Below are 576,716 nucleotides of genomic sequence, written 5' to 3'. Positions count from 1 at the left end.
CGTTCATTGGGATAAAGAAACTTAACTCATTCTTTAGGGAAACAAAAGGGGAAGGGAAAGGGGGGGACTTATAGAAGGGAGGACAAAAGCAAGGGAGAAAAGGGTAAAGAAAAGAGAGGGGGGTGATAAAAAGGGAGGGCAGATCGGGGGAGGCAGGGGTAAGAAGTAAAACGTCGGTGAGGAGGAATAGGGTGAAAGAAGGGGGGAAAAGTACAAAGGGGATAAATAGAATGGAGGGGAATAGACAGTCAGTAATAATAACTGTGAATGTGAATGGGATGAACTCTGCTATAAAACAGAAGCGAATTGCACAGTGGATTAAAAACCAGAACCCTACAATATGCTGTTTACAAGAAACACATTTGAAGCAGAGAGATACACACAGAGTAAAGGTAAAAGGCTGGAGCAGAATATATTATGCCTCAGCTAAAGTAAAAAAAGCAGGTGTAGCAATCCTTATCTCAGACAAAGTGCAGGCAAAAATAGATCTCATTAAAAGAGATAAGGAAGGAAATTACATCTTGCTCAAAGGTACTATAGATAATGAAGTAATATCAATATTGAATATGTATGCACCAAGTGGTATAGCATCCAAGTTCTTAGAGGAGAAGTTAAATGAGTTACAAGAGGAATTAGATAGTAATACTATACTAGTGGGGGATCTGAATCTCCCCCTCTCAGAATTAGATAAATCTAGCCAAAAAATAAATAAGAAAGAAGTGAAAGAGGTGAATAGATTACTAGAAAAGTTAGACATGATAGATGTCTGGAGAAAATTGAATGGGGATAGAAAGGAATATACCTTTTTCTCAGCAGTACATGGCACATTTTCAAAAATTGACCATGTATTAGGGCACAAAAACATCATAGTTAAATGTAGAAAGGCAGAAATAGTAAGTGCATCCTTTTCAGATCATGATGCAATAAAAATTACATGTAAGACAGAGCCAGGGAAAAGTAGAATGAAAATCAATTGGAAACTAAATAATTTCATTCTAAAGAATGAATGGGCCAAACAAGAAATCATAGAAACAATCAATAACTTTATCCAAGAGAATGACAATAATGAGACAACATACCAAAATCTATGGGATGCAGCCAAAGCAGTGCTTAGGGGAAAATTTATAGCTCTAAATGCTTACATGAATAAAAAAGAGAAAGAGGAGATTAATGAATTGGGCATGCAACTTAAAAAGTTAGAAAAAGAACAAATTAGAAATCCCCAATTAGACACTAAATTAGAGATCCTGAAAATTAAAGGAGAAATTAATAAGATTGAAAGCAAAAAAACTATAGAATTAATCAATAAAACTAAGAGCTGGTTTTATGAAAAAACCAATAAAATAGATAAAATATTGGTTAATTTGATTAAAAAAAAGAAAGAAGAAAACCAAATTACCAGTATCAAAAATGAAAAGGGTGATGTTACCACCAATGAAGTGGAAATTAAAGCAATAATTAGGAAATATTTTGCCCAACTGTATGCCAATAAATTTGACAATCTAAATGAAATGGATGAATATTTACAAAGATACAAACTGCCCAGGTTAACTGAAGAGGAAATAAAATCCTTAAATAAACCCATATTAGAAAAAGAAATTGAACAAGCTATCAATGAACTCCCTAAGAAAAAATCCCCAGGGCCAGATGGGTTTACAGGTGAATTTTACCAAACATTTAAAGAACAATTAATTCCAATATTATACAAATTATTTGGAAAAATAGGTGAAGAAGGAGTTCTACCAAATTCGTTTTATGACACAAATATGGTGGTGATACCAAAACCAGGCAAAGCAAAAACAGAGAAAGAAAATTATAGACCAATCTCCCTAATGAATATTGATGCTAAAATCTTAAATAAGATATTAGCAAGGAGATTACAGCAAGTGATCACCAGGATAATACACTATGACCAGGTGGGATTTATACCAGGAATGCAGGGCTGGTTCAACATTAGGAAAACTATTAACATAATCAACCACATCAATAAGAAAACCAACCAAAATCATATGATTATCTCAATAGATGCAGAGAAAGCTTTTGACAAAGTACAGCACCCATTCCTAATAAAAACACTAGAGAGTTTAGGAATAGGGGGAGCTTTCCTTAGAATAATAAACAGTATCTACCTAAAGCCATCAGCAAGTATTATATGCAATGGAGATAAATTAGAGGCCTTCCCAATAAGATCAGGGGTGAAACAGGGATGTCCATTATCACCCCTATTATTTAATATTGTTCTAGAAATGTTAGCTTTAGCAATCAGAGAAGAGAAGGGAATTAAAGGAATTAGAATAGGCAAGGAGGAAACAAAACTATCACTCTTTGCAGATGATATGATGGTATACTTAAGGAATCCTCGAGAATCAAGTAAAAAATTACTTGAAACAATTAACAACTTTAGCAAAGTAGCAGGATATAAAATAAATCCACATAAATCATCAGCATTTCTATACATGACCAACAAAGTCCAGCAGCAAGAGATAGAAAGAGAAATTCCATTTAAAGTAACGGTAGATAATATAAAATACTTGGGAGTCTACTTGCCAAGACAAACCCAGGAACTCTATGAAAACAACTACCAAACACTCTTCACACAAATCAAATCAGATCTAAATAATTGGAAAGATATCAATTGCTCATGGATAGGCAGAGCTAATATAATAAAAATGACAATACTGCCTAAATTAATTTACTTATTCAGTGCCATACCAATCAGACTACCTAAAAATTATTTTATACAGCTAGAAAAAATAATAACAAAATTCATCTGGAAAAACAAAAAATCAAGAATATCCAGGGAAATAATGAAAAAAAAATTCACAGGAAGGTGGGTTAGCGGTACCAAACCTGGAGCTTTACTATAAAGCGGCAGTCATCAAAACTATCTGGTACTGGCTAAAAAATAGAGTGGTAGATCAATGGAATAGGCTAGGCTCAGGAAATGCAGTAGTAAATGACACTAGTAATGTAGTGTTTGATAAACCCAAAGACTCCAGCTTCTGGAATAGGAACTCAGTATTTGACAAAAACTGCTGGGAAAACTGGAAGATAGTATGGCAGAAATTAGGCATAGACCTACATCTTACACCTTATACTAAAATAAGGTCAAAATGGATACATGATTTAGACATAAGAGGTGATACCATAGATAAATTAGGAGAGAAAGGAATAGTGTACCTATCAGATCTTTGGAAAGGAAAACAGTTTATGACCAAACAAGAGATAGAGTATATTATAAAATGCAAAATGGATGATTTTGATTATATTAAATTAAAAAATTTTTGTACAAACAGAAGCAATGCATCCAAAATTGGAAGGGAGGCAGAAAGCTGGGAAACAATTTTTGAGGCCAGTGCTTCTGATAAAGGCCTCATCTCTAAAATATATAGGGAATTAAATCAAATTTATAAGAATCCAAGTCATTCCCCAATGGAGAAATGGTCAAAGGATATGAACAGGCAGTTTTCTGATGAAGAAACCAAAGCTATCTATTCCCATATGAAAAAATGCTCTAAATCTCTAATGATTAGAGAGATGCAAATTAAAACAACTCTGAGGTACCACCTGACACCTATCAGATTGGCTAAAATGACAAAAAAGGAAGATAATAAATGTTGGAGAGGCTGTGGGAAAATTGGAACACTAATGCATTGTTGGTGGAGCTGTGAGCTGATCCAACCATTCTGGAGAGCAATTTGGAATTATGCCCAAAGGGCGATAAAGCTGTGCATACCCTTTGACCCAGCAATCCCACTTTTAGGTCTTTTGCCCAAAGAAATCATGGAAGGGGGAAAGGGACCCACATGTACAAAAATATTTATAGCTGCTCTTTACGTGGTAGCAAGGAATTGGAAGTTGAGGGGGTGCCCATCAACTGGGGAATGGCTGGACGAGTTGTGGTATATGAATACAATGGAATACTATTGTGCTGTAAGAAATGATGAGCAGGAAGAGTTCAGAGAAACCTGGAGGGTCTTACATGAGCTGATGATGAGTGAGATGAGCAGAACCAGAAGAACATTGTACACAGTATCATCAACATTGAGTGTTGACCTACTGTGATGGACTATATTCTTCTCACCAATGCAATGGTACAGAAGAGTTCCAGGGAACTCATGATAGAAGAGGATCTCCAAATCCAAGAAAAAAAAAAGAAAGAAAGAACTGTGGAGTATAGATGCTGATTGAACCATATTATTTCTTTTGTTTTGGGTGCTGTTGGTTTTTTTTTTCTTTCTATTTTGAGGTTTTGCATCACTGCTCTGATTCTTTCTCTTGTAACAGGATTAATGCAGAAATAGGATTAATGTTATTATGTGTATATATATATATATGTGTGTGTGTGTGTATATATATCTATATCTATATGTATATGTATAGAGATATATAGATATAACCTATATCAGATTACCTGCTGTCTAGGGGAGGGGGGAGGGAGGGGTGGGAGGGAGAAAAATCTGAAATTGTAAAGCATGTATAAACAAAAGTTGAGAACTATCTTTACATGTAATGGAAAAAATAAAATACCTCATACATTTAAAAAAAAATAATAGTGCTCCAAACCTTATAGGTATGTTGTCAGGAAAGCACATGTTAGCTGCTACAGTGCTATCATAGCATCTTCCTTCCTTCCTTCCCCCAAGATGGGACCCCTAGACAAGTATACCCCACATTCAAGGTACTGTGTAGGTCTGCATCCACTCAAAGTTATAGGTCATGAGTCCCCATCAGTATATTTATTTTTAATACTCAGCCAAAGGACAGAATTAGTTTTTAGAAAAGTCATTTATTAGAATCATATAGTAAGATAAGTAGCAATAAAACATTTTCCCCATTAACCTGAGCATATTTTCCTAGAAATGCATACAATAATGGGGAATAGAATAGAGTTATATGCATAGGGAACATGTGTGATCAGATCACATATGTGGAAGAGTATACCAATTGGTAACATATGTGACCAGGTCTATGCTCCACATCTAAGCGCAAGTTGAAATTACATAAAATATATATTTTTAGTTACCATCATCCCATCTGCCTCAAATTTCAGTCTTTTTTCTTTCTTTCTTTCTTTCTTTCTTCCTTCCTTCCTTCCTTCCTTCCTTCCTTCCTTTCTTTCTTTCTTTCTTCCTTCCTTTCTTTCTTTCTTTCTTTTTTGGTGAGGCAATTGGGGTTAAGTGACTTGCCCAGGGTCACACAGCTAGTAAGTGTCAAGTATCTGAGGCCGAATTTGAACTCAGGTCCTCCTGAATCCAGGGCTGGTGCTTTACCCATTGCGCCACCTAGCTGCCCCCTCAAATTTCAGTCTTTATCCCTTCTCTGATGCTCCTCGTTTCCCACCTTACTCTCCACAACCCCCATCCTTTTTTATTGTCCTTAAAATTCTTAGAAATTGTCAGCTCATTCAAGTAGAAGTATATGAAGTGATTAGTCTCATGTGTCACATAATTGTGAAAGTTACTACTCCCAATGCAGTGATAGGTGTGGTTGTACTTTTTCTCAAACTCCTTGTTGATGTGTATGAAGTGATACGTTCTCCTTTATATTATAATTCTTCAGGGCCTGAGTAGAACATTTCATGAAGTCCTGCTGCATTTTCTCTGTTGTGTCTGCATGTTTTCATATCACCTTGCAGTCACATGTCCTTTTCTATGGGTTGGAAGGCTGCACTGAGTCCTGGCAGGAGTAGGCAGCCAGTGGCCTCTTATGCATCTTCAATACCTATTTTTTTTATAATGATATTTTATTTTTCCCTAATTACATGTATAAACAATTTTTAACATTTAAAAAAATTTGCATTTCAGGTTTTATCCCTCTCTCCCTATCCTCCCCTTTCCCTGAGACAGTAAGCAATCTGATATAGGTTATACATCAACACCTATTTATTTAGTACCTACTGTGAGCAAGGCACTTTGCTAGGCATGAGGAAGGCTGAAAGAGTTTAGCAGAGTGATTGATGTAGTCAGGAAGACTTGGGTTCAAAACCTATCTCAGATAGACTTCTCTAAGCCTTATTTTCCTTATCTGAAAATTAAGATAATAATACCAACTTCACAGGGCTTTTGTAAATGTCAAATGGGATAATTCATGTAAAGTAATTTTGGTGTATGTTTTTTGTTTTGTTTTTTGGTATTAGGAGTTCCTTGGGTAAGAAACTACCTATACCAATGCAGATCAGCATTTTCTCTGCAACAGTATTAAACATTTGCTGCAGATGTAACAGCCTTTATTAAACAGCTGTACTGAAATGTTAAGTGATTGGCCCAGGGTCACTGGGCCAACATGTATCAAGAGGAAGGACCAGAACAAGATCGTCCTGGCTTAGAAACTAGCTCTTCATCTACCATGCTGCCTTACCTCTTAAATATGTTCCGTAAACTTTTGTAAAGCACTACTTAAATATGAGTTATTGTGATAAATTTTAAAAGAAACATCACACAAATACTATTCTCAAGGAGCTCTCAGTAATATATACGGGGAAGACATAAACACATTTGTAAAGCGTATTGTTTGCATGATTATTAGGTGGTATCCATTGAGTCAAAAAAGAGTAAAGCAATATTTTTTAAAAGTAAGACACATATACAAATAACTATGAAATAAGGGAGAATGTGGTAAATGCTATGGAAATGTTCAGGCTTTGAGAAATTTGAAGAGAAAGATTTCTTTCTGTTTGAGATGTTGAGGAAAACTTTGTAAAAGAGATGGCACCTTATTGGATGTGGGAGGTAGGGATATCAATAGTAAGGATGGATGGTGGAGGTGCAGGGTAAATGGCAGGAGTCTATTCAGTGCAGGATTATGAGACAGGCTCAGGAAAGAATGAGGGACAGTGAGTGGTTCTCTTCAGTTGGAACAAAGAAAATCTGAATTTGTGAGGTTAGGCAGAAAATGCAGATGGGAAACATTATGGATTGATATTTTTTAGATTTGTGGATGTAGGTTTGTTGGCCAAAGAGAATTTTTTTTTAAACGGGGCAATGGGGGTTAAGTGACTTGCCCAAGGTCACACAGCTAGTAAGTGTCAAGTGTCTGAGGCCGGATTTGAACTCAGGTACTCCTGAATCCAGGGCCAGTGCTTTATCCACTGCGCCACCTAGCCGCCCCCCAAAGAGAATTTTTAGACCTAACTTTAATTTGAAAAAAATAATTAATTGAATGGCCATCAAAAAACCAATCAAATAAATAAAATAAGGGGTAAAAACTTGAATAAAGCAGAGTTTCTGGCAGAAATTAGGCTTAAAATAATAATTTTATCATATCCTATAATAAATACAAAATACATATGTAATTTGAATATGAAAGGTCATAATCATAAAAAAATAAGAAGAAAATCAGATCAGCTATCTTTTACACCTATGTTTAAGGGATAAATTCTTAACCAAATAAGGAAAAGAGGCAATCACAAAAGATAAAATAGATGATTTTGATTATATGAAGTTAAAATGTATTAACAAAAGTAACATAACTAGGATTAAGAAGGGAAGTAGACAATAGGAGAAAAAATCTTTGAATCAAATATCTTTGATAAGGGGCTGATATTCAATAGATATATGGCCAACTTACTGAAATATAAATGACCCAAAGCTATTCTCCAATAGCCAATCAAAGGATATGAGCAGTTTTCACAAGAATTACAATTAACCACTACATGAAAGAATGCTCAGATTCATTAATAAGAGAAATCAAAATTGAAGTAATTCTCAACTGGAACGATTGGAATGGAGACTTACTGTAGAAAAGCTCCGCCAAGAGGTGAAGGTCTCTGAGGGCAAGACCATTCATCTTTTCTTTGGCATCAGGAAGTGATGTTTGCTTGTGGGAGGAAGAAGGGGGAGCCTGGCGCTCTGACTCGTGCTCTTTCCTGAGGATTCCGGTGGAGAAGGAAGCTAGAAATGTGCTCTCCCTTTAATAGATAGATGAATGTAGGCCTTTCTCTTTACCAAATTCTTATTCTCTTTAATAAATGCTCAAAAAAATTTAAAGATAACAAGCAAGTTTTTGTTCTGTGTCCTCATTCTCTTTGCTTATGTTTTTCTTTACATAATGCTAGTCAGTGTTTATACAGTTCCAGTTTTGCTGATTTTATTCTGTATTACCTCATAAAAATCTTTCCATATTCCTTGTATGCTTCCCATTTATTTTATGGTACCATAATATTTCATTATATTAGCATATAATTTATTCAGCCTTTCTCTAATCATTGAAAATATAGATTACTTCTGGGTTTTGCCATTACAAATACAGCAGTTTTGAATATTTCTTACAAATAGCTTATTTTTTCCCTTTCTACAATTTTTTGGGATAGAGTCTTAGCAATGAGATTACTGAGTCAAAAAGTATTAGCATTTTTGCAACTCTTCTTGAAAATTGTACTATAAAATATTAAACCAGTCTTCAGATCCACCAACAATGCAGCCCCAAGACATTAGATTTTTATCATTTTTTGCTGTCCTTGCCATTCTAATGGTAGGATGGTGGTATCTTAAGTTTCTATTGAGATGCAGGCTGAGCCAAGATGGCGGAGGAGAGGCTGTGACTCCCACAAGCTCCAGATAAACCCGTCCATTCACGCCCAAATAATGCTGTAAAAATCAAAACCCAGAACAGCCTAATGCACATAAGAACAGAGTGAGACTATTTCTCCACAAAAGAGGGCAATTCTGATCACCTACTGATCAGGTTAAACAGCTCAGCACACGGTCCGGACCCAGCCAGGGACACTGCTTCCAGCGCATGTCAGAGTCTTCAGCACCAGCAGCTTCTGAGGCTCTAATTACGGACTGCTGAGGGGGTTCGGCAGTAGGCTGGGGTGAAGTAGAGGCAGTATCTACTGGAGTTGGAGCAAAGCGCCCTGGGTCTGAACCAGTGGGCTGAATCGAGTGGTGGTGGCCCAGTGGGGGAGGGGTAAAAGCACGCCAAGCTTCCGACCATAGAGAATCAGAGTTCAATCAGACTTCTGTTTCCAGGTCAAAGAGAAAGCGGCTGTGATTACTCACAAGCCAGGCAGGCTGAGAAGAAGCCCAATCACCCCCTGGGCCACGCTGTAGCACGAACAGTGTGTCCTGGAACCAGCGCTACACTTTAAGGAGTAAAAAGCCAAGAAATAGTAAGCCAGGATGAGTAGGCAGAGAAAGCAGAAGACCATTGAAAACTTCTTTGGGGTAAAGGTAGACCACAATACATCCTCAGAAGAAGAAGATAATAATAGGGTCAAAGCTCCAACATCCAAAGCTTCCAAGAAAAATATGAACTGGTCTCAGGCCATGGAAGCTCTCAAAAGGAACTTTGAAGAGAAAGTAGGAGAGATAGAATGAAGATGTAGAGAAAGAGAGGAAGGAATGGAAAGAGAAATGAGAGCGATGCAGGAGAGTCATGAGAAAAAAGTCAACAGTTTGAAAAACCAAATGGAAAAGGAGATTAAAAAACTGTCTGCTGAAAATAATTGCCTAAGAATTAGGATTGAACAAATGGAAGCTAGTGACCTTATGAGAAACCAAGACACAGTAAAGCAAATCCAATTGAATGAAAAAATAGAGGGCAATGTGAAATATCTCCTTGGAAAAACAGCTGACCTAGAAAATAAATCTAGGAGCGATAATTTGAAAATCATTGGACTACCTGAAAACCATGACCAAAACAAGAGCTTAGACACCATCCTCCAAGAGATTGTGAGAGAAAATTGCCCTGATATTCTAGAAGCAGAAGCTAAAATAGAAATTGAAAGAATCCACCAATCACCTCCTGAAAGAGATCCCAAAAGGAAAACCTCCAGGAATATTATAGCCAAATTCCAGAACTCCCAGGTCAAGGAGAAAATATTGCAAGCAGCTAGAAAAAAGGAATTCAAGTACTGTGGAGCTCCAATAAGGATAAAGCAAGATCTAGCAGTTTCTACATTAAAGGACCGGAGGGCATGGAATATGATATTCCAGAGGGCAAAAGAACTGGGACTAAAAATCATGTACCCAGCAAAACTAAGCATCATCTTTCAGAGGCAAACATGGAATTTCAAGGAGAAAGGAGACTTTCAGGCATTTGTTATGAAAAGACCTGAACTGAATAGAAAATTTGACTTTCAAATACAAGACCCTGAAGAAGCATAAAAAGATCAACAGGATAAAGACTTCATGAGGGATATTAAAAGATCAAACAATTTATATTCCTACATGGGAAGATAATACTTCAAACTCATAAGAACTATCTCAGTAAGGATTTAACAGAGGACACAGGTCTAAACCGAATACGAAGGGATGTTATGTTTTGTTCTGTGTGGGGTGTCTTATGTCTGGGGCCGGATTTGGGCTTGGGGCCTCCTGGGTCCAGGGCTGGTGCATTGTCCACTGTGCCACCTAACTAACCCATAATGACATCCTTAAAATAGGATTGAGGTGTAGGAGAAATAGACTGGGGGAGGGGGAAGGGGAGAGATGGTCTGGGGAGAGGTTGTTCACATGAAGGAAACAAGAGAAAAGCTTATGGAGGGGAGGTGAAGAGGGGGAAGGAATTGGGGAGTGAGTGAACCTTAATATCATCAGAATTGACCCAAAGAAGGACTAACATACATACTCAAGTGGGTATAATAATATATTTTTGCCCTGAGGGAGGGGAGAGAGATAAGGGGGGGGGGAGAGGGGAAGGAGGGAAGGGCAGATTCGGGGAGAGAGTAGTAAAAAGCAAAATACTTTCAAGGAAGGTAAAGATGTTTGGCATAACAGCACAAGTATGACATATTGAATTGCTTGATTTCATAGGGAGGGTTGAGGAGAGAGGGAGGAAGAAAATTTGGAACATAGAATTAGCTCAAAGACCTTAAACTCATCAGAGTTGGCTCACGGAGGGAATAACATTCACACCCAGTTGGGAGGAGTAATCTATTTAACCCTACAGGAAAGTATGAGGGGAAGAGGATAAGGAAGGAAGGGTGAAAAAAAGGGAGTGCAGAGTAGGGAAGTTTCTATTGATTTAAATTTCTCTGATTATTAGTTAATTTGAGTATCCTTTCATGTAATTATTATCAATATGTATTTCCTCCGATAAGCCAAGAGCCCAAGGAATAGAAATGCCTCTGAGAATGACAGCCCTGCTTCTAGGCAGGTACCTCTAAGTCATCATCTAGGGAAGATGTGATCTGTCAATTGTCTTTGCAGGGGTGACATCCCCTGTTGAAAGTTCTTGCCATAAAATCCTTGGCACTGTCAAATGATTCAGAAACAAATGTTGTTTTTATAAATCGAAATCACATTTTTAAAAGATGCATCATTACCATCTGTTTTGTTAAACCTAACGACTGTAGGTCCTTTCTAACTGACTCACAGCTTCAACTTCCTATGCCATCCTCTATGAAAATGTGAATTCCCTGAGTGAAGGGGCTTTCTTACTTTTCTGTTTGTATCCCCAGCACTTGGCACAGGGTTTTTTGTACAGAATAAGATCTTTTTGAAAAAATTCATTCAGAAACTGTTCACGTGCTTTGATCATTGCTCCATTGGGGAGTATGCATTATTACTCTTATATATATAAATTCCTTATAGATTGTGGGTACCAGACCTTTATTAGATATATTTACTGCATATTTCCCCCAAATGATTTCTATTCCTTTAATTTTAAGGATACTGCTTTTTGTTGTACAGAATCTTATGACCTTTATATAATCAAACCCAATGATTTTTTCGGACCTCACTTTTTGAAGCAATTCATGTTGTTGAGAAGTATAGAATGCATTGGTGCCAACAGAGTATGTTTATTGAAACAAACTGATTTAAATAATAGAAGCTATGAATGATTTATGTTTTTTCTTGCTTTCTCTATATGATACAAATAGTCTATTTTAAAAATAGCAAAGCAAAATCTCAATAGAGAAGAAATAAAATTATTATCAGAAGCTATTAAAGACAATTATGTCAGTAAAATTGAGAATTTAAAATAAAGGGAGGAATAGCTATAAAAATGTAAAATATACAAATTAACATAAAATGAAATAGAGACCTAAAACAATCTGATTTCAGAATAAGAAATCAAACAAGTTGTAAAGAAATTACAAAAGGAAGGGGAAAAAACCCCTCCTGCTCCAGATGGATTTATAGGTATATTCTATCAAACTTTAAAAGGACTATTAAAATTGGGTGTTAGAGGGGATGTGGGAAAGCTGGGACACTGGTCTACTGTTGGTGGAGCTGTAAAGAGATCCAGCTATTCTGGAGAGCAATTTGGAACTATGCCGAAGGGGCTATAGAACTGTGCATACCCTTTGATCCAGCAATACCACTGCTAGGTTTACATCCCAAAGACATCCCTCAAAAGAGAAAAACACCTATTTGTACAAGAATGTTTATAGCAGCTCTTTTTGTGGTGGCTAAGAATTGGAAATCAAAGGAATGCCCATCAATTGGGGAATGGCTGAGAAAGCTGTGGTATATGATGGTGATGGAGTATTATTGTGATATAAGAAATAACAAGCCTGGAAACACTTGTATGAACTGATGTGTAGTAAAGTGAGCAGAACCAGGAGAACATTGTGCACAGAGACAGAAATATTATTTGATGAAGAATTGTATTGTAGAAAGGAAAAAAGAAGCTATTCGTAAGAAATATTCTCAGCAATGCAATGATCCAAGACAACCCCAAAGGACTATTGATGAAACATGCTATCCACTTTCAAAGGAAGAACTGATATTGATGGAATACAGAATGAAGCATGCTTTTTCACTTTCTTTCATTCAAGTTTTCCTGTACAAAATGACTAATATGGTAATGTTTTACATAATTGCACATGTATAACCTATATCTGATTGCTTACTGCCTCAGGGAAGGGGAAGAGAGGAGAGAAGGGAGGGGAGGAGGAATAAAATTTGGAACTCAAAACTATAAATAAAAATGTTTATTATTTTTTTAAAAGGACTATTAATACCTATTCTGCACAAATTATTCTCAAAAGTTGAAAAAGAAAACACTACCAAATTCCTTTCGTGAGACAAATATACTCCTAATATATGTCAGGCAAGGCCAAAGAAAGAGAACTATAGACCAATATCATTAATGAATATTTATTTGAAAATTATAAATAAAATCCTAGTTAAAAAAAAGACTATCACAATACATCCAAAATAATTCACTATATTTTACTCTGACAGTTTTTAGTGATATGTGATGTCCTGAGTGGAGGTGTACCCTCAGTCAATGTAGATCACGGTCCTTGCATGATTTTTCCTTATCTTAAATTTCTCACAAATCCTCCTATCCTCTTTTTTCTATAAATTTCATAAAGGTCAGCCCAATGTAATCTTTCCTTTTATTTGTTTCTCAAGGGTATCAGTGCATCACTTGAAAGGTGTTTGGATGAATCTCATTCTTATTGCATGATATGTAATAATCTATTGATCATGTAGGCATACATGTAAGGATAGCCTTAATACCATAAATAAATAGAACATTTTCTGCAGAAAATTAATAAAGATCCAAGCATGAAGGAAGGTATTAGGGCACTCTTCTCTTGCTAGGCTTTTTAAAACAGTAAGTAACTGTCAGGAGAAAAAGATAGTCTCTTATCTAAAATTCAATATTTCTTGCTTCCAAATACTAGGATGGTAACAGCATATTGGGGGGGGGGGTAGGGGTGGAGGAGGGGTGGCTTTGAACACATTGGGCAAAGGAAAGCAAGCTCCTAAAGCATCTTGGGCAAAGGAACTGACTTTTACTATCTCCTAGATTCTTCCCTGGAGAGGGGCCTATGCTTTCAGTTAGGAAGAAATGCTCTTTCCACAGATTCCAGTTATGACACTTTTTTATGGACTAAGGAGAATAGCTGGAGGGGCTCCCATAGTTCCTAAGCACCCCATGAGAGGATGGTTAGAACTGTCTCAAGGATATAAGAATGGATACAAATCTGCTCCATCAATGTAACCCTTTGGAAGGTTTTCCTCTAAAGATTAATCACAATCTGGCCTCATCATGTAGAAGCAAAGTTGTACAGTTTTATATTTTCTTTTTTTTTTCAGGGCAATGAGGGTTAAGTGACTTGCCCAGGGTCACACAGCTAGTAAGTGTCAAGTGTCTGAGGTCGGATTTGAACTCAGGTCCTCCTGAATTCAGGGCCGGTGCTTTATCCACTGTGCCACCTAGCTGCCCCCTACAGTTTTATATTTTACGGGCATTATACTATATTCTAAACAATCCTACCCAAAAAATGGCATGCTGAATTTGGGGCAGTAGCCTGATAAAACTGGGATCTTTTGTTTGCTTTTCCATCTTTGTTTCCAGATGTTTTTCATAAAATAAAAATGTTTTTAGTCCATTGATCTCTCTCTCTTCCTTGAATAACTATTTTGAAGGAAGGTCAGGTTAAGAGAAGGGAGGATAGATGAAACCAGAGGACAAAATCCACATGAAAGCAGGGCAGGTAGGGACAAGAAAGGTCAGAGAATACCAGAATGGAAACAGCATCAGAAAGGACACGAAAGGGACAAGGCAGAGAAGGCTGGAAAGGAGCAAAAGGAGAAAAGAACAAATGGAGACAAGCGATAAGGCTAAATCTAGCAAAGGAAGGAAGGAAGCTGAGATAGAAAGATATTGAGGCTCTTAGGCACAGCCGTTCTGCCTAAGTCCCCTCTGCTTTAGAATAGAAGCAAGCATGCAGAGGAACTACATTTCTTTTTCCAATTCATATTTAATTTCGCTTGTTTTTGTTTGTTTGTTTTTGGTGAGGCAATTGGGGTTAAGTGACTTGCCCAGGGTCACACAGCTAGTAAGCGTCAAGGGTCTGAGGCCAGATTTGAAGTCAGGTCCTCCTGAATCCAGGGCCAGTGCTCTATCTACTGTGCCAACTAACTGTCCCTCATATTTAATTTCAACCCAACTCCTGCTTTATTAACTTGGTTGGTTGTTCTAGCACAGACATTCATCATCTCTAACTTGGACTACTGCAATTACTTTCTACCTAATTGACCTCCCTGGCTCTGTTGTCTTCTCTGGTCCATCCTTAACATCAAAGATAACTGATATTCCAAAGCACAGGTATGCCCATGTTCTTCTCTGCTTCATAAACTCCAGTGACTCCCCATTTTCTTTAGGATCAAACACAATGCCTCTGCGTGGCATTTAAAGCTCTTCACAAACACTTCTCTTCTTCATGAGCTCTATGAGCCAGCCTAAGTAGCTTTCTTGCTGTTCCTTACTCATGGTACTACTTCATCTCCCTGCCATACCTGTAATTCATTTCTTCCTCAGTTCTAGCTCTCAGATTCCAAGCTTCTCTGAAAATTCAGCTCAAGTGCTGCCTTCTACTAGAGGACCTTCCTGATCTCCCCTTGCTGCTGCTAGTGTTCCCTCTCACAAATTACCTTCTAAATTTTGATTTACATGCATATTGTTTCCTTGAATAGAATGCAAACTCCCTGAAAGCAGGGAAGATTTTATTTGTGTCTTCATATCCCCAACACTTAGCAAAGTATTTGGCATGCTTGTAGACTGATCTATTGTTCTGTGTTAACATGGAAAAAGGAATAACATTTGTGGAGGATGGGGATTGAAAGTGCTTGGCAAAAATGAGGGAAGATCTTGTCTGAGGATGACTTCAAGGTTTCACAACTGGGTGATTGCAAGGATGGCAGTGTCCTTGACAGGAATCTGGGAGTTCAGAAAAAGGATATGTTTTAATGAAAATATGGTCGGTTCTATTTTGGATAGATTTAGTTTGGAACATCTTGGTGATTTCCTTTTTTTTTGGTGAGGCAATTGGGGTTAAGTGACTTGCCCAGGGTCATACAGCTAGTAAGTGTTAAGTGTCTGAGGACGGATTTGAACTCAGGTACTCCTAAATCCAGGGCTGGTGCTCTCCACTGTGCCACCTAGCTGCCCCTAATCTTGGTGATTTCTGTAGGCAGTTTTTAATATGGGACTGGTGCTCAGAAGAGAAAGCTAGATTTATAAATATGGTGGTATAGTAGAATCAATATCTGCCCCAGGCTAGAAAAAAATTTTTTTTTAAATGCTGAAATTGTCTTTAAAACTTAATTGATTCAAGGAACTAAGTCTCAGGTCACTGACATAGCTTTTTAATGACAAGTACAAAAGCCACCCCACAATAAGGCAGGAGTTCATTTTCCTCAGGCTAGATGAATGCACCAGCATAGCCAACACAGAGACAGGGAAACTGAATCAAAGTTGTGTCCTTGCTGCATACCTTCTCCATGCTATGGCTAAATAAACTTGCTTTGTTAATTATTAAAATGGTCAATCAGTGTCTTATTTTGTTTCAATCCCTGACCTGAAGCATCAAATGGGCATGAACCAGATGTGGTCTATAACAACCAGCCATTATATAGAAATAACAATTGAGGTTAAAATAAAGTCACTGTGCTGTAAGAGAGTCCCTGAATGGACTGAGAGTCTGGGGTTGATTATTGTCCCAGCTTTGCTACAACCTAGCTGTGTGATCTTAGACAAGTCATTTTTCCTTCCACCCATCAGTTTCATCATCCATAAACTGAGGGGGTTGAATTAAATGATCTCTAAAGCAGTCTTCTCACATCTTGTGATTCTATAACAAAGATTAATATTCAATAAACTGAGTATTCATAAACATTGAAAATATTATTTCATTTAATTACAGAATGATAGCACAAAGTTGATGCCATTGACTCATCATCATCATCAGAGCATGTAATTTTAACTGTTTTTCTAATATTTATGATAGATTTACCCTATACATAGGAACATGCAGTGTATCTCAGGGTGAAAACATATACATGAAATATTGAAACGATAATACAGAATTGTATACAAAGTCTACCTTCCAATTCATCCCTGATCTTGGTTAATTACTATCCAACTTTCATGGCCAATCATGTGTTAACAAAGTGAATAGCTAAAGTTAGAAGTGTAACCTACTGCAATAGGCCATTACAGGAATATAAAATGAAACCTTGGTCAAATTAGCATGAAATAACAGGCTTATGGAATTCTGGAGAAATAGCTTAGGTTTCATCTTCTTGTTAGAGGCAATATTCCCAGTTTTAATTCTGGCTTAATCAAAAGCTACGTAACTTTGAAAAAGAAGTCTCAACTTTCAAATAAAATGAGGAACTGATTAGCAAAAGAAGAAGATAATTTTCAACTATGTCAATTATATAACTTCAAAGTAGTCTTTTAGCACTCTCCATAATAAATTCTGAAAGCACTTATTTATTTGTTATCTAGAGGCCAGTCATCCTTAGAAATGTAATAGGTGCAGGAAAAATCCCATTGTGACCCTGCAGATAACATTTTTATGCAGATAAAATCAGATCAAAATCACCAAAAGGACACATGCAACCTGAGGAATACAGAAGGAGGAAGACAGGGGGTGGTCAGCAGTGCCAAAAGGTACAAAGAGGATAAGCAGAACGAAGACTGAGCAAAAATCATTGGATTTAGCAATTGACAGATTGTTGGCGAAAAGTCCTATAGCAGAAATTAGGCTTAGGTCATCATACCATATTATCTTACACCATATTCTATAATACCATGTTATCTTATACCATATTCTGTAATAAATCCAAAATGTGTATATGACTTGACCATTAGAGATCATAATATAAAAAATAAGAGAAGCAGATCATATATTATTCATAGCTATGGGTAGAAGAGTTTTGTTTTGTTTTGTTTGTAGGGTACACAGCTAGTGTCGAGTGTCTGAAGCTGGATTTGAACTCAGGTCCTCCTGAATCCAGGGCTGGTGCTTTATCCACTGTGTCACCTAGCTGCTCCTGTAGAAGAGTTTTTTAAACCAAACCAAACCAAACCAAAAAAAGAAATAAGTGCATTTTCAAAAGATAAAACAGACAAACACAAACAAAATTAATGCATGTAGGATATGAAAGGAAGCAGTAGACTGGGAAAAAAATCTCTGTATCAGATCTTTCATATATGAGTTGGATATTTAAGATATATAGACAACTAACAGAAATACATAAAATCAAAAGACATTCTCAATAGGCAAATAGTCACAGGATCTGAACAAAATTCTCAAAAGAATTTCAAATTATTATCATATGAAAGAATGCTCTAAATCACTAATAATAAGAGAAATACAAGTCAAAACAACACTGAGATAATAAAAGATGGGAATAATCAATGTTGGAAGCATTGTAGAAAAACAGACATACTAATGCACAGTTGACAGAACCATGAATTGGTACAAGTATTCTAAAAAGCAACTTGAAATTATGCAAATAAAGTGGATAAAATGTCCATAATCTTTAATCAGAGATTCTCCTATTCAATATACTCCCCAAGGAAATCAGAGACAAAAAAAGGGGCTAATATAAACCAAAATATTAATATCTACATCTTTTTTGTGGTAACAAAAAACCTGACAAAGTAGAAACCAATTGGTTGGGGAATGGCTAAAGAAATTGTTGTACATAAATGTAATTGCAATCATACTGTGCTATAAGAAATGACAAATATGATAAATATAGAGAATCACGGAATTACTTACATGAACTGATGCAAAGTGTAAGTAGAGCCAAGAAAATAACATACTTGATGACTACAACAATACAAAATAACAGCAAACCAAATGTAGATGAAAGTTGCAAAATTCTAAAAAAGAAGGTTGGACCCAAAGAAGAGATATGAGAAGACACTTCTATCCACTCCTTTGTAGAGGTGGAGGTGTATGCATGTGTGTGTGTGGGGGGTGGGGTCAAGGGTGGAGGGTGATTCTATAAGTGTGGAACATTGTATATGTCACATTTGGGGGAGATATATTGATTGGTTTTGATGAAATGTTTTCTATTATTTTTCTTTTAAAATGTTTTTTTAATAAAGGATGCCTCTCTAGGAGGGAAGGGGAGATAGAGATGTGGGGAAAGGGAAGGGAAGGAAAGAAGCATTTATTAAATATTTACTTATATTCCATAATCATCTTTGAAAAAAAAAGCCATGCATCAACTCTCCCTCTACTTTGGTTTTGATTTGTAGTCTTTTCAAGTTAAATAGTTCACCATCGGTAAGATGGCTGATCTAATGCTGTTTTTGTCCTTGTTGAAAGTGTCTGACTATGCTAAAAAGCATGGGAGCAAGCACCCTGCTTCACTCCACTGGTGACTAAGAAAGCATGAGAACACTGTCCTTCATTCAGAGCCCATGTGAGTATAACATCATGAAACTGGTATACAATACTAAAGAACTCCAAGCAACCAAATTTTGCCATGATCTTCCACAAGCTCTCACAACTGACAGTAATAAAGGCCTTGGTCAGGCCAACAAACACTGCCTACAAACCTTTGTTCTATTCCTGGCATTTCTCCTGGAACTGTCAGGCAGCAAATACCATCTCAACTGTTTTTCAGCCCTTTCTGAAGCCACATTGGCTCTAAGGCAGATAACCATCTCCTAGGTGGCAAATCAGGCAATCAAGGAGGACTCTGGCAAGAATCTTGCCAGGAATGACTAAGAGAGAGATCCCTCTATGACTGTCATAGGACAACTTGTTTTCTTTTCCTTTATAGAGATGGACAATAGAGGCATCCTTGATTTTCTGGGGGGTAACTTCCTGTTATCATATAATCCTTAAGATTTCAGTCAACTTCTGTATAAGCAGTGAACCCCCTGCCTTATAGATCTCTGCTGGGATAGAATCAGCACTAGGTGGTTTGCCACTCAAGAGGAGCCTGATGGCATTCAACACCTCTTCTTCAGTTGGAAGTTTGGCTAGAGGGGAAGTGACTACAACCTGAGGCATAGGGTCAGTTACTTTGGTATTGGTTGTTAATGGTCTGTTGAGAACACCATGAAAATATTCAACTCATTTCTCCAAGATTATGTCCTTATCCTAATCAGTGTTGCTCCATCAGCACTGAGCAGTTGAGATGTACCAGAGGTCCTTGGCTCATAAATAGTCTTCAGGACATCACAGAAGCACTTTGGATTGTTGCTGTTGGCATAAAATTGAATCTCATTTGTTTTTTTACAGAGCCAAGAATCCTACATCTCTCTAAGCTTTGTTTGCACTTTACTTTTGATGGAGTTAAATGTTGCCTTCTTGGAGACAGATGAGTAATTCTGCTGGCAAACCTTGTGGGTTCTCAATCTTGTTTAACAGTTTCTGAATTTCCCCATAATTTCTGTCAAACCAATACTGATGTTTGCAAATATTCTGGCCCAGATAAGCAAATGGGGTGTGGCACACAAAATCTGAAAGCTGCCTACTCCTTTTCTGCTCCACTACTGCTAACTGTATGCTGACATCTTTCCCTCCAGGTCAGAAATGAACTGTTCTTACTCAGAGAAGTTCTCTAATCTGTTGATAGTTGAGTCTTCCAAAAGTTATCTTACCTCTGGACCACCACAAATGTGATGTATAGTTTGGAGAGGATAAGACTATGATTGGTCCAGCACTCTGTGCCATACATCACCTCCATCATGTACATATCCTGCCTGTCTCTTCTCCTTACAATGCCAGTGCTTGCCGAAAAGGTGCAGCCGCAGTGTTTTGTTGTGGTTAGGTCTCAATGTAGCCTCTGAGGCTAAAATGCAACACAGTATAGATAAATTTTTTGTCACATGCTAATTTTGACTTGACAATCAACACCAAGAGAACAAAGGTTCTCCATCATCCTATGTAGAACCATTGGTCAGAGTAAAATGGTGAAAATCTGAATGCTGTAGATAAGTTCAATTATCTTGGCAGTAAACTTTCTAGGGCTGTCCACATCAATGATGAGGTTAATGTATGCATTCAGCATTTGGAAGGCTTCTAAAGAAAGTGTGGGAGAGAGGAGGGATTAGGCTATGTACCAAATTGAAGGTCTACAGAGCCATTTTGTGGACTTCAAAGTTGTATGTCTATGAAACCTGGACAGTCTATCCACCAAGCCAGAAAACTGAATCACTTCCATTTGAATTGTCTTAGGAAGATTCTGAAGATTACCTGGCAAGATAAGGTACCAGACACTGAGGTCCTCTCTATGGCAGGAGTACAACTCAGATTGGCTGGCCACATAGCCTAAATGCCAAATGCACATTTATCTAAAAGACTATTTTAAAGAGAACTCGCACAAGGCAAGTACTAAGATAGTGGTCAGAAAAAACAGTACAAAGACACTTTCAAGGTCTCTCTGAAGAATTGTAGTATCAATTGTGAAGCATGGGAGACATTGGCACAGGACCACCCAGCATAAATGTCCAAATCAAAGGAGGCACTATACTCCATGAGCAAAGCATAATCCCAGAAGTACAAAGGAAATGTGAGCTGCAAAAATTCAGACATCTCCATCCCAAATGTTCTAATGGACTATTTGCGCTGAACCTATGGTAGAACTTTCCGAACTCATACTGGACTGATCAGCTACAGCCAAATATATTGTACCCCAATCCCAACATTGTGATGTCATTGGTGCTTTTGAAAAATGAAGGACAAATAGCAACAATTTATGTGCCAGGCACTATGCTACACACTTTACAAATAAAATCTCATTTGATCCCTCATAATAATCTAGTGAGTTAGGTGTTATTTTATAATTGAGGCATACAGTGGATAAGTGACTTGTCCAGAGTCACATAGCTAATGAGTATACAAGGCTGGATTTGACACTCATTAGCTCAAGTCTTCCTGACTACAGGTCTAGCCATTTATGCAATGAGCCAGTTGAATGACTCTAGGAGGAGTTGCAGATGATGTAAAAACAAAATAAATCAGTAAAAATATATTTTTTTAAAAGCCTATTGGTAACAGAGTTCCAGCTGTGTGGTGGAGTTAGGAGGCATATTGCAAGGGATTGAGAACTGAAAAAAAAAGGTAAGCAAATACAGTTGATGAATACCCACAACCCTTTTCTGGAATTTTTACTGTGAAATGGAGAAGCAACAAAGGATGACAGCTTGAGAAAACAGCAGGGTTGAGTGTTCTTTAAGGATAAAGGAGGCCTAGAAAAGTTTTTAAGAAGTCAGTAGATAAGGAGAATTTTAAGACAAGAGAAAGAGAAGGAATGAAGGAGGAAACAGATCCCTGGGAGAAACAGGAAAGTATGGTATCTGAAAGAACACAAGCGGAGGCTAGAAGGGTCACCACTCTATTAGAGACTGGAGCAAAGAAGGACAGAATAGGTGATAATTAAGAGAGGCATTGAGGTAAGGAGTACAAGAAAGGAAGAAGCTCATGGCCTTAATTTTTTTCTTTTGAAAGGAAAAGGTAAGGTTCTTTGCTGAGGAGTGGGACAAAAAATCTAATACAGAAGTTCTGAGGAGGAAAGAGGTTTACAATAGCTGCTACAGAGTAATCAGAGAAAAACAGATTGCTTTGCAGCAGTGAAGGCCCAGTAGAGATTAGATGAAAAATTTTTACTGAACTCAATCAGCATGACTTCATGACATGCTTCAGCACTATTCAGTAGAAAAAGTGAAGAAAGTTGATCAGAATAACCTTAGGCTAAGGTCTGGTAAGGTTTGATTGGCAATAGGACAAAGGATTCAAGGATAATTGAGAGTATATGAATTGGTGTATGGTTTTGGCAGCATCTCCATACATTTTGATAGATAGTACTTACAGTATTATATCTAAGGCAATCTGGTTTTTCTTTCATATAATTTTTTCTTTAAAACCTGCAGTGGGGGACAGCTAGGTGGTACAGTAGATAGAGCACCAGCCCTGGATTCAGGAGGACCTGAGTTCAGATCTGGCCTCTGATACTTTCACTGGCTGGCTGTGGGACCCTGGGCAAGTCACTTGACCCTCATTGCCCCAGAAAAAAACAAAACCAACCAACAACAACAACAAAAAACCCTGCAGTATTCAATTAGCCATTTTTAAAAAGTCCATGTAGACCAAACAGCTTTTGACCACATTATCAAGATTTACTTCTAAGTTTAACATACTATGCTAAAAAATTGAGGCAATTAAAATTTTTTACTTATTAAATTTACCTAGTTTCTCTGATTCTAAAATATGATATATTTTTCTGAACCTACTATGTATATATGAAAAAAATGCATATTCCTAATTTCCCCTATATATTCTCTGTGGATATGAAATCCAATTTATTCAATGCTCCAATCATATAATTTCCTAGTCATTAATCTTTTTTTATTTACCATATTTTAGACTGTTGAAATATCCTACTAGGATTAATTTTTTATTTCTCTTCTTGAAAGATGGAGAGTTTTCCTTATTAATTTAGCTGCTCTATTATTTGATTCCCATATATTCAAAATCTACATTCTCTCAGATTTGATAGCACCTTTCAGCAGGCTATCATTTCTTGCTTTCTCTCAATACTTTCGGGATTGAATTTTACTTAGCCATCATAACTCCAGATTTTTGTGAGCTAACCATTTGATTCACATTTTGTACATTTTGTTATAAGACAATGCAAATTTTATTACTTTATAATGCTTATCCCAGACTATTCCAACTATATTATTTTAATGGCAAAATAATGAAGAGTGAAATGAGCAGAACCAATCGACTGTTTTTAAAATTGCACCTCTCCACTATGTCAGTGGTAGAAGTTTCACCCTGTTATAGCTTCATTCTACCCAATGCCCCATCTGTCTATGTTTTATTTTTAACCTGTGGTTTAGAATATAGCTTCAGATTTAATTTTTTTTGCCTTTTTATTCACTTTTTAAATTACAAGACCAATTGCATCATTTTGTAATGTAATTGATATAATATTGTAGTATTTTCCCCCTAACTCCTACAGCAACATGTTTGTAAGGTAGTGAGGTTATAAACTTATCTGTAACAGAACACATGACAGTTAACAATGGGAGATAATATTAAATAGGTAAGATGTCTCAGAAGGACCTCACCATTCACAGAGAAAGTATCTTCAACTTGGACTCTGCACTAGATCTTAATTATAGTGGCAAGTACCTTTGGCAAGCACACACTAAGGTTTTATGCCTAACCTGATGATAATGATTAGAGGATCATTGAATAAGACTATTTCTGTTATTATATCTTTCAAGAAATCTTGAATGATTTTGATTTATGGATGGAAGACACATTGTTAGAAAAGAGCTCTTGACACAATACTATTGTACCAAATCAAATGCTTTTTTATAACTAAAAAAAGGGGGGAGAAGCACAATGGGATTTTATCTTCTCCACATCTTTCAGTCAACTGTAAAATGGTAAAGTTGTGGCCCATTGTTGAACAATGTTGAACACTACAAAAACCTGCTTGTTTCCTACTAATAACCTTATCAAGGATGCTCTCAAATTGCATATATATGACTCACATAAAGCTTTTACATAGATGGTAAAGTAAGAATATAAGTAGATAGCTGTTGATATTTTATTTTGGTTGTTTTTTAAAAAATATATTAGTAAAATTTGAGATTTTTTCTATGTCTTTCTTCAGATATCTTACATAAAGATCCTTCAGGACTCTCACAACTGTGTCTTCTCTAGTATAAATCTCTCTACATATTGATTAAGCACTTCCAGGACTATGATGTTAGGGTCCAAGTGTAATGATCCCATTGTCCCTGTGGTAAAAACCTTTTGCATTTTTCTTCTACTTATACTCCTTCCATTTTCATCCCTAATTGTCCTTGAGATGACCTAGTTGGATCTCTTGCTAATCTTTCTTTAAACTGGTTTTTCCTTCCCGTCACTCTGATTTATGAAATGGCAATTCTCATAACAGTCCTTCTTTGTAAGATTTTACAAATGAGTTTACATTATAAACACAGCCTTATCAATCATGCAATCAATCAACTTTTGTTAAGTACCTACTATGTGCCAAATCATTCTGACTTTCATTGAATGGCTAATAGCCCCCAGCCCAAGCATCTGTGGTTCATTGTTTAGGGTTTGATGGCTTAGAATAAGTGTAAATAGAAATTGTTTTCGGTTCTGACCATAAACTCTGAGGGTCTTCCCCTCCCAGATTGATATTTTTGTGATGGCAAATTAGGCCACCTTTTGTCTCAATTCTTACCTAGCCCATAGTCAATGAATGGGCACCACCTCAGATAAACTGAGACCTAGGAAAGACCTTAATTTAGAAAGGCCAAGGTCATGTACTGACTTCATTCCAGGCCATTGCCAGTTGTCTTGACTGTCTTAACACTGGATTTTGATGATGTGGTAGAGAGTAAGGCTGACAACTTTGCAAAACTCTGTCTCACTTAAATCCAGTTCACTTGAAAGTCAATCCATCACCCCTATAATGTCATTGGTCCCCTTCAAGAACAAAGGATGAACAATAACACTATGTGCCAGGCACTGTGCCAAGAGCTAGGCATACAAAAAATAGTCTCTACCCTCAAGAAGTTCACAATATAATCTATCTCATATTTCTCCACTTGACAACTAGTCAAATGTTTGCTAACTAAGGCAATTTTGAGGGTTCTTTTTGTCTACTCATTACGTCAGCAGGCTTACAGAAAATAAATATCTGTATAAAATTAATCAGTGTCAATATTATTTCTGATATCAATTCCCATTTCTCATCGCTGATTACTTATTTAAACACATTAGGATTAATTTCTTTTAGTTGTATATCATTCCCCCTCCTCTCTTCCTCTTTACTAATTCTGTTTATTACCCTGACCAGTCAGTCATATGTATAGGGGAAAGGTAACAAGCATTTATTAAGTGCCTAATATACACCAGGTACTTATGTTAAACATTTTACTGAGATATTATCTTATTTGATCCTCACAACAACTTTGTGAGATAGGTGCTGTTATTTTTTTTTCTGTTTAGAATTTTATTTTCCAAATTACATGTAAAAACAAATTTTGACATCAATTTTTTAAAACTTTGTCTTTCACCTTTTCTTCCTTCCTTCCCACTTCCCACCCCCCAAGAACTCAAGCAATTCAATATAAGTTATACATGAGTAGTCATGGAAAACATCTCCACGTTAGCCAGGTGAGAGAAAACAGACAAACACAAAACTTCACATTAAGGAACTATCAAAAAAAAATTATGCTTCAATCTGTTTTCAGATACCATCAGTTCTTTCTCTGTAGATGGACTGCAATTTTCATAAGTCCTTCAGAGTTATGCTAGATCATTGCATTGCTAAAAATAACCACATCCTTCCCCGCAGATCATTTTACACTATTGCTGTTATTTTGTATACAGTACATTTTACTCTGCTTCAGTTTGTGAAGGTCTTTCCAAGTTTTTCTGATAGCATCCTGTTCATCATAACCTTTATATAGTACCTTAAACTTGACAAAGAATTTTCTTCACAATAGCCCAGTAAAGTAGGTACCATACATTTTGCCATTATAATCAATCATCATAACTATTTTCCTCTATCCTATTCCCTTCCCATGGTGTTTACTCTACTTTCTATATTCTTTTACCCTATTCCTCCTCAAAAGTGTTTGGCTTCTGACTTCCCCCTCCCCCCTCTGCCCTCCCTTCTTTCACCCTTCCCTCCTTATCCTCTTCCCCTTCTATTTTCCTGCAGGGTTAGATAGGTTACTCCTTCCAATTGGGTGTGTATGTTATTCCCTCCTTGAGCCAACTCTGATGAGATTAAGGTCTTTGAGCTAATTCTGTGTTCTAAATTTTCTTCCTCCCTTTCTCCTCAATCCTCCCTATGAAATCAAGCAATGCAATATAAGTCACAAATGGGCAGTTATGCAGTACATTTTCACCTCCCTCTTTACTGTTCCCTCCCTCAATCTGCCCTTCCTTCCTTCCTTCCCCTCCCACCCCCTTATCTCCTTCCCCTCCCATTTTCCCTCAGGGTAAAATATATTACTATACGCACTTGTGTATGTATGTTATTCCCTCTTCGAGCCAAATCTGATGAGAGTAAGGTTTACTCACTCCCCCACTCCTTCCCCTCCCCATCATAAGTTTTTTCTTGTTTCTTTTATGTGAGTTACTTTTCCCCAGTCTACCTGTCCCTGCCTGCCCCACACAAAATAAGGATTAACAAAAAATGAATGCTTTACAGATATCATCCTTTCATATTCAGTTCAGACCTGTGTCTTCTGTCTAAGTGTATTCCTTTTAGCTGCTCTAATACTGAGAAAGTTCATATGAGTTAGAAGTATTATCTTCCCATATAGGAATATAAACAGTTTAATCTTTTAATATCCCTCATGATTTCTTTTTTCTGTTTACCTTTTTATGCTTCTCTAGGATCTTGTATTTGAAAGTTGAATTTTCTATTCAATTCAGGTCTTTTCATCACAAATACCTGAAAATCCTCTTTTTCATTGTAATGGGATTTGGCAGATACTCAAAGGCTCAATTAGAGATTAATCTAAACTGATTAAATTAAGTGAGAGTGATTGACTTTGTTGATTAGCCCACTTCAAGTTAATTAGATTGTAACCACACCTGGTTGGCTCTTAAGTAGATATTGTTCTCAGAAGCTAAGGAATTTGAACTCAACTGGAGACCACCTTCAAGTCCAGTGAACCAATGGATTTGGATGATGCTAACCAATCAACTTGAAGCAGTGTGTAAGGACTGCCTCTGCTCCAGACCTATAAAAAACTTCCACACTCAGTTTGCTAGGGAGTCCATGGTTGAAGCAGGCTCATGGAGGAAGACTTGAGGAAGAACCAGACCAGGCTGGAACTCTAGGCTAGATAGTCCTTTTCTTAACTTTCTGAACTCCATGTGAATACCTGGTATGCTTTAATAAATGCTTAATGCTAAAGCTTCTAATTTAAGGTGACCATACATTTAGATTTTAAACATCACATCATTGAAGTCCCATTTTTCCTCTGAAAGATTATACTCAGTTTTTCTGGGTAAGTGATTTTTGGCTGTAGTCCCAGTTCCTTTGCCCTCCAGAATATCATATTCCATGCCCTCAGGTCCTTTAATGTAGACGCTGCTAGATCTTGTTTTATCCTTATCAGGGCAATTTTCCCTGACAATTTCTTGGAAGATGATGTCTAAACTCTTATTTTGGTCATGGATTTCAGGTAGTCCAATGATTTTCAAATGATCTCTCCTGGATCTGTTTTCCAGGTCAGCTGTTTTTCCAAGGACATATTTCATATTGCCCTCTATTTTTTTTATACATTTGGATTTGCTTTACTGTGTCTTGGTTTCTCATAAAGTCACTAGCTTCCATTTATTTAATGCTAATTCTTAGGCAATTATTTTCTTCTGAGAGCTTTTATATCTCCTTTTCCATTTGGCTTTTCAAGCTGTTGACTTTTTTGTCATGACTTTCCTGCATTCCTCTCATTTCTCTTTCCATTTCCCTCCACCTCTCTAAATCTTCCTTCTATCTCTCCTACTTTATCTTCAATGTCCCTTTTGAGCACTTCAATGGCCTGAGACCAATTCATATATATATATATATATATTTTTTTGAGGGGCACTGGGGGTTAAGTGACTTGCCCTGGGTCACACAGCTAGTGTCAAGTGTCTGAGGCTGGATTTGAACTCAGGTACTCCTGAATCCAGGGCCAGTGCTTTATCCACTGTGCCACCTGGCTGCCCCCTCATATTTTTCTTGATAGCTTTAGATGTAGTGGCCCTGAAGTTGCTGTCCTCTTCTGAGGGTGCACTTCAATCTTCCTTGTCACTGAAGAAACTTTCTATAGTTCTCAACTTTCTTTGCTTGCTCATCTTGCCATCTTTTACTTGACTTTTAACTCCCTCTTACAGTGGGGCCCTACTTCCAAGCTACACTATCCCAAGCTTCAGAGGGTCCCAGGTGTTTGGGTTTGCAGAAGGGCAGGTTTTTCTCTAACCTGGCCTGTTCTCTGGTCTGAAGGTAACCTCAAGCCAACTTGCTAATTAACCAGCCACAAAAACTTTGTGTGCTGTGGTTCTTAGCTCCAATGAGTGCCCCTCCCCAACTGGGCCTCCTGCTGCTTGGGATTTCTTCCTGGTTCCCTGCTGGTGTGGGATAGCTGAATTCCTCCTTAGGTCCTGAAGACACCCCTGTATTTCCACACCTCCCCCCCTGCCCCTGGACAGCCATTCAGCCCTCTCACCTGACCATAGATGCTGGGGCTGCAGCTGATTTGGAGGCTTGGGGTGGGGGGGAGGGGGGTAAGTTTCTCTGATGCAGCCTGCCTGGGGACTGTGTCTGCGCGATTGTGGGGTTAGACTCTGCTAGCAGCCTAGAATGGCTCCCTCTAAGCTGTCTTTGGCTGGAAAATAATCTCAGCCTGTCTTTTTGTTGGTTTTCCTGCTTCAGGGGTTGTTTTATGGCTGTTTTGGGGATAATTGTGTCAGGAGCTCTGTGTGTTTAATGTCTTTCCTCTGCCATCTTGGCTCTGATATGCACTGTTATTAATCCTATTTTACAGTTGAGGAAACTGAGGAAGGCAGAGGTTAAGTGATTTCCCCAGGGTTATATGGCTAGTAAATATCAGATGCTGGATCTGAACTCAGGTCTTCCTAACACCAGGCCCAGCACTCTCTATCCACTGTACCAAGGATAACTAATTCTCACACTATGTGTTAAAATATAATTTATCTATCTATCTATCTATTTTTTTTTTGGTGAGGCAATTGGGGTTAAGTGACTTGCCCAGGGTCATACAGCTAGTAAGTATTAAGTGTCTGAGGCCGGATTTGAACTCAGGTCCTCCTGACTCCAGGGCCGGTGCTCTATCCACTGCACCACCTAGCTGCCCTGTATTTCATTTTTTTACAATGCTATTTGGTGCTTTCTATATCCAATTTTTTTTTCTCTCTTTGGAGGCAATTAGAATTAAACGACTTGCCCAAGGTCACATGGCTAGTTAATATCTGAGGTTGGATTTGAAATCAGATCCTTCTGACTCCAGGGCTGGTGCTCTATCCATTGTGTCACCTAACTGCCTAATCAACTTTTTCTTAAAGAGTCCTCATGATAGAAAGAACTGAAGCTTCTGTGTAGGATACAAGTTTTTGGCCTTTACTTTATTTTTCTTGCCATCTGTATCTTTTCCCACCCTTGCATTGAAGTCAAATGCATATCAGAATATATACTGATTTAATCTGAAGACTATTGTGTGTTGGGGGGCACACCTTGAGATCCTAGAATCAATAGTCTTCTACCTTTTTTGGTCATAGCTTTGAAGTCTGACTATAATATGCTTGGATGACTTGGATGTTTACATTTCTTCTCTTAGGGTTCTGTGAATGTGTTGTACAGTATTACTTATTTTGGGTAGTTCTGTAAAATCTGCTCGTGTGATACCTTGAAAGATAATCATCACACACATATATAACCTATATAAAATTTGCTTACCATTTTGGGGAAGAGGGAGAAAATTTGGAACTCAAAATCTTATAAAAAATGGATGTTAAAGACTGTCTTGTCTTTACATGTCATTGGAAAAAATAAAATGTTATTTAAAAGAAAAAAGATAACCATCAGATTCTTTTCTTTAATATTTTTAGGTCTTGCATAATTCTGATAATCTCTCTCCTTCACCTCTTTATCCTCCAAATCTGTTACTTCCAGCTCTAACATTCTATAATTCAATGGCCTGTTTTCAAACCCCACCTTGGCCACTTGCTACCTGTATAATTTTGGGCAAGTCACAACCTCCTTGGGGAAAGTCCTTTGGATTCTAACCAATTAAGTACATCCTTTATAAAGAATCCTTTCATATATGAAAAAAAGGCAAATCAAATAAACTTTAGAAAGGAAAAAATGGAACTTGAGTGATTGTTACTCTATGTCAGCCTTTGGCAGAGTTGTGTGATTTCTATTCTCACACTCCAGTGTCCTGATTTGAACCAACCGACTCTATAGTTCCTACACAATTCTGACTCCTTGTGCTACTGTTGGACCAGTTGCAACTTCTAATTTTAGTACAGAATTTTTTCCTGCAGGATTTAGTCTCAGTAAAATAACCAGCATGCTTCTAATTGCTTAAACGATGAATCTCTGTGTAACTGTTCCATATCAAAAGCCAGGCAAGGGTAGCAGTTACCTATGTGTCATTTCAAGATATGAGGAACAGGTTAAGTTCTATATTGTACTGAATTCCTAGTAGGCTGTTTTTCTTCTTTTCCAACAAAAAACTATTTGATAAGGACTCCTTAAATCATGAGGTCTTTATTAGTTTCTCTCCCCAGAAGATCTTTTGCTCCCTTTTATTACCAGCAAATAAATATAATTCCCAAAGATTATTTTTGTTAAGGAGGATGGGGAAAAAATTAAAATGTGGTTTTCAATCTCTTGGTGAGAAAGTCCACACATTTTTAGCATGTCAATTAAAAACGTAAGACCAGAACTCTGTGTGTGTGTGTGTGTGTCTGTATATGTGTGCACAAACACTCCAAGGATGCTCTGGTGGTTGATTTGAGTTGCTTTTCTCTAGGAAACATTTTGGCTAGTTAACTAGCTTTGTACTGATGACAAATAAGCTGCTCACATGATATTTATGGTTAAACTGTTCAAATATGTAGATTCAAAATTACTTGTACTCTATGAGCTCAAGAGATAAGATTTTAAATATTTAATGCAAGTTACAACATGAGTCCATAAAACAAGAAAGTTGTTAATGTGTAGCTCTGTACAAGACAAAAAACATTTTACAAATTTGGTCAAAGGTCATAAGAGAATTTTTAAAAAGAGGTAAAGGGGAATTGGGTGGCGCTGTGGATAGAGTGGCTGGGCCTGGAGTCAGGAAGACATCTTCCTGAGTTCAAATATGGCCTCAGACGTTTACTAGCTGTATGACCCTGGGAAAGTCACTCCACCCTGTTTGCTTCAGTGTCCTCATCTGTAAAATGAGCTGGAGAAGGAAATGGCAAACCACTCCAGGATCCCTACTGTAACGATTGGAATGATGCCCCCGCTGGAGACTCACAGTAGAAAAGCTCCACCATGAAGTGAAGGTCTCTGAGGGCAAGATCATAAGTCTTTTCTTTGGTGTCAGGAAGTGATGTTTGCTTGTGGGAGGAAGAAGGGGGAGGCTGGTGCTCTGACTCATACTCTTTCCTGTGGACTCTGGTGGAGAGCGGAGCTAGAAATGTGCTCTCCCTTTAATAGATAGATGAATGTAGGCCTTTCCCTTTCTCTTTACCAAATTCTTATTCTCCTTAATAAAATGCTTAAAAGCCTAACTCTTGCTAAAGCTTATAATTTATTGGCAACCACTCATTAGATATTTTAGACAGACTAGCTAGAATTTTAGCCTTTAACACTGCTAAGAAAACCCCAAATTGGGGTCACTAAGAGTCAGACATGACTGAACAACAAAGGGAAATTCTAAAGGTTTTTCCTCTATACTTTCCTTCCTGTTTTATTTTGTAAGTTTAGGGTTGGAAGGGAAGTTGGAGAAAAGAAAACTGGGCCATGAAAGATAATGTAGCCTTCTCAGGGTCACATAGATAAGAAGTGGCAGAGCTGGGATTTGAACTATACAAGGTCTGAATGGAAGAAAGATTCCCTATAGATGGTAAGGTCCTTCAGATAATCCCATTTACAAATGACAATGTGCTGATTGCATCAAGTTCCACATTATAGAAACTTTTCAACAAGATCCAAGTATCCTCAAGAAATGAATGTAATATATAAAGGAAAAACTAAATAGATACATGTACATATTTTTCAGATCATGAGATTCCATTGGAATATCAGTGTACTGACTCAGTACATCAGTGTACACACACACACATATTCATATTGTTATATATAAATACACACATATATGGCAGGCACTGAAGATAGGCAATGAATAGACCCAGAATTGAAAAAGAAGAGGCATAATGGAGTGCACTTATGAGATTGTCTAGTGCTTATAACAATCCCATACTGCTTCCTATTCCTGTCACCAAAATAACACCCCCTCTCCCCCTCCCCATCCATGGCAGCCTCCATCTTTTTAACTCAAATGTTCTCCTGACAAATCAAATTGTGGTTCTTGGAACACCATAATCTCTGAGGAATAAATATTGTGAATGATCCAGAGGGCAATGGAGCTATACATGGGTGGGCATTAGAAGGGTATAATGTATCTCAAATGGTGACCTACCCATAAGAAGTAGTTTAAGTAATTTCATTTTTAAATAGATGTTCAGAAAAGACGAGCTGCTCATGTGGCAAAAACAAGATAGACAGTCCAAGGGTTAAATCAGTACCAATGAAATGAAAAAATAACTAGAAGAAGCCCTATAGCACATTAGGTAGAAGTTTTATGAAGGACCTTTGGAAGAATATAAAAAAGGATTGCATATCATGGAGAGGTTGCAATTCACTCATGGAAGACCCATATCAATGAGGTCACAGATTCACTTGAAATAATCTTTGGCATGAAAAGAAAATAAGGTATTATTTCACAACTAGCACAATAAACTGTCTTGAGCTCTTCAGAGAAAGTCACATTTAAATTACTTGCCTAAGTCCCTGGGCAGACCATATTTAAAATAATAGGATTTCAAGAGTGTAGTCCTAAAGCATTGTCAATTTATAAGGTCTGGAAATTCAACTCTTGTGTCCAACAGTTAGGGGAATGGGTGACCTTCAATCAAAATGCACAGTTATCTTTACAGTGGACTTAAGGATGGTCTTAATCAGAAGCATATAATACTATAAAGAGAGGAGAAATACCTGTGACTAATTTGGCTCTGAAATAGTGTTTTTCTATAGATTGACCCATAAGGACAGATAAAGATGAAAGCTTAAAACTATAATTTCAGATGGTACCAATTAATTATCAGCAAAATAAAGTATTTTCAATGATCTAAGACAATTCCAAAGGACTCTTGATGGAAAAAGCTCTCTACATCCAGAAAAAAGAACTGTGGAATCTGAATTCAGATTGAACCATACGGTTTCTACTTTTTTGGGTTTTTTTTTATTTTTTGAGGTTTTTTCATTTTGTTCTTATTCTTCTTTTGCAACATGACTAATGCAGAAATATTTTTAATGTGATTGTACATGTATATTCTATATCAGATTGCTTTCTGGCTTGGAGAGTGGGGAGGAAAGGGAGGAGGGGGAAAAAACTTGGAACCCAAAATGTTATAAAAAACAAATGTTGAAAACTATCTTTACATGAAAATGGAAAATAATAAAATAATTTTATGATTTAAAAACAATTAAATAAAAAATAAAGTATTTTTCAATCATCTTCTCTTAACATTGTGAGGGATCCAAAAATTCAATTATGCATGGATATATCAAATAACTACCATGTGCAAAAGCTCTGTGGTAGGAGCTGGGAAAATAAAACCCAGAAATCGTATATGCCTCTAGGAGCATACCATTTCATATTACTGATTTGGGTTGGAAGAATACATGGATTGTTGTTGTTGTTGTTGTTGTTTGTTCTTCATTCTAGAAGAGAACCATGACACTGGGGTGATGTCATTACTTGCAGTAAAATGGATTTAAGTGAGGCAAGGCTGTGCAAAATCACCAACCTCACTCTCTCCTCTGGAGCCATCTGGGTCCAGTGAGTGGTAAGATAGAGATCAGGACAACAGGAGATGGCCCCAGATACAGGGGAGGACCTTGGCCTTTTAAGCTAAGGCTTTTCACGGGTCTTAGTTTGCCTGAGGCAATGACCTCTCAGTGATTTCAGTAAGAAATGAAGCAAAGAAAGGCTTCTTTTACCCAGTCAAAAATAAAATAGATAGATGGGGGCATGGGGGGAGGAGGGGCCTTAAGGGAGGGAGGATCCTTAGGGTTTCTGACCAAATAGAAAAAATAGAAACAATTGCTCTTTAGGCCCATACTGAGCCACCAAGAGGCCAAACTGTGGCTAAAAGGGGCCTGGGCTGGGACCTATTCTGGCTAATTAATGAGAGCCTTGGATAAATATAATTCAAGGAAAAGAATGATGGGGGACATAGGAGAGGTTGGGGCAAAGTGGTCTAAGAATATTTGAGTATGGAAAGAACACTTTCAGAGATTATCTTTCATGTCTTCATGGTGCATACTCTACTCTCCTGTTCTGTTCTGTTTTGTTTTAATTCTGCACTGAGGGCTTTGATTTCCTATATTTTATTTCTAATTTATTATTTTGAAGATTTTATTTCTCTTTTGAACCATCCTGGGTTTTTTTTAACAGCTGTCCCCTTATCACTAGGCAGAGTTCTCATTTTGATTGGGAAGTATTAACTCATTTTCCTTAAAATTGTGATATTTGTTCACAGTATTCAGACTTTAAGTTTTTATTCATTTTTCCTTGTATGTTCAAGAGCCTCTCACCTCTCTCTGGATTTACTTGCTTATGAAGTAGATTTTTTATTTAGGCTTTTCTACCTTAGCATTTTGGTCCTTCTGCTTATCGACAGTTATTTGGCTCCTTTCCCTTCCACTGTTGCACAGAGCCCAAAAGTTGAACATTCTTAGCCTCATGATGTTGCGGTAAAGTAAGATGGTCCAGGTCCCTGCCTACAGCAAACTCTGGGGAAAGAAAACTAGCTTCATTTAGTCTTTTTCAGAACTTTTTCCTCAAATATGGAAGCTCTTTTCCTTTTATCTGAATATGCTATGCTCTAGATACAGATGTATTCCATTCCTCATGGCTAGTTGCTCCTCTTTTCTCTCATGTGCAGAATTGGTATCTATTGCTTCTTGTGTGTGTGTGTGTGTGTGTGTGTAGTGAAGGGTGATTCAGACAAAATCTCTGCTGGGGGTAGAGGGAGCAGCCAGCAACTTCTGAAGCAGAAGCCTGGAATATTACTTGAGCTCACTGCATCTGTTAAGTGGATGGGGTTGAAGGGTTAGAGACATTGAATGTGAGCTCTAAGTATTTAAGTCCTCAGGTATTATTTCATAGGATTGGGGGTTTTTTCCCAGCTTATGCAGTATTGCTGTCTACTTATCTAAGGATTCAGCTTTATTCTATCTAGTACAGAACTTCATTTTTAAAGGTCTTTGGTTTCAAGAGGTTAGTTAGAGGAAAACAACTATTTTGCCATCTTGTATTACTCCTTTTGAAAACTGTCCTTATCTTTTACCGGTTGATTATTGGAGAATGGCTCAAACATATATTTGTGTCAATACCCTACAGAATTTGGGTGTCAAACTTTTATCATATATGTGTGTATAATACATATATAGATATATTTTCCCCAAAAGCAATATCTTTTCTGGTTTTAAAATAAATTTTACTGAATCTTTTTTTATATTTACCTATATTTCCAATATCTCTCTCCCCTATCCCTTCTAGAGAGCCATCCATTATAATAAAAAATAAAAAGGGAAAAAAGTTCATCAAAACTAACCAACAAAGCAATACTGTGAATGACTTGACTATTCTCAACAATACAATGACCTCCAAACAATACTATTGACCTCCAAAGGAAGAACTGATATTGATAGAACAGACTGAAGCATGCTATTTTTCACTTTCATTTTTTTCTTTTAATCAAGTTTTCTTGTACAAAATGACAAATATGGTAATGTTTTACATTACCATACATGTATAACCCATATCTGATTGTTTGCCACCTCAGGGAGAGGGTAGGGGAGGGAGAAAAAGAAGGATAAAAATTGGAACCCGAAACTATATTTTAAAAAAACCCAACATATTGAAAAAGGTAGGTTATACGGATTGTTACAACACCATGGTCCCCTACATGTTGGTAATGATGCTGAAAGAGATGCCTTCTCATATATATTCTTTGGGGTCAAACTTGGTCATATTAACTTCATAGCATTCAGCTTCTTTTTTTCAATTTAAAAAATTCTGAACTTAAACATAAAATAAAGTGGGCATTTCTGTATAGATACTGTGTGTAAAGAAAAAGAATACTGTACATTAATCTATGAATCTCTTTTATACATAGCTTTTCTTTTAAAATATATATTAAATTGAACAAGTAACTTTAAACGTTCTTATCTCTCTGGTCTTCCTTCTGTTCTCTTCTGTGCACTTTTTAAAAATACATTATCTCTATCCCTCCTTTTCTTCCTCTCCCTCCAAATAAATAACAACAACAACAAAAGAAAACCCTTTGAGAAATATGCATAGAGAAGAAAAAAAAATCCCACACTGGCCATGTCTAAAAATGTATAACTTACTCTGTATCTTCAATCCATCACCATTCTGTGAAGAGGTAGGCAGAATACTTCTGGCAGTCTAGAAGGGAGCCACCTCTGGAGAAAGAACCCAGCTCCTGAGAGGGGAGAGAGATTTCAATCTCCTTTTTCCCTTGAGCCTCTACCAGTAGGCAGTAGGCACAAGGGTAGGGAAGGATTCCTTTTTCTCTTCTTTCTCCATCAGCTAAACTATCTTATGATGGAGACACTGCAACATATCCAGAGTTGACTCAAAGGAGGCAATTCCTAGGACTGTGACCCCTGGCAGCAGAAAAGAGAGATAATTATAAATTTAAGAGAGGATTAGTTCTAGCTGTCAGGAGAGGAGCAGGACCATGGAACCCATTTGAGTGATCTGTCCAGTATAGAAGCTGCACCCAAGGAAAAGCAGCATGAGGACACTATAGAGTGAGAAAGGACATTGGGCCTTGCAGTGCTAGAGGCATGAATTACCCTGGCTACACATATTCCCTACATGTGTCCTCACTACCAGTGTACTTTATGCATGTATTCAGTATGGCTACTGTTTTAGTGGAAAAGTATGCCCATGTAGGAATGTTTTGTAGCCACTATTCTCATTATGCCATCTTAGTATATGCCTTTGCTATGAACTAATTGTGTTTACTGGCTGATTATTAAAAACATCAGTGGAAGCTTGTGAGCTATAGTTTTAGGTTTGTAGACACAAAAAGTACCCTTGGACTTGAATTAATAAACCACCTGAGGACTCAACCACCTAGTGTAATTTGGAGGAAGAGTTACCCCAGAGGGAATCCTACTTACTTTAGTCACTCTCTTGTCTCATCAGTATTACTTGTACTTTGCCTTATCTGAAATCTTAAATAACATTCTTGGTTTTGGGGATTTAGCTGAGACACAATACAATCTGTTCTAGTCTCTAATTTTAAAACTGTATGAATTTTTGTTTTTAAGTGTGTTTCTTGCGTATAGCAAATTGACATGCTTTTCTTTTTAATCTATTTTGTAACCCTGTTCAATTGTATGGACTGAGTTCATCATCTTCAGATTCAGTTATGATTAAGTTTGTTCCCACCATCAAATTCTGACATTTCTTTTTTTTTACTAAAAAGAAAAAACACCACTATCTGCAGCTTATATTTCTTTTTTAAAAATTGTATTTGTACTACAATCTTTTTTTTATCATCCTCTCTGCTCATACTCAGATCACTTTTCTTTTGTCCTCTATAACTCTAGCTTATTTTGTTTGAGGCAATCCCCTCTCTCACCCCATTTTCTGGCTCCATCACTTGTTCTCCCCCTCCCTATCACAGCTAAATTCCCAAATTTATTGTACTTTTACTACTCTTTTATACTTCCCTTACCTGGCCAGGTAAAGGTAAAGTTCATAATATCTTTATACCCCATCACTCAAGTCTGTTTGAATAACCTTTGATTACTGCACCTAAATTACATGAAATAGTGTGGTCTTGCCTTGTCCTTCCCTCTCCCACTTTAGAGTATCAAGCACAGAGCTAGTCTCTTTTTATTTCCTCAGTGACATTTAGACTAGGTGGTACAACAAAGGGACAAACACTTTTTAACAAAATCATTAAATCACTCAACCCTATTGAATTATTCAAACTTGTTTACTCTTGGTGACTCTTTTGTCCACTGAATTTACATTGCAAAGACTCTGACCAACTTTGGTTACCTCAAAAGGAATGCTTGAAATTCTTCAATTTTTATTTTAAAAAATCACTTTTTTCTCTGTAGAATTACACTAAAATTCTTAGGATATAAACTATTTTCTTTAACTTTCTGGTGCAACATACTCTAATTTTCCCTCTTAATTTTTCTGAATAATTTATTATATGATGTATCTCTTTCTAGACAATTGCAATATTTTGACCTGGGAATTCTGAAACTTGGAAATCACATTTTTGATGCATTAAAAATAGTTTTCCTATGTGTTGATGTTTTGTGAATCCAATTAATCAGCAATTTGCCAAGTGGGTCAATACTTCTAGGCAATTTACTTCTATGATTTCCTAAAATATAGAATTCTGGTTGTTTGTCTTCATCATCTCTCTGTGGGAGTCCAATGGATCTTAGATTAACTAATTAATAGGCCAATTGCTTTTGATTATAATTTTTCATGTGTTCTTTTACTTTCCTTTCTTTTAACTTCTCACAAATGTTTCTTCCTGTCATTAAATTTTTGGGTTTCATTTATTCTATTTCTTTCCCCACCCCCAGGGTGTCCACTTCTTTGCTAAGGTTTTACAGCTTCTGTTCTAAGAATTCTCCTCTCAAGTTTTTCTTTAAGAGCTCATTTTTTTCATAAGGCCTCCAAAACACTCTAAAAATTCCTGTGGTCATTTCATTCTCTTTTCTAGGCTTCTAACTTTAGTTAGTACAAAATTATCTCTTTTTTTGGAGTTTTATATAGGGGTTCTCTTTGTCCACACCATTTCTTTATTTTATTTCAGGCAGCTACATAGTGTTGTGAATAGAATGCCAGACTTGGAGTCAGAAGACCTGAGCTTGAATCCTGCTTTAGATACTTACTAGCAGTGTGGTGCTGGGCAAGTCATCTAACTTCTTTTTGTCTCAGTTTTCTCATCAGTAAAATGGGGATAATAACAATACCTATTGCCCAGAGTCCTTGTGAAGATCAAATCAGATAATGTATGTAAAGTGTTTTGTAAATCTTAAAAGATTATATAAATGCTATGATTATAATGACAATAATGATGAAGACAATGGGGGGGGTTGCTCATTTTTTTAGTCTTTTTGCTGTTTTTAAAAATTTCCCTTCAGGAGCTTCCTTGTAGGGTACCTTTCCCTTCCCCCTTTTTAGTGTTTTAGGGGAAGCTGAGCTTCTATATAACATCTTTCTCAGACATCACACCAGAAATCCCTTTTCTTCTGTTCTTCTTCTTTTGCATGATAGGAATATGAATTAGATTCCATACATTTTAAATTGAAATACACTTATTTGTTATTAGTGTATTGCCTGTCCACACCAAGAGTGCAGCTAAAGTAGAAAATTTCAAAGAACAAATTAATGTCAAATTGAGTAAAAATAACTATTTCAAGGCACTGAAATATTAGAAATGTTTTTGATTAATCACTGAAGCTTATCTAATAAATACCTGACATGGGAAGAGTTGTTAAGAAGATAGATAGGTTGCACTTTATTCAGTGCCTGCAGGTAATATACAATAAAATCATCTCAGAGAAAGATGCTAAATGTGTCATAAACGTACTGAAGACCAAAATTATAAATCTAAAGAATTTCTGGTGATATTACTAGAACACTAATTGTGCTTTTATGATTTTTCTACTAGGACTACTAATGAAAAACCAGTGAAGTAATTTTGGCATTTTATGGGACATGTAAAGGGGTACAGAGTTGATTATCTTATAGTTTTTTTTCTTCCTTTTCTCTTCTTGTCCTTTTAAAACTCATGGGCCTGAGAAAGTTTCACATAAAGATAAAGGAATTTATACTTTTTTTTCTTAGAAACTGAAATATATCTTCAATTATCAGGAAGGTAGGTGGTATGTTGGATAGAGTACTGGACGTGGAGTGAAGAAGACCTGAGTTTAAATATTGTACTAGACACTTATTAACTGTGTGACACTAGGCAAGTCACTTAAACTATGCCTCAGTTTCCTCATTTGTAAAATGAGACTAATTATAGCACCTACTCCCAGGGTTATTTTGATGATAAAATGAGATTTTGGAAAGCACTCTGCAATACTTAAAATTTTACATGAGTGCTATCTATACTTTCCTAAACATTTCATTAGTCAGTATTTAAGCACCTGCATGTATCAGGCACTGTGCTAAGTGCTAGGGATAAAAAGAAAGTGCCTTCTCTTAAGGAGCTCACAGTCTAATGAAAATAACTATGTATAAACAAGATATATACATGATATATTGGAAATGATCAACTGAGGGAAAGCTCTAGCATTACAGGGGCTTAGAAAAGGCTTCTTGCAGAAGGTGGGATTTTAATTGGAACTTTAAGGAAGCTGGGGAAGCCAGGAGGCAGAGATGAAGAGGGAGAGAATTCCAGGTATAGGGGACAACCAGTAAAAATGCCTGGATTTGGGAAATGGAGGTTGTAGTATGAGTAACAGCAAGGAAGATAGTGTCACTCAATTCAAGACTATGTGGGAAGAGTAAAGTGTAATAAAACTGGAAAGGTAGGAAGGGGACAGGTTGTAAAGGACTTTGAATGTCAATCAGAGGACTTTATATTTGACCCTGAAGATGCTAGAGCCACTGGGATTTATTAACGTTACATGACATCGTCAGATGTATAGGAATTTTAATTTGACAGCTGAGTTCAGCAAGACTTGAGGAGTGGGAAGAGACTTGAGGCAGGAAGAACAAATAGGCTATTGCAATAGTCCAAGCATTAGGTGATGAGGACCTCTACCAGGGTGGTGCAGTGTTAAGAGGAGAGAAGGGAGTATATATGAGAAATATCATAAAGGTAAAATGGACAGATTTTGGCAATGGATTGGATATGGGGGTTGAAAGGGAATAAAGAGTTGAGGATGATACCTAGGGTTATGAGCCTGGGTGACTCGGAAGATAGTACTTCCTTCAAAAGTAATATGGAGGGGGCAGCTAGGTGGCACAGTAGATAGAGCACCGGCCCTGGAGTCAGGAGTACCTGAGTTCAAATCCAGCCTCAGGCACTTATTAGCTGTGTGACCCTGGGCAAGTCACTTAACCCCAATTGCCTCACTAAAAAAAAAAAAAAGTAATATGGAAGGGGGCACCTAGGTGATACAGTAGATAAAGCACTGGCCCTGGATTCAGGAGGACCTGAGTTCAACTCTGGTATCAGACACTTGACACTTACTAGCTGTGTGACCCTGGGCAAGTCGCTTAACCCTCATTGTCCTGCAAAAAACAAAAACAAAAAGTAATAGGGAAGTTTAGAAGGAGTAATAGTGTAGGGGAAAAGATGAGTTCAGTTTTGGACATGCATGAAAATAGGCATGTGTAAAGCTGAATTTGCTTTTTGTTATTGTGGGGTAGGGTCAAAATAGGATAGGCTGAAGTAGTTTGAAATACTGTATGTAACCCTAGAGAAAAAAAAGTGACTGACAATAAATATACTCACATAACTGATATCAAGCAGAAATCTACTGTTAACTGATAGATATACTTCTCTGAGACAGATAAATAAAAATAAAGCCCTTTCCAGGTAAACATATTATTTGGGTTATTCAAAACTAATTAAAACATCAACATATTTTAGATCAAATTTTCTGTTCAGTTCTAGTCTTTTCATCAAGAAACCTTGAAAGTCCCCTATTTCATTGAATGTCCATCTTTTCCCATGAAAGATAATGATAAATTTTGCTGGGTAGTTGATTCTTGGTTGCAATTCAAGCTCCTTTGCCTTCTGGAATATCATATTCCAAGCCTTCTAATCCTTTAATGTTGAAGCTGCCAGGTCCTGGGCAATCCTGACTGTGGGTCCATGATATTTTTGTTTTGTTTTGTTTTTTTGCAGGACAATGAGGATTAAGTGACTTGCCCAGGGTCACACAGCTAGTAAGTATCAAGTGTCTGAGGTCAGATTTGAACTCAGGTCCTCCTAAATCCAAGGTTGGGTCTTTATCCACTGTGCCACCTAGCTGCCTAGGTCCATGATATTTAAATCATTTCTTTCTGGCTGCTTGCAGTATTTTCTTCTTCACCTGATAATTCTGGAATTTGGCTACAATACTCCTAGGACTTTTCCTTTTGGGGTCTCTTTCAGGAGGTGATCGGTGGATTCTTTCAATGACTATTTTATCCTCTGATTCTATAATATCAGGGCAGTTCTCCTTGATAATTTCCTGGAAATTATCTTTTTTTTGATCATGGCTTTCAGGTAGTCCAATAATTCTTACTTAAATGATCTCTCCTGGATCTATTTGCCAGGTCAGTTGTCTTTCTGATGAGGTATTTCACATTTTCTTCTATTTTTTTTCATTCTTTTGATTCTGTTTGACTGATTCTTGGTGTCTCAGAGTCATAAGCTTCCATCTGCCCAATTCTAATTTTTAAGGCATTATTTTCTTCAGCAAGCTTTTGCACCTCCTTTTCCATTTGGCCAACTGTATTTTTTAAGGAATTGTTTTCTTCAATCAACTTTTTTGCTTCCTTTTCCAAGCTGTTGACTTTTCCCCCTAATTTTCTTGCGTAGCTCTCATTTCTTTTCCCATTTTGTTCTTTTGCCTCTCTTATTTGATTTTTAAAATCCTTTTTGAACTTTTCTAAGAAGGCTTTTTGGTCTTGAGACCAATTAATCTTCCCCTTTGAGGCTGTACGTGTAGGCATTTTGACAGTATTATCCTCATCTGTGTTTGTGTTTTGTTCTTTCCTGTCACCATAGAAACTCTCAATGGTAAGGGACCTTTTCTGTTTCTTACTCATATTGTAGCCTATTTTTTTACTTTTCAAGTTGAGGTCAGGGCAGCTGGTTAGTGCAGTGGATAGAGCACCGGCCCTGGATTCAGGAGCACCTGAGTTCAAATCCGGCCTCAGACCCTTGACACTTACTAGCTGTGTGACCCTGGGCAAGTCACTTAACCCAATTGCCTCACCAAAAAAAAAAAAAGAAGAAAAAAAAAGTTGAGGTCTACTCCTGGAGCACAGGGGCCACTGTTGTAAGCTTCTTGTGTTGGTGGATAGGGGCCTGGTCACTGGTTTTCTGCTCTGAGGCCTTTGTAGCTTTTGGATTCCTCACTGCCATGGGCTTGTTCCCTGTGCCAGAATGGCTTGGCCTAGTCGGACCTGTCTTGTGGGTGGTTCTCTAGCTGGCAGTTTGCCCTCTCAGCCAGGGTTGTCAGGTCTCACAAATGGCCTGTGGCACCACCAGTCTGCTGAGCCAGGATCAAGGAGTCTCAGTTGCTGTGCTGTGTCCAAGAGCTTCCTGCTGAGTTGCCCAGACCTTGGTTTAATGTTTTTGAGGGAAACTCAGGAGAGCTCAGGAAACTTCCTGGCTTCTCTCTGCCATCTTGGCTCTGCCTCTAAAATATCAACATATTTTAAAAGAAAGTTTGTAGTAATAGCAATATCATTTTATTTTTATTTTTTTTTAGTGAGGCAATTAGGGTTAAGTGACTTGCTAAGGGTCACACAGCTAGTAAGTGTTAAGTGTCTGAGGCCAGATTTGAACTGAGGTACTCCTGACTCCAGGGCTGGTGCTCTATCCATTGTGCCACCTAGCTGCCCCAGCAATATCATTTTGTTTCATGTGAATGAAACAGAATGGCTCACTCCTTTGAAACGCTTAGGATTTGAGAATTTTGCTCTGACAATTACCTAAGCATTGTATAAAGAACACTAGACTGGAGATCAGATGGCCTCAAATCCAAATTCTGTTACTACTTTAATATGTAATCTTGGGTAGCAAGCTGCTGAAACTAGCTGGACCCCAAGTGTCCTAATCAGTAAATGATTAAATTAATTTAGATAACTACTATGGACCCTTCTAGTTCTAATAGTCTATGATTTTATGACTTCAAAAAGTAAAAGAAAACAGCTATTAACACTTAGGCAAGATTGTTCAGCTTAGTTTTAGTCATGATCCCAATAGTTTTGAATAACCTCAAATATCCTCTTAAATTTAAGCAGGGTCCACCTGACTATTCATATAGATGCAACTTTCTGCAGTTTTCCACATATGGATTGAAAAAATAACAATTGATAAGATTGGTAAGATCCATTGTTTATCTGTTCCAGTATTCTATGAATGTTTCATTCATTCAACAAATATTTATTAAGTACCTGGTTGTATGGAGAATGCCACACCAGGTATAGGAGGAGAGAAAAAATTTAGATAAAAATGGGATCATAGGTCAAGAGTTGGAAGGGACCTCTGAGGCCTATCTAGTCCAGTCCTTTCACTTTACTGATGAGGCCTGGGAGAATTAAATGACTTGCAGTAAGGGTGGGTTTGGAATGCATGCCTTCTGATTCCAAAGTCAGTGTGCTTTCCAATGAATCATGGATTCAACAATAAACAATAAATGAAGGAATGAATGATGGAATGAATGGATGAATGAATGCAATGAACATGTATTATTAAATAATTGTGGGCTGAGTTTTGGGGATACAAATACAAAAGCATAGATAACCCCTGTCTTAAAGAAACATATTCTGATGGGAGAGATAACATAGATAAAGGAATAGTAGCTTGGAAAGGATATTTTGATTCAGAAAGTTACTAGGGCAGTGAGTGGAACCATAGGAGAATAGATTTTGACACACTCAAGGAAAAATGACAGAGCTGATTTAATTATATACCAGTCCTGGAATTTGGACATGGGGCAGCATGTGACAGGCTTTAGTTTTTTGGCCTGGGAGGCATAGTCAATAGCAAGGAGAGTTCTGGGGAGTGAAGGAAGTACAGAAGAGCTTGGGAGCTCTATATATCAGGGAAGGTGAAGCAACCACCAATCCAAATAGCTGAGCCCCAGGTTGGAAGTTCCAAGCATGAAAAGGTTAATTCACCCAAGGCAGCATAACAGACTTTGACTGAAGATTGTCTTGTAATACTTCATTGTGGGAGGTGACATTGGATTCTCATACAGTTTGGTAGTGTGGTGCAAACTCCTGCAGTTTACCAATAGGACAGATTCTATAAACAGGAAATGAACTACATATCTGTTGTCTAAAGACCAACCTACTTAAATTCCGTGAGGTTCATTAAACAGGATTTGCCGCAGCACAAATATTTCAGCTGCAATTTTTAAAGACCCATCTACTAAGTAGGTGAGGTTGTGACCCTGAGCTGGGGGAGGGGGCGGTATTTAGAAAATCCACCAAATTAGCTGGCTTGTGGCCAAACTAGGGAGGGTGGGAGGGTCCTTAAGGTCCCTTCCGGTCGCCAAACTATGAGATTTAAAATTGGATACAAGAGCATTAAACTCCCCTTTAACCTTTCCCTTATTTATCTCCCAGACCAGTAAGTGAAAGAAGCCTCTGATCTTTAGTTAGGGCTTTTATTGTTTGAGAATTACAAGGTGATGTTGATTAGAGAGATAGGAAAGTAGAAATACAAATAAGTAGTCTTAGATCTAAGCTTAGTCTATATTCCGTATAGAACTCACCAAAAACCCATATAGAACTCACCAAAAACCTAAGGCCACCTCTGAGGTTGAGAACCGCGTCAAGCACGTGCTGTTATGGAGAACCGGCCAATCACCAAGGACCACACTAACGAACTTGAGTCAGTGTGTGTGTGTACTGAGCGAGCCAGCCAGCGAGCAAGAGCCAGAGTGAAAGACCGAAAGCGCCAAAAAAGACCTCAATTCCGTTCTCTCCTTGCCTTTTAAGCTAGCATCCCGGAAGTGGAGTGCTTAGCAGACGCATGGGCGGCTCGTCACGGTCTCCTCCCCGAAAGGGTGATCCTTCAAAAACTGGCATCCTAATCGACTTTTAAAAGCTTTCACTTTTTTACCACAAAACTGAAGTTCCTTTAGCATTCCAAATGACCGACAGCCATTTTTTATCTTTTTTTCCTCCCCACGGGATCACCATAGCCAAAGAAATCATCAGTAAGTGGTCAGTCTACTAGAGATGAACCCCTCTGTACTTAGTTAGCCTGTTCCCTAGAAAGCAGACTGTCTATTGCTGGGCCTATACTTGAAGCCATTCCAACATGGTAAAACCTGCCAGGGCTACAACTCTGTTGGCACAGCCTTCAAAAACACAGTGTGACCTTTATACCATGATAACATATTGGAGAATTTTAAAAATTAAAATTTTAGAAATGAAAAATTAGAGTGTGATTATTTGTTTTTACAAAAATATTATCCACTTATAAAGGACTGTTAACAAAAACAATCTTTCTTTACAAAAAATAATAATCACAAATATTCAGTGCAGGGGCAGCTAGGTGGCGCAGTGGCTAGAGCACCGGCCCTGGAGTCAGAGTACCTGGGTTCAAATCCGGCCTCAGACACTTAACACTTACTAGCTGTGTGACCCTGGGCAAGTCACTTAACCCCAATTGCCTCACTAAAAAACAAACAAATATTCAGTCCATTAGAATTCGTGATACTTGCATCTAACCAAGCCATTGCTGGAGTCCTTGATATACTTACTTTCTCTGAAAATCCCCATTGACCATGTTCCAAAAGCTACCAAAGGCCCATGACTCTTTGGTGCTTTAGCCACTGCTACCCTGTTGTAGGTTAAATATGTTTTTTATGGATTATCTTTAAATCTCACCCACTATTTTATAGCATTATTTACTTGGGAAAATGCATTCCAAGTTTCAAACAACTGACTGTAGATAGAATTTTGGATTAAAATCCATTTATAAGTTGGAAGCTGTCTGTAAATTTTTAAAAAATTAACATGTAATACTATGATTTATATATAATTTTCCTAACAAACATTACTCAATAAATATTTAATACCTATAATCATCAAGATATCACCCATGATTTAAAAATAGACTTCAAAAAATTCCCAATGATGAGAAATGTCAAGCTAGGAGAAAAACATGGAGCATAAATAAGAATATAATATAAAATGATATGATTTATTATAGACAGAAGAAATTAAATCTACAGGCAACTTATCCTCAACAAATTAAGAATATTAAAAAGGTGGAATTATTTTGAATATATTTCCACAACAAAATAGTTATTGATGTTCAAAGTGGTCAAGATAATGAAACTATTATCATATTCTTCCAAATTCTTAAATTTAGTAATTTTTCTTTATAATGAAGACCATGTCTTTCAAATACTGCAGTTTAACCAGAAAAAATTCTACTTTGTAAACCTAAACTGGATGCAAAAAACTCTTACTAGTAAATTTGACTCAAAAATCAAAATATATTTTTCTGAGTCATGGATAAGATTAATAATTTGACTTTAAATTGTTTTAGTTTAACTCAACTTTAATTATTTGCTTAAACTAGAGATTAGAATTTAGAAAATAAGTAGATTATATATATACATATATATATATCTCCTAATCAATTTAAAAATACAACCTTTCACCACTGATAAACAAGACTTTTAAAACTTTCACTTTTAATTTGATGACCAAAAAAAAAATATTCCTGAAAAGCCACCACAAATAACAGAAAGAGAAGAATTAAAAATATCCAACAAAATAACTACCCATCTCTCCTAAAAGCATTCTATTATCTCCTTACAGTGTAGCTTGGCAACAAAGCCCTATTCAGACCTTAAAAAACTGCATTTTTATGAACAAACTCAAAGTGGAAATATATTTTGCTTTAGTGTAATTCCTACAATAAGCAAATGACTGTTTTATTCAATATATTCAGATAATCTATTATAAACAAATGGAACATTTAAAAATCCATAGTGATATAAAAGAGTAATAATTATAAAACAAAATAGTAAATGAAATATGATATGTCTCCTGCTATGTACCTATGATTTACCCACAATCACTACAATGTAAGTCCTTAGGGAACAAAGGAAAGTAAAAAAGTACAAAGGTGGGGGAAGGGGTGGAAGATATTTTCTGTTATCATCTGTGTGGTCTTTCATTGTACTATTCTTTAAACAAAAAAAAGGTCTTTGTGAGGGCAATTCCTGCTTCAAATGTCCTCTTAAACTCCTAACTACAGAATAATGTGTTTGTATAGTATATGATTACAGCAGACAAGACTGAACACATGTTATTTGCTCAATGATCCAATTCTGCTTCCTTTTAAAGATAAAGAATGCATTTAAGTCAACACTGTGAGAGACTGGTCACTCAATAGAAGGCTCATTCAAACACAGAATAGACACTATTTTCACATATTAAGAGTATAGACTGTTTACCTGAGTCACCATTCTCTGTTCAGGCACCAAAATTAATTAATACTTTCTCATCACAAGTTTCACAAAATCACACTAAAAGTTTCTACAAAAAAAATTCCAACTAAGAAAAGCTAACATTCTACTTTAAGAGAATGAAAATATTTGGGGGCCCTACTATTAGCATATGTCAGATAAGGGTTTAGATCTCTTGAAAGCAAGATGCACACATTCCAGGAACCACAAATTCCCTAGATGAGTTTTTGTCCTCTCTGACCTACTGTATGGCAGGGCTCATAGGAATTACTCTAGTTAGAAATAATCCCTATGCAAGTTCTCCTAAGGGGATGAAAAGATAGCTATGTCTTAGACATTATAATTTTTCTTTTAAGAAACAGTAAAAAGAAAGAAAAACCAACCCCAAACCAACAACCTTAAATTGAAAAGTGGCATCCACCAGATACATCACTTATCAGAATAGAAAATAGAAAAACACACAATCTGTATTTGTCATTTTGTTTCTTTAGACTGTACAAATACTTAAATTGTAATATATATGTTTAAAAGAGATGTATTACATTTTATCAGAGATGAAACTGACCTCTAATCTTTGAATTTTAAAAAGGACCCTCATATGCTCAGAAATTTTTCTCTTTTTTTCCTTATCCCATAAATATTCACAATACTCAGGTCACAAGGCTTATTTAAAACTTCTCTCTTCAAATGCACAGAAAATATCTCAATAAGCTCTGAAAGGTAGCAACCTGAAATATTTCTCAGTGTTTTCCCCCTATATTTGTGATTATTATTAAATTTTGCTATCTGTAAAACATTCAGAGTTTACCGTATGGTTGTATTCTGGAAAGCACTGGTGCCTTGGCCATTGGCAATACACAGACAACACATCTTTAGAAGTACACTGAGGGGCAGCTAGGTGGTGCAGTGGATAAAGCACCTGCCCTGGATTCAGGAGGACCTGAGTTCAAATCTGGCCTCAGACACTTGACACTTACTAGCTGTGTGACCCTGGGCAAGTCACTTAACCCCAATTGCCTCACCAAAAAAAAAAAAAGTACACCAAGTTTGATGAGTTTGGGTCTGATTTCATGGAGCTTCCTTAGCAGACAGTCATTTAGAACAGATCAACCAAATAACCATAGCTAACAGCCTTGGTAGCAGGGGTTCAGGTAGGGCAGTTTCACCTAACAGTAAAGACTAGTATTGTGATGCTTACATTCATTTGGTGGCAAGCCCTTTTTTGAAGCAGAGGATGGGTACCACCTTTTCCTGGTTCAGTCTCCATATATTTGATGGCTTCAGTTTGGCTGAAGTGATCCAGTGTGATTGGCAAGCCTGTATCTTCTGAAGGGTACCATCTCTGCAGCTTTGATTGATTCTCTTACATGTATGCATTTCTTCTGTCCTAGCATGATCAGTGACTTGGGTTACTCTCTCAGGACATGACTGTCTATGCCAAGTGCCACCTCTTAGCAGAGACCTTTTTGATTCCCCTGGTGTTGATGCTCTTACTCTTCCAGTTGCCTCATTCATATTATGTTCTTCTCCTGTTGCACCCCAAAGTAAAATGGAAACTTCTTAAAAGCAGGGACTATTTCATTTTTTATATTTTTGTTCCTAAACTCCTATCATGGTGCCCAACACATAGCAGTCACTTAATACATGTTTGTTGGATTGTGTACTTTGTAAAGCAGGAGCCTATTGTAGTGCCTATTGATCTACAGGTGTTGTCAAAGGAAGTGGATCATCAGAGTTAACCCTTGTGTTTCAGAAGGCACTGGCAAACAGAAAGTCTGTAATGGAAGTTGGTACAAGGACTTTGATTTGAGTCAGAGTGACATAAGACCCCATCTCTGCTTGCTAATAGATAGAAACAGAAGAACCAACTAACCATGATAGAGATGAGTAAGTTAAATACTAATAAACATAGCTTTGGACTAAACACAAGTAAATAATCTTTTTTTTCTTCATGAAAACTTGTATATAGCAAAGGCCACTGTGTGGTTTTAAAAATAATTTTTACAGCTATATTTGAAACTGATGAACAAAGTAATTAGAAATGTTGGTGGGTCTACAGCAAAAGAGGTATATTACTGCACTGCTGCTTGAGCTGTGAATTGGTCCTGCCATTCAAAGAGGCAGTTTGAAATTATGCCCTTATATGTTACTAAACTATAACTACTAGGCCTAGGCCAAAAAATTTTTTTAAAAAGGAAAAGGACCTATATGTACAAACATATTTTATATCACTTATTTTTTGCAGTGACAAAGAATTGTAAACTCAGGGGGTGCATACCAATTAAGAAATGGATAGATAAATTAGGTTATATGAATGTAATAGAATACTATGGTACTGCAAGAAATAATGAAAGGGATGGTTCCAAGGAAGATTTGAATGAAATGATGCAGAGTGAAATGAGAAAAACCAAGATAATAATTTATACATTAACAAAAAAACATTGTAAGGACAAACTATGACTCAAAATTTCTAATCAACACAATGACCAATTATGATTTCAAAGACTGATAAAGAAGTCTACCCAAATCCTGATAGAGAAGTGATAGACTGGGGCGGCTAGGTGGCGCAGTGGATAAAGCACCAGCCCTGGAGTCAGGAGTACCTGAGTTCAAATCCGGCCTCAGACACTTAACACTTACTAGCTGTGTGACCCTGGGCAAGTCCCTTAACGCCAATTGCCTCACTAAAAAAAAAAAAAGTGATAGACTAAAGATGAAGAATAAGATATACGTTTTTGGACATGGCCAATGCAAGAATTTGTTTTACTTGACTATTTGTATTAGTTGAAAGGGCTTTTTCTTTTCTTTTCAATAAGTTGGGAAGAGGTGAGGGCAAGAAAAAAAGAAATGCTTGTTAATTGAAAAAAAAAACCCCACCACAGTAATACTTACCTTTTTCAGAAGTCATCAAATGATCTCCAGTTCTTAATCACTAAATCTATCCCTCCTTTCCCCTATTTATCTTCCCTGACCTTTCTATAGTAGCACCTTTTCATTTTAAAAAATCTTTCCCCCTTTGGCTTTTAAAACTACTTTATCCTTTTATTTCTCTATTCCTATTTCTTTCACTGGTTCTTCATTTCCTAAATGCAGATATTTCCAAAGATTCATTCTATGTTTCTGTCTCAGTCTCTCTCTCTCTCAACTTCAACTACCAAATCAATGCAGATACTTCCCAAATCTATAACATCCAGCTTCTGAGTCCATCTTTTTAACATCTTCCTAATCATTTCCAACTGGATGGCACTACCATTTTCTTGTTAATGATGATGGCTAACTTTTACATTGCACTCACTATGTGCCAGGTGTTGTGCTAAGTATCTTACAATTACATCTTCATTTGATCTTCACAATAACCCTGGGAGGTAGGTGCTATTATCATCCCCACTTTACAGATAAGGAAAGTGAGGCAAATAGAGGTTAGGTGATTTGCCAAGGGTCACACAGCCAGAAAGTATCTGAGGTTGGATTTGAACTCAGGTCTTCCTGACTCCAGGCCCAGTGCTCTATCCATTGTGCCACTTAACTCTTGTCACCTAGATTCAAAACCCAAGTTACTTTTTACTCTTACTTTTCTTACACTCCTGACATTCAACCAGTTGGCTTGTCATGTTAATTCTTTCTTCTCTGTCCCTTCTTTTTGATTCCCTGAGCTACCAAGTTGTTAAGGCCACAATAGCCTTTTTTTAAAAAAGTTTTTATTGATGTCTTTCCCCATGGGACCAATAGTATTGTTAAAGACAAAAAAAAAAGAGATAAAAAAATCAATATAACTGATCAACATACCACAAAGTCTGAAAATGTCAAATGTGCAGCACTTTTAGACCTTCCACTTCTGTAAAGAGGTGGACTGGGAATGTCCAACACTCAGTCTTGATTTTTTTATGTGTTTGTTCTTACTGTTCACATTTTTGTAGTCATTGTGTATATTGTCTTCTTGGCTCTGTTTATTCTATATCAGTTCGTGTAGATCTTTCCATGCTTCTTTGTATTCATCATATTTATCATTTCTTACAGTACAATAATATTCCTTTACACTTGTATACCACAATTTTAACTTTAGCCATTTCCCAACTGATGATTATCTACTTTGTTTTCATTTCTTTTCTACTATAAAATGTCCTGATATAAATATTTTGGGGTCCATAGGTACTTTGCTTTTTATCATTGTTGTCCTTAGGGTATATGCCTAGTAATGTAATCTCTAGCTGAAAGGGTATGAACATTTTAGTCACTTTATTTACATTAATCCAAATTGCTTTCCAAAATGGTAGTACTGATTCACAGATCTACCAACAATGTTTTAGTATGCCTGTCTTCCCATAACAACTCCAACATTGTTTATTTCCATCATTTGTCATCTTTGCACAAGATAAAACCTCAGGGTTGTTTTGAATTTATATTAATGATTTGGAGCATTCCTTCATATCTTTATTAATAGTTTGCAATTCTTGTGAGAACTATTTATTCACATCATTTGACCAGCACTTAGCACTGTGGAAATTGATTTTGATTTGGGGACCCTACCTTTAGGCTGAGATTAGAAAGCCTTAGGCCCTCGGGGTCTCTCCCCCTCCTCCTCAGCTTCAGCTGAGTGAAAAAGCCATGTGGGCTATATAAGACGCCAGGTCAGACAGCTGGGGGGGAAAAAAAATAAGCCCCAGCTCCCTCCGACCTGAGCGGAGCTATCTTAAGATCCTGGATAGCCTGTGCTGAAGCACATGAAAGCTAGGGAGTGCACCCCCCCAAAAAAAAACCAGCTGCAGCCCTGGCTGGCGAATTAGCTTGGTCTGTGGGGGCGAAGGAAGCCCCGAGATTTGAGTGGAGAGAAGAAAAGGTAGATATAGACCTGGGAGACGGACTAGGGGAAGGACGGCTGACTAGAGTGAGGAAGGAGACTAGAAGGAGAGGGACTAGATAAAGGAGACTTGAGAGACGGACTAGGGGACGGAAGGAGGAGACAGACTAGAGGAAGGAGACTCGAGGAAGGACTAGGAAGGCTGACTAGAGCAAGGGAAGCTGACTAGGAGAGACGGACTAGATAAAGGACAGACTAGAGGACGGGTGGAGGACGGACTAGATAGACAAGACTCAGGGGTTCGGACAGACAAGAAGATGTCAAGAGGCGCTGAGGAGACGACAAAGATTGGAGACTAGAGACGGGTCTGACAAGGTTACAGGCCTTAATACAAACCAGGGAAAGTGTAATGTGCCCTGAGGCCGCTAAGGCCCTTATTGTATTCAAGAAGTTCAAAGTGCAGCAGGTGGGAAAGAGACACAGTGGAAAGAGACCAGTCAGGTTGTACATTTTATTTCCCTGTATTCCTAATTTGAAATAGTATCTCATAAATAAACTCTGCTTTGATTATTTAGTTAAGAGCCTTCTTAATCTTTAGTCTATCAGTTTGGGAGCAGTGTGGTGGAACTTTATAAACAGCTCACATTAAATTAATGAAGTCAGACAAATAGTCAAAAGTCCCCAAATTAGTCATCCATAGATCAGTCCCCCCCAAATTAGGCTAGTCAATTTAAAATGTTTTCACATTTTAATGGCAACCACAAAGGGATTTATGGCCCAATTATAATTTTTCTAAACTTATCATTTTTCATATAATCATATTTTTTCATAAGTACAGTTAAATATAATTTTTCCAGGTTAGTTATAGTTATGAATAATTAATTTTTTGTACAGCACAGTGCTTGGCTCTAATAGGTGCTTAATAAATGTTTTTTGATTCATTGTCCAGTTGTCTATTGGAGAAGATCTTTTGGTCATATATGTGTGAATAACTGTTAATATTTTTCATACCAAACCCTTATCCAAGAAATTTGATAAAAAGATTATATTTAAAACTTCTGAATCAATATTCATTAATGGTATGGATCTATAGTTTTCCTCCTGTGCTTTATCCCTCCCTGGTTTAGGTATTAGGAATATATTTGTCTCATAAAAGGATTTGTGAGAAAATAATTATTAATAATGAATTTCTTGGGGGGACCCAGAGATCAGTTTCAATCTTCTTCCTCACTCTAGAATGTCCAGCTCTTGTCTGGGACAAGCCCAAGGGAGCAGGGGAAATGGAGAATGATTCTTTTGTTTAGCTAAGGTGAAGAACCATACCCAGACATTGGAATTTGTCCTTTTGCATACTCTCTAGACCATCCTCAAGTCATGTCAATCAATGGAACTGAATGATGCTATAACCAACTGGCTTAGATCAATGTGTAATGACTAGCCTTTATCTAAGGAGCATAAAACCCTTGGCCACACCAGGGTCATGCTCTCTTTTTGCCTTCTCTTGCCCCTCTCTCTGGCCTCTCTCTCTTGGTGCGCGCTCTTCTTTGGACAGAGTAGGTTTTGAAAATCTTCTGAACTCTCCTTGAAACCATGTGTGGTCTCTCTGAGAGACAGCATGGGTTTTCTGGGGCTTTTCTCCTGCTTGTGCTACCTGCCACATGGTCAATTCTTTACTGGCATATATGATATTAATTAATAATATATGCTTACTGCCAAGACAGATGCAATAGCCATTAATATATAAATAGCGATCAATTTATTTATTTAAAAAACACAGTTTAGCACAATAATTTTAAAAAATGCAGATTCTAGTAGGTTGTGTCAAGACCTGTCTATTTCCTTCATGGAACAGAGAGAGGAAAAGTCAAACAGACTATGTCCTTCACAAAAACAGAGTGAGGCACAGTCAGTCAGAAAAACTATTCTCATCAGCAAAATGACATGCATGCAGAACTTCTCACAAGAGAGGAGCTCACCTCTAACCTGGGGAAGGGGAGTATTTTAAGCAGTAGAATCACAGTTCTTGTTAGAGGGTCAACAGTTACTTGGACATTTAAGATTTATGACTATATTTTTCTCTGACAAATTAGATGTTTGTAAAACAGGAATCTGCCACTGGTGCTGATAAAGGTAAGGTGCCTGGTCAGGGCTTATCAGTCAGGTCCCCCTCCAGATTGATTCACTTTTTTCCTGGTAGCCACAAGATGTTCTTCATTCCATTTGCATGATACAAATCAGCTTGCCAGTTCAAGTCTTGAGCACAAACAATAAGATAAGGAGATGTAAAACAGGGAGTCTGTAGTAGATAAGGATGTCTCTGGAAGGTCTATAAACCACCAAATGGTTCTGGGTCTGCTTCAAAGTTGTTATGAGCATAATTGGCTTCAGAGTCGCTCATTTTCTGCACATCAACCTGGGTTTACTTTCAGTTACTGTAAAGGATTGTTGGTATGTCAAACCAACTCTTCATTCCTTTTTTTTTGGAAAATGAGGAAGCTCTAACAAATATAAATGATTTGTGTAATCATTAATAATTCCTTTTGTGCAATTGTTTTCTTAATTTTTGAGACTTGTGTAGTATGGATACTAAGTGTTTTTTAGATTTTTGATGGAATTCTTCTCTTTGGTAGTTCTTTACATGGAGATCTACTTCATTTTGAGAATGGGTCAAGAACTCTATTTGATCTTCCATCAGTTTGAGTATTTTACATTTCTAAAGGTATTTTATTTCATGTTTAGTTTTCTTTTTCTTTTCTTTTTTTTTTTTTTAGTGAGGCAATTGGGGTTAAGTGACTTGCCCAGGGTCACACAGCTAGTAAGTGTTAAGTGTCTGAGGCCGGATTTGAACTCAGGTCCTTCCTGACTCCAGGGCCAGTGCTCTATTCACTGTGCCACCTAGCTACCCCATTTAGTTTTATTAGTATATAACTGTGTATAGTAGATTCTGACTATTCTTTTTTATTTCTTCTGGGTTTTCTTGTGATTTATTTCATCTTGCTGATCTGTTATTTTGTTGAGTTTTCGTCCATCTAATTTTTAATCAGATTGGCAAAAGGTTTATCAATTTTACAAACCACTTTTTATCATTTCTATAGAGTTTTTTGTTTCTAGTTTATTTTTCTCATTTTTTAATACTTCTTCTTTGGTGCATATTTTAAGTTTGTTCATTTTGTAATTTAAAAATGCATATCCACTTCATTAATCTTTACTATCTTGAAAACACATGTTTGTAGGAATATGATTTTCCCCTTAAGAATTGTTTTAGCTGCATCCTAGAAATTTCGGCATGTTGTTTCATCAATGTGATTTTATTTCACATAATTATTGTTTCTATTATTTGTTCTTTGACCTGATCATCATTTAGGATTTCTTTTTTTTTTTTGGTGAGGCAATTGGGGTTAAGTGGCTTGCCCAGGGTCACCCAGCTAGTAAGTGTTAAGTATCTGAGGCCGGATTTTAACTCAAGTCCTTCTGAATCCAGGGCTGGTGCTCTATCCATTGCACCACCTAGCTGCCCCAGGATTTCATTATTAAGTCTCTATTTGGGTCATAAATGATTATAATTTTTATTGTTTTATGGTCTATAAAGGATATACATACTATTTTTGCCTTTTAAAGTTTGCTATATCTCTTGTGTCCTAATATGTAATTTAAAAAAAAGTTCTATATGGTTCTGAAACATATGTATATATTTTAATAATCCAATTTAGAAGTCTTTTAGCATTCAAGGAGCCTCCTCTCTCCTGTCATTTCTCCCCAGGACCTCTGTCTTTAGGAGACGACTATGCCACGCAGAAGCAGGAGCCGGACCTCCCGGGTGGCCCCCCCGGCCAGTCGGGCACCCCCAATGAGAGCTGCCCCAGCACCAGCAGTTCACCCTCCAGTAGCAGCACCACCCTCTGCAGTTGCCCCACCCTCTGCTGCACCCAGGCAGCCAGGGTTAATGGCCCAAATGGCTACCACCGCAGCAGGAGTGGCAGTGGGCTCAGCTGTTGGGCACACCATTGGTCATGCCATTACTGGAGGCTTTGGTGGTGGAAGCAATGCTAAGCCTGCAAGGCCTGACATCACCTACCAGGAGCCTCAGGGAGCCCAGCCAGGGTACCAGCAGCAGCAGCAGCAGTTTGGCCCCTGCCACTACGAGATGAAGCAGTTCTTAGAGTGTGCCCAGAACCAGGGTGACTTCAAGCTGTGCGAGGGCTTTAGCGAGGTGTTGAAGCAGTGCAGGTTTGCAAACGGATTAGCCTGAGACCTTCAAAAGAAAGAAATGGAAAAATCACCTCTGAAGACCAATCGAATTTATTAATCCATAATTGATAGGGAAATGATAAAGAAAGCTGAGACCACCCATACTTTGTTTCTTTGTCTATGTCACTAACAGAACAGGCTTCAAGGGGAGGGACGGATGGCATTCGCACTGTGGAAATAAGATGATATAAAATGTTGGGACAAGGCAAATGCTTGTGTGGTCTCCTCAAAATGAATGATTGTGATGTAAACTCTTAGCAGCAAAAAGCATCTTAAGTTATGGATAGTCATTCAAATAAAGCTATTTCCTCCTGGAAAAAAAAAAGAAGTCTTTTAGCTCTAATTTCTCCAGCAATTTTTTCCAGTTCTGTGTCTCCCTTTATTAGATTTGTCCAAAACTGAGGCGGACAATGAAATCTCCTTTCATTATTGGATTACTATCAATAATCTTGCAACTCAGTTTAAGTTTCATGAATTGAGATACTAAGGTATTTTGAGAACATAAGATTAATATTGATACTGGTTTATTGTTTATAGTTCCTTCCAGCCTATTTTAGCTTTATTTAATCCTTTTTAGGTTTTGAATGTTTTTGCATCACCTGATTGTAACTCCTGCTTTCTTGGATTCACTTGATGCATAGTACTTTTTTAATAAGAGAATCATTTAAAATTTGTAAAAGATAAACATTTTTATTTATAGTTTTGAGTTTCAATTTTTATCCCTCCTTCCCTCCCATCCCTCCTCCCTCTTTGAGTCGATAAGCAATCAGATAAAGGTTATAAATGTTATGTAAAACATTGCCATATTAGTCATTTTGTACAAGAAAACTTGAATAAAAGAAAGAAATGAAAGAAAGTAAAAAATAGCATGCTTCAGTCTGTGTTGCATCAATTATCAGTTATTTCTTTGGAGGTGGCTAGTATGTTTCATCAATAGTCCTTTGGGATTGCCTTAGATCATTGTATTGTTGAGAATACTTGTCATTCACACTTCTTCATCAAACAACAGTGCTGTCTCTATGTACAATGTTCTCTTGGTTCTGCTCACTTTACTATACATCAGTTTATACAAGTCTTTCCAGATCTTTCTGAAATCATCCTGTTTGTCATTTCTTATAGCACAATAATATTCCATCACCATCACCTACCACCCCTTGTTTAGCCATTCTCCAATTGATGGACTTTCCTTTGATTTCTAATTCTCAGCCATCACAAAAAGAGCTGCTATCAATATTTTTGTACAAATAGGCCCTTTTCTCTTTTGGGGTATATCTTTGGGATATAAACCTGGCAGTGAGATTGCTGGATCAAAGGGTATGCATAGTTTTATAGCCCTTTAGGCATAGTTCCAAATTGCTCTCCAGAATAGTTGGATCTTTTCATCACTCCACCAACAGTGGATTAGTGTCCCAGCTTTCCAACATCCAATATTTTCCATTTTTGTTATATTTGCCATACTGATAGGTGTGAGGTGATACCCTAGAGTTGTTTTAATTTGCATTTCTCTGATCAGTAGTGATTTAGAGCATTTTTTTTTTGCAGGGCAATGGGGGTTAAGTGACTTGCCCAGGGTCACACAGCTAGTAAGTATTAAGTGTCAGAGGCCAGATTTGAACTCAGGTCCTCCTGAATACAGGGCCAGTCCTTTCTTTATCCATAGAGCATTTTTTCCCATATGATTATAGATAGCTAAGCTAATAATTTTTTTTTGGATTTTATTTATTTTTTCTGTTACATGTAAAGACATTTCTCAACTTTTGTTTATATAAGCTTTCCAATTTCAGATTTTTCTCCCTCCCTCCCCTTCCTCCCATCTCCCCTAGACAGCATAAGCTAATCATTTTTAATCTGTATCTTTGTTTTTAAAATGTGTTTCTTTTAAGCAACAGATAAAAGGATTTTCTTTTTAAAATCTCACTTTTTTGTTGTATTAGATTATTTAATCCATTTAAAAGTTAAAATTTCTTTTATATTTTCCTCCACTTTCAATGCTCCACCTCTCCCCCTGAAAAAATAAACCAGATTTTTTTTGCCTTCTTTTGTATACTCAGTACTATTTTTCTTTAGTTATTTTAGCTTAATCTAATTTTATAGCAACATTATTCCCACCAGCTCTCTAACTCTTGCCTTCAAACCTCCCTTACCCTTTCCTGTTTCTTATCTCTTTCCCTAATTTTGGAGTTTTGCTTATTTTCTTTTTCTTGCTTTCATCTTTCCCTTTTTATCTTCACCTCTTTATCCCCCTCTCAATTAAATCATTAAATAGAAGCCCCCTTCAATTTTGTTGGTTTTTCAATTTCATGTTCTGCAACTTTTCCTAAAAAAGATTTCTTTCCCTCATTCTCTTTATTTTCTCTATTCTAGACATTTTTGATTCATAGTAGTTATATTTATTTTTTCTTTAGTATTTATAATCTTATGGAATTAAAACTTCTTAAGGTTTTGGGTTTTCTCTTTTAAACAATTTCTGTTAGTCCTTTATATCTTGCCCCAAGCCCTTTTTTCTGTTGTACTGCAATCTTAGAAATACCAAAACCTGGGGGGCAGCTAGGTGGCACAGTGTATAAAGCACCGGCCCTGGATTCAGGAGTACCTGAGTTCAAATCTGGCCTCAACATTTACTAGCTGTGTGACCCTGGGCAAGTCACTTAACCCCCACTGCCCTGCAAAAAAAAAAAAAAAAGAAAAGAAAGAAATATCAAAACCTACAGACGATATAGAAAAAAAGAATTGCTCCATGGTAGGAATTTTCCCTTGTTCTGACTTTGCAATTCATTACTGCCCTCTGCTCTCCTCATGATCATTTTTTCCCCATTTGCCATGAAAGCTCTTCCCTGGATCCATACCCTCCCTCTTCTCAGGGTATCATTTGCCCCTAGGATGTTTTTTAATTTTTAAATTTTTTTGCCCCTAGGATCTTTGATGACTCTCTTCTTGAGGTAGAATGAGTGGTCAAAGTACCAAAACTGCCAATCTTAACTCATTGAAAGTCCCTTTGTTCCTTAATAGCTTCTTTTTCTTCCCTCATGGGATCATTTTTTCACTGAGATTCCATCCCATCACTAAAATAAGATTTCCCTCATTCTTTCCCCATTTCAATCCTTCTCTTTGCCTCCTTGACCATTATACTAAAAGGTCTCTTCTTCCTGAGACTCCAGGAGTTACATTCCCTTGATTAACCTTTGACTTGATTAGGGTACACCACAATTTCTCCTCTTTCTTCCTCCCCTCTCTCCTTTTATGTGATACTATTCTGTAATTTAGTTCCACCAAAAACAATGATTCATCTATATACATGATGTTATGAGGTTTATAGTCTATAATGTCTCAGTCATCAGACTTTTGCTTTCACCCTTGTCTCCTTACATATTTTTAGAAATCACTTAATGGTCTCTGTTATTTTGTTATCCTTTGTTGTTGCATTGTTGTTTTTTGTTTTGTTTTTTTTTTACCCTTTTTGGATTCTGTTGTCTGAAGTATTTGAGAAGCAAACAATTTCTTCATATCTGATTTTCTTTCTAGGAGTGTTTCAAATGCCTTTTTTTATTGACCATCTTTTTTCACTTATGAAAAGCTCTGATTTACAGGGTATATTACACCTTGGGTTGCATTTTTAACTCTGCTTTTTAGGACCCAGTACTCCATTCCTTTTTGTGGTTTCTGGTAGGTGCACAATAGTCTTGTTATTTGAATTTCATTTCCTTTTCTTTATATTTGAAGGTCTTTCTCCTGGTCACTTATAGAATTTTTTGTTTTTCAGTGGAATTGCTAAAATTAACCAATGTCTTAGAGTTTATAGAATAGGATTTTGTTGTTGTTGTTGTTGTTGGAGTGCTATATATGGATTCTTTTGAGTGGCACTTTGTTTTTGCAATATGATATTTAGGCTTTTTGACTTATGTTCTTTGGGGAGGACTATAATTCTGATATCGATGTTTTGTTTGTATAGAGATCATGCTTTCTATTAATATAGACTGCCTTTTGCTTTTCTTCTTCCATACTATCTTCTACTTCTGTGTACTTGCATTTTCTTTTCTTTTCTTTTTTGCAGGGCAATGAGGGTTAAGTGACTTGCCCAGGGTCACACAGCCAGTAAGCGTCAAGTGTCTGAGGCTAGATTTGAACAGAGGTCCTCCTGAATCAAGGGCCAGTGCTTTATCCACTGCACCACCTAGCTGCCCCCTGTGTACTTGCATTTTCAATCAGATGTTTTCTCTTTTCTTCCTTTGTTGAGATTCAGTACTGAGATTTCAAGTTTTATAGTTCCTTTCTAATTGGTTTTCCTACTTCCTGTTCCCTTCTAATCTATTCTACACCAGACTAATCACCTCAAAATCTTTCAACAGCTCCTCAATAAAAGTCCAAGTTCTTTAGTTTGTCATCACTAATGATTTAGCCCTAAATTACCTTTTCTGACTTACTACTATTTTCCTGGGGAAATACTACTCATTCCTAAATACACACTGTGCCTTTGTGCATGCCCTACAGTCTATACCTACTGAAATACTATTGTTTCTAAAAGGCCTATCTCAAATTCTACCTCTTTCACAAAGCTTCACCATATCTTTTCCCCTTCCATTCCTTCAATCTCCCATACTCCATCCAAAAGTTGGAAGTGATTTTTTTCCTCCTTTGAACAAAGTAGCATTTGGGATCATACTTTTGGAATCTATCACATAACCATTAACTTAAGTGTGACGGTAAGAGCACTGGACTTAGAGAAAGAAACTTTGATTTTGACTGTGGGCTCTAACACTTACTACTATTCTCTTTCCTTCCAATGCCTAATTAGTACTTTGAATTTCTCAGAGGCTCAGTTAAGTATTTATACCTTATTCCTAAGAAAGTCAATAAGGTGACTATAGGCATATCTTTAAAACATTTTATTTCAAAAATGCGAGCAAAAAATGTCGCCAACTTCATACTGCCAAAACTGAGTATTACATATTCAAACACTGTAATAGTTATAGAGTGATACATACAGATAAAGAAAACAAAAAGTGACAATTCATTTTAGTTATCTTCTTATACTTGCTAGGAAACCATTTCTATCACAAAACAAGACATAAAAATCACAAAATTCATAACAGAAAGAATGAAAAGATTAGATAGGATCCATTTGGCAGACAGGTTTAATCTAATCCCAATACTGTTTCCCCATCCAAGCACATTTATTTATTTTCACGTTTTAGCTGATTTCCATTTGTCTTAATATGTTATCTTTTTATTATGACTTGTAAAAAAGAGAGATATTATAGCAACAATATAAATGAAAAGAACAACCATAAAAATTAATCTAAATGCTATGTAATTACCACTACCACGGTTGGACCTGGAGATGAGAAAATGCACCTCTCTCTTTTAATAAGATAAAATTTAATGAAGATGAATGTAAAAATAAAAGCTAAATGTAAATTTGGGTTCACAAATACATAATGGAGGGCATGGTTAGGCAGTTTTTCTGAAAAAGATTTTTGGGTTTTATTGGAGTGCAAATCTCAATGAACCAGTAGTTTGATGTGGTAGCCGAAAAAAGCTAATGTGATCTTTACCACATTAAGAAAAGCAGTTTTCAGTAATAATGAAGTGATGGTTCCTCTATATTTTACCCTTGTCTCATCTCATTTGTATAACTAGGTTCAGTTCTAGGTGGCACAGCTTAAGAAATACTTTGGAGAGTTCCAAGAAGAGGGTAACCAGAATAGCAAAGGGTGTTGAGTCCATGCTATATGAGGATCTGCTAAGGAACTAGGAATAGCCTGTGGAAGAGAAGACTCAGGAAGTATTTGATAGCTGTGTTTAAGTATTTGAAGGACTGTCACTTGTAGGAATTTGACTAATTCTGTCTGACCTCAGAGGGCATAATTAGGAACAATAGGTAGAAAATGAAGAGACAAATTTAGGCCTGTCAGCAGGAAAACATTTCTTGACAAGTAGAACAGGCTAGTCTTCAAGCAGATGATGCGATCATTTGTCTAGTATTTTACAGTTTGCATTTTTTTTCAAATATGGATTGGGCTAGATGGTCAAAGGCTCAACTCTCAAATTCTATGATTCATATTCTTGCTGAGGTGAAGCACTATGGGTGAAGAATACTACATATTCTCTTAGGTTCAGATTAGTTTTCCGTTTTCTCCCTCTTTCTTTTAAAATCATTGTTACAAAGGGTATATCACTGGGAAAGGAGGGGCAGAAAGTTATTTGGAGATAAACAAAAGATATCAATAACTTTTAAAAAGACAACCAAAATATATTGTTAAGAGGCAAATGAACTTAGCAAATTCATTTGCTAATTATCTTTTTAGACAGAATAGAAATACTACTATATATTTGTAACCTAGGACTTTGCATTAACTATTAGATGACTATAAAGTATCTTTTTTTAATCTTAAAAGTATTTTTTTCCAGTTACATGTAAAGGTAGTTTTCAACATTTGTTTTTATAAGATTTTGAGTTCCAAATTTTTCTCCTTCCCTCCCCCATCCCCAAGACAGAAAACAATCTGACATAGGCTATATATATATATAATCACATTAAATATATTTTTGAAACTTTTTTTTTTTGGGCAGGGCAATGGGGGTTAAGTGACTTGCCCAGGGTCACAACATTAAATATATTTTTGCATTAGTCATGTTGTGAAAAAAGAATTAGAAAAAAAGGGGAAAACTTCAAAAAAGGGAAAAAAAGTAGAAACAGTATGGTTCAATCTGCATTCAGATTCTACAGTTCTTTTTTCTGGATGTGGAAAGCATTTTTGGATCATTGTAGTGCTGAGAAGAGCTAAGTCTATCACAGTGATAATCATCTCACAACGTTGCTGTTACTGTGTACAATGTTCTGGTTCTGCTCACCTCACTCAGCATCAGTTCACTTAAGTCTTTCCAGGTTTTTCTGAAATCTGCCTGCTCATCATTTCTTATAGCACAATAGTAATCCATTACAGCCATTCCCCAATTGATGGGCAACCCCTTGATTTCCAATTCTTTGCTCCCACAAAGAGAGCTACTATAAATATTTTTGTACTTGTGGGTCCTTTCTCCTTTTTTATGTGATCTCTTTGGGATACAGACCTATTAGTGGTATTACTGGGTATGCATAGCCCCATAGCCCTTTGGGCATAATTTCAAATTGCTCTCCAGAATGGTTGGATCAGTTTACAACTCCACTGACAATGCATTAGTGTTCCAATTTTTCCACAGCTTCTCCAACATTTATTACTTTAGATGACTATAAAGTATCTTAAAGATACAAAGCACTAAGAACAATAAGGGCATATTAATGTTGTTGTTATTACTTCTAAATATTTAAAAGTTGAGGTGCTACAAGTGCTATATCCTGTACATACTAGTGTACCAGTCAATATATGAGACAGAACTTAATCAGCTCTTTACATTCATAGTGCCTCCTTCTAGTAATTAGCAGAAGATACCATATGTCAATTAAATGCATTTAGAAGCCAGCATAGTAAGGTAGAAAGATTACTAAATTGGGAGTTACAAAACTTCAGTTTTGGTGCTGGTTCTAACACTAAGTTCTGTAATTTGGGACAAACTATTTCAATATTGCTCATTTGTTTTTTTTTAAAAATGAGTTGTACCAAATTAAAAATGTCTTTTAATTTTGATATTTGTTTCATAACCAAATGCACAGGATTTTAAAAAGCAATTATCTCTCTTCATAATTATTCTTTTGATTAAGCATATCTCAACAGAATAGAATAAATGTTGTATTCAACTTACAAAGGTCACTATACTAGTATCCTCTTAACCTAATTAACTCCCCATAATTTGTTGTTTACTTTGTTAGACTACTTAAAATTCCACCATTTGGGATTTAAGTTAACAAGTCTCCACATTGCTTGTTAATTAAGAGCAGGAACCATTGTAGCTTTTTCTACATATCCCAAGACTTAGCACCTAGCAGAGAGCTTGGATCATAGGAAAAATTTAATAAAGGTTTGCTGATCAAATGATTTGTGTGGGTTGGCTCAAGCAGACTATTCTTAATGCCTCAATAAGTTGATGGAATGGAAGCTGTGAGCACAAGAGGACAAGTTAGGAAGAGGATAGGACTTTTGTCTCCCTATCCTCAGCCAGGAGGGAAAAGGACAGCTAATTTTCAAGCATAGAATATTTGGCAGGTAAGGCAGCACAGAGGAAATGATTTCTAAGGATTAGAGTGCTAAAAAATGGAAACGGAGTGCAACAAGGAAGATGAAAGGATACTACACTATTTTATATATTAATTCCCCTGGGGCCAGACATATAACCAAAAAATATAAAGGAAATTTTCTTCAAATTCCTTCTCCCTTTTACACTAGATGGTCCTTGCCTTCAGCACCTAAAACTTAGGTTAGTACTAACTAGTTCAACTAAACTAAAGATTAACTAGGTATTTGTTTGAACCCAAATACCTTTTATAACATTATTATTATGGGAAAATGTGTTCTAATTCTTCAAAATAGGCTTCTGAAATATAACCTGGAGATTGGGGGTTGTTTTTAACCAGTGAAGACTGTATTATAGGCAGGATATAGAATTTACTAATATAAAAACTAAGTTAGAAATTTAGTTATAAAACTGATCCCACAGTGAAACAGCCAATCTGTGGGCACAGAAAGCTGTTTAAAATTAGAACCTGAACTCTTACAAAGATTACAACACTAATAGCAAGATATATTTATATGTCATTTTCTGGAACACAAACTGCTTTGCAGATATTATCCCTTTTATTTTTATATCTGAAGTAAACAAGGAATTCTGAAATCAAGGAACATGCTGCTTGTGCAAGCCAACAAGGATCTCCAATTAATGGGAAATACTGGTTCTGAGATTTAAAAGAACAGTCAAATTCTTAAAAAAAAAAAAAAGCCCAAATCCTCCAAACTCTGAAAATATATACAGTCAACAACAAAAAAAAGACAGCCTTCACAATTTAATTCATTAAAACTTTCTATTTCAACTGTATTGAATTGTCCTAGTGAAGATACATAAAAGAACAGTTTGAACAGTTTTTCTTTAAAATTATCTTACCAAAAAGGGATCTTCAGGTCCTATAAAAATTTGCAGTTAAAGCCCCCCAAAATCATGAAAAAACATAACCAAAGGTGAACAAAAATGTTACATATACAACAAAAAGAATTCCAAGATAGATATTCAAAGGGAAATGTCCTAAAAAAAAAAAGGCATAGAATAGAAAGAATTTTATTACAAAAGCTAAACATCTCAACCTTCTCCCAACTTTGAACAACCAGAATGCCCTAAATCCATCTCATGAAATATAAGGTTCAACTCTTAGTAAACATATGCTGATTAATGAAATATATGAAAGCTATTTTGGTGTTCAAACCTCAAACACTACCAAGAAGATGAGTCAAGAGCTTCAATTCTCCTCTGAATTATTTAAATAACAATTATTTCATTTTTATACCTGAAAAAATAAAGTAGCACAATGAAATAACTTGAAGGATAAAATTAACCCAGTGTCCAATTGTAATAAATGTAATGTTTCATCAAGGAACACCTGTTCCTAGAAGAAACAAAGTGGGGAATGTGATGAAATAATGGCATTTCGCAAACACTCAAAGACCCACCTGGAGATTAATCTAGACTGATTGAATCAAGTGAGAGTGATTGACTGCTGATTAGCCTACTTCAAGTTAACTGGATTGTAATCACACTTGGCTAGCCCTTAAGAAGGTATTGTTCTCAGAAGCTAGACTGTGAACTCAATTTGAGAACACCTTCAAAACCAATGGATTTGGATGACACCAACCAATCAGCTTGAAGCACTGTGTAAGGACCGCCTCTGTTCCAGACCTATAAAAAGCTTTCACAATCAGCTTGCTAGAGAGTTCCTGATTAAAGCAGGCTCATGGAAGACTTGAGGAAGAACCCAACCAGGCTGGAACTCTAGGATAGACAGACCTTTTCTTAACTTTCTGAACTCCATGTTAATACTCGTATGCTTTAATAAATGTTTAATGCCCAAAGACTGGTGCTGAAGCTTCTAATTTAAGGCAATCACACAATATAGATTTTAAACATCACATAACTAGTAGAAGATATCAAACCCATACCACATTTAGTAGCCTTATCTACATATCATTCTATTTTATACTTGTTTTTGGTTCAAATACTTAAGAACATAAAATCCAGCTGGGTTTTCATGGCATTCATAATTTTTTTATACCATAACAAAATATATAATATATAGGAAACTGTTAGATATGTGAAATTTATCTGAAATTTATCATCTTAGAGAGTTGCTGAGATAACTATTTGGCTGCACAAAGCCAGGATGTGGTAGAGGTGGGACTGGAACCCAGGTCTTCTTAGTTATAAGGATAGCTCTCTCATTCTTTTTTTTTTTTTTTTTTTGCTGGGCAATGGGGGTTAAGTGACTTGCCTAGGGTCACACAGCTAGTAAGTCAAGTGTCTGAGGCCGAATTTGAACTCAGGTACTCCTGAATCCAAGCCCAGTGCTTTATCCACTGCGCCACCTAGCTGCCCCTCTCCTATCATTCTTTCAACCTGTTGCAGACATCAAACTACATGCTGCCTCTGGTACCACAACACCCCAACCAAAACCAAAACCAAAAAAACCCCTGCCACCACAAAAACTATGTGCTCCTTTTCCTTACAAAAATAAAATTCAGAAAAATACAATGTGATTATTTCAAATAAACAAATTAAAAGTATCAATCTACTTTTTTTTTTTTTTAGTGAGGCAATTGGGGTTAAGTGATTTGCCCAGGGTCACACAGCTAGTTAAGTGTTAAGTGTCTGAGGCCGGATTTGAACTCAGGTACTCCTGACTCCAGGGTCGGTGCTCTATCCACTGCGCCACCTAGCTGCCCCTCAATCTACTTTTATAACTCTGCTTCATTTTGTTATATCAAAGAGATTAATTGACATGTAAGAATAGATTGTGATTTGTGGGACCCCATCTTTGGCTAAAATTGGAAAGCCTCGGGAGCGCCCCGGCTCCCTCCACCAAGTGGGGGTATGCAAGGAAACCCCATGCCCTGGCTGGCCTTTGGCACCACCCCTAGAGGTGCCAGCGAATTGGCTTGGGGTGTGTGGGTGGTCAACCCAGGTTTCCTGTGAGAGAAGGGTTTTTTATTCTGGGGGGTAGAGAAGAGGAGGGAGGAGATGAAAAGGCAAGCGGGGGGGAGGGGAGGGGGAGAAGAGTTCATGGTGGTAGGCTAGAAAGTTAAACATGGATGTGTAGGGGAATAGAGAGAGTTAAATGTGAAGCGGCTAAGTCTGGTGGGCAAGTTTACAGGTCATATTTCCTGCTTGTCTTTGTCCTTATTCCTAAATTTATTCCCATCAATAAACCCTGTTTTAAAAAAAAATCTGCAAAGAGGCTTTTTAATCTTGTTTCTTAACAGTCTGGAAGAAACAATTGGGGAGGGGGCAGTGTGGAAGAGAGGAGGCTCAGGACCTAGAGGTCCCCCATTGTTTTCTGAGTCCCAGTATTGCAGCTAGCCTCCCAATTAACTCCTCCCATGTTAAATTTGGCCCTTACAGATTGGTTAAGCCCATTTAGGGCTTAACGAACCTGGGGGATCTTTAAAAAACACTCCTTACAGACAAAAAAATACTGGTTTTGCATTTGTTATATGTCAATAGCTCTCACTATTGTCAACATTTACACAGTAACATATATTACAGATTATTATCTCACAACAACCCTATAAAGTAAGGAAGATATGCTTTATTGTTTAAATTAAAAAGATTAGAAAACTGAAGCCTAGAGAAGTTAAAGTGACTTATACAAGGTAATTAATGAAAAATACCAAAATCAGAAATAAGCACATCGATATTATAGCTGAGTATTTTTTTCTGATAGACCATGATATTCTGAATTAATGTTAAGTGCCAAATTTCTATTCTGAAATTTTGGACTACTTACTCTCTTTTTTTTTAGAGTTTTGCAAGTACTTTTGTTTCCCTTTGCTGCTTAAAAATATAGGTCTTCCATTGTAGGCTAGAAGTTTTCAATTTATTTGTATCATCTTTATGTCTTGTTTTTCATTCCTCCAAATATCTAAACCACCAAGATATCTTCTTCCATAATCTTCGATGTGGTTATCTATATAGACCAATTACTGCACAAAGTTAAAACATTGGTCATTATTTGTTCAACTACTGACAAAAAAATGAAATACTCCAACAGAGGTGTACAACAAAGGAGCAGGAAATATTATCATGGACAAAGAGATATATTATTAATGTATAAAACCTCAATTATATGGTCAAACTAGGATGTAGAAAGTGGAAAAAAGCAATGGAACCTGAGGGACCCAATGCACTAGACTATATATAGCATTATGACCATATACAGCATGGTATAGTAGAAGAAGGATTAAATTTGGAGTGGATGGATTTGAGTTTATATCTGGCGTTCTGACAGTGTGACAATAGGCAAGTCATCTTCAGTGTTTTTATCTGTAAAATGGAGATAGTATACTTGCACTATACTACTAAATACAGTTGTCTTAGAAATATAAGATAATGGAAAAAGTTTTAAGAGACAGGATGATGAATACTTAGAGAAGAAGGAGGTGATCTCTAAGAATCAGAATGGGTTCATTATGAACACACCATGCCAGATTATTGTCATTTACATATTGTCAGTATATCCAGGGAAAGCAATGCACAAAAGATTATCAAATATCCTTATTGCTTATCACAGTGTCTATGACCTAAGATTTAAAAAACATAATAATTTATTTTTATATGCATTTGTAATTTGCCCCCCATTGCCTCTTATTGAAAAATAACAAAAATAATAAAACTCTCATAAGAAATATACACAGTCCAGGGCAGCTAGGTGGCGCAGTGGATAAAGCTCTGGCCCTGGATTCAGGAGGACCTGAGTTCAAATCTGGCCTCAGACCCTTGACACTTACTAGCTGTGTGACCCTGGGCAAGTCACTTAACCCCAACTGCCTCACCAAAAAAAAAAAGAAAGAAAGAAAGAAAGAAATATACAGTCCAACAAAACAAATTCTCACATTAGCCATGTCCCACGAAATCTATGTGTTTCTCCCTGCATTTTTAGTTCATGCTTCCTAAATCAGAAGGTGAGTGGCATGTTTTAGCTTCAATTTTCTGGACTTGTAGTTTATCACTGCATTCATAGTCTTTCAAAATTGTTTTACTCTATAATGCCTTTGTATAAACTGTTCTAGTTCTGCTCACTTTGTTCTGCCTCTATTCATAGACATCAGTTTTCTCTGAAGCTCCCTTTTGTCATTTCATATGGCACAATCATTTCATTGCCTTCATATACCATCATTTGTTTAGCTAAGGACAGCCCTTAAATTTTCTATTTTTGACTAATACCAAATGAATTATTATAAATATTTTTGTACACATAGGTCTTTTTCCTCTTTCTTTGATCCCTTTAGGGTATAGGTCTACAAGTAGGATTTCTAGCTAGGTCAAAGCATGCATGCATAGTTGAGTAACTTCTGAGCATAGTTCCAAATTACTCTTGAGAATGGCTAAACCAACCCACAGCTCCACCAATGGTATATCAGTGTGCCTGTGACTGCCAAAATTTATCATTTTCCTAATTTTTTAATTAAGTTCACAAGCCAGAGGTCAAAAAAGATAGGAGTGAACCACTAAAATCTGTAATAGTTTTAGCAGATATACTCTGTCTTATCTGATGGGCACATATGAAGAGAAATCATTATAAACTGCTACATGTCATAGGCCCAATTGGTACATTATATGTTAGTCAGAGATGAAATATCAGGTGAGCTCAATTCTTTTTTTGCTTGAAAAGGTAATTGTCCAGTACTATATATTGGTTATTTTGTAGGAAAGGTAGAGGTGGTTGTTTTTAGCCATTGCTAACTCTACTAGATCTACCCATATTATACTAGGTTGTCCCTAGGTTTCCTTTTCACCATATATAATGAAAACAGTTTGGTTTAGGAATTCTGATTAAATGATACTGGCAATATGACAGCTATCACTGACTGAAGCTTAGGTCATTTCTAACTAGCCAGGATGAAACTTTGTGTGTACTGCAAGGACTAAAATTTGCAAGTTCTGGTAACCCTTTGAGAAAATGAAAATAGTTCATCTATTTCGTATCTGGTACTATACAATCAACATAATTTAGGATATAAAATCAACAAATATTCAGTGAGTACCTGCTCTATACACTGTGCTTAGCACTGTTGTGAAAGATGTAAAGAAGTAAGAACAAATCAATCTCTGCTCACAAGAAGCTTACAAGAGTAGGAGAGATAAAATACAGATTCACAGATTTAAAATATAACTAATACAAGGTGTTAAAAAGAATTCAAAACTATACTAGGAAGCTTTAGATGTAGGAACCCTGACATTGCTATCCTCTTTTGAGGGTGCACTTTGGAAGGAAGACCTTGTCACTAAAAACTTTCTATAGTCCTCATCTTTCTCTGTCTGCTCATCTTGCCTGTCTTTTACTTGATTTTACTCCTTAAAGTGGGGCACTGCTTCCAGGCTGCACTGGCCCAAGCTTCAAGGGGTCCCAGGTGGTACAGTTTAAGGAAAGGCACCTTCTGCACTTGCCTGGCCTGTGCTCTGGTCTGAAAACAACCCAAGACTATTTGCTCTTCAACCAGAAAACAAAATTTTTGTTTTGCTGGGTTGAGAGCTCCAATGAGCCTGCACCTGTCACTCAAGGGCTGCCTGTCACTCAAGGTTGCTTCCTGGTTCCCAGCAGGGGTAAGCCAACTGAGTTTTGCCTCAGAGCCAGAAGAGACCCCTATAATCTCCCCCCAGACAACCACTCAGTCCTCTCACCAGACTGTAAACTTAGTTCTAGAAGGTGTTGACACTGCAGCTGATTCAGAGGCTCCAGAGGTCTCTTTCTCTGGCGCAGCCTGCCTGGGGCTGGATCTGTGCCAACTCGACCTCGGGGTTGGGTTCCACTTGTAAAGAATTAATTGTTATTTGAGGTTTTTATGACCCCATATTTTGGCTATAATTTTTAAAACCCCGGCGCACGCACTGGCCTGGGGCTCAGGCACAGTGCCTCCACAAACGGCATGGTGCTCCACCCACTGGTTGTAGCCATTGCCATGGCGCTGGCACCTCACGTCATCACCACTCACTGATGCCTACATGGATGGGCCTGGAAAAATTATAATGACTGGAAGCCCAGTGAGGGCAGTCACGTGACTGTCAGTCAGGGCTGCCAGCCAATTGGCTTGGGGCTGTGTGTGGTCAGCCTGGGGTCCTCTGGGAAGAAGGAGGGAGGAGTTTCACCATTCTAGCTTGAAGCTGGAAATCGACAGGACACAGCCATGTGTTCTCAGCTGATCCCTGGGCAGTTGTGTTATTCAGGTCATATAGTTTTCCTTCCCCCATTTTATTTCCTTTCCCTTAATTATATTGATCTTGCTTGTGTTTTTAAGTTTGTTCTTGTTAATAAACCCTGTTCTGTTTTTGAGGGAGACTGTTGGTCTCCTTCCTTGCCCCAATATTGTGGTGAGCCGCCTAGCTAACACTCTCCAATTAAAATTTGGTCCCTACACACTCCCACCCCAGCACAACAGACCCCTCCTGCCAACCTTCTAAGCCATCTTTGGCTGGAAAATAATTTCACCCCGTCCTTTCGTGGGCTCTGTTGCTCCAGGTGTTGTCTTATGGAATTATTTGAAGGGAGTAAGAGGGATTTGGGGGAGAGATGTGAGGAGTCACTGCTTGTCCTCTGCCATCTTCTCAAAACTACACTAGGGCCCAAAGCGGGACGATTAATTGCCACTAAACTCAAACAATATTTTGTATTTCTAATTTATTATATCCTGAACTATAATTATGTATTTATTGTGCATGATATATCATATCTTATATCCAATCCCTTCTACTAAACTATAAGCAACAATATAAGGTTGAAGAGCTTATTATTATTATTAGTATCATCCTAATACTTCACATAGTATTTAATACATAATTGTTGAACAGATAAATACATATATGAAGTAGTATCGTATCATGGAAAGAGTGCTGGGTTTGGGAGTTAGGAGACTAGTTTAGAGTTTCTGCTGTGATACACAAGAGTACAAATTTGATGGCCGAGGCTTAGAATTCTTATTGCTAAAATAGGAATAACCGAACTGAACATTCAAGTTAACAAACATTTATTAAACATCCATTATATATGTCAGGCACTATGCCAGGCTCTGGGGATATATAGACAAAAATGAAAAAGTCCTCGCTTCAAGGGTCTTTTGTCCTCTTGGTATAGAATATATTTTAAATCATATGTTTAGAGACTATGGTCACCAGGTGAAACTATCATTCTTCCAGAAGAAATGGTTGAAACTTGCCAACCCACTGGTCTTCTTTCTGGAATGAGGTAGAAAGGGAATCAAAAAGTCAGCTATAATACAGTGCAAGAGCTAGTTTTGTTGTTGCTGACAGATACACCTAACAAAAAGAGTGAAGTTGAACAGGATGCAAACTTCTTCATGGCAAAGACTCTCCAGTTTGAAGGCAGTTTGTTATAAGGGTTAAATGGAATGATACATGCAAAGGAGGGGCTAATTCAAAATGGCAGAGTACCAGGAAGTGATATAGCTGAAATCTTTTTCTCATTCCTCCAAACAGAGTTAGAAAATGTACCAGACTGAATCCTGATGGGGAAATACAGAAAAAGTCAAGAGTGAGTCTCCTGAATGGCCCAGGTCTACATAAGGAAACAGAAAGAGACCTGTAGACATTGGTTGAATCAAGGCAGGAGCACAGCTACCCAGGAGCACTCCAGCGCCCAGAGAAAAACTGTGCACTAGGGAAAGAGGAGGCCACAGAACCATTCCAGGTCACTCTAAGCCCTAAACTGGGGAATATGGAACCGAGACAGATATTGACCAGTATCTTTATTGTCTACTATGAAGCTCTAGATCACAGAGGCAGGGCAAACTGAGAAGAGAGGCCTGCACAGGGATCCCTTGGTAGGAAGTTCCTTGGTTATGTAGTGAGAAAGGAGAAAGCTCAGAAAGTAGGAGTACAGCCCAGGAGCAGGATCTCAGTTCCAGTATTCAGCCCAACCTGCATAGGAATAACCATGGCAGGAACCCATATAAAAGGAAACTGTGAAGTTCTATCACTGTGAACCAACAGATCTTTCTAGTTAGCAAATACTAGCTGAGTATAGCAGCGTCTACTGTTGCTTTGACTGAAACTCAGGTTCAAGAATGTGCAAAACTCATACCAGGGGAGCAACAGTTAGACTTTGTCCTGGATCAGACCTCAATGAAAGCTTGCAGTCCTCAGATAGCCCCTGAGATGAATATCTCAAGAAAACATCAACAGGACCAGCTTCAACCTTCACTTCAGATGTGTGGCAGATCCCAGTCCTAACATCAATATGAAGTGAGAAATTAGGCTAGAAAAACAGCCAAACAATAAAGGAATCCCATCACAATGAGTGATTATGGTGGCATGGATGCTCAAGATATAAACACATGAAAAGACTATGACTCCAAAGCATCTACAAGCAATACTTTGGAGAAAAACACATCTTAGACACAAACTCACCTAGAATTTCTGTAAGAGATGAAGAGTTAAAAAAGAGGTAAAAGAAATTTTTTGAGTAAATAAGATGAGAGCACTTGAGGAAAAAATGGAAAAGAAACAAGAGCTATAACAGAAATACATATATAAAGGAATTTACAGCATGGCAAAGAGGTACAAAATCTTGCCTAAGTAACACACTTCCTGAAAATTAGAATGGACCAAATAGAAACCAATGACTCCATCATAAGACAACACGTAATATTGAAACAAAGTCAAAAGACTGTAACGATTGGAATGATGCCACCTGCTGGATACTTACTGTAGAAGAGTTCTGCCCATGAAGCGAAGGTCTTTGAGGGCAAGACCAGGAGCCTTTTCTTTGGCGGGAGGAAGTGACGCGGACTAGTGGGAGGAGGAAGGAAGAGACTGGCGCTGACTCTGGGGCTTTTGCCTGAGGACGCTGGCGGAGAAGGGAGCTAGAAATGTGCTCTCCCTTTAATAGATAGGAATCTAGGCCTTTCTCTCTCTCTTTACCAAATTCTTATTCTCCTTAATAAATGCTTAAAAGTCTAACTCTTGCTAAAGCTTGTAATTGATTGGCGACCACTCATTAGATATTTTAGACAGTTTAGCTAGAATTTTAGCCCTTAACAGATGGCTGACCACGAAGAGGAAAGCTGAACCTCACTTCTGATCTTCCGGTTGGGTAAGAAATTTCCCCTACCCTTTAAACTGCTAAGTACTGACGCACTGGCTGTGTTTTCCCTTTAAATTTTTTCGAATGGACCTTTTAAACTCCCTAATTACCCTATTTTTGATTTTAGTCTGTTTAACCAGACAAATGGGAGATAAGATCATGTTAATGCTTTGTTTTTGTGGATTTTCTATTTTTCTTTTTATTTTTGTTAAAAGAGCCAGCAACTTACTCACACAAGGAAATATCTCTCCCTCTCCCAACCATGCTTTTTCAGAGAAACCTGAAGAGATTCCCGCAGCTTTTCCCAGTTCTAACACTAATTGTTGCTTTAATTTTGCATGCCTGGAGGCAATGACCCACCCTCTAGAAGCTTTTAATCCACTAGCACCTGGAGGCAAAGTGGGGGAAGAGGAATCCAGACCTGAGTTCAAAATCAAGTGTGATTCAAATTGTGCTGGTCCCTCCCCTCCTCTCCAGACCCCACCCTCTACTCCTCCTATGGCCAAGCCCATAGCTTCCCCTGCCTGGGAAGTCCAGAGATCTGGTGCGCATGCTCAACTTTTTCTACCTGCATTTGCAGCTTCAGGCTCAGCCCTTCCCCGGCCTGGCTGTGCTTTTGAGACAATCTTAGAAAACTCTTTAAATTCCAGATATGCTCGTTTTGTTCATAATTTTGCTAACCTGCTTTTGTCTTTAATTAGTAATCTTATAAAGCATTTGTATGGTGAAAAGCCCGACAGACAATATAGAGGGGTTAAAGAAGAAAAACTTAAGCTGAATAAGAATGACAATCAACATAGTTCAAGACTCTGCTTCTTTTGCCATGGAAGGGTATATATTTTACAGAAATGTAGAAGTAAGCAGCAAGGTATTGATATGAGTATTGGGGATTTTAGATATCGGAATCAAGAGTGTTCTGAGTTCACTCAGATTATTAATGTCAGTTCAGAGGTTACATAGGATTTCTGTGCTATTAAATATACATTTTGAAATTAATGGTATGGGTTTATTTTTATAGAGATTTTAATGCTTTTGAGATTGTGTCATACTTAGTTTTTAAAACAAGGAGAATATTTGTAAAAGCTTTTTATAGTCATGTGATCAAGTTTATATTTTATAGTACTCTTATTAATATTAAGTTCATGCTCATTTAGATTTCCTTAGTTTGGATTTCACTGTCTTTTATTGTTCCACGTGTATTTTCTTCTATTCATTCATCTATCTAATTTTGAAACATGGTTTTGATTTCATAATACAATGTTAATTCTAGGAGTATTGTGATCCCATATTCTGAGTTGTTTGTTTTTGTTATTTTTTCTCAACTGATTATTTGATCAAACTCTTTAAAGCATTTCCCTGGCAAATTGTTTGCCATGGCAAGTGTAAATTGATTCTAGAAGTATTATTTTTGATAAGCATATTCCAAAAAAAAAAAAAGAGAGGAACATTTGTAAAAGTTGTCTTTGAGATTGTGTTGTGCTTTAACTTGTATTTAAATATGTTCAGATTTTTCAAAAAAGTAATTGTATGCTAAGTAAAAAAAGGTATTATTTGAAATTGTTGCATAATATTATATTCTGAGTCAAGATGTATTCACATTTTTTGCAATCATTTATTATCCTCAATTTTTAAATCCATATGAGACTTGGATTATGGGAACTTATCATTTAAGACATTAATTGCCTTTATTCTGAGTTATCAGATGCCAGTTGGCCAAGATGCCATCCAATCACAAGAGGAATACATGCAAAGAGCAGACATTGAACTGTTACATGAGGGGAGACATGCACGAAGTTAAGGTATGGCCAAGGGAACGGCTTTTGACAAATGTTGAGGTTGGATTCTCTTGGTTTAATATTTTATTTTATTTTTCCCCATGATATTGTACAGATGGCTGGAAGTATTGATCCCACCCATCTCACTTCTACACCTGGCTTCTATGCTCCCTCCTATATGCCTGATGCCATGGACATCTCAATCCCATGCATCTGATTAAGTCTGACTCAGTTTCCTCCAATATGTTTGGTGGCATGGACGTATATTCCATCCACCTATTTTAAGCCTGGCATACTGTATGGGCAGTACATATTGCTCAAGTGTGGGAATGCTCATATCCCATCATTTCTCTGTTCTTTTATGGTAACCCCCATAATTATCTCAGGTGTCATGATAAATAACAGTGTTGAATTTGGCCTTGACACCTGTTACCAATTATATTAGATTTTTAAATTTCTCATAATGGCATGAGGATAATTAGGCAGATGATGCAAAAAGTGATGAAACAAAGATAAAAAATTATTTTTAATAATTAATATCGCAGCAATTGTCTTCTCAATTACCCTCCATAAGGGGGGGACTATAGTAATATTATAATTTTAAAGAATGTTTCAATTTTTGTTTTATTATATGTTTCATGTGTAACAACTAAGATTCTGAATTCCCTTAGACATGTTTTTGAGAACTTTCATTGTTGGATCTGATTATTGACAAAGCTATTTTAAAGTTGTGTTAAGCTCAATTTTGTAGGAAATTTTCCTGGCTGATTACCAGTATCCACACATCAACCCCTGAAAAGACTTCCATTCCACGACTACACCTAGAGGACATCTGAGAAAAGACTTTCAGAGACTTTAAATGAACAGTTTTGTTTTGTTTTTTTTTTTCTCTTTTCTTTTTCTGTTATAATATACACCATCTGTAATATGTATTTTCTGCAGAGGCCCTCCCTTTGCAAGACCAATGTCAAAGTGTCGGTTCATGAGGACAAAAAATCGCCCCTCTGGACAAAACTTTCCTCTCTTCCTTTTCTATATTGTTGTTCACATATTATTAGTTAGCAATAGTTATTATATTGTTTTTACTGTTCCGTCAAGGAAACATTTTGTTTCTTGAGGAACAACAGGGGGGACTGTAACGATTGGAATGATGCCACCTGCTGGATACTTACTGTAGAAGAGTTCTGCCCATGAAGCGAAGGTCTTTGAGGGCAAGACCAGGAGCCTTTTCTTTGGCGGGAGGAAGTGACGCGGACTAGTGGGAGGAGGAAGGAAGAGACTGGCGCTGACTCTGGGGCTTTTGCCTGAGGACGCTGGCGGAGAAGGGAGCTAGAAATGTGCTCTCCCTTTAATAGATAGGAATCTAGGCCTTTCTCTCTCTCTTTACCAAATTCTTATTCTCCTTAATAAATGCTTAAAAGTCTAACTCTTGCTAAAGCTTGTAATTGATTGGCGACCACTCATTAGATATTTTAGACAGTTTAGCTAGAATTTTAGCCCTTAACAAGACTGAAAATATAGAAGAAAAAAATGTGAAGTATCTTATAGCAAAAACAATTGACATAAAAAAGAAAACAAAGGGGCAGCTAGGTGGCACAGTGGATGGAGCCACCAGCCCTGGAGTCAGGAGGACCTGAGTTTAAATCCAGCCTCAGACACTTGACACTTACTAGCTGTGTGACCCTGGGCAAGTCACTTAACCCCAACTGCCTCACCAAAAAAAAAAAGAAAGAAAGAAAAAGAATCAAGAAGAAAAAAAAATAATTAGACTATTTGAATATCATTAACTCCCTCTGCCCCCCCCCAAAAAAAGAAAAAAGCCAAGGGGCAAAATGGAACTAGAAAGGATCCACTGGTCACTTCCTAAAAGCCAGAATCTAGAGATTCCAGTTAAAGAAAAAATATTGCAAATAAACAGAAAGAAATAATACAAGTATTGAGGAGTCAGAATTATACATGATTTAGCAACTACCACTATAAGGGAAAAAAAAACGTGGAATATGATATTACAGAAGGCAAAATATATGAAGCTTATAGACAAGAACAATGTACCCAGAAAAACTAAGTATAACCGTTCAGGGGAAAACATGAACCTTTAATGAAATAGAAGATTTCTAGTCATTCCTTATGAGGACACCAGAACCACAAAGAAACTTAGAAGTTCAAATATAGGATTTAAGAGAAACATAAAATGGTAAATATAAATGTACAATGGCAATTGACTAAACAAGGGGAAACTGCTTATATTCTAACATAGGGAAGGGTTGTAAAAGGGTGTTCAATTAGTATGGGAATCAGAGAGGGTACCCATAATTTGGGGGAATGGATGAACAAGTTATAATATATAAATGTGATAGAGGACTATTATTTTGTAAGAAACAAAGGGGATAATTTCAGACGTATCCAGGAAGTCATGATCTATTGTTGAGTGAAATAAACAAAACCAGAAGAAAAATTTATACAATGACAGCAATGGTAAAGGAAATAACTTTGAAAGAATTAGAAACTTTGACCACTGAAATGACCAACCATGATTCCAGATGACTCATAATTAAACATGCTTCCTACCTTCTGATAGAGGTAAAGGACAGAGGGCAGAATGAGACAAATATTTCTTTTGGATATTTGGACATGGCCAATGTAGACATTTGTTATGATTCACTACACGTTTGTTATGGGGTTTGTTTCCTTTAGTTCTCAAGTGTGTATAGGGGAGCTGGAGTGGAGGGTGAGGGCAAATTTTTGCTTATTGAAAAAAAGATTTTAAAATAAGTGGTTGTAAGCAGGAAGGGCTTTTTTTTTGGGGGGGGGGCAATGAGGGTTAAGTGACTTGCCCAGGGTCACATAGCTATTAAGTGTCTAGTGTCTGAAGCCAAATTTGAACTCAGGTCCTCCTGAATCCAGGGCCTGTGCTTTATTCACTGCGCCACCTAGCTGCCCCGAAAGGAAGGGCTTTTTATGGGAAGAAAAATACCATAACCTTTCTTATGATAGTTAAATATTTTCATGCTACTAATCTATATGGCTACAAAAAGAAGTGTTTGTTCTTGCTGCATAATGGAATCTGCCCTGATTTCTCCAACTTTCAATGATATCACCCTTTCCTGAATTTCTATTATTCATCTGGCATTTAATTCATATTCACCCTCAGCAGCAAACGCAAATCCATTGCCAGACAGACCCTAGAGCCCTGGAGCAGTAGCATGCACCTCTAACCTCCATTCTTGCACCAAGCCCAGCTCACTCAGCTGTCACATGGGGACATACCCCCTATGGAGAAGGAGCTGGCCATCCCCCTTACTGCCAACCAACTGTCACACATAAGTAGGCAGAAGAGCCAACCTAGCTAAAAGCAGCATGGCATCCTGGGGGAGAGAGGGTAGCAGTATGTCAAACCATTACCCCAAATGTGATCACCTTCTTCCTTCAGGTCATTATGAGAACAGCCCAGGATCCTGAAGCCAAGAGTCTTGGGAAAAGCAGTACCAATAGATCTGCTTTCAATCCCCACAGCCATTATTGAGGGGGGAAAAACATTACAGAGAGGGGGCCCATCTTCCTTATCATCATCTGTAACAACTGCTAAATGCTAGGCAGAAAAGTCCTGGAAGTAGGGGAACCCCAAAGACCACCTTTCCTGCTTCCAGTCTATAACTCCGGGGAAGTCGTTCCTGTGGAGAAAAGGCTAGCCAAAAGGTCAGTCATCCCCACAGGACAAGTAATCTGGCCTTACTGAATAGAAAGGTGCCCAGTCAGGCAAGTCAAACAATCACCACCTTAACCTCCATCTCCTCAAAGGCTTTCACAGGGACAGCCTAGGACCTTAAAACCAAGAGCCTTGGGAATAGCAATGCTTCTAGCAGCACAGTCTTCAAACATCATCCTAGGAAGCAATGTCAATGGAAATGAAGCTTGGCAACTGCTCCTGTAGGTGGTACAGATAAAGCTCCTGAAGACGTAGAAAAGAAAAGAAAGTCCTTGCCACTGAGAACTGTCAAGGTACTATCAAATGGTTTAACACTGGAAACTGATATAATTTTATGAATGAAAATGACTTTAAAGAAGAAGCATTAACATCTGTTTTACAGCTGTACCCTCAGGGCCATGGACTTTTCCATTTGATTTGTAACTTCCATATGTATTATGTCTCCCATAGAATGGGAGCTCCTTGAAAGCAGAGACTGTCTTATTTTTCTATTTTCATATCCAGCACTTAGCACAGTGCTTTCCACAGAGTAAGAACTTAACAGATGACATTCATTTATTCATTTTCTCATGTTAGGCACTAATTGTTTCTTCAGCAGGTCTCTCTAACCAGATTGCATATTAGCATTGTCTCTCCTACTAGACTGTGAGGGTATATAGCAGGTGTTCATTAAATTCTTGAAAGACTGATAAATGAACAATATCCTTCAAAACTGTACACTGAAATCTAAGAATTTTTAAAATATGTTTTTCTTAAGGCATAATTAGACAATGTGAAAAATAACAGTAGACTGAAACAGATATAAAGTGCTGTCACAGAGAAGGTACTGGAAGCATCTTCTAGGAATTACAGCTTTAATTCTTTGCCCATCAAGAATAAAAGGCAGATATTTTGTAAATTAGTAATAAAACATGCAGGCATTTTCTTCCCCCTACTCCCCCAAAACAGTCTACCAACCTTCTTTAGATGTTTTAATGGACTTTCAGAAAAACAACGATGTTATTATAAATCAATAGGCAAAAGTTACAAAAATGGTTAATTCTGGTACTCCATGAATATTTGTAGGGAACTTGGCCTTTATCTACTTAATTCCCTACTCAATGCGGTTTGAGGAAGGTGCTTTGTTAAAAACTTTTAAAATGCTAAATAAATTCAAGCTATTATTACATCTATTAAATCTTAATCACAAAGAAAGGTAGTCTACTCCTGCTGAGTTGGTTCTTTAGGTTAGTTCTTGATTTCTAGTTAATGGATTCAGTTTGGCAAAGCTATAAGTGTTGGGTTTTTTTTGGTGGGGCAATGAAGGTTAAGTGACTTGCCCAAGGTCATACAGCTAGTAAGTGTCAAGGGTCTGAGGCCTTATTTGAACTCAGGTCCTCCTGAATCCAGGGCCAGTGCTTTATCTACTTCACCACCTAGCTGCCTCAGCTATAAGTGTTTTATCCCTTCTGGCATATACTTTCAACCCTTAGATCAGGGTAGAGAAGGCTCTACTCTCAGCACAATCTTGCTGCCCTTGTGCCACTCCCTAACCTCAAATCCCTTTGTACTATGACTCTCCAGTTACAAAAGAGATCCCTTTTTATCTTCTCCTTCCTCCCTTAACAAAGAATACTCTTTTCTCTCTACAAAGAATTTGTAGATAGTTAACTTCCTTATTACTCTCTGCTACCTTTTTGAGAAATCAAGTCTCTAGCCTTAGAAAATACCATTGGCTTTTGAATTGTCTTCTTTGACCTAACTAGTTTGAAACAATTCTTTTGGCTGCTTGCAATGGCCAGCACTGCCCTTATCAGTGAGGCTGGCATTTGTGTCCCTTTTTCTCTAGCGGTAACATGGTCAAATAGCCAATGCTATCATGATGTTTTCCCCTGAGCTGGACTAATTTATATGGTCTCCAGCACTAATCTCCCTCTTAAACTGCCTTCTTACTGTGCAAATGCTAGGTCTAGTGGTGGCCTTCCCACCAAATTTTTGTTTTCAGTTCTGCCTGGTTGAATGGTAGTATCTCTAATATGCTGGGACAAACAAAAGGAATATCCTTTAGCTCTACTACCCTCCTCCCCACCCCTTCAAGTCACAGAGGAATGGCTCAGACTTACACACACACACACACACACAATCAGGGTAGGATCAGAGTACTACATTTTTTTCCCATTGTTCTTCTTCCTTCAATACCCATCTTTAAGGCATACCTTCATTAATGGCTCTAATGACAGACTATCACTAGAAGCAACTGAGAAGCTAAATAGACCACAAAGTTGCAAAAAAAAAAAAAAAACGAACAAGATATTTGTTTAGCAAATATCTTTCATTAAAATGTCCAATTCTAACTCTCCTATGTGAAGAAACTGCTAGCTCTCTAGAGAAGAAACAAAATCAAAGCATATTGCCTTTAGATTCTTCCATACTTACATGAAATTCAGAAATCTTTCTGCAAAGGGGGCTTGTTCCACTTCATCGTTCCTAAAGGTTACCAAAGAAGCCTTGTAGATTTCTAAAGTTTGGATAAAAACTGAAAAGTTGAATAAAGATTTCCTCTGACTAGCTATAGCAGATATTTTTTTTTTGCCGGAATCATCAATACTGAGAAGGAAGTTGAGTTCTATGTTCTTACTGATGAAGGGAATGAATGGGGCAAATACAATGAACTTCACTGAATTCACTACCAAACAATAACAACAAAAAAGGCAAAACAATATAAATCAGCAAAAATATGAATCATGTTAATTCAATAAGCACTCTTCATTGAATAGAAAAGGGTGAATAAAAAAGATTTGGTTTGTGGGTTGAGAAGGAAAACTACAACTATGAAGAAAAGATATCAAAGGGACAGGCTATTTTGGCATAGTAGAACTAATTTTTGTAACATGGTGGGAGTAGATAGAGACAGAAGATAAAGACAGCTAGCAATAATACATGCAATAGTACTACATGTAACAGTGTTGCTATTCTTCAAAGATGGACATTAAGATTTTTAATCTCAAAAAGATAAGTTCTCAAAACCTTTACAATACACAATTGAACCCACAGATTACTGTACCTTATTATGACATCAATTGAAAATGTCAGATTCAAAGGTATGGTCTCTTTGGCTGTTCCTATGGTTTTTCTTTAGGAGGCTCATTAGCCTGTTGGCAACTACCTATGGGAGATGAAGCCAGGAAGGTCCCTAATGCTTTTTCCTTAGTTCTCAGTTCTTTCATTACCCATCAGAAACTTGAGCAATATTAAAATGCCACCTACCTGGACTCATCTATATCCATATGGCATACAAACTTGCCCATTTATCACTGAACTACCTTCCTAAATGTCTTAGTACCACTTCAAATAGAGAGAAGACAAGGCTAATAATATATTCTCACTCCCATTACACCAGAAGGAATCACTACACATCACAGACATTTCAAGGAAACAAGAAACCTTGAAGTCATTATTGGCTTCATTGTGCTTGACCAGGCTCAATCAGAACAGTAGAAATTCGAATATACCTCTAATAGAGAGCCACTGTCTTCAGATTGTAAACTACTGAAGGGTAGGTACCAAATGCAAATGGTTTTATATAGTACTGAGCAAAGTTAGGAAGAGAAATATGTTGGATGATGCTGATAATATAAATTATTTCTTTAGGTCCAATATTATCTGTATGTTGATGTGTCCCAATCCTATTCCTTTCCCTCAGATTTATTGAGATGATAATATATTGGAAAAAGCAATGGGTTTGGAGTAAGGCAACTGGGCTCAAGTCCTGGCTCTGACATAAATGAGACATGATTTTTGGCAAAGCACTTAACCTTTCTAAGGTTCAGCTTCTTCAGCTGTAAAATAAGGACAGCATTAAGGTTGAAGTCAACACCTAGATGGTGAAGCCTTGTTTAGCTGCTACCCGTGCAATGATAAGAAGGTCACTACGCTTTCCTGGACCTCAGTTTTCTCATCTACAAAATGAAAGGGTTGGATTGCCAAGGACTCAACCTGAAATCTGTCAACTCTAAAAAACATTCTGATAGCATTTCAATGTAATTGGACACCTCCCCTCCCCATTATGCTGAGAAGAGATATATAGGTTTCAGTAGACTGCCAAAGGGGTTGTCCATGACACATAAATGTTAAGAACCTCTGGGCTAGATCATCTCTATGCTGTCTCTTCCAGAATTTTTACTTCTACTATATACCTCACAGAGTTGTTGTATCAAACGAGAAAAAAAATATATAAAATCCTTTTCAAACTTTAAAGTGATAAATACAAGTTCCTTGTGCTCAGTTAATTTAAGGTCATTAATGTCAATATAGGCACATAGGTGGTTCAGTGGATAGAGTGCTGGGGCTGGAGTTAGGAAGACTCATCTTCCCAAGTTCAAATCTGGCCTCAAATGCTTACTAGCTGTGTGACCCTGGGCAAGTCACTTAAAACCTCTTTACTTCAATTTCCTCATATGTAAAATGAGTTGGAGAAGGAAATGGCAAACCACTCCAGTATCTTTGCCAAGAAACTCCAAAAGGGGTCCTGAAGAGTCAAACCCAAATGAAAAACTACTAAAGAACAAACTACAACAAAATGTCAATAAACTTATTAAGGCTAAGTTCTTTTCAAAGACAACTGATACTTGTTAACTAGGAATGGTGTCAGGTTTTCAATCTCTTTTACAAGAATATTAAAATTCTGCTATCTTTTAAGCCAAATGAAACAAAAGAAAACCATGTCGAAAATAGCTAAGAAATCATCTTCAGGTGTGAATGAATGTTCATTGACTAAATGCAAAAAGAGCCTGAATTGTTGAATTCCCCTTTTATTAACATTCCAAATGCTACTGATTTAAGAGGCAAAATAAAATTTCTCCTCTTTCAGAAATACTTAAACCATTAATTTGATAGTTCTCATTTTCCCCTGACATAGGAACACTGTAAATTGAAAACTATAGATTTAATTTACTATAGCATGTTGCATTTGGACCTCAGTTTGTTCAGAAAATTGTTAGGAATTTTTGGATATTATATTTTAGCACAATGTTCTTACTTTAAAATCTGATTTCTTTCTTAAGACACCACTTTACCCACTCACTCCTCAATTCCATTGCTATTTGACTTTTGTCTCCACATTGCTATTGAAACTATGTTATTAAAGGTCACCCATTATCTCCTTTATTGCCAAATCCAATGGTCTTTTCTCAGTTGTCATCCTCCTAGATCTCTCTGAAGTACTTGACTCCATTTAACACCATTATTTCCCTTCTTCCCCCAACCCCCCAGTCTCCTCCTCTCAGCTCTTACAACAGCATTTCATTTTCCTAATTGTTATCTGATCTTTTTCTGTTTCCATGACTAGCTTTTAGTCCACTAATAGTATTGCTCCCAAAGATCCTGTTTTGGGGTTTTTTCCCCCCTTCACATTCTCCTCCTATATAATCTCATTCACTTTCATAGCTTCAACAATATCTCCCAAATCTATTTCTAGCCCTAGTTTCTCTTAGCTTTAGATCCATATTTCCAGTTGCTTACTGGACCTCTACAATTGAACATGATCATAATATATTAAAGTCCAGCTCCTTCTGACTTCCCAATTTCTATCGACAGTACCACTACTCACCTGCATGCAAAACTTCAGGGTTACCTTAGGAAGTGAGACAGGAGGAAAAGTCAATTAGTATCCAAATGCTGCTAAATTCCATCTCCACAAACTCTTTTTTTCGATTCAGTTCAACAAGCATTTATTAAGAACACTACGTTCTAGGTGCTGGGGATACAAAGACAAAAATTTTTAAAGTACTTGATTTCCAGGAGATTACACTCTACTCTTGGAAAACAGTAGATGTATGGATAAGTAGATAATGTATATGTGTATGTCTCCCCCAAATTATTATCACTCAGGGAGGCAGGGTTCTAATAACAGGGAGAAATCAAAGAAGGACTCTTGAAGAAGGTGGCACTTGAGCTGAGGCTTGAAGGGAGACAGAGTTTCCTAGGGTGGAAATAAAGCAAAAGAGCATTACAAGTGAGGGGGACAACCTGGTTGGCAAAGGTACAAAGATAGGAGCTGAAATATCATATGTGGAACATCAAATAAGCCAATTTTACTGGGATGCGGAATGCATGTGAAGGAATAATGCATAACTAGCCTGGAAAGATAAGCTATAGGGATTTAAAGTATTTTAAATGTCAAAAGAGGAGCGTGTATTTTATCTTAGAGGAAACGTGAAACCAGTGAAGTTTTCTAAGCAGGAGTGACATGGTTAGACCTACGTTTAGGAATATCAATTTGGCAGCTGGGTGGAGAATGGAATGGGGAAATAAGGCAATCTATTAGAAGGCTATTGCCAAATGGATGATGACCACCTTTACTGAGATGGTTGTGGTGTGAGGTGTGAAGAAACAAGACACAAGGAATGTTGTGGAGAAAAAAAACTTTTGACAATATTTGGCAAATGACTGTATATGTGAGGTGAGTGAGACTGAGGAGTTACTCCACTTTGCAGCTGCTGCTTTGCCTAATTTAAACTCCAGGGAAGTAGTTTAATCTTTCATCACCATGCTGCTAACTCAAGCCTTGATTGACACCATCTCCATCAGTCTCTTCACCCCACTGACAGGAGGACTAGAGGGTGAAGTACCTAATTCCTCCCAATTATTTCCTTTATAAAGGGCAGAAACTGGACTCTCAACTCACTCCATTTTACATCTGCTGCTCTGCCTGGTTTCCACTATAGGGAACAAGATACCCCGTTATCCCATCTCCCCCCACTTCCCTACCTCCTTTTGTGTACTGTCTCCTCCAGTTAGATGGCAAATTCCTTGAGGGCAGGAACTGTCTTTCTTTTTATTCACTGTATCTCCAGCAATTGGCACAGTGCCTGGCACATAGGAGCTTGATAAATGTTTCTTGTATTGGACTGAAAAAGTATGACAAGCAGAGTTGTAAACCTGGAAGACAGGAAGAATGTGATGCTCTAAACCCTAGCTTCTTAAATTGTGGGTGGTGACTCCATATGAGGTCACATAACAATTTGGGGATTGCAAAAAATGGGGCAACAGAATTTATATACCTATATAACCTGTGTCACAAAAATTTCTCCCAAGAAAAAGGAGTCTTGAGTGGGAAAAGTTTAAGAAACTGCTCTAAACAAAAATAAGGAGCTTAGAAGAAGGGGTAGATTTAGGAGGAAAGATAATGCATTTTGATTTGGATAAGCCTAAGGGACGACAAAATGGAGATGTCTGGCAGGCAGAGATACTGGCCTGGAATGAAGGAGAAAGATCAGGACTGGATATATAGATTTGGGAGTCGTCTGCACAGAGATGATAGTTGAATTCAAGAGAGCAGATGAGATCACCAATAGTGTGCAGAGGAGAAGAGGGCCCAGGATGGAGCCCTGGGGGTACATTCATACTTAAGGGTGGAACATCAGACTGGCAGAAGAACTGGGAGAGAGTATTATCAAAGTAAGGAAGAGAGAGTGCTTCCCAGTGTCAAATGCTGCAGGAGAGGTAAAGAAGAGTAAAAACTAAAAAAAAGGTATGTTGGATTTGGCAATAAATAGTAGGGCCTTGGAAGAGAGCAGTTCCAGTTCAAGATGGAATCTGAAAACAGATGGCAGGAGTTGAGTGGTGATGAGAAGTGACATGAGAAGGACATAAGAATTAGTAACTGTGAAAAAGCATATTTTAAGCTTTTAAGATATACCAGCATTGTACTATGCCGAGCCCTGGAGATACAAAGATAAAAGCAAAAATAGTTCCTGCCCTCAAAGAGTTGACATTCTGAGGGGATATTTGGTTCTGAAAGTTAATAGAGATGATAGAGGAGTCACATGTCTCCTTCAGAAACAATAGGAGAGTTGGTTTGAAATTGGTTCATGACTCCTGAATCCCTCAGGGCAGAAGTTAGTAAAGACAAGAAGTTAGGGTAAGAAAGGAGAGGCTTTCTATATCTATGGATGCCATGCATCACAAGTCTCCCAGACTATTGCAATGTTTTCCTAACATATCTTCCAGGTTTTTTCACAGTGACTATTCTTTACAGTTTTATGCACAAATCCAGTGGCTCTTCTCTGTTTGAAACTGTTTCCTGTGAACATCTTCTTTGTTCTCTCGGTCTCTGTCCTTCATCTTTTTCTTGAACAGCAAGTTCAAGGGTACAGCCCAAGTGTAGGGATCAATGACCTTAAATGTGATATTAAAAGGAGAAAGGGAATTTGAAGGTCCAGGTGAATTCATGTTCAAGTGCTAACCTCTTTAAGGAGACAGAAGGGATTCAGGAGGTCTTTATCATATCTAGGATATGGGTGTATATATACCTAGGATATCTGTCTACCTACATATTGTTATACCCAAGATAGTGATATGTATATGTGTAAACCTTTCATAAGATTAAAAACTTAAATAAAACAAGAATCCTTTTGTTGATCTATGTTATCTACCTAGTAAAAGGAACTGAATTATAACATTTTGCACTAAGTTTATTCTTTACTTATTTGCTCCCTAATGGAGGGAATTCCACCATATGTATGTACTAAGACCAACAAGTGTAAGCTAATTTGCCGTATCATTGTATCTCAAATCCTGTTACAGAGGTTCTTAGTGACTATACTTCTTATGGAATTGTTAAACTGTAGTGAAAGGAACATTATATTATAAGTAAAAAAACCTGGGGTCATCTTGGTTTTGTCATTTACAATTTCCATAACCCTCAATTATCAATTCACTCTCTAGGCCTCAACTTCCTCATTTGTAAAATAGTTTAAACATTATTTAAAATTTCAAGATATTTTCAGTGATCTTTCTCTGAAGTGTTTAGTCTATTTTAAAACTCACAACTCTATCAAATTGAGTCAAAACACTCCAAATAAATAGTAACTTAGGGGCAGCTAGGTGGCGCAGTGGATAGAGCACCGGCCCTGGAGTCAGGAGTACCTGAGTTCAAATCCAGCCTCAGACACTTGACACGTACTAGCTGTGTGACCCTGGGCAAGTCACTTAACCCCAACTGCCTCACTAAAAAAAAAATAGTAACTTATTGGTAATCAAAACAACGGTGTGTAATAAACAAGTAGGCAAGGGTGCTAACCAGCATTGCAAAAAAAAGCACTGGAACTGGAGTCACAGGACCTGCCCACATATTACTGAAGCAACCTAGCTACTTAGTATCTATGAGATACTGTGGAAGTCATTCACTTTCTCCAGTTTTCTCATCTGTAAGGATCAGAAGATCTCTGAGATTTCCTTCTAGCTCTAACTCCTCTGAGCTTTTCGTATCAAACCGAATTTTGGGCTAAACCGAATCGTACACGACCATAAAGGTGTACTTAGGACTAAAACATAGGAATCTTGTCTTCAACCACATAGAATCGTTAAATCTTAAACAAATGAAAAAAACCTGATTATCAATAAGTGCATCAATTTCATTTTACGGCCAGGAACACTGAGAACCAGGGATCCAAATTAACTCGTTCAAGGTCACATAGAAAAGAAAACCCTGATCGCCTGACTTCCAGCAGGGTAATTTTTCCCCCTAATGTAATCTCATTCCACTGGGTTTGGATTCATGTTTCCAAGGCTTTAAAAAGACTTCCTAAAATCCTTCCTTAGATAAAGGGCTGCGTTTCAAACTCTTGCTTTCATGCTTTACACAAAATGTTAAAGCTTCGGTGTCCCAATCTAGAGGGGGTACCCCGGCCTTTTTCCGTTGTTTTCCCAAGTCTTTCAATCCCGCATTCCAATGAGGGGAAAGGTCACGGGCAGACAGGCGTGTACACACGGAAACCCAGGCACGCGCAGACAGAGGCGGCGGCTCTGGAGCCACGAGGAAAAAACGAGAAGCTTTAAGTGGGGAGAGGGAGGAAGGGAGAAAACAGAGGAAAGGGGGTGGTGGTGGCGTGTAACACGAGACACACCGAACTGGGAAATCCTCATTCAATTTGCCAACCCCTGGCACGGCAGGGCAGAGTAGGGCAGGGCATAGCGGAGTAGAGCCAAGCGTGAATAAGACTCATTAACAGGCAGAGCGCACACACTGCAGCAAAGGGTGGGGGGAAGGGGAGGAGAGAGTAAATGGGAAGAGGTGGGGGGCGGTGGAGAAACGAGGGAGAACGAAACAGCTCCGGCGGCTGCCAGCACGTACAAGGAACGAAACGGCCAGGGCGGCCCTTTTATAGGCTGAGCCCGCAGCCTCGCCCTCCCCCGCCCCTCGCGCCGCCTCCGGGCCACGCGCAGGAACTCCGAACGTTACCTGAAGAGCTAGTGCTACATCCGTCCGTTCTCCTCCGCTCACCCCACCCCTCCCCTTTCGCGCGCCGCGGCTCGGTGACGTCCCCTTCCCCCCCCCCCCCCCCCCGACAGCGGCTTCCTCCCCTTCTCTGGATTCTCTTACCTTCAGAAAACGGGCGGAGGCGACGGGCGCCGTCTCCGCCTCCACTGCAGGATACGAAATGGCGGTCTGAGACACACACACAAAAATAAAAAAAACCGCGAAATGCCGCAGCCTTCGCCAATCCCGCGTAGCCGCTAAAACCGACCCAAACACGGTCGCCCTTCCCCCAGTTCCAACCGCTTCTGTCCCGCGAGTGACTGAAAGGCGACCCCCTCCTCCGCCATCCATGACATCGGCGCTCCACCTCCCCTTCCCTCTCTCCTACCCCGCACCCAGGTGACGGTACCCACAGACCGAGTCATCGATTCCCTCGGGCCCCAGCTGGGGCTGGACTCGGCGCGTGCCCTTCCTCCCCTCCCCCACTGCACGATCGAGAGAGCGGGGGAGGGGAGGGGAGGGGGGGGAAAGAAACTCGTTCTCTTTCTTTTCTTCCCCCCACCTCTCCCCCACACCCTACCCTTTCCTTCCCCTCCCAGTGACCCCCATTCCGCCTTCTCTTCTCCCTAACCACACCCCCCCCATCCGCCTCCCCCTCCCTCTTTTTACACACACCCCCTCCTCCCCCCAGTGGTTGCGTCCGTGACATCATCATCATGGCAACAAGAGCTGCAGCCTGGGACGGAGAAGCCTGTATGATCCCCGGCGGCGGCGGCAGCGGCAGCGGTAGCGGCAGTAGCAGCGGCAGCGAAGAAAGCGTAAGGGCTTCTCTGGCCGTGCCCCCCGCGCGGCGCTCCTGAGGAGGCGGCAGCAGCAGCGCGAACCCCAAGCCCCGAGCCCTGCCGCCGCCGCCGCCGCCGCCGCTCCTGCTCCTGCTCCTCCTCACTGTGTCTGGGAGGGGTGGGGAGACGAGAGAGGAGATAGGGGCCGGCAGGCAGGCAGGCGGGGAGGGGGCGCTGCTGCTGCTGCTGCTGCTGCGGGAACTGCTGCTGCTGCTGTTGCTGCTGCTGCTGCTCTGTGTGGCTACTGGAGGGAGAGGTGGCGGCGGCGGCGGCGGCGGCGGCGGCAGCGGCGAACATGTTTTCAGTGCGGATAGTGACTGCCGATTACTACATGGCCAGCCCGCTGCAGGGGCTGGATATCTGCCAATCCCCCTTCACCCAGGCCCCCGTCAAGAAGGTGCCGGTGGTGCGAGTCTTCGGAGCGACCCCCGCAGGTAAGCGCGACGGGGCGGACAGCGGCGACTGGGGGGAGGGGGCAACCCACCCAGAGGGATACACATGCACGCTCGCCGTGGTCGCCGCCGCCGGTGCCTTCCTTCCCTCGCCCTCCTTCCCTTCTCTCTCATGCATGACAGGGGGCGAGCTGTGGGGTCTGACTGTGCGTGTACAGCGCGGCGGGGGGGGGAACACCCCCACCCCCCCAGCTGGTGGGGAGAGGGAGGCGAGAGAAGCAGCCTCCCCGAGTGTTTACACTGCGCCTGGCTGCTGAGAGCTGGAGGAGAACCGCCGCACTCCCTGCCGCCCCCTCCTCCTTCTCCTCGACTCCTATCTCTGCTCTTTCTCAGCACCCCCTCCCCCTTTAAACGAGAGAACCGCCTTGCCCTGCTAGGATGGTCTTTGTAGGTCCTTCGTGAACCTGTTCGGGGGAAGTCCCCCCCAACCGTCCCCCACCCCCACCCCCCATCCCCGTCGATCACCTGGTGGGAAGCACCACCATGTCTTGCTTTTTCTCTACTGCCTCTGTCTGGAAATAGCTTTACAACAAGAGGAAGAAGCGGTCATTTCTGTTGTCAGAATGTTACCACCATCGCCACTGCCATGGTGCTCCTTATTCCTTTCCTTTACCCACCGAGATGCAATGGGCAATAAATTGAGAGAGGTGTCTGGGGCCACATAGCTTTCTCATTGAAGTGACCATGTGGCTTTCCTGTGGGAACTGTGTATGATTCTTGGAGGGTTTGTTGCGTTGACGCCTCAAGAGTCTGGGGACGAGACATCACCCCACAGGTGCAGTGCTTTGAGTAAGGCTTGCCCCTTTGGAAGCAGGAAATATTTGTATATGTGTTTCTAAAGGAAAAACACACCATTTCATAGGTTTAATTTGTTAGGAACTACAGTTAAACACAGATGTATAAACGTAGAAATTGCCATGTGCTGGGTGGCAGGATTGCCTTTTAGACAGTACATCTTTAGATAAAACGAGCTGTTTTGAGGATGTATTGCAGCAAATGAGGAGGGAAGGGGAAAATGGAGTGACCTTAGCTATGTTTTCAAGAGCTCCTGAGGTTCATGATAATATAATCAGCATGCTGACCAAACTTGCAAGGTGCTTTTAAATGACTTTGCTTATATTCTAACATATTTTGACTTGCCTGCTTGAAATAATAGTACTGCCCACTTCCCTCCCCTGAAAGAGATGCCCTTACCTCTAGCTATGCATTTTGTCCCATGGGAATTTGAATTGTATTTCCCACTTGATGCTCCTTGCCCTTTTCACCATTCATCTTATTACTAGATTCCAGTTACTAGACTACCAAGATAATACCATTTCCCTAAAGACGCAATTTTTTCCCAGGCATTTATCTTTTAATACAGATTCCCTTTGTTAAAATTGTATATGTTCATAGGAGTATTTCAGTACAGTAGTCAGTTGTTTTGTGTGTGTGGTTTTTTTGACAGAGATAAAGGGGGGATTGACACTTTTTGAGATAGAATATTTCAATACTGTAAGGTTTTCTTACAAGAGAACTACTTGAAACTTTGAACACGTTGGGGGTGGGCAGATAAAGTGCTGGAAAAGATGGGTTTTCTGCCCTTTTTAATCTAAAAGATGCTGTCTTTGTTCTTAATTGGAATTTATATTATCTCGTTTGTTCTCTCTTCAGGTGAAATGAAAAGGGGAGGTCCTGAAGTTGACATAGCTTTGTACAGTCAGAAGTCAAATGATAAAACAGATGCTAGGCCTCAGGTGTTATTTCTGCTTATTATAACTTTTACATTTTGTTACATTTTCCCCTGTAACACATTTTAATTATCCCCTCCCCATGTTATTGAAGATTTCTGAGTGAATTTTCATGCTGTGATATGATGATTTTTATAAAGTAATTATAATTTTGTATTTGTCCAAAAATGTGTAGTCCTGAGTTTGTCCAAAAGTTGAATTAATAGAAAGTTTCAGTGGATAAAAGAGTAAGTTATTTTAATAATAAAACTTTTATGTATAAAAAATTGCAATTTAACCTACTTTTAAAGCATAGTGAGATAAATTTTTGCTTCAATAACTAACAATCTTCTGTTGTGTAGTTTTTTCACAACTCCAGACACTCCCCCCCAACTTTTTTTTAAACAGGAAATTAATTTGTAATTTATTCATTGTTTATAAACATGAACCTTTTAGTGGGATGAGTATTGGATTTGGAGTCAGGTGACCTGTGTTCAATGCTACCATTGCTACTTACTACTTGTATTACCTTCAGCAAGTCACATCTCCTCTGGGACTCAGTTTCCTTAGCTGTAAAATGAGAGGTATGGACAAGATGACCACTCATTTCCCTTCCAGCTCTAGACCTATAAACATGCCAGCAACAAATTTTTTTTTAACAAAATTATTTTTTTTAAATGAATCTGGGGGCAGCTAGGTGGCCCAGTGGATAGAGCACCGGCCCTGGAGTCAGGAGGACCTTAGTTCAAATCCAGTCTCAGACACTTAACACTTACTAGCTGTGTGACCCTGGGCAAGTCACTTAACCCCAATTGCCTCACTAAAAAAAAAATAAATAAAATGAATCTGGGATTACTGTCTTTTTACCACACAATAGAACAGTTATAGTAAAACCTCAGGGTTCTGAATACTGATGCCAGACTTAGTGAAATAGTTAGGTTATATAATTTTTATTAATGTGAATGACTAAAATTATAATGAATGACCAGCTTATGTTACATAATATGCCACAAACAAGTGTAACATCTAAGAATTAACTGCTAATGTACTCTTAAAGCCTTGAGTTGAGGGGATGGGAGCTACATTAACTTTTAGGCTGCATTCATTCACAGGATCCCAGATTTAGAGCTGGAAGGGACCTCAGCAGAAACTGAGGCTCAGGGAGGTTAAATGACTTATTTGCTCAAGGTCAAACAGGTAATGAATATTAGAGACAAATCAGTTATTAAACATTTTCAGAGGAATAAATCTTCTGGATCTTAATAAGGAGTATTATTTTTGAATGAGTAGATTCTGAATAAATAAATTATGCCAGATTGTACTGTTGCATGGAAATGATTTCTTTCTTTTTTTTTTTTTTAAATCTAGTTTAGTTTACTTTAAATTCATTTGGCTCTATTTACATGTGTAGTGTGGATTTTTAAAAATTGGGGGTCCTATATTAAAAAATAGACTCATTAAATTTCCTGAACGAATAAAATTTGAATAGTGTATAAAAGTAGCTGTTCAGTGAAGCTATTAACTACTAAAGAAATCATTTTTACTTTGTTAGTTTGAATGAAAGTATTATTAAAGAATGTCTTCTTTATGCTAAAAACCATTTTCCCTAAGAGCTTTATTTTGTTATCTCACTTGTTTGACATTTATAAAGTACTGCCAACTGCTTTTTTCTTCCATTGGTAAGAGTAGTTATGGATAATGTTTACAAATGGAACTAGTGTTTTTATATTTTTTTTGTTTGTTTTTTTAATTTAATTTAATTTAACTTTACATATAAGGTATTTTATTTTTTCCATTACATGTAAAGATAGTTCTCAACTTTTGTTTATACAAGTGTATTTTTTTTTAATATAGAAGTGTTTACTCTGGGAATTTGAATAATAAAAGGGATGGTGATGGGAAGAGACTTAAATTTGGAGTCTGAGGACTTAGGTTCTAGCCCCAACTACCCCACAAACTAGATAGATATGAGCTTTAGTTTCCTTAGCATGTAAAATGAGTAAGTTGGACTAAGTAATTTCTCAGGCCCCTTCTACCTCCAAAGCTCTTGGTATAAAATTTTGAAGCCACATGGGCTTGGACCCTTTTCAGTTATTTGGCTTAATTCAGGCCATGTGAAAACTGACTTCTTAACACCAGGTTAAAAAAAAACTATGTCTTTTGAATAGGCTTTGAACTTGAGATGCAAATAAGAGCCAATAGAGGGTGTGCAGTCCACAAAGTATGAATCTTAAGTACAGTAGACCAGACTGTAACTAGAGGAAGAAGTCCTTTCTTACGGGAAGTATCTTCATTCTCTGAAAGAAAGTTTGTTGGTTGAAGTGAAAAGATTATTGGATATGGAGTCCAAAGACATGGGTTCCAGTCCTAGCTCTGCTGCTATTTAGAATTCATATGACCTTCACCTCCCTGAGTTTCAATTTCCCCATCTGTAAACTGAAGGTGTTAGACTAGAAAGGAAATCTTTATAGATCCCTTTCCAGCTCTACGGTCTTCAATCATTATCATTTAATAAAGTATAGTATTATTGATTCTTCAAACCATGTAAACCAGATTTGCTGAAGCTGATTCATTTCAATTCAACAAACATTTTTAGAGTGCTTATTTTGTTCAAGACCAGGTTCTGGGGATATAAAGACAAAAACAAAACACTTCTCCTTAGGGAGTTTATATTATTGCTTTCTGCTGGGGCATACAACATGTATACCATTAAATAAAAGCAAAACATTATAATTAATTTCAAGAGGGAGAGTATGCTAATTACAGGGGTAGAGGGTGGGGAGACAGTGTCAAATAAAGGTCTCCTCTATAAGATGCCTGACATTTAAGTCATGCTTTGAAGGAACTAGTAGTTCTGTAAAATGGAGATGAGGAAGGCATTCCAGACTTGAGGAACCAAGTATGTAAAGGCAGGGAGGTGAAAGATGACATAGCATGTTTGGAAACAGAAGGCTAGTTTGACTATATTTGACAATGCATGAAAGGGTCTATATGAAATAAAATGTATGGGTAGATGGGGGCAAGATTGTGGTGGGTTTAGATGCCAGGCTGACATTTTTGTATTGTATTTGAGAAAAAAAATAGGGAGCCATTGAAGATTTTCATCTTGAGGGGATGGGGGAGGTATGATTATGTAGTCAGGTTTTCTGAATATCAATTTGGCAGGAAGTGTGAAAGATGAATTGGAGAGAGGAGAAAATGAAAGTAGATTATTGTAGTGGTCTGGGCCAGAGCTGAAGAAAGCCTACATTAGAGTAGAAAGAAGTCACAGTCCCATGTCTAGTGGGTCCACTGCTAATTTATATTTATTTTTTTGCACAGGGCAGTGAGGGTTAAGTGACTTGCCCAGGGTCACACAGCTAGTAAGTGTCAAGTATCTGAAGCCAGATTTGAATTCAGCCAGTGCTTTATCAACTGAGCCACCTAGCTGCCCCCAATCTGTAATTAATAATTTATGTTATTGGAGAGAAAGGGACAAATGTGAGAGATGTGGTGGAGATAGAACTTACAAGACTTGGCAACACATTTGATATGGATGTTGAGAGAGAAGGAGAAGAATAAAGGATGAATCCAAGGTTGCAATCCCAGAGTTGTACCCAGTTGTTGATAATCAAGAGAATATATCTATATATCAATCTACCTATATAGATATATTCTTTTATTGATGTAGGCTAATAGATTTTTTTAGGCTAAGAGATATTTTAATCGAACCTGCTTATTTGACAGATGACAAAATAGGCCTAGAGGTTAAGTGACTTGCTTAAGGTCACACAGCTATTGTCAGAATCAGGACTTACGTCAATTAACAGATGGTTATTAAGTGCCTACTATGTGTATAAATTCAAAAGTGAATTAATGCCTGCCCTCAAAGTGCTTACATTCTATCTAGTGAGGCAACACATACATATATAAGAATATACGAAACAGATATAAGGTGATGGGGGAGAAGTGCCAGCAGTCCAGGTGACCAGAAAAGGTATTGTGTAGAAGATGGTACTTGGGCTGAGTCTTCAAAGAAACTAAAAGTTTTAAGAGAGAAGTAAATTAGGGGGAGGAGGGAAGATAGTACATTATAGACATGGAATACAGCCAACTCAAAGATAGGAAGAAAAGAAATGGAATGCCTTGTATTAAGAAGGATAAGAAGGCCAGATTGACAGGATAGTTGGATTATGAAGGGGATTAATATGCCATAAAGTTACAAATGTATGTTGGGGCCAGGTTGTAAAGGGCTTTGAATGACAAATAGAGGCATCTGTATTTGATCTTAAAGGTAATAGGGAGCCACTAGAGTTTATTGAGTAGGCATTGACATGGTCAGATTTGTGCTTTTGCTAAATCATTTTGGAGCTAAATTGAAGGATGGATTGACATGAAGAGAGGCAAGGAGATGAATTGGAAGGCTATTGCAATTGGTCAAGCAAGAGGTGATGAAGTCCTAGGCTAAGGTGGTAGCTACATGAGTGGAATCAGATTTGAAAGGTCTTGTGAAGGTAGAAATGACAAGGCTGCAATTTGAATATGTGGGAGAATAAGGACCTAATGTGAACACTGGAAAAATGGCGGTGCTTTCGATATTAATTGGGAAGTTTGGAAGAGGGGAGTGTTTTTATTGACAAAGATAGTTTTATTTTGGACATAATTTGTGGTACATATGAAATATCCAACACCAGTTGTCCTTTCGTTCCTTCCCATCCACATCATCACTAGCACGTTAGTATCTTACTCCAGATCGGCATACGCCTTCTACTGTGTCCTCTGGAGTGTTGGCTTCATAATGAACAACTTCCTTTCATTTTAAACCTCTTTTATTCCTCTCATCTTCTAGCACTCACCAATACCCGTCTCCCTTCAGACAACATTGCATCTTTGGCCACCTTTTCTAATATTGGCTACACATTTTCTTTCCTGTCTTCTGACTTGTTGGTCCAGGTAGAGGAGTAGGAATAATCAATTTGTGCTCTCCATTGCCCCTTCCAGACTCTTCCTCTGCCCCCTTCACTCAGCAGACTTCTACTTTGAGGTTCATGGTGTCTAAATTGATCTTGCAACCCAAGATCTGAGAGCTGGTTATATACCCTTTGTCTCCCCCACCCCACCCCAGGCCGTTCTCCTTCCTTCTCCTGTGAATTTAGTCTTTGGCTGGACGTCTCCCTGTTCCAACTCCTGCCATCATAATAGGGGTCATCAGAACATAGATGGGTGCACTTCCTCATTCTTTAGTCTGTTCACCTCCCGTGCCCACTGCTCCCCTTCACCTCGGCTTTACACCAGGACAGTCAGACCTTTGATCTTGCCATCACCTAAAGTTGTTGTTATGTTGAGGAGCTCTCATACTCCTTTATCCAACATAATCTTTTATTGTTACCTCTCTCCCTATGCTTTATGACCCCCAAGCCCTATTCTTTGTCCTTACTGTGACTTCCAGTTTCTCTAACTCTTGGTGCTTCATTTAATCATCCATTGCCCCTACTTTACATTCTCTTCCCTTCCCAGTCTTGACCCTTTGGTGTGCCTGTTCAACTCTATACTATTATCCTCTTTGCTCTCAAAATCGATTGCCCTGCGCCCCCCTCCCGCCCCCCCCCCCACCATTCTCTGGTCCCATCTTGCCAAACCTCAGCCCTGGATTATTCCCCTATTTCTTTTTTCTTTCTTTCTCTCTTCCTTCCTTCCTTCCTTTCTTTTTCTTTCTTTCTTTCTTTTTTTTTTGGTGAGGCAATTGGGGTTAAGTGACTTGCCTAAGGTCACACAGCTAGTAAGTGTCAAGTGTCTGAGACTGGATTTGAACTCAGGTCCTCCTGACTCCAGGGCCAGTACTCTATCCACTGCACCACCTAGCTGCCCCAAGATTTTTTTTTTTTAATTCCCCTATTTCTACTTTGCTGCTGCTGAAGGAAGTCACCAAATCTTGCTAAGTGTGCCCATTACAAATTTATGCTAGCACATCTAAACTGGACCTTCATGACAGCAAGGCCATACTTCTATTTCTCCTTAAGCAATTATATATCCCAGTCACCATAGAGGTTGTTTGTTCCATACTTTTCTTCTCAAATGGCTCTTTGCCCTCTCAGGTGAGCACCTAGCCTTATTCTTCATTGAAAACATTGAGGCCTTTTGCTGAGATTTACCTCTTTTCCCCTTTTCTCACATCCCTCCAACATTATATTCACTATCTCCTCTCACATTCCTGTCTGTGATGAAGTAGTGGACTTTGTCCTACCCAAAGTCAACTCTTCTACCTGCACCCTTGATCCCATTTCTTTCCAGCTCCAGCAGATGTTTTTCACCATCATCCTCACTCTCTAATCTTCAGACTTAATTTCTCTTGGCTCCTACTCTGATTCTTACAAATGCTCCCTCATCCTTATCTCTCACTAGATTCTGTCATTCCTTTTAGTTGTCATTCTATCTTTCCCTTCCCCTTCTGAGTCAGACTCCTTGAAAAAGCTGTCTGTACCGGGTGCCTGCCCTTCCTCTCCTCTTTCTTCTAGACCCTCCAGAATCTAGCTTTTGATCTCATCATTCAATTGAAGCTTCTCTCTTCACAGCTACTGGAAATCTGAATTGCCAGATCTGATGGCCTTTTCTTGGTCCTCAACCTCCTTGAACTCCTACATCATTTTACACTACTGACCACTCTTTCATCCTGAATACTATCCCTTTGGTTTTTGTGATTCAGACTGTCTGAAAATTCTTTCTCAGTCTCCTCTGTTGGATCTGCCATGTCACAACCACTAACTGTGGATATTCCTCAAGGCTTTGTCCTGGGTCCTTTATCTTTTCTCTCTACTCCTTCACTTGGTGAGTTGATCAGCTTCCATGGGTTCAGTGATCATCTCCATGCTAAGGCTAAACTTACTGAGTTCGGTTGTCTATTGAACATTTCAAACTGTGTGTCTCAGAGGCATCTCAAGCTCGACATTTCCAAAGCATATTTATTCTCTTTCTCCTAAAACTACAACCTTTTTGAACTACCTTATTACTGTCAAGGGTACCACCATTCTCCTGGTCATATAGGTTCAGCACTTCAGTACACTCCTAGACTTTTCATTCTTGCTTACCTCATAAATGCAGACAGTTGCCAAATCTTGTCTTTTCTGTCTCTGCGACATCTACCATACATCATCTTTCCACCATCCTAGTTCAAGTCCTTATCACATTTCAACTGGACTACTGCAGTGGCCTGCTAATTGGTATTGCTGCTACATGTCTCACCCCACTCCAATCCGTTTTCCACACAGTCGTCAAAAGGATTTTACCAAAGGACAGATATGATGTCTATACCTCCCCTCCTCCTCAATTGTTGTTGTTGTTCCCCCTTCATTTTCAAAGAGGAACAATGACATCATGGGTTTATGTCTTGACTCACACTTGAATTGAATTTAAGTAAGCAGAGTTGCACAAAGCCATCAGCCTCACTTTCTCTTCCAGAATATGGAAACCCAACGGCAAGACAAAATTCAGGATGACTAGTGATGCCCAGGAATGCAGTAGGTGACCTTGGCATCTTAGATGTTTGACCAAGCTCTAAGTACTTCACAGCACCTGCTTCAGCCAACTTCTCATGGCCATTGGAATAAAATATTCTCATCCACTCATTCTACTGGGGAATGTGCCTGGGATAGACATTCCCCTAACTAAGATTGAGGCCCATGGGTTACCCTCAACCTGGTTTAACCTGTCTGCTGAGGCGGTTTTACTACTGTACATACTACAGGTTCTTGGATTGGCAGGTAAGAATTGAGTGAAGGTGGACACCAAAGGTGGATGAGCAGCCCTGAAAAGGGCTCAGCAAGTCCTTACACTAGAGGTGTTAGTCCTCCCTGAACACCCCATACACCCCTCCTCAGTAAACTGTAGTGGTCATCTATTAGGATTAAATATAAACTTCTCTTTTAGCATTTAAAGCTCTTTACAATCTGACTGCTTCTAATCTTTCTCATCTTGGTGCACAAATTTGCCCCTCCATGAATTCTATAATTTAGCCATACTGGTCTGTTTGTTATGCCTTACACAGGACATTCGTCTCCCATCCTCATACCTCTACATTGACTCTCCTTTGTGTCTGGAATGCTCTCCCTCCTCAGCTTTTGCTTTTTTTTTTTTTTTTGCTGGGCACTGAGGGTTAAGTGACTTGCCCAAAGTCACACAGCTAGTAAGTGTCAAGTGTCCAATACTGGATTTGAACTCAGGTACTCCTGAATCCAGGGCCAATGCTTTATCCACTGTGCCACCTAGCTGCCCCCCTCCTCACCTTTTGGTTGTGGAATCCTGCCTTCCTTCAAGACAGCTCAAATGCCACATTCTTCAGGAGGTTTTTCTTGGGTCTTCTAATTGCTAGTCCTTTCTTCACTTAAAATCACCTTCCTTTTACTCTGAACTGAGCTTGTGTGTACCTATTTATGTGTGTGTTGTTTCCCCCATTGCAATGTAAATTCCTTGAGGATGGGGACTGTTTTTGAATTTTCTTTGTATTTCCAGAGCTTAGTATAGTCCTGACACATAGTAAGTGTTTAATAAATGCTTGTTGATTGATTAAAACACATATCTAATAGGCAGTTGGTGATTCATTACTGGATCTCAGAGTCATCTCCATAGAGATGATCACTAAACCTATAGGAGCTGATGAGATCACCAATTGAGTTGGGTATATGTAGAAGAGAGTCTTTGATCCTGTAACTTCAAATCTACCCCTCTTTCCAGTGTATTCCCTCTCACAAAAATGATGTCTTTTTTAATAAAGTAATTTAATAGGGGAAACTACTAGAATGGTTCATTTCAAATAAAAGTTGCTAGTTGTGTACTCACCTTAAATGCGGGGGTGGGGGGGGTGGGGGTGGGGGGCCCCGTGCGGGAATTCCAGAATAGGAAGTGTTTCAATTAGTAGTCTGAGTAAATTAAAGAATTAAAAAAAAAAACGATTATATAGAACATTTGATGTAATTGGAGAAAGGAGCTTTCAAGAGCACTACAAAGATTTAGTGGTTATCACACAAATAAAATAGTTTGTTTAGATATTTGAAGCTTTGATTACCAGGTATTAGGTTTTGGCATTACATGTTAACATTTTAGTAAAACCAGAGTCAGTAAAAGAGAATCAAGCATTAATGACATACTTTGTATTCAGTGAGGCTCACTTAAATGATACTGTGGGATTCATAGTTATAATAGACTTAAGTTTTAGATTCATGAAGACATTCTTAATTTCTTTTTGAAGGCCAAGTACAAGATATTCAGGTTCAAAAATCACTTATAGTATAAGTATAAAATTGAGGAAGAATAGGTTTTGTATGCATAGTTCAGAGACTGAACAAAAAGGGATGTGGGACTTGTAATATGGGATGAATATCTTTCCAAAAGGTTGAAATAGGATTTGGATAGATCTCAATTAAAAATTAACAGGTATTGAGTGCAATAAGAATGAATCCCATGCTTGGTATGAGGCTTTGTGCTAGGCACTGGGGATATTCACAGCACAAAGAATTAAATGATTCCTACTTGCAACTTAAGTACAAATTATATCTATACGTATGTGTGTATGAAACACACGTATATGGCATAAATACGAAGTTTGTACCCGCAAAATATGCTTAAATACAAGGTACTGTGGAAGGGAGGGTACTAGCAGTTGGGGAAGTCAGGAAAGGTTTCATGTAGAGGAAAGTGTCTGGGCTGCATCTTAAAGAGAAGGACTCTAGAGATAGGGATGAAGTGTATTTTGGGTATAGGACATGACCAGTGCAAGGAGGTAAAGTTTCCTATTTGGCAGGATCAAAGCATGCAGGAGAGAGTAATATCCAGTTAAGCTGGAAAGATAGATTGGGACTAGATTCTTTGGGACTTTAAAAGCTAAACAGAAGAGTTTCTATTTTATCCTAGAGGCAACGAGAAGCCACTGCAGTTGGTTGAATTTGAAAGTCACGCGGTTAGATCTGCACTTAAGGAAAATTCTTTTGGCAGCATTGTGTAGAATAGACTAGAGTGGTGAGAGACTTAAGGAAGGAGACCAATTTGAAAATTATTGTAATAGTTTGAGGTGATAAGGTTTTGAACAAAGAGTGTAACCTATGTGAGTGGAGGCATGTGAAAGATACTATGAAGGTAAAAATGGCAAGATTTGGCAACTGATTTGTATCTTTGAGGTAAGGGGAAAGTAAGGGGTTGAGGCTAATGTTGAGATTTTTGAACCTGACACTGGACGGATAACGGTATATTCAGCAGATATAGAGAAGTGACAGTGACTCAGTTATAACAAATTACAGTGTTGTAATTACAACACAACAGCATTTCCAGGGCCTGACATATCACTATTGTTAAGGCTAAAATTCTAGCTAAACTGTCTAAAATATCTAATGAGTGGTCGCCAATAAATTATAAGCTTTAGCAAGAGTTAGACTTTTAAGCATTTATTAAGGAGAATAAGAATTTGGTAAAGAGAGAGAAAAAGGCCTAGATTCCTATCTATTAAAGGGAGAGCACATTTCTAGCTCCCTTCTCCGCCAGAGTCCAGAGGAAAGAGAGCGAGACTGAGCGCCAGTCTCTTCCTTCCTCCTCCCACTAGTCCGCGTCACTTCCTGACTCCTGGTCTTGCCCTCAAAGACCTTCCCTTCATGGGCAGAACTCTTCTACAGTAAGTATACAGCAGGTGGCGTTATTCCAATCGTTACAGTCCCCCCTGTTGTTCCTCAAGAAACAAAATGTTTCCTTGACGGAACAGTAAAAAGAATATAATAACTATTGCTAACTAATAATATGTGAACAACAATATAGAAAAGGAAGAGAGGAAAGTTTTGTCCAGAGGGGCGATTTTTTTTTTGTCCTCATGAACCGACGCTTTGACATTAGTCTTGCAAAGGGAGGGCCTCTGCAGAGAATACATGTTACAGATGGTGTATATTATAACAGAAAGAGAAAAAAAACAAAAAAAACAACAAATTAAAACTGTTCATTTAAAGTCTCTGAAAGTCTTTTCTCAGATGTCCTCTAGGTGTAGTCGTGGAATGGAAGTCTTTTCAGGGGTTGATGTGTGGATGCTGGTAATCAGCCAGGAAAATTTCCTACAAAATTGAGCTTAACACAACTTTAAAATAGCTTTGTCAATAATCAAATCAAACAATGAAAGTTCTCAAAAACATGTCTAAGGGAATTCAGAATCTTGGTTGTTACACATGAAACATATAATAAAACAAAAATTGAAACATTCTTTAAAATTATAATATTACTATAGTCCCCCTTATGGAGGGTAATTGAGAAGACAATTGCTGCGATATTAATTTTTTAAAATAATTTTTTATCTTTGTTTCATCACTTTTTGCATCATCTGCCTAATTATCCTCATGCCATTATGAGAAATTAAAAAATCTAATATAATTGGTAACAGGTGTCAAGGCCAAATTCAACACTATATTTATCATGACACCTGAGATAATTATGGGGGTTACCATAAAAGAACAGAGAAATGATGGGATATGAGCATTCCCACACTTGAGCAATATGTACTGCCCATACAGTATGCCAGGCTTAAAATAGGTGGATGGAATATATGTCCATGCCACCGAACATATTGGAAGAAACTGAGTCAGACTTAATCAGATGCATGGGATTGAGATGTCCATGGCATCAGGCATATAGGAGGGAGCACAGAAGCCAGGTGTAGAAGTGAGATGGGTGGGATGAATACTTCCAGCCATCTGTACAATATTGTGGGGAAAAAGAGAATAAAATATTAAACCAAGAGAATCCAACCTCAACATTTGTCAAAAGCTGTTCCCTCGGCCATACCTTGACTTCATGCATGTCTCCCCTCATGTGACAGTTCAGTGTCTGCTCTTGCATGTATTCCTCTTGTGATTGGATGGCATCTTGGCCAACTGGCATCTGATAACTCAGAATAAAGGCAATTAATGTCTTAAATGATAAGTTCCCATAATCCAAGTCTCATATGGATTTAAAAATTGAGGATAATAAATGATTGCAAAAAATGTGAATACATCTTGACTCAGAACACAATATATAATTATGCAACAATTTCAAATGATACCCCTTTTTTTAACTTAGTATACAATTACTTTTTTGAAAAATCTGAACATATTTAAATACAAGTTAAAGCACAACACAATCTCAAAGACAACTTTTACAAATGTTCCCCTCTTTTTTTTTTTTGAATATGCTTATCAAAAATAATACTTCTAGAATCAATTTACACTTGCCATGGCAAACAATTTGCTAGGGAAATGCTTTAAAGAGTTTGATCAAATAATCAGTTGAGAAAAATAACAAAAACAAATAACTCAGAATATGGGAGCACAATACTCCTAGAATTAACATTGTATTATGAAATCAAAACCATGTTTCAAAATTAGATAGATGAATGAATAGAAGAAAATACACATGGAATAATAAAAGACAATGAAATTCAAACTAGGGAAATCTAAATGAATATGAACTTAATATCAATAAGAGTATTATAAAATATAAACTTGATCACATGACTATAAAAAGCTTTTACAAATATTCTCCTTGTTTTAGAAACTAAGTATAAAACACAATCTCAAATGCATGAAAATCTCTATGAAAATAAACCCATACCATTAATTTCAAAATGTATATATAATAGCATAGAAGTCCTATGTAACTTCTGAACTGATACTATTACTCTGAGTGAATTCAGAACACTTTTGATTCCGATATCTAAAATCCCCAATACTCATATCAATACCTTGCTGCTTACTTCTACATTTCTGTAAAATATATATCCTTCCATGGCAAAAGAAGCAGAGTCTTGAACTATGTTGATGATTGTCATTCTTATTCAGCTTAAGTTTTTCTTCTTTAACCCCTCTATATTGTCTGTCAGTCTTTTCACCATACAAATGCTTTATAAGATTACTAATTAAAGACAAAAGCAGGTTAGCAAAATTATGAACAAAACGAGCATATCTGGAATTTAAAGGGTTTTCTAAGATTGTCTCAAAAGCACAGCCAGGCCGGGGAAGGGCTGAGCCTGAAGCTGCAAATGCAGGTAGAAAAAGTTGAGCATGCGCATCAGATCTCTGGACTTCCCAGGCAGGGGAAGCAATGGGCTTGGCCATAGGAGGAGTAGAGGGTGGGGTCTGGAGAGGAGGGGAGGGACCAGAGCAATTTGAATCAGACTTGATTTTGAACTCAGGCCTGGATTCCTCTTCCCCCACTTTGCCTCCAGGTGCTAGGGGATTAAAAGCTTCTAGAGGGTGGGTCATTGCCTCCAGGCATGCAAAATTAGAGCAACAATTAGTGTTAGAACTGGGAAAAGCTGCAGGAATCTCTTCAGGTTTCTCTGAAAAAGCATGGTTGGGAGAGTGGGAGATATTTCCTTGTGTGAGTATGTTGCTGGCTCTTCTAACAAAAATAAAAAGAAAAATAGAAAATCCACAAAAACAAAGCATTAACATGATCTTATCTCCCATTTGTCTGGTTAAACAGACCAAAATCAAAAATAGGATAATTAGGGAGTTTAAAAGGTCCATTCGAAAAAATTCAAAGGAAAAACACAGCCAGTACACCAGTACTTAGCAGTTAAAGGGAGAGGGAGGGGAAATTTCTTACCCAACCAGCAGATCAGAAGAAGACTGAGGGTTAGCTTTCCTCTTCGTGGTCAGCCATCTGTTAAGGCTAAAATTCTAGCTAAACTGTCTAAAATATCTAATGAGTGGTCGCCAATAAATTATAAGCTTTAGCAAGAGTTAGACTTTTAAGCATTTATTAAGGAGAATAAGAATTTGGTAAAGAGAGAGAAAAAGGCCTAGATTCCTATCTATTAAAGGGAGAGCACATTTCTAGCTCCCTTCTCCGCCAGAGTCCAGAGGAAAGAGAGCGAGACTGAGCGCCAGTCTCTTCCTTCCTCCTCCCACTAGTCCGCGTCACTTCCTGACTCCTGGTCTTGCCCTCAAAGACCTTCCCTTCATGGGCAGAACTCTTCTACAGTAAGTATACAGCAGGTGGCGTTATTCCAATCGTTACACTATGCTGTGATATTGTTATTATTTTTATTACCAGTGCATACCCATCTTGAAACAAAAGAAGAGGGAAATTTTTTTATTACAATTTTTAGCTTAGGACCAAGATTGGAATTTTTGTGAACAAGAAGAAATACCTTCAACCACTATTATCAAACACTGAATAGCTTTGGAAATAAATGTTTGCTGCAGATTTGATAATGTTTTTTAATGAATCCACCTAAAATTATAAGACAAAACAGTACTTCTATGTGAAACTTAAACTGGTAAGTAAATTCAACCACAAATATTGTTACTTTAGTCATTAAGTAATGTCAAGCTGTTTTATACACTTCACATACTATCAAAGTTAAAACGAGAAGTAAGCTCAACATTACCACACAAATTTGCAGTGCATATATTTTCTGAGCTCAAACTACAGTTCCAGCAGCATTTTTGGGAACTTATTGCAAGTGTAAAATAAATTTCTATATTTTGACATCCATTTAACTCTGCAGGTGAGGAGCTTTTACCTAACTTTTGACTGGAAGTGATTGCTCTACAATGTAATGACATGTTTAGAGACAAACATCAAGAGAAGAATCCAAAAGAATTCTATAAATGCTTCTAAGTAATGCATATATTCAATTAAAATCATATATTCTTGGATTGTTGTCAGTATTTTGTAGTATCTGTCCCTATGAAAAGACATTTTCAGAGATGAAATTTGTAAAATCCAGTTGCAGATCAAATTAACAGATAAATATTTCCAGTCAGTTTTGATGATAGGTAACACTAGCTTTGAACCTTTTTTTTAAGCAAATGTAACTCCCTCCAGAAGAATTCCATTCTTCTCATTACATATGACCTGTGTTGCAAAAAAATACTTTATTACAACTACTATGACTACTACTACTATTATTACTATAAAACTGTATTTTCATTTTTATCAATTAAAATTTTATAGAAATTTATTGCCTCTCATTACATACATGATGTCCTTAATGTTTTTCCCCTCTCTTGGTTCACAAAGCCTAAAATATTTACTGTCTGACCCTTTACAGAAAGTTTGCCCACCCCTGGTTAAACCCATGGCAACTGAGGAGGTTACTGAGACAGTATAGAAGAGGGCACAGGATAGAACTTTGGGTAACAGTCAGAGTTGTGGGTGCATGAGCTGTAATTTAAATGATGAACTAGCATATATGATAGTACGAAGGAGCAGATAGGTAGGAGAAGAATCAGGACAGTGTAATGTGAAAACCCAGAGAAGACAAATCATTCAGGAGGAGAATGTGGTCAGTAAAATGCAAGAGATAAGTCAATACAGGTGAGATGGGAAAGGCCTTCAGATTGGCAATTAAGAGATCATTAGTAACAGCAGTTTCAGTTGAGTGACTAGGTCAGTATCCAAATTGCATAGGATTGAGGAGTGCAAGAAGAGAGGAAAGTAGAGAAGTAGCAAGTATAAACAACTTTTTGAGGAATGTGAATGAAAAGGGGGAGAGATATGGATTGGTGGTATCTGGTGAAGGCTTTTGAAGGATGGAGGAGGCAAGCATGTTTAAATGGGGTGTATGATATGAATTACAAAATTCAATTTGAACTACAAATTCAAAATCTTGTCAAGTCAGTGATTGCCTTGGTAATTTATTAATTCATTAAAATATACCAGATTTCATTTTCATGTGAAGGGTAAAGTCTTTGATATATTAAAAACTTTAGCTATTTATTCCCAAAAGGTTGAAGACCATCATACACTTAATACATGAATACAGTTTTGCCTTTTGGATTATTGAATTCTAAAGCTTAAAAGAGACCTCAGAGATAATCTAGTCCAACCCCCTCATTATACAGATGAAGAAACTGTGGCCCAGAGAGGTATTTCTTGCTCATAGTCAACATGTATAGGCTATCCTCTCTCCCTTCCTTCTGTTTGAGTTTTCTTACACAAAATGACTAAATGGAAATGTTTCACGATTGCACATATATAATCTATATGAGATTGCTTACTGTCTCAGGGAGGGAGGGATAGAATTTAGAACTCAAAACTTAAAAAAAAAATACCCAGAAAACAGAATTTAAAGAAAAAAAAAGTCTTCAAAATTTGATCAAGTACAGTTCTTTTTCTGTGTTGTCATTTGAGTACTTCACTCCCTTCTTAGCTGAGAATTATATAGAAATAAAGGCTGTATAATCTTGAACAAGAAATAAATATGTTGGATATATATCATCTTTTGTGGGGGCAGCTAGGTGGCCCAGTGGATAGAGTACTGGCCCTGGAGTCAGGAGGATTTGAGTTCAAATGTGGCTTAAGATACTTGACTTACTAGCTGTTGTGACCCTGGGCAAGTCATTTAACTCTGATTTCCTCAAACATCTGGGGTCATCTCCAGTCTTCCTGATCTTGTCACTACACTAGATGCAAATGGCTGTAGAGGAGAGAGTGAGGTTGGTGACCTTGCACAGCCATCCTTCACTTAAATCCTATTCACTGCAAGCCATGACATCACCTCCTAATGTCATGGTTCTCTTCAAGAATGAAGGACAGACATTTTTTTGGTACTAGAGATAATTAGTGATTTCCAGTTAAGGTGTCCATTGTAGGAATGTATGTGCCTTTTGTTAACATGTGTATTTGAACAAAATGTTAATATATATTTGAAAGGAACAAACTGTAGTATGCATAAAAGCAACCCCATTTAATCAATTAGCCAATTTATATCAACCCTATTTCACCCTTTTTCAGTCATTCTAAGTTTTCCAGTGTCTTCTGATTCTTTTTAGTTATCCTTGTTGTTTAGATTGTACAAGAAAAAGTCTTGTCTTTCTTTAAATGTTGTAGCTTATCACCTATTTAGTGAAATTTTAATGGTTTTCTTTGAGGATATTCATGTAATTTTGTTTGAGCCCAACTAGCATTTATTGTATGGCTTACAAATGATTTAAATCTTAAAGGTAGTTGCTGCAAAAATGTCATTGTAGTGTATAATTCCTTATAAGATATGTTATACTTTTCTATTGCATTCCTCTTATTCCATTCACCAAAAGAAACACAAAGGCTTGGCTTATAGAAATGTTTCACATACATTCATATTTTAAATAACAAATATTTATGTTTTGTTTGAAGAAATGAACTTGAATAGCTATCAGGAGGTATAGGCCAAATAGGTCTGCATGTTTTCAAAAGCAACCTAAAAGTTTAATTTTTATCAAATTATTTTTTTCAAACTATGAAGTGATATATCTGAAAATATCTTCTCTCAACATCGTTCATTTCAATTTACAAACTGTAAACTTCATTTTTGACACCATAAAATTTTTTTTAATAATAAACATTTTATTTATAGTTTTGAGTTCCAAATGTTATCCCTTCTTCTCTTCCTCCGCTTCTCCCTCCCTGAAGCAGTAAGCAATCAGATGTGGGTTATACATGTTCAATTATGTAAAAAATTACCATATTAGTAATTTTGTATAAGAAAACTTGAATAAAAGAAAAAATTTAAGATAGTGAAAAATAGCATGCTTCAGTCTGTGTTCAATCAATATCAGTTCTTTCTTTGTAGGTGGATAGTATGCTTCATCATTAGTCCTTTGGGATTGTCCTGGATTGTTGTATTGCTGAGAAGAGTTAAGTCATTCACAGTTCTTCACCAAACAATATTGCTGTCTCTGTGCACAATGTTCTCTTGGTTCCGCTCACTTCACTCTACATCAGTTCATACAAGTTTTTCCAGGCCTTTCTGAAATCGTCCTGCTTGTCATTTCTTATGGCACAATAATATTCCATCACCATCATATACCACAGCTTGTTTAGCCATTCCCCAATTGATTGGCATTCCTTTGATTTCCAATTCTTAGCCACCACAAAAAGAGCTATCAATGTTTTTGTACTATAAACCTAGCAGTAGTATTGCTGGATCAAAGGGTTAGACACCATAAAATTTGAATACATTCTTTTGCATTAAAATTGGCAAGCCACACAGTAGATGAAACTTTTGCAACTTCCAGATATGCCTCCTGTCTGCACAGTGACCATCTATATGCAGTTTTAGTTGTAAGGTTTTGTACCTTTAGGTCATTACTCACATTTCTACCTGGTTTGGGTAATGACATTTAGTAAGTGCTATCTGTTAAAGTTTGAGTTACGTGAACTGCATTTTTCAAGATTACTCTTCCCTATGAGTACATATCCATATCAGTTAACCATAATGTTATAGTTGTCACTATGGTTTGTATACCTACTATAAGGATTAAATATCATTGAGAACTATATTACATATCCCATCCAAGTTTGAGCTGACTTTTTTTTTGAGCTAAGAAAAAAGCTAAAATTCAATACTAGGAAAATATTTATAATTTTTCATGTTGTATCTGTCTTGTGCCCCAAAATTGATTTTCTAGATTTAAAAATGTGGACCTTAATTGAAAAAAAAAACAAACAAAGCAAAAATGCACTTTAAAAAATAGGATGTAATGTATCAATAGTCTGCTAGAAACCATGATTGAGGTTACATGTGAGTAGTATATTTGTTCCTTTCCTGGTTTTTTGGGGGGTTGTTATATAGGTTTTTGGATAGGTTCAGTATTGTGTTCCTGGATTATACATATAATCTGTGAGGCCTTTTATCATGAAGTATCATTGGCATTATCAGAAGTAAACCAAAGTGGGGCAGCTAGGTGGCTCAGTGGTTAAAGCATCAGCCCTGGGTTCAGGAGGACCTGAGTTCAAATCTGGCTTGAGACACTTGACACTTACTAGCTGTGTGACCCTGGACAAGTCACTTAACCCTCATTGCCCTGCAAAAAAAAAAAAAAAAGTAGATAAGTAAATTAAAACAAAACAAAACAAAAAAGTGAACCAAAGTGACAAAGTTCATCCTGGAATCTTAGTCGTTTCTCTTAGCCATCTCATCATTCATCCTTTCTTAAATATTCTTGAATTGATAACTTAATTTTGCTGAAAGGATTCAAATTCTCTGTTATATATAGAGGTTTGGTTGTTGGAGTTTTACTTTAGAGGAAATAGTAGATTTTGTTTAGGGAAGAAAAACTCGTATTTATGATTATGTTCTTGTGTTTTATTTTTTGTGTGGTCATATGTTTTGAAAATGGAAGAATATTTGCAGAACAGCACCAATACTCGCCCCCCCCCATCAAAATGTTTTGGATGTAATTTTACATAGTAGTATTGCTATAACTATCCTTTAACATACAGCATTAAAAATTTATAGAATTCTTTTTTTTTGGTCTAGTTTTCAGCTTCTCTCATTTAATTTAAATATTGTCTTTGTACAGTTGTGTTTACATGTCTTTTTTGTGTTTGTGTCAAATTATATGCTTATATAAAAGTAAGACACATTTAGACTGTTGTGCTTGGCTTATTGAGGTTTTAGTGTTGATGATGAATTAGTATATGATTTTTAATGAGGTCCAGAGAGGTCAAGTGTTTGTAACATCCATAGTTAGACAGGTAGTATGTGGCAGAGTCAGAGTTTGAACTTAAGTTCTCTGAGTACAAATCCAGTGCTTTTTCAGGAGTGTTACAAGGTGTCTCTGAAAGTGCTTTAATCTGTGGGAAATACTATATAAGATATATATTTTATACATACATATATATATATATATTCCCATCTAACCCAAACATTCTAAGAGTCTATGTTTTACATTAGCACTTTGCTTAAATTCACAGTATTATCATGCCAATTTAGAATTATCCATAATCTTGGTTACTTACTTTATTCTTTGAATGATATATATATAGGGAAGTAAATTTTTTTTATAATTAAATTTCTTTTTTCCAATTATGAGCATTTATTTTCTTTCCCACCACTCCTCATAGTTCCCATTTAAAAAGAAAAAAAGAAAACAAACATGCATACTCAATAAAAACAGATTCCTAAGTTTGCCATGTTCTTCCCAAATATGTGTCTTTTACAGCATAATGAATTTATTACCTCTATGTCAAATGGTTCTGTGGAATTCTATTTGAGCAATGTATTGATCAGAATTCTTAAGTCTTTGAAAGGTATTCTTTTTTTTTTTTACAACATTGTCATTATTGTATAAATTATTCTCTTGATTTTTTGTCACTTCGCTATATCAGTTCATATAAGTATGCCCAGGTTTCTTTGAAACTGTCCTTGGAGTCATTTTTTATGACATGATTATATTTCTTGTGTGTGTGTGTGTGTGTATGTATGTGTATGTGTATATATATATATATATATATATTTCTCTCTCATATATATGCATATAAAAACATTTTGTTTAGTCATTCTCCAATTAATGGGCCTCCTCTTAGTTACCAGTTCTTTGCCACTAAAAAAAGAACTGCTATAATTTTTTTTAATAGGAGTTCTTTCCCTCTTTTTTTGTTCTCTTTGAGATATGTCTAGTAATTATTTAGCTGGGTCAAAGAGTATGCACAATTTAATGACTTTTGGACATAGTTACAAACTGCTTTCTAGAATAACAGTGAAAATTTACAGTTCCATCGACAGTGTATTAATATTCTTGTTTTCCCTTTGCCCCTCCAACATTTGTCTTTTTTTGTCAACTACATCAATCTGGTAGGTGTGGGGTAGAACCTCAGAATTACTTTAATTTGCATTGATCTAATTATTAATGATTTGGATCATTTTTTTCAAAAGGTTTTTGAAAGCTTGAATTTCTGCCCTTGAAAATTGCCTATCCATTTCCTTTGACCATTTATCATTTGGGGAATGGCTCCTATTTTTTTTTAATTGAATTGGTTCCTTGTATATGTTGGAAATGAAACTTGTATAAGAAAAAACTTTCTTTAAAGGTTTTTTCCCCCTACTTAACTGTTTCCCTTCTAATTTTAGTAGCATTGGTTTTGTTTGTGCTAAATCTTTTTGCTTTTATGTAATCAAAATTGTTTATTTTATCATCTGTGATTTTCTTTTCCCCTTATTTGGTTGTGAACAGAGGGAAATAATTAATCTGTTATTAGCTATGACCTAGCATTTTCAGATCTTACCAACACCCATTATTTGTTGGTAGCAATGGCAACAAGTTTATTTTGACCCAAAGGATTATTTTTAAAGGATTTTTCAGAGATGTTTGGTCAAAATTACATATTAATTCTGATTCATTAGTCAAAGTGTCACTATTTTACAGTTATTTATACTTATTTTCTACTTTAGCCATCATTGCTGATACCATAAGGTAAGCAGTACTTAGAACAAGACTGCAGTTCTATTAGTTTTGTCCAGGACCACTTCATCCTACATACTCATCAGTTCTGGAATGAATAAATGAATGAATGAATGAATGAATGAATGAATGAATGAATGAAAGAAAAAACATTTACTAAGTGTATACTATGTGTCGGGCATTGTGCTAAGTACCAAGGATACAAAAACAAGCAAGCAAAACAATCTCTGTCCTCAAGTAAGTTATATTCTAATAGAAAAAAATGTAACCTAAAAGGGAGCTTAGGTTGGAAAAATGGAGGGAGGGAAGATGGGCAGTGGGAGGGTTGAAAATATCTAGAAAGTGGCATGGTGGCTTGGTTCCAGCCAAGATACAGTAAAACCCATCAAAACCCATCAGAGACCAAGATCCCAGGGGTAGAGTGAAATTTCCAGTGGGAGGAAGAAAAGAACTAGAGTGAAGGTATCATGGTTTGGAAATGGCTAGGAAGTTGTTTGGTACACAGCATCCCTCTCTGGTTTGACCCCCTCTGGAGTAATATATTCAGTTCTGGGATCTGCATTTTATCAATAGACATTATTAAATTGGAGAATGTTCAAAGAAAGACAACTGGGAGAGTAAATGCCCTTGAGTGCATGCCAAGTGAGGATGATTTAGGGGAAGAATCATAGATGTGAAGCTGAAGGAGATCGTATAGATCTAGTTCAAACTCTTTATTTTGCAGATGAATTGAAACCCTGAGAGTATCACACAAGTAGTAAATAGTAGAGCTAGAATTCAAACCCAGGTCTGCTGACTTCAAATCCCAAGTTCTTTCTGCTGTATGGGGAGGACATGATTGTTGTCTTCAGATATTTTTAGAAGAAGAATGATACTTGCTATAAAATGCAAACCTTGTGGTAGTGAGTTTAAATTGCAGAGGGGCAAATTTAGACTTTGGGTAAGGAATACCTTCCTAATAGTCATAGCTATTAAAAAGTGGAAAATATTGCCTCTGAAAGTATAGGTGGTTTCCTCTCAGTGTTCTAAGCAAAGGCAAGATGACAACTTGTCAGTTACATAGTAGAGATTCTTTTTCAGTTGTAGATTATATTAGGTTTCTGCAGAAGACCCTTCCAACTCTAAAATTCTGTACTCTAGTACTTATTATTTGAACTATTTCAAAGTTACCTTATATAAATGCAGTTGTAAATGTATGGCCATATTATGGTTTTTTTCCCTCTTATTGTTTTGTTAGTATAGATTTAAATAGTGCCAACTATATTGATATTTTTGTTTATAAAGACATACTTTATTCTCAAATATTTTGTTACTAGAGTTAGAAACCATAGGGAAATATTCTACTATATCAGAAAAGATCAAAGTATAAAAATACCATGAAATACTTGAAATATCAAATTGCTGAAAAACTTCAAAACATATGTTTTAGTCTTATAAGAGAAGGAAAGAAAGTTGAGGAAAGTAGGTAGGATTAAGGTAGGATATTGGGGTATTAGCTCCCATGGGTTCAATTGTCATCTCTATGTGGATGATTCTCAGATCTATGTATCTATCTCTAATCTTTCTCCTAAGCTACAGTCATGCCTTTTTACCTTACTCTTGATCATATTTTTTGTTTTCTTGTTTTTTGGTGGGGCAATGAGGGTTAAGTGACTTGCCCAGAGTCACACAGCCAGTAAGTGTCAAGTGTCTGAGGACAGATTTGAATTCAGGTCCTCCTGACTCTAGGGCTGGTGCTTTATCCACTGCACCACCTAGCTGCCTCTACTCTTGATCATCTTGAACTGGATTTCTCACAGGCTTCTTTTTCTTTTTCTTTTTTTTGTGAGGCAATTGGGGTTAAGTGATTTGCCCAGGGTCACACAGCTAGTAAGTGTCAAGTGTCTGAGACGGGATTTGAATGCAGGTCCTCCTGACTCCAGGGCCAGTGCTCTATCCACTTCACCACCTAGCTAGCTGCACCTCTCACAGGCTTCTTAAAGTTAACATGTCCAAACCAGAACTCTTTTTTTCTCTATACTCTTCCCCCTGCTAAACTTCTGTTACTATCAAAGACACCATCATTTGGTAACCCAGACCCTTAACCTTGGTATCATCCTTGATTTCAGCCTCGAACTCACTCCATGTCTTATTGTTTATACCTTCACAACATCTTCTCTATACATCCTTTTATTCCCACTCACACAGCTGCTACCTTGGTGCTTTTTCAGGCTCTTATTACATTTTACCCTGTTCTATTACCTTTTAACTAATCTCTTGGATTTCAGGTCTTTCTCCATACTAATCTATCCTCCAGTCAGCTGCTAAGATGATTTTTCTAAAGTGTAGCTCCAGCCATGTCATTCCTCTGCTCAGTGAACTCCAGCAACTCTCTATGAATCTCCAGGAGCCTCCTGTTCCACAAAAAGAAAAAGAAAAAAAGCCAGCTCATCATAACCTGCTTCCTTTCTATCTTCCAGTTTTCTTATATTGTTCTTTCCTCTATACACTTTACTATCCAGCTACACATATTCCATCTTCACAGGCCAACATATTTCATCTCCCATCTATCTCCAATCTCCATGCCTTTTTGTGCCTGGAAAATTCTGCCCACACACCTCCATCTCTTAGTTTCCCTGGGTTCTTTCAGTGCTTAGCTCAAAGCCCATCTTTTACAAGACACCATTCTCCATGCTCCTAGCTGCTAAGGCATTAATTCTCCTTTCGGATTAACTTTATCTGCTCTCTATACAGCTTGTATGTGCCTAATTGTTTGCATGTTATCTTTCTATTAGAATGTAAGCTCCTTAAGGACAAGAACTGTTTTTGCCTTCCTTTGTATCTTCTGTGCTTAGCACAATGCCTGACACATAGTAAGCATTGATAAATACTTGTTGACTGACTAGTGTTCCTTTCCTTTAGGGAAGCTTGGGGGAAAGTCTGGAGGAGAGGCAGAATGTGCATAGACACTGTATGCTTTAGGTTTTAGAATGTAAGAATTGATTGTGATTTGGGGGGCCCCATCTTTGACTAAAATGGGAAAGCCTCGGGTGTGCCCCCATCTCCCTCCGGAAAACTGAGCCCTGGCTCCCTCTGCCACATGGGGTACGCAAGGAAACCCCGTGTCCCGACCGGCCTTGGGCACTGCCCCTGGGGTGCCAGCGAATTGGCTTGGGGTGTGTGGGTGGGTGGTCAGCCCAGCTTTCCTGTGAGAGAAGGGTTTTTTATTCTGGGGGGTAGAAAAGAGGGGGGAGGAGACAAGATGAGAAGAGAGGGAGAGAGAAGAGTTCAAGGTGGCAGGCAAGAGAGTTAAACGTGGATGCGCAGGGGGATAGAGAGAGTTAAATGCAAAGCAGCTGAGTCCAGTGGGCAAGTTTACAGGTCATATGTCCTGCTTGTCTTTGTCCTTATTTCTAAATTTGTTCTCATCAATAAACCCTGTGTTGGTTTTGGGGTTTGTTTTGTTTTGTTTTGAGTGAGGCAATTGGGGTTACATGACTTGCCCAGGGTCACACAGCTAGTAAGTGTTAAGTGTCTGAGGCCGGATTTGAACTCAGGTAGTCCTGACTCCAGGGCTGGTGCTCAATCCACTGCGCCACCTAGCTGCTCCAAGTTTTGTTTTGTTTTTTTGAAAGGAGGCTTTTTAATCTCAGTTCTTATCAGTCTGGGAGAAACAGTTGGGGAGGGGGCAGTGTGGAAGAGAGGAGGCTTGGGACTAAGAGGTCCCCTGTTGTTTTCTGAGTCCCAATATTGCAGCTAGCCTCCCAATTAACTCTTTCCATATTAAAATTGTCCCTTACAGATTGGTGGCCTGTACAGGGCTTAACAAACCTGGGGAATCTTTTAAAACCTCCTTTACAAGAAGAAGCTGGGCCTAATGGGTAATATAGTTCTCTGCCCTGAGGAATTTTTGTATGGACCATGGATTCATATGTTGATGTATTAATGTATTTTTATTAGTAACTATATTAATACTTCTTTTATCCTAAACATTGTAGTAGGGAAATAAGGTTTTTGGAAAGAGTAACATTCTCAGATAACTTAATCCTTTAAAATCCACCTTTTAAAAATTGTTGTGGGGGCAGCTAGGTGGTGCAGTGGATAAAGCCACCAGCCCTGGATTCAGGAGGACCTGAGTTCAAATTCAGCCTGAGACACTTGACACTAGTCATGTGACTCTGGGCAAGTTTCTTAACCCTCACTGCCCCCCCCCCCCAATTTGTTGCCATTTTGGGGTAGAAGTCCTTCTAAAATATTGCCCTTATTGTCCTCTTAGAATATACTTCAACACTTGAAATATTTCCATGGTTTCTTTTCTGTGAACCCTTCATCTACCAACATAGATTGAAAATACTCATACCTTAATAGACAATCTGAGTTGCTGTGACCAGGGGAAAAAAACCCATCACCTGTTGGCCTTTTGACCAGCCTTTCTAAATTTAGCTAGATGACAGACAGAGAGGGCCTGTGCTTAGTCTTTTCTGCTTGGGAAGGACCTTGCTGAGCTCAAATAACCTTGCAATACCAGGTCACCCTATACTGATAAGACCTAGGAGTAGGGACTTTAATCAGGGAACACAATGCGTGGAATATAGTTGAGCTTTCCAATGTCTCAAGGTCATAATTTTATTCATTAATTTTTAAAATACAGTGATACATTTTAAAGTATTAGAGGTATGTAGAACTCAGTGCCTCTAAACTGAATTTCCCCAAATTGTTGTTCTTTTCATGACTGCCTGTTATCTGCTTCTATTTCAGTCGCTTTCAGTTTCTGTGACCTACTGTTCTCTTCATCTCTTTTCTCATTTTTTATTTCCTTTCCTTTTCCTATTGTTTCCTTCCTATTTAGATTTGGTACCACTAGGATTTGATCAGCCAGTGAAAGGGCTCTATTATTGTAGTTGACAAACTTGATCAAACATCACATTTATGTAATTCTGATTCCTGATTTTTTTTTTGTTTTTTTTTTCTTCTGATGTATCTAAGTTTGCAGCAATTCTAGGTAGTCAAGGTTTGGGGATATTTGAGAGTAAGGGAAGTAGCATGTTGTATATTTGCCATACTAATACTGGGAATATTTTTGTGGTATATAGAACTTTATACTTCATATTCAAAGAAGTCTAGACTTAGAAACATTTGTTGTGAATAAAACAATTTTGTTTTATTCAATTCATTTCTTGTATTATTTGAAATAATTTTTTGGTGTGTGTTATCTAGACAAACTTTAAAAAAGGTACTCAAAGGCATCCATAGTTTCTATTCAGTAACTTATAATTAATCTGCCCAAAGATTTGAAGTACAGTGTTTTGTTTTTTAAGTAATAAGTTCTTGTATTAAAAGCTACTGTAGATTGTCAGTTCTAACAAACTCAGACATAAACTTCTGCTTCTTAGGAAGAAATTAAATTTGTAATTAATTGATGAAAAAAGAAAAATATGAAGTCAGAAAGTAAGGGGAAACACTTTCAAATATTTCTGCCAGTAAGAGATCATTGTGTCGAGACAGTAACCTGAAATAGAATTTGTGTGAAGTCAGTAACAGTCATACATTGCTCTTCCTCCCTTCCCCCAAAGTGATTATTTTGTCTTTTAGAAGACAAGGAAATTGGAAGTCTATGCAATAAGACCTTGCATTGATTCTAAGGGAAATTTATTCATTACCAGGTCTGCTTGTTGTATAATATTTTTACCATTAGAATTTAAGAACTCACTTATAAGGAAATACAATGAAATACTTTGAATAATAATATACTTCAGTGAAAGTATTCTAGAGTATATGTAGTACTTATTGATTAGCATTTTGTTTTGAAATTATATAAAGTGGTGTGAAGTTAAGATTTTTTATGGCATTATTGGAGACATTAGGGTGGTTCTGCATAATTTCTGAATAACTAAGGGTTTAAGAACCTTTTAAGTTACAAAACTCAACTGTTATGTACTTTACTACCTTCTTAAATAGAATGGGCTAAAGACTATGTAACATTTTCTTGATACCATGGGATCTTCTTTCAGAACATCAACACTACTATGATATAGGTAGTGTATGGACCATAGGGATAAACAGATGGTGATATCAGCCGTCAACATAGAACTTGGCGGTGCTGTTTTTAATCACCCCTGCCAGTTTGTTTTTTAGCTATTTGACTCCTAAAAAAAAAAAAAGAATTTTATTTACGTATTTTCTTTTGATGAATTTCTCAAACATCCTCTTGAAAGTACATTCCCCCCTAACTGTCTTTACACTTTTGTAGTTTAACAGTTGTTAACAGAAGGGAAATGTATACCTGGTCCCTGAAATATCTGAGAATTTTGGTACTAGAGCCTAAAGTTCAACAGTTAGTTTTGGATAATCTCAAAAAATGCAACTTTATGCATTACTAGACCATGGAAGTCACCAATCTAATAACAGGCTCATTTAATAGACATAAAACAATGTAAATATCTAGAGGTAATCAAATAGTAGAGTCATTTTCTTTCCTCATACATGTACAAATGTGTCTAATCCTTGATAGGCCAGAGGGACATTATAATCTAAACCAGCCTGCCTCATGGCTTCAATTCCCCCAGTATATCAAGAGGAGTATACAACTGCTTTGGAACTCAAAGTTGAGTGTAAAAGGTAAAAATGCATTGCCCTCTGTAGACATCACATGGGACAGATTAAAGAATTGTTGAAGCCTTGAGGCAGTCTGGAGAGCTGTGAAGCTTTTCACTTTAACTTTAGGATCATCAGGATTCTTCTGGGACTCCTGGGTTTGAGGATCCCATGCAGCACTTTGCTCCTTTGTCCCTTTGTTGTGGCCACAGCCTGATTTTTGTCTTTCAATCTCTTCTGGCTTGCACAGGTTCCCTGCAGCAGCCCTACGTTTTACTTTGTTTTATTTTTAACTTCCATCCTTATTCTATGTGGTTCTCTCTTTTCTTCCTTTTCCAAGTTCATTCCTCTTCATGCAATCCCTCATCCTATTATAAGTTCTGAGATTCTGACATCCCGGAATTTAGCCTGATGAATAGCAGTTCCCTTACATTGGCATTGTGGATACTTGTAGCCACATGAGAGCACTCCCATTAAAGGCAGTCCACCCCTGTTACAGAATAATGTATACTTTAGATTTAGTAATTTTGTATCAACATAGACTGTAACGATTGGAATGACGCCACCTGCTGGATACTTACTGTAGAAGAGTTCTGCCCATGAAGGGAAGGTCTTTGAGGGCAAGACCAGGAGTCAGGAAGTGACTCGGGCTAGTGGGAGGAGGAAGGAAGAGACTGGCGCTCAGTCTCGCTCTCTTTCCTGAGGACGCTGGCGGAGAAGGGAGCTAGAAATGCGCTCTCCCTTTAATAGATAGGAATCTAGGCCTTTCTCTCTCTCTTTACCAAATTCTTATTCTCCTTAATAAATGCTTAAAAGTCTAACTCTTGCTAAAGCTTGTAATTGATTGGCGACCACTCATTAGATATTTTAGACAGTCTAGCTAGAATTTTAACCCTTAACATCCATTGTCTTTAAGAAGAGTTTTGTTGCTTTTTAATGTTGCCTATATTTACATTGTAATTATAGAGCATATTGTTGTTTAACTCTTCTTTATTCGTCCTGCTTAGTAACATGCAAGTCTTCCATGTTTCTGTTCTTCATGTTTGTAATTCCGTATAAAACAATAATATATTATCATATCTATGTACTATAGTTTGTTCAGATATTCCCCAATCATAGGATGCTTATTTTTTTAAAGTTTTTTATCACAAATATGACTATGAATCTTCTGTGTGTGTATATATGTATGCATGTATACTTTCTTACAATCATTAAATTGCTTGTGGTTATAAAACCAGTGATAGAGTTGTTGAGTTGAAGGACGTGAACAATTTAATCATTTTTCTCATATAATTTCAAGGTGTTTTCCAGAACAGTTAGACCACTTCAATTTCACCAAAAGTAAATTATTGTGTCTGCCTTTCCACAGCCTCTCCCACAAGGAATTTTTCCATTTTTCCCCATCTTCACCAATTTCATGGGTGTGAGGTAATAAACTAAAATTATTTACAAGTGCATTCTCTTGAGTATTAAAACAGGCAGTTATTAAGCACCTATTGTGTGTAGAACAGTGATAGACTTCTAGGGTTAGACGTAAAGTAGGTTAGGACAGGATTGCTTTCAGCTGTATTACCACATGGTGGTGTAATATGGATGCTTTTCTACATATGGCCAAATACCCCTTCTCTCAAGTGATAATTTTTATCCTCTACCTTTACTGTTGTTTTCAGTGCTATTTGAATGTAAGCAGCATGCAGAACATTACCTAGGATTCCTGCTTCACTAATGCAATGGATCACGCGTATTGCTTTGTTCATGGGTTATGAAAAAGGAATAGCCCTTATTTCAGTGGTGCTTTTTGGGTGGGGATGTGGGTAAAGCTGGAGGGAGAGAGCTATATCCACATTAGGTAGTTTGTTGCTGGTAGGCCTATATTGTTGATCGGAGAGGAAGACACAAAGGGATTATCAGGGAACAAGTTCCTTAGCCTTCCTGGCAGAATATTTCTAGCACTTGAAGGAGTAATTTGTAAATAAACCAGATACTTCTCTTTCTTCTATTAGAGAAATGCAGATTTGGAACTATAAAAGATTTGTAAGAAATGCATAGGTATTTTGAAGAGTGCTTTACCAGTATCTAAACAAAAATGACTGAAGTGTGCCACTTTAAAAGGAAAAAAAAATTGCTCTGTCAATAAGCATTTATTAAGCACAGTTTTGTAATCCAGATATTGTGCTAATAAGCATGGGAGATACAATGAAAAGCAAAAACATTATCTTTGCTCTAAGGGGGGGGGCTCACATGGAAAAGACAACATGAAAACAATTGTATATATGAGATGTATGCAATGTGAATGGAAGGTAATCTCAGAGGGAAGGCAGTAGCAGAGAGGACTAGTAGAGCCTAAGAAAAGCTTCTCCTTTAGTAAATGGGACTTGATAGTCGTGAAAGTTGGCAAATGAATAGGAAGCCAGGGTCTATCCAAATATTAAAATTATTTACTAAAAGTTTGATTGGACCTGATAGAAGCTATAATGCAAATTCCTTTCATTAACAAAATATTAAAGCAAATGAGGCAATAGTAAATATAATTCTAGCTACAAATTTTGATAAATATATATATATCTAAAAGAAAAGTGGAGAGTTATTTGAGTCACAATAGTTTTCCTATCTTTAATTCAGAAGATTAACATCAGTAGTGAGTGGTAAGGGTGAAAGAAAATGAAACAAGGAGAGAGAGGACCATTCAATTCAGATCCTTCTTTGACTTTAGTTCTACTTCCTAAGGTAAATGCGTCTGGTTTTCAAGTGTCAGGAAAGTGTGCTAAGTCTAGCACGGTATGAAACAACTTCCAGTGTGATATGACAGAAAGGATAGGAAGGTCCTGGTTGGGCATAGCTGAATACTTACTTTTATTTGATGCCGCTAAGAGAAAACCTTATTTAGGAAGTAATAATCATCTAGTTTGTAGAGGTTTCATTGTATACTTTTTTCTTTTTTTTTTTAACCTAATGATCTGTTTATTTAACAAACAAGTATTGGGATCTGTTTCTTGAGAGGCTAATGAATTCTCCTGTATTTTCTCATTTGTTACCTATTTTGGTTTTTAAATCACTTTTTTTAAATTAATAAAGTATTTTATTTTTTTCCCATTACATGTAAAGATAGTTCTCAACTTTTCTTTATACAAGCTTTCCAATTTCAGATTTTTCTCCTTCCCTCCCCCCTCCCCTAGACAGCAGGTAATCTGATATAGGTGATATGTGTGTGTGTGTACACACACACATACACACACAATAACATTAAACATATTTCTGCATTAGTCATGTTATAAGAGAAAAATCAGAGCAATGACGAAAAAACCTGAAAATAGAAAAACATCAGCACCAAAAACAAAAGAAATAGTATGGTTCATTCAGCATCTATACTCCACAGTTTTGTTGTTGTTGTTGTTGTTTTTTTTTCCTGGATTTGGAGATCCTCTTCTATCATGAGTTCCCTGGAACTCTTCTGTACCATTGCATTGGTGAGAAGAATATAGTCCATCACAGTAGATCAACACTCAATGTTGATGATACTGTGTACAATGTTCTTCTGGTTCTGCTCATCTCACTCATCATCAGCCCGTGCAAGACCGTCCAGGTTTCTCTGAACTCCTCCTGCTCATCATTTCTTACAGCACAATAGTATTCCATTGTATTCATATACCACAACTTGTCCAGCCATTCCCCAATTGATGGGCATCCCCATAACTTCCAATTCCTTGCCACCACATAAAGAGCAGCTATAAATATTTTTGTACATGTGGGTCCCTTTCCCCTTTCCATGATTTCTTTGGGGAAAAGACCCCAAAGTGGTATTGCTGGGTCAGAGGGTATGCACAGCTTTATCGCCCTTTGGGCATAATTCCAAATTGCTCTCCAAAATGGTTGGATCAATTCACAGCTCCACCAACAATGCATTAGTGTTCCAATTTTTTCACAGCTTCTCCAACATTTATTATTTTCCTTTTTTGTAATTTCAGCCAATCTGAAAGGTGTCAGGTGGTACCTCAGAGTTGTTTTAATTTGCATCTCTCGAATCATTAGAGATTTAGAGCATTTTTTCATATGGAAATAGATAGCTTTGGTTTCTTCATCAGAAAATTGACTGTTCATATCCTTTGACCATTTCTCAATTGGGGAATGACTTGGATTCTTATAAATTTGATTTAGTTCCCTATATATTTTAGAGATGAGGCCTTTATCAGAAGTACTGGCCATAAAAATTGTTTCCCAGCTTTCTGCCTCCCTTCTAATTTTGGATGCATTGCTTCTGTTTGTACAAAAATTTTTTAATTTAATGTAATCAAAATCATCCATTTTGCATTTTATAATATACTCTATCTCTTGTTTGGTCATAAACTGTTTTCCTTTCCAAAGATCTGATAGGTAGACTATTCCTTTCTCTCCTAATTTACCTATGGTATCACCTTTTATGTCTAAATCGCGTATCCATTTTGACGTTATTTTAGTATAAGGTGTAAGATGTTGGTTCATGCCTAATTTCTGCCATACTGTCTTCCAGTTTTCCCAGCAGTTTTTGTCAAATACTGAGTTCCTATCCCAGAAGCTGGAGTCTTTGGGTTTATCAAACACTATCTTACTTGTGTCATTTACTACTGTGTTTCCTGTGCCTAGCCAATTCCATTGATTCTCCACTCTATTTCTTAGCCAGTACCAGATAGTTTTGATGACTGCCGCTTTATAGTAAAGCTCCAGGTTTGGTACCGCTAACCCACCTTCCTGTGAATTTTTTTTCATTATTTCCCTGGATATTCTTGATTTTTTGTTTTTCCAGATGAATTTTGTTATTATTTTTTCTAACTCTATAAAATAATTTTTAGGAAGTCTGATTGGTATGGCACTGAATAAGTAAATTAATTTAGGCAGTATTGTCACTTTTACTGTATTAGCTCTTCCTATCCATGAGCAATATCTTTCCAATTATTTAGATCTGATTTGATTTGTGTGAAGAGTGTTTGGTAGTTGTGTTCATAGAGTTCCTGGGTTTGTCTTGGCAAGTAGACTCCCAAGTATTTTATATTATCTACCGTTACTTTAAATGGAATTTCTCTTTCTATCTCTTGCTGCTGGACTTTGTTGGTCATGTATAGAAATGCTGATGATTTATGTGGATTTATTTTATATCCTGCTACTTTGCTAAAGTTGTTAATTGTTTCAAGTAATTTTTGACTTGATTCTCGAGGATTCCTTAAGTATACCATCATATCATCTGCAAGAAGTGATAGTTTTGTTTCCTCCTTGCCTATTCTAATTCCTTTAATTCCTTTTTCTTCTCTGATTGCTAAAGCTAACATTTCTAGTACAATATTAAATAATAGGGGTGATAATGGACATCCCTGTTTCACCCCTGATCTTATTGGGAAGGCCTCTAATTTATCTCCATTGCATATAATACTTGCTGATGGTTTTAGGTAGATACTGTTTATTATTTTAAGGAAAGCTCCACCTATTCCTAAACTCTCTAGTGTTTTTATTAGGAATGGATGCTATATTTGTCAAAAGCTTTCTCTGCATCTATTGAGATAATCATATGATTTTGGTTGGTTTTCTTATTGATGTGGTTGATTATGTTAATAGTTTTCCTAATGTTGAACCAGCCCTGCATTCCTGGTATAAATCCCACCTGGTCATAGTGTATTCTGGTGATCACTTGCTGTAATCTCCTTGCTAATATCTTATTTAAGATTTTAGCATCAATATTCATTAGGGCAATTGGTCTATAATTTTCTTTTTCTGTTTTTGCTTTTCCTGGTTTTGGTATCACCACCATATTTGTGTCATAAAACGAATTTGGTAGAACTCCTTCTTCACCTATTTTTCCAAATAATTTGTATAATATTGGAATTAATTGTTCTTTAAATGTTTGGTAAAATTCACCTGTAAACCCATCTGGCCCTGGGGATTTTTTTCTTAGGGAGTTCATTAATGGCTTGTTCAATTTCTTTTTCTAATATGGGTTTATTTAAGGATTTTATTTCCTCTTCAGTTAACCTGGGCAGTTTGTATTTTTGTAAATATTCATCCATTTCATTTAGATTGTCAAATTTATTGGCATACAATTGGGCTCATTGTATTCTTAATAAAGGTTAGATGGTGTCACTGATATATTGAATACAGAACTTCCAGTTCAATACAAAAGACTTTTAAAAGTAAAATGTGCTAGGAAATTTAAAACAAATTCATTTTAAAATTCCACATTCTAACACGTTGTTGTTCTCGTTTGGTCCATTCAGTTGTGTCCAACTCTTTGTGACCTTATACAGGGTTTTCTTGGCAAAGATACTGGAATGGTTTTCCATTTCCTTCTCCAGTAGATTAAGGCAAACAGAGGTTGTGACTTGCCCAGGGTCACACACAGCTAATGAATGTCTAAGACCAGATTTGAACTCAGTTCTTCTGACTTCAGGTCCAGTGCTCTATCCACCAAACCACCTAGTTGCCTCCCTGCCACAACATAAATCAATGTAAAAATTAGTTCATGTACCAAAATTTAATTAATCAACAAATATTTGTGAAATGCTTACTATGTGCAAAGTACTGTTAAGCTCTGAAGTAAAATGACAAGTGAATCAGCCCCTGACCTCAAGGAACTTATATTTTAATGAGAGAGACTACAGAAGTACACAGGAGATAATAATATATAACCTCAGAGGGGAAGGCATTAGCAACTGGAGGAGAAAGAAAGTCTTCTTGCAAATTGACCCTTGAACTGAATATTGAAGGAAACCAGGGATTCCAAGAGACTGGGGGAGAATCTAACCAGTATGATGACCAGAGATAAAGATAGGAATGCCAAAGAGGTGAGTATGGCTGGACCAGAATGTTCATGGTGGGGCATAATGTGAAATACTGGAAAGATAGGAAGGGGTCAGGTTGTAAAGAGCTTTAAATGCCAGACAGGAGTTTATATTTGATCCTAGGAGTAAAAGGGAGACAGTGAAATTTATTGAGGAAGGGATGACTTGGATAAACCTGTGCTTTAGGAAAATCATTTTGCCGATTTTGTGGAGGATGAATTGGAATGAGGAGTCTTGACAAGACTTGAAAGACTTGAAGCAGAGAGACCAAATAGGAAGATACTGGCAGTAATCCAGATAAGAGGTGACTCTGTGAATGGAAACTGGACAAATATGGAAGATATTATGGAGACAGAAATGCAAGATTTGGCAACAGATTGGACATTTAGGGAGAGTGTGATACCTGTGTGATTCAGGGGATATAGTGCTGAGTTTGGAGTCAGGAAGATCTGAATTCAGATCCTCCCTCAGGCACTTGCTAGCCTTGTGATCCTGGGAAAGCCACTTAGCCTCCCTCAGCCTCACTTTCTTCATCCTGTAAAATAGTAGTGATGATAACACCTGTCTTACATCAAATGAGATAATGTGTAAACTGCTTTGCAAACTTTAAGATACTGTCTAAATGCTAGCTAGCTAGTAGTAGTAGTAGTAGTAGTAGTAGTAGTAGTAGTAGTAGTAGTAGTAGTAGTAGTCGTCGTCGTCTTAGTAGTAGTGGTTGTCGTATTAGTGAGAGAAGAGTTTAGAATGATGCCAGAGTTGTAAGCCTCGGTGAGTGGAAAGTTAGCGGTATCCTTAAAAAGGATTAGGAAGTTCAGAATAAAGATGTGTTTAAGTTTGAGATGTCTTCAGAGCATCCAATTTGAAAGGCAGTTGGTGATGCAGGACTTGAATGTAAATAAAACTTGAACAAAATAAGTTATAACTTGGAAGATTCATAACATAATAATCATATGCAAACTTAATTTCAATGTTGGACTTTTTCATATGAACAAAGGTTTGCAGTATTTAGCTTAACACTAGACAAACACAGTCTTAAATCTGGTTCTGCATCAAATTTATTTCTATATTTTGATTTGAAACAAGAATAAAGTGACAATGTTTGCTCATGCAAACATGTGGTAGAATATGATAGAATTTTTACAAGCTGTCTTGCTGAGAAATGGAAATTCATTTTTTAATTTGTAGCTACCTAACCAGTCTATGAAAATGAATAGCTAGGTTTGATATAAAATATTTGTTTTTTTTCTGCTGGCTAATGACAAGTGTTTCATTAAATGATAAATATACTTAAAACACAGTTGCATATATTGTTTAATTTTAAACAATATATATAATCCAATCTTTGTACGGAAAGAATCTTTTCAGAAAAATGATTGTCTTCTACCATTGGCTATACTCTCACGAAAAAATCTCCTGAAAGACTGGCCAGTGTTGCCAACCAGTCATTTATTTGAAAATCCTCTTGTCAAGAGAATGGTAACAGAAGCATAAGACAGATTTAAGCTTTAAACAGCCTTAATACTTCAATGAGATCCCATATAAGATTGACTTCTGCAGAGATGTTGTGACGGTCAAGATGACTTGGTATGCATATGGCCCATTGTGGTTTTCAAATAGCCTGACATTGTGATGCAAAAACACAAATATTCATATTGGTCACATGATTGATTATACAACTCATGAGGTACAAAAGAGGGAACTACTCTGGTGTAGTATATAGAACAAAAATTTGGGTATGGGCATGCATCTGAATATCCACTGAGAATTAGTTTGCACTAGAATGTTAAACCATTTTGGTAGGTTGGAAACAATTTGATGACAGGTTGAGAAAATACAAGAACTTAGAAATAGAAATAGAGTTTGATGTAATTGCTACACAAACACCAGAATCATTGTGCACAGTCATGATAGTTTATTTTCTTACACCTTTGTAATATTTCATTACAGTTATATGCTACAATTTATTCAGCCATTCCCCAATTAATGTTTACTCATTTTATTCCCCACTCTCTTTTGGGGAGGTAATTTTTCTGATTCTTTTTATCTTGCAGGTCCCCAAACTGCTGCAGTGACCTAAAATGGATTGTCTAAAAAAATTTTTTTTGAAGTAACACATTGTCTAGTGGCTTTTATCTATTTGAAAAATATTAGAGTATAGTTTCAGTATTGTAATTCCTAAGTAAATTAATGTACTGTCATAAACTTCATTTCAAATGATGAAGATTTAATCATTGCAAATCTTACATTTGGATACAGAATTTTAAATTTGAGAAGTGTGGAAGATATGGGGAAAATAGTCTAGCATGGGAATTTTACAACGTTTTCTGTATTAACAGAATCTCTTGTATCACTTCATACTTTTTCATAGAAAAGAAAGCATTTTATTTACCCACCCACTGCCAGTTTTTAGACTCGAGAAAATTCTTAAGTTGTTATTCGAGAATAGCCAGATAAAATGATAAGGATTCCATTGCAGGAAGCAGTTGCTTTTTGGGAATAAAGCCCCAATGTATACATTTTAAAAATTGAACTCAAATCTGAACTGAGCAGTTTTGTTTAGTGTGTTGAATCTCCATTGCAGCCTAAGTGCCCTGGGGAGAGCATCAAATCTGGGGTGACAGTATCTATTTCTAGCTTGTTTTTTGCAGTTGAAAATGGGGGAGGGTTTTTTTTTTCTGCTGTGGTAGAAGAGGAAAAACTTTTAAAATGGCATAAGTATTGGAAGTATTGGAGGTAGCAGTGTAGTAATGTAGAAAGAGAACTGGGTTTGGCTTCAGAGGACCTAGTTCAAATTCTGTCTCTCCCATTGATTACTGTGTGACCCTGGGCAAATCACTTAACTTCTCTGGGCCTCCATTTCCTCATCTGAAAAATGAGGGGGTTAGATTCTGTATTTCAAGATGGTCTCTTAGGTCCCCTCTGTCTCTAAATCTAGGACCTAAGAAATGAATGCCAGAAGAATACAATCTCCTTTAGAACAGGGATTTTTCATTGTCTTTTTATTTGCATGGTATCAAATAAGTATTTAATAAATATGTGCTGAATTCTCCTTTAACTTCTATTTCTTGATGTTTAAAGAAAATGCAGTAAAAAATGAAATGGGACATTTTTCTTTCATGTTAGTACAATGCTTTCAATAATTTGTAGTTTTGTGCTTTTCTTATAATTTTTTATAATACCGTCTTCATTCATAGGTGAAGATTGCGTTTGTTCATAAAGTTTGTAAGTCATTTAAAATATAAGCTTACTTAAAATGACTAAATTTGTCAAAGAACCTGATAATGTAAGTTGATTAAGAATGATAGCATGTTAAAATAATATTGTCTCGGGGCAGCTAGGTGGTGCATTGGATAGAGCAGGAGCCCTGGATTCAGGAGGACCTGAGTTTAAAAACTGTTCTCCCACACTTGACACTTACTAGCTGTGTGACCCTGGGCAAGTCACTTAACCCCAATTGCCTCACCAAAAAAAAATATTGTCTCTAGATTTAATGTATAGAAACCATAGTGAGTATAATTAAAAATTTAATTCTGTTCATAAAAATCACAGAATCTTTTTAGTTGGAATGGATCTAAAGGTATTAGAGTATATTGTCCAAAGTAATACCACCATCAAAATAGCAAAAAATCAGTATTTAGATAACTAACTTTACATATAAAGAGTACAAGTTTTTTTTAAAGTTTGATAAAATAAAATTTTATCATACATGCTTGCTTGAATATATATATATATATATATATATGGAGAGAGAGAGAGAGTTACAGTTATACATTCTTTATTTTCTAGGTAACTCCTGATTTTGAGAAAAGAATATGTACTTGTAAGCAAGGATTTATACTATCTAACCACCATTTATAACTGTTTCTATAAGCAAACATATACTGAGTCTCAGTTTTAAATTATAGGAATTAATTTCTCCATATTCTTTCCAATCTGTTCATGTTGGAACCTCCATAGTATGGTCTGGGGAAAGGGGAACTTTCCCCAGCTACCAGTAGCATGCAGAGCTCGAGCTTGCACACTCTTGCTCGTGCACTTGCACTCGCTCTCGCTCTTCTCTAATACACATGAGAGAGAGAGAGGGAGGGAACGCGCGCGTGTGCGCGAGAGAGCTCATTTAAAACACCTGTAAAGTAAAAAAAGGCTACTCAAGTACAACTGTTTTGGACTGGCAGTCTTCTATCACTCTTTAGTGCATTTGAATTATTTGTAAGTCAAGTATATTCATAAGATGGAGGTTTCTTGTAGATCTCATGTTTTATTATGCCTAGTTAAGTTTTGGGGCACTAAGGAAATTTTTCAAAGGGGGTTCTTTTGACTGGTGATAAGAATTTCTTTTTTTTTTTTTAATTTTTTTTTTGTAAGGCAATTGGGGTTAAGTGACTTGCCCAGGGTCACACAGCTAGTAAGTGTTAATAGTCTGAGGCTGGATTTGAACTCAGGTACTCCTGACTCCAGGGTTGGTGCTCTATCTACTGCGCCACCTAGCTGCCCCAGAATTTCTTTTTTATAAAGCACGTGCCAGTCTTCTATAATTTTTTTAAGTGGGGCAATGGGGGTTAAGTGACTTGACCAGGGTCACACAGCTAGTAAGTGTTAGGTGTCTGAGGCCAGATTTGAACTCAGGTACTCCTGACTCCAGGGCCGGTGTTCTATCCACTGCACCATCTAGCTGCCCCGCCAGTCTTCTATATTAAATTGAGTTGAATATCAACTTATCCAGCATGGTTAGAGAATAAAGTGTTCTAGCTAAGCATTATCATGAAAGTATATTGTATGCAGATTACTAGTTTCAAAGAATACAAAAAAGTACATTTAAGAAGTTATACTGAACAACTCTTAAGTTTTTTTCATAGGGCATTTTAGGACCTTAGATTGGATCTGACTTTGGATTATGCATGCTAATATCATTAGACCATTATATGTTCAAATAGCTAGTCCGTAAAATGACCCTCTAACAATTTTTACTATGGCTGTTTATTTGAACATAGTAAAACTAATACCACATGTTTGATCATAGGATTATAGATTTAGAGATGGAAAGGAACTTATGGATCATCAAGTCCAACTCCCTCATTTTATAGTTAAGGAAACTGAGGCCCATTGAGGTTAAATGACTTGCCCAAGGTCACACAATTAGTGGATGTCTGAGGCCAAATGTGAAATGTGGTCATCTCATTTCAAGTCCAGTACCCTGTGCATTACACTACACTGCCTCGAAGTCTGTATTTATTATTTTTCTCATCAATTAGAACTTGGCTCTATCCCCAGATACCACAGTTTTTAGGAAATTTATTCAACTCTAGGGTATATTGTTTGGTGATAGAAAATTCTCAGTTGTTTGGGTGTTAAAATTGATAAGTAGTGGAGCTATGTCCTGGGCAAGAGTCTCCAACAAATCAAACGTAGTGATCATGAGCCAAAAGCCACTGTCCTCATCCCTAACCCTAATTTGCCCCTGCTCCATCATCACCCCCTAATCTTCTGGTTGATTACATGACCTAAAATGATAATAGTTCTTCCTTATCAAAGTATGGAAGATCCTACTGTGCCACCATATCAACCGTGGTCAGAAACAAATTATGAAAGTTTAAAAGTAATGAGTTCCAGCAATACAATGATCCAAGACAATCCCAAAGGACTAATGATGGAGCATACCATCCACCTCCAGAGAAAGAACTGATATTGTTTGAATACAGACTGAAGCGTGCTATTCTTCATTTTCTTTCTTTTTTTTCCTTTTGTTTGAGTCTTCTTGTACAAAATGACTAAATGGAAATGTTATACATAATTGCACATGTATAACCTGTATCTGATTGCTTTCCATCTGGGGAGGGAGGGATAGAATTTGGAGCTCAAAACTTTAAATAAAAATATTTACAAAAAATAAAATGCATCTCTGACAGAGATGCTTTAAAAAAAAGTAATGAGTACTCTGCTTCAAATAAGCATAGTGTTGTAAAGTGAATTATACATTTGTTGAAGACAAGGTTCCTCTGTTCCTAGAAATTCATAATTCGAAGGGCTTGATTTTTGTGTTTGAAAACTGTTTCAGGATTCTAGGAAGGGGAATAATATAAGTGATCTAGAAGAATGACTTTAGTGGCATTTGCAGAATTATTTATAGGAATGGAGTGGAAGTTTGTGTGGAAGTTTGGCTCTTTTACCTTGTCACGTGGCTACCAGAATGTCATGGCTGGAGGGTGGGGCAGGGTGTAGTCAAATTCCCATTCATGGTCTTTTGCCAGGAATCAGACCATGGAAGGGCTGTGGGACACAGCCAAGAAGGCAATAGAAGCACTCCCCATTTTTTAGTTCATGGTGTAGTGCCAGGGAGGTTAAGTCTGTATGGGAGGGCTCTAGGGCCCTTGGCACTCTCGGGTAGGGATTAGGTTTCCCAGGAGCTGGCAAGTAACTAGATGACTTTTGATCCCAGAGAATGAGTTTATCATAGGACAATAGATTTAGATTTGTAAAGTGCCTTTAGATCACAAAATTGTTAGGTGCTGTTTCAAGCTCACAGAGACAGTTATAAGCACCTAAGATAACCCTAACCCTAACCCTAACCCTAAGATTCTCTTAGGTAGGGAGTTTTTATAATGTGCTATGTGGTAGATATTTTTTAAAAAATACAAAAACCAGACCTTTTCCAGAAGAAATTTAACTAGTTTAGAAATTTGGATTGAAATAATTTTGTCTATATAAAAACTTAGCTCAGCTTAAATATGGCTTAAAATTTACATTCTGGTAAGCAAATATGAAATGGATGATAGAGTAGCTTAAATAAAAGTTCTGTATTCAGAGAAACAAGTTTGTATCTGATCCCCTGTGAGGAGATAGCTATATGAATGTTAAGTTATTAATTTTTTATTTTTACTCTGTATTAATATTGTTATTCTTAAGAGACAAGGATCTTTATCCTTATTCTTTTTTCCAAGTATCCCTCACTCTTTCTCACTGTAAATGACTCAAATAAGCTTCAGCCCTCATCTCCCTCCTGATCTCTATTCCCGTGTTATCAACTGCTCACTGAATGTCCCATTTGGATGTCTTGTACGTATCTCACACTTATGACCCAAACAGAACTTATCTCCCTATTTCTGTTTAGGATATCACTGTCCTTTGAGTGACCCAGTTTTTGTAACCTTGGAATCATCCACAGCTCTTCAATCTTCTTCCTGCTCCTATATCCAGTCCCTTGCCAGGTCTTGTTAAGTCTACTTCTATGTCACCTCTCCACTCATGGGCACCATGATTTCATTTGTCTGTGACCTAGTCTATTGTAGTAGTCCTCTAATTCAGGGCTTCGTGAACTTTTTCCACTTGCAAAACCTTTTTCACCCAAGAAATTTTTATGCCACCCTGACTATATAGGCATATAAAATATGTATACATAACCTTTTACTGTTGCCAAATTTTTTGTGGACCCCCCCCACATTCACTTATACAAACCCCATAAGGGGATTTTTTTTTTTTTTATGAGGCAGTTGGGGTTAAGTGACTTGCCCAGGGTCACACAGCTAGTAAGTGTCAAGCGTCTGAGGTCGGATTTGAACTCAGGTACTCCTGATTCCAGGGCCAGTGCTCTATCCACTGCGCCACCTAGCTGCCCCACATAAGTGGATTTTTGACCTATATTTAAGAAGCAAGGATCTAATTGGTGTCCCTGCTCTCAATTGTCTCTCAATTGTTTCTTAGGCAAAATGAAAACTTTTGTACTTGGCATTTAAGCACCTTCCCAATTTGATTCCAACATATCCACATCCAGATTTATTTCACATTCCTCCTTTTCATTCCAGAAACCTGCTCATTTGCTTTTTTCCCCTCCAGGCAATGAGGGTTAAGTGACTTGCCCAGGGTCACACAGCTAATAAGTGTCAAGTGTCTGAAGCTGGATTTGAACTCAGGTCCTCCTGAATCCACCATCGGTGCTTTATCCACTGTGCCACCTAGCTGCCCTCCTGCTCATTTGCTTTGAACCAAACTTGAGATTCTGTCTTCTACCTGGGTCCTTTGGATAGTGTCTCTCCCATGCCTGGAATTCTCTTCCTCTTAATTCTGACTCCTACAGAAGACTTCTGATCCCTCTAGTTACTTGTATTTACTTTGGTTATACTTTGCATTTATTACATAAAATTGTTTCTTCTATGAGCACAGTGACTGTTTTTGTCTTTGTATCTCCAGCAGCCAGCATAGTGACTTGAACATAGTAGGTGTTTAATCATAGGATCAGAAATTTAGAGATAGAAGGGACCTTAGAGGTCAGATAGTCTACCCCTTCATTTTGAGGATGAGGAAACTGAAGCCCTGAAAGGTTAAGTGACTTGCTCAAAGTCACAAAAGCAGTGACAATGCTGATTGAAAGTATCGATGAAGAGAAGTTTAGTACCAGAGATAATAAAAGTACCTGTGATATTCTCTTTGGATCTAAGGGTGTAGGAGAAAAGATTCTTCCAGATTAGTGAATGTAAGTAGTTGTGTTCTCTACTCTTTTAAAGATTCTGTTGGGAATATAGGATTTGGAAACTTGGTAGTATGTTTTTAGGTTTGTATGAACCTACTTTTCTCTTCATGTCTCCTGAGTTTAAAATGACTATTTTCCTAGACTCCTGTATGTCTCCCAGCTCATTCATGTAAGAGAGCTGATAAGTCTACAGTTTAATAGGTGACAATCATTGTGTGCCCCTGCCTTGAAACACAATACACGACAATAATTTTTCCTGCCTGGACAGTTCACTTAAAAAGTTCCACTTCATTAGCTATGAATCAGTGAGCCTTATTGCTGAACATCAGAGGAGTGGCTTCTCAGTGTTAACTGGTTACATTTTTTTACAGTTCTACTACTTTTTAGTACATTGAGGGCAGCTAGCTAGAACAGTGGAGATAAAGCACTGGCCCTGGATCTGGGAGGATCTGAGTTCAAATGTGGCCTCAGACGCTTGACACTTAGTAGCTGTGTGACCCTGGGCAAGTCACTTAACCCTTATTGGCCCCCCCCCCCAAGAAAAACAACATACATTGAAATCCAGTTCTGTTTCTAAAAGCAAAATGAGTCTGTTGACTCAAGTAAAAAAAGTATTCCTTATTTCCCAATTGAATGGTCAAAGGATGTGAACAGGCAGTTTTCAGACAAAGAAATCAAAGCTATCTATAGTCATATGAAAAAGTATTCAAAATCACTATTGATCAGAGAAATGCAAATTAGAACAACTTTGAGGTACCACCTCACATCTATCAGAGTGGCAAATATAACAAAAAAGGAAAATGCTGGATGTTGGAGGGGTTGTGGGGAAATTGGGACACTAATCCACTGTTGGTGGAGTTGTGAACTGATTTAACCATTCTGGAGAGCAATTTCGAACTATGCCACAAAGGCTATAAAACTATGCATACCCTTTGATCCAGCAATACCACTGCTAGGTTTATATTCCAAAGACATCCCCCCAAAAAAGAAAAAGACCTATTTGTACAAAAAATATTGATAGCAGCTCTTTTTGTAGTGGCGAAGAATTGGAAATCAAAGGAATGACGATAAATTGAGGATTGGCTAAACAAGCTGTTGTATATGATGGTAATGGAATATTATTGTGCTATAAGAAATGACAAGCAGGATGATTTCAGAAAGGCCTGGAAAGACTTTATGAACTGATGTTTGAAGTGAGCAGGACCAGGAGAATGTTGTGCACAGAGGCAGCAATGTTGTTTGATGAAGAATTGTGAATGATTTAACTATTCTCAACAATACAACGATCCAAGATAATCCCAAAGGACTAATGATGAAGTATACTATCCAAAAAAAGAATACTTTCAAAGAAAGAACTGATATTGAAGACTGATGCTTCAGTCAGTGTTTAGATTAATTTTTTATTGTTTAGTTCTTTCACTACCATCCATAATTAGCAAAGAGGGTAATAGTGTTACTTTAATCCAAAAAATGGATTATACTGTATAGCAGCTTTGAAGCCTCTATGATTGTGGTGTTAAGGTTTTCCTGTATTATAGTGAAAATATTTGGAGACTGTCTCCTTTAGTTCTGAAATAATAGTTGTATCCCTGGTTGAGTGCTTTTTGTTGTGGTTCTGGGAATTGTTTTGATGTTTTTTAAGGTGCCCATTTTGTGCTCATGTGATCCTTTATTTTTTTATATATGCCTACAGACACATCATATAAATTGACAACATGACCACATATTTGAACAGATCTTATTTTAACTTTTAAAAATTTACTGATTTCTCTTTGAGTTATTGACAACTGATAAGAATTTAAAGACCATTACTAAGGGAAATGGTTAGGAGAAACGTTTATTTCTTCTTTATCTGAGTTATAAAATCTCTACCTTCCTTCAGGTCTTAACTGCCCCTACTTTGGTAAACATGATAGATTTTCTTGACTGAACCATCCCTTTCTTTCCTCTTACCCTAAGTTCTTGGTGTTGTTTCACTCCTGAAATTACGATATTTATCCAGCTACATATTTAGGTTTCCTGCACCTTTATAAGTCCAGAGAAATTTTATAATTTTGAGAGTGGACTGATTAGATTTTGACTGTATTCCTAGCACCTAGTACTGTGCCTTGCCTGTAGTAAGGGCTTAATAAGTGTTGAATTGAATTGCTTATAGCATTTTAAAGCATGATACATCATTAGACTCAGCTTGCAACCTTGGATCTCATGAGTTATTGGATGTGATAATTATGTTATCACATAAATGCAACCCCATAGTGACAATAACATTCCCTAATTTTCCAAAGAATAATTAAGCTAAGTGTTTTTTTAAAATTAACTCAGTTGGAAAAATAACTTTTTCTGTTTCAGAATTATTGAAATGAATGAATGAATGAATGAATGCAAAAGTCTCCATTAAGTACTTGCTATGTGCAGTGTACTACTCTATTAACCACTGGGGATACAAGTAAAAAGAGATCTCTGCTCTTAAAGCAGCTCACATTCTAATAAGGAGAGATAACACAAATAGGTTTCATCTACAAATTGGAAGGAAAAGTCTACTTGGCCTTAGCCAGCAAAGCAAATTGTAATGTATTTTCTTTTCTTTTTTTTTTAAAGTGAAAACTAACAGAAAATATTGGTTTCCAAACTTTGTTACCCATACTATCATTATTAATTTCTTGGAGAGTGGTTCAGATTTCAGAGGGGGTGGGGGAGTGGGAATCACCTTTATAAGTAAAGTTACTATGATCTAAGGCACGGCTTCTTAAACCTTTTTCTATGTGCAACCCCTTTTCACCTGAGAAATTTTTACATGACCCCAGGTATATAGGTATATAAAGTAGGTATACAAATCAAACATTTACTGCCAAATTTTTCACAACCCCCATATTGTTACATTGTTAAGAAGCTTTGCTCTAAGATCCCTTTTCCTGTTGTGCACCTTTGTCTCTTCCAGGTTTCCCATTTCCCATTCTGTTAGCTTTCGACAAACAGAGAGGGTTAGGCATATAGTTCAGGTCGTTTTCCTATCAATCTTATCTCTCAGTATCTCCCACAAATCTTCTTGATCCTTGTCATGATTCTTTCAAGAAAGAAGTCCAAAGAAATTTGGACTGTATCTCCATCCTCAGTTCTTCCCTTCCTTGAACAACCTAGGTGCCATGTCCTGCCTGAAACTTTTGCCTGGTCACATTAGCTGCAATTAATTTTTCTCCTTCCTAAGAGTTTTCTTAGAATTTTAGACCTCTTCCTCTTACCTATATTCTAATTTATGCCTTACCTATCCTATTGAAAACTCCCAGAAGGTAAGGGCTTGTCTTAATTATTCTTTTATTCCTGGTGCCTCCTAGAACTGTGACTTGCACTTACTTAATGATTAATGCTTGTTGTTTTAGCCTCTTGGAGTAGTTCTAGTTTTGCTGCAATGTGGATTCACAAGGTAAGAGCCATCTCTGTCAATTGTAGAAAGTACATCCTCTGAAAACCTGTTCTCTGAAGTAAACTCATGAGGAGAATCACTCAGTTTTTTCAAGGTGGCACAGATACTTTGGGAAAGGAGGTGAGAGAGTTTATTTATAGCCTTGATTTTTCTTCTAAAATGGTAACTCTTTACCTGTAGGGAAGAGCAACTTGCATTAGTCCCTTAGACACATTGCCTCAATTCAATCCCCAAAAAAGTTCCCATGAGGTTTTAAAAGCCTGAAAAATCAAGTACGCTAACTCAAGTTGTTATATGAACTAGATAGCTCACAAACTGATAATCTAATGAGAAGGGAGTACAATTTCTGGACTATATATCTATATCTATCTTTCTATCTATCTAATCTATACACACACACACACACATATAATATGTCATGAGGGAAAGTGGTGGGGGGTCCTTAGATATTACTCAGTAAAGAAATACATTCTCAAACACAGCCCAGTTAGAATTAAAGTGGTTTCTATTTGGCACAAGGGGATATGACCAGGAGGAAAGTCTAGAACTTCAGCCTCCCAGAACCAGATGAAGGACAACACTTTTATTGAGGGTAGATGGGCTGACCACCTGAAAATGGAAAGTTCCTTTTTGGGGTACAGTGGGGTAAGTCTGGATGCTTGTCAGATTCCTGAGAGTCAAGGGGGATTGTTTTTGAAATGATTGTCCTAACTCTGGTCAGGTAGTATCCAGGCCTAATTGACTTTCCAGCTATAGAATTTTATCTCTTCTTACTTCTTAGGTTTGTCCCTCTTGATATCTAGTTGGTCACTCTAAACTTTAATAGTCCCTTGATTCCTCTATATGCTTGTCCCGTTATCTGGTCATCTTTGGTTTTGCTTCTCACAAGAGAAACTTCTGATTTATCCTAAGCCCCATTTATACATATATACATATTTATATATAATGTGTACATGTATAAATATAAAATACAGCCTTTGATGTTTTGTATACTATGGAAACTGAGGGAGCATCCCCATCTCAAAATTGTAGAGTAATAACAAAAATCATCAATCATCTAGCCTTACCCCTTAATTTACAGCTCTTTGCATAGAAAATAAAATGAGCAAATTAGTTCAGAGTACTGTATTTATTTTATAAGGGCAGTTCTCAGGTCACAAAACACTAAATACAAAACAGATTCCTTTAAACATACATTTAATCTCTTCCTGGATTTGGAGAAACCTAGCATGAAGTTTCCATAAGGCTGTTTTATCAGCTTTTTATAAAATGGGGTGAGGGAATACCCTGACCAATTCTTTTGTAAGAATTATTGTGATTTGGGGGACCCCATTTTGGCTAAAATTAGAAAGCTTTGGGCGTGCCCTTCAGGGCTCCCTCTGCCCAGCTGGGATATGCATGGAAAACCCAAGCCCCAGCTCCTCAGGCCAAGCTGGAGTATATGCAAAGAAAACCCAGGCCCTGGCCGGCCTTGGACGCCACCTCTAGGGGTGCCAGCAAATTAGCTTGGGGTGTGTGGGTGGTTGGCCTGGGTTTGGGGGGGGTAGAGAAGAGGGAGAAGGAGAGTGGAGAGTAGAGATGAGGAGACGGTAGGAGACAAGGAGAGAGAGAGAGAGAGAGAGTTAGTTAGTTAGTTAGTTAATTAATTAGTTCAGGGTGGCAGGCGAGAAAGCTGAATGCAGATGCAGGGGATAGAGAGAGTTGAACGTAAAGCAGCTGAGTCTGGTGGGCGAGTTACAGGTCATATTTCCTGCTTGTCTTTGTTCTTATTTCTAAATTTGTTTCCACATCAATAAAACCCCATTTTTTTGTTTATCTGAAAAGAGGCTTTTTAATCTCATTTCTTATCAGTCTAGGAGGAACAGCTGGGGAGGGGGCAGCTCTTCCCATATTAAATTTGGCCCTTACAGATTGGTGGCCTGTATGGGGCTTAACATACCTGTGGGGATCTTTTAAACCCCCCCCCCCCACACACACACACTGTCGAAGATAATGTCTGCTAGAGTACCTGCCTATTTTATAATCTTGAATGTGTGTTACAATAATAGACGATGTATTTATTTAAACCAACTGATTTCAAATGTCATTTAATAATTTATTGAAATAACATATATAGGTACAAATGACTCTGAAATCAGTTTTCTTTTGAAGTTCCCCAACATGAGTGTGGTGACATTCAGGATTTGGAAGTCAGAGACACCTGAGTTTAAGCCCTTTCTCTGATTGTAGCTATTTGACCTCTAAGTATCATCTTCCTTATCTGTAAATAGGAATAATAATGTTTATAATACCTACTTCTACCTCATAGAAATGTGGAAAAGTTTTCTGTAAGTTCTAAATCATTTTATAAATTAGTAGGATTAAAAAAAAATAACCATAACATACAGTAGCATTTTCTTTGAGCTAAATGATTCACTAATCAATGTGTGAAACATCTTTAATTTCATTAATATGTGTTTCCCTTCACTGATACATATCACAATCCTCACATTATGGTCAGCCTAAAAAGCCGATGAATCCTGAAAGGGATTATGAAATAAATGTGAAACTGATTGAGGGTGTGTCAGTGTTGTAGAATTACATAGGAATTTCAGTTGAAAATATAACATTGTTGGGGCAGCTAGGTGGCACGGTGGATAGAGCACTGGCCCTGGAGTCAGGAGTACCTGAGTTCAAATCCAGCCTCAGACACTTAACACTTACTAGCTGTGTGACCCTGGGCAAGTCACTTAACCCCAATTGCCTCACTAAAAAAAAAAAGAAAGAAAATATAACATTGTTTTCTACTTCATACTTGGTTATCACAAATTCAGTAACAGTATCTGAAACATTACCTAAACATAGCCACCTCAGTGGCTTCACTTAACATTAACAAATTTTCACTGCATTTAGGATTAAATTTTTCTAAATCAGTGTTTTGCCTTACACAAAAATTGCATATGTTATAGCATCCAACAATCATTGACCCACTATTGTTGGAGCTGAGAATTGGACCAACCATGCTCAGAAGCCATTTGAAATTTTTTTTTTGAAGCTTTATATAGCAGTCATTTTATTTGGTTATTTTTTATTGATTATGTATCTAAATCTTTTTATTTTTTTATTTATAGTTTTGAGTTCCAAATTTTATCCCTCCCATCCTCCCTCCCTGAGGCAGTAAGCAATCAGATGTGGATTATACATGTTCAATAATGTAAAATATTGCCATATTAGTAATTTTGTACAAGAAAACTTGAATAAAAGAAAAAATGAAAGAAAGTGAAAAATAGCATGTTTTCATCTGTGTTCAATCAATATCAGTTCTTTGGAGATGAATAGTATGCTTCATCAATAGTCCTTTGGGATTGTCTTGGATCATTGTATTGCTGAGAATAGTTGTCATTCACAGTTCTTCATCAAACAATATTGCTGTCTCTGTGCACAATATTCTCTTGGTTCTGCTCACTTTACTATATATCAGTTCATATAATTCTTTCCAGGCCTTTCTGAAATCATCCTGCTTATCATTTTTTATAGCACAATAATATTTCATCACCATCATATACCACAGCTTGTTTAGCCATTCCCCAATCGATGAGCCTTCCTTTGATTTCCAATTACTACCTACCACAAAAAGAGCTGCTATCAATATTTTTGTACAAATAGGTCTTTTTCTCTTTTGGGGGATGTCTTTGGAATATAAACCTAGCAGGGGTATTACTGGATCAAAGGATAAACACAGTTTTATAGCCCTTTGGGCATAGTTCCAAATTGTTCTCTAGAATGGTTGGATCTTTTCACAACTCCACTGACAGTGGATTATCATCCCAGCTTTCTTGCGTCCCCTCCAACATCCAATATTTTCATTTTTTGTTATATTTTCCACTCTGATAGGTGTGAGGTGATATCTCAGAGTTGTTTTAATTTGCATGAAATTGATTTTTTAAAAAGATGACTAAAATATCCATACCCTTTGACCCAAAGATCCCACTGCTTGACATATATCCCAAGAGAGATTGGTTCCAAATATGCCAAAGTATTCATAACTGCCCTTTTTTTTAAATGTGGTTGGGGGGGTATCCTAGAAACAAAATAGAGATAGAAATAATAATGACAAGAGTTTGTGGTATTAAAAATAGCCAAGCTGCGCTTTGACCCTACAACCCTACCCTGCAATGATTCATTTAACTTCTCTGGGCCTTAGTTTCACTTTCTATGGATGGAAGAGGATTGGATTAGATCATTTTTAAAGTTCCTTCCAGTTCTGACATTCTGAGTAACTAAATAGCTAGTACAAGCTGCTAGGGTGTCCTAGTCTCACACACGAGGGAGCCATGGTTCTTTGTTGTGACCCACATGAAAAACATCTTGCTTTCCAGTTCCTGTTGATAGAAGTATCAGATATAAATTTGACTGTTTTCCTCTAGCTCTCACACCTAGGTTTCTCAAAGATTTTGCAGATCATTCAGGTTGAATATTCTTCCAGCTAAATTATGTTTCTTGATGTGGGAGAATTGTGTTAGTTCATGAACATGGAAAAGGGAAGGGACATCCTGTCATTTTAACTTACATTGTTTTCCAGAGCTTTATAAATACCTATGCCAGTGGCCATAAATTGGAAAGAGAATGTCTGTGATCTTTAAGCACTTTAGTGGGGATAAATGAAGGGAGAGAAAGATGTATCTGTGATCCAATTTACATTAGAACCAGTTCAGGCAGACTCACTGCAACTCAGAGATCCTGTGTGCATTATTTCCTTACATTGCTTTTGGGTCTACCAATGTTTTCTCATTACAAACCAAATAATTATGTTCTAGACCAGGCACTGCTTACAGTGTGGCACTCCCACTGGGGACAATAGTATGTTTCTAGGTGCATCCTGTGAGGCATCTAATGGTTATTACAACATATTTCTCATACATTTTTAAATGTTGGAGTGGAGCTGATGAATATAACAGGATTATTTTGTTTTGTAAAGAAACCATTGAGTGTAGGTTACAGAAAAATAAGTTGGGGATGGAAGAAAGCCAACAGATTTGTTCTTCAGCTAGAGTTTTAGTTCTGGATTGGGTGTAGGACTTGAGATGAGTGGGATTTGGAAAACAGAAAGATGGTGAGTAAAGGTAACCAAGAGGAGCTTATAAAAAACATCAAAATTGATTTTTATGTGGACCCAGTGAGGTATAGTAGAAAGAAGGCTGGACTTGCTGTCAATATATAGGCTGACACCTCGGCTGGTTTTGCTCATCTCTCTTGGGTTTCATTTTCCTTGTCTGTAAAATGAAGGTTTTCCTAGGCCATCTCTAAGGTCTTTTCAAGCTTTAAATGTATGTTTATAGAATCATTTGAGTCAGAATAAATGAACATTTATTAAAGCACTGTGTTTAAGTGCCAGGTATACAAATAAAAAAAAATCAGGTAGTCATTGGTCTCATTATACTCATATTCTAATAGAGGGAAACAACACAAATAGGAAGTTTTACTTGCAAGTCAAATCAAAAGGTCCTTTGGTCCTTAGTGTATATCCACATCTTTCAAATCTAACCCTGTTCTTGACTTCTTAGTTCTATTTAGGGTATTACCATCTTTCTAGTCACCTAGGTTCACAGCCCTGTTATAATCTAAAACTCCTCATTCTTCACCTCAAATAGCCAGCAAGTTACCAAATCTGTATCCATAGCATCCCTCCATACATATACCGCCTTCTCTCTGCTCATATAACCAACTATCCAAATTGAGGCCTTCTTATTACTTCCTACCTGAAATATTGCAGTAGCCTACTTGGTCTCCCTGCCTCAAACCATTGGTTTCTTGGACCAAAGAATCCATGAAGGGGAGCAAAACATAATAATCCCTAGAAAGGTAAATGGGAATTAAGTTGCCTTTTAGCTACTTTATGCCTTAGAGGCATAGATGATCTCTAATAACCTTTTCATACTTCTTCTTTTTGGGGGTGGGGTGGGGCAATGAGAGTTAAGTGACTTGCCTAGGGTCACACAGCTAGTAAGTGTCAAGTGTCCGAGACTGGATTTGAACTCAGGTCCTCCTGGATACAGGGCTGGTGCTTTATTCACTGCACCACCTAGCTGCCCCCTAACCTTTTCATTCTTAAATGTTATGAATCCTCTGAAATAAGTAATGCAGATTTTATTATCCCATTTTGTAGATGAGAAAACCAAGGCTCAGAGAGCTTGAATGACTTGCATATATATCCATATATCTTAAAATATCAGTGCAGGGATTTGAGCCCAAAACTCTTGCCTCTAAGTCTAGAACTCTTTCCATTTATACCATGTCTATTCCCTTTTGCACCCTGTTTCTGTGTATGTGTGTATACACACACAAATATACCATTATTTATATATATATATATATGTATATATGTATATATATACACACACACACATTTACATATATATGTACACATGCAAGCACACACAGAGGGATAAAGGGTAGCTGTCTTTTAGCACTTATGGATCACAGATTTGGAGGTGGAAGGGACCTCAGGAGACATAATACCCATAGCATAATACCTAATGGAATTTCTACTGACTTGCTTCTATTCCCTACTTTGTCTTCTTATCCATCTTTATGTTTTCTATATTGTTTCCATTCTCTGACTCCATTAACACTTTTTCTTTCTTTTTAGCCACACCTTCCCCCCCCCCGCCCCCATCCCCCAGCTTTATTCTTTCTCCTTTGCTTTCGGTATAACTTGTCAGTGGTACTTACAGTCATTGTTCAGCCCTTGTTGATGACCTTTGTGCCTAATTATCTGACAATGTTGAATTAAATAAAGGTAAACCTCATTTAGCATGTTGGATATACACATTCATCTCAAAATAGATAAAGTATTATGGATTTACAATATGCCATGTACTGTGCTAAGTTTTAACCCATGTGTTGTGTTAAGCTTTGACCCATCTCATATGCAAGATGATTCAGCATAAACATTTGGAAACAGTCTTGCCTGATCTTGTTGCTTGAGTAATCTTCCTTTTATGTGAATAAGTAGAATGATATTGGGATGTGTAATGGCAATAATTCAGAAGAGTGACTTTTAGACCTCGTTTTTATAGTTGTGGGAGCTCAGCAGAACAATTTGAACTTTTTTGTATTGTTGTGGAACAGTCCTCCTGATAAGGCTAGGACTGAAAGTACCTAAATTGCTAACGACCCTGGGAGTTGTATTTTTTACCAATGTTAGATGAAAGAAAGCTAACACAAGATCACGAACGGTAAGGTAGGGTTTCCCCCCCAGAGCTGGAATTTTATTTTATTTTATTTTTAAAATTTATTTATTTAAGGTTTTGAGTTCCAAATTCTATCCTTCTTTCATTCCCTCTCTCCCTCCTCCCCAAGGTTGCAAGCAATCAGTACAAGTTATACATGTGCAGTTATGTAAAAGATTACTGTATTAGTCATTTGACATAAAAAGACTCAAGTAAAAAAAAAAAGAGAAAGTGCAAAATAGCATGCTTCAGTCTGTGTTCAATCAATATCAGTCCTTTTTCTGGAGGTGGATAGTATGCTTCATCATTAGTCCTTTGGGATTATCTTGGATCATTGTATTGCTGAAAGTTAAGTCATAGCTGGAATTTTAAAGGATTTCCTGGGAGAGGAGAGAGGGACTTTTCTTACACTTGAAGCAGCAACACAACCCAAAGTTGTGGTTAACAGTTCTCTTTCTTTGATCCCAAGACGGGCTAAATCAGGAGTGCTAGGGGTATCTCCGAAGAGTTGAAGGTATCTATCTTTCATGCTTTTGGTTTGAATTCCCATTCCAATGTTTTCCCCTACTGGTAGCTGCCAGTGACAAGCTCTCTGGTTACATTAATCAATTAACATCAATTGGCATTTATACAAAAGAGTTTTTGCTTCAAAAATATAGCAAGAATAGATGGACTAACATTTTCCATATATATACCTGAAGGGCACACTTTCTCCTTTTCTGGGGTGGTCTCTGGGGAAAGTGGATTGATACTCAATGCAGTTTCTACATTTGTTCCCCCTCCCCCAAGTTCAAGTGAAAATGTATCACTGCTGGATGAGTCCATGCCTCCATTACCAATGGGATGAGTTTGTGGGCTCTTTCTCAAGGCATCAATTCTGGACTAGGTATAAAACCCAGCCTGGGCTCCACTTCCAGACTTTGCACCTCCAGTCTCCTTAATTTAAATGAACAGATGGTAGGTCAAGAACTAAATCTCATATTCTTGGACCTCACTAAAAAGGAATTTTTGATCAACTAGTGCCTTTTTTGTTTGTTTGTTTTGGTTTGGTTTTCCGGACAATGAGGGTTAAGTGACTTGCCCAGGGTCACATAGCTAGTAAGCATCAAGTGTCTGAGGTTAGATTTGAACTCAGGTCCTCCTGAATCCAGGGCCAGTGCTTTATCCATTACGCCACCTAGCTGCCCCCAAGTAGTGCTGTTTTTCATACCCCTGGTAAGAGGCTCCTTTTCATCACGTGGTTAACAAAAAGGAACCGATTACAGATTTACTATACGTTTGCCAAAATAACTGTGAGAATTGCATCCGCTACACATTCTGCACGTGCACATAACGGCTGGGTTCTTTGGATAGTTCCTGTTAAAATTGTAAGGATCTTTAAGGACCTTTGTGGTAGCAGTGGTGCTTGCTTTCTTGGTCATACTTAATTGGTTTTGATCTCCTGTGGTGATGTGTGGAAGTGGGGTGGGGTGGAGGAAGGTGTCAAAAAACAAGTCTAGCCAGATAGAGGTTTCACTTTCCCTGAGAACGAGAGCCAACAGTTCAGGCTGCGCTCATCCACCCAGGGAACTTTCTGAAACCCTGCTCCTCTTTCCAGCTGCCATTGCCCACCACCCACAAAGGCTTCTTTGCTTCTCTTTCGGGCAGAAGGCTGGATGTGTTGGGGGGCAGGGCACTTCATGCTGTTCTCCTGGCAAAACATCTTCAGGTGCTGGGAGCTTGTTATTTCATTTTTTCTTAATCATAAAAGTATTTTATTATTTTCTAGTTACATGTAGAGATAATTTTCAGCATTTGTTTTTATAAGATTTCTAGTTTCAAATTTTTCTCCCTCCCTCCCCTCCCTTACCCCTCCCCAAGACAGCAAGCAATCTAATATAGGTTATATGTACAATATATATATACAATCACATTAAACATATTTCTGCATTAGTCATGCTGTGAAAGAAGAATCAGAAAAAAAGGAAAAACTTCAAAAGAGAAAAACAACAGCACCAAAAACAATAGAAATCGTATGGTTCAATCTGCATCTAGATTCCATAGTTCTTTTTTTTCTGGATTTGGAGAGCATTTTCCATCATGAGTCCTTTGGAACTATCTTGGACCATTGTATTTCTGAGAAGAGTAAAGTCTATCACAGTTGATCAACATACAGTGTTGTTGATGCTGTGTACAATGTTCTCCTGGTTCTGCTCATCTCACTCAGCATCAGTTCATGCAAGTCCTTCCAGGTTCCTCTGAAACCCGCTTGCTCATCATTTCTTACAGCACAGTAGTATTCCATTACATTCATATACCACAACTTGTTCAGCCATTCCCCAGTTGATGGAAAACCCCTCAATTTCTAATTCCTTGCTACCACAAAAAGAGCAGTTGTAAATATTTTTTGTACATGTGGGTCCTTTTCCCTTTTTTATGATCTCTTTGGAGAAAAGATCTAATAGTGGTATTGCTGGGTCAAAGGGTATGCACGCTTTATAGCCCTTTGGGCATAGTTCCAAACTGCTCTCCAGAATGGTTGGATCAGTTCACAGGGAGCTTGTTATTTCACACTGCACAGCAGTAGCCTTTGCTCTATACACAACTTCACCCTATCCTCATGTCCCTGAAGGAAATGGATGTCTGTAGTTAAATCTGGTTTGAGATCCCCCTACATATGCCATGATGAGTAGTCAGCATGGCTGGGGGTGTGGAGCTGTGTGCAGGAGGGGGTGACAAGATGGAGAGGGGGAATTTGGGGGCTAGGGAATTGAAACAATTGATTAAAAACAAGTTGACTTTTGTTATTTTTTAAATAAAGAGGAACCCCCCCCCCATCAATTTGTAAATTGCCAAATAAAATGTGAAATTTCTGGGGTTCAAAAATTGATTATTTGTTTTTTTGTTGTTTTTGTTTTGTTTTATTTGCGGGGCAATGAGGGTTAAGTGACTTGCCCAGGGTCACACAGCTAGTAAATGTCGTGTCCAAGGCTGGATTTGAACTTGGGTCCTCCTGAATCCAGGACCAGTGCTTTCTATACTGAGCCACCTAGCTGCCCCCTAGAAATGGATTATTTCAATTTACATTATTCCTTATGGGAAAAATTCATTTGGTACTTATCATTTTTGCCATCATGGTGTCTTCTGGAACAAGTTAATGACAAGTACTGAGGTACCATTGTATAATAATTTCAAGTCCAATATTCTTTCCACAAGGCTCTATTTTGCCTTTCTTTATATCCCTAGCACATTTTCTGGCACACAGTAAATGCTTAATGCTTGTTGATTGATTTGCCTCTCATATTATGAAGTCCACATTTGGGTGTGCAAAAATATGTAGCACCTTTCACAATAAATTAATCATATTATTCGTTTGGTCTCCACTTCAGTATATTTCCATGGATATTTTAAATGAATAGAACAACAGATTATACCTTTCAAAAGGTTAGCAGTTTTAATTAATAAAGTATTTTTTTCTGTTACATGTAAAGATAGTTCTCATCTTTTGTTTATACAAGCTTTACAATTTCAGATTTTTCTCCCTCCCTCCCCTCCCTTCCCCCTCCCCTAGGCAAGGTTAGCAGTTTTAAAGATCCTTCTTTGATAAAGCAATGATTCAGTTAATTTTTAAAAAGTTGGTCTTTGAAAAAAACTGCCTATACTTGTTTCCCACAAATTTAGTTGCTTTATGTATAAGCTAAAAATAAAGCTGAATTAAAACAACCCTGAATTGGCTTTTTTAAATGCTTGCTATGAGTATGAAATTTGTGGTTCTTTGAGCCACAGTTTTCTCATCTATAAAGTGAAGATAATAATTATCCATTAGTTCTTATCTGATGGATTTGTTGTGAGCATCAAGATGATATATGTAAAGTGTTTTGCAAATCTTAATGTACTTTATGATCTTTGGTTACTTTAAAAAAATAGAGCTTGCAGTAGATAGAGCACCCAGCTTGGAGTCAAAAGACCTGAACTCACATAACTACTTCAATCACTTAATAACAGCTAGAGCATGAATAACTCATTTAAACTCTCAGACTCTTTGTTTCTTCATCCTTAAAATAGGGATAATATTTATACTACCTATTTCACAAAGTTCAGCTTAATTCAAGAAGAATTTTTTAAGTGCCCACTGTATTCTAGGCTTTCTGTGAGATATTAGGGATACAAAACCAAAACAATTCCTGTCCTCAGAGAACTTATTTGTGAAGAAGAGCTTTGAAAACCTTAAAACATAATACACGTGTGAGTTAGTTTCTATTACTACAATTATTGTTGCTTCTACTACCTGAAAATTCAGTCTGACTGGGTTAATTTCTTACAATTAGATAAAAGAATGACATGTTCCTATAGGTTTCTGCTTACCTTGGAAATGGTCCTAAGAATGCAGAAATGCTTTCAAAGCCTCAGAATAGGATTTAGATTTAGGAGTTTTATAGTCTGTCATCCTTTCACTAAGGACAGAGATACAGCTAAGCCTACTAATTATATTAATTAGGAGGAAACCAATCTGAATTTTTTTTTTTTTTTTGCAGGGCAATGAGGGTTAAGTGACTTGCCCAGGGTCACACAGCTAGTAAGTGTCAAGTATCTGAGGCCGGATTTGAACTCAGGTCCTCCTGAATGCAGGGCCAGTGCTTTATCCACTGTACCACCTGGCTGCCCTCTACCAATCTGAATTAAAAAAAAAATTTAAACACAGTTTTTAAAAGTACATTCTGTAATTTGACTTAAGATAATGAAATTGTAAAATGGAGCCTTTGGGATCTGCTTCAACTAAAAAATAAAAATTGCCTGGCTTCAAGTATCATTTATATGTCTTTGGGCAAATGGCTTCTAAATCTATACTTCCAGTGCTAAACCCTCTCCCGTCCTCCAGAAAACATTTATTCCTAATAATGTTCACCTGGATGTCTCACCCAACCCCAGATTCAATTTAAAAAAATGATCACCTTCCCCAGACCAGCTCTATATCTGCCAATGACATCACCATTAACTAGTTCACCCAATCTAAAAACCTTGGGGACATCTTTGTCTCTTCTCTCTTCTTTACCCACTCCTCATTAGTCACTGTTGCCAAGCACCATTAGTTCTTTGCAATGTTTTTCAGATCTCATCTTTTCCTTTCTCACTGCCACAGACCGACCATCTTCACATCCTCATTTCCTCACAATTAGATGATTGCAATATCCTCTTGACTGGTTTCCTGCCTCCAGTCTTTCCTTGATTCAATTCACCCTGCAGAGTATCACCACATTTATCTTCCTAAAGTCCCACTTGGATTGGATGGTTTCCTGATTCAAAATATATAATAGCTTCCAGTTACCTAGTTAATAAAATCCAAACACTTTAACTTGCTATTCCAAGCCTACCACAATCTGATCCCAGATTATTTCCAGCATCCTCTCACTCAGTTCCCCTACAATAGGTACTCAATATTCTAGCTAGATTGGATTATACAAAATTGCCTGAACATGCTCCTATTTTTGTGTCTCTTTGCCTTTGACCAGGTTCAGGAAGGCTGAGACCAAAGAGAAGTAATCTTGGAAGTCAGATAAGGAATTGTCTTTCATATATGTGGAACCAAGGGTCAAAGATAGATTTCTAAACATCTGTGAACAGCAAAATCTAGGGTGAAGGAAGTAATGTATAAGACCTCAAGTCTTACTTGGGTACTAAGGATGTAGAAGTAGAGATGGAAGACTGACTCTTGTACCCAGAGCTAAAGTTGAAGAATATTCTAGGTCTGAGACACCAGCTATTTTACCAAGCCAAATTTGCACTTGGTAAGTAATTAGATGTTGGTCTAGCTCTGAAACAGAATTGAAGGACAAACAGTCAAGAAAAGGGAGAGGAACTAAGCAAGGCAAAGACCTGTTTCCTTAATGTAAGCCTCAGTTTCCCTTTCTGTAAAATAGAGATAATAGCATACATCTCATATCTCACAGGGTTGTTATGAGGCTCAAATGATATATGTAAATCACTTTGTAAAATTTAAAGTGCTAGTTAAATTCTAGCTATTATTATTAATTCCCTATATCTGTAGATAGAACCAGGAATAGTTAAGCCTTCTGTAGTTCAAAAAATTTTTTTTCCCATGACAATTGTTTAGGTTTAGCCAATAGTGCTTAGCAATAAAATACTGGGGCAGGGAAGCAAATGTGCTAAGCAGGGCATCTATGAAAGGAAGTTTCCCATTTCCTTTCCCCCAAGTAAAGGTAGGGTGGGAACCCCATTTTAGTGGAAATGTGGTGGCACTGAGAAACCAAATGGAGGCATCTAAGAGAGACAATTCCTAGTGTTTACTCGTAGGAGGAAAAAAAAAGAGTAAGGTCTTTGGGTTAAGTTGCTTTCAGCTCTAAAATTCTGTAATTTTAAAATCTGTTTTCCTAGTTCTAGTCCAGAATTAGGGTGGTTCAAAAAGGAATGGAAATAAGATGTATGTGAGAGACACTGAAAGGAAAAATCAATAAGACTCTGTCAGTATCTGGAAATAGGTGAAAGAAAAAGTGAGAGAATTTAGTTTTGAATTTAGGTTGTAGCTAAATATGTAGATTTAGGGGTGTGTGTGTGTGTGATTAGACTAAAACTGTTTTAGGGAGTACATGATAAAACTGTACCATGTACAGCAGAAAAGGATAGGAAAGTAATAATGGTGAATCTATCAACAAGAATTTTTTAAGAGCCTACTGTGTCCTAGGATCTATGTGAGAGAAAAGGTGATTTGGTTTGGCAACAAAGAGGTTATTGGTGTCCTTTAGAAGTTCCAGTGTGTGTCATAGGGCTGAAATAATAACTCATTTACATAGTATTTCTCTTTACATAATAAATCACAGATTTTGATAGTTGGAAGAGATTCTAATTCAACCCATACACCAAAAGAATGCCCACCATAACATACCCAAAAAGAGGTCATCCATCTTCATTGAAGATCTTTACAGAGGGGCGAACCCTGTCTTTCTCAGATGTCATGTTCCTCTTCGAGAAGGAAGGATAAACAAATACTTTCATTGAAACACATATGTGAGATGAGTAGTGTAAGTTTTATTATCCCTATAGTTAAAGCTGAGGAAATTGAGGCTCAAAGAGGTTTAAGTGATTTACTTAAGGTCTTTGTGGTTAGTGGAAGCAACAATCTGCAATTTTCATTTGAGACTGGCAGTGTAAAGAAGCAAACAGTATGGACAGCTAGAAAGAAAGGACAGTTGGTTCAAGTGATGGATTTTTCAACATGTGGAGATTGGTGAATATCAGTAGGGAGAGGAGAAGACATGAATGTAAAGAAGGGATTTCGTGTTCTGGATAGAAAAGGAATTGAGGGAGCAAAATCCCAGAAGTCAAAGGTAATGTAGTTGGAAGGGACCTTATTGCCCACCTCCCTTAATTTACACATCAAGAAATTGAGGATGGAGTTAAAAGTGTGAATACAGGATTTAGCCAACTATTGGGAAGTAGAAAATGTTCTCCTAAATAAAATTTATCAATTGTGATTTTTCCAATTGACTTCCATTATGTAATTGTTATAGAAACTTTTCAAGCTTCAGGATAAAACTGGAGGGTTTTTTTTTTTTAATTCCCTGTATGCCTTTCCATGGTGAGTCAGTGAAAACAGAGGTCCTTTCCTTTTGATTCTGTTTACTGTTAAGCTACCCACAGTGCCCCAGGCCAGATTTTTAAAATGTGTAGTTAACATAACATTCACTGGATTTGTTCCCTAATTCTTGTTACATAATAGTGGAATTCAGTATATTAAATTACCATTTAACCAAAAGATACTTGGATTACTTTCCTGCAAACAGCAATGCCTTTTAGGGCTTAAGGTTTTTATAAGTGGTATAAAATCTATAGTTTATCACATTTATTCCTTATTAGCCATGGATAGTTTTTAATCCCAAGTTGATTTTCCTTACTCTTTAACACTTTTCAAGGCTACCTTTCTTGGATTTAGGGATGATAAGCTAGTTATTTGAAAGAAGTCAACTGAAGATTATAAATTGGTCATTTGTATGTGTGTGTTTATACACACATATAAACACACACACATATATATACACACACACACACTGCAATCCATAGAGTACATTATACATGGGATTGTGAGTTGATAGTATACTGAATCTATGAAAATAAACAGTAGGAATTTTTATATTTGGTTGTTGGCAATTTTCATTTTTAAAAGGTTTTATTAATATTTTTCAGGAGTACTCTTTTTAAAAATTTTATTCATTTTAAACAAATACAAACTGAGAAAAAAGAACATTTTCATGCACACAGTAGAACATAAAGAGGATTCAATATAAAACCATAAATTTCCATTTCAGACTGTTTACTTTTTTAAACTGTTTAATAAATACTACACATTTTTTCAAAGCTACCCAGCTTTTCTCTGCTTCCTTGTATTTTTTCTTTTGTTTTCTATTGTGTACTTTTAATTTTTTTCTCCCTCCCCACCCTGCCCTACAGAAACCTATAATTAAACATGTATACACACACACGTGTGTGTGTGTATATATATATATATGTATACACACACATATATATGTAAAACCATACTACATATACTTCTATTTATGAGTTCTTTTTGTGGAGGTGGATAACATCTAACTTTAAAGGTACTAGTCTTTCTATGTTTTTTTCTAAAATCAGCCCGCTCATAAGAAATGACAAGCAGGATGATTTCAGAAAGGCCTTGAAAGACTTATATGAACTGATGATGCATAGTGAAGTGAGTAGAACCAGGAGAATGTTGTACACAGTGACAGCAATATTGTTTGATGAAGAATTGTAAATGACTTAACTCTTCTCAGCAAAGCAATGACCCAAGACAGTCCTAAAGGACTAATGATGAAGCATGCTATTTTTCACTTTCTTTCATTTTTTCTTTTATTCAAGTTTTCAATGACTAATATGGTAATGTTTTACATAATTACACATGTATAACCTATATATGATTGCTTACCGCCTGAGGGAAGGGGCAGGGGAGGGAAGGGAAGGAAGGAAGGATAAAATTTGGAATTCAAAATTTTAAATAAAAATGTTTATTATTTAAAAATAAAATTAAATCAACCAGGTCATCATTTCTTATAGCATTGTAATATTCTGTCACAATCATATACCATAACGTGTTTAACCATTCCCCAATTGAACGGCATCTATTTATCATTTTAACCAATATGATAGGCAGGGTTAAGTGACTTGCCCAGAATCACACAGCTAGTAGGTGTCTGAGGCCGAATTTGAACTCAGATCTTCCTGACTCCAGTACCAGCCCTCTATCTACTGAGCCATCTAGCTGCTCTTGGAGTACTAACTCTTAAAGATGACTAGGAACTCTTGTTTTTTCCTTGACATATGGAATCTAGAATGACAAATTGTTATATTCTTCCTTCAGTTTATGAAGGATCTTGAACTATTATGAAGAGTGGAGAAAAAGGCCTTTCTGGACAAGTCTAACTCCAGCATCCAGATATTGCAGAAAAGCAGGGTGATTCTATGACTCTCTTTGATGTACCTAACTTTAGTTTAAATGAATTTGTCCTGGAGTCTGGTGGAATTATTGAACCTTGCTTTCTGCCTCCTGGATTATAGACCACTATGGTGGTCCTTGTACCCATAATTCTTCCTGGGCATAGAGTGGTTTTTTGACTAGTCCTAGATAATACAGGATTTCTTAATCTTTCTTGTTTAGTGGACCTTTCATAGAATTATATTTTTAAATGTATAAAATAATGCATAGGATTACAAAGAAAACAAATTCTAATGAAATAATTATGAATAATTAACAAAATGTTTAAAAAAAACAAAGTTCACAGACCTTAGTTTAAAAACAACAACAACAAAACCAAAACGGGTTTAATTTCTCCAAGGCAGTTGGCACAAAGAAAAAAAAAGTGAGAAGAGAAAAACACGTACTGCAGTCTGAGTCTATCAGTTGTCTATCTAAAGGTGGACAGCACATTTTATCACGAGTCCCTTGGAATTATAGTGGGTCATTGTGTTGATAAGAGTTGCTAAGTCTTTCAAAATTTATGATCTTACATAAATTATTCTGGCTTTGCTCACTTCACTTTGCATCAGTACATACATGTGTTTTTCAGAAACCATCCCCTTTCGGGGCAGCTGAGTGGTGCAGTATTTCTATGATTTGTTGTTTGACCGATTCATTCTTTAGGATGAAATTATTTGTTTTCCAATTAATTTTCAGTCTACCTTTCCATGGCTCTTTATTACATGTGATTTTTATTGCATCATGATCTGAGAAGGATGCATTTACTGTTTCTGCCTTTTTACATTTGACTATGAGGTTTTTGTGCCCTAATACATGGTCAGTTTTTGAATATGTGCCATGTACCTCTGAGAAAAAGGTACATTCCTTTCTATCCCCATCCAGTTTTCTCCAGACATCTATCATATCGAACTTTTCTAGCATACTATTTACCTCTTTAATTTATTTCTTATTTATTTTGTGGCTAGATTTATCTGAGAGGGGAAGATTCAGATCCCCCACTAGTATAGTTTTGCTGTCTATTTCCTCTTGTAACTCATTTAACTTCTCTAAGAATTTGGATGCTATACTACTTGGCACATACATGTTTAGTATTGATATTACTTCATTATCTATAGTACCTTTTAGCAAGATGTAATTTCCTTCCTTATCTCTTTTGATTAGATCTATTTTTGCCTTTGCTTTGTCTGAGATAAGGATTGCTACCCCTGCTTTTTTAACTTCAGCTGAAGCATAATATATTCTGCTCCAACCTTTTACCTTTACTCTCTCTGTGTGTATCTCTCTTCTTCAGACATGTTTCTTATAAACAGCATATTGTAGAATTCTGGTTTTTAATCCACTCTGCTTTTTGCTTCTGTTTTATGGCAGAGCTCATCCCATTCACATTCACAGTTGTTATTATTACCAACTATCTATTTCCCTCCATTCTATTTACCCCCTTTGTACCCTCCCTCCCTTCTTTCACCCTATTCCTCCTCACCAACATTTTGCTTTTTTACCCCTGCCTCCCTCAATCTGCCCTCCCTTTTATCAGCCCCCCTCCCTTTTCTTTCCCCTTCTCTTCCCTGATTCTGCCCTCCCTTCTATCAATACGCCCCCTTTTCCCCTTACCCTTTTACTTTCTGAAAGAATAAGCTAAATTTCATTATCCAAATGAACGTATGTTATTCCTTCTTTGAACCAAGTCTGATGAGAGTAAGGTTGAAACAATGCTCACCCCACCCTTCTTTCCCTCTATTGTAATAGGTTTTTTGCACCTCTTCATATGGTGTAATTAACCCCATTCCACCTCCCCTTTCCTCTTCCCCCCATAAATTCCTGTTTTTCACCCCTTAATTTTCTTTATATCATCAGATCAAAAACAATTTGTATTTATACCCTCTATGTATACTCCTTCTGTCTGTCCAAATAGAGATACAGTTCTCAAGAGTTATAAGTATTATCTTCCCATGTAGGGATGTAAACAGTTTAACCATATTGAATAATTTCCCCTGTTTACCTTTTTAAACTTCTCTTGAGTTTTATATGTTAAGATCAAATTTTCTATTCAGTTCTGGTCTTTTCATCAGGAAACCTTGAAAGTCCCCAATTTCATTAAATGTCCATGTTTTCCCCTGAAAGAGAATGATCAGTTTTGCTGGGTAGTTCATCCTTGGTTGCCATCCAAGCTTCTTTGCCTTCTGGAATATCATATTCCAAGCCTTGTGATCCTTTAATGTTGAAGCTATGCAGTCCTGACTGTGGCTCCATGATATTTAAGTTGCTTCTTTTTGGCTGCTTGGAGTATATTCTCCTTCATCTGATAATTCTGGAATTTGGCTACAATATTCCTTGGAGTTTTACTTTTGGAGTCTCTTTCAGGAGGCGATTAGTGGATTCTTTCAATGATGATTTTATCCTCTGATTCTATAATATCAGGGTAGTTCTCCTTGATAATTTCCTGGAATATGGTGTCTAGACTATTTTTCTGATCAAGACTTTCAGGTAGTCCAATAATTCTCAAATTGTCTCTCCTGGATATATTTTCCAGGTCAGTTGTCTTTCCAGTGAGGTATTTCACACTTTCTTCTGTTTTTCATTTTTTTTTATTCTGTTTGACTGATTCCTGGTGTCTCATGGAGTCATTAGCTTCCATCTGTCTAATTCAAATTTTTAAGGCATTGTTTTCTTCAGTAAGCTTTTGCACCTCCTTTTCCATTTGGCCAAATGAATTTTTTAAGGAATGTACTTCCTTTTCCAAGCTGTTGATTCTTTTTTCATAATTTTCTTGTGTTGCTTTCATTTCTCTCCCCAGTTTTTCTTCTACCTCTCTCAATTGATTTTTTAAATCCTTTTTGAGCTCTTCCAAGAAGGCTTTTTGGTCTTGAGACCAATTCATTTTCCCTCTTGAGGCTTCACATGTAGGCGATTTGAGAGTATTGTCCTCATCCGAGTTTCTATTTTGCTCATCTCTGTCCACACAGAAACTCTTAATGGTAAGAACCTTCTTCTGTTTCTTACTCATATTGCAGCTTATTTTTTTAAATTTGAGGTCTGCTCCTGGGGCACAAGGATCACTGTTTCAAGCTTCTTGTGCTGGGGAATAGGGGCTGTGTCACTGGCTTTCTACTCTGAGGCCTCTATAGCTTGTGGATTTATCACCACCCTGGGCTTGCTCCAGGCACTGGAATGGCCAGGCCTGGTTGCCCCTGTCCTGTGGGTGGCCCTCCAGCTGGCAGCCTGCCCTCTCCACTGGTGCTAGTGCACCTGCTGCGCCACCAGCTTGCTGAGCCAGGATCAAAGGGCCTCAGTTGCTCTGCTGTGTCCAAGAGCTTCCTGCTGAGTTGCCCAGACCTACTCCATGGTGAGCAGTGCTGTGAGCTGCGCTGCGCTCCCCTTTTGCCTGAGTGAGACCAACCTTTCCTGAAGTCTTCTGTATTATCTCAAGTTTGAAGATTGTGTATGTTTTTTTTTGTAGGTTCTGTAGTTTCAGAATCCATTCAGGGGCTTGATTTAATGTTTTTGAGGGAAATTTGGGAGAGCTCAGGCAACTTCCTGGTTTCTCTCCGCCATCTTGGCTCCGCCACCCTAAGAAGGGCTTTAAAAGCCCAATAGAAAATTTTATTTTTGATCCTGTAGGTAACAAGAAGCCACTGGAGTTTATTGAATAGGATGTTGACATGGCCATATCTATGTTTTAGGAACATCACTTTGATAGCTGAGTGGAGGATGGATTAGAGTAGAAAGGTACTTGAGAAAGGGAGACCAATCAGAAGGCTAATGCGTAGTCCAGGAGTAAGGTGATAATCAATTTGGCTGATACATCATGTCCAATGAGGCCTTAGTTGAGTTCAGCAGGCATCAGTTTGGCTTCCCAGTAAAACTTCTATTTAGGGCAGCTAGGTAGCACAGTGGATAAAGCACTGGCCCTGGATTCAGGAGTACCTGAGTTCAAATCCAGCCTCAGACACTTGACACTTACTAGCTGTGTGACCCTGGGCAAGTCACTTAACCCCCATTGCCCTGCAAAAAACCCCAAACCCAAACCAAAAAAAACCCCTTCTATTTAACAGAAACTACATTTATCAATTAACTTTTGTAGACGGTTCCTGAGACAGAAAAGACTCCTGAAGTTTACATTTCCAGAATTCTAAGTTACCCTGAGTATACATATTTCCCTCACTCATATGTCTTCTTGGCAGGTTTCTATAAATGCATGGCTTTTCTTCCCCACAAATAATGAATATGTTGATAAGAGAGTATATATGATTTATTATTTATTTATATGAATATGTATTCATGCATACCTATTTAGTATGTGAATACTTATGACATGATTCCTTTTGAAATTTCTTTTGTCTTACTGGTAAGTAAATTATTATGTTTAAGATATAAAAGTGTCATTATTATGAGTAGCTGGTAGTATAAATAGACATGCGGAGGTGGAGGCTTATATACTAGAATGAAGTAGAAACAGTATGGTTCAATCTGCATTCATAAGCCGCAGTTCTTTTTTCTGGATGTTGAGAACATTTTCTATCATGAGTTCTTTTACATTGTTTTGGATTGTTGCGCTGCTGAGAAAAGCCAAGTCCATCACCATTGTTCATCACTCAATGTTGTTGTTACTGTGTACAGTGTTCTCCTGTTTCTGCTCCTCTCAGTCAGCATCAGTGCATGTAAGTTCTTCCAGGTTTCTCTGAACTCCTCCTCCTGCTCATAATTACTTTTCACATTGATTTTTTAAAAAACTGGCAAAGTAACTCTTTTATCTATATGCATCTCATCTCATTTCTTGATGGTGCCTTTTTTAGTTCTTGTCTTCAAGCTCTCTCTATATACAGACTTTCCTTTTTTTTCCAGTAAATATGCTTAGGCCATCAGTTGGGGAATGGCTGAGTAAATTACGGTACACAGCTATAATGGAATATTATTTCACCATTAGAAATGATGAAATGGACAGAGTTAGAGAAACCTGGAAATAAGAGTAATAGGTTGATGTGACTTGATCCTAATAACTAGCGTTTAGATTGCTTAAGATTTTCAAAGCTTGCCATTTACATGTGTTATATCATTTGATCCTTAGCTTGGCCCTGGGAGGTAGGTGCTCTTGTTATATCCATTTTGCAGATGAGGAATCTAAGGTTAACAGATTAAATAATTTATCCAAGGTCACACACAGCTAATGTCTGAAGCACAACATTAACTGAACTTCAGGCCCAGTGCGCTGTGCAATGTATGAAATGAGCAAAACCAGAAGAACAGTTTATACAATAAAAACAACATTATAAAGAGAAACAACTTTGAAAGACTTGAGAACTGTGATCCTTATAGAATCGATGGTCTCAAAATGCAAAATGAGACCCTGCATTTTTAGACATGACCAGTGTGTGGATTTGTTTTATTTGACCCTGCCCGTTTGTTGATTATTTGTTACAAGAATTATGTTTTTCTTTGTTTTATGGACAGTCTAAGGAAATGGGGGTAGGAAATACTGATATTAATGCCCTCCAAAAAAAGAAAGAAAAAGAAAATCATTGAATCTTTTTTTAAAATGTGCTGAAGATAACAGAGATAGCTTAAAGGAAATAAAGATATGCAGGACAGTTTTGAAAATAGCATGTTGAATGTATTACATACATTTTTTTTAAGCGAGTAATTTTTTGGTGTTTTTTTGTTTTTTCAGGGCAATGAGGGTTAAGTGACTTGCCCAGGGTTACACAGCTGGTTAAGTGTCAAGTGTCTGAGGCTGGATTTGAACTCAGGTCCTCCTGAATCCAAGGCCAATGCTTTATCCATTGTGCCACCCAGCTGTCCCTCAAGTCATTCTTTTTTTTTTTTTAAGTAAGGCAATTGGGGTTAAGTGACTTTCCCAGGGTCACACAGCTAGTAAGTGTTAAGTGTCTGAGGCTAGATTTGAACTCAGGTATACCTGACTCCAGGGCCAGTGCTCTATCCATTGCACCACCCAGCTGCCCCTCAAATCATTCTTAATAGAAATTAATGGTTGCACATATAATCCCCTTTTTCTGTTCTTTTTTCATGGTTTGTTAAATTCAGAACAAAACCCAAAAATTTTAAAACAATAATAATTCTCAGGCCCTCCCAATTTTTCAAATTATTATCTCTTTTTATAGTACTCAACTTTGAGAAAGAACAGCTTGTTTTCAGGAGCTCTCCGCTTCCCACCAACTTTTCCAGCATAGATTCTCACCAAACTGAACTGCTCATTATTTCCCAATTTCTGTCTTCTCCCATCTATGCATTTGTCTTAAGCCCTTCTTAAGGGGCTTAAGGAGGCCAACTCCTCCTCTTCCTCTATTATCAATCAACCAGAACGCATTTATTAAATAGCTCCAGTGTGCTAGACAGTGTGCTAAGCACTGTGGATACAAAACCCAAAGCAAAACAGTCCTGTGCTTAAGGAGATAGGCGATAATGCAGATATGAACATATATTAATATATCCAAAACAAGTAGAAAGGTGCTTTGGGAAGGAGAATTAAGTGATGGGGATCAGCAGAACCTTCTTTTTGAAGGTGGTGCTGGAGCTGACTTTGGTTGGAAAACCATGGAGTCTTAGAGCTAAGAAGAAAGCGAATTTCGGGCCTGGACTACAGCCAGTGTACAGGCACAGAGATGGAGCTTACACCTAGGTATGAAGTAGGGAGGGGAACCATAGAATACGTGAAGGTATGTCAAAAGAGTAAGAAGACTGAAAGTGGTAATGAGGTGGCACAGTGAATAAAGTGCCAAGCATGGAATTAGGAAGACCTGAGTCAACTTCAGCCTGGGCAAGCCATATAACCTGTCTGCTTCAGAAGTCTCAACTGTAAAATGAGTATTATGATTGCACCTGCCTCCCAGGACTATTGTAATTATAAAATAAATAATGATAGTGAGTGGGACAAAATGGCCACCTACTCATTAAATACCTAGAGTCAGAGAGGGAAAGTAGAAAAGAAAACAAAATTTCTTTCCTTCTCGAGAAAGGGCACAAACCTAAATATGGCAAGTACACCACACAAGCTCAGAAGTAAACCTTATAAACATTCCTAAAGCAACACCCCCTCCCACCCCTGTCCGACTCTCATTGGCTGGTCGTCAAGACATACAATGTCCACAAGACATCTAACCCAATCAGAGAAAAGGGGAGGGAAAGTTATTTAACAACAAAAACAAGATGCAGGTATCCCTGAAGTTGAATAACAAAAACAGGATGTAGGTATCCCTAAAGTTACATTAAAGAAACAGGATTATGATATTCTTAAAGTATTTAATACAATCTGAGAAAAACACACAGCTCCCCCCCATTTCTCACAATAGCACTTAGCATAGTGTAAATGTTAACAGTAGTAGTGGTAGTAGTGATGATGATGGTGATAGTAAGGTGGTGGTAGTGGTGATAGTTGTCATTGTTGTCATCCTGAGCCAGATTGTAAAGCCTCTCGATCTTTTCAAGTCAGAGGATTCTTAAGTAATAGAAGATATACTATTAGTATCTGTTGATTGTGAATAAAACAAGATAACAAAAAGTTAGCATGAATTAGTAATGTTTTTTAGTGAATTTGTTGTTTTTTACTGTTCAAAGACATATATGCATTTGAAAAATAGTAATGCGAGTATGTTTAAACTGTATTCAAGCCACAAAAGACTTGTTTGATTGTTATACTAAGTTGTTATTCATATTTTATTGGCACTAAATTAAAGATTGTCAAATCTTTGTGAAAATAACAGTTTTTGATAGACATGTAGATTCAGCTCATTGCAGTACTTCAAGGATTTGTGTTTTCTTTTTCATGGATACTCACTGCAGACAGATTGCAACCAAACTAAAATTTCAGAGATAATCTTGGAGTTGCTATGGCCAAAATATGCATCACCCTGTGGCTAACCTGGTAATAAGCCTCTCCATTCTTAATAAGGTTTGTATTTATAATGCAGAGATCCAATTCACTGTCAGGCCTATACTCAAAGCCTTTCTTGCTTGGAAGGATCTTTTTTAAGACTTTACACTTCACCAGCATAGATTTACAAAAACCCAGCATAATCTTCAGAACATGATGAGGCATTCTCAGGGTATTCTCCAGAAAATTAAAAATAAAATAAAAATAAAATAAACCTCTTGTATGAGCTGCTTTTGTTCTGATTTGCTTCCTTCTCCTGAAAGTAGAATGCAAATGGAGAAGATGGTGTTAGGGTTATTTTAATTGAGTTTTTGTGTGTGCTTGGTTACAGGAATTTTAATCTCAAAAATGGCCCACATTTGTTATTCTAATCAAGTTATCACTGGTCATAAATCAGGGCTTTTTTCTGCCTGATTTATTTATGTGCAGATCAATTGAGTTCAATTCAACCAACATTTATTGAACACTTAAAGTGTTTGCAATGTGCAAAGATACTGTGATTGTGTACTTTCACCTTGGGAATTGAACCTTTTAAAATACTATCATAGTCTTAAGTAAAGTATCTTTACCTACATTTCAACAAATCCAGTTTAAACCCTTTATTGCTATTAACTATCTGGCAATGTTTGCCTGCCAGGTGATAATTGTTGTTGTTGTTGCTGCTACTGCTGCTCCTGCTACTGAAACTCAAGACTTGCTATTCAGGTATAGAGAGGTTGTGATTTAAGTCTTTGGAGAGAGAACTCAGGGCAAGTGAAATTGTTATGAAGTGTTAGAGATTTTTTTTCTTATAATGTAGGTGTTACTATTTCCTCCCACCGTTGTGTCTGAATATATTGCAAGTATGTTTTTATAGTATACAACAGGTAATATTTGGTTATGTTTTTGAAATAAGATTGAGATGAGTTGTAGTTTAATTATTGATTAAATCAATTTCCTCTTCCCAAAAAAGTTCCTTCCTTCTTTGTTAGGAGAACCGTATCTCTATATTTTGGGGAGGGGTGGTGAGGTAATTGGGGTTAAGTGACTTGCCCAGGGTCACACAGCTAGTACTGAAGTCAGATTTGAACTCAGGTCCTCCTGACTCCAGGGCCAGTGCTCTATCCACTTTGCCACCTAGTTGCCCTTCTCTATTTTAATAGACCCAATAATAAAGGATGCAGACATTTTGGGCAGCATTACCAACAGACAAATGCCGATCCCTAAAATGGAGCTTCAGGTTTGAGGGTATAGAATATTTTTGTATTATTTCATAAATATTAAAAACCTAACATCTACTGTGATATTGGAATGGGCCTCTAAGGGGTTGAAATATATGTAAATTTTATAATTTTAGTCTTTCTAGATATGTATCTTACTAGTATTAATAAAATATCCCCCTACAATATACCACTCCCTAGCTCACTCCACTCTCCTCCTGATCAAACTCAGTTGATGAAATGCCTGGATAGGGGAATTAGTTCTTTTGGAGTGTTTACTTTAACAACAGTTAACAAAATGAAACTTACTTTGTCAAGGTAAGAGACAGATATCCAATAAGGATATGCATCAAATACACCCCGAATTGATTCAGCCAAATGAAGGCTTCCTTCCTTTAAGTTTGCCCATTATGGACCTCCCGACAAATATTGGAGCCCACTGGGAGTTCCTGGCTCTTTTGTACTCAGGTGACCAAGAAGTGATGTCTGCAGCCTGGGCCTTTTTAAGCCAATTAAGACTCAAGGATAGTTTCAGTACCTTTTATGGGGAAAAAAAAGAGATTCACTAATATGGATATTACTCCTATCACACCACACTCCTTGCTAATAAGGTCCATTAGGTCTTCTAGATGACCTTCTACCACTTAAATGATTTTATGGCTGTTACCTGACCTTGGGGATTCAAGAAGCCTGAGAGAGGCAGTGCTGACAGAGAAAAAGAAGCTAAAACAGCAAAAATAAAGCAAAATAATGCAATAGTCTCCTAAAGGAGCTACTGGATATGGGAGAATGAAGACCAAAAAACCTAGGCTTCACACGCCACTGTTACCACTCACCCACACCCCCTTTTAGAAGGACTGACTCCCAGATATAAATGATCTGGTCCATGTCACAGTGCATTTCACAGTCTCCTGGTGTAAAGAAGTAACCATGAGTAGGAGCAGCACCAAGAACATCAGGGGTACAGTAAAAATGAAGATACTTCCTATAGTCCTCAATGGGATCATCGCCCTATAACATACCTGCTTAGTGTTCTGTAGCCTGTCAGCTAGAACCTGCCCTCCTCTGAGAGCCATGGGGAGTTAGAGGAGATGCTAACAAATCTTTACCTCATTAGAAGCCTCTAGGGAACCACCCCCATTATTGTATGGAGCCCAAGTAGATACTTTTATTTCCCCCTTGTGGCCAGAAAGCAAGTGACCTTTCAATAGTGCCACCCTTTGGTCCTTTAAGCCCTACTTGAGGAATAGTTGTGTGGTGAGAGGGAGAGAGGAAATGAGCATTTATTAAGTACCTGCTGTGTTCCAGGCACTATGCAAGGTCCTTTATAAATATTTTTGTAATCATCACTGAGCATTTTACTTGCAACATGGGAGGGACAAGTGAGTTCCAGATTATAGTAAACAAAGCAATAGTGGACTTACCTACATTTGCCACTGCTATTGAGGCCTGTTTCTGCTGCCCACTCTTTTAGAGTTAACTGCTGTCTCCCAGTTGGTGGGTTTAGAGATCACACAGATTTAACCAACAGTTATTGCAGCTTTCTTAAAGGTACAGTTACTATTGACACAAGCAATTCACATCAGTCATTCCTTTCTGAATGACTATAGTTTACTTTCTAATCTCCCAGGGTTGATGTGAAGATAAGCAACTACTGTCCCTCATATAACTTGGAGAAAGTTTAAAATGGGCCAGAAAGCCCAGGAACAAAATAGGCGATAGGCCTAAAAGACAGCATATTGTGATTATCAAGTCACAGTTCTTAAGGGCACAGAGCATATTCACATATGTTTCTTCTTGAAATGGCCACAGGAAGTTTCCTTTCTAATTTGGGGTGAGGAAGGGGCACCTCACAGTAAGCAACTACCAACTACTAGAGATGGAAAGATGCTACTTCATCTTGAGGTGAGCCCTGTCTGGCAGCCACCCTTGCTGGTCCTTCTCCAGATTTCTTTCTCCCAACAACTCCCCTTCGTTTCCCCCCCTACTCTCTTTACATCTTGCTCATCCTTCAAGGATTTGGATAAGTGGCTTACATGCCTATGGGAAAGCAAAATAGCACAGGAGTTATCATATACATTTTTTTAAGGATGGTCATCTAAAAGTATATAGCAAGCCTACATAGTGTAACGATTGGAATGACGCCACCTGCTGGAAACTTACTGTAGAAGAGTTCCACCCATGAAGCGAAGGTCTTTGAGGGCAAGATCAGGAGCCTTTTCTTTGGCGTCAGGAAGTGACGCGGGCTAGTGTGAGGAGGAAGGAAGAGACTGGCGCTCGCTCTGACTCTCTTTCCTGAGGACTCTGGTGGAGAGCAGAGCTGGAAATGTGCTCTCCCTTTAATAGATAGGAATCTAGGCCTTTCTCTTTACCAAATTCTTATTCTCCTTAATAAATGCTTAAAAGTCTAACTCTTGCCAAAGCTTATAATTTATTGGCGATCACTCATCAGATATTTTAGACAGACTAGCTAGAATTTTAACCCTTAACAATAGCATGAAAGATAGTAGATTTCCCCCCTTTTCCTTTTTAAGGATAGATTTTGCTCATATTCAATAAGTACTTCACAATCAATAACCAGACATCTATGTTCCCATAGTTAATTCCTCGAAAACAGTAAAACACTATGGAATGATTGCAATTGGTAGTATATATCATTTTAGAAGGTAAATTTTTGAAAGGTTTTGATCACGATTGGGATGGAGTTTGCCTGATATGTAACCTTTACCCTTGTATTTCCTGGAGTTTTGTGCCCATGAAAACCACCTTTAGGCTTAGTATGGTGGCAGTTTGCCTGTTCTGCTTTTGTCCAGTTGTCTAACTTGAGGACAATACACTGCTTGCTCCTTTACCCTAGGAGGCCCTGCCTAAGGATCGTTTCCTAGGACCATTGTTCAAAAACAACTATAGGAATAAGACTAGATGATTTCTAAACTCTCCTTGATCTCTTAATATTCCCTGATTCTGTGTACTTGCAGAGCCTTAGGAAAAAAAGGGTTCCCACTGCTGAGGAGATAACTATTCTGAAAAGATGAATGCATTTAAAGTGAATCCAAGATAGTGTGGCAAAAAGAATGCTGGACTGAAAGTCTGGATTCTGCATCCAGCCATTCATTTGCTATATAACCTTGAATGTCCCTTAACTCTCTGAGTCTTTAAAATAAAGCCATTGTACTAGGTGATCTTTCAAGTTCCTTTTTATTTCTGCAGTTTCATGATTCTGTGAAAATAGCACTTACTCTGAAGTTCTGGCTTAGGGAATCTGGGAAGGTTTGCAGTTTTTCTTGCCATTCTCTAGCATGTGGCTCCTTCCTGAGCCCTATACCTTATTACAACCTCTGTCCCCTATCTCTACCCAATAGGATGTCTTTCTCAAGCATTCCCTAGAGCTGAGAAAACAGGTAAATATAGAATTTTCCAAGATCTTACCTGCTTGCCAAGCACTGTAAAACATCAATTATCTTGAACTACCTTCAAAAAATAGGTGATTGTTTTGGATAGCTAAAGGTTTATCAGACTTATTATTTGTCTTTTATAGGGTATATCCCTAAAAAGAAGAAAAAAGAAAATACGTATACCTACACTTTAAAATTATGATATTGTGCTGTAGATTATTTCAGATATAGGGCTAAATAAATTTGTCACTGTGTTGCTGTACATGCCAAGTTTTTCACCCACACTGCTAAATTGTACTGAGTAGTGTACCTTCAGGATTTTCCTCTGCTACCTTTTGAAGATGTTGAAGTTTTCGTAGTAGTTTCTCTCCTTTTCCATGACTACCAAAGACTTTTTTTTTGTACTTAGAATAACTGATGTCAGTAAACTTGACATTTGCCAAGAATGTCCTCATTTAAAATATTCAGTCCACAAATAATTGACTTCTGTGTATTACGCAGGGTTTTATTTTGTGTTAATGCTCTGAATTTAGCTATTTGAATTTTAATTTTTGCCTGTGAGATCAGTATAATATTTGTAGTTTTACTTGATTTTTAATAATGTGAATCTTTCAGTGTCTTTAAAGATTTTTTTTACTTCTTACAAACTATCATTCACTTAGGTCCATTGTCACTGTGTGATGGTTGTTTGGCTTATTTGTACATGTGTGTACTTTTATATTGGTAGTCCTTTGCTCAGATTTATCACTATGAATTGTCTAAAGGTGAAATACTGACAATATTGACTAGACTCCTGTACTTAGAACTGGAAAGAACTGGGTTGTAAACATGCTGGTTTTGTAATCCTAAGTAATTCACTTAACCTTTCAGCATCCCAGTAAACTAATTATACCTCAAGATTGGGGCTAAGCTTGTATTTTCTCTCATTTCCTACTGATTTCATCCTTCAATTTTCATGTGTACTCTTCATTTTCAGGGAATGATTCAGTGGAGTCTTAGAAAAATTTTGTCCCAATTTACAAAAAGCCAGCTAAGTGTACCTTGTGATTAGGGTTGAGCTTATATTTTTTCTCCATACTGCCTTCATCCCTCAAGTCCTTATGAGTACTCTTTTTTTTTTTCAGGGAATGGTTTAATGGAGCTTTAGAAAAATTTTATTCTATTCATACAGAAAGCTATTTCTCCATTCTAGCTATGTTGTCCTATATAAAAGGAATAGCAAGTGGGAATAAATGTCTTAACAAAGAGTCCTGATGAAGACTTATAAGGGATAACTGAAAAGTTATGGTATTAAAAACTTGGATAAAAGAATGTGTTATGCTCATTGAATTTTCAAATGTCACAAGATTTTTTAAAGACAGGTTAGGGGGCAGCTAGGTGACACAATGGGTAAAGCACCAGCCCTGGATTTAAGAGGACCTGAGTTTAAATCTGGACTCACTAGCTGTGTGACCTCAGGCAAGTCACTAAACCCCCATTGTCCTGCAAAAAAAAAAAAAAAAAAAGACAGGTTAGAACACTGGACAGAATACAATATGATTCAGTATAATAGGGATAAATATGAAGTCCTGTGCTTATAAAATTGATTATTTTAAACACAAGCATGCCGTTTGTCTGAAAAGGTCTGGGGGATTATGTGGACTGCAAGTTAAATGTGAGTAAGTAAACTGTGCTGATGGGTATAGTTTCCTTTCTATACATGCATTGATGACATCCCTAATTTAAGAATAGGAGAATAAGAATAGTGTTTCACAGACTTTATTCTATAATAGGTCACTCTGTATAGTCCCACTGTTGACTGAAAGAGAGAAAATCAAGTTCCTACTGTTCTTACTGCTTGTTATCTATAAGAAAAAACATTTGATTTGGTAGTACACAGGAGTCCATTTTAAAGGCTGACCTTCAGCAAGATACCCTTTTGCCCCCATGCATATGTCAAAAAACATATAAGATTGCCTTTATAAATGTTATTTTGGGGGGGGCTGGCAGCTAGGTGGCGCAGTGGATAGAGCACGGCCCTGGAGTCAGGAGTACCCTGAGTTCAATATCCAACTTCAGACATTCAAACACGTACTAGTTGTGTGACTGGGCAAGTCACTTAACCCCAGTTGCCTCACTAAAAATATTTAAAAATATTAAAAAAAAAAGTAATTTTGTTCAGTCCCTCTGATTATTAATATTGAATGAGACATAAAACAAGGAGGCATTCTGGCCAAAGATATTTACCACCAAACCAGAATAACCACAATAATGTAAAGGAAAATACTTTGAAATTCCAATCAGTGCAGTGAGTGATCACTCTTAATTTTAATGGTAAAGCATATCTTCTGTCTTTAGAAAAATGATAGGCTATACATGTGGAAAGAGGCACATATTTTCAGATATAACCAGTATGTTTACTTGTTTTGTTTGATTACACTTATTTGCTAAGAGGATTATTTTGGGGCTGGGGGTCAAGAAAAGTCTTTGGGAAATAAAAGTGATGTGATAACACTGAATCAGAGTATTAGCTGAGACACTTTGAGTTTCAACTCCCAAGGAAACCACCATCTGAGGGGGAAGTGAGTCAGAGACTCAGAAAGTGAAAATAAGGAAATCTCTGGAATGTCACTGAGTATTTAAGCACCTTGTGCTCTGAACTTGATTCTGAAAATTTTGTTTCGCTTTCTAAAATGCTGAGATCACATTTCTACATTTTTTACAGTAAGTAACTTTTAGATACCAGAGTGGAAAAGTGACCTAACACATTAGTTCTACAACAGGGGCAGCAACATAAGTCTACCACATGGCTGTAAATTGGCCACCAAACCCAGGGGTCTGTATTTACAAAGGAGTGAATGAGTTATAAAGAGTAATTATCTTTTGGGAAAAGATAGGAAGTTATATGTTCAAAAAGGTAACTTTTGGGGGCTGCTAGGGGGCGCAGTGGATAGTGCACCGGCCCTGGAGTCAGGAGTAACCCTGAGTTCAAATCCAGCCTCAGACACTTGACACTTACTAGCTGTGTGACTCTGGGCAAGTCACTTAACCCAATTGCCTCACCAAAAAGAAAAAAAAAGAAGGTAAACTTTTGAGGGAGAAGATATATGACATCTCTTATAAACTCTGTAGTAAAAATAGTTAATATCAATAAATCAACTTTATTTTTCTTTATATCTTCCTTTATAATTTATATCTTCCTTTCTGTTTTAAATTATGATTTGAGGCTGCTAAAAATACAGATAGGAAATTATACACTAGCATTTCATTTATAAGAACAAAGTTAGAGCTAGAAGGAACTTGGATTTGAAAGGTGATATGATTTAACTCCCTCATTTTTAGATGAGAAAACTGGGGCACATTGAGGTAAAGTGACTTGCCCAAGGTCACAGTTGATACTGGCAGAGCTGGGATTTCATACCAGTTATTCTGTTTTTTTTTTTTTTTTTTTTGGTGAGGCAATTGGGGTTAAGTGACTTGCCCAGGGTCACACAGCTAGTAAGTGTTAAGTGTCTGAAGTCAGATTTGAACTCAGGTACTCCTGACTCCAGGGCCAGTGCTCTATCCACTTCCCCACCTAGCTGCCCCTCATACCAGTTATTCTGACACTGGATCATTGAATATTCTTTCTACTTCACCACAGGGTATTCAGGAGCTGCCTATTAATCTTGACTTTACTGTTACCCTTTTTTGGTGTATTTCCTCTTTATTTCTACATAACATTTAATAAGAAATTTATATATTTGGGGAGGCTCAGAATTTTGTGACATCATCTGTATAAGCTTGAATGAACTACCAAAGCATAGCAGTACCTGTTCTGCCACTAATGGTCTTAGAGGCCTGTGGCACTGACACTCAGTGAGTTGCCCAGGATGATATAAACAGTTTCTGTTAGAGTTGGGTCTTGAAACCAGGTCTTTCTGATTTGGAGACCAGTTCTCTATGCAAATGAAAATTTGGGAATATTAGTTAACAAATACCCATCCAGATGCTTTCAAAAGAAAATACAGGTATTTTGTCCCCAGGTTTCATTTCAGTGGTATGATTTGATTTTTTCAGAGAAAAAGAATTTTAAAACACAGAAACACTTCCCCACCACTTATCCAGTAGTCAAATTCCCAGCAGTTTAACATTGAAACAACCAAAAAACCTAGAAGTAAGAAAAATAGCCTTTAAGCATAGTAAAAATAATAGTAGCCAAGTACAAACACATTCCCAGTTTTCCTCTCATTCAAAGAGCAAGGGTTATCCCTAAGCAAAATTTAAAAGTAGTTAACATTTGTTCCTGTAAAGCCTTTTCTTTACTTGAAATCCCCATTCTTTTTGTGCAACTAATGTAGTTAGGTGCCAGAAAGATATCAATATGATCAAGCTATTTTACAATGATATGTAAAAAAAAAAATTATAGCCATTTGGCAAGGGACGAATTAGTGGACATTTAACTCTCGTTGGTAGAATATCATAAAAATATAATAAAGCTTTCCCAGGTAGCATGAGAAGAAGTATTGGGCATCTCTAGGTATCTCTAACATCTTTTAAATCATACCACAGTCAGTAGTCTACTCGTTTAGAACTTACCTGACTTCCTTATTTCTTTTACTAGATCCTCCATTCTTAACTAGGTCTCAAAATCTTGGAAATATCTCTATTCTTTCTCCTAATACCCAGTCTCTGATTCATATTGTATCTCTCTTTATAATGTCTTTCATGTTCATTTTGTCCCTAGTTTGGGCTCATATGACTTCATCCCTTGAGTGACTACTGTAATTACCTCCTCCTAACTTTAGTTTCTCTGTTTACAGTCCCCTGCCATATCTAGTCCATACTGCACATTTGCAAGGTTAAAACACAATTTAACCGTAATCCATCTTTGCTTCAAATTTTTATATCCTGTTTTCCAGCTTTGCATCGATAGTCTAACATCATCTCTTCCCAGCCTATGCATCTAACTTTCTCCTGTCACACCCCTCTGCATACTTTTTGCTTCTGCTCACTGAAGTAGAAAACATTTTGTATATTTTTGCCTCCATTCTTTAACTTCCCCAAACACTTATGACCCTGTCCACTTTTTCCCCTTACTTCAAAATCCAACTCAAATCTGATTTCTTTCATGAAGTCTTCTCTAAGTGAGATACCCCAATCTTAATTTGAAGTCCTCTAGTATTGTCCCTACTATTCATTTGATAATTAGAATCATGTATTTATTGCTTTAACATCTATATTCACTTCAACAGGCATTTATTAAACACTGTGTGCCCTTGGTCTCTCTGATACTGCCTGCAGCTTGGTTCAGACCCTCATTATCTCATTATATATACCAACTTCCTGGTTGGTCTCACTGCTCCAAGTCTCAATCTATCCTTCATTCATCTGTCAGAATGATCTTCCTAAAGCTCAAGTCTGACCATGTCGTTTCCTACTCAGTAATGCTTGTCATCTATAGGATCAAATATAAAATCCTCTGACAGTCAAAGCATTTCATTACCTGTTCTCCCTGCCCTTTCCACCTTTCCAGTCTTCTTATACTTTAGATACTCTGTGATCTACTCATACTGGCCTCCTTGCTGTTCCTCAAACAAGGTGCTTCATCTGACGCTAGGCATTTTCATTTTCACAGGCTGTCCCCGAGGCATAGAATTCTTCCTTCCTGATCTCCACCTCTTAGATTCCCAGGCATCCTTCGAGTCCCAGCTAAAATCCTACCTTCTACAAGAAGTCTTTCCTAATCACCCTTCATGCTAGTGTAGAGATGGATTGTGTCCATATTATCCTGTATATCATTTTTTTATGTAGCTGTTTTCATGTTGTCTTCCTCTTTAGACCGGGATCTACCTCTCTTTCTTAGCCAGTACCAGATTGTTTTAATAATTACTACTTTATAATACAGTTTGAGATCTGGTAGTGCCAGATCACCTTCTTTCACATTTTTTCATTGATCCTCTTGGTATCTTTGAGCTTTTGTACTTCTGGATGGATTTTGTTATTATTTTTTTCTGGATCTAGAAAATATTTCCTGAATAGTTTTATTGGTATAGCACTAAATAGATGAATTAACTTACGTAGGATTGTCACTTTTATTATACTGGTTCAGCCTACCCACTAGCATTTAATATTGTTCCAATTGTTTAGATTTGACTTTATTTGTGTGAAAAGTCATTTGTAGTTCTGGTCATATAGTTCCTGGGTTTGTCTTGGCAGGTAGAATCCCAAGTATTTCATATTGGCCACAGTTATTTCGTTTTATTATTTTAAACAGGGCATTGAGGGTTAAGTGACTTGCCCAGGGTCGCACACCTAGTAAGTGTCAAGTGTCTGAAGTCAGATTTGAACTCTGGTCCTCCTGAATCCAAGGCCAGTGCTTTCTCCACTGAGCCCCCTAGCTTCCCCCTTGTCACAGTTATTTTAAATGGAATTTCTTTTTCTATCTGTTGTTGCTGGACTTTGTTCATAATATATAGAAATCCCGATGATTCATGTGGGTTTATTTTGTATCCTAAAACTTTGCTAAAGTTGTTAGTAATTTCAGGTAGTTTTTTTTAGTTGATTCTCTAGGATTTTCTAAGTTTAACATCATATAATCTGCAAAGAGTGATAGTTTTATTTCCTCATTACCTATTCTAATTCCTTTTTCTTCTCTTATTGCTGTAGCTAACATTACTAGTACAATATTAAATAATAGAGGTGATAATGAGCATGCTTGCTTCACCCCTGATTGTACTGGGAAGGTTTTTGGGTTATCCCTATTATAGATAATGCTTGCTGATGGCTTTAGATAAATATTACTTATCATTTTAAGGTAAGCACCATTTATTCCTATACTCTCTAATAATTTTTAATCAGAATGGGTAATAGCCTTTATTTTTAATCTGATAAGATAGTAGATATAACCACATGATCTAGGACAAATTGGCCCTTAGGCTAAAGCTGAATGAAATACTGTAACTAGAACAAAATGTTTAACCTACAGGAGCAAATCTCTGGTCTCCCTGAGAGTGCTCCTGTAAAGTGGGGAAGGTCATACCCTTGGACTCCCAGGGAAGACAGAAAGTTATGATCTAGGAAGAATCAGTTTCAGAAGTCTCCTGTTAAAAAGGAAGAGAAAAAATAATGCTCAATCAAACGTTGTTACACTGGGACAATTGCTGGTTACATTATGATGCACTAAAACTCACCTTTTAGAAGGCTTTCCAGGGACCAAGAATCATCAAATTTCAGTTCCTAAGCTTAGAAATTGCTCTTAGGTTACAGAATTCAATCTAATAAACAATTTATCAAGAACCCACTTTGTATCCTATGTTAGGACTTTTAGGAAATGGAATATAGAAGAGACAATCCCTGAATCATAAAAGTTTCCAAATAAAAACCATTCAATAACCTAAACATGAAATTTAAGACCTTCTTCTTAACTCTTAGATCTTAATGTGACTTAATCTTGTGTCATATTTACAGTTGTTATTTTTACTTGTATATTACTAACTTAGTAGATAAAGGTAGACTTTTCTTCAGAGATTTTTCTAGCCAGATTTTTTTCTTGTTTTAAGGAATTATTGAGCCAATTTGCTTGTAACTTGAGGTGCTAATATCATTGTCTAAAGCCATTTTTTCAAAATATGCCAGAAAATTGTTGATTTTAAACTAATATGCTCCTTAAAAAACAACAACCTTAAAATACTATAAAAATGATTTCCCATTCTATCTTAAAGATGAAAATCTAAAGAAACCTTTATAAGGAAAGATATTCTTTTTGGCTAAGATGTAATAAAGTTTACTTAGAAATTCCTCTTGAAAACATTGTTAACAGTTTTCATTTTTTCCAAGATAGGTTTTTCTAATCCAAGATAGAATAGATAAATATGACAATGTATGTTTATATACTATCCTGTGTGGGCTTCCCAGCAGCATATAGTTTGAAAACTTCATACCACTGTGAACATCTGGAGCAATATTGATTTCCTTTCTGTAATCATAATAGCAAAGTAACATTCCAGATTCAGTTGTATATGAACTTTGGATAACTTCACTCATTTTTTGGATGCTTGATTTATTGCTGTAAAAGGATTTGCAAATTGTTTAGCTACTCTTGTGTTAGATGGAAATTTTGTCCCTTCTTTCTCCTTCCACTGTTGTTTCACTTTACAATTCTGAGATTTTGTGATGTCAGCTTGTTTTCCAAAAAGATTCTACCAGTTTTCAATTCCACTAACAATAATGAATCTACCTGTTTGTCCATAGCCCTGATAATATTTCTAGTTGGAATGTTCTCCTCATTTTTAATGTCTGCAGATTTATAAAACATTAATCATCTGTGTTTGGTTCCTTTTTTTGATGTCTCTTCTATTCCATTGGTCTATTTTCTTTTTTCCAGTGCCAAATTATTTTAGTGAGAATTACTTTATATGATATTTTAAAATCAGGGGTGGAGAAGCTCCATTTTTGTCCAATTAATAGGATTCCTGTGTTGTTGTTTTTAATAAAAATATTGTGATTTTATCTTGTTCCATAGCAAAACTTTACATTATGATTTGTGATTTTTAAAAACACTTCAGAAAATAATGAAGGGTAATGATAGTGTCCTCTTACAGTACTTTTTTGCGTATTTAAAAACACAAACTTCTCTATTCTTTTTTGTATTGTTACAGTTTTGCTTTTCTCTTTGTCCTTTCTTTGCTCTACATAATTTTATGTAAATCTTTCTTAAGTTTTTTGTATTCATATATCCATACTTCATGGATCTGTAATCTCATCACAGCCAGGTGACATATTCTCATCTTGAACAATTCTTTATCTATGTTCTCCTGTAGGTTCTTTGAAGAGTATCTGACCAGTATGGTTTCATGGAAGGACATCATTTGGGCTATCTATCTGTTATTTATTCTTCATTTTATCTTTGCCACTTTTATGGTACAGTAATAATCTATTACATTTCTATGCCAAAGCTTATTCATATATCTATTAGATATTCATATATCTTAATAAGGGTTTGGACATTATGACTACTCACGTTACTTCTAGCTCTAAATCTACGATCCTGTGACCTACTCAGGTTGGCAGCATCAGTGATAATTCTTGATTCTTCCTTCTCACTCACCTCCATAACATATCAAGCCTCTCATATATGTGTATGTTCATCTTTTTTGCTTACCCAATGATCATACGAGTTTGGAGGCAGTATGCTGTAGTAGAAAGAACACTGGCTCTGTAGAAGGGATAATTCATTTCAGATCACACCTTGATGCCTACCTTCTTTGACACTGGCCAAGTCATCTAACCTTAATCTCATTGGGTTTAAGCTTCCTCATCCATAAAGTAGAAGAGCTAATCTAGATTATTCCTGTGGTCCCTTCCAGCTTTTCATCTCTGATCCAATGATCCTACTTCAGGCTTCTTCCCTGGGAAATTATAACTACCTCTTTTTGCATTTTCTTTTGCTTTCAGCTTGCTCTTATTAATTTTCTTGGTCTAGATCCATTTGTCAATTTCTCAAAAAGAAAAGAAAGCTTTTCCTTTTCTGTAGTCCAGTGTGCCAGATACTTTTGGATCAAATTATTGGTGCCTTGTCTACAAGGATCATGATATGTCTTTTTTTTTTTTTTTTTTTTTTTTTTAGTGAGGCAATTGGGGTTAAGTGACTTGCCCAGGGTCACACAGCTAGTAAGTGTTTAAGTGTCTGAGACTGGATTTGAACTCAGGTACTCCTGACTCCAGGGCCGGTGCTCTATCCACTGCGCCACCTAGCTGCCCCATGATATGTCTTTAATGAAATTAAACATTAAAATAAACTTCTGGTTTTATATATATATATATATATATATATATATATATATATATATATATATATATATACACACACATATATACATATATACATACATACATACATACATATATATATATGTACTTTGGGATACTTACCCACTCAGCTTTGATATTCTTGGTCAGGGCTGAGGTATATCATTTGGTGAGTTTGTGAGTACAAATTCATAAAGCCCACTATATCTTCCTGTCCCCTGAATACCAAACCATGCTTTTAGCCCTTACAGCCATCTTCTTTCCAACTGTCCTGAACCCCATCAGTAGTACTCTTCCAGAAAGCGTTCCTTAATCAATGCCCCTGTTACTTCAGTCACTTTCCCTGCAACTTCCCAGACCAAAATACATTTCTTTGGCTGCCATTCTCCTATAACTATTACCTTACCCCATTAGAATTTAAGCTTCTTTAAATGAATATCTCATATACCTATTTGTATTCCCAGACTTTAAGATTATGCATGATGTGACTAATGCAGAAATATGTTTAATGTAGTTGTTGTGTGTGTGTGTGTGTGTGTGTGTGTGTGTGTGTGTGTATAAAACCTATATCAGATTACCTGCTGTCTAGGGGAGAGGGGAGGGAGGGGAGGGAGGGAGAAAAATCTGAAATTGGAAAGCTTGTATAAACGAAAGTTGAGAACTATCTTTACATGCAACGGGAAAAAATACTTTATTAATTAAAAAAAAGACTATGCATGATGAATAATAAATATTTTTACATTTATTCATTCATTGTATATTTGAAACCTTTTCTGTGTGAAGAATTTTAAATTTCTATACTTTGTAGGCAGCAATACCATGGTTAGTTTGTACCTGAAATTAAAAATCCAAATGACTTGTTAATTTTTTTTCTCAACTATAAGAATTAATATTATATATAGTATTAAAAATGGAGTTCTAAGAGAAGCACAAATTCTGTAAAAGTACATCAGGATTGGTAGTTCAAATGTGGATATAGTGTATAGGATAGAATTTCTGTTATATGATTATGTATTCATTTATACTTTTTTACAGGACCATCTAAAATGAATTAAAATAGTTCCACTTCTTTGCCACCCTGTCATAGAGACCTTGTAACTTCTGATCTTTTTCTTCCTATTGTTGCATGTTTTTTCCTCTCATTACTTTCTTACAATTTCCTAGGAAACATTAATTCTTCATTTACCTGATTTGGATTTAGAATTTACAATATCTCTTGAGCTCTCCCAACTTCTCAGTTTTGTAAGAGCAAAATTCCATGTGACGTTGCCCACTAACAAGGATACCTGTTTATTTTTCATTCATATTTTCCCAGCTCAATTTTAGAACATTTGCTCTAAGATAATTATATATTGAGTAATTTTTTTAGTGTCTTCTATGTGTGTTACACTGGTCTAAGTAATTGTGTGGGGGGGTAAAAAACTTTTAAAATCATTTTACTAGGGCTAAACCATGAACAATTATTTTTTAAACTGCTACTGCCTTTTGAGATCCTTTTAACACTGATAAGCTGGAAAACATCCAGAAAAGAACAGTTGTAATGGTGAAGTGACTTGAATCTATGTCATTTGAGGATCAGTTGAAGGAACTGCAAGAATTTAGTCTAGAGCAGAGAAGATAGAAGGAAACATGAGAGCTGTCTTCAAGTGCTTGATTTGTTGTCACATGCAAGGGGTGTTTAGATTTGTTCTATTTGGCCCTCGAGGACAGAAGTAGGAGTAGTAGAAGAAGAACATGCACCAAGTCAGAATTTAATTCTGATGTCAGGAAAAACTTCCAAATAAATTAGAGCAATCCAGTAGATTGCTTCAAAAGCTATTGAGTTTCTCCTCATTAGACATCTTCAAACAGGATCTGGATGACCATGTGTTGAGTGTGTTGTAGAGGGTAATTATTTGTGTATGGGTTGGGCTAGGTGATCACTACACCTTCAAGCTCCTCTTAAATTCTGTGTTTTGGGGATTCTTAAGCTTTGTACTAAATTATGAAATACACACGTGATACATGTAACAATATTGAACTAATTCACTTGGTGCTTGTATCTCATTGCCTCCTTTGAATGACATGAGAAGCTTTCAAGTTTTTCATAACTCAAACGTGTTTTTTCTTACTTTGTTTCATTTTAGGCCAGAAGACTTGTCTTCATTTACATGGCATCTTTCCTTACCTCTATGTGCCATATGATGGATGTGGACAGCAGCCAGAAAGATATCTCCGTCAAATGGCATTCAGTATAGACAGAGCACTTAATGTGGCTTTAGGCAACCCATCTTCCACTGTTCAGCATGTGTTCAAAGTGTCATTAGTATCTGGAATGTAAGTATATACTGTAAATTTTTAAAAATCTTCCATTGACCTATATTTTATGTTGATTTTACACAGAGGAAGTTATATTCAATAGACTCAAAATTACAAAATGTTTTACTCTTGATGTCACCTCTAGGGCAAGTCAGGCAAGTTGCCCTCTTTGCTATGATTTCTCAAAGTGTTTGTTGCAGAAATTGTCATTAGTCAAGTGATAGCATGGTTTTATTCTTTCACTTCTTGTTTTGCTTTCTGAGGTTAGAGTAATGCATTTTAAAAGACATAGCATGGAGAGATAAGGATCTCTCCTGATCTCATGTTGGCAACAATTATCTTGACATGAAATATGATCACTATCTTTTCATTTTCTCTTGCTTTAAATCCACTATGCTGCCAGTAGGTGTAATTAGGAATCCTTTTGAGACCTTTACAAAAAAAAAAAAATTGTGGAATCATGTTGATTTTTGCTATTCTGCTATCCATTATACCATTAACATAAAATTGTCAGTTGATTGTCAGAAATAAATGTTTTCAAAACTTATTTTACATTATCCTGCTTCAGGCCTTCATTTTCTTTTGCCTTGTTTATTATAATAGCCTAATATATGGTCTCCCTGCCTCCAATCTTCTCTCTTTTTCAATTCTTCTTTACTATATCTCCCCAGTATAATCTTTCTAATATTTTAATACACTGGTCTGCCTTTGTCCTTACCCTACTTTAAAAAACAAATATAAAACAAAAAAACTTTCAGTGGCTCCTCATTCCATGAAGGATGAAACGTAAGCTCCTTATCCTAGATTTAAAGGCTCTCCAAACTCTGAATTGAAATCAACATTCCATGTTGTTGTGTTTTCTTTTTTGACCCTACTCTCCTCACTCACAAATGAATACCATTTTGCAAATAATGACTTTTAGAGAGATATTCAAGTGGAAAACTCCAGCCAGCAATTGGTGATGAAGTTCAGAAGAGAAATTTAAGCCACATATAGGGATTAGGAAGTCGTCTTCATAGAGTTAAAAATTGAAACAGTAGTGTGTTTTGGAGGGGTCAAGGGAGTCCAGATGAAAAGCATTGGTTCACACAGAGATATTTTTTAAAAACTTTTTTGTTATTAATAAGGAGAGAATGGCTGCTGGTCACTGCACATGGGTCAAACTTCCATATTGTTTGAGATAGAATGGCTAATATGATATCGACAGGAGAGTATTCTCTCATCTGGAAGACCAGTAAAGTGAGGGCATTTTCTAAATTACCTAATAAGGAAGGAAGAGCAGGGAATTAGAGAACTTAACCCTAATGGTACCATGCCAACAAAAGGCTGAAAAAGGGCAGTATGGAGGACTATCAATCGAACTAGATTTCACCAGTCAAGAGGAACTATGTGTTTGAATTAGATCACTGAGGGAGCATAAAAAAGTAGAGAAGCAGGCAAACAGGAAATAGTTTTGTAACAAATTCACATTAAGGTGAGCAAGTTATAAATGATGATGATTCAGAAAGAGAGACTGAGTTAAAATGGTCAGGAGAACCAGGAAAAAACTGTCACAAAAGCTAAGGGAGGCAAACATTTTCAGAAGGCGGCTATGGTCAGCAATGTTAGATGCTGCATAGAAGTCAAGGCAGATGAAGGCTGAAAAAAGTCTCTGAAATTAGCAATTAAGAAATTATTGGGGGGCAGCTAGGTGGCGCAGTGGGTAGAGCACCGGCCCTGGAGTCAGGAGTACCTGAGTTCAAATCCAGCCTCAGACACTTAACACTTACTAGCTGTGTGACCCTGGGCAAGTCACTTAACCCCAATTGCCTCACTAAAAAAAAAAAAAAGAAAGAAAAAAAGAAATTATTGGGGGGCAGCTAGGTGGCGCAGTGGATAAAACACCGGCCCTGGATTCAGGAGGACCTGAGTTCAAATTTGACCTCAGACACTTGACACTTGCTAGCTGTGTGACCCTGGGCAAGTCACTTAACCCTCATTGCCCCGCAAAAAAGAAAAAGAAATTATTGGGAGCATGGGAGAGAACAATGTGAATTGAATGTTGAGATTAGAAGCCTAATTTCAAGAGGTGGAGAAGTGGGCAGAAAGGTGGAAAAGTAGATACACTGTTTTCTAGGAGGTAGCTGTAAAAGGGAAATGAACTATATAACTCAGTAGGACAGCAGAATCTAGTGGAAGGTTTTTGTTTTAAGAATGGGGAAATCTGGGGGTGGCTAGATAACACAATGGATAAAGCACCGGCCCTGGATTCAGGAGTACCTGAGTTCAAATCCGGCCTCAGACACTTGACACTTACTAGCTGTATGACCCTGGGCAAGTCACTTAAGCCCCATTGCCCCGCAAAAAACAAAAAGAACAACAACAAAAAAAAAAGAATGGGGAAATCTGGGCAGATTTGTGGGCAGTTGGGAAGAAGTCAGTAGAGAAAAGAGTTAATAAAGGTGAGAGGAAATAATTGAATAGACAAACTTTCAGAGGAGACTGGAAGATATAGAATTAAGGGACAAAGTATAGACTTGGGACTTATGAACTTGAATTATCCCCTCAGATCTGTTCTAGCTCTCTAGTCCTGGGCAAATAACTTAATCCCTCTGGATCTCTGTTTCCTCAACTATAAAATGAAGGTTTGGACTTGATAACCACTAAGATCTCTGGATTCTAAACCTCTGATACTATGACTCATGTCTCATTGTGAAGTAGAGGTGAACCTAGGTTCTCAAAGACTTTGCCAACAGAGCACAAATGCTGGCAGATTTTACCATGCTAGAAAGGTAAGCAGTATGTTCCAAACCACAGATTGTGCCTGCTTTCCATGGTCCAGCCTAGCAAACTATCACACCACTAAGCAATAGTGATAGTATCGAAGGAACTGAGTCACATCAATCTGATCATTTTTTCTATAAACAAACCCAAAAGGCGAAAGGAAAATGTAGCTAAACAGAAGGATGATTCCAGGCTCTCCTTGGAGAAGCAAGTAAAGGAGTTGGTGGAGTTGATTTTATTGTCCATCCTGAGACACCAAGAAATTTCATTTCATGGGGCATTTGGTCATCTTCTATGGCATTGCTCAAGATAAATGTTTTCAAGAAGGATCATCTTGAAAATAATTGCATCTTATATAACCCTTCCTTCCTTTGTTGCAAAAGATGAAGAGGTAGAAAAATTTTATGAAATACTAAGACCTCCAAATTAGAAAGGTATGTACTTTGTTACTCAGTGGCTTTGAAGTAAAGTGGGTATAGTGGAAAATAGCAAAAATAGTTTCTAACATATGGTTCAGGAGTAAAGAATGATAGAAAGACAGCACTTATTAAACATTTACTATGTGCCAAGCACTGTGCTAAGCCCCAAGGCTACAAATACAAGCAAGCAAGACAGTCCCTGCCATCAAGGATCTTACATTCTAATGGAGGAGGGGAAAACAGCCCATAAAGAAGTTCTAGAAAGGGGATATGTATCTCTCTGTGTGGTTCTGGGGAGGAGGGAGAGGGATATGGAGACAGGAAGTGTCATTGAGGTCTGGCCCTTGTAAGATAAGGCTATGCTCACTTATCAGACCCAGAGGTGGAGTCCAAGTTCCAATGAGGTAGAGATGAATGGCAAAAGGTTTGTAGAATACCCTTCTAAGTCTAAGGCTATATTCTGATGATTCCTTTTTGTTTTTACTCAGGGGTATAAGTTTAGACCCTTGAAATGACAGTGTGGGCTTGACTTAAATGATTGACATGCATAATTATTTTCAATCCCTAATGATTTGCAATCATATGGAAAGACTTAAAGATTATCAATCATCAGTAATTAACATGTTCCCACTCTTTCATAGCCTCCCCCTTCCAGTGATTCTGGACTCTCACAATGTCATTGTAGAAACTCTGTTCCCTATCCTCCGCCGCCAGCTCCCTTGTTCCCATCTCCCTCAACACAAACTACCTCCGGCATCCCACTCAAGATCTACTTACCCCTCCCACTGTGCCTTCTGAATGCCTACTCCATATGTAACAGATTTACTTCCATCTTGATCCTTTTCCTTTCTCAGTTCTTCCATCTTCTTGCATTCACTGAGACCTGTGTTCATACTCAACTATACCTGGCCACCCTTTCCTGGTTGCTCTTTTACTCATATTCCCTAATTCATTGGTTATGACAGAGGAGAAAGAGTATTCTCTTCTCCCCATTGCCATTCACAGGCTCTCCTTCTGCCACTATTATTCAGCAACCTCTCTTTTGAGGTTCATTGAATCCATCTTTATCACTCAAATGAAATTCTGGTTCTTGTTATCTACTGACTTCCAGGACTCTCTCCTTCCTTCCTCATGATTTTAATGCCTGGCTAACAATCTTTCTCTCCTCCCCAACTCCTGTCTCCATACTACAGGATTTCAGTATACATACTGATATTCCTTCAAACACCCTAATTTCTTTGTTCTTCAACTTAGGAATTTCCCATGACCCACTCCTTCATTTTATCTCAGCTACACACAGACTTGGTCATACCCTTGATTTTGCTATCACTCACAAATGTTCCATTTCCATGTCCATGAACTCTGAAATTCCCCTATCTTAACGTAATTTTTTTATCATCTTTCTCTCTACTTCATGACCCCCTTGTGACCTCCAATCTCTCATCCCTTCAGTTCTTCCCTTCCCTATCTTGATGCTTTGATGAACCAGTTCAACTCTACACTATCTTCTATTTTTGAGTGCCTTGACCCTTTATCCTATCACTGGTCTTGCCTTACCAGGTCCAAGACTTGGATTACTCCGGCCATCTTCTGTCTTTACTCATACATGCTACAGAAAGAAGCTGGAAAAAGTCATGAAATCATGATTACTAGGTCCACTACAAGTTTATGTTACATAATCTCAATGGGGTACTCACTGCAACAAGGGAATTCTTGTATACTTCCCTAATCTATTCATTATCCACTCACCATAGCACCTTTTTCCCAAACCTTTTCATCTTTCTCAAACCTCCCATGTTTCCCTCTCCCACCTACACCATCCCATCCTAGATGAGAACTTGCCTCATTCCACTGGGGAAAAAAAATTTGAGGCCTTTCACTAAGATACCATTCACTTCTTCCCTCATCTCACAAAAATCAGATATCTTCTGCCACTCTCCTCCACCATCTCTATCTCAAATGAAGAGGTGACCCTTCTTGCCAAGGCAAACTCCTTTATGTACACAAATGATCCCATTCCATCCATTCTTCTCCAGAAGATTGCCCCCTCTTACCTACTGTCTTTCTCTAATCTTAAATCTCTGCCAGTCTACTGACTGCTTCCCTGCTGCTTACAAGAACACACGTCTCCCTTCTATCCTCAAAAAACCCTCATTGGATACTTCCATGATAGCTACTGACATATCTCTTTCTTTTCATGGCTCAACTGCTTCAGAAGACCATTTATGATAGGTGCCTCCACTTCCTTTCTTCTCACTCTCTTTTTAATTCTCTGTAGTATGGCTTTTGAACTCAGACCTCATCATTCAAATGTTCTCTCCAAAGTTTTAATTCTTTTCATTACAAAATCTAAGGCCTTTTCTCAATTCTCATACTAATCACCTTTTCTATAGCTTTTGACACTCTCAATCACCCTCTTATCCTTGATATAGTTTCCTTTGTTCATTCTTTATTTAGGTTCCATCTGCTAACCCCAAGGCTCTGACCTGGGACCTCTTCTCTTCTCTCCTCTCCTCTCTTCTCTCATACTATTTTGCTTGGAGATTTTATCAACTTCCATTATCTCAAAGATGATTTCCACATCTATTTATCCAGCCCTTACCTCTCTTTTGACTTCCAGTCTCCATCTCCAACTGCCTATTGAAATGGAAGATCTGTAGACATTCAGAACTGAATTTATTATCCTTCCTCCCAAAAAAAACCCTTCTCTCTTCTCAACTTTTTCTTAACTATTACTGTTGAGAACACCACCATTTCCCCAGTTTCCCAGGTTCATAACCTAGGAGTCATCCTCAACTATTTACTTTCTCTTACCCCTTATCCAATATATTACCAAGTCCTATTGATTATACTTTCCTAACATCTCTCACAAAATACCTGGACACTTTATTTTAAGAAATTATATGAAATTGCTGTATTTTTTAGAACCAGAAGACAAAATTAGAACAGAAAGAATCCACCATTTCTCGAACAAAATCTCAAATGAAAACACCCAGGAGTATCATCCAAAATTTAGAGTTTCCATATCATAGGGGGAAAAAATTACAAGTCATAAAGAAAAAGATCAAGTATAAAGGAAGGACAGTTAGAATTATATAAAACTGGGGCACCTAGGTGGCGCAGTGGATAGAGCACCGGCCCTGGAGTCAGGAGTACCTGAGTGACCCTGGGCAAGTCACTTAACCCCAATTGCCTCACTTCAAAAAAAACAAAAAACAAAATTATATAAAACTATACAGTAACTACAAAAATAAAGAAAAAAATCTTGAAATACAGTATTATAGTAAAATACAAGGTAAAAAGATACAGGCTTATAACCAAAAAATAATTTCACTTCGGTAATAAAATCAGAAGCCAGATTGCAAAAGGTTGAGGAGTGAGAAGAGAGAAAATAGAGACAATGAGTATAAAAAACTTTCCAAGGTTTTGACTGTTAGCAAGTGAACTACAGGACAATAGCTTACAGATATTGTTGGCTTCTATCAAAGGTTTTAGAAGGATAGAGGAGATTTAGACATGTTTATCCTGTATATAGTTTGTTTTATATATATTTGTTTGCATGTTGTCTCTGACATGAGATTATAAACTCCTTGAGGGTAGGAACTGTCTTTTGCTTCTTTCTGTATCACCGGTGCTTAGCACAGTGCCTGGCCACAGTAGGGGCTTGATAAATATTTATTGGTTGATTAGAGTAGAAAAGAACACCATAGAGGGAGAAGTTAAAGATTTAGGAGAGAAGGGGGCATTCTTGAAATTGCAATTTCCTGGGCACAAGGGGAAGAGATTGGATCAAGGGCACATGTAGAAAAGTTGTCTCTAGTACAGGTAGATTTAGGTTTGTTAAACATTGAACTCTGTTCCAAGCACTGTGCTGAGCACTGGGAATATAAATATAAGCCAAAAAGGGTCTCTTCCCTTAAGGAGCTTACATTCTAATGGAGGAAGACAACACAGAAAAGGGAACTGGAGAGTATATGGAAGAGCAGTGGCTTGAAGAAGGAAAAGTCCATGACAGGGATTCACCAATCAGAAGAGAAGACTGTTGGGTAGAGACCTCCCCAGGGTAAGAAGGCTATTGGCTAGCAGGTAGAAAAGTCCAAACAGTTAGTAGTAGAACCAGGAGCAAAGTATTCAATAGCCAGATTTGAATATTCCTTTATATTAATGTGTTACTCTGAATCTTGTATGGGTGTTCTTATAAAATTAAATGCACTGTAGAAATAAACTATTAATAGTTCATATTATATAGTATACTAGGAAGAATTTTTTTAAAGTTTACTTTGCTACCAGTGTAGTCCATACTAACAAAATGTTTGTGGATTTGGCAAGTTCGATACTTAACTGGGAGGCTTTATTAAGTTTATTATACTTTCAGGAAAGGGATTTGGAAAGAATAAAGCTCCCCTGGTGTAATAAGCACATTTTTTCATTATGTTATAAAGAGAATAATTTAAATGTCTGTTTTCTTCTATTTCAGGCCTTTTTATGGTTATCATGAGAAGGAGAGACACTTTATGAAGATTTATCTTTATAATCCTGCAATGGTGAAAAGGTACAGAAATAGTGAAATTAGAAAGTGGATAGTTTTAATAATAATAAAAAAAATCAATACATTTAAGGAACTGTTACTTTGTTCATATGGGAACTTTTCCCACTGAATCAGGTGTCAATTTTAAGCCCTTCACAACCTGGCCTCCTGCCACCTTTCCAGTCTTCTTATACCTTGCTTACCCCTATGTACCATGTATTCTGCAATCCAATCACATTGATTTCTTTGCTGTTTCAAGACACTCCATCTTCAAACTCCAGGCATTTTCAATGGCTATTCCCCTTGTATAAAATATTTTTCCTTCTTAATCACCAACTCCTGGCTTCCTTTAAGCCCTAGATAAAATCCCATCTTCTACAAGAAACCTTTTCCAATTCCCCTTAATTCTAGTGTCTTACCTCTGCTGATTATTTCCCATTTATCCTTTATATACCTTATTTGTACATAGTAGTTTGTATGTTCTCTCTTCCATTAAGTTGTCCTTGAGAATGAGGAATGTTTTACCTTGCTTTGTATTCCAAGTGCTTAGCATAGTGCCTGGCACACATAGTAGGTACTCAGTAAATGCTTATTGACTTACACTATGCCAAACTATGTCTCATTCATATTAATAATAATAAAATGCAAGAGGAAGATCATAGGCTTTATGTCAGGAATAATGAATAGCAACAGTTAATAATGTGCATGTCATTTTATATATTGCCTGTCATATCTATAAATACATAATAAACAGTCAGCTATCACTTATTAAGTTTCTACTATGTGTGCCAAGCACTTTAAGTGTTCAAGGACCAACAATACAGTGTTTTCCCACTTTAAACAATGGAGAGAATTTGAGGTAAATAGGATTAGTCATGTTAATAAAACTGCTGTCTCTTTGTTCTTTGCTCTAAGTACTCCTTCTACTGTCTGTTCTTAAATTTTACAATGGGTTTTCCTAGCTTTTATTCCTGGTGTTTCTCAAAATAAGTTCAAGGAAGCAGCCTTGAAGTTAGCTTAGAGTGAACAGGCACATGCCTCTTGAAAGTCATTTCTGCTCGTTAGCCTGTCCACATTACATCTTTTCAGTGTAGTAGATATTCACCATTTCTGAAACTTTAAACTAGCATTCTAGTTCTCTGGGTGATCTTTAGGTCCAATAAGGAAGTCACAAAGTCCTCCAGATTAGTCCTTAGCTAGTTTATAATAACAGTTTTGACTATATTTTCTTTCCTGAAATAAATTTGTAATTTAAATCTTTTATTCCACATTTGGTATCTAACCAAAAAAGTGAAATTTTCAAAAAGTAAATGGAAGTGTTTTTTCCTTTAAAATAATGAGGATTTTTTATTTCTCCTTACCTCAGAGACAGCTGGAAATGAGGTGTGAAGGAGGTAGAAGGGATAGGTATTCTTTTGCCCTGCCAAAATGGTTCATGGAACAAAATTTTTCTTTAATATCACTGAAATAAAGTACCATATAACATTTCATTTATTATAAATAACCTCTTGAGTTAAGTAAAATTATATGCATCTTCTGCTTAATTTTGAGGGTTTAAATTTATTATTGTTATTATTTTGGTAAACAAAATTTAAATCAAATAACTTTGAGACAAAGAGAGGTAATAGTCTTTTTTTTTTTTTGTGGTGGTGCAGTGAGGGTTAGGTGGCTTTCCGAAGGTCACACAGCTGGTACATGTCAAGTGTCTGAGGTCACATTTGAACTCAGGTCCTCCTGAATCTAAGGCCAGTGCTTTGTCCACTGCGCCACCTAGCTGCCCCAGTAATCTTTTTAAGGTTGTATCATAAGGCTGCTGGATGGGCCATTTCCCTTTTTGTTCGCTCTGGTGTTTATACTATTTCTGAATGTTTCATTACTGAAAAGTTTTTAAAGAATTTTTATAAATTCTCAAATTAAGGAAGGAAGTACTTTTTGAGTTAGCCAGGCTAAACACATTGGTTCAGATTCTTTTAAAGCAAAATCAGCTGAAAATAATGAATAATATCAGCTGAGTGGTTTTGTCACTCTTTCATGCTTTCTATATAATCATTTTAGTCTCATACATAAAAAATACATATTTTCAAAAACTGAGAATGATTGTTTCCTTTGGAATACAGAACCCATTCCAGAGAATGCCAATTATTTTGTTTAATAAGGTTGCACTTTTGATTAAATAAAAATAGTAAACATTTTTTTAAAAAAACAGTGATTGCCAGTGTGCTATATTTATTTTTCTTAATTTGCATAATTGCTCCATTGCTAAAACAGGTGATATAGTTTCTTGGGATCTCTGTTCAGGTATGTACTGAGCAAGATGATCTCTGAGGTACCTTCCAATTCTATTATTGTAGGATACGGAGGAAGCTGCAGTGAAAAGAACACTGAATTTGAAAGTAGAACTTGGGTTTGAATCCCAGGTTTGTTCTTTATTGAATGTAGGACCTTGAGTAAATCACTTAACCTTCCTCTGCTTTAGTTACCTCATGTGCAAAATAAGAGAGTTATATGAAATGATTGCTGAAATTTCTTCTAGTTCTGAATCTACAACTTTATGCTTCTCTGCTGTAAATTAGTATTTTATTCTTCACTTCAGGATATGTGAACTTTTACAAAGTGGAGCCATAATGAATAAATATTACCAGCCTCATGAAGCGCATATTCCCTACCTCCTCCAACTCTTCATTGACTACAATCTATATGGAATGAATTTAATTAACCTGGCTGCTGTCAGGTTCCGGAAAGTGAAAAGAAAAAGTAAGATTCATTTCCTAAATTTAAATTGTATTTATAAAGTTCTTAAACTTTTGTGTTTCACTCAAACAGCAAAAGGACTTTAGAAATAGCTTAGTAATAATAAAATGTTTGTATACTAGTTTTCCTGCTTTGTGGTTATTCAACAAAGTATTAGAGTAAGTAGTCAGCCCCTAAGTATATAAAATAAACAGTCACTATGGTTCTTGTCCTTAAGAGGTCTACAGTTTATTTGGGTAAACAGATATATGCTATAAAATGTAATATTTGCATAAAGTATGCATGCAGTATTACTTGTTAGTTATTGTGAGATAAAAGTAAAAGGAGTTAAAGTAACAATAATACTTGAAAATTCAATGCCTAGTGGATTTGTGAGAATGCTTGTACCATTGAAAGTCAAGAAGGTAGAACCCAAAAAATAACAAACACAATGGCTTCAGTAATATAAGTAAATTGAGCAAGAACAAAATAATAAAAAATAATGCTGCAAAATTTTAGTGATCAAATTTGGCATTAAAGAAGAGATCAGAAGTCACTTCTCACCACTTTTTTGCAAAGGTCATTGACTATGAGTATCGTCAGACTTCCAACACAATGGTTAGTTTTGTTCAACTCTTTTCTTTTCCTTCTTTTTTTATCCTTTATTTTAAGAGATTATTCTCTGATAATAAATTCAAGGAGAAATATGCTGGTGTGTTTTTAAAGTAATTGATATGGAGAAATGTAGGTGATGTAAGAACAAAAGAAGAATTTTTTTTTCAGTTAAGATATGATCTTTTTGAATGCTACATTTTAGATATTAGTTGGATTTTCAAGTGAAGATGTCATATAGGCAATGAAACATAAAGACTTGCTTGAAAAGATGATAGTAAGACTATTTTGGGAAATGTAATTTGAGAGTCATTTACTGAGGTGATCATTGAAGACATGAGAATGAATCAGCTTCTCAAGGAAGCAAATATGAATGCAGAGAAGTCAAAAAAAGAAGGACAGATACTGAGGATACTCTGAAAATGGTATTAGAAGAAATGCCATCAAAGGAGACCTCTGAGAGAATATAATGGTCTAGAAGCTAAGGCAGATTTTCATGAAGATAGTCTGGTCATTAATGCTAACTTTAACTCTCAAGAAGGATTAGCAGTGGAAAAAACCATGGACGAGATCACTGGCAATTTGAAAGAGAGCAACTTGAATGAATGGAGTCTTAAATATTGAAAGCAAATTGTAAAACTCATACCGAGTGAAGTGAGCAGAATCTGGAAGATAATTTATGCTATAAAAATAACCTCATAAATAAGTAATCTGAAAGAGATAAAACATCAATGCAAAGTTCAATTATGATTCCAGAAGACTTATAATGAGCTATGCAACCCTACATTCTGACTCAGAGGCGATAGACTAATAAGCAAAATGATACACATATCTTTTGGACATAGGCAATATGGGAATGTTTTGTTTAAAAGGTTTGTTTTGTCTTTTCAAGGGAAGTGGGAAGGGAAAAATATTTGATAATGGGGGCTAGGGTGTGTGTGTTTTGTTTTTGTTTTTTTGAATAAAAGTATTTTATTATTTTCTAGTTACATGTAGAGATAGTTTTCAACATTTGTTTTTATAAGATTTTCAATTTCAAATTTTTCTCCCTCCCTCCCACCCTCCCCTAGACAGCAGGTAATCTGATATAGGTTATTTATATTTATATATATATAATAACATTAAACATATTTCTGCATTAGTCATATTATAAGAGAAGAATCAGAGAAAAAAGGAAAAACCTCAAAAAAGAAAAACAGCAGCACCAAAACCAAAAGAAATAGTATGGTTCAGTCAGCATCCATATTCCACAGTTTTGTTTTGTTTTGTTTTTCTGGATTTGGATATCCTTTTCCATCATGAGTCCTTTGGAACTTTCTTGTACCGTTGTATTGGTGAGAAGAATCTAGTTTATCAACATACAGTGTTGATGATACTGTGTACCATGTTCTTATGGTTCTGCTTATCTCACTCATCATCAGTTTGTACAAGTCCTTCCAGGTTTCTCTGAATTCTTCCTGCTCATCGTTTCTTACAGCACAATAGAATTCCATTACATTCATATATCACAACTTGTTCAGCCATTTCCCAGTTGATGGACAGCCCCCTTGATTTCCAATTCCTTGCCACCACAAAAAGAGCAGCTATAAATATTTTTGTACATGTGGGTCCTTTTCCCTTTTTTATGATCTCCTTGGGAAAAAGACCCAAAAGTCGTATTGCTGGGTCAAAGAGTATGCACAGCTTTATAGCCCTTTGGGCATAATTCCAAATTGCTCTCCAGAATGGTTGGATCAGTTCACAGCTCTACCAACAATGCATTAGTGTTCCAATTTTTCCATAGCTTCTCCAACATTTATTATTTTCCTTTTTTGTCATATTAGTCGATCTGATAGGTGTCAGATGGTACCTCAGAGTTGTTTTAATTTGCATTTCTTTAATCAATAGTGATTTAGAGCATTTTTTCATATGGCAATAGAGAGCTTTGATTTCTTCTTCAGAAAACTGCCTGTTTATATCCTTTGACCATTTCTCAATTGGGGAATGACTTGGATTCTTATAGATTTTATTTAGTTCCCAATATATTTTAGAAATGAGGCCTTTATCAGAAGTACTGGCCATAAAAATTGTTTCCCAGCTTTCTGCCTCCTTTCTAATTATGGATGCATTGCTTCTGTTTGTACAAAACCTTTTTAAGTTAATGTAATCAAAATCATCCATTTTACATTTCATAATATTCTCTATCTCTTGTTTGGTCATAAACTGTTCTCCTTTCCAAAGATCTGAAAGGTAGACTATTCCTTCCTCTCCTAATTTACCTATGGTATCACCTTTTATGTCTAAATCATGTACCCATTTTGACCTTATTTTAGTATAAGGTATAAGATGTTGGTCTTTGCCTAATTTCTGCCAAACTATCTTCCAGTTTTCCTCACAGTTTTTGTCAATTACTGAATTCATATCCCAGAAGCTGGAGTCTTTGGGTTTATCAAACAGTACATTACTAAAATAATTTACTACTGTGTGTCCTGTGCCTAGCCTATTCCATTGATCCTCCACTCTATTTCTTATCCAGTACCAAATAGGGTTTTTTTTGTTTGTGGTTTTTTTGCAGGGCAATAAGGATTAAGTGACTTGCTTAGGGTCACACAGCTACTTAAGTGTCAAGTGTCTGAGGCTGGATTTGAACTCAGGTCTTCCTGAATCCAAGGCCAGTGCTTTATCCACTGCACCACCTAGCTGCCCCAAATAGTTTTAATGATTGCCACTTTATAGTAGAGCTTCAGATTTGGTACAGCTAACCCACCTTCTTGTGCTTTTTTTTTTCATTATTTCCTTTGATATTCTTGACCTTTTGTTTTTCCAGATGAATTTTGTTATTATTTTTTCTAGCTCTATAAAATAATTTTTAGGTAGTCTGATTGGTATGACACTGAATAAGTAAATTAATTTAGGTAGAATTATCATTTTTATTATATTAGCTCAGCCTATCCATGAGCAATTGATATTCTTCCAATTATTTAGATCTGATTTGATTTGTGTAAAAAGTGTTTTGTAATTGTGTTCATAGAGTTCCTGGGTTTCTCTTGGCAAGTAGACTCCCAAGTATTTTACTGTTACTTTATTATTTGTTTGTTTGTTTGTTTATTTTGGTGAGGCAATTGGGGTTAAGTGACTTGCCCAGGGTCACAGACCTAGTAAGTGTCGAGTGTCTGAGGCTGGATTTGAACTCAAGTACTCCTGACAACAGACTGCCTTATCATTTTAAAATATCATTAATGAAATTTAGTAATGAAAAAAGAAAGCAAATCATAGATAGTTAGAGAGATAGTGAATAATGTGAGTATATTGATAAATCATTGAAGAAGTTTAATCATAAATGATAAAAATGAAATGGTAGTTAGAAGGAAAGAATAACACAGTCCAATAATTTTTTTTAAGATGAAACATTTAAATGTATATAGGAAGATTCAAATTATACAGAGATTAAAGATGTTAAAGAAGGGAAGTGAGATTTAAATTTCATGTACAGGAAATTGGACCCTTCATATTGATTTATTACTCTGAAGAGTGGTAAATTACTGTGTTGTTGAATTCTATCATAATTCCTTTTTGGAAACCACACATTTTGAAACTTTGTGGGGGAACTAAGACTCAGAATGAATTGTGTTTTATGATAGCTCTATACTCCCATCATTTTGGTTCAAAATTATAAAATATAATCTGTGATGAACTTTTCTAATTCATAATTTAAATTTGTTCTATGTAGAGCAAATAGTTAAAAATAAATGAAAAAACAATTTCAAAATAAAATTTATGTTTTCAGATTAAATTATGAAAATGTGCATATTCTTGTGCCTTAAATGCAATTAGAAGTATCTGAACATTATTATGTAAGTTCTAAGAGGGTAGGGTTGTTTCATCTTGTCTTTGTATTCCCTATTGCCTAGTGGAGCCTTGCATGAGGTAGCCACTTTAATAAATGTTTGTTGGACTGAATTTAATTGAAATCCACATATAAGAATAAATGGTATCAAAATTTGTTTTATTATGGATTAGCTAAAATGAATTTTAAAGAAGTACTTAGATGAAATATATTATTTAATAGGAACTGTATACTAATGAACTTATAATGTGAATTTTCTAAAAGGTATGGTAATGTCCAAATATAGGCAATTTATACTCCTTTTTTATACTTGTTGCTTATTCCTTCAGTAATGTTTATAAAGTGCCCACTATTTGTATTTTACCCTTTTAATAGAACACACACATAGAACATAATTCAAAGAAAAGAAAATCACATTTTCACTCAGTGAAAATTGACATAGATGCTTGTAGAGCCAACAAAAATGTTGTCCTTTAATTCACAGAAAGATCATCCACAGAGTGGAAGGTTCCTTAAGGGAGCCCATGGTAGTCTTTATCACTTTGTGAGATATTTCATTTAAAAGGTCATAGTAGCAAAGACAGTTTACTTCTCTGATGGAAATATGATATGCAAATATTAAGAATTGTAGGAAAAGATTGTGAATTTAGAGTGTAAACCCTATTATCAGTATTCTTCCTTTTGCTACTCATTCTTCATTGCACACAGAGTTAATCTTCAGAAAGAAACCTCCTGGGAGGTAGTAACTCTTCAGAGGTAGCTTCTGAAGGAAGCATTACCCTATATCACACTTTCTTAAACTGGAACTTGTGAGCAAACATATATAGGCCCCTTGTCATCTGCAGATCAAATTGTATCAACATTCACCAGAGGTTTCCACTCACTCTTTTTTTTTTGGTTTGGTTTGGTTTATTTTTTTAGTTTTCTTGGTGAGGCAATTGGGGTTAAGTGACTTGCCCAGGGTCACACAGCTAGTAAGTGTTAAGTGTCTGAGGCCAGATTCGAACTCAGGTCTTCCTGACTCCAAGGCCAGTGCTTTATCCACTGCACCACCTAGCTGCCCCTCCACTCACTCTTGCATCTGGAATGCATTGTGTATTCTCTTTCAGTTTGGGGAATGAGTGCTAAATTGTATCTTAAATTTGATCTGTTATCCAGTTTCTATAGGACTCTTAGTTAAAGCCACAGATATAAGTTTCTTAGGGAATTTAGATTAAAGACTATGAATATACATTTTATATATTTTAAAATTTGATTATATAAGTATACCTACCACATAACACATTTATTCTCCCACACACATATATTGTGAATCCTTTCTTTCCTTTTTTGGTTTAAAAACACTGTAAACTCTTTCTCTTGCCATAGATTTGTAATGAATGCATAAATAATTTTAGAGCTTGTCATAGAGGTGATAAGGCATTGAATTTTAACTTAAAGCACTATACAAATAAAAAGATGCTTTTATCTCTTCCACCTTTCTACTCCTAGGTGATCCATTACATGGAATTGGATGTTACAAAGATCAGTTACAACGGAATTCCCTTGCTGGTACTCTGTTTCGTTGGGAAGAGGATGAAATACCGAGGTTAGCAAATATTTTTAAAGTAAATAAAAAACTATAAATATGTATCCTTCTAGCTGTTATGACAAATTTATGGCTACTGGATTATAGAATTTAATATAAATATTTCAGTATATCTCATGTGCAAATGGTTTTTAAAAAGTTAGACTTAGCTAGTGTTTGTTAAACCAAATTGTAGGCTTAAATACCTACTCTGAATAAAAAACATTTCTACCTAAGAACCCTTTCCCCCCCCACAGTCATTAGTTGGAGGAAGGAAAGTGTCCTGAAAATCTTATATCACTCCCCTTCCTGGGCAATGTGGTTTATCCTGATAAATAGTCATGACCAATATTCATTCTGTAGCCATCTTCTGTAAGTTGACTGTTAAAATTCTGTTTTTAAAGTAAGTGGCATCTCATTGACATAGTATTAAATATAAACATGCCAAAATGAGCATAATAGCATTCATATAATACTTTAAAGTTTGGAAAGTGCCTTACACCTGTCATTTCATTGGATCTTCATTGTTTGATAGCCAAGGAACCTAAGATTAAGAGCAGGTAAGTGGCTTTCCTAGAGTCACACAGCTGCTATTTTGAGAATGAATTCAAATTCAGGTCTCACTGGCTTCCAGTTCTCTTATCCATTTCACCATCTAGCAGCCAAAAGTGAAAATAGGTGACTTTACTTAATGTGACTCTTTTGAATTGATGTTTAACTGTATAATAGATTAAGAAATTTTTTCCAATGACTTTTCAGTACCATAGACTCTGTATTCTCAGATTTCCCAAGTCCAGAGCTGGTATGTTTTCTTGAATTTAATGATTTTCAGTGCACAAGGCCAGGGAGGGTCTATAACATGTAATACATAAGCTTTCCTGGTTTTCTGCTCATCAATCAAAGATGAGGTGGCAACAATTAGCTTCTCTGTTATTATTTCAGGTGTTTCATCTGCCTCTTTCTCTGAGCAGATTGCTTTTGTTTGTTTTTTTAAATATGTAATACAAAATGGGGTGATAAGTTGATACTACCCTTTAGTGGGTTAAATTATCTTTTACCAAGAACAGTAAATTCTGGGATTCAAAGAAAAGAAGGTATTATTTATTATTCTTCAGCAAAGCACAGTAATAAGTACTTCTTAGAACATATAAAAATGTGGCAGTTATCTTTTTTAATACTTTATTTTCCCCCAATTACATGTATAAAAATTGTTTAACATTTGACATTGTTTTGAGTTCCAAATTCTGTCTCTCCCCACCTTGAAACAGTAAGCAATCTGATATAGATTATACATATGTAATCATGTATAACATTTCCATATTAGTCATTTTGTGGGAAAAAATTGAACAAAACAAGAAAAGGGAAAAATAACATGCTTTGGTCTGTTTTCAAGTGCTATCAGTTCTTTTTCTAGAGGCAGATAGCATTTTTTAACATGAGTCCTTTGGGATTGCCTCAGATCAATATATTGCTGAGAATATTTAAGTCGTTTGTAGTTGTTTATCCTATATAGTATTTGCTATTACTGGGTGTAGTGTTCTCCTGGTTCTGCTCACTTTGTTCTGTATCAGTTCATGTAAGTCTTTCCAGGTTTTTCTGAAATCACCCTGCTAATCATTTCTTATGGCACAATAATATTCCATTACAATATACACCACAACTTGTTCAGCCATTCCCCAGTGGCATCCCTTCAATTTCCAATTCTCTTTTTTCTTTTTCTTTTCTTTTCTTTTCTTTTTTTTTTTTGGTGAGGCAGTTGGGGTTAAGTGACTTGCCCAGGGTCACACAGCTAGTAAGTGTTATGTGTCTGAGGTCGGATTTGAACTCAGGTCCTCCTGAATCCAAGGCCGGTGCTCTATCCACTGCGCCACCTAGCTGCCCGCCTCAATTTCCAATTCTAAGCCACTCTATGGATAAGGGAAAATTTTAGGAACAAATGAGATATAGAAAGCATTATGAAATGTAAAATGGCAGTTAGCTTTAAAAAGTTTGCATTCGGGGGCAGCTAAATGGCGCAGTGGTCAAAGCACCGGCCCTGAATTCAGGAGTACCTGAGTTCAAATCCGACCTCAGACACTTAACACTTACTAGCTGTGTGACTCTGGGCAAGTCACTTAACCCCCATTGCCTGCAAAAAAAAAAAAGTTTGCATTCAATTTTTTAGATTTCTAATTGACCAAGGAGAAAACAAACTGAGTAACATATTAATTGATATCTAATTACTATAAAATTCTCTTTCTTTTAATGTGTAAAAGTTAAGTAGAAAAAAATCTCATTGTAGAACAGTAACAAATAATAGATATTTGTATAGCACTTTAAGGGCTAGAAAACCATATATAAATACACATAAAGTTTATGTATATTTATATACATACATACATACGTATATAAAAATTTCTGTGTTAGTAAGCCATATAGACATACAGACAGATACGGTTTTCTAACCCTTAAAATGCTATAAAAAGTCTGATTTTACTGTGTATCTATATATATATACACACTCAGCTTATTTTGTGTATGTATATATGCACACTCTCTCTCTCTCTCTCTCTCTCTCTCTCTCTCTCTCTCTCATTTGATCCTGAAAACAGTCTTGTAAGGTAGGTACTCTAGGTATATAGTATCTTTTTAAAGAGAAGGAAACAGACTTACATATGTCATTTGTCTAAAATTATACAACTAGTAAGAATTACAGGTGGAATTTGAATTCGGATATCTCTTCATTCCAAGTCCGAGTGCTCTAACAAACTTGTCAGCCAGTTGGGATTCAAAGAAGAAAACTATATTTGGACATCTTAAGAGATATGGAGTTTTTAATATTACTATTTAAAATTGGTGAGTATATTGGTTATACTTTGAATGTTTTTGGAACTAAACTTCTTTCTAAATTGTTTAGTCCTTCAGAAAATACAGTGAACCTTAACTGAATTGGAATGAAGGTAAAACAAGGAATTCAGAATATCTTATTGTATAACATTTTTTGGAAAGACCATTCCATTCCCTTTAAGAACAATACACTCAGGAAGAGAGCAGCTAGGTGGTGCAGTGCATAGAGTGCCAGGCCAGGATTCATGAAGACCTGAGTTTGAATCCAGCCTCAGATATTTAGTAGCTGTTTGCCTCAGTTTCCTCATTTGTAAAATGAGCTGAAGAAGGAAATGGCAAGAAAATCCCAAATGAGGTCACAAAGATTTCAATATGACTGAAAAACAACTGAACTGCAACTAAACAAGAACAGTACATATTATAAAAAGTGTTACATGAAGCTCAATAGCTAAAAATATTTATAGTGTATGGTTCTTAAAATTAATAAAATGGCATTTTCTTAGAAATATTAAAATTAAATAATTAAAATATATAATTTTCCATAGGAATTTATTATTATCAAAAGGTATTATAAATACAAAAATTTCTGGTTATATAACTTCAGGTATCAAAAATTATATAGTCCATGGTTGATTATTTTCAAATTAGTTTACCTAAATTAATAAGATCTTATTGTACTTAAATAACTGTGCATTATTACCATTTAAAAAATCCACAAAATAGGTGATAGTGTACAAAACTGCTTTTCCTGCAAATACTGTTTTTCTTGTTTTTGTATTATGGTTGTATCATCTACCCAACATGTGCCTGAAGAACAAAGATCATTACCTTCATGAAAGGACATCTTTCTATGCCTTGTTCATACCTCCTTTCCAAACCCTGTCTTGTCCATACCACAGTTTTTTTTTTCCAGTTTGATACCCATGGCCTCTTTCTCTCTAACCTCATTCTTCTTGGACAGCCTACCCATCCAGCCCTGCTTATTTCCTTTACCCTTTCACTTCTTCTACTGGCCTCATTTCATTTCACTTATTGTCTCCTTTCAGTAAATTTAATTGTTTCCCACTAGCCAACTTTCATTGTGTTCTTTAATCTATTCCATTAATTTTCACTATCCTCTATCTCTAAAATGACTTTTTGAAAGATGTTAGGTTATAGAAGCACAATCTATAAGCACTTATAGATACATGGTCTATTCATTTTTAGTGTAGTAGGAAAGCTGTGTCTAAATTACTCAGAAAAATAACCATGTTTAAGGGGTAGCTGAAATTTAAGGGTAACAAATGGTTGTAAATCTCTAATATGAGATTATTTAAAAAATAATTAGTATTTTCAGACGTCAAAAGCCTCTTCATTATTATGATGGATCAATAAGTAATCTTCCGGGGGCAGCTAGGTGACACGGTGGATAAAGCACCAGCCTTGGATTCAGGAGGACCTGAATTCAAATCCGGCCTCAGACACTTGACACTTACTAGCTGTGTGACCCTGGGCAAGGTCACTTAACCACCATTACCCGCAAAAAAAAAAAGTACTCCCTTCCACTGGTATATATCAAAACCCATTCCCACCTTCTCTCCCTTTGACATTCTTGTCCATATCTTCTCATAAATTCTCCATAAAAAATATACCCAATTATTGGAGACCACTTTTTTTCTTTTTAATATTGTAGCTACTGTGTGGTACATGAGCTAAACAGAAGCTTATTCTTCATGTAATGTGAGCGTGCCAAATAGCAAAGAGATTCAAAGAAGGACAGAAACATATGCTAAGAATATGTAACTTCATCTAAAAGTTCATTTTTTTTATTTATTACAAGTCCACACCAAATTTAAAAGAATCAGTTTGATCATATGATTTTGGGGGGGTGGGGTGAGGCAGTTGGGGTTAAGTGGGACTTGCCAGGGTCACAAGCTAGTAAGTGTCAAGTGTCTGAGGCCGGATTTAAACTCAGGTCCTCCTGCCGCCAGGGCTGGTGCTCTATCCCACTGTGCCACCTAGCTGCCCCCTAGATCATTAGATTTTTAGCTGAAAGGGACCTTGGATGCTATTTAGTCCAACCCCTTTATTTTACAGATTATGAAACAATGATGTCTTAAGAAGAAAAAAAAACTTCATTTAAGTCTTTCAACATAACCAGCCTTCATGGTGTCTATATATTAGAAAAAAATGAAAGAATTTATAGATATCATAATAACTTGAAAATTTTTCCAGGAAGCAGTGTTATAAATCAAAACTAATTTTATGAGACATATAGTTAGTATAATAAAATGGTTATTCAGGCATTTTTAATATTTGTGGTGGGTTTGGTGGCAGCTAGGTGGCGCAGTGGATAGAGCCCCCGGCCTGGATTCAGGAGGACCTGAGGTTCAAATCCGGTCTCAGACACTTGACACTTACTAGCTGTGTGACCCTGGGCAAGTCACTTGGCCCAGTTGCCTCACCAAAAAAAAAAAAAAATTTGTGATGGTGTTGATTATATTCTAGATTTGCTCCATGATCAGAAGACAAGTGATATAATAAAGTTACTTATATAAATAATAGCTTTTGCCCCAGAATCAGCTGAAGAGGCAAATAAAACTATAAACGAACATCTTCAGAAAACAGAATATGGGCTTACTTTTTGATCCTTCTGGCTAGAATTACTTTTGGCTGGGGATGGGTAGGGAAAGGGGAACTCTAGGAAAGCTTCTGAAACTAGGCTGTTTGTTTTTAGTATATTCCCCATATCGCCATTCAAGTGCCTTTATGCTATTTCTTTAGCTTCCTTAAGTACCCCCAATCCCATTGCCATTATTTACTCTGCCATGAAAGTGTAAGCCTTCTATGCTTCTCATCTTTGTGATTTTTGTCCTTTTACTGTTTTGTGGATATTAATGTGCCACTGTTATTCCTCAGTAAAATGACTTCATATTACCACCCCATGCCTATCAGATTGGCTAATATGACAGAAAAGGAAAATTATAAATATTGGAGGGGATGTGGAAAATTGAGAAACTAATGCACTATTGGCAGTTGTGAACTGATTAAGCAATTCTGGAAAGCAATAATCTTTGGCCCAACAATACCACTACTATGTTTGTGTCAAAAAGAAATGAAAAAGGAAAAGGACCTATATGTACAAAAAAAATTTATAGTAGCTCTTTTTGTGGTGGCAAAGAATTGGAAATGAAGGGAATGCCTATCAAGTAGGTAATGGTTTGTTAGTTGTGGTGTATGATTGTGATAGAATATTATTGTACTATAAAAAATTGTAAGTAGGATGCTCTCAAAAAAACCTTGGAAGACTTACATGAACTGATGCAAAATAAAATGAGCAGAACTAGGAGAACATTGTACACAGCAATATTTTACATTGATCAACTGTGAATGATCTTAGCTATCTCAATAATACAATGATCCCATAACAATTCCAAAGGAACTTTTGATGAAAAAAAACTCTCTCTCTCCATGGAAAGAGCGGATAGAGTCTGAATGCAGATCTAAGCATCCTTTTAAAAACTTTATTTTTCTTGGCTTTTTTGAGGGGGGACTGTGTTTTCTTCACAACAAACTAAAATGAAAATATATTTTGTATGACTGCACAAATTAACTGATATCAGATTGCTAGCCTTCTCAATGAGGGGTGATGGGTGGGAAGAAATTGAAACTCACTTTTTTTAAAATGAATGTTAGGGGCAGCTAGATGACGCAGTGGTAAAGCACTGGCCCCTGGATTCAGTAGTTCCTGAGTTGCAAATACGGCCTTAGACACTTGACACTTACTAGCCTGTGTGACCCTGGGCAAGTCACCTTAACCCCCATTGCCCCGCGAAAAAAACAAACAAACAAACAAATAAAATGAATGTTAAAAAATGGTTTTTACATGTACTTGGGAGAAATAAAATATTAAATAGAAATTCTCAGTAAAAAATTTTTTAAAGATCTCATATGTGATAAGAACAATCATAGCAATAGGTACTATAAGTTCTCTTATTTTACCCTATCAAAGCTCATACCCATGATGTATCTTGTTTTTTAAAGAGCTTCTCTCAGGTAGCTGTAAATTTGAAACAATAATAATTTAAATGCATTATAATGTTTTTATAGCTTATCTTATGAGCCTCACAATAAACTTTGAAGAAAGCAAGGTAGTATTGTATAATGATACTTTCACAAATGAAGAAACTGAAATTTAACTTCTCAAGGTTACATGGCTATGAGTGACCGACCTGGGATTCAAACCTCAGTCTTCTGATTCCTTGTTCCAGAGCTCTTTCTACCATACCACATAAATTCACAGTATGGTAGTAGCCCTTGTAGAAGTATTCTTTCCTTTTGAAAGGAATCACCTAAATATCTCCCTACACTACCTCCCAAGTCTTATTTCATAATTAAATGTCAACATCAAGCAAAGGCTAGTGAGAGAGATGTTAAAATGAGGGAGCTCTTCATACTAAAATCATCAGCACCTATATTTTAGCTTAGGCAGTTAAGTTGCTAAGAATATCTATCTTCAAACTTAAACCAAAACTATTGGGAAAAGTTTGGTGGTGGTGGTTGTTGTTTGTTGGAATACAGAGCTTTTATGTCACTTCTTCAGTTTAAAAGCCAATGAGTAAATTGCATATTGACATTATTTTTTCTTCAGCATTCATTGGTTTGTGTATCATAATAAATTCAAGTCACTTAAACTCCCTAGACCTCAGTTTCCACATCAGTAAAATTAAGATGTTGAACTAGATGACTCCTAAGGCCCCCCTTCAGCCCTTAAGCTATAATCTTGATCCTATATATTCTGATTTAATTTTAAGAGCTGAGAATTCTCTCCTTTGGTTTTCTCCAAATCTAAAATGGATCTTTTCCCTAGAATTGTTCCAATTTAATGTTAATATATCTATGTTTGTGATCAATTAGTTCTTCATTTTTATTCAGTGTCATTTCTTCATTTGAACCACCTTAGACAATGATATCATAAAAACATATGATCAATAGGCTTAAGCAATAGTATGTATCACAAAGCCACAAGGTTTTGGCATCAGGTGTACAAAGATTTTGATGGAGCCATGTTGGCACTGTAGTATGTTACTACGGAATGCAATATTAAAAGGTACCAAATTTCAGATGAGCTGTTAAACTGAGACCCTTTTAGCTTTTTTCTCTGATGATAATGTAGCTCTAGCTCTTATGTACAATTTCAAAAAGAGTTAAGGGATAGGCTGCTCTGATTTGTTAGGGGATATTTCCTTTCTTCATAGACAGCACATAGAATTAAGCATAGTTACAATATTAAATCCTGCCCTTTTTCAAATGATTTACTTCAAGATAGCCTCTGAAAATGAGATTTTCTTAAGACAGTATGGAATAAGTGTGAAATGTTTATATGTGCCTTCATTTACACTTCTAAGTGACTATATAGCCAAGTCATTCTTTATCTTCAGGATATTTGGTACATGAAAATGTCAAGTTTGTAGATTATACCTTTTCATATTTGTGTCAATTTGTAAAGAGTCTAGTTTTATGAGGGTCAGGTGTTTGTTCACCCAGCCCAATAACAACTGCAATAACTTCCTAATTTGTTTTACTACTGAAGGAAATACTCTTGTGTCAAGTGGTGCAGTATATTTTTCATAAGACTAAAATTTTTTCCTTTTGCTGCTTTTCATTCTTTCTGACTCCTTATAGAACATTCAATATGGCTTTTCCATGTTGTAGTTTATTCACATTTTTTAAGCAAACTTTAGTTCTTTGAATAGTGGTTATGGGGAGGGAAGAAGGTTAATATTACTTGCCATCCTTTTCTTTCATTGCTGTCTGCTCAGTATCACTACTCTGGTTAGTTTTGCTCTTAAATTTGATGTTCTCTCTTTTATCTCTTTTTAGAAGTGTTCTCATATTTCTTACCAAATATTGTAGGTGAAATGTACCCAGACTGCTGAGCTCCATATATCTGGAATAAGTGACTTCTAGAACCTGTCCTTTTACTCTCCTTTCTGTCCTAGATGGAATATTCTTGCTTAAATTTTTTTTTGAGTTTTATATCCATCTACCTGTAGCTATATTCAACTGAACTGTATATTGAGCATTTGAAATAATAGTATGAGGTATTAGTGCTTACTAATATTTTTCTCTCCTAATATATAATTTCATTTAAAAAATACAAACCATACACCAAATCTTTAGTTACTAATTATTGTGAACTTAACTAATATAGTAACTCTTCTTACACTGATTTTGATAGTCACTCCAATATGAATCAAAATAAATAAAAATATTTTACACATATACAATTTTATAAAATATACTCTAGTTAACATTCTATTATAATTAATGTCATTCCAGTTCTTTATTCTGGAGGGTGTTGAACCACAAAGCACCTGTGAATTAGAAAGTGGATGCTGTAGCTGCTGATATTTTAAATCGGGTTGGCGATTGAAGGTATGTGTGTGTACGTTTTTATTTTATGCCATTTCTAAAAAGCCAAAACTTATGTTCTGAAATTTTTTTTTAACCACCCTGAAGAATCCCACTAATTCCAATGGTGTGGAGACTCCTTCTACTAGTATAGATTGAAATTCTCTAATATCTTTGAAAACTGTATTATTAAGTTTACTATAGTCAAATAGAATAATACCTGGTGGCTGGCCCTTCTGGTGATGAGTGTCTCTAAACATAGGTTGGTCCTAACGTGATATCGCCCATTACAGGGCCAATGCTTGAAATCTTTCCCTCCTGGTGTAGGAGCCTTTTTTCCCCACTAGTGTAGCCTTCCAAAGAACAATTTGGTCAAATAGTAAATGCATTGTTACTAGGTTTGAAGATCAAAAAAGGGAACCAGTCCCTTGCCCTCAAGAAGCATGTATTCTTTCAGAGGAGTATATTCAAAACATATATATGTATAAAATACATAAATAAAAGATTATTTGGGGAAAAGATGAAAATTAGGAATTCCAAGACACCGAGATGAAAAGGGAGTACATTGTAGTCATGAGCACAGACTCAGAAAAGGTACAGAGACAGGAGATGGAGTGTCATGGGTGAGGAATAGTAAGCAAGCCTATATGTCTGAACTATAGAGAGCATGAAGCAGGGCAGTATGTAATCAGGTTAGAACCAGGTTGCGAAGGGCACTAAGTGTGAAACAGAGAAGAACCCAGGGTACTATAATGATAAATTGAAAGAAGACATGAGTTGCATGGCCGAATTAAGAAAGGTTTTTGGAAATTAGGTAGTTTCAGTGGTTAGTTTTAGATCCAGTAAAGAACACTGGGAAAATTTATTATTAGAAAATACTCAAAGAGATTGTTATTCCTATCATTCCTGTATATCTGGTAGTTAGTCATTCATTTGTTATCAAACAGATAGCTATATTACATTGTGCCATAGGCTGAAATCAGCATGACTACAGAAAACCAGGTAGTGGATCTAAAGGAAGTTTAATGCACTTTATTCTGCTTTTCCTTTTCATTCCCTTGTTCAGTTTTCATAAAAGTCCGTGGAGGATTCCTAAGCATTTTTTGTCCAGTTAAATGTTGAGTTTTCTTAGGCTAGTGATTTGGGGAACGGACAAGAAGCAAGAATAATCAAGATACAAAGAGAAACATTGTCAAATACAGAATGGGCTAAGGACATCTTGTAGGCTTGTTTCTGGAAACTATATGCAAGTTTCTTATAGTACACAAAGTAAGTAACTCAAGGTTAAGTTGTTGGGCAGGGGAAAGAGCAATAAAATGTCCATTATTAAATAAAAGGGTTGTGGGTTTTTTTACTACTTTACTTTGAAATGTTTATTTAACTTATAGCTCAAATTGATGGAAACCTGGTTTACAAGCCATATGGGAAGATGAAAAGCAAACGCCGGAGAAATAGAAATGAATCCTCTCAAATTAGCAACTGAATCACAAGGTATAAACTAACAGCACATGGCTACTTGCTTTTTATTAAATGTTTTTAATAAACTTAACATGTACATATAGACTTAATTATAAATGCCTATCCTATTGTCAGAAGCAATATGGCATAGTGGAAGAACATATGATTTGGAGTCAGAAACCCTAGATCCAAATACCACCTTAGATACTTACCAGCTGTGTGGTATGGGCACGTCACTTAGCCTCTCATAGCCTCAATCTCCTTATCTGTAAAATAGAGATAGTAATATCTGTATGGGCTATCTCCATGGGGTGCTTCATGCACTGTGCAAACCTTTAAATTCTGTATTTATAAACTGTTATTATTGCTATTGTATTATATATATCACAATGAATTTCACAAATATCTTTCAGTTTTCATGTAAATTTTCCCCTCTGTTGATGTCTTATTGTCAGTATTCTTTACTTTTATAGAATCTAGAGGGATCATGTTATTTTCACATTTGTACTTATTAGTAATAATGTTTCCCTACTCCTGTAGTCTGTTTTTGCTTCTTTGTACTTTGTCCTCTTGTGCCATTATAATATAAGCTTTTCATCATTCACTAATATCTTCTAATACTCTTGTCTCCAAAATGGAGATTGTGAACACAATTTTGGAAACACTGGTTATATTCACTGAACTATGGAAGGCTAGGCCATTAAGTATTGCCACCAAATTGATTTGTTGGTATTTTGAGTACTTTTTCATTCAGATTATTTCTTATAGCTCTCAGAAAATTTTGATGTTAAAAAATATCTATATTGAAGTTCATTTTAATATTTAAGACTCTAAATTATTTTTATTGTATTTGAGTGGCCTGTTGTATAAATTTAAAATAATAATGTTGTTTTATGAAGGACGTAAGTAAACTAGAATCTCCCATTGCATTCAGGAACATAATATGTTGATAGGTTAAGGGAAATGTTCTTTTTCTTACTCTAAATGCAGGTTATAATTATGGAATTTAATCTTGAACTGACTTCAAGTGCCCAACATCATAACATGGGTAACCATTTTAATTTTGTTTGACATTATAAGAGAACAGCTTTTAGATAAAGGTGTTTCACAAAAGTTGGTAAGTTACTATCACTTTTAAAAGTTCCTTGAGGAAATAAGCTTAGTGTTGCTTCAAAATATTTTATTCACTTACCATTTGCCTAAAAAGGTCCTCTTTCTTTTTTGAATGCTCTTTTTAAATTTAAAGATCGTGGATGTATTCCAGCAACAGAAAGTGAAAAAATGTTTCAGAAGAGACTTCAGGAAGTTCTTAAGCAGAATGATTTCTCTGTGTAAGTAGTCATTTAATACAGTTCACTGAACTGACCTTTCTTCCTTGGTAATCTAGTTAGTTTTAAAGGATGTGTTTTAATTAAGCAGAACATTATCAGGATCTGTGGACTATAGTAATGGATCTCAAGAGTTCTCTGCTGAGTTAACTTTACATTCGGAAGTTCTGTCTACTGAAGCTGTTCCCTGTTCACAGCCAATGTGGTAGAAGTCATCAAGGAAAGAGCTGAACAGAGGTGAGCGTTTTAGTAACTATCACCTTGGATTATATAGTCTTCAGTAGAGCACTCATGTGATTTATTAAACTATTTGTTTTTTACATGTTGCCAGATGTCATTGTTGTTTTTTTAACTTAAGAAATTAAGTTTCAGGGTCGCTAGGTGGCGCAGTGGATAAAGCACCGGCCCTGGATTCAGGAGTACCTGAGTTCAAATCAGCCTCAGACACTTGACACTTACTAGCTGTGTGACCTGGGCAAGTCACTTAACCCTCATTGCCCTGAAAAAAAAAAGAAATTAGGTTTAGTCTGGTAGGGTATATGGAGAGGGTAAATATGTACATTTCTAAGTAACCACATATGGCCTTTATTAATCCTATTTGTCATTTGATATTTAGCTTCAATAAAGTCTCTCTTCTCATTGTGTGTTACATTCACCTCTTTGCTACAGTATAAGATGAAATAAATTTTTTGTCCTATATCTTCCTGAACCTTAACATACTGATTGTACTATAGGCCCTCACTAAAATTGTATGAGAGTTATAAGTTATAGAGGACATTGAAATATTGAATTGAAAACCTATAGAACTTAAGTACTTTTATGAAACTATAAGTTCTATTATCAGACATCATAAATAAAAATTTACCTTCAAAATAGGATTGATTTGACCTCAACTGTAGCTTTGTACAGATTGCAGAATTTTAAGGTTTTATTGAATAAAATCTGTTTAAATGTTCACCAGATGATTTTTTTTTAATTCTGAAAGTTTAAATTTTAGAGTATGCCATAACTAAATGTTGGCCTTGTTTTTGTTTTAAGAATACTTGAGAAAGAATGTTCTTAAAGAGGAAGAAGCACTTATTAATGAAGAAGCAATTTTGAACCTCATGGAAACAAGTCAGACTTTCCAGCCTCTGTCCCAAAGACTGAGTCAGTCTCCAATTTTTAGTAAGTAATTTAATACCACATGAAGCATTCCATATTCCAACTTTTAGATTTATGTGAAGTTGTTTTTGGTGAATTACTTGTTTTGTGTTTAGACCGAGGTTAGCCTGAAGAGGCTTGCATAATACAGCCTATTGTCTTGCACTGTTACTTTGGACTTAAATTGCTAGATTCAGTTCTCTGTTTTTTAAAGTAAGGCTAGTAATACCTACTCTGCCTATTTCACCAGTTTGATGTTAGGTTTCAAATGATTTTACTATATGTAAAGGATTTTGAAATCTATGAAGTACTATGTAATGTAAAATCGTGGTATGTGAAAGGCATTGTAAAATGTACAAATGCTGAGAATGCATTTAGTTTACCATTTAAAACCTGGGATTGAATTCCTCCCTTAGACTTTACGAGCATTGTGATTTGAGCTAATTGTGTAACTTTGAGCCTCAGTTCCTTAAATTAAATTGTCAGGATCTAAAAACATCTTAATAAGCTAGATCACTGGACTAGATCAAATATGACGAATTTTACTAGGGATAAATGTAAAGTCCTAGACGTGGGTTCAAAAACTATGCATCACAAGTACAAGATTGTGCATAAGAGATGATTGGATAAGATTTTGTCTGAAAAAAGATGAGACTAGTAGTATCTGGCAAACTCAATCGTAGGAATCAACGATATCCTATGGCAACCAAGAATCCATTGTGATTTTACCCATGAGCTAGCATGGCTTAGAGGGCTGGGCCTGGAGTCAGAAGACCTGAATTCAAATCTAGCCTTAGATACTTACTAGCTGTATGACTCTAGGTAAGTCACTTAATCTCTGTTTCCCTTAATCCACTGGAGAAGGAAATGACAAACCACTCCAGTGTCTTTGCCCAGGAAAATCCCATGGACAGTTGTGTTTTTAAAATAATTACTACTGCTATCAGTTTTGCTGGTGAGCTATAGTATTAATATTATACCAGTAAAGGACTGGACCACCAAGTCTCCCTAACTTCTTATGGTCTCAGGCATATGGTAGAGAAAGCAGGGAGAGAGTTTCATCATTCCAGTTAGAGCAAGCAGGAGAAAAGCATTCAAAGACCCAGAAGACTTAGAAGCCAGAGAGCAAGAAATCTCCTAAAACCCAAAGGTTCCAATGACATCTTTCAAGGGTTTACATCCTTTTTCCATAGAGGGGGTCATGATACATTAATCAAGCTAATTGGTTAGCATCATTCCGTTCCCTGGTTGTAATGATTTGAAGGTGGTCAACATTAAAATGAACTTACAAATGCAAATTTAAAACAACTCTGAGGTATCACCCCTCACACCTATCAGCCGTGCAATACAACAAAAAGGAAATATTGGATGCTAGAGGGGAGGTGGGAAAACTGGGACACTAATCCACTGTTGGTAGAGTTATGAACAGATCCAACCATTCTGGAGAGCAATTTGGAACTATGCCCAAAGGGCTATGGAACTGTGCATACACTTTGATCCAGCAATACCATTGCTAGGTTTATATCCCAAAGACATCCCCAAAAAGAGAAAAAGACCAATTTGTACAAAAATATTGATAGCAGCTCTTTTTGTGGTGGCTAAGAATTGGAAATCAAAGGAATGCCAATCAATTGGGGAATGGCTAAACAAGCTGTGGTATATTATGGTGATGGAATATTATTGTGATATAAGAAATGACAAGCAGGATAACTTCAGAAAGGCCTGTAAAGGCATGTATGAAATGATGTATAGTGACGTGAGCAGAACCAAGAAAACATTGTGCACAGACACAATATTGTTTGATGAAGAACTGTGAATGACTTGACTATTCTCAGGATTACAATGATCCAAGACAATTCCAAAGGACTATTGATGAAATGTACTATCTACCTCCAAAGAAAAAACTGATATTGATGGAACAGACGGAAGCATGCTATTTTTCACTTTCTTTCATTTTTTTTTCTTTTAATCAAGTTTTCTTGTACAAAATGACAAACATGGTAATGTTTTACATAATCCTACATGTATAACCCATATCTGATTGCTTGCCACCTCAGGGAGGGGGAGGGAAGGAAGAAGACTAAAAATTGGAACCCAAAACTATAAGTAAAAATGTTTATTAAATTTTTAAAAATGAACTCTACAAATGACTTCAGGGAAAAGAATGCAGAAGATCCTCACTGAAGTTGCTCAAGGCAAAGTCCATTATCTCTTGTGGTTTAATCCCTTCAGTCTTTCTCTGAACTAGACAAAAGTGTCTATCTCCATTTCTTTTGTTCCCTTGGGTTTGTCCCAGATCTAGGAGAACTGGACTTTCTGGAGTGAGAGGGAGAAAGGACTGAGAAACTGATCTCTGGGTTCCCCCCAAGAAATCCATTATTAATTATTATTTTCTCACACAGTATTGGAGTGTTAGGGTCCATGGGATCATGAAGAGTTGGACACAACTGAACAGCAGTAACAATGAGCTCCTGGCAATAATTTGGGTGCCTCTGGCTTCTTAAGCTTTTTTCCTCTCTAGTTACTTCTATCTATTTTGTATATATCTTGTATATACTGATTATTTCCCTTATAATGTAAGTGGGGAGGGAACAGAAAAGGTATAAGCATTTATTAAGCATTTACCATATTCATGTCACTGTGCTATGTACTTTACAAATATTATCTCTTTTGATCCTTATAACAATTCCATGGTTAGGTATTATTATTCCCATTTTATGCATGGGAAACTGAGGATTAGCAATTAAGGGATTTGCCCAGGATGGTACCGCTTATAAGTGAAATCAGGCTGGATTTGAACTAGGTCTTCCTGAACTTCAGGCCCAGCACTCTATCCACTGCAGCTCACAGTTCTCACTAGTACCTTGAGGATAGGAACTGTTTTTGCCTTCTCTTTGCATTACCCAATGATTAGCAAATGCCTGACACCTAAGAAGCTCTTAGTAAATATTTGATCGATTGATGGTCCTGTTAAGGGCTAAAATTCTAGCTAAACTGGTCTAAAATATCAATGAAGTGGTCGCCCAATAAATTATAAGCTTTTAGCAAGAGTTAGACTTTTAAGCATTTATTAAGGAGAACAAGAATTTGGTAAAGAGAGAGAGAAAGGCCTATCTATTAAAGGGAGAGCGCATTTCTAGCTCCACTCTCCACCAGAGTCCCGAGGAAAAAGAGCCAGACTGAGCGCCCGTCTCTTCCTTCCTCCTCCCACTCGCCCGTGTCACTTCCTGACGCCAAAGAAAAGACTCCTGGTCTTGCCCTCAAAGACCTTCGCTTCATGGGTGGAACTCTTCTACAGTAGGTCTCCAGCAGGTGGCGTCATTCCAATCGTTACAGTTCTATTCTCCCTCTACCTATTAGATCCCACCTGAAGCATTATGTTGAATTCTGTGCACCATATTTTAGCAAGTACACTTATAAGCTGAATGGTAAAATGTCTCAAGTTCAATAAACTTATGTTGTTCAGCTCCAAAGGTTTAACTAAGAGCAAAGGGTGCAAGTTACAAAGGGGTAAATTTATGCTAAACATAAGGAAAAACGTTCTAAAATAAGAGCCTCCAAAATTAGAATGGGCTGCCTTGGGAGGGAGTAGGTTACCTTTTTTTTCTTTTCTTTTCTTTTTTTTTTTTTTTTTTTGGTGAGCAGTTGGGGAGTGTTAAGTGTCTGAGGCTGGATTGAAACGTTAGGTCCTCCTGAATCCGGGGGCCAGTGCTCTATCCACTGCGCCATCTAACTGCCCCCAGTAGGTTACCTCTTAATTGACCTACTTGGTGGCACGTGTTGGTTGTAGGGATATTTTTTTTCAGTAAGGTGGTGAACTAGATTGCACTAAGGACCCCTTCCAATTCCAAAATTCTGTGATTCCCATATCTGTAAAATGAGGATAATTATTCCTCCTACCTATCTCACAGTTATTGTAGAGACCAAACAAGATCATTTATGTGAAAATAATTTATAAACTGTAAAGCACTATCAGATGTTGTATTTATTTAATTACATATAAAAATGTGGTCTTTAAGTCAGTTAGCTTTGTCTTTCATTTTCTGAAATGTTCTTTATAGAAACTTCTTGTAAAAGGAAGCAGTTCCTTTTGTTTTTTACTTCACTTTTCTTTCTGGGGAAGAACCATTGCTTTAGGGGGAGACAAAAGAAAGGGAGAAAAAAACATTTGCTTCATCAATGTAATTCCCAAAGGCAGGTTACAATAATAGACCTACCCCTGAGTAGATGTCTACCCCTACAGTGTGTGACTAGCAGGAATTTCTCAAACTAACTTCTTCTAAAACTATTAGGCACAGGCTAGAGAAAATATGCCAGTCCATGATGGTGCCACAACTTCCTCAGTGCCTTTACCCTGTCAGTTCCTTTATTATTACCTGACTCTGAAAAAGCACCCCCCTTTGCTACTCTAATAGTTTCTTTACACTAGCTCCTTATTACCAGATTAGAAGCATTTATTCATTAGCACTTTTAGGCCCCATTACTAGATTTCTCTTAAATATTTTATTCTATCATGGTGGGAACCTTTTTCTGACATGTACTTTTTTCTTTTTTCTTTTTTTTTTTTTTTTGATATATTTTTATTTTGTTAAACTACTCAGTTTTTTAAGTGAGGCAATTGGGGCTAAGTGACTTGCCCTAGGGTCACACAGCTAGTAAGTGCCATGTGTCTGAGGCCGGATTTTGAACTCAGGTCCTGCTGAATCCAGGGCCGGAGCTTTATCCACTGCGCCACCTAGCTGCCCCTAAACTACTCAGTTTTTAATTACCCAGATTAAATTTTCCAATTACATGTTTAAAATTTTTTTTAATCTTTAAAAAAAAATTTTTGAGTTCCCAAATTCTCTTTCCCTCCTACCCCCCCTTAATAAAACAAGTAATTGGATATTATTATACACGTGAAGTCATGCAAAACAAATTTCACATTAGCCATGTTACAAAAGAAAAGACAGACAAAAAAAAAAGAAAAAAATTAATGTGCTTCATTTTGCATTTAGAATTCATCAGTGTCTTGATAAGAGTAGCTAAGTCATTCACAGTTGATCATTGTTGCACTATACTCTCACTATTACTATGTAGAATGTTCTTCTGGTTCTGCTAACTTCACTTAGCATGAGTTCATATAAGTCTTCCAGATTTTTCTGAAACCATCCTGCTCATTATTTCTTATAGCACAACAGTATTACATCACAATTCATATTCCACAACTTTTTTAGCCTATTCCCCAGTTGATTGGCATCCCCTCAATTTCCAATTCTTTGCCAGTACTAAAAGGGCCTGCTATAAATATTTTTGTACAAATAGGTCCTTTTCCCCTTTTTTTGATCTCTTTAAGATACAGACCTAGTAGTGGTATATTGCAGGGTCAAAAGGTATTCCACAGTTTTGTAGCTCTTTTGGTATAATTCCAAATTGTTTTCCAGAATGGTCGACTAATTCAAGACTCCCATGACAGTGCATTAGTGTCCCAATTTTCCCATATCCCCTCCAACACTTATTTTCCTTTTCTGTCATATTAACCAATCTGACAGGCATGAGGTGTTACCTTATACTTGTTTTAATTTACATTTCTCTACTTGGTAGTGATACATATGAGAAACTTACCCCTTCTAGATAATCTCTGCATGTGTCTTCCTGTGATGCCTCCACAGGAAAGTACCTAGATTTCTGGTGGGCTCTTCTAGTTTTCTTGTTATGTGGTTACAAAGGGAGCATTCAAGCATCCCTCCCTCTTTGCACATTGCTAGTTCACCTTTTTCATTCACACATCTCTCTAATGACATCTTTATATTGATGCTTTTGTATGCTGGTTGGTGGACAGTGTGTACCACTGTACTGCTCTTAGGAGCACCTTCAACTTGAATTCAAAGTTCAAAGCTATGTCATTCCATGATTCACACACAGCCATACAGTGTCACCAAAAGAGCATTATTTAAAAAGATGTATCTTTGTGTCAGGGAAAAACTTGAGATCATTAAAAGCACTGAGTAACTTTCTAAAAGCAATCCTGCCCTCCTTCCTCCTCCTGTTCACTTATGAGCCCAGCTCATTGTGTACAGTGTGTTCCTGAATTATACCAGTGAACTAACTCTATGTTTTATCCATCCAAGTGTATATCTCTATAACTTTGTAGCCTTTTAGATTGGTATTTAAGACCCTTGTAGCTTCTTTATGTTTTTGTAACTTTAAGAATAAATGATACAGGGGGCGGCTAGGTGGCGCAGTGGATTAAGCACCGGCCCTGATCAGGAGGACCTGAGTTCAAATCCGACCTCAGACACTTGGCACTTACTAGCTGTGTGACCCTGGGCAAGTCACTTAACCCCCCATTGCCCTGCAAAAAAAAAAAAAAAAAGAATAAATGATACATAGAGACAGCATATTGTTTGATGAAGAACTGTGAATGATCCAATACAATACAATGATCCAAGACAGTCCCAAAAGACAAATGATGAAGTGTACTATCCACCTCCAAGGAAAAAACTGATATTGATTAAACACAGACTGAAGCATGGTATTTTTCACTTTCTTTAATTTTTTTCTTTTTATTCAAGTTTTCTTGTATAAAATGACTCATATGGCAATGCTTTACATAATTGTACCTATATAACTTATATCTGATTGCTTACCGCCTGGGGAGGGGGAGGGGAGGAAGGAAGGAAGGATAGAATTTGAAACTCAATTTTATTTTTGAGGCGGTTGGGGTAAGTGACTTGCCAGGGTCACCCAGCTAGTAATTGTTAAGTGTCTGAGACCAGATTTTAACTCAGGTCCTCCTGCATCCCAAAGCCCGTGCTCTATCTACTGAGCCACCTCGCTGCCCAGAGAAACTCAAACATTTTAAATACAAATGTTATTTAAAAAACCAACCAAAACAAGAATAACATATATCATCCCTGGCTAAATGACCTATAGGGAGAGATGAAGTTTTGACCTGAGTTCAACTCCTGCCTCAGACCCTTACCCGCTGTGTGATCCATTTCCCCATCTGGAAAGGTGGGGATAATAATAGCATCCTACCTCCACAGGAATGTCATGAGAATTAAATGAGAAATAACATGTGTAAAGTACTTTGCAAATACTATGTAAAAAGCAGCCCTTATCAGTATTATAAATCCCTTGAGATGACTTGGTTGTATCTCTTTGAAGTCTTTCTTTTTAAAAAAAATAATATTAAACATTTTTATTCAAAGTTTTGGGTTCCAAATTCTACATCCTCCTTGCCTCCCTGCCCTTACCCCTCCTGAGGTGGTAAGCAGATAGATCTTAATATGCATAATAATGTAAATATTGCCATATTAGCTCATTTTGTATAAGAAAACTTGAATAAAAGAAAAAAGTAAAAAATAGCATGCTTCAGTCTCTGTTCAATTAATATCAATTCTTTGGAGGTAGATAGTATGCTTCATCATTAGTCCTTTGGGATTTTCTTGGGTCATTGTATTGCTGAGAATAGTTAAGTCCTTCAAAGTTCTTCATCAAAGAGTATTGCTATGACTGTGCACAATGTTTCTCCTGGTTGTGCTCACTTCACTATACATCAATTCATACAAGTCTTTCCAGGCCTTTCTGAAATCATCTCCTTTGTGATTTGTTTTTATAGCACAATAATATTCCATCACCATCATCTACCACAGTTTATTTAGTCATTCCCCCAATGATGGGCATTCCCTTTGATTCTAATTCTTAGCCACCACAAAAGAGCTGCTATCAATATTTTTGTACAAATAGTGTCTATTACCCTTTTTTGGGATGTTTTTGGGATATAAACTTATCAGTGGTGTTGTTAGATCAAATTGTATGTACAGTTCTTCGCTCTTTGTGCATATTTCCACATTGCTCTCCCGTATGGTTGGATCTGTTCATAACTCCACAACAGTGGATTAGTGTCCAAGTTTTCCCCAATCCCCCCTTAGCATCCAATATTTTCCCTTTTTTGTTATATTGCACTCTGATAGATGAGAGGTGATACTCGGAGGTGTTTTAATTTGTATATCTTTGATCAATATGAAGCCTTTCTTTAGAGTAGTTGTGCCATCCACTGTTTCTCCTTGCTTTGTAAAATTTTACAAAGGAGTTCATATTTTAAAGTGATAATGCCTTGTTCTGCTCACTCTGGCTCGTGCGTTCTCTCTCTCTCTCTCTGTCTCTCTCTCTCTCCTCTCTCTCTGGCAAGTAAACAAATTCCCACTGGCAAGACTTTTGAACTCTCTAATCTTCTTGCAACAACTATATAAAAATATTCTAATCAATATTATTATTGTTGTAGTAGTAATAATAATAATACCTACTAGCATTTATAACCAGAATAACTATGAACCCATCCCTCCATTTAGATGCAGTTTCCTTCTTTCCTCTGGCTTTGTTTACAGTGGGAATTAGCAATTCCAGCAAATATGTCTAACTCTTCTCTTTGGACAAGATGATCATTTAAAAGTAGCAATCAGTCAACAAGTATTTAGTTATGTTCCAGTCACTGTACTAGATGCTGAGAATAAAAAGACAATAAAATGAACCAGTCCTTCCCTCCAAGAGATTATATTCTGTTGGGAGTGGCAATATGGGTATACATATAAAAATTTACAGAATATATATAAAGTGTAATTCAGATGTGGGGGAAGAAAGGTAGTAGTGGTTGTGGGGAAGAAGCAGGAAAGCCCCTCCATGTATGGGGGAGAAAGAGAGGAAAGGAGAATAAATATTCATTAAGTAACTACTATGTGCCAGGCACTTTGCTAAGTGCTTTACAAATATTTTATCATTTATGGGATAATATTTGAGCTGAGATTTGAACAAAGGCACACATTCTAAGATCAATAGATTGGGGGTGGAAGCCTTCAGATAATTAACTAACTGAAGTTCTAAACATTTAATTGCTTCATCTTACTCTTGATTTACCTACCAAAATGACCCTTTAGTCTGTTAAATAGAAACTTGTGTTAGTGTTAAATATTATGTATTTGGCAGATTTAAAGCAATGAAGGTAGAAAATTCCTTTTTTTTCAGGCTTGTTTTATAATTTATGTTTAATGAATATACTTGAAACACCTAAGATGCACATGTAGCCTGGTTGAGTAGCAGAATCCCTTGAAAGACTACAAAGCTATCCGGTCTTTCTCTCCCTCTTATCACTCAGGCAGAAGACTGTCTTGCTCTAATACAGAAATCCATCCCTTTTATAGTATAGCTGACATGGGTCATCCAGAATCTACTTGAATTCTTAGAGCCAATGAAGATTGTTAGAAAGCTGTTACTTGGGGCAGCTAGGTGGCTCAGTGGATAAAGCACCGGCCCTGGATTCAGGAGGACCTGAGTTCAAATCCAGCCTCAGACACTTAACACTTACTAGCTGTGTGACCTTGGGCAAGTCACTTAACCCCAATTGCCTCACACACACAAAAAAAAAAAAAGAAAGAAAGCTGTTACTTGAAATCTGCTCCTTGTAGTTTCTACCCATTGATCCTATTTCTCAGGATTTGTAATGAAAGCAGTTACAAAAAGTGCATTACATTCCAGTCAGCACTACATGTGTCATGTATTTTATTTTCTCTGTATAATTACTGAGTTCTATGGTGCTCCTGATTTCACTGGGGAACTTTTAAATCTTAAGGAAAAGGGTTCTATAATGAACTTTTAGATACTTTCTAGTTTTTATAATGTGGTAGTTCTCTTTTTCTGAATATTTTATTATACCTCAGTCTTATATATTTTTGATAAGGTTATAAGTTAAACTAAGTATTTTAGGTCCTGAGAGAAATTATTATTTCTCTATTATATTAATAACCCATTATTAGGATTGAGGTTTTTTCCTTTTATTTCCTCATTCAGGGACCAGCCCCTGTAGGCTAGTCAATCAGTTTCTGAAGGATATTACTGATAGATGAGATTGCCCAAATCTTCAGGGTACATGCTCTGCAATCTTGGGCAGGATCCCATCCAACTAGAAGACCTTACAAACAGAATCTATTGTAGGGTGAATTCTTGCCCTTAGGAAATGAGCCCTGTTCTTGGAACCCTCCATTAGAATTTAGGCTAATTCAGTTTATGTGGAGAAAATCAAGCAGAGATGAATTCATTTGTCCAGATTGCTGGAGGAGCTGAAGACTTTGACTCATCTCTTCATTAATATGCACACCCCCCTCATTAAGTGCTTACCAGTCACAATTGATTTTCACCTATCTGGGGCACCTCATTTTCCAAAGGTATTTAAATATTCAGGGATCTCTGTGGTTTTGCCTTTGGTTATTGAGAGGAACCACTGACCATCAATTTGTTGATTATTTGCTAGCCTAATAGTACATGATTATAAATTACCCAGGAATCCTGTCACTCAGGCTTTTCATTTGTCTCAGTACTGAGGCGTGGATTATTTCCACAGCAAGAAATTTAAAACTGCATCTGAACAAATGGTCACCTGCCACCGACAGCACTCTAAGCAATATTTCCTGGATACATGGCTGTGTGTTTGAAAACCACTGGCTTTCTTCTCCTTTTAACCTCTTTCAACTTCATTCATAGTTCCCTCCATATTTTCAAAGATAAACCTTTTTTATATATATTGTAGTTCTAAGCTAAAGGTTCAAAATGTAGAACTGTCTGAAAAATAAAAACTACTGTCATTCACTTATTATTTATTTTGTAGTGGACAGTAGTCCTGATGAGTCTTTGGTGCATCTTCTGGCTGGTTTGGAGAGTGATGGCTATCAAGGGGAAAAGACACGGCATTTCATCTTCACATCCTTCCTTTGGAAGCTCTAGAAATCCCCAGAACAGTGATGATGAAGAAAATGAACCACAAATAGAAAAAGAAGAAATGAGCTGAGTTTGCTGATGTCCCAAAGGTGGGACAGCAATATTGAAGAGCATAGTGCTGAAAAAGGTAATTTACTTTTTAGTTATTTTTGTTACATTACACATTAACTTTCTATTTTCTCAAAATTATTTTCTTTGACCACAAACTGTTTCTTCCATTGACTCTAATGTGCCCTCTCTTCCTTCAGACTACGTTCTGAACAATTTCCCTCTCCATAGACCCTCATTCTTCATGAGTGTCAGGCATATGCTGTTGACCTAATACATATTCTCATAGTACATCTATCTGTCTGTCTGTCTATCTCTCTTTCTGTCTATTTATCTATCTATCCACTACTTCTCAGGATGATGGTGAAGTTCCAGTGAGGGTAACATGTGAAGTGCTTTGCAAACTTCAAGTGCTATATAAATTTAGCAATGATCATTCCTCCTTAGCATATAAATATGAAGACAGCAGAAACTGTTCTGTTAACAGTAATGCCCAAACCACTGTTTGAAAAGTAAAGAAACTGTCAGTCTAGCAGTTTTTTTGGCTATATCGTGTGATCAGTTTATCTAATACGTTGAATGTTTTAGCGTCTCTTCAGTTGCTGCCACACTGTAGATTTTGTAGTCTATTCTCTCTTCTATGCTCTCAGGTTTGCTTTTTCTTCCTCGTGTGTGGTTGTCTCCTACCTTTCTTCGTATTTTTTCTCTCAACACCCAGACCCCTAGCATGAACCTCATTTTCTACATACTTGGCGTTTCCCTAACCTTTATCATACACATCTGATTGTGTCTCTTCATTATACCTGTCCACTTTGAGATATTTGAAAGAAAATGAAAATAGGTTTTTTAAAAGTGCATCATTTGCAAACATGTACAGATATTGTGTTACGTAGGAGCTTATGGGTTTTAAGGATATTGAGTAAATCATTGGGTGTACCTGCATCAAAAACAGATTGGGAATGAGGCAGAATTTTCACAATTTCATAGGCAGATTTTAATTTATCAAGAACAAATAAATCTTATACGCTGCTAGTGTAGTTTTTTATTTTGAGTGAGCCAGGAGGATTTTCAAAAAGGCATTGTGATACTCAATAGGAGGTTGTCAGATTTATCAGGAAATCAGAGACTAATTCTCTCTGAAAGTAGGTAAAATACATTTTCAAAGGTCAGGGAAGTAAGTCTCTGAACAAATAACACAATGCCAATCAAGTGAAAATAAAGCCCAGGATAAAATTAGAAAACAGTGAGCTCAAATAGAGTAAATGAAGATATATTGAGCTGGCATTCAAACCATAAAAGTCTCCAGAAGAACAAGATAGGTTGTGGACAATCTGATAATGGCGACCCAGTTAAGCATCTGCCTCACCCCCTCCAAAATTTTTTTTTTTCATTTTTGTATTTATTTTTTTTCTGCATATTCTTGTTATTAGGGAGTTGGGGTAAAAGTTGGTTGAGTTTTCAGAACATTTTTGTTCCACTGCATGTATTTAATGTTTGCCCTGTATAGTATTTGAATCATTTGCCTATAAACAGACTATCAGTTTTCAAAGTTGAGCTCCTTGGAGGTCTTTGAAGTCACAAGCATGTCATTCCATTTTCAGGCACTTATAATTGTTAAGAAGGCTATGGCTAGTGTCTATCCCTGTGATTTCATGGGCGTAGGAAGTTTTGTTGTTTTGTTTGTTTTTGTTTTTTGGGGTTAAGTGACTTGTCCAGGGTCACACAGCTAGTAAATGTCAAGTGTCTGAGGCTGGATCTGAACTCAGATCCTCCTGAATCCAGGGCTGGTGCTTTTTCTACTGCAACACCTAGTCGCCCTGTATAGAAAAGTTCTTAGCAAGGATTTCCTCTCCTAATGCAAGTTAGCATCTTCTCAGCTATTTATATAGAGTTGCCTAGAGCTCCAGCAGGTTTAGGTGATTTGCCTAGTGTCATACAGATGGTGCCATACATACAGTTAGGGCAGGGAATTGAACCCAGGTCATCCCGGCCCCCAAGGCCAGCTCTCTCTCCCTATTCTGTGCTGCCCTTCAGTTGTTAAGAAGTTCTTCATTTTTAAGCTTGAGGTCTCTTTTGCATAAATTCCACCTTAAGTAGCAGTGAGTTGTGCATTAGTATCTATTCCTTTTTCCCTATTATTAAGTATGTATCTCTCTGATAATGTCCATACATTGCTTCCCTTGTTCTGTTCTAGATTGTTAACTTGTTACAGTCAATGTACACCCCAACATATGACTTTAAGTTGCCTCTTGGGTGACCCTAATTTTAATTCTTCAGAGACTATGGCATTCAGTGATTCATAGTCACACAGTATCACGTAGTTCTGCCGATCTTAGCTAATAAAAATAATTTGATCCTGCCAGAAACAGTCATTCCCCTCCTAATCTTCTCTTTTCCATGCTAACTATCCCTAGTGGGTTTTTTTCCCCCAACTATTCCTTATATGGTTTCTAGAACAATTCTGTTCACTCCTTTCTTACATGTAATCCAGACTAATTGCCCTACCAAAAATGAGGTAACCAAAAGTTAGCTATCTGAACTAAGTACCACTGTTCCATATGTGGTGAGACCAGTGCAAAGTATAATGGAACTACTATTTCCTTTGTTTTGAATATTACACTATTAACACAGCCTAAGACTTTGTTAGCTTTTGTGACAGTCAGATCAAACTGCTGGCTGTTTGAGGTTTGTACAATCAACTAAAGCCCTAGAGGTGATAACTAAATGATGGGAGCTTGAAATGGATGTTTTTTTTTTCATTATATCACTAGAGGTGAGGAAGGATATACCTTCCATGCATGGGACCAATGCAAATGCACAAAGAAAGAAAATGGAAGCAGTCTGTAGGTGGACAGTAAGGCCACTTTGGTTGGCCCATAGTGTAATGATGTTTAATGAGTCTGGAACAGGTAGGACAGAGCCAGGTTATGAAGAGCCTTTCAAAGTACCAAACTGGAATTTCTATTTAATCCTAGAAATAATGTGGTGATTAAGTTAGAGAAGTCACCTGGTCAGATCTGTGCTTTAGGAAAATCACTGGTGTCCTCCTATGTAGAAGCTAGATTAGTTAGGAGAGATTTGAGTCTGGGAGACTACTTAGAGGTCTATGGCCAATAGTCCAGACAATAGTTGAACTAGTCGCTGAACCAGGGTGGTGACCATCAAGAAATAGTTGAAGTTATTATGGAGAAAAAAGTCATGAATTGGAAGTTGTCTGAAAATGTAGGATAAGAGGGAATGAAGTGTCAAGGATGACACTGAGGTTGTATATATGGGTACTTGGAAGAATGAGATGCCCTTGAAAGAAATAGGAAAGTTTAGGAGAGGAGTGACTTTTGGAAGAAAGATATATTCTTTCAGGGGCCTATTAAGTTTGAAATGCCTATGGAATATACAGTTTGAAATGTCAAATAAACAGCTGTTAATTTGATAATGGATCTCAGGAGAGAGACTAGGGCTGGATATATCAAACTGAGATTTATTAGCATAGAGACTGATAAATTCTAATGAGAACATGAGGTCACTAGAGCACAAGTAGTATAGAGAAAGAAGAGAAGCCCATGCTAGAGCTCTGAGGTACACTCACAGTTAGGGAGTGAGCTATGATGAGACAGCAAAGGCGACTGAGAAAGAACAGTAAGAGAAGTAAGAAAATCACAAGAGAGGAGTGATATTGAAACACAAGAGGGGAAGCATTATTAACAGTGTCAGATGCTACCGAGATTTCCAGAACGGATGAGAATGAGAAAGACCTATTTGGCAATAAGAGGTTGTTGATAACTTTGGAAGAGAGTAGTTTCAATGACTAATGAGCATCTGCTATCTATACTCAAATGCACAAATATGGCCAATAGCAAGATGAAATAGATACTTTAAAACCATATGGAAATTTGGTCTTGTAGGTATCACTGAGATTTGAGAGGAGTCATGACTAAATATGATCTGGAAGGAGATACCTTATTCAAAAGAAGCAGGGCAAAAATAGAGGTGAAGGAATATAGAAGAACATTGTGTGATTAAAAAAGACCATACATATTCATGTGAGGAAATTATAGACCCAGAGGAGGGAAGCATAATAGAGAGATTCAGTTAATGATCAATGGACTTAAAAATAGAAGCAGTGTTGTCATTGGAGTATATACTGAGGACCACCTGGACAGAACATGGATAAGGAGTTTCAGAAAATACATTCTAATCCTGACTTGGAGTGATAGCATAGTACTGGTAGAAGACTTTAGTTATCCAAACATCTATTGGAATGCTGTCTTCTGCCAGAAGTAGATCACCCATTAATTTTGTTATTTGTCTCAATAATAATTTCATACTACAAAAAGGAGAAGAACCAATGAGGTGAAATTTTATTCTTACCAACAGAGAAGAAATGATAAGAACCTTGCGAAGAAAGTAACTACTATCACTTCGAATTGGTCATTAAGGAGAGGAAAGCCGAGAGCAGTCTGACATGCATTATAAATTGGGGACGGTGGGTTTCAAAGGATTAGGAAGAATAGGCAGAATCTCAAGGACTAAAAAGAGAATTTGCTTAATTGTCCATCCATACCCTTTGACTCAACAGTCCCCTCAAGGAGGTCAGAGTCAGAAACAAAGGTCTACTATGTCCTAAAATATCCTAGTGGTACTCTTTGTAGTACCAAAGAACTATAAACCTATAAACAGGTACCTATCCATTGGGTTATGACTGAAAAACTATGGTATATGAATGTAATACTAGAATACTGTTGTACAGTAAAAAATGATGATAAGAGGAATTCAAAGACACGTGAAAAGATTTTTATGAACTGATATGGAACAAAATAAATAGAATGGGGGGGCAGTGTAAAGAACACTGAATCTCTTGTCAGGACCAAGGTTCAAATTCCATCTCTATTATTTAACCTGGTGTGTGACCTTGAAAAGGTCCCTTAGCTTCTTTAGGCCCTTACTTTTTCTAAGGAGAGAGTTGAACTAGATGCCCTCTGAAGGCTCTTCCAGCTCTAGGCTTATGTTCATATGTACAGCTCCAACAATGTAAATGAAAAGATCACCAAAAGACAAATTAAGCCCCGAATAACTGAAAAATTGGTAAAGATACCAGAGATATTGGGGGACAGGGTGTGTGTGTGTGTACACACACATATATACATGTCTTTTTATATACACACACGGGTGGTGGCAGTGGAGGTGGGGGAGGAACCATTGACATACCCGTAGTATAAACACCAAAAGGCATCAGTGACTTTATAAAGGCATAGATGGTATGTTTAACAAAGTTGTAGATGATGACACAAAGCTGGAGAGAGTGATACCAAACTGGATACAAATCAGGATTTTAAAAATATTTTGGTAGGTAAGAACATTGGATTGAGTTAAATTATACCAGATGAACTTTTCAACTGTTACTCCCTTAGATCTTCTCCATGATGGCATTCACATATATGACGCACAATTGGGAGAATTATTAGTCTAGGCAAAATGTAGTTTGCTCTACCATAACAGAAACTCCACATTGGGGCTGGAATCAACATTTGACAATACCCTGAGCTTCTCTGATGGGTATTTATCTGCTATGTATTTCTGCTGTAGCGAATTATAATATTTTTTCTATTATAGTGAGGGATTAGTACTCATAAAATGGATATCGTACTAAAATATAATTGTTTAAAAGATTTATCCTCTGAAAAATGCTATCCACCTCCAGAGAAAGAACCGTGATGGCATCTAAATACAGACTGAGTATTATATTATTTTTCACTTCTTTCTGCTTTTTTGTTGTTGTTCAAGTTTTCATCCACAAAATGACTGATATGGTATTGTGTTTTACATGATTAACTATGTATAACCTGTATCAGACATCTTACCATTTCAGTAGTGGGGAGGGGGAAGGAAATTTAGAGCTACAAAACTTAAAAAAAAAAAAGAATGTTTACTTATTTTTTCGTACTAATTGGGAAATTAAAATATATCTAAAAAAAATACTGTCTCAATGCTTTGCTTTCAGAAAACACTTATGTATATTTTATTAGAGCTGATTTAAGTTAATACAGTAGACATACAAGTAAAGCAAAAGAAAGTGATGGAAGCTATTCTCATTTTGTTTTGAAATTAAAATTTTCATACTTTTTTTTTATTGAATTGCATTACCTATGGTAAATTATTTTCTTTGAGTCTAAAGTATAAAGTTTTTTCCTGTGGTACATACCGATGAATAAATCTTAATCTTCTCTAGACTCCATGCAGAATATCATAGAAGTTCAACTGAAGAGAGAAGATTCTTCTTCAGAGGAAGAAATGGAATGGAGTGTGGTAACAGTTTGCTTCAGGCTAATCTTTCTATACCTCAGTTAGATGGAACAGCAGATGAAAACAGTGGTAAGTGAACACAAAGCTATTTTGAAGTTTTTTGACTTTAAGAAAAATAATCCTTGGACCTTTAGCACTAACACCAGGCTTATAATATAGTTTTTTTTTAATATAATATAGTTTTAAAAGGTGCAGATTGCCTTGTATACATTTCCTTCTATCTCCTGAATATATTCTCCTTTGGAAGAGAATGTATACCTGACTCTTTCTAAAATGTTATACGATTTTTGAGGCATTTTTTCCATAGACTTTATGTATTTTCAACTGGTACAATGGAAAGACCCCTGGCTTTAGAGTCGAAAGATGTGGGTTCAAATCCGACCCTTTTTACCTTTTGATCTTGAGCAAGTCACTCAACCTCCCTTGGCTTCAGTTTCTTTAACTATAAAATGAGGAGGTTGAACTAAATGATATCCTATACCCCAAAGAGGTCAAAAACATAAAGAAAAGCCCCAAAATACACATAGCAACGTTTTCTTTAGGAGCTGAGTAGCAAAGAATTGGAAGTAAAGTAAATGATCATTGATTGGGAATGCCTAAACTAATTTTGGTACATGAATATAATAGATTTTTGGGGGGGGGGGCCGGGGCAATGAGGGTTAAGTGACTTGCCTAGGATCACACAGCTAGTGTCAAGTGTCTGAGGCTGGATTTGAACTCAGTCCTCCTGAATCCAGGGCCAGAGCTTTATTTATCCACTGTGCCACCTAGCTGCCCTGATATAATAGAATATTACTGTGCTTTAAGAAACAATGAAGAATTCAGAGAATCATAGGAAAACTTGTGTGAAATGGTGCAGAATAAATTAGGCCAGATAAACAGTAAACAAAATGACTACAACCATGTAAATTACCCCTCGCCCCCCAAAATCTGAAACTTGACTAGGTTAAGACTTCTTAAACTTTTCCCACTCATGCCCCTTTTTGCCCAAGAAGTTTTTTAACAACCCGGGGTATGTCGGTATATAAAATTAAGTGTGCATAACCTTTTACTAGTTACCCAAATTTTTCACGACCCCCCACATTCAGTTATGCGACCATATATCCATGTGTGAGTATATGTGTGTGTGGGGGGGGACACACCCCCAGTTTACGCAGCTTTGGACTCGATGACCTCTGAGATACCTTCCAGCTCTAGGTATCTGCTCCTCTGGTCATGATGTTGTTATTGTTTGTCCTTCGTTCTCAAAGAGGATCACTGACATGAGGAGGCGAGTTGTGACTTGCAGTGAATTGGATTTAAGTGAGGGAGGGCTGGCAAGGTCACCAGCTTGACTCTCTTCCCAGAGCCATCTAAGGTCCAGTGGCAAGATGACTAGAGATGGCCCCAGATGTTTAAGGCAATTGGGATTAAGTGACTTGCCCAGGGTCACAGAGCTAGTAAGTGTCTGAGTTCATTTCTGGTCATATAATTTAGAAAGGAAAGAAGAAAAATAGCCTACTTATTATTCCTCAATCAATACCTGGTTTAGAGAGCATCTGAAAATTTTTCTTCCATTTTGAAATAATAATGTAAAGAGGCATTAGGACTAAATTAATTTTAAGTTTCATGAGTAAAAGAAATATTTTTCCTTTTTTTCCTCCATTTTCCTAATCCCCAAATTAGGGTGGAAAAATTTAGGATGATAAGATTTTTTTTTCATAAAAGTATTTTATTTTCCAGTTACATATAGAGATCGTTTTCAACATTTGTTTATATAAGATTTCTAGTTTCAAATTTTTTTTCCCTCCCTCCCCCTTCCCCAAGATGGCAAACAATCCAATATAGGTTATATGTTTACAGGATGATGGGATTTAACACAGCTCGTTTTTAATTATGTGCCTTTTGCACCAGCTTTCCCCCAGGCCTAGAATGTACTCCCTCCTCACTTATACTTTGTAGAATCCTATTTCTTTCAAAACTGAGCTCAAGCCCAGCCTTCTACATAAAGCCCTTTCTGACTCAACTATTATGCCCTCTCACCCTAATTACCTTGTATTCATTTTGTATCATGGTGTCTACCCAACAGTATATAAGCATCTTGATTAAGTGGTCAATAAAGAACAATGAATCCAAACAAAAAATAATAAAAAATTATTTATTCTTGTCCCCTGGTAAGGTTTAAGTGATAATTCTTTAGCAGATTTACCTTCCTAATATTAAAATTAGGTCACATTGTCTGAGCACATTTACACTTTTAAGAGGATATAGGTAGAAGAATGCTGCACATTGAGGAGAAGCTGACCTTTGTGGAGGATCATCTGTTGCTGTTGTTGTTGTTAGGTAATTAGGAGGCAACTGGGTAGCTAAGTCGATAAGGCTTGGAGTCAGGGATACCTGAGTTCAAATCCAGCCTTAGACATTCACTAGCTGTATAACTCTAGGCAAGTCACTAAATCTCTGTTTGACTTAATCTTCTAGAGAATGAAATGGCAAACTACTCCAGTATCTTTGCCAAGAAAACTTCATTCAGGGTCACAAAGAGTTAGACACAACTGTACAACAGCAACAAAGTAATTAGGAGAAAGTGATAAAACAAAATTTAGCATTTGAACTTCCTAGATTATGTAAAGAAAAATAACATTAGGGAGGGAGGAGAGGTTCTTATCCTCTGATTTCATCATTATAATGAAAAAAACTAACTCCATCCACAAATACAGATTAGCAACTCTTCTGTAAGTGCATCTTGCACTGCTTCCTATGGGCCCTGAGAAGGTAAGTGACTTGCTCAGGGTGTATCAGAGGCAAGACTGGAATCCAGGTCTTCCTACCCCTGAGGCTAAGCCTTCTATTCACTATGCCATACTGCCTTTCATAAGAAAAAAGAGGAAAATGTGTGGGAAAGATTTAAGGGAAATGCTGGAGGTGTATTGTCTTTAAGCACATTTTAATAATTTCTGGTCTTCAAGTTTTCTTAACAGTGGATTGTTGTTGATGTGAGTTGTAACGTAGCATAAGTATTTGATTTTGTGTAGTTCCTTTCATCATGATTGTATCTTATGTGAAAGAGATATTTTAAAGTAGATCTTGAGAGAGATAATTTAAAATAATTAACTTATTTTCTGTTACAGACAATCCATTGGACAATGAAAGTTCCCGAACTCACTCCTCTGTTGTTGCAACAAGCAAAATGTCGGTTAAGACCTCCATCTTTCACAAAGATGCTGCTACATTAGAACCCCCATCTTCTGCTAAAATTACCTTTCCATGTAAACACACAAGTGCCCTTTCTTCCCATGTTTTGAATAAGGAGGATTTAATGGAAGACCTTTCACAGCCAAACAGCATAGAGACAGGACCTGACCACACAGTCCATTCTCTTACAAATGAAAGCACTTATCCCATGAAGTACCCAGGATCTTTAAGCAGTAACGTCCATTCTGAAAACTCTCATAAAGAAAGTAGCAAGAAAGAAATCTTTACAGTTTCTTCCTGTGAAAGTAGTATATTTGACTATGAAGAAGATATTTCATCTTTGAATAGACAAATACCAAGTAGAAAGTATACCAGCATTAGAAAGATAGAAAAGGATGCTTCTTTTATGCATATGAGTCGCCACATTAGTGAAAATACATTGGGGAAAAACTTCAACTTTTCTGATTTGAGTCACTCAAAAAATAAGCTATCCTCTGAAGGAACTGAGAAAGGAAACAGCACAGCTCTAAATAATTTTTTTCCTTCGTCATTAACTGAAAATTGTGAATTAGTGTCTTGCTCAGGGGAGAGTAGAACTATGGTGCATTCTGTAGAAAGTGCCAATGATGAAGGTGGAATCAATAAACTTAAAATTAGGTATGAAGAATTTCAAGAACATAAGACTGAAAAACCAAGCCTCAGCCAGCAAGCAGCACATTATATGTTTTTTCCAAGCGTTGTTCTTTCTAATTGTCTTAGTAGGCCACAAAAACTATCCCCTGTAACATATAAACTGCAACCTGGCAACAAACAATCCCGGTTAAAGCTAAATAAAAAGAAACTTATAGATCATCAGGAGAATCCTACCAGTATCAGTGATATTGGGTCCACAAAGGAAAGTTGTTATATGCAAGGTAATTCTTGTAGTACTAATTCTGAAAAAGATGATGCACTATCTAGTGATGTAATTAGAGTTGCTCATGAAGCTTTTGAAAATAAACCACCTGCTGATAGTTGTATTGACTGTCACTTTGGAGATGGAACTTTGGAATCTGAGCAATCTTTTGGACTCTTTGGAAATAAATACACACTTAGAGCCAAACGTAAAGTAAATTATGAGACTGAAGATAGTGAGTCAAGCTTTGTTACACACAACTCAAAAATTAGCCTACCTCAGTCCATGGAGATTGGTGAAAGTTTGGATGGATCTCTAAAATCTCGAAAAAGGAGGAAAATGTCTAAAAAACTGCCACCTGTCATTATTAAGTATATCATTATTAATAGATTTAGAGGGAGAAAAAATATGCTTGTTAAGCTAGGAAAAATAGATTCTAAGGAGAAACAGGTAATACTTACAGAGGAAAAAATGGACCTATATAAAAAGCTTGCACCTTTGAAGGATTTTTGGCCAAAAGTTCCTGACTCCCCTGCAACCAAATACCCCATTTATCCATTAACACCAAAGAAAAGTCATAGAAGGAAAGCAAAACATAAGTCAGCAAAGAAAAAACCTGGCAAACAGCAGAAGACAAATAACAAAAATATTAAAAGAACGTTGTCTTTTAGGAAAAAACGGTCACATACTATTCTTTCCCCTCCATCACCATCTTATAATGCTGAAACTGAAGACTGTGACTTAACTTATAGTGATGTTATGTCTAAACTTGGTTTTCTTTCTGAGAGAAGCACAAGTCCCGTGAATTCTTCTCCACCTCGCTGCTGGTCTCCCACAGATCCAAGAGCTGAAGAGATTATAGCTGCTTCGGACAAGGAAGCATTGCTTTTTAAGGGTCCTAATATATGTAACAGCAAGGCTATTAATTCCAGTATGGGAAAAAATAGTCGAGCAAAAGCTCAGGTTAAGAAATCAAAAACAAAACTTGTTAATCCCTCTGTAGTTACTAAGAAAAGGAATAAACGAACTCAAACTCGTAAGCCAGGAGAGGATGGAAGGAAGAAACCTAGAGCAAAGCAGAAACAAAAAACAGGTGAAAAAGGCAGCACCCCGAGGAAGCACATGACATTTAAAGATGAAAAAATAAACACGCAAACTAGTGCTGAAGTTAAGTTTGTACTAAAACACCAAGATCTCTCTGCGATCTCAGACAACTTTGGAGGTTCCCAGTCACTTCATAAACAGAAAGATGTATCTCTGCCTGGCCCTGCTACCATACATCCCCTCTCAACTCCACTACCCTCGATAGTTAATGTACAACAGAAGTCACCTGGCTGCTTTCCTTCTTCTTTAGAAAATAAGAAGTCCATAGATTTGCAAGCATTTGCTTCTCCACATGATGATTTCTGTTCATCAGTAGTTTCTACACCTATAGGTCCTGGAAAGGAGTTATCAAAAATTAATGCTCAACGGTCCCATAATCAAAGTGCTGTTTTTAGCATAAAGGAGTCAACTTTGATTCAAAGTAATATATTTGACCTTTCCAACCATTTGTCTCAGGTAACACAGAATACACAGTTATCTTTGGGTATGATGTCTACAAAGACAGAAGAAAATGGAAATTCACAAAAAAAAAATTTGTCATCATCTGTGGGAAAATTAAATGAACATCATAACTCCCTAGATTCAGTGAAATCAGATCAGCTCCATGCCCCTAATTTTCTGCATTGCAAAGATAGTCAACAGCACATTGTTTGCATGCCAGAACCATCAAAGCACAGTGATCCTTATTCCCCTGTACACATAACCTCTGAAGAAAACCATGGATCTCTTCAGTTGCCTAGCAGTTGCTTTGTAACTTCCTTGAGAAGTCCAATAAAACAAATAGCTTGGGAGCAAAAACAGAGAGGATTTATTTTGGATATGTCCAGTTTCAAACCTGAAAGAGTAAAGCAACGATCACTGTCAGAAGCAATTTCACAAACTAAGGCACTTTCTCAATGTAAAAATCGAAATGTCTCAGCAGCTACATTTGGGGAAGGACAATCTGGATTAGCAGTTCTGAAAGAATTACTCCAGAAAAGACAGCAGAAAGCACAAAATGCACATGTTATGCAAGACCCATTATCAAGTAAACCTCAACTGAACAGAAGTGTTTCTTGTTCTCTCGAGCCTAATAAAGCAGTCAAAAGATCACGATCAGTAACATCTCCAAGAAAACCTCGAACTCCAAGAACTACAAAACCTAAAGAAAAAATCCCCAAACTTTTAAAATTAGACTCTCTGAATTTGCAGAACACAGGTCAAATAGATCACTCAGTTTCTGATGATAGTCCCATCTTTTTTTCAGATCCAGGTTTTGAAAGCTGTTATTCACTTGAAGATAGCTTGTCACCAGAACATAATTATAATTTTGATATTAATACCATAGGGCAAACTGGATTTTGCAGTTTCTATTCAGGAAGTCAGTTTGTACCAGCTGATCAGAATTTGCCACAGAAGTTTCTAAGTGATGCAGTTCAAGATCTTTTTCCTGCACAAACCACTGAAAATGAGTTTTTAAGTCATGATAATCAGAACTGTGATGAAAACAAGCATCATTCAGCAGACCCAACCTCATGGATTAGATCTAGTGCTTTAAGTCCTGAACTATTTGATAAGCCACCAATAGAAAGCAATGAGAATCATCGGCACAATCAGTGGAAAAACAATTTACACCCCCTACCAACTCGATCTAATTCAATAATGGATTCCTTCTGTGTCCAGCAGCCAGGTGACTGTGTAAATGAGAAAGCGATATTGAGTAGGAATTCGGTAAGCAAAGAAGTGTTTCTTAGCCTTCCACAGCCAAGCGATTCAGACTGGATTCAAAGCCACACTAAAAAAGAAGCTTCTTTTGACACAGGACAGTCCCTTGATTCCATCAATACCTCTTTTACTGCAATATTATCTTCTCCAGATGGTGAACTTGTAGATGCAGCTTCAGAAGACTTAGAATTATATGTTACAAGAAATAATGAGATGTTAACACCAACTCCAGATAGTTCACCAAGATCCACCAGCTCTCCTTCACAATCTAAAAATGGTAGTTTCACACCTAGAACTGCTCATATTCTGAAACCACTTATGTCCCCACCAAGTCGGGAAGAAATTATGGCAACTTTATTAGATCATGACCTTGCAGAAACTACTTACCAAGAACCATTTTGCAGTAATCCTTCTGATGCACCAGAAAAACCCAGGTAAAATGTTAATGCCTTTTTAAAAAAATTTGTGACTTAAACACATGAATAACTGTAATGTATAGCATCACATTCATTGTCATTAGATGTATTCCACCTTATTTCAGTCTTTTTAACCTTATCACTATGAATAGGTATTATTAATAAGGACTTTGAAGAAAGGAGCTGTTTCATTTTTTCCTATGTATTCCCAGAGGCTAGCACCCCAGCCAAGAGTATTTATAGAGAGTTTTCCTTTATTAGGAGTACCCACACTGATTAAATCACAGGTCTGAACCAAAAAATAAATATGAAAACAATACATAAACATATACCATTCTAATACTGAATTTTGAAATGTGCTTGAAAATTTTCAAATGCCATACAAATAATTAACACAATGGATATTTATATTTGTTGTTGTTTAGTCAGTTAGTCGTATCCAACTCTTTGTGACCTCATTTTAGGCTTTTTATAGCAAAGATAGTGGAATGGTTTGCCATTTCTTTCTCCAGCTCATTTTATAAATGAGGAACTGAGGCAAAGAGTGGTAAGTGACTTGCCCAGAGTGACACATCTAGAAAGTGTCTGAGGCTAGATGAACTCATATCCTCCTGACTGCAGGCCCAGCACTCTATCTGCTGTACCACCTAGCTGCCCCATATTTCATAAGTCCTCCTATTTTTTTTTTTTTTGCTTAGTAAATAAATGTTCATTAGTTGAAAAAATAATGCTTTTATGAGCATTCATAACTCTAGGGATTACTGGGTACTACATGTAGTCAGATTAATTTATTTGTATGGTATATAAAAGTGTATGGGGGGGCAGATATGTGTTGCAGTGGATAAGGCAGTGGCCCCTGGATTCAGGAGGGACCTGAGTTCAAATCCAGCCTCAGACACTTGACACTTACTGTGTGACCCTGGGCACGTCACTATAACCCTCATTGCCCCACCCTCCCCCAAAAAGTGTATGTACTGACTGTTGGACCCCATATTTAGTACTATGTAATGAGGGATGATACAAAGATCAGTGGACTATGAGTCAGAAGAACCATGGAATGAACTCTGCTACTTACCTACCCCATTGATAAATTTGGGCAAGTAACTTCCCAACAGACTTATTTTCTTCACTTACTATTTTTTAAATGGAGTTACCTGTCTTGCCTGCCTAAAAGAGTTATTGTGAATATCAAGTGAAATAATGTATATGAAGATATTTTTAAAATAACAAAGTGCTATATAACATCAGGAATTATGAAATATCAATTATTATGTTTATTATTAAAATCAATTCTGTACACTTCTATAGCACTTTGATGGACCCATTGCAAAGAGCATTGGTTCTGAATTCAGAGGACCTGGATTCATTTTCACTTCTGCCTGTTACTACCTTCTGACCATGGACAAGTCAACTTATCCCTCTCTGGGCCTCAGGTTTCCCCATCTATATTGTGAGAGGGTTTGATAGATATCTTTAAGTTCACTTCTGGCTCGACATCTATCATCAATCATCCTTTCATTTTTTTAGCGAATTTAATGTTTCACAACTCAGTAGTACAGTGGTACATGCTATATTTTGTTTATTTTTATTTTATTTTTTGGTCCAGACCTGTGATTCCATTGGACTAGGGAACTCCTGACAAAGGAAACTCTAGCACCACAGGTTATCTGCTCTTCAGTGTCTAAGTCTAGGAGAGAGGACTAGAGCACTGAGGCTTTAAACTATTTGCCAGGATAAAATAACTTGTATGTGTCAGAAGTGGGACTTGAACCATTTCTTCTTTACCATAAGGCTCAACCTTCCACTATAGATGCTCCCTTCTCTAGAGGAATATTAAGATCCATTAAATAACAATCTTGGTCCTAAAGGAAAAAAATTTTAAAGTTTGCTCCATTGTTAGATTTGGGGTTAGTACAAATACTTGTGCTTCTGACATATAATTCTTCCGTAGTACATAAGAAATATGGTTAATAATACAGAGCTGTGAGACTAAGATGTAATACTGTCTATGAGGTGCTTTGCAAATCTTGAAGCACTTAATAAATGCCATCTGATGATGATGATGCTGATAAAGATTGATAAAACTGGTAGTCTCAATTCTTACCTCCCTGTCTTTTTCCATTACTTCTCCTTCTTAATGGCAAGTACTAGATGTTGATTATAGAAGGCAATAACGCTGCTGAAGACCTCTTATACAGGACTAGAAGGAACTTTTAAGAACTACTTTTCAAATCATTTGTGGTTATAACAATTGAATGCCTCAGTATATATTTGGTTATCCCTCTTTATCCCTAATAATACCTTCCCATACAACTTTTCCATGAAGAATAGCACTAAGTGTTTCTGTAACATACAGAAAGAGTTCCAACATACTCTGTTCCCTCCAACAGAGTCCCTCTCTCTCAGCTTCCTATGGGGGTTCCTAAACTTATGACACTATTCTTTTAAAAGAGTTTTTCGGGGCAGCTAGGTGGCTCAGTGGATAGAACACCAGCCCTGGGCCTCAGACACTTAACACTTACAAGCTGTGTGACCCTTGGCAAGTCACTTAACCCCAATTGCCCCGAATAAAAAAGAGAGAGAGAGTTTTTGTTTCCAGTTATTTAGTTCTACAGCAAATGCTGGTATCTTTGTTTCAGAATTGTGGGGTCCCTCTATGTTATATGATTGAACTGAACTTTTGATCTTATTGCCCCCAAAATTATCAGTAAGGAAACAGAAACTTCTCTATGCAGTCTCTTCTCACTCTGTAAACACTGTAGGACATAGTCTTGTAAGTGTTTTTCACTACACAGAAAAATTTGCTTTGGTTTCCATAGAGACTATGCTAGGACTGACATCTGGTCCCAAAGTATAAATGTATAAGAAAAAAGGCTCTTGAGAATATTTTTTGCAGTTCAGATTTACTTCATGAGATATTAACATGGACCAAATGTTGTCCTCTTACCCTATTCACCATTAATGTATAGGTCATTTATTAATGCCTTAGGTGAGATCATTTTTTACATGTAAAGTGACTTATTTTCATTGATATGACTAAATTAAGGATATAATAAAAATCAAGATTTAGTGCATAAAAATAATCCACCCAAGTTCATGATAAAATTGACTAGTTAGGTATGCATAGATATAATAGAAAAGGATACATTAATCAAAATGGACCATAAGGTAGAAAGGAAGCAACATTCTAGTGAGCTTCAAAAAACCAATACATTACAAGAATTAGATTACGTAGTTAGCAACAAGAATAAGATGTACATTCTTTGAATTAATTTTACCACAATATTCACCTGTAAGTCCTAAACATAGAACAGTATCAGAAATTAAAACTTGAAACTCTGGAGAGTTTGAAGAGAATTCAGTAGTGAACAAAGATAGTAACCCATTAGAAAATGCAACAAAACTTCTCTCAAACACTTTACTTTGGAAGTGGGGATATAGGAACTAAAAAATAAAAAAGGATTGTCTTCATTATTTTTTTAAAAACAAAGCACTGAGAATAGACTTCATTATGAATGTCTTATTATCCCAGGCAACCAAGAGACCCACCTTCAAGAACAAATTATCATCATGTCTTCCTCATTGTTATCTTGAATAATGACCCAAGACATTTTATTAACAGCTTATAGAAAAATCTATCTGTACAATAGAAGACGTCTGAATTTTAAAGGAATTTCTTAGAAGATCTATCTGTGCTATAGAAGAGCTCTGATTTTTTAAAGGAATTCCTAATATAGGAACCTCTGTTTGAGGTTTTGGTACCTGCATTGTACTGAAACATAATAGCAAGGATTTTTACCAAGCACATTCATTCTTAATTTAAGAAACAAGTAAATTGTTTGATGTAAAAGGAATATTATGGGAATTAATCTATTACAACATAAGAAATTTAATGGAGCTATGTAAATTCAGTCAGGAAATCAACATAAAATGCCTCCTATATTTTAGACATTCTGCACTAATGCCTAGGCACTAGGAATACAGATACAAAAACAAAATGGCTCTTACCCATAAGGAGCTTACATTCTGTCTTGAGGTCATAGATTTTTATCTAGAAGGGATCATTGACATCTATTCTAACTCCCTGTTTTACAGTTGAGGAAACTTAGGCATACAAAGGTTAAATGATTTACTCAAGTTCAAATAAGTAGTACATTACAGAACAGGCCCTGTCATTCCCTACGTCTGTGAAATCATAAGTCCAGTCCCTGTTCCTATCTCTGTCCTCTTTGACTCTTCCATTGCTTTTTCTATTGTACCTATTGTACCATGCTGTCCCATCTCAGTGGAAACAGCACATACACATATAAATAACAAAGTAATTTGGGGTGCAGTAGTAGGTAGGAGGATTAAGAAAGGCCTCACATAATTGGTGACGCTTGAGCTGAGTTTTGAAGGAAACGAGATTCTAGGAGGTGAGTGGAGGACATGTAATTCAGGCAATCAACTGCAGGAAAAAGGCAAGTTCTGGCAGGGGGGTGTAAAAGTTGGTTTGAATATGGTTTCATATCTTAGAGAAAAATTCTAAAGGATTAGAAGTAAAGTATAAATGTCCTTCAAAAGTGCATTAGAGGGGGCAGCGAGGTGGTGCAATGGATAAAGCACTGGCCCTGGATTCGGGAGAACCTGAGTTCAAATTCAGCCTCAGACACTTGACACTTACTAGACTGTGTGGCCCTGGGCAAATCACTTAACCCTCATTGTTCCACCCCCAAAAAAGTGTGTTAGAATTCTTTAAAAGTAGAATCCAACTATTACAGAGGTATTGTGTTTTTCTGCAAGTCTTTAGAGATTGCATGATCACTTCTTAGGGATAGAGAAGATGACATAAGGACAGTAAAGTGGTGTAATATGGCTCATGATCCAGTATAGGAAACAGAGATTAAGCAGAACTCCTAATTGCCAAATTTTTGTCAGTCTTCATTCTTCTTGATTTCACTGCAGTATTCAATACTGTTGACCACATTCTCCTCTTGAATATTTGTGTTTTAGTAACAGTGCTCTCTCTTGTTTCCCTTCCTATCTGTCCAATTGAATTGCTTAATTTCTGTTTCCTTTGCTGGATCATCAGCCATATCACACCCCTTTAACTGTTGATTTTCCTCCAAAATTCTTTCCTGAGTCCTCATGTCTCTACAGTTTCTCATTTTGAGACCTCATCAATTCCCATGAGTTCTATTATCATCTCTATTCAAATGACTGTCACATCTATATATCCAGCCCTCTTCTCTCTCTCCTACACTCTAATCTTATTATTACTAACCAAATATTATAGGTTTTTAACTGGACCACATAACTAAATAATAGGTCTTCCCTTCCCATTTTGGAAGTCTTGAAGCAAAAGTTAGGTGACCATTTCTCATACATGTGATTTTAATGGGGTTCCTTTTTCAGGTATGGGTTGGGTCAGATGGCTACTCCAATCTCTTTTAACTCTGAGATTTCAAGAATTGCACAACAAAAGATACATCATCAAAGATATTATCACATATATGCAGGAATCATAATGCAAAGTGCAATCCCTTGAATTAAGCAGGCACCATGAAAGAATATTATGAATGAAAGGAAAAAAAACTATGCAAAAAAAGTTTATAATGTTAGAGTGTATGTAAAATTAGTTGATCCAGAATAGAGAAGCTGAGTTGAACAGCCTGCTAGAAATTATCTTAGATAATAAATAAGGTATGTGGGAAGAAGATAGAAAGCAGTAAAATAAAATGTACTTTGGACTGGACATGTAATTTAATTGGTATAGGGATTTCTTCTTCCAACATAGGTCAGCACCTTTCCTACACTTAGAGTTATAAGAAAGTTTATGAGTTACAGAGGACTTAAATGACTTGCTCAGGATCACACAAACAATACATTTCAGATAAAGGGCTTGAACCCAAGCCTTCCTGATTCCTAAGCCATATCTATCCACTAATTGCTACATTGCCTTTAAAAAATAAAAAATGAAAAGACAAAAATAAATCTACCAAATTTTCCCCTTACCATCACCCCCCCAAAAAAACATTAGATGTTGTTAAATGATGAGCCCAAGATGATCTAAAGCCAAAAAAACCATTGACCTTGCATTCAGACCAAAAGAAAAAGAAAAAATTCAGTCAATGAAGCCTGGGAGCTAGAAGTAGAATTGACAGAGCATATTCAGAGCAGGACAGGAAGAGTTCTAGAAAGACTTACACAGAAAATGATAGAAGGAGCTTCAACTTTTACTATATAAAATTAAATAATGTTAAGTAGAATAATATTAAAGTACAAAAGCTCTATAGTACTTCAAAAGACGGAGCAGGATTTCTTCTGGCCAGAGCAATCAATAGAATAGAAGTTGTTGGAATTTAGCAGAGAATCTGAGTATGGTTAAAATTAGACAGAACTTGGTGAGGAGAGCAGTCTAGAAGAAGGGGGCGGGGGAGAATTAAAAACATTTATTGCTTCTCAACAGTGAAAGCAGGCTGTCTCATAGTGAACTATATTCCCATCACTGAAGATACTTAAACAGGTTGCTATAATGCAGAGGTTCTTAATTTGTTTTGTGCTGCCTTTGACAACCTGGTAAAACCCATGGACCCTTTCTCAGAAAAAATGTTTTTAAATGGATAAATAAAATAAATAGAATTACAAGGGAAACTAATTATAACAAAATATAGTTATCAGGTTGTTGTTTTTTTAAAGTAAGCTTATGGATATTAGGTCAAAAACTCCTGCTTATTAAGGCATATGTATTTCCTGAATTGGGCAAAACATTGGACTCAACCACAGCTTGTCTTCCAACTCTTAAGTCTTTGAATGATTTGAGATTATATCTAATATTTTACATACTAAATCCTAAAATTCCCTCCTATATAATACAAATGAACTGATTGATAGTTGTAGTGATAGGTAATAATTAAGAGAGCTTAAAAAGGGGGTCATGCCTAGAGAAGGGAAAAAAGTAGAGAAAGGCTAAATGTAAAAGCTGGTAGTGCAACTAAGACATTTCCTCTTATTTTTAACCTGTAGTTGATAACCTAAAGCACGCAATAGTAGGAACCTGATGCTGAACCTTCTATTGGTGGTAGCCCATCTCTCCCAAAGTTATTAGATTTAAGTAGAAAAGCATATAAATTATTCAGTAAATTATGAGGATATACAACCACTATCTTCCCTGAGGGACAGATGCTTTCTAGAGGATCCTATCCAATATTCATACACTTGTACTGAAAACTGAAAAGCATATTGATCCTGCAGACTCTTTAAAATATCTGAGTAAAAATAGAAAATTTGGGAGGGTTTCATTGAGTTTACAAAGGATTTATTACTATCCCAATAGGTAAGGAATGAAATTTTTTACTATTTTCCTTTAAGGCAAAGAACTAAATGCTTTCATTTCAGGGAGATTGGAGGACGACTTCTCATGGTAGAAACCAGGCTTCCAAATGATCTGGCTGAATTTGAAGGAGACTTTTCCCTTGAAGGATTAAGACTGTGGAAAACAGCTTTCTCAGCAATGACTCAGAATCCGAGACCTGGATCACCACCTCGTAATGGCCAGACAGTGGCCAATAAAGGATCAAATAATAGCCATAAAACTATAGAAGATAAAAAAATTATCATTATGCCTTGTAAATGTGCCCCAAGCCCCCAAATGGTTCAAGCATGGCTTCAAGCCAAAGAGAGAGTATGAACGTTTCCAAGAAACTGCCTAAAATTGAGCCAACTGAAAATAGTAAATCCACTGAGAACTTAGGCTATCCAGTTAACCAAGGTGACAGACCTGTAGTGCCTCCCCAGAATGATACTGTCTTACATGTAGTCCCCTTCCACAACAGGATTGAAGGAAGACTTATGTAATTCCAAACTTACTACACGAGTCTCAGAGTTTAATTCCGTAAGAATGTAGTAGAACTACAGTTGAAAGTCGGACACTGCCACTTGTGGCTTTGGCAGGGGAGCCTGAAAAGATGAAGATGAGGATGAGGATTATTATGTTAGTTACAGTTCCCCAGATTCTCCAGTACTTCCTCCCTGGCAACAAGCAGCATCCCCAAATTCCAGATTATAGATGTAGATGACAAGTCCTGTAAGATGCACAACACAAACCCATCACCTAAAGAACTGAGTTCCCTCCCCTCTGGAAAACTTTCCAAAACTAGCTAAAAATGGCATACAGGAGAACCCCAACAATGAGGCCCAGGAGACTCAAACTAAGTCTCCGTGTCAGTTTAGAGCAAAAAATGGAAAATGTGATTCATATTGCCTTCATAGTACACCCATAGTACAGAGAAGACGTCTAGATATGCTACCCGAAGCAACTGATATCAGTCCTTTATCAAAAGGTAAGTTTATAACAAAAAGATATGCCCCAATATTTCTTGCTGTGGCTAAGAATATAATATTGTATATTATCTGATGAGAATCAAAAATATCTTTTCATAGAACTTAATCAACTGAATTATAGTTATTTTTTATGATTTATGTTTTTGTTACTGTTCAGTGACTTATACAATATTTATTAAGACCTTAGTGCATTCATTCAGATGAGAGATAATTTTGTGGAGGAGGAGGACCAGGGACTTTTAATGAATCCATTAAGTAACCATGTGGAAGGCACTGTGTTAAACTCAGAGATACAAATAAGAAAATAGAAAACCCACCCCCAGATGAACAAAATTAACAGAGGACACAAAACAGGCACTTATCTGGAGGCACAGTCCAATCTTCATGGAAGATTTGGCATTTTAACTGAGTCTTGAAGGACGGCAAAGATTTTAATAGTCAGAAATGTCAGGAGAAAGCATTTCCCTTTGTAGGGAACAAAACAAAAAGTATATGGAAGTGTATTGCCTAATATTATTAACTGGTTCAGTGTCATTATATTCAGGTCCCAAGTCACCAAATGGTTTGGGCATGGATTCAAGCCAACATTCAGAATTAATAGTCCATTTTAGGAAGAATATTGTCAAGATAGAATATGTCCAGATGGGGATGTCAAGATGGTGAGGGAACTTGAAACCATACCATAGGAGGATCATGTGATAAAAGATGGGTTGAAGGAATTGTTTAAATTTAACCAAAGAAGAGGCAACATAAGGGAGATATGATAGCTGTCTTCTAGTAAATGAAGGGGTGACATGTGGAAATAGAATTGTTGTGTTGTTTTGTTGTTTTTTAAAATTACTCTCGAGGTCAAAAAGTAGTACCAATGAGTACAAGTTATAAAAAGCCATATTTTCATTTGATATCAAGAATTCCTTTCTAAAATTTAAACTGGACAAGAATAAAATGGATCGCTTTATTAGGTAGTGAGTTCTGTTTTGGGAAGTGTTCAACTGGAGACTAGATAACTATTTACAGAATCATAGGATTTAGAATTAAAAGAAATCTTCAAGATCTTATCATCCAACCCCCTCATTTTCTAGATGGAGAAACTGAGACCCACATAAGTTAGGTTATTTACTCAAGGTCATACAGGTAATAAGTAACAAATCCAGAATTCAAACCCTGTTCTTCTGATAGCAAATCAAGTACTCTTTCCACTGCATTATGGAGAATATTCCAACTATGTGTGTCAATAATTAATAATAAATAACCTTGGAGTCAATAATTCCAACTCAGTTATTCTTTGAGCCTAACATTATTAAATGCCTACTATGCAAGGTATTATACTACTAGATTCCAGAGAGAGAAGTATGAAAAGATCATAGTCCTTCCCCTCTGGAAGCTTATAATATGATAAATAAAAAATAGACAAATAACTAATAAGATATTTTATAACTGTATAAGAGAGGTCATTGTGGCATGAAAGATTTAAGGATTACTTCTAGCTGATATAATTGGGGAAGGCTTCGTGCTTCCTAAAAGCCTTGAAGGAAAGGATTTCAGAAGGTCTAGAAATTGAGAATGGGGCAAAATTCATTCCATATATGAGAGTTGGAAGCAATTCTTGTGCACAGAAGTGCCAAAAGTGAGTGGTCCAGTTTGGCCAGAACATAGAGTATGTGAAAGGGATCTAAAATAAGAATGGAAAGATAGAGACAGATTTTAGGAGGCCTTAAAGATCAGGCTAAGGACTTTATATTTGATTCACTTGGTAATGGCGAGTCACTGAAGGTTTTTATGCATGCGGTCAGGCAATAAACATTGATTAAATGCTTACTGAGGCAGCTAATGGCACAGTGGATAGAGTGCCAGGCCTGGAGTCAGGAAAACTTACCTTCCTGAGGTCAAATCTGGTCTTAGACACTTACTAGCTGTGTGACCCTGGACAAGTCACTTAACTCTGTTGGCCTCAGTTTCCTCACCTGTAAAGTGAGCTGGAGAAGGAAATGGCAAACCACCCCCAGTATCTTTGCCAGTAAAACCCCAAATGGGGTCATAAAGACACAGACATGACTAAAAGAGCTCAACAATAACAAGTGCTTACTATGTATTAAAGCTAGGGGAGGAGGGAGAAAGGAATAAGCATTTATATAATGCTTATTACTGTGTGCCAGCTACTCTGCTAAAGTGCTTTATAAATATTTTCTCTTTTAATCCTGATAACAACCCTGTGAGGTAGGTGTTGTTATTATCTCCATTTTACAGTTGAGGAACTTAAGTGACTTGCCTGGGGGTCAAACAGCTAGTGAGTGAGTCCAGATTTGAATTCTGGTCTTCCTGAAACCAGTCTAGCACCCTTTCTACTATGCCACCTAGATGCCTTTAAGCTTTGAGAATACAAATACAAGCAAAAAGGACAGTTCCTGCCCTCAAGGAACTTGCATTTTAACCGAGAAAGACTCTTTAGAATATCTGATAAAAGAAGGCTGAAAGGAGTGTCTGGAGGAAAAGTAACCACAGAAGGGCATGTTGGTGAAGTTTAGAGTCCAAAGTGCAGCCAGGAGGGGAATGAAGCATGACTGGCTTGGGTCTGTCCCAGAATGTAGGCTTCAGAAGGAACTCATCTTTGGGAGAAGGGGACCAGCATGACAGAGGGAAGTACCAGACTGAGAAGGCCCCAGGGTGTTGAGTGGAGTTTCAGGGTGGGAAAGCAACTGAGTCAGGTTAGCAAACCCCAAAGGTAGAAGCACAGCCAGCAGGAGAATGAAGAGGAGTGATATGGTCAGATCTGTTCATTAGGAACACTGCTTTGAGCAATAAAGTATGGATTGGAAAGAAGACACTAGAAGTAAAGAAATCACTCAACGAACTCTTCAAAGTTTAGCAGAGAGTTAATGAGGACCTTAACTAGTGTAGTAAGCAACTGGAGAAATGGAATGGATCTAAGAAACACTGTGGAAATAGAACCCATAGTCTTGGTCCATGGTTCGATAAAGGGAGAAAAAAGAATAAAAGGCAACCTCAAAGTTTAAAGTTTATATGACTGGAAAATAGTAGACCCATAAACAAAAATAGGAAAGTTGGGCAGGCTATATTTTGTTTTTGTTTTGTTTTTTCCTACAGAAATGTGATGAGTTTTTGTTTTGGACATGTTGAGTTTAGTGTTTCCCTAAGACGTCCAAGAGAAGATGGTCCATGTGCGTTTGTAAATTCAGGACTGGAGCTCAGGAAAATAGTTCTAGATATAGAGAGATTTAAGAAACATTTCAATAGGAGTGATAATTGAAGCAATGAGTGAGATCTTAGAGAGAAAGAAGAGGGCCAAGGACATTGAAGAAAAGAACAGCCAACTAAAGGAAGCCAATAAGGACAGGTCATACAGGAAGTAGGAGTACTAGAAGAGAGCACTGGCAGTGAAATTACAAAGTAATCAACATTGTCATATACTGCAAAGAGGTCAAGGAGGCTCAGAACTACACTCGACATGGATGTCTTTGAAAAGAGCAGTTTCGCTGGAGCAATGGAAACAGAAGCTCTAATGTAAAGGGTTAAGGAAGTAAGTGGTGAATAGATGAAAGTAATGACTCTTTTCAAAGTCTCATAGTGAAGGCTATGGGAGAGTTAGGGGAATCTAACTTGAGAGGATAGCAAGGATAAGAGAACTTTTTGGTTGGAGGGTTTGTTTTTAAGGATAAAGAACACACTAGAAGATATTTGTAGACAAGAGGGAGAAGCTACTAGATGGTAAGAGATTAAAGAGAACTGAGAGTTCAAGTGGTTGAAGCAAGAACTTAAAGAAGTGGTAGGAGATGGGATAGGTAGAGTATGGTACTAGAAAGGAAGCAAGTCACATCCTCTAAAACTGAAGGGAAGGAGGAAAGGATAACTAACAACATCCATAGTTTTTGAGGTGGATAGAGGAGGATGAGATAATTCAGCATTACATGGCCCTAATCTCAGCCAAATAAGACTTAAAGCCATCTCCTGAAGGAGAAGAGGAAGGGTAGAGATAGAAGGCTGAGGAAAAAGAAAGTTATTTGAAAAAGATTCTGTGGAGTATGTGATAGGAAGCCAATAAAAAGATCAATAAAAGGATTGCTGCAAAACAGGGAGCATCTGCTTGAATTTGGTTGGCATAAATTTGTCATGATTTCATGTCTTCAGCAGAGCTCAGAAATGACAGTAGGAATTGAAAGGATATGTGTTATTCATGGTTGGAGAAAAGGCAAAATAGCAGAAGGTCAAAAAGAAGGTAAAAGATAGTAGATTATGGAATTGACTTGCTAGAAAATCAAGGCTGTTAAAAGAGTAAAGCCAGAAGAGGGGTGGTGTACTGAGAGAACAAGGAAGAGTCATAAGATCAGAAAGCATAATTAGGGCAAAGAAAGGTTCAAGAGAAGTAAGATTATAGGAAAAGTAGATTATATAGATGATTGTGATCAGAAAAAACTCAGAATTCAAGATCTTGGAAGCAGAGCAATTTTGAGTGATGTCATATGAGGTCTAAGATTTGACCACCCCACCAGGGTAGCTGAAATAAAGAAAAGTTAAGGAACTCATAGAATTATTAGCCCCATAGTTCTAAATAAATGTCAGTTTGATGATTCATTATTAATATCCCTGATTTCCCTGAACTTGATTATAGCCAGATACAATAGAAAGAACTTATTAACAGGACCTTTAGATCTTTGGCAGGACCCTGAATCCCCATCACCATCCACCCCCTTCCAGTGAATTCAGTATACATCATGTTATTGTTTGGGACAGAAGTTAACCAGATGGAGGAACACCTGTTCCTCACGACTTGAAGAAATAGAAAGGGTGGAGTTGAACAATACATTTTGAGCTGTAGAGAAGAGGTTTGAAGGAGCTCAGGTCAGATCAGTCTTCTCAGTAAAGGACTGGAGTGGAAAACAACTATTTTGGCCCACATTCTAAATATTAAATTTCTTTCTACAGAACTAAAAACACAGAAACTGACTCACAGGAAAGAAAGTAGTCCTGATTCTCTTAGAAGAGTTCTCTTAACAACACAAGCTAAGGTAACTATGTCAAAATATACTCAGAGACAAGTGGAGGAGCCATTCCTTTATTAGATTCTGTTAAGTTTGCTGTATACATCTCTATGTCTCATTAGAAACATTTTTATTTGTATTTATATTTTATATCATTTCATCTTATTTTAACAACAAAAAATTGCTTTTTTGAGTTTTTTGTTGTTGGGATCTAAAAGATTCTTATATGTAAATACAAGTATTACAATGAAAGTGAATTGCTAGCCAAATTGTACATTATAAGAATACAAATAGATTAGGTTCTGGAAGAATTATAGTAATCCATGACATCAGAGTTCACATAAGTGCTTTTTTATCTCAAAAGAGAAAATGTCCTTTTCTTGACTGTGTTCATTTTTTTCTCAAAATATGCAATTACATATTTTTCAGTTAAATGTATTTTATAATATAGAAGAGAAGCATTGATTTACCATTATTCTGCACAATTCATGAGTATTTACCTACAAGTACCAAACGTATGTTGGTACTTAATGCTAAGGTGAAGTATGTAGATATGTGAAGAAAGTAAATATTAGACATCATCTGGAATATAAATGATCACTGCAAAAATGACTTATCTACCCATACTCCACTTCTCATAACACAACAGATTCTATTTTATCTGGCTTTTGAATTTTTGAAGCATTTTGCTTCTCTGATTTGCTAAAATGACATATGATGACTAAAGTTGCCATTCCTGAGTTATATACCTCAGATATATATATATATATATATATATATATAAACTCTGCATTCTAGAAATAAATTTGAGCTATGTATATAAAAATGAATGTGTACGCACAAATACACACACATAAAAACACCTTAGAAGGCTTAGAGGCTTACTGAAGAATTCATTTTTAAAGAAAATGAAGAATCGTAACCTTTATTTATTGATTTATTTTGGGTGAGGCAGTCAGAGTTAAGTGACTTGCCCAGGGTCACACGGCTAGTAAGATGTCAAGTGTCTGAGGCCAGATTTAAGTTCAAGTCCTCCTGACTATAAGGCTGGTGCTCTATCCATTGCACCACCTAGCTGCCCTAAGAATCCTAATTTTTTAAAAGATTTCTAAAGATTTTTATTTGTTTGTTTTGTTTTGGTGAGGCAGTTAGGGTTAAGTGACTTGCCCAGGGTCACACAGCTAGTAAGTGTTAAGTGTCTGATGCCCGATTTGAACTCATGTCCTCCTGAATCCAGGGCCAATGCTCTATCCACTGCACCACATAGGTGCCCCTAAAGATTTTTTTTAATGCTTTGGTTAAATAATCTTTTTAGGTAACGTTCTGTGATGGAGTAAAAAACATCATTTAATCTTAACTATTTTGACCAAAAGAAATGGATGCAAAATTATTGATTCTGATTGTCATGCTTCTCAGAAAGGCCAAGATGAATGTTCATGATGTGTAAATGTCAAACTCAAATGAGAATCTTAATTTTCATTGTCTTGGGGTTGTGTTCTAGTATATCAACACATGTTTTACTCATAGATGATATCAAATATTTTTGAACATGCCCAAATTTGGTATCTGACAGTACAATGTGAAAACCAAAATGAATTCTTCCTGGAAAGATGACTAAAGTGGATGACTTCATTAATATCATTAAATATGTAAACATAATAATGGTAACTTTTAAAAATAACTTCCTCTATTTTTTTTTCTGGCTATGTGTGCTTCTTTCGATAGAATCAGTTTACAGCTGTAAACACCCCAAAGAAAGAAACATCCCAGATTGAAGGACCGTCTTTAAACAATACTTATGGTTTCAAAGTCAGCGTGCAAAACCTACAAGAGGCAAAAGCCTTACATGAGGTAATTTTTTTTCTAATATTAAGATAGCATATATTTTTAGAGCAGTTTTTCTAGCAAAGGTATAATAATATAAAACTATCTAGCCCTTCCTCTTAACTCTTCCTCCAGAAAAAAAACCCTATTTTGGTGCCTATAATGGCATAGAGGTAATCCTGGATCCTTAAAGGCAATTCCAGTGAATCACAGGCTCTGTCAGGACCAATAATCTGAAAAGGTTTCAGTTATGGTTCCAGTGATTGTGTCTACTTTCCAAGGACCAACCTGGCTAAATACAGATAGGCTCATTACCCTTATATTGGTGTGATCATCAGAATGTGATGAATTCTTTGCTCATGACAAATGATAAAATAAAGGAAAATATAAAATGACTGTTGCCCCTTTCTACTTCTGTAGTGTTGGTAGCAAAAGGATGGAAAAGGGGGCAGAAGGAACTAAGAATCATAGAGTTTTAGATTATCTATTATAAACATTAAACTAATGGTGCTTTAAATGTGAAATCTTTGTGACCAACAAGTCAATATATTACCAGACAAACTGAGCCATTTCAGTATTACATTCTCATTGTGATTGAAGCCAAGAGACATTAAGGAAATTGCAATAAATAGAAGGGTGGTTCATAGCTTCTCTGAAATTGGTTTCATCATGTGGCCAAAAGCAACAAGACAATTCACTGGTTATTTTGTTATCTCATCTTTCAGTGTTCATGATGAGCATAAGCAAAAAGGCCACCATGATGACAATCATAGTTTATTTACCAGTACCTTTTTCAGAAGACGAAGTGGTACAAAATTTCTGTGACAAACAAGAGTTGCCAAACTAGTGAATTCATTGTAAAGGTGAATATATTAAAGGATGGTAAAAAATGTAGATCAGAATTAGGAAGCAAAGGAGTTGGAAGATTGTAGACTATTCAAAAACTTCCCTCTCTATATGTCATGAACACCCCTTTCTTTAAGAAAAGAGTTGGGGGGCAGCTAGGTGGCGCAGTGGATAAAGCACCAGCCCTGGATTCTGGAGTTCCTGAGTTCAAATCCGGCCTCAGACACTTGACACGTCAGCTAAATTCATGGTTCAGGTCATAGACTTATTAGAATTAAGATAAAAATCAAGTTGAAGAAAGTATAAAGTGAAAACGATACTGGAAAGAAATAGAGGAAAAAACAGTGGTTCCATTGACCATTTAGTTTAGCTAATATAAAATAAGCACCACAACAAAGAAGCAAAAAAAATGTAGAAACCACCTTACCCTTATAAACACTTTAATCTACTTGCCAAACAAAAAAAAACATGATAACCAAGGAAAACACTGGTTTAGAGCATAAAGTCATTTGCAAAATATTATGGAGGGAGATGATGAATAATTATTAATAATACAGCTATATAAAACAGCAAGGTGTAAAGAATTAATTGTTATTTGAGGTTTTTATGCCTTGGTGAGCACTGGCCTGGGGCTCCGAAAACCACACGGTGCTCCACCCACTGGTTGTAGCCGTTGCCATGGCACTGGCACCTCACATCATCACCACTCCGTGATGCCTACATGTGCCTGGCAAAATTATAATGATTGGAAGCCTAGCAAGGGAAGTCACGTGACTGTCAGAGCGGCCATCCAATTGGCTGGGGGCTGTGTGAAGTGTGTGGGGAGGAAGGAAGTTGTTTTTTTTTTTTTTCCCAGCATTCTAGCTGGAAGCTAGAAGGTGACAGGAGCTCTGCTGTGTATTCTCAGCTGATTCCTGGGCAGTGGTATTTTTCAGGTTGTATAATTTCCCTTTCCCCATTTTATTTCCTTTCCCTTGATCCTACCGATCCTGTTTGTGGTGGGTTTTTTTAAGTTCGTTCTTGTTAAAATAAATCCTGTTCTGTTTTGAGGGAGGCTGCCAGTCTCCTTCCTTGCCCCAATATTGTGGCAAGCCGCTTAGCTAACATTCCCCATTTAAAAATTGGGCCCCACAAAGGCATAATGGAAAGCAAATCTACATAAAATTTGAGGTGAGACCCAGCTAACTAGATCATACTAAGTGCATTTAGAAAATAAATTGGGAGAACAGAAAACAAAAAAATTAGAATAAATCTGCTAGTGTTTTAGTAGTAATTCAATTTCATGATCTAGTACAATGTAGACTCTCAGTACTTTAGTCTATAATGACTAAGTGCTATGTGAGGAAATGGAGTTGTCACTCAAGAAAATGAAGTCAAGAAGAATAGCTGAGCCAAAACAAGGAGACCCAGAAGAAATCTATGCTGAAGGCAATAAAATTTTGAAACTATTGGGGATAGAAGAGGAATACATTTTCAAGATACCTGAAAAATAGGCCGATACTTTTTAAATAAAGTGTTGTCAGAAGAGGACATCATTACCCACCAATCACTATGTTTTATTTCTCATTTATAAAATTCTTTTTTTTTTTTTTTTTTGCGGGGCAGTGAGGGTTTAATGACTTGCCCAGGGTCACACAGCTAGTAAGTATCGAGTGTCTGAGGTCAGATTTGAACTCAGGTCCTCCTGAATCCCGGGCTAGTGCTTTATCCACTGTGCCACCTAGCTGACCCTATTTATAAAATTCTTATGAGAATGCTCTGTATATTTGTATCCAGGGTATTCTCAATGAAAATAAGAGAATAGAAGAGGCAGATTTTCACAAATGATGTTCTAGAGCAGGCCATGTCTTCATTGTCAATTGAATAAAACACAGAGAGCATACTAGATTCCACTATGTTTATTATTTATTGTTCATTTTAAGGCAAAACTTGCTAGAGCAAAATGCATTCTTAAAGGCTGTCCTCTGACAAGGCATGCCTTTTGTATACATTAAGATCACATGAGATTCCTTGTTAAATACAATCATAGAGATAATTTTGCTCATTGATTTCCTGACTATCCATATCATACAAATCAAAAGATATGGAGGTCTGTGCAAACTAAAGTTATTAGCCATGGTCATTCATTGTATCCTGTGCACAGTTCAAATGGAGAATTTTCTGTAGATGATAAAGTCCTTCAGACATTCCTCTTTGGGGATGATGTTGTGCTCGTTCCATCAGGCTTCAGAGTACTGAAGCACATCCTTGACAAAATCCATGGCCACTCAAAAAGAGTTTTGCCTAACCAGCCACACAGGAAAAAAAAAACAAATGAATGAAGAGTACCTACTGTTCTGACTATTGACATGCACCTGAATGAGCGATCTATCAACATACTCATATTGGACTGGGACTAAATAAATAGAGAATGAGGATTGCATTTAAGAAATTACACTTTCAGTGATCCAAATTTATTCTTGAAACTAAAACTAATTTTTAAAATACCAATATTCAGGCAGTAATTTGAAATGGCTGCAAATCCTAAATACAGCACTCTCCAAAGAATCAACATTGAAGGCAACCCAAAAGGCAATTGAGATATGTATCATAGGAGTAGGCTATAACATATTAGCAGCAATAGAATAATAGTGAATTCAAGATGTGTTATCTTTATCATCCAGAGCATATATATGATCAGAAAAGGAGATGGACTAGTTATCTAGGAAGAACAAAGGATATTATCCCAGTACTGGTATCCATAGAATGTCAAATGAACTAAAGAAAAACCTCAAACCCAACCAGTATTCACATAGGGAGAATTTGTGGAGGGATAGGGACTAGACTGTACAGATGAGTTTCAGTCCATATCTTTGGAGGTAATATTCATGTCAGTGAAGTCATAGATTAATTGATATTCTTACTATTATAATAAATACATATTTAAAAGGGAAAAGTCTTAGAAGCAGGATTCCATCATTGAAACTAATTTGTAGTGTCATATCTGGTTTTTAAGGTCTGGTTCAGCTGTTCTTACTGACTTCATTTTCTTATGTACCTAATTTAACAAGGTGGGGCCTGAGATGTTAAGAGTCCAAATGGAATGATTCTGTTGTCATAGTTGATTGTATAAATACCAGTCCTTCACTACTAAAATTCAGTTTAAAATGACCAAAATATGTTAAAAGCTAAATAACCTTTTTCAAAAACTATTCTGGGCATTTCTACATTACCATTGTTATGTCTTTTTCCAAAGTTGGAGCCTAGTGCTAGTGAGATCTTTTTTTCAGACTGTCCCTTGCAATTTTCAAATACAGGGGACCCTGTGTCCCTAATATCACAAAGACCAGAAACTGAGGAATTGCCATCAATGAGTAGGTAAGCCCAATATCCCCAGGAATGTATTAATTCTCCCAGGCATATCTGCATTTCATAAGGGATTAGAGCCTTGAGCTAATGGGACAAAGCTCTAACCAGTAAAATTTCAGGAATAGGAGTACCCCCAGACCACCAATCCTGGTGCTATGAGTCCAGCTGCCATAGCCATTGGTGTTTGTTTGTGTTTTCTTTTGGGGGGGGGGAGGGATTGTTTGTTTGTATGTGTGGTTTTTTTTGACGGGGCAATGAGGGTTATGTGACTGGCCCAGAGTCACATAGCTAGTAAGTGTCAAGTGTCTGAGGTCAGATTGGAACTCAGGTCCTCCTGAATCCAGGGCCAGTGCTTTATCCACTGCGCCACCTAGCTGTCCCCTGCCATAGCCTTTGTACAGACAACAACCTTTGCCTTTGCAGGTGCTAGAGCCCTTGCCTCCTCAGACTTCATAGATTGTCACCACCAAAGTTCTTGACGTTGTCAAATTGTTCAGTATCAGAAATATATAGGTATTGTTCAGGGAAATGATATCAAAGAATAATGCTTTCCACCTGTTTTGCTGTTGTACCTTACCACTAGGCCTTTTCATTTGACTTGCTGCTGAAGTTTCCTATGAGTATTGTCTTCCCCAATTACAATGCGAGTTCCTAAGAGCAGGAACTGTCTTGTTTTTCTGTTTGTATTCCCAGAACATAGTACACTGCTTTACACATAGTAAGTACTTAATAAATGCTTTTTTATTCATTCAGGATCACCAAGTCAATCTCTTTATTGTGGATTAATATCACTATTTTAATGCACATTGAATCCAGCCAACTATCTTTCAAATTTGTGCTATTGGATATTGTAGGAACTAGGGTTAAAACACCTGAGGGGATCTTCTCAGATTGGTGGCTGTTAATAGTAGACACTCAAATCAGATATTCTACTGTCAGTGGATCAGTAGCCATAGACAGGTCAAACAAATAGCAACAGTAAATTGTTAATATGTGTGTAGTCATTTAATTGGGGGTCTCATTAACAATCTTATACTTAAAACATAAAAGTTTTACGTATAGATGGGCTGGACAAATGACCTCACTAGAAAAATCCCCATTACTTTATACCTATTGGCTAATGCCAGAAATTTTACTGGTTAGAGTTTTGTCCCATTGAGCTAATGCACACGGCTCTAATCCCTGATGAAATGCAGATATCCCTAGGAGAGTTAATGCATTACTATTATTAGCCATTTCTACCTTAGTGCAAATGATAAGTCTTATAGCAGGTTTTTATATGAGGATCATTGGAGAAAAACTGAGGGTTCTACCTACCTGAGAGCAGAGGAGAAAACTGCAAGAAAGGAACTGAAGACACTGTCTTTTACCGTCTTTCCTAGAATCATCCCAGTCTTTAAAAACATGGAAGATATATAATTTATGAGGATGACATCAAATTCATTTTCATTTATAACTCAGGATTTGAACTTTATAAAATCATAGAACTTTAGAGCTAAAAGGAATCTCAGTAATCAACTTTTTCATATGCATATAAGCGATCATTCTTATTTCAGCCTTTTCATAAGCATATAATGAAAAACAGATATGCTCAGTAACTAGCGAAGTCATCATGCAGGTAGCAAGCAGTAGAGTTGGAAGTAAAACCCATATTTCTTGATTCTATATTTGTAATGTCTTCCAGTTTCCCTTGATATATTTTCTTCCCCAGTTAGAACTTAAGCTTCTAACTAATTTAAACTACTGAATTCAAATATATTCATAATAGTTCTTAGAAATCATAACTTTTTTCTTGCAATTCTAACTCTAAAGGGCATATTTGTTCAAGTACTGAATACCAGTCTAACAAAATTTATCTCCCTTTGACCAGCTACACCCTTGCACGAAATTTTGTGCTTTTCCTTTTATTATTTAAAAATGAATTTTTCATTTGCATATCTAATTGTTAATTTTATCAACTTTCATCATCCCAATTTGGATACGTCCACATAACCAGAGAAGACTTTTTGGCTCTTTCCTGCAGTATTACTTAGAACATCATCTAAGTGGCACCTAGTGGCCAGAATTAGGAACTGATGTAGCAGCTCCTTTCCACCTACTTTTTTTCTCACTTAAGAAGGTTATAGTTATGTTATCCCTTTTTCCTCTGTCTTTAACCACTCTTAGCTTAGTCTTTTCTCCAGTTTAAATATCCATACCTTCAGCTATTCCTCATATATCTGCTAGACTCCTCTCCCTTACTGGTCACCCTCCTCTGGACATAATCTAGCCTTTTAATGTCCCTATTAAAATGTGATTCTCCAAAGTGGGAGGAATTGAGCTACCAGCAGAGAAAATGAATTATTACCTATCTTACTCTGGGCATTCCACACATATTAGTGTAGCCTAAGTTCACATTAGCTTTATTGATAGCTACATCCCCACTTATCAAAATTTTGTCTTTTGTTTTAAACATATACATCATTAAACTCTTTTTTTTTAGGCAGCTCATAACCAGTGATGATGAATCAGAAATAAACTCTCATCCAAACAGGAGGAAAGGGGCAATTACAAATGACAAAATAGTTTTTATTACATGAAATCAAAAATTTTGCACAGACTAAATTAATGTATCTAGGATAAGATAAGAAAGGAAAGTAGTCAACTAGGAAAAAGGTCTTTACATCAAGTATTTCTGATACTTATATATATTATCTATATAAACAACTAAACCAAAAGGTCTTAACAGAGTCCAAACAATTAACAACCATATGAAAGAATGCTCCAAATTATGAATAACAGGAAAATGAATCAAAACAACTCCACCTAGCACTTTAGCAAAGAAGATAAAAGATAAAAACAGTTTTGGAGAGGTTATGAAAAGATAGGTGCACTAATGTATTGTTGATAAAACTGTGAATTATTAGTTTTCTGGAAAGTAGTTTAAAATTATACAAATAAAGTGCCTAAAATGTCCATCCTTTTTGACTGAGATTTCATTGCTAGGTATATACCTCAAGAAAGTTCATTCATTGATAAAAAGAAGACCCCCCCTCTCCCTCATATACAACAAATTTTTATAGCAACATTTTTTGTGGAAGCCAAGAACTAGAAACAAAGTAGATGATCATCAATGGGGAATGACTAAATAAACTCTGATCCATGAACAAAAGAAATATTACTATGCTGTAAGAAATGATGAATTTGATGAATACAAAGAAATATGAACAGACCTTCGTGAACCAATGCAAAATGAACTAAGCAGAGAGCTTAAGTAAACTATATACAATAACTAAAACAATGTAAAAAGGAAGAACAACCACTATAAAATAATTAAAAGTGAATTTTGTAAAATTATAAAGATGCTTTCATCCAAAAAAGAGATGAGAAGCTACCTCCCCCCACTCCCTTGAAGAGGTGGGAAACTTGGCATATTGTGTCAAAGTTTTTAAATATATTTATTTGCTGAATTTTTTCTTTAAAAAAAAACAGTTTTGTTATAAGTGATGGTTCTCTGGGAGGGGAAGGGAGAAGCAATATGAAAACAAAGGTATCAGTAAAAATCTTATGTCAAGTTACTATTAAAAATCACCAAGTTTGGTCCCAGAGAATAGATGAGAAAGTATACCAACCTCTCTCCTCTTCAGAGCTAAGGATCTCTGGGTATAGAATATTGCATATACCATCAGTCTCAGTTCAGATACTGGTTAATTTATTAAACTGCTTTTTTCCCTCTTTTTCTTTTTTGCAAGGGATGAGGTATTTTGGGGGGTAAAGGAGGATAAATAATGGATATATATTTATATACATATATATATTTAATAGCTGGAATTTATATAGCAATTTAAAATTTGCAAAGCACTTTTTATATGTTAACATGTATATTAACAAATACAAGTACATATCTATGTGTATATGTAAAAATCAAAATTATGCAAAAATAGCATGTTGGGGGGGTTTTAAGTCTTATGTTTCTTTTTTTTTTCAACATTGTCAACATTTTTCAACATGTTAGCATGACTCAGTGATGGACACATTTCTTGTTTCTGTTTTGTAGATCCAAAATCTGACACTCATCAGCGTGGAATTGCATGCTCGAACCAGACGAGACTTGGAGCCAGATCCTGAATTTGATCCTATATGTGCTTTGTTCTACTCTATCTCATCAGATACAGCACTACCAGATACAGATAAAACAGAACTCACAGGTGTAATTGTAATTGATAAAGACAGCACAATCTCCAACCAAGGTATTTTTTTAACTGTCATTTATTGTATAACTATAGATAAGTGAAGATACTGCCCAAGCAATACCTGAATTCTAGAAGGACTCCATGAAAGGAGATCTCACTGCTGAAGATCTGCCCTTACCCTTTAAAAAAGGATAAGCCAGGGGAAGCTAGGTGATGCAGTGGATGGAGTGCTGGCCCTGGAGTCAGGAGGACCTGAGTTCAAATCCTGCCTCAGACACTTAACACTTACTAGCTGTGTGATCCTGGGCAAGTCACTTAACCCCGATTGCCTCACCAAAAAAAACCACTAAGATTCTAATAGCTATATTCTAATAGCTATATAACCAATCATTTTAAAATAGCATATAAAAATCTAGATTGTGAACACTATATTCCCCCCATGTACATGAAAATTACAGCATGCAAATGACATTCCATACCCATTAATCTATCATTTGTCTACTTTATATTACACAATGCGTTTATGTACTGTATTATCCTGCTAATACAATCTGCTTTAAGAAATTATTATAAGGAATTCATAATTTTCTTTTTCATTTCTTCATGAAAATATGCATTTTAAGTCTAAATACACTGTATCTACTTTGTAAATTATTTTGAAGAACACTGAACTGTTTCCTTACAGTTTTACATGGTAACCATTCTATATAGCCACTGCATTCGATCAGTAGAAAAAAAAATATATAAAATAGGTATAACTATATTTATTAAAATGTTCTGTTTCAGGAGTAATTATGACTACAGGAAAGAATAATAAGCAGAAACAAAATAAAGAATTTACTGGATTCTATTTTCATTGAATTAGGAAGTTTTAAGATGCATTTGTATGTATTGCCTATATTAAGAATTTTGGTTAAAGAGATTATGTTTATGTTAGAAATTCAATTATTCAGAGTAGCAAATATAACAAAAAAGGAAAATATTGAATGTTGGAGAGGATGTAGGAAAACTGGGATACTGATCCACTGTTGTGGAGTTGTGAAAAGATCCAACCATTCTGGAGAGCAATTTGGAACTGTGCCCAAAGGGCTATAAAAATGTGCATACCCTTTGGTCCAGCAATACCCCTGTTAGGTTTATATCTAGACATCCCCAAAAAGAGAAAAAGACTTACTTGTAAAAAAATACTTATAGCAACTCTTTTTGTGGTGGTATATAATTGGAAATCAAAGGAATGCCCATTGATTGGGGAATAGCTAAATAAGCTGTGGTATATGATAGTGATGGAATATTATTGTGCTACAATAAATAACAAACAGGACAATTTCAGAAAGGCCTGAACATATAATGAATATAATATAATGAATATAATATAATGAAATGAACAGAACCAGGAGAACATTGTGCACAGTGACAGCAATATTGTTTGATGAACTGTGAATGACTTAACTATTCTCAGCAATACAATGATCCAAGACAATCCCAAAGGACTAATGATGAAGTATACTATCTACTTCCAAAGAAAGAACTGATATTAATTGAACACAGACTGAAGCATGCTGTTTTTCACTTATTTTCATTTTTTTCTTTTATTCAAGTTTCCTTATACAAAATGACTAATATGGTAATGTTTTACATAACATTACACATGTATAACCTATATCTACTTGCTTACTGCCTCAGGGATGGGGTAAGAAAGGGTGGGCAGGAGGGATAGAATTTGGAACTCACAACTTTAAATAAAAATGTTTATTTTTAATTTAAAAAAGTAAGAAATTCGATTATAGAGTTTCTGGTAACTTTATTTGAAAATAAAGCTAAAAGAACTTGCAGAATGACATACAGTAAATATTTTGTTTGCTAGGTTTCAGAAACCAGGCTCCATTACTTATTCGTTCTGGAATTACAAGATTAGAAGTCACCTATGCTGCTGACGAAAAGGCACTTTTCCAAGAGATAGTAAATATAATTAAAAGGTATTGTTTTATATAGTTTTCTTTTTTTTTTTCTTGCTCAAAACAGTTGAATAGTTCTGTCTCGTTCTTACTGGAAAAAAAGTCTTAGTCTGAAAAAAATGTTATAGTTGTTTTCAAGTCTTATCTCCTAGACAATCAGTGTGCTTGTCTCAGATTAAAACTATTACTCTGTCCTGCTTCTCTTTTAACTTGTTACCCACTGTTTTGAGGGCAGTTAAGAGTACATAAGCCATCTTTAAAAAACAAAAACAAGGGGCAGCTGGGTGGTGCAGTGGATAAAGCGCTGGCCTTGGATTCAGGAGGACCTGAGTTCAAATCCAGCCTCAGACACTTGACACTTACTAGCTGTGTGACCCTAGGCAAGTCACTTAACCCCAATTGCCTCACCAAAAAAAAAACCAAAAAACAAACAAACAAACAAAAAAAAAAAAAAACAACTTTTGACTTTATCTTCCCACAAGTAATGTATGTGTCATATGTCCCTGACACAAAACCTCACAATGAAATCCCTTTTACAGGCCTTGCACTCACTCCCTGGACTAACTCACTCACCCCAACCTTTCCTCACACTAGCAAATCTGTATTTCCAGAGAATAACCACCACCAGAGTATACTTGTAGAGGAATACCTTTCTCCCTTCCCCCCATCTCACCATTGTATTTCTCAAGTCCTTAGTGGTGCACATTCCATTTACACAAAACCATCCCCCACAGTGTTGTCACCATTAAATCTTAAGTGTAACTATTTAAGGCAAAATCACAAATCAGCAATATATCACAGGTACTCACTGTAAATGCAAGAATAATCAATATATCACAATCTACACATAAACCTGGGTCACACTCTCACGGCAATATACTTGGTATCTATTCAAGAGCATAGGTATGTACTTACATACAGAAACATGGCAGGGAGGCACCTGAGTAAGAAAAACCCACGTCCTCAGGATAACTTGTAACTGAAGGGCAGGTTGTGATATCATTGGTCTGTCTAGGAACATCTGCACTACAGAACCATTTTTCTGTGGCCTTCTCTTCTGGTCTTTACTCTCCTACTAGCCAGATCCTCTCTCAAACTGGTAATGCAGTTTCAAACTCTTTTAACTCACAATCCTAAAAGCCAAGGGACTAAAAAGTTTATTAAGCTGGCTCTCTCTGCCTATTTCAAACAAGCCCAGTCAGCTCTTCACTAACCACAATTCCGCATCATCCAGTCAGCTGCTGGCCTGTTGATCTAAGGAAAGATCAGCTACAAAAAGCCTTTAATTTCTCCTTTCTGCTTTTCCCTAAAACCATAGGGGGCAGCAAAGAGCAATAGGCATCTCTGAAAGGCTTCTCTTCTCTCAGACTGTAGATGGTGCTAGAGGGCAATAGCTGAAAAAGGAGTGTGTGACTTCAGCTTTCTTCCATTGCTCCCTCCTGCTGGGGCTCCTGCTTGAGCTCTGTGAGATCTGGCTTTTTCATCCCTGCTAAGTTTTTCCTCCTGCCTAGTTCTTCCATGTTTGCCAGCTCTTCACCATCCACCCAGGTTTTTCACTATTTTCAGTAGGTCAAATCAGGTCTTCTTGGTCCTCAGTGATTCATCTTTCTCTTATTATGTAAAAACTCATCAACTCCCCATTTCTGTTATAAAGCCAACACACCTTAAGTCATCTCACAGTCTCCAAATAGCTATTTGATTTATTATTTTGTGAGTTTTAGCTTTGGAAGTTTTCAAAACAATTAACATGCAGACAAGTTGAGGGACCCCAGTGCCCTACGTCCTTGGCCATTTCTCAGTCCTCAGACTTGCCCACTGAACATTCTGTGCTTCTCGGCACTAGCATTTTTCAAATGTCTGCTACATAAAAATTATCTTCCTGCCCCTTTCAGGCACAAAACTATTCACATAAGAAAGGAGCAGCACCTTACATCCTTTGGAAGGTGACTTAAGCCATATTACTTATCCAACAGTTCATTTTCTGCCCCTTCTGATGAATAAACTGCTTACATCTTTTCTAAAACCATGCTTCTTTGCACATGGTTTTTAGTTTAATAGTTTTAATTAAGCCAAAGGTGTTTTTTCTGCCTCTTACAGCTACCAACTTGTTCACTTATGAAAGGGGCATTAAATTCTTCCCAATAGGCCTAAAAGAAAAAAGGTAATGGCAGCAAAACTTGTATATAGGACCCTTAAAGAATGCTTTGCAGAAAGAAGCAACAACAGAAAAAATTCTAAACACCATCTAGAAATGTTTTAATTATTCGAGATGCCACTTCTAAGGAATAAAAACAATTCTACTAAATTTAAGCATCAAAACCTCCCTTCCTCAGAATTCTGTTTCAGTTTGGTGCACTGTTTAGTCAACAATACTATGAAAAGATTTTAGCTAACATTTAATTTTTTCTCTCTGTAATTTTAATTTCTGTTTTGATCATAACCACTATAGAATTCTGTCAAATTTAAATAATCCTGGAAGTCCAGAAATAAAATCATTCAACTCACTAACATCCTTTTTAGACAAATGTCATTTATGGCAGAAGTTCTATGCCTTTTCAGCTCTGGAGAGAAATGAGGAGTGGGATTTGTTTTCAGGGAGAAGTAAAAGGAGTTTAAAGTCTGGTTCTGCTGCCCTTGTAGTGAGAGAAGAAAAGAAAGTCTCTGCATGTCTGGAGAACAGGGAACACAAGAATCCTTCAGTAGAGTCAGGCATAGGGAACTCGGGGCTAGAAACTGAGTCTCATGGGGTAGGAAAAGATGTATTCCCTAGCTTCTTGATTTCTCAGTTTGGATTCGGTATATATTTCCCCGCAGATTTAATAGGAAATTGGAATTTTTTGTTCCAGACTTCTGTGAAAAACTAAACAGACTAAGCTGGGTATCTAACCACCATATTATAAATTTTTTCTAGTGTGTAATGCTTTATGAATTCCAAACCACCAGTTTACAAACTATTAGACTATAACCTATGTGTGATTTGGTCAGTTTTCTAGATTGCAGATACAGTATTATTGCCAATACTATTTCATACATATTTTCTAATTTTATTTTTTCAGTTGCCAAGCATTTATTTTCTCTCCCTCCAATCGCAGTTTAAAAAGAAAACCAAAACTTTTGTAACAAACATGAATTGTCAAGCAAAACAAATTCCCACACTGTCCTTGCACAGAAATGTATGTTTCATTCTACATCTTGAATTCTTCTCTTAGGAAGTATGTAGCATGGATTATCATTAGTCCTTTGGAATCATGATTGTTCATTGCATTGATGAGAGCTCTTAAGTCTTTCAAAAGTTTATGGCTTTACAGTGTCATTTTTGCTTAACTTGCTTTCCTAGTTTGTTCACTTCAGTCTTCATACAGGTTTTCTCTGAATTCATCCCTTTTGTCATTTCTAATGGCACAATAGTATTCCATTGCATTCATATAACAACATTTTTCCAACTGTTCCCTTATTTATTGGCACCCTCTCACTTTCCATTTCTTTGACATTACAAAAAGAATTATTATAAATATGTTTGTACATTTGGGGAGTCCTTTTCCTTTCTTTGATCTCTTTGGATTATAGGCCTAGTAGAAGTATCTCATGGTCAGATGATACGCAGATTTTTGGACACAGCTTGCTTTCCAGAATGACTGGACCAATTGAGAGGTTTCACCAACAGTGTGATCTATATTTTTTAACTCACTTGAATAATCTGATATTTCATATTTTATTAATTTAATGGTTATCAACAGAAAAATATGAAGATTATAAAAATAACTATGTGTACCCCAAGATGGTAAGTCTTGCTAGCCATGGGCATTTCCAGTCTTTATTAAAACTGCAGTTCTTTATTAATTTAAGGTTTTTCTCCCTTGTTTGATTTAGTTGTTTACCTTAGACAAACTGGAAAATGCCCACCTCCTTAGAGTCTTAAGTTACTTAAGTTATCAGCTTTAAGCTTAAGTATTTTGTTACCTTAGACAACTACTTAGGTTGCTTTATAGTTATTGACCTGTTTCCTATTTAAAGGAAAAAAATACCTAAGTGGGACTATGCACAGAAGAAAAAATATCATGAGGGCAAGCCTTAGACTAAGTCATATGGACTAAAAAAAAATCATTTTGGTTTTGGTTTTGGGGGGGGGTTGTTTGTTTGGTTTTTATTTGTTTTGCTGGGCAATTGGGGTTAAGTGACTTGCCCAGGTTCACACAGCTAGTAAGTGTTAAGTGTCTGAATCCGGATTTGAACTCAGGTCCTCCTGAATCCAGGGCCAGTGCTCTATCCACTGCTGCCCCAAAATCTCGCTGCCCCAAAATCATTTTTTTTAAACCAAGAGAAGTATTTTCTGCAAAATGATAAAATGAATTTTTAAATAACATACAACATCAAAACTTTTACTATCCACTGATTCTATAAAAGGAAAGTAACCTTTTTTGTAGCTGTAGGATTGGTATTATTGAGTCTTCACAGTATCCATGCTGCTTTTCAATTTTTCAGTCTTTCTGCAGCATCTAAAAGATTTCCAGTACCCACACTCCTATGTCAGCCAGCAGTACTAGCCAAAGGCACATAAGAACTTAAATCAATACCAATGTGTATATGTACCAACATATGCCCAATAATGTCACTAGAAGTTGCACACTTTTTTCTTCCTGTTTAGGCATTTTCCCAAAAGAAGGAATCTCTTCCAGGATTGAGAATTCTGTCTGTCTTTTGCAGGTGTAAAACTTTTCCCAAATGTTTTCTCTAAGAACCCAAATTTTACAGTGATTAAAAAAATATGGCAATTCTAAATTGTGAAAAGTAGGTTTGGGCTCTTATTATCAGACAAATACCATATGAACAGTAGAATGAGATGAAAAATGTTTAAGTATCAAAATGTTAATCCTACAATAACTTTTCAGTTCTAAATACACTTGCTAAAAAGGCATATTTTCCCATGTTTAATCCTTATGCAACATATGGCAAACACAAGGAAGCAAGTGATGTGGCAATGGAAGAGCCACCATGGGACTAGGAGAGCTTCATTCCATGTGATATTTCTTCCTGAAAAGATTAGAACTTAATTCATTAAATTTTTAGATATACAAGACATAGAAACTAAATAAAGAAAGATGCTACAGTTTGACTAGTTGTTCTATCACCTATAAGACTGCAATGACTTGCTTAACTCTGGTGTTATTATATTTAGCTTTAGTCCCAGATGTAGTATTCCAAGACCCCTGGGACTAAACATAAATAGGAGAAAAGGGTAGATTTCCATTAGGACACTTTGAAACCCTCTCTCAATATGTGAACTTTGTTAATCATACTTGTACTTTCTCTAAACCTGACCTATGCTTTGTTCCTAGGTCCCATATTATTTTAGGGTCAGAAGTCTCATAGTAGGTCCAGAGCCTGAAGCAACTTACAAAGTACATGTCAAGTGAAATCTTGCTACATTGAGAGACTTGAATGGTGTAGAGGCAGTTTCATTGTTAGTTAAGACTGAACAAGATGGTATTTAGACTTCTACATGTAATACTTCACTGTCTAATGCTCTTTCAAAGAAAATTAGTGCAATAAACTACCTTTTTAAAGTAGATTCTATTTAATATGTATACTCCTTAGATTCTTTCAAATTATACTTCTAGTGCCTTCTCATGTCTATGTATGTCTTCTCCTACCAGTAAGTTCCTCAAGGGTAGAGACTTGGTTTTTTGTCTTTATCTCTTTTCATCTATCATGTTGCCAACACATGGTAGGTGCTCAGTAAATGCTTGTTGAATAATACACCTGTGCCCTCAGCATCTCAGATTCCCAAAAGGTTCTAAATTTTGTTCTCTCAACTTTATACAGAGCTTCATTATGCAAAAGAAAAATTTTTTTCTCTTGAAACTGCTATTTTAACCATTCCTGCATACCCATTTTCTTGAAATTGATAAGATCCCCTTATTGGAGTGAAATAAAACCAAGATGACACTTAAATACTTTTATCATTTTTAAGATTGGAGATATTAAACAACTGATGTTAAAAAAGAATTATGTTTAAACAACTGCAACAATGTCTTTCTTTGTTATTCCTTAAGGTCCTATTAATGCAAGTTGTGTAATAGACATTTCACCATCTGGTGATCTCCCTTACAATCTCTTGTTATATCAAATAGTTACTTAACAACCATGTAAAACCTACCACACAAACAAGTTGCTATACTGAATATATCTGAGTATTAAAAGTGTTACAAAATCTAATTCTAGGTAGACTCTATTCTCTAATCTCTTCTTTTGTGGCAATATTATTTTCTTAGCTTTCTTTTGAGCTTATAATTGAACAAAAACTACATTATTTTTATTTTATAACATAGTTTAAGTCTTCCTCTAAAAAATAAGCATTCTTCAAATTTAAGTCAGAACTAGTATGAAGATTTCCAAGGGAATTACAGATAGAGAAGCACTGCTGAACTGGCTGAAGCTTAACACTGTCTTCTCTTTCTAACTGTGTCACCACAATTAGAAATGTGATACTCTTTTCCTTAGCCTTCCAAGTGACCCTCATCAACCTCTCTTATCACCTATACAGTGCCTGACCTTCTCTCTTTCCTATTATTTTTTATTTATTTATTTTTTTTTTAGTGAGGCAATTGGGGTTAAGTGACTTGCCCAGGGTCACACAGCTAGTAAGTGTTAAGTGTCTGAGGCCAGATTTGAACTCATGTACTCCTGACTCCAGGGCTGATGCTCTATCCACTGTGCCACCTAGCTGCCCCTTTCCTATTATTTTTAACCTAATTCTCTATCATTACCTGACATCCCTTCAGACTAGTTAAAATTTTAAGGCATACTTCATGTGAAAATATGGTCGTTTCTGAAATGAAGTGAAAGGGACATTGTTACCATTTTTTCCCCCCTAAAGCATTAAATCTTTGAAAAATAAGGAGACATGGTATGATAAAAAATTGACCATGTCCAAAAATTATTTCTCTTCCCCTTGAATCCATCACATGTCTTTTAGGAAGTTAGTAAGATGCTTCATGTTCAATATTCTGGAGACATGGTTGTTTGTCGGATTTATCAAATTTCTTAAGTCATTCAAAGTTTTTCTTTGCAGAATTGTTGGCTTTGTATAAAGTGGTTCTCTTGAATCTGCTCACAGAATTCAACATCAGATCCTATTACCCAAGATTCTCTGCAATCATCTTGGTCATTGTTTCTTGAGGCTTAGTAATATTCCATTGCATTCATATATCACAATTTGTTCAGCTATTCCCCAGTTAATATACACTCTCTCAGAGAGTACATCTTTTCTTCTGCACATCCCCAATTATGCCTCAAGAAGTTTTGCCTGCAACTATTTCCTCTCAAGTATTATCATTATTTTTAAACTATCCTTGTCCCTCCTCCCCACCTCCATTCCAGAATGTTTCTCTGTTGCTTTTGGTGTGTTTCTCTATGAAATGTGTGTGTTCAACCCTCCTTTGTCCATTTCAGTTGAGTGATATCTGATGCCTGTTCCCCCACATACTGTTTCCTCCATGATTGTATACCCTTCTTCTCATGAACCCCAATTATGAGGAAATGGCAAGTTCCACCTTTTCTTTCTTTCTACATTAATATATTCCTTTTATCTTACATTCTCTTTCCCCCTTTTAAAAAATCTTAATATTATTTTTTCCAGTTACACATAAAGATAGTTTTCAACATTTGTTTTTATGAGATTCTGAGTTCCAAATTTTTTTTCTCCCTCTCTCCTTTCCTTCCCCCCTCCAACAAGACAGCAGCCAGTATGATATAGGTTATATATGTACAATCACATTAAACAGATTTCCACAGTAGTCATGTTGTCTCTTTCCTCTCTTTAAACTCTCAGAAAAGAACCAAGCCATTCCTTCCCAGGTCCTCTGTTTTTCTTATTTAACTCTCTCAATAATCTTGACATATTAAAGCCCTGATGGTACACTTGTTTCTTTTTTCTCCCTGTTTTAGTGTTATCATATAGCTCCTTTCCAGTTGCTCTAATAAATTTACTTTTCTAAATTTCACTTGATTTGTTGGGTTTTCCCCCTCAGAGTTCTTACTTGACTTATCTTTTCATCAGAAATGTTTGAAAATCTTCTGTTCTATTAAAAGTACATTTGTTTCTCTGTGGGATTGTACTCAGCTTTGCAGAGTATTATTCTTGATTGTAACCCTATATCTTTTGTCTTCTGGAATATTGTATTCCAAATTTATTTCATTTAAAGTAGAAGCTACTGCATTTTTTGTACAGTCCCAACTGTAAGCTTTGACATTTGAACTGCTTCTTTCTAAACATTTGCAATATTTTTTTCTTTGACGTGGGAACTTCTGGATCTTGGCTCTGACATTCATGATGGATTTCCTTTTAGGGTTTTTTACAGGAGGTGGTCAATGTATTCTTTCTATTTTCACTTATACGTTACTATTTTTTCTTGAAATGTAGTGTGTAAGCTCTTTTTTTTTTTTTTTGGTCATGGTTTTCAAGGAGTCCAGTGATTCTTAAATTCTCTCCCTTTACCTCTGTTCCAGATTATTTATCAGGTATCATATATATTCAGATTATAACAGCTGTATTGTTTTATGGTCAGGCTCTACCCCCTGTTGTACTTTTTTGCCTGGGGTACTTTCTCTTACTGTGAGTCACTTGGGTTCTAGGACTGACCTCACTTCACATGGTTAGGACCTCCCTGGAACTTGGAAGTATAGAGCCCTGGATCTTTAGGGCTGTTTATGGCTTCTAGGACAGTGTTGGTATCATAGGAGACCCTGTGTACCTGGACTTTTCCAATCTAAACACTGGTCCCTGCTGCTTCCTCTGGCTTCTAGGCTCCTTGCTGTAGTGTTTTCTGACATCTTTGGGATTTTCATACAGGAACCTTTTGCTCTTTCTGCCTCCAACCAGAAAGTCTGGCACTATACATGTCTCTGTTCTTGGTGGAAGGCTACAGGGATATTTGCCTACTGGCATTGGCTTTGCTGGTGGCCTTCTGTCCTAATGCTCTGGGACTGGTGGCTGACTTTGTGCAGTTCTGGAGTGAAGTCACTTAATGTGGTTTCTCATTGGATTATTATTATTATTTTTTTTAATCATTTGGTCTGGTGGAAATTTCAGGTTTTGATGGAAACTGGGCACTCTGCCTCCATTTAGACAGCCATCTTGGCCATAAGTCCTCCATCAATCTTTCCACTGTTCTGTGCTACCAAAAAGTTGATTATCAAGCTAGATGACATTGAAAATTATATTTTCTTGGAGGCGGAGCCAAGATGGCGGAGTAGCAGGAAGAAGTACAGCCGAGCTCTACCCCACAACTTCTCCAAACAGATCTAGAAAATGCATCAGACCGAGTCCTGATCTGGAAATTCAAGAAAAAAATCACAGTGAGTCATTTTTCCAGCCAAGTTCAGCAAAGGGAGAGACACAAAGAGGTCTGCGGACACTGGGGATGGGGTCTAGCCAGGAATGGCCATGCGGATCATTCCAGCACAGGGAGAGGCTGTGACCCAGGGTAAGAAGAAGTCCCAAATTTAGCAAAGAGGGGCCTAAACTTGTGCAAGGTACAGAAATAGATGCAAACTGGCAGCTTTGTTGCTCACTATCCAGTCCAGATCACAGATCCAGGGCTGACATAGAAGGGGACTTGTACCTCAGGGTAGAATCCCAGAGTGAGGAGTGGTCATGAGTGCTTGGCTGTGTTTTTAGCAAGGACCAAGTTCAAAAGCAAGTTGCAGCCATGTGACTAACCCCAGGAGCAGAATGATGTCTCAGTTCTAGCTTCCAACCCAGTCTGAAGCATAAAGCCATGTAACCAAGCCAGTAATTCTGGACCAAAGGGGACTTTCCAGCAGGCTTATAGTGGCCAAATCCAATAGCAGTCTTCTAGGACTCCAGCCAGAGGCAAGCCCATAGGTGTTGCTGAGAAAGAAACCCAACTTCAGAACTTGTAGAGGGGCTACAATTAATCTTTGCTCTGAATTAGACCATTTGAGATCACTGAAAGTTTGTATGTAGGTTCCCAACTTGAACTGTCCCTGAGATCTTTGAGTAATACAATACCAAATACCCCAAGAAAAAAAGCAGCAAGACCAGCCCAGGGATTCTCTCCAGAAGTATGCAGAGACCTACTTTAACAAATTCCAAAGTCCTTAAGTGGACTGGAAAATTGAACAAACAAAAAAAGAATTTCACCATAAAAAGCTGTTGTGACAGGGACACTCAAGATTGTAACCCAGAAGAAGAGAATGACTCCAAAACATCTACAAGCAAAATCTCATCTCAAAGAAAAACACAGCTTGTGCATAAGTTAAACTAAAATTCTTAGAAGAGATGAAGCAAGAATTACCAAAAAAAAAGTTTTAAAATATTTTTTGTAAATTAAATGAGAGCTGTGGAAGAAAGAATTGGAAAAGGAGCTAACAGCTTGGCATAAGAGGTACAAAACTGCACCCAAACAACAAACTCCCTAAAAGTTAGAATGGACCAAAAAGAAGGTAATGACTCCATCAGACAACAAGATATATTAAAACAAAATCAAAAGACTGAAAAAAGCACAGAAGAAAATGTAAGAGCAAAATAAAACCAACTGTTCTAGAAAACAGATCAAGAAAAGATAATTTAAGAATTACTGATCTGCTTGAAAGTTACAACCAAACAAAAAAGCCTGGACTTCATGTTTCAAGATGTCACAAAAGAAAACTGCCCCAAACTCTTAGAACCAGAGGGCCAAAGTGCAAATAGAAAAAAATCCATCAATCGCCTTTTGAAAGAAACCCCAAAATGAAAATTCCCAAGAACATTATAGCCAAAATCCAGAAGATCGGGTCAGATAAATCAACAGTACTACAGGCAGCCAGAAAGAAAGAGTTCAAGTACCAATAAGTCAAATTCAAGATCACACACAGTTTAGCAGCCACCACTGTATAAAGAAATATGATAGTCCAAAAAGCAAAGGATATATGTTTACAAACAATAATTACCTATCCATAAAAATGAATCTAGTCTTACAGGATTGAAAATTGCAACTTTAATGAAATAGAGGGCTTCCAAGTATTCCTGATGAAAAGATGAAATCTGCATAGAAATTTGGATGTACAAACAGAGGAGTCGAGAAAAACATTAAAAGGTAAACATGAGGGGCAGCTAGGTGGCGCAGTGGATAGAGTACCGGCCCTGGATTCAGGAGGACCTGAGTTCAAATCCAGCCTCAGACACTTGACACTTACTAGCTGTGTGACCCTGGACAAATCACTTAACCCCAATTGCCTCACCAAAAAAAAAAAAAAAAAAAAAAGGTAAACATGAACAATCATAAGGGACTAAGCAAAGATAAATGTTTACATTCTAATATGAGGAGATGATATGTGTTACCTATCATCAGGTGACATAGTGGGAATCTAATTGACTCAAATGACCTGAGAGTAGTTCTATAATGTCTTAATGATCTTAAAAGAAGAATGGAAACAGAAAATCAGAGGAATACACTATGTTTGGAGGGGGAAGAGCAGGGAGGCAGATTAAGGAAAAATTATCCCATATAATTGGGGTGTACAAGTAAAAATTTCTATAAACAATGAGGAAAGAGTGGTCAGAACAGGTGACACTTGACTGTTACTCTCATCTGAACTAGTCAAAGAATGAAAGAGCATACATACACACATATACACACACACACACATTCACACAGAGTTGAACGCGGAAATATATTTCACTCAACAGGTAAATAGGAAAGAAAAGGTAGAAGGGGTAGGTATTATATGGGAGGGTAGCTTAGGGAGAGGGATTATCCTGAGCAAAACAAACTTAAGAATGTACAAAAATGTTTATAGCAGCTTTTTTTGTAATGAAAAAATTTGGAAACTGAGGGGAGTGCCCATCAACTGGGGAATGGATAAACAGGTTGTAGCATATACATGTAATGAAATACTATTGTTCTGTAAGAAATTATAAAGGAGATGCTTTCAGAGAAATATGAGATTTTTATGAACTTATATAGAGTGAAGTAAACAGAACTAGGAGGGCAGTTTATACAATAACAAAAATATTGTATGTTTGAAAGACTTAGGAATTTGGTCATGCAATGACTAACCATGATTCCAGAAGACTGATGATGAAACATGCTACTCACCTCCTGATAGAGAGGGGATAGACTCAGAGGGCAGAATATAACTTTTTTTCTATATGGCCAATGCAGATATTTGTTTTGCTTTACTATACATGTTTGTAACTGGGTTTGTTTTTCTTAATGTGGTGGGTTGGCAGGGAACGGATGTCAAAGGAAAGAAGATAGACTTTTGTGGAGTAAAAAAAAAAAATTTAATTTAAAAAAGTTTCTGGTCCCATTAGGCAAATGCCTTAGTGTGCTAGGTTCTAAGCATCCATGCTCATCTGAATTTTAAAACAGAAATTTAGCATTCCCTATTAGTGCATAAAATCTAGAAAATTATAGTTACAGAATTTTTTAAATATCAAGTGTTGTCTTACAGCTTTTGTAGGACTTATTAACAGAATTTTTCTTATACAAGGCATATTAAAAATTAATTAGTTTAGTTCTTATATTATATTTAGTTCTTTGTTAATGTCTCTTTAGGTATGATCCTGATATTCTGTTAGGATATGAAATTCAGATGCATTCCTGGGGCTACCTCTTACAGAGGGCTGCTGCATTAAGTGTTGACTTATGTCAGATGATCTCCCGTGTTCCAGGTATTATGACTCTATTGTGATTTAAATGTATAACAAGTTAAAAGGTAAATACAAGCAGAAAATTGAAAAGTACCATTTTGTTTTAAATCAAATTCCCTCCTTCTATTTCCCAACTTTGTTTTATTGGCAAAAAGGTACCATAAATTGGGTTATCTTCATGTACCAGTCTAAAGGAATATCTGAATTTGGAGGTTATTTTTCAGAGACCCTGATTTTCTGATCAGGCTTTCAGAATTACCTACTCTTTGTGTTTAGAGAATGCTTATTTAAGTTTCTTTTTAAATGCCACATTAGAGTAAATAGTCCTTAGAGATCAGAAAACAAGGTGAAAAGCTGAAATGTTAATAAAACTGGTCTCTGTACTATCTGATAGGAATTAACAAGAGAGGAGATGACTTTAATAAAATAAGAAAAGTTAGTAAATGTAAGAATCCAGGATAGCAAATACTTCTGAGCTTCATGAGAAGCCAGTTGAACTATATTTCATTTTTTGCTGCCAGAATTTTCTTCTTTGTCTTTGATTTGATCACAAAAAAATTTTTTTAATCAACAAGGTGTTTTGTTTTATTTTAACCACATTATTAAGAAGCAGCATGGTCGGGGCAGCTAGGTGGCACAGTAGATAGAGCACCAGCCCTGAAGTCAGGAGTACTTGAGTTCAAATCCAGCCTCAGACACTTAACACTTACTAGCTGTGTGACCCTGGCCAAGTCACTTAACCTCAATTACCTCAGTAAAAAAAAAAAGAAGAAGAAGCAGCAGCAGCATGGTATAGTAAAAAGAGTACCAGATGTAGTCAGGAAACTTGGTTTAGTCTGGTTCTAGCACTTAAGTAGCTGTTTTACCTTGGGCAGGTCATTAACCTTGTGTCTGTTTCCTCTTATGTAAAATGGGCACAATAATGATTATACTTTGTACCTCACAAAGGCAACTGCTTTGGAAAAGGTACAGAACTTAGACCTTTGCCCCCAGGAAGTCAAAGACAAAAAATATACCAAAATATTCATGGCAGCACTTTCTGTGCTAGCAAAGATATAGGAAAGGAAACTAGTAGGTGTTCATCAGTTGGGGAATGGCTAAATAAATTGAAGAACATGAATGTATTAGAATATTATTGTGATCTAAGAAACAATGAATAGCAAGAATTCAGAGAATCACGAGAAGACTTAGCTGAGGCAGAATGAAATGTAGAGAGTTAGGCATTAGGAAGACCTGGGTTCACATCTCACTCTAGACACTCACTATGATAATCACCCAGATGTGCGCTTTTGGATATAGATTACTGCTTATATTGACAGGCCGAGTGTATTGATTGTTTTCACTAAACTGTTGTCTTTTACTTTTTTAAATCTTTGTTGCAACAGCTTACTGGATAGAGGACAAGGGAAGAATATTCAAAAATTAATGTGATAGAAAAGCAAAAGCATCAGAAATAAAATTAAAGATGTTGGATAATATATGGTAGTATTCAATTCTTGTGCTACTTACCTCACAGGGTTGTTAAAATCAAATGAAATAATATATGCAAAAGCACTTTAAAAATTATAAAGCATTGTACAAATGTAAAGTTTTGTTAAATCAGTTTCCTCATCTGTAAAATCAGGATAATAATAGCACTCACCACCCAGGGCTTTTGTCAGGATCAAGTGAGATAATAATGGTAAAGTGCTTAGCACAGTGCCTTGGCACATAGTAAGCGCTACATAAATGTTAGCAATTATTATTTAGCAATTATTAAATATAAGATAGAAATAGTGTGCACTTTTCAAATTAAAGCCAGAAAAATTCTGCAGTTTGAGGTGAGTGTAAAGAAGCAAGAAAAATTACCAGAAGTAAAAGGGGAAGGGTTCAATTTTTAAAGAAATGTAAAAATTTAGATTAAATTATTGCATATGATAGTTTCCACAGCTAAAGTAAGTAGGAAGCAAACTATCCTCTGTAACAATTAAGAAATAGTTTATTGGTTTCATTCATTTTAAATTTTATTATGATTTCTAATTTTTATTGGGGATAACTTTCTGGAGTGCCTGAACATGCCCTAATGCGGTCTCTTTTCAATTCTGTAGATGACAAAATAGAGAACAGATTTGCTGCTGAAAGAGATGACTATGGATCAGATACAATGAGTGAAATAAACATTGTTGGGCGGATCACACTAAATCTTTGGAGAATCATGAGAAATGAGGTAAAATGCCTTATCTAAAAACTAACTTTAAAAAGTTAGATTGAATCAGATTTATTTAAATTATTGATTGTGTTGTTTTGTTCATTTCAGTATGCAACTTTTATGCTTTTTTGGGTTTAAAGTGGAATTTTTAAAAATATGCACAAGTAATGCTTTTAGTAATGTAAAATTACAATTTTTTTGCCATTTTGGGGTGTTTTTTTTTTCTGATTTTAAGAAATACAACAACAACAAAATAAAAGAAATACAACAAGCATTTCCATAACATAATAGAATAGAAAAAAGATGATTGCACATGAAACCATAAATTTGATATGTACGACTTGCAATTCCTTTGAAGTATAGAACAAAGTTATCATGTAACTTTTTTCCCTTTTTTTCTTCCTCCCCTTCTCCCCGACCCCCCAGAGATGACTACCATTAGACAAGTGTATGAGTGTGTGTGTAAAATCATCCTATACATACTTCTGCATATCAATTCTTTCTTTGCAGATAGCTTCTTCCTTCATAGCTCCTTTGTTAATTTGGGGATTTATAATACTCAAAATTATTTCATTTCTAGGGTTGTTCTTAAAACAATAACTCTTGATTTCACTCATTTCACTCTTCATTATTCCATGCAAGTCTGTCCATGTTTTTCTAAAATCATCAAGCTCATCCTTTCTTATAGCATGATGGTATTCCATCATGATTATATACCATGATTTGTTTAGCCATTCTCTAATTGTTGAGCATCCCCACAATTTCCAATTCTAGTTAACTCTAGATAGTATAAAATATCTACAAGTACACCTGCCAGAACAAGCCTAGGAACTATATGAACAAAATTATAAAAAACTTTTTATAAAAAAAAATCAGATTTAAATAATTAAAAGAATATTAATTGTTTATGGGTTGGTAGGGCCAATGTGTAATAAAAATGACAATTTTACCTAAACTATTTATATATTCAATGCCAATCCAACTAAATTACAAAAAAATTATTTTACTATTAAAAATTCATTTGAAAGTATAAAAGGTTAAGAATATAAAGGAACTGATGAAAAATGTAAAGGAATGAGGTTTAGCAATACCTATCTTAAATTATAAGGCAGTAATTATCAAAACTATCTAACATTGACTAAGAAATAGAAAGGTAGATCAGTGGAACAGAGCAGACAGACAATTTACAGCAGCAAGTGAATATTTAATTTTTTATCTGACAAGTATGAAGACTTTTTTGGATAAGAAATCATTATTTGGTACAAAAAAATTTGTTGGGAAAGCTGGAAAGCTGTCTGGCAGAAATTGGGCATAGACTAATATCTTACACCATTTACCAAGATCAAGGTATATAGTAAGGTCAAAATGGATACATGACATAGATATAAAAAGAGGCATTACAAGAAAATTTGAAGAACATGGAATATATTACCTGTTAGACTTATGAATAGGTGAACAATTAATGAATCAACAAGAGATACAGAGCAGTGTGAGGTATAAAATGGATAATTTTGATTACATTAAATTAACAAGTTTTTATACAAATAAAAAAAATGTAGCCAAGATCAGAAGGAAAGAAAATTGGGGAAAAACATTTATAGATAAGAACTTTGTCAAATCTATAAGAATGAGTCATTACCCAATTGAGAAATTGTTAAAAGATATGAACAGTCAGTTTTCTGATGAAGAAATCAAAATAATTTATAGTCATGTGAAAAAAATGTTCCAAATCATTATTGATTAGAGAAATGCAAATTAAAACAACCTTGAGGGACAGCTAGGTGGCACAGTGGATAAAGCACTGGCCCTGGATTCAGGAGGACCTGAATTCAAATCCAGCCTCAGACACTTAATACTTACTAGCTGTGTGACCCTGGGCAAGTCACTTAACCCTCATTGCCCTGCAAAAAAAAAAACAAAACAAAACCAACCTTGAGATATCATTTTACACTTATCAGATAGGCTAAAATGATTGATGGGGAAAGTGACAAATGTTGGAGGGGATGTGGTAAAATTGGGATACTACTTCACTGTTGGTGGAATTGTGATCTGATCTAGCCATTCTGGAGAGCAATCTAGAATTATGCCCAAAGAGATACTAACCTGCCTATCCCCTTTGACCCAGCAATACCACTAACTAGATCTGTTTCCAAAGATGATTAGAGACAAAGGATAAGAACCTATATGCATAGTAAGCTCTCTTTGTGGTGGCAAAGAACTGAAAATTGCAGAGATGCTTGCCAATTGGCGAACTGACTTCCGTTTTCTTACTGACTTCTCATTCTTCTTTCTGAAGTATCTTAGGAATACCTATAAATGTCTATAGAATTTGTATGCTTTATTATATAACAAATACTTTATACTTTCTTTAAACACAGAGTCCCAGACAAATTCATCTTGACCTCAATTTACTGTATTTTGAAAATTATAAACTAGATTTCAGCAAGAACTACTTGATAGTGAGAGTGTTCAAGCACCAGAGCATTCTGTTAAGACAAATTAGAGCATCTTTGGTGCTGGAAATTTTTTAATGGTATTTTTTTAAATTAATGATGACTTTGTCATATATAAGAATTAAGGGCACTTACCAAGAATCCAAAAGCTCTGTTTTTAAGCTCCCTTGTAGTCTTAGATTTGTTAGCCAGTCACTTTGGAAAAATAAAGAATACCCTTTGGTAAAAAATTCTCACTGTTCAGAATGGTACAGTTCTTGAACTGAATGTCCCCTCGTTGTTGTTGATATCAATTAAAAATATTCATGTGGGGACAGCTAGATGGCGCAGTGGATAGAGCACTGGCCCTGGATTCAGGAATACCTGAGTTCGAATCCGGCCTCAGACATTTAACACTAGCTGTGTGACCCTGGGCAAGTCACTTAACCCCAATTGCCTCACCAAAAAAAAAAAGTTCATGTGCAAAAGCACACATATTTAGTAGAGTGTCTTTTTTTTTCTAGTATTCTTGGATTACCTTCTATTTTCCTTTCCATCAACCCCCACACAGTTACCCCCAAGCTACTTTGGGGGGGGGGGGTGAGGCAATTGGGGTTAAGTGACTTGCCCAAGGTCACACAGCTAGTAAGTGTCTGAGGTCGGATTTGAACTCAGGTCCTCCTGACTCCAGGGCCGGTGCTCTATCCACTGTGCCACCTAGCTGCCCCCCAAGCTACTTTCAAAATAAATATCATACTCACTGACTTTGCTGGCTATTCTGAGACATACTGAATAATTGGTTTTTCAAGACTGTTTTATGCCATCATTTGGGTGAGAAGGCATAGTAATTATATTTGCCAGTATAGAAAGTAGTGTTCTTATTTAAAGAATCTTTTAAGATTCTTTATTTCCTACTTCTACTTGGCTTGTATATCTTTTTTTCCCTTTTTTCTCACATTTTCTGAAGTGTTCAATAATTTCATTTGGCCTTTTCTGGATAGATACCTTAAAAGTATGTCCTTTTTCTGTGTACATTTGGCACATATTTTCCTTACTACTAGAAGAAAGAGTCCCCAAAGGAGTAGATAGCTTTATTCTGGCTCAATATGTTGTTTTCATAAATTTCAAAATAGAAGTGGACCCAGTGACTTTAAAAAAGATACTTTTATAAATAGAATTTGGGTATGGGTAGCAGAATTATATGTTGTTTTTGTTCATAGTCTTTACTACACATAGTAAGCTGTGATAACTTAAAAATATTCCTTGGAATGAGCACATACATTATATATGACAACAGAATTGAGCCAGATTATTAAAGGGTTCTTTGCTTGCTTAGAGCTGAAATGCAACTAGCTGGATCATTTGTGTCAAATGTTATTTCAAGTTATTGAATTGTTGAAAAAAAGATCTTTAAAAACTTGAGGCTTCTCATTGTAATTTCTGGAGTATCAGAGGTCAGAGAGCACAAATATTCCTGAACTATTTAAGCAACAACTGTAAATTATCTCCTTTGTCTTTATCTGCTTTGGAGAATCAAAAATGTGTGAATGCTGGGAATGAATAATTTGTTACTTTTCTTGGGATCACTAAAATAGACTGATAGTTTTCACAGTAACAGAAAATACTTCAAACTGCTTGGCATTTCTCCTTCAAGACAGTTTGAACATAGCAGGGGTTGACCTCGTGTCAGTCAGTCAACAAGTATTTATTAGTCACCCACTATGTCAGGCCCAGTGTGACATGCTAGGGCTACACATAGAGCAAATGAAACAAACCCTATTTGCAAGACACTTAATTTCTAATGAGGGAGACAAGAAGGACGTGTGTGTGTGTGTGTGTGTGTGTGTGTGTGTGTGTGTGTGTAAAGGATAAATACAGAATAATTAAATACAAGGTATTTTGAGAGGAAATTCATTAGCAGATCAAAGGATCAAAAAAGGCTTCACAAAAAGGGTGGCTGCATCTTAAAGAAAGAGAAAGATGCCATCATCTGGAGCCAGAGCTTTCCAAACCTAGAAAAAACATCGAGTAGGAAAAAGTCTTCCCTCCTAGATCTCTTCTGTATCTAAAGCAGTTCACTCATAGAGGCTGGCTCTTACTGATCATTACTCCCCTCCTTAGCTTGCAAAACATTTGTTCTGGAATTTTTACCCAAGAAATTCAAGCTCATCGGCCTATAATTTAAGAATTTTCTCTCCCTTTCTAAAAATTAGAGCATTTGTCCATCTCTAGTCCTGTAGCACATTTCACATTTTCCAAAATGCCTCAAAAATAATCAACTTCAGCAGTCATACCTACAAATTCTTTCAAAATCTTTGGATACAATTTGTTCAGTACAGGTATATTGAACTTATTTAGAGTGGTTTAGTCATTCTCTTTTGATCTGCTTACTTATCTTGGGTTTCAGTTCCATCCTACCCATTGTCCTGGGCTTTTCATTGTAAAGATCACTCTCTTTAATGGAGAAACAAATTACTGAAGTTGAAAAGTTGGGGTTTTTTTCCGCTTCTGTTATTATCTCAAGTATCAGGACAAACCTTTCTTTGTTCTTCTTTCCCCCTCCTTAAAAAATATTGTTGATAGTAGTATTCAAAGTACTGGCTCATCCTAAGACTGAGTCTTCCTAACATTTTTTAAGGATGTGCCAATGTTTTGTGTTCACATTCACATTTTTCGTCCTTTTAAAATCTGAGTTGTTTAACATGATTGTACATGTTTAGCCTATATCAGATTTCTTGCTGTCTTAGGGAAGACAGAAGGAGAAAAATTTGGAACTCAGAATCTTATAAAAATGAATATTGAAAACTATTTTACATATAATTGGGAAAAATAAAATACTATTAAGTAAAGAAGGAAGGAAAGGGGGCATCTAGGTGGCGCAGTAGATAAAGTACTGGCCCTGGATTCAGAAGGACCTGAGTTCAAATCCAGCTTCAGACACTTGACACTTACTAGCTGTGTGACCCTGGGCAAGTCACTTAACCCTCATTGCTCTGCAAAAAAAAAAAAGAAAAAAAGAAAAAAACTGACCAAAAATTAGACCTACTTGCCCAATAATGAATCTAAAACACTGAAAACATTCTAATTTAATTTTCTACTTTCAACAAAAGCATTTCTGGTAACTGCAAAACTCATTCTCAATACTCCTAGATCCCATTCCTATGCTTGATCTTCAAAATAGGGTATGCTGAATTTTTCTCCTTTCTAGAAATGAAATGTAACCTTAACTGTTTCTCTTTCTTTTAGAAAGTTTTCTATTTTGATTCTGAATAAGCTTAAGGAACAACTAGTTTCCTTAAGAGCTAAGTTCCCTTAGCTCTCTGCTAAGACTCTCCATTGACATTCTTGGGTCAACTTGCAGTAGATTTTTGCTAGCGCAGAAAGGTTTGGAACTTTCAAAAACATAACATTTAGCAAATAGGGGTATTGCTTCCCTATGAGAAAAGGCCAGCCAAGTGGCACAAGAAAAACAGCAGGCAAATTTAATATATTTGATCTCCTTTGAGACCCAAATTATTCTTTGTAATTAAAAAAAAATAGTGTTGTAGATCTGCCACAATAGAAGGACAGGGTCTGGTGAGGGTGAATGAGGTAGGAAAATGTGTTGCTAAGGAGGAAGAGAGAAGGGAGGCAGGGCTGGCAGTGGCAACATGGACCATGCTGGAAGAGAAACTGTAATCATCTCTCCATGTAAAACGCCAATAGAGCTCATCGCTATCTAGTTTATTTCTTGGCTAGGTGAGAAGACTGTAATTGTCTGCAACAGAAAAGGTACTTTCTTACCAAAAATGAGTGAGAAAGAAAACAGGGTATTCTTCCAATACAATGCCCAGCACAAATAAGAGACAAATTGTGATTACAGCAAGCATTTCTATGAAGCTGAATTAAATTGAGACAACTAGTAATAAGATAAAAGTAATAATAATTATGATGATACATGGACAGCTAGGTGGCACAGTGGATAGAGCACCGGCCCTGGATTCAGGAGGACCTGAGTTCAAATCTGGCCTCAGACATTTGACACTTACTAGCTGTGTGACCCTTGGCAAGTCACTTAACCCCAATTGCCTCATCAAAAGAAAAAAATGATGATGATAATAACAAGGAAATCAGGCATGTTAAAATAAATACCAAATTGGGCGGGGGGGCCATTTTCTGTAAGCGAATATATTTAATGATTAGATGTTATAAATAACAGGACAATTGTGGGTGAGTTAATCAAAGTTGAGAATTAAGTATTAAAAATTAAATTTTAAAATCTGAGCTCCCCACAGCATTCCATTAGTCTTCTTTTTTTGTTGTTGTTGTTGTTGTTTTTGTTTTTGTTTTTTTAGGCAATGGGGGTTAAGTGACTTGCCCAGGGCCACACAGCCAGTAAGTGTCAAGTGTCTGAGGCTGGATCTGAACTCAGGTCCCTCTGAATCTAGGGCCGGTGCTCTAACCACTGCACCATCCAGCTGCCCCCCATTAGTCTTCTTAAATACTTTCGCCCCCTTTTTCCTCATTAAGATCATTTTAATTTGTGTTATAAGAATTGCATTGTCAAGAACCTCTTTTTCTCCTTGAGTCAACCTTTTTTTAAATCTCCATCTCCATCTTTTCTCTTGAACCTTCTAAGATCTGCTTTCCAAAAATCTAATGTTCCTCTCCTTATCAGTTTCTCTTGAACACAAAGGAAACTTTGATCATTTTCACTTTACCAAACCATTTCTCCTTGTGGTTCAGACTGAAATTAAGATTAGTAGTTCTTTTCCTTGTTTCCTTTACTTTTTGAAAGATGGGTAATCTGGTTTGAGCAAAAAGAGATCTCTGGCAAATGTCTAGATTAAGGCCCTCATCTCAGATGTCTCTTGCCTCCATGCTATTTCTGCCTCAGGATCTTGCCATTACATTGCTCCAAATGACTGCCGTCTTTTCTAGTTGTATTCTCAAATACCACTTCTGCTTCACCCTCCTCTGAGGATGTTCATTGCCCTCCTTTTCACAGTTCTAAACAGCTGCTTCTTCACAATTGCTATCCCCATATTCTCTTCAGGGGTAGGTTAACAAATAATTTAACATCAGTCCAACTTTTATGTGGACATTTTACAAATGTGTAAATACTGATAACACTTTCATTCTTTCTTTTCGTAAGAAAACTAGGCATCACAAAGTGAACCACAATATGAGAAGTGTAGTTGCTAAAGCATCAGCTTGAGGCAAAGTCCCATTTCTTTGGCACATCTCAAAAGTTCATGTAATTCCATTAGACGGCTTGCCATCAGAAAACAACCCTTGAAACAACACAAAATTAATTAATGGCATTTATGATTGAAACATTTTTATTCTAAATTGAATGTTATTTTAATTTGAATATGATTTAAATTTTATTTGAATTTGTTTCACTGGTATGCAAAGTTACTGTTAAATGTGATTTTTAAATGTGTCACTAGAGGATTTAAGCAGTATCTGAAACCTTCCAGAATGAATATGACATTTAAATATAGCAACATTGTAATAATTACTTAAATTTTTCCAGGTGGCTCTAACCAACTATACCTTTGAAAATGTGAGTTTTCATGTTCTTCACCAACGTTTTCCTCTCTTCACGTTTCGGGTATTATCTGATTGGTTTGATAACAAGACAGATCTATACAGGTAATATTTCATTTCTTTGAAGGGGATATTGTCTTTATCATTTATGTTAATTTTTTTTTAAGTGAGGCAATTGGGGTTAAGTGACTTGCCCAGGGTCACACAGCTTATAAGTGTTTTAAGTGTTCGAGGCCGGATTTGAACTCAGGTACTCCTGACTCCAGGGCCAGTGCTCTATCTACTGCACCACCTAGCTGCCCCATTTATGTTAATTTTTAAGGAAATATTTGCTGTTTGTTAGCTACAGAGAAAAAGTTGAGAAGATTATGGGGTTAAGGTGAATGAAGTATGCCCATTAAATTTCAAGAGACCTTGGGGTGGGGAGGTTCAAGCCCCATTAATAAGACAAAAAGCTACTTATTTGATATCTGCTTTCTTTGATGCTTACATCTCTGAAGCACCATCCATGCATAAGGTAAAATTATAGGAAAATACTAAGTCTTCACATGAAATCATTATAGAAATAAAAACATAGGGGAAATATAAATGACAATAAAAATAAGTTTAATCTGAAGCTAATTAATATTAAAATTATGATTGACAGAGTTGTCATGATTAATACACTCCAGAATTAAATGTCAGTTCTGTCTCTTTGAACAGAAGGTGATGGTGGGTATCTTCTCCATTTGTACAAATGGTAATATGAGGGGAAATGGGCTTAGATTTAAATTGAACAGGGAAGTGGAAGACCATTTTGACAGTAGGGATTGTATGACACTGAAATACATTGCACAGGGAGATCATACACACTTCTTTTAGGACATTGAAAGTACAGTGACTAGTTGTGACCTTTCCTTGTTCTTAATCATTTGTTTTCCTATAATGCAGAAGCTCTTTGCTTTATACAACAGTTATGAACCTGAGAAGTTTTGTAGGAAAATGTTTTCTGTAAATTATGTCATTTGAAATGTACCAAATGAACTTTCTAATCAAAGGAATTGTATCTTTTGTAAAGCAGATAATCACACCAATTGTTTTTTTGTGAATTTAGATACAGGCACCTCAACTTCTAAATGGATTTGTATTCTAAAGTTTTTTATAAGTCAAATTGTTTGAAATTCAAGATGATGTTTACATAGAACTGTTGTTACAGATGTTCTTTGACTAGCCCACAAAAGCTAACAAAACTTGAAATGTGGCTGAATTTCTAGAATTATTGTAGCTAGCCTGAGTTCTGGGCCTTGGGAACAAAGGGGTTTTTAGATTCCACAGCAGCTTCATAGGCAGACTGTCCCCAAGTTATTTTTCCTTGATTTCTGTTCTTTCGCTATTTCTGACTCCAAAGGTTCTCCAAAACTTGGAGGTTTTTTAGAAAAGCTTCAGTTTTTATGGTAGTAAGTTGCCTTAAGGTGTCACCAAAGAGAGGAAATGAAGGAGGACTGGCAATGGCTGTGACAGTCATTTGTATTATATGGGTCAAGTGTAAGTTCAAGGGTGGTCTTTATTGGGTTTTCTTCAAGTACAGTATACCTGTTCCTCTGAGCAAGGAGTTTTTTGGGGTTTTTTGCTTTTTTTTTTAATCATAAAAGTATTTTATTATTTTCAGTTACATGTAGAAATAGTTTTCAACATTTGTTTTTATAAAGTTTCTAGTTCCAAATTTTGCTCCCTCCCTCCCTCCTCTCACCCCTTCCCAAGACATCAAGCAATCTGATATAGGCTATACATGTACAATCACATTAAACATATTTCTGCATTAGTCATGTTATGAAAGAAGAATCAGAACAAAAGGGAAAAATCTCAAAAAACAAAAAAAGTAGAAACCGTATGGCTCAATCCGCATCCAGACTCCACAGTTTTTTTTCTCCGGATGTGGAGATCACTTTACATCATGAGTCCTTTGGAATTATCTTGGATCATTGTATTGCTGAGCAGAGCTAAGTCCATCACAGTTGATCATCACACAGTGTTGATACCATGTACAGTGGTTCTCCTGGTTCTGCTAATTTTACTCAGCATCAATTCATGTAAGTCTTTCCAGGTTTTTCTGAAATACACCTGCTTATTATTTCTTATAGCATGATAATATTCCATTACATTCATATACCACAACTTGTTTAGCCATTCCCCAACTGATGGGCATCCCTTCAATTTCCAATTTTTTGCCACCACAAAAAAGAGCAGCTATAAATATTTTTGTACATGTGGGTCCTTTTCCCTTTTTTATGATCTCTTTGGGATATAGACTTAGTAGTGGTATTTCTAAGTCAAAGGGTATGCACAGTTTTATAACCTTTTAGCCATAGTTCCAAATTGTTCTCCAGAATGGTTGGATCAGTTCACAACTCCACCAGCAGTGTATTAGTGTTCCAATTTTTCCACACCTTCTCCAATGTTTATTGAGCCAAGGAGATTTTGTAATGAGCTTGGGTAATATATACTTCATGGATCCTTAATTTTTGTAAGTTTGGGTACTCCATCCATCCATCACTATGTAAGTGCTAAATGGTCATCAAGAGTTGCTATAGTCCAAAAAAAAAAGCATGACCAAAAATTTCATACTACAGCCAATCTGGTGTTTTAATTCAATCCATCAAGCTTTGTGCCAGCACAGATTTCACATTCTTTGGGGGGAGCAATATATAGTCAAATAAGTAAATTTAAAATATTTTCAAATATATACACCTTAATTTTGAGTGAAGAGGTGGAAAAATCCAACAGCTAAGCAAATCAGGAAAGTCCTTTTATAGGAAGTGGTACAAGAGCTGAGACTTGAAGGAGAGAAGCTAGGAACTTCTAGAAACATAAAGAAAAAAGGGAGGAACACATTCTAAGAATGGGTGACAGGACCCCCTATGCAGAAGGGCAGGAGATTGAATATTATCTATACAGAGAATTAGAAATGTTTGCCTTTTTTATCTTGCCTAAAAATGAAGCAGTCAGTAGTGGGAATAGAAAAATTTGGCTGAAATCCAGAGTGCATTAGAGAAAGTAATTTGAAATTTGCCTAGAAAGATGTGTTGGAGCCAAACTGTGTTGAGATATCAGAGGATTTTGTATTTTATCCTACAAAAATAACAACAAAGATTCCCTGCCTTCAAGGAACATTTCTAAGATCTATTACAACTTCAAAATTCTATGATTATGGATTCTAACTAATGCATGCCAATGATAGGGGCATTTATTTTATAGCCAGACTGGGCAGTTGTTCTGTTCTATCTTACATCTATCCTTTCTGTCTATTCAAAATAGCTACCACTGTGTTTCAGACACTTGCTGATACTTACCTGGACTAACCTGTATAGGCCATCCTCCACCGCTGCCAAAGTGATAGTCTTTAAGCACAGGTCTGATTATGTCATTCTCCTCCTCAAAGATGACTTGTGGCTCCCAGTTAGCTCTAGGGTAAAACCTCTTCTTTGGGGTATTTAAAACCCTTCCAAAGCTGGTTCCAACCTACCTTTCCAAAATTACTCCCCTTCATGCCCATTCTATAATCAACTGCAAAGTGACCTCCTTGCTCTTCCTCATAGCACTATTCTAGTTCCTATCTCCATGCCTTTGTACCAGCTGTCCCCCGGCCTGGATACATTCTCTTCTCCCTTTTAGAATTTCTCATTTCCTTCAAAGTTCTGCTCAGATGCAACCCCTACATAAAGCCTTTCCTGTTCCTGCTCCTGCTCCTGCTCCTACTCATCTTATCTTCTAATACTTCCCCTAACTTGAAATTCCCTTTTGTTAATAGATTTTGTACATACATACATACATGTATACACACAATATATATATATGCATATACACACTATATATTTTTAACGTGTATATATGTGTACACCTGTTGTCTCCCCAGATACAGCATAAAACAAGGGCTATTTGACAAACAATGACCTAGCACCTAACACAGTAGTAGTTAAATTTGTTGGTTGAATTTTTGTCATTCCCTTGGCATGTTGGTATCTCTGAAAATTATCCTGTTCATTCTTAAAGGTTGATGTATAAAAGAAACCACCCTGAAAATTTTGAGTTTTTGAGTATAATTTGATTTAAACATTTCTTTAAATTATAAGTCAGATTCAATTTAACGAATTATGTGTCTAAAAAGCAAGTTCTTACTGATCAATATAATTTTTATTACTTTTTATTATTTATTTATTTGCCCTTTTTTCATTGTGAAAAGGAAAATTACTGTTCATGATAACCCAAATTTTCTAACCTTTGCTGTAAATGAAATGATGCCAGCAGTAAATGTGCCTGTAAAACCCCCTTTTCCTTCCTGTCTTGGCAAGAATTCCCTCTTAATGTTGAGTATGGAACCTCTTGATCACTAATAATAGCTAGCATTTACATAGTTCTTTAAAAAAATTTTTTTTTTCTGGAGCATTGAGGGTTAAGTGACTTGCCCAGGGTCACACAACTACTAAGTGTCATGTGTCTAAGGTAGGATTTGAACTCAGGTCCTCCTGAATCCAGGGCTGGTGCTTTATCCACTACACCACCTAGCTGCCCCTAGAGTTCAATATAATCTTAATAGAGTATATCATTAACATCTCAAAGATTAGGTATAGTTTTTATTTTTATAAATACCATAACTCCATAAGTTATACCCTAGAGCCTCATTATAGTGTGAAGATGATCCTAGGTTCTCAAAGTTTATGCTGCTTGAATGCAAGCTTTAGCATGTTCAATCATGTTTGAAAGACTTTTGAGTCATAGTCCCAGACATAGACTGCTTTCTGTTTTTGGTTTTGTTTGTTTGTTTGTTTGTTTGTTTGTTTTTTTAGTGAGGCAATTGGGGTTAAGTGACTTGCCTAGGGTCACACAGCTAGTAAGTGTTAAGTGTCTGAGGCTGGATTTGAACTCAGGTACTCCTGACTCCAGGGCCGGTGCTCTATCCACTGGGCCATCTAGCTGTTCCAATAATGTTTGCTAAAGTAGCTCATTTACTTTTTTTTTTCTTTTTTTGTGGGGCAATGAGGGTTAAGTGACTTGCCCAGAGTCACACAGCTAGTAAGTGTCAAGTGTCTGAGACTGGATTTGAACTCAGGTACTCCTGAATCCAGGGCCAGTGCTTTATCCATTGTGCCACCTAGTTGTCCCCTCATAGACTGCTTTCTGAATACTAGAGTAACTATAAGCATGGAGAAGATGTTCACTAATAGGATGGCTTATTGGTTATGAATTAAATTAGTGGTTTGTTACTCCGTGAGATCATTGTCTCATGACCAGTGTTCAGTGGACATGCCATTGGAGGAACTATTTCTCAACATTTTTGCTACAAACAAAATCAGAAGATAGAAGAGAGTTGCAACCAAATAGAAAGATGACTGACAACACAATGCTCTTTGGAGAGAAAAATAAAGGAACTGACAACATTAGTTTTATTGTGTATCCAAAGGCAACAAGAAGCATCATTTCATAGAATATTTGGTCATCTTATATTACAATGTTCATGGCAAATAGTTGCAAAATGATCACCATGAAAATAATTGTACCTTGAGTGCCAACAAATGTTGGAAAAGACAAAGAGGCTGAGAAATCATTTAAGAATGTGATAAGAGTGGGGCAGCTAGATGGCGCAGTGGTTAAAGAGCTGGCCCTGGATTCAGGAGTACCTGAGTTCAAATCCGGCCTCAGACACTTGACACTTACTAGCTGTGTGACCCTGGGCAAGTCACTTAACCCCCATTGTCCCTCAAAAAAACAACAACAACAAAAAGGAAGAAAAAAGAAAAAGAATGTGATAAGACCTTCTAAATTAACCCAGCATATGCTTTGATAATCAGTGGTTTTTAGGCAAAAATGGGAATAGACATGATTGGCAAAAATATGTTGGCAAATCTGGTTCAGGAGTTAGGAATAAGACCAACAAAAGACTTAGAGACTATATAAAACCCCCATGTATATACATATGGAATACTTTCTTAAGGAAAAGAATCAGAAGGTGCTAGATATGGCAAACAAAATAATATCACCAAAATTGAAAGTTAGATTTTAACAAACAGTAAAATATTCATTACTAATGTGGAAGTCGTTCCTGCATGAACCATCTTTGTAGTCCAACTAATTATTTGTTAGAAGAAAAATCAAAATTAATGCAAAGCTACAAGAAAGAAATGAGAAAAAGATATGATATGCAATTAAAATGCTTCCAAGTTGACCTACTTAAAGGAATTACTGATACCAAAAAAGGAAAATGGATTGAGAAAAAAGTCAAATACACTGATTATAATAGTTTCATAAAGAAGTTTAACCAATATAAATTAAATATTGTAATGAAGAGACCAAAAGAATCTAAAAACTACTGTAGTCCATAAGCATTCACCAAACAAGGAGATCTGACAGCCAAGGATGACACCAGTTTATAATGTAAACTTCTTTGTAAAATCTTGACGGAGAAAAATAGTGAAAGACAGAGCAATGTTACTTCAGAAGACAGCAAGAAGAAGGGGAAAAATAGTGTAAAGAAATCTTGCTAAGAAAACCAACAACATCTCAAGGACATTTAAAGATGTAATTGGAACTATAAAGATGGAGAAGATATGCAAAAACGTTCATAATGAACTTTTTATAGCAGGAAGAGCAGTGGAGCTACCTCTTTTGAATTCTAACATCATAATCCAAGAATTACTTAAGGAGAAAGTAGAAAATAAAGATGGGAAAAGCAACTATACTAGACTCAGTATACTCAGAGAAGTATTCTTATGTATTCCTGAGTACTGCCTCTGGATGCCTCTTTGAAGGTATTAAGGGATTGATTCTCAAGTTATCTGAAGGAAGATTCCAAAGGTGTGGGAAAAATTATAATAAAACAAGAGATCATCAATAACCACTAATCCATATGCCTACTTGTTCAACCTCTGATCATTTTTATCAGCCGAGACCTAAAACAAGAGTACACGTGTTTACCAAATATGTTCACCCTTTTTGAAGGGAAGATTCTATCATGGAGCAAATCTAAGTCAAAAAGTGATTCCCTATAAATTGTGAGGGTTTTTTTGATGGGGGTAGTAGTTAGGGCAGCTAGGTGGCACAGAGTGTGATCCTGGAGAAGTCACTTAACTTCTGTTTGCCTCAGTTTCCTGGGGTGGTAACAAAACCTACCTCCCAGGATTGTTGTGATTACCAAATGAGATAATTGTAAAACCCTTAGCACGATATTGGGTACATAGTAAAATGCTAGATAAATGTTAACTATTACTATTAGAAATTCTTGTTTGTAGATGATTTACTGATCGCAGCAAGCCCCAGGACATTTGGAAAAATTCCAAAATGAACCCCATAGTCACTAACAAATAAGTTATAATATTGTGCAACTTCACTGGGACAAAGCAAAAGAATTAAACATATTGACTTATGCAATAAACCTTATCACTTTTTACTTATGTAAAACAAATTTAACATGTAATATGTCCAGTTTTTGTGGTCACTTGATTTACACTTTAGCATTGAGTTCATAAGATTTTGACATTGTCCTTTAATTCTTCATCATGAAACCACATCTTTATCACAATGGACATTTGCCATACCTTTAACATATGGTCCATTTTTCCAAGTGACTTGACTGGAAGGTTTTCAATGGGATTTAAATCAGGTGAATTTCTAGGACATTTAAATACATCTCCTTCCATCTCTTAGATAAATTTCTTAACTTTTGGTGGCAGGCATGGTATAAGGTCATGATCATGTTGCAGTATTATGTCCCTATTTGGGAATTTGTATTTCAGTGTATTTATTAGAGTTCATCCCCCTCAGTGGGATAAGAATTCCAGACTCACTAAGAAAAAAAGCCCCCCCAAAATTTTTTGAGTAGATTTTTACAGCCTGATGACAGTACCTAGGTCCTATTGGCTTACTTGGGCTTCACACAACAGTTTTGATATTACCTTGAATGAAAAATGAACCTAATCAGTAAAAATTGTCTTTTCCAAAAATCCAGTCTTTGTATTATCTTGCCATGCATAAAAAGAGTTTTGTGAATTTTTGTTTTTTCCATAGCAACAATTAGTAGCATTTTTTTTAAAAAATAGTATTCTCATTGTTCTGCCAATTTTAGGAAACCTGTACCATACTATAGAGCAGAGGTGTCAAACTCTGGGCCAGAAAAGCCCCAAATCCTTGAAACAGATTAAAATGTGATTGGGAGATGTTTAACAAAATAAATAAAAATGCAATACAATATAGGTAATGCTGATTTATGGTTTTCTAACTTGAGATGTGGCCCATATTGAACATTTCTATTTGAGTTTCTCTTTATACAATTGAAGCAGAAAAATCAGGAACATCCCCTTCAGAAACCTGTTCCATTTAAAAGTCTTTGTTTTTCTGGGGATTCTGGATTCCTGGACATTAGACAGCAGCAGTTCATCAGTTCTTGACTTTTTGTTGTTGTTATTGTTTTCAACTATACTTTCCTTGGTACTTTAGTTTCGCTGATCTTGTTTCATTGTGGAATTGAATAATTCTGGAAACACTTGACTTTCCCAGACCAACAGCCTCTGTGGTATCTCTAACACACCGAAATGTGTTCTTTAAAAGTTTGAAAAAATTTTTACAAGTTGATTTGGAATAACTGCTATTGTTAAAAACAATAGAATTAAAAACACGACAGAGAGCAATGAAACACATTTGTATTGCGTGAAGTGTAGTGCCCAACTGACATATAACTACTGTCATCTCATCTGGTCCAGGTCAGGCATTCTGAGTAAACCAGTCAGTAGGAGCATAGACATGTGTGACCATTACTATCACAAAATAACCATATCCAAATCATCACTTATCCCAAATAATTGACACAAACTGTAGCTTTAAAAATATACTTTTTCACAAAGTAAAAATATTACCTGTTTTCAAATGACCAAGTTCTTCCTGAGTCACTAATGTTCATAACATTGTTTTCTTCAACAGATGGAAAATGGTTGATCATTATGTTAGCCGTGTCCGTGGAAATCTCCAAATGTTAGAACAGCTCGACCTGATTGGGAAAACCAGTGAAATGGCGAGGCTATTTGGGATTCAGTTCTTGCATGTTCTGACCAGGGGTTCACAGGTAAGATGAAAAAATGTCTCTAAACTTTTTAGACATGTATAATTCATTAAATGTTTTATTGCCTCTTCTTAGAAAAGTCAACAAGCATTTATTTTATTAAATCAATTGATTAAGCATTTATTAAGTGTCTACTATGTGTTAGATACTGTGCTCAGCTCATAAGAAATTTAATTAAGATGACTTGATTATTAACTTGTAAATGGATACAAGGAAGGTTTATACCAGAAATTTTTCATCTAGATTGATTTCCTGGTGAAACAAATTTAGTAACTTTATGTGCATCCAAAATCCTATACATGATTTTTATAGTTGCCATAGCTAATTATTTATGTGAATAGGGATTATGAATAAACCTTCATAGCTGCATGTGACTGAGCCACTGGTGGCCTGGAGGTACTCGAGCCAAAAGTGATAGAAAAATAGCAACATTATGAATTTTACTTTTTTTCCATTTATTCATTTTATAGTTTTGACACGGCATTAAATATCCTTTTTAAAAAATCCAAATAGCAAATTCCCTCCAAATTCCTTTAAAATAATGCCTCCAGGGAGCAGCTAGGTGGTGCAATGGATAAAGCACTGGCCCTGGATTCAGGAGGACCTGAGTTCAAATCTGGCCTTAGACACTTGACACTAGCTGTGTGACCCTGGGCAAGTCACTTAACCCTCATTACCCCGCAAATAAATGAAATGAAATGAAATGAAATAATGCCTCTAAACAAAATGTAGAGCAGCAGAACCCACAAAGGATGGGATGAAACAATTTTCTAGCCCAATACAACTTAGATGGTTGGCAGGAAAGGTTTGTTGCACTGGGGTAAGGGTAGAGCACAGTGCAATGCAGGCTGCACCAGCACAGACCAGGCCCTAAGAAACCAGCAGAAAAACTTGGGAGTAACTAAATCAGCTGTGGCAGAGGCTGCTTCTGGAGCTCTCAGCCCACACACAGATTGTAAGGGGGTCAGACAACTGGTCAGAAGGAGATTATAGTGGTCCCTTCCCTGGCACTGGTTGCATTGCCCATACTTGGATCTGAATCACAGTCCTAGGTGGTAGTTCCATGGCGAGAAGGAGCACTAGCACACCAGAGCTTGCTGCCACAGAGGAGCAGGAAAACTGGTCACAGTTACAAGACAGAAAAGAGTGCTTACAATCGCTCACAGACAACAGGACAGGCCAGGAAGATAGTAAACACACCTCTCCTAGATCATACCCCCTTGGAAGAACCAAAAAATGTATAGGTCTTCAGAATTATCTCTGAAAACAGCTGCACAAAAAACCTGAAGCTTGGGATAGTGTCCCCTCCACTCTAGAAACAGAGCACCACTTTAGTTAGCACAGAGTTAAAAGTCCAAAAATAGCCTGGAAAAATGAGCACACCATAGAAAAAAAATTCTTACTATAAAAAGTTACTGTGGTAACAAGGAGGATGAAAACACACACCCAGAAGAAGACAACAAAGTCAAAACTGCTACATCCAAAGCATCAAAGAAAAATATGACTTGGTCTCAGGCCATGGAAGGACTCAGAAAGTATTTTTAAAATCAAGAGAGGTAGAGGAAAAATTGGGAAGAAAAATGAGAGTGATACAAGGAAACCATGAAAAAAGTATCAACAGCTTAGTAAAGAAGATACACATAAACACACACACACACACACACACACACACACACACACACACACACACACACACACACATACTGAAGAAAATACACCTTGAAAAACCCAATAGGCCAAATGGTAAAAGAGGTGCAGAAATCCAATGAAAAGAATTCCTTGAAAAGCAGAATTGGACCAGTGGGAAAAAAAGAGGTACAAAAATTCACTGAAGGAAAAAAACTCTTTAAAAAGTAGAATTGACCAAATGGAAAAGGAAGTGCAAAAGCACACTGAAGAAAATAATTGCTTAAAAGTTAAAATTGGGTGAGTGGAAGCTAATGACTTTATGAGACATCAAGAAACAATAAGACAAAATCAAAAGAATGAAAAAATAGAAGAAAATGTGAAATATCTCATTGGAAAAACGACTGGCCTGGAAAATAGATCCAGGAGAGATCATTTTAAAATTATTGGATTACCTGAAAGCCATGATTGAAAAAAGCTCCTAGACATCATCTTTCAAGAAATTATAAAGGATGACTCACTTGATGTTCTAGAACCAGAGGATAAAATAGAAATCAAAAGAATCCACCAATCACCTCCTGAAAGAGTTACCAAAGTGAAAACTCACAGGAATATTATAGCCAAATTCCAGAACTCCCAGATCAAGGAGAAAATATTGCAAGCAGCCAGAAAAAAAAAAACAACAATTCAAAGTATCATGGAGCCATAGTCAGGATAATACAAAATTTAGCAGTTTTTTCATTAAAGGATTGGAGGGCTTGGAATGATATTCTGGAAGGCAAAGGAGCTAGGATTATAACCAAGAACCACCTACCCAGCAAAACTGGGTATAATCCTTTGCGGGGGGGGGGGGGGGGGGCCGGGATGGATATTTAATGAAATAGAAGACTTTCAAGCATTCCTGGTGAAAAGACCAGAGCTGAATAGAAATTTTGACTTTCAAATACAAAGTTCAAGCGAAGCATAAAAAAGTAAACAGAAAAGAGAAATCATAAGGGTTTCATTAAGATTAAACTGTTAGGGGCAGCTAGGTGATGCAGTGGATAGAGCACCAGCCCTGGATTCAGGAGGACCTGAGTTCAAATCCGGCCTCAGAAACTTGACACTTACTAGCTGTGTGACCGTGGGCAAGTCACTTAACCCCTATTGCCCTAAGAAAAAAAAAAAAGATTAAACTGTTTACATTCCTACATGGGAAGATGGTCTTTGTAATTCCTAAAAACTTTCTCGTTATTAGGGCAGTTAGGAATATACATAGAAGACACAGGTATGAGTTGAATATGATAGGATAATTATCTTAAAAAGCAAAATTAAGGGGTGAGAAAGAGGAATACAAGGGGAGAAGTAGAATGGGATAGATTATCTAACACAAAAGAGACATGAAAGAGTTTTTACAGTGGAAGGGAAGATGGGGGAAGTGGGGGCAGGGCAAGTGAACCTTACTTTCATAGGAATTGGCTCAGAGAGGGAATAACATGCACATACAGTTGGGTATAGAAATCTATCTCACCCTATAGGAAAGTAGGAGGGAAAGGGGATAAGAGAAGGCAGGGAGGGAGTGGTAGAAGGAAGGCAGATTGGGGTAGGTAAAAAACAGAAGCAAAACACTTTTGAGTATGGTAGGTTAAGGAAAGAGTAGGGTAAATGGGGGAAATAGAATGGGGGGAGAAAACAGTAATCATAAGTGTGAAAAGGTTTTTATACCAAGTTTCTCTCATAAAGACCCCATTTGTCAAATATATAGAGAATTCAGTCAAATGTATAGAAATAAGAACCATTCCTTAATTGACAAATGGTAAAAAGATATGAACAAGGGGTAGCTAGGTGGCGCAGTGGATAGAGCACTGGCCCTGGAGTCAGGAGTACCTGAGTTCAAATCTAGCTTCAAACACTTAACACTTACTAGCTGTGTGACCCTGGGCAAGTCACTTAACCCCAATTGCCTCACTTTAAAAAAAAACAAAAGATATGAACGGGAAGTTTCCAGACAAAATAAGGCTATCTATAATCATATGAAAAATAATCTAAATCACTATTCACTAAATAAATGCAAATTAAAACACAACCCTGTCCAAAAAGGAAATTAGTTTGGCATGATGTGTTATTAATGAAATCATATTGGCTTCAAGTGATTGATTCTTTATTTTCTATTATTAAGCCATCTGTTTAATAATTCTGCTGGGGATCATTATTAATCTTACCAGCTCACAGTTTCTAAAATCCATCTTTTTTGACCTTCTTTGAAAAATGAAAACATTTGACCATTTCTAGGCTTCTGGAACCTCTCCATTTCCCTTGATTTCTCAAAGATTAGTTGCCTAATCAGCTCTGTATTAAACATAGAAAACTATCAAAATATTTTCTACATCCACCCATTTATGTCACAAATACAGTCAGATTAGATCCTGCCCTATTAAAAAAAAAAATAGCAAGGGGCAGCTAGGTGGCGCAGTGGATAAAGCACCGGCCCTGGATTCAGGAGGACCTGAGTTCAAATTTGGTCTCAGACACTTGACACTTACTAGCTGTGTGACCCTGGGCAAGTCACTTAACCCTCATTGCCCTGCCAAAAAAAAAAAAAAAAAAGGCAGCTCTTAAAATATTTTTATAAGCCTGACCTCATGCTTTCCAATTTGCACAGATAGGTTTTGAAGATCTCTCTATATATACAATTTAAATTAGTAAATGTGTAAATATGAAGGTATGCAGTTGTATCATAAGCAAAAATCCCATAATCTCATTCTAATCTGAAGTATTCCTATTACCTCTAGGATGAAGCATAAGCTCTTCTGTTTAGCTTTTAAGTCCTATATTACCTGGCCCCCAAATTAGCTCTCATTGAATGTCATTGCCACACTCTGCTATTCAGACAAACTGGCTTTCTCTTACTCCTCATTCACAACACTACATCTCCCATCTCCCTGTACCTGTAATACATTCCCTCTTTTCACCTCCAAATTTCTCTCTTCTTTAAGGCATATATCAGGGACCTTTCACATAAAGCCTTTCCTGATCCTCCTCAACTTATGGTACCCTCCCTCCCAAACTACCTTATATTTAATGATTTTGTATATGTTTGTATTTTTTCATTTTATGCTTATACTGTGCGCTTTCTTCCTCCCACAGTACCGTGTGGAATCAATGATGCTGCGTATTGCTAAACCAATGAACTATATCCCTGTGACTCCCAGTGTTCAGCAGAGAGCCCAAATGAGAGCTCCACAGTGTGTTCCCCTAATAATGGAACCTGAATCTCGTTTCTACAGCAACTCCGTTCTTGTATTGGATTTCCAGTCCTTATATCCTTCCATTGTGATTGCATATAACTACTGTTTTTCCACCTGTCTTGGACATGTGGAAAACTTGGGAAAGTAAGTTTACTATACTCAAAATTATTTTCCACGTATCTAAAATTTGATAGATTTTTACTGAAAATTCCTCATACTTGAAGCTTTGACTGTCCTTTATGTACAAATTAGTAGATTATGCAGAGTCTAATCCATTTGTTTTGTCTGTTTTATTAACTGATGAGTTGAGTTCATCTTGTGTTTGACACGTTGGCTTTTTGACTAAGAACAAGCCACTTAACCTTTCAAAGACTTAGTTAGAGATGACTAATCAGTCTCCATCTATAGAGGGAATTTCCACATCAGGAATCCTCCAACTGATGAAGTCACAGTTTAGACTAAAATTAAAATGTCCAACAGGTCATATAAATCACTACTACATGATCATTTCAACTACACGGACTGGTATCTCTCAGGAAGGTAAACTGAAAATTTCACCCTCCATGTATAAGATTGCCTTTTTGAAAATAGGGTTTCTTTACTTTGTAAGACTTAAATCAAACTACCACAGAACATTTTGAGAACTTTGGTATTATTTGCTTTAAATGGAATATTATATTTTAATCATATATTTTCTTTTTAAATTTTTTTTTTTGGTGGGGCAGTGGGGGTTAAGTGACTTGCCCAGGGTCACACAGCTAGCAAGTGTCAAGTGTCTGAGGCCGGATTTGAACTCAGGTACTCCTGAATCCAGGGCCAGCGCTTTAACCACTGCGCCATCTAGCTGCCCCTCATATATTTTCTAAGAGTTAGAAAATTAATCTACAATACAATAGCTCTTTTAATTCACCTAAAACAAAATTTGTAATCTGAACAAATTGCACCATGTATATGGTATATGCCACACATCAATATATCCATAAATATTTCCTTCATTTTCCAAGCAGTAGTGTCTCTTTTAATAGTTCAGTTATTATGTATTTGTGAGGTATTGCTTTGTTATATAATGGTCTTTATCCTTTAAAAAAGCATATGTATGTGTGACCCTGGGCAAGTCACTTAACCCTCATTGCCCTGCAAAAAAAAAAAAAAGAAAGAAAAAGCATATGTGGAAGTAATGAAGTAAATTAAAAATTAAAGTTAAAAAATTTTTATGAAGTTTCTTTGAAAACACTAGAATAAGGCATTTGAGAAGTTGTATACAATCTTTTTTTTTTAGTAATTAATATGGAACAGTATAGTGTGTATTTCAGATTCTTTATATTAAATGAGTCTTAAAGATAATGATGTATAAAGAAAACACAATTTTATAGAGTTGAAATTGAACATTTCAAATGTTTGAACTTCAGTGTAGATTTTGCCCATTAATCCTAAATGTGGGTTATGAGAAATGTTTCGATTAATAAAGTTTAAATATTTGAAGCACTTGTTATTAATAGGTTTTTGATATGTACTGATAGGTAAAATGCATTCGTATTTTGATAGGATTGAAAAATATTTCCAGTTGTAGAATTAATAATGGAACTTTTAAATTCTCAGTTGTAATCGTGATACCAGTCCACTTGTTTTATGTTTTGATTTTTTTCCAGATTTGATGAATTTAAATTTGGCTGTACCTCTCTAAGAGTGCCTCCAGATTTACTTTACCAAATTAGGCATGATATCACAGTGTCACCAAATGGAGTGGCTTTCGTCAAGGTAATTTGGGCATGTAAATGAAATTATTTTCCATAACTAAATTGACATACAGCTAATGTACAGATATTGCTGAATTTTATGAAAAACAGAAACACTAGGCTTGACCTGAGTGTTATGTCTCAGCAAGGGCCAAGACAAGTCAGAGGTCTAAGACTCTCCTAACCTTAGCAGCAACTTTAAAATAGCCACCTAAAAAGGGCTTTTTCCCCCCTTATACTGTAACACTAAATTCCACATGTAACAGATTTTTTTGAAAGATAAATTTGTTCCTTCCAGTGGAAAGTAATAATTTATGGATTGAATTCTAAATTTATGTATCATTGCCCTTTACTGGAATACAGTGTATTTATACACATAGAAAGTGGTACTTTTTTTAAAAAGTAGTACTTGATGAGTTCTAAAAAATGAGCATAAGATTATTTAATGTCAATCCTACCACTACTTCTTTACTCTGATAATCTTTTTTTTTTATTCTGATAATCTTAATTAAAAATTATCTTGTAATAATTTGGTTTTTTATTTGTTGTAGACTTAAAAGTACAAATCACTCTTAGAATAGACATCTTTCCTCAAGAGATGGATAGAGATATAGTAAATAGAATGAGAGAGATTTGAGAAATGAAGCTAGTTCATGAGATCCTGAATCTCACTTGTGGGCCCCTTCAGTTCTGTTTCCCTGGTACAACAAAGTAAATAATTAGAGACTAGGGACCATTAGCCAATCCAAGCTTCGTTCCCCACTCATTAAATCATAAGGTTGGTTTTAAAACTGGGCTAGAGCCTTAGAAATCATCTGGCCCAGTTCTCTCCAATTCAGTTCAATTCAAAAAACATCAAGTGCCTACTTTCTGCAATGCATGGGTATAATTGAGGACTGTGAGGCCTCAAGAGGCCATGTGAGCACTTTGGGGTGAGCCAGGCCCAGAAGGGAGCTTCATTTGGCCATACAGTGAACTGATAGCGTCCTAACCTCAGTGATACACATTGAACATAACGAATTCTTATGTACTAAGAAATCCCTTACTGACATTTTTTTAGTACTGCAAGTTACCAAAAGAGTATATGGTGTGTTCTTTCCTAGGGACTTTCAAGGAGAGAATGGCCTGAATTGGTCTAAATGCCATCTACTTATAAGCAAAGAAGTAGATTCCTTTAAAAATCTCTCCTATTAGCATTTTGTTCTGTGCAGCCTTTCTTAAAATATCACATATTGCCTCTTTCTAACAGTATTTTTTTTTTAATTTGCACCTGTAATTTGACCCAGTGTAGACATTTTATTAAAAAGTGAAAAATGAGGAATTTTTGTAATTCTGGAACCATCTTCCTGTTCCTATGCCTTTAGTTTGAATGGTTAAAACTAACATGCATTACTTTGCACGTATCTCTTAAATCTCATCTTCACCATTAATATTGTTTTGTGTTTTTCATTCCTTCTGGAGTTTTCATAAATTCTCCCTAGTCTTGACTAATTCAAATGGTTTTTTGGCATCAGCAAATTTTGTCACCTCACTATTCATCCCCTCTTCCAGATTGCTAATAAATATAGGCCGGAGGGGATGGCTTAGTGATCTAAGCATCAGATTTGAAATACCTAGAGTCCCTGGAACTGCAGGTTTGAATGTCAGCAGAGTCAACCCAGCTCTTCATTCTTCCAAGGTAGATAAATGGCGTTCCATGCAGATCACTGTGTGGGATCATTAGAATGAGACCTTAAAAATTGAGGTTTGGCACAAGTGACATAGATCCTGTGTTGCTTTACAAAAGAGTGGGGGTTTTCCCAGAATTCTTGAATAAAACTACCCCTTGCCCTTGTTAAAATATATATAAACTATTGCACACTTGAAGCTACCTTCCATCCCCTTGGAGGCTGCTTCATTGTTTATACTATTATTAAGTACATTTTATGTATACTTGTAGACTCCTTTAAGGACAAAGTCCTCTTCAAAAAGAAATATAATGTAATTATTTTATATTGAACACTACTGGTCCTGCAGCCACTGTACTGTGGCCACATATTTCCAATTCAAGAGCATTGGCTATTTGTTATACTTTGTGTTTTCTATTTAATTATTTAAACCAGTGCAGTGTAAGGTATTTAATTTTTTTTCTTTTATGATAGCCTTCAGTCAGGAAAGGAGTACTGCCAAGAATGCTGGAAGAAATTTTAAAGACTAGGTTCATGGTGAAGCAGTCTATGAAAGCATACAAGCAGGACAGAGCTCTTTCACGAATGCTCAACGCACGTCAGCTTGGACTCAAACTTATAGCAAATGTCACATTTGGTTATACATCTGCTAACTATTCTGGGAGAATGCCATGCATTGAGGTAAGTGAGGCAGAAATGTAGCTGCATTTTCCAAGAAAATAGTCTATAAAGCAGCTTTTGTGGCTGAAACTGTTGTATCCACTATGATATACTATACATTTACATGATTTTTGTTTTGGAGGACATAGGGTTCTAAGAAAAGCCATAAGAGTAAGAAAAGATACCCATGTCATGGAAGCAGGAGGCTAAGACCCTTCCTCAGGGTGGCCTTAGACTACTTCTACAGTTTCCTGATTTTCTTCCTTGTTTTCGTCTTTTTGCAGTGTATCTGGGAACACTATGAGTGAGAGTTTGCCCAGTAGAAGCCAGGGTGGCAGGATCAACACCAAGGCAGCTGCCACTCTTTGATCCTGTTTCTGAATCATACTTAGACTTGGCAAAGACAATTGGCATGTTTCTGGTGGCTACAAATGTTTTTTAACACTATGTGTTGTCACTTATATCTTTAAAATCAAAGCATTATTAACATGTTTGATAGCTAGCTTCTCACCACATGTAAAGATTATCACTTTAAAAACCTATCAGTGGGGCAGCTAGGTAGCACAGTGGATAAAGCACTGGCCTTGGATTCAGGAGTACCTGAGTTCAAATCCAGCCTCAGACACTTGACAGTTACTAGCTGTGTGACCCTGGGCAAGTCACTTAACCCTCATTGCCCCTCCAAAAAAAACAAAACAAAAAAAACCTCAGTCTGGCTATTTGTACCGAACATTTTGCAGATATAAATTATAAACTGCATCAAGTAGCAAGTTCAAAGAACTTTCTACAAATCTAAATTCTGTTTAGGTTTACAAAAAAATTTTCAAAAGGATTTAAGAAATGAAAGTAATTACTATACGTGTTCTAAATGTCCACACCCATAAATCCCTACAAATTATGTAGTTATATTTAATGGCATTAAATAGCATCCTCAACTGGAATTCTTTTTCTGTCTTTGTTACTATATTTACTGTTTCTATCCTAAAATCAGTTTGAAAACAACCTTTAAAATATTATTCAAGATAGTAATTCTCAACCTCTGAAATCAATCTAATTTAAATTTTATGGTAAAAGGACAAAGGCTTTCTTTGTATGACTTTTGAAATAATGTGCAGAATTATATTGTAAAGTTTGGTTTATTTTTTTAAATAATTCCTTCCATTGAAAAGTGCAGAAGAAATGTGATGGTTTTTTTTAATGTAGAATATAATCAGGCAACTTTTCCTATATCTCAGGTTTAATGAGTGTTAGAACTGGAACAGGAAAATTGTATATTCTCCTTAATTTACTTATCATTGAAGCCTCATTATTGTGCTTTTAATTAGCATGTTTCCAAGGTACAATATCATTTTTTAATGTCATGCCCTGTCATAATCATTAAAGTTAACACTCATTAAGTACTAACAGTGTACCAGGATGCATATGTAGCATAGGCTGAACTAATAATCTGAATCCAATATTTCTTTCTACATTTTTCAGCATACTAAATTTGCATGATTATATTCCTTGTGAAAGATACTTCTTTTTTTTTTTTTTTTTAGTGAGGCAATTGGGGTTAAGTGACTTGCCTAGGGTCACACAGCTAGTAAGTGTTAAGTGTCTGAGGCCAGATTTGAACTCAGGTCCTCTTGAATCCAGGGCCGGTGCTCTATCCAAGATACTTCTAATATTAAAATGACTTCTAAAAAGTATATAAGTAACCAACTCCTATCACCTATTTTTCAATTTCAGCATTATCTTTATCTAGTATTAGTAGAAATTATCATGGAATACCAAGGAAAGTGATAATTTAGAAAATTCCCTATTGCATTTTGTGAAAAGAACAACAGATTATTCTAGCTATACCACTAAATCAGCCAGCCTTGTAACCTTTAAACAAGCCATTTTATCTCTCTTTCTTTATCTGTTAAATGAGAATTGAACTACTTAATCTCCAAGGTCGATTCCAACTCTTAGGATTCAATAAAAGTATTTCATGGAGAGTAGTGAAATCATATTCTCAAACATATTCAAGTGTCCTATAATTTCCCTAGGTTGTGGTGTAGAGAGATTCTGGTTTGAATAAAGTTATATCCTTTAATACATTGCTTTCTTCAAAAGTTCCTGTATGTTACATTCATTGTGCTATAATTAAATTTTACACTTTATGTTACAATTTTTTTTCTAATAGAACTATTCTAGAAGAATGCCCATCTAGCTAAATAGCAAGGTATTATTACATTAATTAAATATTATTACAGATAAGATTAAGTCATTGAGAATGATAAGGAAAGTTCATTCTTCCAAGTATTCTATGTTAAGAGAGGTATAAAGTACAAACTTTTATAATTGAAATTTACTGTGCTTTGAACCCCTTAGAAGAAAGAAACTGCATAAACATTATGCTTATTTATTGCTGATATCACCTGTTAACCTTTGATCCAATAAATCCACTGTTTTATTAATGTTAATTCTTTGGACCAGATTGTAGCAAAAAAATTAGCTCTTTGTGTTTAGGTGAAGAAATTAGGGTGCTTTTTTCAGGTTGCTAGGATATTGACATTGAGTCACTAGCACTGAAATCAGTTAATTTAGCACATCTCCAGTTGCGAAGCTTTTACTTCTTTTTGTATCCATCTGATTGATCATTTGCTTTGTCTCATTCCATACAAATGGCATAGGCTGGCCTAGCATAGGACTAAAAGCCAAGCATCCCAGCCCATCAGCCATTTGGGCCCCCACTTCGGGGCAGAGGAGTTCTACAGCCTGGTAGATTTTGGAAGAATGAGGAAGTAGAACATGAGAGGATGTCAATGGTTGAAAAGTTTGACTTAACCTCCTGGAGAGATTTAAGACAACTTCCTCCCCAAGCCATAGGGAAGACAATGCTTTTATAGGGAAACGTTACAGCTGTTGGGGAGTGGGAATGCTTGCCTAATTTGGGATTATTATCACCACCCAATCCTAGTCAGGTAATATCTTGTTAATTAACTGCTTTGCTTTTCCAAGGAAAGAGTATCCTCTAAATGACCCCAGCAAGTTGATCAACCATTCCTCTTCTCACGGGAAGAGCCTTCAACTGGGCCCAGACCTACCACTATAGCTGCAAAGAATTAATACAAAAATTTTCCAAGGGAAATTAATTTCTTATCCCATTACACACACACGCACACGCACAGTTTTATATAAAATTATAGTTAGAATATGAACAAAAGAGCATGTGTTTCGGGGGCAGCTAGGTGGTGCAGTGGATAAAGCATTGGCCCTGGATTCAGGAGGGCCTGAGTTCAAGTCTGGCCTCGGACACTTGACACTTACTAGCTGTGTGACCCTGGGCAAGTCACTTAACCCCCATTGCCCCACAAAAACAAAAGCAAACAAAAAAAGAGCATGTGTTTCTGTGTATGCATATATATCCCCAAGAACTGTCAGTACAATATGGATTTTACCTAAATTCTTAAGACTTAGCTGTTAACAGCGCTTTAGTAATAATAGCTATCCCATCTCCTGTTGTACTACAAGATGCTTTTTTTGTTTTTGAGAAAGGGAATCAAGAGCTATGATTCTATCAGGTGTGGGAAATTATCATGTGGAAAATCTCCACTTATGCAGATCATCAACTTATCTACAACACATTCTCAGAAAGTCATGCCTGAGGTACTAAGAAGTCAAGTGGCTTGACCATGGCACACTGCTGGTTTGTCAGGGGTAGGATTTGAATGAATCCAGACTTTCCTTACTCCTAGACCGTCCCTCTAGCCATACCCCCATGCTGCTAATTCAGCTTTTTTCATTACATAATGCTTCATAACTCATGAAGGCTGGGGCAGCTAGATGGCGCAGTGGATAGAACACCGGCCCTGGATTCAGGAGTACCTGAGTTCAAATGGGGCCTCAGACACTTTACACTTGCTAGCTGTGTGACCCTGGGCAAGTCACTTAACCCCAATTGCCTCACAAAAAAACCCCAGCAACTCATGAAGGCTAATTAATAAATTTAGGTAGATTTTCATCAATAAAAGTTGATATAAAAAGGAGTTTCTGTTGACAAGTAAGGATTTTTTTAAAACCACTGTTTCCTAAGTATTAAAACTAGTTAAGGTTTTATTATGTGTTCTTTTGTACTTTGCTGATATATCTTTCTGGTGAGCAATTCTTATGTTGGCTTCATCATCTAAATAGATTATTATCTCCTTGAGAACAGAGAGTGTGTGTAGTTTCTTTTGTATATCTGCCCAGAGCATTTAGTACAGTACTTTGTACACAGAAATTCATTAATTTTATGTTGATTGATTGAACTGACCATTAGTTAATTGAATTAAAGGTCTTTGAAAACTGATTTTATCCATTTGTTTTTCAGCCTGCTATATTTTAGCCTTTAGTTAGATGGTGATTTGTATCCCTTTTAGTAGTTTTTAAAAGATTCAAAAACAAATATTTGGTTTTTCTGTTTGCTCTCCAGCTATATATTTATCTTTGTTCTTCAATCCAGATTTTACTTACCTAACAGGTATATGATGTTAGTTCAAGACCGTGTAGTTATAAACTTGCTTATTGATTTTATTTTAGTGTTTGTTCCCTTTAGTCCACATCCTTTTCTTCGTCTTAGATTATAAGCATCTAGAGGGCGTTTTGGGCAGCAAGGTGGCACAGGGCCAGGAATCAGAAAGATTCATCTTCCTGAGTTCAAAATCTGACCTCAGACACTTATTAGCTGTGTGACCCTGGGCAAGTCATTTAACCCTCTTTGCCTCAGTTCCTTATTTGTGAAATGAACTGGAGAAGGAAATGACAAGCCACTCCAGTATCTTTGCCAAGAAAATCACAAATGGGGTCACAGAGTAGGATACAACTGAACAACAACAAAAGAGGGCATTTCATATAGTGCCTAGCACAGTGACAGATTTCAGTGCTTTAAAAGGTAGTGATAGGGGCAGCTAGATGGCGCAGTGGTAAAGCACCGGCCCTGGATTCAGGAGTACCTGAGTTCAAATCCAGCCTCAGACACTTGACACTTACTAGCTGTGTGACCCTGGGCAAGTCACTTAACCCTCATTGCCCTGCAAAAAAAAACAAAAAAACAAAACAAAACAAAATAGGTAGTGATAAAATGTCTTGTTTGTAAGATAGATGTTATATCATAGAGGTACATTAAAGATTATGCATATAAAGTAGACATTAAAAACAATAGGTAATAAGTACAGTAAGAGATAGATATTGTTCCTTATGAAATAAAATTCTATTCATTGATGAAATTGACATGTATTTTTCTTTTTTTAATCTAATTTTGTGCTGAATGAGGACAGTTTTTTGGTTTCATTTCTCAGCTTTCTTTAAAGCAATTAAATTTGCCTTGTGTTCAAAATGCCAATGACTTATACTAAAGTTATTTTAATAGCTTATCTCAATGTATTTTTACTTTCAGGTTGGTGATAGTATTGTTCACAAAGCTAGAGAAACCTTGGAACGAGCTATAAAACTGGTGAATGATACGAAGAAATGGGGTGCAAGAGTTGTATATGGTGATACTGACAGGTAATAATTTATTAAAATAAGTCTCTTAAAGTAGTCATCTGTTTGAAATTATTTAAAGGTAGGTCTTCCTGAAAGTAGGGACCTATCAAAGTCCCTTCCAGCCCTAATAATCCTGTGATAGGGATTGGTCCCTTTTATAATTTGTCAGGCATCATTTTATCATTTGTTAAAATAGGATTAATAGGACATGACTCATGACACGAAGTTAACCTACAAAGCTCAGTCCTGAGCCAGCTCCCACTCATATTTGGAGTCACTGAAAATTTTAAGCTGAGTAAGTGATAGCAAAGAGCCCTCTCTGCCTGTTGCTTATAGATGTGAGGAATGACACCAGGGTTCTCATCTAATTTTTCATCTGTAACCAGAACACATTTTTATGCCAGTTTCAAAGTAATGTGAAGATACAGTAAATCAGTAAGAAAAACCATAAATCCCAGTACATACCATGTTTATTCATGTAATAGTCACACTTTTTATGTTGTTTTTATTAGTCCAGAATAACACAATCATTTTGAAAATACAGTTACAATAGGAGTAATATGCTACCCCAGAGGATGAGATCATCTAGAGGGTAATTGCAAAGGATTGTTGTCCTGCCAAACTCAAGACACAGCTTGCTTGCTGGGCCTTATCTCTGGAAATGGAATCTAAATTTTTCTTTGTCAGTACATATTATGTGCAAGGCTGATGCTAAGTATTGGGAATACACAAAAATGAAACTGGTCCAAAAGAAATAGACACTCTGCTAGTGAGATAAGCACACTTTTTAGACGTGCCAATAGTGCAGAAATAAGGAATTCTGCACCTAAAACAAGCATTGCAAACCACACCCAGAACAAGGAGCACAAAAGGCACCCTTAATTGAGGTATACAGCGGGGCATAGCCATCTCCTCACACACACAGATTACCCAAGGAATACATTATTGTATTTTTATGTATGTTGTAAAATATTTCCCAATGATATTTTGATCTGTTTGGGGCCAACCTTGTGGGCCCTTGGATGTTTGATACTTCTAATCTAGACTTTTGCAGAAGTCCAGTAGTAAGGGAGAATCCACAGTAAGGCATGTTGTTCCATTTTCAGATAACTCTAATTGTTAGATAACTCTAGGAGAACGAGATATAGCCCTGTTTCCCTCCCATCTTTCCCACCATATCCTCTCTTCTCCAGGCTACATATCCCCAGTTCCTTCACACCCTGTCTTTGTCTGTGTGTAATTTAAGATTCTAAAAGTGGATTCTAATCTGTTCCCCCAGTTTTGGGGGAAACTGACTAAAATCACTGATAAAACAAGTTTAGGTTTTTAAGGGTTTATTGGAAAATAGAAAGAAAAAGATTGAGAACAGAATTCCAACAGCCTGGCATTCCTATCTTTCCTCAAATTTCCTGTGAAGTCCTCTGCCACCACCACCGCCATCAAGTCAGGAACCCAAAAGAGAGAGAGCTCTCCGCGCAGGCTCCCTTTCTTCCTTCCTGTCTCCTCCCAGACCATAGGAGGCTCCTCGAGTTGATTGGCTGGTAGCCTTGATAGACAGCCCCCATGAGCAAACGTCATTTCCTGACGCCAAGGAAAAGCCACAATGCCTCTGAGGCATTTTCCTCATGGTGGAGCTTTCCCACAGCAAGTCTCCAGTAGGTGGCATCATTCCAATCATTACATCTGGTATGGTACTAAGACCTTTTACCACCCTACTTGCCTTTTGCTTTTCTTCCTCAACCTGTCAGTATCATTCTTCACATGTGGTACCCAAAACTGAAGACAGCATCCCAGAAGTGAGCTGACCAGGGCACAGTGCATCCCACAGGGGCGAGACTAATACTTCTCCCTCTGTAGGCCCTCTGTTTCTGGTTTTTGCTATCTAAGTTCTCGTTAGTTTTTTGTTTGTTTGTTTTGTCTCCTGTCATCACACTAATAGCTCATGGAGCTTATTTTCAACCACTAAAATCTCTACATCTTTTTTAGATGAACTGATGATTACTTGTGCCATCCTCACCATCTTGTACTTTTGAAGTGGATTTTTTGACCTTACATAATACTTTATATCAGAGGTTCTTAGTCTCCTTGGGAATCTGTGGATAGACTTCAGTGAATTCATGAACTTGGTTTTTGATGTTTTAATATTTTTATAACTATTTCCATAACAATTGTTTTCCTTTGTAATCTCATGTATTGTGTTTTATTAATTTAAAAACATTATTCTGAGGTGTCTGTAGGCTTCACCAGACTGCCTAATGGAACCAGGACATAAAAAATTTAAGAACCCCAGTTTTACATTCATCTCTGTTAAATTTTGCTTTATTTCGTTTGGTTCAACGTTCTGGCCGGTGAAAATATTTTGCATCTTGACTCTGTTGTGCGCTCAGTAGCTCTCCCTCCCACACTGTGTCATTTTCAGACTGGAAGGGAATAGCAGCACAGTGCAATGACAAGAACACCATGTTTGGAATCAGAAACTGTCTTTGGAGCTGATTTGTGACATTTACTTACTTGTGACCTTGAGCAAGTCATTTATAGCCTCTCTGAACTTCATTTTCCAGTTCTGCAAAAATGAAAGGATTTGGACTTAATTCCCAAAATTTCCTTCAGCTCAAAATCTATAATAACATCATCTTTTATATTTGTCATTGATAAAAAGGTTAAACATAACAAGACCAAACACATATCCCTACACCACTCCCCTACAGACTTCCATCCAAGTTGATTATCAAACCACTATTCACTATTTTTTGGATCAGCCATTCAACCAAGTTTCAAAATGACCTATTTTATTTAGGCCAGATTTTGTTTAGCCCAAATTTGTTTAGCCTGAATTCAAGTTGAAACTGGAAATGGGCTGTATATTAACATCATCTGTGTTCTATTGTATTTTTATGTATTTTGTTAAATATTTCCCAATTATATTCCAATCTGTGTGGGGCCACATGTTTGACATCTTTTCCCCAAAATAACCCGAGAAACTTTATCAAATACTTTGTTAAATAATCTCAGTAAACTTTATCTAGAACGTTATCCAGATCTGCCAGTTTTAGAAATCCTGTCAAAAAAGGAAATGAGGTTAGTCTGACATGACTTGTGGATGAAATTTTGCTGGCTCTTTGTAATAACCACTTCTATTTCTAGGTATTCTCTAGTCAGCCCTTCATAATAACAGTTTAAAATTTTGTCAGAATTTGAAGTTAAAATCGCTGACATATAGTTTGCAGACTTTACTCAGTTTCCCTTTTTGTAAATCAGGAAAATATTTTTCTTCTCCAGTCCTACAATACCCTTCCCTTTCTCTACTGTCAGGGATCACTCATGGTCATTTGTCAGTCACACTGTTCTTTCAGTACTCTTGTGGGGTCTAGTTTATCTTGGCCTTGCATTATGAACTTATTGAGGCCAGCTAAGTGCTTTCTTACTATCTCCCTACTTGGGTATCCTTTTGGCTATTTTTCTTCTGTCCCTTCCAGCTCAATAATCATCATCCTTGGCAGAGAAAATAAAAGTAAAATAAAAGCTAAGCAGCTATACCTCAACCCCATATCATTATCCCATTCGACTCCCATCATCACCCCCTGACAAAAAAAAGTTCTTGCATTACTTAATATGCATGTCACTGGGGGGCAGCTAGGTGGCGCAGTGGATAAAGCACCGGCCCTGGATTCAGGAGGACCTGAATTCAAATCCAGCCTCAGACACTTGACACTTACTAGCTGTGTGACCCTGGGCAAGTCACTTAACCCCCACTGCCCCACCAAAAAATAAAAATATGCATGTCACTTTTTTCAGCATACAATGCCCAATTTTCATATTTATCCTATATACTACTCACTTCTGCTTTTTATCTTCAGCATGCCTTTTAAAACCATAAGCTAGGGGCAGCTAGGTGGCGCAGTAGATAGAGCACCGGCCCTGGATTCAGGAGGACCTGAGTTCAAATCTGGCCTCAGACACTTTACACACTTACTAGCTGTGTGACCCTGGGCAAGTCACTTAACCCCAATTGCCTCACCAAAAAAACCCAACAAAACCATAAGCTAGTTAATGTGTTCCCATTGCATCCACATTAGTGTCTTTAAACATCTCTCCTTTTCCTCTTATTCAAATTATTTCTCTTTCTGTCTTCAGAATTTTATTCTTGGGAATAAAACTTTAAGTAATTAGAGCCTACTCACCCTTTTTCTTTAGTAATCTGTTCCAAATCAAAAGTACAATCGAAGCTGTACCTGACTTTTCCTTTCTTGTTACAAATTCTTAAATGCAGCAGTCATTTTCTACCCCAGTTTTCATTATTTCTATTCCAACAACCAAAACATGCTTATCAGTCAGAATCAGGTCTACAATTGAAAGATATTGATTTCTTCTATCACCTTATTATAGGGAAGGAATAAGTATTAAGCACCTACTATATAGCAAGTGCTATGAGACTCACTTTACAAATATTATCTCATTTGATCCTCACAACAACCCTGAGAGGTAGATGCTGTTATTATCCTCATTTTATTTGAAGAAACTGAGGCAGACAAAGGCTAAGTGACTTGCCCAGTATCACACAGTAAGTGTCTGAGGTGCAATCTGAACTCATGTCTTCCTACTTCAAGCCTAGTACTCTCCACTGTACCACCTTTTTACCACCAGCCTCCCTCCATGCCAAAAGGCATATTTCCCAAACTCATCTATTTTTTCATTCTGTTTAGCTGGCCTGCAGAATTTTAAAATAACTATCACTTCAGTTACTCCTTAGATTAAACTTCACTCAAATGCTTTCCACTATGCTTTCTCCCTTTGGTTCCTGGGATTCTTCAGAAACCAAATGTATATCTTAATATACAGTGCTAGCCTACTTTCCCATTCCCTTTTTACCTAGTCTGTTTCCTTCAAATAAGGTATCTTTCCTAACTATATTCTAGTGATGGGTCCCATTAAGTCTCAGTCAGACCTGTGCTCTGGCTCACCTTGCTTATTAGCCACACTTTATTTCTCTTCTTCCTACATCATAGCCACTCTCTACAATATCTAGCTTGGTAAGTATATGTAAACCGTTTTTTCCTTCTCACTGTCTTACCACAACCTGAGACATGTATTCAATACAATAACTCCAGGCCCAGTATAATAATTTGAATAGTCCTTTGAAATTTATTGTAATAGGAATTAATTTGTAATTGCAAATTAAAATGTGTGTGTTCTGTGTTCATCACCATTGTGACCTCAATCCTTAAGACATCTTAGAACTTAAGACAGTTCTACAAACTTTTTTAATAAATAAAAGTATTTTATTATTTTCTAGTTACATATAAGGATAGTTTTCAACGTTTGTTTTCATAGAATTTTTAGTTCCAAATTTTTCTCCCATCCTCCCTACCCTCCCTCCTCCACAAGATGGAAAACAGTCTTATACAGGTTATATATATATATATATATATATATATATATATATACATAATCACATTAAACATATTTCTGCATTAGTCATCTCGTGAAAGAAGAATCAGAGCACAAGGGGAAAGCCTCCAAAAAGAAGGGAAAAAACAGCCCAAAAGTATAAATCTGCATTCATAATCCACAGTTCTTTTTTCTGGATATTGAGAACATTTTCTATCATGAGTTCTTTGAAACTCTTTTGGATCATTGCACTGCTGAGAAGAGCCAAGTCTGTCACCATTGTTCATCACACAATGTTGCTGTTACTGTATACAATGTTCTCCTGGTTCTGCTCCTCTCAGTCAGCATCAGTTCATATAAGTCCTTCCAGGTTTCTCTGAACTCCTCCTGCTCATCATTTCTTACAGCACAATAGTATTCCATTACATTCATATACCACAACTTGTTTAGCCATTCCCCAATTGATGGGCATTCCCTCGATTTCCAATTCTTTGCCAACACAAAGAGAGCTGCTATAAATATTTTTGTACATGTGGGTCCTTTTCCCTCTTCTATGATCTCTTTGGGATACAGACCTAGCAGTGGTACCACTGAGTCAATGTGTATGAATAGTTCCATAGCCCTTTGGACATAGTTCCAAATTACTCTCCAGAATGGTTGGATCAGTTCACAGCTCCACCAACAATGCATTAGTGTTCCAATTTTTCCACAGCTTCTCCAACATTTATTATTTTCCTTTTTTGTTATATTAGGCAATCTGATAGGTGTGAGGTGGTACCTCAGAGTTGTTTTAATTTAGAGAATTTTTTTCATATGGCAATAGATAGCTTTGATTTCTTCATCAGAGAACTGCCTGTTCATATCCTTTGACCATTTCTCAAACTTTTTTTTTTTTTAAGTGAGGCAGTTGGGGCTAAGTGACTTGCCCAGGGTCACACAGCTAGTAAGTGTTAAGTGTCTGAGGCCAGATTTGAAGTCAGGTCCTCCTGAATCCAGGGCCAGTGCTCTATCCACAGCGTCACCTAGCTGCCCCCAAACTTTTAATATTCACAATAGAAAAGTGACCATCTTGAACCAAAAATGCAAAAATTAGTAAAGAAAAGGCTTGTGCAGTAGAACAAAGATATCAGTAACAGTAAAAGAAAGATAAATAACATTTTTAGATTTTCTCTTTTCCTAAATCAATTAACTTTATTCTGTTCCATAATCACAGACATAGGCTGTTTATCACAGGAGATACTGGGAAAAAATATTTGGCCCCATACAAATTCACCCTGACTAGATAAATAGCTTAGGTGCTAATAATCAACTAATATATATATATATATATATATATATATATATATATATATATATATATATATATATATATATATGATAACACAGTATTAAATAGTAGTAGCAGGAACAAAAAAGAGTTTTTAGTTGGAAGGTACCTTAAGAGTTGCATTACTTCAACCCTAGCATTTTATAGCTAAGGAAGATGAAACTCAGAAAGAAGACATGAATTGCCCAGGATCACATACCTGCTTACTGATGACTGAGACGAGTCCTCAGGGCTCTTAATTCTAAGTACAGGCCTCTTTTCAAAGGTACCGAGATACCAGTCACTTACATTGCTGCCATTTACTCTGGCCCAAGTATTAAAGAGCCAAGAGACTAGTAATTTGGTCAAATGAGAAGAGAGTATGTCCCTTCACATCAAAAAATTCCCTGCTTTCATCATTGCTTCTGAGCCCTCTTCTAGTAGTTTCTCTGAGCATCAATTTAGCATCATTGAGAATGGGTAGGTAAGTGGGACAGGATAGAGCACACTAAGCCATCCCCATGTGCACATTTCAGAGGGGGCAGCAGTGGCCTTAGCCCCAGGACAGCAACCTGAAATGCCCCCCAAAGAGGTAGCTCTGAGGGGTTGCTTCAGAATGTAGGCACAGTGCCATTGTCTTTGGTAGCGATGACCAAGACAAGTGGGAAAGATGAAAGGCAGCCAGACGGAATTGAGAGACAGGACATCTCACAACATTAAACAGCTGAAAAGGCTAAACCAGATCATCTTTTTATTCAGCTACAATGACAAATTCTATAAGGACATGCTGGAAGCTGATGAAGTAGCAAAACTTGCTTTTTGTTTTTTCCATTATCAATAGCATTTTATTTTTTTTCCAATTACATTTTGAGTTCCAAATTTTTTTCCCTCCCACCCTCCCCAAGACAGAAAGAAATCTGATGTGGGTTATATATGTACAATCATGAGGGCAGCTAGGTAATGCAGTGGATAAAGCACTGGCCCTGGATTCAGGAGGACCTGATTTCAAATCCGGCCTCAGACACTTGACACTTACTAGCTGTGTGACCCTGGGCAAGTCACTTAACCCTCATTACCCAGGAAAAAAAGTGATTACTGTAACCTGTGTCACTGAGTAGCTGCCTCACTATGAGCAACTATAAATATAGATTATATAAGAGGAAAGAAAAAACTCAGAGTCTATAGGCAGCCTATTGCAGGGAAGGACACACTATTGGGCGGGGCGGGGTTCTCCACATTAGCAGAAGGTTTAATCTAAAAGCTCTCATACTAGAAATTTTTAAGAGAATAATGTGAAAGGCAGTGATAGTCATGAAACTGATACCAAGCTTACCCATTTAGGAAGAGGGAAATTTGAAAGAGAAAAGAAAATGAAGAATGTTCCTTGTGTCTCATGGTAGTAAGATCCTGAAATACAGTGTCCTGAAATACTATTTTGGTATGTAGTAAAATGTTATTACCTTTGGTGTTTTGGGAAAGAAAGAATTCCATTAATTGGAAGACCACAAGAAAAACCATCTATTAGAGCTTTAGCAATTAGAAGCTTACTTAGGATCATAATAAACAAAGGTTTCCGGGGGGAAAGAAAAAAAAATCTATTCAAATAACATTTATACTGATATAAGTCTTCCGTGAGAAAAGTTGTTCTCAAGCTTTTGCCAGAAGCTTGGTCACCAGTTGAAACAATTAAAAATGTTAAGACTAGAACTAAAATAAACAGAAATATCATGAAACTGGTGCAAAGCAGGGAGAAAGAAAAGCTCCTTCATTTTGGGTAAGGGAATAACTTAAAAAATACTTAAGTGACTAAATATACTTGATGCAGTTAAGGATTTAACATGACGTTGTTGCATCAGAAATAAACTTGTGATGTTTTGTTCTAACTAAAAAAAAAAAAGGAAGAAGAATGAGTTGTCAGATTAATTCATCACTTTAGAGCTATTCAAGTGATAGGTTGGTTTCCTATAATGAGGTGCACAGAAAACTTGGAAAATGAGATGCTTAGAAATCTTCAGCCCTCCAGAAGACAACTCAGCTTTAGGTTAGATAAAGCTCATCATTTCAAACTCCATTCTCTATGATTAATGAAGTACAGAATTCCATTTCCAAGGCCCTAAAAGTGAAATCAGATCCTGACATCCCATTTTTTAGTATCCCTCCCAACCAATGCTTAACTAATAGGCAGCAGCCATCTACTTCATTTAGCCATGAAAAGAGTTTGTCAGAGTCAAAGAAGGGGCTTCATCACCTCCCTAAATCTTTGAAACCAACAAAAAGCTATTTGGCTTCTGGTATTATAACACTTTGATTAATGTGAGAGGTTTATCTCTCAAACATTAAACAACTAACCCTGAAGCTTCATTTTAAATGCTATCTGTTCCTACTGCCCTCACCTTGACAGAGTACTTGGCAATTTTTCTTTGATACAATCCAATTAATTATGCAGTAGAATTTTACCCTTGAGTTTATCACACACTTCCCAGGTCCACATCATGCACTATAAATATATGATAAAGAAAAGCAAAATTCACTTCTATTTCTTTTTTTCTTTTCTTTTTTCTTTTTTTTTGGGGGGGGGGGTGGGTGATGCAGGGCAATGAGGGTTAAGTGACTTGCCCAGGGTCACATAGCTAGTAAGTGTCAAGTGTCTGAGGCAGGATTTGAACTCAGGTCCTCCTGAATCCAGGACCCATGCTTTATCCAATGCACCACCTAGCTGCCCCCCACTTCTATTTCTAATGGACTGCAGTCCACCAAAACTGGCCATTCTGATTTTCTATTAGTAGTTTTTAATCCATGATCTTGGCCTCATGCCTTTCTTTTCTCCCTAGTCATTTTTATACTGCATACTTAGTTATCTTTATAATTCTTGACTGTATATCCAAAACCTTAACTTTGTACTTAATTATTCTGCTCTGATATTTGAACTGACCTTTGTGTGGTTGAAATAGAAACATTAGTTGTCTTGAAGATCAGTAATCAAATAGCATACCACAAGCAGACAAGAAAGGCATGATAAAGCACCGGTTTATCTATGTAATTTATCACATACCTCCCAAGTCCACACTGTGGACTATAAATATGTGATACAGAAAAAGCAAAGTTCATTTCTATTTCTAATAGGCCATGACCTTGGCCTCTTACCTTTTCTCCCTAGTCATTCCCATACCTTTATGATTCATGACTATGTATATCCAAAGCCTTAATTCTGTACTTCATTACTCTCCAATGACTCAGCTCTAATATTTTAACTAACCTTTATGTGCCTGAAGTAGAAACATTCGTTGTCTTGAAGATCTGTATCCAAATAGCCTACTGTGAGTGGGCAAGAGAGGTATTAAAGCATTCAAGTTCACACAGGTGAGAAGTTAATGAAGAATAGAAAAGTTAGGAGATCTATTATTCAGGAATGTCATTGTCAAGAAGATATTTCAAAACAGTTACTTCCTAACTATATTACTCTGTTTTAATCCCCTTAGTATGTTTGTACTACTGAAAGGAGCCACTAAGGAGCAGTCTTTTAAAATTGGTCAAGAGATTGCTGAAGCTGTTACTGCGACCAACCCTAAGCCAGTCAAACTGAAGTTTGAAAAGGTAAGAAAAAAAATCTGTTCTCATGCAACACTAATATTCTCATATGAACAACAGGATTTCTATTGTCAATCATATATATCACTAAACCTTTAAAAGCCTTTTAAAAATTATGTTCTGAAAAAAAAGAAAAAAATATATGTTCTTAACATAGTTTTTCTAAGCATTATTTCAGTGGTGCTTTTATGTAGACAAAAATCATATTATAGGACTAGAGCCTAATGTGGAAAAAAAAAAACCTCTACTGAGCACTGAACTATAATAATAGCTTAACCATTTATATAGCACCTTAAAATTTTACACAACACTAAGAAAAAAGTGGTACTTCCTGTTCTCAAGGACGATACAGTGTAGTAACAGATTGACATATGTGCAAGTGATTACTTTATAGGACAATATATGATAAGTGCCATGCAAGTGAGATAGATAAAAACAAAGTACAAACAGAGAAGGGGAATCACAAATCACAGCCAGCTGAGGTGATCAGGGAATACACCATAAAAGAGCTGGAAAGAGAGCTGGGCCATGAGGGGTGGCTAGAATTTCAGCAGCCTGAAATGGACTGAAATCATTCCTGCCCCTGCTTGGGAAAGGCCTGCAAGGCAAGAGGTATTATTCTAGGAAGAAGATAAGCTATGACTAAAGGCAAGAAAGCACTATCTGTTGGAGAAGAGCAAAGACTCCAAATTGGCTGTAGTTCCTGTAGAGGAAGAATGGGAGATAAGACTAGAAAAGTAACCAGTGGGGCAGCTAGGTGGCGCAGTGTATAGAACACCAACCCTGGATTCAGGAGGACCTGAGTTCAAATCCGGATTCAGACCCTTAACACTTACTAGCTATGTGACCCTGGGCAAGTCACTTAATCCTCATTGCCCTGAAAAAGAATGAAAACAAAAAAAGTAACCAGTTTGGGGCCAGATTGTGGGGAATAAGGAAGACCAGAGGGCCAGCCTAAGGAATTTACTTGTTGTCAGTAGGGAGCCATTAAAAATGAACTATTGATCAAGGGAGCGACATGTTCAAAACAGTGCATGAGGAAGACTATTATGATAATATCATGGATTAGAGTAAATGAACAGACAGGAGCTAGGGAAGCCAGTTAGGAGGTTAGGAGGTAATTACAATAATCCAGTAATCAAGTGATAAGAATCCGAACTGGGCTGATGGCAGCATAGTTAAAAAGAAAGGAATGAATGGAGAAGACATTGCTAAGGAAGAATCAGCAGAACATAGCAATTAATTAGATGTTAGGAGTGAAGAAGAGGGAGGAATCAAAGATTACTCTCAAGCTTTCAGCCAGATTAACTAGGATAATTCATAGAAATGGGGCAGTAATGATAGAGGAGCTATTTTAGAAGTTGGTGAGTTCAGTTTTTACATGTTGGGTTTAAAGTATAGGCCAGAAATATAGATGGAGATATTCAGCAAACTATTGTAAATCTAGACCTGTACATTAGAGGAGAAGCCAGGTCTGAAGCTAAAGATATGGGAATTATCCACCCAAAAAAAAAAAAGTGATATTTGAAGCCATAGAAGTGATTAAGATCTGTGGGGAAGAAAAAGTATGGAGAGATATAAGAGGCATAACCTTGAGACAACACTCACATTTGAGAGGCAGAAAGAGAGAAACAATGTATAGAAAGGTACACAGAAAAGATAATTTTTAAATGCAGGAAGACAAGAAGAATGTCAGGGAAGCCACAGGAGGAAACAGTTCAAATAAGGAGCTGATCAGCAATGCTAGATGCTGTAGAGAAGTCAAGAAGAATATGGTATAAGCAAAGCCAATTGAGTTTAACAATTAGGTGGGCTTTTGCTTTGAGAGAACAGTTTCAGTCTCATTAGAAGTTAGAATTCAAATTTCAAGGGGTCGAGGATAGATAGAGGCAACAAGTATGGAGTATTCTTTGGACAAGTTTGGTGAAAAGTATGGAGAGTTAGCACAGTAGCTTGAAGACAGTGTTAGAATTGAAGGGATAAGAGAAAGGAAGGAGTGGGGAATTTAGAGAACGCTATGCAAATTTGTAGGTAGAGATCTAGAGGGAGGAAAGGAGTGCAGGTGCTCAGGAGAGACAATACTTGATTCCGTAGGAAGCCAAAGAGAATTAGATCAGGAGCACAAGATGTAGGTGTTAGCCTTGGCAAAAAGGAGGGGTACATCTTTCTCTCTAACAGGAGGAAATTCATTCTAATACTTGGATTTTATCTTTAAAAAGTTTTGTTAACTGGCTCTCCCAAGTACCTCAAAATAATCATTGCCTTGAGGCACTCAGATGTATACGCCTATGACTGCAATCCACATTCTTAGATGTCTATTGGGTCATAGATTTAGAACTAGAAGGAACCTCAGAGATCATTTTGTCCAAGAATTTCCTTTTGCTTGCCAACAGTGTCACACAGCTACGAAATAGTTTTTTGATAAAACAGAAACATAATTTTTTAAACAGATGACTTTCAGTGGGAAGAGAATGGTGTAAGTAGGCATTTTGTTTTTCACTGCAGGTATATTTGCCCTGTGTCTTGCAAACCAAAAAGAGGTATGTGGGTTACATGTATGAAACACTGGATCAAAAGGACCCGGTATTTGATGCAAAAGGAATCGAGACAGTTAGAAGAGATTCTTGCCCTGCCGTTTCTAAGGTAAATACTGGATAGCTTCTCATCCTTTGAAGATGATGTGGCAGAGCAGATCGTGACATACACAGCTTGTTTGCCAAAGTCAAACCACCACTTCTGTTGTTCTTGGTCATAAGTAACAAAATATCCTAGATCACTGAATCATTCCATAGGTAATCCAAGTTTCATTTTAGCCACGAAGTCTCTGTTTTCTCCCATACCTCATCTTTTGACTAAAGCTGCTAAGAATAGCAAAACAACTCTCTATTTCACTGCCTTTCTATGGAAGGATTAAAGAATAGTAATATGTCTAAAAGCTTGCCAGAAAGGGGGAAAGAAAATAAAATAGGGGCATAAAACATTCTCAGTCCCCAAAAAATTGAGAGCTGATTGAATTTGCATTTCATTAGCAACTACAAATAAGATTTCTATACTGCAACGATTAAAACTTTACAAATTCCTCAACCATTTAAAAATCTTAATTTCTTTTGAGTATTTTTCCCCACCCCGCTTAGTCTCTAAATACTGCTTCTAAATCAAGTTAAATAATAGAATGCAATACTATTCACAAGGTTCATGAACACATGAAATGTGTACTGAATTGTAAACCATTTTTACTGGTTAGTGTGTGGAGATGAGATACAATTCAATAGCTTAGTAGAGATGAGTTGCTAGAAGATACCTTAAATATCAACATGCGAATGTCAGAGTTGTAAGGGATCTTGGAAATCCATCCAATCCAACCCCTTTATTTAAAACCATCATCCGTTCTTTCTCCTTTCTGGACACAGAACTGCATCTCAACCTTAACAAACCCATACTTTCTGTATATGTGCACATATTTTGAACAAATGAGCCCACATTTTTAATATTGACTGGCTCCAGGACTTCAGTAAGATGCAGAACCTTTCACTTGTACTGGTTGAAACTTAATCCAGGTCTGTGAATAAAGGCTAGTATTATCCAGTGAGCTATTGTTCTGTGTGAAATAAATTCAGTTTCCACCAAAGAGATGTCTAATTCAGAAGCCTTCACCATAGCACTAATTTGCTAAGACTGCTAAATGACCAGAGACTGAATAGGCAGTGGAATTGGATGTACTCCTTACCTACCTTTCTGTATCAGAGTAAAACCAGTACAAAGATGCAGAAACAAAGAATTACAAAATGGATGAAATCAAGTCTGACTTCTTATGTTGCCTCTTTTAGAAAAAACCATGGGTTGTTCAGTGTTCAGGATCTGATTCTGATCACGCTAAAATTTCTCACAGACATCCCGTTCCAGAATGATTTTTATAATGTGAGAATCATATTAATATTACAGGGGCCCCCTGCTGTGTGAGCATGAGACAGTGTGTGTGTGTGTGTGTGTGTGTGTGTGTGAGAATAGGCCCCCTGCTGTGTGAGTAGGTGACCACCCTCAACCAATCAGCTTGAAGCAGTGTGTAAGGCAGTGGGTTTGGGAAGTTGGTGGTTGGAACCTCATGGGGTTGGCAGCTCTGATTTTTCCTCGAGGGTAGGTTAGGTTTTCCTTGTTCTCTCTTTGTTAACCTCTGATATATTTTAATAATTGTTTAATACCTAAACTGTTAAACTGTTGTCCTAGTTAGCTTTCCCCACAGGGGACAGGTAGGGTGACCACACACATTTATTTTTACCCATCACAATAAGGAATTTTATGTTCATTTTCGTCATTTTGAAAATTCTAATAATTTTTAATACAGATAGTATGCATGGCAGATTAAGTAACCTGGCAATTTACTGAGGAATTGAAATTATAATTGATATATAGTGTATGAAGAATATAGCCTTACCTAAAAGTATGAAATGGTATCATAACATATTTATCTTCTTTTTAAGATACTTGAGCGTTCTATCAAGCTGCTATTTGAAACAAGAGATATAAGTCAAATTAAACAGTATGTTCAACGACAATGTATTAAGCTACTAGAAGGGAAGGCCAGCCTACAAGATGTTATCTTTGCAAAGGAATACAGAGGGAGTTTCTCTTACAAACCCGGAGCCTGTGTGCCAGCTCTTGAGCTTACAAGGTAATGATTGTACCTGTCAGGGGATGGAATAGCTACTACCATCTGTCTCCAAAGACAGTGTTCATATACCAGCTGAGTACAGTACCAGATATTTCTCACAGGCCCTAAATAAATCAGTAGAAATCCTGTCTAGAAGTTAGTGTTTCATAGCCAATATCAAAAGCCCTTCAAAGTACAAGCAGAAATATCTTCACACCTTTTCACCCCAGTCCCAAAAAAGGGGAATAGCTTCCCACTCTACCTATACATTCTCTTCCTTTATAAGGTCTGGGAAAGCATTGCATAGGTGGCTTCTTTATTTTGGGGGAAGGTGATAGTATCACCTTTTTTATGCCTGTGTAAACACATGACTGGTAAACAGTCGTGCTGAATTTGAATGGAAGTAATTTATAGGCTAATGTAGAATCTGTTTCTTTTATATGCTTCATAACAAAATAGTCTGACCATTTTTAAGCTTTCTCTGATGCATAGAATTCTCTACTAAGGCATTTGAGAAGGTTGCTTTGCTTTCTGAAATAAGAAGGAAAAAAAAGGTATCTGATATTTACATAGCATTTTAAGGTATACAAAACTTTTTAAAAATATCATATTTGAACAGGCCAAATTCTCTGCTGAGATTATCATTACGTTTATTGTATTTGGAACTTCCTAATGTAGTAATTATCCCTGACATTGACTAGCATGTTTTGAGCCAATTGATATTTCTTTTTTTTTTTTTTTTAGTGAGGTAATTGGGGTTAAGCGACTTGCCCAGAGTCACACAGCTAGTAAGTATTAAGTGTCTGAGGCCGGATTTGAACTCAGGTACTCCTGACTCCAGGGCCAGTGCTCTATCCACTGCACCATCTAACTGCCCCAATTGATATTTCTTAATAGAGATTTTTTTTTTTACAGGCACACATACTTTTCAACTGGAGGCGGGGGGGGGGGGGCAGCTAGGTGGTACAGTAGATAGAGTACCAGGCCTGAAGTCAGGAAGACTAATCATTCTGAGGTCAAATGTGGCCTCAGATATGTACTTGACAAATCGCTAAACCCTTTTTGCCTCAATTTCCTCATGAGCTGGAGAAGGAAATGGCAAACCACTCCAGTTTCTTTGTCAAGAAAATCCCAAATGGGGTCATGAAAAGTCAAACATAACTGAAACAACTAAACAACAAAATGCCTTTTAATAAACTCAAATAAAAAAAAAAATTAAGTACTTTCTGTAGCACAGAATGATACGTGATAAATGCAGAAGAGGACAGAAAAGTGTTGTGTGAAATCCTGAGGGGAAAAGTCACTGACAACTTCACTAAGAGATTTTTTCATGAAAGAAGTGGCTGGGATATAAAATCTAGAGTTGGAAGATATCTTAGGAAGCGTCTAGCCTAGCAGTTCTAAAACTCTTTGGTTTCAAGACCCATTAAGTCATTAAAATGACTAAGGATACCAAAAAGCTTTTGTCTATGTGATTATATCTACTGGTATTTACTATATTTGAAATTAAAACATCTTAGTAAGATTAGGAAAATAGTTTTCACCTGAAGGATTGCCAGGGATCCCTATACCACATGTTGAGAACCAATGATCACTTCCAGCCCTGTCATTTGACAAATGAGCAACCCGAAGATCCCAAGAGGATAAGTGTCATTGTCAAAACCAGAATTTGAACCAGACCTTCCAGTTTCAAGTCAGTGCTCTTTCCACTACATCACAGTTGGGTTTTAAAGAACATAGAGATGTTCAGGGCACTTTAGGATAAAAGGCATCTATTGTATTACAATTTGGCTGGAGCATATAGATTACCTAGAAGGAAATGTTATGAGATAAGGGATGGGTAAAATGAGCCCAAAGCCTGAGAGTGACATTCCTTGAATGTGAAGCAAAAGAATTTGAACATTATTCAATATGTAATATGAACTTATTGTAGGATTTTGAGTAAAGAAGTAACATGAATAATTTACGCATAAGAAGTAAACCCCAAAGGGTTAGGATACTGCCTGTTACCAGTAAAAACTAGCTAGTGCAAAGAAAATAACCCAAATTACTTCCAAGTTCATTGTGTAAATTCTTCAAACAGTTATGTTTCTGATTTGCAAGGTATCACCAGCAGAGGTTTGCATTTCTAGGATACCACAGCATCATGTTTTGCTGTAGTACACTTATTTAAATTCATTGCTTTTTGCAAGGCAAGTGTGTACATCTGTATATTCTTTTAAATAGGAAAATGCTTGCTCACGATCGACGCTCTGAGCCACGAGTGGGAGAACGAGTACCATATGTCATCGTGTATGGACTACCAGGGGTACCTCTTATCCAGTTGGTAAGACGGCCAGTTGAGGTCCTACAAGACTCCAGCCTGAGGCTGAATGCAACCTATTATATTACAAAACAGATCCTTCCACCCCTGGCAAGAATATTCTCACTTATTGGTATTGACGTCTTCAGTTGGTACCATGAGTTACCAAGGGTAAGTGTATCAGGTATTTTTTATATTATATTAGAAAAGGATTTCACTTTGAGCTCTTATAAATATGGAAGTGATATTTATCTGAAATTACAGGAAAAGGAAAAGCAGATAAGCATTTTACAAAATCTAGTTGTGGTAAAATATGAAAGTTTTTAACAGTCGGTTAGGATAAGTGAAAGACGCCAGTTTTTCAAGGACCACCCTTTTGGGGAGGAGATGAACAGTCTGCCTGCTGCGCATGTCAGACTGCCTGCCGGGTAGTCCGCCTGCTGCGCATGTCAGACTGCCTGCCAGGTACAGTGCGCCTGCTGCGCATGTCAGACTGCCTGCCGGGTTTTTTGGGACTTCCGGGGTGGAGAGAAGGAGAGTAGCCTTTTTTGCCGGCTTGGCGGGACGCCGGGCGGCGCGGCACAGACGGTCTGACTCACTCCAAAGGTGGCCTAAATCGGTTTGGTGAGTTTTTATAAGGAATATAGACTAAGCCTAGATTTAAGACGATTTGTACTGTATTTCTGTTTTCCTATCCTTCTAATCAACAACACCTTATATACAATAAAGGCTCTATCTAGAAAACCAGAAGCTTCTTCCATTTACTAGTCTGGGAGATGAGTTAAGGGAAGGGTTAAGTAGGGGAGATTTATGATCTAATATCCAATTTTAAATCTCACAGTTTGGCGACCCCGAAGGGACCTTAAGGACCCTCCCACCCTCCCTAGTTTGGCCATAAGCCGGCTAATTCGGTGGATTTTCCAAATACCCCCCCCCCCCCCCCCCCCCCCCCCGCGGACTTTCCCTTTGTCTAATCTCCCTTAAAGACTTTAAGCCTCTAAAAGTCTTGCTTTAAACAGAAAAGCCAGCCCAGTTTAAAGGGCAAGATGCTAGAATATTCTACCATCCCTTTGATTTTTCTCATCGGAATGTATTGGGACAGCATAACATCCCGACTTAGAGGAATAGTTTACTCAATGGTCCTTCATAACATTATTGGTTTTTTCCTCATTCAGGCAGCAAAAGGTTTTTTGTATAATAGTATACGTGAGAATCTTTGGGAAAATACGTTTAATATAAGTAGAAATTTTATGCCTGCAATTGAAATACCTTTTAATACCACATCCATAGTTCATACGACTAAGGATTTTATTTTTTTTTGTTGTTTTTTTTTTGTTTTTGTTATTATCATTGTTTTTGTTATTATCATTGTTATGATGTGGGGGAAACTCTCACATATGGAGAGAGACCTCAAAATGGCTGTTTCTACTAGAGATGATCCAAGTTCAGAATCAGATCAGCAGAAACTACTCCCTCTGCAGGAAGCTATAGAACATAGTAAGAAGGGAGTGCCAATTCAAGTCAGAAAATATAGCCCCTTTAGACCAAGTGACTTGAGCGCATGGAAATCAATCATCCCTAGTTTTGAGAAAAATCCAAACACTGTAATTTCACAGTTAAGGACTATATTTAATGCATATCAACCCAGTTGGGCTGATGTTACTTGCCTTTTGGAAACTTTACTGTCCCCAACTGAGATTACAGATATTATCTCAGCAGGAAATGCCCTTGTTGCGAAAGGTAAGGCCGATGTGGAATGGCCTCTAAAGGATCCAGAGTGGAATTATAATGATGATAGGGATTTCCAAAGATTAAAAGATGCTAGAGAAACACTTCTGAAGGGAATGGAATCTTGCTCTAGAAAACCGGAAAACTGGCAGAAATTTTTAAGCCTACCTCAGGAGGCTAATGAAAGACCAAACAGATTTTATGATAGACTTTGTGAGGCCGCTAGACAGTACACCAGATTGGATCCAGTAGATTTAAGAGATTCCTGTATCATTCTCAACACATTTGTTTATAATTCACTGCCAGAAATACGCAGATACTTTCTGAAACAATGTCCAGACTGGAGAAATCTCTCAGTAGATAGAATTAAGGAACTTGCAAATTATGTCTTTGACTCACGTGAGGAAGATCCAGATCACCCTAAACAGAGCATTCTGGCACCAGCGATTCCTAGTCAGCCATGTGGACACCGGAACAAGGACACTAAGGTGTGTTGTTACTGTCGTAAGGAGGGGCATGAATTGAGAGAATGTAGGACTTGGAGAAGAAATTCTAATTCTAATTACAGGCGAAATCAAAATAGAAATAGATCTTTTTGGAGGAATACAGAAAGGCAGTACCAGAATAATGGTAACCAAGACCCCCCTCAGAAGAGGACACAGGAATGATGGTGTCTTGGGGAGGAATGGAACATAGATAATGAAAGCCATATATTCCCAGATCCGGATTTTTTGAATGCACTTGTGCCAGTCCATTCACCTCCCCAGAGTAATGAACCACATGTCACCTTAAAAGTGGGGGAGACTTATTATGATTGTCTGCTAGACACAGGAGCCTCTAAATCAGTATTAGTAAGCAAACCAGATGCTGGGTGTAGACCTGTAGGATTTTTGAATGTAGTGGGAGTCTCAGGAAAGAGCCAGAGAGTGGCAAAATTGAATCCTCGCATGGTATCTATGGGGCCCTTAACAGTGGAACATTCATTTTTACTCATGCCTGATGCCCCTGTAAATTTATTAGGTCGTGATCTCCTTTGCAAGCTTAGAGCAACCATATCTTGTGCTCCAGATGGGGCTGTCTCCTTACAATTGCCAGAGGATACTGTTCATTTATTACCAATTTTACTTACAGAAGCTCAAGGAACAGCAGGGGAGGTATCCAAAATCCCCTCTGACATTCCTGAGTCTTTATGGGCCTCATCCCCTAATGAGGTGGGGCTCCTTAAGTCTGCCATGCCTGTTACCTTTAAAGTTAAGGGGGGACCACCCCCCTCCATTCCACAGTATCCATTGTCTAGGGAAGCAATAGAAGGGATCACCCCTATAATTGAGGCTTTGAAAAGCCAGGGTATTATTATTCCATGTCATCACTCTCCATGCAATACTCCCATTTTGCCAGTTAAAAAACCCAAGCCTGGGCCAGATGGTAAACCTGTTTATCGCTTTGTGCAAGATCTTAGAGCGATTAATAATTATGTTATTCCTAGACATTCTATAGTCGCAAATCCGGCTATGATAATTTCCTCAATTCCCTATGAATCTACATGTTTCACAGTGGTAGACCTTTGCTCTGCCTTTTTCTCCATACCAGTACATGAGGACTTCCAATATTTATTTGCTTTTACCTGGAAAAATAGACAGTGGACCTGGACTAGACTCCCACAGGGATTTGTAGACAGTATATGTCATTATACTCTGGGTATGGTTTGGAATTATTGTATATATCACTAATATATTCTCAGTTATGCAGCATAGCACACATTTTTACCATCATATTGTCTTTGGTGAAATTAATGAGATTTCAGAAATATGGAAACTTATCATTTCAGAGACTAACTTGCTGTGAACTCTGATGCAGGCCCTGGAGAGAATATATGTGCAACAAAAGGAGAGACAGGTATACATAAGTCCATGGTTTGCTTGTGATGGTGACTATGTAGAGCACAATTACTAGGCACAGTCCAGTATTCATCCTCTCTCCCTCCTAATTTAACCTAATTTAACTGAACTTACTTATCTTTTTATCTCACTCAGTTGAATTCACCTGTGGCCTAGCACAATCACTGGCTGTATCGGAACCATGAGATATGGTATGATAACCTTTCCATAACATTTTCAGGTGTCATGAACACATACTAAATTTGACTTTGATCCAGACACATGGTGGTAAAAAGTGTTACTGATTTCAAAATGCTATGCTAAGGTTTAGTAAAAAAAAAAAAAATACAGCAATTCAAACAGTTAAAGAAGAAATCCAGCTTTCCAGACCAGAGTCCAGAATCCAGAATCCAGACCAGAGTCCAGAATCCAGTTTTCCAGACCAGAATCCAGTTTCCTCCTGATGATATCTTACCACTTCAAGAAGACAAGAGAACTCAGAGACTTTATATGAACTGTTTTGCTTTATTAGCTTTTACTATCTCCTTTCTGTTATATACTATCTGTAACATGTACTCTCTGCAGAGGCTCTCCCTTTGCAAGACTAATGTCAAAGCGTCGGTTCATGAGGAAAGAAAAAAAATCGCCCCTCTGGACAAAACTTTCCTCTCTTCCTTTTCTGTATTGTTGTTCGCATATTATTAGTCAGCAAAAGTTATTATATTCTTTTTACTGTTCCATCAAGGAAACATTCCGTTTCTTGAGGAAGCAAAGGGGGGAAATGTGGTAAAATATGAAAGTTTTTAACAGTCGGTTAGGATAAGTGAAAGACGCCAGTTTTTCAAGGACCACCCTTTTGGGGAGGAGATGAACAGTCTGCCTGCTGCGCATGTCAGACTGCCTGCCGGGTAGTCCGCCTGCTGCGCATGTCAGACTGCCTGCCAGGTACAGTGCGCCTGCTGCGCATGTCAGACTGCCTGCCGGGTTTTTTGGGACTTCCGGGGTGGAGAGAAGGAGAGTAGCCTTTTTTGCCGGCTTGGCGGGACGCCGGGCGGCGCGGCACAGACGGTCTGACTCACTCCAAAGGTGGCCTAAATCGGTTTGGTGAGTTTTTATAAGGAATATAGACTAAGCCTAGATTTAAGACGATTTGTACTGTATTTCTGTTTTCCTATCCTTCTAATCAACAACACCTTATATACAATAAAGGCTCTATCTAGAAAACCAGAAGCTTCTTCCATTTACTAGTCTGGGAGATGAGTTAAGGGAAGGGTTAAGTAGGGGAGATTTATGATCTAATATCCAATTTTAAATCTCACATAGTACATTCTGATCACATAAATGAAAATACTGACATACCTGAGTTACTCAAAAAAGGAAAGTTGGAATTTTCTCCAAACCCCTTTTCAGGTTCTCCCAGGTTTCCTTGATGGCAGAAATGTTAGAATAAAACAGATTCACTGAATGGGTAATAGATGTAAGTATTGGATAGCTATACATAAAGTCTTCTTTTTTTTTTTTTTTTTTTTTGCGGGGCAATGGGGGTTAAGTGACTTGCCCAGGGTCACACAGCTAGTAAGTGTCAAGTGTCTGAAGCCGGATTTGAACTCAGGTACCTGAGTACCTGAGGGCCGGTGCTTTATCCACTGCGCCACCTAGCCGCCCCTCCATAAAGTCTTTAGCAATAGAAAATATGAATATCGTGTAAGGGCCAAATTTAATATGGAGAGAGTTAATTGGGTGGTTCCCTGTAATATTGGGAATCAGAAAATAATGAGGTACCTCTCGGTCCAAAGTTTCCTCTCTTCCAAACTGCCTTTTTTAGTTATTTTTCCCAGGCTAATAAGAAAGGAGATTAACAGCCTCTTTTCCACAAACAAATCAGGTTTTATTTAATGGGAATAAAATATACAACAAAGGTGAAGTTAATAAAGCCAGGGACAAGGGAATAGGGGAAGAGAAAAATGGATAAGCTCCCTGGCTCTAGCAAAGACTGACTCAATCCCCAAACTTGCTTCCAGCTTAGCTAATTCGAAGAACTGACCTTGTTTCTATTAACTCACCACCTGGGGTCCGTAGTTTCTATGGGAGTCAGCTGTGCAGTCTCTCTCCAGTCTGCTCAAAGAAGCTCACCAACAGGAAAGAGAGCGTTCCCCTGAGTGTTCCCTTTTCCTACTTTTTCTCTCCCTCCCCCAAAAGGGAGGTCCTTCAAGTTGCATGGCTGAGAGTGGTCCCCATGCTTGATGTCAGCAGTATATATATATATATATCACCCAAGACAGGACAGGTATGGCCTATATCTAATCATTCCCAAGTAGGTACTTAGTCAGTTTCTCATTCTCACCCAATTCAAACAATACTAAATCAGGTGGGACTCCTGGGTGGCTGCCAAATTCCATTATTTTATCACAATAGGAATGAGAAAATGCCTTTAAAATGGGCAAAATGTGTTGCATTCATTGTAAAGTATTGTGATGGAAAAGGATCACATGCAGCATAGTTTTTTAGAAAAGGAGACAACCTTAATCGGGGTACTCACAAGAATAATGAAATAAAAAAGTTGTTCATAGTAGTCCATTAATATAATACACAAGATGATTTTTCTTAGGACTATGGTGGGATTTGGTCCTCTTACCTAATGAATAAGATTATGTTAATTATTCCAAGTCATTTTGTTGGCGGGGGCTTGCAACCTGGTTCAGGGAGATGGCTCATCATGAATCTTGTAAAATAAAAATAAATTTATTAGGAGAGAAATATATGTCCAGGAAACACATGGTAACTGTCCTGATGGAGTAAGAGAAGACCTGGAAGATGGAAGAGGAAAGGCAGTGACTTGCCTGAGCTCTCCCCAAGACCCCTCCAAATACCTTCAAATAATGCCATAAAACAATTACTGGAGCAGCAAAACCCACAAAAGGACAGGGTGAAATCATTTTCTAGCCAAAGAAGGTCAGCAGGAAAGGTCTATTGTACCAGGGTGAGAGTAGAGTGCAGCGCAGGCCTCACCAGCACAGACCCAGCCCCAGGAAACCAGGAGCAGGCCTCAGAGCCTCTGAACCAGTGGTGGAATTCAGCCCACAGACGGTAAGGGAGTTGAACAGTTGGCCAGAAGGATATTATAGGGATCTTTTGCAGGACACAGAGGCAGGACTCCATTGTTTTGCGCATACTCAGATCCAGGTCAAAGCCTTGAGTGGTGGTCCCAGGTAGGGGAGGAGCACAAGCACACAAGAGCTTGCAGCCACAGTGGAACAGTTCTCTGTTCAAGTTTAGGACAGAAAAGTAGACCTGTGGTTGCTTACAGACTAGAACACAGGCCAGGAGAGTAGTAAACATACCTCTCCTTAAATCATAACACCTTGGAAGAACTAAAAACTTACAAATTCCTAGAAGTATTTCTGAAAACAGCTACACAAACCCCCTTAAGGTTGGGACATTGTACCCTGTATCCTGGAAGCCCCACTTTAACAAAGAGTTAAAAAGTCAAGAAATAGGCTGGGAAAATGAACGAATAGAAAAAAATATTCTGACCCTAGAAAGTTTCTATGGTGACAAGAAAGACTAAAATACACCCTCAGAAGATAACACAGTCAAAGCTCCTACATCCAAAGCTTCCAAGAAAAATATGAATTGGTCTCAGGCCATAGAAGTGCTCATAAAGAATTCTGAAAATAAAGTAAGAGAGTTGGAGGAAAAATGGAAAGAGAAATGAGAGTGATGCAAGAAAATCATGGGGGAAAATGTCAACAGCTTGGTAAAAAAGATACACAAAAAAAAAAATACTGAAGAAAATAAAACCTTAAAAAATAGACTAGGGCAGCTAGGTGGCACAGTGGATAAAGCACTGGCCTTGGATTCAGGAGGACCTGAGTTCAAATCCAGCTTCAGACACTTCACACTTACTAGCTGTGTGACCTTGGGCAAGTCACTTAACCCTCATTGTCCCGCAAAAAAACAAACCAAAAAATTTTAAATTAAAAAAAAAAAAAACAGACAAGGCCAAATGGTAAAAGATGTACAAAAAGCCAATGAGGAAAAGAATGTCTTGAAAAGCTGAATTGGCCAAATGGAAAAGGAGGAGCAAAAGCTCTCTAAAGAAAATAACTCCGTAAAAATTAGGATTGAGCAAATGGAAGCTAATGACTTTATGAGAAATCAAGAAACAATAAAGCTAGCTGTGTGACCCTGGGCAAGTCACTTAACCCCAATTGCCTCACACACACACACACAAAAAAGAACCAATAAAGCAAAACCAAAAGAATGAAAAAATAGAAGGCAATGTGAAATATCTTCTTGGAAAAACAACTGAGTTGGAAAAATTGATCCAGGAGAGATAATTTGAAAATTATTGGACTACTTGAAAGCCATGATCAAAAAAGAGCCTAGATATGATCTTCTAAGAAATTGTCAGGGAAAATTGCCCTGATATTCTAGAGCCAGAAGGTAAAATAGAAATTGAAAGAATCCACTGATCACCTCCTGAAAGAGATCCCAAAATGAAAACTTCCAGGAATATTATAGCCAAATTCCAGAGCTCTCAGATCAAGGAGAAAATATTGCAAGTAGCCAGAGGGAAGCAATTCAAGTATTGTGAAGCCACAGTCAGAATAAGACAAAATCTAGCAGTTTCTGTATTAAAGGCCCTGAGGACATGGAATATAATATTCCGTAGGGCAAAGGAACTGGAATTACAACCATGAATCACCTACCCAGCAAAACTGAGTATGATTATACTTCAGGGGGAAAACTGGGAATTCAATGAAAGAGAGGACTTTCAGGCATTCTTAATGAAAATACCTGAGTTGAATAGAAATTTTGATTTTCAGATACAAGGCCCTAGAGAAGCATAAAAAGGTAAACAGGAAAAAGAAATCATAAGGGATTTAAAACGGTTAAACTGTTTGCATTTCTACATGGGAATATGATACCTATAATTCATAAGAACTTTTTCATTATTAGGGCAGCTGGAGAAGACCTGGTTTTTTGTATCTTTACAAAACAAAGAAAGGGGAGGGAAGGGCGAGATAACTGTGAGGGGATCTTTGAATAATAGGGTATCAGTAAGATTTGCAACACCCATCCATATCTTACAGATCATCTTGCAGACTTTGGTATTGTTTGTCAGTGTACCGGAGTCTGCTCAGCCACACCTTCTTCCTGAGATGCTTTTCCCTTGAGGAAGTTCTAAGGATTCCTTGAAGGTTGGAATCTTTAGGTTTCTTGGGGCCCCACTGCATTCCCATAACAGTTTGGCTTAGAAAATGTTTGTGGCCTGACCATACCTCTGAGATCCAGAATTCTGTGAATCATCATGTACATGAACTCAGATGACAGAAAGTAGATGGAATGAAGCAGGCTAATGACGAACCTAAATCATGTTCTACTTCTTAAAGTGCTTAGGTTTTTAGCCTAAAGTATAATAACTGTGACAGTTTTGTTTGGGATTGTATGACAGAAAATGTGAGGTAGTCTGTATCCATAATCTTACTAATCAATGAGGTTATAGATGATTACTTCAAATCACATTACTGTGGCGGACACTAATTTTTCAGCAATGTTTTTTTCAAGTGTATCACTATCATGCATGTAGACCTGATGGCATTTGTGGAAGATTGACCTAAAACTCATATGCAAGTATTTGGTAAGAGGCCTAAAAAATAGTCAAAGAAGGACATGAAACAATATTAGTATAATGTTATTTCCAACTGTGAGAAAAGTAAAAGCAATGATAATTGCTGTGTTATATATTATGTATTACATAATGTTAATTACATATAAGCAAGTTGTATAGTAACACAGTACTGCTAATTAAAATTTAAAATATACTGGGCGTGTCCAGTCATGATTTATAAAATAGAATGCATTAGCCTTTGTCCCTCACTCCCTAAGAAGAAGTCTGAAAATTATTCCATATACTCTACTAGTCTTTCTTCCAATGGCCCATCCTTTTCTATGCTTCTGTAAGTATTCAGGCACTCCCATGTCTACTACATCTTCCAGGCAACATATACCTTCATATCCCAACCAAGTTTAATGGCAAGCAACCATTTTAGTCTAGAACAGGGCTTTTTAAACTTTTTCCACTTGTGACCCCTTTTCACCTTAGAAATTTTTACAGGACCACAAGTATATAGATATTATAAAATAGGTATACATTACCTTTTACTGTTGCCAAATTTTTCGCAACCCCAACCCACAATTTGAGAAGCTAGGGTCTAGAGCTGTGATTCTAAAAACGTGGTCATGGCATCTCCAAGACCATTTCAGGTGATCCGTGAGGTAAAAACTATTTTCATCATATCACTAAGATGTTTTTATTTCTAAAATGGTAAATATGGATAGATATAACCAACATAAAATCTCTTTGGTATCCTCAATAATTTGTGAATGTAAAGGGGTTCTGAGATCAAAAAGTTTAAGAACTGCTGATCTAGAAAACTACAGTCCCTGGAAATTTACAGAAACTGGTATTACTATGACTTTGGTAAACTGGTAACTAGGACTAGAACTATTGGTCTCCCTAATGAAACTTGTTGAGATTTATTCATTTCTGAATTTATCTATTTTCAGATCCAGAAAGTCACCACCTCCTCCCACAGTGAACATGAAGGCCGAAAAGGCACCATCTCACAATATTTCACTACCTTACACTGTCCTGTGTGTGATGAACTAACTCAGCATGGGATCTGTAGTAAATGTAGGAGCCAACCACAACATGTGGCAGTGGTTCTCAACCAAGAAATTCGAGAGTGGGAACGTCAACAAGAACAGCTGGTAAAGGTAACAACAGATCCAGAATCTTAAATAAGCGTCTTCTTCCATAACAACTGAATCAACTCGGAAGAACAACATAGGATATTTATTCAAATTCAACAAGCATTTACTAAATGCCAAGCACTGTGTTAAGAGCTCAGCACCTACTATGTGCCTGGCACTACGCTAAGTGTCACCAAGGGACTTAAATTCTATCCAGAGTAAACAGGAATGTGGGATATATGTACATAGAAAAATGAATACAAAATAGATACAGAGTAATTTCCAGTGGGAGAGCACATGTCTAATATGAAGACATGGGGGTCCATAGGTCACACTGGAAGGAACAAATGGAGTGGGACATGAACATGATTTGAAAACTTGGTGTTTTTGGAGCTGAAGTAAAATATAAGTAGTAGTTTAACCTGTTTCATAATTAGCAGCCATTCTCATGAGAAAGACAGTGGAATGATATTAAGTCCTAGAACTTGGGCTGAAATTACACATATCAGCAACAGCATTAGAGTATATTGACACTAAAAAAAAATATTTTTGCATCTACTCAAATATACTACAGTACTGAAAGAATCCAAGAAAAAGACTCTAATTTCTCACTCTATCTCAACATATATGCTTATCACTGCATAGTTTTCCTGTGGAGCTACTTCAAGCATAGAAAGATAGTAATTTATAGAGAGGACCTTTCAGGTTTTAGCTTAGAAAAATAACATCAATAAAAAGAAAACAACATTTCTTTTTGTAAATTAGAAGCAGTGGTCTGATAGAAAATGATCACAGATTTAAAATGCAAACCAAAAGTATTTACATTTGAGCATTAGGACATTTTATGTAGGGTTTGGATTTGCAAAGTTGTGCTTTAAAGCACAATGTGAAATCAATCTAGAATAATAAATCAGAGCCAGATTATGATGGATTCATAAATGCAAAAAGAGAGTTTGTATTCTTTCATAGAGGCAATAGAGAGCCACCAATGTTTCTTGAGTGGAAATAATGACATGGTCAGACCTATACTTTAAAAATATCAATTTGGCTGCTCTGTGGAGGTTGGATTGGAGAATAAAACAGACTCTTTGAGTAATTGGCTCAATAATAGAATAAGTGTACAAAAAGTGGTTCTCAAAAGAAAATGTTAATAAAGGAAAACCAAAATGCCTTTTAAATGGGCAAAAATGTGTTGAATTTGTTGCAGAATAACATGATGACAAAAGATCATAGGCAAAATCATGGGATTTTGGAAAAAGAGACTTTATTTTGTTTAATAACTTCACTGGGAGGCCAATTAGGAAATGTTAAAAGTAGTCCAGGTGAGAGGTGATGATGACTTGTCTTAGAGTAGTTGTCATGAGAGTAGAGAAGAGTTGGATTTAAGAGATACTGTGGAGTTAAAAGCAACAAGATTTACTTCCTCATTAATATGGGGGTTGGGGGTGGGGTATCGCAGGGAAGTGGTGATGAGATACTGAAGAGTCAAAGTTTATTCCAGTCTTGCACACTTCAAAGACTGGAAGGATATTGGTACCCTCAGCAAAAACAGAAAAATGAGAAAAGGAGGTGGAGGCTAAGGCAATGAGTTCCATTTTGGATATGCTGGGTTTGAGATGCCTATAGGATGCCTTCGTAGAGATTGCTAGCAGGAAGCTTGTGATGCTGAACGAGGTCAAGATGAACATGAAAGCTGGAGGTACAGTTGTGGAAGTCATCTGCATAGAGGTGATTGAACTCATAGAACTGCTGAGATCACTAAGAAAGATTGTGGAGGAAGAAAAGAGAAGGGGCCAAGACAGCCCTGGAGTTCACTCATGCATAGGGGGGTGGGTATGGATAAGGGTCCAACAAAGCAGACTAAGAAGGAAGAGTCAGACCCTAGGAGAACCAGGAAAAAGTACTGTCACAAAAATCCAAGGAGGAGAGAATGGTCAGTAGTGTCAGATACTGAAGAGTGAGAAGGAAGGGTAAGGACCCAGAAAGGATAACATTCATTGGTAGCCTTGGAGACAACAATTTCAGTCAAGTGGTAAGGTTGGAAGCAAGACTACAAGAAGTAAGAAGCAAGTGAGAAAGTGGAAGCAATGAATAAAAAGAGGTTTTTCTAGGAATTTTACTATGAAAGGGGAGAGGAATATAATGTGATTATCTGCAGGAGATGGCAGTCAGGTGAAAGTTTTTTAAGGATGTGGGAGATTCTGAGTATGTTTGTAGCTAATGAAAAAAGAGAAAAGGAATAAATGAAGAAGCCACCTCCTGGAGGAAACCCTGGGGGATAGAACCAAGAGTACAAGTAGATAACAAAAAGAGCCTCCTTCAAGACCATAGGCAAAGGAGAAGAGAATGGGGGCATGATGTTGAAGGGAAATAGATAGAGATGAACAGACTAAGTCTGTGCTAAGCACTAGAAATAGAAAAACAAGAAACAAGATGTTCCTATACTAAAGGAGCTTGTGCTCTTGTGAGGGAAGACAACACATAAACAGGGAGGGAGGGTGGGATACTTGGCTCAGGAGAAGGAAGCTGGTGAGGAGAATGAGCTCAGGAGGGAAGGGAGAAGTGTGGCCAATACTTCTGAGGATATGGCATTTACTGACCAGTCATCAAGTCCACCTCAGGTTGGAGCCTTTGGGGGTGGTAGGGTGCAGTGCAGCCATTGTGGAAAGTAAAACCAAGAAGGAAGGCAACAGTGTGGCTGGAATTATGTATTTTCAGGGAAGGCCGTGAAGAACAGAATTAAAAAGTAGCAGCTCATATGAATAACTTCAGTTTTTGTGGTAAAATATAAGGCAAGGTCTTGTGCTGCAGGAAGCAGGGGCTGGGGGAGTGGGCAAGGTAGGAAGAAGGTACAAAACAATGTTGTGAGAAATGTGATTGATAAAGGATTGATCAGGGAAGAGTAAAAGGATTTCCAAAGTTTAGTGAAGAGGGGCAGCTAGGTGGTGCAGTGGATAAACCACCAGCCCTGGATCCAGGAAGACCTGAGTTCAAATCCAGCCTCAGACACTTGACCCTGGGCAAGTCACGTAACCCTCATTTCCCTGCCCCCCCCCAAAAAAAAAAAACAACACCAAAGTTTAGTGAAGGCCCAGTTGAGTTTAAATAACCTAAATTTGTCTCTTCACCACTGTTGTGTGACTTCCTTTAGCTGGGGGGTAGGGAGATGGAGGCAGTGAAAGGTTAGGGTTTGAAAAGGGATTTGTGGTGATAGGCCAAGGAGGTAAGGGTTTCAGGGGCTGAGAACAGTGTAAATTTGAACTGCTTAATGTACAGCATCATTATGAGGATCATACCATTAGGAGAAAGGTGAGGCCAGAGCAAGGGCGACAGACTGGGAAAGAAACTTGAGGTAGTGTGAACGGAAATTGTGGTAAGGTCAAAGAATATATTTGGAAGGGCAGGATGGATACAGGAACGGACAGAGAGCAGGGTATTCTGTCCAGATTTTCAGATTTCTGCATCATGAAGGTCAAATACTTGTGGTGATAAAACCAAGGGCATAACCATCCTGGTGTGTGGCCAAGGTGGAGTAAAGATGAAAGTGATGGGCATTGGATAGGTTATAAATTGGGAAGCAAGGATATTTGAGGGGACATCAAACATGAAAGTAGCAAAGTGACTGCAGTTTGTGCTGCCTGAAAATTCTGGGACTCTTTTAGAAGAATATAAAGTAGAGTTCAGTAAAGACATCACAACTGCAATAATCAAATGCCACTGAGGATGTGCTCCCTCACAGTGCTACAGTTAGGAAAGCACCACTGTTCTTTATACCAACACAACCGTTTGGTCTAAAGTTGTTTGGATGTCCATTTAGGGTTTTCTTGATTGTACCTTTATAATTAATTGAAAATGTAAAAAGCACTATCATATAGGTTTTGTTGTTGTTGTTGTTGTTTTTGTTGTTGTTGTTTTTTTAGTGAGGCAGGTGGGGTTAAGTGACTTGCCTGGGGTCACACAGCTAGTAAGTGTTAAGTGTCTGAGGCTGGATTTGAACTCAGGTCCTCCTGACTCCAGGGCTGGTGCTCTATCCACTGTGCCACCTAGCTGCCCCTATCATATAATTTTAATTTTCAGTTTTCATTTATAGTTTTCACAATAATCAGTAATTTTATGCCATGCCCTTTTGGTAACTGACCCAACTCTCAGTGAGTTTTCTTGCTGTCTTGTGGTACTGGAATTAAATATCTTCTTGCTATCAGACTCTGCAAATGAACTGTAGGATCTCACAGATACTGCAGTATGCCTTAAGTTAATGTTTAATGATTTGAAACCAAATTTGTTTTTTCCAGAGACTTTCTATCCCAAAGTATATTATAAAACAATATCACAGTGAACATCCATAGAGCCTTAAACAAATATTCTTCTTGAATGGGTACAGTCCCCCAAGATCAGTGGTGGTCAGAGGCAAAAGCACATGATGTCTTTCCAGTCCTTCTCACCTTTTTATCTCACCTGACATCTGCAAAGGCTACATAGGTTCTTTGATACCATGGCTTTAGTTAGAATCCTCTTTCAGTGTTAAGTACTACTTCTCATACCAGTGAAAATGCCAATCAAAAGTGATATTGGATATAATAAGTAAGGATGATCAGAGGGCCTTTAAAGAAAGGGTAGGGTTCCTTTAAAAGGAAAACATTATGTGGCAGACATAAATTTGAGATAGGTTGCTAGGTCATGGTAGTAACCACTTTAAAATATGAGCCTTGTAAGTCCAACTACACACTGTTTACTAAATCTTCCAGCAAAAGGTCTTAAAACTGAACATTCCATTGAATTCAGCAAAGCAGGTAATTCCATCTTAACTTATTTATCAAGGAAACATAGAGAGTTTAATTAAATCTTTATTGATTTGTTCTGGCACCTGGGTGTAGCAACAGAGAGCTGCAATACAGGAATTGTATCTTTGGGAGTAGATTTGAGTCCCCAGGCACTGCTCTAATGAAAGAAAAGCCTTTGTCGTGAAACAGCTGTGCTCATATATCATACAGAACAGTGAAACATACATGCCTTCACAATCTTGCTTGTCAGCAGCAAAATGAATAAGACTTAATACAGCAAAGAGCCAAGCTGCTGCTGCTTTGGGCCTTTGGGCCTTTCTATCAATTAGGAGAAAGAGAATTCAGAGTTTTGGCAACTTCATATCACATTATCCAAACATAAGCTTTTAATTATGTTAAAGAAGGACCTGTGCTTTTTAGGAGGAAAAAAGATTTAGAAAGCCTCTTTTATAACTACAAAATGGGATATTATTCAGGCCATTGTAGTGTAACCCACATATCTATGCTTCTGCATAGATATAAGGCCCTGTGTAGTCTGTTGGTTCTCAGGGATTGAATTACTATTTGCTTAATTGTGTTCTACCCAAAACAGAAATTGATCCACCCCCAAGCTAATTGATAGACAGTTGTCTAGCGTGTACAACTTCTTTGTAATTGTAAAAGGACCTTCTTTCAAAGAGCTTAACACAGTCAGTAGATTTACCCAGTTACTATTTTTGCAAGCCTTTAAAGTGATTTTCTTCACAAATATAAAGACTTAGATGTGAAATTGGAAATAGAACTTAGGTCTCCTGATTATCTTATCCAATAATGTATAAAAAATTATCTAAAAGAGCTGTCTAAAATTAGAATGACCAACATCAGAAGGTGTAGTCAGCTCCCTATCTCAGATCTTCCAACAGAGACTGGGTGGGCCATTCATGAGAGATGCCTCACTTGAACACCAATCCTGTCAATGAGTCGAACTATGTGATCTTTGATTTTCAATAATTAAAAATTCTGTGATTCTCCAATGTGTATAATTAATACTATCCAAATTTTCTCCATTTCTTTTTTTAAAACAATTTGTTTTATTTTCTTAAGGCACAGAGCTTTTTATTTTTTTCTGATTATAAATTCTCTCCCTTACCTTTACCTTCTCCTCCACCCAATAAGAAAACGAGAAAAAAAAAAGAAAGAAAAAGCAAGAAAAACAATACCTGTTATATAGTTATACAAAAAAAATGTCCACATTAGCCGTGTTCCAAAAGAAAAAAATACATGCTTCAATCTGCACTCTGAGTCCATTAGTTCTCTCTATCTAAAGATGGATAGCATACTTTACCATGAGTCTTTTGGAATGGTGGTGGGTCATTGTATTGATCAGTTACTAAGTCTTTCAGAGTTGATTATCTTTACAGAATTACTGTTACTGTATAGCTTGTTCTGGTTTTGCTCACTTCATTTTCCATCAGTTCATACAGGTCTTCCCAAGATTTTCTGAAATTATCCCCTTAATCATTTCTTATAGCACAACAATATTCCATCACATTCATATACCACAACTTGTTCACCCATTCTCCAGTTGATGGGCATCCCCCCAGTTTCCAATTCTTTGCCACAACAAAAACAGCTGCTATGCATATTTTTGTACATCTGGGTCCTTTCCCTTTTCTTTGATTTTCTTGGGGTATAGCCATAATAACAATATTGCTAGTTAAAGGATAGGCATAGTTTAATAGCTTTAGGGGCCATAGTTCCAAATTACTTTCCAGAATGGTTGAACTGAAAAATTGCCTATTCACCTCTTTGGCCATTTAACAGTTGGGGAATGGCTCTTATTCATGTAAATTTGACACAGTTCCCTGTGGATTTTAGAAATGAAACATTTATCAGAAAAACTTGCTGCAAAGATTTCCTCCCCTCCCCCCCCCCCAATTTCCTGCTTTTCTTCTAATTTTGTCTGCATTGGTTTTGTTAGTGCAAAGACTTTTTAATATTATATAATCAAAACTATCCATTTTGTCTTCCGTGAACCTCTAGCTCTTGTTTGGTTATGGCTCTTCCCCTATTCGTATTCATTCTCTGCTCCACTAATTTGCTCATGATAGTTATCTTTATGTCAAAAATCATGCACCCATTTTTAGCTTATCTTGATAATACAGTGTGAGGTCTTGGCCTATGCCTAATTTCTGCCAGACTACTTTCCAGTTTTCTCAACAATTATCAAATAATGAGTTCTTGCCCAAGTAACTGGGATCTTTGAATTTATCAAACATTAGGTTACTAATTGGAATTAATTATTCTTTAATGTTTCGTATAATTAACTTGGAAATCCATCTGGTTCCTGGGGTTTTTCCTTAGGGAGCTCATGGATGGCTTATTCAGTTTTTTTAAAGATAAGATTATTGAAGTATTCTATTTCCTCTTCTGTTAATCTGGTCATTTTATATCTTTGTAAATAATCATACAATGAGTAAAATAGCTCTTAATCATTGCTTTTATTTCCTCTTTATTGTTATGAATTTACCTTTTTTCATTTTTGATACTGGTAATTTGGTTTTTCTTTTTTCTTTTCCTTTTAAAATTTTTTTTAACCAAATTAGCCATTGGTTTAACTGTTTTATTGGGGACAGGGGGGTTCCAAAGCAAAAGCTTTTAGTTTTATTTATTAGTTCAGTGTTTTGGGGGCAGGGATTAACTTTCAATGTTGTTCATCTCTCCTTTGATTTTTCAGGATTTTTCTATTTTAGTGTTTCATTGAAGGTTTTTAACTTGTTGGTTTTTCTAGGGTCTTTTTTATTTGTATTTCCAATTTGTTGATCTGTTCTTTCTCTCTTTTATTGAAGTCAGCATTCAGAGGTATAAATGGTCTGGCAACAACAGATGTTAGCGTGCTGGTTCATTGTTGTCATTATCTTTAATGACATTATTGTTTCTATGATTTTTTTCTTTGACCATCTCAGTCTTTAGGACTACCTACGTTATATAGTTTCCAACTAATTAAAAGCTAACATTTCTACAGTGCTTACTCTTTGCCAGGCACTATGCTAAGCACTTTACAATTATAATCTTATTTGATCTTCACAACAACCCTGGAAGGTAAATGCTATTATTATCCCCATTTTACAGATAAGGAAACTGAGACAGGAGTTAAGTGACTTGCCCAGGGGTCACATTACTATTAAGTCTAAGGCCAGATTTGAATTTAGGTATTCCTGAGTCCCTGCCCAGCACTCTTATTTACTGCACCACTCAGATGACCTGTTAATTATTAATTTATGCCTCAAATTATTTATTGAATATAATTTTTGCCATTAAATGCATTTAACATTTCTACTTATCTGCATTTCTAAATCAAATTATTTATTTAATTGCCCAACTTAATGATTCTTTCCCATTTACATATAAACATAGTTTTCAACATTCATTTTTGGGTTTTTTTGGTTTTTGGGTGTTTTTTTTTGAGTGAGGCCATTGGGGTTAAGTGACTTGCCCAGGATCACTCAGCTAGTGTCAAGTGTCTGAGGTCAGATTTGAACTCAGGTCCTCCTGAATCCAGGGCCGGTGCTTTATCCACTGTGCCACCTAGCTGCCCTCAACATTAATTTTTTTTTTTTAGTGAGGCAGTTGGGGTTAAGTGACTTGCCCAGGGTCACACAGCTAGTAAGTGTTAAGTATCTGAGGCCGGATTTGAACTCAGGGAGTCCTGAATCCAGGGCTGGTGCTTTATCCACTGCGCCACCTAGCTGCCCCTCAACATTCATTTTTAAAAGATTTTGAGTTCCGAATTTTTCTCCCTCCTTTCTTTCCCCTTCCCTTCCCCAAAACAGCAAGCAATCTGATATAGGTTATATATGTCCAATCACATTAAACATATTTCCACATTAGTCATGTTCTAAAAGAAGAATCAGAACAAAAGGGAAAAACCTCAAAAAAGAAAAAGAGAAAAGAGTATGGTTCAATCTGCATCCAGATTCCAGTTCTTTTTCTGAATGTGGAGAGCATTTTTCATCATGAGTCCTTTGGAATTGTCTTGGATCATTGTATTGCTGAGATGTGCATTTCTTTATGATATTTTTGTGCCCTAGTAAATGCTGAAATTTTGTAAAGGTGCCATGCACAGCTGTGAAAAAGGTGTACTTCTTTCTATTCCTATTCAGTATTCATCATATTTAACTTTTCTAAAATTCTATTCATCTCCTTAACTTCTTTCTTGTTTATTATATGGTTAGATTTATTTTGGTTTAGTATGGTTTTACTATTTCCTTTTATACTTCATTTAATTTTTCCTGTAAGAATTTGGGGGCAGGGGCACCTAGGAGGTGCAGTGGATAAAGCACCGGCCCTGGATTCAGGAGTACTTGAGTTCAAATCCGGCCTCAGACACTTGACACTAGCTGTGTGACCCTGGGCAAGTCACTTAACCCTCATTGCCCCTCCAAAAAAAAAAAAAAAAGGAATTTGGATGCTATGCCATTTGGTGCATATTATTTTCAGTATTGTTATTAACTCATTGTCTGTAGTACCTTTTAGCAAAATGTAGTTTCCTTGTTTATGTCTTTTAATGTTATCTCTTTTTAGTTTTGCTTCATCTGATATCATGTCACCCTCGTCTTTTTTTACTTTAGTTGAAACATAACCCCATTTAAACTCTTATGTATATTTTTCCATTTCAAGTGTGTTTCTTGTAAATCATACATTGTTGGATTCTGATTTCTAATCCATCTTCTTTCATTTTATAGGTGATTTCATCACATTCACAGGTATAATTCCTGAGTATTTCTTTCCATTCTATTTTTTTATACTTCCCCTTTTCTTTTTCACCCTAAGAGTCTCTTTTACTTCTGACCACTGCCACCTTTAATCTGCCCTCCCTCTTATTCCCCTTCCCTTTCTCTTGACCCCTTTCCCTCCTTCCCTCTTTAGTAAAATGAATTTCTGTATCCCACTGTGAGTGTTTGTTCTTCCCTTCTTGAACCAGTTCAGATGAGAGTAAGGTTCAAGTGTTGCCACCTTCACCTCCTCCTCCCCCAGCCACAACTCTCTCCGTAATATCAACTCTTCTTTCCATGCCTCGTTTATGTGAGGCGATTTCCCCCTTTTTCCTCTCCCAATCCATTCCTCTTCCATTATTCTTTTGAGATCATTCCATCATAATTGAATCACACTCAGGCCCTGTGTCTAGACTTCCCTCTAAGAGCTGTAGTGATGATAAAGTTCTGAAGGGTTATGTATATTCTTCCCCATAAAAGAAGATAAATGGTTTAACTTTGTTTAGTCCCTTAGAACTTTATCTTTTTATGCTTCTCTTTAGTCCTATGTTTTAATGTCATATTTTCTTTTCAACTCTGGTCTTTTCATCAGAAATGCTTAAACATGTTCTATATCATTAAATGTCTGTTTTTCCCCATAGTATTATACTCATTTCTGCCGAATAGATTAATCTTGGCTCTAATCCTAGATTCTTTTGCTTCCAGAATATCCTATCCTAAGCCCTTTGTTTCTTTACATGCTGGCTGCTAAATCTTGTGTGATTCTGGTTATAGTTTTCAGTATTTTAATTCTTTCTTTCTTCTGGCTGCTTGCAGTATATTTTCTTTTTCCTTGGGCATTCTGGATTTTGGCTAAATGATTCTATTTTCAGATACACTGAAACTTGAACACTAATGCCAGTTCTGCCACCAAATTAGCTGTGTGATCTAGGGCAAATCACTTAATTTGGGTTTGACTTCAGGTTCCAAATCTATAAGATGTTCTTCCATCTTCCTTTAGGTCTCAGCTCAAATCCTATATGCTGCAGGCCTTTTCCAATCTGTCTCATTCCCCCTCTTTTCTCCCCCTGCTGCTGCTAGTGTCATTCCCTCAGAGATCTGAGATTATCTCCCATCCACTTTGTATATGTCTTGTATGTCTCTAACTATTTACACTTTATCTACTCCCATTAGAATGTTACTTCTCCTTGAGAGTAGGGACTGGTTTTGCCTTATCTTAACAGTACTTAACATGGTTCCTAGCATATAGGAAGTGGTTACAAAAGACTTGTTGACTAGCTGGCCAAATAACTCCATCATCTATTGCCAGGTGAGATAAGCAGGAAGGCAGGGAAAAATATTTCCTGAGATTAACCCTCAGAACTTGTGCCTGTACCACAATAGCTTTGCCACCTTCAGGTTAAAATGATGGTTCTGAAATTCTCTTTCACCAAATGTATGAAATAAATGTGTTTCTCCATTCACTAACACTATGCAAGTAGAAAACCATTTGAATGCTCTAGAACAATAAATATTTCTGCTAACTAGAAGTTATTTTATGAGAGCCTATTAATACATGCAAGAATTGTCAGCATTCTCATATTCTATTCTCTGGGGAGACTTGATTCACAGGCCACTACCAGAACAGACATCAGAGAGCATTTCCAAAACAGCTAGTTTCATTAATAGAGATACTCAGAAGGGGAAGAGAGATCTTTGACAGAGAAAACTTGAGAACTTCGTGGTTTCCTGATGATGTTTCACAAGCTATAGCTTATACCTCATGTTGTACCTGGACCAGATTTATCCTTTCAAAAATATTTACAGCTCAGGCAGCTAGATGGTACAGTGGATAAAGCACCCACCCTGGATTCAGAAGGACCTGAGTTCAAATCCGGCCTCAGACACTTGACACACTTACTAACTGTGTGACCCTGGGCAAGTCACTTAACCCTCATTGCCCCACCAAAAAACAAAAACAAAAACATGGTCAGGCTTATCCACTGTTGGTGGAGTTGTGAACTGATCCAACCATACTGGAGAACAATTTGGAACTATGTCCAAAGGGCTATAAAACCTTTTGATACAGCAATACCACTGCTAGGACCCCAAAGACATACCAAAAAAAAGAGAGAGAGAAATCTATTCATACAAAAATATTTATAGCAATTCTTTTGGTGGTAGCTAAGAATTGGAAATCAGAGGGATGCCCATCAATTGGGGAATAGCTAAACAAACTGTGGTATATGATGGTGATGAAATATTATTGTGCTATAAGAAATGACAAAAAAGATGATTTCAGAAAGGCCTGGAAATACTGATATGAACTAATAATGTATAGTGAAGTGAGCAGAACCAGGAGAACATTGTGCACAATGACAGCAATATTATTTGATGAAGAACTGTGAATGATTTAACTCTTCTCAGCAATACAGTGATCTAAGACAATCCCAAAGGACTAATCATGAAGCATATTATCCACCTCCAAAGAAAGAACTGATATTGATTGAACGTAGACTGAAGCATGCTATTTTTCACTTTCTTTTTTTTCTTTTATTCGAGTCTTATATAAAATTACTAATATGGTAATGTTTTATATAATTGCACATGTATAACATCTGATTGCTCACTGCATCGAGGAATGGGGGAGGGGAGATAAGGGTAGAATTTGGAATTCAAAACTTTAAATAAAAATATGTATTGAAAAAAGAAGAAATATGGTCTGGCAGACAATGTTGGTACCAAATTAAGTCCATCAATGAGTACCAATCCATAACCAAGTTAAATCCATCAACAAGGCCTGAAAGCATTTATTATGTGCCTGCTGTATATTAGACATTATGCTAGAAGCTGAGGATACAAAGACAAAAGTGAAATCATACCTACCTTCAATAAGCTTACACTCTTTGGGAGGAAACAACTTATACACATTAACAAGGTAATTTTGGAGAGGAGGCACTAGCAACTGGGGAATCAGGAAGGAGGCTTCCTATAGAGAGGTACATGTGAGCTAAGCTTTAGGGAGAACAAGGTACTGTTAAAGAACAGGATTGGGGGGGGGGGGGACGGGGATTAATTCCATGCCTGGGGAACAGCCTTTGAAAAGACATAGAGTTGAGAGAGAGCATGTCGTGTGTGAGGAACATAGGAGAGCCAGTTTGGTTGAACCTATGACAATTAAAAATTTGAGAAGCAGTTTCTGGGTCATTTAACCACTTTGTTAATAAGGCCAGCAAGTTATTAATAAAAAGCATGGTCATTTGGCCATCTTTCCCAGACCAAAGATGATCATGGATGAGCTTATAAAATAGAGTAAGTGGTTAATGGGGCCAAGAATTGACCCTTGCACAGAGAGATGATCTCCAGCCTTGGGCTATCAATTCAAGAATGTCCTATTTCTGGTAAAGCACCGGCCCTGGATTCAGGAATACCTGAGTTCAAATCCGGCCTCAGACACTTGACACTTACTAGCTGTGTGACCCTGGCCAAGTCACTTAACCCTCATTGCCCTGCAAAAAACAAACAAACAAACAAAACCCAAAGAATGTCCTATTTCTTTGCTTTTTCAAGTTGTGTACAAATCTCCATTTTCTCTTTTAAGCATATCTTTGTTTCTGCCCTTGAACTAGCACTAGAAGGAAGTCTGGAAGCCCTATCACAAAATACAGTTTTCAGTATACCTAGAATTTTTCTGCCATCCATGTATACTGGGTACCACAGTCCTCTGCTGTATTTTGGTTTGTTTGCCCTCTCTTGCAGTGAATGTTCCCTTCCCTCACACTGTTGAAGTATAGTAGCTAGCATGTCTACATGTGGTGACGACTTACTTATGAGACTATTGAAATAAGCAGAAATTAGATTGCTCTTTTACAAAATAGCCAGGTATAGAATAATCTCTTCTATGGCTGACTTACTTGCAGTGTGGCATAAATTGATGCTGCCTTTTGGGTTACCTGGGTATATGGAACCATTTGCTTCCAGACTACAGAGATGTGTTGGCTTCTTTTCCCTTTCCTGGTAGCTGGCTTTCTTCTTCACTGTCAGTGCCTACTGATCATTTTGGCTTCCACTTCCCCCATGATCTTTGGCTTTTGAGACAAGCAGCTTGGCTTTTATAGCATTTGCCAACCACTGAGAGGACGCTTCTATTTCTGGTTAACATACTGAAATGACTGCCGTAAAATGTTCTGGCTTCACAGTCATGGAATTATTGTCCCATGCGTATGTGTTTTCAGATAAACTCTGTTTCTTACAGAATTTCTGTGGAACTAAATGAGGCTACGTGTAGGAAAGCTGTTTAGAAATGATGGAAAATTGCATGGTGTGAGAATTTACTCCTCCTCCTCATCTCTTGTGTGCTATAAGGACAGTTAAATTTAGAATCAGGGAGCCCGGATTTGGATCCCAGCTCTGTTGCTTGCTATCTTTGGGACCTTGTAAATGATCACTTAGCCTTGCCATACTCTCATTTTCCTAATCTGTGAAATGAAGGAATTGGACCAAATGACCTTCAAGGACCCTTGCAACTCTACATCTATCCTGTTCTTTATATCAGACTATCCTGTGAGCACAGGGAGGCTTTCGAAAGGTCCTGTCTGCGTTACTATACCCATCCAGGACGAGCCACAGCAAAGTTTCTGAGACAGCATTCCCTGACAAATTCTCAGTGCCACTGGCTATATATAGACATGCCCTTTTATTTTATAGATAAGGAAAGCGAATTTAGATCTTCAAGGTACCCAGGGTTTGCAGTTTTTATTATTACTTTCTGTGGTGTAAATTGGGATCACTTTGCTGAGGAACATAGACATAGAATGTTTTGGGTTTTGTTTTCTGCGGGGCAATGAGGGTTAAGTGACTTGCCCAGGGTCACACAGCTAGTAAGTGTCAAGTGTCTGAGGCCAGATTTGAACTCGGGTCCTCCTGAATCCAGGACTGGTGCTTTATTATCCACTGTGCCCCCTAGCTGCCCCATAGACATAGAATGTTAAAACTAGAAGCCAGTCAACAAACATTTATTAAGCACTTACCATGTGCCAAAGATAGAAAGGCAAAAACACAGTTCCTCCCCTCAAGTGGTTCACATTCTAATAGAGAGACAACATGCAGAAAATCATACATTCAAGACCTTTACAGAGTTGCCCTTGAAAGAGGGGCCATTCAACATGATGCCAACAGCCAAACACCCCTCTCCCCTGCATGAAAATAACCAATTGCTAAATGGTTGTTGATTTCACCTATTCATGTCATAAAATAGTTTGTCATGGGATTCTAACAACAGGATTCTATTGTAAATAAAGGAATATTATGCAGAAGTTCCTCATTTCTACTTAGATCAGGAAGAAATACTGGCCTCTGAGTTTCATGGGCCTCTACAAAGTTTGTAAGAGCAGGGGAGACCAGGTCCCGAGTAGGATTCTTAGTCCTCTTCATCATGTGTCCAGGTTGCATGAAGCAACAAGTGTTAGGAGAGAAACTGTCTGAATTTTACATTTAGAAGTCTGTATATATAGAATTGTTCTTCTTGCTTTACATGGCTGTTCTGTACTTTCAGATATGCAAGAACTGTACGGGCTGCTGTGACCGACAGATCCAGTGTGTTTCACTGAACTGCCCGATACTTTTCAAACTCTCCAGAGTGAGTCGAGAATTGTCCAAGGCGCCATATCTCCGCCAGTTGCTAGACCAATTTTAAACAATCAATGTTACAGGATTCCAGGTGCTAATTTTTTCATTGTTTACCACTGAGCTGTTGTGCATGGTGCTTTTCCAACTTTCATCAAGTCAAGGACTTGTCATTGTCTGAAGAATATAAAGACCTTTATGCTAAAGATTATACTTGTGGATCTCTGAATAGCTCATTTCTTAAGATGTATAAATTCCTCCTTCTTTCACGTTTTTAACATTCTGTTTTATAATGCAGGTGTTGAATTAGCTCCAGTATGTATGTATAACATCTTGTAAATCCATTGAATGTCATGTTTACTTCCTTGTGGAAGGAGCACTGAAAACCTCTTAAAGAAAAACCATTAGTGTGTTTTCCTTGAATTGTCAGTATCAAAACATGTGTTACCTATAGATATATTATCCATTCACTTTATAATTTTGACTGCGAAATATTTTGTAAATACACTTTTTTACTTTTCAAACAACTGAGTAAAATAATGTGCAATGAATTTTATACAGATAATTTTAAAGTTGTTTGGTATATTTCCTCTAGGTTTTGCTCGACTCAAAGTAGATTTGTTATTTTGATCAAACTGTGCAAACAATAGTACCATGTGTAGCATTTTGAAACATTATTTTCTAAAAATCGCTGTCTTGCTTTAGCTATTAATGGGGCATTGTGAGGAACTGTGCAAAGACATTTTTGTTACAAACCTGTGGGCCTGTTGCAATACTTTAAATATAAGAAATTTTATTCCATTTTTGCTTGTTTTGTATAGACATTTCTATTGCTTCTAAATATGCTTAAAATATTTTCTTTCCTTATGTACTGTACAGTTAATCTTATTTGCCATCATCTTGAACATAAAATGTGTATTTAGAATATTTGTATAACTGTATAAAATGAAAAAGGAATTATGTGGTCAGTGCATTGTTTTCTAAACTGGAAATCATTTTGTTTTAAAAGTTAATAATGGAAACCATATTAAAATTGAATAAAATATGAAAGGTAGTCATGTGATTTTTAAGCTGGCTGTAAGTGGCATTTGTGAATTTTAAAATCTTAGGTTGGCTCAGTTTTATCCTATAATTACAGAATCACAGAATTTGAAAGTTGGAAGGGACCTCAGTGGCCATCAAGAACAAGCCATACTGGGGCAGCTAGATGGCGCAGTGGATAGAGCACCGGCCCTGGATTCAGGAGTACCTGAGTTCAAATCCGGCCTCAGACACTTAACACTTACTAGCTGTGTGACCCTGGGCAAGTCACTTAACCCCAATTGCCTTACTAAAAAAAAAAAAAAAAGAACAAGCCATACAAAAAAGGAATCCCCCCACTCCATACCTGTCAGATGGTCATCCAGCTGCTTCTACTTGAAAATTTCCAACAAAAGGGAACCCACAACCTCTCCAGGCAGGCCCTTCCATTTTTAAACATCTCTGTTAGGAAATTAGGAAAGTAGTTCTGAAATAAAGAAAACAAAGAACAACTTAGTATGTCTTACATGCTGGTCTGTGTTGCATTTCACTTGTCTAGGCTACAGATAAATTTTTTTGAGTCAGTGGAAATTGCTCTAGGGAAAAACTTTTTTGCAACCCAGCCTTTTAAGAGCATTTCTAAGTACTGATTTAATAAACTAATGAACCATGGCTTCATTATACGTGAGAGAAGAAATAATCATAACACAACAATTGGTTTTAACACAAATAGGGCATAGTTTCCTGGACTCTAAAACTAGTACTGAAGATAAATGGTTTTATCTCTGGTTTTCCCTTTGAAAGTCCTTTGAGAGCCTTAAGTAAGAGACAACCAAATACCCCATAATTACTTGCAAAATACTGCTTGGCAAAACCATGTTTGTTAACAAAACATAATCTAATACTGAATTCTTTCCTGATGCCTTGAGCTACCAAAAAGCTATCCCATTTTAAGGTATGTTGGGGATCAGCATCCAATTAAAACCATAGCTTATATGCCCTCACCAACTGTATTGACTTTTACAAAAGATGTAGTTCAAAGTGAGACATTTTAATCAGATGGCATGGCAAAATGACAAACAAAATGCTCCCCCATATACACAGACATGTGCTCTCCCACAGATTAACACACTCCTGACATGGGGGCTGAGACTATTAAAGTTTAAACTGGCCTACTAGCTAAAAGACAGACACACCTTGAAAAAAGTAAGGGAGATAAGCCCATTAGGTATGGCTTCTGCCTAATGGGTGCCAGGGGACAGAGATAACTCCAGAAGTCAGGACCACCACCTCACTCAAGCCTTCCCCACCCCCAAAGGGAACTTTCCATTGTCAGGTGATGGTCACCCCATCTATGGTCTATAAAAGCTTTTGCCTTTCTTCTGTTCAAGAAGAAATGAGTCTCAGAGAATCATATCTCTGAACCATTTTCTCCCCTCAAGACTTTCTTCTTGGTCTATTTCTCTAGCACCCAAATAAAAGTCAATTTTATTCTAATTGAATTGTGTGTGAAAGGGTATAATTCTTTAAAGAGGAATACCTATCATACCCATGGGTCACTAACCTGTTGTTGAGTTGTTTCAGTTGTGTCTGACACTTCATGACCCCTTTTGGTGTTTTCTTGAGTCATCTTGACTTTTGTCTTGTCACTGGACTCCAGTGACTACTCTAGAGGAGAAAGTAAGGCTGATGTCATTGGTCTTTTTTGAGAAGGAATGAGGAATAAAAATCTTCCCTCTGGGGACCCAAGTTGTTATCGGTGTTGGTGTTAGTATTGTTGTTCTTCTCATCCTTATCCTTCTACTACTTCTTCCCATCACATATGGTTCCTCTCCACTTAAGGCATCTTAACTTTTCATGTGGGTGCTTTGTCCAAAATAAGATAATTTTTGGTCACTTAGAACTTGTAAGATATTTTGGTGTTTGGGAGCTGGATTTTTTCCCCTATTTATTTTTCAAAAAGCTGGGACAAAAAAAAAATTTTAGAAAGCTGGGGCAATTTATTTTGTCCTGAGCAATTATCATTTATGATTTCTTGAAATATAGCTCTTAAGACACGGGTTTTTTAAAAGTTCACTGTGATTCAAATGGAGCTACTTGAGTACCCTTTTAACCCAAAACACTCTGACTTTATTTGAATAGCTAATAGTTCCCAGCACAAGCCTCTTGTTGCTCATAAATTGGGTTTTGATGGCTTAGAATGAGTGAAAATAGCAATTGAGTTGTGTTCTAGCTAGAAACTCTTGAGGGTCTTCATCTCCCAGGCTGATACTAAACTAGTCCATCTTTTGTCTCAATTCTTACCTAGTCCTTAGCCATTAAGTGGATGTTGCCTCTGACGAACTGGGATCTCAGAAGACTAATTTAGAGAGGCCAAGGTGCTTGCTGAACCACTGCCAGTTGTCTTAACTTTTGTCTTGCCACTGAACTACAATGACTCTGGAAGAAAGAGTGAGGCTGATAACTTTGTACAGCTCTGCATCACTTAAATCCAATTCACATGCAAGTCAAGACATCACCTTGTGATGTCACTGGTCTTCCTTGAGAATGAAGGATGAACAACAATCTGAGGTTTTCTTGGCAGAGATACTGGAGTGGTTTACCATTTTCTTCTCCAGCTCACTTTATAGTTGAGGAAACTGAAGCAAACAGGGTTAAATTACTTTCCCAGGATCACACAACTAGTAAGTGTCTGAAGCTGGATTTGAACTCGTCTGCCAAACTCCAAGCCTGGCACTATCACTGTGCCACCTAGTTGCCCACTAACCTGAGTCCCCTTCAAACAATCTTGAGATTCCCATTTTTTTTTGTTTTGGGGGGTTTTTTTTGTTTTGTTTTTAGTGAGGCAATTGGGGTTATGTGACTTGCCCTTGTCACACAGCTAGTAAGTGTTAAGTGTCTGAGGCCAGATTTGAACTCAGGTACTCCTGACTCCAGGGCCAGTGCTCTATCCACTGCGCCACCTAGCTGCCCCGAGATTCCCATGTTTTGAAACTGCAAAGGATGTGAATAGAGGTAGGGTAGGAATATATCTTTCAATTACCCATAATGTCCCTAGTTTGCCATGCAACTAGGCTACACTAACCAACTCAAGACTCGACCCACAGTCTTGCAGAAACCCTATCCCATCTCCTTTCCAGTACATGGGGATCTGGGCTCTAGGCTGCAAAAGTTTGCTGGGGCCTCAGTGGCCAGTGCCCATAGATTAATGCAGTACAGCAAAAGAACAGAGGGAACAGGAAAGGACACCTGTCTCAGCTTCAAATAGAGATCCTTCCCACACCCCTCCTCCTAGAGCGTTGGAAACTCCAAATGTCAGAAATCACACACTGTAGCACTAGCGTGGTAGCTCTTTGACCTGCCAGGCCAGAGAATGAACGAAGAGAACAGGACAGGACACCACGGTTGGAGGGTGAGGATGAAGGGAAGACACCCTATGTGGCATTCCACTAAGGCTGAGAGAGAGGGTCCAGTGTGCAACTAAACAACTAGTTAAGAATTCAAACATAGAATTAAAGGACAATCTAGAAGAGAAGCAAGAAGCGTTAAAAGAAGATATGCTCACCATTCAAGCAAAACTTACAGATTTCAAAGAGAGGATGCACAGAGACAACCTAAGGATCATAGGTCTCCCAAAAGGACATGACCAAAGAAAACCCCTGAATACCACAATGCAAGAAATAACACAAAAGAACTGCCCCAAATTTCTGAATGCAGAAAATGAAGTGCTGATTGAAAGAATTTCATAGATCACCTCCAGAAAAAACCCAATACTGCAAACTCCAAGCCACATAGTGGTTAAATTTAATTCAATTCAGAAACAAGTTCTGAAAACAATCAAGAGAAAGACCGTCAAATACAAAGAATGGAAATTCAAATAATACAAGCCACTCTACACACAACTGAAAATGCAGGAGAGAAGGGAAAAATGTAGTCTAAAGAGTAATGAAGCTCAAGATGTATCCCAGGGTGAACTACCCTGGAAGTCTGAGCTTAACCATAAATGGAAAAAAAAAAAAGATGAATGTTCAATAATAAGGAGAAGTTAACCATTGTGAGAATGAAAACCAGACCTGAAGAGATGATTTGATTCACAACCACCACAGACCACAGAAATGCAGGAGGGATGAAAGAATGCAGCAGCCAAGGACAGCGACAGCAAGACAGTGGCAACAGAGAGACCAGTAAGAGATTTCTTTTTAAATGTATACAAGGATATAGGGGAGAGTGTAGAGGGAACAGTGAAGAGGCAGGCCTGGAGCATTTTAGATAAATCCTGGCAACACCATGACCACAGATGAATCAATGTTTTGGGGGTTTTTTTTGCGGGGGGGGGTGTTGTTGTTTGGGGTTTTTTGTGGAACTAAATCAAAAAATGGGAGGGTACATGAAAGGGAGGAGGGGAACAGGAGTATACAAGTGTGTAATGTGCCCAGGCCAAATTAAAGACAAATAATGAGGGGAAGGTTCTTCAAAAGAAGAATCTTCAAGAGAGTGTGTATAGGATAGGGGAATAGGAGGAAGACTGAAAAGAGAAAGAGGGGAATCTTGTTTGGGTAATGGGAAAGGGTTCCACTGATGAATGCTCCTATAGATGAAAAGAAATGTTCTGTGAAGGGAGGTGAAATCCTTACACTAGGTACTGTGTGGGAGATTTAGGGTTTGGAAAGAACACTCCTATGACAGAAACTATAGGCGCAGGCAAACATCTTAAACCATATACCAAGATAAAGTAAAAATGGGTATCTGATTTAGACATAAAGGCTGATACCATAAATAAATTAGGGGAGCATAAAATAATTTACCTATCGGGTCTATAGGTAAGGGAAGAATTTATGACCAAACAAGAGATAGAAAGCATTATAAGATGTGAAATGGATAATTTTGATTATATTAAATAGGTTTTACACAAACAAAACCAATGCAGCAAAGATTAAAAGGAAAGAAAAAAACTGGAGGGGGGGAGTGGATTTTTACAGATAATGTCTCTGATAAAGGCCTAATTTCTCAAATATATAGACAATTGGGTCAAATTTATAAGAATACAAGTCATTCTCCATTTGATAAATGGTCAAAGGACATGAACAGGCAGTTTTTAGACAAAGAAATTGAAGCCATCTGCAGTCATGAAAAAATGCTCTAAAAGGAAGGGAAACAGTTAACAATAGTAATCATGAAAACGAGAAAAGGGGGGGAAATTGTACAAAAAAATATTTATAGCAACTCTTTGTGGTGGCTAAGAATTGAGAATCGAGGGAATGTTCATCAATTGAGGAATGATGGAAGAAGCTGTGCTATATGACTGTGGTGGAATGGACTTGTGCTGTAGGAAATGACAAACAGGATGATCCCAGAAAAACCTGGAAAGACTAATGAACATCGATGTATAGTGAAGTGAGCAGCGCTGGGAGGACATTGTGCATAGTGACAGCAGTATTGTTCAATGAGCAATTGTAAATGACAACTACTCTCAGCAATGCAATGATCCAAGACAATCCCAAGGAACTAATGAGGAAGCTTACTATCCACCCCCATAGAAAGAACTGATAAAAAGAACGCTTGTGGATTGTACATATATAACCTGGTTGCAATCTTGTGGAGCAGGGAGGGGAGGGAGGGAGAAAAATTTGGAGCTCTAAATTTTATGAAAATTAATGTTGAAAACTACCCTTACATGTGACTGGGAAATAAAATAAAATAAATGTTTGTTGCACAAAAAAAGCCATCAAAACACCTCTGAGGTATCACCTCATACCTATTAGGCTGGCTGATGGAAAATGTAAAAAGTTGGAGGGGATGTGGGAAAATTAGGACACTGATGCACTGTTGGTGGAATTGTGAACTGATTTAACCATTCTAGTGAGCAATTTGGAATTCTGCCAGAAGCGTTATAAAAGTATGTATGGGGGCAGCTAGGTGGCGCAGTAGATAGAGCACTAGCCCTGGATTCAGGAGGACCTGAGTTCAAATCCAGCCTCAGACATTTAACACTTACTAGCTGTGTGACCCTGGGCAAGTCACTTAACCCCAATTGCCTCACCTAAATAAATAAACAAACAAACAAACAAACAAATAAATAAAAGTATGTATGGCATACCCTTTGTTCTAGCAATACTACTACTAGATCTGTAGCCCAAAGACATAAAAAGCAGGGAAGGGGGAGGAAGGAACTGTTAGTACAATAATATTTATAGCAACTTTTTTTGAGGTGGCAAAGAATTGGAAATTGAAGGGTTGACCATCAGCTGGGGAACAAGTTATATTATATAATTGTAATGGAATATTATTGTGCTATAAGAAATGATAAGTAGGATTTCAGAAAATCCTAGAAAGATTTACATGAACTGATGCAGAATGAGTTAAGCAGAACCAGGAGAACACTATACACAGTAATAGCAAATATTCTCAACAATAAAGTAATCCAAGACAATTCCAAAGCTCTCATGACAAAAAAATGCTTATTCACTTCCAGAAAAAGAACTTATGGCATCTGAATAGAGACTGAAGCATATGCCATTTTTCACTTTTTTGTGAATGTAGTTTTTTTCTTGGTCTATGTTTTCTTTTACAACATGCCTAATGTGGAATTATAGTTTTCATGATTGCACATATATAATCTATATTAAACTGTTTATCATCTCAAGGAGAGGGGAGTCAAAGGTGGGAGGGAGAGAATTTAGAACTCAAAATTTTTTAAATGAATGTTAAAAATTATTTTTACTTGTAATTGGGAAAAAAGAAAATATCAACTTACTGGTATTAGAAAGGAAGGAAGGAAGAAAGAGAGAAATAATGGACCATTCATCCTACCTCAAGTGGGAGGCAGTGGGCTACTGGTATCTGGGGGAGTAGGAGGACATGGACTCAGGGAGGGGATTTTGAGGCAAAAAATCAGGGACCCTACCACTGGGGCAGTGTCCTCTCTGATACCAGCAGTAATTGATATTGTTCTAGGAATGAGGCAGAATGGAAAAGGGGAATCCCTAAGGCAAACTTTACAAGGCAGTTGCAGAAACTCCAGAGAGGGGAGATCCCAGAATGGGTACCTCAGAAGTTTTGATTCCATGAGTAACATAGAGAATAGAGAGGGACTAAACAATTATGTGGGTCATGAACCAGAGGGTCTAGAGTAGACAGGATGAATAATGAAGAAAGTGAAAGAAATCTCTGGAAAGGGGCAAAGAAAGATGAATTTTTTTAAAATAGTGAACAGGACTAGTTGAAGAGAAGAAGAAGGGGAAACTACTTGACAGAAGAAGAAAAGAGAGGAAGAATTAACCAGGTAAAAGAAAGAAAGAAAAGCAAAATTCCAAAGGAAAAGCAGTAAGAAACAGGATGGGGGTCATCAAGGGTGAGAGGAAGAAAGCCACCTTTAAAAAAAGATTAAACTAAAGTAACTGAAGAGACATAGTACTGTGCTTACAGTGACAGAAGGGGAAGAAAATCATAATTTTAAAAAATTTGAGACAAATGAAGTATAATATAAACCTAAATAACTCATAACTTTGAATATGAATTGATCTTAATAAAATTATTAAAGTGACAGATTGGATTAAAAAACAAACCCTATAATCTCTTGCTTACAAGAAATATTTATAAAAACAAAGACATAACCAAAATAGAAATGAAAGAATGGAAAACAAATTTACTACGCATTGAGTGAATCCAAAAAAAAAAGAAGGAATTACAATCATGCTGAGAAAACAAAAACACATTCAAAACAAAAAAGGAAAAACAAGGAAATTACAGCATGATGAAAGGAACCATAGACAATAAACCAATATCTGTAATAAATAAATCATGCACTCCAAAGACTTAGCATCAAAATTCATAAAGGAAACATTAACTGAGTAACAAAAAGACATAGATACTAACATAATAGCAACAGGATACTTCAGTATCCTCTCTCAGTTTTAGATAAATCTAATAAAAAAGATAAACCAAAGGAAGAATATGGAAATTAACAAACTGCTGAAGAAACTAGAGCTAAAAACCTACCTCAGAAAAGGAAATAAATCTAGCTATAAAGGAACTACCAAAGGAAAAAACTCCTGGACCCATTAGATTCAGGGATGTGAGGATGATTCAATATAAAGGAAATAACATAATTATATTAAAAACCAAAACATTCAAAACCACATGACTATTAGAATAGTCAAAGAAGAAAAAGCCTTTGAACAACTCTTTTGTAATAAAAATCCCCTACAAAGTATAGGCACAAAGGAACTTTTCAATATCATTAAAAAGCATCTAATATCAAAAGCAAGCATCATATGCAATGGGGGATACACCAAGACCTTTTTGAATAAATATGGAAGTGAACCAAGGATGCCCACTTTTCCCACTATTGTTTGCTATAGTTCTGGAAATGTGAGCAATAGCAGGACAACATAAGAAAGTTATTAAAGACATAAAGATAAGTAAAGAAGGATAAAACTTTCCTTATTTGATGATGATATGACAGTGTACTTAGAAAAATCTAGGGAATCAGCAAAGATACTAATTTAGACAATAGCTTTAGCAAAAGTTATAGTCTACAAAATCAATAGCATTCCTATATAATAATAACAAAACCCAAGAAAAAATAATAGGAAAACCCATTCTAAATAACTACAAAATGCATAAAATATCTGAGGATAGACCTAACAAAACACACAAATGACTTGTATGGATTCCATTACAAAGTGTTCCTTAATGAAATAAAGAACAACTTAAGTGACTGGAGAAATACTCAGTACTCATGGCAAGGCTATGCCAATATAATTAGAAATTACCAATGCCAATTTACACATTTAATACTATATCAGTCATATTAGTAAGGGGATACTTTATACAACTTGATAAAATAATAACAAAATTCATTTGGAAAAACAAAAGATCTAGAATATCAAGGGAAATGATGAAAAGTAGGAATGAAGGGGGAATAGCATTTCTAGACCTCAAGCAGTAGTCATCAAAACCATCTGGTATTGGTTAAAAAATAGAAATTAGTGGAATGGACCAAATAAGGGAAAATCAGAAACAATGGAATTCAATAACCCTGTGTTTGATAAAGTGAAAAAAATAATTTCCCTAGGAAAAACAACTCCTCATTTGATTAAAAACTGTTGGGAAAACTGGAAAGCACTCTGGCAGAAATAGGGCTTAAACCCACACCTAACGAATGCCATATTCCATAATACATTCTAAATAAACACAACTTGAATATTTAAGAGCAGACTATAAAATAAAATTAAGGAAACAGATCATATACCTCTCACAGTTCTTTTTTTTTAGTAAAATTATTTTATTATTTTCCAGTTACATGTAGAAATATATATATATATATATGTGTATATATATATATTTTTTTTTGGGGGGTGGTGAGGCAATTGGGGTTAAGTGACTTGCCCAGGGTCACACAGCTAGTAAGTGTTAAGTGTCTGAGGCCAGATTTGAACTCAGGTCCTCCTGAATCCAGGGCCGGTGCTCTATCCACTGTACCACCTAGCTGCCCCTAGAAATAATTTTCAACATTTGTTTATATAAGATTTCAAATTTCAAATTTTTCTCCCTCCCTCCCCTACATAGCAGGCAATCTGATGTAGGTTATATATACATAATAACATTAAACATATTTCTGCATTGGTCATGTTATATGAGAAGAATCAGAGCACAAAGGAAAAACCTCAAATCAGAAAACCAACAGCACCAAAAACAAAAGAAATAGTATGGTCCGATCAGCATCCGTATTCCACAGTTCCTTTTTTTTTTTTTTTTTTTCCTTTTCTGGATTTGGAGAGCCTTTTCCATTATGAGTCCTTTGGAACATTCTTGTTCTGTTGGATTGGTGAGAAGAATCTAGTCTATCACAGTTGATCAACACATAATGTTGATGATACTGTGTGTAATGTTCTTCTGGTTCTGCTCATCTCACTCATCATCAGTTCATGCAAGTCCTTCCAGGTTTCTCTGAACTCCACCTGCTCATTGTTTCTTATAGCACAATAGAATTCCATTACATTCATATACCACAACTTGTTCAGCCATTCCCCAATTGATGGACATCCCCTCAATTTCCAATTCCTTGCCACCACAAAAAGAGCAGCTATAAATATCTTTGTACATGTGGGTCCTTTTCCCTTTTTTATGATCTCTTTGGGAAAAAGACCCAAGAGTGGTATTGCTGGGTACCTCTCACAATTCTGAGTAAGAGATGTTTTGTTTTGTTTTGTTTTGTTTTGTTTGTGGGGCAATGGAGATTAAGTGACTTGCCCAGGGTCACACAGCTACTAAGTGTCAAGTGTCTGAGGCCGGACCTGAACTCAGGTACTCCTGAATCCAGGGCTGGTGCTCTATCCACTGTGCCACCTAGCTGCCCCCAAGAGATGTATTCTTAACCAAACTAAAAAGTCAAGCAATTACAAAAGATAAAATAGATAACTGATTACAGGAAACCAAAAAGATCCTGTACTGACAGGGAAAAACCCTTTGTTTCAAATTTCTCTGTTAAGGGTTTGGTATCCAAGATATATAAATCGTTTGTGTCTATTTTATATATACAACCATAAGATGGCTTTAGAAAGCAATGTGGAACTATGCAAATAATATGACTAAAATATCCATACCCTTTGAACCAAGATTCCATGACTGGATTTATACCAAAAGGAAGCCCATTGATAAGAAGAAAGTCCCCACATACACAAAAAATAGCTATACTTTTTTGTGCTGGCAAAGAATCTGAAACAAAATAAAATATATGCTCATCAACTGGGGAATGGTTAAACAAATTGTGGCACATGAATGAATGAAATATTACTGTGCTGTAAGAAATGATCTGATAAACACAGAGAAACATGAAAAAGATATACATGATCCAGAGTGAAGTAGAACCAAGAAAAAAACATATAACAATGTAAATGGCATGCACATACACACACACACACACACACACAAATCAAAAGTGAATATAACAAGAATATAAAGATGAAGCATAACTTGAATGAAAATATGAGAGGGGCACCCTTTTGTGGAGGTGGCAGGTCCACGGATATCACAATTGCACATGTTTTTAGACTTTGTCAATGTATTCATCAGTTATGATGAGTTTTGTTTCCTCTTTTTCTTTTCTTTTGGGGGAGAGAGTCTTTAAAATTATATGTGATAGCTATCTGGAAGGGGAATAACTAGAATGATGTAAAAAACAGAACACATCAATAAAAACTTATTTTAAAAGAACAGCTACAATCTAAAGACACAAAAATAATTGGCATTATGGAGGAGTGGCTAAAGAGGCAGCCTGTAAACTTGTCTTCTTGATCTTTTTCTTGGTTGTAAATTTTCCCATCTGCCCCATCTTGATTAAGCTCCAAATAAAGCAGTAATTATATAAAGACCCCCAAAAATAGTGCCTTTGGCCTTTCTTCTTGGTCATCAATTAGAAAGAAAAAAGAGGGGAGGCTGGGAGGGAAAAAAATTTGAAACTCAAAATCATAAAAAATGAATGCTGAAAACTACCTTGTAAACATGTAACTAGAAAAAGTAAAATACTATTTACATAAAAGAAACTTATTAAAGATTAATAATAATTATAATTTTATAGTGCTTTAAAGTTTAGAAAGGACTTTACAAGTTATTTCATTTGCTCCTCAGGATTCTATGAAGTTCGGTTTTCAGTCATGTCCAACTCTTCATGATCCTACTTGGAGTCTTTGGCAAAGATAATGGGGTAGTTTGCCATTTCCTTCTCCAGCTCTTTTTTTTTTTTTTTTTTTGGCAGGACAGTGGGGGTTAAGTGACTTGCCCAGGGTCACACAGCTAGTGTCAAGTGTCTGAGGCTGGATTTGAACTCAGGTCCTCCTGAATCCAGGGCCAGTGCTCTATCCACTGCACCACCTAGCTGCCCCTCCAGCTCATTTTACAGATAAGGAACTGATACAAGGTCAACTAACATTTCCAGGGTCACACAGCTAATAAGTGTCTGAAGCTGGATTGAACTGTGGAAGATAGGCCTTCCTGACTCCAAGCCAGCACTCTATCCTGCTGTGCCACCACTTCCATCAAAGTGCTTACATTCTAAAGAGGGAAAGTAACACATAAAGGACCCTACTCCTGCCCCATTTTTTAAATTAAAAAAAACCCTAATAATATGGCTTGTATATGAATTTTAAATGTTTACCTCAATAAACTATGGAACTCAATAAAAAGGTCAATATACATTTTGGAAATGGATTTGGTGGGGTATAAAGGGTGGCTCAGCTAGGCGGTAGTGGATAGATTGTTCAGCCAGAAGTCAAGAAGACCTAAGTTCATATCCAGCCTTAGACACTTGTAGCTATGTGACTGTTGCAAAAATTTCTAAGTTGCAGGGTTAGATGAAGAAAAACCAAAGTCTCCAAGCCAAAGAAAATAGGTTTAATGAGAAAGGGATCCTGTCTCACAATAAAGTCAGTCTCAGGTCTAGGACCCAAAGACTCCAAGCCTCAGGATCTAAGGGTATTTATACACAATAAGCTCCTCCCACAATTTTGATACAATTCAAGTGGTACATGTACAATGAGTATGATATAGAGAGAAAGAAATCATCAGTCTTTCATCATTCAATTGGCTAGGTTGTTGGATTTTGTTTTGTCACCATAAACGATGACAATCTGATGACATTCCATTAAGTTGACCACTGAGTTGATTGCCATTGTCTGACTGCCTAGCTGTCTCCCATATTAATGTTCTAACTCTGACTGGTCCCTTTCAGCTCAGAAGTTACTATTTTTGGTATTTGACCTTTAAGCTGATTGGTAGACACCTAACCACAATTGGCATTGAGTTGATGGTTATAAGGTATGTGGTTTCCAGACCAATTTGCAAAATAGCATGTATATCAGCTCTACTACTATGTCTTACTCCATTATTATTTGTTTAAGTTACTAAATACCTAAACAGGTTCAATCATAGTTTGTAGTTTATAAACTGATTATTACCATAGTTAAATCACTTCTGTCTAAGGGGTCATGACCCTGGACAAATCACTTAACCCTGTGTGTCTCAGTTTCCTCATCTGTAAAATGAGCTGAGAAGGAAATGGCAAACCACTCCAGTATTTTTGTCAAGAAAACCCCAAAAGGGGTCACAAAGAGTTGGGCATAAATGAAATAACTGAACAATACAGAATGGGTAGCTGGAAGGAGGGGTAGGGCAGGAGTGGTAGCTAGCTTGGAAAATGACATGGAGATCTTGGCCTGGGTACAAAATGACAAAACCTCACCTATCAGAGTCTGAGGTCCCAGAGGCAGAGTCCAGGCTCCAGTGGGAATGAAATAAGGATAGGCAAAAGCCAGAATTTGTTCTTCTTCTTCTTCTTCATGTTCTTCATCCATTTTTGAAGAGGCCCAATGACATAATTTGGAAATAGCTGGGAAATGACGTGGAAACCACACCACTTCATCATGGAAGCTTCCTGAACACCTCCCCCATAATACACCAAAGCCAATATTACTGTTTCTGGGGCCACTAGTACCTCCATACCTTCTTATAAGAAGCATCTTTATCAAGATCTAACAGGAGAGGGGTAGTGGTCCTACCCTGTACCGGGGAACAGAACTGTTACTTACTCTTACTCTTCTACCACTATTAAGTGGGCCAGCCTCCTGCTCTCCACTAACCTTCCCCAAAACACACACACACACACACACACCCCTGTGATCATGACTTTCTCTCCAATCTCCTTTGTACCTGAATAGGAATCAATCTCCTTTACAAGATTCCTGTTTGTTGGTCCTCTAGTCATGGGGAACCTATTATCAATAAAGGAAATCAATTCCATATTTGTATTACTACTGATTTTACCCTCTAGGTATGAGTTTATGTTGGGTTGTGCATTCCAAGAACATGAAGACTTCCCTGGTAGAACAGGCAGATGAGAACAATTTGTTCCAATAGCCATGAAGGTGGCTGAAGCAGGCACTGTGGAGTGCTTAGAGCTTAGACAGACATCAGAAACACCAGGGCCACCCACTGCATCTGGGGCCATCACGAGTAGTTCTGACTTTTGTCTTGCTACCGGACTTCAGTGACTATGGAAGAGAGAATGAGGCTTTCCTTTGGAATAGACCCAAGATAAAAGGCAGAGAATCCCATCCAACTCACGGGTTCAGGTATTCCAGCCATCCCAGCCCTCCTTACTTGCTGAGTTGGCCAGAGGAATCCTAGTACAAGTCATTTCTCTGTCCTAGGAAACTGTAAAAATGAATCAATAGTTCTCTCCTATAGCTCTGAGCCCTTGGCCAGAAACAGTGCCCTAGAAAAATGCTCATTTTAACTAACACTCTCATCTCACTCTCTCTTTTCTTCTCCCCTCTCCCTCTCCAAGTCATCCTGAGGTTTTTTATTTTTTATTATTATTATTATTTTTTTTTTGGTGAGGCAATTGGGGTTAAGTGACTTGCCTAGGGTCACACAGCTAGTAAGTGTTAAGTGTCTGAAGCCATATTTGAACTGAGGTCCTCCTGACTCCAGGGCCGTTGCTCCATCCACTGCGCCATCTAGCTGCCCCCATCCTGAGGTTAATCAGTTGTTTTTTTAATTAGTTTTCTTCTGAATTTGATTTTCAAACATTAAGTTGATTCTTAAAGCAAAAACTGACCAGCAATAAATGATTTTCAAATAATATAATAAATAATATAATATAAATCATAAATAGCCTTCGAAATGTTCCAGGCAGCCTTACACAGATGTCCATCAGAACTCCACAGATTCTAATAAGAAATGTGATTCATCCCATTTCAAAAGTGAAAGGGGGGCAGCTAGGTGGCGCAGTGGATAGAGCACCGGCCCTGGAGTCAGGAGTACCTGAGTTCAAATCTGGCCTCAGACGCTTAACACTTACTAGCTGTGTGACCCTGGGCAAGTCACTTAACCCCAATTGCCTCACTAAAAAAAAAAAACCAAAAAAAAAAAAAAAAGTGAAAGGGACCTCAGGTGTCATCTAGACCAAAGCATACCTGCATAGAAATTAGTCTCCTTTACAACATTCCTGACCATTGGTCCTCTAGTCATGGGGAACCTATTACCAATAAAGGAAATCAATTACATATTTTCACTACTACTAATTTTACCCTCTGGGTATGAGAGTTTATGTTGGGTTGTCTAAATAACACGTGAAGACTTCCCTGGTAGAATGGGCAGATGAGAACGATTTGTTCCAACAGCCGTGAAGGCGGCTGAAGCAGGCACTGTGGAGTGCCTGGAGCTTAGTTAGACATCAGAGACACCAGGGTCATCCACTGCATGCAGGGCCACCAGTAGCCTTATCTTTTGTCTTGCTACCAGACATCAGTGACTCTGGAAGAGAGAATGAGGCTGATGACTTTGTGCAACTCTGCCTCACACCTTAAAAGCCAACTCAACATAACCCCATGATATCATCAGTCCTCTGAAAATGAAGGGCAAACAACAATGTACTTCCATCAATCAGTAAGGCCATCTATTAAATACCCACTATGTACCAGGACCTTTGTTAGGCTCTGGGGATACAAAATCCGACCCTCAAGGAGCTTACACTCTACGGTGGGAATCAGCATGTATATAAGAAGTATAAACAAAATGTATATGTAACCAGAGAAGGAGATGGTCAGTGAGAGCCCAGCCCTTATGAGCATACTTAGGGGCTAGGCATAATGCGATCCTGCACAGGAACTTCAGTGTGTGCATGAGTAATCTATTACTATTTCTAGCAGGCTTGTTCAAACCTTTTTGTTTGGCCACTGAGCCAGACTTGAGTGTACATACAAAAGATTCCCAAAGGGGCAACTCGGTTTCTTCCTTCCTTAGCAGCACTGAAGTGAAGAGGCAAAAACTTCCCAGAATGACTGAAAGTCATGAGCACACGGCCCTCCGCTGCATCTGTCCCTGTTGTGTCTATTCCTTCCTGTCTTAGATGGAGGAGTCTAGAGATGAATGGCTTAGGCTGTGTGTGTGAAAGGTCTGGTGAGCATCTGGGGTCCAGGAGCATCGAGTCCATGCCAGAGCTTGCTAGTAACCAAGCCCAGTAGAGGACAGATCCTTGAGTGACCTGCTTGCACACCCCAGAGCATCTATGATGGGAACAAGTGTACCCGTTTTTCAAAGAGAAAAACAAAATCAGAGAAAAATGACTGAATTCTAGCCAGTTTATTTGCTATGTAGGACCAAGAGATAGGACAGCGAGGAACTATCTACTTTCTGTTCCTGTTTCCCTTTGAAATACAGGGTACTGGGGTGGCTAGGTGGTGCAGTGGATAAAGCACCAGCCCTGGATTCAGGAGTACCTGAGTTCAAATCCGGCCTCAGACACTTGACACTTACTAGCTGTGTGACCCTGGGCAAGTCACTTAACCCCCATTGCCCTGCAAAAAAAAAAAAAAGAAATACAGGGTACTTGGGGGCAGCTAGGTGGCACAGTGGATAGAGCACTGGCCCTGGAGTCAGGAGTACCTGAGTTCAAATCTGGCCTCAGACACTTAACACTTACTAGCTGTGTGACCCTGGGCAAGTCACTTAACCCCAATAGCCCTGCAAAAAAAAAAAAGAAATACAGGGTACTTGGGGGCAGCTAGGTGGCACAGTGGATAGAGCACTGGCCCTGGAGTCAGGAGTACCTGAGTTCAAATCTGGCCTCAGGCACTTAACACTTACTAGCTGTGTGACCCTGGGCAAGTCACTTAACCCCAATTGCCTCACTTAAAAAAAAAAAAGAAAAGAAAAGAAAAAGAAATACAGGGTACTAGGGTAATTTTATAAGTTGTCATTGTGATGTGTTAACTGCTATCCAAGGGAAAATACATACACACAGGTCCACAGTGGCAGGTAAACATTCTCTCCACCATTTAGAATGAATCAATGTGTAGAGGCTGGTTTATGCAAACAAGGGAGCAACTCTGTCTATGGTTTATGTTACATTTGGAAGTAAACTTGGTGGAGGTAAATGCCTTATGGCAACTACTTTACCTTTGAGCCCTCTCACCCCATGATCTGAGATGGCTTAGGGGATGTATTTATACTTCTGCTCCTGCCATGTCTTCTTAGTAAATATTTTTGTAGTAAAAGCTAATTTATGTTAATTTGTTAAAGGACACTAGGATGCTTATTGAGAAGATAATTAACTAGCAATGGTTAGAGGATATTGAAGAGATAACTGGCAATTGGTATCAGGAGGAACACATCAGAAAGGGGGCTTGAGCCAGTCATGTTAAAGAAAAATGAACCTTATAACTCTTTAGGGTTCCCTTCTAGATGCCTGAAGAAGAAATATAGTCAGTTTTGCATCGGGCAAACCAACTCATCAGTACAGTGGGAGGTGGGATAAAGATCTCCAGAGCTTATTGGGCTATATACACAAAATAAGGAGTGGGGATGGCCAATTCCCAGAAATAACCACTATTCCAGATATGGTCTGATAAGGGAAGAACAGAGTGGAGCTGTTCTGGACACAATGCCCCTATAATGGTGTATCAGCTTCTCTGGCTGCCTTGTCACACAGTTGACTCAAACTGACTTTGTGATCCATAAAACTCCTCAGTCTTATTAAGCCACAGAATCATGGAGTAAAATTTGAAGAGATCTTAGGGATGACTGAGCCTAACTCCTCACTTCAAAAAGAAAACTGAGGCCCACAGAGGCTATCACTTTTCCAAAGTTTATACAGAGAATAAGTTGCAAAGTCTGGATTTGAATCCATTTCCTGTTTCCAAATCCATCATTTTTTTCCTCTCTCCTATACCATCTGTTTTTTCCTACACTGTCTATTGTCTAGTCATGCCTTTCCCATTATGTACTTATGCATTTTTTACCCATTATCCCTGAGAATTTTTGTTTGTTTTTGTTTTTGTTTTTTTAGTGAGGCAGTTGGGGTTAAGTGACTTGCCCAGGGTCACACAGCTAGTAAGTGTTAAGTGTCTGAGGCCGGATTTGAACTCAGGTCCTCCTGACTCCAGGGCCGGTGCTCCATCCACTGCGCCACCTAGCTGCCCCTATCCCTGAGAATTTTACATTTAAAGCTATTCAAGTCCACCTTATTGTATTTAGTCTATTATTCTATCCCAGATTGAAATCTTTAAATATTATTGGAATCATTAACTCGGCCATCCAAATGTTAGCTATAACCTCCCAATTTCCTACCAGCTGTATACTTTATAAACATGTCATCTTTACATTTATCTAAATTATTTATTAAAACAATTGATTGACAAGGGTTAAGGAAAGATTCCTTAGGTATTCAAAAAAAGCCATCCTTCTCAAATGGCATTGATCCATTATTAATTACTACTCGTTAAAGATCCAGCCATTTCAGCTAGGTGGTGCAGTGGATAGAGCTCCGGCCCTGGAGTCAGGAGTACCTGGGTTCAAATCTGGCCTCAGACACTTAACACTTACTAGCTGTGTGACCCTGGGCAAGTCACTTAACCCCAATTGCCTCACTAAAAAAAAAAAAAAAGATCCAGCCATTTAACCAATAACAAATTCAACTAATTATACATAAACCACATCTCTTCATCTCATTCAATTCAATTTAATTACCTATTATGTACAAGACACTGAGGAAAAAATACAAAGACCAAAATAAGATAATCTGTCCTCAAGGAGTTTACCTGCTGCTTGTGGGGGGATATTACTTAGACATGTATAAGAGAATACAAGGGAATTTGTGGAAAACAGCAGTTTAGCAGGTGGTACCTTGAATTCTAAGAGATGAATATGAAAAGGGATTGCATTTCATGCACCTGGGGCAGTTTGTGCAAATGTATGTAGAAGGAATGTTGAGTTTGGGCAATAGTGCAGTTCCAATCTGCCTACAATATCTACACCCACTAATAGTCTTATCCTTTCTTTGATAATTTGACTCAAAGTTTAAAAAATACAATCAATTGAATTGCATTTATTACTCAGCATATCCTTGGAATATAAATACACATCCTTGGAATTAATTTCTGCAGAATTTTAAGACATAGGATCCTATGTATTTCCTTTTACTAACTTTCAAATCTGCTTTATTAAAATCTAGGGTTGGGGGCAGCTAGGTGGCGCAGTGGATAAAGCACCGGCCCTGGATTCAGGAGGACCTGAGTTCAAAGCAAGCCTCAGATACTTGACACTAGCTGTGTGACCCTGGGCAAATCATTTAACCCTCACTGCCCTGCAAAAACAAACAAAAACAAAAGAAAAAAAAAGTCTAGGGTTACTTGTGGGACTGTATTCACACTGCCTCTGCAATACTATTTCCAATTTTTATCACTGGATAGCTACACGACTTGGAACACACATCTCCAAAGAAATGAAAATGAGTATCCAATATAGGCATAGGATAGATGTGAACAGGTCATGTATAACCGAAGAGGAATTCTGAAGAACAGGAGTAAGATATCAGAGAAATACAAAATAGGAACAAGTGGGAAAGGTGAACAGCCCTTGGGAGGGAGGTCTCAAGGATGTTGGCAAAACTGATGGAAGGCCATTGACAAGAGTGACATGCATGGGCTGCCATCTGCATCATGGGAGGGAAATCCAAACAATAACAGCTTCTTTCAATCAGATCAGGGATTTTTTTACAACATGATGGGTCTAACAGTCTCAGGGTTATTTTAATTTGCATTTCTCTTATTATTAGTTATTCAAAACATTTTTATATAGTTGTTGATAATTTGCATTCTTTTTTTAAAACTGCTCATATCCTCTGACCACTTAGTTATTGGGGAATGCCTCTTTGACATATATTTGTCAATTGCTATGTATCTTAGAAATTAGACTTATCTGAGATATCAGATACCAAAATTTCTGGTGATTTTTTTGATGTCCATCAAAATCCATTTAAACCTGAGACATCACAGCAACCTAAACAATGAGAATAATACATAGCAATCCAAGGTTTCATCTGAGTCAATATTTTATTTCAATAAATATTTACAATTATACAAAGCCACAAACACATTAATCAAATTCAAATGTAATAAATCCATTCAATCACACTCCCTCCCTCCCCACTCTCCTGAAAAGAATCTTTTTTTAAGTGATTGCGGTAAAACCTGTTTGGGAATGTGTGTGCACGGAAATATTCCGGCAATCCATGTCATTCACCCACAGATGCATCTTGAGCCTATTAACAAAGGCCAGATATCAAGGCAGCTATTCTTGTAGAGAATATTAGACAGTCTTTCTAAAAACAGGTTTCACTATATTGACATCAAAGGGCACCGTGCAAAGTGACATTGTGTTGTTACATCAAGATTGTACCAAGGGAAAAACACATACACACAACACAAAACCTGAGCCACACAAACAAGGTACAAAGTCACTACGCTGATTTTCCCGACTAGCTTTTGTAGTATAGATTAAATCCTATTACAGTAAACTCCCAAATGACTGTCCAAGATCTTTTGTTTTACTGGAATTTTGTCATATATTTGCTTGAAAAATAAACAAATTATTGGCTAGGACTTGGAAATCTTTCAGTTCTATAAGAATTTTAGTTCTGAATGCATCTATTGCAAACTAGTATTTCACCTGTATCTTAATAATGTGCAAGTGCCACAAGATATGACACCCTGCCTGAAGAATATCTTTTCTTAGGGGAAATCAAATCCTAGCAAAGGGCATTCATTACCTATGATGCCCAGTAAAATCAAAGAGATAAACACCACAAGGGCTTAGATGAAACTGCCTGAAATACATAGGACACCCTATACTTCTGATGCCACTTTCCTTAATTCTGCTTAATAATTTTTTACCCACTATTTTGCAGAACATCATGATCAAAATTCCAAAACACAAGATGGCAGTACCTACTAAATACATCAGCTACAGTAAGGTCAGATATTTCACATCATGCATAAGAGGCAGACAGAATAAATTCATTTCATATTAATTCAAGTGAATCAACATCTCCTTTGGTGATAGAGCAAAAGGAAAACCAAGTCTCTCTTTAAAAAAGATGCTTACCGGGGCAGCTAGGTGGCACAGTGGATAGAGCACCAGCCCTGAAGTCAGGAGGACCTGAGTTCAAATCCAGCCTCAGACACTTAACACTAACTAGCTGTGTGACCCTGGGCAAGTCACTTAACCCCAATTGCCTCAACAACAACAAAAACAAAAACAACAAAAAAAGATGCTTATCCATTCATAGACTCATAGATTCTGAGCTATAAGGGTCTTCAGAGATAATGTATTCTAACCTGCTTGATTCGATATAGATAAGGAGACAAACACATTTTAGTTCTACCATAATTTATATGTTGAAAATCTACATGTAATATATGGGGTTTTTTTGTTTGGTTGGTTTTTTTTTTTGGTGGGGCAATGGGGGTTAAGTGACTTGCCCAGGGTCACACAGCTAGTAAGTGTCAAGTGTCTGAGGCCGAATTTGAACTCAGGTACTCCTGAATCCAGGGCCAGTGCTTTATCCACTGCGCCACCTAGCCGCCCCTACATGTAATATAAATGAACTGAAATGGGCTGAGGTCTCAATATAGCAGTATGCCGAAATCCAACTTCTACTGGGGGGGGAAAAAAAGTTTGATATGGGAAAGATAAAAGCAAAATTATCACAAGCTAAAATTATATAATCTCCACTATTTGTTCAGACATTGAAGACTGACTCTAGGACCACCCACTTCACCCAGCAAACTTCCAGTGCTTATGCAGGTCCCCCCATTCAGTCACAAGGAAATGGCATTACTTCATTTAGAGATCATGGGCCCAAATTAATTTTTACATTCTAAAGTAAAAGGAATAACAGTAAAATAGCACACCCTCTGTAAAAAACTGACAGGAAAGGGGGTGTCAGATTGCAGGCTTTAAAAGCAGCATGGCCAAAGCAGAAATGGGAAGGTATATGGGAAAAATTTTAATTGACCCTGGGGGTGGGGGGGGAGAGATGGAATGTTACAAAATCAAAATATTCTAAAGATAATGTTCCATTTCTAATGGTTAGTAAATGAAAAGCTGAATTCCATCAAATTCAATATATTTAAAATGCAATCTGGTTGAGGTCACTAGGAGAGGCTGAATGTTCCTCAGTCTAAACACTTTCTTTATAAATCAAAGTTTGAATACCTAGAATAATTAAACACAATTTGCTCTCAAATAGGTAATGAAGCATGCAATAAAATTCAATTATTCAAAATGCAAATGTCCAAAAAAGGGGACTAAATTATTTAGGTGATCTGATATTTACATTAAAGAATAGGTCGATCATTCAGCTAGCTGGAGAAAAGGAACTACATACAGCAATGCTAACTGGAGATGCACTTTCATGGACAACATTAACAACAGGTAGGCTGAGGTAGAAGAGTAAATACAGGGCTTGTCCAAGTGGCAGCAGAAATCACATAATACATGTCATATCTATATCCATATCTATGTAAACACACAGGCCAAACTTCAGTTCAAATTTCCATTTTTAAAACTCATTTCCCTTGCTCTCTTTAGTAGTAAGAATGCTAATTTATGCAATAATATCAACATTGTAAAAACAATTTTGAAAGATTTAAGAATCCTGATCAATGAAACACCTAACCACCGTTTCAGAGGCCCAATGACGGAAACATGTTAACCACCCTCCTGACAAAAAGGAAATGCATTACTATATAGAACAAAAAACACAGTTTGGGGTATGGAAATTTGGGGATTTGTTTTGCTTGACTGCACTTATCTGTTAACAAGGATCCGGATTGACTTTTTTCAAGTAGGGCTATGTGGGAGAAAAAAATGACAACTGAAAAAAAATTTTAATTTTTAAAAAATAGGGTTTCTGCAATTTTTTAGCATGCTAAATGTACTTTTCCTAAGAAATTTGGATATGGAAAGCCAGTGGGAAAAATATCAAATGTAAAACCAATCTCACATTACTGCTCCAAATTCTAGAGAGTCATTTGTTTCCCTTTAGAAAAATATTAATGCTCATTACCTCTTACACAGTTCTTATGTGAACAGATATGTATAAACCGGATCAATGTTAGGTCATTGAAAATGCAAATGAGCTCACTTACAAATATTCCAAATTTAAAAGGTACATATGGCAAAACACAGATGCTCATTTTGGAAATGCGAGCTAAATACTGAAGGAAGTAGATATAACACTCATCTTTGATTAGTAAGTCCTAGCAAGTTAACGATTTAAATCTGATTTAATAATAATTCTCAAAAAATAACCAGCACTATTTATGCTAAGTCAAAATGAGTTCCAGTTAGCAACCCTAATCAAAGCACTTGCAAAAAATGTGAGGTTTCTGGGAAGCTAGATGGCGCAGTGGATAGAGCACCGGCCCTGGATTCAGGAGTACCTGAGTTCATATCCGGCTTCAGATACTTAACACTTACTAGCTGTGTGACCCTGGGCAAGTCACTTAACACCAATTGCCCCACCAAAAAAAAAAAAAAGTGAGGTTTCTACATCCAATCTCCAGAACATTACTTACATTCAAATGAGTATGAATATCTTCACCCACATTCACTTGAAAGTGGAAGGGGAAAAAATAACTAAATAAAGGGGTCATGGCCTTTCTAGCTCTGTAACCATTAATTTCAAATTCTTTATCTGAATGAAGCTCAGAGGGTTCTCAACTCCTGACCCTCAAATTTGGGGGTAAGTTTGAGAGAACTTTTAAAAATACTTCCCAAAAGTTGTGAACTGACCCAAACATTCTGGAGAGCAATTTGGAACTATGCCCAAAGGGCTATGGGGGTGTGCATATCCTTTGACCCGGGAATACCACTACTAGGTCTGTATCCCAAAGAGATCATAGAAAAGAAGGACCCACATGTACAAAAATATTTATAGCAACTCTCTTTAAGGTGGCAAAGAATGGGAAATCGAGGGTATGCTCATCAATTGGGGAATGGCTAAACAAGTTGTGATATATGAATATAATGGAATACTATTGTGCTATAAGAAACGATGAGCAGGATTTCAGAGAAACCTGGAAGGACTCACATGAACTGATGCTGACCGAGAGGAGCAGAACATTATACACAATAACAGCAACATTATGTGATAATCAACTGTGATAGACTTAGCTCTTCTCAGCAATACAATGATCCAGGACAATTCCAAAGGACTCATGATGGAAAATGCTCTCCACATTCAGAAAAAGAACTGTGGAATCTGAATGCAGATTGAACCATACTATTTCTATTTTTTTTTTTGGTAAGGCAATTGGGGTTAAGTGACTTGCCCAGGGTCACACAGCTAGAAAGTGTCAAGTGTCTGAAGCCGGATTTGAACTCAAGTCCTCATGACTCCAGGGCCAGGGCTCTACCCACTATGCCACCAAGCTGCCCCCTACTTTTTTTTTCTTTTTTGAGGTTTTTCCCTTTTGTTCTGATTCCTCTGTCACAACATGACTAATGCAGGAATTTGTTTAATGTAATAGTACATATATAACCTATATCAGATTTCTTTCTGTCTTGGGAAGGGAAGGAGAAAAATCTGGAACTCAAAATATTATAAAAACAAATGTTGAAAACTATCTTTACATGTAACTGAAAAAAATACTCCCCAAAGTAAGAGAGAAGCCCACAAAGTTGGTGATCCTCTAGTACTCTGAATTTCAAGGGGCAATGGAGACAGAGGGTAGATATTCCCTCACATTACACCTCTTCTTCACTATGTTCCAAACAAACTGGCTTGAATTGTCATTTTTCTCTGATTTTGATTTTCTATTTGGAAAATGGGTATACTTGTTCCTTGTTGATGAGAGGGAAATAATGGTAAGTTAGCATTCTGTACAACTTCTAGAAAAAAAAACCCATGATGTGAAATTGAAGGTACCGACTTTATTGCTACTGAGCAATGGGCCAGTCATTTTCCAAGACTAACTTAGGTCATTGCAGTTCCTAGTTTTCACAGGCATACACGGCATTATAGGGTCAATGTCCTCATGGGAGGAATTAATGGAGAAATTTCAAATTCAATTAAACTGCACAGGAAGTTATATTAAGAGGGTAAGATAAGATGAAAGTACCTCTGCAGGTGCAATGCCTTAGGAAGTGATATAATAACCTCCATTATGTACTCTTAAAGGGTTATGTTACAATAAGTCTGTTTAGATATCATGACTGGAGTTTGGGATTGTTCTGATTAACTGAAATTTCCTAATTCACTTATTTATTAGAAACGCCTATGGCGAAGGTACCACATAAGATACAAAGATCTAAGCCTCTAACACTTTCTCTTAGGAATGTGCAATTATATTTTTTGTGCACGTATGGGTTGTTTTTGGTTTGGGTGATTGTTGTTGTTTTTTTTTAATATAGAGTATTACCATCCACAAATCTTCCATTCTAGTTAAACACCTAGGCAATCAACCATAGTGCCAGCACATTCTAAATAGTCCCCAATTACATTAAACAGAATAAATTTAGGAGAAAAACATTTCTCCCAAATTTCACACTACTTAGCAGCCCATGAAAAATGTTTAAAATTTCAAAAACAAAATTTGACTAGATGTTTAATAGACAAGTTCTTAAATAATGGGTAACCTGAAAATGTACTTTTCAAAGCAAGAATTTTTTTAAAAACTATCACGTGAATTGGTAATTTCTATTACCAATATGGTAATAAAATTACCATTTTATTAATGCTTCAGGATCTCTTGAATAAAAGAATAAAACTAAAAGACATGGGGTTGTGGTGTCCCTTTCTTCATCTCTTTATGACCATAGAAGGTCAGAGACATCCTTCAGATTAACTCCTGGACTTTGGACTTTTTTTTTTTTTGATGGGGGGAAGGAGAGAAGGGGAATGACAGGCAGTGCAGCTCTTAAGTGCTTAAGACATATTTATTGCATCACACTTAATTTTTTTTCCATTTAATGGAATTAACTCTCTTGAGCACCCTGAACTCCTAAGTTGCTTAAGGTTTTGATTATATAGATGATGGATATTATGACCCATTTATTTCCCAGAGAAATGATAACTAATTGCTAGCAATATAAATTTCAATTCTTCTCTTAATGATATAAAAAAAACAACAATCTAGTTCTGTATATACACACACCTGTGTATACACACATAGACATATATTGGTGTGTGGGTATATGTGTATATATTATATATATAAATATAAAAATAAACTCTTTATGGCTACCCACAATGTAGCTTATGATGGTGAGCATCTTTTCAGGGAATTCTATGTAATTTTCTATATCTTTCGACATCTTTTGTTTTTCCCCCTATCTCTTCCTGGGCCACAGCCAACTATGCCATTCATCCTCCTATAAGAGGTATGAAAATGGTGTAATAAGCACCATCCTCTAGCTCAGCCTGCCCCTCTCCACTCAGCTGCTGGCTAAATAACTGTATTAATCTGATGCCCACAGGACAGCTTATAGAATGGAGGAACAAATGAAGCATCCGTAAGCTCGGAGGTTTAGCTCAGGGACAAGGGCATCTATAAAAAGAATAGGGCTGTTCTTCCTCTTTCTACTTGCCACTACTCATAGCCAAAGATCAAGATGATTCAATGTGGCTTTAAAGTAGTAAACAAGCAAAAGGGTTCCAAGGCTCAATGGCTGGCCTGCCACAGAAACAAGCTAAGATGATGAAAGGGATACACATCAGGTAAGAGATACCTTGTATGTTGTACTAAGGCAGAAATATACAATCAGAAAGCATGGTTGGTTATAAAATCTAAAGGAAAAAATATAAAACTGTCCGTGAAGAGGCACACTTTAAGTGAAGAAGTTAAAAACCTAGGATTCCCCAGACTGTGCACTGTGGAGAATAACTCATCAAGTTTTCTATAATGTATATGAAAACAACCTTTGAAAAATGCTCTACTTCCTCTTCATGGACAACTGCATCACTGAATAATATTCTTAACTTTCATTTGGTTTCCTCAGTATGCAACAACAGGAAGAGGCTTGCCCTGGAAAAGCAACAGACACAAAGAACACTGCAAAGGCAAATCCCTTATTGTCACTGAATTAGCACTCAGGGTTGATAGCTCATTCTCTCATGAATGTGGTTATCAACCAAAGTGAGACCTGAGTTTCTAGCCCCACAAGGCTTAGAAACAAATTTGTAGTAGAGGTAGGTAATGGACCCTTAGAAGGGTCCTTCCCAATTGGTCTGACTACCAATGTAGGAATACTACTCTAAGCTATTTTTTTTTTCAGGCAGTGGGGGTTAAGTGACTTGCCCAGGGTCACATAGTTAGTAAGTGTCAAGTGTCTGAGGCCACATTTGAACTCAGGTACTCCTGAATCCAAGGCCAGTGATCTATCCACTGTGCCACCTAGCTGCCCTTTTAAGCTACTTTTTAATAACAATAATTTAGATATGCAAACTCCCCCTTCAAACTTAAGAGAGAAAAATAATTAGCATAGAAAAATAAGTTACTAACTTTTCAATATTTTTTCCTTTTAAATATAATTGCCAGGGCAGCTAGATGGTGCAGTGGTTAGAGCACCGGCCCTGGAGTCAGGAGTACCTGAGTTCAAATACAGCCTCAGACACTTAACACTTACTAGCTGTGTGACCCTGGGCAAGTCACTTAACCCCTATTGCCTCACTGAAAAAAAAAAAAAAAACAACAATAAATATAATTGCCAACAGTATAAACTTCCCTATAGCTGGGTAAATTACTGATTAAGGATGTCTTCTTTAGACCATGACTCAAAGCATTAAACATTAAAGTGTGCTAAAGTTTCAGGATATTAAATTCATTATAAAAAGTATAGTCTTAAAGTCATCTCTATCTCTCTTCTTTCCACTACTTTTCTCACAGCCTCCTTTCTGGGAAGAATGAAATGGCCCTTATTAACAACCTGCACAACTAAAGTTAGTGCATTTCACTCTTTGGAAAATATCTCATTACCATACAAAGCATTTTAAACCTTAGTAATCAAAGTCAAATACTCTCATTTTTACAAGTAAGAAAACTAAGACTCGGAAATTAAGTGATTTAGGTAGGATCATGGAGCTAATTTGGGGTAAAAAGTTTTAAGTGCAACCAAAGTCTCCTGACTCCCAACGCAGGGGTTTTTCCATCACACCATATATCATCATTGTCAGAAACATACTTTGAATCAGAAATTGGAAATCATCCCCATCATTTGCTCCAAACTGAACAGAAGTAGCTGTACAATTTCTATCCAGGTTAAAGAAGCTTTTCGAGGCAAGCAGATTTTTCATGAGGCTCTACCAATCTTTACCAACTAGAGTTGGTCACTTACCAACTCTACCAGCAAACTCTTGAATTCTGGTAATTTGTTCAACTCTTCAATCATTCTTTTAGGTGACTTTTGCTAGTAAAAAAAAAACCTTCTTGAATAATTATGCCTTCTTTGCATCCTCTGAATGTGGGGGGCTACTTTGCAGTAAAGTCACTTTACTAGCCACACCTGACCATACCTGACCCGCTTTTGTTGTCAGACTCTAAGCCAACATGACATACCAGAATTTTCCATTTTTTGTAATTAGAGCTAGAAGTGCCAAACCTTAAAATGTATTGGAAAATGTTAATGATCTACTCTGATCTGCCTCCTTAAAGTCAATGGTTGTTACCGGAGGTCGATCACTAATCCATCGTTTACCGTTAATCATTCTTTTCTCTGTCTAGAGTGAGGGGCTTCACAGGGGAGTTACCAGTAATAAACAGAGAAGAACTGAATTGTATGTCATCTGACAATAACTGGTTAGAGATTTCTGTGGGGGATTCCCTCAAGATTTTTCTAGATGTCTCTATTACCGAATTCCCCATTGTATCATTCATTTCAATCATTTCAAAGTCGGCTTTGTTCCATTCTTCTTCAGCACCCTCTTCCCCATCACCATCATCATCATCATTAAACCCAGAGGTGGAGAGTAGCGCTTTCTGGTCTTCACTCTTTCTACTTTCCCGAATCTTGCTATCAAGAGGTGCAGTGGCCAGCTTGTACATGACAGGAAACAAAACTCCCGTCGCAATAGCTGACCCCAACGAAACATACAGAATCCCAGGGAGATGTGGATATTTTCCTTGAAGAGCTCCAACCACCGCAGGAATGACCATCTCTCCCAGGGAAGCACCAATTACAAACAAAGCAGCAGATTTCCCTTTAATCGTGACGTACTGTTCAAGCCAGGAAATGCCACTGGGAAATGTAGTAGCCATTGAAGCTCCATATACTGCAGTTGCCACCCAAAGACAAATGTGGTTCTTATTAAAAATCAACAGAAACAGGGAGGAAATCAAGCTACCCACATTGCTTAACACAATCATGGTCCCAGGCCGCATACATGTAGCAAAACAGATTGCCATGCCCCTGCAAGCAGCAAACATCCCCCAGAAGGCAGAGTTCAGGCCCGCTGCTTGGCTTTCACTCATGCCAGCGTGGAGCGTTGCAAAAGAGAAAACGTAAGAGCCATATGTGACCTCTGCTCCTACATAAAAAAAGAAGAATATAAAAAGGAGACCAAGAAGGGCATTCTGGTATTTCGCAGTTTGAGATCTCTCTGCAGTTGCTTTTGTTTTCTCTTGATTTGGAATTTTTTGGAAAAATAAAACAACAAAGAAGGAACATACCACCAAAATATAAGTTCCTATAACAATATAAGCCCATAGCAAATTCTTATTAGCAGGTACTCCAAATATGGCTTCTAAGTCAGCTGCAGGTGGCAGGGTAAGCTCAGAGTAGTTTGATGTGTCAGCTATCATGTGGTTTTCAGAGGGCCCAGTACTGCCCAATACCAATTTGGCCAGTAAGGGAGCCAAAAAGGCCCCCAAGGCAAAAGTGAAATGCAAGGCCTGCAGATGTGGGGCTGCTTCACCTCTCCATATTTTCAGGATGAGGACATTGCCACCTATGAATAATAAAAAGAAATACATTTTTTGGGTTAAAAATTCAGCATGCCACTGATATCTTGGAAGTCAATGTAATAATTACCTTCAGAAGAATTTTAAGGTGTCAGAAAAAGTATACAAGAAATATACACTATCATTGGCTAAGCCAAGAGAAAACCCAGCACAGAAGCCAGAGAGCCAATTTGGGAGTCAGGAAGATCTGGATTGAGTCCTATCTCCGAGACACATTGGTCATGTGATCCTGGGAGAGTCTTAAGTTGCAGAGTAATCACTAATATGCATTGCTAGAAGGGGTTTTCTCATTTGGAGTTCACTGTGCAAGTCAAGACCCATCTCCTGCTCCCCTTTACCTCCCAAAAGGCTAAGTAGCCAAATGCCACTAACCTACTTTCAAACCTCAGGGAACTCTCATAGTTATAGAACACTTTTGTATCATTTAAGTTCCAGAAATGAATTCTACAGGCATGGTGAACATTAATACTTTCCTCAATGAACCTACCTAATTATAAAATACCATGCTCTCTATCAAATCAAAATGGCCAAGTGACCCCAAGGACAATGGAGAGACAGAGAGAGTATAAGTATTCAGAAAGGTGTAACCAAGAATTGGTACACAAGAAGTGATATAAAAGATATCAAGTACATACATGATCAGAAAAGGATGTAGGTGGGTCATGGAGTGAGACAAAGAGAAGCAGATGGAGAGCCTTTAGTGTTTTGCTGATAACAACCCATCAAATAGCACAACCGTTCAAAGGCTAAGAGCCCAAGAAAAAGGCCTGCTGCACAATGGGTAGAATCTCTGTGGAAGATTTATGGAAGGACAAGAACTGCAAAGAATGAAAAGGTGTTGGTGCTGGAAATATCCACCCAATGGGCCCATGTAACAATAGAAGTAACAAAACACACTGTGCTTCAAAGTAAAACATACCATTTGGTTTTTAATCATCTGAAAACTTTAATGTTACTTAATTTTATTTAATGGTATTTAATGTTACTGAAAATCTCTAGAAGATGTAGCACAAGACACCTGTTTAATGAAATATTATTTAATCACATACCAGGACATGAGCATCTGCAGAATCCTGCTATACCCATGCCAGGACCTATCAGGACTCTCTAATACCTTCAACTACATGAAGGTCAAGTGATACAAACAGGTACGGTCTCTAACTCCTCAGATGTGCAGACAAACTACCAACAGATAAAAGTTACTAAACTGAGAGAAAAGCTCCAAGTCTTAATTTTCCACATCCTCAGCCACTACAGCACATCAGGGGAGAAAGAGAAACAGAAGAGGTTACAGTGTGTATGGTGGGAGAAGTCATTTTACATATATACATATGAACACTTAGGATACTGAAGAGGTACCTAAGACAGTGAAAAGCTAAATAACTTGCCCAGAGTCATACAGCCAACGTGTGTCAGATGCAGGACATCAACTCAGGTCTTTCTGACTAAAGAACGACTACTTGAAGGGCTGCCATATGGGAAAAATTAGACTTCTTCTGTTTGACCACTCTTAAAGACTGTAAACTGCACAACAGTTGGCAATCTGCATTAGGAGGAGTTTCCTCACTGGTGAATTCCTATGCTGATGAAATCCTAAATCCAACCCGCCCTTCTCCTAAATACGTTTGTGTGTGTGCATCTATGAATATATATGTATATTACATGTATATTTAAAAACATACAAAATTACATGGCAAAGGGTTTAGTGGGTATCCCAAAAGGTCAGCTAATTAGGGAAGGATTTAGTAGAAGAACATAGGAATCTTGGAGAAAAATTTAAAAAATTAAAAAAATGATGGGCAGGGCAAGGAACAGGTTTGAATTTAGCTCTAATTACCTTTTTTTTTTTTTTTTGCAGGGCAATGAGGATTAAGTGATTTGCCCAGGGTCACACAATTAATAAGTGTCAAGTGTCTGAGGCTAGATTTAAACTCAGGTCCTCCTGAATCTAGGGCAGATGCTTTATCCACCGTGCCACCTGGCTGCCCCTCTAATTACTTTTGCATCCATTACAAGGATTCAATGCCTACCTTGAACATAATAGCAAATATTCACTGAATTTTAATCTGTTTACTCACTCTAGGTCCAAATTTGCGTTTCAAATAATCATTCCATATCATAACAATTAGTATTTGCTACCTAATTGAAAGTTGCCATTCTGTTATGTTAACTACTGTCAAACAGGAAATCTTCCCTCTATAGGGGATCATCACCACCACCACCTACTGCTTATGAAACAGGGCAGTCATAAGTAACGACAGTAGGCCCCCACACCCAACTGCACACATGTCAAGGGCTATGGGACCCCACCCAAGTAAATAAGAACAATATTGGTTCCAGGAACAAGTGCCATATGGGAAAGTAACCTGACAATTTAAAAAGCAGTTTGCTCTACTATTTTCTAAAAGAAGCTATCCTTTCTTCCCTCTCTCCTCTCCTCCACCCAGGATTGATGACAGAATATTCACTCACTTGTGTCCAAAACTCCAGCAGAAATTCCAAAGACAGCCATCATAACAACCAGTAATATTGTTTTTTTGAAAAAGGGGACAAGGTAGAGACCAATAGATGTCCCCAACATTGAAAATCCTGAAAGAAAGATAAAAATTAGATACGAAACACATATTCATGGGTCATCACTATCATAAAAACAATCTCATATAAAATGCCTAAAATTAGGTCAAAGTAAACTGGACTATATTGAGGATGAAGAACTCCAGCTGTCCTTTAACACAAAGTCAGCCATGAGAAGTCAGGAAACTCGGCTTAGAGAAATCAACTTTAACAATTAGAGAAATAAGTAAATTTCTTTCTCTACAGACTATAAAATTCTTTGCCTTTGAGTGTGATTGCTGGGGTGACTGCTGAATTATGCATTAAAAATCATTGCTGGGAATCTGGCACCATCAGAGGCTCAGACCGCTTCCCACCCCATTCCTGAAGGCAGCCTGGAGGGAGGGACAAGGGCTCTTGGGGCTTTGGGTCTAGAGAGGCGTGTGGGTTTTCCAGGAGGCCTCCAGGAGTTCTCCCAGCTTACTATGTGTCTCCCTCCTCAGCGTTGCGCCTGACCAAACACACCAAGTTTGTGAGAGATATGATCCGGGAGGAGTGTGGGTTTGCCCCTTATGAGAGGCAGACCATGAAATTGTTAAAGGTCTCCAAGGATAAGCGAGCCCTAAAGTTCATCAAAAAAAGGGTGGGAACTCACATCCAAGCCAAGAGGAAGAGAGAGGAGCTTGGCAGTGTCCTGGCTGCCACGAGGAAGGCTGCTGCCAAGAAGGACTAGAATGGACCCTGCCTGCCTTGCCCCAGGTACCCAATAAATTACCCAATAAAGATTTGACAAACAAACAAAAAAAAATCATTGCTAACATACTGGAAATGAGTCAGTGGCACTCCTGAAGATAGCAAGATGAGGAATGTTGTTACCTGGTGCTCCAGTTAAGTTTATGAATTGAGGAATGAGTGTTATCAGCTGCGCCCAAATTTGAGCCATATAACTATAAATAGAAAGATGAAGGCTTCTTGTAAACTTATGCTGATCAAGTCTGGCGAACCCGTAGAATTATAGATTTAGAGCTACAAGAGGCCTTCCTTAGAGGTCATCTAGTCCAGAGGTATCAAACTCACAGAGAAACGTTGTACCAAAAAAAAAACAAAACAACATAGAAAGTCACAAATTAACGTCATCTAAGTTAATATGTGGCCAGCAGGAAGCCATTTCTATTTGTTTGTCCCTATTGATCTAGTACAATCCTGTCTCCATTTTATAGATGAGAAAAATGAAGCCTAGAGAAGTCTTAAGTAATCTGCTATGGATCACACATGTATGTAAATAAGTAGCAGTGCCAGGATTCAAATCCAGGTCCTCTGGCTTCAAAACTAATGTTATTTCCAATACACCATCTACACAGTCAAAAAATTGGAGAGGATCTACTCCAAAGGCTCTTAATCTCTTTTATGCCACAGTCCCTACTGGCAGTCTGGTGAGCCTACTGAACCATTCTCAGAATAATGTTTTTAAATACATGAAATATATAGGATTACAAAGAAAACCAACTACATTAAAATACAGTTACCAAAATACTACAAAAACAAGTTCATGGACTCCTAGTTAGAAACCCTTCATTTAGTTCAAAACTCAGCTAGACAGTCATTCAGTCTCTCTCTAAAGAGCCTCCAGGAACAAGGAACTCATGACTAGAGCAGTCAATTACTTTTAAGTAGCCCTAATTGCTATCGAGTTTGTACATACATCCAACTAGGATAGTGTGGGCTCCAGAGCCTCTGAGGTCCTAACTGTGATATTCTGTGAAGCTTGTATCTCAATGTTCATACACTGTTTACTATGTACCTGCACGCATAAGGCCTTTGTCTTAGTGTACATGTGGATAGGTCAGTTGTATGCTAACTGGGTGTATATATCCAAGGGCATATCAACGTGTGTGTGTGTATGATGAAGTGCATGTGACAATATTAGACTGTATATGGATGCCAATCACACAGCTATGGATGTGACTTGTGGCTCCTTTTCCTATGGTATTCAACCTAGAAGAGAGCTGGGGACTTTTCCTTAAGTTCACCTTTTTTTTTTGGCAGGGCAATGAGGGTTAAGTGACTTGCCCAGGGTCACACAGCTAGTAAGTGTCAAGTGTGTGAGGTAGGATTTGAACTCAGGTCCTCCTGAATCCAGGGCTGGCACTTTATCCACTGAGCCACTTAGCTGCCCTGAAACATTAACTTGGGGGGGGGCAGTGAGGCAATTGGGGTTAAGTGACTTGCCCAGGGTCACACAGCTAGTAAGTGTTAAGTGTCTGAGGCTGGATTTGAACTCAGGTCCTCCTGACTCCAGAGCTGGTGCTCTATCCACTGCACCACCTAGCTGCCCCTAAATTCAACTTTTATCAACATGTATTAAGCCCTTCTTGTATAACTAGCACTGGACTAACTCACAGACTCTGAGAACCTTGGGATTTGAGAGTTGGAAGAAATTGGAATGGTTATGTAATCCAATCTATATAGAGAAGAAATCCCCACTATAATATATGAGACAAGTGCTTACCTCACCTCTACCTGAAGACCTCCAAGAAGGAAGAACCCACCACCTCTAGAAGGAGCCCCTTTCACTTTTAGACAGCTTTAACTGTTGGGAAGGTTTTCCTAACATCAAGCTTAAGTTTACTTCTTTGCAACTTCTACCTGTTATTTCTGATTTGCCCTCTGGGATCCACGCAGAACAAACTTCCTCCACATGACAGCCCTTTAATGCTTGGAGAGGGCTATGATGTTTCCCCCCGCTGCCCCATCCAAGTCTTCTCTTCCCCAGCTTAAATGTAGCCAGTTCCTTCAACTAATCCTCATAGAATACAGACTCAACTGCCTTTGCTATTTCATTGCCCTGTTCTGGACACTTTTCAGCTTATCAGTGGCCTTAAACTATGGTGATGAGAAATAAACACAATTATGCACATGAGGTCTGCTGATTTATCTACTAGTTTAGTAATCCTGTCAAAAAAGGAAATGAGGTTAATCTGAAATGATCTGTTCTTGATGAGACCATGGTGTGGAATCACCACATCTTTATCTCTTTAATGATCCATTCTCTAATTTTCCCAGGAATCAGCCATGCTCACTGGCTAATGGTTTGCTGATTCTTCTCTTCCCTTTTTAAAAAATCAAGATCTCTGTTCTTCTCCCATCTTTTGGAATCTCTGCTGTTTTCCACCACCTCTGGTATCACTGACAGTGGCTTGGGATCATATCTGCCCATTATTTTAGGACTTAGAAATGTATTTAATCTGGTCTAAGTGACCCGAATTCATCAAGGGCAGCCAGGGATTCTCTTATCTCTTGACTAACTTTGGGCATTAACTCCCTTTTAATCATTTCTGTTCTCTCACTTCCGGTATAAGTCATTCTCCATAGCAAAGAAAACAGAAACAAAATAAAAATTGAGGAGTTCTGTATTCTGTTATCAGTCCCATCCATGCCCGAGTAAAGGTCCATCACTTCTTGGATTCTTTTTCTTTCAAAATAGCTTTTAAAGGGGCAGCTAGGTGGCACAGTGGATAAAGCACCAGCCCTGGATTCAGGAGTACCTGAGTTCAAATTTGGCCACAGACACTTGACAATTACTAGCTGTGTGACCTTGGGCAAGTCTCTTAATCCCCATTACCCCACACACAAAATAGCTTTTTAAAATAAACAAGGTGCAGCTAGGTGGCACAGTAGATAAAGCACCAGCCTTGGATTCAGGAGGACCCGAGTTCAAATCCAGCCTTGGACACTTGACACTTACTAGGTGTGTGACCCTGGGCAAATCACTTAACCCTCATTGCCCCGAAAAAACAAAAACAAAGACCAAAAAACTTTTTTATATATTTGGTCTTCAGCCAGTATAAAATATATACATAAATCCTAAGAATAATAAGATCAAGGTAGATGGGACTTAATCAGGAAAGGCTTTGTGGAGTTGAAGTTTGATGCAGACCTTGGAAAATGGAATGAACATGAACTGACAGGGAACAGGGAAGACATACATGAGATTAGAGAAAAACTAAGAACAAAGATAAAGCAGTAGAGAGTATATAGAACACAGGGAGGAGTGAGGTTAGGTGTAGGGAAGTATTTAAGTTATGAAGCAGGCCCTGAATGCTAATCCAAGAAGTTCAGATATATACATAAATCGTTATTATAATCCATGCCATGAGGTTTCATAAAATTAATTCAAGAAAAACCACCAGCAGAAGCAAATTCTGGTCACAATCCAAATAGTCAACATAGGGAATACTAATGGGGTATCACAAGACCAAGGCATCAATAACTTAACACGCCCAAGAACCCTGGTCAGACCCCATATATTTTCAGTCTAGGGCAGTACATTCACTAAATCATATTAAACTGGAGAGCAACTCCAGTACAGCTTGACCAAGATGACAAGGGGAATTAAAACTGCAGCACAAAGATCATTTGAAAGAATGGGGGTTACTTAGGCTAGAGAAGAGATTTCATAGACATTAGAGCAGCAGACTTAAAAGTCAAGAAAATTAAGAGCCTTGAATCATGCCTTTGACACTTAATATCTGTGTGACCCATCTCTAAAAATGGGGATAATACCAGCAACCACCTTACGAGGTTGTTGTGAGGATTCAAATGAAATATGTAAAGCACTTTATAAATATGAGCTGTCAGACCTATTCTTCTTGGCCCCAAAGAACAAAACTAGACCAATGAGGGGGCAGCTAGGTGGCACAGTAAAGCACTGGCCTTGGATTCAGGAGGACCTGAGTTCAAATCTTGCCTCAGACACTTGACACTTACTAGCTGTGTGACCCTGGGCAAGTCACTCAATGCTTATTGCCCCACAAAACAAACTAGACCAATGAGAGAAATTCTAAGGAGCAAGATTTCAGTTTAGCATAAGGAAGAACCTTCATTCAATTATGATTTGCACAAGATGACTCCTGAGATCCCTTCTGATTATAAGAATCTATATAGTCCTGGTTTAAAAAACTCTGGATTCCACATAGTACCTGGGGTAAAAGTGGGTTTCTGGGTAGACCTAAGGATCCTGGACACTTCTTCTTCTTCTTTTTTTTTTTGGGTGAGGCAATTGGGGTTAAGTGACTTGCCCAGGGTCACACAGCTAGTAAGTGTTAAGTGTCTGAGGCCGAATTTGAACTCAGGTCTTCCTGAATCCAGGGCCGGTGCTCTATCCACTGCGCCACCTAGCTGCCCCGATCCTGGACACTTCTAAGAAGTGACTCATCTCCTCACAGTAAGCCCAGAATAAAACTAGCTTCCCATGTTGGGATCGGGATGTGGGAAATTCACCTTGCTTAATTCTCTTCTCATGCTGGAATCACACAAACTACTTACTACCTACCAAATAAAATATATACAATACCTTAATATGCTATATACATATAACTAGATGGTTATCAAGTCCTAAGTTAATGCTAACTTTCTTATTTTTTTATTGGATCTGTTGTTTCACTGCTTATAGGGAACTCCAAATGATAACAATGCCTCTACCAATAGAATTCAGCATCTGCACTGCAATTTATAGTCTTAGAGAGCTGCCTGGGGCATTAAGAGTTTAAATGTTCAGGGTCACACAGCTTGTATGTGTCAGAGGCAGGACCTGAACCAAGGTCATGTTGACTGAGGCCAGCTGTCTTCAGAGGCATTAATACAAATATTTTAACTACTGAAAAGTCACAAGATAACCTGTTTGAGGTACTCTACTTACCCAAAATTAAATTATGATTCACGTGGTCAAAGAGAAATCCACCAATCACAGAACCACTTAGAAACCCACATGCACGGCCCACAAAAATGTAAGAAATATCACTGATGTTGCGGTTCACATTTATAGCCAAGTCTTGAAGTGTAGGTCCTACTATAGCAATATTCAGACCCTAGGAATTAAAAAAAAAAAAACATGAAACTTAACAAATATTAAATTAATAGGTATACCTGTATGGTCAAAACAATGGTCATTTTTAGTTACTTGACTTTTCCTATGTGAACTGTTAGGATGACCTCTTTGGACTGGTTATGAATCCCATTTAAAAGGTTCTAAAATGTTCCTATTGCCCAAACCATGATATGCAGATAAATGATGGCCATTGAGGTGGTCTATCAGAGCATATATCTGAATGAATAAAAAAGCATTTGATGAGCATTTTCTATGTTCAAAGCACTGCGTGAAGTATGAGGGATACAAATAACAATGTAAAATAATGCTTGCTCTTAAGGAACCCCCATTCTAATTGTGATAGAAAACACACGTAGATTTCAGCTACAAGTTAGAGAGATAAGCCTTGTACTCCTTAGGGGAAATGGCAAATCAGCTGCATCTTCTTAAAAATGTCATTTCTTTTTTCAAATTTTTTATTCTGAACTTAATAAACACCAAATAAAACAAACATTTCAATATACAAAGAACAAAAAAACTGTAATTAAAACTGAAAATCTCTATTATACTTTCCTTTTCTTTCTAAGTGTATAATTCAACCTTTAGCTTTCAAAGGTGTCTTGCTTGTGTGTTTCTTTATGGCCCTCCTTCTGTTCTCTGAATTTTAAAAAAGATACACCTCAATAACCCTCCTTCTTCCTTTTCTTTTTTCTTACCCTGTCCCTATTCCCCCTCAACTTACCATCACCACTCCATCTTCCCCAGAAAAAAAGCCTTTGTAACAAATATGCATAATCAACAAAACTAATTCCCACACTGATGGTATCCAAAAATGTATGTTTTATTCTATATCCTGAATCTATCAATTCTGTCAAAAGAGGAATAGCAGGCTTCCTCCTCTGGAATCATGGAATCATGCAGAGTTCTCAAGTTTTTCAAAGCTGTTTTTCTTTATAATATTGTTATTAGATATACTGTTCTTCTGGCTCTGTTCACATCACTCTGTATCAGTTTGTAAGTCTTCCCAGGTTTCTCCAAAACTGTCTTTCATTATTTACGTTATAATAACATTCTATTACATTTATACCATAACTTGTTTAGGTGTTCCCCAACAGATGATCAACTCTTCAGTTTCCAGTTCTTTGTTACTATAAAAAGAGCTGATACATGCTGGATCACATATAGAATAAGATGTGAATGGATTACAATCTGCACTGTTGGGAGAACTATCTATCCCCAAGGACAAGATCACAGATCATTAAATATACCTGAATGGTAGCTTTTACATTTCTATTGGACAAGTGAAAAAACTGAATTGTACAAAAATTTACTGATTTGTCTCAAGTAGGCAGAAAATAACAGTGGCTACACTAGAATTACAAGATCTACAAGTTCCTGAACTGCCAGTCCAGTTTCTCACATGCCAAGCGCTGATGCTTTTCCAATTATGATGGCCTGCAAAGTTTAAAAAGCAGTTCCTTGATGTCTTGGGGAGGAGAGGAAGGGAAAAAAATTGAAACTAGAAATCTTATGAAAACAAATGTTGAAAACTATCTCTACATGTAACTGGAAAATAATAAAATACTTTTATAATTTAAAAAAAAAGAAAGAAATCTGAATCTGTACAGCCAGCAAGATTGTAACCCATAAATGCTAGTCATTAAACTTCAACCAGAGCCTAGTAGACATTGCCTACCAGGTACAGACTTAGCTTCTCTGTTTTCTTCTGTGTGTTTTAAAAAAATGTTTATCCTCCACTTGTCCAAAACTCTGTGCTTGTGTTTTCTTGTTATCTAGTACAAATGTGTTTTCAGAAATTAACTTTGTTAATTAACTTTGTTAAGTCATTTTGCTGGGTCCTTATTAATAACTACCTTTGGTTATGCTCAAGATCTCTACTGTTTCATTACCATTCAATAAGTCATTTTGAAATTCTGAAGTTTTATTTGTGTCTATGCAAAAACATAAGTACCTTTTGTTGTTTTATTTTCTAATAAAAGTTTTTAAAGATTTAAAAAATTTTCTAAATATTATCAGAATTTAGTATTTTATTCTAAAATAAAGTAAAATTTAGAAAATATTTTCTTATATTTAAGGAGGGATTGTTAGCTTTATTTTTTTGCAGGACAATGAGGGTTAAGTGACTTGTCCAGGGTCACACAGCTAGTAAGTGTCAAGTGTCTGAGGCCACATTTGAACCCAAGTCCTCCTGAATCCAGGGCCTGAATCCACTGCACCACTTAGCTGACCCGGATTGTTAGTTTTTGGTTTTTTTTTTTTTTTAAGTGAGGCAACTGGGGTTAAGTGACTTGCCCAGGGTCACACAGCTAGTAAGTGTTAAGTGTCTGAGACAGTATTTGAACTCAGGTCCTTCTGAATCCAGGGCCGGTGCTCTATCCACTGTGCCACCTAGCTGCCCCCGGAATTGTTAGTTTTAAAAGGGAGATTAGAATCTCTTCTAATCTCAACAGCAGTACCTTGTACAACTAAAGATACATTACAATTAACCTTTAAGAATCTACCATTTGTCAAATTTTGGTGTAGCTGCAAAGAAAATCCAGTTACCCAAAAAGGCTATAAAAATACTCCTCCTAATATGACAGAAAAATGATAAATGTTGGAGAAGATGTGGGAAAATTGGGACACTAAAACATTACTGGCGGAGTTGTGAAATGATCCAACCATTCTGGAGAGCAATTCAGAACTCTGCCCAAAACTGTGCATTACAACCTTTGATCCAACAATATGCCACTACTAGGTCTGTATCCCAAAGAGAGCTAAAAAAAAAGGGAAAAGGACCCATATGTACAAAAATATTTATAGCAGCTTTTTGTGGTGTCAAAGAATTGGGAGACTGAGGGGATGCCCATCAATTGAGGAATCACTGGAGAAGTTGTGGTATAGGAATGTAATGAAATACTATTATGCTGTAAGAACGATACGCAGGGGGCAGCTAGGTGGCGCAGTGGATAAAGCACCGGCCCTGGATTCAGGAGTTCTTGAGTTCAAATCCGGCCTCAGACACTTGACACTTACTGGCTGTGTGACCCTGGGCAAGTCACTTAACCCCATTGCCCCATAAAAAAAATTTTAAAAAATTAAAAAAAAAAAAAAAGAAGAACGATAAGCAGGAAGATTTCAGAAAAATCTGGAAAGACTTCCATGAACTGATGCTGAACAAAGTGAGCAGAACCAGGAGAACATTGTATATAGTAGCCAACTATGATAGACTTAGCTCCCCTCTGCAAAACAATGATCCAAGACAATTCCAAAAGACTCATGATGGAAAATGATATCCACATCCAGAGAAAGAACTGATGGGAGTCTGAATGTAGATGAAAGCATACTATTTTCATTTTCTTTGGGGTTTTGTCATGATTTTTTTCCCTTTTGTTGTTTCTTCTTTCACAACATGACTAATATGAAAATTGTTTTACATTATTGCACGTGTATAATCTCTATCTTGCCATCTTGGGGAAGGAGAGGGAAGAAGAAAATTTCAGAACTCAAAATCTTATTTTAAAAAAATCAGTGTTGGGGCAGCTAGGTGGCACAGTGGATAGAGCACCGGCCCTGGAATCAGGAGTACCTGAGTTCAAATCTGGCCTCAGACACTTGACACTTACTAGCTGTGTGACCCTGGGCAAGTCACTTAACCCCCATTGCCTCACTTAAAAAAAAAATCAGTGTTGAAAACTGTCTTTACTTGTAATTGTAAAAAATAAAATATTTACATTTAAAAATTTTTTAAAGTATAATTTGCACAAATATCTGTTTTACTACAAACTGCTTTATTTCTGAAAGGAAACAAAATAATTTGGAAGACAGTGTGATGCTAGGGAAATGGCACTGAATTTGGAATTTAGGGATCTGAGTCAGCATCCTGATTCTACTACTTAATACTTCTGAGATCCTGGGCAATTCATGGATCCTTTCTGAGCTTCAGTTTCCTCATCTGTAAAATGAGTAATCTGAATCAGACCACTAAGGTTCCTTTCTGATCAATGATCCTATCTATAGCTATTGCATATCTTTCCTGTACAATATTGATCAAACATAAGAAATCCTGTTCTGGATTACTGAAAAACTCTTTTCTAACTAGAAAAGACACATAATGTAAACCTTTTAAAATCTTGACTCAAAAGGCAAGGACATCAAGCAAGTTGCCACCCTAGTTGCTTTTAGTAATACTGTGGAAGGATAATTACTACACCAAAAAAAAAAAAGCCCAAACAAACCACTTAACATTAAATATCTATGAAAATAATCACTTTGCAAAAAATAAAAACTTTTTAAATAAATTATATTCCTGAAGGAAAGTGTCAGCAGGCCCCTAAATATGTCATTTTGCGGAGGAAATTCAACAGTTTAGACTTTTTAAAAAAATCGTAGGGATCCAAAATGGGATCAAATAACAGTAATTACAGATTTAAGTCTGGAAGGATCTTTTATCACCTAATCCAACTTCTTCATTTTACAGACGAGGAAGGAAAACGGAAGCCTAAGCGGTTCAGTAATCTGCCTGAGGTCAAACAGTCAGTAAACAACAAAGCTGGAATTTGAATCCAAGCCCAGGTCTCCGTTCCACTGGAATACACTACTCACGTTTCCTCTAACCCTAAACAACTTCATTATAAATCTAATACACACCCTGCCCCGGCAGAGGTCATTTTATGTCTTAGCTAACAGTCGATGGTCCCAGAAGCAAGAAATTGTAGACTCAGTCACAGGATCGAAAAGGAGCTGCAAGGGTCCCCAGAGGCAATCTAGTCCAACTCCTTTATTTTGCAGATGAGGGGCGAACCTAAATAAAAGATCTAGGCAGAGGGTTGTGTGGCTGAGGGGGAAAGACATTTCTCATTGTTCCTAGGACCGATGATCTCTCAGGCTTCAGTCGGGTGAAATACATCAATTACAGTGGAGGCATCCAAGACTGTGGCTCCAAACAGACACTCAAACCACCACCCAGGTGTCAAGGGAGTCCGGCGGGCAGCCTGCGGGCAGCGCAGGCTCCTTGGCAGGAGCTCCCCAAAGTTGGGTGCATCAGGTGAGTCATGGAGGTGGGGGCGGGCAAGCAGCTTGGGCAAACACTTTTCCAGTCCTTCAAGGGCACTCTGGAGCAGGATAATGGCAGGATTTGAGGGGTAGAGGGCAGGTCCATTTTAGGGATCGTTATTTTGTTTGGTTAAGGTAGGTGTAAAGTACGAGAAACAGTAAGTGCACTCTGGAGTAGGAAGTAGGTATAACAGGAAGGTTAAAAAGGGGAGGAGGAGGGGAGAAAGGAAGGGTAGGAAAGACTGGTGGCCACTGGACGGTGCTGGGGATAGTCAGGAAAGACCCTAAGTTCAAATGCGACCTCGGACACTTACTAGCCATGGGACCCTGAGCAAGTCACTTAACCTCTGCCTGCCCCACTTTTCCCATCCGAAAAATGGGAATAACAAGTGACCCTGCCTCCCAGGTTTGCTGAGGACAGAATGTGATAAAGTTAGTTTGTAAACCTAAAAGCACCATGTGAGCAGCAGTCACTTAAAGGGCGCGGGCGCATGAAAGTGCCCCCGAACTCCCCAAGGGCTGGGGAGGCCCGTTTAAATTTCTCCCGCCCGGCACCCGGCTCTCACCAGCCCCAGGAAGGCAGCGCACACCACCAGAGAGGTGAACCAGCGGAGCACGTTACCGGCCCCGCATCTCCCGCCGCCGCCGCCGTCGCCGCCGACCACGTACACTTCGGCGTCCGTCCCCAGCGGTTCCCCAGCCTCGGAGGGACCCGCGGGGAGGAGCCGTTGTCCGGCCGGGGCCGGGGCCGGGGCCCCGCCGCGCTCCAACTCCAGCTCCTCCAGCTCTGCAGCGCCCGAGAAGCAGCCGCACCGACAGGGAGCCGCCGGCTACTGCGGTATCTGCGGCGGAGGCCAGCGGGAGGCACGAGGCGCGGCCTGCTCGGCCCCTCCCCCCAAGACTGTACCCTGACCCGCCCTCACGGCCCCGTGGCGTGTCTCCTACTGCGAGGCTGCCCCTCGGTCCGCAGGCTCCATCCTCCGCAAGAGCTCGCGAAACCGTCGGGTCACCAGCCCACGCGCTCCCTGCCGGGCTCAAGGCGCATGCGCCACGACGACGCCTCGCAAGAACGCACGGCTTCAGTACCCCTCCCTGCCGGAAGTTGGTAGGGTTGCTAGAGAGACCGGACGCCGCACCTCTCGTTCTGTCCTCACGTACAAGCCCCGCCCACATAGCGGCTACGGACTGGCTTCCTCCCACATTCCTTGTTGCTTCTTTCGGAAGTCAAACTGTTTTCTCCGGGGTGAAGCGGAGCACTCCGGAGCCGGCGTCTTGTTTCCGGCGGGCGTTTGTGGAGGACCAGGACCGTGACACGGAGGAGGGGAGAAAGAAGGGGGCGCGTAGCCTGAGACTCTGAGGGAAAGGAGGGGACCGAAAATCCTCGCCCACTTCCTTTCCCCTTCCTTCCTTCTCCTTCCGGCCCCGGGACCCTTCTGTACTTCTCAGATCAGCGTCGGTCCCGTAGCGGAGGCCCAATCCATTCCTCTGTGCAATTCGATGGAAGAAACGTTGGTTAAAGAAACTTACGCTGAGCAGTGGAAAGGGCCACTAGAGAAAAGGAATGAAGGTAGAGGCGAAGGACCACAGTTCGAATGCAGCCTTTCCCCGGTTCGGCCCTGTATGACCTTGGGCCAAACTGCTTAATCTCTTTGAAGTTTCCTCCTCTATAACTTGAGAGGGGTGGACGCCTTGACCTTCGAGTTTTCTTCTAGGGCTAGAGGTAATTAAATTCACTCAGCATTTATTAAGCCCCTGCCAGACACAAAAATAGTCAAAAGACAGCCCCTGCCCTCGAAAATCTTACAATCTAATAGGGGAGACAACGCGCAAACAAATATATACGAAGCGAGCTATATATTGAATGAATAGGAAAGAGTTAAGAGAGGGAAGGCACTGGAATTAAGAGAGGTTGGGGAAGGCTTCCTGTAGGAGGTAGGACCTGGGTTCAAATTATGACTCTACCATTTTGTCACTAAGAGATCAAAATCACAAAGCCATTTTCCTTCTCGTAACACCTAGCCCAGGACCTGGAACATAGTAAGTACTAAATGCTGTTCATGTTGACAAATAGAAAAAAAAAGTGTCTTGAGATTGTAGGATTCTACCTAAGGCAAACCCAGTCTCATGTGTGAAATTGGACAAATCATTTAAATACTCTGGGCCGCGACTTTCTTGTAAAATGAAGGAATAGAGCACCTCTAAGGTCCTTTCTGTCTCTATATCTGTGATGCTGTGATTCCTTAATAGAATGTATATAGGCTTGCTCGGTGAATTAAAGTATATTTTCAATAATATTTTATTCCAAAAACTTTGATAAATTTAGGGTCTGATTTTCATTTGACTTCTATAACTACATAGCTGGTTAGGAGTAAAGGAAATAAGACTGGGTTTGCCTTCGGTAGAATTCCAGAATCCCAAAAAACGTGTGTTATTGTTTTTTAAATTATCTGTCAATATGAACAGCACTGGACACCTACTATATTCTAGGTTCTGGGCTGGGTGTTAGGAGAGAAAAAAATGTCAGTTGGGATGTCACAATCTTACAATAACACTCCTAATGTTCCTTGTTTCTTCTACCACATCTGTTCTTTTGGGATGTATTTCCACCTTTCCCCCTAGTTTAACCTTGGAGAGTTCATTTTTTTTTCTCACTCGTCTTGCTCCCTAGAAAGAGCACATAACTCTTCTTTTGACTTTATCCAGGTTTTACTGCTAAACACTGGAAAAATAAGTTGGTAAGCTAAAGAAAAATTGATGAATTTATGTCTTACCAGTTAATCTCTCTCCTGCATGCTAAGCAATGCAATTTAAGTATGGCACTTGAAGATTTACACAGCCTTTTCCTGACAACAATCCTGTGAATTGTACAAGTATTATTCTCTTCATTTTATGAATGATGAAATCGAAACTAGAGGAGATTATGACAATACCAAAACCATGTTTCAAACCTAAGTCTCTAACTCCCAGTCCAACAGTCAGGCACCTCACATACTCCCTCCTCCCTATCTTCTAGATCTTGCCCTAGACTCAGCACCAGCCACATACGGTGCCAACTCCTGGGCTGTCCTGTGGTTTCCTAGGTTTCTGGGTAAAGGTTTGAGTTGAAGAGGTATGAGATATCCCAAGAGTTTTCTGGGCTCTTTGTACAATGGCCATCACTCATGGATTAGTACTTATATTTTTATGTATAGAACTTGGTTCCAATTGTAAGCTTCTCTCATGCTTGGTCTGTGTAGAGAAATTAACCAAGATGACCTTTGTCAAAGGAGGCACGACCTTAATATGGCTCCTGCCAGGCTTTCTTAACAAACTCAGTTTGTGAAAGGTCCAATCAAATCCTCTGAACTAAGTGATGGAATTTATTCTGTACAAATCTAGAGACTTGCATCCTTAGTTATGATTTCTGCAAATCACAGTTGGTGCTGGCAGGAATAATCAAGTCAATTCAATAATCATTTCTTAAGTGCCTGATATTTTCAGAGCTCTCTGCTATGCTAGAAGAGAAAGACGACATGGGGGCGGGGGGAGCAAAAAATGCACAAACGACTTTATTATATAACATTCTATATAATAAATAGATTAAAGGTTTGTTTTAAAAAAAAGTGTTAGAGGACACCTAAGTGGGGATAGCTTCATGGAGGATATGGCATTTGTTGGCTTTCATTGGTAGGATAATCTAAAAGGCAAAGAATGGAAAGAGAGAATATTCCAGGCATATGGAATAGGTTAAAGGCAAAGAAAAGAGAAAGTATGAGGCATATACAGTGAACAAAGAGTAATTTTCCTTAATCTTAATAGTTTCCTTTGAAATAATCTCCACTTTATCCTAAATAGATATTGTTTGTTTGTAGTTCTTTTCATGCTGTTTCATTAAACTGAGCTCCTTAAGGGTAGGGACTTTTTTTTTTTTTTGCCTTTATATGCCCAGCACTTAGCATGGTAACTGGCACATAGTAGGTACTTAATAAATGCTTATTGATAACTTGGCAACAAAGAAAATCTAATCTGTTATAAGGGTTTCCTAACAGTTGGGGCTACCCCAGGATGATTAAGTCACTAAGTCATATCCCAAAGTTACTTACTTTGAGGACTAAGTAACTAAGTGACTAAGGCTGCCTAAGGTGGTAGTGGGTTCTCCCTCATAGACATCTTCAAGCAGTGGCTTTTTAGTCATGTTGTGAAGGGAATTCTTGTTCAAGTTAGCCAGGGTTATCCTAGAAGCTTTCTGAAGTCCCTCCCAGCACTGAGGTTCCATGTTTCTGAGTTTAAACTTTATATGTCAGAGAAAGCAACTGAAAAATTCTGAGCAAAGAATTTCTTCATACCAAAAAAATGAGTCTAGGCCAGTGGCAAATTAGAGTGGAGAGAAAAGGGTACAGAAATAGGATTACGTGTGTGTGTGTGTGTGTGTGTGTGTGTGTGTGTTGGGGTTAAGTAACTTGCCCAGGGTCACACAGCTAGTAAGTGTTAAGTGTCTGAGGCTGAATTTGAACTCAGGTCCTGAATCCAGGGCCATTGCTCTATCCACTGTGCCACCTAGCTGCCCCAGAAATGGGAGGCTTTGAGTATTGACAGTATGTAGTAAAAGGTGTGTAGCAATTGGAAGAGAAAGGTTGGGGGAGAGGCTTTTTATGAGAGTATGGAGGTAGAATTGACAGGACTTAACATTTCTTATTGTATTTTGTTTCACGTGTGTAAAAGACTGTGCTAAGTGCTGAGTGAATAAGTGGATATGAGTGTTAAAGGAGAGAAACAAATGGAAGATAATGCTAAGGTTTCAAAGCCATGTATTAAAAGTTTTATTTCAAGAAAAGAAGGATCAACAAATGTGATCCACATGTGTACATAAATTATACCAACCCCAATTCCCCCAGGTCCCAGACTCAGTATCTTCAAGTGTCTCAGACCCAAAGTAAGAAAGGTTTCCTACAAGTCATAGTTGGGAGCCTGTCAGAGGAATCCCAGAGGGATCTGCTTCAGTCAGTGTCTACCTCCCAGTTTCCTGCCCTCCACTGGCTTTGCTGTATCCAGCTAGTAATTCCTTGTGTTGTACTTACCAGTTGTCATTCTCACTTTTCAACAACTGGAGGACTTGAGGCTCTGCTGTTAGAGCTTAAAGCTGCACTAAGATTTTTTTGTACACTTTGTATAAGAATGATGTTTAAAATGTTGATAGAACTTTACCTTTGGCAACATATGGCTCCCTGTTTTGTGCCTTGCTTGATAAGAAGAGGATTGTTGGCTTAGAGGTAGCTATAGCTACAGACAGAATTGTCTGAAACCCAAACAAATGAACCCTGCTCCCAAAAGTGGCCCTGGAATCTTTTTTTTAAGTTCCTGATATTTTCTTAGCTGTAAGATGAAGGGTTTGGCTAGATAATCTCTCACAGTCCTATCAGCTCCAAATCCTATGATCTATCTGTTTATTTAGCTCATTTACTTTTCTTGCCACAGTAAGTGAAATATGTTTCACCTGATCCCCCGGATGATGTAACACAAGACAAGTGATGTACTTTCATAGGCTTTATATCAAGGTGCAGGGCAAGCAACTACTTGCCTCTTCATTGCCCAACCTGGCCCCCCAAGACATACACAGGTACACATGAGAGAAGATCATAGGATTTAGAACTGCAAAGGGTATTTTAGACAGGAGAGGTGTCAGAAGTAGCAATAAGGGGTAGTAGAAATGAATAATGGAATAAGAGGCAAGAGACCTGAGTTTTATTTCAGTTCTTTATATTTGGTTTCTTAATATTATTTTAAATATATATTTTTTAAGAGGCAGCTAGGTGGCGCACTGGATAAAGCACTGGCCCTGGATTCAGGAGGAACTGAGTTCAAATGCAGCCTCAGACATATATATATATATATATATTCTTTATATTTAGTTCCTTTCAAAGTGTGACTTTGGACAAATGACTTCACCTCTCTGAGCTTCAGTTTCCTTAAACTGAGACTGATCCCTCTAAATGGGCATCATAATATTTGTATTAACAACTTCACAGGACTGTTGTGAGGATTAAATACCTCCTGTATGACAGTGGCATCCAAAGTCATCCCCTCTCCCAGATGTTAGTTGGTTTGTGTTCCCAATGACTACAAGTTCCTTTTGCTATTATCAATAACATATCAGGAAGGTAAATCTGCAACAATGAAAATCAAAATGTTCATAATGCAGAATCGAAATGTTATCTGAACATATTTGGAATATGTGCACATTTTTCATGATGGGCAGTTTTGTATCTTTTGTGCAACATAAAACTATTTCCTTTATTTCAGCTTCAATTTTTTGTTCCTCAGTGGAATTTATAAATAAATTCACAGTTTTGTCACAACTTAACTTTTAAAAATTTTATTGCATTGACCAAAAAATTTCACATTTTTCCTCTGAAATACATTAACCTCCAAATTGTTAAAAAGTTTATTTTTTTTTAAAAAGTTGCAAATAAATCTACATTCACTTGCATATAAAAATTGGTTACAAATTATACTCTTAAAAACAGTCATTAAAAATGTAAAATAGCAAATATTAAACTACAGAGTATTATAGGATCAAATTCAGCATATAATTCAGCATAGTGATCTATATTTTAAACAACCATTATGCCCAAAATAGCATCCTGTATAGGCAGTGAGAGAAGTAGGGCTACACTGTGATAGACAGCATGTACCTGTAATAATAGTATTTGGTGGCTTTCTATGGTCAAATTTTCCTACTAATTTAAAGATATATAGAATAAAACACATTCTCAGATAATATAACAAAACAAGATAACCAATATGAAAACTCATTATAAAAGAAGCCTAAAATCAATATTTAAAGTCAAAACTATTTTCCTTTTAAATAATACTGCAGGTTTCTGTTTATCCTAGTTCTAGCCTTTGAGTTAAACAAAGAGACAGAACTACAAAAATACACTTTCATCCAAGCATGTTCTATGCCAAAGCTTCTTAAACTGTAGGTTGCAGCCCCATATGGAGTCCCCACTGAATGTGGGGGTTGCAAAAAATTCGGCAACAGTAAAAAATTATATATACCTATTTTATAGACCTATATCCCCAGGGATGTGTAGAAGTTTCTTGGGCGAAAAGGGTTTGCAAGTGGAAACAGTTTAAGAAGTCCTGTCCTATGCCAGAGTTACACCTCAGAAGTTACAATGTTTGTTGTCATTAGCATCATTAGGTTGAAAAGGCTTGTTTTTCCCTTTCACCCACAACCTAGTAGTAAGAATAACAGTTGTATTAACTGGTTAAAACATGAAGGTACAGATTTGGAACACCTGCCCTTTCTGGGCCCTTGGAATGTGTAATACGTGGAATGTATATACAACCCTTCACTGAGACATTGTTTGCCCACGGCAAAGGAATGGGAGCTCTTTGAGGACAGGGACTGTCCTTTGCTTTTATTTGTTTCCCCATAACCTAGCAAAGTGCCTAACACATAGTAGATGCTTGATAAACACTTACTGACTTACCTCAAAAGTTTGGCAGGCAAACCCAAGGAATTAAACTGACATCAATTGTCACTGGGGGATGAAACAGTTAGCAACAGCTCTTAATAATCACTAACTTGAAAGCTCCTGACCATTATTCTTAACTTGATACAGTTACCACTAGTCAAAAGGTCAAAGGACAGTTGGGAAATGCCACTATGAATAGGAATTTAGATATAATAATACAAATACACCTCCAAGTCCCGAGGGTGGGGGGAGGAGGGAATATATTTGTTCAAGTTTGGGAAATGAGTACTAATAGTATTTTAAATTACTTCTTGATAATATACATATACATGTATATATATATATATATATATGGATATATCCATATACATGTATATGGATAGAGAAAGCTAAAGAAATCATTTCACAAGCCCACAGTTACATAGCATCTTTCTTCAACTTTACTTACACTAAAGTACCAAATTTGTACCAACAGTGTACCAGCTTTAGTTGATATACTGGCACAGGGCTTTTTTCTTGGCAATCATTCATTTGAACACAGTTTGACTACAAAGATCATGCATCACTTTTTAAAATGTGAATGTAGTGATTCCATGAATGTCAGAAGTTTAAAGCCAATGAATATTACATAGTAATCTATACATATCTGAAAACAGGTAATAGTTTGTAGCTAAAGCTTCCCTCAAGTCTAACAGGTGGAAATATGCTATACAATACAATATAATATAATACAGTTACAACACAATATAATACAATACAGAGATACACTTGGTTAGAATGGTATTTTGCACCTGACATGCTTAATTTTCTGCTATTATGCAAAGTAGAACATTTTAAAAGGAACATTAAATTCAGCACCAAACTTAATCTAATCTTTCTTTGGTTAAAAAAAAAAAAGGTTGATCATTCATAAGCCAAGCACACAATGAAAACATGACCTGTAGGATTATTTTTTGTTCTGTTTTTGCAGAGAAATTCTTTAGTCAAAATATAATACTAATAATAGACCTTTGTTCCCTGAAATAAGTTAATGCCAGCTATATATTGGAAAGGGAGTTATTTGGATCCATTGCTGACACTTTAGCACATGTACCAGAGGGATTTTTTAAGTCAGGAAAAGTATATAATAAGATTTTTGTTTAAACACTTTAACATATTTACAAATTTTGGGGGGGGTGGGGCAATGAGGGTTAAGTGACTTGCCCAGGGTCACACAGCCAGTAATTGTCAAGTGTCTGAGCTACTCCTGAATCCAGGGCTGGTGCTTTATCCACTGGGCCACCTAGCTGCCCCATAGTTACAAATTCTTGACAGAAATCCTCTTTATATCACATCACTTAAAAATCACTAATTAGATGCTCTGACATATTTGCACAGAACTAATTTGATTAAACAGATTTTTATAGTCATTTCCAATAAAATGCATTCTTAACTAAAGTTCAGTGCTATGAAGAAAGAAACCTTTCTTTTTCTTATCCCATTCATACTGAAAGATGAGAGGAATTCTTTAATTGGATTGAGTAATGGTAACCCACCACCTGCACAAATACAGCATGCTTACCAATAGTAATTTTTTAAAGGCACCAGGAATAAAGACAGTCATTGCCATGATTCCTGGCCCACCTAGGAAAGGGGTGCTTGCTTCCCAAAGGGAGATGCCAAAATGATTAATAAGGCACAACCTTGGTCACTTACTTTCTATTCTCCTAGCAAAGGGTAACAAATTACCAAGTATAATCTGCCACTAACAATTTTCTCATTGGCAATACAATTTTATGAATGAGTCACTAATATGTTATGTTCATTGATTAGCTCTTTCCTTCAGTTAATTTCAAAGGCCATGGTAGGTGATATACCTTTCTTTATCCCTATTTTCATTTTCTAAAATGGGTCAGTCACTAACACTTATAAAACACAGCCTTCTGATGTTTGGGTGACTATAATGGCATGCATACCCTTGCTCCACTTTTCTTAAATTGGTCAACAAAATGTGAAGCTTTCTTTAAGAATTTCTTCTAATGAAGTCAAATCTTATAGAGTCAGCTTGATTCTGTAAGCTGAGGTAGTCAATAATGATTGTCAATGATTAAGTACTGAGAAAAGGTTATATTTAAGTCCCAATGGCTAAATTGATAAGATATAACATTCTAATGCACTAGTTTAGCTTTCAGACGTGAGGTAAATCTATACTCTTTTCTAACGTTAGTCTTTAAAATGCTAACCCTAAGGCATTCTTTACAAAAAAGAGGAATGTCTCCAGAGGTGTGGTAAATGAGAATATAAAAAAGGATTTATCAGAATCCTCTGAATGTATTTCTACTACCATAAAAGCACATGCTTCTTTAAAAAAAAAAAAAACAAACCCAAGTTTTCCATGTTCTTTTCAAAACCAAAGCTTGTTTTTATTCTAACAACCAAGTTTTAAATCAAATTTGCACAACAAAAGTGTGACACTGAATATTTTCATGGATCTTTCTTTTCTCAAGAAGTGTTGTCTAGCATTTGTCAATGTATGATTATGCAATTTGCATGCCAGCAATGAAAATAGCTATGAACATTCCCTTTTGTTGCTGAAAAAAGCATAAGGCAAAGCAACATTTTCTCTGACTTAGTTTCTCACAAAGCATTAGCCTCTAATATAAACAAAATGCCAAGGAATGTTCACTATTTACTATTCACTATTATTTCAGAGGTAAGTACAAAACTACAAATTGCAAATCAAATAGTCCCAATTACTGCTATCAACATCACTGCTTTTTGGCTGCCAGAAATATTCTAAATCTTGGCCACTGGCCATCCATAAATCCTCTTTACCAATACAACTATTGACCCAAAAAGCAATGCTTGTAATCAATTACCAAACTACTGAAATTTCCCCCCAAGGACTGAATACTATATTACTATTTGAAATTTTTTCTTTTTTTTTTTTTTTCTTTTTGCCGGGCAATAGGGGTTAGTTAAGTGACTTGCCCAGGGTCACACAGCTAGTAAGTGTTAAGTCTCTGAGGTCAGATTTGAACTCAGGTCCTCCTGACTCCAGGGCCGGTGCTCTATCCACTGCGCCACCTAGCTGCCCCACTATTTGAATTTTAAACAAATGCAGATGATGCTTTTTTTTGTTGTTAATAGTACTACTGCAGGGGAAGCTGTCATAATTGGTTGGCAAAGCTAATAGACACCCCACAATTCTTTCAAATTATAATTAAAACTTCTTTTTTGAAAAGTATTTTGTTTTAATTAGCCAAGATCCACCTTTTCAGTCTCCCACCTCAGCCCTGAGAACACAAGAAAAACAAAACCCATTGCCCTTCTGTTCCTCACAAACACATTTCTAACAAAAATGCCCTCTAATTTGCATACCAATAACACTGAAGGTTCAAGTATTACAAATGACCATATTTCTTTTTAAAATTCAAAATAAAGCTTCATTTAAAATTATTTTTCTATTATGAAAGTTACTAAAGCTTTAAGTTAACTTGTACATTTACAATTTGTTCTTCTGAAAAATATATGAGTTGATGCTAAGACACTAGGACATCCATTCACTGTGGAATAGAATTTAGCATAAGCTCCACCCACCTGGGATCCCATTCAAGGGAATTTAGTTACTGATATAGTTAAGTCCAACTTTCTAAGGACAAGGTTATGGATCATAGGATTTGGACCAATTCCTTCACTTTACAGATTAGAAAATGAAGGCGCAAAAGTTTAAGTGATTGCCCAAGGTCACAAAGTTTTAACAAGTTAGTAGAACTCAGATTTAACTATGGGCCCCACCCACCTCTGATTTCAGATACAGTACTCCTTCTTTTATACAAGGCAAGCTGCAATAGGATATAATAAAAGCTATCATTGATATGAGACTTAAAGGTTTACAAAGCCCTTTACAAATATTATCTCATTTTATCCTCATAATTTCTAGTTAGGTACATTTTACGGATGAAGAGCCTTAATCAGAAAGAAATTAAGTGACTTGCCCAGGGTCACATGGCAAATAAGTGTATGAGACAGGATTGGAACTCAGGTCTTCCTGACTGAAATTCTAGTGTTCTAGTATACACTGTGCCACTTAGCTTCCTTCTATACCAGGCTGCTTCTCATAAGGTGGCTACAATGGGACATAAAAATTAAAAGCAAAAAAACACTATTGGAAAATATTTACACCAAGAGCTTGTCTTTTCTCTCACCAAGTGTATCATGAAATTTTGAAACTATATAACTTTGGAACATTTAAAAATATTAATAAAATGCATATCTTCTATGGTCAACAAAAAACATGTTGACAACCTAGATCTTTCCTTCCTGCAAACAGTTTAATGGTTTAATATTTAAGTTTCTTTAATAATAAGACCAGTTTATACTGATCGGTCATTATTATTCATTTCAATTTTTCGTAAATTAAATTTTGGAGTCCTCTAGCAAACTCTATCATGGTTGGATAATCAAAGACAAGATCAGAAACCTCAAAATCTGAGGCATTAGTAATGGAGTCTTAGCAAAGCTCAATGTGTGTAAGGATACCACTAGCAATCATTTTTTGAGGGAAAAGGAGAAAGGAAAATAAGAGATTATCAACAGAGGAAAGAGAGGTGTCTGTGGTTAAAAAGTGCACCACCACCTGCTTCACTGCTAACTCAAGAAATAGGTTTATTAAATCAGGTCTACTGAATTAAAAAAAACCAAAAACTCAGCTTTCTAATGAGCTAATATTAAGGGCCACACATATGTAGGAAATGTAATATTGACAAAAAGGAATAGTATGTATGGGTTCACAGCATCACCAATAATATTTAGGTATTAAAGAAACCTTGGAGAACATTTAGAACTGGAGTTGTAAAACTTTAGTGTATCATGACCCCTTTTGGCAGTCTGTTGAAACCTCTGGACATAATGAAACCTCAAAATAATATCTTTAAGTGAATAAAATAAAACACATAGGAATACAAAGAAATCAATTATATCAAAGGTCCGATTTTTTTCTTTGGTGGGACAATGAGGGTTAAGTGACTTGCCTAGGGTCACACAGCTAGTGTCAAGTGTCTGAGGCCATATTTGAACTCAGGTCCTCCTGAATTCAGGGCCTGTGCTTTATCCACTGCACCACCTAGCTGCCCCCAAGGTCCAAATTAAAAACAAAAACCAAAAAAACATTTAAGAACCCCTGATCCAAAACAATCCTCTCATTTCCTAGTTGACAAAGTGAGGGACTAGAGAGGTCAAATAACTGCCCATGGTCACACACAGCAGTAAAGCAGCCAAGCTGAGGTTCAAACCTAAGTCCTTGAAACACTCAGATCCAGTCACTCTTCCCATTATAACACCCTGTCTCATTTACAGGCTAAATGGGGGTAATTGTGTCAGAAAAAAACAACATAATGGACTTTGTATAAATATAATTTTTTGTTTGTTTTGTTTTTTTGCGGGGCAATGGGGATTGTGACTTGCCCAGGGTTACACAGCTAGTAAGTGTCTGAGGCCGGATTTGAACTCAGGAACTCCTGAATCCAGGGCCGGTGCTTTATCCACTACGCCACCTAGCTGCCCCCTGTATAAATATAATTTTAAAAAAACAGATTCATTTAAGACTAGATGAGACATGAAAATATTCTAGGGGGGGGGGGTCCATTGGCAATATAAATTTGTAGTTACTTTTGAGGAGAGGGCTACACCTGTGATTTCATTAGTCTAAGGAATTCCCAGGTTAGGGGACTACCTCTACAAATGCAAGTAAGCCCCTTTTCTGTAATTTATGCTGTTAAGAGAGTTGCCTAATATGCATAACCTATATATCCATATCAAATTGCTTGCCTTCTTAATGTGGGGCCCGCGGGGGAAGAAAGGGAGGAAGGTTGAGAATTTGGAACACAAAACTAACAAACAGATGTTAGAAATTGTTTTTACATATAATCGTGGGAAAATAAAATATTACTTATTTTTAAAGAGAGAGTTGCCTAGAGTACTAAAAGGTTAAGTTAAATTGCCTAGGGTTGCATATCTAGCATGTGTCAGAGGAAGGCCTTGAACCCATGTTTTCCTGGCTTTGAGGCCAGCTCATGATCCAATATGCCACACCATCTTATACTTTTGAGAGTAAAATAGAGAAAAAAATAAACATGCCCTAGAACAATGAACCCATTACCAGTAATTTGATACCAGTAATTTTTCAGACTTAAAGAGGCATATTGGGCAGCTAGGTGGCGCAGTGGATAAAGCACCAGCCCTGGATTCAGGAGGACCCGAGTTCAAATTCGGCCTCAGACAGTTGGCACTTACAAGCTGTGTGACCCTGGGCAAGTCACTTAACCCTCATTGTCCCACCCCACCCCACAAAAAAGGCATATTTTTATGAATGAGAAAGACATTTTAACTCCCAACCATATTTAGCTTAAGTTGAAGCTAAATAGTCAAACACTAATGGTTGTGAGTAGTCATAAAAGGTTTCTCCAAGTTTGGGTAGAGCCTCACTAACCATTTGTAGATAGGTTCACTCTTTGTAAGGGAGCATAATATAACCTGTGATGTGACTTTTTTATGATAAATGGAAATTAAAGCTGGATGAAAGTCATGTCTGTATTTCTGAGGATGGAAAAAAGTCTTCATTTTTTTACTTTTATTATGTATGCAACAAAAATATGTATACAGAATAAATCTTACAATAGTGCTGTTCAAAGAATGCTACAACTAATAATCCAGAAGTCACAAAATCTTATAGAAGATTCTCTGGATCTCAGTAGTGTATTATGAAGGGATGACCCATTTTCTTCCCAAGCAACATTCATGAAAATAAAACCCTAATCCAGTAAAAAGAATTTTTATATTCCTTTGGTACCCACCATCCTGAAAGCGGACTTATTGTTGGGTAAAATCAAAGAACTTCTTTTCCCCACCTCACAATATGATTTGAACATTTGAGATGCCCTATCAGAGTTTTAAGGGAAAAACAACAGCAAAGAATTCTAGTGTTGGACCTTTTCCTAAATAAAAATGTCTCTGGATAAAATAAAACAAAACCAAAGCACAGTAGGCCATCTTGATGTAGTGTATTATTCTGTCTCACTTTAGAAATTAAAAAGCATTTATTTTGAGGGAAATCCTAAAATAATATCTCTTAGTTTGAAACTTTCATAAAGAATTTATCTCCATTTGTCATAACCTTTAACTTTTTCCTTAGTCTTTATATCTTAGACCATGCACACCTTGGGGCTACTTTATACATTTTCTTTCACTAAATAAGTTGTTCCTTGTAGAATTTAGCAGTTCTTATAATGATATAAAAGTGGCTTTTGTTCTTTAGTGAACAGTAACTTTTATTATACACTGATAATAATAAATTTTAAAAACATTTAGTTTATCAATGTTATACTTCCATTTTAGTTAATGCCATGATATAAAACTACATATATGCAATATACACACAAACACACAACATTGCTGAAAACTTATTCTTTTTATTACAAACATTTAAGTCATTTAGCTGTTTTATAATATGGAAAGTGGCAGGGGGAGAAGACCATTTCTTCAAGTTTTAATCAACTACTTCTTTCTCCAAAACCTAGCAAATTATAAAATAATAAAAGGTTTTGAAGCTTTTATGGAGTGAATTTTCTATTTTGTAGATAGCTAATTACTTTGTAAAAACTGACCAGTGAACTCTTGCTTGGTATAAAATTTTTTGGATTGTGCTCAAATCTTATGGTAATTGGAAAATAAGCTTTATATTGGCAACCTATATGGTTGATCTTGATCATGTAGTGTTTCTGTAGACCTCTCAAAAATATTTTTATAGGAATGTACCACTTCTCATTGCCAAAGAAACCTAACAGGACATGAATAAAGGGATTGTTAATTTATATACAATTATGCATAATTGTGAAATAGCTCTACCTATAAGTATCAGAGGGCAGTATGATCAAAGCATGTATGGTTTTTAACTGAAATATAAAGACAGAGAAAAAAGAGAAATAAACCAGAATTTTTAACAGAATTTTGCATAGACAAATTATATAAGTAATTGAAAAGTTATATAATAGGAATGAAAGTTTCAACTTAAACAACTAAGAGAATGTCAGTATGTTGTAAATTATTTAAAATTCTAATGAAAGTATCATATTTAATAGGTACACTTTGAATTCTCAAGTTTCCAGATAGCAAGTAAACTACTGAAAAAGAAGAAGAAAGCTACTGAATTTTTATGAAGTTTTATGGAAATAAAACTTCAACTTACAACCACACCTCCCTCCTCTCCAAAAGATAACAAATCATACATACAATTTATCATTCTATCACATAATTCTCCTGGCCAGAAGCAAGATGTGGAAGTAATATAACTTCTCTCATAGATAAGTTTGATTTGATTTTAAGCCTTGTTTTTCTAATACCAAAGTATCATCTTAGTACCTAAACTGAGAAGGGAGAAGGAGAATTGGAGCCATGTTCACTCTTCTCACTCCCTCTACCCTATCTTGCTCTCCTCTCCTTCCACCAGGATGGGCAAAATATTTGGTAAGTATTTAGAAAAAGAAAGAGCCAAATGGTACTTAGGAAAGGAAGAAAGGCATCTGGCAAATGCAGGGGATCTCCCTATGTGTGCAAAAGCTATCATGTATATCCAAAATTATTTGCATACAGAGTTAGGATTTAAGTACATCTTGAACATTAACTTGCAATTACCTGAACAAAAATTAAAATATGGACTAATCTAAGTCGACAAGAAAGTTTTGTTTTTGTTTTTAATGAGAATAAGTGATGAATCGGTTAGGATTTTATTTTTAGGGCAGAAGTGGCAGGAATGTTAATAGAAAGGGAATCAAGATAGAGAAAGAATTATGAATATATTTTTCCAGACAGTTATGAGTACGTAAGATTGTTTGACAAGTGATTTGGAATCACAGCGACCAATTACATTCAGAGAGAAGAGTTTAAGCAATTAGTTGTATTAGAAATAGAGAATGTCTACATGAATACAAGATTTCTGTCTATTTGTGCGTATACCTGCAGCTTGGTGCATGCCTAACATGCATCTAAAAAAAGATCAGTTTTGGGATCTAACAGATCCAGAAGAGCAAAAGAATTTAAAATACAAGTTATTGGGTTCTCTCTAATTCATTCTAGTGTACTTTAGGGTTGTGATTCAAAGTGTTTAGTTAATTTGAACTAGGATTTGTATTTTTAGACCCTAAAAATAACAGGCTATTCAAGTGTTAAAACACACTGTAGGCCCACAGTGGGGAATACAAAATGGAAGAAATGGCTGAATTCTGCACCACTCTGCTCCTAGGAGCACTGGAGACATTTGTGTCTCACATATTTAATGTGCATACATTTCAGCTCCTGCCCCAGGAAAGGCCTCTTTTGGCTCAAAAACAGGAATTCACACTGGAACAAGTACAGGATATTATGTGAACACATTTCATAACTTATCAGCAGCAAAGCATAGAATTTAAATGTCAATCTTCTGGGGAGGTCTAAGATCTATGCTTTATTTTTAAAAAATTATTTAACATAGCATAAAAAGTTAAAAACAGAGATACCAGAACTGATCAGTACCATAGTTTAGAGACCAAGCAAGATTTCTAGTCCTAATCAGACTGAAGCCCTTCCAGTGTAGCTTGAGGTATTTTATAATCTTTACACATGCTAAATAGCCTTCACAGTTTCCAGAATTTTATTTTCCTGTGAGAAGCCTAAATTTTTCTCTCCTAGACAAGTGTGATTTTATTTCAAGTCATATTTTTCTAGTACCAAAGTCCCTGCCCTCGGTCTCAGAAATGTCAGAAAGCTATTCAATGATAATTATGAAAGGGTTCTTGCTTGGTAAAGATCTTGTTTTACCATTCTAGTGCTAGTCGTATAATGCTATTAAAAAAAATAAAACAACTTCCAATTCATAAAAAAGAAAACTTGCTGTAACTTTGGAAAGCAAGTCCAGTCTGGCAGAAGCCGGGAGCATTAAAAAACAGGATCAGAGTCTTTCTTAATGATCCCAGGTGATCTTGGGAGCAGAGTGGTCTGGTTCTCCAACATTTTCTCCAGCTTTTCCCCTCCCGTGATGCTCATTTCTTTTTGTTTCCATCTTTCATGGATCCATGGGACTGAACAAAGCACAGCTCCTCCCAGTAGGGGTGGGACCCCGGCGAGGTAGAAGGCCACATCATAAGAACCTAGGTGGTCCCGGAGTAAACCTAAGAGGCAAAGAGGTCATCATTAAGAACAGATCCTTGAATCTGACTTCTGAGGGACCTTGGAGCTATCTAGTCCAGCCATCTCACTTTACATTCCTCACTGTAGCTTTCTGGGAAGGATTCTAATCTTAGTGGCTTGGGGATATACTATGTTTTCACTTATTCTTTCTTGCCTTCAAGAGGCTTTCAAATAAAACACATTTTTGAGAAGAGGGTGTGAACTGCAAAGCCTCAACTTAGATAACACAGAAGGGAAAACAATCTGTTATCTTTCTGTCATAAAAGCCTAATCTCTTGGGCTTTCTGGAACCTGGCTGTATACATCAGGCCCAATCCCTATGTAAAAGTGCCTATAGCAGATACAGCCATGGTAGTAAAATATAAAAAATTCCTGTCCTAAAGACCAAGAACATTCCAGCTTTATATTGCATATGGTATAAGGTGCCACTTCCTTATGGTGTCTTTTTTAATTTTTTAATTTTTTTTTTATTTTTGCAGGGCAGTGAGGGTTAAGTGACTTGCCCAGGGTCACACAGCTAGTAAGTGTCAAGTGTCTGAGGCCGGATTTGAACTCAGGTCCTTCTGAATCCAGGGCTGGTGCTTTATCCACTGCGCCACCTAGCTGCCCCCTTTATGGTGTCTTTTTAAAAAAACACATCGAAGAAATATGAATGCACTTCTTCAGTCCATTGTAGGGGGGGTGGCGCAGCAATGGGGGTTAAGTGACTTGGCCAGGGTCACACAGGCAGCAAGTGTCAAGTGTCTGAGGTTGGATTTGAACTCAGGTCCTCCAGAAGCCAAGGCCAGTGCTTTATCTGCTGCGCCACCTAGTTGACCCCCCCCATTGTATATTATAATACCATTTTTCAAGGAAAGGGAGAATCATTTACTGTATAGTCACTTTATTCTAAATATCACAGTAAATGCAATTATAAGGAGTTGAAGGAATTATTGGAAGGAGGAGAGGAAAAGAAACAAGTATATTTAAAGGAATATTCTAAGGTTTTTAAATTATGCCAAAAATGGCTCTATGACCTACCTATGTCCCTCCAAAACAATGATATTCCCTCCAGGATAACCTGTCGCTACCAATCAATTGCCTTATCAGTTAAGTAACTCAGTCAAAAAAGGGAATAAGTTAGGGGCAGCTAGGTGGCGAAGTAGATAGAGCACCAGCCATGGAGTCAGGAGTACCTGAGTTCAAATTTGACCTCAGACACTTAACACTTACTAGCTGTGTGACCCTGGGCAAGTCACTTAACCCCAATTGCTTCACTTAAATAAATAAATAAATGAAAAGGGAATAAGTTTAGTCTGACATGACTATGAGTGAGCATGTATTTTAAGGGTAAGTGAGCATGTATTTTAAGGGTTGTGAAAGAGGGGGATGTGTGTGATGAAGGCATGCTGGCTCTTTTTCATCTCTCCCATATATTTCCAAACTATCCCTTTAATAATATGTTTTAGACTTTTGCCAAGTATTAAAGTCATGCTCCCTAGCCTACAGTTTGCAGGCGCAATTCTTTTTCCTATTATTGTACTGTGCTACAATAAATATGATAGACCCCTGCAAGGCCTATTCAGTGTTATTTTTGCCTATCCTACATGAGCCCAGATTATTGGTACTCACTGAAGTCTTATTTCTATGTTTTATAGGTTTTCTTTTTATCTTTTAAATTTTTTATTTTCAGTTTCAAATTCTTTCCCTCCCACCCAGTATTAGTTTTCTGCTCCCTTGTTTTCAGTCTCTCATTTTAAATTCCTCATTATTTTAGAGTATCTGTCCTGTTGTATTGTTCTATCTTCTAATTTGCTTCTTATAATCTTTTCTGGGCTTAAAATTTGTGATTAAAATAGGATTTAATAGTACCTGAATAAGACTGTGAAGGGCTTTCCTATGAGTAAAGTACATAAACTTTAGGGTATGTACTTTGTGATAAAAATTTTGATGGCTGAGAGACCTCTTCTTGGTTACTTCCTGGTCTTTAGCTGTGTTTGGTTAGCTGAGCTTCACCATATATTGTTGAACCTGATATTATTCTGTCACATTCTTAAAGTAACATTATGTGAAAATTTATAAGCATTTTTCAAAATGGACCAAAACCTTCAATTTATGAAACTGCACATATTGAGGTAAATTACATTTTTTAAACACACTAAATGTGTCCTTTTCAATGAGGTAGTCCTTTATAAAAAATGAAGTGTAGGGGGTGGCTAGGTGGCGCAGTGGATAAAGCACAGGCCCTGGATTCAGGAGTACCTGGGTTCAAATCCGGCCTCAGACACTTGACACTTACTAGCTGTGTGACCCTGGGCAAGTCACTTAACCCCCATTGCCCCGCAAAAAAGAAAAAAAAAAGTATATTTTTTACTTTTCAAAATACTCATCTTTCAAGAATGAAACAATAACCAAGGTCTCCCCCTATAGGATTAATTACTGTGGGAGGCTGTTTGACCTAGCCCTCAAGCTCCAAGGGCTTTTAAAATTAAGCAGGTAAAAAAAATTATCGAGATGGCAGCATGACCCAGTAGATAAGGACTAGTCTCAGACTTAGATGACTTGAGTTCAAGAATAAACCCTGGGGGGCAGCTGGATGGCCCAGTGGTTAAAGCGCCAGCCCTGGATTCGGCAGTGCCTGAGTTCAGGTCTGGCCTCAGACACTTGACACTTGCTGGCTGTGTGACCCTGGGCAAGTCACTTAACCCCCATTGCCTGCAAAAAACAAAAACAAACAAAAGAATAAACCCTGGTTCATGTCCCTGAATCTTGGCTATTTGACCAAAGGTAAATCACTTAATTTCTCAGTGTCCCAGACAACATAAGCCTATAAATTACAGAGCAGATGATTTGCATTGGGAGAGGGAGTTTACACATTTAAAACTTCCCTACACTGATGTGATCAAGGCCTGGATAAAACTTTAAAAAACAACTATAGGACATGAGGTTTTAAAAAATGATTTGAGGAGCAGCTAGGTGGCTCAGTGGATAGAGCACCGGCCCTGGATTCAGGAGGACTTGAGTTCAAATTTGACCTCAGACACTTTACACTTACTAGCTGTGTGACCCTAGGCAAGTCATTTAACCCCAACTGCCTCACCAAAAAATAAAAAAATTTTTTTAAATGATTTTATTATATTTACTATCACACTATATGTATGTATATATATACATATATATACATATATATGCATAGGTGTATACACACACACACATATATATATGTACATGCATTTTATTTATACATAGGTATTTACAGGTTGCCCTTCTTATTAGACCAGGACTATGTCCTAGAGGACAGGTTTTGTTTTTACTTTCTTTCAGTGCTTAGCACATTGTAGATACATAGTAAGTACCACAATAGGTAATTATATTACATATAATACATGTGAAATCAAAACTATTCTAATTATATAACATTTTTTGGATGTCATTTTGTTTTCAATTATTTTCATTTATTACATGTAATATAATTACCTATTATGGCTAGGGGCCTCAAAAGGTTAATGTGGCTCTGCTTCCTCTGAATTATTATTATTATTTTTTTTGCAGGGCAATGGGAGTTAAGTGACTTGCCCAGGATCACACAGCTAGTAAGTGTCAAGTATCTGAGGCCAGATTTGAACTCAGGTACTCCTGAATCCAGGGCTGGTGCTTTATCCACTGTGCCACCTAGTTGCCCCCCCCCCCGAATTCTTAAGAGTCTCTTTTCTCCTATCCCACTAGAATATGCCTAACAATTATGTATAAAACTAAAATTTATCTGTCTCTACTTTCAGTCTTACTAAGAGTGTTCAGATAATGGCAAACATAAAGGCAAAATATTGCTGATAGCTGGTCAGTTAGTGGTGATGAATTTGGATATAAATGGGCCATTTCAAAGGAAGCAAAAGTAAAGAAATAATTATCTAAAGATAACGAAATACCATGCTATATTTACCTGCAATGGGTGGGCCCACAGTCATAGGTATAGACATGAATCCAAGCAGAAATCCTATGGCTTGGGAGACATCTTGGGCACCAACTAACTCAAAGGCAATGGGAGCCATGATAGAAATGAAGCATCCATCAAAGAGACCCATGAGGAGACAGACAGCTATGAGTGCCCCAAAGACATTACACAATGGAATCATCATAGACATCAGGCCAATGAATAAAAAGGAGATCACCTAGGGAGAAAACAGAATGTCACTAGTAATTATAAGGATGAGAAAATATTACCTTCAATGAGTTGCTTTAAATCCTGGGGCTACAGATGAAGATTTTTTTTCTTATACACTCAAACAACATGCATAATAGCATTCCAAATGATTGTCTTTGATTTTCTCATACTGTTCCATCTCTTCCTGAATTAATTTTTTTCAATTCCAGTAAGGTAAAGACTTTAAAAAAGTTTTCCAAGTACAACTGAAATACAGTTGTTATACTTTCAGTCCTCAAACTATATTATAAGCAATAATCATCAAAACAATTTTTTATTGGTTAAAAGCAGAGTAGATAAATGGAACAGACTAGACAAGGGAGAATCAGAAATAATGGAATTAAGACTGTTTGATAAACTCCCAAACATGAAAAATACCATATTTGACATAAACTACAAGGAAAACCAGAAAGTAATCTGGTAGAAATTAGGCTTAGAACAGTACTTTACAACATATTTCACAATACATTTTTAAAAGATACTCAAATATTAAAAAACATGCCATAAAAAATTTAAGAGCAGATTATATACCTTTCATAGGTACAGGTAAGATACATATTCTTAAACAAACAAGGAATAGAGGCAATTGTAAAAGATAAAATAGATAATTTTAACTATGTCAAATTGAAAAGTTTTTGCATAAACAAAATTAGTACATCTAGAATAAGAAGGAAAGTGGTTAGCTGAGAAAACCATCTCTGTATTAAAAATCTTGGTGAAAGCTTGTTATCCAACATGTAGAAACATCTAGAAGAACTAAGATTAAAAATCATTCTCTAATAGACAAGTGATTAAAGAATATGAACAAATAGTTCTCAAAAGAACTGCAAACTATTAACCACTATATGAAAGAATGCTCCAAGTCAGTAATAATAAGGAAAATGAAAGTCAAAACCCTGAGGTTTTACCAGACACCCTGAAAACTGGCAAAGATGATGAAAGGTGGGAATAGGCAATATTGGAGTGATTATGGAAAGATGGGGCACACTAATGCATTGTTGGTGGAACTATGAATCAATATAACCATTTTGGAAAGCAATCTGAAATTATGTAAATAAAGTGTAACGATTGGAATGACGCCACCTGCTGGAGACTTACTGTAGAAGAGTTCTGCCCATGAAGCGAAGGTCTTTGAGGGCAAGACCAGGAGTCTTTTCTTTGGTGTCAGGAAGTGAAGTTGGCAAGTGGGAGGAAGAAGGAAGAGACTAGCGCTCTGTCTCGCTCTCTTTCCTTTGGACTCTGGTGGAGAGCAGAGCTAGAAATGTCCTCTTCCTTTAATAGATAAGAATCTAGGCCTTTTCTTCTCTCTTTACCAAATTCTTATTCTCCTTAATAAATGCTTAAAAGTCTAACTCTTGCTAAAGCTATTTATAATTTATTGGCGACCACTCATTAGATATTTTAGACAGTTTAGCTAGAATTTTAGCCCTTAACAAAAGTGACTCAAACATGCATATCCTTTAACTCAAATATTCCACTAGGCATATACCACAAGGAGGTCATTGATTAAAAAGAAAGTCTCCACGTGCAAGATATTTATGGGAGTACTATTTGTGGTAGCAAAGAACAAAAAAACAAAGTAGATGGTGATTGATTGGTGAATAGCTAAACAATTTATGACACATGAATGTATCACGGAATAATACTGTGCTGTCAGAAGCAATGAATATAATGACAATAGAGAAACATGGAAATACTTAATATGAAGTGATGTGAAGTCAGAGCCAAGAAAACAATATACACAGCTATGATAAATGAAAAGAGCAACAACCCCAAAACATTCCAAAATAAATATTGCAAAAATATAGAAAACAAGCATAGGTAGAAAGAAGAGATACAAGAAGAAACTGTCCCCCACCTCTCCCATTACTTTATGGATGTGGGAAGTTGACAGGCATGAAAAATGGTATATATTTTCATATTAATTGATATAGCAATTAGTTTTGCTGATCATTTTTTCTTTTTTAAAAAATCGTCATAAAGTATACCTTTCTGGGAGGGAGAGATAGAAGGATACAGGAGAGATTTTAGGCAATAAAGGTACCAATAAAATTTTTTTAAAAATAATTTCTGCAGTGCAAACTGGTAAAATCTTTCTGAAAAGCAAGATAGCAATACAGAAGAAACATCATAAAATTGATCATAACTTTTGACCCCATTATACCATTATCAGAAATATGCTCCCAAGTAATTTAAAAGAAATGGAAAGGAAAAGGCAAAAAGAGTAAGTATAGCACCTACTATGTGCCCTGCAGGCATTGTGCTAAGTGTTTTTACAAATACTGTTTTATTTGATTCTCACAAAAAACCTGTGAGATAGGTGTTATTATTATCTCCATTTTATAGTTGAGGAAACTGAGGCAGGCAGTGGCTAAATGACTTGAAAAGATCACAAAGCTAGTGTCTGAGTACAGATTTGAAATCATATCTTCCTCTGTGGAAAAAGTGGAACACTAATGCATTGTTGGTGGAGTTGTGAACTGATCCAACCATTCTGGAGAGCAATTTGGAACGATGCCCAAAGGGCTATAAAGCTGTGCATACCCTTCAACCCATTAATACCACTATTAGGTCTTTTCCCCAAAAAGATCATAAAAAGGGAAAAGAACCCACATGTACAAAAATATTTATAGCTGCTCTTTTTGTGGTGGCAAGGAATTGGAAATTAAGGGGATGCCTGTCAACTGGGGAATGGCTGAACAAGTTGTGGTATATGAATGTTATGGAATACTATTGTGCTATAGAAAATGATGAGCAGGCAGATTTCAGAGAAATTTGGAAGGACTTACGTGAACTAATGCTGAGTGAGATGAGCAGAACCAGGAGAACATTGTACACAGTATCAACAACATTGTGTGTTGATCAACTGTGATAGACTTGATTCTTCTCAGCAATACAATGGTCCAAGATAGTTCCAAAGGACTCATTATGGAAAATGCTCTCCAAATCCAGAAAAAAAGAACTATGGGATCTAGATGCAGATTGAACCATACTATTTCTATTTTTTTTCTTTTGAGGTTTTTCCTTTTTGCTCTGATTCTTCTTTCACAGCATGACTAATGCAGAAAATTTTGAAACTAGAAATCTTATAAAAACAAATATTGGAAACTATCTCTACATGTAATTGGAAAATAATAAAATACTTTTATAAAAAAAAAATTATGCCTTTCTGACTCCAGGCCCAGCTATTTACGGACTGTAACCACCCAACTGCTCTCTACACAAATACAGTTGTATCTATGTTATTGGGTAAACAGACTGTAACATGTAAAACTGCTATAGCACCATTAAGAATGGCAAATGAGGGGCAGCTAGGTGGCGCAGTGGATAGAGCACCGGCCCTGGAGTCAGGAGGACCTGAGTTCAAATCCAGCCTCAGACACTTAACACTTACTAGCTGTGTGACCTTGGGCAAGTCACTTAACCCCAATTGCCTCACCAAAAAAAAAAAAAAAAAAAAAAGAATGGCAAATGAGGGCGCAGTTAGGTGGCACTGTGGATAGAGCACCAGCCCTGGATTCAGGAGTACCTGAGTTCAAATCTGACCTCAAACACTTGACACTTAACTAGCTGTGTGATCCTGGGCAAGTCACTTAACCCCAATTACCTCACCAAAAAAAAAAAAAAAAAGAAAAAGAAAAAAAGAATGGAAAATGAGGAATAAAAAGAAATGTGGAAATACAAAATCAACAAATATAGAACTAAGAGGACAAATATACACAGAGACTACAATGATACTAAAAATTAATTTAGTCAGTTCAGTCATTTTTCAGTTGGGGTTTCCTTGGCAAAGGTACTAGAATGAATTGCCATTTCCTTCTATAGCTCATTTTACAAATGAGGTAAACAGAGTTAAAGTGACTTGCTCAGGGTCACACAGCTCCTAAGTGTCTGAGGCTGGATTTGAACTCAGGTCCTCCTGACTCCAGGGCTGGCACTCCAGTGCTCTACCCACTATGCCACCTAGCTGCCCCAACATTAAACAATATTGTTACTTATATGTGGATGTTTATGTCATGGGGAAAATAGGGTAAGGGGTTATGGATAGGGATAGGAGTTGGGGGTTTAGGGTCCTTAGGAATTCCTCTTTAAGGAATTACACCCTCTTGCACACAAAAGCAATTAGAATAAGATAGTAGTTTATTTAGTGGCAGGGGAAGGGAAGGGAAACCATGAAAGAAATCCTTGGACTTCTCATGGGGAGAAAGGCAGGGCTCTGAGATACCGATCTCCTCGAGCAGGAGACAGGTAGATACTTTTATAGAGGACTGATGGGGGTGAGGGAGGACCATCCTGCACTGGTGGTGGCTGGAGGAGTTGGGTGAGGGGTGGCTGCAGATCTCTCAAGCCATCTCTCTCCTCAGGACACAAAGGAAACAGCTACACCCAAACTTATCTCCCCAGGGGTAAGGGAGACTAGAATGAAGGGTGGGGGTCCTGTAGCTAGCTCAGTCCGACCTGGTTTCACTTTTCTCTCTAGGCGTGTCTGTCCTCTGGTTTAGTTTCTCAAGGAAAAGGTTCTTTGATATGCCCCAGAGAACTTCTGGGGTGCTCTGGGCCCATAACAATAATCACTTAAATACTGATTTGTTACATTCCCTAGCAAGGTACTAGGATATTCTATAGTTGTTGGTTTTTTTCAATGGTACATCCTGGGGAATATAGAACAGCTTGGGAGGATGAATAAGATTGTCTTAGTTTCCAGTTTCCTGAAGCCATGAATGTCAAAGTCCTCCAGTCATAATATGTTTCAGGTTCTGGGAAAATGACCTCCTTGGAGTCAGTTTCTAGAGCCAAGAATAAAAGCATTATTGCCTTTTCCACTTCTATCACTGGGAACAGACACTTCTTGGAAGGAATTCAGCCTTTAAGTGTGCCTGGAGGCTTGACTAAGATTCAAGAAGAAAATGAATTGCAGATGTTTCACCTGGCTAAGACCAAGCAGCAAACACACATTTCATGAGGTAGATAGCTCAGGAAAACTGGTACCCATTAGATGCTAATGTTCTTACAAGCTTCTTCATTTTGATAGTATAGCCAGAGTCTCTGAGCCTATGTGTGGGAAATGTGCCCCCCCCACCAAGTTAATTGAAACTGTCTGGGTAACTTAAGTGTCTGAGAGGTGAGTTCAGATTCAGTGGGAAGACTAGAAAGAGGTGCTTGAGAGGCTGCAGTCTACAGGTGGGGGTTAATAATAGTCCTTTTCAAAGAACTTGCCACGGGAAGTTCCCATGAGAAAGAGAGGGGCAGGGATGCTGCCCTGATTGACTGGCCAGCGCTTGCCAGTAGATTGTAAGGGGGGGGGGCCGGGGGAAGGACCAAATCACCGTTATAAAAATTAGCCTGTGAGCCTGCACGTGGCTCTGCCCCGCTGGGGTGCGGAAGGGTTTTTGTTTTTTTTTCCCCACATCTCCCAGCTCGGGGTCTCAGAAAATTCTTAAGTGTGATTTCTCACACTCTGGCTCTGCATCAGGCAACATAAGGTAATAGAGCTGTGCTTTCCTAACCTAAACTCGGACACAAAGATAATTTGTCAGGCTGCTGGCTGCTTCAGAGTTCTCAGTGTAATTCAGCTTCTCTAGAACTAGGGGTCCACATATTTATTATGTCCTCCAATCCTTTGAAAATCTGTTAAAACCAATGGACTCATGTCATGTTTTTAAATGCATCAAGTAAAATACATAGGAAACAAGTTATATTGAAATACAGTTAACAAAATTTAAGGGGAAAAAAACCAACCCAAGTTCATGGATCCCAGGTTAAGAAATCTGCCGCTAGAATAGGAACAAACTACATACCCAAAAGACAAATCTGGCCCACCACCAGGTGTTGTACAGGGCTAAGAATGGTTTTTGTTTTTTCAATACAATGGCAGCTGGAGTTGATCCTCCGGCTATAATGTAACAACCCCCTGCTCTACTAGAAGATACTTGACAATTATTATTTCCATGTTATAGAGAGATAAGGATACTAAATGACTCACACCGCAGCCTGTTAGATTTTGGAGTCCCTGAAAAACAAATTCAATCTGGTTTTAGAGGTCTGGTGTGTATGAGGAAAAACAACAGGAGCATAGAGTGCCATGGTGGAAACTGACAGTTCAAGGGCATGTGGCTTCAATAAAGCTAAAGTGATAGGACCCAGGAGGAGGCAATCATTTATACCCAGTTTTTCCAACTAGTAACTGAAAATCAAAAATGTATCATGAACAGTTCATTGGGGGTGAGTTGTGTGTGGAAATACTGTTGCAAATCAGATTTCCATCTTCAAATAACCCAAGGCCAAGTTCTCCACTTCTCTTTTCATTTCTATTCCTTGTTCCTTGATGATGATAGTTAAATACGCTTTTTAAAGGCGAGTCCATTTATCTACTGCCATGACACATCTTTTTGAAAAACTTGGAATTGTACAAGTAGAGAGTAGACTAAAAAGAGGCAGCATAGAATGGTTGTATGATCAGTCCTCGGATATTTACCAGCTATGTAACCCTGAGCAAATCACTTAAACTCTAGGGGCTTCAGTTTGCTCATCTGTAAAACGAGGGGGTTGGATTCATTTACCTCTATATTTCCTTACAGCTCTAAATCTATAAGCCTATGAAAAAGCTAAGTAATACTATCTTACTAAGATGAACCATGAAGGGTGATAGAGGTGTAAAAAAAAGCCATAGGGAAAAAAATAACTAGGAAAAATAAGTAACATGTTTGTTTAAGGAAGCTGTTAAATAGCACAGTGGATAGAGTGCTGAGCCTGGAGTCAGGAAGACCTGAGTTCAAATCCAAATTCAGACACTTATGAGATGGGTGACCCTGGGTAAGTCATTTAATTTCTGTCTGTTCCTGTTTCCCCATTTGTAAAATGGGGATAATAATAACACCTACTTTTCAGGGTTGTTGAAACATAAAATTAGATAATATTTGTAAAGTACTTTATAAAGCTTAATGCACTATATAAATGCTAGCTAGTAGTGGTGGTGGTGGTAGTAATAGTATGGACTGAGTTATGAAACTGATTAGCACCACATTTTTATCCAATATGTAGCCTATGGTTTATAATGAAAGTGTAGTATGTGTGTTTACAAAATCAAATAGTAGGTATGCAAGAAAATACTGATAATGATAATGTAACGGGGGAAATGAAAGACAATTTTTACTGACAAAGACCTCCAGTATCTAAAAAGCTCAATTGCTTTAAAAAATAAATATATACATAGGAAATTACCTTACAGTTTAAGTTTAAATATTTTATGCCAAAGGAAACCTTGGCAAAGTGCCTGAAATGGACTCACTGGACCTGAAATGCCCTTGTCATACGCACTGCTAATTGTTGAAGAAACAATATGGGAAATCGGCTAGTAAAAGAAGTAAAAAAATTAATGTTGAAGAAACCATGAAGCACAGACTTCAGTGATATTAGTTTCTAAAAGCCAATCATAAAATTTTTAAAGCAAAACATCCGAACAGTGTTTAGGTACTTCTAAAAGTGTTCAGTCAGTCAACAAACCTCCCTTCCTAAGTGCTTACTATGTTTTTTCATTAAATTGAGATGCAAAGAAAATAAGCAAAAACAATCCTTGCCCTCAGGAAGCTCGTATCCCATCTCCCTTGTTGTTCAGTCACACCCAACCCTTCATGACCCCATGGGACCATACTGTCTATGGGGTTTTCACTGGAGTGGTTTGTTATTTCCTTCTACTCATTTTACAGATGAGGAAACTGAGGCAAACAGGGTTAAGTGACTTGCCCAGGATCGCACAGCTAATAGGTGTCTGGGGACAGATTTGAACTCGGGTCTTCCTGACTCCAGGTTCAGTGCTCTATCCACTGAGCTTTTTAGCTGCTAATCCATCTTCCAACCCTAGACTTTTTAATTGGTTATCCCTGTGCATGAAATATTCTCCCATCTCATCTCTGCCTCCTAGTTTCCCTGCTTCTTTCAAGTTCCAGTCAAAATATCACCTTCTACAGGAAGCCTTTTGAAATCAAACCCCTTCTAATGCCTTCCTTTTGTTGATCATTTCCAATTTATCCTGTAGATAGCTTGTTGGTACATAGTTACTTGCATGTTTTTGTTTTGCTTTTTTTTTTAGGTTCAAGTCTTCTAAAAAATGACTAAAATGTTTTACATGATTGCACATGTATAACCTATATCGGATTTCTTACTATCTCAGGGAGGGGCCAAGGGAGGAAGAAAGAAGGGATAGAATATGGAGCTCAAAACTTTTTTTTTTAAATGTTGAAAATTTGTTTTAACATGTAATTGGATAAAAATAAAATGGTATCAAAAATAAAATAAAATAGAAATAGTGAAAAAAGAAGGGTAGTGTAGCTAGATTATAGGATATACAGAAAGAGGTAAAGTATAAGAAGACTGGAAAAGTAAAAGGGGCCAGATTGAGAGCAACCTTAAATGACAAACAAGGGATTTTATATTTGCTCATGGAGGCTACAGGGAGCTACTGGGTTTTATTGAGTAGGGGAGTTACTTAGGCAGAATTTTGCTATGGAAAAATCACTGGCAAGCTGTGTGGATGCTGAAGTAGGGAGAGACTTGAGGCAAGGAAAATTATAGCCCCAAACTAGGTTTGTGGTTGTGTGAGCAGAGAGGTAGGGATGTATGCAGGAGATACAAGATTTGGCAGCTTATTGGATATGTGGGTTGAATAAGAATGAGAAGTCAAGGATGATACCAAAGTTGTGAACCTGGATGTTTGGGAGGATAGTGGTACCATCAAAAGTAATATGAATGAGGGGGCAGCTAGGTGGCACAGTAGATAGAGCACCAGTCCTGGAGTCAGAAGTACCTGAGTTCAAATCCGGTCTCAGACACTTGATACTAGCTGTATGACCCTGGGCAAGTCACTTAACCCTCATTACCCTGCAAAAAACCCCAAAACAAAACAAAAACATGAGTGAAAAGTATTATGAATGCTTGGAAAGTAAGAAGGCTTGAGGGAAAATATGATGAGTTCTATTTGGACATGATGAATTTGATATCCCTATAGGAAATTCAGATCAAGATGTCCTAAAGGTATTGGTGATATGTAGGACTATGGCTCAGAAAAGAGACTAAAGATAGATATGTAGATTTAGGAAGTATATGTACAGAAATATTTGAACCCCTGGGAGTTGATGAAATCACCAAGTGAGATAACATAAAGTGGGGGGGGGCGGAGGGGAAGGGGCCCTGGAAACACTCTTCCAAGACACACAGTTATTATGACATGGATGACAACCCAGCAAAGGATGCCAAGAAGGAGTAGTCTGGCATGTAGGAGGAGAACCCGCAGAGAATGGTGTTGAGAAAACCTAGATAAGAAGGTGATTAGTAGTGTCAAATACTACAGAAGTCAAGTACAATAAGGACTGAGAAATGGCCATTAGATCAGTGGTAACTTTGGAAAGTGGAATTTCAATTGAATGACTAAAGTGGAAGCACTTTAGTAGATAGTTTTCTCAAGATGTGGACAGAGATATGGAATGATAGGATCTAGTGAAGGTTTTTTAAGCTAGATCTACTACTACTAGCTAAGGAACTATCTTCAAGAGAACTAAAAAACTTGGGAAAGAAGAGAGGTTTATTTATTTCATATATTAAGTGCCAGTATGGAGGGTAGGGAGCAAGTTTGGGAGTGATGGTGCCAGAGACAATAATATACTTAAAAAGAAGGAGAAAGAGAGGAGGCTTGGGCATCAAGCCAACTGGAGAGACTGGGAAAATACCAAAGCAGGGAGAATCTGATTGGTTCCCATTCAATCAATGCTATTTACCAAATCTGCCTTTACCCTTTCTATTTTCTTCCCTGAAGTAAAATACATCTTTTTTCACTGTACCTAATAATCTGTTTGTCTGTACTTATGTGTATATATACATATTTATTCAGTCTCCCCTCCTCTCCCCCTCCCTGTACTATTCCTGCTCTTTTCCCTTCTCTTTCTCTCTATCTATAGGATATTACTGTTCTCCCTACAAACATTCTCAGCCTCCCTGATGATGTTTTTCCCCCAATTGCATGGTTTTTTTTGTTTGTTTTTTTTAGTGAGGCAATTGGGGTTAAGTGACTTGCCCAGGGTCACACAGCTAGTTAAGTGTTAAGTGTCTGAGGCCGGATTTGAACTCAGGAACTCCTGACTCCAGGGCCGGTGCTTTATCCACTGCGCCCCCTAGCTGCCCCCCCCAATTGCATGTAAAACAATTTTTAACATTCATCTAAATTCTCTTCCTTTCTTCCCTCTACTCTTCCTGAGACTGATATTAGTTATACATATTCAATCATGCAAAACATATTTCCATATTAGTCATGTTGTGAAAGAAAACACAAAATACACACATGAGAAACTGAGAAACATCATGCCTCAATCTGCATTCAGACTCCATTAGTTCTTTCTCTGGAGGTACATAAGTCCTGAGGATACAAAAAGAGAGTCCTTGCTCTTGAGGAGCTTACAGTCTAATGGGGGAGACAACATACAAACAAATATATACAAAGCAAACTATATAGAGGATAAATAGGAATGAATGAAAGCACCAGAATTAAGAGGGGTGGGGGAAGGCTTATTGTAGAAAGTGGGGACTCTGACTGGGACTTGAAGGAAGCCAAGGAGGTCAGTAGTTGAAGTGGAGGAAGGAGAACATTCCAGGCATGGAGGACAGCTAGAGAGAATGCAGGAGCCAAGAAAGGGAGTGTCTTGTTCATGAAACAGCCTGTAGGTCAGTGTAATTAGATCAAAGAGAACATGACAGGAAGTAAAGTGTAAGAAGACTGGAAAAGTAGAAGGCGTTTAGTTAGCATTTTATATTTAATCCTGGAGGTAATAAATAGCAAGCCATTGGAGTTTATTAATTAGGTAGGTGACATGATTGTACCTTTGCTTTAGGAAAATCACTTTAGCAGCTAAATGAAAGATGAATTGAAGTGGGGAATGACTTGAGGCAGGTAGACCCACCAACAGTCTACTGCATTAGCCCAGGTATGAGGTAATGAAGGTCTGTACTAGAGTGGGGGCAATGTCAGAAGAGAGAAGGGGGTGGTATTCAAGAGATGCTGTAAAGGGGGCAGCTAGATGGCACAGTGGATAGAGCACCGGCCCTGGATTCAGGAGTACCTGAGTTCAAATCCGGCCTCAGACACTTAACACTTACTAGCTGTGTGACCCTGGGCAAGTCACTTAACCCCAATTGCCCTGCAAAAAAAAAAAAAGAGAGAGATGCTGTAAAGGTAAAATCAACAATTAGCAACAAATTGGATATGGGGGGGGGGGGACTCCTAGGCTGTGAGCCAGAGTAACTGGAAGGATGATGTTACCCTCTACAACAATAGGGAAGGTACGGGGGAAGGATGGTTTAGGGGCAAAGTCTATTTTGGACATGTTGAGTTTAAGATATCTACTGGATAGCCAGTTCAAGAAGTCTGAGAGGCAGTTGGATATAGCATTTGGATGTCATCAGAGAGATTGAGACAGGATAGGTTGATGAAAATCATCAGCAAAGAGGTGATAATTAAATCCATGGGAGTTGATGAGATCACCAAATGAAGTAATATAGAGGGAGAAGAGAAGAAAGCTCAGGACAGAACCCTGAAGGATATCTACAATTAGAGAGTGTGAGCTGGAGGAAGATCTAGCAAAGGATACAGAGAAAGAATGGTCAAATACGTAGGAGGAGAACCAGGAGAGAGTGGCATCCTAAAAACCTAAAAAGTATAAAGGAAAAAATAATCAAAAGTGTCAGAGACTGCAGAGAGGTCAAGGAGAATAAGGATTGAGAAAAGACCAATGGAAGACGGTGGAATAGGTCAGAGAACTTTCAGCTCTCTAAATTTCCTCCAAAAAAAAAAAGACAAAACATTGCCTTAGAACAGCAGCAATAAACATCGGGTAAAGCAGATGTCCTCCTAAGACAATTTGAGAAGACCCCAGGAAAGACCTGACCTCCAGGGGTGGAGGTTCTGCCCGAGTGAAGAGCAAACACCTCCACAATGACTTTGCAGAATCAACAAACAAGCCCTGGGGGCAGCTGGATTGAGAGGCAGCCTCAGCTTTAGAAACTTTCATCTCACAGACAGTGTAGTGGTCTGAGAGTTGAGCCGGAGAAGATTGAAAGACCTTCCACTGTGGAAAGACACCAAGCACGACTGTGCAGACCAGACAAGTCTCAGCATGTGACTGTGGGAAGAAGGAGCTAGCACACACTAGGTGAGTGCAGTAGTGAGGGGCAGGGATCCTGCTGGCTGGAAACTTACAAGAGAGCAGAGTCCCTGGTTTCAGTTCCAGGGCAAAGAGGACATTGGTAGTTTGCAGCCATCAGAGAGACCATAGAGAGCAAGATCATTTTTGGGAAAGTGTGGCTGGGGGCCCTAACTGTGGCTTGGGAGTAAAGAGGAGAACCCAAGTTTTGCCCCAAGACAGACCTCAGAAAAAACTGCTAAAAACAAAACAAAACAAAAAAATAAATAAAATGAGTAAGCAAAGAAAAAAGCAACAAGAAAACATTTTTTAAAATATAATGGTGCTACACTAAGGATTACACAAAACCTAGCAACTACTACAAGGACCATACTGGAAGAACTGGGTGGTGTAAGGAATAGGAGGGCAAGGTAGTGGGTAGAAGTAAAGCAGGGGAGTGAGGAGGGTAAAGTAAATAGGGTGAGAAGGATAGTGAGGAAAAATATGAAGAAGGAAAGCACCTAAGTAATTATAGCTTAGAATGTGAATGGGATGAATTTACCCAAAAATCAGAAATGGATAGCAGAATAAAAATTTGAATTCAACAATACATTGTTCTCAGGAACCATAAAACCATAAAAAAAGCAGGAATAATAAGCATTATCTCAGACAAAGGTAAAGTTAAAATAGATTTAATCAAAAGGGAAAAATAGAGAAGCTATATTATGTGTCAGCAATAGTATTCAATATTGTCTTAGACCATTTAAATACTCTTTTTTTCTTTTTTATTTTTTGTGTGATGCAGTTGTGGTTAAGTGAGTTGCCCAGGGTCACAAAGCAAGTAAGTGTTAAGTGTCTGAGGTCAAATTTGAACTCAGGTCCTCCTGAATCCAGGGCCTGTGCTCTATCCACTGCGCCATCTAGCTGCCCCGTTTTAGACCATTTAAAATAATCAAACAGTGTAATACCTGAGGGTATACCTGCCAAAACAGACACAGGAACTGTTTTGAGTATAAGCATAAAACTTTTTATACAAATAAACTCAGATCCAAATAATTGAAGTAATATTTATTGTTCATGGGGAGGTAAAGCAAATACAATTTTTCTTTTTTTTTTTTTTAAACTTTTTTTTTTAAAGTGAGGCATTTGGGGTTAAGTGACTTGCCCAGGGTCACACAACCAGTAAGTGTTAAGTGTCTGAGGCCGGATTTGAACTCAGGTACTCCTGACTCCAGGGCCGGTGCTCCATCCACTGCGCCACCTAGCTGCCCCTACAATTTTTCAAATGACAGTTTTATTTAACTAACTATGGACTCAATGTTATTCCAATTAAATTACTAAAAAATTATTTTACTGAGTTAGAAAAAATAATAATGAAGTTCATTTGGAAGAACAAAAGGTCAGGAACTTAAAAGAAACCAGGACAAAAGATGCAAAGCAAATAGTTTCAGCAGTATCAGACCTTAAACCATATTATAAGGTGAGAGCACTGTTGAATTGTAAAATGGATAATTTTGATTATTTTAAATTAAAAATTTCTTGTATAAATAAAACCTATGTAGCCAGGAATAGAAGGAATGCAGATAATTGGGGGGAAACTTTCATAGACAATCTCTCAGATAGGATGTGTTTTGGTTGGAATATTGCCGTGGTATAGGAGATGATGAGCTGGTTGACTTGGAAAGACATAGAAAGAAATTATTAGGCTGGGGAGGGGGGAAAATAACAAAGTAAAAAGTCTACCACAGAGAACAAAAGAAAACCAATGAGGAAGCAAAGAAAAGCTAGGCAGATTAGAAAACAACGTGTAGTATTTATTATATAGGTTTTCTTGTACAATTCCTATATAATAATGATAATTTGTGTTCAGTCATTTTCAGTTATGTCTGACTCTTTTTTGGGGGGTCACAAAGCTTGGAAAGACATGTATGAAATGATGTATTGGGAAGTGAGCAGAACCAAGAGAATACTCTACACAGAGACAGCAATATTGTTTGATGAAGAACTATGAATGACTTGACTATTATCAGCAATGCAATGATCCAAGTCAATCCAAAAAGAATATTGATGAAACATACTATCCACCTCCAGGGAAAGAACCGATATTGATGGAACTGATTGGGGCATGCTATTTTTCACATTCTTTCATTAAATGACAAACATGGTGATGTTTTTCATGATCATATACGTATAACCCATTTTGGATTATTTACTGCCTTAGGGAGGGGGGATTGGAGGGGGCGAGGGAGAGATAGAGATTGGAATAGAAAAATATAAATTAAAATGTTTAATCTGGAAAGGTGAGGGAGGGGTATGCTGGGAAGGGTACAGGAGGTATATATGTATTTATATACACACACATATATATGTGCTGTGCATTTATGAGTTATTTAGGTACTATTTATATAGTAATTATATTTAAACAAATTTGTCATAAATTATTTCTATAAATTGATATGTATTTTTTATTTATAAAATGGTTATTTAAGGAATTAAAATACTAAGTTATATGTATTAGAATATATAGGTATATCTAAATGTAATAATGTAGAAAATTTACATTATATATGTCTATACATGTGTCTATATATATTATATCTGTTTGATATATGTATAAAATATAATTATATATCACAAGTTTTTTTTTAAATTGGTCCTAAGCTGGGTAGTAAGGTCTACACCTGAAGTCCCTGGTGTTGGAGAAACTAAGGCAGGTGGATCATTTGAATCTGGAAGTTCTAAGCTATAGTAGGGCCAGTGCTCCTGATTGGGTATCTACATTCACTCTGGCACCAATATGGCTACTTAAGAAAGGGCAAGGAGGCTCAGGTCAGAAAAAATGGAAAAGGTTAAAGTTTCCCAATCAATTTTGAGATCAAGCCCATGAATGGTTGCTGCATTTCCAGCCTAGGCAACTTAGGGTGACCCAGTCCCCAAAACAAAACACAATAACAAAAACCAGGTCTGGAGCTGTATGCAATTTATAGTTCAAGAGAGTTCGCTGCAGTACAGAGAGGTTTAAAAATTTGCCATGACTTATACAATCTGTATGTGTCAGAAGTAGAACCAGAACCCGGGTCTTACAGACTCAGTGACTAATTTTCTATCCACTATAGCTGCTGCCTCTCATACTTTTATGTTGTTTTTCTGTGGGATGAAATAAAGTTTGTCTAATACCAATTAGTTGAATAACATTTATTAAATACCTACTATCTGTCAGGCACTGTACTAAGTGCTGAGGATACAAAGAAAGGTAAAAGATAGTCCCTACACTCTATTGGTTCACACTCTAAAGGAAACAAAATGCAAATGACTTTGTACAAATAAACTATATACAGGATAAATTAAAAACAATCAACAGATGAAAGACAGTAGAATTAAGAAGTATTTAAAAAGGTTTCCTTTCAAAGGTAAGCTTTGAGCTAGAAACCAAGAGGCAAAGATGAGGAGAGAGAGCACTCTAGACATGGGGGCAGCCCCTGAAAATGCCCATCAGCAGATGGACTGTCTTGAGTGAGGAAGAGTAAAGAGGCCAGTTTCACTGGAGCAGAGAATACACGGGGTGGAGTGGAGTTTAAGGCTTCAAAAGACTGGAGAGGTGGATGGGGAGGGGTAAATGATGAAGGGCTTTGAATGACAGAAGAGAGTATATCTGATCCTGGGGGTTCTAGGGAGCCACTGGAGTTTATTGAGTAGGGTGGTGATATGGTCAGATGAGCACTTTAGGAAGATCACTTTGATCACTTTGAGTGGAGGATGAACTAGAGCAGGGAGAGACTAACAGGCTATTGCAATAGTTCAGGCATGAGGTGATGAGTGCCTTCAATAGGGTGCAGGCAGTGTCAGGAGAGCAGTAAAGGAAATGGCAAACCAGTCCAGTATCTTTGCCCAAGAAAGCTCAAATTGGGGTCACAAGAGTTGGACACAATTTAAACAACTCAACAACAGTTTCAGGAGAGGAGGCATATATGTGCCAGAGATGTTACAAATGTAAAACAAGTCTTGAAAAAACAAACAAACAAAAAAAAGGGGGTAGCTAGATGGTGCAGTGGATAGAGCACCAGCCCTGGATTCAGGAGTACCTGAGTTCAAATCCGACCTCAGACACTTAACATTTACTAGCTGTGTGATTTAACCCCAATTGCCTCACCAAAAAACAAACAAACAAACGAACAACAACAAAAAACAAGTCTTGGCAACCAATTGGATGTTATGAATATTTACACAGAAATGGACCCTTTTATGTTTTTCAAGACTTAGACATGGGCTATATTCTAGGGTTCCCAAAAGTTCTTGGTAGGAGAAAAATAAACCAAAGAGAGATTATGTGGAGGAGAATGAATACAGTCTGTTTAAGCCTATAATGTGCCACGGATTTAAAACCAAAAAGGACTTCAATTAAATATTAATTATTAATATTATTAATATAATTTAATATGTACAGGGAGATAGGTGGCACAGTGGATAGAGTTCTTAGCATGGAGTTAGTATGAGCTGAGTTCAAATCTTGCCTCAGACACTTACAAGCTCTGTGATCCTGGACAAGCCATGAAACCTCTTTTTGCCTCAATTTCCTCATCTATAAAATGTATATCATAATAGCATCTATCTCCCAGGACTGTTGTGAAGATCCAATGGGATAATATCATTATAAATAGTTTAGCACAGTGGTTGGCAAATAGCAGGTGCTATTTAAATGTTAACTATTGTTATTATATATGAGAAAGAATAATGTGAAAGATAAATATAAATTGATCTACAATGTGATCAGTAGGAAAAACAGCATAAAAATTGAAAGTTGTATAAACACATAGAAATAAGGACAAAAGGAATGAAACAAGTCCATACACATGTTTGGCAAGTAACACAAAGCAAAATTATTTTTTGTTTTATTTTAATTTTGTTAAACTCACATTAATGTTTCTTTTCCCCTTTTTTCTGATGCAACCCTGATATTTCATTAGTGACTTGACCAAGATTATACAACTAGTATGTGTAAGAGTCTATTTAATGAAAATATCAATACTGAGATTTTAGCTGAGGAGTTCACCAAAGGAAAAAAAAATCTCAATAATCTCAGAATTGGGAGTCCTCAGAGGTCACATCTAATCCAACCTATAGATAAACAAAAATTCTTTCTATATCATTCTCTCTCTCTCTCTCTCTCTCTCTCTCTCTCTCTCTCTCTCTCTCTCTCTCTCTCTCGGCAATTGGGGTTAAGTGATTTGCCCAGGATCACACAGCTAGTAAGTGTTAAGTGTCTGAGGCTGGATTTGAACTCAGGTCCTCCTGAATCCAGGGCCGGTGCTCTATCCACTGTGCCACCTAGCTGCCCCCTACATCATTCTCAACAAGTGTTGAAGGCCTTTAGTGAGATGGAAATTTTAGTTTATATTTGATTTTTTTTTTTATTTTAGTGAGGCAATTGGGGTTAAGTGACTTGCCCAGGGTCACACAGCTAGTAAGTGTTAAGTGTCTGAGGCCGGATTTGAACTCAGGGAGTCCTGAATCCAGGGCTGGTGCTCTATCCACTGCGCCACCTAGCTGCCCCCTTATATTTGATTTTATAATAAAATATTTAATAATTATAATGTTTATAATAGATTTGGGTTTTTAAAATATATTTGTAAAAAACACTTAGGACAGTGCTTTAGTATACAGTAGAACTATGTACATAGTAGGTGCTAAATAAATGCTTATTCCCTTTCCATCCTTTTTCCTTTTAAGATCAGATTTAAAGGGGCAGCTAGGTGGCTCAGTGGATAGAGCACCGGCCCTGGAGTCAGGAGTACCTGAGTTCAAATCCAGCCTCAGACACTTAACATTTACTAGCTGTGTGACCCTGGGAAAGTCACTTAACCCAAACTGCCTCACTAAAAAAAAATAATAAATCAGATTTAAAGTAGAAGAAACCTCGGGGTGGGGGGCAGCTAGGTAGAGCAGTGGATAAAGTGCCAGCCCTGGATTCAGGAGGACCTGAGTTCAGATCTGACCTCAGACACTTGACACTAGCTGTGTGACTCTGGGCAAGTCACTTAACCCTCATTGCCCCTCAAAAAGAAAGAAAGAAAAAAGAAACCTCAGAGGCCATCTAGTCTGACCCCCTTATTGTTCAGATGAGGAACATGAAGCCTAGAGAGGTGCCCAAGTCACACAGGTAATAAATTGCAGAGCTGACAGTCTAGCTCAATTCCTCTGACTTCGAATTCAGTATTTTTTCCTGTGAGCCATGCCACCTCTATTGAGGTGCAATTCAAGCCTATGATAATTAATGGTATTTAATCATGTCCAATTCTTCATGACCCCATTTTGGGGTTTTCTTGGCAGAGATCCTGGAGTAGTTTGCCATTTCCTTCTCCAGCTCATTTTACAGATGAGGATGCTAAAGCAAACAGAGTTAAGTGACTTGTCCAGGATCACACATCTAGTAAGTGTCTGAGGCCATATTTGAACTCAAAAAGATGTGTCTTCCTGATTCCAGACCCAGCACTCTATCCACTGTACCACCTAACTGCCCAATAATAATAAATATAACACAGGAAAGACCCAAAACAGGTTACAACTAATAAAAAGGAAAAGAAATACTTGGGAAATTGGAGGGTGTGAAAGAAAAGCAGCAGCAGCAGAAGAAACATGGAGAAAGAGGAAGATTAAGTATTAGCCAAAAAGCACCTACTATGTGCTAAGTACTATGTTGAGGGTTGTAAGACAAGTATATTTACTTTGTGAACATTTGTTTGCAACTATTTTCACCAAAAGAAAATTTTCCACTAGTAAATGTAAAATAGATACATTTGTTTTAAGTCTAGGCATGTTGATGAAGGCCTTTAAAAATGCACTGGCTCATGTGAAATCTGTTCATGGCTCAGTACCTAGTATAAAAATCTTATGGATAGTTCACCAGATATTGGTGAAAAAAAGATAAGACTGGGTAATAATTTTAGTCAGAATTAAATATCTAACCCACAGTAGTCCTCTATTTACTACCACCACTATCAAAACATTAATCAAATGTGGGAAGGACCAGAAAAGATATTTGAGAATTAATAATAATAATAGTAGGATTATGTGCCAGGCACTGGGGTAAGCACTTTACAATTATTATTTCATTTGATCTTCATAACAACCCTGAGAGGTAGGTGTTATTATTATTCTCATTTTACAGATGTGGAAATTGAGGTAAACAGAGATTAAGTGACTTACTCAAGGTCACAGACCTGGTAATTATCTGAAGCCAGATATGAACTCAGGTCTCCTGGACTCTAAGCCCAGCCCCTTATCTACTGTGCCACCTAACTTCCCCCAGATTCACAAAGATCTTCATGACCCAAGGATCATACTACTCAGCAACATGGAAGTCAAAGGTAGAAAAAAAGGTCCAATATATATTGATATAAATATCTAAAATATTTATGGCAGCCTCTTTTCTTTTAGCTAAGAACTGGAAGCAAAGTAAATGCCCAGTGAGAGAGGAACAGCTAAACAAATTGTGGTACATTATTGCTTGTTGCCTTGCCTATATGAACGTTGCTTCACATTAAGAAACAATAAATATGATTAAAGAGAAGCAAATTAAAATAGATCAAAATAATAACATTGAGTACAGTGTAATTACAAAGGGCAATCTTAGCTCCAGAAGAATTGAGAAAATATACCTCCTTCCCTTCTTTGCAAAGGTGGAGAACTATGTTTATGGAATATTGCAAATATCAGACATAGGTGCAATATTGTTTGGTTTTGACAAACCACTTCGCCACACCCCCTGCTCTTTTTCATTCTTTGTTACCAGGGATAGCTCCCTTGGGATGGTAGAGGAGAGACACATATTCAGAAATTAAGGTGATGTAAAAACAAAAGATTTAAAAAATAAAAAAATTTAAATAATGTATTATCAACTCTGTAAAATACATAGTTAAAAAGCCAATGTTTTGTTAATTGGAAGAAAAATGTAATTTTTCAAAATCTAAAGTATGTTTATTGTAAGTTAGTTAGAAAGCCATTCTAAGGCCTTAGAATATCTACAATTCTACATTTCTTTCACTGGGAAAGAGAGACAGGTAACCATCCACAAGTATAGACTGTATGCACTACTACAAATGGCCACTAGGGGTCTCCCTTGGTATTTGGAGATGTGACTTGTTTCAGAGTTTTCTGTCATCTTGGGTTAAGTGGCTAAAATACATGTTAAGTGTGGGTGCTGGTTTATGAAAATCTGTTCCTAACAAACAGCAAAATTGTGTGGAGAAAACCTTTATTTAAAATTAATAATAATAGCACTTTAAGGTCTACAAATGATTCCTGTATCTTTTGAACTTCATATTATGATAAAGTTAAAAAGTCAGGGAAAACCTGAAATTAAAATCCTGCCTCAGACACCTGGATAAATCACTTAATCTCTTTTAGCCTCAGTTTCCTCATATGTAAAGTGGAAAAAATAATAACACGTACCTCCCAGAGTTGTTATGAGGATCAAATGAGATATATAAATATATAAAACACTTGGCAAAAATCTTAAACCTCTATAAAAATGCTTTTATTGAGTATTATAAAGATCAGATATCAAGGAAAACTGAGAACTATGAAGGCTAAGTAACTTGTCCATTAATACACAAGTAATAAGCTGGGAGGGGAGAGGGGCTGGGATGTAACCCCAGCCTTTCTGGCTCCACGAAGCTGTTTCAAAGTAGAGTAACAGAGATTTTTGTAATTCAAGAATCAAATTAAAATTCAATTAAACAAACATGTGCTAAGTAACTACTATGTGCAAGGCCCTGTGCTTTCAAGGGAATATTCATCAAGCTGAATTAATTCAGGTGAATTTTCATGAAATAGACATCAGTCAAGAACTATCCATTTACTCCCCAAGAGTTCTCAACTGGTGACACTACTGGAGGCAGCTCACAAGATCACATAGAAATCTCACAAGGCATAAAGCACAGGATCCACACATGATAACAAGAATTAGGCCAAACAGACTACCCTTCCTTCCTTGAAAAATCATCAAGCAAAGAAAGCATTTTGTTTCTGAAGTATTCTTAGTTGGGAGAAAGGGAAAATGCTGTTTGATCTCTAACCTCTAAGCTCATTTGCCTGGGGCGGGGGGACTATGTTTTTGTAAACTCCAATTTTTACAGAACTTTAGATTTTTCAAAACAATATTTTAATTGTAATAAGAAGAAAATGTCATTTCATTAAATATTAGCCAAAGAGGATAATAAGATACCTGTAAGTAAACTTTTTTAACACCAGGCACAAAGTCTGCAATTCTGCCAAAGAGCAGTCGTCCAACTCCTGAAGTGATCCCTATGCACATTAGGACTACTTCTTTATTTGATTCTTCTGCAAATCTCTCTTTTATGTGGTTCATCTATAGGTTGAAAAAAAAAAGAAACAAACACCAGTTAATATATTCAGGAAATCCTCCATGGGCATGGTACTGCACATGTTATTTGTTCACACTCTATGTTTAAGCTTTTACATTCACTCCCTCAAATGCAATTATTTCCACAGTGGCACAGTAGAGAGAAGGCAGGGCCTAGCGTTGGGAAGACATGAGTTCAAATGTGACCTCAGATACTTCCTAGTTGTGTGACCCTGGGCAAGTCATTTAACCTCAATTTACCTGCGTTTCCCCATATGTACAATGGGGGTAATAACACATATCTCCCAGGATTGTTGTGAATATCAAATGAGATAATAATTGTAAAGTGCTTAGTACAGTGTCTGAAACATAGTAAATTATATATAAATGTTAACTATAAGTTAACTATTATTATTGTTGTTTTTTCTACACGCATACATATGAAATATTACCTGTATGATACCAAAAGCTGAAGGAAGAGGCAGCAAGGCCTTGAGTCCCCTCCCAAACTATGACTCAGAGGAGATCTAACTCACTGTCAGCATCACAGAACCTCAGAATTGGAAGGAACTTTAGTGGATACCATAGTCTAGTTTATACTGAAATAAGAAGCTTTTCTATATTATTCCTTTTTCTTTTCCTTCTCTTTCTTTTGTGGGGCAATGAGGGTTAAGTGACTTGCCCAGGGTCACGCAGCTAGTAAGTGTCAAGTGTTTGAGGCCAGATTTGAACTCAGGGTCCTCCTGAATTATATTATTCCTAATGAATGGTCACCAAGATTTTGCTTAAAAGCCCCCAGAACAGCTTGATGTGTTGTACCATGCCTATAATTCCTGCTACTAAGGAGGCTGAGATGATGGAATTTCTTGAGCTCAGGAATTCTGAACTGTACCAATCAGATATCTGCACTAAGTCCGGAATCAGTATGATGGGCTCCTAGGGCCACCAGATTGCCTAACGAGCAACAAACTGGTCCACGTTAGAACCTGAGCAGATCAATGCTCTCATGATACCCCTCTTTTCTCTCACCCTTTGCCAGCTCCCTTTTATGTTTTTTCTTCTTAGAATTAAAGCTCCTCGAGATAGGATAGTCTTATTATATTTGTATCTTTGGCACTTAGTATAGGGCCTGCCACATAGTAAGCAGTTAATAAATTCTCTAAGAAATTACAATTGCCCATTAGTCACATAGGGTCACACAGGGCACACAAAGAACAATGTCATTAGTCTGTCAATAGATGATAAAGGCAAGTTAGAAAGTAATCAGCAAAAAGTGTGTCATGGCTTAGCTGCTTATTAGCAGCTTGATGGGTAAGAAGGGGAAAGCATTATCTGAAGAGAATCATGTCCAGAAGATTACAAAAGCACAGAATTAGAGATAGAAGCAACCTTAGTGATCATCTAGTTCAAACCCCACATTGTGCAGATTCGGAAACTGAAGTCCTAAAAGGCTAAGTGGCTTGTCCAAAGGTCACATGGTAAGTACCAGAGCTAGGATTTGAATCAGCATTTTCTGATTCCAAGTCTGGTGTTTTTTCCATCACAGCACACACTGGATGTGGTCACAGTGAAATCAGGTACAGAAAAGAAGGGCCTGTGGCAAAGGCACAGATAAGTTATTTATCTCAGTGTGTTGATTGTGTCATGGTTTGTGCTACCAAGATGATTAACAAATCAGTTGAATTCAAGTATATCTTAAATAATTCTTGTGCAAAATGTATCTAAGGTAAAACCCGGAGCAAGAAAGCTGTGGCATCTGACACCATTGGTGCCCAGGACTGAACTATTTCCACTGAATAATAGATTTAGTTACCATTTCAGAGGACATGGGCATGGATAGAAAGGGCTCGAGGCAAGCCCTAAATACCTAAAGCAGGGCATGTGGGATGCAATTTTATTTACTCAGAGAATTTACTGAGAATTTGGATCCTAACTCTATTCAGTGTGTTAATCCACCTCTGGGAGCACTCACAGTATGTATTCTCTTAAGTTTTTAATAGACATTCTTCAGTGTTGGCAACAGAAGGAATTGCCATTTGTTCCTTTGATGTGACTAGGAGCACATGACTGCCAAATTGCTATTTGAAAAATAATTATCCTCTATTAGTGGTTGATTTTTCACCTGCTCCACTTCATAAACTTTGGAAAGTATCTTCCAGTGGAGATCCAATTTTACAGGTAAATTCCTAACTTAAGAGAACATGATGGATTGCCAAACAAATTATGTTTAAATGGAAACCAGATGTTGCCCTCACAAAGACTATAGACTTGTTTGTTTAAATGAAGCGCTTCAGTGCACTGGGCATTTGGAAACAAGTTTTTTAGGTTTTTCTAGTGTGAATTAAGGAATTTGTGGGACTTGAGAATCTTTAGAATGCAGACTAATGGGACCTGAAAAGTAGTTGAAGGCAGTGGTACCAGGAAAGTTAAGTGCTGCTCTACCTGAGACTTAAGCTACCTTGATCTCTTGACCATCTCTTTTTTTCATCCCCCTTTCTCCCACTGATGCATGTCATACAAACAAAAATGGAACAAATAGTCAGAAATCTATTAACACTTTCAATTCAACAAATATTCAAGCATTTATCACTCGCATGTCTATTCAATGTAATTATTATTTTAATGATATTCGTAAAACGACTATTAGATTAAAGCACTCTCAACTGTGGAACATTCACCTGCCTATGCAGTCAATTAGTTAATAAATTTTTTTCAGCCACCTACAATGGGCTAGATAACTATGCTAAGTACTGGGGATACAAAGAAAGACAGAAGGCAGTTCCTGCTCTTGAGCTCACAATCTAACAGGGGAGACAAAACACAGACAACTAGGTACAAAACTATATACACAATAAACTGACGTCAATCAAGAGAGGGTACTAGGGAAGTGTGAGGTTCAGAGTTGATGAGATCTTGCAGGAAAATGAGGAATGTGAGAATGATCCTGGAAATAAGACCAGATTACTTAGCAATCACAAAAAAAATATTCAACAGCTTCCCTGAAGCACAATCAAGATAGACCAATTCAATTTTCTTCTGTTACAGAAGGATATCCTACAGAGATAGAGAGGAAGCTACAGATGTATTTTATTTTTAATTTATTGAGGCTTCTGATCATGTCCCACTTGCATTCTCATTAACAAGCTAGGGCAATCATGGCCTCAGCTTTGAAGACCCCAATTCAAACAGAAAGTGAGGGTACAGAGTGGCTGCCCACTGGAACCACAGCTGAGGGCTTTCCATTCCACTATTCTTTACCAATTTTCTCAAAACACTGAATTTCAGAGTAGAACCTCAGTGTGTATCAGGTCCAACCAATATCTGAAAAAAAAGAACCCCTACTCTGTTCCTTTCTTCAGTTTGTAATCAGATGTACAGATGACACAAAATAAAATAGGGTTATTTTGTTGTTTGTTTTTTGTTTTTTGTGGGGCAATGGGGGTTAAGTGACTTGCCCAGGGTCACACAGCTAGTAAGTGTCAAGTGACTGAGGCCGGATTTGAACTCAAGTATTCCTGAATCCAGGGCTGGTGCTTTATCCACTGCGCCATCTAGCTGCCCAAAATAGGGTTATTAATACTCTGGGAGACAAGGATAAATTATAAACAGCCAATAACCAATAGCAAAGAAAAAGTTTTTACAAACAGGATGAAATTCAATAAGGACAACAGGGTAGAGTGGAGGAAGAACAGAGAGGAAAGGCAGAGCAAGAAGACTTTGGAGTCTTCTTTGTTTCTTCTTCCCCCTTCCTCACACACAATATCCAGTTGCCAAGTCTTATCTAGAATACCTACCTCCACAACATCTTTCCTATCAGTCCCTTTCTTTCCACTGACACAGCTTCTGCAGAGTTTCATCTTCTATCACCTAGAAGAGAGTCTACAACTACCTTCTATTTGGTATTTCTAATTCTAGTATTTCCTTTCTCCACTTCATCCTCCATATAGGTGTCAAAGTGATATTCCGGAAACACAGGATCATGTCCCATTCCCCTCTCCCAACCTGAAAGTTTTTAGTGGTTCCCTATTGCCTTTGGTGTAAAACATAACAATTCCAAAACCTGATTTCCACCTATTTTCCTCGTCTAATTTCATGTAATCCCCATTCATATATTCTGAAAACTGGCCTGTTAGTTGTTCCAGAGTATTTGAGTAGAAAATGGAAGGTCATTTTGAAGGTGGTTACCCACATCTTCCTCTTGTACCTCTTGGAATTTGATCCTTCCTCACCTTTACCTCTTAGCATCTGTCTTCCCTTAAGACACAATTCAAGTACCATGTCCCTCATGAGACCTTTCCTGATAGCTCACATTGAACAAAATGATAGTGTTATTTTCTAAGAATTTTGTATTTATTCAAATAAGTAGTCTGGGTGTTCCCTTCTTCCCCTCAGTAGAATATAAGCTCTTTAACAAGAGGGATTTAATTTTTTTTATATGCATGGTGCTTTTACATGTAGTAAACATTCAATAATTGTTTGTTGAAATAAATTGAGGAACAAACACCCACTCTGCCACCATCCCCACCCCACCCCACCAACACACACTGTTTAAAGTATAATATGTAAAGAAGTAATCCTTCTTCTGAAGGGCATCAGTCTGGGTTAACCAGGAAAGCAGTATAGGACAATGGAATGATTACTCAATGTAGAATCTTTCAGGTCTGATTTTGACCCCTTACTATGGCAAGTCACTTCATTTCATTTCTCTGGGCCTCAGTTTCTTAATATATAAAATGAGGGAGAGTGGTCTAGATGACCTCTAAGAAGATGGCATTCCATCAAATTTGAATTATCAGAATGAACAAGAACAGAAAATGCTTTCATCATCATTCTTGATAATATATAAACAAAGAGAGGGGGCAGCCAGGTGGCACAGTGGAAAAAGCACTGGCCTTGGATTCAGGAGGACCTGAGTTCAAATTTGGCCTCAGACACTTGACACTTACTAGCTGTGTGACCCCTGGGCAAGTCACTTAACCCTCATTGCCCTAAACCCCCCCCCCAAAAAAAAGAGACAGAGAAAGAAAAAGAAGTAATAGACAATTTCTGCCTGCAGGGACCTCATAATTTTAAAAATATATATTTTTATTTATTTTGTTAAATATTTCCCAATTACATATAAAAGTTTTAGCAATTATTTCTAAAAATTTTGAGTTCTAAATTCTTGCTCTCACTCCCTGCCTCTTCCCCTTATATTCACTTATATATGTGAGGCCATGCCAGACATATTTCCAAATTAGCCATGTTACAAAAGAAAACAAACAAAAATAAAATAAAAAGTTTAAAAAAGTATGCTTCAATCTTCATTCAGAGTTCCTAAGTTCTCTCTGGAATTGGATAGAATTTTTCATCATGGGTCCTTTGGAATTATCTTGCATCAATGTCTTGATCAGAGAAGCTAAGTCTATTCCAGTTGATCATCCTTAACAATATTGTGTTATTGTGTACAATGTTCTCCTGGTTACACTCACTTCATTTTTCTTGAGTTCATAAAAGTCTTCCCAGGTTTTTCTGAAACCATCCCCCTCATCATTTCTTACAGCACAATAGTTTTCCATCAACTATGCCCAAAGGGCTATGGGACTATGCATACCCTTTGATCCAGCAATACCACTGCTGGGTCTATATCCCAAAGAGATTAAAAATAAAAAGGGAAAAGGACCCACATGTACAAAAATATTTCTAGCTGCTCATTTTGTGGTGACAAAGAATTGGAAATTGAAGGGATACCCATAAATTGGGGAATAGCTGAACAAGTTGTGATATATGAATGCAATGGAATACTATTGTGCTATAAGAAATGAGCAGGCAGATTTCAGAAAAACCTGGAAGGACTTAAGTGGACTGATGCTGAGTGAAATAAGCAGAACCAGGACAACACTGCACAGTAACAGCAACATTGTATGATGATCTACTATGATAGACTTGACTTTTCTCAGTGATACAATGATCCAAGACAATTCCAAAGGACTCATGATGAAAAATGCTCTCCTCATCCAGAAAAAGAACTGTGGAATCTGAATGCAGATTGAACCATAATATTTTTGCTTTTCTTGTTTTTCTTTTCCAAGGTTTTTTCCTTTTGTTCTGATTCTTCTTACGTGACATGACTATTGTGGAAATACGTTTGATGTGATTGTACATATATAACCTATATCAGATTGCTTGCCATCTTGGAGAGAGGGGAGTAAAGGGAGGGAGGAAAAAAATTGGAACTCAAAATCTCATAAAAAACAAATGTTGAAAACTATCTTTACATGTAGCTGGAAAAAATACTATTAAGACTGAAAAATATTAGAACCATCCAAAAATGGAAAGGGCTACTGGGGGAGGGAGGAGGCAGAAGATCTTTCAGCAAGGGCTTGATGACTAATTAATTTCTGGAGATATTATAGAAAGGATTCATGTTTCTGGGATAGGCATTGGACTAAATGGTCTTGACTAATTCTACTATCTTTGCTAAATATTTCATTTCTACTTTAAAATATAATTCCTTTCATTTTGAAAAGAACAATAGTATTCTTCCATCACAATTATATAGCACAACTTGATTGGCCATTCCCCAATTGATGGGTATCCCCTTAATTTCCAATTCTCTTCTACAATTTAAAAAAATGATGCTTTAAATATTTTTTGTACTAATTGGTCCTTTTTCCTTTCCTTTGTTCTCACTGGGATGCAGACCTAGTAGTGGTATCACTGGGTCAAAGGGCATGCAGTTTTATACCCTTCTGGGTATAGTTCCACATTGTTCTCCAGAATGGACTAGTCTACAACTCCACCAACAATGTATCAGTATCCTGATTTTGCCATATCCCCATCAGCATTTGTCAGTTTCCTTTTCTGTCTGTTATCCAGTCTGATAGGTGTGAAGTACTATCTTAGAGTTGTTTTATTCTAATCAGTAGCTATTTAGAACATTTTTAATGTGACTATTGAGTGCTTTGATTTCTTCTTTTGAAAAATTCCTGTTCATATCTTTTGACCATTTATCAACTTGGGGATAGCTCTTATTTGGCTCACTTCCCCTAGTATTTGAGAAATGAGGCCTTTATCAGAGAAACTTGTTGCAAAAATCCTCCCACACAGACCAGTTCCTCTTTTTCCTTTTAATTCTGGCTGCATTGGTTTTGTTTGTGCAAAAGCTTTTTAATTTCATGTAATCAAAATTACCTATTTTACTTCCCATAATATCTTCTACCTCATTTGGTCTTAAACTCTTCCCTTATCTATAGATCTGACAGGTACATTTCTCCTTGGCCACTAATTTATTTAGAATATCTCCCTTTATGTCTAAATCATTTATCCATTTTGTCCTTATTTTTGTATATGGTGTGAGATGTTGGTCTATATCTAGTTTTTGCCAAAATGCTTTCCAATTTTTCAGCAATTGCTGTCAAATGTTGAGTTCTTAAAGTATCAAACACTATATTACCATGTCTATTTTAGAATCACCACTGTTATTCAATTTTGCCACTGTGCAATATGGACCTAATCTTTTTCACTGACCCACTACTCTATTTCTTAGTCAGTACCAGATTGTTTTGATGATTACTGCTTTGTAACATAGTTTGAAATCTGGAACTGCTAGGCCATATTCCTTAATATTTTTATTGATTCCTTTGATATCTTTAACCTTTTATTCTTCTACATGAATTTTATTACTGTTTTTTTCTAGTTCTATAAAATAATCCTTTGGCACTTTGATAGGTATAGTACTAAATAAGTAAATTAACTTAGGTAGAGTTGTCATTTTAATTATCTTAGCTCAGCCTATACATGAGCATATAGTATTTCTCCAATTGTTTAGATCTCTATTTGTGTGAAAAGTGTTTTGTAATTGTGTTCATATAATCCCTTGGTTTGTCTTGGCAGGTAGATTCCCAAGTATTTTATATAGTCTGCAGTTTTTTTTTAATGGAATTTCTCTTTCTATCTCTTCCTGCTGGGTTTTGTTGGCAGAATTTAGAAATGATGATAATTTATGTGGGCTTATTTTATATCCTGCAACTTTACTGAAGTTGTTGTTTCAACTAGTTTTTTAGTTGATTCTCTAGGGTTTTCTGAGTATACCATCGTATCATCTGCAAATTGTGGTATTTTTTTTCCCTTATGGCCTATCTTTATTCCTTCTATTTCTTTTTCTTGTCTTATTGATATATCTGGCATTCCTAATACAAAATTGAATAACAGTGGTGATTCAAAAAGACATCCTTGCTTCACTTCTTCTTCTTCTTCTTTTTTTTTTTGGTGGGGCAATGAGGGTTAAGTGACTTGCTCAGGGTCACACAACTAGTTAAGGGCCAAGTGTCTGAGGCTGGATTTGAATTCAGGTTCTCCTGAATCCAGGGCTGGTGCTTTATCCATTGCGCCACCTAGCTACCCCAACCTTGCTTCACTTCTAATATTATTGGGGAAGCTTCAAGTATATCCTCATTACAGATAATCCTTACTCTTGGTTATAGATAGCTACTACTTATTATTTTAAGAAAGACTCCAGGGGCATCTAGGTGGCACAGTGGATAAAGCACTGGCCCAGGATTCAGGAGGACCTAAGTTCAAATCTGGCCTCAGACACTTGACACTTAATAGCTGTGTGACCCTGGGCAAGTCAACCCTCATTACCCTGAAAAAAAAAAAAAACAACTCCATTGATTCCTATGCTTTCTCATGTTTTTAATAGGAATGGGTGTTGCATTTTGTCAAAAGCTTTTTCTTACCTATTGATATAATCAGATGATTTTTGTTGTTTTTGTTACTGATATGGTCAAATTAAAGTGATAATTTTCCTAATACTGAACCAGCCCTCCATTCCTGGTATAACTCCAACCTGTTTATAATGCATTATCCTTGTTATATATTATTGTAATCTCCTTGCTAACATTTTAAAAATTGTTTTCCATCAATACTCATTAGGTTTACAGGGTGTTTTTTTTTCCCCTCTGTTTTGCTCTCTCTGGTTTAGGTATCAAAACTGTATTTGTGTCACAAAAGGAATTTGGTAGGACTCCTTTACCTATTTTTTCCAAATAGTTTTTATAATATTGGAATTAACTGTTCCTTAAAGTTTGGTAGAATCCATCTGACAAAGGTTGGGTTTTTTCCCCTTGGGGAGCTCAATTATGACTTGTTCAGTATTTTTTTTCTAAGGTAGGGCTTTTAAGTATTCTATTTCATCTTCTGTTAATCTGAGCATTTTACTTTTTTGTAAATATTCACCCATTTCACTTAGATTGTCAGTTTTACTGGCATATAATTGAGTAAAATAACTCCTAATAATTGCTTTAATTTCATCTTCATTGGTGGTGGGAGCCATCCTTTTCATTTCTGATAATAGTAATTTGTTTTTCTTTTTTAAAAAAAGCACATCAACCAATGTTTTATCTATTTTATTGGGAGTTTTCATAAAAACTACTCCTAGTTTTATTTATTCGTTTATTATAGTCTTACTTTCAATGTTATTAATCTCTCCTTTGATTTTTCAGGATTTCCATTTTGGTGTTTAATTGGGGATTTTTAAATTTGTTTTGCTGGGTTTTCTTAGTTGTATGCTCAAACCATTGATCTGCTCCTTCTCTTTTTTATTGATGCATGCATTTCAATATATAAAATTTTCCCTTATTTTTTTGGCTGTATCCCATAAATATTGGAATGTTTTCTCATTGTCATTCTCTAAAATGAAATTATTGATTGTTTCTATGATTGATTCTTTGACCCATTCATTCTTTAGGATTAGATTGTTTACTTTCCAGCTTTTAAACTATGCTTCCACAGCCCTTTATTAAGTGTAATTTTATTGCATTATGGTCTGAAAAGGATGCATTTATATTCCTGCTTTTCTGCCTTTGTATATGATGGTTTTATGTATGCCCTAATACATGGTAAATTTTTGCAAAGGTGCCATGTACAACTGATAGAAAGGTATACTCCTTTCTCTTCCCATTTAGTTTTCTCCAGAGGCCTATCATATCTAACTTTTCTATGATTCTTTTTATCTCCTTGACTTCTTTGTTATTTATTTATGATGTCTAGGCTCTTTTTTGATCATGGATTTCAGGTTATCCAACAATTCTTAAATTATCTCTCCTTGATTTATTTTCCAGATTAGTTGTTTTTTTCCAATAAGATATTTCACATTCTTTTATTTTTTTCATTCTTTTGACTTTGTTTTATTGTTTTCTGATATCTTAAGGTATCATTAGCTTCCACTTGCCCAATTCTAATTTTTAAAGAATTATTTTCTTCAGTGAGCTTTTTGTGTCTCATTTTCCAGTAGGTCAATTCTGTCTTTTTTGTTTGGTTGGTTTTTTTATTTCTTTTTTGTTTCGTTTTGTTTTTGGTGGGGCAAGGGGGGTTAAGTGACTTGCCCAGGGTCACACAGCTAGTGTCTTGTGTCTGAGGCCGGATTTGAACTCAGGTACTCCTGAATCCAGGGCTGGTGCTTTATCCACTGCGCCACCTAGCTGCCCCCCCTCAATTCTGTCTTTTAAGGTGTTATTTACTTAAGTATTTTTTGTGCCTTTTTTGCCAAGCTGTTAATTGTTTCATAATTTTTCTTCCTTTCTTTCCCTAATTTTTCCTCTGTTGCTGTTGAGTCATTTCAATCATGTCTAACTCTTCATGACCCCATTTGGAATTTTCTTTTCTTTCTTTCTTTCTTTTTTTTTTTAGTGAGGCAATTAGGGTTAAGTGACTTGCCCAGAGTCATACAGCTTTTAAACTTGTGACTCTAGGGCCAGCATTCTATCCACTACACCACTTTGAAAATAATTTTTTAATGCTTACAGTAATTCTTGTTGGGTTTATGTCCACTTTACATTTTTTTCCTTTGATGTTTTGCTTGTAGCTGGTTTCACTTCATTGTTTTCTTCTAAGTTTGTACCTTGATCCTCCCTGTCACCATAGTAGTTTTTCATGATCAGGTTCTTTTTGCTGTTGTTTGCTTATTTTTCTACCCTATTTCTTGATTTGGAATTTTATGTTAATATTGAGTTCTGTTCCTGGAATAGGTAGAGAGGGGCTCTGTCTCTAGCTTCAGACTTTTTTGCATTGCTGTTTTCAGAGTTAGTTCTGTTGGTTTGGAAGTTTTAGGTGCTTTCCACATGGTGTGATCTGGGCAGAGGTGTGGTCACTGCTCTCTTGGTCTGCAATCTGATCGTTACCTAGGAAGGGCCCCTCCTCTCTCAGGAACAGAAAGGATACTGTTCTTCAGGGTCCCTGATTCCTTGGGGCCAGAAAGGATACTGCTTCTCAGGGCTTCCACTCCCTCTTGTTTTTGTTTTGTTTTGTTTGTTTTGTTTTTTGAGGCAACTGGGGTTAAGTGACTTGCCCAGGGTCACACAGCTACAACGTGTCAAGTGTCTGAGGCCGGATTTGAACTCAGGTACTCCTGACTCCAAGGCCAGTGCTCTATCCACTGCACCACCTAGCTGCCCCGCTTCCACTCCCTCTTAACCAAAGTTTACCTCTCCACTCTTAAACTTCGACCCAGAATTGGGTACATACAATGGAGTTGCCAAATAGTATTTGGTCTTTCATCCCGTGCTAGCACAGGGGTACCCTGTAATCTCTGATTAATTGTCAGATCCCCTCACTGTCTCAGGTTTGAGACCTCCTGAAGCTGCTGCTGCTGCTTCTCGCTGACACTTAGTCCCACCACTGGTGTTTAATTCAGGTGAGCTCTGAGTCAGCCTCTTCCTCCAAGTCACAGATCTCTCCAACTTCCTATGTTGTCTTGAGCTGGAAGAATGTCTCACTCTGACCTTCTGCAGGCTCTGACACTCCAGAATTTGATTTGAGGTATTATTTTAAAGTTGTTTGGAGGGGAATGTTAGAAGAACTTGGCTGAATCTTTTCTACTTTACCATCTTGCCTCCTCATTTTACTTTAATAATATATTAACACCTCATTTATCTGTCACTAGGGAATGTCACTCCTTGCTATGCTCAGCATGTTTGCTTCCTTCAACAATATTTCTTACTTTCTAAATATGGTATATCTAATCTGTAGTAGGGTTAAAAATCAACCTTATTAGAACCATGTGTACACTAAAAGGCTCTCATTGGAATCTGTAGGCCTTTCCTGTGATTAAAGTATATGAAGCTATTGGCATCACTTTTGCTTACTTCTCAGTGGTATTCTAGATAGTTGGAATTGCCTGATAAGCCACCATCATAAGCACCAGATAAATGAGATGCTACTATAAGTACAGGATTAATAGCACACTGAAACATAAAAGATGGGTTTGAAGAAGGTTATTAATATATTATAACTGGAGTTTGAGTATTAATGTGCTTTATTGATTGTGTTAGTTAGATTTCAAGAAAGTAGTCCTGTCCAAGACATCCTTTCTGATCCCTGCCTCAAAAGAAAAGGTCTGCTTGTTATGTGCATTGCAAGTGAGATAAGGATAAAGAGTTTGAAAGCTCAGCTGGGGAGAATTTTACCTTGAAAGCAGCTTCCATCTTCACTCCTGTCCCCATTTCAAATACAACCATGCTAGAAAACTCCACAAGTCATACAATGAAAAATGTTGATTTTAGTTGGAAAAAATAAGCAAAATCTCTATGCTGTTATTTTTAGAGTATTTACTATTATATCAGATATTTTGCTAGTGAAAAACAATAACAACCTAATTATATAATTCAAAACACCTCATTTCCCCTCTAAAATGGAATGGGACTCCACAGATACTATAACATTCTACAGCAAAAGGAATCAACACAAAACACAAACAGGTCAAAGACTGCAAAAAAAGCACAAATACCATGTACATGACCTCTCCCTACTTTCTTCTAACCATACTGAGTTCTGAACATTCTTTTCACAAACTTGTTCATTCATTACACAGAGATTGAGCACTGGCTGTTTTATCCCTTTTTGAAGCATAGAGTACAATTTCTAGCAATAAATTCTTTATAAAATGTATCCAGCTGCTATATCTTTCTTTTTGGAATCTATTCGCAAACAGGACCTAACTTCTTTAAAAAAAAATAGAAGTAACTTGGAAACATGCTAAGATCTTGCTAGGAAGGTTAATGGCTAATCTTGAACACAGGCTGTAAATTAAGATTTTGTACTAGGGTCTGGCTTAAAAGCTCAGAAATCTGGGGTTTAGATAAGAGTTGGGAAGAGATCATTTAGGGATTTTTTGCACAGATCTGGGAGCTATGATTGTTCTCCCGAGTTTACCATAATGAGTAAAGGTAGGAAGATCAGAACACATGGGACTTTGCACTTGAGAAGGTAGCTTGTGTAAGAGCAGAGTACCAGCTAATATAGCAAAAAGATTAAATATGGTCGAGAATGTTGCCTCAGCGGATTTCTTGCAGTAAACTACTCTGAAGTTCTAATGTGGTCGAGCCAGACTTGTAACATCTGTATGTCCCTAAAAAATTTCTAAGAAAAGGTTCAGGTGCAATTGTGAACAGAATGCTAGATTTGGACTCATGGACCAATCTCTTGTTACTTACTATGTGACCTAGAGCAAGGTATTTCATGTTGTTAGGCCCCAGTTTCCTCATTTGTAAAATGACAGGGGTTAGACTACATCACCTCTGGTATTCTTTCCTCCTCTAAATCTATGGTCCTTGGAGATAGAACCGAGATTATCTTTAGATGCAAAAAATATCAGAAATGGAAGAGACCGTAGAGATCATTTCATCCAAATCCCTATTCATAGATGAAGTCATTGAGGCCCTGTTCGGTGGCTTACCCAAAACAGTGTAGCTGGTTACTGGCAAAGCATGACTAAACCCCATATCTTCTAGTGAAATATACTGTTAATAGTGGAAAATTTGTCAGAAAAGTACCAGGTGGAAGTTTTGTTTTACTTGCATGTGACTTTATTTTTAATAATTAGCAACTGATACTTTAAAAAATTTTAATGTCATTTTTTAATAGAAAAGGCATAATTACATGTTGAGGTGTGAATTTATATAATGTAACTGATTCAAAAATATATGTGTGTGTATATGTATATACATATGTATGTATACATATGCATATTTTTACTAAAACATCTCCAAATGAATGCAGTGTTGTCCTTCAGAATCATCTCCTAGAGAAGCTAAACATTTATTCCAAAGATGTTACTATAGTTTGATTTTTTTTTTTTTTGCAGTTGCCTTCAGACGCTGAAGCACCTCCTTCAGGAGTACAAATGTTCTCTCTTTGAACACAGATTTAATTTTTTAGAAGCAGTCAAAAACATCTGAAACAACTCTCATAATCAATGATTATATTTTTTAAAAACTTGTTTATAATTTCTTCTTTATAGAGTTTTTTTTTTTTAGGCAATTGGGGTTAAGTGACTTGCCCAGGGTCACACAGCTAGTAAGTGTAAAGTGTCTGAGGCTGGATTTGAACTCAGGTCCTCCTGAATCCAAGGCCAGTGCTTTATCTACTGCACCACCTAGCTGCCCCTTATAATTTCTTTAAAAGCAGGTTATAATATACTGTTTTCTTGTGTTTTCGTAAAGTGACCCTTTAGCTAATTCCAAAATGGTGATTCCAAAAATGTTTTATGCAGTGGTAGTACTTCTGAAATAAGTAGATGGTCTCCCAAGGTGATAACTTTGAACAATGGTATTCCTTCAATTCAATTAATTACTGATATGATTATTACAGTCACACATTAAATTAGCATGAAATTTTGAGCTAAACTTTAGCTTCAACCTTTTCATTTTGCAGATGAGGAAATTGAGGGAAAGAGAAGTTAAGTGACTTATCTAAGGTTGCACTACTGTTAGTGACAGAGCTAGGATATATCTCTTTCTTTTGCTTGGTTTTTTGCAGGGCAATGAGGGTTAAGTGACTTTCCCAGGGTCACACAGCTAGTAAGTGTCAAGTGTCTGAGGCCAGATTTGAACTCAGGTCGTCCTGACTCCAGGGCTGGTGCTCTATCCACTGCGCCACCTAGCTGCCCCAGGATATATCTCTTAAGCTATAGTCCAGGGCTCAGCCCACTATACTCAATTATCCATGCTTATGGAGCCCAGCTATTTGAATCATATGGCCCCAAACATAGGCATCACTTTCTACCTAATTACAACCATCCACACTGTTGGCATTAGAACAAGGAGGAAATAATCTTAGGATAAAGTAAACAGTTTCTGAAGGGTTGGCTTTTACCCAAAACCATAAATGCCAAGAAACATCACAGACTAAAATTTCACTATAAGAAAATGATCCAATACTGCTGTGGAGTTCATTATACTTAATAGGTTGTTGCCTATTTCCACAATGTTGATTTAAATTGTAAAAATAAGTTAAACTATTCTAATTATATTTATATAGTCTACTATCATATTAGGTCCTTTACCGGTTCAATAATATCAACAGACATTTATATAACAATTCAAAGTTTCCAAATGCATTAATATATTATCTCATTTCCCACCCATGGGATTCCATGCATCATACAACATTCTAGAACACAAGGAACAATTTATTAGTATTTGTTAAATCAACTTGCACATGTTGCTATTTTTTAAAACAAAATTAGATTGTCTTTCCATTACTAGAGATGCCTTCCTTCAGTAGTATAGCTAGAAAAGTATACTTGCTTAAGTCTGACCAACTTTTTCATGGGAATGAAAATATCCTCAAGATATGCCTCCAGAAAAAATAGAAGGCAGTAGGAAAATGTACCACCCTTGTACCACCCTTGTCTGCTGACAATGGGAATTTTAAAAATATTATTTATAATACTAATTGTGAAAAGCAAGAAAAGAAGGTTTAAAGACAGTTAGGTGGTGCAGTAGATAAAGCACTGGCCCTGGATTCAGGAGGACCTGAGTTCAAATCCGGCCTCAGACACTTGACACTTACTAGCTGTGTGACCCTGGGAAAGTCATTTAACCATGATTGCCCTCCTCCCCCCACCACACCCCCAAAAAGGGAAGGTTTAGCTGGTTTAAAGGACTATATTAAATCATTATCAATTTGTTAAGATTTTATTTTTATTCAACATCCTAAGACTCAGTGGCTAATTACAGGCAGGGCATAATTGTTTAATTAAACAAGTCACTCCCTCATTCAGGGCCTAAATTTCCACATTTTAGGATGTGAGGGTTAGATTAGATTATCTGTAAGGATTTCTTCTAGCATTAACATCCTGTGATTCTGTAATTTTAGGATTTGTATACAGCTTGATTGTTTAATAGCCAATTTTCCTTCCTAGTAGTAATACTGTTGTTGTTTTTTGGGGTGGGGGGCAATGAGGGTTAAGTAACTTGTCCAGGGTCACACAGCTAGTAAATGTCAAGTGTCTGAGGCAGGGTCTGAACTCAGGTCCTCCTGAATCCAGAGCCAGTGCTTTATCCACCGTGCCACCTAGCTGCCCCCATAATACTATTTTAATGAGGTAAAATCTTTTAATTTTAGGTTTCCGTGGAATGACTAATCATGAATGGCACCAATACAGGGGAAAAGGGACCCAGAAAAGATAGAAAAGCTTCTATCATGCTAATTATTTAGATGACATCAAGGAGATACAAAATTGGTATGGAAGAAAAAATCTTACAATGAATCTTTATCAGACCATATGTGCATTCTCTTTCATGTGGTTACTTCTTACAAAGTAAATACATGGTGAACTCAAGGAGAGGGTAGAACTTTGTAAGAAGTAGATTCATCTTGGATCCAATCAAAATAAAAGTTGGTTACTGAAATGCATAAGATTTCTCTCTACAGTGGTCTTATAGCTAAAGTGTTTGTGCTATTTCCAAATTTCAGTCTTCTTATTCACCAGGTATTCATCCTTAGTTCCAAGTTAGTTTGGTGAGAAAATCAACTTTGACCTGGGACAATAATTGTCACTCTAGCTCATGGGAAAGAATAACTGGGCTGACTCTTACTGCAGCTCTCAAGGTAGCCTCAGTAGATGAAAAAGTAACCTGACTAGCATTCGATACAACCTCTGGACAAAGAGCCAACATGGTCCCAAGAGGCTAGGTAGAGTAAAATTTTGTGTTGGGAAGACTGAGGGGAACGATAAGAATAGAGAAGGACAAAGAGGAAGAAATTAGTGAGTGCTTTCTTTGATCATCCACTTTCGATTTGACAGTCTCTTCCTTTTATTTCAAGCTTAACTGAATCACCAAGTCAAATTAGGAGCTAACATATCTCAGCAAGAATTCATTATAGTAAAAGATGTGCATATGGGTAACCAGATCACTAAGTACAATATCTCTTCTTGTATATTGGGTAAAAGTCTTCTTCTAAAATGGACACAAATATAACAGAGAGCTGTTAAAGGATCAAATGAGATAACATGTAAAACCCCTTGCAAACCCTAAAGAACAATTTCATTATTATTATTACTATTATTTTCATTATCATTCCACCACTGAGATTATTTTGCTCTACTATTTTGATTCTTCATTAGGCCTTCTAGCTGCCAAGATCCTGAGAAAGAAGGGCTCTCTGACCAATAGTAATAAAAACCCCAGTCTTGGGAGAATGAATGTACAAATGGGCAAATCTAAATTGGTCTGATTACCCTGTCTGAAATCACTGAATTTCCAAACTTAAAAAAACTGAGGGATAAACCCTGAAAATGAAGTGATTCCAACAAGGTGCCATATCCTATGATACCCAAACTCAAAAGGCCCAACCTTTAAAAATAAAACAAAAACCTAGAGTATCATTATTATTATTACTATGAAATATCAAAAAACTTTCCATGAAAAAGTCAGTCTTTATGTTTTATAGCAGCTGTTTTGGTCAATTAAAGCAAGATATAGATGATCTGTGGTACAGGTAATTACCTACTGTTAAGGAACATCTATTCAAATGTGACTGAAGCATTGGTTCTCAAGTATGGTCCTAGTATCCCTAGGAGTTGAGTCCCTGAAACCCCGTTCAAAAATTTTCAAAACTATTTTCAGAATGACGTTGATGCTATTTTCCTTTGAAAAAGTCTTTACTTTTCTACCTTCACATATGAGTGAGGCCACTTTTTCTTTATATACTTCAACCAAAATAACATCTTAACAGATTGACTGCAAAAGAAGATATGAGAGTCCGGCTACCATATATTAAGCCAGACAATAAAGAGATTTGCAAAAATATGTAATACAATGCTACTCTTATGATTTTTGTTTTATTACTTTTATATAAGCAATTTACCATGTTTTATTACTTTTGTACTTATGTTTTTCTTTTGCCTAAACTTTAAAAATCATCACCTTTATTTCCTAATACAGTCCTCTCTTTTCCTCTAACCAGTAAGTCATCCCTCATAAGAAAGAAAAATAAAGAAAAATATTCAGTTCAGCAAATCTAACCAGAATAGTCTGACAATATATACAGTGTATTCCACACCTGTAGTCTTCTGCCTTCTACCAGCTGTAACATAATGGATAGTGCTTTGGACTTGGGAGGGAAATACTTGAGTCTGAATGCTGCCTTAGACACTTACTAACTCTCGTGACTGGACAAATCAGTTAATTTCTCATCTTCAGTGATGTTTGTACAAACAGAATACTAATGGCACCTACCTTACATGGGGCTATTGTGAAAATCAAATGAGATTTATTTTAAAGCACTATGAAAACCTTAAAGTACTATAAATTTCTAAAATTCTTTATAATTCCATAGATTCTATTTTAGTAATACAGTTCATATTTATTCAATACCCGTTTAAGTTGTGAATTTGGAGTAAGTTTTCAGAATTAGAATTTGTCTTAAAAAGGCACTGCGAAATGTCTGGAAACACCAGACCAGAAAAAAAAAAACTCACAACAGTGAAAGCTATGCACATGTAAAAACTTATCTGTACTTTTTTTCCAAATAATTATTCTTGCAGAGTCAAAATCATCAATCTAATTTAAAACCAAAATAAGAAAAAAAAATTATCAGGATTAGAAAATCTGTGAAGGTGATAGGATTAATTGTTGTAACATGCTATACAGACCACATTCTGAACTTTGATAATTGCTGAAATAACCACAATGATAATGGTAATTGGAATATGTTAAAGACCAAGGATCAATGAATATTTTTCCTATTTACCTTCCCTTCCTATACAACACACACACACACAAACAACCTTACCCTTCTTCAACACTATGTTATAGTTTGTAATTAGTTTATGTGGTAATTAGACTTAACTGGAACAATCCACGCCAAAAACTATAAAACTCCTCTCCTGTTTTTAAAAAATTGTTTCTAAATTTCAACTTAACTAATAGTTACAACTTCCCTGCTGCATTAAGAATACATGGTATTTCTCATTAAGAACCTACACTTAGTAAGAATCTTACAATGAATTACACATAAAATAGTCATCAATATAATCACCCCTCATTTTGCCTTATTAGCATAACATAGTTACCCTAGATTTACAACCAAACTACTACATTTCCATGGAAAATTACTTTGCAATATCCCTGAAAATGAGGCCCCAAATATATCCACTGAAGAAATACAGCAAAACTGCTACAAAAGTTGCTGTTCTCTCTCAAGAGACAGCAGTACCAGTATCAGAAGGAAATCATTAAGAAGCTAACACTACTAGTTAACCAGAGTTACAATAATGGATAAAGTAACTTTACTTCACTATTAAATATGCTTCTAGCTCCCACAACTTTGTTTCTGCAATGATAAATTTCAGTCAGCTTTCCATCAGTTTCTCATTGTTGCATGACAGTTTCCTTCTCACAAGTATAAATAATGTCCAGTCAAGTTCAATTAATACTCATTTATGTAGGCTTAACTCATAAATATTTTAAGTGATGTAAAAATATGCAAGATCAGGGGCAGCTAGGTGTCGCAGTAGATAGAGCACTGGCCCTGGATTCAAAAGGACCTGAGTTCAGATCTGGCCTCAGACACTTGACACTTATAGCTGTGTGACCCTGAGCAAGTCACTTAGCCCCCATTGCCCCGAAAAAAAAATGCAAGATCTTTTGGTCTAAGAGCTTAATTTCCTAAGAATATTTTTAGTGTCCACCTTTCATCTGCTGCTCTGCTTGGTTTCAACTGCAGGAAACAAGATGCCTCTCCTAGGATAAACTTATCACTGGGCTGCTAACTCAAAGCTTAATTGACACTACTTCCTTTGGCTTCTTCTCCCCTCTGATTGGAGGTCTGGAGGATAGAATACCTACCCCTACTTCCCCCAATGTCTTCCTTTATATTGAGCAGAAACTGAATTTTCAGCTCACCACAGTTGGTTTAGCATTTGCTGCTTTGCCTGGTTTCAATTCTGTGGAACAAGATGGCCCCAGGTCAGGTTCCTCCTAGTGTCTCCTTCTGTGTGTCGTCTATCCCCATTAGACTGCAAACTTTTTTTTTTTTATTTAAGTGAGGCAATGGGGGTTAAGTGACTTGCCCAGAGTCACATAGCTAGTAAGTGTTAAGTGTCTGAGGTCGGATCTGAACTCAGGTCCTCCTGGACTCCAGGGCCGGTGCTCTATCCACTGCGCCACCTAACTGCCCCTTAAATAAGAATTAAATAGAATAAAGAGGCAAAATAAAGTAACAATGAAAGAAGTACCCATCTGATGAAATTACAGATGTTCTGAAGTATCAAAATGTTAAACTGAAGTTCTAGATTTGCTGGCATAGCCATTAGTGCAGGTGATATAAACCTGGGAAGGAAAAAGAAAGTAACTAGTATTGTGTGGCTAGATTTTGCCTAAATTCTTCTAAACTACTTTTTTTTTTCTTTGGGGAGCAATGAGGGTTAAGTGACTTACCCAGAGTCACACAGCTAGTGTCAAGCATCTGAACGCAGATTTGAACTCAGGTCCTCCTGAATCCAGGGCTGGTGCTTTATCAGCTGTGCCACCTAGCTTCCCCTAAACTATATTTTATACAAATAAAAACCCCTTCGTAATAAAAGATAAGCAGTAACATTTACAAATTAATAGTTAATAGGGAATGAAACATTAAATTATCTTTCCTAGAACAGTAAACAGTACATGTATCTCAAAAAACTCCTAAGTGTGAAGTTTACTTCCTTCTCACTTCCATGAAAATGAATAGTAACAACTTCAATGCATCTTTATGTATTACTCTGATGTTAGCAAATCTCATTTGAGCCTCACAGCCATCCAGTAAGGGAGATGCTATTATTATTGTTATTTCCATTTTACAGAGAAGGAAACCAAGAGAGATTAAGTTATTTGCCCAGTGCCACACAGCTAATACTTCAGAAGCAGAATTTTATACTCAGGTCTTCCTGACTCTAAGCCCACAGCACCAATTACCTAGCCATGTTGCCTCCATGAAATTTGTATAGGGCAGATCTTAGGATAAATTCATCCATTTCTTTTAATAAAATTTTAGTTTCCTGCTGTGCCTTTTGCATACTGCTGAATCAGGAGCCTGACTGACTGTAAGAACTATGACCTATACTGTGGTATGGAAAAATCACATTCATGCAGGCAAGGACAGGAAGGGAGAAGACAGGAATATTTCACAATGGTCAGATTGAGAAAGACACCCATCCAACTAGCAGTATTTTCTCAAATTCATAACACACAAAGCAAAAAGACAGGCATGTGAGAAAAGAAAGAATAATTACAGGGTCAGCTAGGGGGCACAGTGGAAAAAGTACCGGCCCTGGATTCAGGAGGACCTGAGTTCAAATCCAGCCTCAGACACTGACACTAGCTGTGTAACCCTGGGCAAGTCACTTAACCCTCATTGCCCTGCCAAAAAAAATCCCAAAAAGAATGATTACAGGACTAACTTGCCCCCATACTGCCCTACCCTTTTAAAAAAGATCCTAGATATTTTTGCCCTTAGCGCTTATTGCTGCCAGATATGGACAGCATAATAAAAGATACTACCACAGCTACAATAATGGTATCCTATTTAGAAATGGCATCTAATCTAACTCTTACTTTACCATTAAGGAAAGTGAGACTAAGAAAAGTGACTTGTTCAAAGTCACATTGGCAATAACTGGCAAAGCTGGAATTTGAACCTAAATGTTTCCATTTCAAATCCAGTGCTTTTCCCATCAAAACATGCCAATAGAACACATGGAATCTCTAGGACTTGCTCAAAACTGCTGCTGTCTTTAGAGACAATGAGGAAGTATTCTGAGGAAAACTTTCTATCGTAGTTGAGAAATGTGGGGTGGGGTTTGCAGAGATTAATCACCAAGTGGCACATCAAAGTTACCCTAAGTTCAAGAAGAAATAGTAAAATATATCATCCCCAGACACAAAAGGAAAAAACAGTAGACCTACCCTGGAAAAGAAGATGGATAGGTCATTGCCACCTGCTAGTTGCTGTAGGAGATACCCAAGACTTCATAAAAAGGTCTATGGCCCCCAAAGGATTACTTAATATAAACTGAGACAATCAAAATCCTGTAGTAGCTCTTATTGTGCCTGAGTCTGGAAGTAAAGACAAATGGTATAAAATGACCAGCTGTATTCAGGAACATTTTATGTTACCTAAAATGGTAAAAATCTATCTCTTTGGTCTTCATAGGTCATACTTTCTATTGTTTCCCTCAGAATCCGTTTCTTATTTTCAAATACAACTAAAATGATAGCAGTTTTCAATTTTTTTTTTTTTTGGTGAGGCAATTGGGGTTAAGTGACTTGCCCAGGGTCATACAGCTAGTAAGTGTTAAGTGTCTGAGGCCGGATTTGAACTCAGGTACTCCTGAATCCAGGGCCGGTGCTTTATCCACTGCGCCACCTAGCTGCCCAGTTTTCAAATATTTAAAGAGATATCACATGAAAGGGTGATTGAACTCATTCTTCAGGATCCCAGGGAGCAAAACTGGGACCAATCAGTGGCAACTATAGATAGGTAGGTTTCTTCTCTATTTAAGGAAGAACTCCTTATCAATGAGAGCTGTCTGGAAAAAGAATGGGTTGCTTCAGTAAATTGTGAGCTTCTATATCACTAGAGATCTTAGATAGAATAAGATAGCTACCATCAAAAGAATTTGAAGAGCTGTTACAAGGAAGAGGAATTCTACTTGTTTGGCTTGGCCCCAGAAGGCAGAAACTAGGAGTTAATGGATGGAAGCTAGAAAGAAGCAAATTAGACTTGGTGTAAGAAAGGATTTCCTAATACTTAAAGCTCTAACAAAACTGAGGAATGGCTTCTTCCAAAGACATCCTCATTGTGGGGTTTTTAAGTAAAGGCTGATTAACCACTTGTTAGGAACACGGAAGAGGAAGTTGTTCAGATTGGCTAGATTGGCTCAGAGATCCTTTTCAACACAGATTCTAAAATACTATGAACTCTGCTTCTTACCACTACTTGTTAGTCCATCTACTAGCTTTGTCTTGTCAGCAGTTAAAATGTATATTCTTTAGTCACAAAATCAAAATCTAGAAGGTCAAAGTTTCTCCTGAGCAGGCAACTTCCATTTGCTGCAAAAGCAACACACCTGTATCTTATTATCAAGACATGTTCTTTGAAAACATGACAATAAAATATAGATCATTGACTTTCCAAGAGATGAGTCATTGTTTTCCTGTTAATATATTTCAGGAATAGCATATGTGTGGTGAGTAAAATAAAATAAAAACATGATTATAAAATGGTTTTCCATAAACCTCTAGAATTAAAATGAGTCCATAGAGGAAACAGTGGCAGAGATTTCTAAGTTTCCTAGAAATTGTGTTGTACTGTTTAGCTTCTAGGGCTCTCTGAAGGATTACCAACAAAAAATTATCTCTGTAGTATAAAAGTATTTTTAACAGATGCCAAATACTCTATAGATCAGCTAAGACTCTCTAGGTTCATGTGACCTTAGGAATGAAATACATAGGGGCAGCTACGTGGCAAAAAGACAGGCATGTGGGAAAATAAAGAATAATTACAGGGTCAGCTAGGGGGCACAGTGGAAAAAGTACCGGCCCTGGATTCAGGAGGACCTGAGTTCAAATCCGGCCTCAGACACTTAACACTTACTAGCTGTATGACCCTGGGCAAGTCACTTAACCCCAATTGCCTCACCCAAAAACACACACACACACACAAAAGGAATGAAATACATAGAACTGAGAGAAGATTAAGTTCACCCCACAGTCAATTGTACAGATGAAGGAACTAAAGCCCCTGTAAGGAAAAGTAATAGGTAGTAATTTACTCAGGTCGAATTTAAAATCAAGTCTTCTGATTCTTGACTCAGAAGTCTTTCTACCATACCTCATTGAGTTCTTCAGCTCTCATACAGCTTGGGTAGCTCTTTTAAATTATTTTTAATAGAATATTTTGATCTTTAAAATCTCTAATTTCTGCTCATGGACATTTGATGATAAGATATTAGCTGCTGCAGGTCTAATAGTGTCTATATGATAAAATTGAATACCGATAAAGATCTAATCCTTGTCCTTAATACATAGACATGAAACAAACTATCATAAAAGTGTAGAGTACCATTTTTGTGTCATATGCCTGTCAAGTATTAGTACATGGTTGGAGTACAGATTGGGCACAGGAATTCCATGCCTAGACTTGCTGGTCAAGGGGAAGCAGTTCGTTCCTTTCAGAAAAACTAGGAGTAATATCATCAGGGCTAGAACTGCTAAGCCATCCTTGGGGCTAGAATAGAGCAGCAGTTAGGAAAAACAGGAGGAGTTACTATCAAAAAGGACTCCAACTTGAAAAAAAAACAAAACGTGTTTCTACAGTAGTTTACTGGCCTTTAAAAAATGAAGTCTTATGTTCTACTGTAGCTACTTGTCCCAGGTTAGGGAAATAAGTGTAAAGAAGTACCAAGGAAGGGGGCAGCTAGATGGTACAGTGGTTAAAGTGCTGGCCCTGGATTCCAGAGTACCTGAGTTCAAATCCAACCTCAGGCACTTGACACTTACTAGCTGTGTGACCCTGGGCAAGTCACTTAACCCCCATTGCCTGCAAAAAAACCCCAAAACAAAAAACAAACAAACAAAAAGAAATACCAAGGAAAAGATTGTGCAAGGAGTTTTTTGTCAGGACAAATTCATCTTCCTAATTTAGACTTTAAAATATAATATACCAAAAGTGCAACAGTCTATAGTCAGAATATATTTCTTTTTTAAAAAGCAGGCATTATTTATATTACTTGCTTATAATGATTTTAGTCCCAAAGCAATGAAAGAGAAATGATTCAAAAAGAGACAGAGACAGAAAGGAGAGGAGAGGGAATGGAAGAGATGGGGAGGAATATATCTATAAATTTTCTCAGTCAGCATGAATGGAAGAGAAGCAGAGATGAAGTCTGGTTTGTTACAAGAGTTAATGGCATTATTGCATTATTGTTCTGTGTGCTAATAGCCAATTCAATTTATATCCTTGGGCAAAATTTTATTAAGGAACCATCAACTTAACTTATTGCATTATCATGAGCTCATCAAATTATGGAAATAGAAAGTATGCAAACAGAAGATACTCTTTATCTTAATAAAAGATGACATATGCTTCAATTTCTCCAGGAGTACTATTTTTTTTTCCAAACAAGATAGTCAAGTTTATAAGTATACTTAAAAATATATAGTCACACATTATTGAATAAGGTTGTCTTATATAGAGGTATCACTAGCATGTCTAAATCCTTCTAAAGTAGAACAATCCCTTCAAAATAATGGATTTCAGGTACTTTTAAAAAAATACATTTTATGAGAGCACAGGTCCTGGATTCAGGAGGACCTGAGTTCAAATCTGACCTTAGATTTAACACTTACTCTGGGCAAGTCACTTAACCCTCAATGCCCCATGTAGAAATATTTTTTACTTACTAGGGATAATTTGGGGGCTAATCTGACTGGAGGACTAATCTGGGGACTTTTGACTAACTGGCTATCTGACTGCTATTAATTTCATATGGGCCATTTATAAAGTTCCACCACACTGCTCCCAAATTGATAAGCAAAATATTAAGAAGCCTCTTAACTAAATAATCAAAGCAGAGTTTATTTATGAGTTACTATTTAAAATTAAGAATACAGGGAAATAGGGGCGGCTAGGTGGTGCAGTGGATAAAGCACCGGCCCTGGAGTCAGGAGTACCTGAGTTCAAATATAGCCTCAGACACTTGACACTTACTAGCTGTGTGACCCTGGGCAAGTCACTTAACCCCCATTGCCCCGCAAAAAACAAACAAAAAAAGAATACAGGGAAATAAAATGTACAACCTGACTGCACTGCAGCGAGTCTCTTTCCCACTTGCTGGGCCTGGAACTTTTTTTTAATACAATAAGGGCCTTAGCCACCTCTTGCCTTAGGGTATGTTCTGCTTTCACTGCTCAACTACTTTCTTCTAACTTTCCTCTTAATCTTCTGGCCTCCTTCCAGCATCTCTAGTCTCCATTCCCTCCTTGTAGCCCTTTTCTGTCTGTTTCTCTCCAACCTCTTAACCTTCTAGCCTCTCCCTTGCTCCTAGTCCTTTAGCCTTCCCCTGAGTCCTTCTCTGTTCCCTTAATCTTGTCAGTCCTCCTCTCTGTTCTTCTAATCTTGTCAGTTCCCCTCTCTAACTCCCAGGTCTATATATATCTTTCTTCTCTCCCCTCAAATCTTGGGGCTTTTTGCGCACCCACAGACCAAGCTAATCCACCAGCCAGGGCTGCGGCTGGAGCTGGGGGGACGCTCAAGCATCACGTGCCTCAACACAGGTTACACCAGAGCCTGGCCTGGACAAGCCCGAGATCTCTCAGATAGATCCGCTCAGGGCGGAGGGAGCTAGGGGCTTCCCCCCGCAGCTGTCTGACCTGGCGTCTCATACAGCCCATGGGGCTTTTTGGCTCAGCTGAAGTGGAGGGAGAGGGGTACCAGCACCTCCCACACAGAAGAGACCCTGAGGGCCTAAGGCTTTTTATTTCTTTTTTGGCGGGGCAATGGGGGTTAAGTGACTTGCCCAGGGTCACACAGCTAGTAAGTGTCAAGTGTCTGAAGCCAGATTTGAACTCAGGTACTCCTGAATCCAGGGCTGGTGCTCTATCTACTGCACCACCTAGCTGCCCCAAGGCTTTCTAATCTCAGCCCAAAGGTAGGGTCCCCAAATCAAAATAAATTTCCACACCCACAAAACCAAAATAATACAAAAATACATTTTATTTTAACCCAACAGATACTTCCTATGAAGCATCTATCCAGACAAATTTTTTCACAAAGTATTTTTCTTAAAAAGTAATTGAATAGAGTGGATAGAGCACCGGCCCTGGAGTCATGAGTACCTGGGTTCAAATCCGGCCTCAGACACTTAACACTTACTAGCCGTGTGACGCTGGGCAAGTCACTTAACCCTAAGTGCCTCACTTAAAAAAAAAAAAAAGGCAATTGAATTGCCAACTGTTATTGCTTCATTGCTTCCAAAAAGGATGTATCCTTTAGCCTGGACAGTATTGCAATAGCTTGTTGGTTGGTTTCACTGCCTTAAGTCTCTTTCCACTACAGTGCGTCCTACACTCACCTATCAAAGTGTTCTTCCTATAGCAAAGGAATAACCATGTCAACCTTCTCCATAAATTCCAATGACTCCCAATGACCTCCAGGATCAAGTATAAAATCCTCTATTTGGCATTCAAAGCCCTTCATAACTTGGACCTCTCTTACCTTTCCAATACTCTTACACATTACATGCCCCCCAACCAACATAATCTCTGTGATCCAGTAACACTGGCTTCTTTGCTGTTCCTCACACAAGATACCTCCATCTCCTAACCTTGGGCATGCCTTCTATTCTCTTCCTCCTCAACTCTGCCTCCTGGCTTCCCAAGATTCCTTCAAGTCCCTGCTAAAATCCCATCATCTACAAGAAGCCTTTCCCAATCTCCTTTAAAGCTAGTGCCTTCCCTCTGCTGACTATCTCTGATTTATCCTGTACATATCTTGTTTGTATATAATTGTCTCTCTCCATTAGACAGTGAGCTTCTTGAGAACAGGGACTGTCTTTTGCCTTTCTTGTATCTCTTAGCACAATGCCTGATGTGTAGCTGTTGCTTAATAAATGTCTACTGACTGAATGATGATATAAGCACTCTGATGAGTCTCTGACATTCTAAAATTAACCACTGTATTTGACCAGTATTTTGGTGCTTCTCCACATTGACATTATTTACAGTGTTGTAGTTACTGGGCATAGAATTCTTTTGATGCTTTGTATTTGCAAGGCTTGAATGCAGATTTCTTCACATATATTCCAAAGAAGCAGAAATAAAATATTCCTATCCTCCATCTAAACGTAGAGGATGAAGTTCTTAAGTTTTGCTCTGGAATGAAAACAGATGAATTTATGATACAGAAGGCATCTTTTCCCCTACCAGTTCCTCGAAGAGGTAGTATCAGATCACTTAGAAGCAATACTAAATTTAAGAGAATAGTTGAGGTTAGGATATGGCAATTCATTGCATCTGTTCCAGAGGATCATTTTCTTTCATTTGATCTAGGTACAAGGTTTAGTCATTAACAAAACCATCATCTTATTAAACAAAGCCAATGACATTGTAGTCTTGTCCCATGCCCTGATATCCAGTTATTCTCCCCTGGTTTACTTTGTCTGGCAGCAGGAGCACAGGTCATCAAAAATCCCGAATACAGGTATCCTTTTCCTCTCCTCCTCAGTAGAAAGGAGATTGGGTCTAGAGTCACAGAAACTAGATTTAAATACTGACTCTGCCACTTGTTATCTTTGCCATGTTAAGCAAGTCACTTTCCCCTCTGGATTTCAGTTCCCTGACTTGTAAACAGATTTACTAGATGACCTCTGAGGTCCCTTCTGGTTCTAACTCTATGACTCTATGATCTTCTAGTCTGTGGTAAAACGGCTTTTGAAGGACCGCCCCTTTTGGGGAGGAGACCGTGACAAACAGCTGTGCACCTGCTGCTGCCCAGGAGAGCGTGGCCAAGCACGCAGTACTTCCGGGACGCCAACTTTAAAATAGAGGGTAGAGAAACAAAACTATCACTCTTTGCAGATGATATGATGGTATACTTAAGGAATCCTCGAGAATCAAGTCAAAAATTACTTGAAACAATTAACAACTTTAGCAAAGTAGCAAGATATAAAATAAATCCACATAAATCATCAGCATTTCTATACATGACCAACAAAGTCCAGCAGCAAGAGATAGAAAGAGAAATTCCATTTAAAGTAACGGTAGATAATATAAAATACTTGGGAGTCTACTTGCCAAGACAAACCCAGGAACTCTATGAACACAACTACCAAACACTCTTCATACAAATCAAATCAGATCTAAATAATTGGAAAGATATCAATTGCTCATGGATAGGCAGAGCCAATATAGTAAAAATGACAATATTGCCTAAATTAATTTACTTATTCAGTGCCATACCAATCAGACTACCTAAAAAGTATTTTATACAGCTAGAAAAAATAATAACAAAATTCATCTGGAAAAACAAAAAATCAAGAATATCCAGGGAAATAATGAAAAAAAATTCACAGGAAGGTGGGTTAGCGGTACCAAACCTGGAGCTTTACTATAAAGCAGCAGTCATCAAAACTATCTGGTACTGGCTAAAAAATAGAGTGGTAGATCAATGGAATAGGCTAGGCTCAGGAAATGCAGTAGTAAATGACACTAGTAATGTAGTGTTTGATAAACCCAAAGACTCCAGCTTCTGGAATAGGAACTCAGTATTTGACAAAAACTGCTGGGAAAACTGGAAGATAGTATGGCAGAAATTAGGCATAGACCAGCATCTTACACCTTATACTAAAATAAGGTCAAAATGGATACACGATTTAGACATAAGAGGTGATACCATAGGTAAATTAGAAGAGAAAGGAATAGTGTACTTATCAGATCTTTGGAAAGGAAAACAGTTTTTGACCAAACAAGAGATAGAGTATATTATAAAATGCAAAATGGATGATTTTGATTATATTAAATTAAAAAATTTTTGTACAAACAGAAGCAATGCATCCAAAATTGGAAGGGAGGCAGAAAGCTGGGAAACAATTTTTGAGGCCAGTGCTTCTGATAAAGGCCTCATCTCTAAAATATATAGGGAATTAAATCAAATTTATAAGAATCCAAGTCATTCCCCAATTGAGAAATGGTCAAAGGATATGAACAGGCAGTTTTCTGATGAAGAAACCAAAGCTATCTATTCCCATATGAAAAAATGCTCTAAATCTCTAATGATTAGAGAGATGCAAATTAAAACAACTCTGAGGTACCACCTGACACCTATCAGATTGGCTAAAATGACAAAAAAGGAAGATAATAAATGTTGGAGAGGCTGTGGGAAAATTGGAACACTAATGCATTGTTGGTGGAGCTGTGAGCTGATCCAACCATTCTGGAGAGCAATTTGGAATTATGCCCAAAGGGCGATAAAGCTGTGCATACCCTTTGACCCAGCAATCCCACTTTTAGGTCTTTTGCCCAAAGAAATCATGGAAGGGGGAAAGGGACCCACATGTACAAAAATATTTATAGCTGCTCTTTACGTGGTAGCAAGGAATTGGAAGTTGAGGGGGTGCCCATCAATTGGGGAATGGCTGGACAAGTTGTGGTATATGAATACAATGGAATACTATTGTGCTGTAAGAAATGATGAGCAGGAAGAGTTCAGAGAAACTTGGAGGGTCTTACGTGAGCTGATGATGAGTGAGATGAGCAGAATCAGAAGAACATTGTACACAGTATCATCAACATTGAGTGTTGACCTACTGTGATGGACTATATTCTTCTCACCAATGCAATGGTACAGAAGAGTTCCAGGGAACTCATGATAGAAGAGGATCTCCAAATCCAAGAAAAAAAAAGAAAGAAAGAACTGTGGAGTATAGATGCTGATTGAACCATATTATTTCTTTTGTTTTGGGTGCTGTTGGTTTTTTTTTTTTCTTTCTATTTTGAGGTTTTGCATCACTGCTCTGATTCTTTCTCTTGTAACAAGATTAATGCAGAAATAGGATTAATGTTATTATGTGTATATATATGTGTGTGTGTGTATATATATATATATGTATATGTATAGAGATATATAGATATAACCTATATCAGATTACCTGCTGTCTAGGGGAGGGGGGAGGGAGGGGTGGGAGGGAGAAAAATCTGAAATTGTAAAGCATGTATAAACAAAAGTTGAGAACTATCTTTACATGTAATGGAAAAAATAAAATACCTCATACATTAAAAAAAAAATAGAGGGTAGAATGGAAGTTGGTTCGCTAGGTCTTGCACTCTCCAGCTTGACGGCGCGTTCTGGTGATTGGCTTTGGTTCTTGGTCTGGCAGGCAGTTTTGGGATTCGGTGAGTTTTATAAAAGAATATAGACTAAGCTTAGATCTAAGACTATTCATTTGTATTTCTACTTTCCTATTTCCCTAATTGGTATCTTCACCTGTTTGTTGTCTAAACAATAAAGGCTAATCCCTCTCTAATTAAAGTTCAGAGGCTTCTTTCTCTTACTGGTCTGGGAGATATATAAGGGAAAAAGTTAAAGGGGAGTTTAATGCTCTTATAGTCAATTTTAAATCTCACAAGTCCCGATCTCTACCTTCATTCATAGCTAAGGACATTAGCACCAAATGATTAAGATGTGTTTCCTTAGTCCCTAGGATCATGGAATTTTAAAACTGAAAGAGAATTTAGAGATGATCTAATTTAACTGAAAAACTGAAAAATCTGAACTCTCTCATTTCACATATAAGAATATTAAAAGCAGGAGATCTGAAATGACTTGCCCAAGATGTCATGGTTTGAATTCAACTCTATAGTTATTATAAAAATTAATATTTGTGGTTGTATTCATAGTAAGTCCAACTTCATAATATATGCTTTGAAGACTAGAATTAGGAGAGACAAACACTTTAAAGAACATTAGCACTGAATTCAAAGTAATTTTGACTTCCTGAGCTCAAGAATTCTTTGAACTACTGATATTAATCTTACACAAAAACTTTGTTAGTAAGGAAATTCACATTGATGACTCAAACTGGATCCTGGCTCAACGAGGTCTAAGTTCACCTATACATACATACACATAAACACAAGTAAAAACAACCAGTTATGACATTAACAGGAGTACATCTAAATTGGCATTTGTGTTTATCATAGATCAGCTCTCAACCATGTTGACCTGTAAATAAAGTTCAGTGGTTGCTGCAGGAAAACAAAAAAGGGACATAAAAAACCTTGTGAGTGATGTTTGCCATGAGGCAAATATTTTAGACACCAGTTATTCTGATTTCAATACAAAGAGGTTGAAATACGCCCTTTGAAATAGGAACATACACTTAAAGTAGCTTGAATGTTTGAAATTCTAGCTTTCTGTGAAATCCTAACTCTCTTTTTATCGGGCACATTTCTTAATTCTTCCAAAGCAGTTGTCTGAGGACTCATGATAAAACATGCTACCTACTTCCTGACAGAGAAATGACAGACTCAGGGTACTGACTGAAATATAAATATTTTTTGACATGACCAACACAAGAATTTGTTTTGCTTGACTATACATATTATTCTTTTAACATGGACTTTGTTTTTCTTACTTTTTTGTCAATAGGAGAGGAGGAAAAGGAAGAAAGAGAAGCAAGGTTTTAATTAGCTGAAAAAAATACAATTTATTTTAAAAAACAAATCTCAAAATAAAAACTTTTCAAAGTAGTCCTTTGAGTATAGGTAAGCCCCCCTTTCTCCCCGAACTTTCCCTTCAGTGAAAATGCCCTGCATTTATCTATTATGCAATTTCTGCATCTGTCCAATAAAAAATTATATATTGATATAAGTACTTTAATCTACTATACCTTATTTATTTGTCCTCCATGAAGATTACTGCCCTCCCCAAAAGAAATGACTTTATGAAAAAGTAAGGACTATCAGAGACTTTCTTTGTTTGGAAATCATCTATTCCAAGCTTTTTTACCTTTTTTTTTTTAACCTATGGTCATTATTTTAATTTTTAAAATAGCTTTTTAATTGATTGGATTTTTTTGTTTGTTTTCTGTTCTCTTTTCCGGGGGGGGGGGGGGGAGCGGGGCAGGGGGAGGTATGTTAAGTTTTTGTTAAGGACTTAAAGCCCACTGTGATTGGCTGTTTTAAAAGATTCTGATGGATGGTTTGGCCTTGAGCTCAGATATTTCTAATTACAAAAGGCCCTGGAATACAACCAGGAGAGTGTTCCAAAACAGCTTCAGCTTGATATATTATTTGTTTCATCCACCAAGATTTTCACCTATAAAGTATTCAAAGAACATTGCAAGGTAAGCCAAAGAACCACACTTACCAAGTGAACGTAAGGCACAAAATATCCGAAAAGTGCAAGTGGGATTCCAAAAGCCCAGACTGAATAACCTGTAACCTTGAAGATGGAGAAATTAAAAACTTTTTTGGGAGGACTGAACTTTCTCCTGGAAAAGAGAAAGAATTTTTTCTCTCCTTTCTTCCCACTCTCTTTATATTTGGCATCAGGTTGAAAGGGTTTGTAGGTAAAGCCAGCCAGAAACAGGACAAACATGAAGATGCATAGGACTCTGAGTGTATCAAACAGGCCCAATCTATCAATGAGTACCCTTAAAAATAAAGGGAGTAATATTGTGAAGACGCTGCTGCCAGCAGTGACGATGCCATTCACCAGTCCCAGGCGTTTCTTGAAATAATGTCCCAAAATGACCAACGATGGCTGGTATGCAAATGAGCAGCCACAGGCAAATATAATTCCATATGTGAGATACAGAGGCTCGATGGAACTGTATGAAAATGAAAGAAAAGGAAAATAATTTTCACTATTGATTATTGTAATGACTGAGATATACCGATTTTTAAAAGTAAATGAAGATTTCCATTATATTGTTTCCTCAAAAATTATTGATGCTAAAACCAGTACATATTATCTCTAGGATATATTATCTATTGAGGGGAAGGGAAGGGAAGAAAAAAGAAAAGAGATAGAAAAGAAGGAAAGAGAGCAAAGGAAAAAAAAAGTCCACTATTCTTAGGTACAGAATTTTACACTAAAAACAGTTTAATTCAATAGGAATGGATATAAATGTCTCTTGCCATTGGTGTGAAAATTTAAGACTCAGGAAGACTACAATATTTTACTTGAAATCACTGGGGTTCTTGGCAATTTGTCAGTATAATAAAATGAGAAAAAAGAAATCAGGCTCAATAGAGCCAAGATTTGTTTTGTGATGATTTGTTTTTCCAAATAAATTCATGAAAACAATCAAATTATATTTCATTTATTAAATTTTGAGGGGAAAGATCTCAACATTGATGTTATTTCTATATATAACAAGTATCCATTGGATTAAAACAGTATGTCAGACAGAGAGAAGCTTCACTATACTTCCCCCTACCAGTATGTATCCAGAACATTATAGGTGAGGCACTGTTAACTGAAGTTCCCAGCAAAATGGAAATACTAATAACAGGAATGGCAAAGTACTGGGATGATGACAAGGAACTCCAGAAGAATCAAATAAAACTGAGTCATGTGGCCAAACCTTCTATTTCCATTCCCAAGTACTTTCTAGACCTGCTTCAAAACACTTGCCCCCATGAGCTTTTCCTAATATAGCTTACCCTACAATGGCCATTCTTTTACTCTATGTTATTTGTTCATTTATTTGTTTTTGTTTTTTGTTTTGTTTTTTGGGGCAATGGGGGTTAAGTGACTTGCCCAGGGTCACACAGCTAGTGTCAAGTGTCTAAGGCCGGATTTGAACTCAGGTACTACTGAATCCAGGGCCGGTGTTTTATCCACTGCACCACCTAGCTGCCCCCTATTTGTTCGTTTAACAAATATTTATGAGTAAACCATTCCTCCAGGGAATACAAAGAAATGTATTTTTTTAAAAAAACATTGCATGGTCTCAAGTTAAAAACCTTATTGGTGAAATAAAACTAAGACACCTGGAAAATAACATTATAGGAATAGCTCATTAATTTAGCATCAGAGAATAAGCTATCCATCTGGGTGAATTTCTCTAAGTAACCAAGACTTGAGATTCTCAGGCGCTGATTTTTTCAAGTAATTTTAGTCATTTTGGCTAGAATTTAAAATGCATTTTTAAATGTTTCCCTAGCTTTCTTAAGCAGAAACACACTGAACATAATACATATTTTCTTGGTCACTAAGTATTATCATCATGAACATCAATCGTGGTCTCTACTGTACCATTACTATAATAGAGCTAAGCCTTCAGCTATACACCTCTAACAAAGCCTTCCCCCACTGCCTCTTGTATCATGAAGTTTACTAAATCAGGACTCTTATTTTTACACATAATTCTATATCAATAGCCTTTCTATAAAATGCATGGGCTTTGTGACAATCATTTTTCTCTTTGAGGCTGAGAGTGGGGTCAGGACAGACACATTAGGATCTGTAGCTGAATTCTAGACTGAAATCCAATTCCTACATGAACTAGAAAAATGGACTATAACACTAAACACAACTATATGTTTTTATTAACAATGACAGAAGTTTAGAGAAGAAATAAGTTTTTGTGGACTAGATAAATCCAGAAGAATAAACTAATAATCCCAGTAAGGGGAAGGGCATTCAGCATGGTAAGGCTGCTGGCAAATCAGTATATACAGCACAAGGCCTGAAGTCAGGAAGATCTGAGTTCAAATCTAGATTCATACACTTACTAGCTGTGTGACCCTAGGCCTAAAGTCACTTAACCTATGTCTTCCTCCATTTCTTCAGCTGTAAAAATAGGGGTAATAAGAGCACCCCCGTTACAAGTTTGTTGTGGAGGTCAAATGAGATAATAATTGTAAAATGTTTAGCATAATGTCTGGTAAATAGAAGGCCCTACATAAATCTTAGCTATTATTATTTAGCATTTACCAATATGACTTATATTAAATTTTATGCAGTACTAATTTATGTTGATTTAGAAGAAGTTCCCAACCATACCATAAGTTGCCTGACTGCACAGACAATGATGCTGAACTGTTTTTCATTCTTACTCCTACAAAGCCCTTAATACAGTTATACATGCTATAAGCACTCACTTGCCTGGTGAATTACAATGAATTTGAGTTAAGGCCATCAAAAAATAATGCAAATGAAAATTTGAAATCTACTAGGAACAAGATCAATGAACACATCTAACAGCATACAGAAGCAATAAAGAGTCAGTACTATACAAATACTGAAGAAGTAGTAAATTTAGAAGGTAATGCCAACAGGGCAATTTTGTTACTTCCTTGTTAAATTTGCCACTTAAAAAATAATGTAGGGCAGCTAGGTGGCACAGTGGATAGAGCACCGGCCCTGGAGTCAGGAGTACCTGAGTTCAAATCTGGCCTCAGAAACTTAACACTTACTAGCTGTGTGACCCTGGGCAAGTCACTTAACCCCAATTGCCTCACTTAAAAAAAAATAATAATGTAACAAGTTCTCAATTTCATATACTGTCCTCTTTTTTGTCCTTTATATATTGAAATGTTTCTATTTGTTGGTGAATGTTAGATTTAGAAAGAAATGTTAGGAAAGTGATATATTGGCACAATTATTTATCTCAGGAACTGTTTAGAACTATAGTCTATAATTGCATCTCTCCCCAAATCTTATCCCTCCATTCTTGGGCCTCTCTGCAACCTCCGGACAGAATTCAGCCTATGAACCCTGTTCCAGCTTAATTCTCCTTTCCCCCCAATCTCAATCCAAACAATATAATTCTACACTCTCTACTCTTGAATCTCTCATCTTTACACCCTATTGTTACTCATTCTTGGACAAAACCCTAGCCCTAGATTAATCTCCCCATTCATTTTTTTCACTCCTACTCACTTGCAGCTGCAAACAGGCTTGGAGAAAGTCATATAACTTTGCTAAATGTGAACGATACACAGGGAGGGCCCTAGCAACGGAGGAAGATCAAGAATGATATAAAAAGTGATTCTTGAGTGAAGAAAGGTATTTTATGAGGTAGATGTAAAGTGAGAGTATATACCTGGCATGATGGTGCTTTCTACAAAAATAGGAAAATTTAGAATATCTAACCTCAACTAGGTCCTCACTGCAACAAAGGTAGTAGTACTAGTAGAAGTAGTATTAAAAATAATAACAAAAATAGTTAATATGTATATAGAACTTACTATATGCCTGTCATTGTGCCAAGCTCTTTACAATTACTACATCATTTGACCCTCACAACAACCTTGCAAGATAAGTATTATTATCCTTATTTTTTACAGCTGAGGAAACTGAGGCAGAAATAGATTAAGTGACTTGCCCAGAGTCACATGTGCCCTACAAAAAGCAAAATGATAGTCCTTTCACTCTTAAATAATTGATTCCCTATCTCATTCCCACAACAAAAGCTGTTCCAAACTTTCCTTTTCCTCATCAAGCATCCCATACCTCCTATTTCCACTGTCCTATTAGCAAATAAAGCTATTTGCCATGAGCTTTCTTTTCCCCTTCTCTTCATCTCAAAGCTCCTGACAGCATCCTCCACTCTTCCTTTCCTCTAGTCTCTAAAAACATGATAGCTCTTCTCCTCACCAATGCCACCTCTTCTTTTTGTGCCCTTAATCCTATCCCACCTTGTCTTCCTTTAGCAGACTACCCCCTCAATTATCACACCCTCTAAAATTTTCATTCTCTTCCTAACTACTGGTTTCTTTTCTACTGCCTTTGAACATGCCCGGAGTCTCCTCCATTCTTCTTCTTCTTTTTTTTTTTTTAGCTCGTTATTTATTTATTTTTTGTGAGGCAATTGGGGTTAAGTGACTAGCCCAGGGTCTCACAGATAGTAAGTGTTGAGTGTCTGAGGTCGGATTTGAACTCAGGTCTTCCTGACTCCAGGGCCAGTGCTCTATCTACTACTGCACAACCTAGCTGCCCCACCTCCATTCTTAAAATACTTTCCATCCTCTCAAACTATCATCCTATTTCTTTCTTCCCTTTCTCAGTCAAAGTTCTAGAAAAAGGTGTCTACCCTATTTGCTGCTACTTTTATCACTCGGCAGTCTAACTTCTTACATTGCTCAACTGAAACTACTCTCTCCAAAGTAAATAAAAATCTCTTTAACTGACAAATCTGGTGAACTATTTTTTTTCTCACTCTGAATCCTTCTTTACCATTCTGCTGCATTTGACACTTTGATTTTCCTTTTCCTCCTGGATACTTTCTCTGGGGCTTTAGGACATTACTGTCTCCTGGTTTTCCTCCTCCCCATCTGACCACTCAATCTCCTTTGATAGTTCATCGACCTGATATCACTCTTCATAATTGTGGTTATTCCCAAATACTTTGTCCTAGAGTCCTCTTGTTGACCTAATTAGTTCCCTTGGGTTTTATTATAATCTTTATGCAGATGATTCAGATTTATATATCCAGCCCTAGTTTTCATCCTAAATTTCAATCCCACATCACCAACTGCCTATTAGCCATTTCAAACTGAATGTCTCAGAGACATCTTAAACCCAGCATATCCAAAACAGAACTCATTATATTTCTTCCCAAAACTCCCTTCTTCCAAATTTTCCTATTTCTACAGAAATGCCAGGCATGTACTCTCTTCTTACTTCACTTTATAGAACCTCGTTCAAGAACCATTTTCTATACTAAGCCTTTCTTGATTTTCCTCAATTGCTAGTGCCCTCCTTCATTAACTACTTTGTATTTGTTTTGAATTTATTCTGTATATAATTACATATTTACATGTTTTCTCATCTAATAGAATGTAAGCTCCTTGAAAGCAGGTATCATTCCATCTTTTGTTTTGTTTTTACATCCCCAGAAGACAAAATAGTACCTGGCACATATAGTGTAGTAAACACTTAATAAATGCTACAGGATGATAAATTGTTACCTAGTGACATCCTCCTCATCTTACATGAAAACAATGCAATTTAAATAGAAGAAATATGACTTTCTTTGGCATAAAGGAGACATCTGTTTAGATGTTTAGCTTGTTCCTTGCTTCATTTTTTATTTTGGGGCACCCAGCACAGTTCCTGGAATATCTTAAGTGCTTAATAAATGATTGCTGAATTGAATTTTTAGGATTCTTGTTAGAACTGAGGAATTTGAAAGAAAGATGCTATCTAAATGCAAGATACTTGGTATTATTCTATTTCTCAGATATATCTTTTGTTTTAACACCATAAAAACATTACAGGTATTTGCCCACATACATTATAATAATGTTATTTACAGTGATTCTTCTGATAAAACTTAACCTTTACAATTTCCCCTCAGTTTTCTCCCAAAGATTTAAATTCATTTAGCCCTTCCCAGAATCAGAACTGGGTAGGGACAGGCAAAGGTGAGCAGGTAGGCAGTCACCAAGGGTACAACATACAGGAGGGTGCAACACTTTCTGATACTACTTTTTGTAAATGTACATATTTTAAATGCCAAAAAGAACTCTACTCTCCGTGATACACAAGAATTTTCTACTAAATCAAATCACCTGGATAGCTCAAAGTCTCTATGGAAAAATAATACACAGAGGTTTTAATTTTAAAACCTGGCCAACAGCATACATGTGCCTTGTCCCAGATCTGGACCTTCCTCATAGGTTTTTTCTAACCTTTACCAATTTTTTGTGACTCTCCTTTGTAATCTTTCCAACTTTTCTATATTCTTCAGTTGTGTAGCTCAGAACTGGACTCAATATTCTAGTAAAAGGGATCCAATCTAAATAAACTGGCTTTGTTTCCTCTTATTGTGGATTCAGCCACCAGTTATAGTTTTTCCTCCATTATTTTAATACTTCAAAGATCCATGATTGCATTGGTGTGGATTCTTCATCTAGACTATCTTTATGTATAGCAGTGGCTGAAAAAATTCATCATGAAGCTAACCTTCTGGTAATAAGCCAGTAACAAATTCAAAGCCTTTCCAAATGGACAAGATCTGCCAGAGCTTATGCTCTGCTGATATTACCTTCGAAAACTCAGAACCACTCTCATGGCTCTCTGAGGTAATATTATTATAAGATGAAACATCCAATTAAAAAAAATAACCTTCATGGGGGAAAAGCATCACTACAAATAAAATGGGGAGATTGCCTTATAGTTCTTAGATTTATTTCAATATAGTGCTCCTAAAAAAAAGACACTGCTGACTGATTCTTAATACAATTCTCCCTGAACATTTTCTTCTGCACTAATTTTTTTCTTTCTTAGCATAAATAGTTTGTTTTTATTCATTCCAGGTTGTTTCTGCTCATTTCTTCAAGGTACCCATTAACCATTTGAAATTCCACCCCTTCATCCAAGGTACAATGTCATTGCACCTGAGGTTGGAGTAACTAATGAACTTCAACACACTTTCTACACCATTGATGAAAATATTATATAATTATGAGCCCAATGACCAGACTCTTAAGAATGCTACTTGCTTTGTCACTCCCTAAAATGATTAATTCTCTCAATTATAACAGCAGTTTCCTAAGTATACTCTTCAGTTTATGATAATAAGAATTCAAAGAACCACTGCCTTAGTTAAATTGCTATTTTTAGAAATAAGCTTGGTATCTACCTTTCATTATTTGCTTCACCCAATTCTAACTCAGATTTGAATCAGAAAAGCCAGGTAACAATATGCTTCTGCTGCCTTCTGTGAACATTTATAAATATCCTCATTACAAGAAAAATGCAAATCCCAAAAGGAATTCTGGTCTGTGGTTGCTGAGGAAGAAATCAGTTATCTTAGGAAATGAAACAGTTCTTGACAATCAAATATGAGGAAACAGAATCCTTACCTTACAAAAGAACTAGACATAAGTCCAATGAATCCTACAGCAGCCCCAGCAACAGCTGTTTTGCGACATCCAAATATGTCTGTGAATACACTAACTATAGGACAGCAGAAAAAGATCATCCCCATCGACAGAGAACTCACCCAAGCTGTAAAAGAGAGAGAAAAAAAGAAGGTAATGGGTCAATGGTATTCACTAATATTTCAGCATGTAAAGAATTAATTGTTATTTGAGGTTTTTATGCCTCGGTGGGCACTGGCCTGGGGCTCCGCAAACCACATGGTGCTCCACCCACTGGTTGTAGCCGTTGCCATGGTGCTGGCACCTCATGTCATCACCACTCGAGACCTACCTGGGCCTGGCAAAATTATAATGATTGGAAGCCTAGTGAGGGCAGTCACGTGACTGTCAGAGCAGCCATCCCATTGGCTGTGGGCTGTGTGGGGTTTTCTGGGGTTGGAGAGGAGATTTCACCATTCTAGCTGGAAGCTGAAAGGTGACAGGAGCCCTGCTGCATATTCTCAGCTGATTCCTGGGCGGTGGTATTTTTTTCAGGTTGTATAATTTCCCTTTCCTCATTTTATTTCCTTTCCTTTGCTCCTACTGATCCTGTTTGTGGGGTTTTTTTTAAGTTCGTTCTTGTTAAAATAAATCCTGTTCTGTTTTGAGGGAGGCTGCTGGTCTCCTTCCTTGCCCCAATATTGCGGCAAGCCGCTTAGCTAGCACTCTCCAATTAAAAATTGGTCCCCACAAGCATATGTAGTAAAATGATAATATGAAAAATCCTTTCTAATTCAGCCTGATTAGAACAGAGACTAAACTGAGTAAATGAAAAATCTAAATAATAGATAACAAAGTGTGACCTAACAGTAAAATAGTTACAGAAATGTTTTATTAGCATATCAACATTTGTATCTATAAATGTTGGCTTCTAAAATGGAAAGCTTATTCTCTTGTGTAAGTTATGCATTCTCCCTGTAATCTGAACACTATTAATCTACATTGTCTTTTGTACCCAGGGCCCTTATTAGATGTTTTCACACAGAAGACAAGCAATAGAAAAGACATTTATTTAGGGGGAGTAGGGACAAAAGAGACACTGGCTCAAGTAGGGTAGAAGAGACAGTTACTCAAACACAAGGAGAATGCTGCTGCAGAGACAGCCATTGGGATAGAGTGCAAAGCTGAGGTATATGGCAGGACATCAGAGAGGCTAACCACAGCCTGTTATCTGGCAGCTTCCTATTTTAATTAATTCCTACACTTAAGTTTCTTTACTGCTGAAAAATTATAAGTGCTCTAAGTACCCTCTAAATTTGGCACCTTGGGACAATGTCAAAGTTGCTTCCCCTTCCCCATCTTATAACTATTGATAGCAAGTACTAATCTGTGCAAAGGGATCTAAAAACAGAACAACAACAAAAGGAAATCAAACCAAGGGTAATTGTTGGGAAAGTGTTCTCACTGCCCGGCAAGTGTAAATTTTATTCTGAGAATCTAGGAATTAAGCCTGGATGAACTCACTTTCCCCACTTTGTAAAGTGAAAAAGTTGGATTAAATGAGTTCTCACATCTCCTCAAGTTCTGAATCCTAAGATTATGACACTACTAAAAGATTTGTATAGTGAAGCTAAAATTTTGCCTACATCCTTGCCACAGTCAAAAATTCCCAATTAATAGAACCAAACTGAAGGGGTTTAGTACATTCCTAACATTTTATATTTTTCCAAGTAATTTTAATATCTTCTTCAACTATACATTTATCCAGTAAATCATGCTTTAAACTCCATTTCTATCCCAAAAGAAGATATTTTTTTAAAAAGTGATGGGCAACTATAACGTAAAAGGGAAGACAGCAATGAAGGTATAAAATATGAAAACATCAGCTCCAATATAATGGTCTCTTCTTCCTTAACTGCTGGTGATAAGGAGAAGACAGTGAGGTAGGGGAGATCAGCTCCATCCCCAAGCCAAGATCCTCTCTGGATAAGTCTAATTTTTTTTTTAAGTGAGGCAATTGGGGTTAAGTGACTTGCCCAGGGTCACACAGCTAGTAAGTGTTAAGTATCTGAGGCCGGATTTGAACTCAGGTACTCCTGCCTCCAGGGCTGGTGCTCTATCTACTGCACCACCTAGCTGCCCCTGGATAAGTCTAATTTAAGAGGGGTACATGAAGGGGGTGGAGGAAAGGCAATGACTCACCTGAGTTCTTCCCCAAACCCCTCCAAATACCTTCAAATAATGCCATTAAGACAATTCCTGGAGCAGCAGACCCCACAAAAGGACAAGGTGAAATAATTTTCTAGCCAAAGACAACTTAGAAAGTTGGCAGGAAAGGTCTGTCCCACCTGGGTGAAAGTGGAGCACAGTCTAATGCAGACGGTGCAGCACAGACCCAACCCCAGCAAACCAGGAGCAGGCCTTGAGAGCCACTGAATCAGCAGCAACAGCAACTGTTTCTGGAACTCAGCCCACAGAGGGTAAGAGGGTTGAACAATTGGTCAGAAGGATATTACAAGGTCCCTTTGCTAGTACTGAGATAGGACTCTGTTGTTTTGCCCATACTGGGATCCAGGTTGAAGTCTTGGGTGGCAGTCCCAGCCTGGGGAGGAGTACGCCAAAGCTTGCAGCAACAGTGGAGTGGGAAGCTTCTTGTAGTTCCAGGGAAGAAAAGCAGGTTTGTGGTTGCTTGTAGACTAGAGCACAGGCCAGGAGAGTAGTAAACATCCCTCTCCTTATATCATACCACCTTGGAAGAACTAAAAACTTACAAATCCCTAGAAGTATCTCTGAAAACAACTGAACAAACACCCTGAAGCTTGGGATACTGCACTCACCACCCTGGAAGTAGTGCCCCACTTTAACAAAGAAGTAAAAGTCAAGAAATAGGCTGGGGAAAATGAGCAAACAACAGGAAATAATTCTTACCTTAAAGAGTTACTATGGTAACAAGGGAGATCAAAATATACCCTCAGAAGAAGACAACAAAGTCAAAGCTCCTACATATAAAGCTTCCATGAAAAATATGAATTGGTCTCAGGCCATAGAAGGGCTCAAAAAGGTTTTGAAAATCAAGTAAAAGAAGTAGAGGAAAAATGGGGAAAGAAATTAGAGTGATGCATGAAAATAATGAAAAAAAAGTCAAAAGCTTGGTAAAGAAGACACAAAAAAATACTGAAGAAAATAACACCTTAAAAAACAGTCTGGGCCAAATGGTAAAAGAGGTACAAAAAAACAATGTGAAAAAGAATGCTTTGAAAATCCATATTGGCCAAATGGAAAAGGAGAAACAAAAGCTCACTGAAGAAAATAATTTCTTAAAAATTAGCATTGAGAAAATGGAAGCTAATGCCTTTATGAGAAATCAAAAAACAATAAAACAAAACCAAAAGAATGAAAAAAATAGAAGGCAATGTAAAATATCGCATAGGAAAAACAACTGACCTGGAAAATAGATCTAGGAGAGATAATTTGAAAATTATTAGACTATCTGAAAGCCATGATAAAAAAAACAGCCTAGATATCATCTTCCAAGAAATTGTGAAGGAAAACTGCCCTGATATTCAAGAGACAGAGGGTAAAATAGAAATTGAAAGAATACACCAATCACCTCCTAAAAGAGATCTCCAAAACAGAGGGGTATGAAAAAAGCCCTACATCCTTTAAAATGTTAGATGTCACATTCAGATTTCACTAACACTAATTTATAACAAACAATATACAATTATAACAAGCAATATAACAATTCACTCTAAGGAGACTATAACTTAAAATATAAGTATTTCTTTATGTAAGATGTAGGAGATGTGATATTAGAATTAAGTGAAACACTATTGATCAGAGAAATACAAATTAAAACAACTCTGAGGTACCACTTCATACTTATCAGAATGGCAAATATAACAAAAAAGGAAAATGTTGGATGTTGGAGGGGATGTGGGAAAACTAGGACACCAATCCACTGTTGGTGAAGTTGTAAACTGATCCAACCATTCTGGAGAGCAATTTGGAACTATGCCCAAAGGGCTATAAAACTGCATACCCTTTGGTCCAGCAATATCACTGCTAGGTTATATCCCAAAGACATCCCCCAAAAGAGAAAAAGACCTATTTGTAGAAAAAAATTTAAAGCATCTCTTTTTGTGGTGGCTAAGAATTGGAGATCAAAGGAATATCCAATTGGGGAATAGCTGAACAAGCTATGATATATAATTGTAATGGAATATTATTATGCTGTAAGAAATGACTAGCAGGATGATTTCAGAAAGGCCTGGAAAAGCCTGGTGTATAGTGAAGTGAGAAGAACCAAGAGAATTTTGTACACAGTGACAGCAATATTGTTTGATGAAGAACTGTGAATGATTTAACTGTTCTCAGAAATACAATGATCTACGACAATCCCAAAGGACTAATGACGAAGCATACTATCCATTTCCAAAGAAATAAGTGATATTGATTGAACACAGACTGAAGCATACTATTGTCCACTTTATTTCTTTTATTAGTTTTCTTGTACAAAATGACTAATAAATGTTTTACATAATTGCACATGTATAACCTATATCTGGATGCTTGCCACCAAAAGGGGAAAGAGGGAAGGAGGGATATATTTTAGAACTCAAAACTTTAAAGAAAAAATGTTTATTATATTAAAAAAGATTTAAGTGAAACACTGAAATTCTTCAGTGGGTTGCATGAAAAAATCTAGGATGTTAGATTATTTTTAAATGTCATGCAGCTTTTGGGGGGAAAAAAAAACCAAACCTCCCACACAAATCTTAATAACTCAACTCTTTTTTTTTCCATTTACTGCTATGCAAAAAGAATTAAAGGTTTGTGTGCTCTGCAGTTAGAGATAATTTTTTTTTGCAGTAAGTGAATTTAAATCTGACAGATTAACAAGAAATTTTCAGTTGATTAATAATCTGCCAACATAAATCCCCAAACTCCCAAAACAAAAACAAAAATAAGCCCCATGAGTGAAGCATTGGTAATCCTCAGCTCTTCTCCCTGAGTCCAAAATAAACATACATATATGAATATCACACAAGGTTTCAAAGTCACAAAACACTACAAATCTGATACAGCTTTTTAACATTCCTTTATGTCTTTTGTGAAGGATTCTGATGCATTGCACAAATAAGCCCTAGCTCCTGCATGGTGAGAATCCTGCCTAAATTTAAATTTCAACTCCCAGAACCCTGTGCCACTTTACAGAATAATCAACAAAAAGTCCCAGAGGTGATGTAGCAACAAGGTTGTTGCTATACATGGTGGTGGTGTATTTTTTTTTTAAACAAAATCAGAGTTGGTATTGTAAAATTAATTTTGCACTTTAAATTGTAATGACTAGGCTTCATCTGTTTGTTCACCCGATCTTCCTTTCTAGCTGCTCCCAAGGTTCTGAGCTTTGCCATCATCTTTGACTCTTTCTGTCTATTCTCCTTTTGGAATATTTCTTAGACTCATCTCATTCCTATGATAGTGCCTGAAAGTCTCTATGACTTCAATTTCTATTTCTGCGTTCCATCCTCCACACCTGACTAAGTGCCTTTCAACACTTCATCGTGACATTCCCATGCTTTAAAAATTATAGTGGCCCTCTTTGCTTTTGGATCAAGTCTAAATTCCTCAATATGACTTCAATTGGCCTCCTTGATTCCCAGGACAGCTTTCTATCCTATATCATGCTGGCTTTCAGACAAAACAAAAGCTGTATTATGAGGACCTAACTCCAAAACACTGAGATTCTGAATAAATTTGCCCCCATAGGACCCTACTCAAATTCTTCCTGAGTTCATTCCAAGCTGGGAATAATACTGCCCCACCTCCGGCAAGATTCACCTCTCCTAAAAGCAAGCCAGGTGGTAAATCTGGATTTCAAAGGGATTTTTATGCATACAAAAAAAATAAAGGGAGTTGACACTCCAAGCAGTAATTAAGAAGATTAGCTGCTATCTATAGTGAGTGGTGATATCAAAGTATTTAAATGAGGCATGCTCCTCTCTGCAAACTGGAAAGTCAGATTTGCTGTGGATAATTAATGGAAAATTGGTTACAATTCTTTTTGCCTTTTTTCACTTTTACCTACTACAAGTCCCAAATGTCTTTGCACAGTAACATCTGTTCAGTTTTGTTGCATTATCTTTAACAGAGACGACTGATGTGTCTAAAATTTGCTTATAAACATCCCAGTACCTACTAGGTTCTCATTATGGTGCCCAACTAATATCTAGTAAGATTTATGTTTGCCATCCTGTTCCTAAACCAATGGTTTAATTTACAAGGTGACTAAATCGCCAAGATTATTTGTTAGTACATCAAAATAGTCTGTTTGGAGCCTGGCATATATAATGATTATTAAACAGTACAGAAAAGCCAGAAAGACAGTCCACACAAGTACCAGGACAAAAGGCATAAGATGGGGGTAAGGCCACCAAAATTTTGTCATGTGAGGGAGAAAGGGGAAGTGTTCCCTTCCTTGGTACAAAGTTACTAATTCTTAAAGTTCACAGTTTTATGAGGAAAGGTCATCTCTAATAAGTTAACTTCTTTAAAAGTGCTTCATGACACTTTGAAGGTTGTTCTCTGATTTATTTGTTAAAGCAATGTTAGTAACATTTTACAGGACCTAAGGACTTGTTATTCAAAAAGAAAAGTAAAACAGATCAAAAATGGGAAATGTTTCAAAATTCTCTCCCCTTCAACTCCAGCTTATTTTATCATAAAGATTCCTTTTAAATGCTGCAAAATAAAAACCATCACCTCTCCTATACTTATGACCCAGGAAGTATTTTCAAATCCTGTAAGAACAATTATACTTTAAAAATCTTCAAATAAAAAGAAGCCACCCACTGTGCCTAGCTAGTGCTATGCTCCACATATAATAGATCCAGAACATGTATTGCTGACAGCTGTGAAATGCTTATCTTTTTGGCTAAAAGAGCAGAAGTGCCGCCAGCCTATGCTCCCATTTCAGTTTACTACTCAGGTAAACCATGCTTAAAACTGTACTGGGCACAAAAATATGTTTAACCCCATGCATTAGGAGTGTCAATAAACCTGTTTTTAAAAACTTCCAATGTGGGAAGAAAAGAATGGTAGTACCTGGCTAACACATGAAAACTGGCATCCACGATCTCTGATCTCTTCCCAACGTTTTCCCATACTGTGGGACCTCAGTTTTTATCTCAATTGTAACATTTCTAAGCATCAGCTATATTTTGCCTCAGGAAGCAACACATACGGGAAGATTAAATAAATCTCTCCAGAATGCCAGGGTTGTCATTTCAAAGACCTTGAAAGGGATACCAAGTTCTCTCTCTCTCTCTCTCTCTCTCTCTCTCTCTCTCTCTCTCTCTCTCTCTCTCTCTCTCTCTCACACACACATACACACACACACACACACACACCAGTAATGAGAGAGTTTCATTAGGACTGCTTTAGACACTACAGGGTGGTAACAGTGGTGGCTCCCCCTTCTTATGGATGGCAATATTAAAACTTGTGGTGAAGACTGTCAACAAGTCACACCTATCTCAATTGCTGAGTCTGCTAGTTTCATGTATACAATTGCCAACGAAAACAAATGAGGGTGATATGATTTTCCTTTGCTTCTAACCTTCCATTCACAACAGAGCCTCTATTGGAAAGCTGGTTTGCTCTCCACTTTTATTAATATTCACACAAAAGTAAACCAAAACCAGACGTTTTCTAACCTCTTCTCCATCCAACCTAGACATAGGAAAAACACATGGTACAGAAGTGGTATTTATATCGGGTGGGCAATTCAGCTAGAGGGAAACCTTCATACTAAAATTATATAAACAAGGCAAAATAAAATGCTTTCCAAATGTTACTCTTTTTTGGATAACATTTCTCCATTTGGAAATGGTCTGGCTTAAGGAAAAATATCAAAGAGGAGGAAAAAGTAATTTCATTCATATTTAAATACTGGAACAACCAACCATTTTCTCCATCATATAAAGGAATCAGTTGTTTGGGAGGGTTTTTTGTGGATTTTTTGTTGCTGTCTTGTTTTGTTTTTAAATAGCAAGAGTCAGTGGCAAAATTTTTAATTTGGCATGGGGGATTCCCCTTTCCAAAAACATCTTTGCCAAACATCCATGGTGTTGTCTGTTCTTGGCCCAGTGCAAAGATGGCTGGCTTTGAATTCAAAGGACCTGGATTCAAATCCTAACCTCTAATGCTTACAATGTATATGATCTTAGGCAAATCATTTTACACCTCTTTAGGCCTTTGGTTTGCTCATTTGTAAAATAAGGTAGTTGAAATAGATGGCCTCTCAGATCCCTCCCAGCCATAGATCTTTGACACTGTAATAAGAAGGATTAGGATAGGCAAAGATGAGCATGTGTAAACATATGATTGCATATTGAGTTTGGAGAATTAGACAGGTATCCAATCTGGCTAGAATGTTGTATATGAAGGGGAGTAATGTGAAATTACTGGAAAGGTAGGTGGAAGCCACATAGCAGCCAGAATAGCTAGAAGCCTTGACTTGTTTGTTTTGGGATTTAGATTAGGTTGTGAAAAGGAGTTCTTTTTTTTTGGCAGGGCAATGGGGGTTCAGTGACTTGCCCAGGGTCACACAGCTAGGACATGTCAAGTGTCAGAGGCTGGATTTGAACTCAGGTCCTCCTGAATCCAGGCCCGGTGCTTTATCCACTGCACTACCTAGCTGTCCCAGCTATAAGCCTTGAATGCCAGGCTAAGGCATTTGTATTCTATCAAAAAAGAAATAGGAAGCCACTAGAGGTTTTTGAGTAGTAAAGTAACATGTTCAGTCTTGTCCCTTAGGAAGATTTTTTTTTTGGTTGTACAATTAGTCCAATACTTAAAACTAGGAATATGGGTAGTGCAGGTAAAAGGGCAAGAGAAAGTAAGTAAGCTATATCTAAAGCAGAAGCAGTCAAAACCAATAATCACAAGAAATTATAAATGATGAGATCTGGGATTTAGGCTGCAACAGTTTACTATGGGGGTAAGCAAAAGGGCACTGAACTAGACAGAGTGTTCCATTCATGACCCACAGTTTCTGGGGGGGGTGTGTGGGGGGAGTGGGGAAATATGTTTTTATGCCCTATAGATCTACTCTTCCACTTTCTCTGAAGTCCTTTCAGCCACAACACTGCTACCACTTGGGTATCCTTACTGTTTTCATGGCAAAACCCAACTAAGTAGCTGCTCTCAGTCATTTAACTTTTCACAAAAAATGTACTACAAGCAACTGTCATGTGGAAGAGGGAGGAGATAACATAGAGACAAATACCATATTTACCAGCTCTATTAAAGCTGGAAAAGGGTTTAGAGATAACCTGCTCAAAACCCATCCTATTACAGATGAAAAAACTTAGGCAGAGGGAGGTTAATTAAGTGACTTGCCCAAAGTCACAAATTAGGTCTTGGCAAGAGATGGGATTCAATCCCAAATCCAATGTTCTGTCCATTATGCCACACTATCTCTTTTCCACCATAGCTCCAGGGAGAAGAACTGGAACCAATGGGTAGAAGCTATAAGGCAGCAGATTTTAAGACAATATCAAGAATGTGTTCTTGAACAAAACAACATTTTGTAAGACTATAAGCTCCTTGAGGGAAAGGACTGTCTTAAGTACCTCTGTACTCCCTGGTGTGAAAGTGACATAGAATCTTGCAATCAGTATGGCAATACTGATTTACTGAAGTCAGGCAATCGGTATGCATTTATTGAATGAATAAATATAACAATATAAACAATATCAAGTCCTGGATGACAAAGTAATGAATTATTTGTAATTGGAGATATTTGAGCAGAGACTGGCAGAGATATTTTAAGTGGGTTTCCTGCCCAATAGATGTCTTATAGGATCCCTTCCTAGCAAAAATACTCCAAGAAATAATAACATGATATAATATAAACTTTTGCCCCAGGTCTGCCACTGACAAGTTAGATAGCTTCAAATTTAACCTCTGTGTCTCTGCTAAGTCATCTGTATAATGGGTATAGTAATGCCTGTTGTACCTAGTTCACAGTTGTTTTAAGGAACATATGAGAAGATGAATGACAGTAACACCAGCACCACCAAAAATTTATATGGTGCTTACAAAATGCTTTACAAATATTATCTCATTTAATCCTCACAATAACCTGATGAGGCAGGTTCTATTATATCCCCATTTTACAGATGAGAAAGTTGAACCAGCTAGAAATTAAGGAACTTGCCCAAGGACACACAACTAGTGCCTGAGGTAGGATTTCAACTCAGGTCTACTTAACTCCAGTTCTAGGGTTCTATCCATTGAACTATCTAGCTTTCTCAAAAGATTTTCACAATAGATATGAAAGCCCTTGCAACAAAGGACTATAGCAACCCAAACTATTATATTTTAGATATCAACTGTACAGGATAGTCATAATAATACGAAGCAGTATGGGACATGGAATGAAAGATGAATTTGGAGCCAGAAGACCTGGGTTCAAATTCTGCCTCTGCCACTACCTTAGAATGATCTTCCCTGAGCCTCATCTGTAATATAAGAAGGCTGAACTAGATGGCCTTTGAGGTTCTTTCCCACTTCTAGATCTATAATCTTATAAGTAAAAAGAAAGGGAAATGTTAACCCTTACCTCAGGAAAGATTTATAGGCAGTGGTTCACAGCCGTCAAATTACAATTCAAAGTTCTCTTTTCGGTCTCAAAAAAGAATAAAAAGATCTTGAAGTCTATTTTCCTCTATGCATTGAGCATAAACAGAAGGAAAGAAAATGGAAGGAAGGAAGGAAGGAAGGGGTTTTCTTGGCAAAGATACCAGAGTAGCTTGCCATTTCCTTCTCTAGCCATTTCAAATATGAAATTAAAAATGTGTTGGCCTAGAACAAGAAGTACATAATATTACACAATTCCAAGAGATTAACAACTTAAAGACAGTCAATATTAAATTCATGTTGGACAACTTAATCCAGCCGCAATTTAATCTTTTGATCACATTCTTTACGTTATTTAAGGCAACTCTTTTTTATCAAATACCTCAAAACCTCAGGGTTAAAAAAAGATTTCTATTGGGTTTCTTGATAAGTTTTTAGAGAACATTTCATTTTTAACCACTCAGGAAGTCTAACAGTCAAAAAGACTTTATTGAGTAAATACCATTTCATTTGGAGGCAGGATGGGCTAGTGGTGAATATCAAAGAAATCTGCATCATCAGTCAATAAACATTTATCAAGTTATCTGTTTGCCAGAGCCCATGCTAAGTGCTGGGAATACAAAAGAGGTAAAAGATTGACCCAGCTCAAGAAACTCGAAGTCTAAAGAAGGAGACAACATGCAAACCACTAAGTAAAAGCAAGCTTTACACAGGACAAATTGGAGATAATCAATAGAGGAAAGGCCCTAGAATTAAGGAGGATCAGGAAAGGCTACCTTTCAAAGGTAGGATATTAACTGGAACTTGAAGGAAGCCAGAAGGCAGAGATGATAAAGAAGACAAACATAGGCATGCAGAACAGTTATGGAAAATGTTCTTTTTCAGGAGGTGGAGTACTTTGAACAAAGAACGGCAAGGAGAGTGTCCCTATGGTGGATATAAAGTGTTTAGAAGGGTGGAGAGGGCAGGTTATAAAAGGCAATGGAATTTATTGAATAGGGGAGGTGACCTGGTCAGACTAGCACTTCAGGAAGATCTCTTTGTCAACTGAGTAGAAAATGGATTGGAGTGGAGGGAGACTTGTGGCAGAGAGACCAGTCAGCAGGTTTTTGCAATAGTCCAGGCATGAGGTCATGAGGGCTTTGGATGAAGGAGGACAAAGGGAGGAGGGTGTAACAGTGGCAGAGGAGAGAAAGGAGTATATGTGAGAAAGGTTATAAAGATAAAATCAACAGGCCTTCACAACAAATTGGATATGGGGGATAATAGAGAAAATAAGGAATCAAGGAAGACATCAAGGTTGCAAATCTGGGTAGCTAGAAGAATGGTGGCATATTCTGAGAATCATCTGCATAATGATGACAGTTGAATCCATGGGAGCTGATAAGCTCTCCATGTGAAATAGTATTGGAGGTGAAGAAGGCCCAGGATACCCACAGCTCACAGGCATATCCCTCATAGCATAAACTTCATAGCACAAATTAATTTCATTAACTTAAATTAATTAAGTTAATTGGTAACTTAAAGAATTAGGTAAGAACTGAATTCCCATAATCAGCTAACATCCAACATCCACACTTTGTCAGGAATAACCATTGCCAGTTTGATGTCTTGTTGTTCAATGGTTTCAGTCATGTGCAACTCTATGGGACCCCCATTTGGGTTTTTCTTGGTAAAGATACTTGGAGTAACTTGCCATTTCCTACTCTAGTTCATTTTACACATGAGAAATTGAGGTCAAATTTGAATTCAGGTCTTCCTGACTCCCCAACTCACTGTCTTGAATTTGTACCTTTTGAAATCTTACCCAATCCCCAATGCCACCTCCACTCAATCAAGAAAACATTTATTAAGCCCCAAATATCTGCCAGGCATTTGCTAAATATTGGACACTGGGTTTTAACTCAATGATGCCTGCTCTCTATTTCTCCCACTCCTGAATTCTCACAGTACTTTTTCTGTACGTCTTTTTAAAGTTGCACCACATTCTACCTTTTACTAATAAAAGAGATCACATTCTAAAAGAGGAGACAACATGCAAGTAACTCAACATATATAAAACATATTTCCTGACTCTTTTTTTCCCCCAATACAGTGCTCCAAATATAAAAAGTACCAATACAAAGGATCAAAAGCTAAAAGGGACTTTAGAAATTTTCTACCAAAAAAAAGAAAGAAAGAAAGAAAGAAAGAAAGAAAGAAAGAAAGAAAGAAAGAAAGAAAGAAAGAAAGAAAGAAAGAAAGAAAGAAAGAAAGAAGTCTTCTAAGCTTGGCCTTGTCCCCTTGATTTTCAGAAGTGGAAATGCTAAAGGAAGAAAGGAAGAAGTCATTGGAATAAAAACAAATGTCAATACATGCATTCTATCAATTTGTCCATTGTTATTTGATCTATTTGCTGATATTCTGTGCACAAGAGTTGCAGGAGAAAGTTATTCCTTTTAAATGCTATTTTGAAAGCTTTTCTTGAAAATAGAAAGCATTTAGTTATATATGTTACTATACATCTGTCAGTAGATAAGGTGACCTGTTATTTTCATCCTTGGAGGCAGATAACCATCTGTAACTTAAGGTCTTAGAACAAGTCACCTGAGGCTTAGAACTTGGCTGTCATCACACTGTTTATAATGTCAGAAGTGAAATTTGTTTGAGGACTCACGTCCATCACTATATCCACTGCACCTTGCTCACTTTTAAAGCCCTTGTATATAGTAGTATAGATCCTACTTAGTACTGCTCCCCACAGCAAAGCCTAGAGATTACAAGTCATTTAATCAATGTTTTTTGAATTGAATTGCTTCTCTGTGGTTAAATATAGGATTAATCTATTCCCAAAAGAAGTTTTGGCATAAGTATAGAGTACTAGGCTTGTTGTTAGAAGATCTGGATGTAAATCCATCTCTGTCAACTTACTGGCTCTTCAGCCTGGTCAGGTCACTTAACTATGATGTGCCTTAGGCAATTCCCTAACACTCATTTTGTTGTTCACTTTTTAAAAAAGACCAATGTCATAAAGAGGCGATGTCTTGACTTGCTCCTAAACTCCTAAGTCAAAGACTGATGGAGAAATTTCTGAAATTATAGATCCTTTAGAGATTCACATGAACTTATATTACATGCAGAAAGTTCAACTGTTTTCCAGGGGGAAATAGTCTGATTTTATAATGGGAAATCTGCATAAGATGATTTATAAAAAACTTTCTTGGAGTACTTATCTGTAAGACTTAACCAATCAATAGGCATCTGAGCCAGGCACTGGGGCAATAAAAAGAAAAAGGAGATTACAATCTTTCAGGGGAGATAACATGTACACAAATAAATACAAAATATATTTTAAAAAAACACAAATTGGGTAAAGGGGAAGGAGGAATCAGAAAAGATCTCATGTGAAAGGTGGTATTTGACCTAAACTTTGAAAGAAACCAGGGACTCTAAAATAAAGTACCTATCCATCCAAGAGTTTTTAGAAGAAAATGTGTGTGTGTGTATGCACACGCATATATACATATATATACACACATACCACAAACACACATATCCATATACATATATATCTGCAAAAATGCTTTTGATAGTTACAAAGAAAACATTAATAAATTAAATCAATACTACTTGGACTAAAAAAAAGTCCAGTGAACATAGGGCAATGACCTTGAAGGTCTGGTCCTTGACTCTGTATCTGGATTTTTCTGTATCTCTGGTACTGGAGTCTAAAATTCTGGGTTAGGGTTCAGAGATGGGGAGGCCGAGCCCTGACCTGTACTTTTGGTACCAATTAGAAACAAAAGAAACTTTGGAGTAAAGAACTACTGTAACCAAAGACTTGGGTTCAACAACAATTGCCCACTGTCCAAGGACTCACCCTCCCAGTGCAAGTGGGAGTTGAGGAAAGTAGCCCTGGAAAGGTGTCACACTGGCTTAGCCCGTAACTTGTTGCCTTACCCCTTAGAATCACAAAGGTGATCACCAGCCATTGCTTACTCTCTTTAAAGTATAAGGTTATTCAAAAATATGAGAAAGAAGTAAGTGAAAGTGGGGAATTCTGAAACACTGGATTTGGAACTGTTCTTTAAGGAATGGCAACAAAGGAAACCATTTTCTTGTTAGCCAGGAGCTAAATAAAGAGTTCTAGCTGCTGCTTCACTATTTATCCATATAATATGAATGTTTCCCAGGTGAATAAATACAGGCCAAACCAATAAGAGGGGGGCAGGCACTGATTTTAAAAGGGCCTTTATTAATATTTTATTTTAAAGCAGCTTTCATTTAAAAGAGCTTTATTAATATTTGATTATATTTTAGCTTTTACAATAAAAAAGCTTTATTTATCTATGAATCTACTTACCAGCCAACGTTGTTCTCTTTTCCCTAAACATTTTTTAAGTTTATATTTTCCTTAAGCAATTAAAAATTCAAGTTAGAGGTTAGGGAGTGACAGAGAGAGTTCCTGAGACCACACCCTGGCTCCTACTCCATTTCCTTGGCAAATAAAAGTCAAACCAGAAAAAGCACTAAATTTCCATTCATTGGGACTGGTTTGGGCTTAAATACCTGAAGGCATATCTAGAACGAATTTTATGGAAAGCTTTACAATTTATTTCTATGTGTTGCTACCACTGCACCTGGCAAACACATTTATTTTCACAGTGGTTACCTTTTCCTACAGGAATCTGTGCTAAATTGAACAGAACAAAGTTAAAAAAAAAAAAAAACATAATAACAACCTCACAGTGCAGAGCCTTGCTTGTAAGTGTATTTGGGTCCTGGATTGATAAGAACCTTGTTAGCAAATTTGAGAAAGCTAAAACCTTTAGAAACAATAATGTCAGCATAAATACAGGTTAAAATATTGAACCAAAAAGATAGCAAATACTTGTCCTACTCCTGACAAACTTCTCAGTGATCCTGGAGTAGAAACAAAAAGTGATCCAGTACCTAATCCTAAATATGTCATGCACAAACAAGTCCTCATATTCCGAGAAAGTATGAGCCCACACAGACAAGTTTCCACCTAACAGGCAGATTTCTATCATAATGAAACAAATGCCTTCCTGCAAATTAATTACTGTCTTTCTGACTAGTTACCACCTTCTGAGCTATGTACCAACTAAACAAAGATGCTTTTGATATCAACAATTCTAACCATAGATGATTTTGCCAAGGAATTACTACAGAGTAGCGGGAAACTAGCAGATAAGGAAATTAAAACTGTCAAGGTAAAATGAATGTGATAATGCAGAGTTACAAATTAAAGAACTTAGGGCCAATGACAAATGTAAACCTCCCTTCCCTCTCCCCATTTTGATATTAGATATTATGGAAATTTGACCATTCACACATTCATCCATAATTTATTGAGTGCATACTATGTGCAGGCACTGTAATAGGTACTGAGCAGAATACAGAAAGAATTAAGATGGCCTCTTTCTTCAACTTGCATGCAATTAAATAGACCATCTTTTAAACTAAAAGGAGGGAAAAATTACAGAAGTTGGGAGTGACAGAAGATGGTTAAAAGAGGTTATAAAAGCTACTAGAAGTATTTTTCTCATCTCTCTCTCTAGTCCTGGAAGGTGGTGAGGGGGTGGGGAGAAAAATTGGGCCTCTGGTCAAACCACAAATATCTGTTATTTTATCCAAATTCAAAATCACAGACTTAAACTATGAGTATCCATTTTTGTAAATCGTAGCAGTAACAAGCTATCTTAGCAGCAGGGAAAAGCCTCCAAATATTATAATATGTAAATCTACTAGGTTCAAGAGCTCCAAAGTAAAAGAGTTTAATGTGAAGAAGGGATGAAATTGTGTTAACCAAATTTGCTGTATGATGTCTGTATTCAGCTTTTTCCAAGATTTGGGTCAAGCTTTGCTAGTTGCCTAGGGTCCACTATTCCTGACATTCAATGATATTTGGATCTCAACTTGGAAAGAAGAAAGGAAGGAAGGAAAGAAGGAAGGAAAGAAGGAAGGAAGGAAGGAAGGAAGGAAGGAAGGAAGGAAGGAAGGAAGGAAGGAAGGAAGGAAGGAAGGAAGGAAGGAAGGAAGGAAGGAAGGAAGGAAGAAAGGAAGGAAGGAAGGAAGGAAGGAAGGAAGGAAGGAAGGAAGGAAGGAAGGAAGGAAGGAAGGAAGGAAGGAAGGAAGGAAGGAAGGAAGGAAGGAAGGAAGGAAGGGAAGGGAAAATAACACAGAAGGATAGAAAGACAGAAAGACTGCAAGGGCAGTTTGGAATCCTGAAAAGGAAGAACTTGAAGAGAAACTTGGCCACTATCGCCTCCAATAGTAACCAAGGAAAGAATGACTAAAAAGGTCTTAAAAAGCATCTTGAAAGGCACTTTTCTTTTCAGAACAAGAGAGATGATAATCCCACTCTAATATGCCCTGGTCAGATCCCATCTGGAATTTTGTGTTCATTTCTAGATTCCTCATTTTAAGAGAGACCTTAGAATATATACAAGATCCAGGAAAGTGGTGAAGAGAGTTGTAACCATACCCTGTGAAGAACAGTTGAAGGAACCAGGGATATTCAGCCTAGAGAAAAGAAGACATAGAACAGACATGAACTATATCTCCAAATATATGAAAAGCTGAAGAAGCTTTACAGTGGAACACACTTATTCTGTTTGGCTAAAAAGGAAAAAATGGGATCAATGAATATATAAATAACAGAAAGGCAGATTTTAGTCCAATATAAAGATCTCAAAGAATATAAAGAATCCAGTATAAATTAAGAAATGTCCAAAAATGAACTGAGCTGTATCAAAAGATAATGAGTCGGGGCAGCTAGGTGGTGCAGTGGATAAAGCACCGGCCCTGGATTCAGGAGAACCAGAGTTCAAATCCGACCTCAGACACTTGACACTTACTAGCTATGTGACCCTGGGCAAGTCACTTAACCCTCATTGCCCTGCAAAAAGAAAGAAAGAAAGAAAAGATAATGAGTTGGGGGAGCTAGGTGGAACAGTGGATAGAGCACTGGCCCTGGAGTCAGGAGGACCTGAGTTCAAATCCAGCCTCAGACACTTGAAACGTACTAGCTGTGTGACCCTGGGCAAGTCACTTAACCCCAATTGCCTCACCAAAAAAAAAAAAAAAAAAAAAAGAGTCCCCCATCCCTTCAAACAGAAGTTGAATAATCACTTGTCAGATGTTATAGAGTATATTCATGCACATGGAGTGATTAGATTAAATAACTAAAGTCTTTTCCCAGATATTATCTTCTCGAACCATAATGGGGAACCATAATGGTCCCTTTATCCCTGTAGTATCACTGACTTCTTTGGGTATTTTCCTGCACACAAAGGCAACAGAAGTTATCGAGCAAAGAGTACTGAAAAGTACCAAGCAAAGAGTTTTCAATTTGGAGTCAGGAAGACTTGAATGCATATCCAGTCTCAGACACTTACTATGTAACCCTGGGCAAGTGACCTTACCTCTCTTTACCTCAATTTTCTCATCTGTAAAATGGGGATAATAATAGCACCTACCTTTAATAATAACAACCAGAGTTGTTGAGAGGATAAAATGAGATCATATTTGTAAAAAGCTTCACAAACCTTATAATATATTTACATGTACTATGTAGTTACATAGATATATAAATGCTAGCTATTATTATTCTTATGAAGTCAGAATAAACCAAATTAGGAATGTCACATCTGGAACATGATTTGGTGAGTAGCAAACTAGGGGCATTGCCCTTACCTTGAAGCACACTCCCAGGGGAAAAAAAAGTAAGCATATCTTCAGGAACCTATTTTCTTATTTAATACAGTTTTTTCTAGTTCCCCCAAATCACTTGCAAATCACAAGGAACCAGATTTTATTAAAAGCATGAAAAGTACCATGTAGAATATAACAATTCAATTTTTAGTCAGTTTAAATTCTGAGGTCTCTATGAAAAAATTGAAAAATGACCTCCCTCCTTATCATGTTTCTAGGAGTCCTCTCAAGCACAGCTCTGGGGGTGGCTAAACACATTCTCTTAGTATAGTTTCTTTTCCCTGTATCTGTTCCTAGCCAGCTCACATACTCTTCAATAGAGCATATTTTCCTAGTATCCAAATCTGGGAAATAATAGTAGCATATATTTAAAATGTTAAAGCTGAAACAATTATTATTATACTCTTAATAATAATGAGAGGTAGTATGGCACAGTGGATACAGAGCCAGCCTCAGGAGTCAGGAAGACCTAGGTTCTTGCCTCGCACATATTTGGCTACAGGACCTGACCAAGTCACAACTTCTCAGTGCTCAAGGCAACTTTCTAAGACGGTAAGTTGCAGAGCAGGTACTGATCTACATCAGCAGATCTTCCCTATGAAATCACAGGTCTGGTTTAAAAAAAAATCCTAATAACTTTCAATAAATAGTAGCACTTAGCACACTGCCTCATACATAATTACGACTTAATAAATATTTACTGATTAATTGAAATATGATTAAAGTATGAAAAAATCCCCAAATAAAATATTTAAATATAAACTATTGACATGTTTATAGAAAACAATATAGAATGTTAACAAAAAAAAAGCATATTTTTGTTCTGTGGCCTTTCTAAATCTATTTGTATAGTTAAAGTTGTGTTGCCTTCATTATCTTTATATGGTTAGAGTCAGTGTGTATGTTGTTCTGATAAATGTCAGCTTGCATTACTATGTATGTCTTTAAATATCTCTCTGTATTCTTCATATGTGCTATTATTATCACACAATAATATTCTCTTATTTCTGTATTCCAAAATGTATTCAATTCAATAAGTACTTATTTTAAAATTTTCTTTTTTTAAATTTTTGCGGGGCAATGAGGGTTAAGTGACTTGCTCAGGGTCACACAGCTAGTAAGTGTCAAGTGTCAAGTGTCTGAGACCGAATTTGAACTCAGGTCCTCCTGAATCCAGGGCTTGTGCTTTATCCACTGCGCCACCTAGCTGCCCTCATCAATATGCACTTATTAAGCTTCAACTAGATGCCAGGCACCATGCTAGGTAACTAAGAACACAAAGACAAAAACAAAACCACCCTAAAGGAGCTTACATTTTATTTAAAGAAAACAATATCTACAAAGAAAATTAAATGTGATAACAAAGTAATTTCTGGGGGAGGGAAATAGCAACTGGGAAGAGGAAGACGGACTTCCTATTATAGAAGGTGGTGCTTGAGCTGAATTTTGGAGGAAACTAGAAATTCTATGAAAGATAAGGAAGAAGCACATTCTAATTAAAGGGGATGGCCTGTGAAGAGACAAAAAGATGGAATGCCATGTGATGGGGACAGGAAGTAGCCCAGTTTGGCTAGAACATTAAGTGTGGGAAGAAGAATAACATGCAATAAAACTGGAATGGTAGGCTGGAGTCAGATTGTGAAAGGCTTTGTATTTAATCTCCGAGGCAAGAGGAGCCATTGGGATTGGCCAAGTAAAAGTGACATGATCAAACCTGTGTTTTAGGGATATCATTTTGGCAGTTATGAGGAAGATATTCAAGAGGAGAGAAATTGGAGGCAAGAAGACCAATAGGAGGCTATTAAATAGTCCAGATGGGAGGTGATAAGGCCTTAGAAAAAAAGTGGTGACCATTTAAGTGGGAAGAAGGCAGATGAGAGAACTGTTGTAGAGGTAGAACTATTAAGCCTTTTTGACTAAATGGATGTAATATGTGAGGAAGGCAAGAGTTGGTAACCACAGCCAATAGTTTAGGCAGATACATATAAAGAAATCTATAAGTAGATCAGCTACAAATATTTTTATTTACAGAACTAGACTATGAGCCCAGCAATGAAACTGCTGAGTTAAATAAAATGTACAGCTCCTTCCACATTGCTAGATCTCTCTTCAAAAAGCTTATGAGAAATTTTTTTGGTTTTGTTTTTGTTTTTTTACAGGGCAATGAGGGTTGTGATTTGCCCAAGGTTGCACAGCTAGTGCCAAGTGTCTGAGGCTGGATTTGAACTCAGGTCCTCCTGAATCCAAGGCCAGCGCTTTATCCACTGCACCACCTAGCTGCCCCAAGAAATTTAATGTCTCAGTCTCCTCTATCCTATTGTGTTGGTAGCCTGTTTGTGTTCTGCTCTGAAACAACTAGCCAGGTACATGATAATGTCAAGCTGACAATATAACAATAGCTAGAGAATGGAGAGTGAGAGTGGAGGAACCCTAACAGGGAGAAGAAGACGTTCCACCTAGGGAAAAAGAGATTCAACAAACAACTCTTATGTATAACCACAAACTGAGCTGTGCCAAATCAGTGAATAGATAAGTAAGATTGTTTCAGCTGCCAAACAGCTGCCAAGCAATTACTTATGATAAAGAATATATCTTTTATGTTGGTATGATATAACAAGAGGGAACTTTCTCCCGTGAGAAATCTCACTATGTAAGCTTCATTATCTATAACACAGGCACTGATCCTAAGGAACTAATTATGGTGAAGTTCGAGGGTATGCCAAACAGCTTTGTTCTGATGGGCAATAGAAAAAAGAAACTTGGGAGGGTGGGGAACAGAACCAATATGGTGGAGAAAAGCCAGCAACTCACCTGAGCTCTCCCACATCCCTCCAAACCCCTTTAAATAATGCCATAAACAATTCCTAGAGCAGTAGAACCCACAAGAAAATGGAGTGAAATAATTCTCCAGACAAAGAACTTAGAAGGTTGGCAGGAAATGTACACCACACCCAGGTGAGAGTGGAGCACACTGTCCAGCACAGACCTTGCCAGTACCTACAGGGCCCCGCAAACCAGGAGCAAGCCTTGGGAATCACTGAATCAGTAGTGTCAGATTCCAGAGCTCTCAGCCCATAGACAGTAAAGAGACTGAACAACTGATCAGAAGGACTCTGCTGCTCTGCCCATACTTGGATCCATGCCATAGTCCTGGGTGGCAGTTCCAGGTCAAGGAGAAGCAATAGCACACCAGAGCTTGAGGCTTCAGTAGAGTTGGAAACCCTTGTCACAATTGCTGGGCAGAAAAGAGTGCTTGTGGTCACTCACACACCAAGGTAACAGGCCAGGAGAGTAGTCAACACACCTCTTCTTACATCATACTAGTTTGGAAGAGCTGAAAACTTACAGGTCCTTAGAAGTATCTCTGAAAACAGCTGCACAAAAGCCCTGAAGGTTGGGACAGTGCCCCTTCCACTTTGGAAGCAGGGCCCCACTTTAACAAAGAGTTAAAAGTCAAGAAATTGATTGATAAATGAGCAAACAACAGAAAAAATTCTGACCCTAGAAAGTTACTATGGTGACAAGGAAGATCAAAACACACACTCAGATGAAGATAAACAAATCAAAGCTTCTACACCCAAAGCCTTCAATATCATTTTGTCTCAGGCCATAGAATGGCTCAAAAAAGTTTTTGAAAATCAAGTAAGAGAGTTAGAGGAAAAATTAGGAAGAGAAATTAGAGAAATGCAAGAAAATCATTAAAAACAAGTCAACAGTTTGGTAAAGGAGACAAAAAATATTACAAGAAAATAACACCTTAAAAACAGAATAGGCCAAGTGGTAAAAGAGGTACAAAAATCAATGAGAAAAATGCTTTAAAAAGCAGAATTGGCCAAATGGAAAAAGAGGCACAAAATTTAACTGAAGGAAAAACAAATCCTTAAAAATTAGAACTGGACAAATGGAAAGGGGGTGGAGGGGTACAAAAGCTCACTGAAGAAAATAATTCCTTAAAAATTAGAATTGAGCAAATGAAAGCTAATGATTTTATGAGACATCAGTAAAACAAAACCAAAAGAAGAAGACAATGTGAAATATCTCATTGGAAAAACAACTGACCTGGAAAATAGATCTAGGAGAGATATATTAAAATTATAAATATATAAAATTATAGGACTACCTTAATGTCATGATCAAAAAAAAGGGCCTAGCAATCGTCTTTCAAGAAATTAACAAGGGGGGCAGCTAGGTGGTGCAGTGGATAGAGCACCGGCCCTGGAGTCAGGAGTGTCTGAGTTCAAATCCGGCCTCGGACACTTAACACTTACTAGCTGTATGACCCTGGGCAAGTCACTTAACCCCAATTGCCTCACTTTAAAAAAAAGGAAAACTTCCCTGATATTCTAGAACTAAAGGGTAAAAAAGAAATTTAAAGAATCCACTGGATTCAGGAGGACCTGAGTTCAAATCTGTCCTCAGACACTTGATACTAGCTGTGTGACCCTGGGCAAGTCACTTAACCTTCACTGCCCTGCACCGCCCCCCCCCCAAAAAAGTAAAAAAATAAGAATTCACCAATCACCTCCTGAAAGAGATCCCAAAATGAAAACTTCCAGGAATATTCTAGCCAAATTCCAGGACTCCAAGGTGAAGGAGAAAATATTGCAAGTAGTCAGAAAGAAATAATTCAAGTATTGTGAAGCCACAGTCAGGATAACACAAGACTTAGCAGCTTTAAAGGGATCAGAAAGCTTAGAATATGATATTTTGGAAGGCAAAGGAGCTAGGATTACAACCAAGAATCACCTACCCATCAAAACTGAGTATAATCCTTTGGGGGGAAATGGACATTCAAGGAAATAGAGGACTTTTAAACATTCTTGATAAAAAGGCCAGAGCTGAATAGAAAATTTGACTTTCAAATATAAGACTCAAAAGAGGCATAAAAAATTAAACAGAAAAGGGAAATAATAAGGGACTTAATAAGGTTAAACTGTTTACATTCTTACATGGGAAGATGATAATTGTAACTCCTAAGAATTTTCTCATTATTAGGGCAGTTGAAAGGAGTATATATATAGACAGAGAACACAGGTATGAATTGAATATGAAGGGATGATATCTTTAAAAATATATTAAGGAGTGAGAGAGGAATGTACTGGGAGAAAGGGAAAGGGAGAGGTAGAATTGGTTAAATTATTTCACATAAAAGAGGCAAGAAAAAGCTTTTACAGGAGAGGAGGCAGAAGGGGAAGTGGGGAGTGAGTAAACCTTACTCTCATTAGAACTGGCTCAAAGAAGGAATAACATCCATATTCAATTGGGCATAGAAATCTATCTTACCCTACAGGAAGGTAGATGGGGAAGGGGATAAAAGAAGGAGGGTGGTGGATAGAAGGGAGGGAAGATTGGCAGAGTGGGTAATCAGAAGTAAAACACTTTTTGAGGAGGGACAGGGTGAAAAGAGAGAATGGAATAAAGGAGAGAGGGGAAATAGGATGGAGGGAAATACAGTTAGCAACAGTAACTGTGAAAAATATTTTGAAGCAACTTTCTCTGATAAAGGCCTCATTTCTTAAACTTAAAGAGAACTGACTCAAATTTATGAAAATAAGAGCCATTTCCCAATTGATAAATGATTAAAAGACATGAACAGTTTTCAGATGAAGTAAGCAAAGCTATCTATAGCCATGTGAAAAGATGCTCTAACTCACTATTGATTAAAGAAAAAAAAATTCTGAGGTACTACCTATTAAATTGGCTTAAAATACAGAAAAAGAAAGTGACAAATCTTGGAGGAGCTGTGGGAAAACTGGGGCACTAACCCACTATTGGTGGAGTAATGAACTCATTTAGCCATAATACAGAGCAATTTGGAACTATGCCCAAAGGGCTATTAAAACCATTCATATCCTTTTATCTAGCAATACCACTACTAGGTCTATATCCTAAAAGAGACAAAAAATAAAAAGGAAAAGGACCTATACATACAAAAATATTTATAGCAGCTCTTCTCTGGTGGCAGAGAACTGGAAACTGAGGGGATGCCCATCAATTGGGGAATGGCTGAACAGATTGTGGCATGTGATTATGATGGAATACTATAAGAAATGATAATCAGGCTGATTTCAGAAAAACCTGGTAAGACTTATATGAGCTAAAAAAAAAAAAAAAGAAATGTAAAGGGGCAGCTAGGTGGCGCAGTGGATAAAGCACCAGCCTTGGATTCAAGAGTACCTGAGTTTAAATCCGGCCTCAGATACTTGATACTTACTAGCTGTGTGACCCTGGGCAAGTCACTTAACCTCCATAACCCCACCCCACCCCCAAAAGACTTATATGAGCTGATACAAAGTGAAATGTACTGTGTACAAAGTAGCAGCAATATTGTAGGATGATCAGCTGTGAATGATATAGCTATTCTCAGCAATAGAATGATCCAAGACAACTCTGAAGGTCTTATGATGAAAAATGCTATGCATCCCGAGAAAGAACTGATGGTGTCTGAATACAGATTGAAACATACTTTTTTTAAACTTTATTTTTCTTGAGGGTTTTTTTTTTGGTCTAAGTTTTCTTTCACAATATGACTAATATGGAAATGTTTTGCATGACTACACAGGTATAACCTATATTGAATTGCTTGCCTTCTCAATGAGGGAGAGGTGGGGAGAAAGAAAGGGAGAGAATTTGGAACTAAAAAATTTAAAAACAAATGTACAAATTCTTTTTTACATGTAACTGGGGAAAATAAAATACTAAATTAAAAGAAATTTAAAAGAAAACAAACACTTAGAAAATCATGGAAAATTGTTTTAAAAGCTGGCATGAAGAATAAATTGTATGATTAGAGTTCTTAATTTGTAATAAACTATTATGCCTTATAACTTGCACTAGGCTTGCTAGACTGTGTAAAACAAGAGAAGCCTGGTTTGTGCAAATTCTTTTAAGAATTTAAGATAATTTTTTAAAGTTTTCTTTTTTTGGTTGGGCAATGAGGGTTAAGTGACTTGCCCAAGGTCACACAGCTAGTAAGTGTCAAATGTCTGAGGCCAAATTTGAACTCTCAGGTCCTCCTGCCTCTAGGGCCTGTGCTCTATCCACTATCTAGCTGCCTGACAATCTTTAAAAAAGAACAAACACTGACAAGACTCAATCTGGTATAATTCTTGAAAAGTCACAATATCAACACTGTTTTTATCTACCTAGCTCAAAGCACTTTACATAAATCACTAATAGCATTATCATTCCTGTTTTATGGATAAAATACCCCAATCTAACTTCCCTAGTATTTCTGACTCAAGCTAAAAGAGTCAGAAATAACCCAGATGTTATTGAGTAAGACTAACTTTCTAATCATGAAACAAACTTGTCTCAAATGATAATCTGTTAAATTTATATTTTAATTTTTAGGTTGGTTATAATCTGTTCAAAGATAGCACAATATTTATTTTTGGACCAAATTTATGACATCATTGTTATAGGGAACTTCTGAAAAAAACTGTTTCTATAAAAGTAAAATGATAGTTGCTCTGCAATTTAATGTCTTAGAGAATTGCCTAGGACATTGAGAGGTTAAGTGTCTTGGCCAGTGTCACAACAGGCAGTATGTGTAAAAAGGCAGAACTTGAATCCAGATCTTTCTGATTCTGGGGCCAGCTCTTTATCTGCTACATGATGTGTCATGTATATAGAGACAGCTCTTCCAGGATATAATGTTTCTAAAATGTAAATAAAATTTAATTTGTCCTTTGAAAATGCATCATGTTATTGAAAAAGTTGAATCAGCAATTCGTATTAAAAAAGCATACTCAGACTTTATCTACATAGCACTTAAAGAAACTGGCTGAATCCCCTCAGAAAGAACTGATGGTGTCTGAATACAGATTGAAACATAACTTTTTTTTAGTGAGGCAATTGGGGTTAAGTGACTTGCCCAGGGTCACACAGCTAGTTAAGTGTTAAGTGTCTGAGGCCGGATTTGAACTCAGAGCTGGTGCTCTATCCACTGCACCACCTAGCTGCCCTGAAATATAACTTTTTAAACTTTATTTTTCTTGAGGTTTTTTTGTCTGTTTTCTTTTACAACATGACTATTACGGAAATGTTTTATATGACTACACATGTATAACCTATATCGAATTGCTTGTCCTCTCAAAGCAAGAGAGGGAGGGGAGAGGGGAGTAAGAGAATTGGGGATTCAAAGTTTTAAAAATGAATGTTAAAAATGGTTTATATGTAATAAATACTAAATAAATGTTTAAAAAATAAAATTAAAATCTACCCAAAAAAAAAGAAAAGAAAGAAAGAAACTGGCCAAAAATGAATGTTTCAGTTATAGGTATTTTGTATTTACTAGGGAAAATAAAGTTATTTGACTGAATTCAACCAATTGATACACTAAAATTTAAGCATACTCACTTTACATGTAGGGGCTCTCAATCGGGTTAAGTCCTTTGTTTCAAAAACAAGTTACTTAATATTTAAGAGAGGGGGGAAAGGGGACTGTTTTTACTTATATTAGTCATCTTAGCTTTATAAGGTTATAGCTGAAGAAGTGATCCTGTCCATAAGATATATACTTTTTTTTATAATTAACTGTGTTCTCTGAAATCTTTGCTCACATAATTTGAATTTTTTAAAATGTACAATTATAAAAGAACAATTTTGTCTCAAACTCTTCCCATTTAGTACATCTAGTGAAGAGCCCAAAATGGGGCCCAAGTCACTAGGGACTGCTGGCACCACTGTTAGTTCATGACAGATATTACTTCACGATTCCCTGTTTTCCTAAATGCATTATGCAAAATAAGCATGCTTCTTCAGAAACATACCCATCCTTTCTTTTCAGCTAACATCTAGTATCTGGACACACATGAGCCAAAAATATTTCTTCTCAAAGACCTGTGCCCTATTTTGTACTCTCATCATTCTTATCAACCTTTCCAGTTACTGCTATCATTCTCCATATCACTTCTAGATACAACATCCTGGTGCTTAAGGGTCCCCTTCCCAACCAATGTGGTTCCCACACTCCAAATTTTTCCTGATACTTATACTGTCAAAATGCTTCTACTTCCAATTTCCTCAAGGCTCTTCTTAGCAACATGAATGATTAATTTGAACTAAGATGATAATAACTAATAACTGCTCTCAGTTAACATCTGCTTTTCTACATGGCTTTATTACCTTTACCTAAGAACAAAGTAATCAGGGAATTTGGAGCATCCTGGCAGGACCACTGGGGCAGATGCTTTGGGATCAAGAGACCAGTATATGGATCCTGACATAGGACCCCGATTGTATTCATTGTCCCTCAGTAGAAGATGTGTTATTTTACTTCTGACAGTGTTGTCCAGAACCAAAAATGTTATCAAATGTCACTAATTTAGACTATTTTCTTTTTTCAGATTCGAAACTTTAAAAGCCAATTTTATCACAGAAAGTATGTTATTCAAGTACTCTATACTTCCACTTACTTTCGTAACTTTCCATTTTATTATGAGACATAGAAATTATACTTCCTTATTAATGCTGATTTCTTGCCTAGTCACTAAAATGTTGATATTAAATATCAATTTCTGCTTTTCTGACACCGAGTTCAAAAGTACAGTCAATTTCTTATCAGTTGAAAAATTTTTCCATTTTTCCTTAGCCTTCACCTTCACAGTCTCATAAGAGAATGCAGCTGCCATTCCAAGACCAGTTAAAACTTTGATTCATTTCAGTCAGTAACCTTCATGCCAATCAATCAAATTGCTCTTGTAATCTTTCCTTGTGCCAGTCTTCACATTCTTAATAAGAGGAATTCCTGCTTAGCTTTAAGCCCATAAGTATATTATAATAAAAAGGAGTCTATTTTTAATAAGCCACCCTCCTATGAAAGTATGGTATACCCTCAATTCTTCAAGAGAATGAGGCATAAGGTTCCCTCCTTAATGTCATTCTTCTCCCTTTCCTTACCCTTCTTTGCAGTGTGGGGGACTATGCATATAATACAGTGCAAATAATGCCAGATTTTCTCGATGTTAGGTTAATTTTACTGAATTTTTCTCTCTCTTTTTAAATTCTTTGTTATAAGGAATGGTTCTCTGGGAGGGGAAAATATAAGTGATATAAAAATGAAAAGATATTTATAAACATTATTTTAGAAATAAATATATTTACTTAAGGGCATTTCAAGCTTTCACCTCAAAGCCGCAGATATACAATGCTGTTCAGCCATTTCAGTCATGTCCAATTCTTTGTGACTCCATTTGGGATTTTCTTGACAAAGATACTAGAGTGGTTTGCCATTTTCTTCTCCATCTTATTTTAAATATGAAGAAACTGAGGCAAACAAGGTTAAGTGACTTGCTCAGGGTCATACTGCTAGTAAGCATCTGAGGTTGAATTTGAACTCAGGTCTTTCTGACTCCAAGGAACCTAGGTGACTCAGTGCAGAGTGCCTTGAACTAGGAGACCAATAAGGTCTCTATAAGTCTATGATCCTATATTACATCTGACAAAGATGCAGATCTAAATGTCTTTGACATATAATAGATGAACCAACTACCCTCTCCCACATGCTTTGAATAAATATCAAGTAAAGATGTAAGTTGATATATTAAAATTATCTGTAACTTTGAATTCATTTTATGTTTTAGAAATCTAAAACATATGGAGAAGAGGCAAAAAAGGGAAGGTGCTGCTCATGTAAAAAGATCAAACTTGTTTTGCTTGGCTCCAGAAGGAAAAACTAGGAGCAATGGATAGAAGTTGCAAAGAAGCAGATTTAAACTTCAGGTAAAGAAAAAAACTTTCCTAATAATCAGACCTAGACAAAGACAGGTCTGCCTCAGGACATACCAAGATACTGGAGGACTCCAAGCTGTGGCAGATGACTGTACTCTATGTGGCAGAGGAGATCTTTGCTAGATCAGAGTAGATGATTCAAGGTCCCTTCTGAAGAGGAGGTAGTTATAATTAGAAGGGTACGTAAAGCAAGTTATTTCATTTACGGCTAAAGGATTAGGTGAAGAGGTAAGTTAATTTGGGGGTTTACATGTGTAGCAAGAGTAATATGGGGTATCCTTCATCCAATGAGGTTAGATGGATTCACAGAAGAGTTAAAGCTTTAGAGTCAGTTTCACAGCAATAGAAGGAAGGAAAGGTGTTACGTATGCCTTGGAAATGCAGCATGACATAGGATCAAAACAGTTGCCATTGGAAATGCAGCATGACATAGGATCAAAACAGTTGCCAATGTACTTACTCAAATCATCCCATAAAGAGAGCCACAGTTATAAACGACCCGCCCATAAACAGCTTCTGGTTTTCCAGCTGTCTTTATTCCAACAGCCTCAGGGGAAGAGATGGCAGCCCCTCAGTTCCACTTCTATGGGACCCTACTTCAAACAGCTGCCCACCTCAGGAATTAATTAAGTGGTAAATTAAGTCAGAATATTGGTGCCAACTTCATTATTTTCAGTACTGATAAAGATGAGGATGACAAGTTAGGGAAGCCAAACTACCCTCAGAAAAATCTATTTATAAGCTGCATCCCAAAGAAAGTTTTAAGACAAACAACAGGTGCAGAGATTTTTTTAATGACTCTACTTCATTAATTAGCTTTCACTATTCCTGGTACAACAGCACTAAACCAAATTATGGGCTTCTTCAAAAAACCTGACCACACAGGCTTCAGCAGTCCAGTTCTAAATCTTACTAATTAATGGAAAACTCTAAAGACTGCTTGAGTCATTGAATGTGACCTTTGACAGTTATTAATGGAAATACAGAGGTAGGAAGAACAAACAATGATAGGCAGAGGTTGGTAAGTATTTGTTTTTCCTTCAGGTGCTCCAAAAAGAATATTTCCTACTTGAGGTTTTTGCAAAGATATTTATTCATCTTAGGAAAATTCATACTAAAAGTTATTACTGCTTTCTCCTACCTCTCATCAATAAACTGGGCCAAAAATATATATAAAGATAAAAAGCCTATTTTCAAAGGATCTCAATTATAGAGGAAAAAAGAGACTGAGTTTCTTTCCAACCAAAAATGTGATACAAACTCCCACACTTCCCATACACTACCCAAAAAAGGATTCTATTCATTTGTTTTGAATGTTTTACTTTCAAAATAAATAGATTTGTTACAAAGGCACTATTCAACAAGAATAAGATGCTATAATGAAAGCCTCCCAATTTATGCTGGCAGGATCCACTAAGCTTCCACAACCAATCTTCATCACCTGAAGTTTACAAGCACTTAATTCTTGGCAACTATGAAGCAAAGGGACATTTCTATTCTGTGCTCCCCTCTGTATTAATCTTGTGAAAGAATCTTTTATTTTCAAAGCACTTTTTCCTAAGACTTCAAAGTAATTGTGTGATTTTTAAAAAATGATAATGAGGGTGCAAATTGAGACATACTTTTTGGATACAGCCAATGCAGGAATTTGTTTTGCTAGACTATGCAAATTTGTTACAAGAGTTTTGTTCTTTTTTTCTCTGTGGGAGAGGAAAGAGAAAATAGATTTCTAGTAATGAGAAGAATTAAGTAAAAAACAAAATGACAATGATTCTGTCACAACATCTTCACATATGGAAGATAATGGAGTGGAGAAAACTCCATGATCATTCTTCTAACTCTGCCTGTTCTGCACTTCTTTTGTGGTCTTCCTTCATGACCATTTTATTGGTGTAATGTTGAAATCATGAAGAAGTAGGAATCAAAATCAGTATCTCTCAGATACTAACAAAGGATACCTCCTACATCCTGTTAGCTTCCAAGTCTTTAACAGTGTTCTCATCTGTTCTTTTCTATTTCCATTGACAACCACCCCAGTACAGTTCCCTCATTACCTCCTACCAAGGCTATCACAATAGCCTTCTGAAGAGATTCCATCTCCAGCCTTGACTCTTCCAAATCATCCTACAAATAGCTGCCAGATTAATTTTCCTTAGGCATGAATATGATCCAAGTTATTCATCTGCTCAAAATCCTTAGATGCTCCCCATTTCTTACAAAATGAAAATTAAATTCTTTACTCCACCCACTTATTAGATATTAACCTTCTTCTGTAGTACTTCTTTTTGGAATTCTTTGATGCACTTATGGAACACTGTGTCTTATAACTGTGTCCGTATCTTATCCCCAATAATAGAATGTAAGCTTCTTGAGGGCAGGGACAACATCTTATCTAAACTTTGTACCCCATCCATCATAGTTATTGGTACATGATTGACAGTTACTAAATAGCTGTTGTCTTATAAAAGAAATCAAGTCTCTACAATCTAGCTGATATTCCACTATCTGACCAAAACCTCCTATTATTCCACCTCTTCTTATGTCTCACCCTTCTAAATCTATTTCTTCATTCTCATTGACACCTCCAATCCCTCCACCCCACAGTACTTTCAGAGATCCTTATCTCAATCCCATAGTTGGTCATTTCAACTCTACATCGTCCTTGATTTTTCATATTCCCTCACCCTACATATCCAGAAAGTTGCTAAATCTTGATGATTTATCTCTACAACATCTCTTCTATCTGCCCACTTCTCTCTACTCATATGGCCACCCTCCCTAGTTCAAGTCCTCATCACTTATCACTTAGACTACTAAAAGGCCTCTTAATTGGTTTCTCCCATTTCAATCTTGCCTACTGGAAATGATTTTCCCCAAAGGACAGGTCTGATCCTGTCACCCCACTACTCTTACCCCAGAGGCTCCCTACCTAGAATCATGAGAATAAAATAAAAATTCCTCTGTTTGGCACTTAAAGCCCTTCATTACATGGGTTTAACCTACTTTTCTAGCTTTATTATATATTAATCCCCTTCTGGCATTTTATAGTCTAATCAAATTAGCCTTCTTCTATTTCCTCACACCCACCAAAAAATACAACTAAAATATCCAAATACTAAAAGGAAATTAAGGCATGATACCATCCACTCAGCAGGACCATACAAAAAAATACAGATTTGTATTGAAATTAATGGAATAGAGACAGCCAGGTGGCACAGTGGATAGAGCACCAGCCCTGGAGTCAGGAGGACCTGAGTTCAAATTCGACCTCAGACACTTGACACTTACTAGTCGTGTGACCTTGGGCAAGTCACTTAACCCCAATTGCCTCACCCCCCCCCAAAAAAAACTGTAAATGAAAGTAATGGAATATTACTGTGCTGGCATACTGGAAACCTTTGCCCCTATTACCACTGTATCCTTCATCCCTGGAGGGTTTCAAAACACTGTCCAGGTGGTCATACTCTTACCTGCACAGTCTACATTTCTCAGATCTTCCCACAGGAAAACTAATGGTTAGCAAACCTTCTACTTCAAAATTGCACCCTAGAGGTCAAGAGGTTCTACCTCGAACTTGTTCTGATTATGCAGCACCAAAGTATTTTTAAAGCAAATCTAGTACTAGGATCTTGCATTGGGAAAACCAGAAAACCACTTATTTTTAAATCATTTATTTAAAGGATTCCACATTAACTATATTTATGTAGGGTCTCAGCCATTAAGATGGAATGCCATATCAACCACTCTACGATAAAATATACCTGTATAAATATTAGTAGTAAGCACTGTAATGTAATTATCTTTACTTTAAGCTGCTAATAATGCACAGATCTTGCTGATTTCTAACTCATTTAACAAAAGATGGCTAAGAAAAGAACCTAAAGTCTTGTGCTACAGAATCAATCTTCCTTATATGTGGAAAAAGTTTATTTCAGACATGAAAAGAGTCCCCAAAGCACCCAGTCCTCAAAGGTAAATTATATCCATAAGTAGGATGTCAAATATGGTGCCAAATAAGAAGAGCTAGAACTGGTCCCTGTAATTATTTTGCTTATTTACATATGATTATCCTAATTTTAAAAACATGCTTGTAAGCATTTTTATCCTATGTGCTTATATGTACATGTATGTACATATAGGAGATTGCTTTGTTCGTTTTCAGTGATCTAAAAAAAAGCCCCACCAACATAAAAGGGAGAAACAGTGGGGGTGGTGGTGAGAAATGCTTCATGAAATCCAAGATAGTGATGTTGCAAGAGCAGCAGTGCAAGCAATGTAAGCAAGTTTCCTTTTGAGGAACTCCAAATTGTCAAGATAAGCTTCTTAACAGGAACAATTATAAGCAATGCATCCTACACACTTATTTTTCTGCTAAGTCTGTTTCTTATTTCAGTTTATTTCTATTACTACCAATCTCAAGTGCTCCTTGATAGTTTAAACAAGCTTACAATTATAAATAAAAATGGATCCTAAAAACAAACAAAAAACCCCCAAAATCAACCTTGAAGTTTTCTGGGCTTTGAACCAAGGACCCTCTTACAGTGAATGAGAATAATATTACTCAACTATTAACCCTAACTCAATCAAGGATAAAACTATATGCTAAGGGTTGATAACTTATTATCAGGATTGGCATGAGATTGGCAGAAGGAAAAATAATGGGGAAGACTTATAGCTACTGCCAATAAATAACCATAAAATGAGGGTAAATACAAAATAAGACAAAACCTGTGAGAAGGGGTAGGGGAGAAGCAATGCTGGTAAGGATCAGGGGCATGGAAGGAGAATAGAATGTAGTTCAACAAAAATTATGTCCTAAGTTCAGATGTTTAGGGAAAGACTTGGTGAGCCAAGTCATTGTTTATACAAAGTACTTAAATTGGTGCAAATCTACTGTACTCCACGACTTCAAAAGGGAAGAAACAGAAGGAAAAATCGGGACAAGAATTTTGGTCTTTGTTCTACTAACTCCAAACCCAATGTGTCTTCTACCACACTAGCCTGTCTCTTCTCCTTCTTGTTTCCAACAATCTGTGATTCTTCAATACAACCAAAACAATCAAGGAATTCTGTTAGCAGAGGTTTCCAAACCCTTGGATTTATAGAATCCTTTTCACTGTTTTTTCATGTTCTAAATTCCTCATCCCTCCCCCCAATCCCCATCCACCAAAGAATGGGAAAGCAAAGGAATGAGGGAAAATGTATTCAGTTCTTAATATATGCCTCACTGTGCTAAGAGCTGGAGATACAAATAGAAAGTGTGATGGTCCCTGTTCTCAAGGAGCTCATATTCTAATTAGGGAAGACGACACAGGAGGATTCTACTTCAGAGGAGATGGAAAGGCCCAGGATCCTGGAGAGCAAAGGTCAGAGTGTCTATGGTACGGTCCTGTTGATCTTTGGGAGGAATGGCAGGGAAGAAGAACCTTGACCAACAACTACTGAGGAGAGGGTGGTAGGCTCAAGAAGATTCTGGGTTACCTCAAAGAAGAGTTACTGTGGGATAAGGGGTGTGTGGTCAACATGCAACTATGAGGGGGCCTCTAGCACATGATGGGAACTGGGCAATTGAGGCTGCTACAAGGAATAGCTTCCTGATGCCTGCTCCTGTGAGGCCCTCAGGTGTCTTTTGGTATGTGTGTGTGGGTCTAGACTGGGTAATGTGTTGGCAGGTGTTCATGGTGGGAACGGATGTGGTACGTCAGACAAATAGTAAACATGCTCACCAATACCATACTTTCAAGAAATCCTCAAAGATATTTCATGGAACATGGGTTGAAAATAACTGATGTATTAACTCTCAGATGTCTCCAAAACAAATATTGTCTCGTTTTAAACTTGACTAATAGCCATTTGGGTGAGGGAAGATGAGCCTGGGCTGACCTTCCTTTTCCCCATCCCATACCACTCCAATGCAATAAGGAAGCATAGGAAAAAACTGAGACCTAATGGATGATGCATGGCTTGCACAAGCAGCCAGAGCTAGATAGTTTTGATGACTTTCATCCCTAAAAATGGAATGAAGAAAAGGAAAAGTGATATCATGACAGACCCTTATATTCATGCCACACTTTTTCTTCCTCATTACAACCCATCCAGTCTTCATGGTGACCCTATGAATAAGGAAAGGAAACCTATACTTTGAGGTATGTGTAGCTGAACCATTCCCACGCAATAAGTAGTAAGAATTCTCAACAGGTCACCACAGTAACAACCAAGCCCTCTCAGGGGTGGGGATTTCTGCCCAACTTTATTAAATCTTAGGAATGTCTACTTCAAAGGTTGGCAACTCTAAAGTAGCATGAGTCAAATAGAAGAAGCCATTAATCTTTCAGAGGGGTTTCTAATGTACCATGGGTAAAGTCAGGAAGTTGGATAAGGAGCATTTTGAAACATGAGGGACTGAGGATGGGACAAGGTGAGAAGGGTTTCATCAACTAACAACTTAGCATTATCCTGTCCTTGTTTCATTTTGTTTTTAAATATATGTATTTTTTTGTTTTTGTTTTTTTGCTGGGCAATGAGAGTTAAGTGACTTGCCCATGGTCACACAGCTAGTGTTTGAGGTCAGATTTGAGCTCAGGTCCTCCTGAATCCAGGGCCAGTGCTTTATCCACTGTGCCCCCTAAATATTTGTATTTTTAATGAACTTTACTGACATCAGTATAATAATTTCCAAAGAAATTATTATTCCAAAGAAATAGGTGGAGAAAATAATGTAAAGTAAAACAACTTTGAAAAACTTCAAAACTCTAATCAAATGCAAAGACCTACCAAGGTTTCAGAAGACTGACTTATTCCTTACTTCTAGTTTATCACCTCTTTGGCAAGAGGTAAGAGGAATTCTCCATCATCACATATTTTCAGACATGGTCAATGTATGGATTTGTTTTGTTCTATTATATATATTTGCTCTATTTTATATATGTATATATATGCATGCATACACACACACACACACACACACACACACACACATAGTTAAGAGAGGGCTTCAGAGATGTGTCTGTAGAGTGTTACCCAGGAAGCATGGAATGATTGGGCACTCTGGGGAACCAGGAAGTAGTAGCAGGGCCTCCTGGTATCTGACTGCTGGCTCGTCACTCTTCTGAGCATCCTTGCAAAGCCAGGCAGTCTTTGCAGGGTTTTGATCCCTCCCCCTCCCTACATGAAACCTTTAAAATATGCATTGGAAGCCAGTCAGAATCTGAGGCAGAGTCCATTGTAATCAGTCCTCAGTAATTTGGAAGATCCTCAGAACCCACAGAACAACAAGCCATCTCAATGCAAAAGTAAATCCAGAGTTAAAGAAACAGCAAGATGATAGAGTTCAGTCATTTCAGCTCCAGACCAGCAGCAGGATCAATTAGCACGTTTAATGAAATGTTTCAGCTCATCTATAGTCATATAAAAATGCTCTAAGTCATTATTGATTAAAGGAATACAAATGAAAACAACTCTGAGATACCAGTTCACACCTATCAGATTGGCTAATATGACAGAAAAGGAAAATAATAAATGTTGGAGGAGATAATTGGGATAATTAGTACACTAATGCACTGTTGGTGGAGTTGTAAACTGATCCAGCCATGCTAGAAAACAAACTGCCCAAAGGACAATCAAAATGTGCATACTCCTTGATCTAGCAATACCACTGCTGGGTCTGTATCCCAAAAATAAAGGGAAAAGGACCTACTTGTACCAAAAAAATATTTATAGCAGCTCTTTTTGTAGTGGCAAAGAATTGGAAATTGAGTGCATGCCCATCAACTGGGGAATGGTTGAACAAGTTGTGGTATGTGATTATGATGGAATACTATTGTTCTATAAGAAATGATGAGCAGACTAATTTCAGAAAAACCTGGAAAGACTTATATGAATTGATGCAAAGTGAAATGAGAAGAACCAGAAAAACATTGTACATAGTAACAGCAATACTATATGATGATCAACTGTGAATGATTTAGCTATTCTCAGCAATACAATGATTCAAGACAATCCTAAAGGACTCATGATGAAAAAAGCTATCCACCTCCAGAGAGAGAGAGCTAATGGAGTCTGAATGCACATAAAAGCATACTGCTTTTCACTTTATTTTTTTCCATGTATTTTTTCCTTTGGGTGGGTGTCTTCTTCCACAACATGACTACTATGGTACTGTTTTGCATGACTGTACATCTATAACCTATATCAAATTGCTGACTGCCTCAGGGAGGAGAGGTGTGAGGGAGGAAGGGAGAAAATTTAAAACTCAAAGCTTTTAAAAAAAATTGATGTTAAAAATTGTCCTAGGGGTGGCTAGGTGGCGCAGTGGATAAAGCACCGGCCCTGGATTCAGGAATACCTGAGTTCAAATCCGGTCTCAGACACTTGACACTTACTAGCTGTGTGACCCTGGGCAAGTCACTTAACCTCCATTGCCCCGCAAAAAAACAAACAAACAAACAAACAAAAATTGTCCTAGCTGTGTGACCCTGGGCAAGTCACTTAACCCCAATTGCCTCACTAAAAAAAAACTGTCTTTACATTTAATTGCGGAAAATAAAATATTTAAAAAAGAAAAATGCCTCAGCTACTCATCTGATTCCTCTGTAGCAGTGGAGGATCCACTCCCTTTATCTTACTACAGAAGCCCTTGTAGGAAAAGGGAGAAAAGTCTATTTAGAGAGTTATGGATACCAAATGAATGTTAATGATACAGAGATTGCTTGGTCCATTCTGAAGAAGAGTGGCTATTTGAGCAGCCTCCATGAGGCTTACATGATTCTTCTTATCACATGTTCAATCAGGGAGAAGACTGAACAGGCTATCTGGAATCATTTAAATCAACTTAAATATGTGAAGTCCAAATGTCTCAAATCACAGGATCGTGTCTGAATTAGGATTTTAGGATGCATGGCCAAAAGGTTGAAGGAGGAGATCCTGCATAGGGAAAAACTGTGGATATTGTAGCTGCACCAGATGCCTACTGGGATCTTCCTTAGCTGCTGACTTTGTATAACTCTGGCCAGCACTATGCTAATGTTTTGCTTCCACTAAAGGAGACCTATACAGACATCATGCCTTTCCAGACAAGTTTAAATGCCACATCAGCATTTGTGTCTATTACGTGAGTTTGTGACAACTTGTATAGCTACTGCAGTGTTCCTTTCACAAAGGAATCAGCCAATTACCTCCATTCTGAAGGAAGTAAAGAACCTCTTGAGTAAGGCCTGAAAGAAGTAACATTCCTAGATCAAAATATTAATAGCTGTCAAGACAACTTAAAGATCCAGTTTAATAATGTCACACTTACTCATCTGAGTCAGGGATTTAGTGCAAATCACAAAACCAAGACAGGAGGTCTTCAATTTGCTGATCTGCTGAATCAGGTCTCCAAAGCTGATCCTGAAATGAGGATCAGCTTCACTTCTCCCCACCCCAAGGATTTTCCTGATGAGGTTCTACAATTGACACTGGAGCAGAACAATATTTGTAAACAGATCCACCTGCCAGCCCAGAATGGAAGCAGCTGGGTCTTGGAAATCATTAGAAGATATACAAGAGAAGCTTATTTGGACTTGATTCACCATATCAGAGACTCTATTCCAGGAGTGAGACTCAGCAATGATTTTTTTATTGGATTTTGTGAAGAAACAAAAGACTGCCTCCAGACAATGTCCGTGCTTCAGGAAGTCTGCTATAATGTGGGTTTCCTTTTTGCCTACAGTATGGGACAAAAGACACAAGTATGTCACAAGCTTCAGGATGGTGTTCCAGAGGAGGTGAAACAAAGGCAGTCTACTTATTTCTGCCTTCTGAGAAGGTGCCACAGAAGCCAACATGGCTGTGGTTGGCCAAACCCAGCTTATCCTTGTCAAGAGGCTCCCTAAGCACTTTACCACTGAGTTACCTGGAAGGAATGATGGAAATATCAAAGGGATCTTCACTGACATAAAGATGGAAGATGGCATTAACTTTAGGAACCAAAGATAAGTCCAGCCGGGAGACCATGTGTTAGTGAGGATCATCTTTTCCAACTCCCAGAGCCTGAAAGAAATTGCTCCTTGCTAAACATCTCTGCAGGAATGTTGAACCCATTCTGACTTGAATTGATAGCCATGAAGTTAATGATGCCCACTTGTTAATGATGTTGCAAGAAGATTCTTATATGGCTACAGATTGGACTAGATACTCCAGCTCTGAAATTATGTGATAAAATGGCACTGAGCAGGTTTTGCCAAAGAGAAAGAGGGAAGTGACTGGTTAGAGCAGTAGTATTTCTCTGACATGAAATAATCCTCAGATAGGGAAATAAATTTTTCAAGTGGAAAATAAATCTTCTGGATTCGATTGCTAGATGTAAGCATATCTATATTAAATGATTCACCTACAGCTAAAAGAGAGAGGCAGGAGGAGGGATTCTGTGAATTGCAATTAAAATTGATAAGAGATACAAAATTTGTTTAAGAACAGCCATAATATATTTTAAAATATACTAAAGAAAAAGTTCAGAATAAATGGGTGATTTTGTTATTACCTTAATGTTAAATGTAAAATATGTGTTCCCCATCAAAACAAACTATAACAGAAGCTTAGTTCAATTCTTTTTTTCATCTTTGTAAAAAAAAGAAAATGGGAAAGAAAAATGGAAAAAACTAAGGGGCAGAGGAAAAGGACAAGGACAGCTTGGTCAAGGCTGCTAGAGTGAGTGTCTGAAGTGTGTCTGCAACTCAAAACCAGACAAATTCTCAAACATAGTCTCTTTCCACTATGCCACACAAGATTTAAAAGTAGACCAAACTGGCTTTTATTCTAAAGTATATAGCAACAGAAGATGGATTTTAGTCATTTAAGGTAATTTTATCTATTATTTTTCTTTTCTGCTATCCTTTATTCTTTTATTCCCTATCTACTCTATACTTCAAAGGCTCAGTCAGGGACATCCCAGAGAAATGCTCCCACCAGTCTACTAATGATGTTTCTCTACAATATTAACTTAAAGTGGATATGTTTTCTTTGATAAGTTTTATGGATGCCCTTTGCAGATTTTTCATACCAGTCACTGTTACGTATTCTGATCACATTTTCTTATTTATTTATTTATTTAAAGTTTTGAGTTCCAAATTCTATCCCTCTCTCATTCCCTTCCTCTCGGATCACATTTTTGATAGCAATAACTCCTCTTTTTGTAGGCTGCCATTGGTGGGCTCCATTAAAAGTCTGGATGAGGGGGCAGCTAGATGGCAAAGTGGATAGAGCACCGGCCCTGGATTCAGGAGGACCTGAGTTCAAATCCGGCGTCAGGCACTTTACACATGTACTAGCTGTGTGACCCTGGGCAAGTTACTTAACCCCAATTGCCTCACCCCCCCCACACACACACACATACAAATAAAAAAGAGTCTGGATGAGAATTTCAGCTCTTTTCTCCTGTTCTTCTCACTTGCCTGACATTGTTTAATCCCAACTAATCCCGGCCATGGCTAGCAGAACTGCCTGATAAGGTCCCTTTTCTGTAGTCATAACTACAAAAGGCTCACAGCAACCCAGTTTCAACCAGTTCGGGTTCTTCAATACTGCCTGGCAAGCCTTGTGGGTCACTTACATGCACCAGAGCAGAGGCCTATTAGGCCTGTTTGATGCAGGCTTGTGAAGAGCTGACTCTACATGTGAAAACACAGTGACTCTGCCCTCTCTTTTGGGCTTATTCATGTGATTTCTTAAACACAGGTGTAAGACTGGACTCATGCTCATGCCCATCCACATTATCAGAAGTGACTGCTGAAAGATCTGAGCTCTTCCATATGTTGGACAGGAAAAAAGGAAATAAACTGGTCATGAAACAAGGAGTTTAAAGAAAGAACTAGTTTTTCTTTTGGAGGCAATGGCAAAGTTCTGTCACCCCAACATAAACTCCTTCTTGGTTACGGTGATGGTAGGAAAGTCCATGGTCATTTTTCATGACTGTCATTTTGCTCATCTATAAAGTGGGGATAATGCTTGAACAGATAGTGAGGGAAATGTTCTGTAAAGCTTAAAGCCCTACAGGATTTAAAAATGGAGTTTTAAAATGCAAATAGCCCTGAAAGGAATTGTACCTTAATTCTTTAAATCATAACATATTTGGGCTAGAAGGGAACTTAGAGAATATCTTCTCCAACTGCCTCATTTTTTACAAATCAAGAAACTGAGGTTCAGTAAGTTTAACTGATATGGCTAGATCTACTTGATAGCTGAGATGGGACTAGATAGAATTCAGGTTTTACTCAGGCCAGGGCTCTATTACACCATATTATTTTCCCAATTAATAGTTTAGATCTAGCTTCAGGCATAAGTAATAGGTATGATATGGTTCATTAAGCATAAAGAATTACTGAGTTGCTTGTAGGTGAGCTGACTTGAAAATCCTAGAAAATAGTCAAACTCAGTCCCAGAGACAAAACACAAGGCATATAAAGACGTTACTATGGATAAATTCAAAAGATTAGATCCATCCTCTCTGGGTTCCATTAACATATGGGTGACATTTTAAAAGCTTGTTCCAGAAATGTTATTATTGAATTTAGCACTGATGAATGCTCACTACATTTAGCTGTATAATAAAGAATTGCATTTCTGTATTCTGTTTCATGCAAAATACATTTGTTTGTACCATAGACATTACTGTGACTGAGGCACCACAACCACCACTGACCACTATTGTATTTTATACTCCTTAGTTTCAGACAAGTATTTAAATTGGGAAGAATAAGCACTCAAACCTACCCCATAACACAATCCAAAAACTTCATTGAAAAGTGATGTCTTCAACACATTCTTTTGACAAGGAATTTTGAAATGACACCCCGTATTACTTTTTAGTACTATTAGCTTGCTACTAGTAAACAGAGAATATTTTGGCTACTAGAAAACTAAAGGACACTAATGATAGACTATTTTAACAAAGAGGGCAAAATTATGTAGGGAAATAGTGCTTTTGACAGGAGTTTTTAGGAAGTCAGTCATAATTATACTATCCAGTCTAAGCTCTATATTTATGCAAAGGAGCCAAGAAAACAATTAAGCAAGTGATTTATTCAACCAGTGAATAAACATCAATAATGTATTTTTTAAAAAGAGGTTCTCAGGGGGCAGCTAGGTGGCGCAGTGGATAGAGCACTGGCCCTGGAGTCAGGAGTACCTGAGTTCAAATCCGGCCTCAGACACTTAAAACTTACTAGCTGTGTGACCCTGGGCAAGTCACTTAACCCCAACTGCCTCACTAACAATTAAAAAAAAAAAAAGAGGTTCTCAGGTTGATACAGATTCAGCCTTAACTTCCTGCACCTTCTATATTTACAGTATAATTGATAATTGAGGTTGATCATGATAAGTTCCTGAGGGGCCTGAAGCCAACTACTCATTCTGATATGTGAGGAAGCACAGGTGAGGAGGGAGGGCATTTAAGGCATGGAAGACAGCCAGAGAAAATACCTGGAACTGAGAGATGGAGTGTCTTTTGTCTTTCTTAGTACCTGGCACATAGTAGGTGCTTGATAATTGCTTATTTGCCTGACAGACTAGTATAAAGGCATAGAGAAGGAAAATGAGATGGAGTATCATGTTTGAGGGACTATAAATAGGCCACTGTTGCTGAAATGTAGAAAATAAGGAAGAAAGAACTTAAGACTTGGAAGATAGGAAGAAGCCACATTATCTGGTTCAATATCCTCCCCCCGCCCCCCAATACAAAAATCCCTTCTACAACAATTCTAGCAAGTGGTCATCCAAACTCTGAACTGCTTCATTTACAGAAAGTTCTCAGTTCAACATGCCCAACTAACAGAGGCACAGGCACTGGTTGAAAACACTGTCCTAAAGCAGGGTTCAGTGACCCATGGCCTGTAGGCAGAATCCAAGCCACAAATGTCCTTCTCTTCACCCTTCCATGTTCTGATCCAAGTGAGAGAAATGGAAGAAAGAGAAGTCTCTTCCCAGCCATAAGTAGAGATGCTTTCATCATTAGACTCATAGACATCTCAGAGCTAGGAGGGACCTTAGAGGATACCTAGCCCAGTCTGTACCTGAAAAAGAATCCCCTTTACAACATTCCCCAGAAGTAGTCATCCAATCATTCTTGAAGACTTCTAATGAGAGGAAAGCCCATTACTTTTCAAGGAAGCTCAGTTTATTTTGAGATAGCTACAATTATTGGGAGCTTTCCCCCTTACATGAAGCCTAAATCCATCTCTGCAATTTCCATCCAGTACTCATAGTTCTGACCTACAGAACCAATCAGAACAAGCCTATTTTCACTTTAAGCTGCCCTGTTACCCTAACATGAAACATCCCTAAAGTTTAACTTCTTGTCCTTCCTAACAAGATAACTCTAGAAATCTCTCTCATTGGGTCTCATTTTTTCCTTATTCCTTTTTTGCCTCCCTTCTTTCTTTTTGTCAATAACTCCATGCTAACCCCTTATTTATCCACAGGCCCCTCTATAACTATTATCTTAAGATTTAAGAACTTCAGTTCAAATCCGACATTGACAGATAACAAATCTGAGCACTCTATTAGAAAAAACCAGCTAGTAGGACAAGTCTTTCTCTAATCTTCAAATTTTCTTATTTGTAAAAGGGGACTGAATTAGACAATCTTAAGGCCCCAAGCCATTCTAGAACCCTAAACTATTACAAGTGAAGAATGGCATACCCCAAAATTAAGATAAGTTAGATAGAAGTAAGTAATCTTCTAGGGAAGCTAGATGGCCCAGTAGATAGTGTCAGGCCCAGAATCAGAATGACCTGAATTCAAATCCTGCCTCAGACATTTACTAGCTGTGTGAATCAGGGCAAGTCATTTAACTGTTTGCTTCAGTTTCCTCATCTGTAAAATGATCTGGAGAAGGAAATGGCAAATCACTCCAGTATCTTTGCCAAGAAAACCCCAAATGGGGTCACAAAGAGTTGGATAGGACTGAACAACAAGGAGTCCTCTATCAGAATGATAGTTAAGATTCTATTAGGTCAGGGTCAGAAAGTCCCTTTGGCTCTGTGAAAGACGTTAATGGCACTTATTGCAAACAAATAGCTTTAAAATAAACAACCAAATATTTACAAAACTTAGAGCAGTTTAAAGCTTTTATTTATACAGTTGTACAAAAGTTTAAGCCAATCAAGTTGCTCTGGCTTTGATCCTCCTACCAGCTTTACTTCAGATTTCTAGGTAATTGTCCTAATGCAACTTTTTCTGCCAGGCAGAACATTTAATCAATATACACATTGACAATAGGAAGCAGCTAGGTGTCTCAGTGAATAGAGTGCTGGGCCTGAAGTCAGGAAGAACTGAATTCAAATCCAGCCTCACTCATTAGCTGTTTGGCCCTGAGCAAGTCACTTAACCTCTGTTTGCCTTAATCCACTAAAGAAGGAAATAACAAACCACTCCAGTATCTTTGCCAAGAAAACCACATGGACAGTATAAAAAGTTAGATATGGCTGAAAACAACACTAGATAAAAGGCACAGTTTAAAAGATTGTCCCCAGTAGAACAAATATCATTTCATTTTCCATCAGCAACTAGAAAGTTATTATGCATATCTTTGGTACAAAGCAGTGACTCAAGTCAGAAAACACAGGTTCAAATTCCACTCTGCCACTGATTACCTGTATGATCTTGGTCAAGTTATTTGGCTCACTCCCTCGGTCTTAGTTCCTAGCCAACAAAATGATGTGGATAGAATAGATAGCCAGAGGTCCTTTCTAGAGCCAAATCTATGATCCCTATGACAAGCAAACTTTGGCAAAGTTAGGGAAAAGAATTTTGTATCAAATTAAAGAACTGGGCAGAAATACAAAGGTAAGGAAACAGATCAATTCAGTTAAAGAAATAAAAACTCAAATATCTTCTAGCTAACATTCAAAACTGACCAAAATTTGACCTGATGTTAACTAAGAGAGGCAACAAAGGGCCAATACACTAGAAAGTAAGGGTCTAACCCTTTACCAGGATAAAAAATTAGGCTAGGTGTGAAGACCAGACAAACACATGATAGGAGATTCAGGGACCAAACAGAGAAAATATCATCTATGATCTTTCTTAATCCAAATCACACATGTACCCTAATTTCCCCCGAAATGATGACTTTTCTGAGCATATATATAATAGACATCTGATGTTAAGATTAGTGGGCTAGGGGCAGCTAGGTGGCGCAGTGGATCGAGCACCAGCCCTGGAGTCAGGAGTACCTGAGTTCAAATCCAGCAGTCACAAGTCATAACCCCAATTGCCTCACTAAAAAAAAAAAAAAATTAGTGGGCTAATTTAGACCACTTTTGGAATTTAGTCAGGTACATATCTCTTTAGGAAAATAAGCAGCACCCTACCTTGTCCTCTAGAAAAGTAGCTACATCAGAAATTCAAGGAAAGAACTTTGTAAAATATGAAGCATCAACATCACTATTATTTTTTTTTTTAATTTTTGGTGCAGCAATGGGGGTTAAGTGACTTGCCCAGGGTCACACAGCTAGTAAGTGTCAAGTGTCTGAGGCCAAATTTGAACTCAGGTCCTCCTGAATCCAGAGCCAGTGCTTTATCCCCTGCACCACCTAGCTGCCCAAAAGATCTCATTTCCTCTTTTTTTGGGGGGGGTGGGTGAGGCAATTGGGGTTAAGTGACTTGCCCAGGGTCACATAGCTAGTAAGTGTCAAGTGTCTGAGGTTAGATTTGAACTCAGGTACTCCTGATTCCAGGGCCGGTGCTCTATCCACTGCACCATGTAGCTGCCCCTATCACTATTATTTCGAGTAAGGTAATTTCTCAACTTATTGTATTCCATAGTGAAGTCACTTTTGTGAAATATTAAACAGAGAAACCAACAATTCCTCCCTCTTCTCCTATACACTAAAATATTTGGAGTGTTGTTTTGGGGATAAGCAAAGAATTGGTAACAAAGTAGATATAATTGAAATCTATTGTGCTGTAAGAAATAAAATGATGAATATAGAAAGATAGAAAGACTTAGATGAACTGATGCAAAGTAGAGTTAAATGGAGCCAAGAAAACAACATATTCAATGACTTCAAAATTTTAAGTGGAAAGAACAGCAACCACAAAACAATTGAAAATGGATGTTGCAAAATCACAAAGAACAAGCTTTCCTCTAAAGAAGAGATATGAGGTGACATCCACCCCATCTCCTTTGCTGGATTTTGGGGGGCAGGGTGTCCTCATATGTGGAACATTAACTATATCAGATTTTTAAAAATATATTGATGGATTTTGCTGATTTTTTTCCTTTTCCTCTTTTTAAAAATTCTTTATTATGTGGGATGACTCTCTAGGATGGGGAAGGGGAGGAATATAAGGGGGAAACAAGCAACGTAACAAAGATATCAATAAAAATGTATTTAAAAAAAATTTTTTTTAAGTGAGGCAATTGGGGTTAAGTGACTTGCTCAGGGTTACACAGCTAGTAAGTGTTAAGTGTCTGAGGCCGGATTTGAACTCAGGTCCTCCCGACTCCAGGGCCGGTGCTCTATCCACTACGCCACCTAGCTGCCTTAAAAATGTATTTTTAAAGAATTTTTTAAAAAATCACGGCCTTTTAGGACAACAGAGAAGATTCATAGCCTGGGGAGGGCTACAGTAAAGGGTGGGGAGTGAATTTAAGACACATGTGCCTTCTAAGACCTCCCTATTTTCATGCAAGCTCTCAAGTGTCTGATATAAGAATTCTCAGTGGAAGGTTATATTACCTTACCAGAACTTGGAGATGGTCTTAAGATGAGAGATACTGACATTACTGAACCCCAAACTACCTACGGTTTTTTAAAAAATCCTCTCTTCACACAGCTAAACCTCCTAATTTAATGCTAATTGCTTAACTCTTGAAGGCAAAGGAAAATGTTAGAATAAAACTCCTAGTTTTAAAATATCTTTGGATTTGGGCAGCTAGGTGGCGCAGTGGATAGAGTACCAGCCCTGGATTCAGGAGGACCTGAGTTCAAATGTGACCTCAGACACTTAACACTTACTAGCTGTGTAACCCTGAGCAAGTCACTTAACCCTAATTGCCTCACTAAAAAACAAACAACTTTGGATTTCATATCACCTTCATTTCCAACTATGCAACCCTAGGCTACCCAGCAAACCACTCCTTACATCAAGTGTTAAAAAGGGGGGAAGGGAAGCACTTAAAGCCAAATTAACTCCTCAGCCAAGGTTGCAATGTTCCCCACCTGTGGTCCCTCAGTCTCTGAAAAGAAGAGAGGGAGAGACATTTGGAACATTTTCTCTCTTCTGTGCCCATACCATCCAAGCTGATTCTGACTAGATACTTGTTTATTTTACAACTAAGAAGAGCAACCTTCTTTTCTAATATTTTTGCTTAAGAGCACTAATGGGCACAAAATCTAATCTAAGAAAATGTGCTGCATTTGGGAGGAGGGTAACTCTTAAATCAGTGTGACGCACTGACAATTCATCTGAACATCTTGCTTTCCCGTAGAGCACTACAGTGGAAAGATTTCTGGACTTAGAATCACAAGAAAGCTGTGTACAAATCTCAGCTCTGACAAGTTGATGAATTGAGAGCAAATCTCTGAATGTTGGTTTCCTTATATATAAAATAATCCATATAAAAATAATATCCATCTCACAGAATTGTCATAAGACCACTCACTTGACACCTTTGCCTTGAATTTACCCTCCTGTTTGTATACCGTCTTTCCTCGAGTATTTACTGAAAGTATCTTGAAAAATTAAAAGCATTATACAAATATAAGGCATTATTCATTCCAACATTGAGGAAAATCCACACTCAATACCTAAAATAAGCATAATGTTTAATAGACAGGAGGGTGTTTTTAAAAATACATTGTTTTTAAACATATGGAAAAGTACTTGAGATTAAAAAGCTGGCCCCAAGCTGGCCCAAGAATTCCTAAGCAAACATTCTTATTATGTGTTGCTACAGGAGAAGTAAAGGAAATCTGAACATAAATTTAAAATTCTTTCATGTCTCAAATTTGATTAATTCACTTTCTATCAAGTTAATCTAATTAACCTAACAGCCTCTAAACTTTATATGTAACTCCTGCCAACTCCACTAATTAGCTGCACACTGAAATGTGACATGCTTCTATAATCTGAATTAACCTCATTTATTTTATATAATCCCAACCACAAAGACCATAGTAAAATAAATTTTCTTCATCATTAAAATATAAAAAGACACTTACTGGCTAACTTGTATAAATTTATCAAGCATTTCTTTTAAAAGAGTTCTCAGTTCTACAAAATAATTAAAGAGATTAAAAAAAAAAGGCCCTTGACTGAAACACTAGAAATCATGACTACCTTGAAGGCCCTGAAAGAAGAACTAAACTTGCTATAAGGTACTAACCATTTCCTTACTTTCCAGAAAACACACACACACACACACACACACACACAATATTGTTTATAAGGTAGAGGAAAAATTAATAGAATGCACTTTGGTTTTGTCCCCAAATAAACTTTTTTTAAAATGTGGAACTTAGCAAAATCTTAAATTTTGATAGTAATTACAAGTCTTAGAGGTTTGATGGGTGCAGGGAAGTAGAAAACAGATAATGCAGAGATAAAATTAGACTCAAAAAGAAACTTTGCCATGTCTTTGTCTCATTTAAACCAAGGCAGAGCCATAACCAGGATGGAACAAACAGAACTCCATAAACCCCAGATCAATGATATGGGGATGTAGGGGCCAAATTATTTTATCACAGGGAGGGGCAGCTAGGTGGTGCAGTGGATAGAGCACTGGCCCTGGATTCAGGAGGACCTGAGTTCAAATCCAGCCTCAGACACTTGACCTTACTGGCTGTGTGACCCTGGGCAAGTCACTTAACCCCAATTGCCTCACCCCCCCCAAAAAAAAAGGATATGGGGAAGAAGAGGAACGGCAGGAAGAAGAAAAGGGATAGCTTACTTTCTCTCCATGGCAACTACTTTCCCAGCACCTCAGCTCACGATCCTCTACAGCTATGCCAATTATGTGGAACAAACTTTCCCTAAAAAAAAAAAATCACCCTTATCTTAACATTATAGGACTTTCCCCATAACCCCTAAGAAGTGTGTCACAGCTACACACACACACACACACACACACACACACACACGTTTTTTGCCTCAGTTGGAAAAAAAAAACATTTATACCTCAGAAATATGGAAAACAGTGAGAATCTGATGTATCCAATAATTTTCTCCCTTATTACTTTTCTTCACTTGAGTTACTCAAGTAAGAATATCACTCATGGATTCACATAAAGCCAAAATCCACTAGAGAAATGGAAATATGTGTGCTAGTTTCATGATTATTTTATGTGTAGTAAGTACCTTCTGGCCCACTATCCCAGAATCAGGATCTTCCCCCACAGGGTTCTAAGCTATCCTGAGGGAACTCAGGGTATCTCTAATATCACTGGTTTAAACATGCACTAAGGAAGTCTCTCCCAATTAGGTGCCAGTGACTAGCACCCCAGATCCATTTAACAACTTAACTTGGATTAGCTTTACAAAGAAAGGGATGTTTACTTTGAAGATGTATCAATAACAAAAGTACACACATTACCCCCAAAGGCTGTGCTCTTCCCTATCCCACCTCAGTCTCTAAGGGGGGCAAGCTCAAATTTAGCTCGGTCTCTCAATAGTATTGGTCCCACCAAGTACAGTGCCAAGCATGGAATCGTTGCCAGATAAGTCCTTGTCTCAGTTACCACTAGACTGGTTTCTGAAGGTCATTCCTCAGGGTATCAATTCTGAATTGCCTACAAAACCCTGACACCACTCTCCCTTCACTTATAATGGAAAAGAACATCAAGAAAAGGAAGAATCCAGGTCTGAATTCACAAAGTCACAAGGCCTCTGAAGGGTTGTATCCTCTCCTCTTAAAGCATTGTATTTCACTAGATACATGAGTGAAGGAGTCAACATAGAGACCCACTGGGGAAGCAGCCAAACAGAATGAATTGCTGAGGCAATTCATACAGGTTCTTTCTAGCTATATAGCCCAAATCTAGCTATATAGCCAATCAAAAAAGTTTCCTTAATCATGGGGTTACAGATCTGAGAATCAGTTACATAATATCTATATCTACTTCAATGTGTCTCCAAGGCATTTCCGTTACATGTCATCCCTGCTACTCAGCAGCTCCATGTGGGGAGACACCATCAGAGGTGCACATTTGCTAGTTCCCACTATATATGGACGATAAATGGGAAATGTCTACTATGTGCTAGGCACTGTGCTTTACAAATGTTTTATTTGACAAATGTCACAGGAATATCACAGGAATACAACAAATTTAAAGTGACACTGTGTTTGTTTTAGTTTAAATGGCCTAACATATTTTCAGTAATTCTGATTGCAAAAAAATTACCCCTTTCTAGATAGATTATTCCAAGAGTCTTGTTCTAGCATCTTCTCATTCTTTTCCTAGGAGCTTTTCTCATACCGTGCCTTGATACTCAAGATAAAATAAGATAAATCTAATCTTTAAAATTCATGGGTTTGGGGGACAGCTAGATGGCACAGTGGATAGAGCACCAGCCCTGGAGTCAGGAGAACCTGAGTTTAAAACTGGCCTCAGACACACTACTTACTGGCTGTGTGACTCTGGGCAAATCACTTAACCCCAATTGATTCATTAAAAAAAAAATTCATGGGTTTCCCAATTAAGTGTTATTTAGTGCTATATATCCAGGCCATAATAAAAAGGAATACAGTTCTCTTTTAGGACATCTAACCAGAGGCACAGCTGTGTGAAATTGGTCCAGCAGCTCATTATATTATGCCTGAAGTCCTTTCCAAGCAAACAGTCTGCTGATAACCTATACTTGTTTATATAGCCTTCCAGTTGTGGGGTGGGTAAGGGAAGAAATCGATGTTTTCAAAGACCAAAAAAGGACAAATAGATAGCCTATCTGTTGTCAGCATTTGCCAGGTATCTATGAACTGTCTGTTTCAAATTCTGGCACTAAGCATTAACCTTGACTAACAGTTGCTCCCCACCCCACCCCCAGTTGAGAGATTTATTAGCTTCTTACAAGAGGGAAAATGCTTCATTACTTTTAAATGCAAGTGGGGAGGGGGGGGGGATATGCTAGGGCAGCTCTGTCTTCTTCTCCAAACCACAAAAACCTAGCTCAGGTTGGAAATACAAGGAGATCAGTGTCCTATTTATGTCTCCAGATTTTGCCTTTTCTAATGAGTGATGACCAAAGATTCTTTTCTATTGGCTTAAAACTGTAGGTTGAGAAATTCTGTATTCCTTCCAAAGACCTTGTCAAGGAGATATATCATTCCAGGGGAGAGAAAAAGAGCTGTGTCCCTGTTATATTTTAAATAATAAGATGGCACAACTATAGCTACTTTTCTTAAAAGCAAAGCAACTTTTTGAGTGAGGAATTTCACTGAGGTCCACTATGTCTCTCTTGCTCCTTCCACAATGCAAACACCTCTAAGCAACCAGGGTAAAATGATAGCTGCTGGCCTTCCATAAATATTTTAACTCATGAAAACTAGAAATGACTGAGGTAGGTTCTTGAGGAAAAAGTTTTTCTTCTCTGCACTGACCCCTCCTCATAATTTCCTAGAACATTCACTGGTGCTAAGCATACAATATAATAGGCTCATTGATTTACAGCTTTTAAAATAGGGACTTCAGAGATTCAACCCTCTCATTTTACAGATTAAGAAACTGAGGTTCTAAGAGAAGTAAAATGGTAGAGCAGGGACTCAAAACCAGAACCTCCGTTCCAAATTAAGTTACCTTTTATCTATTTTAATAAATATTTGTTGATGGAATGAAATACATTTTTAAGTAGAAAAACAATCAAAGGATTCCCTATTCTACCAAGAGATCTCTATTACAAGCCCACATTCAAATTAATTGTATAATGTTATCCACTTTTAGTAACTAAAAATATACATACAGACACAATATGTAACTTATCCAAAGTTAAAGGGAGGGCTTTCCTGAAAGCTTTGCCCAAAATTGTACTTGTTCAAAGTCTTAAATAAGAACACGCAATGGTGTGTATCCCTTTTGTTCAGACAGAGAAAAATGTTACAAAGGAAAAAAGTTGAAGGCTACATTTCTAATCACTTATAATTAAGCTTACAATAATGTATCAGTTTTGACAGTTCTAGAAAGCAATTCTGAGTTGGTAGAAGAACTAAGGAGATTTCCAACTCAGCAGAGTAATTATTCAAAGATTAGTGACCACTGATTCATTTACCCTCTTAAGTGACCATAAATAATGAGGATTAGATCACCTTGACTTTTTTTCTCAAAGATTATTATTCTCAGTTCCTGCTAGATAATTGTTCATCATGATGAATTAGAGAAAGAAGATATACTAACTAGATTAAGTATTACTTTTGCCAGATTTCCTTCTTGGCAAAAGAGAAATCAATATTTCTACCTTTTTAAGAGGCTTGGTTTTTTTATCCCCTAAATTTAAGTAACAGAAAACTACTAACTGATGTTTGAGTGAAGGCAATAATAAATTACCTATAAAACCAACTAGTTGCTAGTGTATGTTGTTGTTCAGTCATTTTTCAATCATTTCCAACTCTTTGTGACCCTATTTGAGGTTTTCTTGGCAAAGATACTGGAGTAGTTTGCCATTTTCTTCTCCAGATCATTTTACAGATGAGGAAACTGAGGCAACTAGGGTTCAGTGATTTAGGCATTATACAGCTGGTAAGTGTCTGAGGTTGGATTTGAGCTCTGGTCTTCCTAACTTCAATCCCAGTGCTATCCACTTCACCATCTAGCTGCCTAGTTAGTGTTTAAGACAATGAAATTTAATTCAATTTAAATAAATATTAGACTACTGCTGTGTGCCAAGTTAAACTGTTGTTGTTGTTGTTTGTTCTTCAATTTCAAAGAGGACTAATGACATAACAGGGTGATGTCTTGATTCACACACGAATTGCATTTAAGTGAGAGAGCTGTACAAAGTCTTCAGATGCACTCTTTTCCAGAGTCATCAAAATACAGTGGCAAGACAGATGCCATGGATAGCCTTGCTGTCTTCTGTGTCTGACCAAAATCTAAGTACTCCACAGTGCCTACTTCAGCTGCCTTCAGGGCCATCAGAACAAATTGTTCTCATCCATCCATTCTACTGGGGAAGTCTTCACAAGCTGATCATACAAAGACAATGAAATAGAATGAGTTTACATTTTATTGAAATATTGCTTAGCATTATAGATTTAGACCTAGAAGAGTCTTTATAAATCATACGGTCCAATCCCCTCAGGCCTGGAGAAGTTACCTGCCTTACCCAAGATCACATAGGTAGAACCAGAATTTAAACCCAGGTCTTCCAACTTTAAATCCAACTCTTTCTATTATACTATACTGAATCCTTGAAATAAAAGTAAACCAATAAAAACTCATTTTGCTCTCTACTGACTCTTGATATATCCAACATGTTTTAAAATTCATTCAGTTTGAAAAAAAAACAACACATGCTCCTCTCACTCTAATAAAAGCATATTAGGGGAGTGGGAGTGGAAATATTTTCTAACTCAAGCAATACTCTTTTGTATCGCCTCCAAAATCTTTTAACAGTCAGATTTACCCAAACTGCTTCGATTCATTGCATTATACATGTTAACAAGCAAACATATTTAAAATGCTGTTTTAAAATTAAATATGGTTAACTATACTTACCTGTAAACGAAAACGAATCAATAAAAATGACCAAACAATCATCTAGTAAGTGTTAATTATTTTAAAAAAGGAAAAAAAGAATCATACACTTCCTCTCCTTGAAAAATTCCCATTTCCTTCTCATCCACCCCCTGCGTTTACTGGTTCATTTTCTAAAAGGTCACTAAACTTTCAGCACCTTTGGTTGGACTTCAATCACATGAGGGCAATTTGGAACAGAAAGTTCTTATAACTCAGGGCAGCAACACACAAGTACACGTGCATGGAGGTAAAAGAAAGCATAACTAAAGGCATTTTCCCTGTCAATAGAAAAAAAAATTTTTTTAACTTTCTCCTGGATAACACTTTCTTAGGCATATTTGCACCTATTAATCCTTATCTGATCCTCATTACAGCCCTATAAGGTAAGCAAACAACCAAGACACAGAAAAATTAAAGTGATTTGCTCTGGGTATATATATATATATATACATATATATATACACACACATATATATATACACACATATATATATACACACACACATGTGCATACACCCATATAAACTAGCTGTCTAACCCAGAGCAAATCACTTAAATTATATACACACACACACACACACACACACACACACAGAGAGAACACTGGAAATAAACTACCTAGTACCTCAACTTCAAGTCCAGTGTTCTTGACAAGGGGGCACTTATATGCAGAAGAGTCAAGCAATCCACAAGCCCAGGGTCACACAGCCAGTAAGGTCAAGTGTCTGAGGCTGGATTTGAACTCAGGTCCTCCTGAATCCAGGGCCAGTGCTCTATCCACTGCACCACCTAGCTGCCCCTCCCTGTGATAAAATAATTTGCTGACAATGGGTCAGGCCCTGTGCTTGGTGCCCCTCTGGATCTGCTTTCTCATCTGGCCTAGATGACCTCTTGGGGTTCTCCCAACTGAAGATTTGTGATACTATGACTATGATCCAAAGTCACCTTTCCTAATGCATTTTTGTTTTGTTTTGTTTTGTTTTGCAGGGCAATGAGGGTTAAGTGACTTGCCCAGGGTCATATAGCTAGTAAGTGTCAAGTGTCTGAGGCCAAATTTGAACTCAGGTCCTCCTCAATCCAGGGCCAGTGCTTTATCCACTGAGCCCCCTAATGCATTTTTAGCATTCCTCACTGGGCCCACATAGAGACCTTCATTATACTTAGTCTCTTTTCTTAGATAATTAAAATGAGTAGAACAGCAAACCATACATTTTTAAATGTTAGTAGTTTTAAGTTTGTTTATATTTGATGAAGTAGATAGTTCACTTAACATGGAAAGACTGATCTATAAAACAGGACTACCTGGTTTTTTTTTGTTTGTTTTGTATCCCCCAGTGCTTAGCACAGTGCCTGGAACATAGTAGATACATAATAAATGATAGCTGACTGAATATTGAACCTGGAATAACTTTAAATTTCTGCATATAAAATTTTCCTTTGATAAACCCTTATAAATCTCCCCTAAAGTGCTCAGAGTAGGGCAAGGATAAAAAGAAAAACTTTGTCCTTGCCAAAGTAGGTGGCAGGTAATGGCCATGAAAAAAAACAGAAGGGGGCAACAGAGAGTCAAGTCCTAAACATTAGAACAAAAGAATGGGGGTGGGGGGTGATCCCCAGATATAATAGGCCAGTTGTGTTCTAAGGTTCCTTCTAGTTCTAAAATTTTATGATTCTAAATAATCTGTTCCCCTAGATGTTTGGGCCAATGACAAGCACTGGTTTTGAATTCTGGTTCTGACACAATACTTTGTTGTTCAGTCGTGTCTAACTCTTTGAGACCCTATTTGGGGCTTCCTTGGCAAAGATACTGACTGCACTGGTTTGCCATTTCCTTCTCTAATTCATTTTAGATGAGGAAACCAAGGCGAACAGGGTTAAGTGACTTTTCCAGAGCCAGTAAGTGTCTGAAGCCAAATCTGAATTCAGAAAGATGAATTTTCCTGACTTCAGGCCCAGAGCTCTCTATCCACTGTACCACCTACCTATACCCCCAAAAAATACTTATTTGACCTTGGGCAAATCACTTAACTTCTCAGCTTTTTCATCTGTGGAATGATGGGACAGGACTAAAAGATCATCTTTAAAGATCCCTTCCACCTCTAAATCTTATTAGCCTAGAAGGAATAAGTGTAATTGCTTCCAGTACAGGAAGCTACTGCTGAGGGAAGCAGCCCTTTCTCGGTGACCTGAAGGGATAGGTAGTCTGCCGAGCTTGGAAGAAAAGAAAATCCGTGCTGCAGAAAGCCTCTGTGCCTTCTACCTTATTTCTATCTCTGGAAATGAAATTATTCCTTTATTTCAAGGAGACATAGCACTGGAATTCATTCCTCCTTAACTGGCACTACTGTTTATAATTAGAAAATGTTATTCCTAAGTGCTTGGAAACAGTTTCTTCTCTCAAGTTGGTTAAATATTCTCCTTAAATAGTTTTCCATACACTACTTTTTTAAAGAAAACGCTCTTTCCATCTTATCTCTCCCCCCAACCCCAACCATGTAGTGTAAGAGTAAACTTAAATCCAAGCCTATGGTAAATCATTATACATTCCAAATCAGTGAAATTTAAGTTAACAAGGCCTTACTCTTACTGTATTCACTTAATAATGACTTTTAGAGGAAGATTTCATTGCTGTTCTGGAGAATTGACTATTTTCTGTCCTCTCCAACTTAATTTCTGGCTATAATATTATACAGCCTATTTATATGGTATTGATTATTGTTATAATCATCATCACTTTTCATTATTGGGAAGAGGGGGTCCACCTATCCTCATCACACCAGTAAAAACTGCTACAAGTGACAGCCAAACAAGTCAATGAGCAGTACAAAAGTCCCAGGACTGGCAGTATCCCTCAGACCACCAACACTGCTTCCAGTCCAGTCTTCATGTCCAACAAACAGGGGAGCAACTCTTTTTGAGAGGAGCCAGCTATCCCCACCAACTACCAACCAAGTCACTGTTCATAGGACAAGCAAGCAACTTAGCTGAAACAGCAAGAGACTCTGAGGGAGAGAAAGGAAGCAGCATGTACCAGGCAAACTCCTCTTAGACCCTAATGGAGACAATTCAGAATTCTAAGCCCAAGAACCCTGGAAATAACCATGCTTCCAGTACAGTGCCCTCAGCCACTATCCAGGAAAGCAACAGTTTTGAGGATGCAATCTGGCCATTGTTCCTACAATTGTGACAACTGCATTTACTGAAAACCTTGAAAAGAAAGTGTTTGTCACTAAAATCATTGACACTGTCAAATAGCAGCATCAGAAACTGATATTATTTTATCAGTGAAAATAATATTAAAGAAGAGGCATTACCATCTGCTTGGCTGCTGTCTTCTAAGAACTATGAAACTTTCCCATCAGACTTGCAGTTCAAAGTTTCCATATGGGGACAGCTAGGTGGCATAGTGGATAAAGCACCGGCTCTGGATTCAGGAGGACCCGAGTTCAAATCTGGCCTCAGACACTTGACACTTACTAGCTGTGTGACCCTGGGCAAGTCACTTAACCCCCACTGCCCCCCCAAAAAAATTTTCCATATGTGTCATCTCCATCATTAGAATGTGAGCTCCTTACAGTACATACAATAGGCACTTAATAAATGTCCTATTCATTCATTCATTTTTTTTCTTTAAAAAAATTATTTATTTATTTAAGTTTTCAACATTTGTTTAGATAAGATTTCCAATTTCAAATTTTTCTCATTCAGGGGCAGCTAGGTGGCGAAGAGGATAGAGCACCGGCCCTGGAGTCAGGAGTACCTGAGTTCAAATCCGGCCTCAGACACTTAACACTTACTAGCTGTGTGACCCTGGGCAAGTCACTTAACCCCAATTGCCTCACTAAAAAACAAAAAGCAAAACAAAACAAACAAATTTTTCTCATTCATTCTTTGGGGGGGGCGGGGCAGGGGGGGCGGGACAATGGGGGTTAAGTGACTTGCCCAGGGTCACACAGCTAGTAAGTGTCAAGTGTCTGAGACTGGATTTGAACTCAGGTACTCCTGAGTCCAGGGCCAGTGCTTTACCACTGTGCTACCTAGCTGCCCCCCTCATTCATTCTTAAAACAATTTTGAAAACCAGTTCTTTAACTGTGATCCAAGGAACAAAATGATCCTCAGGCTGATCTAAAATACAAGCCTCAAAGATTTTATACTACAGGTTTTTACATTTCATTTACATTGTATATTCAGTTATGTGTTTATGTTATAGGTTTTAATTTATACTGCAATTAAAAATTAAGAACAAAAAATGTTAGCATAGCATTAGTATTTTTTATCTATTACGGCAGATCTTCGAAATTACAGCATTTCATAATTGTAAAGGACATCAACAGTCATTCAGTTTAAACCACACCTGAAAAAGTATCCCCTCTAATTGGCTAAATGTGTTTGTCCATCTTTTGCTTGAAGAATTACACTGAGAAGAAAACCCCATTACATCCCAAAGCTATCCATTCTAGTTAGGATGACTCTAATTCTTTGGAAGTTTTTCTTGACATCAAGCCTAAATTTGCCTCCCTATAATGTCTCATCCATATTCCACAGAACAGCCTTTCTAGTTCTTGGACACAGCTATTCTATCCCCCATGAGCCTTTTCTTCTCCAGTCTAAGAATCCCTATTGTATTTAAACGAACTTCATGTGTGGCATAAACCCCAGTCCTCTCATCATTCTCACCCCCCATTTCTGAACACTTTCCAGTTTATCAATGTCTTTCCTAAAAATACATGAGGTCCAACAATAGTTCTGAAGATTTTGTTTTTCTTTGTGGCAAGTAGAAATAATGGGGAAAGGTAGTTTAGCAGGTTTTTTGCCCCACTAAACTGATCGACAGAACATTAAAGACCACTGTGATGTAAGCATTTTAAAAGAGAAATTACTTATTAAAGATTTGAAATTTCCTATACTTATCTTTGTAGTTTTCCAAACCTATAATCTCTTAGAGTTTACAGCAATGAAATCCTATTTGATTTTGAAATTTTGCAATATTTTCTCAGTTCCCCAATGCCTGTTTTGAGTTTTTAATGAGTTCAATATTCAATATCTTAGTCTGGATTTTTTTTAAATGCTAGACATGAAAACATATATTAAATCTAGTAAGTTATGTTCCATTACTTGCACTAAGTGGAATGTATACTTCAATTTATTCCACAGAGAACATGGATCAGAGACCTAGAGCTAAGAGGCACTTCTGTAGCCTTCTAACCCAATCTCCTCTTTTTACAGATAAGGAGAATGAAATAGTGGTGTTAAGTGGCTTACCCAAGGTCACAGAATTGACAAAATTAGGCTAGATCCCAGGTCCTCTGACTCCAGATTCGAGACCTTTCCATTTGTGGAAGCATATTAAAAACTCCATTTTTGTTCAACTGAAAATATCAAGAAATGAACAATTCTCTAGTCTAAAGTCCTTTCTTTACTTTTCCTTTTAGGAAATTGTTTAAAAGGTCAAGAATAAAAGGTAAGAGCAGGAGAAATGAATCCAGGATTGCAAACAAAGCAAAAAAACAAAACCAAAAAACCCCTAAAAACAAAAACAACTCAAGTATAGTTAAGATTATAGCCTTTTCTATACCCTGAAGGATTAGAAAGAGCAGGTAGGTCATACTATGCCAGACCAGGAATCAGGAAGACTCATCTTCCTGAGTTCAAGTCTGGCCTCAGACACTTACTAGCTGTGTGACCCTGGAATAGTCACTTAAGCTGTCTACCTCAGTTTCCTCATCTATAAAATTATCTGAGAAAGAAAATGGCAAACTACTCTAGTATCTTTGCCAAGAAAACCCAAATGGGGTCACCAAGAATAAGATACAACTGACTGAACAACAAAAAAGATTGAATAGTAGATAGAACAGAGCCTATATAGAATAAGAACCTGAGGGTACTCTTTCCCCTTTTATTTGTTTTTGTTTTTGGTTTTTTTGGTGAGGCAATTAGGGTTAAGTGACTTGCCCAGGGTCACACAGCTAGTAAGTGTCAAGTGTCTGAGGCTGGATTTAGAACTATTCATAAGAATTGTACCTAAAATGCAGAGTACAGTACTAATATCAAATCAACAAAGCCTTTATTGAGCTCTTACTGGTGCTTAATAGTACCAGGCACTATCTTGAGCACTGGGAATATATATACAAGCAAAAATAAAACCTCTCCCCATCCTTAAGAAGCTTACCTTCTAAGGGAGGAAGACAACATAAAAGGGATTTGAAAAGGTGGGGAAGAAGGCACCCACATGACATCATGGTGGAGCAGAGTCAGAAAAGGAGGACTGAGCGTGCCTGACCTAAACACTTCCTCAAAATGGAGATTCCAGAAGGAACTCACTAATCAGAAAATGAGACAATCAGGATAGAAGGATAATCCAGGATGAGGAGGCTGCTGGAGTGTGGAGAAGTATGGAGAGTAAAGTGTAGACTGGGAGAGGAGTGTATCTCCTGATTGCGAGTTTTTAAAAAGAGGGGCAGTAGAAACAGAGTATAGCCATTGTGAAACCTATGACCCTCCCTCACTGAAAGAATCAACAATCAGGCATGATGAAGAAAACATCTATAATGTCTGGACTATGGAGATGGAGAGTGGCGCAATGGGTACAACAGATGATGTTGTATGTAACCCCGAGGCATGTGCCCACCCACTTTCTTAATATAAAGAAGCATATAAGTTTAGTATAGTCACAACCTCATAGACATAAGTTTCATATAGATAAGCTCAGCTGAAAGCCTTGGCATCAGCTGAACTCACCATGTGTGCGCACCCCAGATAAAACTTGAACCACTCCCCTTACACACAGTTACATACTTTTAAAGTTGTATAAAACCCATGGCTTTGTCCATTGGTCAGCCAGCCTTATCAGCCAGAGTAAACCAGCCAGCTTGGTCACTGAGGCTGACTGGCTAGCAGGATGGAGAAGTCCACCTGCCTCTGCCTAAGAGAAGCCATACTCTGGCCTTGCTGGTAGCCTTACCAGGATGATCCTGTACTACCCTTGACATATAGTCTGGCTTTCCTTCCTCAGAAGCAATATCCACCCAGAGGGAGCAGTGACTGGCATAGCCTGCAGGTTGGCAGGACCTTCCTGTACCCCTGGCATTTTTTAAAAAATCAAGACAAAGATGTTGAATATTAAACTCAGTCACTGAAAACTCAAAACTTCAAAATCAAATTAGCACCATTGGCCTACCTGCCCTTTCTAGACCAGATACCTCGTGTTAGACATTTACATCTGCCATTATAATAAACATAGTGTGTACAGCATCACTCTTGGTTGGACTCAAATCATTCAGTGCCCTGACAGGTCATGTTTGACACCCAAAATCCCATTCCAACAATTTCTACAAATCATTTTGCTTCCTAACACATTCTTTAAGTCTAATATTCCATTATTAAGGAATTACTATTGTAAATAAAAGAACAGTAAATATACTTTCTAAATTTACCAATATCTCCAAGAAGTTGTCCCATAGAAGTTATTCATTCTGAAACAGAGTAGTACAAAACACTGTGGAATAAACACAGGCATCCCTCTGCCCTAAAACTACTAAAACTTTAATTCCCTTTGTGGAATGCCTTTGTTTAAATAACCATTAATAAATATAAATCCTTTGAGCTTCTGCCATTTAAAATTGCAATTGCAATCAAAGCTAATGGAAAGGGCAATTAAACAGCATGAAACTTTTAAATGTTAAAGGGGGAAAATCTATCACCAGACCAAAAGAACTATGTTGAGAATGAAATTGAGCTAAATTTATCTGTATTAACAACCCTCAATGGTCTCAACACAGCTTGTTGCCTGAGTTGCTTTCATAACCAATCTCTTCTTTGTTATTAGAGAAACACTCTGTCTACTGTGCCCTTTCAGAAAGTTACTGGTATAATTTAGTACATTTACAAAAAAATGGATCCTATAAAATCATCAAAAACTATCACTCTTCCCTAGACTTCTGCCTATCTGTTAACAACTTATTCTTCATTTGGAATGAGTGTGTGACTATGGGCAAGTCATTTAAACTCTCTAAGTTTCACTTTCTTTTGTTTGAAAAAACCTGCTTCACTTAGCTCACTGAGTTGTTATAAAAATCAAATGAAGGTGCAGCTAGGTGGTGCAGTGGATAGAGCACTGGCCCTGGATTCAGGAGGACCTAACTTCAAATCCAGCCCCAGACACTTGACACTTACTATCTGTGTGACCCTGGGCAAGTCATTTAACCCCAACTGCCTCACCGAAAAAAAAAATCAAATGAAATATCTATGTGAAATATAACTGCTACTCTCTCTATGGTATGAGACATTTTCTCCCTCACTTTCCCTTTTTAATTTAAAGACTTCATGATGAGATTCATAACCATTCAGTCAAATATATTTTTACTCATGATAGATAGATGTCTTGTCCCAGAGTACATCATTGCTGCATTTTAAGCAGTAGCCTAAAACCATAAATCCCATTTGCTGATTATTAACTAGGTTGCTAATCAGTTCCCTAATTTACCTTTCTTTTCTGAAGCCTCTTCTAGCCTCCACCCGCAGAAGTGATTGAGAACATGACCTGAGGCTCTAAGGTATTCAGTTTCTTGCTCAGAAGTTCAAAATCCCCAGTAATGCTTTCTAGGTTCCTTATTACATTAGCTTATGTCTCCTTGTAAAGCCTTATGGGTAGTAAATTGTCATCAGGTTTGACATCTCTTAGCAAGTTCTCCATCACATCCTAGGTACAAACTCCAGGGAAACAATATTCACCTCCTACTATTCAGGACAGATCAAAATATGAAATAGGATCAAATCAGTACTGCTCAGCAGACACTGTGCTAGTGCTGCCAAACATTGCTAATAGAATTAATTCTGCAATTAATTCTACGCAATTCATAAGTAGTTGGAAGCTATGTACAAAAGATGTTGGCTAAAAGATTCATAGCAACCTAGGGAAATTTTCCTAATGGAGGATCTTAGGGTTCTATCTTCTACTCTTTCTGTCCAATGAACTAGAAGCTATACGTAGCATATTGATCAAATATGTCAGTAATATAAAGCTGGGAAACATAGTTAAGTGCATAACTAAAACCACATTAAATCACAATGTGGGGACAAAAAAATCTCTACAGGCTGAATTAATATACAAAAATGAACAAGTTTACATTCATCTCTGTTAAATTTTAAATCTTTTAATTTGGTTCAAAAATATCTACTTGGAGGAGAAGTGGCTAAACAATACATATGATAAAGAGTTTGGTGGACTAAAACTCAATATAAATCAACAATATGATGACACAAATCAACCAAACAAAAAGTTAATGTGACATTTAACTGAATTAATAAGAAATCCAGTATTTGGATCAAAGGAGGCAATAATCTTACTGTAATACTAAGACCATATCTTGAGTTCTGATTTTGTCAGGAGCTAAGTACACTGCAGGAGCTCAGATGGGGAAAGGGACAAACGGAAGTGCCTTTAGGGTTTCAAGGAGGATCAGATACCTTTGATTTAACTGGGCTTATTTAGTCAAGCATTAGTCTGGAGGAGAGAGGTAGGAAAAAGGATGAAAAAGTGGTCTGTAGAATAAAGTCAAATATCAATGTATACAATTACTATAACAAAAGGAAATAAATATATGAGAAATACTTGGGCCAGTTATTCATTATTCTAAATTAACTTGGCCATTAGTCACATTTTATGTTACAAATAAAAATTAAAAGTAAACTATTAACACAGTATCATCAACATTATGTGTTGTCAACTGTGAGACTTGATTTTTCTCACCAATACAACAGTACAAGAAAGTTCCAAAGGACTCATGATGGAAAAGGCTCTCCAAATCCAGAAAAAAAAAAAGAACTATGGAATATGGATGCTGATTGAACCATACTATTTCTTTTGTTTTTGGTGTTTTGGTTTTTCCTTTTTTGAGGTTTTTCCTTTTTGCTCTGATTCTTCTCTTATAATATGACTAATGCAGAAATATGTTTAATGTTATTGTACATATAAAACCTATGTCAGATTACCTGCTGTCTTGGGGAGCGGGGTAGAGAGGGGAAGGAGGGAGAAAAATTTGAAATTAGAAATCTTTTAAAAACAATAACAAAAGTAAACTATTAGTTTTTCCCTAGACATTCATAGCAATGAAAAAAAGTCTGGCTTTGGGACCTGGCCTTAGGCAAGTAATTTTCTTCTCTGTTCCTTTTCCCTTTATACAAAGTAGAAAAAAGTACTTTTGTTTCCAGATGCTTTATCACAGAAACATCAGCATTTAGTGCCCCCATCTGAATATGATGCCTTTTTAACAAACATATAGCCAAAATTCTCTTTGACATCATGGACATGGAATTTAAGTTTTTTTATTTTATTTTTGGCAACATGGTACAGTAAACACTAGAGTTGCTTGTTATGAATCAGCAGTAATTAATATTAATAGTGTTCACATATGTATGGGCAATATTCCAGAGAATGGCCTTGAGTCATGACAGACAAATTACTAGGAGTTCTTTTATTTTAGCGAGAATGTAATTTTCTAGCTATAAGTCTATTAAGCCCAAGGGGGATTACATCCTAATACTACTTTCTCTTGGAGGACTATATAGAAGAAACAGAATTAAGGCTGCCCAATGGCTAAGTATGTAAAAACAAGCTTCAAGGAAAGTCAAGGTTTTTATTCTGTGTGAAGGTCAAATTTAACATTAAGTACAGACTTTTACAAAAAAGCTAGAAAGATGGTGATCTTGAAGTTGACTCCATGTATATAAACATTACAACCCATCATTTGAAACTAAAATTAAGGATGCCAAAAAATTAACATTCTAAAGGTAAATAGAGTTTAAAATGTTGAAAAGATAAGATTTCCACACATGAAAACAAACAATTCATTTCTGAAAAGATTTTTTTTTAGTTCAACCAGGATACCTGTTATAAAGTTCTTCAGTATAACATGATGTAGAAAAAGTTCATGAGTAATTCTAAAGTCTCAAAGAAAACTTTAAGAGTACTCATTGGTACTCTTTTTTTTTATATACTAAACATTTTTATTTAGTTTTGAGTTCCAAATTCTGTCCCTCCTTCCCTCCCTCCCCTGCCCTCTTCCTGAGGCAGTAAGCAATCAGATATAAGTTATACATGTGCAATTATATAAAACATTACCATATTAATCATTTTGTACAAGAAAACTTTAATAAAAGAAGAAATGGAAGAAATAAAGTGAAAAATAGCATGCTTCAGTCTGTGTTTAATCAATATCAGTTATTTCATTGGAAGTGTATAATATACTTCATCATTAGTCCTTTGAGATTGTCTTGGATCATTGTATTGCTAAGAATAGTTAAGTCATTCACAGTTCTTCATCAAACAGTATTAATGTCTGTGCACAATGTTCTCCTGGTCCTGCTCACTTTACCATGCAGCAATTCATACAAGTCTTTCCAGGCCTTTCTGAAATCATTCTGCTTGTCATTTCATATAGCATAATAGTATTCCATTACAATCATATACCATAGCTTGTTCAGCCATCCCCCAATTGATGGACATTCCTTTGATTTCCAACTCTTAGCCACCACAAAAAGAGCTGCTATAAAATTTTTTTTTGTACAAATAGGTCTTTTTCTCTTTTGGGGGATGTCTTTGGGATATAAACCTAGCAGTGGTATTGCTGGATCAAAAGGTATGCACAATTTTATAGCCCTTTGGGCCTAGTTCCAAATTGTTCTCCAAAATGGTTGGATCAGTTCACAACTCCACCAATAGTGGATTAACATCCCAGTTTTCCCATTTCTCCTCCAACAGTCAAAATTTTCCATTTTGGTTATATTTCTCACACTGATAGGTGTGCATTGGTACTCTTAAATGTATATTTTGTAACTATGAGGATATTTCAAAGACTGTTCTAAAATGTCTTACTTTGGCTAATTCTTCTCTATTGGCTATTTTCTGAATGCAATAGTAGACTAGGACCTTCAGAGAGACCAGCAATTAACCTTATAAAGGATGGATTAAATCATAAAAAGAAAAAATAGATGTTTTTATTACATAAAATTAAGCTAAAATAAAAAGGGAAACTGTCAATTGGGAGGAAAATCTTTGTATCATAGATCTTATAAGAGACTGCTATCCAAACCAGATATCAAACTAACTCAATATTTAAGAACCAAAGATACTCCCTAATAAATAAGTTGTCAATGGAGATGAACAAAACAAGAGAAGAACTGAAAACTATCTACCCTGCAGAAGACTATTCCATATCACAAATCAAAAGATAGGCAAATCAAAATAAATCTGAGGTTTCATCTCATGCTCAGCAAACTGACAGATGACAAAAGCTGAAAATAGGTCATTTTAGAGGGGTTTCAGGAAGATAGGAACAATAATAATATACTATGAATGGAGCTTTTAATTTGTCTAGCCACTCTGAAAAATAATATGGAATGATGTATGAAAACTCATGGAGCAGGCCTGAAAATCAGGAACACCCACCTTGGTGAGTTCAAATCTGGCCACAGACTCTCATTAGCTGTGTGACCCTGGGCAAATCACTTAAACCTGTTTGCTTTAGTTTTCTCAACTGCAAAATGAGCTGGAGAAGGAAATGGCAACCCCCTCCTGTATCTATGTCAAGAGAGTCTGACACCATTGAAACAACTAAACAAGAAATCATTAAACTATTCACATTCTTACATACAAAGATCCCAACTTCGAGTGTGTGCCCCTAAGGTAGCCAAACTTATAAGGTTCCATATTCAATTCAATTAGTATTTATTGAGCACCTACTATGTCCTAGGTATTCATTGTGGTGTACAATGGGGACACAAAGACAAAAATTTGAAGGGGGGGACAATGTATATACAAAATATTACAGGATATATACAAAGTAAACACAAAGTAATTTAGGGGAGAAAAAGGAGAGCATTCCAGGAACGGGGTAAGGAGCTTTGGCTATGCCACAGATACAGGCCATGGGATAGCATGGAAGGGAAAAGGCTATAAAGCCAACGTAACTGAAACAGAGACTTATGTGAGATAGAGTCAATCATGATAAACCTGAAATAATATGTTGGGGCCATATTGTGAAAGGCCTTAAATGCCTAAAAAGAGTTTGCATTCCTTAGAAAGCCACTCACTTAGCTCTTTGAGATCTGGCCTCTAACTTCTTTCAACAGAAACCACTTTTTCCAAAGTTACTAATGATCCTTTAATTGCAACTTCTAATGGCTTTTTCTTTCTTTTTTCTTTTTCTTTTCTTTTCTTTTCTTTTTTTTTTTTTTGCAGGGCAGTGAGGGTTAAGTGACTTGCCCAGGGTCACACAGCTAGTAAGTTTCAAGTGTCTGAGGCTGGCTTTGAATCTAATGGCTTTTTCTTAATCTTCATCCTTCTTGACCTCTCTATAGCCTTTGACACAATCACTTTCTTCTCCTTGATACCATTTTCCATAGGTTTCTATCCTGCTTCTCTTCACATCTAAATGACTGCTCCTTTTCTGTCTCTTTTGCTGGATCATCATCCAGGTCTCATCCACTAACAGTGGATGTTCTAAAGGGTTCTATCCTTTCTCCTCCCCTCTCTCTCCATATGTATGTGTTTGGGGTATATATGGAGAGTTCAGGGAGTACTAGCCCCTCTGGCGTGAAGTCTTGCCAAGCACTTTTCAGGGCTGCTTAATCCACTTTTGGTGTCCACCTCTTCACACAACTCTTTACTTGTGGCTCAAAAAAACCACCTCAGCGGGGGCAGCTAGGTGGCTCAGTGGATAAAGCACTGGCCCAGGATTCAGGAGCACCTGAGTTCAAATCCGGTACTTACTAGTTGTGTGACCCTGGGCAAGTCACTTAACCCTCATTGCCTTGAAAAAAAAAAAAAACCCAAAACCAAAACAAACAAACAAACAAAAACAACACCTCGGCACCCAAGCTAAATCAAGTTGAAGGTAACACAAGGACTCAAATCCATGTCTACCTCAAGAATGTGAAGCCTTCCTCCAGTGAAATGGGCAGGATGAGAACAATTCGTTGCAACAGCCCTGAAGATGCCTGAAGCAGGTGCTGTGGAGCTCTTAGAGGTTGGTGAGGCATTCAATATGACAAGGTAATCTCCTGCATTTTAGACCATCACCAGTCTTTTTCACGTTTGTCCTGCTATTGGACTTCTATGACCCAGGGAAAGAAAATGAGGCTGAAGACTGTGCAACTTTGCCTCACTTAAATCCAATTCATGTGCAAGTCAAGACATCACCTTGGTGTTCTCATTATCTCTCATGAATTCAATTATCTCTATACTGATGAATCTCAAATCTACTTATCCAGTCTAATCTCTTCTGCTAACCTCTAAGCTCTCATCTCCAAAGGTCCTATTAAACATCTCAAATTTGATGTCCCTAAGATATATTAAGCTCAACATGTCCAAAACTTAACTTGTTATCTTTCAGATAAAATTTCTTTCTATATTCCTATTACCACATCTTCCCAGGCCCCCAGACTCACAGCCTAGGTGGCACCCCGACTCCTCAATCTTTTCCCACCCATCCCCATATCCATTCTGCTGCCAAGGCCTGTTAATTTTACTTTTGTAATGCCTCTTACATGTCCTTCCCCCCTCCTCTGACAATGTCACCATCCTGGGACTAGCTGTCATCACTTCTTGCCTGGACTATTGCAATAGTTTGCTGGTTGGTCTGCCTGCCACAAGTCTCTCCCCATCTAGTCTGTCCTCCACATTCTCACTGTCAAAGAGATCTTTCTAAAGAGCAGGTCTGACCATGTTATACCCCAACTACCTCCTATCACCTCCAGGATCAGAAGGATTTTCCTATTGGCTTTACAGACTACAGCATCACTTTTTGTGGCAAATCCTCCCCCCCAAAAAACCCCCTAGAAACAAAGTGTGTATACCTCAATTTGGAAGAGCCAAGAAAACCTGAGTTCAAATCCAGCCTCAGATACTTACTAGCTGTGTGACCCTGTGTTACTTAACACTGTTTGTCTCGATTTCCTCATCTATAAAATAAGATAAAGAAGGAAATGGCAAACTACTCCAGTATCTTTGCCAAGAAAACCCCACATAGGGTCATAAAGAGTCAGACTCGACTGAAACGACTAAACAACCACAACAACAAAGGACTAATTGTGCTATACAAATGTAATGAGATATTATTTTTCTATAAGAAACAAGAAACTAGGAAGTCAAAGAAATACAGTAAAGTTTGTGTGAACTGATGATGGATAAAAAAAATTAACATATACAATGACTGAAATAATGTAGCTAAAGGTTGCAAAACTAATCTTATCCCCTAAGAAGAGACCAAAAAATGTACTTCCCTCCTTCATTGGAAACATGGGAAACTGTAGGTGTTAAATATCATATATGTTTTCATATGTGGTCCCTGTTTCAATTGATATTACTTAGATATTTTTCTTTGTTATTATAAGGGAAGGTTACTCGAGTTGGGGCATGGATGTATCTGGAAATGACTGATATAAAAACAAAACAAGCAAAAGAATCAATAAAACTCTTTAAAATAGATCAAGTCAGTGCTTTTCTTCTCTCCTCTCCCCACCCCCAAACGGATTAGCAGAAGCTGCAGCTTTAAGAGCAGCTGAAGGTGGTATGACCTGACCTCTAAAATGATTGCTAGACTGATGGTAACTACTGTTTTTGACAATCCTGCTGTGGGCTCATAGCTATGTGAAGAGACCAGCCTTTCCAGTACAAGCCAATCTGTAGCTAAAGGTACAAGGGCCTCAAATGACTCCACTTTCTTGGCCCTACCTGACAAGCTTGTACTTGAAGTGTCCCCTGGCAGAGTTTGCACTGCTGAGTTTCTTAGCTGGCTCAGGGATTTCAGTGTCAGTGCCAGTTCTAGCTCCTGTAGATTGAACAGGAACAGTTAACAGAAACTATTTAGAGAGTAAACAAGTTAGCACCAATCCAACTACACTTCCCTCATTGGAATATAAGTTCCTTGAGGGAAGGAACTAGGTTGGTTTTTGTTTTATTTTGTTTTGCTTTGGGTTTTTGCCTTTTCTTTGTAGCCAAAGTCTTGGTACACAGTTAACCTTTAATAAATTCTTGTTAAGTAATTTCAAAAGGTAAGAAGTCAGCACCTCCTAGAAGAAACTTTACATTTACACTTATTCACACAAAGACATTTCAACATATGATTTGTGCTAGGAATTAAAGAGATCTGAATTCTAATCCTGACTATACTACTTAGTAGCTGTGTAACACTGGTCAAGGAAGCAACTTACCCATGTTATGTGCTAGTGGACTAGGAGTTGGAAACATTCTATACCAAAAAGAATAAACCAATCATTGCTTCCAAGGAGCTGGAGAAGGAAATGGCAAACCATTCCCATATATTTGCCCCAAAAACCCCAAATGCGGTCACAAAGAATTGGACACAACTGAACAACAATATACGGTTTTGTAGTTTGCAAAAATATTTGTTATTTCATTTGGTTTCCATTATAACCCTGGGAGGTAGATGCTATTATTATCCCCATTTTACAGATGAGGAAAGTGAGGGTGAGAAAGGATAAGTGACTTGACATCCAAGATCCAAGCCAGCTATGTTTGGAGAGAGGCAACTCACCAGAACATTAGCACCATGGCTACAGAGGAAAGTCTGAAGATCTGGGTTGCAATCCTTCACTGCTATTTAATAATTGTGTGGATTCTGACAGTTCGCTTCTCTGACCTTTAATTTCCTGATTTATAAAATGAGGGAGTTAGACTAGATTACCTTCTTACTCTAAATCTACAATTTTATCACATGATTGATTGATTTTTGCCATAGCAATTCTCAGACATAAAGTATGAGATTGAAGAAATGTTCAAGTCCTACTTCCATACTGACTTTGTGACCCTGGGCAAGTTATCTCAATATTCTGAGTCTACAATTAAAGACAAGTTATAGAATCTGCATTTGTGAAGGGAACTTCCTCCATACAAAGGTCCCTTTAAATCAATGAAATCACATATCTGATTTTAAAAGGGGTGAGGGTAGGGATATCACTGAGGCTTGGTGAGATAGGACCCACCTATGAATGGAATTTGTAGTAATCCACATAAGCTGCCAATACCTATTTGACCTTGGATAAGTACCCTAACATCATTGGGACTGTTTTCTCATCTGAAAAAAAAGTTGGGGGCGGGGAAGAGAATAGACTAGCTGGTCTCAAATGACTTCTCTCTTGTTCTAGACCAATGACCCTAAGATTTGATCCACAAGAGTGGAGGGAATATTTATACTGATGAAATCAAGGGTTTTTGAAGTAATGAAGTACATAAGAGGTCTAAGAGAGGTATAAGTAAATGCTATGCCACGTCCAAGGGATGAATTTCTAATAGGAAATATCAAAGAAGGCTTCTTGGAACAGGTACTAATTGAGTTGGGTCCAGTTTGGCTCCAGTGTAGGGAATGTGGAGAGAAGCAAATATAAAGAAGTGGGATACTGCCAGATAGTAGAGATCCTTGGATGTCAGACTAAGGAAAATTGGATTTTATTCAACGGGCAATAAGAAGCCACTGAAAGTTTTTGAGCAGACAAGTGATGAGATCAGACTTGGACTGAGGAAGAATAATCTAGCAGCAATATAAAGATGGACTGGAGGCAGGAGAGTATGGAGTTCAGAAGCCTTTTGGAGGTTACTGTAACAATATGGGTGGGAGTTATCTGAACTGGGATGTTAATGGACTGAGAATAGAATGGATACAAAAGCAGTGGTAGACTTGACAATCCTGTATCCTACCAGTAGTACAAATATCATTAGTCCCATTTACAAGTAGGGAAACTGAGGCTCAGAGATATTGGTATTTGATCACATGATTAGTAAATGAAGGGATTAGAATTCAAACTTCTGGCAAGAGGACTAATATTCCTTCCACTACATCATGCTGCCTCTCTGGTAAGGTTTATCCCCAAAAGTCTGGCTACATAGTGACAATTTTTTTTCAGTCAAAACAACTCACAAATATTGTCTATTAATACAAGGAGGGACTTCAATCTGCACCAGTAAAAGGAATACCCACAGTGATAGAAATGAGTCCTTGAAATATTACAGTACACAAGAATTACTAGGACTTAACACAGACCCATTTTCTCAGCTTGAAAAACAAATTGATTTCTAAGGTCTTGGACAGCTCCATTAAGTATAGTCCTTGGCCTAATATCCCTAGATCATAAAGATGCATTTTATTTTTTCTTAAAAAGTACTTTAATTTGTCTTTCGCAGTTGGCCCTAAGTTATTTTCGTCATATTTGGAGGTGGGGAGAAAGAAAAGGCAGAAAAAACAAACCATTTAGGGAAAAAAATTTCCCTGCTTTCTTCCTGGAAGAAAGCAGGTAGAACTGAACTAGCGTACTATAGCAGTTTACTAAGGATTGTTCGTGGGAAAGTGTCATGAAGAAAGAGTAACAGACACAACTAAGTTTTTCATTTCATTAGAGAGTTATGAAGTTATCCACTGGCCAGAACAGCTGTAAAAAATTTTAATTTTTAAAGAAAAATAATTTTTTATTGTCTAGATACTTATATATTCTTTTTCTTTTTTTTGGTTTTGTTTTGTTTTTTGTTTGTTTTTTTTGTGGGGCAGTGAGGGTTAAGTGACTTGCCCAGGGTCACACAGCTAGTTAAGTGTCAAGTGTCTGAGGCCTACTCTGAACTCAGGTCCTCCTGAATCCAGGGCCAGTGTTTTATCCACTGTGCCACCTAGCTGCCCCTATATTCTTTTTCAGTAGGAAGAATTCAGTACCCTCTATCCTGCCCTCCCATATGTCTATTTTCACCTTCACTCCTTTTATTGACATCATGGACTAATGAGTTCAAAATGGACTAAAAATTAATAAATAACACATTTACAAGCATTATTAGTCCATTCTGCAAATGGAAAAACTAAGGCTCTAAGAGGTGGTACCTTTCCTATAAACAGGCACCTAGGAAATAAAAATTAGGAACCCATTTCTCTTGGTGTCAAGTTCAAGGTTCTACACATTACTTCACACTGCTTCTCAATTATTCATGCTCAGTTTACTCCAAGCAACCAGGTGGAGGTGGTTGAAGTCCATGCGTTACAGAGAATCATGACAGCAACTAACTACTGGGGTTCAAATTGTTTTTTATCAATAGCTGTGGTATCTCTCCATACACTTATGTGATTCTTCTGACTTTCTGCTACTTGGGATGCTACCTGTTTCCCCACCCTTGTAGAAAATGAAATACAGACTGAGCAAATGCAAAATAAACCATCCTTACAAATTATGTGAAGAAAGTTGCTGGTGATTTCAGAGTCCTTACCCACCTATGGCCAGTGACACCTTCCCCCTTCTTCCCCCAGTCCCAATCTTCATTCAGCTGCAATAGTTTAAGAACCCAGTTCCCACTCCTAGCTTCCTTCAAGATGGGGCTCAAATTCTGGAGTTTACTTCCCACCCAGCAAGTTTCTACCCTCTGAGAACACATTGCATTAACATAGTATATATATTCAATAAATCAGAAGTTATTTCCATGTTATCTCAACCATTAGAATATGATTTCCTTGAGGGCAGGAAACATGCTTGTTTGTTTTTTCCTCTTTTTAAATCTCCTGCACTTGTCCTGGAGCAAAAGTTAGCTTAATAAATGCTAATTATATGGCTGAACCCTATTAAAATGTAGATAGATCTGGGAGGTTAACACCTAAAGCTATCAACAGTCTTTTGTATGCAGTAGAGAACTATTTTAGGGAAATGAACTTGTGAGAAAGGTCAAAAGGTCTCCAAATGTCTGAAGAAAAGGCCAAGGGGAGGAAAGTGATATAACTGGGAAAGAAAGCTTACTGCCAATGTTGCCTAGAGTTTCCATTCTATCGAGATTATATCATATCTTTAATGAGAGCCACACTTTTGTTTACATTTCAAGTTCAACACTTATAAAACAGTCTTCCAAAAGACTTGTTCCACAATGAAATATTTGCTCTACATAACTGGAACATTCTAATCATTGATAGGTTTACTAGACTGTTGCATTCAAAGGCTGTGATTATGGCCTTCAAAGAAACTTTTTTTTCTATCTTCCATTGTTCCTAATAATTCAAGTAGTTATTGAGTGCACAGAAAGCCTAACAGCAAGGTTCTAAGTTCAGTTCTGTCACCAACATGTGTTGCCCTGTTTGAATAAATTTAACATCGCTTTGCACATTTCTCATCAATAAATACAGGTTAATAATACCTACTCACCATCTAATTCACAGAGCTATTAGGATAGCAATAGTGCCTAGGTTTGTCATTTCATAGGCATATGGAATTTTGCTAAAAGGAAGTTCTCTTTATCAAAGCACATCTGCAACCTCTGCAATTTATAGTATTAGAGAGCTGCTTGGAGCATTAAAGATTAAGTGACTTGCCCAAAGTCACATGGTAGGTATATGTTAAAGCCTGTTCAAGCTAGATTGTCTTGGTTTTCCAGGTCGGCTTTCCATCCCCTGCTCCACACAGCCTCTTACTATAAGCGTAAAATGAGATCAAACAGGAGGGAATGTTTAAAACTAAAATCATCCTACAAATACCAGATGCAGCCTGACACACCTTTGACACCATATTCCCAACAAGTCAATCAATTTCAATTTGGGCCCCTAGTATTTTGGTTGCTATATTATCTCCAAATTTGCAGAAATACATTCCATTCTTCGTGTGTGTGTGTGTGTGTGTGTGTGTGTGTGTGTGTGTATTTGCTATCACAATAACTTGAAAACAAAGCATCCCCAACACTAATCACTACCATCTTGTGTAGCCAGCAATGGGTAATAATTGGAATGTCTTCTAGTTCAGTCACCACTTTGCTCAACATATGGGGAAGAGGATAGATATGGGATAAGAAAAGGCAAAAGCCACAAGGCCTTTTATTTGGCTAAATACATGATCCTGGAAGTATCATGACCAAAGGTGCTCAGAAAATCTTTAAGACTTTCCAGAGGAGGGACAGCTAAGTGGCACAGTAGATAAGGCACCAGCCTTGGATTCAGGAGGACCCGAGTTCAAACCCAGCCTCAGACACTTACTAGCTGTGTGACCCTGGGCAAGTCACTTAACCCCCATTGCCCTGGGGAAAAAAAAAAAAAGACTTTCCAGAGGATCTTTGAACACTCCACAAGAACCCCCTTTGTATCTGAGGTTGGGAACCCACTAAACATCCCATGGATACAGACTGCCTTCCCTTTTCTTTCTTTCCTTCTTCCTTTCTTTTCTTTCTTTCTTTCTTTCTTTCTTTTTTTTTTTGGTGGGGCAATGAGGGTTAAGTGACTTCTGCATGGTCACACAGCTAGTAAGTGTCAAGCGTCTGATGCAGGATTTGAACTCAGGTCCTTCTGAATCCAGGGCTGATGCTTTATCCACTGCGCCACCTAGCTGCCCCCTTCCCTTTTCTTTTTGAAAAATGTCTTCCCTTTTTTGAAAATTTCATCTAGTTCCTAAATGTGGTATCTATCTCCTTATATTCAAACTTACTGAGTTCTGTACTAAATATTATTATTTGAAAGGTAGCTGAAAAACACAAAATATTCAGTCAGAAGTAACTCAGCATCACACTATCAAAAGAAAAAGCCTGGATATTCCAAAGCTCAAATTGGTCATATCCTCAAACGTTTTGAGTAACTGCTGTTTATGAAGGGCTGCAGGAAACACAGCCTTTGGAATATGTCATTGACTTAGAAGTTACATTCTAGCCCTGCTTCATGACTTGCTGTGTTTAAACAGTATTTCCCCCATCTGGCATTCCATAGTTGTACAAAAGAAGCCTGGCACTGCACTAAGTATTATGTATCAAGAGTGAAAAACATAAGGCAAGATCCTTGTCTTCATGGAACTTAAGAGTCCAATTTAAGCTAGAAAAAGCTCTTAACACATAAATATCAACATATAAACAGTAAATATTTAAATTTCTAGTTTGACTATATATATATATATATATATATATATGTAGATATATTTATATGTATCTACACAAATGGGACTGAAAGAAAATACATTTGACAGGTAAATGTTGGGGGGGGCAGTGTCAAAGAGATTAAAGTGGGACTAAATCAGGTTCCTTCCCTCATCCAGTTCCAGGAGAAACTTGAATTCAAAAGCTCCCCTCTTTCTCAAGCCCCCAAGTACACACTGCTACCTTAAGACAGAGGACTTTATTTGACTGAGTTAGGGAAGACCCCCCACAAAAGGTTATTGGATTGAATGCTATCGAATTGGCTACACTTGTAATTTCTGTAACTCAACTCCTAAAGATCCTCGGCCAAACTTTTAGCATAATGTCGAAACTCCAGCCCTGCAAGTTTCCCAAACAACTATTTACCCCTTCCCTATTCTTTCTTCCTAAGGGACTTCCAAGACATTTTTTAAAAGAGAAAGAGAGAAAAAGGATAGGTCATATTTGCATATAATACTCCTAATTTTACAAGCACATTTGTCCTCTGACTATATTCTTACTATTCTTTAATTAGTAAGCAGGGACTTTTGCAGTTTCAGGACCTATGCATAGCTCTTAGAGGAACACCATAGTAGTATTGCTATTTCAGGATTTCAGATTCCAGGTTAACCTTAGTGCCAAGACATTTTATCTCATTTCTCCAGTTATTAAAGGCAGAGTTATTAAAGTCAATTGGGAAAAATTGTAAATATTTTTGCGTATCTTTACTTCCCTACCTGTCAGACTTTTGCTTTTTGCTCAAACAAGTTAAATAACAGGGCTACGACTAGCTCACAATTTTTTAATTTTTGCTGAAGCAACATAATTTTCATTAGCATTATTAAATAAAAAAAAGAAAAAAGATGGGTCAATGAGCAAAACAGGAAGGGAAATCCCCTTCCTTTTTGTCTTTTCAATCCCTGTTGCCAGCTACCTCCAGCAGGCAGAGCTGAGGTGCAACACTTCGTATATTTAGCACTGTGTGGTTCTAGTTTCGGAACTGGCTGTGACCTTGGGGTAGGTAAATCACTTTAATCCCGACGCCTCAGCTTCTCACTACACACGGCGTCTACAGTGGTTGTGGAAAATGATGGCTGAAAGGTGGTGTGGGCTTTTTTTTTCCCCTTTTTTTCAAAATTGAAAAGACTCTTTGCTGTTGGTTCTTAGTTTTAACGCTCTTCAACGCCCCCTCTGCAGGGAGGGAAACTCTAAGTGGCCAAGCAGCTCAGGGACAAATCAGAAGACACACTAGGAAGGGGTTGCAAGCTCCTGACTCCTCGCAACTGCATTCCCCGTGTGTAGCCTGGGAAAGCAGACAGATGGACTGATGGACAAGCAGAGTGAGGAGCATACAAAGACATCACCCCTTCCTCATCCACCACCAAGCACACACACATCACACACGCACGCACACACACGCACACACACGTGTGATGAGATCATTCTGCTGGCTGTGGGGCCGGGCACGAAAGGCGGGCAGGTCCCAGTGCGGTGCTCACCTGTCTTGAACACCATCGCCTTGTCGTCTTTGGAGTCGAAGGTCTCCAGCATGGACACGAAGAGCACCCCGCACGCGTTCTGGATGCCGAACACCGACCCATTGCACCACATGGCCGCCAGCATCACCACCCAGCCCCAGCCGCCCTCGGGGGGTTCGGGCATGGCCCGGCTCGGGGACCCTGTCACCTCCTTGTCCGCAGGAACCTCGGGTCCCTCGGCCGGCTGGTAGGAGACGCCCCCCTGAGGCTGGGGGCTGGGCTTCATCCCGTGCCCCGGGGAGGGCTCCTCCTGGGCCCGCACCATCGTCCCCGTAAGACGGAGACCCTCCTTTCCCCACCTCCCAGCCCCCCGCGCGCGCGCCTTCCCTCCCCCTCCTCCCCCCGCGGTTCGGGCGCGTGGGGAGGCGCGAGCTCCAGGCGGGCTGGGCGGCCGAACGCTCAGGACCCTGCGGCAGGCGAGCAAAGGCCAAGGTAAAGGCTGGGGGTGCCGAGGGAAGGAGAGGGGGGGAAGAGAAGGCAGAGGAGGGTGGCGCGAGCGGAGGCTCTAGGGCGGCTCGAGGGGCTCGTGTTCCTCAGGGTTCCAGCCCTGAGTGCTGGACAGCCCCCCCCATGCTTCCCCAGCTATCGGTTTCAGAGCCCCTGCGCCCTAGTGCCAGTCCTCTTATAGAGCGCCCGCCCTTCCCCCCCCCAGGGGGCGTGTCCAGAGGCGGGGCGTGCCCCCTTTGCTTCTCTCTTATTGGACAATTCAGAGCAAGGGAGTGGGCCTGGAGACCCGGGGGGCGTCGCACTTGGCCTCGTGTGGTTGAGCGAGGGTCAGAAACACTTAGCCTTCTCTCTTCATTACCCTCCCTCCCCGAGAGGAAACTATCCGTCTCCTCTTCAGCTTCCTGTGCAGTCGACAAGCCCAGAGCTCGAGGTTCTCAATGGCTTTAAGTAGCAGAAAGGAGGCATCGAATCCAATGGAAGAGAACTCCCCATCCACTCGAGAGCACAGGCCACCAGAGGAGAAAAGCGCGCGCGAAAGCAGAGGCTGTCCCAAACACGCGCATCCACCTCGCACGCGCACATACCACTCCGCTGACACACTCTCATACTGTCACACACACCACCTTCATCACACCCGTTTTCTATCCCCCTGTCCACAAGGTCACGTTCATGAGCTCACCACCCTCTCAGGCACACACCCCCTACAACCATACCGTGTATCTACAGCTCAAGCTGCCTTCATAGTCACAAGTCACACATAGTCATAGTCACATGTGTACACATATATACCTGAAAAAGTTGGCATCTGAACACAGACATAGTGAAGTCAGTGGCCTCGGGAGATAATCCCATTTCTCCACCAAAGAAAGTTAGGAGGACACAGAATGACTTCCTAGTCGGCTTCTTGTTTCATGCTGACTGCCAGAAAGTGTGCACCTTTAAAAAAAAAAAAAGCGGTGCATAGGGTATCAGAGCATAAGGGCAGCGGGATTAGCCTTTGATCAACGGATGACTTACCATCAGCAACATTAAGTAGCATAATGTTTTCCTGACCCTTTAACTAAAGGTTACCTACACAGTGTTTCAATAGTATGTTGTGGTGGAATTTGGATTGTTTTTGGTTTAGTTATGGTTTTCTAAAGCACTTACAAAATAATACTAATTAGAATGCACAAAATGATAGTTATGCCACCTGTCTACTAAATAGAGAGGTGGTAAGGATGAAATCTTTGCACTTTTGTAAGTACCCTATTCAATTGACTTCTGCTCAACTGTTATTGTAATATGAATAAACATCAGTCCTACCAGTGCAATGAAGAGAATAATTTTTACAGAAACATAGGCTATATTGTATGCTAAACATTTATTTATTTATTTATTTTAGTGAGGCAATTGGGGTTAAGTGACTTGCCCAGGGTCACACAGCTAGTAAGTGTTAAGTGTCTGAGGCCTGATGTGAACTCAGCTACTCCTGACTCCAGGGCCAGTGCTCTATCCACTGTGCCACCTAGCTGCCCTGTATGCTAAACATTTAACCAAGCAGATGTTAAAGCAATGATCAGCACAAAGTTCATACTCAATAAATGTTACTGACTGACAAAAAGATTAAGTGAATACAGAAGGAAGACAGTTGTGGCAATGTGCTATGGTGGAAATGGTACTGAAATTCTCCCCCCCCCCAAAAAAAAAAAAATCTTGGTCACTCTACCACTAAACTATCTATATGGCCCCAAATACCATTTGGCTTAACTTCTCTGGAACTCAGTTTCCTCATCTGTAAAATGGAATGATTTCCAAGGTTCCTTTTAGCTCTAAAAATTATAACATTCATTGAACAACTTCTAGCCTTTTTTTTTAAACAGGTTTAAGACCAGAAAAGCAATGATGAACCTCCTTTTCCCTCTAATCACAGGGTTCTTTAAATCAAATAAACAACAAGATCATGCACTGCATCCTGGGACATCTCCAGTCATCCTGTTTTTATTTTGCCACTGGACTTCCATGACTCTGGAGGAGAGAGTGAGGCTGACAACTTTCTGAAGCCCTGCCTCACTTAAATCTGATTCATTCAAATTCATCCAAAAGTCAAGCTGTCACCTTAATGACATCATTGGTCCTCTTCTAGAACAAAGGATAAACAACAACCACCATGCCATATGACCTTGGGCAAGTCACTGAACCTCAGGGTTTGGGTTTTTTCATCAATATAAAGGAGTTGAACGATTAAATAACTTCTGGATCCAATATTCTATGTTTCTTAGGACTAGAATTACAGAATATACTATAGGAAAAATGTACTAGGAATTCCAGAAAATGAAAACCTAATTCACAAAGAACTTAACCTGAATCAGTGTGATAAAATTGACTTATATTTATGTTTTGTTTTCATATATTTAACATCCTTATTCCAAGACTTCAAAATATTATTTCTGTGTAATCATTTTTTTAAAGATTTCATTCTTAAACTGCTTTCCTGTTTACAGGTAAACGTTGGCCCCAATCTTTATAATGCTTTATTTTCAAACTGGGTTGCCTCATTATGGCATGGAGGTCACCCTGGGATCTCAAAAGTTATGCCAGCTAAGCACAGTCTCTGGCATGTCCTGCCAACCTCAAAAAGCTTTGAGTACAAGTTTAGCAATGAAATGTGCTCTTGTTTTCCAAGGACTTAGCCTGGCTGAGTTTGGAGAAGCTCATCACTACCACATAGCCAATATCACTAGCCACCAGATGATAGATTTTGGGGTAGGGTGGAATAGCAGCTTTCCCTTCTCCAATCCATCCTCTAAATAACTGCCAAAATAATTTTGCTTAAAGCACAGGTCTGACCATGTCATTGATCTATTTAATAAACTCCAGAGCTCTTATTACCTCTGGGGTCAAATACAAACTCTTCTGTTTCGGACTTAAAACTCTTCACAGGGGGCAGCTAGGTGGCTCAGTGGATAGAGCACCAGCCCTGGAGTCAGGAGGACCTAAGTTTAAATCCAGCCTCAGACACTTGACACTTACTAGCTGTGTGACCCTGGGCAAGTCACTTAACCCCAATTGCCTTACCAAAAAAAGCCCCCCCAAAACAAAGAACAACAACAACAAAAAAAAAACTTCACAGAATTTCAGTCTATTAGAATATACATTATTCATCTTATTTACAATTGTTCCAACCAACCAGAGTTATTATACACCATTCCTTGTCACTCATTCTGTGGTCCAGCAAAATCTTCTGCTTATTGCTCCTCACATATGAAATCCCATCATCTGTGAAAACACAAAACTCTTAGTTCTGGGGGGGAAAAAAACAACACATCTATTTGAGTGTTTTGAGAGAAATTTTTCTTCCTTATGTATTTGTCCCTTACCATAAATCTTATTTACTACTGTGTTTTATGTATTACTTTTTCTAAGTAGTGATTAAGGCTAGAAATAGTAGACACTCCACCAAAACCTGATACAAAGTCTCTCTAGCTTTTGTAATTTGATCTGGTAATGTTAAGTTCCACCAGGGCAAACGGCTCTGGGCTAAGGTCTGAAGAATAAGTATATATAACACATTTTACCAGTAATGATGATTTAATTAAAATTGTTCCAAAATTCTAGACTTCTTTACCTTTACCTTCTTCCTCAAAATATCCTCAAAGATCTTAGGTGGGAAATAGAAAATGCTATAGATCTCTATGCTATATTGGTCTTAGCAATAATTTCATTGCAGTCAAGTTGCACAAGTTTATGTTTTTCATTTTTTCTGCTTCTGGTATACAAGAGGAAAAAACACTAAAATAAAAATGAATTTCTTATTTCCAGTGTTTTGATGGGAAAAAATACACTTGCTTCTAAATCTCAGTTAACTACTGAGATTAATGAAGCAAGAGATGGTGGGGTCTTAATGTCAAGAAAACATAGATTCTATTTCCACACCTGCTACTACTTCACTTCTTGCCTCTCTTTCTTCACCTGGAAGTCTGAAGATATTCTCATCTATCTACCTTATAGTGATGAGTTGATGTTAATAAACTGCTTTAAGAGCATTGGATAAAAGATTTTATAGACATATAAATACATATAATTGTCTATTAAGTCTGAATGACAATGATACTTTATATTTATATAGACTTTTTCATCTAGAGTTTATATTAATCTTATTATTTATTAACTAAAAGATCCTTAGTTGACTCTTTACTGAGATATGCCAAATGTTCCTATTTAGGACAATCTAGATTTTAGCTAAATATTAACTATTTTCCACTTGGAGACTGGAAAAACTTCTTGGAGAGAAGTTCTCCCATTCCAGTCCACTTAAATAAAGTTATAAAACTTCTCTAACAGTACCATATGTCTAATTGTATGTTTGTAAGATGGCAAGTCTTTATTTTTAATAATATTTTCTTTTTCCCCAATTACGTGTTAAAACAATTTTTAACATTTGGGTGGGTTTTTTTAAGTTTTGAGTTTTAAATTCTATCCCTCCCTTTGAGTTTAAATTCTATCCTTCCCTTTGTCTCTGCCCTCACCTCTGATATAGGTTGTACATATGCAATCGTGTAAAACATTTCCTTATTAATCATTTTGTACAAGAAGATGAACAATAACAAAAGAAAGTGAAAAGTTGTATTCTTCAGTCTGTATTCAGACAACATCAATTCATTCTCTAGAAGCAGATAGCATGTTTCATCATGAGTCCTTTGAGTTTGTCTTGGATCATTGTATTGCTGAGAATAGCTAAGTCATTCACAGTTCTTCATTGAACAATATTGATATTATAGTGTACAATGTTCTGGTTCTGCTCACTTCACTTTGCATCAGTTCATGTAAGTCTTTCCAGGTTTTTCTGAAATCATTCTGCTCATCATTTCCAGTAGCACAATAATATTCCATCAAAATAATATGCCACAACTTCTTCAGCCATTCCCCAGTTAATGAGCATCCCCTTGATTTCCAAATCTTTGCCACTACAAAAAAAGAGCTGCTAGAAATATTTTTGTACAAATAGATCCTTTTCCCTTTTTTTTAGATCTCTTTGGGATACAGACCTAGGAGTGCTATCAGTCTCCAGGTGGAAAATAGTTGATTTTATAGCCCTTCAGGCATGGTTCCAAATTATTCTCTAGAATGGTTGGATCAATTCACAACTCCACCAACAGTGCATTAGTGTCCCAGTTTTCCCACAGCCCCTCCAATATTTATCATTTTCCTTTTTTTGTCATAATAGTCATTCTGATAGGTGTGAGGCAGGATCTCAGAGTTTTAATTTGCATTTCTCTTATCAACAGCGATTTAGAGCATTTTTCAAGTGATTATAGATGCCTTTGATTTCTTTGTCTGAAAACTTCCTGTTTATATCCTTTGACCATTTATTAATTGGGGAATGACTTGTATGACTGGCAAGTCTTTAACCAATCCAACCTATAGTTTACTATAGTACTACTTTAAATTAAATTTCTTAGTTTTCCTAAATTAATATTATAGTTGGAAATTTGGGGGGTGTGTGGAAGAGAAGGAACTTTTTTAAAAGTAATAAACATTTTTATTTATAGTTTTGAGTTCCAATTTTTATCCCTCCGTCCCTTTCTCCCCTAAGGTGGTAAGCAATGAGATATGGGTTATACATGTATGATTATGTAAAATATTACCATATTAGTAATTTTGTACAAGAAAACTTGAATAAAAGAAAAAAATGAAAGAAAGTGAAAATAGCATGCTTTAATCTATGTTCCATTGATATCAGTTCTTTCTTTGAAGGTGGATGGTATGTTTCATTAATAGTCCTTTGGAATTGTCTTAGGTCATTGTATTGTTAAGAATAGTTAAGTCATTCATAGTTCTTCATCAAACAATATAATGTCACTGGGCACAATGTTCTTTTGGTTCTGCTCACTTCACTATACATCACTTCATACAAGTCTTTCCAGGCCTTTTTTTTTTTTTTTAATTTTTTTTTTGGGGTGAGGCAATTGGGGTTAAGTGACTTGCCCAGGGTCACACAGCTAGTAAGTGTTAAGTGTCTGAGGCTGGATTTGAACTCAGGTCCTCCTGACTCCAGGGCCGGTGCTCTATCCACTGCGCCACCTAGCTGCCCTCTCCAGGCCTTTTTTATTTTTTTATTTTATTTTATTTTTTTTAATGTATGAGGTATTTTATTTTTTCCATTACACGTAAAGATAGTTCTCAACTTTTGTTTATACATGCTTTACAATTTCAGATTTTTCTCCCTCCCACCCCTCCCTCCCCCCTCCCCCAGACAGCAGGCAATCTGATATAGGTTATATCTATATATCTCTATAATATACATATAGATATATACACACACACATATATATACACATAATAACATTAATCCTATTTCTGCACTAATCCTGTTACAAGAGAAAGAATCAGAGCAGTGATGCAAAACCTCAAAATAGAAAGAAAAAAAAACCCAACAGCACCCAAAACAAAAGAAATAATATGGTTCAATCAGCATCTATACTCCACAGTTCTTTCTTTCTTTTTTTTTTCTTGGATTTGGAGATCCTCTTCCATCATGAGTTCCCCGGAACTCTTCTGTACCATTGCATTGGTGAGAAGAATATAGTCCACCACAGCAGGTCAACACTCAATGCTGATGACACTGTGTACAATGTTCTTCTGGTTCTGCTTATCCCACTCATCATCAGCCCACGCAAGACCCCCCAGGCTTCCCTAAACTCCTCCTGCTCACCATTTCCTACAGCACAACAGTATTCCACTGCATTCACACACCACAACCTGTCCAGCCATTCCCCAATTGATGGGCACCCCCTCAACTTCCAATTCCCCGCTACCACGTAAAGAGCAGCCATAAATATCCTTGTACATGTGGGTCCCCTTCCCCCTTCCATGATTTCTTTGGGCAAAAGACCTAAAAGTGGGATTGCTGGGTCAAAGGGTATGCACAGCTCCATTGTCCCTTGGGCACAATTCCAAACTGCTCTCCAGAATGGTTGGATCAGCTCACAGCTCCACCAACAATGCATTAGCGTTCCAATCTTCCCACAGCCTCTCCAACACTTACTATCTTCCCTCCTTGTCATTCTAGCCAATCTGATAGGTGTCAGGCAGCACCTCAGAGCCGTTCCAATCTGCATCTCTCCAATCACTAGAGATCCAGAGCATTTTTTCATATGGGAATAGACAGCCCCGGTTTCTTCATCAGAAAACTGTCCAGGCCTTTTTTAAATCATCCTGCTTGTCATTTCTTAGAGCACAATAATATTCTATCACCATCATATACCACAGCTTGTTTACCTATTCCCCAATTGATGGGCATCCTTTGATTTGAGAAGGAACTTTTGAAAATAATATACCAGTATAATCCACAACTTTTCTCCTTAGAAAAGTAGTATATCCAGACATAATGGATTTACTATTGATTTGTAGGAGCTGACAAATTTGCCAGTTTATAAAAAGGCTTCTCAGTTTATCAGTTTAAAAAATTGGTATAATCCTATCAACTCTCTTCAAAGGACATTAAAATATGAAGGAACTGCAAACTTTTTAACCCTCTAAAAAGCAAGAAGAATAATATGCCAACATCAAAAGAATGCTATCTGATTTGGAACTATGCCCAAATGGCTATAGAACTATACATACCCTTTGATCCAGCAATGCCACTGCTAGGTATATACCCCAAAGATATCCCCCCAAAAAGTAAAAACCTATTTGTACAAAAATATTTCTAGCAGCTTTTTTTGCAGTGGCTAAGAAATGGAAATCAAAGGAATGCCTTTCATTTGGGGAATGGCTAAACAAGGAGTATGATTTCAGAAAGTCCTAGAAAGATTTGTATGAACTAATGTATAGTGAAGTGAGCAGAAACAAAAGAATGTTGTACACAGTGACAGCAATATTGTTTGATGAAGAATTGTGAATGAATTGACTGTTCTCAACAATACAATGATCCAAGATAATCCCAAATGACCACCCCCTAAGAAATAACTGGTATTGATTGAACACAGACTGAAACATGCTATTTTCACTTTCTTTCATTTTTTCCTTTTATTCAAGTTTTCTTATACAAAATGACTAATATGGCAACGTTTTACATAATTGCACATATATAACTTATATTTAATTGCTTACCACCTCAGGGAGTAGGAAGGGGAGGGAGAGAAAGAAGGATAAAATTTATAACTCAAAACTTTATATAAAGGATTATTTACTGAGAAAAAAAGAATGCTATCTGGAAAAAATATTCACTTCTTATTTTTGTTCTATATCTGATCTCTGATTATTCTAATAAAAAATTTGTACAGATAGGAAAGTAGACATATGGGTCAGTATTTATTGATATTCTTCTCTCATATTTTTTTCCAAAAATGTTTTTCCTAAGCATTTGGTATTCTTTCTTCTTTCAAGATATATTGAGGGGACAGCTAGGTGGCACAGTGGGTAAAACACTGGCCCTGGATTCAGGAGGACCTGAGTTCAAATTTGGCCTCAGACACTTGACACTTACCAGCTGTGTGACTCTGGGCAAGTCACAACCCTCATTGCCCAGAAAAAAAAAAGATATATTGAGAATATATTCTCTTAATACCCTAAAAATTGTGTCAAATCCAGCATAGACTTCCTCTGTATATATTGGATCTTATCCATTTACCATTCCCATCTTATTGTTTTGCCATTTCTATTTCCTTAGGCAACACATATGGGACTATGATGGTAGAGAACAAATGTGGTGGCTCCATTATCATTGATGGGGGAAAAAAGGTTGTTATAGAAATTTTAACAAATCTTGTCCTTTATTTGTTGCCTTTCTTCTAATGTCATCTTTAAATACCCTCAGGATTACCTGAGGTTACTCACTCAATTTTTGGTACATTTATTTTTTCCATCTACTGCTTCTCATATTTTATGAGGCAATACTGCTTATAATCTTCACAGTCTTCCTCTTTAAGACTTTACAAATAAGTTTATATTTTAAATCAGTGTTTCCTTTGGCTACCATTTCTCTTTCCTTGTTGAGATCAAGTACCTGCTTGCTGAGGCAGTTTTTAGGGCTCGTAGTAATTGATTTACAGATGCTAAGCTTCCTTATAAAATGGCGATAGTCCTTGTTGAGATCTGCTCTTTAGTCCCTTTCTCATTTTTCTGTGTCAACAGTATGTTTAATTACATCAGGTTGAAGGTGCCTTAATTGCATGCTATATCATCTCAGTTGTATTCTTTCCTCTAGAATGGTATTAATTTGAATCTTTGCTCTAAGTCAAGAATCTGATCATATAAAGTTGGCCAATTTAGATCAGTAACAAGACATTCCTTGTCTATTAGAATAAAATGAATTTCTTTTTGGTGTAATGTTATTCAGTGTTTCTTGTGACTGCTCTCATCTTGAATGATGCATTCATAATACATAGATATGAGGCTTCTCTAGTCTACAGGTATTTAACTTTTTTCTTTTCTTACTCCTAAACAAGGTTTTCCAATATTTTTGTTCTTCTCATTTTTGCCCATATTTGCCCTGCCACTGAGCATTAAATTATATGTTTATTTAATTTGGAATAATTTCTAAATTCTTCTTAGAATTTCCCACCTTCTTCATCTGTTGCAATAGCTCTTCATACGCAAAGTTTCATTATCTTCAAAGTTTGGGGGTGGGGTTTCAAATATTTATAAAAAATAAGCAAGTTGGGAGCAGGTAGGTGGCACAGTAGATAAAGCACTGGCCTTGGATTCAGGAGGACCTGAGTTCAAATCCAGCCTCAGACACTTTAGACTTAACTAGCTGTGTGACCCTGGGCAAGTCACTTAACCCTCATTGCCCTGCCAAAAAAAAAAAAAAGGAAGTTGTTTCTTCTTGACTTTGAACATACAATAATAACAACCCCTTTACTTTCTTCTCCAAGGAAAATTTGTGAGGTATCCTTCCATTTAGCTGCAATTTCATTATGTCTTCTGGTTTCACATATAGAGATGTCAAGATTGATATAATTTCATTTTTCCAGTAGAATATGCACTCACTGGCCAATTGGGTAAGGATTTTACATTTTGAGTACCTTTAGAGTCAAATTGATCTTTATTAAAGTCTAGAAACTGGGTAATTAGAGCCCTATTCTAGCTTTCCTGCCACTGTCACAGTTACTGTGGTAGTGGAAGGGGTCCATACAGGACTGAGAGCCATTTTGTATTTTTCTTTGATTCACAAATTACTTTAGTTAAGAATTTATCAACAATGGACCAACCTAAAAGAAGTGGGCCTCTTTGTGCTTAATTATTTTTCAAAGAGCAGACAGTCTGTTGGCCATTATAATACTTGAAGCTTTTCTAGCCTGAAGGAACCTATCAGAGGTTATGCTCCACTGACATAAATTGTGAAAGTCCAGGGTCATCTCCATATCAGAAGGAGACACAACTTAGGACTTTGAACAGGGAACATTTGCTAAACAGGAAAAAAATAAAGTTCTATTAAAAAAAGTTAGAATTAAGATGTTAGCTATGAAAACCTTCCTTAAATTCAGATGGCTGCTGCCAAAAACCTACTCTTTTGCTTTCTTTCTTAAGATTGAAAGATGAGCATAGTCCCTATGCTTTCAGGTATAGTTAAGCCTAAACCATTCCAAGAGAATGAAAATGTATTATGAATTTAAAGAACTCCAGAGAAGCTAAAGTCATTACATCAACCAACCCATGGATTAATGGCAAGGATTGACTGAGAGAGTTTAAGTTTAGGCCTAACATGAAAGAATGGTCACTAGATGAACATTTTGATACCAGTCTTATTATTTTTTACTTTTAAAAGTTTATAGTTCATAATTCATGTGAAGGATGAACAATATTGATAAAATTTTAGTCACAGTTAGCATTTCTTTTTTCCCTTTTTTTTTTTTTTTTTAGTGAGGCAATTGGGGTTAAGTGAGCTAGTAAGTGTCTGAGGCCGGATTTGAACTCAGGTACTCCTGACTCCAGAGCCGGTGCTCTATCCATTGCGTCATCTAGCTGCCTCTTTTTCCCTTTATTTCATATTTTATTTTTCACCAATTACATGTAAAACCATTTTCAACATTCATTTTTAAAATTTTAGTTCCAAATTCTCTTCCTCTCTCCTAACCCCCTCATTGAAAAGGCAAGCAATTTGATATGGGTTATACATGTAGTCATGTAAAATATATTTCAAATAGACTAAAAACCCAAGAAAAATAAAGAGTGTAAAAAATGTATGCTTCAATCTGTATTCAGACTCTCTCAGTTTTTTCTTTGGAGATGGATAGCATTTTTCATCATAAGTCCTTCAGAGTTATCTTGGGTCATTGTATTGCTGAGAAAAGCTAAATCATTCACAATGTTTTCCTGGTTCTGTTCATTTTACTTTGCATCAGTTCATGTGAGTCTTTCTAGATTTTTCAGAGAACATGCTGCTCATCATTTCTTATAGCACAATAGTATTCCATCACAATTATATACCACAACTTATTCAGCCATTCCCCAAATGATGGGCTTCCCTTCAATTTCCAACCCAGTTAGCATTTCTTTTTCTTTTTCTTTTTCTTTTTCTTTTTTAAGTGAGGCAATTGGGGTTAAGTGACTTGCCCAGGGTCTGAGGCTGGATTTGAACTCAGGTACTCCTGACTCCAGGGCTGGTACTCTATCCACTGCACCACCTAACTGCCCCCCAGTTAGCATTTCTAACCACAGATATTAAGCAAATTAATCAACCCCAAAGATTGAAACTATTGTGGTTGTATATCAGAAAATGGTCTTTTATTTTAAAATTCCCTCTTTTTTCTCTCAAAATTACTGTTCACAGTTCTTTTGCAGTCTGTTGCTCTGTCAGCATTTTGGTGCCAAATGTTACAGTTTGTATGCATAGAGAAGAAAGTGAGAGACCAGCTGGCTCGGTATCTTTACTTTGGCAAAGGAAGCAGCATCGTATAGTGGAAAAACCACTGAATTTGGAGTCAGAAGACCTAGTTTTAAATCCCAGCTTCTCCTACTTACATGTGTGACCTTGAGAAAATTGATTTAGTTTTCTGGACCTCAGGTTCCACATCTATAAAATAAGGGATTTGACCTAAAATCCCTTAAAGGGCCATAGTTTAGTTCTTAGCTTTGCAAGTTCAAGAACTTTTTACTCAGACATGATCAAGATCTGAGGGAACCAATTTACCCTACTAAAGTTAACAAGAGAGTGATTCATAAATCAGAATAACAATTTAGCTATTTATATTGAGAAATGAAATGTCCAAATGGATTTAAGTGGTTGTATGACCTGTTTACAGAAGAAGGAATTGGTAAGTCAATTTGGGAAATCAAATTAGCATGTGGTTAGCATGAGGGCAGAGCAAAGGAGGTGGATCACCTCAAGAGGTAGTCAATCAATCAATCAAAAACTGTTTACTAAGCATCTAGGTGGCACAGCATCAGGCCTGGAATCAGGAAGATTCATCTTCATGAGTTCAAATCTGGCCTCAGACATGTACTAGCTGTGTGACCCTGGGCAAGTCACAACCCTGTTTACCTCATATCCTCATCTATAAAATGAGCTAGAGAAAGAAAATGGCAAACCACTCCAGAATCTTTGCCAAGAAAACCTCAGATGGGGTCACAAAGAGTTGGACATGAGTGAAAAATGACAAACAACATTTTCCAGGAACTGTATTAGGCATTGAGGATACAATGACAAAAGAAAAATAGTCCCTACCCTCAAAGAGCTCACATTCTCATAGAGAAGACAACATATACATATATAGCTATGTACAAAATGCATACAAAATATTTGCAAGGTAACCTTGGAAAGGAAAACACTAACACCTCTGGGAACCAGGAAAGAGACACATGATCTTAGTCTTGAAAGAAAACCAGGGTTTCCTAGAGGCAAAGAGATGAGGACAGCATTCCAGGCATGGGGGATAGTCAATGTGTGAGGAGCAGCAAGAAGCCTAGTATGACTGGATTGTAGAGGGTATTGAGGAAGTAATATGTTATAATCAAGCTATGATAACCTGTGGAACCCTTCTTTAATAGAAGGATATACCTGCCCTCTCAAATACTAGATTACATATTGTGAGAACTGGAAAGAACCTTGATCATCTACAGTTCCTTTATTTTACAGAAAGGGAAACTGAAGCCCAAAGATATCACAGTGATTTGTCTAATACAGAATAGGTCAGGTTACCAACTCATGTGGACCTAAGCTCAAATCCTAGCTATGTGACTTACTGTATGATGTTGGATATGTCATTTAATCTCTCTAGACTTCAATTTCCTAATCCAGCAAATGAGACAGGTTGTAATACTTCTAAATCTATGATGCCCTGAATGGTCCCAGATAAACACTAAACAGTTCTTAGTCTTCGGCATTTCACTTTCTAGACTCCATGCAGGCACCACACATACATAGATAGATACATACATACATCTATTATGACAATGCCATTTTAAACATATTTCACTAGCTTCTGCTAGTTCTTTTTTACAAGTCTGAGGTTTCACCTCCCACCCAGAAATTTGAAAAAGATGACAAAATAGGAATAGGAATAGTATTAGAGGGCATTATGGAAGGATAGGCACACTAACATGTTCTGCAACATCATCTCCACTGATAAAATTGTATCAGTTTCTGATGTTGAACCACTTGACAGTGTTTTGGTGACAAGAACTTTCTTTTCTGAGCCTTCAATACCTATGGCTATAGTACCTGCAGGGACAGATACCAGGTTACATCTCTCTTTAGAGAAAGGTTGCTTCCCAGGATGATGGCTGAGACACTGGGTTGGAAGGGTTGTTATTTCCAAAACTCTTGGGCTCAGGATCCTGAGCTGTCTCTATTATGGTATGAGGGAAGATGGTGGCCAAAGAGCTGGTCATAGTGTGACTTTTCTGGCACATGTTGCCCCCTGTCTCTCCCTCAGGGTGCTTTGCTTCTTTAGCTAGGCTAGTTTGCCTGCCTTTCAGGTGGCAGTTAATGGGCACGGTTGGCCCCTTCTCCATAGAATTTGCTTGCCCAGATGATGCTGCATGAACTGATCCAGAAGGGAGTGTGATACTACTCCCAGAGATCTTGTACTTATCGATCTATTGGTAGCAGTTGATCAGCTGTTGTTGCTGGTGATAGTGAGGAAAGTGGTCCCTGTCTCTACAATGTTTTTTCCCTTGATGATGTTGGGGGGGGGGGTAAGATGGAAGCAGGACTGGTGATCTGGGGGACACTGCTCTCTCCAAGGCTCTTGGAGTCAGGGTTTTATTATATATCCATCAAGGTCTGAGAGTAGATGGCAGTCAAAAATAGTAATGGGTGGTTTGATTGCCTAGCACATGCTGCCTCCTATCTTTCCATCAGGGTGCCTTGCTTCCTCAGCTAGGCTGGTTTGTCACTGCCCTTTGAGTAGAAGTAGAATGGTAGTTCATAGGCTGGCCTCTTCTTCATAAAACCTACTTGCCTTGGGGCAGTTAGGTGGCACAGTGGATAAAGCACCAGCCCTGGATTCAGGAGGACCTGAGTTCAAATCTGGTCTCAGACACTAGACACTTACTAGGTGTGTGACACTGGGCAATTCACTTAGCCCTCATTGTCCTGCCCAAAAAAGAAAAAAAGAAAAAGAAAAAAGAAACTGCTTGCCTAGCTGATGACTGGGGATGGGGGTGGGAGGGGCTGGAAGTAGGACCAGTGGTTTTTAATTTGATGGACATTCTTATGACCCTCAGTTCCAGAGGGTGACATTGTTTGAATTCCTAATCAAATCCTTAGGTTTATTCTTTGGAGCCTGCTTTATCCTGCACCTTGTTTACACCAAATACTTCAAAAAGCAGCTGGCAATCGGGGAGTGGAGGGGCGTGGAGGGGGGGAGGCAGGAAGGGAGGTAGGGGGTCTGAGAGAGACAAGCATTTATTAAATACCTGCTATGTGCCAGACGTTGTGCTAAGCACTTTACAAACATCTCATCTGATTCTCAAAAGCATGACTACTTACAAATATAGAGCTCATATCCTCAGACCCATCCTGAAAAGTAAGATTATATTTGCCAATTTATTTTCATTGCCAACAGTCAAGACCCTTTCTGGAATCAGTCCATGGTTATATTTTTCCACATTCTCTGATTCTTCATACAATTCCATTATTCTTCATAAAAGTCTTAAAGTCTAAAAACATAAGATGTCATCTAATCCAACCTCAGACCCAAGGCACTAATCCTTTCACAGTAACCCTGAAAGGTGGTCTTTTTAAATATCTCTACTGAAAGGGAGCTCACTATTTACCTAGATAGCCAATTACATTATCAAAGATCCCTACTTGTTAAAAAAAAAAAAAAAAGGTTTAGGGTTTGTTTGTTTTGCTCATGTTAAACTGAGTTTGAAGACAGGAGGCTTGGGTTTTTTTGCTTTGTTTTGTTTTGTTTTTTTGCGGGGTCATGTTAAACTAAAATCTGTCTTCTTGAAGCTTCCACTCTTGGGTACTAATTTTGTCTTCTGGAGTACTACTGAATAAGACAATTTCTTCTTCATATTTTTTAAGACAGCTAGCTAAAATGTTCTACTTCTCCCTTCTAAATGTTACAAGTTTCTCTACCATCTCTTCAAATGAGATGATATTCAGATTTCTCACATTCATATTAGCCCTTCTCTGGATACATTAGTCTGTAAATTACCTCTTAAAATATGCCAGAATTTAACACAGTAAGTGGCATAACTTCTTGCCATTCTTGAAATTACAATCTAGAGCTTTATTTCCTATATAAAGGATTATAAAACTTATTAAACATGAAAAGAGTATTGACCCAGGAATCAGAAAACCTGGGTTCTAATCTTGTTTTGCCACTAACTTACCATGACAAAGTGAGAAGAGACAAACAAAAAGGGAGAGGAAGAGATCAGAAGTGGGGTGAAAATGAATCATAGTTGATATGACATTATTTGTTAATTAAAATGTGAAAAATAGAACCACAGGGTCAGCTAGGTGGTACAGTGGATAAAGCACCGGCCCTGAATTCAGGAGGACCTGAGTTCAAATCCAGCCTCAGACACTTGACACTTACTAGCTGTGTGACCCTGGGCAAGTCACTTAACCCTCATTGCCCAGCCAAAAAAATAGAACCACATGTGAAGACTTTAAAAAAATATAAATCTCCCCCTGAAAGTAGGAGGCAGAATAAGAATGGTGCATGTGGTTATAGGGTATGCTAATGGAAGAAAATGCAAATTAAAACTACTCTGAAGTACCACCTCACACCTGTAGTGATTGGCATGACTCCACCTGCTGGAGACTTACTGTAGAAAAGCTCCACCATGAGGTGAAGGTCTCTGAGGGCAAGACCATGCATCTTTTCTTTGGCATCAGGAAGTGACATTTGCTTGTGGGAGGAAGAAGGGAGAGGCTGGAGCTCTGACTCACTCTCTTTCCTGTGGACTCTGGCGGAGAGCAGAGCTAGGAATGCTCTGTCCCTTTAATAGATATATGAATCTAGGCCTTTCTCTTTCTCCTCACCAAATTCTTATTCTCCTTAATAAATGCTTAAAAGTCTAACTCTTGCTAAAGCTTATAATTTATTGGCAACCACTCATTAGATATTTTAGACAGTATGGCTAGAATTTTAGACTTTACACACCTATCCAATTGGCTAATATGACAAAAAAGGAAAATGATAAATGTTGGAGATGTGGGAAAATTGGAACACTAATGCATTGCTGATGGAGCTGTGAACTGATCCAACCATTCTAGAGAGCAATTTGGAACCATTCCCAAAAAACTATAAAACTGTGCATACCCTTTGACCCAGTAATACCACTACTAGGTCTATGTCCCAAAGAGATCATAAAAAAGGGAAAAGGACCCACGTGTACAAAAATATTTATAACTGCTCTTTTGGGGTAGAAATTGAGGGGATGCTCATCAATTGGAGAATGGCTGAACAAGTTATGGTATATGAATATAATGGAATACTATTGTTCTGTAAGAAATGATAAGCAGATGGATTTCAGAAAAACCTGGAAAGACTTACGTGAATTGATACTGAGTTAAATTAGCAAAACCAAGAGAACATTGTGTACACAGTATCAACAACACTGTGTGATGATCTGCTGTGATAGAATTAACTCTTCTTAGCAATACAATGATCCAAGACAATGCCAAAAGACTTATGGTAGAAAATGCTCTCCACATTCAAAAAAAGAACTATGGAGTCTGAATACGGATTGAAGCATACTATTTTCACTTTTGTTGTTACTTTTTTGAGTTGTTGTTTATTCTTTCTTTTTTTTCTTTTGTTCTGATTCTTCTCTTACAACATGATTAATGTGGGAATATGTTTAACATGATTGTAATGTATAATCTGTATCAGATTACTTGCTGGCTTCAGGAGGGAGTAGGGAAGGGAGAGTGGGAAAAATTTCTAACTGAAAAAATATCTTTACATGTAATTGGAAAAAAATTTTTTTAAATATAAAATTAAAAAATTTTAAAACCACATAAATCTCCCCTTGAAAGTATGAGGCAAAAAAAAAAAAAGTATGAGGCAGGTGGATAGAGCACCAGCCCTGGATTCAGGAGGACCTGAGTTCAAATCCAGCCTCAGATACTTAACACTTACTAGCTGTGTGACCCTGGGCAAGTGACTTAACCCCAATTGCCTCACACACACACAAGTATGAGGCAGAATGAGAATGGGGCATGTCATTATAGGGTATGCTAATGGAAGGAAAGGGCAACTAGATGGTTCAATGAATAGAGAACTGGGCCTGGAGTCAGGAAGACTCATCTTTATGGGTTCAAATCTGGCTTCAGACACTTATTAACTGTGTGACCCTAAGCAAGTCACATAACTTTATTTGACTCAGTATCACATCTGTAAAATGAGTTGGAGAAGGAAATGGCAAACCACTCCAATATCTTTGCCCCAAAACCTAGTCATAAAGAGTCAGACACAACTGAAAAATAACTGAACAGCAATGGAAGAAAAAGAAAATCTAAAACCACACTCTGCTAATTGCTACTTTGCAGATGGCTGATTCTGATATTCCTGTCTGGAAAGGACTAATACATTTGTTCCCTTAATTTTAGGAGAATGGCTTTAGAAAATGCCTTTGTTTAATGAAGTCAAATCACAATATCATTGACTTAGAATTGTAAGAAACCTTAGAATTATAAGAATCTATTCCATTCCCCCCACTCATTATATAGAGGAGGAAACTGAGGCCAGGAGATCATACATGATACTCAAGGAGATAGAAATAGTGGAAGAGACAGGATTTGAATCCAAGTCATCAGACACCAAATCTAGGACTATTTCCCTTTGTAACGATTGGAATGACGCCACCTGCTGGAGACTTACTGTAGAAGAGTTCTGCCCATGAAGCAAAGGTCTTTGAGGGCAAGACCAGGCTTCAGGAAGTGACGCGGACTGGTGGGAGGAGGAAGGAAGAGACTGGCGCTCGGTCTCACTCTCTTTCCTGAGGACGTTGGCGGAGAAGGGAGCTAAAAATGTGCTCTCCCTTTAATAGATAGAAATCTAGGCCTTTCTCTCTCTCTTTACCAAATTCTCATTCTCCTTAATAAATGCTTAAAAGTCTAACTCTTGCTGAAGCTTATAATTTATTGGCAACCACTCATTAGATATTTTAGACAGACTAGCTAGAATTTTAGCCCTTAACACCTTTCATCATGCTGAGACCAATAAGAATATATTCCCCTAGCCAAAATAATAAAAATATGAGCCATTCCCCAAATGATAAATTCTCAAAGGATATGAATGAGCAGTTTTCAGAGGAAGAAATCAAAGCTATCACATGAAACAATGTTTTAAATCACTAATAAAGAAATGCAAATTAAAACAACTCTGACATACCACCTCACACCCATCAGATTGGCTAAGATGTCAGAAAAGAAAAATTACAAATGTTGGAGGGCATATGGGGCAGGAGGGTACATTAATGCACTGTTAGTAGAGCTGTGAACTAATCCAACCATTCTTGAGAGCTATTTGGAACTATGCCCAAAGGGTTATAAAACTGTTCATGCTCTTTGACCCAGCAATGGCTTTGCTAGGTCTATATCCCAAGGAGATCAAAGAAAAGGGAAAGGACCCAAATGTACAAAAATATTTATAGTAGTTCTTTTTGTGGTGGCAAAAAAGTTGGAAACTGAGGAGATGTCCATGAATTGGGGAATGACTGAACAAATTATGATATATGAATGTGATGGAATCCTGTTGTACTGAAATTATGATGAATGGTTTCAGGGGAAAAAACTTACCTGAACTGATGGAAAATAAAGTTAACAGAACCAGGAGAATAATTTATGCAGCAAAAGCAATATTGTAAAGCTAATCAACTATTGGTAACTCTGATCAATACAGTAACCACAACTTCAAAGGACTCAGGATGTAAAAAGCTAGCCACCTTCAGATAGAAAACTGATGGTCTTAGAGTATATATTGAAGCATATTTTTATTTCCTTTCTTTATTTTCCTTGCCTTTTTTGATCATGGCTAATGCAGAAATATGTTTTGCATGACTTCATATATAATGAGGATCATATTTCTTGACTTCTCAATGAGTGGGGGAGGGGAAAAGAGGAAAGGCAAGAACTTGGAACTGAAAATAAAGATTTTAAAAGATCAGCTATTTTTTCAAAAGAATGTGTTCTCCTTTACCTACAAGACAATATTAGCTCTGTAGAATGAAAGAGAGAGGAAGAATGGAGATTTTTAGAGCCTGGAGATGCCTTACAAGTGTCCAGTCCAACTTCATCATCTAAAGATACAGGAACCGTAAAACAACTTTTGCAAGGTCACATGACTAGTTTGTGAGGGAATCAAGACAAGGACCTGGCTCCTAACTCAGTGCTCATTCAATGCTACACACTCCAAGGTTTCTGAACATATGAAGTAGAGTGGATAGATCGCTTATTGGGA

General features: G+C 37.3%; 4 protein-coding genes and 1 pseudogene across 4 annotated transcripts; 3 read left to right on the top strand and 2 right to left on the bottom strand.

Moving 5' to 3' along the window:
- Window positions 1–57,283: 57,283 nt before the first annotated feature.
- On the top strand, window positions 57,284–57,790 carry LOC122755643 (coiled-coil-helix-coiled-coil-helix domain-containing protein 2-like). The gene has a single exon (XM_044004320.1). The coding sequence runs from the start codon at window positions 57,326–57,328 to the stop codon at window positions 57,788–57,790; it is 465 nt and encodes a 154-aa protein (XP_043860255.1). The 5' UTR covers window positions 57,284–57,325.
- A 34,963-nt stretch (window positions 57,791–92,753) lies between these two features.
- Window positions 92,754–351,907, top strand: REV3L (REV3 like, DNA directed polymerase zeta catalytic subunit). Its single transcript, XM_044003468.1, is given in 40 exon segments — window positions 92,754–93,015; window positions 182,230–182,419; window positions 190,061–190,135; window positions 192,705–192,865; window positions 198,771–198,886; window positions 210,514–210,571; window positions 210,770–210,854; window positions 210,943–211,043; window positions 211,046–211,088; window positions 211,900–212,018; window positions 222,637–222,716; window positions 222,718–222,805; window positions 222,808–222,873; window positions 225,566–225,703; window positions 229,032–229,057; window positions 229,059–229,094; window positions 229,097–229,163; window positions 232,205–236,405; window positions 243,765–244,044; window positions 244,047–244,172; window positions 244,214–244,325; window positions 244,328–244,708; window positions 249,651–249,733; window positions 251,432–251,557; window positions 259,761–259,953; window positions 261,761–261,872; window positions 274,415–274,530; window positions 276,597–276,715; window positions 284,648–284,766; window positions 293,608–293,749; window positions 298,499–298,743; window positions 300,249–300,357; window positions 302,477–302,683; window positions 308,067–308,176; window positions 318,329–318,443; window positions 320,943–321,080; window positions 322,916–323,106; window positions 325,312–325,558; window positions 335,566–335,775; window positions 350,820–351,907. Coding segments are annotated over 40 exon segments (9,411 nt in total). The 5' UTR covers window positions 92,754–92,876; the 3' UTR covers window positions 350,961–351,907.
- A 24,388-nt stretch (window positions 351,908–376,295) lies between these two features.
- Window positions 376,296–396,358, bottom strand: MFSD4B (major facilitator superfamily domain containing 4B). Its single transcript, XM_044003467.1, has 5 exons — window positions 396,131–396,358; window positions 395,752–396,015; window positions 389,963–390,131; window positions 384,184–384,300; window positions 376,296–381,698 (listed from the first exon to the last, which is right to left on the bottom strand). The coding sequence occupies exons 1-5, from the start codon at window positions 396,356–396,358 to the stop codon at window positions 380,452–380,454; spliced, it is 2,025 nt and encodes a 674-aa protein (XP_043859402.1). The 3' UTR covers window positions 376,296–380,451.
- Window positions 396,359–408,955: 12,597 nt separating this feature from the next.
- SLC16A10 (solute carrier family 16 member 10) lies at window positions 408,956–556,757 on the bottom strand. Its single transcript, XM_044005311.1, has 6 exons — window positions 556,375–556,757; window positions 479,173–479,317; window positions 471,719–472,181; window positions 438,413–438,556; window positions 416,765–416,993; window positions 408,956–412,826 (listed from the first exon to the last, which is right to left on the bottom strand). Exons 1-6 carry the CDS (start codon window positions 556,676–556,678, stop codon window positions 412,594–412,596), a joined length of 1,518 nt encoding a protein of 505 aa, XP_043861246.1. The 5' UTR covers window positions 556,679–556,757; the 3' UTR covers window positions 408,956–412,593.
- On the top strand, window positions 512,514–518,340 carry LOC122753481 (annotated as a pseudogene).
- Window positions 556,758–576,716: the final 19,959 nt, after the last annotated feature.

The sequence above is a fragment of the Dromiciops gliroides genome, chromosome 4 (genome assembly GCF_019393635.1).
Source record: "Dromiciops gliroides isolate mDroGli1 chromosome 4, mDroGli1.pri, whole genome shotgun sequence".
Taxonomy (NCBI): Eukaryota; Metazoa; Chordata; class Mammalia; order Microbiotheria; family Microbiotheriidae; genus Dromiciops; species Dromiciops gliroides.
Note: the sequence above shows the minus strand (reverse complement) of the source record. Positions and strands in the feature narration are given on the sequence as shown.

Excerpts from the sequence above, each read along its gene's own strand:
- LOC122755643 (XM_044004320.1), top strand. The coding sequence starts at position 57,326 with ATGCCACGCAGAAGCAGGAGCCGGACCTCCCGGGTGGCCCCCCCGGCC.
- SLC16A10 (XM_044005311.1), bottom strand. The coding sequence starts at position 556,678 with ATGGTGCGGGCCCAGGAGGAGCCCTCCCCGGGGCACGGGATGAAGCCC. Across the intron at positions 479,318-556,374 it reads GGCGATGGTGTTCAAGACAG|CTTGGGTGAGTTCTCTGTCG; the intron begins GTGAGCACCGCA and ends TCTCTTTTACAG. Across the intron at positions 438,557-471,718 it reads TTGTGCCTTACGTTCACTTG|ATGAACCACATAAAAGAGAG; the intron begins GTAAGTGTGGTT and ends TTCAACCTATAG.
- MFSD4B (XM_044003467.1), bottom strand. The coding sequence starts at position 396,358 with ATGTGGGCGGGGCTTGTACGTGAGGACAGAACGAGAGGTGCGGCGTCC. Across the intron at positions 390,132-395,751 it reads GCGCTGCCTTCCTGGGGCTG|GGTCTGAATATTGCTATAGT; the intron begins GTGAGAGCCGGG and ends TTTAATTCCTAG. Across the intron at positions 381,699-384,183 it reads TGCTGGAGTTTTGGACACAA|GTGGCAATGTCCTCATCCTG; the intron begins GTGAGTGAATAT and ends TATTATTCATAG.